This window comes from Cyanistes caeruleus, chromosome 13 (genome assembly GCF_971803275.1).
Source record: "Cyanistes caeruleus chromosome 13, bCyaCae1.hap1.1, whole genome shotgun sequence".
Lineage (NCBI taxonomy): Eukaryota > Metazoa > Chordata > Aves > Passeriformes > Paridae > Cyanistes > Cyanistes caeruleus.
In genome coordinates, this window is record NC_141713.1 from 14412671 (window position 1) to 14900257 (window position 487587).

General features: G+C 38.8%; 8 protein-coding genes and 5 long non-coding RNA genes across 43 annotated transcripts in view; 4 read left to right on the plus strand and 9 right to left on the minus strand.

The window, feature by feature from the left end:
• THSD4 (thrombospondin type 1 domain containing 4) overlaps positions 1 to 190678 on the minus strand; it is a 248947-nt gene extending 58269 nt beyond the window's left edge. Inside the window, exons 1-7 of one of the 3 annotated variants that reach the window (XM_023934118.2) lie at positions 190456 to 190678; positions 157446 to 157553; positions 153521 to 153590; positions 140046 to 140461; positions 129593 to 130004; positions 111632 to 111734; positions 70901 to 71037 (exon numbers count right to left, since the gene is read on the minus strand). In XM_023934118.2, coding sequence (XP_023789886.1) covers positions 70901 to 71037; positions 111632 to 111734; positions 129593 to 130004; positions 140046 to 140461; positions 153521 to 153590; positions 157446 to 157474 — 1167 coding nt within the window. In that variant the 5' untranslated portion in view covers positions 157475 to 157553; positions 190456 to 190678. Of the gene's footprint in view, positions 1 to 32285; positions 32541 to 70900; positions 71038 to 111631; positions 111735 to 129592; positions 130005 to 140045; positions 140462 to 153520; positions 153591 to 157445; positions 157554 to 176655; positions 176885 to 190455 lie in introns of those variants that run through there. The other 2 variants (XM_086848971.1, XM_023934119.2) reach the window with 2 other exon arrangements.
• On the plus strand, positions 78953 to 84464 carry LOC111934180 (uncharacterized). Its single transcript, XR_015275829.1, has 3 exons — positions 78953 to 79045; positions 81318 to 81470; positions 82026 to 84464. It is a non-coding gene; the product is annotated as an uncharacterized LOC111934180 (long non-coding RNA).
• A 20604-nt stretch (positions 190679 to 211282) lies between the features above and the next one.
• Positions 211283 to 246460, minus strand: LRRC49 (leucine rich repeat containing 49). Of its 4 annotated transcripts, XM_086849022.1 has the most exons (17): positions 246194 to 246460; positions 245647 to 245709; positions 245016 to 245103; positions 242613 to 242712; positions 241832 to 242035; positions 240431 to 240497; positions 236377 to 236520; positions 232385 to 232446; positions 230217 to 230364; positions 223663 to 223746; positions 222778 to 222929; positions 220568 to 220805; positions 219059 to 219244; positions 215125 to 215234; positions 214322 to 214475; positions 213261 to 213312; positions 211283 to 212370 (listed from the first exon to the last, which is right to left on the minus strand). In XM_086849022.1, exons 1-17 carry the CDS (start codon positions 246245 to 246247, stop codon positions 212330 to 212332), a joined length of 1947 nt encoding a protein of 648 aa, XP_086705148.1. In that variant the 5' UTR covers positions 246248 to 246460; the 3' UTR covers positions 211283 to 212329. The 4 variants fall into 4 exon arrangements, with proteins under 4 accessions (XP_086705148.1, XP_023789436.2, XP_086705149.1 ...); XM_023933668.2 differs by lacking the exon at positions 213261 to 213312; XM_086849023.1 differs by lacking the exons at positions 213261 to 213312; positions 240431 to 240497 and having other exon boundaries at positions 246194 to 246399.
• Positions 246461 to 248876: 2416 nt separating this feature from the next.
• On the plus strand, positions 248877 to 256294 carry LARP6 (La ribonucleoprotein 6, translational regulator). Its single transcript, XM_086849039.1, has 3 exons — positions 248877 to 249111; positions 253033 to 253225; positions 254315 to 256294. Exons 1-3 carry the CDS (start codon positions 248909 to 248911, stop codon positions 255383 to 255385), a joined length of 1467 nt encoding a protein of 488 aa, XP_086705165.1. The 5' UTR covers positions 248877 to 248908; the 3' UTR covers positions 255386 to 256294.
• An 829-nt stretch (positions 256295 to 257123) lies between these two features.
• Positions 257124 to 264882, minus strand: MAPDA (N6-Methyl-AMP deaminase). Of its 3 annotated transcripts, XM_086849059.1 has the most exons (11): positions 264750 to 264821; positions 264008 to 264182; positions 263462 to 263592; positions 262874 to 262934; positions 262465 to 262552; positions 261796 to 261877; positions 260953 to 261079; positions 260207 to 260287; positions 259482 to 259620; positions 258920 to 259020; positions 257124 to 258041 (listed from the first exon to the last, which is right to left on the minus strand). In XM_086849059.1, the coding sequence occupies exons 3-11, from the start codon at positions 263548 to 263550 to the stop codon at positions 257850 to 257852; spliced, it is 960 nt and encodes a 319-aa protein (XP_086705185.1). In that variant the 5' UTR covers positions 263551 to 263592; positions 264008 to 264182; positions 264750 to 264821; the 3' UTR covers positions 257124 to 257849. The 3 variants fall into 3 exon arrangements, with proteins under 3 accessions (XP_086705185.1, XP_086705184.1, XP_086705186.1); XM_086849058.1 differs by lacking the exon at positions 264008 to 264182 and having other exon boundaries at positions 264750 to 264882; XM_086849060.1 differs by lacking the exons at positions 264008 to 264182; positions 264750 to 264821 and adding an exon at positions 264318 to 264697.
• An 880-nt stretch (positions 264883 to 265762) lies between these two features.
• TM2D3 (TM2 domain containing 3) lies at positions 265763 to 269804 on the minus strand. 3 transcript variants are annotated; one of them, XM_086849063.1, is made up of 6 exons: positions 269684 to 269804; positions 268675 to 268770; positions 267727 to 267884; positions 267034 to 267208; positions 266387 to 266462; positions 265763 to 266116 (listed from the first exon to the last, which is right to left on the minus strand). In XM_086849063.1, exons 1-6 carry the CDS (start codon positions 269769 to 269771, stop codon positions 265951 to 265953), a joined length of 759 nt encoding a protein of 252 aa, XP_086705189.1. In that variant the 5' UTR covers positions 269772 to 269804; the 3' UTR covers positions 265763 to 265950. The 3 variants fall into 3 exon arrangements, with proteins under 3 accessions (XP_086705189.1, XP_086705188.1, XP_086705187.1); XM_086849062.1 differs by having other exon boundaries at positions 268675 to 268773; XM_086849061.1 differs by lacking the exon at positions 269684 to 269804 and adding an exon at positions 269286 to 269565 and having other exon boundaries at positions 268675 to 268773.
• Positions 269805 to 269863: 59 nt separating this feature from the next.
• LOC147650720 (uncharacterized) lies at positions 269864 to 293940 on the plus strand. Its single transcript, XR_015275838.1, has 5 exons — positions 269864 to 269993; positions 272321 to 272480; positions 275631 to 276754; positions 291972 to 292116; positions 292496 to 293940. It is a non-coding gene; the product is annotated as an uncharacterized LOC147650720 (long non-coding RNA).
• On the minus strand, positions 270577 to 285312 carry TARS3 (threonyl-tRNA synthetase 3). Its single transcript, XM_086849086.1, has 19 exons — positions 285036 to 285312; positions 284253 to 284342; positions 283301 to 283491; positions 282713 to 282836; positions 281493 to 281614; positions 280587 to 280704; positions 279861 to 279925; positions 279123 to 279201; positions 277764 to 277910; positions 277063 to 277161; positions 276561 to 276727; positions 275893 to 276055; positions 275120 to 275257; positions 274612 to 274689; positions 274415 to 274515; positions 273193 to 273297; positions 272377 to 272449; positions 271566 to 271680; positions 270577 to 271450 (listed from the first exon to the last, which is right to left on the minus strand). Exons 1-19 carry the CDS (start codon positions 285285 to 285287, stop codon positions 271302 to 271304), a joined length of 2376 nt encoding a protein of 791 aa, XP_086705212.1. The 5' UTR covers positions 285288 to 285312; the 3' UTR covers positions 270577 to 271301.
• Positions 293941 to 295951: 2011 nt separating the features above from the next.
• On the minus strand, positions 295952 to 310706 carry LOC111934184 (uncharacterized). 2 transcript variants are annotated; one of them, XR_015275837.1, is made up of 7 exons: positions 310615 to 310706; positions 309612 to 309738; positions 308049 to 309045; positions 306684 to 306771; positions 301284 to 301474; positions 299101 to 299218; positions 295952 to 297890 (listed from the first exon to the last, which is right to left on the minus strand). It is a non-coding gene; the product is annotated as an uncharacterized LOC111934184 (long non-coding RNA). The 2 variants fall into 2 exon arrangements; XR_015275836.1 differs by lacking the exon at positions 310615 to 310706 and having other exon boundaries at positions 309503 to 310409.
• Positions 310707 to 316108: 5402 nt separating this feature from the next.
• LOC147650721 (uncharacterized) lies at positions 316109 to 319455 on the minus strand. The gene is made up of 2 exons (XR_015275839.1): positions 319385 to 319455; positions 316109 to 316236 (listed from the first exon to the last, which is right to left on the minus strand). It is a non-coding gene; the product is annotated as an uncharacterized LOC147650721 (long non-coding RNA).
• On the plus strand, positions 318588 to 478286 carry TJP1 (tight junction protein 1). Of its 19 annotated transcripts, none has more exons than XM_086849065.1 (31): positions 318615 to 318783; positions 319400 to 319461; positions 328450 to 328582; positions 437500 to 437556; positions 442086 to 442210; positions 442427 to 442529; positions 443945 to 444224; positions 444754 to 444857; positions 445733 to 445901; positions 446257 to 446401; positions 451259 to 451395; positions 453759 to 453864; positions 454686 to 454836; positions 455394 to 455502; positions 456145 to 456364; positions 456751 to 456935; positions 457069 to 457164; positions 457585 to 457667; positions 458669 to 458879; positions 459422 to 459522; positions 460461 to 460814; positions 461228 to 461479; positions 462229 to 463128; positions 463463 to 463557; positions 464061 to 464285; positions 469381 to 469431; positions 470188 to 470363; positions 471056 to 471497; positions 472725 to 472942; positions 473241 to 473384; positions 476678 to 478286. In XM_086849065.1, exons 1-31 carry the CDS (start codon positions 318670 to 318672, stop codon positions 476770 to 476772), a joined length of 5643 nt encoding a protein of 1880 aa, XP_086705191.1. In that variant the 5' UTR covers positions 318615 to 318669; the 3' UTR covers positions 476773 to 478286. The 19 variants fall into 19 exon arrangements, with proteins under 19 accessions (XP_086705195.1, XP_086705198.1, XP_086705197.1 ...); XM_086849068.1 differs by lacking the exon at positions 318615 to 318783 and adding an exon at positions 318862 to 318896; XM_086849069.1 differs by lacking the exon at positions 461228 to 461479 and having other exon boundaries at positions 318588 to 318783.
• Positions 385409 to 402139, minus strand: LOC111934186 (uncharacterized). Of its 3 annotated transcripts, none has more exons than XM_086849087.1 (2): positions 397836 to 402139; positions 385409 to 386122 (listed from the first exon to the last, which is right to left on the minus strand). In XM_086849087.1, the coding sequence occupies exon 1, from the start codon at positions 399016 to 399018 to the stop codon at positions 397969 to 397971; it is 1050 nt and encodes a 349-aa protein (XP_086705213.1). In that variant the 5' UTR covers positions 399019 to 402139; the 3' UTR covers positions 385409 to 386122; positions 397836 to 397968. The 3 variants fall into 3 exon arrangements, with proteins under 3 accessions (XP_086705213.1, XP_086705214.1, XP_086705215.1); XM_086849088.1 differs by having other exon boundaries at positions 397606 to 402139; XM_086849089.1 differs by lacking the exon at positions 385409 to 386122 and adding an exon at positions 390902 to 393045 and having other exon boundaries at positions 393511 to 402139.
• Positions 448136 to 451311, minus strand: LOC111934187 (uncharacterized). The gene is made up of 2 exons (XR_002867088.2): positions 451159 to 451311; positions 448136 to 448432 (listed from the first exon to the last, which is right to left on the minus strand). It is a non-coding gene; the product is annotated as an uncharacterized LOC111934187 (long non-coding RNA).
• Positions 478287 to 487587: the final 9301 nt, after the last annotated feature.

Here is a 487587-nt window from a genome sequence, read left to right on the forward strand (position 1 = left end):
CCAGGATGTCCAGCAAAAAAACCCTACAACCCACACACCCCCTAAAATTACATGGGCTACTTCCTGACATCACATGAGCCATTTTATCCAGCCACTTTCACACGAGGACATTGGAGGTTACAACATCAGGAGCCTGTCAGAATACCAGACATCTGGAGTCTCAGTCCCATGGTATTCCATTGAGAGCTTACTCAGGAGAAAGATCTGAGAGTGATCAACAAAGGAGTCCCAGCAAGAGCTACAAATATCATGAAGCAGTAGGACTTCACAAGTATTGGCTTTATTTACAGCCACTGAAACCAGCAGTAGTATGTTCTTCAACTGCAGCACATCAATTGCAATTTTGGAAAATCAACCAAAATCTCCCAATCCTCAAAGGAAACGCAACTTATTTCTGTCACAGATTTTGGAACCAAATTTTATTATTCTACTTCACCATTGTGTCCTATTATGAGATACAAGAATAATGATGTCCACAAGGTGGCACTTAGAATCTTGATGAAATCAAAACATAGGTCTTTGCAAAACAATAAAAAAATTTAATTTCTTACACCTAAACATGAAGTTGATACTGCACTTCTATTCAAAATAGCCTTTACCACATGAGTAACAACGCCTGCTACTTTGCTACCAGTAATACACTCTTGAAAATTTATCAGTCAACCCAAGGATTTCTTTGGCTTCGGAATGAAATAAAATGTTCTCCTAAACTGAATTGAAAAAGAAATATCAAACTGTTTCTTCGTGTATCATATGTTCTCCTTGTCTGGTGACCAGGTGGACTTCATTTGTCAATCATAAATAAATATTTTAATCCAAATCCTTATGTCTTTCCTCCAAAGAAATCCTCACTGACTTCAAAGTTGACATCAACTGGAAATCTGCCAACTCACAGAAGTTGGACTCTTTAAGGATTTGACAGGGCAGAATTATATCAATTCCATGGTCTTCACAATGCAAAATTTACTAAAATAGTTTAAAGACTTTTGGATTTAAATGTGTCAAACAGAAGTATGCATTTTTTTTTTTATTCACATGAATTTTTGTGTAAAATTAAATCACTCCCACTGAGTCTGGGAAAATGAGAAAGATCAAGTTAGGAAGCACCTGAGAAAATTTTATGTACACAAATCTTTGGGACCAAAGTCATGGTGATCGGTGGTGATGCCTAAAAAGCAACTGTCACATCCACCTTCATTAAAGGCAAGGAGGACCTGAGGCTCAATTTCAGGTTGGTCACCCTAACAGCCCTCAGAAAGACTCCAGAGCCAATCCTCATGAAAGTAATTTCCAAATATAGGAAGGACAAATAATAAACCAAAAAAGAAGACTGGGATCAACCATCTATTGTACTAAGGTTAAATTGTACCTGAACTTGTGATCCCCTGACAAGTTCAGCATATGAGTGGAGAAGAAGGGATGTTCTGTGCCCTGACTTTATCAAGACCTTCAGAGATTTCCTCAATATCTAACAGCCACACTGGAGAAATTCAGTATTGGAAAGCTGCCAACAGGGTAAGTGGGCAGCTCACAGACATGCTGCTCATGTAATCCTTCCCCTCCAGGCAGGAGGTACAGCAGATCAGGAACCAGGAAGCACATACTGCTTTGGCATCTGAAAGCTCGGCCTTCTCATCTTTCAGAATTACAGTTTGCATTAGTGGACTCAGATTCCTTTCCCAGACAGTCAGTTTCTGATATTTTCACCCCAAATTTTGTTTCTTGACTTAAAGATAAATGTCTTTCCTATCCACCAGGAAGGACACCAGTTTTTCTGAGGTTTTTCTCCAAAGTCTAAGCAAGTCTGCCTAGAGATTGGCTGGATGGCTCTCCTCTCAATATGTGAAGAAGCTGAGCATTAATACTACTACTTTTCTCTGGCCACTGTTAAAACCTTTGACCTTCACATATGATCTTATAATTGCTACAATTAGATAAACATAATTCCTTTCATTTCCCTGTCTCTGAAGGGTATTAAATGACAGAGACACCAATGAAGATGTTATGACTGCTAGAGAGTAATAGCCAGCACATGCCATTTGAACAGAGCAGCAGGGAAATGCCAGCACACAGCCTGTGTTTGAAGCATTTTACTGCACAGACACCAGTGCAAGGTTTGGTGGTGCATGTTCTTCAGTGGAAACAAACAGAACAGGCTGCTCAGCAGCGAGGAGCCATGGCTGTACTTGAGCCTTTACCTTCAGAAAACCTCCCAAGGCAAAGCACAACAAAGCCAGCAGAGCCTGCTTGTCTCACTTCAATGTCTCCCACGTCTTCAAGGACGCAGCCTAACCCTCATTTGCTTTACGAATCAAAGGAGCAATGCTGAGAATTTACATTCAACCACAGGATAGCAAACAACATTCTAATGGCTCTCACTTGATTTGTGGTTAGCTATAACCATAATTTTTACCCAAACATTTGATCCTGCTTTGGCTTTCAAATATTTCCTGCTGTCCACAGACCTAACGCTCACAAATCTTTGATGCTATTTACAGCCCCTCACGATTAGATTGTGGTCACATCCAGATGTGGTCTACTTAATTAATCACAGATTTTCTTACCTGCACAATAGCTGGTTTCATTACCTATCTGTGCTTTATGCTAAACTTCATTTGGTCAGATCAATTTCAGACAGTAAGAAGGAGCAAGTTATTAATTTTTGACATTAAGAATTCAAATTACATTCATAGGATGTGAAAAAACCTACTCACACAAAGACATATAAAGACTCTTTCACTAAGATATTCAATAGTTTCTTACTGACTAGAAAATTACTTGACAGAAAAAAGGTTTTACTCTTGTTACAATGGAAAAATTAAACCATTCAGGAAAAGTAACCATGTGACAAGATGGTCTTAGAAATATTAACTAATAGCAGTTAATAAAAAAAGAGTTAAAAAATTTAAAGTATGCATCTCATGCTGATACCTCTGACAGACTGGAAAACAACTTCTCTCTTGTTTTAAGAAAAGATACTCTAAATGGAACTTGTAGCTCTCCCATACACAAACCCAATGTAAGGTCTATGAAACCTACCTAAATCCCCAGCAATGTAGCAGCAATAAAGATCTGAAATACAAACAGACCATTTCTGGCTGTCACCTATCAAAGTCAAGAGAGCTATTCAGCTTTGAGACTCCACTCTACAAAGAGCTTATTAAAGGAGTTTATTCAAGTGTTTTGAAGTGGCTGTGTTAGCAGCATTTAAGTGTGAAGATGAAGAAGCCTAATCCTAACATGTACATTCCTTTGGCAAACACACCTAAAAGGTGAGTGCAGGGCTCGTGGGCGAGTCCCCATCTGATCCCATACTGTTCAATCAGCAGCTCTCATTTCTGCCTGGGTTAGGAGGGATCTGTCTTACCCGCTCCCAGGAGCCCCTGGCACTGACCCTACACAGAAGAAGAGCAGTTTCACCATGGCTGGACCCTGGGCCAGGCTGCTCCCACACATACCTGCTGCCTGACCACTCACAAGCACATCCAGGGTCCTGCAGCTTCAGCTCTGAGGCTCTGAACTTTCAAACTAATCAGATTGCTCACATTCACTAAGAATGGAAATACTGTGATAGAAAAAAACACCACAGGTAACTCAAACTGAAAGTTTGACTATTTTTCTGGCTATCTGAATATTAAATTTGCAACTAGAAGCTCCATACCCTGAAAGTTCTAATGCTCAAGAGGTACAACAGGTTCAAATAATATATGCATCTCTAAAATGCACTAATTGTTTTTTCACTTCAGAAAATTTAAAACCACAAGGACAGTAAAGCTTGACTAAAAAAAAAAAAGCAGACTAAATCTAATCTGAAATAAATATTCCTAAATCACATATTAACAAAGCACTCACATGTGCTTGAATGTACTGCTCTGCTGCAAATATGCCAGATTACTTGATATCCCAGATTCAGCAAGAGTAAGAAAAGTCTATGCTATGCTTCTATTTATACAACTCAACTGGAAAAGCAGAAAGCCATTTCAATATCTAAGGTCAGATACCAACTCCATACAATATAGTTCTTTAAGAAGAGTAGCTTCTTTCCTAACTTTGTACACCAAGGGCATATGCTAAACCCTTCAAAAAGATAGAGAAGGATATACAGATGTACTGAATTCACTAACAGTGCAGTCTGAAAATTCATGAAACGATTCTCCAAATCCAGCCAAAATTGTCCTTGTTGGCAATGAAACAAACAGTTAAACAAAATAACACAGTTCATGTAGTTGATGGTAACACTGCCATTTCTAACACATCTTATCTAAGTGGCTATGGCTAATGCATGTCAGCACCACCCTGATCATATCTCAGAATTAATGTTGGCAAGCAGGACCATAACCATTTCAGGATTCAATGAAAGGTTTCCACAATTCTCTTCAAAAGAGTGGTACTTCAGAGAACAAGTGTAAAACCCCAAATTACCTCACTGAAGTTAGAGCTGTTTCCTCAATGCCACACACTGACTCCCTGCTGACGTTGAAATTCTGCCTTTTAATTATTTTCTGAGCTTTTACAATACCTACCATTATTGTTTTCTGGTTCATGAATGTTATAAAGAACATAAGCAAACAGAAATAACATTTGAAGCCAACCTGAGGGAGATAGTGAAGAACACAAATCATTTCAGCTGAGTATTGTTCAGAACAGCCTCCTGAGCACCTAGAGGCAAACACCTCCCTCACACAGAAATGAGTCACTGCTTCTACAGCAACTATTTCATTGTTTCAAGGGAACTTCTTTGGCACAGTGACCTTTTAATGATGTGTTTGTCCTGTCCTTTAGGAGCAGGAGATGGAATAGATTCCCAGTTCATTTTTTTATTTGATTGATGCAAAAATACAATCTGTTTGTTCTGAAAAATCAGAAGTGGCAGAGCAGCCACTCCACAGTGCAGGAGACAACTCCAATGGCACAGCTTGGAGTGGAAGCCTTCATCCAATACAGTTCTGTTTTCTCCATCCTAGGTGCTGAACAGCTACACAGTATCACCCCAATTATCATCCACTTAAACAACATGGGTGATTCACCTAAATAAACACAATTTATGTATTTACACAAATACAAATATTTTCTCTTCTCACTATATGCAGCTGTAACTGCATTGTTGCAAATACTTGCAAAGAAGTCTTTCAAACTTACAGGTTCAAGTTTTCTGGTTTTTAATTTTATTCTTGCAAAGCTCTATTTAGTGGGCAGGACTGAAATACTAAAGTTCTGCGTATCCTACAGAAAATAATAGCTCTCAAAACATAAAGTTGGGGGTAGGGGAGGAGTGTTGTACAAATGCCCTGGAAAACACATGGAATCTAAATCTTCTGGAGTTTTACATAATCCTGTCGACCAGAATTTAGGAAAGGAGGCAGTGCACCCTAGCCCTGTTACATGAGTTAAGTACAAAGTCCATTTAATATTCAGGCATCTGATTTTTGGCTGTACATAAATGTACTCCCTGTAGGGGGAGGAAATGTGCAAATCAAAGAGGGAGGAGACCACAAGAACAGAAGATGTGATGGCACATAAAGCTCCCTCCAAGTGGTGACCACATCACAACTGGCAGAAATAGGAACACCCATTTCTACTAACACAACAAATACCTGAGAAAATTTCTTTGTGGAAGACTCTACACAGCTGCAGATCACTTCTCTTCAGGATCCCATGTGGTCCTGAGTATTTATCAGACTTTTTAGATTTATCTTCAGCCAGCAAGGACTGTATTTACCTAGTGCTTGGTTCTGAACACACTGTTGCTGGAAGGTTTGTGCCAAGTCCCATGCTGATTGTTCAGAAACAACCCTTCTGATTAAAAGAAAAAAATACACTTATTATCATGTGAAACAGTATTTCCAGGAGCTCCTCCATTACCTGTTCAAGCTCTTCCTTGATAATCTTGCAACCAAGGTATATCCACACTACACACACTCATACCCAGAAACACACACAGAACCTGCTCTGGTTTGCACTGCTTTCTTCATTCCTAACTTCTTTTCTTTGAGGCATTACTTTCATTTCAACAGACTCATACTCTTCCTTTCCTAATCTCATTCTTTGAGTATCCCTTACTTTAGTGCCTATGCAGAAGGCTGTTACATGTAACACTTTTAATAAAGCTAATTTTTGTTAAGATTTTTTTTTTTTAAGGAATGCACGTTTTTCAAAAGTTCAGTCCTGGTTTAAATATCATTATAGGCTCTGTGGAGAAACAGAGCCACAACCAGATTCACAGTGTTTTCTCAGGATGGAACTCATTAAAGGTTTGGCTAATTTTGGCAAGCTAAGCAGAAGTCTGATATGCTTGCAAACAAATGCAATTGCACCACTTTCACCGCTGGCCCAATCATTGTGTTCCTAACATGAAGAGATACACTCTGAGTCACATCTGTCATCTGCCAGCTTTCAGCCCTTACATTCTCCAGCTCCAAAGGCTGGAGCTGCTTCTCTGTCTTGTAGGCATTTCTGCTTCCTGGATTGATACACTAGAGAGGGAAAAGGAACAATTTTTGAGCAGTCATTTAAACATTGAGCAGGTATTCAGATTTTTTTCAGAAAAGATGAATTAGAGGAAGGAATATTAAAAAAAAAAAAAAGTTGTTTCTCTTAATACTTGAACAAGGATTTTGACAACAGCATTTTCTTATATTTCAAACATAAAGGTTGAAAAATGGAGATACTACAGTTGACATTCTGTGTCTCACTGATTTCATAAGAAGGGACTGTGCAGCAAGTTTGATGACTGAGTGCATGAGAAAAGATAATGGAAATGTAGGTGTTAATTTTGTCTACTTGAATCTTGGAGGTTTTATTTCCAAGTGCTTTTTCTCATGATATCAAAAAGAGTAGAGTTTTTTGTATTGTGTAAATACTCCCTCACCTCCCCAAACTTCGAAAGCAAGAGGTCTCAGTGAAGAATCATTTTATATAAATGAGTGAAATGGAAACCAGAAATTATTAACTGGTTTCAGACATGACTAGCATTACAACTCTTGTGATCTGGTCTAATATACAGAAAATCCAAGTCTTAGAAGGAATTTTGAAGGGAAAAGAAATGTGTGCCAACTTCTGCAGAATCCAATTCATAGGTAAGTACTGCAGCATCCCAACACTGCTCCCCAGAATACACAAACCTTTCTAAGCCACACAGCATTCTCAGCTTTGTTCTGTAACAGATTTACCTGCTTCTATGTGTAAATAAATGTCCCTATACCATAGTTAATGAATACTTGCATCTTTCGTAATTTCAAAGTTAAAACAAAGAAGAAATATTTAATTTTTTTAGACAATATATAAAAACATCCCAATGTAATACTCCTGTAAACATCTGACTGTTCCATGCTGCCTAATAATACAGAAGTCAAGAATTGAGACGATGTGAGGGACCATTGAGAGGGGAGCAGTTAGATTCACTGTCTTTCTAATTCCCTATGTGAAAAGAACTCTAACCCTTGCCAACAGACTAGTCCCAACTGGCTTTATGCTAGGGTTGTGTTTATTCAAGTGTTCTCCTTTATGAAGGAAAAACTTGGCTTTATTTCAAGGTAAAGAAAAAAAAAACCTCCAAGCAGCAAAATATTTTAAGGACAGATGTCTGATCTTGAAACAGCAGCTAACATAGCCAGAATATATCTGTGCAATAAATACTTATTCATTAGCCCTCTCTTTCAACTGCATGTATTTCTTTTTATCCATGATGTTGCTCACAAAAAAGGTAGCACAGAATACAGTGTTCTCTATTATCTCCTAGGACAACTTTAATTAATTCCTTAAATTCTAATTAATCTGAAATTCAATAACAAGTCTTTGGGGCATTTTTTTCTTCCTCCAGGGGTTTAATTATGTCTGTTACACTTGGAACTGTGCTACCAAGAGCTGTGAGGTACATGGTCCCAACAGCAGCAGCACCCAGGAACTCGATACCTTGGCAATCTCCTGTGAACCCAAGGCCCACCATGACCTGTGCTTCATCCTGCACTGCTCACTCACACTTAGCTCGTGTCTTTACTTCCTCACCTTGGTGCAGCCACCTTCCAGACTACTTGAACTGAATTTCATGCCCAAAGAAAGAAAGAAATACAAGCAGAGCTGGTAACTATAGTAACAGCTAATATTTTCAAATGCTTTCCAATAGTATCCCTGTTGCTTTTAGATGGTTATAACTCTGCCAAAACTTAACAACCCACACTGAAAATTTCCTTGCCAGGGACTTGAAACAAGCTGAACATTTATTTTCAAAGAAAATAAACAGCAAAAATAATTTTGTTTTTTTTTCCCAAAACCTAGGATTAAATTAAATTGTGTGTTTTGCAAATATTTTTAAAAGAACTTATAACTGGTTTACCCAGAAATGCTTGTTCTTTTCTTTTCAAGATTAGGGGCTCAAAATTGGCGAGGAGACTGAGACAGTATCAAGGATGTGGTCACACTGTGCATGCTCCAGAGTTTCAAGCTCCAGCCTCAGCCTACACTTTGGTACTGTCATGACAGAAGTGCAGGGAAACTGAAGCAGCTCAGAACTTGTTCTGCTGTACAGGACTGAGGAACACACGGGCAGCGCCTGGTAAGGACACAGAGACACACTGGAGCACAGCATACGGAGACATGTTTTCCAAGCACAGAAAAAGGCAAAAGAGGAGAGGGTGAGTCATTTACAACCAGAACCTGCAATAACTATACCAAAGAATCCTCAGTCTTAAAACTTCAGCTGTTCAGCAAACAGCTGATATCCAGTGGCTTTTTATCTAATGACTGCTGGCCTTTATAAGAGTCAAGGTGATTTGGTGATGAAACCTCTTGGAGGACCAGGAGTTTGTAGCTTTCCTTCTTTAAAAACAAAGAAAGTTTTTATGTCTGTTCCAAATACCCAAAAATGACAATACTCAGGTATATTTCTCAGTAAGCTCCCAAACTCTCTTTATCCCAGCCTCCTGAGCTCTGTATGAATTTCCAAGGTCAGCAAGTGGTGCAGAGATGTACTCCAACACTGCACCCATAGTAGGGGGGTGGGATGGTAGCACCAGCAGGTAAGAAACACTCTTTCTTTGTAAGAAAATGCTACATATCTTATTGAAAGGTCTGGCTTGCCGCTTACTTGGTTAGGCATTCCATAAATGCTCTTTTGGCACAAGCCATTGTGAAGAGGAATAGGCAGTAGCAAGGCCAGGCTTCAGGATCTGAGGTCCAAACAGGGCACAGTGCAGGCAGGCAGTGCTCGCATTCTTACACTCATTGTTACAACAGGGTCTCATGGTCATCCCTGGGCTGCTCCTGAGGCTGCCTTGCCATACTTGTGTTCCACAACAGCACCTGGCCAAGGTCTGACAGAGGAGGTTTAGAGATACCTACTGTGGCCTACCCTGAATAAACACTCCAGAAATCATAAACAGCCCACGGGAGGAAGTGGGATCACCACAATTTCACCTTCAGGCTGCCTACGTATATCAAACATCTCCATTCTCTCTGTGGGTTACTTCAGTCACAACCTGCAAAGTCATCCTAGTACTCTGGAGCAAGGGACTGAATTCAATATTCTCCCTACCCTGAAAGCTGAAAGCGACACCCCCCTCAGACAAGATAAAGTAAAAATTAACAGGTTTTGGCCTTTGGCAAAAAGAACATTTATGGAATGCCTAGCCAAGTAACCCCTATCTCCTTTGATGGGGGAATTATCAAGCACTAAATCCTGCAGTAACAAGAACTGATCAGTTCTTTCAAGAAACTCCTGTCAACAATGGGAGGTAATTTCCTAGCTTGACTTCTATAATAAAAACTGGAAGCTGTTGTATTTATCATGCTAACAAATGTGCAAAGCACATGCATGTTTTTCCTACCATTTCTGTTCTTAGAATGTACAATCCTTCTGTTAGTAAATTAGCTCGGCCTCAGGGATTATGCAATATTCTCACTCACTGTATGGCACTAATTACACACAATTTCAGTTTCAGTTGTATTTTAGACATTTCAAAATCTCTCACTCCAGTGAGTGAGCAAACTCACCAGCAAACTCACTGATATAATTTAATTATTACACATTATTTGTGCCAGGATATGACAGTTTGGATTAATCAGTCTGCCCATGCTTGGTCCTCAGCAAAATCTACTCCAAGTCCCTGATAAAGTGCATTATAGAAAGCCAAAGTAACACGGCATTTTTGTTCAAGGCAGATCTACATTTATTTTCATTGCTGGAAATAAATACAAATTCTCCTCTGGCTGTAAACTGAGGATTTTCTTCCATTTAATTCTGCCTTTTTAAAATTTATTACTCTGCCAGTGAGTGCTTTTCAAATAGAAAACTGTTCATTTCTTTCACTTAGTTCTCTTGTACCTGCTGTGGCTTGCAGGCAAAAACATTACTTTGCTAGCTGCTGTGAAGGATTTGAGTCCCATTCCTTTTTCAATCCTGCATTCTTTTCTCCAGTCTTTTCTCTCTACTTTATCACCCAAGTATCTGTTTATTCGTAGTGAGGGTAGGGAGCAAGAAATGATGAATACTGTTGTGCTTAGCCTCCTAAATACTTTATCTGGGCACTGAACTCAGCAGTAATTCTGCTACTTCATTTATTGGAAAAAACCCACATATTTCTCAATAAGGCAAACTCTGTGGATAAAATGTAGCACTTTTCCAGAATATAACTGAGCAACAGCTACTGAGATGTGTGTCCCACCTACCTCCATTTCCCAGTGTCTCTGGAGTGGGATTTACTGAACTGGTCCTACACAACCAGCAGGCACTCTGACTAATATTTGCTTTGGAATAGCAATTTCAACTGTCCAGTGCAAACACAAGTGCCCATCTCAGTATGAACAGTGCAAATTCTTTGACAACCAGCCAGACACCCCAGACAACTGTCCTCCTGCCCAAGACTGTTCTGCTTGCTCTGTGTTCTAGAAGCCCACAGCCCAAAAATTCTGAAATAATTTTTAAGTTATTCAACAAAATAGAATTAAAATATATTTTGAACTCATTTACTCTCTAAGCTTTTATGTTACATACAGTTGATATAGATTATAGATAGAATCCTTATCAGATTCTAACTTGCATACAACTTCTCTCTGAATTGGAAATAGTATTAAATTCTGTAGAAATGCTATTTAATTATGATTCTCTAAAAATCTACTCGAGTATGCACCACCAGACAATAACTGGTCAATTATAGGGACACAATACAATCAGGTATGAAAACTGCAAGTTATGATTAGAGTGGAGACCCTACTCTGAATAAGGCCCTGAATGATGTCTTCAGGACTGAGCCCTAACTTAAGAGTGTGTCACAAATAAACAGCAGTTAAAAGAGAAATATCATAGAAGTGTGTACAGTAGCAACAAAAACCATGTAACATCCCAAAAAATATGCCGACATTTACATTTAAAGGTTTACAAATGCAATTAGCTTGCACACATAAATGTCACAAGGTATCTAATACTGTTATTTCGTAAATAACTTAATAATTAGTCATTGTAAAAAAGAAACTATAGAATGCACCCATATGAATTTATACAACTGAGAAAAAAATTCATATTTGAATGATTTCCTCATTGCAATCCTGCTGTATGTCCAGACTCACTTCACACACAGACACAAAAGCAAAAGCAAAGTCAACTCTCTCTTTTCCCTAGCTCAAAGTAGTACAAAACAAGTAACTGCAAAAGCAGGCAAGTACAGTGTCAATAAAAGTTCTGGCAAACTTACTTGGTTCCAATTAGAGAGACAGCCAAAAGCTATATGGCAAGAGCCAACAAAATACCAATGGCAAGCAAGGAAAGAGCCAGCCAAGCCAATGCACTGTTTGGTTTCCCATCCGAGGAAGGAGCGAAGGAAGAGAGGTGAATTTCCACCTGGAACAAATTCATAAAATAGTCCAGAGCACAGAATTCTGGCAGCTGTATTTGCTGTTGTACTGAATCAATATCCTGATCAAATTTGGCAACACTCAGGCAAGCATCTGTTTTCTGTATTTACCCCTATGTAAATATCCAAGAAGCACAGCTCCATCCAAGGCAGTGGAGGAGCTTGTATGCACTGAGGAGGACAATTCTTCAGCCTCAGGGGAACCATAATAACGAGGGTTTCCCAGCAGCTCTCTGCAAGAGGAACTGGAGGGAACCAAATTTTCTCTCAGCATGTGAGCATCATGCACAGTATTCATGCAGAACCACACACAAGTAACCATGTGCAGTTTCAGCAATTCTATTACACAGCAAACTGATCACAGTGCACAAAGCAGCTGTGACTGAAAAAGGCAATGGTACATGAGGCACATGTCATTTACAAATGTCTGTAATAACACAATGAAGTATTAAGAAACCTACAACAAACTTGAGATTAAATACAATACAAGCACAAAGGAATTAAAAAAGGGGGGGGGGAATTAATTAATCAAACCATATCATTACACAAAGAAAGTGAAGAGATGTCTCTGAAATCAACTGAAAGTCAATCAGAAAATTCCAACTCCTTCATGACTCCTAAGATTGCCTTAAGTCAGCTAGGTGTTTATAAGGAAAAGTACTAAAATGCAAGTAATGCTTTCAAAAATGTTACAGAGTACAATTCCACACAATCTGGATCTTTCTTTCTCCAAGATTCACCTGAACAAAACAGTCCACCAGAACAGTTTCTAAGGAGATTTATTTTACCTAACTTCGGAACTGGAGAGTCACAGGATAGTGCCCTCCCTAGTCTTCAAAATAAAAAGGGAGCACTATCAAAATGTGCAATATCCCCTTGTGTCAAAATACCTGAAGGGCTACATAAATTGCTGACAATAAAGTGTCATCAATTTGCTGAAAACCAATGCTCTAATCAGCTATGTTATTAGCCAGCATGCATTTACAGCCATGTTATACAGGCAAATTATTGCATAAGAATAAATATATTTCCATATGAACATTCCAGACTGCATTTATATTACTTATATCTACATTTAGCATCCATATCATTAGCAAATTAAATACACGACATGAAAAAACGGCCTGGTAGTTCAGTACAAATGGAACTCCAGAGCTGAAACAAAAGACTCATAGTACAATGTTGTTTTAACAAAATTTACTGTATGTGGAAACTGATTAAAGAGCATAAAGAAAGGAAAATTGTATTACATGATACTACCAAACTGTATTTTTAGTGACAACAGACTGGCTGTGAAATTATAGCAGATTCCAAAGACATCAGTGATGGCTGAGGAAAAACAATTTTAAGGTAAAGCAATCAACTGAAACATTAGTAATCAGATTGACAGAGGATACAATGAGAGAATTTATCAAGCAAGCACATTGCACAGACTAGTCTCCATTCTGATGCCAACTGATGGTCAACGAGTCATTCTATTCCTATGAAGAATTCTGAAACATTTTTCAGTAGTTAGATTACAGTTATGTCTAGAGAATACACTGTAAAAAAAATGTTAAAAAAGCAGTTTATTGAAATTTTCCAAAAGGCAGTAAGACACAGAGTGTCACCATTATATTTGCAGATGTAAAACCATAGCACTGACATCTTCAAAACTGACATCTTCAAAATTACACAGAAGTCTCTGTACAGAATTGTACCAAAAATATTCTGATTGTTATGGATGAGACTATGTATGAGCTCCAGAACAAACAGCCAAGCAACAGTTTAAAAAAAGGGCCTGTGTTGCTAACAAAGGACACTGTTCATTACAATCCAGTTGACAAACATGATGTTCGTGTCCAGATCAGAAAGCCCAGAGCCCCAGAGCTCGGCAGGGCAGAGAGCTCTGCACTGTGGCAAGAGCAGGAGGGCTGGGTGCTACAGCAGGTCACGCTCGCCCCTCCTGCTCCTGTTGCTGCAGCAGGCACAACAACCATTGCCATGAAGTTACTGTGAACAAGCAAAGCAGACAATGCCCAGCAACTCTTCTTTGGATTTATGGAGCGAGTTTCTGAGTGGAAAAGTCATTCCTACCTATCTGTAAGGTTAGACGAGATCTGCCCAAACCCCCAAGTCCTCCTCATGAATCAAGAGCCAGCCCAGGAGACAGGGTGAGGACTGGAGGGGGCACTCCTTGACCTCCTCACTGCCAGAAGTGATCCCAGCCAAAGCACTTTGACAGATATGTCCTGGTGTTCCAGAACAGACATGGGTATGTCAGTGCCAGTGGTAAAATCAATGTGACTTGAGGTTTAACAAAAAAAAAACACTTACAAAAGCCACTATACAGTTTTATCACCTTAATTTCTAGAGATAAGCAGGAGAAGGTCCACAATAAGCTATATTTTCTTGTTAATTTTACCCCTACAAAATTTGCTGAATAAATTGGAAAGCTTCTTTCCAGAAGATTCTAAAACTTTTCCTTATCTTCTTTAATGAAGCTGAAAATCTATTATTATTCACAAGCTAGACATCAGTTCTAAACCAAACCATCAACAGAAAACAGTTTTTCTGCTGCTGTTAAAAACTGTTAATGGCGTAAAACTGTTAATCAGAAAGAGACAATATTATTGCAACATAATTATAATAATATAATTATTACTACAAACATAACTTGTGATTTTTAGGAAAAAATCACTAAATATATGGAAGACACATGGCAACTTGAAATACAGACTATTTCTTAATGCCAGACTGAGAAAAGGGTCTGTGTGTGAGAATAATCTGTAAGTGAAAGCAAATGCAAGTAATTGAACCATTTACATCAGGAATTAAACTAATTGCAATTTAAAATAATTAAATTAAGAATTAAAATGCATTTACATCCTTAGGTAAATTATTCTGACATTTAATCAATCACTACCTCAGTCTTGCCAAAGTATGACAACACAAACTGTCTCACCTACCCTCATTCTACTTGCTGCTCATTTTAAAATGTGTTATCTCACATTTCTAAGTTTTGTCAGGACTATGGAATTTTATGGCTGTGGATTAACAGATAATTTTTCAAGACCTGTCCTGTCAATTTGCAAAACTGACTGCATGTCTTACTTGTTTTGCCTGGCAAGCACTGCTGAGTATTAATCTTTGCTTCCTGAACAGTAAGGTCTATTGATTGAGAAATATGGTTGGCCTGATATCCTCATTCTTTGCAGAAATCTATTTTAGCTTTTAATGTAGATTTCATTCTTTTGCTTCTCTTTATAACATAGGTTATAAACAATGGGTGTGTTATGTAAAAATGATAACCTAAAGCAATCACTACTAGTGGAGGTAATTACAAGAAACTTTCAGTTGAAATGTCTTTACACTATTTTGTCATTTCACACTGATAAAGCACAGCAGTACTTCTCGTAATGGCAGTTACAATGTGAGGTACTTCCTCATGGGAAGGTTCTGCCTGACAGCTTTAAAATTCCCAGATCTCTGCAGGATTGGTTCAGATGTGTTTCTGCCAGTGTCTCTCGTGCTCAAGAAGTGAAGGTGAGTGAGCTGTGTGATGGGGGGAACATTGTACATCGTACATTTGTCAGACTACAAAGGTGGCATGCTAAGAAAAAGGATTCTGTGATCCAACACTGGTGTTGAATAAACTGCCTGAAGTGCAAACTAACATGAAGCAGAGCCAGAAGTTTCCACTCCTCGGTGCCCTGTACATGAAGCAGAGCCAAGAGTTTCCACCACTGTGTGCTCTGCAGCATAAGACCAAAGAGCTATTCAAGCCCACAGCCAACAGGACAGGAGGAAAATTCTCTGCTTCTTCACTACACTGAGCAGGATCAATGACCAGGAAATTCAAAGAGCTTATGCAAGTAGCACAGACTTGCAAAATGTAGGCAGAGGAAACTTTATGAAGACCACAGAATTAAGCCTATCATGTACTCATCATATTACATTTAAAATATTTTCTTTCTGTAGAATTTCACCCAGATTGCAACTACAATTTCATATGAAGCTGTAAAAAAGTCAAAACACGATGTTTCTTACCATATATTTGTTAAAAATTTCTAGAGATAGATTAGAATTCAAATCAAAGAAATAATGATTTAAATCAGCCTGTGCCCTTCTGATAATTAGTTTCCAAAAAAGTTATTTATATTATTCTGGATACAATGCACACTATCTCAGTATAAAGGAAAGTTGTATCACGGAGAGTCTTAGAAACCTGATGCTAGAACTAAAAGAGAGCCTAAATATTCTACTTTTTACCCTAGAGCAAAATTTGCAGCACTTTGAAGTTCTAAACCAAAATTTTTCAAGTCTGCCTAATTTTAACAAAGAGTTTTGGTCATGTTCACTGTATAAACAGAAAAATGAAACTTGCAGGGATGAATAAAGTATCCATGGGTTAGGATCCAGCCCTTCCATCACCTCTCTGCAGTCCTGTATGGCTCCAGACCTCCCTGGCAGGCTCCCCTTCCTCCCAGCCTGGCCCACAGATGCACCACAGGATTTCTATCCAGAGGCAGGGTTTCAGGATGCCAGGGTTCACAACATGAGGTTTCCCTGTTCCGTTTCCACGTTTCTTGACTTTCTCCAGTGCTTTGCAGAACACCATAGATTAGAGCTGCTGTGGTACCTAATCCAACCACCAACCAAGGGAGAAGAGAAAGCGATCCTAGAAAAGCAAACACTCCTGTGCAATTCCCACCAACCACCACCTTGGCCCAGAGCAACATTTCAACAGGCCACGTTTATGACATGCTCAGTATCTACGAGCAGGAAAGCACAAAACCTAGATTCACAGGAAAAATTCCTCATATCCTGTTCAGTGTGGAATTCCTCAATTCCATTGTACAGTAACTAGGGAGGTGCTACTGCTACACTTTTGCTATGTAAGTAGTCCAGGCTTGCTTCTCCAGTGACTTTCATTTTGATTGGACACAAGCACAAGGGAAAAGTGGGTGCAGTACACTAATATCCATATTTAGTACTTATTTTCTGCACTGTTGTGTACAAACTAGACACTCATCTGGGCATATTCTACCTGGGCAGCAAACAGTGTGATGAAGAAAACTGTTCTAACTGCATTTTACTGGAGAAGATTTTAAAACACGTTGCAAGCAGTTAATAACTTTAAGATGGACTATATACAATAATAGTTTTTTGTATATTTATTGTATTGTATAAGTAAACAGAATTTTCATGGACTTGGTTCAAGGTTTTCGTATTTGTGATGTTTTAAGTTTAAAGCAAGAAAAAGCAAGTACACTGTTGTATTTCACAGAACATCTATTCTGTTACCACATGACAAAAACACCAACCATACTAATAATTACGCTAATTCATTAAAGAGTATCTCCTTAAACTTGGCAGTGCAATACAAAGAATTCCAGATGTAATTCTTAACCTCCCCAGTCCAAGACACTGGCAGAGTTTAGAAGTCAGACTTTCTCATAAGGAATGCTTTTAACTTCAGCACTAACAGGGCTGAAATTATTGTAGAAAAAAGTGCATTTCCTTTTTCCTTCAAACACACGCTGCCTTCTGCGCAATTCAGCCCAAGGTTATAGAAAACTTTATGTTCTAAGTTTGGTGATCCAAATCCTTCAGTCTTTACTTAGGCAAAACTCCCACTGAAGTCAGTGAAGTCAGTGGGAGCTTTGCCTGGGTAAGAACCACTGGGTTTGGCTCAGAACATCCATGGCTCTGTAAGTGGAGGAGAATGTGAATGAAAGTCATGGCTGCATGTAAGTAGCTCCTGTTTCCAGCCATGAAGATCATAAATTACTTTACAACACAAAAACACAGAATGGTTTGGGTTGGAAGGGACCTTGAAGATGATCCAGTTCCAAACCCCCACCATGAGCAGGGACACTTCCCACTATCCCAAGCTCCATCCAACCTGGCCTTGAACACTTGTGGGAACAGGGTATCCACAGCTTCTCTGGGCAACCTGTGAAAGTCTTCAACCACCGTAACTGGGAAGAATTTCTCTCATGTCTAATCCAAACTAACTAACATACCAGTGAGCATCCTAATAATTTCATATTCCTTACATTAGGTTGTAGAACACTTATGACAAAAGGAAGAGAGAAAGGCTTGTACAACCATTGATAGAATCAAGTGACCAGGATGTCACTACCTCTGTGTGCAGTTATTGCTTTTCAGTAGAAGTAACACAGCAATCATGAGAAAGAATCTGGGACCTAAAATAGAAGCTTCTCTACAAAAAGGCAGGCATTGAATCCTTGAACATGCATCTCTGCTTAGAGCTGTGTATCTCATGAGTGGGAAGCTCTGCTTAAAACCTCATCAATAGCTGTCCTATTGTAACTCATGAGAATCTATTCTTCAGTATGTCCCATAGCCCCTCTAGAAAATTTAGGTTCAAAGAAATGCTTCAAAGAAAACACAACACTTTGCTATTTTATAGACAGAGTATCAGTGCTGTGGCATGTCCATTCTGGATCTTCAAGGTATCTCAGTATGCCTGCACTTGCCTCATATATATATTTTCTCTCACACATAGGTACATGCACTCTGTTTGAATTTGGTCTGTCTTCTCATATTTGGACAGCCCTAAACACTGTCAGTGTTGTGAGAAAACAGAAGTGGGGGTAAAGAGTGAAAACTAGTCCATAGAGAAGGGAAACAAAAGCTTTACGATGAAGCATTATTTGATTAAATCCATGTAAGGCACTCTTTGACATTCTACAGAACAGCATTTTAAGTATTGTGCTTAATTTTTAATTTTTCTGCATGTTTTCCTTCTCTCTCCTTTTTAGCTTTTTTTAAGTTTAGATTCACATTCATAAGTAGGTTTACAACCTGTACAAATTCAACTTTTGATATGTTAACTGAATACTTTTACTCAGCTTGAGCTTAAGACCTTGGTAAGAGTGCATGACATACCACTATCAAAATAATCTAACACCTTAAGTTCTTTCATTAGCTTTCTCTGTTCTGCACCTGTAAGAAACCAACAAAAATTATTCTCAACAGTGTATCAACACACTTTATTTTCCAAAAGACTTATGTAAGGTTTATCTGAAGGAAGCCAACAAACACATCTGAGACAGAAGCCATGTGTGATAATTTGTTATGCCACTCTTGTACTTACCTAAAAATGTAGACAAAGGCAAGCAAAAATGGAATTTGTAAAGTCAATGTTCTGCAAATGGATTAGCACTGAGGCACAGTTACCATATGCAAAAGCAGTGAGGATGGAATTTATCTTGGAGATTAACACTGAGGTATCACCTCGTGCCTCTTCCCACAGTGTGGCTTTCAACCTTTGTGGCACTTTTCTCCTTTTCCTTTTGGCAAGAGTGCTGAACTATTCTGCATCAGATATTCCCATCAATTGCATCTCCTGCTGTTTTAAAACCAGTAGAAGAACTGAACTCTGCCTGTTGTTGATGCAGATCAGTGCATTTCAGAAGGGACAAAGGATAACAACATGAAACAAGTCAGAGGACGAATAAATATTGCTACTTAAGCCCTCTACATAACTGGAAAACACTAACTCTTCAAATAAAAAATACATGCTGTTCTACCAGGCTGCCATGATAGATCTTAGAAAGACACAGACAGTTTTATGGTCTTATAAGTGTTCTTTGCTGAAAGGGAAACTTGGAAGCAATAAAGCATTTTCTTACAACCAAAGCCCGACCACAACTGCTGCCAATTCAACAGTAAACTGACTTCAAGTATGTGGAGTCAGATGGTTTCAGCTTCACCACTACAGGGAAACCAACTCTTGTAGCCTGGCACAACCACTATCTGGAAATGTGCCATGATTGTGCATTGAGTTAAGCTCCAGACAGACTGTAAGGGCTGAACTTTAAACCATTTGTATTTTTAACGTACACAAATAAATTTATGGCTGCATAAAAACTGTCATGCTTCAGGGATTAACCTCTAATAACCTCTCCTGCTATGTTAACAAAGACATTTAAAATCTGCCTCTCCAAGTTACACAGGATTCAGGTTAATGAAGGCAATTCAAAAAGAAATTTTAGGGCCTCATTATATCTAATAAGGGATTAGTGACACCAGCAATTTTTAAGACCATTTGTGGACACTTTGATGCTGCCCTGTGGCTTGGGACTCCCTCATTTTACCTCAGAATTCCCAGATGAACCTAAGTTTGGCAAGGTGAACGGAACATCACACAAGTGCATGGCATGGAGGACTTGGAAATAACTTTCAGTGTCATGACATACAGTTTCCTTGTAGGCATTCTACCATCTAACAGTTTTGTGTATCCCTATTTAAAAGATGAGAAAAGGTCTATTCTCATGAGGCAGAGTTTACTAGAAAGAATATCTATAGCTGAGCAGCACTTTGTGACCCTACCGTAGCTATAAACCCGACCATGAGTTTCCTAAGTTAAGCAAAGAAAAGACAAGAAATATATTGGCAGAACTGGAGCTAGTCAATGGGAAGTTTTAAGACCTGACCAGTTTTAAACACCCTGGAAATGTCACTGGCTTCCCTATGGATTTGAGACAGGCACCACAGTTTTGACAGCGGGAGATTATGTAGGAAAAAGGAATCCTATAAGAACTCCATCAGGAACACCCGACAGCACAAGCCCACCTAACCTCTGGTAGAGCATCCATACAGAAACTTCTCAATGGCACAATGTCAGGAAAGCTTTGATGGAGCTATTTCATTAGCCAGACAATAAAGGATCCCTATGGTACAAGCCAATACACAACAATGCTACAAGGGTGAGCCTGAGCTGTCAAAACTGAAGCAGCAGCAGAAATTAATGTATGGATAGAGGCCACCAAAGCTGGCAAAACAATTCTAATGATATTCCAAATCAGAAAAAAAATCCCAAAATATCTGAAGGCTACCTTTTCTCTTAGTTACTATTATAAACTTCATGATCTTACATATTTTCTGGGAAATTATCAAATATTCCACTATCCAACTTTTCCAGGTTTATTTCCAAACAAAAAATGTGGTTTTTTGTATATTCCTAAATTTAACTACTTATCTCTGAACCTTTAAGGACAGAAGGAAATATAAAAGGAAGGAAGATAGAAATTGTCATAAGAAAGATCTGAAACAGGAACTTGGACATCCTTACCCAAAGGACAACTCTAATCTTATATTTCAATATGAGTATTAAAGCTTCTGGTTTTTTTTCTGTCTAGACAAAACAGTAAAAATACCAGGAAGAAAGCTTAGTTACATTTTTTAGAGCTTCAAGGACATGAAGTTTAGTTTGATTCCTGACAAGAAATAATAAGGCTTCCACAGTTTCCATTTTATTTGAAGGATGTAACAAATCTGTAGTAGAAACCAATCTAAAGGATAGATACAAAAATAGAAAAAGTAAAACCAAAATCCAAGAAAACTCCAGCCACCCAAGTGTTAAAGCAATGCAGACATGCATCTGATCATGTCACACAACTGCTGATGTGACCTCACAAACTGTGGTGTGTGGTTTGGGCTTTATGCAGCCTCCAAGGACACACACCAAGGCTGCAATCCACTACAAACGGTGTCTGTGGAGCTGTGGAGCAGTACTACATTACATTTGCTATCCAGAAGATGCCATCAAATACAGTTAAAATTGCAGTTCATGCTCACTTGTCTCACAGACACAATGAATACTAAGAGCACATTAAGGACATTTGGTCAATAACAAGTCACAGAAAAATGAGCCAAAAACTTTGTCTGATTCAGGAATTATTTTTAAATGGTATGTTCTGATGAAAGAAAAGAGACCACAAAGAGACACAATGGTTGCACTTATATGTACATGGGAATACATTGGTAAGCATCACTGTGATCCTCTGAAGCAGCCAAGCAATGGTGTCTCAGAGGTAATTTTATGATAATTACCTGTAATTATCAGGTAATTATCATACAATTATTTCAGACTGGATAAAAAATTAACTCCCTCTTCATACCTCTTAAGTTTGATAATTCAGTGAGTGATTAATGTATTAAAAGTGGTAAGGGATCTCTGAGACAAAGGCTGAATACTCTCACAGATTCAAAGCAAATAATGGCAAATGTTATTAAAAATGTTATCATTAAAATGTAATTTAATAAATAAAGGCATAAAAATGAGAAGCTTATTAAGCCACAGGACTTTTACAAATGAAAGAGGGACAGCATGTCTGCTGAATTTTAGTTCTATTCTAACATTTAAAAGGGCTTGCATGGAGTTTAGTAAGCTCTTACTATTTTTAGAAATGTCCCACACCAGATGTTTTTTTCATTCCTTATGTTGCAGGATATCACATTTATTTCCAGATCCTACTAACCAATACACTCACAACTCAACCACTGTACAGATACTTGTACAATGCACACAGGAAAATTTGCATCTAATCAAGACAGCAGGATTTGGTTAATGACATCTTTCCTAAATCATCAATCATCAAGATCAAAATCCCAGTAGTAAGAGTTTTAAATCAGTGACAATTTGGCTTTCAGAATCTTTATCTGTGCCAAGACTTCCCCTTGACATTCCCAGTGCTGATCCTCCACTTGCTTCCCTGCAATGTCTCCCTAATGAAGTCTCCAGTAGTTTCCACTAGGCTGATTGTTTTTCAGGTCATTTCCTTACTTTCCTTGGCCAAATACTCTTTAAAGCAAACAATGTTTTAACTACATTCACTTCTTAGTTTCTAAAATTTTGCCAAACTGTTTATGATGAAATAGAAATTTCCTTCTGACTTGAAGCAGAAGTATGAGCATTTTCTAGGACCATTGGTTTGTTATCCAAGAACTAACTAGTCCTTACAGGAAGATGTGAAGCTGTGTGAAATTTAACTTGCCCACTACTATTCCCAGCCTTCTCTTCAACAGAGGGAAGAACCCAAAATGTGAAGCTTGAGTGAAAACAGTGCTATACTACTATTGTCATTGAAATTTGTGCTTGCAAGTTCAGTAGTGTTTATTCTCCACTAAAATACAGCTTCACCAGGTCCTCAATGCTTATTTAGCAGCTACAAACAGCTGCAGATGTTAACTTTTGATCTCATCTGCTCTCAATCAATTCTTAAAATGAACGGCTGCATATACAGCTGGAGCTACACCAACTGCCATTCTTTCCAAGGATTAATGGACTTCTGTGCATCAATATGGACTTCTGACCACATGGAAAAATGTATTAGATTTTTTTCAAGTAACTCCCACTTTTTCAGTGCACTGGGTGTCTTATAAACAGATATTTACAGATTCTTCTTTGCTAAAATTGCCTCTGGGAAACTCATAAAAGGACTAGATGGCTTATTTGTCACAGGTAGAATATACTGCAGTGAGAATGACAAAATTGAAAGATGCCAAATGACTCAATGTATCCACTCTCAAAGCAAAAATGATGGGCAGGAAAAGCCCACACTTAAGAAGTAACATTTGTTAACATCTTTAAAACAGTGTGACAGTTCAGTAATTTTTATTAGGAGTGAGAACAAAGAAACTAGAACTGTACTTGAAAGGTTCCTTTAAAGCCTCTCAGTATTGACACAGCTATGTAAAGGGAACTCTCTAAAACTTTCTAATTTCTTCTGACCAAGTCATTATGACTGTTTACCTTAAACTGAATTCTAAGCATGGTTTTACTTGGTTATTAATTATATATATATATATATATATATATATATATATATATATATATATATATATATATATATATAAAACTTATAATGGTTATTAACCATTTTTCACATGGTTAGAAACCCATTTCTATGATTACAAATAAAGAATCTTGGCATTAGTTGCCACTCCCAGTATTTCTCACTCTCATCTGAAAATCTGAAGTGGTGGCCATTCAGAAAGAAGAGGCAGAACACAAGGCAGCCTGTGGTCTAAGTAGTGATAATCCCATAAAACTACACTGCCAGAACTGGATGCATTAGGAGTTTTCTTACTTTCACTACCACAATGGCCTGATGCTGGAGTTACTTACCATTTTACTTTAGATTTGCTAATTTCCTGAACCACGATAAAGCAGTTGAAGAAATATGATCATTGTAATTATTGGTTTCTTCGGTAATGCCATGTTCATCACCAATAGCCAAGCACCCCAACAAACATAACTTGTAACAAGCATTTGGAATATGCTCCACCAGGGATCCTCAGAATAACACCGAAGAGTTAATCTTGAAGTACTGAAAAATCACCTGAATACTCAAAATTTTCAAAAGAATGAGATGCAATCACAGAGCAAATGACACTACAACCACCTCATGTCACGAGCAGAGTACACGTGAGTAATCCTCAATGGCATGGGCACCATGCACCCATCACCTCTGTGCCACCTGGGCACTACATATCCATCACCTCCTCTCTTCAGTTCCTCCACAGCACCAAGAGAATCTGTGCCTGAGGTTCTCACCATCAAAATATATAAGGAAATGTTTAACAAAATTGTCTTTGGTTTAACACATTGGCTCCAACAAGATAATTCTGCCATTTCAGCAAGAATTTTTCATTTAAGGAAGAAATAAAGTTATTTATATAGTTGTTCTGTGTCCTTCTGCTTTTCTAGAGGATATTGTCTCATAGTTAATAACATCAAAACAGTTGGTGCCCCTGGCTAGAATACTTCACTATCACCTGCTCATTTGAGCACTAAATAAATCTCAGTTTTCAAGTATTTACAAGCAAGAGTCCAGCACGTGTTTCAGACATTCTGTTCATGTACAGATGTTAATACATCCTCCACACACCAAATGTTATCAAATGTGGCTTTGTTGTCTCTGCAGCAGTTACTTAAAGCTCATTTGAAATGTATAGTGAAATAACTACATTAATAGAAAGAAGAGATCTTTCCTCAGAGGGGGTGATTTCTTATGGTAAATCTATTAACTGGGATCAAAATGCATAATTTCCACATGCTTTTACCACTGCTTTTATAATTTCAATTTCCAAGGTGCAAGGAGGCAATTCTGTATTAAATACCAAGTCTCCTACTACATTATCATTTATCTGTCATGATATTAGTCCGCACCTTTTCAAACACCAGTTTAAAAAAAACCCTTATAATTTTGATTAAAAACTTGAATAACAAAAATATTGGCTTGAAGTCAAAAATGTTTGAGGATTTATTCCTATCATCATGACATTTAGGGAAGAAATCCCATAAAATATGGAAGTAAACATTATGCTTTAGTCAAAAAAGCAGCTATGGTTAGAAGATTAATTTATTGACTCCTAATTCTCCTCATTCTCCTGTGACTGCCAAATAGGTAGGAGTGGAAATTTGTCAGGAGCTTCTGTCTCTCGATTTAACCTTTCTCACAACCCATGCGCTGGGAAAATGCTACCTGTAACCCATGAACAGATCAGCAGCTTCAGGCAATGACATACACAGGCAAACCTTTAATTTAATACTCTCTCATGCTTCACTTTCATGTGTCTCATTTAGCAGGGCTCTTTAAAGAGAAGCAATGTAGCTGCTGTCAGTGATATAATTGCTGTGCTGGTGCCCTTGGGCCCCTACACACCAGTGAATGATGATTGATCCCTGCTGCTGTCCTTTTGGCTGCCATGAACAGCAAGTGATACTGAAGGAAAAATGGAGAAAGCTGCACAAGTAAGGACAGGGATATGTGTCACATACCAGTCCCCTTCTGCACCCTGTCTTTCCACCATGCATTGAAAATTTGCTTTATATTTATATATTTATAATATATATATTTATATATTTATAATATATATTTATATCCTGATGGCTGCAGAATTGCCCCAAACTCTGGAGCAGCAGCTCAGTGAGCACTGCAGTAACCCACCTACAGCAGTGTGCCTCCAGGAAAGCTGGTAGGGAAATTCTATTTGGACTTTTAACAGCAAAGCATTTGTTTAGTTACTCAGCAGAGTCTCTTTTGTGTGCCAGGTCTCCTTTCCAGAAAGGCTGGGGAATTCTAATAATCAGCTTGCTTCCCTAAAATGTACCCATCACCCATGGGCAGAACCTACCAGTGCTGTAACAAAATGCAAAATAATCTCACAGGCTAAGGGGAGTGGGAAGTGTTTTAAGAAGTGATATCACTTAAAGGCAACCACCAGGAGTTTACAAGAATTTCCATTCTTTTAATTAAAGATTTTATGAGTTTGGAACACATTCCTGTGCCCTATTACATATCACAGCACTTAAAGATTCAGAGCCTTATAAAAATGCCATAAAGAGATAGGAAAACCAAAGGAGTTTTTAGAAGAAAAACCTATTTATACAATGACTGTTATGATTTACAAAACAATTAGAGTGACTTATTTTATTTACTTTATCTTTATTTCCTCCTTTTCTGTTGTTTGTGATTACCTTTCAATACATCCTAATATAAACTGCCTGCCTTCTAAATTATTGCTCCATTTATATGCTCAGCATGTTTGGAACAAATTTTAAAATCCTCAGAAAAGGAGCTAAACTCACTGTGGCAGAAGAAAAAGCATTTACATTACACTGATAAAAATACATTCATTAGAATTCAATTTTAAGAGAATTATTACTTCAAAAAGCAAAAGTGAAAAAAAATACTAAGCTAATCAAAAGAATGGATGCTGATAATGAAATATGATTAGGAAAGTATTTTGTAAACTATTCATTTCTAGGGAAAATAGTATTTCCAGGTGTAAAATTCATGGTAAATTCATTTAAACATATGTCTATCTAATCAGTAATTCAAGTTTCTGGAACAGCTTTCAAGTAAATGGTCTATGAACCACGTCTCAGAAAAAAAATTAGCTCATCCATCACACGTAACCATTTCTTTGGTAATGACTTAATGAATTTAGTTGAACTATGCTAGGACTGAGCATGATGCTGTAATTACTGTGGGAATTACTGCAGCCCTCAATCCATCTTTTAGAAGCCTATGGCATGGAACAAGGAACTCGGCACAGCCTGAACCAGAGTCCAAAGGCAAAAGACTTTGGATCTAGAGAACTATTAGGGAAATTTCCTTATAGACTTTGGTCAGTGCACACCACTCTGCTGGGATTGCAGTCCTGTCTTTCCCACAGGAATAGGCATGGATACACCACACAGGAAAAACTAATGTCATACAGAAATCCTGAGAATAAAATTGGAAGAAAATTCATTCCCTCAATCACATAGGGTAAAAGAACACAGTTTGAGTCATTTTGCTAGAATGTAATTAACTCTGAACTGAATATTCTACTACACCAAGTTTACACCAGTTTTCAAAGCAAACCAGGGCTGTACTACTAATGCTGCAGTTGAGACAGAAAATAAAGCTGGGGAGAGTGAGGCAAAAATGTCACAGAGGTCAAATAAACGTGTACTGTCGTACTTACACCAATACATAGAGCATATTCTTATCATCTGGGCAAGGCTGTGGATACTTGACAGGATTATTTTTCAACTGTCCTGTCTCCCTTTTAGATGTTTTACTGGTGATGTCAGCAGTTACTGCCATATGTAAATTACCATCTCTTTTTTCCTAATCAAGTAATTTTAAAGTAAATCCAAAAAACTTTTTTTAAGTGTGATAAATAAATAAATAAATAAATAGTTCAATCCCTCCTTGGTTACCAGTCCACAAACATTCTCAAACATTCTCATGCTTCATAACAGAAGGGTTAAGAGTTTTATGGGAAAGTAACACTCAAGGTGATCTATCAATTTCTCAAGAGAATCAGTGGAAACCCCATTAACCTTGGCTTGCAGATGGAAACACTCAGGTACAGAGATGAGGAATTATTTTTGTCTGTATGTCAGTGGGAGAAATTATGTTTTCTTATATGCTGGCCCTGTGGAAGTCAGAGATGGAAATGCTTGTTTTATTGAGCTGCATCATGAGCTCCCTGCCCATGACTGAAGGTGTGGCATCAGCTGAACTCAATTCTGGTAACTGAGCAGACACAGCTTAACTGGTTCATCTCCTGGCCATACGGAGCTTCTCTGAGACACTACTCTGACATAAAACCATTCATGTACTAGAAAGGCTGACTTTTCAAGCATATGTAAAAGTTGTTCTTACTGATGTTTTGAGCCTCCAAATTGTATTTTACCTATGTAGCCCAGGAATTCCTAAGTAAGAGCTGTATAACAGCACAGTTTCACAGGACATCATAAGATGACCAAATCCACAGATACAATAGCAATTATGGCCAGTCCAGTATGGCTGGTAACATACAGCTGAATGCAATAAATGAAGACCACCAACGGTCATGCAGCATAAGCATTGCCATATTTGTTCTCCAAGCTGCCCTTTCACAGAAACAGCCAAAATCACATTAGCTACTGCAGATGTGGCCTGCTGGGGAGCTGTCTCCCTGCCTCTCCACAAGTGCACACACCAATGTCCACATGTGCAGCAGGTCTGACCACAGAACACTGGAAGATTCCACTGAGTAAGGTCAGAAATTTTACTCCAGTAAATCTCAGGAAAGAGAGCTCCTCCTTGATAACAGTCAGTCAAGATACAGTGTCAAAAGTGTTCAGGGTCTTTTGTGGGGATTTTTTTGTATTCTTCCTTCTTGCTTGAGCAAGATCAACATATCTTACATGGCTACCACAGATACCATCCATGACCTACAATCATATTGTAGTACATGGAAATAAGTAAAAACACTGGGATGAACACCGAGTTGTTTCTTGCAATGGGTTGTATTTGTGCAGTGGGGATTTTGACACCTGAACTTGTTCAGTGAATGATCTTTTAAAATGCTGGCAAGTTTGCTTTGCCTCTCTGGTTCCCGTGGACAAGCTACACACCTCAGAGAGGCCAAGCAGCGTGGAGGAGCTCATGGCAGTAAGGTCCCCCTGCACTCCTGCCTGTTTATTCCTGGTCTTGCAGCTTGGGACATGGTGTAGAACAAGTGCTCCATTTGGTGACCTGTAAGCCACAGATGAGAGCCAGCAGTGTCTGCAGCACACCAAGAATCTCACTTAGATTTGCTCAGGCTCCCTTGACTCATTTTAGTGGGTGGAGCGTGACTTTTTCACCCTCTTTATGCCCGAATTCCAAAGGGAAGCATTTCACATCTGTGAAATTTATTTATAATAAAAGTATATTAAAACAGCTCTCTAGGACACTGTTTAATATCTTCTACACTTCATGTCGAACTACTTTATGAAGAAAGCTGAACAGCATCTAGTATTCAATACTCTTAAGCTAAACACTATCTACACATTTAAACAGAACTTTTGCTTTTATAAACAGCTTGATTAATGTGGCAAAACATGCTGTTATCTGAACAACTACTGCTCAAGAACAGAAAATAATTAGATATCTTAAAACCTGTTCCTGTTCACTTAAACATGCACAAAGTTCTGTATTAAGTCAAAGATCATGTATTTTTATGATTACTAAGATTATGATTACTCACCACATTAAACCAGAAATCATATCAACACAGAAGTTATAGGTGAGGCTTCCTTCCCATTGTCCACACATTTCATCAGCTGCATTGAATTTTTTAAACACTACTAGAAAACCATTCAAACCAAACTCAGGATGGTACAATTTGGTTTTGCTCTATTGCTGAGAATCCAGGCTGGTATCTTTGGAACATCTGCACAGCTTCACTGAAACCCGCACTAAGGGAGATAGGGCTGACAGTACTGAATTTCAGTCAATTTGTAAGGGATTAAAGAAACTACTAAAATACGAAAATTCAGTTGAATCAACTGAAATCCCAACGTGTGTGAAATTTTCAAATGAAAATATCTGACAAGTTCACTAAGAAAAGAAAGTTTAAAAGGCTACCTGCTTGTGAGTGAAGAATAATGACAGATTTAGGAATATCTGAAAATACAGGGATGGGCTATTCCTCAAGAAATTCCTACTGGTCAAAGATTTCTCAAACGCAATGTATCTAGTCAAACAAACGATTTTCATGCTAGAGCTGATTCCAAACCACCAGATTAAAGAAGTGAGAAGGATGAAACCTTGATTAAGCATTGTTTTGCTAGGAGTTAGATGTGTTTGTTTTCTGGGAAGAGCACACACACACAAGCTTTGGGTTTAGCCATACAAATATGGTGCAAGTTGCAAATCTATACAACCTTCCTGGATGGATGGATGGATGGATGGATGGATGGATGGATGGATGGATGGAAAAGTGATGCAATGCAGTTTCACTGACTTCATGCCAAGTCATGCCTTAAATCAACAACAAATGAAAAGCAGAACATAATCATACACACATTACAACAAGTGTTAGGGGTTCCTCAAGAATTATATGGGGAAAAAACATAATACCTGAAGTTTTGTTATTTTCTGTTTCTTGAACAGTTAGAGTTCTGCAGCATTAAAATACAGACAAAACAAGCTGGCAAGAAAAGCAACTTCCCATTGACTCCATAATCTATCAAAAACTGACACTTTTATGAGCAGAACTTTCAAAAATACATACCTATAAATCAATTAAAATATTCAAAGAAGTCTACAAAACAGTTCAAAGAAGCACAAAATGACAATTCAGGTTCCTTTAAAAAATGGCTTCTCACTTATTTTCTCTGTCTTCAATTCACTGTCAACCACAGGAAAAATCTTTACTGAGTAATTTCCTAGAGAAATAATATTTATGTAGCCAAGGTTCTGCAGCTGGAGCAGGGAAATGCACAAGATTATCGGGTGGTCTCTTACAATACAGGACAAAGAAATATTATATTAATAACAGTAGACATAGCTTATTTTTTATTATGAAATTTCAAAAATTAAGCATATGAACTTAATAAAGGACAAAATTTCCCCCTACCTACGCTAAGATCTACAACCTAAAATTAATTGATAAAGCAACAGGCCATTTTTTATATTCTGTCTGCTGTATTAGCTGAAAAACCAAGAAAAACACTCACCAGTTTAAAGTACTTGGCATATGGATCACAGTGCTAAAACATTCCACATTGCACTTTTACAGCAGAAATTAATTTCCAGGTAAGAACACAGCATTGCTTTTATTTCACTTGCTAACGAGGATAATTGGCAGGCAGCACTGCTGCTGCTCTAGATTTGTTCTTTATATGGATCTCTGAAGACCACATGTGCATGCAGTGGTGACAGAAATATTTTCCATATGAGCCACCACAGATTTTAAGGTCCCTCAGTCTGAACAAGGTGAGTCCATCTATCATTTTCTGTGCTCCATAACAATCAACCAGGAAGTGAAAAACTTCTGTGACAACTAGAGGGCAATGATCAGCTTCCAGTTGCTCTGATCATCAAACCATTTAAATTTGTTGAGACTCTGCTGAAAACTTTTCCCTGCTTTAACTAGATCAAAGGCAGCACAAGATTTCATTAAGAGACATTTTCTTGAATCAAAGCTGCTACAGATTCTCTTATTAAAACATCCTGCAAGCAAAATAAAATTTATTTCTAGACATGTGAGCTGCAGAGAGTGTCAATCACACAGTGCTGGACAAGGTGTTTTTTCCAGTTCACTTCCACCTTTACCAGGGAAAGTAATTGATCTGGACTTCATTAAGCTACTATTGAGTTATGACAGCACTAATAAAAGACAAAGCTTTAAAGCAGAACCACTGTTTTCAGGAGATTTACTTAAGGAAGGCATATTTATGGAACAAAATTATCCAGTGATTCGTTTAAAATGTACATCCCATTTCAGGTAGAGCAAGGGAGAATGAGTATCAAATCTGTTTTCTGCAAGTAATTTCATTAGATGGAATATTTTATATCTAATGGTACCACGCCTGCTGAATTATTTCCAAAATGGCAAAAGAGTAGCTGAAAATTTCTGCTTTGGTATGAAATAAGTACTTGATGACAAACTGCTCTGATGAGGACAAAAATCTGGAAAATGGCTCTTCATAAATCAAGCAGCAACTTTTTAAAGCATATAAAGAGCTGTTCTATTCCACTGTTCAAGATTTAGGAATATTAGGAACGCATAAAGCCTCTCTTTAATTATATGATACACAGTTTTTAAAAAATCAAGTTCTTTCTTCCGTGCCCCAGACTAAACATTACATGTATTTGCACAAAAAGAATGTTATTAAAGTAATGAAGCCTGGAGTTTTTACATGCTCACATCCCCAAAATGTATCCTGTGAAAAAACTTTTTCACTGGCGCACATTTTTTGCAGAAAATATGAACAAAACGCTACCATCTACTGCTGCAGAGTATCATATTTCTCTTTATGTTAGTAAAGAAAAATTCACAAATTAGTCATCTCTTACAGAAAGCGTATTGTATATCAAATCCAGAGAAGTTAAGTTTCGAACTATTCTCCTTTAGTACCTTTTGGCTTTTGAAAAGAAAAAAAACAAAACCAAAAAAACCCCAAACAGACCCAAAGCAAAAAAGCAAACAAAAATCCCCCGAACAAAACAAACCCCCAAAACTAAAGGAAAGAAAAAGCTTTTTACTCAACACAAACAACACAATTCTAAAATGTCTAATAGCATAAAAATCATTCCCAGTCCATCTTAACAGATATCAAGAAAATGCAACCGTGACAAGAGGATTTTTGACAAGACATTGTATTTTGCTTACCTCACCCCCAGGTCTTGCTAACACTGCTGTTTGAAAGCAGAGCAACGTTAGTATCAGGTAGCTGACAAACATTATTACCCAAAGTTAGAGCTAGCCTGGAGGAGCAAACCCTCTGCCAAGTACTAACAGCTAGCAGATGCACTTGTGTCTCAGGATCACAGCCTGAGCTCCTGTAGGTACGAGCTGTCTCCCTCTCCCCCTTTCTCTCGCACTCACGGTCCGACCAGGAGCTTTGCTCTCAGCCACTCTGAAGACAACTGGTAAGTTGATCTCTTCATGTAATGACTTCTCCCTGCTGGGGGAGGGGGCTCGGCCAGCACTGAGCTGGGGGGCTGCAGTCAGTACGAAGCGAAGAAGGGGAGGGACAGAAATGGTCACTGCCAAGTTATGCATCTGCTGTGATTCATGGAACAAGCTAAACGGTAACCTTTAATGCACGAGGAGCTTTGGCAAAGCGTTATTGACTTAGGCAGGCATGATTGGAGAAACAGCCTAAAGCTGCTGCAAGAGATGCCTGTTGATGGTTAGACGGCATGTGCTACTTAAAGGTACAGCACCTCCTTTTATTAACAAGTTTATAATACATAAATCATAAATTGAAATCAACCTGTGGCCTTACAGTCAGCCCTACAACAGCACAGTCCTGCAGCCTGATCCTGCCTGATCCTCAGAACCGGCTGCCTCTCATCCCTGACCCCAGGGCAACAGCCCAGGGGAACCCAGGTGCCTATTCCCTCTCTAGAATGTCACAACTGCTTCCTGAAATGGACCTCCTTCCTTTAGGATAATCCTGCAGTAGGATACGAATGTAGTCCCTCTTTCATTTGTATATTATAGCTGAAAAGAAATTTTGATTTATAACAATCCGACCCATCAAATGACCTGCTTTGACTAAGCAAGCCTTTTTTAAAGTTCCAACTCCTGAAGTCAAAAAAACACACTATATTCTCATCTTTCATGTAAATACATAGTTCTTATCCATATGGTTCCAGGGGAAATCTCAAAAATATGACCCAAGAATAACCTGGTCTCGTATGTCAGACAGTAAACCACATGAACTCACAATACAGGTACTTGAAAATATCTCAACATTTTAGGAGGCAGGAAGTAAAAATGTTGGTGAAATTGAGAAGAACACCATTACTAAGTATTATATTTCTTTTTGTAATTTGGTGAACTTTGTATACACAGCTGAGTATGTCAGAGTCCTCAGGCTATTTTTAAAATAGCTTTACCAACCATTCTTTTCCTCTCCAATGAGAGGTGAAAGTCAAAATAGTCTTCCTCAGAACTGCAATTAAATACAGTCAGATTCCCAAAGCAGTACAGAAAATTAGCATTTGTACTGCTGCTAAAAGTCCAGATTCTGTTCCATTTGGATATCTGGTTCTCCAGCAAGGCAAAATCTGACCTCTATTAATCAGACCTCATTGTCACTGTACATCTTTCCTTTTACAGACTCCCACTATTGTCCATAAAGATGACACCTTCTCCTGCCTAACCTGTCTCACAATGCCGTTTTTGTTCTGCACCTACAGAAAAGCCTGCCCATTTTCACCTCTCAAATCAGCTGGCCACCTTTCATGGGTCAACCTTTTGTTCCCCTTTTGATGCACAGCCTTGCAGAGCTGTGGTCCTGGCAGCACCACCGCAGTACCTGCAACACCGAGTTCAGCGAGGGAGGAGACCCTGCAATGCAGGCCAGGCAGGACTGGGGGTCTCAATGGCACAAGACTACTCTTCAGATTACTCCCTTTGAGGGAGAAGCAGAAGCTTAAGGATGTTTAAGAAGCCAGAATGAGAGTTTCAGTATGGACCTCAAGAGTAGTTGTTCCACATGATCTGAATGATCACAGGCGGTTGTCTGGGAACTCTTAAGAATGGTGACTGGCAGCCAAATCTGCAGCTTCTGAAAACTTGACACTGTAACTTTAATGGTACTTTAAGGTCTGGATGACAAAAATCATCCAGAACTCTCCATTACTACGTTGTTCTCACAAATACAACACCTCCCCTCAAGAGCTACAGTAAAGAAGTACTTTCTCCCCTTTTAAGGCAAACTGAAGGTTTGCAGATTATGCCGTGGTGCTGACAGCTAAATGCAGAGCTGCCATTACAGGTACTTTGTACACTGGTTGCCTATGGCAAACTCTTCAGACTAAAAATGTAAAGCCAAATAAACTTAAGGAAATTTTCCATCAAAACCCTGTCAGGAAGCCAATCTGTCCTTCCATATTTTTTTGAAATATCTAGATGTACCACAAAAGGAAAAAGGATAGTGAGCAAACTGCCAACTAAACCGGAGTTCAAAATACTTCCAACAGAAGAGCTGCAACTATGATACTCTGAAAATAGATTTAGTGCTTGAAAAAGTTTTAAAAGAACACACCATTTCAGACTGTGTGCAACAAAAGCTCCAATGATGAAAGTTCCTTCATGCACATTGACTGTTGCTTCCATAAAATTAAACTCTGTCTTGTTTTGCCGCTCCTCACAAAGTGAACTAGTTTTTCTGAATAAATATATAGCACAGGCACAATATCACCAATCTTCTTTAATGGCAGGCAGAGAAGCAAATTTAAGAAAATGAAGGGTACCTGTGATTTTAGTCTCCTCTCTGCTGATCATTCCACAGAGCAGTATATTTTCTGCAAATGGTTAACAATCTTATTGAAGTCTAACTGAATATTACTAGGATGAGTTTCTAAGCACAGAAAACTGTACAACATTCCCATTTAATAAGTCATATAACTAATTCCTTCCATATGCATTTAATTTTTCCTCTATGAAAAATACAGGCAGAATTCCCCAAATTTCAGAAGCTGAGGCTCTGTTCTCCATGTTCAGACAAGAGATCTGTTCATACCTGCTCCTGTGCCTTCAAGCTTTATCCCACTGAACTGGATGGAATTGTGCTGGTTCATATGCACAAGCACAGCCTTTCTTTGCAGCACAGAGCAACTTGAAACTTAACACTACACCAAATTTGCACTGCTGCAACAGAGATCAGAACTCTGCAAACCTCAACAATCACTACAGTGGAAATTACAAAAGTGCTGGGACAATAGAAAAAATCAGTTTATCACTGATGAGCTGTTTCAGATATGAAGTTGTACAGTAGCAGATAGACAAACCAAAATGCCTTGCAACAGCAAAATGGAAGAAATAAGCTATCTGTAATTTCAGCATAAAAACACCTTTATTTTTACTTAGAAACATAGCAAAAATAATAGCATAACTATCTTAGGTATATAATTGAGACAGAAAATCCAAAATTATAGTTTAAAAAAAGAAAAACCAAAACCAGAAAAAACCATCAGAATGTTTTGAGAAAAAGTTCCTATCTCTTACTCCCAGAAAGAAAAATACACAAAACAAAAAAGGACCTTTGGACAGTACAGTCCTTATTAAGAAAGTACTGACATTCATCTGTGAAAAAATTAGCTGTCAGTCTCAAAGGGTTTGTAAATATCAATTAGTTTATGACGTTTGCTTATTACCTTCCTCCTGAGGCAATTGCACCTGAATTTTAAATGAGGACAAGTTTGTTAAACTTATCAAAATTATCACAGCTACTGCTTTCTGCTGAAGGTATATTAGCTTAGAAAGATGACCAAATTCCTAATATAAAAGTAATAATAGACAAAACATGAGTCAAAACAAGCTTTTAAAGACTTCCTTTCTACTTCCTACAGCCTCAATGTTTGTAGAGCTTAACTCTCAAACTCTTAAAGCAACATAACATTGAGTATGACTACATATTTCAGGCTGAGTGTCTTCAGAAGAAGACAGTGACAATTTCTGTGCATTTTGCATACAAATGAAAATAATTCATGTTTTGTCACTACAGGTGCAACATCAATGCCACTGAATCTGCTTAGCTGAAACACTAAACCAAAGAACTATTTAAAAGCAAATATAAAGGCCAGAACAATTTTCCTGCTATAGAATAACCAACAAGTCCTTTAACTGTTTCTTTTAAATAAGTTTAAATTCTTTTTTAAATATTGTTTCGAGTATTTAAAATGGCATTCATTTGCTTTGGCTAGACACTATCTTCCAGGAATCACAAACAGGAAAAGCAGTAGACAGTGCATATTCTACTAGTATTTAAGAAAAGGTGTTAGGTTTTTATTTCACTGTTCCATGCAAAAATTTAATAGAGGAGGAAGAAGGCTGAATGTACAAGAAATTCCATACAAATTACATGATGAAGTGGAAAATCTAGTGTACTTTGGTTTTATTTTAACTGGTCATTTTTTCCAATTGGTGATCTACAGGTTATTTAGAAAAAGAAGGAAGGGAGAAAATTTTTATGTTGATGAAGTCGTGAAAAGATGGCTGTCATATTTATAGCTGTCAGATAGGCATTTCCAATCATTACCTCATTTCATTTTTTCCAGGAAGCATTCCTTTCTGAATTAATTATTCAGCTGTATTAAGGTTAGAATAAATTACCACTGTCCTTTGAAAGTCACTGTCTACTGAAAGACACTGACCATAACATTGTACAATTTCTTCTATGAGGCTATTTTATTTTTATTTTTAAATAATGTTTGCGTTAAATTAAACACTTGAAATAAAGAAGTTGCTTGCCACATTATTTGTGCCTGAGCAGAGAGGTAATTTAGACTGCAGAAAGAATGCATTTTCCTTGAAAAAACCCCAGTGAACTTGAGAAGGATGGATGCAGAAAATTGCCTTTCCCTACCCTACCTTCTTGGACTCAGGAAATACTGCAGCTGAACCACTGCGGGATTTCTTTACCCTGGTGAAAACATCCACTCCCCTGGTTTCTGCATTTCACTGGCAGGCAGGGTGATGAAAGTGGCAAGAGATTCCCTGTTCTCTCCTATCTTCTGCCTTCTACAGCTAAAGCAATTCTTGCTACTGCAGACCTTTTGGAAGAGCCATGATCACACTGAATCTGGATTTCAGCAGATGAAATCACAATATGTACAAGAAGGACCAAGGAGTAGTTGGACTTTTATAGATGCCATTCAACAAAACAATGTTCAAAAACACCAAACCAAACCCCCACAGCTTGGGGAGGAAGACAAAGGGTGAGCTATGACTGCAGACTGAAGTTTAAGTACACGGAGCCCAGTGAAGGGAAGCCCAGGCATGGAACACCTTGGAGGAAACAAGTCCCAGAGCCTCACACATATTCCACTGCACCTCAGCATTCTTTCTTGGTTGAAGTTTTAACTCCATTTAGTATATGAAAAACACTTTCCCAAGTAACTCATAGCTTTTATTTGTACCCTTTTGCTCAACTTTTTTTTGTTAGGAAATTTCTTGAACAAAGAAGCATTTAAGGGGATAGCTATGTCCCTAAAACCTAAATACTGTTTGGCTACCAGAAGACTCCATTGCACGGAGCAGCATGTCTCCTGCTGCTGCCTTACATAATGAAGGTAGAGATTTCTCGATCTGTATGTCTTAATAATTTTTTGATCCCACTGTACAGTTATGGAAAAGACAAAGGGCTGCTGTGCAAAAATTCTCTTTAAAGAGTTTGTAATCAATTATTCCATGCTTTCACATCCACATACTTTGTGTCCTAATACTTTTATTGGTTAACTACTTTCCAACTTTCAACTTCTGTTCCTGCTTATTTCCCTTCCTAAACTGCACAATTCTCATTTTCCACTTGTTTGTCATCCAAAGTCACTCCAGGTTTGACTTCTTCTCTGTTTCTCATCTTTTTCTTTTGTGAGGAAATAGAGATCAGTTTAGAAAGCACACACCATTAGAAAGGTATTATGATATCCTGTGAAAACAGCATTACAAAGCAAGTTGCAAACATTGTTCTATACTTAGGGCAGCCCAGCACAGGTTACAGCACTGGAAGTTGTCAGTTCCCTCCATAAAAACAAGTTACCTTCATGACCATCCCATTTTCTCCTCTTACTGCCATGGTACTGGTAGCGCACGGTGCTTTTAAACTACACTCAGACCCTGAAAAGGAAATCTGAGCATTTCCTTCCTCTTCTCCCTGCTCTTGACTTCTTAAAGCTAAAACATTTGATTAGAAAGCCAGACTTTACTAAGAAGGTCGAACTTCAAAGAGCTGAATATTAACCTCAAATTGATTTATCATCTTGAATATTTTCTTCACTACTAAGTCTATTATCCTTCTCCCCTTTCTGGCATTACAGTGTGCTAGAGGAAGCAAAGGACCTCGGGTTATCACCTGCCCAGGGCTGGGCTAGAAATGTGTATTTTTCATGGCCATATTCCAATTTTCTGTATTTTGATGATAGAATTCTGGTTTATATCCCAAGTTCTCACAGCACCTCTTTCCCTCCCCAGACAGTAGTTGCATAGTGCAAGGAGAATTAGATGACTTTTATGAGGCATTCCTTCCTCTGACCAACACTATATTTTGACTACAGAGCAAGTGGACACCGTTCTTTGAACTTCTAATTTTTATGACCACCATTCATCTTGTGGAAAAAAAATTATTTCTGTGTTTGTCAATCAACATCTTTGTTTTCCTAATAAGGCATTGAGATTTTTAGCACCACATTCTGGTTATCCTCACACTTCAACTATGATATTATTTTCTTAAGTATTTTCATAACATATTATTCAACATTATTCATGCTGTCTTCTTCCTCTTCCTATACACAAGAGTGGTGAAACCAAAAGGAAAAGAATTCTTTGATGGATCCTATTTAATCTCCTTTTCTGTTTGCATGAAAAAAGAAACACATATTTCTAGAAACTACCTCTCATCACCCAAGTTTCACATAAGGCGTTTGGATCTGTGTTTCCTGTTGAAGTGTGGCAAATGAGCAGCCACTAAAAATAGGACCTGAGGGAAAAGCAGACCTTACCCTTTAAAATATTTGAACCCATTCCTTCACAACTGCCATGAAACTGGAATAAACTTAAACTTGGTACCAGTGTTATATTTGGATACTTTACCTAAAATAAGAAATGAGACAAAGTTGGTTGGTCAATTAAAAAAATAAATCACCATGAAAAATTCTAAATAATCTGTAACCACATCAAGTTAATTATAAATTATACAAATAATGCATATTTATTTCCTGGGAAAATAAACTTCCTCCTAGGTAAAGCATTCTAAATAGGAGTTTGAATGAGGATATCTTCAAACCTTCCACTTCTTCATGAGGGATAAACGTTCATACTTCTAATTCTAAAGGTAGAAAGTAATTTAAAGATACAACAAAATCTGGATCACATGATTGCTTTAATTATAAAATCAAATAAACAGAGAAGTACCAAAAAAACCCCCCAAAAAACGAAGAACCAAATGGCATAACACAATAGGCCACAACCTACTCCATGAATCCTCCTATGAGGACAGAATTATAAAGCAGAGTCTCTTCAGATCCAAAACTAAAACCTGGAATCTAGATTTTGATGGTAACACCCATTTCCCCAAATGATCAGCTGACAAATGACAGCTACCTTAAACATGCAGTCATAAAATGATGGGAACAAAGTGTCTCCAAGAGAAAACTAACCAGGGTAGGATTGTGAATGTAATAGTAATTTTCAGTTTTGCTTGGAAACATTCTTGAAATTAAGAGGAAGAAGCCCTGGTAGAACATATATGTTTTCCTGCATATACATTCCCTGACCTGTTATTTTCTACATTGGTAAAAATCTCAAAACACTAATGGTATTCTTTGAGACTGAGGAAAACAGAGTTTTGAAGATTGCTGTGAGTCCTTCCCAGGAGTGGATCAGTGTAGCACATGCTAGGCCAATATGCAGATGGAAACTGTGTAAAAAACATTATGGTAAAATCTACTTTCACAAGAAATGAGCATCATCTCCTGCCAACCAAAGATGAAGAGAAAGCTCAGCAAAAGCTGGCCAATATTTTTCATGCTTACTACTTTACTGAAGCAACACAACAGTATCAATCACCTCCAAAAAGTGTCAGGGAGCAGTGGCAGCTGTTCCCTAAGGGATGGGGAGTCAGGTGTCAAGCTCCAACAAGGGCAGCAAGGCATGTGCTCTCACTGGCCAGGACTCCATCCCACTGCCACTGCATGTCAGAGAAGGGCAGATCCAGGGCCAAACAAGCCTGTAGTGCCAAGGCAGGCCCAGGGCCAAGCCAAGCAGCCCATCCATGCAGCAGGGTGCAGATCAGCAGGGTCCTGGCCAGGGGAACACAGGGCTGAGCCTGAGCCACACCAAGGCTGCCTCTAAGGCAGCTCAAGCCAGGACTGGAAGCCCAGGGCTGAATTTAAATGTGGCTGCTGAAGTAGCCCAGGTGAGCAGCAGGCTGATCAGAGCCATTAAGGCTGATTAGAATCATCAGAGCCCTGAACATCTGTGACTAGGCCAACATTCACTTTTCTAACCGTGTGTATAGAAGGCCAGCAGTAGCAGAAATCAACCAAGCAAAAGGAAGAAGGTAAGAGATTGTATCTGACAGCAGATAAAATCTTGAAATAGAGGTAACCTCAGAAGGAATCAGTACTGCACATAGCACACAAACTAATTAGGGGACAGGACTAGAGCAGCATTCCATGGAACAAAAGTCAACATCCAGCAGAAGCCATACAGCTGGAGAACCAGAGCCAAGGACAATCCCACAGCACAGGCACCTCTGTTCTCTGATGTCACAGTGGTATTGAATCACAGACTAAGATCCAAAGGATGAACAGAAAAAATCTTGGAAGACTTGTATCATGATCCAATTGTATTTTTTATAGTTTATAGGAATACCAAGCTTCCACCCTCTTCTGACAGGAAAAAAGAAGGAAAATAGCTATTTGGTTGCCAAAGGAAATGTATATGTTTGACTAAAAACTTGGGATTTAATTGCAATGCTGGTCCAAATGCCGTGGATTAAACATTCATCCAGAACCCAAAAACAGGAAGAAAGAGGAGGAAGGTTTCCAAAGTAACTTCATTACACATCCCAAGTTACCTGAAATGAGCAGAGAGAACTAATTTCATAGTACCGTAGCCTATGCTTTGGGCAGCAAGCACATCTCAACTTTTCCCATCCAGTTCCAAAATTTCTGACTCAAATATGCAGTTATTCCTTCCCAAAAATCTCTCCATTTTCTGTTTGATTCTCTCTTCCCAATTCACCATCTCTACCAACAGGACTGTCCGATCTCAGGATTGGGAAGGAACTGCCTGCCTCGAATGCATTGCCAATTAAAAGAATTAACACTAGCCTAGGTCAAAATCTACCCCGTCACTAGACTAAAGGTTCATTTTTCATCACTGGGGGTCCGTGAAAGGTCAAAAACACACAGCACCAGCAGATCAGTTACACTGCAGGTGCAAATTAGGTACAAATTGGAAGCATAGCTGCAGTGCTAGAACAAGGCTTCTCTCTCTCTGCAGATGTATAATGTATAAAAAATGAACAAACTCTTTCTAAATAAATAGAAACTGTGCATCTTTATTGCCTTGATAAAAACAAAATTCTGGGGAATCTGATTGTTTATACAGTAGATTTTTTGGATAGTTTATCTTATAAATGTGCTTGCTTACAAAGTAATCCTGTTGTACACATGCTGCCTGTTAGAACCAAGTGAACCTTCAGTGGATGTGGAATCTTCCAGCTGTCTGGAAAGTGATCCCCCATGCTTAAAAGCCTGGGAAGCACACAGGTAGAGCAGACTTCATTCCATTTTTCTAGGCATCTTTCAAGTACACATACCGTTTCTGAAGAGAAAATTATCAATTCTGTGTGGCTGATTTCTGCTACACAGGAAATTGAAACCATATAGCTACAGATTATGTTTAATCTTAAGCTACATGGCATGTGTATGAATTCTGAAAATTCATATGCAGCTCAAACTAGATAAGGAGCATCGTAAAATAATTAGACATTCTTGTGTCTCAAATATTTCATTTACTACTGGATTTAGCAACCCAGAAAACTGATAAATATTTGAATAAACAGCTGATGACTTTCTGAGTACCCAGAATACATCCAGTATAATTTAACTTGAAATTTTCCTTCCTGAATCCTACAACTGAAACAAGTTCAGTACTGTCAAATTTTCTCATGGGACAAACATCTTGTCCAAATTCAGGCACACTTCTCTACTATATAAGGAGAGTCAAGCCCAAAATGACTGCATGAAATTGTTTGATACTCTGAAGACTTTTCCTAAGAAGTTACTGAGCACGCCCTTTGATTTGTAAGCAGTTATATATAATTCTTAACCCTTGGTATATTAAAATCAGTATATATATATATCTATATATAGATATATATATAGATATATATATATATATTCAAGCCCTCAGTTTTAATTTTACAGTATAAGATCTCTGTTCAATGGCATAAAATCTTGAAATACTGTTTGCTGGTAACAAGGTGTAAATAAATCTAGAAATAAATCTAGCAGGAACACTAAGAAAAAAATTACTTCTTAAAAGGTCACCTGGAACAAAGGAAGTGAGGAAACATTCTCTATGTGTATTTTGAAAGACACAAATGGTGCTGATTACTTTATCCCCATACTCAGACTGTCTACGTGGGTTAAAGCTAGCAATAATACCAGTTCTAATCTTAAAGGCCCGTGGAGAGACATAAAACCAGACTGTTTGAGAAATCTGGTTGTAAAAGCACATCTGTGCAGCCAACAGCATCACGTGGCTGGAAAACAATCAGAATTCCAGCAAGAATCAAGTGAATAAAACCCACAGAACATTCCTTCATTGTGGAAGGAAGATTTCCTTTGGAAGATTTCCTGCACAGCTCCAAATCTCTTCAATACAATAATCTCATATTTGTGTGGAGCATGTCTCAAATAATTTTCCAACAGTTTCAGGGAAGACTTCCTCACAATGAGCTATTTCTCAATGAATATATCACTTACTTTTTAGGTACAGCTCCATGTGCTAGCTCATGTCCAGAGCCATCGTACTCACCAGGTATTTATCTGCCTGCAGTACCAGTGTTAGAACCCTGCCAGCCCTGGTTTGTATTTGATTTGCCTTTTTCACGTGTATTTTGCAAACCACTTACCACTGCTGGTTTAGATATATTGTCAAGATTTGAATTCGCGCAAGCATCCAAAACAATGACAAAATTAAGAATTAAAAAAAAAAAAAAAAGCCTAAAAATATATTTATCTCATCCTTACATTTTGTGTCCACTTGTAGTTTTTTAGGTTTTGCCATGATGTTGGATAGTTGCATGGAGAATGAAGGCACACACAGGTACATAAATTCCCCAAGTGAAAAATAAGCAAACAGATCCAGCCACACAATTTCCACACTGTCAGTTTTGTCTATTTAAGTTTGCATATTTGTCATTACTTGTTTTAGAAGCAAGTTTACAATTATGGTCATTTTATCCCTTTCCAAGAAAAAAACAAATAAAGTGAGACGATAAGGTTTTCAGCAGCTGTTCTTAACCACAAATATCCAAATAACATTTTGAACTGCTGGGTCTATGGTATTTTTTTTTCTCTCAAGCTTGCAGAGTAAGTAGCTGTTTTATAGTGCTTTAGTTAATCAATATTTAATCAGAAAAGGTGGGGTTGGTTGAAAACTGTTTGCTTCTCTTTCAATCTCAGTAACCATTTATTTCATTTTTCTAATAGGACACAGATTTTTCTCTTTTTTATTCTTACTTAAAAGAAGTGACATTCTTCTCTCTTATGAAAGATTTCATAGATAAAAACTTGCAGTTCAAAATTCTGCACAATATGCTAGACCAAAAGTCTAATTCATACAAAATACATAATGTTTCAAATTCCTGAACACCGAATTTGCAAGTGGATCAAGATAATACTTTAGTATAGAGGCTAAAATATGGTGGGAAATGTCATAAACAAATTCAATCTGCCATGGAACCCTAATGACTATTCATCCAAAGCCAAAATAGACAAAGAATTAAATCAAGCACTTCTTTTTGAATGAAAATATTAATTATGAAGTATTACCACAGAATACCAAGCATTTATCTTAAGAAAGTTTTTAAAATCTCATTCTTAGGACATCTAATATACCATAACTACTAAGATTTTTTTGCAACCTAGAGACACTACAAAAGTGTTTAGTAAGGACTGGATTTCAACTTGGTAACCTTTCATTTTAGAAAAAAAAAAAATTTGACTTCTTCCCTTCCTCTTAAAAAAACTTTTAACTGTGAAGGAGTCACAGTCAGATACTATACTTAGCAAATATTCTCATATCCATATCTAGAAGAACAATATATTTAAGAAAAGTTTTCTAGAAATCCCTATGTAAGGTCACCTATGTACTATTAGGCAGAGCATAATCAGCTTCCAAGAGTATTTTAGGAGATTACCAATTAGACCCTTCAGTATGTCTGTCCTATCACCCCAACACTTTCAATCACTGCCTTTCAATCTGTGTAGGAGCCACAGATTATTCCTTTCATTGTGGAGAAAAATATAGGACATATCCATAATTCCCCATCTAGGCTTCATGCTATTCCCTGCCAAGGCGGTTTGGCAAGCAGGGAAGATATTTCAAAGGAAAACATATAGGGCCTCACTCAGCCATATTAATGCTCCTTCACATTCCTCTTGCAATATTATCCTGCCCATAAGGCTTATTTAAGTACATCTTTGGCAAGCAGGGCTTTCAAAACATGGAGAATCCAACAGCAGCGCTTCGTCATGGCGAGTGGTGGCCTTGGGGTGCCACCACCTTCCTAGAGAAGAGTCCTGATGGGAGCACTCGGGGCACAGCGTGACCCCAGTGCCGTGAGCTGGGCACCCAGAGCAGCAGGTCAGATCCTGGGAGACAAGAGGCAAGAGACAGCCTGGGATGGAGTTCCACAGAGACACAGCCTTCCTCACAGAGGATGTGCTCTGTGAAGGGCGCCAGCGACAAGAGCGCCAAGGAAAGTCTGAGGGTGCAGGGCTTTATATAGGAGGATCAGAAATAGCTAGCTGAGGGTTCAGGAGCAGAGAAAAGGGGAAGGACAAAGGGGATACATAGAATCTACATAAGGTATACAGAATTTGAAAGTGTTGCAAGAGACACTGGGGACAGCTCACGCCACCATGAGGTGGAGAGCAGTGCCTGCCTAAGGGCTTCCACTTAGGGAGTCACTTGAAGCTTTCTGGCCTTTAGGCCTCAGCTCCATGGGAGGGTAGACATCTCTAGATTGGAGGGCCGATCGCCCTGCATAGTCCTTGATTTTTACCCTCACACAATAGCTATATTACAAAAACAACTTGTACCTACATGGGAACACAAAGTGATGGATAGGTTTAGATTTGAAATCAAATATAGCTTTCCAAGCAATTTTAGAATTGAGAAAGTCTGCTGCTGTTACCTGGTCATTTTGCATAAAAATTAGAAGAAAAAAAGAACAAAATCCCTACAGAAATATACAAATCAGTATTTCACAGCAGCATGGTAAAGGGTACCTCTAGATTAAAACAATCTGTTTATTTAATTGGATGCAATAGTGGGAAGCAATGACTGTTCATTATATGGCTGAGAAAAAACAACGCAGACACACCTACCTTAACAAACATCTTCTCTAAACAACTTCATGTTATGAGTAGTCTTACACATTGTTTTAATTGGAAGAATATCTAGGGTTCTAATGCAAAAGACATCCTCATTATGCTTAATTTAACATTCCTCCTTCAAACTGAAAACCAGCAGGACAGTTTGATCAGTTACAGGATGGTGCATCTTACACTTGAAGGGACAAAGGAAATTATTAGAAGTGCAATTCTGAAAAAAGTGCTGAAAGCAAATCTCGCATTTAAGCAACTAAGAATTTGAAGTCAAACACCACAATGTAATTGCTAAAGCACAGGGAGAAAAGACACCTGCTCTGCAGTAAGGGCTGTTACCATTTTATCAGATGTGATCAGTTGACCACAGAAGTTTTGAAAAATTATTTTAAGATAGTTCTGCTTTTACTTGGGTTATAGTAAGACTATGGAGAACATTTCTGTAAGAGTCAAACCTTTGAATGTATAGCATGCTACACCCATCTTGGTCATAATTTGTACAGTATGCGTATAACTGAGAGATTTGCAACAAGTTTCTGAGCTGGAAGTTCTTTTTGAATTACTTTCAAGTTCAGAAAAGTGGATTGGAATTATGCTTAATAAATATAAACTTTCAATTTTAAAAGAAATTAAGTTCTAATGAATTTGCTCTAGAGGAGACTTTTTATGCAACGCATGACAATTCTGCATCTAATTCTGCATTCTGCCATAAATTCAATAAGGCTTTAGCACACTCAGTTTACCACCGCTATTACTACTCACATCAGTCACACAATGTTTACTCTGAACACTTGCTTAGTCTGGACAGTGTCTGGGGACACTGGGATACAGAAATTCACAGGAATATATTGAGCACATGAACCCACCTATCCCACACAATTAAATCCAATACAACAGCAGCAGTGTAAACACACTGCTTCTGAAACAGACTGATTTTAATTTTTCCAGTCTTCTCTAATACACTTTTGCAGACACAATCTTAAGATTCTTAGACTAGTTCCATATCATCTCATATAACAGGCTATGAAGTCTTAAAAATGTACCTGGTTCTGTCTCCATTTGGAAAAGAAACCACAGCAAAATCATAATCAAAATCTTAAAATTATATTGCAGTACATCTCTGTAGATCATTTTTGTTTTTACAACTAATATTCCATTCAAGTCTGAGTTTAATCAGATACTCAGAAATATTTTTGAGAAAATAAAAATTTTACACTTCTATCCATGATGAACTCTGCTTTATTTTAATAATTGATGTCAAGGTCCTCTGTCCAACTTATACACTCAAGGGCTCTTTGAACCGACAGTGTTTTATGGGCACACACTATACACAGAGCTCTCTTTTTAAGTGGTTAAAACGTGCTCATTTTACCTGCCAGCCATGGGAATGCTGAAGAAAAATATGAAATCATGATGATAAAAAGCTTCTTTAAGCTTCAAATGGAAAGCATACTCAGGGATGCTCCATTTAACATGTAAGCAGTAACAGATACGGCTACCAAAGTATCACAAGAATTGATATTCTGTCAGCAGAGGGGCCAAACTGTGACCATCACCTGTACAGAGATTCACACTGGCTTTGATTTGGTTGGTGTTATTTCCAATTCTGCCCCCCACACCTTTTTTTTTTTTTTTTTTTTTTTTTTTTTTTTTTTCTTAGAGAACTGCAAATGTCCAGCACCTCTGGTCTGTAGGGTCTGTATCTTGTTCAACTCCAGCCTGCTGACTCACTGACAAAGAGCATCTGCCAATTCAAAGAAGCTCTGATCAGACTGACTTTATGCAATCTGACAACCTTAATCATCTTAAGCTGTCCTCTGGAATACCTGTTCTGCATCTCAAAGTGCCTTTTCCACACAAGTGAAAATGGCTGGTGTAACTGTGTAGAAATCCATGGGTTTGTAACACTGGGCATAATGTTCTACATCTGGATAGCCTGGACAAATACACAAAACCCCTTTTTATTCTCCCAGGTTAACATTTCCAGGAAAAAAGGAGGGCATGATTTAGAGGAAGAGCTGAGGCCTGAACATATGGTTGCTGTAACCAGTGCAATATATGCTGAGAGAATGAGAGGGTAGCTCAACCAAGTTTTATTCAGGAGTACATCTAAGACACTCCCATACACAAACCACAGAATCACACACACAACAGGCTTAAAGAAAAAAGCAGAAATAAAAGGCCTTTTGCTAATTTTCTAGCTAGCAGCAAGTGTGACGTCTCCCTTTGCAAAGGGAGTTGGAGGCCAGTGGCAATAAGAGAACAAATTAGCTGTATTGGCCTGGAAAGTTTATGATTAGCTTGGGAGGTCTGAAGCCTGCTGATCACTATAAAAATAACATTTCACTTTGATGCATGTCTATCGACTCTCACTATATTAAAATGTTTTCATTTCTAAATGTGGTTTTCAGCTGCTGTGCCTGGCTGCCATGTGACATGAAAGTGAGGATCTTTATGTAACACATTTTTTTTCTAATCAGTATTTCACATAAGAGAAGTTAGCAGCTAACACTGAATATTCTGTGTGCTTGTGTGATTTAAAGAGTTCAAACTAAGACAAAATACTCATTCCTGAAAACACATACTGGAATGAAATGCACAGGTTCACCATTAGAACCAAAATATCTTAGAGCAAATTGAGTGGACAATTCCAATATTTTAAAAATTAAGCCAGAGAACTGCATAAATCAAGATCAAAACTCCAAGGTAAAAGCATATGAACTACCAGGACATTGACCATATAACCTCTAGCAAACATATTAGAAAGAATTCATTTATGTGTTGGCAGAAGTACAGCACCTTAAGCAATTGTGCAATAAAAATGTCAGACATGACAATCAGACAGTATGAAACTATTCCTCATAGGGGCTTTAATACTTGTTATAAACTGCTGTATTATAGAAGTTCAATCTTTCTTTGCAGCTACCTTTAGTATTTTATCAGCCAGAGGCAAACAACTCTTTACAAAGGTGCCTCGTCAACCTCTGACTTGAGAATTTGGGATTGGTTTCCCTAAATGAGGCTTGTCTTAAATTAGCTTTTCAATAAGAAAGAAGTGCAGTTGTACAGAGAAGCAATTCTGTTAGCTTCACGAAGCTTCATGTGTTGTTGCTATACAGCATGTAAAGCTCCCTCTGTCCTCTCTTCATTGTGCCATATGAGAAGGGCTAATGGGGATCTTGTGTTTATGGCAATGGTCAGGGACTCTGAAAAGTTAGGTTGTTACACCTAAGCACAAGCAAAATGAGCTGTGTTCCTAGATGGACAGCCATATACAAATAAAATTCAAAATCAAGTTTGGATTTAAAACCAGCACTGACTGAAGACCAAATTTCACAATTTGTAGATATTAGTTGTGAGGTGCCCCCTGCCCAGGGAGGCAAAGATTTAGTTTCAGATAAGCATTGTTAAAGGGAGAGGTGTGGCTTTAAAGCCCAGCAAGAGGGAATTCCATCTTCTGCCTCAGGGGATGTGCCCTGTGAGCCCAGGAAGAAACTCCACCCCGGACCCTTCAGGGGGTGGCAGCCCAGGGGTTTTGATTGGGTTTGATCCCTGGGGTTTCTCCCTTGCTGTGCTCCTAGTGGTCCCTGACCTTGAACTCCACCCTGGTTCTGTCCCTCAAAACCCATCACCCTGCCTCTGTTTGGGGCTCTCTGGCTCTGGATCTGAGTTTGTTCCTGTGCTGAATAGATGGTTTCCTGAGCAGAAGCCCGTCTCACTGGAGTCCCATGTGGGTCACTGGTAACTGCCTGGACATGACCCTGCACCCTACAAACGCAACAATTAGTGAATTTAGAGAATTAGAGAAATTTAGAGAAATCTAGCATAGACAGAAAACTACTTGGCTGTGATAGTTTGATTTGAAGATGCAGTTCCAATCATCACTTCCAAAGTTACAGCGGTTTTACATTCAACATTCCTTCTGGTCAATCCCTAAATGAAGAGAGAAATGAGAAGCAGGAGTTTTAAAAGCACCCAGATCCCACAAACACAACTGCTTCCCTCTTTCACAGTCTTTGTGCAATTGTTGCCAAGGAAGTAACAGAAAAGCCTCCACAGGTCTTTACTGCTCATGTGTCTGTTTTCCTATTAGAAACCCATGCAAATGTCCTTGTTACGTTTGTACAATATTCCTTCAGCTCACTGGGGCTGCTCATTTCTGCAAGAGTTTCTTCTAGCCCCACAGTTATTTGCAGGTAATTGCAATAATGACAGTTCTGCAAAGATTTTCACAACAAAACGAAAACATCATATACCACTTCTTTAAAAAATTGTTAGCAACTTCTTTAGTAAAAGATTTGGTGATCCCCAGTTCTCTTCTTACGCAGGCATGTTTTGAATCCTGCACAGAAGTTAATACAGTTTCCAAACATTTCAAGCTGACAGTTTATATGTGCAGATTAATGTATATTGTTGAGAGCATGTACTGTACAAACCAAGAAAACTGAAGAGATTGATTTAAAATTCACATTACACAGCTTGAGATGAACTTCTGCATGAACCAAGGACAGCTACCATGACTGTTTGTGATCAAATAGCTGGTGACACTAGGGAAATTCAATATACATATGCAAGTAAGCTGGGAATTATTTTAGACTGCTGTCACAATGCAAACAAACCAAAATGAAAGTTAAACAGAATGTTCTTTGTAATAGCTGAAAAAAGGAAGGGCACATTTCAGACAGATGTCACTGAATGACTATTGAATATGCTTCTACTAATACAGTATGAAAAATTATGCCAACTACTTTAATGGGTAATTAAGTGGTTGATGTGAATTCATTAATAACTTTTTGTTTTCCTTAGTAGTCTGATATTTGTGTTAATTTCCTGTCTTCTGTTCTACATTCTTTTATTCAACAAACAGAACAAAATCTGGCACAAACATCAAACTCTGACCAACTAAAGAGGCAAAACTAGGCAACCTTTCAATTGAAATCCACAGGATTACACAGTATCACACAACACTGGGACAGTTGTTGATTTAGTGGAAGGAGCACACCATACATTTAAGATACTTCACTTCAAGCGAGATTAAATTCAGTTGACTTATCAAGCAGCAAAGAGCTCAGCCATGAAGAGACTTAGAACACTGTGGACAGTTTAGCAAGTGTTTAAGAAAAATACACTGATAACATTCATGCTGTCAGGCTGACAGAGCAATTGGCTAACTCAGACACCACTTTTGTTTCTTCTAACCCACACTGACTGGTCTACCATATACAAACACTTTTATCAGCATTTTCCTCACCATATTTTCGAAACTTGGACTTTTCATCACATTTCTAAGCTGTGGGCTAATACTTATAAAACATAGTCTTATACCAATCAAATTTCTGCTTTTGGCTATACAGTTTTAATAGCTAACTATAGTTTCATTCAGTTTCCAGCACAAGTCAGGATTAGTATGGAAAATATACAGGGCAGAAGAGCAACTTATAATAGAAATTAATGTCATAAATTGAGGCTGACATCTGATGTATTTACTGCTTATTTAAGTACAATAACAATGCAACAAATGTTAGATATTTTAAACTATTTTTAATTGAACTCTTAAACATTGGGAATGTTACTGTTTGTGTGAGCTGGTCATGAGCTAGTAAAAAATTTGCTTTTTAATTGGGTGTGATCTAATCACCTTTCACTGCTCCATCAAAAAAACAAATACTTTAGATTTCCCAAAGCCAGGCTGGCTTAAGATATTTTACAGATTATTCCCAATGTTGTTTTTGTATACGATATGTAGCTGTCTATAGAGTAGTAAGTTCTTAACCAGTATTAATACATAAAAATAGAATCATGCAAGTATCCACTACCCATCCCCTGACACAAGAGACCCTAAACAGGAAACAAGTGAATAAGGGGTTTCTTAGAATTGTGGAAAGACAAGAAGGCAGTGCAGTTGCATTGTAAGTTTGCAAATACGAACATTCCAGCCAACCTAAGTGTGCACAGAAAAGGGCCATTAAAAATGGCAAAACAAAGGATTATATTCTTTTTGCACTATGTTCTTATTCCCTGTGCAGATTTTTTTCTAGCTGTGTGGTCCTTTGGCTAAAATGAAAAACATTCCTAAAGGACTTTTGACATTGCAGTGATGAGGAGTAAGGAGAAAGAAGAGGCTAGAGAACACCTACTGCAGCAGGGGTAATGCTTGTTAGTAACAAAAGCTCAACCTCGATAATGGAACGGAAGAAGCTGATAATGAAAAGATGGGAGTTGAGTGGGAGGAGAAGGACTCTGACTAATACTCATGATTAACAGAGACAGGATACTGGAAGAAAAATGTGATGATGAAAAAAGGAGCAGGAAATAAATGGGTTAGAGGTAGACTCCCACTGTTTTAGTGAGAATTCACAGGTAAGTGCCTCTTCTCAGTATCCTGTGAAATAGGAACATGACATCCATTTAGTTGCATACTTTGAGCACTTTGTATCCAAGCAAAGACATTAGGAGTAATACTTTGGAAGTGATTATCTCAGGATACATTGAGAGAGATTATATAAAATTATTCAAGTCATGATTTAAAAGGCTTGCCAAATTGGCAGGACACAAAAATGAACGTGGAAAATTAAAGAATGTATTTAAGAGCCACCCTTCATAAAACAATAAAAGATAAAACAATAAAAAATACTTGCAAAACTTAACTGAACACCTTATATTAGTTATTAAACAAGTAAGAATGGCAAATACAAAAACTGTTCACCAGGCTGTAACACCCTGGCCAACTAGAAACAAACAAGGCCAGGTTCTCTCTAATGACAATTTTAAAAGAGGTTTTCTCTCTCCATAAATGATACAAGTACTGTAACCATGACATTCTATTAACATTATAATCATGAATGGCTTTGATCTGTAGTTTATCAAGTAATTAAAAATTATATGGCTTTTCCATTGTTTTCCTAAACTTTTAATCCTTTCCTCACACAATCTGTGGGTGGCAATAACATTTTCCCTGTGCAGTAAGACACAGACTGAAGATGCAATGGCTACAGAAAAAGACATTCCTAAACATACATCAGCTTTCATATAAATGCCCTTCCTCTTTGACACCCAGAGGTGTGTCAGTGACAGTGTTCAGAATCAGGACATGTACTTCTGTCCCACAGAGCTCCTGAGAATGCTTCCTTCACAACCCTCAAGGGACTGCCACTGACATCAAAGATAAGGACAAATAGAAAACTGGAGCTCACCCTGTGAGATTTGAGTTTCTTCAATTCACTAAAAGATCTGCTCATGAAACAAGGCACTGCGACAAAAGATTTCCAAAAGCAAAACTTCATCTTGAATTTCACGTTCAACTTTAAATAAGTAATATTCAAAGCTTAACAAATCCAAAGAAAAGTTGATAAAATCCATTTAGTCAAGAACCCACCTTGCCCTTTGAGAAATTTTCAAAAGCACCTGAAGTGCATAAGAACCAGAGATCCTAGTTCAAGTCAGCACATCTGTTGTGTTCATCTTTCTAGTGCTTTGAGAAAACCTCCTCCATAAAGCCACAAAAAATGTAAAAACATCTCTAAAACATCTCTAAAAGCATTCTTTTCTCAAAAATGACTGTTCCCTATATTCTGCATTAGACTTCCGATGTGCTTCTCAGAGTGCTGCTCTTTGTGGTGACTAGAGAGGCTGGTCTGCAACAGAGTGGGAGGAATAAAGTGGTATTTAATTTAAAGGCCTTTAAAGGATAAACCTTGGGCAGTACAAGAGCCTGGCCAGAGCTACACCCAAGATGGACAACTGGTCACAAGATGTCACATTTTTTTTAAGCTTTGGTCCATTTACATATTGGGGTTAATGGTCCAACCACAGCCTCAGGTTATGAAGTCCCATTCTCCCAGACTCTTCAATTCACTGTTGTTTATGCTTTTTGGACCTGATGCTTGTAATAGTTGTCCTTGGTCTCAAGCTGGAAAAGGATTCTTTTGTCCACATACCAGTGAAGAGAACTTACTATAACACTACATATTAAGTTCAGAGTTACACATCAAGGCAGCACGGAATCTGCAAAATATGAAAGCTAAAACCTAAGGCATCATTTAGACAGTAAGCACTTCTTTATTTTGAGAATAAATAAAAAAATTTAAATTATAAATGTAAACTTTTCCAGACAGCAATTCAGCTCAGTATTTCAAAATCCCAACAAAGCATTCACGAGTAAGTACTTGAAATACTTTTTTTAAACATGGCAAAAGTAACTTCAGGACCCCAAACTCCCAGGTTGCTGAAGGCCTTCACCAGCACATGCATTGCTGTGCAAGGCAGAGACCCCCGAGGGGGTGTTCAAGGGATCTGCTCTGAGTACAGAACATCATTTAGCTGTGACAAGCTAAACCAACTACTGACTCAGGTCTGTGCTGGCAAATGGCTTCCAACATTGTTACAAAAGGAACATCTCCAAAAATCTTAAGACTTTTTACCCATGTTATGCCCAGGGCTATTATAGCTGGCATAGCACTGAAAAACAAATGCTCAATAGGATAAAGAGAAAAGAGTTTGTGCAGGAAGTCTGCAACTGTTTTCAAAATGAACTCCTGATGACATTTTACATTTTGTATGCAATCAAATTCTTCTTCCTTCTTTGTTCCTCAAAGAGATCTTCAAAGGAAAAAAAACCCAAACTGTCAAGAGTCCTCAGCATCGAAAAACATGCACTAAGCGCTATAGGGTCAAAAGTTTGAAAAATATCTGGGTTTTTATTTTCCAGCATACCCACCCTACAAGTAGGCTGTATAGCTTTCCTTAACAGCGTTCTTAGAACTGAGGAGAACACATGAGCCAATTTCCTCCTCCTCCTCCTCCTGGGTAACATTAACCCCTGCAGGGTTTGAGCCAGCCCTGTAAACAGCGATGTAGGTCACTCCTGCTGTATTGCTCGACCGAGCTCTGTGCAGCTGTACCAGCTCTGGGATACACAATCCTCCTGTGCCAGGAGTCAGGTTTCTCCACACAAGGTTCACTGGCAACTGTGCCAAGGAATTAACCAGAGACTCAAGTCACTGGGGGGCTCATACGATTCCAAAAAAGCCAAACTGAACACAGTAAACTGTAAACTACTGACTAAGCCTTCTAAAACCTTATTATAGAAATTAATTACTCCTGAGCAGAAGAAGGCTGGCATGCTAAAATGTTTTCAGGACCATAATATTCTCTAGATGACAGCCCTAGGCACAGCTGCTGAAATAATCATCCACCATGTGAAAACTGAGGTTTACTGGTAAAAACTTCCACAAAAGATTTGCATAAATCACTGCACCCACTCAACAAACACTACGGAGCAACATCCAAAGATTCCTGCTTCTCAGTTCTCAGTTTTCCACTGAGTACTGCTCCTTACAGTCAAAGATGGTACATTTTGCAATTTTTTCCATGCAGTTACTTCTGAAGAAATGCCAACATGATACTTTGCAGCAGATGCAACTCACTCTGTCTTCTTTCAAATTCATTAGATGCCAAATTTCCCTGTACGGAGCAAGGGCAAAAGGTGTAAAATTTAACAGTGAGAGACCACATGCCTTTCTGAGACAAAGTACCAGGCACACTCAGGATAAGCATCATGTGGCTACAAAGCTTCTGCATGGCAAGGAGCATGAGCCAAAAACCCTTGTATCTGCCTGCCAAAAAGTATGGCAAAAGATTACTTCAAAGCAAGCTAGAAGTAGATTATTTGGGCGCCTGAGGCTTTTGGCTGAAATTTTTTTGACTAGATGTCATATGCATACCTCAGTCTCAGGGGTGTACCTTTAACTATAATCTTACAAGACACTAAAACAAAAAAAAGGGAAAAAGAAAGTAAAAAGACAGGAAAGAAAGCTTCTGAATTAAATCTCTCTGCAGAGACACCACATCCCCTTCTGGATCAGGACATGGAGACAAACTCAGTATTCACAACATCAAAATCACAGTATAAGACTGTGCTTAGTGTAAGAAAAATAATTCAACAAATGTGTATGCATCACTGACTTCTGGCTTTCATACCATCCATTAAGTTCTGGAGGTTTTCAAAGCAGAAGGTTATTATGAAGTTTAGCACTCTTATAGTACTGTCAGCACTCCCTCTTCTTGCACCTCAAAATGTTTTTACAAAATGCCATTGCAGCCAGGCATGTCATCCTGTGGATTCCACCAAACCAGCTATGAGCAACAAGCCACAGACTTATCCAACAGTGCTTCTAAACCAAAATTCATTTCAACAAACAGACTGATCACAGGCTTCCTGGTTTTCCATCAAAATCATTAGGAATAATGCAGCAGGAATCCTAAATATGCCAGTCCAAGAGAAAAGGCTGCAGTTATTAAATCTGATTTACTGAAAATCTCAGAAGTCAGAATATTAAGACAGGAGACATTTATAAAGACCAAATAGCTACTCTGACATCAAATTACTCAACTACTGGGCCAAAACTATCAAGATAAATTATACTGTTCTAAAAATATTATCAGAAATACAACCCAAAATAGCCATTTAAAAAAATCTCCAAGGAAACAGAGAGGCTTAAAATGAAAAAGAGTGGTTTACACATTCTAGTCTCAGACAAGTAGAAAAAAAACCCTACAGATGTAATTTTATCTGCTCTACTTGTTTTTCAGCAGAAGTACATGACACAAAGCACCTAGGAAAAAACAACTGGGTCTATCAGAACACTGAAACCTGATGCCACTATTGCTGGTACATTTGCAAAACTCACTGTTTTAGATAAATCTCTGGCAGTATCTCATTGGGAGTATGTGGGGAAAAAAATCTACCTATGTTCTTTTACTTACACCTCTAACACTCCAGTAATACATAGAAGCACAATCCAAGAATTTGGAAAACGTGATTTATTCTTTGCTCTACACACAATTTATGTGTTTCACTATTAAATCCAAAAACTTAAATTTATGCATTTCCCTAAACTTCTCAAGTCCCTAAGTCAAAACAAGAAAACACATATGAAAACGAGAAACTTTGTGATTTCAACATACATCTTTGTTCTCATAAGCCTTAGCACAAATTTATTTATTCTCTAAAGGAATACTTATTTCCTAAAGGAAAAACTCACTCAGAAACAGCAGCAAAGAGCAATTAAACAGTATCAAAACATTCAGTCCATTCCAGCTTGTTATTTGTTAGTTACAATTTTAAGTTACAGCAGGAATAAAGAACTTGACAGTTTGGCATCTGAAAAGCATTCAATTACATAATACCTGATACTGTATATAGCAGATGTTCTCAAACTGGAGCCCACCACCCTCATGAGATCAATAAAGACCTTCTAGGGCTTTGCAAAGTTCCTTGATTTTGCTTGTAAACTTGGTAACTACTTATATGGGCTTGCTAGAGGAGGGGAAAGGGTCTCCAGAAAAAATAAGTCTTCAAAGTTTAAGAAGAGATCATCTGGTTTTACAGTATGTGCACAAGTACAAACTGAAGATTTAAACTGCTCATATGAGTTAAGATCTGAACAGTATTTATTTTGCTTATACCATGGCAACAGAGAAAATTCAGCTATGGAAACATCTCTTACATCCTTGTTTAGGGAGTTATTTGAGCAACCTGGATAGAATGGTTTCCTTCCTCACCTGCCCACAGCCTCCCTGTGGCACTGGTCAGTGCTCCTGCTTTATTCCTAGGGAGCAGCAGTCAGCAATGAGCTGCAGGGATAAAACAGCTTTCCCTGTCCTGTCATGGCTTTTGGCCTTCCTTCCCAAGCAGAGTCAGGTGCTTCCCCGCCACATGCACAATCAGAGCAATCGTGTGACTCTATTTCAAAATCAACTCCCACAGCCAGGAAGGCTGAGGTGGACTGGCATGCAAGACCTTGGTCCAAAACAGATACAAGCATGGGTTTGACTGCAAATGAACACACATCATCTCGCCATGTCATCAGAATATGCTGATCACTGCACTGCTGTGAGATTGCTCTCAAGTTCAGAAACAGTTTGATTTGCTTTGTAGTTTGTATGAATTCTCTTTCTGTTGGAAAACAGACACAGCATCGATTTGTTTACCTGAATACAGATTTCTGCTTGGGAATCACAAAAAAGCCAGAGAAAATTTTACATTCAGAAGTAAGATCACTCAAGAAAATTGCTAGTTTGCAGTAATCCAGTAAAAATACAGAGCCAAAAGTCCCATGTGAGTAACTGCCAGATTTTAGAATGATGCTGTTCAAGACTTGATAAACTACTGCCACCACAACTCTCTGTGTTAGGTTGGCTCTAAATATTTCCAACTGAAATAAAAAAATGCAGCACATGCTGGACTTCCTGCTTCAGTGCAACAGCAGTGGGCACCATTCCTCGAGCATTTTGTGTCATTAACTGTTTTTTCATCTACTGTAACTTTTTCCCCTATTAAATATGTATTTCTGATTGTACCCATGTGAGATACATTAGTTAAGCATTTTCATTAGTATAGCTGTGTTAGAAACGCTTTCTTGTGTTACAACGCTCAGTCAGTCAGTAAAGCTTCAATTCATCAAAGCACTTAAGCCTGCACCTAACTCCAAGTATGCACCTAATCCCATTGACTTTAATGGGACTGCTTACTTGCTTAGTTAGGCATGCATTTAAAAATCAAGCTCCATGTAAGCATAATTGTGCTCTTTGGCCTGGTCCCAAGCCCTTAAAAAAGGGAAAAAAAGAAGAATGGAGAACAAATGTTCAGCAAAGCTGTAAGAAGGCACAGCAGCTTTCTAGGAAATATGCACAACATAACAAATAACTATCTTTACAGAAAGTCACAATAATCAGAGTTTGAAATCCAGTTATTGAATACTATCAAGATATTTTCAAACCTAAACTGAACACTTTTAGGAATATTTATTCAATAACACTGTTAGAAATCAGAAGTAAAATAAAAGCATGCAAGCATTTTGTCCAGGTGTGTTTATGCTGCCTCTCACCATTTATCCAGTTACTAAGGAATACAATTCTCCAATGCTGCTAAGCACTGACACCTCCCTTACTTGTTATTGGGTTGAACTTTGCATTCAATAGTTTTAGAATAATGTATGCAAAGTCTAAATTTCAATATAATTTCAACAAGATGCACTGCTGTAATCAAGAATTCAGTCATGCAGTTTAAACTTCTACAGCAAATTAGACAAAGAAAATCTTGAGGGCTGGAAAACAATGCAGATGGTGAAATTGAGGACTTTTGACTTCTTCCTCTTCTGAATATCACAGATGTTCAAAAGAGAGTAGTGGCAAAGGCAGCTGTAAGTCTCTAGTATATGAAATGGCAATAATTTCATTCATATTATCAAGATGATTTAAAAATGCCTGAGGAGTGAGATTTTTCCAATACTGATGAATCCAGTCCTCCTCATGCTTCCTAACAATCAGGGTAGATAAAAATTATAGCGTTCTGACAAAAAAACCCAAAAGCTTTCTATTTCATAACACTGGAATAATTATACCTCTCAGAATGGCACTTAGACATGACAGTTCAAATGACCAAACACCTGTTAGATAAGATTTTTATGTGGTTTTATAAAATGGTTACCAGAAAGTTTAACATTGGAAGAACAACTAAACAGAACACATTTTCTGAGGGATCAAGTTTCAGTTATACTTTACTCAGCAAAGCTGCCTGCCTTGCAGGAGAAAACAAATAAGATGAACCCATTTTTTAACAATGACTCATAGTGTAAAATAAGCCTGAAGCTTTTCTTAAGTAATGTTTTCACTAATATAACTACAAAACCACAAGACTTTAAACTTCTAATACATTAGATTCACAGAAAATACATCATAGTTTGCTGTAATGGCTCCTGAAAAGTCAAGAAATACACACTGCTTTAAGTATCTGGTACAATTTAAAGGTTAAGCAAGAACAACTGGAAGCACACATTTTAAAAAGCCTTCCACAAGAAATCAAGCGTTTTATAGTCCAGCAAGATGCAGCTAGTTAACGCTGCTGTTTATGATCTCCTTTTGGACTGCTTTAATTGGTTCTTACCAATATCCGGTCTCCATCAGCACAAACAGTGGTAGTAAAGCATCCATGATGTATATCATAATGTACTACTTGCAAAACAGTAACTTTAAAAAAAAATAGAAAATAGAAATTTAAGCTTTATAAATATACCAGAGGCAGGAAACAAACCTATGACAGCAGTTCCAAGCTCCAGTCTAGCCTCAGTAGCTGTACAAATACATTAGTGTCCATAACAGAGGTGAATGACCTTGGAGCAGTCTAGAAGTCCACTGCAAACATTCCAGAGTTCAGAAGTCATGTCCATCACACTGGGACTTTGTGTTGGCAAAGGGATTTAACAAACTTCAGGCACGTAAGATAAACTGCATCTGCCACATACAGCCAACTCTAAACAAACAAATCTTGCAGTAATAAAATTTATTTGTTTTTAATAAAATTCTATAGGCTGCAAAACAATATCCTCATGCAGGTAGGATTTCCACAGGTCAAAGACTTTTCAGTCATGCTCCATTTCTTGAAATGTGAGCATAAACCGCAACAATCCCTTTAAAATGAAGCCTTGTTCATAGTAGGAGATAAATACAGTTATGACTATTTTCCAGTTTTACAGAATACAGAGATTTTAGGATGCTTCCATGCAGGCCACCATACCAACTTAAGGGTCTAAATGCCGGCTATTCTGACACTAATACAGTTTCAGCACGTATGTACTTCATCCATTCAGCACAATGACACTTCCTTGTAATACTCAGTGGTTGTGCAAGGCCACCTCAATCTATTCTAACAGTTGTTTCCTCCCTCAGCACACACTGACATGAATATTTTAATACTGAGACTCCAAATTTAGGGTCCAATTTGCTTGTGTTCACATTTCATTTAATAAGCTTGAGTGAATGCCTATTCCTTCATATCTCTTGATATTTTACATTCAGTCCTTCTACTGTTTTGCTACAGAAGATAAAACTTTTTTAACTTACACTGTTTATGAGAATATTAAATCATCAAATGATTGCATAAATGTGAAGACTTCCATTTTTAAAAATGTGGGAAAGGTCAGCCAAGTTCTTCTTCAGCTTTGGTCACATACACAACCATAACAAAATGAGACCTGGGCTATCAACACAAACCCCAAAGATCCTCTGCAATGGCTAACGTAAACTCAGACATGGTACTTTAAATTCAGACATACTTTGCATTTAAGTACTGAAAATTATGGAAACCCCAAAACACATTCCTACTTCACATAAAGCACAACCTCTATGCGCGTATGATACATCTGGCTTAAATCACCTGAATAAAAATACTCAGTAAGACAAAAATGTGGAACTTTTACCTTAAGATGATAAGAGGTTCTGCTCTGAATATCAACAGAAGCAGCAAGTAAGTTACAATTCAAGAATTCCAATTCTTCTTTTCATTACATTTTCCACTCTATTAACTGGGTAAAACCGTGTGCTAAAGGGTACAAATCAGCCATAGATATCAGTCATATGTGGGAAACAGCCTTTTAGGAAAACAAGATTACATTCATTTATTGGAATCTTGTGTCAAGATGATGAAGAAGAAGCAGCAGCATCTGCTTTGCAAGGACATGCATTTAACATCACAGCAGGAACTTCATCCCCTTCAAAAATGTTCTCCTAAGCAATACTCCCACTTTGCATTTTGTAAGATACCACCAAGGCACACTTGAACCATCTACAGAAATCCATTATACTCGGAGGTAAAGGCTCACACCCCTCTAGAGAAAACAGCTTTGGGATACAGGGAATACACACAGAAAGGGAAAGAAAGTGCCTCTGTCACAGAAACATTTGGGACTACAGGACTGCTTTTAGTCACAACTAGTTTCTTAAGTTGCTCAGTAGAATTCTGCAGATATTTTTCATATTTACACAGGTACCAAACTGATCTGCATGGTCCCAACTCCGTCACCACAGCTCCTTGTGTGTTCATGACCTTGATAAGAATAAGCCAGACTACATATAAATAGCATCACCAACAGTCCAATATCAGTAACTAACAAGGGTCTGACATTTCTGATTTCTGCAAGGTCAACAGCCTGGCACACAACAGTTACCACAATTATAGGCACAGCTCCAGTATGGAAAGGAAAAGGCAGTGTCTGTAAAAACATTTTTTTATAGAAGAAAACTCATTTTTGTTTCAAATTTATCTTTCCCTGTTATGAGATACATATACATGTATGTTTCTGATTTCCACTTCACAGGATTTGTAAAAACTACACACAAGGCAAACTCCACAGAAACACTCCCAGTGAACTATTAGGATCACTTGACTGTGGACACAACTTCAACTTTGGCTATGTTTTCAATTTATGAAATTAGCACTTAGATGCCACATTAAGCTGCTTCAAACTAGAAGCCAACAACATCATGTGGCAGGTATTATTGATACATTTAAATACACTCTAATTTAAAAATAAAATTGATCAAGTTAATGCATGTGTTCAAGTAGGTTTTCACAGGAAGCTTTGAACAGATCAGATGTCTGTGTTACAAAGAAGGAACAGCAAGTTATTCACAAGCATTTTGATGACTCCACTGAGCAAGGTATAACTGCTCTTGTTTGAAGACACCATATTGTCAGAACCTCAGAAAATTGGATTGTTTCCTCATCAGCAAGAATGTGGTATAGTCCTGTGACTGCAGAGAAGCCTGTGGCCATAAAAAGGATTAAATCTGTCAGTCTTATGTAATACCAGCACATTTCTGTTTTGTTCTTTTGATGTTATTTCTGAAAACAGGAAAAATCTGTTGTTGCAATAATAAAATGTCTGAGATGCCAAAATAGGGCACAGGCTTCCAAACCAATCGACTTTTTAAGAAGGTTTTGAGCTCACCTCACTTGTTCTATGAAGTATGAGTGTGATCTTGTCATTACGCGTGATGTTGTCAGTTTGTGATTTCTCTCAGCAAACATGGAAGATGGAAATTTACTTTAAATGAAAACCTAAATTATCACACATTCATGTGACTGCACTCTCTAGGACTTCAACAGTCAGACACCCTGGCGCTTGTGGGGAGCAAAAAGAAAGAGAACTGTAGAGGCAGTTTCAGTGTAAAGCCATATGAAAATCTGGCTGATTTCAGGTTCTGTTACAAATTCAATTTCAGCCAAGTTTGAACAAGCTCATTTTGATCTAGCTGTACACTATTTTCCAATCTCCAATCTTATTAATTTTCACAGACTGAGGTGGTACCAGATGGCATCCAGGATACTTTTTTATTCTGAACTTTTGAAAAAAGCTCAAAACACTTATGTGAAAGCTTAAGCAATGTGAAATTTAAACTGAAGGGAACTCTGCATAGACTTCAGTGAAACAAAATCGTATCTTGTAAACATCTTGCAAACATGAGCTGCTGCATAAAAATTCAAACTCTGGTCTCAGCAAAGGTTAAGACTGAGATTCTTGCTCTCCCTGAGAATATTCTCCCACACCTTTGTTTGGCTGAAAGGCAAAGCACAACTTCCTGCAGATGAATATGGTTAAAATATACAGAAATTACACAAACCCCAGCTTGTCAGAGAGAAGCACAACACTCTGCTGTTAATTCAGCCTTAAGTATATTTCACTACCAGTAGGGCAACCAAACCATATTAATCCTATGAGACAAGGATTTGCCACATAATTCTCATTTTGAGATGGAGCATCTGGGCATTAATAGCACATTTGGGACAAAGATGCATCACATGGAAGAGATGTGAAACAGTTGCCAGCAAGCCACCAAAGGAAAACAAGCCACAAAAATACTGGGCTCCACCTTGGTTAAAAAATTGGTTCTTAAAAGGACTAGAGTCTGAAAAAGCTTATGGGTGCAGTTAGCACACTCAGCAGCCACTCAGTGCCCTTGCACAATGCTAGACTAACAACAACCAGAGGGTAAATGAAATATCTAAGGTCCCACAGGAAATCCACTGCAGAACAGCCTGCATACGTTGGCTGGAATAGAGATCTGCATCCATACCAGCTCTTGGAAGCAGCCAAGCAGCATCTCTGCTCAGCCCAGGGACAGTCTCTCTGTGAGACAGTGACACAATGGCACCTGCCTAACTCAGGAGTTAAGTTTTTTTCACAGTTTTGGTCTAACACAGTAGTAAATCAATATTTCAAACATATTTTAAAGCAGAACAGCTCCTCAACTATTTGCTCTGGGTGCATATATATCTGTGTGTGTGTGCAAGGGCTGCATAAAAAGAGAAACAGATACATACACACAACTAGAGCCTCTATGGACCTTCTTCCCAAGGATTTATTTATTCATGTGACAAATTTGCCTATCCTGATCCATCAAAATTGTAATCTTTGTTTTAATAGAAGTGCCTAAAAACATACTGGACCCTTTCCAGCCTCTAAAGTAATATTATAATGTAGTTAAATGAAAACAAAGCCTAAATACTTAATTTCCTGTAGATTTCCAAGATTGCTGTTTCAGTTTCCTGACTAAATAATAGGTATTTTGGAATATTCTGTTACAGTTATTAGCATTTTCAATTTGCTCCTAAAAGTCATCAAAACAAAATCAAGCATTAACTTACTCTTTGGCTCCTTAGTAAATATCAGCTTAGGTCAGACAGCATTTTGCTGCTCTGTCATCACTTTATAAAAATTCCTCTATTTTCACTAAGACCTCTGAGTTACTGGCTTCTGATAGTTTATTATAATTAACAAAGAAAAAAATCCTAGTGCCAAAATTCTGAAGTTCCTGAAATTAATGAATTGTAATAAAATTTTCATTGAATCAGTGATTTACCAGTAGTAGCATTAATTAAAATACTATCAATACCCACCTGTCACCAGGTGTAAGAGTATTCCCCAAAAAAAAATTTAAAAAAATGAACAAATCTTTAGCAATAAATACACTTCCATACTGTATTTCTAAGAACTCTGACTTTCAAAAGAGGCCTGAAATATCACTAGTCAACACAGCATAATTGCTAACACTGCTAGCACAAGGGAGCACAACCGCAAACAAAGACAAAAACCTGATCTCCAGACCACAGACATCACAGGAGGCAGCATGGATTGAAAGTGACAGAGAAAGTAACAAAACAAATCAAATTAAAATTAAATACTAATTCCATTTATTGTTTCAATTATTGTTTTAGCACTCACCTCATAAATCCTCACAAATGAAAGCCTTTATTTTTCCTCGCAAATGTTCATAAATAGCCCCCCTTCTACTTCATGACCTCACCTGCTATGAGAACACATCAATCTGAAATTTCTTCATTGTTTTTTTTTCCTTTGAACTGCTGTAATGTAACTCAACACAGGTTTGGTTCAACTGGTTACTTAAAAGGTATTAACGATATCTTAGTAATGGCTGCATAAGAGACATGACATCAAACCCTTCACCTCCACCATGATACACAGTCCACAGCTCTTCACCGGCTTCCTCTTCTGTGAATGCAGGACAGGGCTGCAATCTATCTTCCTATGGGCTACCAGAGCTTGTTTTGTTAGAGTGCATCCATGAATACTTTGGCAAGGGACTGAGAAAAAGGAATAGCTGAGACCACATTTATTTTCGATTTTTATCCAAACTCCTTTTTTCTTGTCTACACCTAATTTCCCCATGACAGAAAGGCAGTATATCAGGAAAAAAAAGCAGCAATCGTGAGTTCAGTTTTTTTATGAACAACCACATGAAGGGATTGGTGTGTTACCGAATGTTTCTTCATAAACATTCCCAGCCTCTTTTTATACCAGTGTACCACAGGACATCTTTCTTTAAACTGGAGTGATCATTTGACTGTTCCGACCTAGGGAATAATTTATTGTTCACTAATTCAACAAACCTGACTTCACTTTCAACCTGATATACATCAAATTGTTTAACTGGAAAAAATCAAGGCCCAACAACATACAATATTTTATCTTCTACTCCATTCCTATCCCCAGCATTCTTGAAAACTTGAGGTTTCTTTCAGATTTACTTTGGATTTATTTTAAGCACATAATTTTCAAACTCAAAGTTCAAAGAGAGACGTACCTCAAGTATAATAAAATTCCCTAATTGTGTTCTTTAATCATTAGAGATAACAGCATTTGCTCTCAGAACAACTTCTGTAGTGATACAATTAAGCTCAAAGGTGGGATGTATTTTCTTCTGTCAGCCAATCTATGAAGACAAAGTCATACTGCAAATAAGGATTACATTTTATCTTTTTAAAAAGACATCCCAACCTGAAATATTATTGTTTTAAAAATTGCAGAAATAAGAACAAAATAAAGGTAGACAAAACTCCCTTACTTTGCTGTACCTCAAGCTGCTTCTGATAGGCTGGTAAGACATTACTGACCACATCTGACAGCAGAAGAGTGTGGAGCACAGAGAGAATCAGAATCTGGATTAGCCATTCTATGCTGCACTTTAGCACCTACTTTTGCTTCCAAATGAAGCAAAACAAACATTTTCCAACCAACAAGCATGCCATGTACGTAGCACATTTAAAAGCAGTGAAAAACCTTTTAGATTGAAGACATTTCATAATACCGTTTTGGTTGGCTTGGGTTTTGTTTGGTGCTTTTTCAAATGTTAAATGCCATTGTAAGTGACATCTGATCCTGATAACATCTGTTTTACTGGATCATTCATAGCAAAACTGAAGATGCAGAACTATAGATTCAGATAGCAGCTCCGTGGAAGAGTGAGGAGCTCCAGCCTTTGGATTGTGAGGTCTTTTTCAGAACTGCTGAAAAAGGCTGCTAGACAACAGGAAAAGAACAAACATACAGATCCAGTGCTTAATCATTTTGTCTGAACTTGAATAATTTGCTACTCACAACGACCTACCACCATATTTCACATCAGTTCAAAGGCAGCAAAGTTATCTTTTCACTGTTTCTACAGGCAGTGGTTGCCCCTCCTGTATTTCAGGTATCAGAAACAAGTTAGGTCAAAGATCATACACCAAAAAATTTTAGTGATGCTTTATAAAAGGAAGAAGGATGAAAGACTTTATAGAGAGTGAGGTCAAGAAATCTCACAGAGGTTCACTCTGTAAAACATTTAACAAAAACTATTCAAACAGAAGGAAGAAGTGGCAGCAAGCTGTTATTTCTTAGCTCCCAGGAACCTGTTTCTTCCATTAACACCTTATTAATGCCTGGCAGGTGTTTCCCAGTGCAGAGCTTGGCATTAGCAAGTCATTATGAAGAGAAACAATGGAGAGTCCTATTTCCAACAGCCAAGAAATTACAATGGTATCTATGAAAAAGGAGAAAGGAGAGAATGTTCTATTGTAACCACAGGTCTTTCACATGATATATTTTAGGGAGCAACCATTTTTCCTGGAAAAAAAAAAGCCTTCAACAAAGGCTACATACACAATATGAGCCTCTTTGAATGCATGCCACTTTATTTGTAAACAAGGTCTTGAGCTCAAACCTCTCTGTCCTCAGCAACTATTGATAAAAACCAAACAAAACAGTATGACAAAAGCAAGCCTTGAATAGCAACAATCAAAATTTAATTTTCATTTGATTCTACAATGAATTTCAGCATCTGAATGCCATGGGCTCCATGATCTAGTTTTCCACTTTCACAGAGCATTTCCTTGGTGCAGTCATACCCTGGGTAAAGCCTTGGTGACAATTCTCAGAAGAATGCACCTTCTCAACACTCCCATGGTATAAAGTGTAAGCCATGCTCTGTTTCAAGCACAGTTTTTAGGGTAAGATGAAGCACCTGGAAACAGTTCCTGAGATTGGTCCTTCTCAGATACAAGCAACACCTGACATCTCTCATCACTCACCCAGTACCAAACAGCAATGCTAACATCAAAGAGCTGAGAGCCACCCCTGATGCACAGACCATGTTTCATTTGGCACAGTTTCTCAGGCTGCTTTCAAGTTCTTTTAATCTCGTGACAGAAAACTTTTGAAAGTTCCTGTTCAGTGAAGAATACACCCCCTCCAATACAACCAAGCAAGATGAACAAGCAACTACAACATTTTCTATAAATCAGGTGAAGAACAGATCTATGTGCCATTGCTTCTGTTTTGTTAATCTAGAGATCAGGTTCTTTCTTACATTAGTAGTGTTAAAAAAAGAACACAGTAATGCCAAAGGAAAAAGGAGAAAAGCTGCAAAGAAGCTAGCACAGTACAGAGTACTCACTCAGAAGAACCTGCAAAGTAAACACAAGAGGATAGAGAAGGGAGGGAAGTTTGGCTCCAGCTTTACGAAAGCACACACAGAGAAACTCTGAATCCGCTCTGGACCTTTTTTCAATGTAAGCAATCAATATTGCACAGGTAAGTTGAGATTTCTACAGAAAACAGCTTCTATAACCTTACAAGAACCACCATAGGGCTACACTATATTCCAACACATACCAGTTAAGAGAATGACCCTCACTTAATTGAAAGTACACACTTCTCGTTATCCTGATCTGTCACTTTGATCCTACAGCCATTAAACGTTCCCTAACTTAAAACAATAGTGTCATCTATTGTTCTCTTGCCTGGACACTAGCACACACCAGCACAGTTCCAAATGGGAGCTCCTTGCCTCATCCTGCTTCTCTGATGGAGATTTAGCATGGTTGACCATGCTTCCTATAGCTTACACAAATTACTTCCCTAAAAAATTGCAGTTTTTAATATCTTATGCACTCTGCTGGGTTTTTTTTAAGGCAAGTAAAATCTCTATTACAAATCATTTTGCTACTGAAGCTACAGTGTGCATTTTAAACCTGCTTAGATATTTTTCAATAGAAAATAACTTCAATAACTTCAGAAGTTAGCTGGAAGATGAAAACAAACTACATCGCAAGAGAAAATATAATATAAAAATCAGGAGACAGAAAATAGTTGTTTCAGGCACTTTTAAGAGGTATCTACAGTTCCCACGCGAACAGAATTTTGGGTGAGAAGCTAAATGATCCTTTTGTAAAGCGCGCCCCCGCGTGGTAACCAACATCTCTGCAAAAGCAATTTTCTCCACAGCTCCCAAATGACTTTTCTGACTCCAAAACTACCTTGAGTCAGTGCTCACACCTGCTCACGTACTGGGACGACTTCTCCCAGTGGGAGTGTCCCATACACATGGTAAAACTCATTCAACATTCTGCCCCAGAGGCACATTTCCCAATCTATGGGCAAGGTCAAAATTATTAAGAACATTCTTTTCTCATAGTTTGTTTATTAAAGTCTCCTCAGTATTCTCTCTGTGTTTTTCTTCTAAGCTTGAAAGTTACTGAGTAGGACCAACCCACTGTCTCCAGAAGAAATAAAAGAATACACTCATTTCACACAAAAGAAGAAAAAAAAAATCTTGAAGAAAGAAAATAGATACTTCTGACTAAATAGCAAGTTGAAGAAAGTCCCATTGGCAGTCATTCTTTAATTTAATAGCACTGTCAAAATGTAGTGTTAGAAGAGGAGTAACAAATGTATTTTAAAAAAACAATTTCTACTAATTATACTGAGACATATTCTAAGCATATGTATTAGGAATAACAAGCTCTGGCACCAAATAAAAACTATTAAGAAATAAAATTCAATAGGACCTGTCAATGAAAACATTTGTTAGTTTAAAAAAAAACATCAGAAATAATATTGTTCAAGTGTGCAGAAAACCAAACTTACACAGAAATAATGCAATTGATTATCAGCATCATTGTTCTACTTCTTTCTTCTGCATAGCTAAAATATCACCCCATTCTTCCTACTTTGCCTAGTTTTGAAGTATTTCATTAATTTAAGAAGTTTTAATTTCATTAGGATTCAGAGTCTAGATCAGGAAATACACAATCATTTCAATGACAAGTGAGTTTTTTTGGTAGTACCTGCATTATTATATGTGTCAGTTATGACAATGTCACAGATAGACAACATGTTCTTATGATGAAATACCCTAATTTGTTGAGATTTTTCACTTCAAGTTTTTTTAAAAGACTATTTAGTCTCATATATCTTATTCTCTACTATATTTCTGAATCACTTTTATTATAGCAGCATTTTCTATCTGTTTTTTTCTTCTTAAGGTAAGCTGAAAATACTAACCAAAAACAATGGTCCTGGGAACAAAATATGTAATGGTTTGTAACACAAGGATATTACTGTTCTGGTAATATAAAAAATGTCCAACAGAGGGTGATAGAGACCATACATTCATTAGACACAACTCAATTATCAGTTTTCTGAGTCATAAATCAGAACTGCAATTAAAACAGGTTTCTGGCCCTTTCTGATTTAGTTTGAGATCAAGGAAAGCTTTAAAGCACAATCAACTTCACCCAGATCTATCCTGTACAAATGAAATTCAAATCTATGGCTCTGCTTGCCCTAAGAAACTCAGAACAGAGACAAACATGGCATTGTCCAGATGTGCACAAGTAAGAGGAATTGGGACATGCAGGGGACAAGGCTGTATTCATCAGTGCTTTCCTTTGGCAAACCAACTATTTAAACTGAACCTGACCTTTCGCTATTTGAGTTCATGAGTCACATGTGAGCCACTTCTGCCCCTTTTGCCAACATATATAGGAAACATCAGCCAAGACTCAAATGTCCCTCGCTAGGAATTTATTTCTTTCACTTACCTTACTTGAAAGATTGCGATTTTTTTTCCTAAACACTGTAACATTTTGTTTAAAATTGCCACCATCTTGCAAAAAGTGTATGTTTTCATTACAAATGGAATCTACCCAGCAGACTGCAAAAAGTCAACACAGCAGCTCCTTCTGAACTCATGAGAAGTAACCACCGTAATGTTTTCTAAGAGAACATCACTGCTGAGTAAAAGGAGAGCTAGTAAGACCTGAGGCAAACGTGGCCCAATCAGAAAAGATAGACTACAAGCATTGTTTGCTATAAAACAATCAAAAGAAACCACTCTGTTGCAGACTCTGAAAAATATCTCCTCTCTAAAACTGAATCAAAGAAAAATATTGTATTTCTTCTTATTTAAGCTTTCAATCTTTTTGTTCTGATTCTTTCAAAGAACCTCTTATGTAGAAAATAAAGTATGTGGAAAAAGTTCATAGGCAGTCACCACAATTGTGGCTAAAACACCTCCTGAATCCATCTTTCAACACCCCTTGTTCTCAGTAAATACAAATGTTAGCTAAGAAATCACCCAACCCATAAAAATGAAAGTTAATGTTTTTCACATGTACTTTAATAGAAATTTTAAAGGAAGCAGTAAGCTTAAGCTGGCATTGGCCAGGTCTGGGCAGCCCTGCCTTACCTTGCACTGCCCAGCCACACAGATGGCCGTCCCGTTGGGCTCGCAGGGGGTGCCATCGATCACCGTCTCCGCCTGGCGCACGTAGAAGCGGTAGCCGATGGCCCGGCAGTTCAGCTCACACTTCTGACTCCCCTTCACTGTGGACACAACGCAAGGACCCGTTACAAAGAGCACAGCAGTAGATTGGAAAAGGAAAAGCTCCTTAAACGAGCAGCAAGGTCTGAGGGGAAGAAACAAATGTGCAAACAACGCAGTGTAAGTGACCACATCAAATGAATGGTGATTAAGAAACCAACTCCAAGGTAAGAATTCCAGCACACCTCATGGCAATGTAAACAGTGCCTCAGTTGTTAACGACTGACACTTCCCTAAAACGACCAAGAGTACTTTTAGTTTCATAAAAACATTACCCAGTTAAGTCTTCTTAAAGCACGGTAACATGTTATGGCATTTCATAACTCCTGAGTGTCAGAAAAATGACACCATAATCAGAAGGATGTGCATCAGATCAGGCTCATTTATAGTCTCCAGTCTATTCAGGTCCATTAGGCATACAAACATCCAGCACTAAGAAATATTTTAAACAAAATAGATGCACATTTTTTAAAATTCTCTTGGTTTTCCTCTTCATTTTTATAAGTTACACTTTAGTGGTTAACCCACTAAAAACCCCTCAACTCTTCCATTCTATTCCACTGAATTTCATTTTCAAAAGTGTATAAAATGAACTATTATTCAAAACCCTGTGATTTTTGCTGACATGTAAAAACCAACAGGAAATCAGTCCACTGAACTCTGGCTGAGAGGAACACAGCAGACAAGAAGCAAGACATGTTATCTTCTCCTGTGAAAATCTGTCCCTTGAACAGATACAGTCTAACACTCCCCACATCTAATGCTATCAGGTTTGTTAACACATTTGTGTAGCCTTTCTGTTGCAAATCATCTGTCATGTCAGAGTTGCTCTCAGCTTATTACCCCCACTTTGCCAACTGACATAACACTATCTTCAGCTTTTTTCCAACTGAAAGTAGTGCTGATACACAGCAGCAGTGAGGTACAAACAGAAATCCTTTTTCTTATGACAAAACTTTCATTGCTGCCACAGTAATGAACTAAAATTCCTCTCACTTCATAAAGCTTCAGCTCATCCCCTATACTGAAACTGAAACCTACTATTTAATCTAGGAGATGTCAAACGAGATGCTACGTGTCCTCATTTAATGCTAAAATATTGCATTCACAAGATTTTTTTACTTGACTTCAGTGTATTTTTGAACCTACAGCTAAGACATAACAAAAAACCAAAATAAATAAAAGCAAACACTTCATATGTATATTAAACAACTGTTTTCTGTAGAAGTACAAAATTTTCAGCTTCACTTCGTTACTCCCTGTGCAGATACAGGATTAATGTAGACCAATTCTGGATCTTAGACTTTGCCTCACACAGCTGAACTCATTTAACTGCCACTCATATACATCATGTATTGTGTCTGGCAATCTTCTGATAAAATCCACAAAAACCATCTACTAATTTTAAGAGGTCAGAGATCTGTTTACCTAGTTTGGCTGTTTTGCAGAAGCCATGCTCTGCATGGACAACAGGTCATTGTTCCATTGGCTACCTGTTTTTTAGATTCAGTAGCTTATCATTCCAATGACTTCACTTAGTTATTAAAAAGAACCAAAAAAAACCTACAAGAAAACCCCCAAAACCCCAAACTGAGGTATTTCCTGCAGTTCAATGTCCAAGTGTAACAGTCAGGTCTAACGATAAACAGAGCTTTATTCTTAGCAGCTTCATCACTTCACACATAACTATATTCAGAATTCTCAAATAAATATAACCCAGTTTCAGTGATTCATTACAATTTATGTCAACTTGTCCTTTTCTGTGTCTGAAAGTGTCCTATTTTTATAACATGCAAAGCTAGCAATCAAGCAGCACCTCTGGAGAGTACATTTTCTTATCTTTCCATTCTCTAAAATCAAGTCAAACAAGCCATTTAGGGTTTCTGAAATGTTCTTATCTTCCATATTGGTTCCCTTAAGTTCAGTATGCTGAAGCCTCACATTCCCATATTCTTCCTCTACTGATTCTCCTCCATAATTCTGATAAATATTTTAATAAAAATATTTATTCTTTAAATTATCAGCTGGCCTTCTAGATCCCAGTAAAAGTTTTATGCTACCTGGAGATGAAAAAGATTACCTGCTGGAGCATGGTATTTTTTCCTGGATCTCTCTCTTCCCTCACTTCTGCTGTGACAGATCAGCCTACTGCATTGCTAATGCAGCACAGTAACAACCCCAAGCAGAGTGAGATTACCTGCTGTGTAAAAATATAATTCCCATTTCATTATTTCAGTGTTTCATTCTTTCTTATTGGGAATTGTTCCCCCTCACACCAAAAGAAGTATTAGAACAGTCACTGTCTCTGACCACAAACAAACAAACAAACAAATCAGGCTTTAACAACAAACATACCCTAAAACCCTCTGGCCTTCAATAGTCATATTCTTTTGATGAGTACCTGTAAGGTACTGCCTTGATTAGGCATATACCAACTACACCACCTAAAGACAACATTCCCAACTGTGTGTTTTGTCTACAAAGAGCAGAATCTGTTAACTGAACTGCCCTTGCTGAATGACAGGCATTTCCCACAAGGATTTTATGTAAGCATTATGTATGATTGAGTAAGATGCAGAAATTACAGCATTTTAGAATTCCCATGTAGAACAAGATACCACAGAAGAAAAAAAAACCTGCCTTATCCTGTGTTTTGCCACAGCTCTTGAGGTTTTAGAGTTTAGGTGGTAGGTCAAGCTGCACTACTGGCTTGGCAACTGGACATAAAACGTCAATTAAAACAAGAAGCTGTGAAGCGATTGATTTCACACAGGCCACATTTTTGAGTCCCATGTCAGCTGATCCCAGACTTCACAGAAGGATCTATCTGACCCCTAGGGATACAGTATGGCTTCTAGGTGAAGGCCTTCCCAACTAGCTGGCAGCAAGACACATTTCCACAAAAAAACTTGGCTCTTTTGAAGTGTGACACAGTTTGTAGGACAGTTCATTATACAGGTACTGTTTAATATGTCCTCCCAGCGTATTTGTGTTTTATTCACATGCTCATCTTAGCATAACCAAGTCGTTGTGCAAAGTCTCACCTTATCCCACCTTATTAAACAGTGAACTTGAGTGAAATTCAATTTTACCACACAGGTTCTGCCAGACACATTCATTATTGATTTAATTGAAGGAGGTGCCTTTAGTGAATAATCCTGGTAGCAAGTAATGTTTGGTTTTCATTTTAGAGACTGAAAAAGTATCAAAAAATCAGTTCTTTCCTTAAAACATCCTTACCAAATTAACCTTGAGTACCTCAGGGACATCCTGGTCTTCTCCAAACTGCAAGATTTGTGAGTTGTTTTTTTTCCAAGTCCTGTGTTGAAATTTACCTTCCACCTTTCCCTATGAGGAATAAGAGCCAGGCAGGCTAAAGCAGGAGCACAGCACAGTTCTACCACCTTCCACGTCCCCGTTAAGAACACCAAGACTTTGCATTATCTTACAAACTGCACCTGCTCTGCATTGCACAGCACACATTGCAGTGAAAACTTTCCACCACTCTCCCAAGATTGATTTTACTGATCAAACTTAAATCACAAATATCAACACATTTCATTGCAGATTTCAGTGCAGTAGAGGTTTGAGGAGAAAAGTTCAACTGTTAACATATCCACACATTTTTTAAAGGGGAAAATAGTAATTTATGTGTTATCACAAGACAACCAGTGGCTAGAGTTCAAACCGTGTCTCCAGCAGCACTTCCAGCTGAGGCCTCTGCTCAGGCCCTGCAGAGGGGACGGCAGCCGCATGCCCGCTGGGAAGCACGAGTGAGCAGGGGAGGAAGTGTCCTCCACCGGGATTCACAGGCTAACAGTCAAAGAACAATCCCGATCTTTTAATCCCACCACTGGCGTATCCGAGCCCTCGACACGCTCCCTGCCCGAGACGGAGCCACCGCGATGAGGCAAGGCCGGTCCGACCCGGACACCTCAGGGCGAGAGCAGCACGGGGCACGGGCCAAACGCGGCGTGGCCCGAGGGAGAAAACTCCCGGGAGAGACTAAAACAAGCGAAAATTCCCTGCAACTGAACATGCCCGTTCTTCTCTCGTTCTCGCCCCGGGTCGAGCCGCTCCTCGGGAGCGCAGCCCTACCTACGCTGGCTCCCAGCAGGTTCGGCCCTGGGGGAGCCGATGGCCGTAACGGAGCCAGCCAGGGCCGGGCAGTGCCGGCAGCGATGGCGGCCGTGCCCCGCCTCAGCTGCCGCCTGGCACGCCCGGCCAAACAGCCCCTCTTCACCCTCATCCCACGCCCTTTCGTTAAATCAAAGCGTAAGAAATTAAAAGTCCTCACTAAACACCCTGCCCAAATTTAGAAACCGCACACGGTAGAACAAGGCAAAAAGTCACCCCTTCGGAAACATTCCCACTTGCAGGAGTTTGTGAAGAGACGTGTTTGCATTTCATCGAGTAAGAGCATTTTCAAACGTTAGCACTGTGCTGACCTGTCCTAGTGCCATGCTGAGGGGCCCTGGATTGGCACGGGGGGACACAGAGACCCCTGGTTCCAGCCACCTTCCCTGGGTTGGACAGGGCTGGACACCATGGCTGGACACAGGGCTGGACACAGGGCTGGACACCAGGGCTGGACACCAGGCTGGACACCATGGCTGGACACAGGTCTGGACACAGGGCTGGACACCAGGGCTGGACACAGGGCTGGACACCATGGCTGGACACAGGGCTGGACACCAGGGCTGGACACCAGGCTGGACACCATGGCTGGACACCATGGCTGGACACAGGGCTGGACACAGGGCTGGACACCAGGGCTGGACACAGGGTTGGACACCAGGGCTGGACACAGGGCTGGACACCATGGCTGGACACCATGGCTGGACACAGGGCTGGACACAGGGTTGGACACCAGGGCTGGACACCCTGAGTGGCCCCACGTGTTCCACCTTCCACACGACCAGAACCCCTCAGCACTGCACAGCCCCCGTGTCCCGCTCTCCCCCCAGCCCTTCTGCCTCCCGACCCCACACCTGCACACCAGTGTGTGGGAGGGCATTTGGACTTCATGTCAGCTCTTCCTCTCCTTCAGCTTCCTCTTCCAACATCTTGTGCCATCTTCACCGAGCCCCTGCACAAGGAAAGGCTGTGGGAAGGCACATGGCCATGGTGGATAAGGAGGCCAGGCTGTGATTGAGCTGCTCCACAGCGAGCTTGAAGAGATACAGAGCTCGGCAGGCAGCTTGCCAGTGCATGGAATTGCAATCTAATGATATTCTTAGGAAAAAATGTCAGAAGAAAGAGCATTCCAACCACAATACCTTTGATAAATAATGTATTCAGTTGTTCAAAGGGAAATTAAAAATAGCCACAGACCAAAAAAACTCCAGGAAATAATACCCAAATCAAATAAGAATGGAACTATCAGTAAACTAAATGACACTGTACACTGACTGTCCTTAAAGAATGTACCAAGTTCTTCCTTTCTGTCTCAGCTCCAGAGGCTTCAAGCTGCTTGGAGCACGTACTGCCTCTCACAGCACGTACATTAAATCTCCTGCCACAGATAACACTGGCTGTAGGTGCAATCCGAATAAATGATACAACAAAGGAATTTCACGTTCCTCATGCCATGAGGTAGAGACTGGTATGTACAAAAATTCCTTGATGGTTCCTTGGTCCAAACCTTAATTTAATGTGAGATCCAGACTCCCTGTTGTTATCTACATAGCAGTTCTAGTTCTCCACAGAACATTACAGAATGTTTTTACCATTTGTCAGTTTTTGTAAGTTTGCCTAAACATCTAAAAATAGTTAATAACAAGCTATGCAATTTGAGAAACGTGCCTTGAGGGTGCCCACACAGAAGTGGCATGCACACTCTTGGCAAGCAAGCATCACAATCATGTTAATACTACATTATGGGATTAAGCAAATTTAAATTAGGCTTCATTCTGTGTGCAAACTGCCTTGTAAAGTCAACTTCAGTGCTCTCCGTAACAAGCCAAGATACACTCATCCATGATGTGTCAGAAGCAATTGTTCCAGGAACAAGTTGTCTCTGCATAGCTCAGTTATATTCAGGGCTCAGCTTGCCATGGGCTGTAATTCAGTATTTACTCACGATAAAAGCAATGAATCTGCTTTACAGGAAGTGTAATGAAGCATAGCAGACACTGGAAAAACTTTTAAGAGATGTGCTTATGTCAATCCATGTAACATCTCCTTCAGCTAAAGCTTATCAGTGCTGAGACTGGGTGGGATTCCAGCAATAGACTTGCAGGTGACTGACATTATTCCCTGTGAGGGTGGTGAGGCCCTGGCACAAGTTATCCAGAGGAGATGTGGATGCCCAATCCCTGGAAGTGTTAAAGGTCAGACTGGATGGGGCTCTGAGCAGCCTGGTCTAGTGGAAGGTGACCCTGCCCACAGCAGTGGGGCTGGAACAACATGATCTTTAAGGCCCCTTAAAGATTTCCTTTTCATACAGAAAGTGCTTCAAGACTCATGCACATACAGGGAAACAAAGACAGGTCCAGAACGCTACAGCAGCAGCTGCTCCTTTCACACACTGCTGTGGCTGTAAGCTGGCAGCCCCATTGCAGACTCAGAGTCTACAGCAGGCCAGAAACACCTAAATGTGACAATTCCACACTGATCCAGCAGTGATCCCCCGTGGAGCTTGGGGCAAGTGCTGGGGTACCACTAAACACAGGCAAGCCAGGTTACACAGCTTCCTAGACAAAGAAGGAAAGTGCACATGAATCATAACATGCCACATCCTCCAAAACAGCCTTCAAGAAAGCAGAGCTACTTTATTTAAGGTTTCCCTGTTCAGGCTAATAGACTATGTGGGCTTAGTTATCAGAACTGGAGCATGAGCTTAGGCTTTACTGTTGAGGAGACAATATGGTCCATGAGAGAAAACTGATCCCAAATGAGGTTGGTTTTCCACTGATGGACAGTTACAAGTTTTTGAGGTGGCCAGAGGAATAATGCTTTTTACAGCAGTTATCATATGCCAGATTTCTAAATAACAATATGCAAACATTTTCCAGGAAATGATTATCATGTAACTACATTTGGGCTCTCCAAAAGAAATAGTAATGTGATGTGGTCTGTTTTATTTGAGTCTCTTTTGATACTTTGTCCTTATTAGGCTTGGGAACATCTCTTGACAATAACCAGAAAGGGTCGTGTTTATTTTTTTTCTTTGTCCCTTTCAGTTTTGTTAACTTCTTATAAACTTTTATTACTCTGGTTCAGATATTTTTTCTAAAAACATTTTCCATTCTTCATTCCAGTGACGGAGGAACATTGCCCTTTTTTTTTCCTACTTCCACTTTTGATTTTCTCATATAATAAAGATATCTATTACTTCACCTTGTCTCAACAATATAATATATATTTGAAATATTGTCTGCACTGGGGCTTTGATATTAAGTGAAAAAAAAAATAATCTAACTTTTATAATGAACCTGCTTATACATTTTAACAAGTATGTGGCCCAAAAGGAAAAAACCATCCCAACAAATTCCTCACCTTTACCTGAATATACCACAGTTTTTTCTACTCTTCAGTGAACAGAATATTTCTGAAAGGCCCCAGTGTTCCATAAACTTGTCCTCATAATTAGTGTTTAAGGCAGTAAGAAATTTGCAAATGTTGTCATTTACTTGCATTTTCCTGGTATCTCCATTCCTCCCAAATCTCTGTCACTAAAAATACATTAATAATATCTTCTAGATTTGCCATCATGCATTAAAAATAACTGGAAAGTTGATTATTACTTAATGAAATTAAAATAAATCCATCAGAAACAAGTAATTAAACCACATGCATATGAGTCTCTCCTGATCAGTTGAATATCTGAAAATCAGCAAAAGATTTAAGTCTGATGTGCTTCTAAGAAATTTCAGTGCAGCAGAGCACTCAGTGGAGTGGCTGACATGGGCACCTGACCAGTAAATACCGGTGGCTTCAGTACAGCTGCCACAAGTTGTATGTTTAACAGAGGCTCAAGGCCAGCAGCCCTTTAAATGGCATAACCAGGTAATGTAGTTTCTTCCACAGACTTCAGTTTTTACTATGTTACATCTGGAACTCCTTTCTGAATTTAAAGGGGAAAAAAAACCCCAACTGCTAGAAATGCCTTTATTCAAGTCAGCCTTTCATGTGTCTGCAGTCACAATCCAGAGACAACCATTTGTCAGCCAGTGGCCACTGGATGTCTCCACTGGCCTATGCAAACAGGTTCAAGTTCTCCATCAGTGGAAAGCTCTTCTAAAAGGCATTTATCTGGTTTACAAGCCATCACTTACACTTTCCAGAGTGCACAGCAGCCACAGAGAGCTGCCCTCAGCACAGGCAGGGGATGGCAGCTCCATGTGGACTGCACTTCTGGTGAGGGTTCTCACAGCAGCCCGCAGTCTTTAGATCAGAATTATGAAGATGTGGCTAGGTAAGTAGAAGAAAACCAAATAGCAATTGCTTGAGCTCAAAACTTTTTTTTTCTGTTTATATCCAGGAATAGCTAAAACTGTATCAATAAAACCCTCATAAGATGATGATATCATAAGATAAACTATTAGGATTTAATGAAAGATGCCTTTTCTTGCAGTGATATTACACAGAATTTATCAAAAATAAAATTAAAATATTTAGGAAAATTATTATTATAGACAAAACTACAGAGGAAAAATAATGCAAAACAATCTGGCCTAAATAATCTAATTTTCTGGCCTGATCTATATATTTATTTATGCTGGCACTAATCAGGGAAGCAAACCTGCTACATGCAGTGCAAATTCTCATCTGGAAAAATACCAAAATGTGCTCCATCCCCTGAAGTGCTGACCACTTCCTGAGGGACACTGAGAGCTATCATTTCCAATTGCTCTTAGCTTGAGATGTTCTGGAAGGAGTTTGATACTGCTTTCTGTCTGTCTTTACAGTTGGAAAGAACTGAATATTTCTGTTTGTCTGTATTAGAATCTTACTGGCCTCTGGAATCTCAGCTTGCATCCAGATCTGCAATTTGAGATATGATTCTATCTCCTTCAGCACTCCAGTAGCCCCAAAAACTTGGAACATCAAAAAATGTTAAATTATATAAATCAGTATTTTGGAAACTTTAGTAAATACACCTTCAAATCCTGCCTTCAGACTTTCCACAGCAAGTTTGGTCAGTTTTATTCAAATTGGTTCTACTGCTGGAGGACTTCATGTCATGCTTCAGAATAATAAATGCCAAAGGTAGATGGGAAGAAAGGAGATTCAAGTTTAGGCTTGTGATTCCCCCAGCAGCATTCCAGACAAAAGCTTTCAGTCACCTCTTATGGAAGCATATTTAAAGTTAAATGTCCTAGAATTGTCTCTTCTATTAAAACATGAACTCTGCATGTGAACACTAAAAACTCCCAAAGTAATGCCTATCATGATAAGATCATAATAACCAAATCTCTAGTATTTAATGAAACTCCAAACAAGGCTCCACAGAAAGCCTTGCCTTGTGTAAACTGATAGTATGCTCTTCTCCAAGCACTCCTCACTGAAATGCACCCTAAGCTTTCCTTAATATGAAGATAAAAATGGACCAAACAGCCAAAAGTGACAGCAGGGGAAGGAGGGAACCCCTTGCTGCTGTGTCTCGATATCAGCTCCCAGACAAAATGAGCCAGCTCTCACTTTCTTATATGACTGGCAAAAAGTCTTTATTTTCTTTCTTAAACAAAACTTGCTCTGAGCTGTACAGTTTGTATTAAAGTCTAAAGTCTTTCTGAAGTTACACTTTTCTGAGTTATTTAGCTTGGGGGAAGAAACCTAACATTTTATCTTTAAAAATGAAAATTGTTACATCATTATTTACAAGAAATGATGACACAATGTTTTTATAATCACTGCATATAGAAATCAACCTTCATTTTACTTTACTTACACAATTCAGAGACAATAATAATAATCTTTTCAGTTTTCTCAATCTGGGTGGGGTTTTTTGGGTTTTTTTTTTTGTTTGTTTCTTTAAACAGACTAAATTTGCCAAAACTTCCCAGAGAAATAATTTTGGATCAACTCATAAAAATCCTTGTCATTCCCTGCCTCTTTTTTCTTGCTGTCTCCAGAAGAAGCAGTCACTTAGAAATGCTTCCCCACTCCAGCCCCAAAAATCCAGTTCCTGGACTCATTTTGTATCCCTCTGATTGATAACCTCATCATTTACACCCTTCTATGCTGACATGAACACAGACACTTTGATGAACAGACTTAAAATCTACTATCTGTGCTTGTATAAACTAAACTAAGTTTTATATTTGTTATACACAAGATACACATGGATCAATGTGAAAAGCAAGAAAAAAGACTAAACTCCTATTCTGAAAGGTTTGTAACTGAAGATTCTCTGCTCTGAAAACAACACCAAGAAATTACCACCTGAGGAGCCACAGCAGAAAAAAATGAAATGAGAAACAAGCAGCAGGTAAAATTCATCCCCAGAGTCACTGTTACTGTCCCTTAGGAAATACTTATCAGTATGTTCTGAGCCTTATACACTTACAGATTGCCTTAAGATTCAAAAAAATAATGTTGTGGGGTGAGGAGTGTTCCTGAAATAATAAAAAAGACTTGTATTCATTTAAATATTAATACAGCTATTTTTGGTCTAAAATGTCCTAACTGTATTTCCATGGCCTCTTGCCACAGTCCTTTAATAGGCAAATAAATTCCTAAGGATTACTTAAAACATTCTGTGCTTTTATTTACATACTCGATGATATTTATTTACTTCACTCTCATAAACATCAGTTTAAAACGTGAATGTTCATTAGAACAATGTTTTCAGTAGGATGCCAGTGACCTGGAGCTCAGTCAGTTAACTTGAAAGCTGCTTCCCTTCTGGTAGCAGATAAAACCCTAAACATTCAGTGTTTCACATTACATTTCATTTTTAGGACTGCTCTTACACAAGAAGCTATAATGATCATGGATGAGACTCCAGATTTCTTAGCAACTTTGCTTCTAATTTTTCTTCCAGGTTTTCAAACTTCGTATGCCTTGATTGTTAGATGTTAAGATTCCTGCAGAAAACTGAAAGGAACCAATCTTTTCTCAGGGAAAATCTAACTGGATGGCCCTGGGAGGCAGCCACTGCTCCCTGCTGCTGGCACAGCTGGCCTCCACCAGTTCTGACCGTAGCACTTTGAGCCTCCATGCTCTTAGCAACTGGATTTCAGAACAACAAAGCTTAAGTTGTCCCAGCTCCCATATCTCTCTCAACCAAGGGGAAAACGGGTGTCTGGTTAAAGACTATTTTCACTTTGAGAGTTCTGCCCCATGAAAGTAGGATCTGTTTCTCCTGTACTCACCTGTGGCATCATCCTACACCCCACTCCTCCCAGAACAGCAGTAGAAACCAGTATGGATGTGTCAAGATAAAAATCTTGTCAAACCCCTTTAATTTCCTTCTACAAACAGACTCTGCATGCAGGAGAAGCAGTGGCTGTGATTTTGCTTGGCTTTTCAAAGGTATCTGACACTCCTTCAGTGAAAAATGACATCTGGAAATTACTATACGGGATGTGTAAAGTTGTTTTGGAAACCACTCACTAATTACTACTCTGTAACTCACTGGCTGGGTTTTGATACCTACTGAGTAAGAATGGGCAAAGTATTTCCCAAATACAGCTTCAGCTTATTTATTCATGCATGAGATAGATAATGTGAAGCAAGAGAGATTCACAAGTAACACCAAGTTGGGAAAGGCATCAATACTGGCGGGAAGGATTAGCTCAAAAAAATATGCTGACAGCTTGGGGAAGAGTCTGAAAAGGCAGGATGAAACATAATAGGGATTGGTACGATATCCTTCATTTGTGACAGAACAACCACCTGCACAAACAAAGACTAAAAAACTAATAGAGAAGCAGTAATTATCCAAGGAAGCTGGAGCAGTGACAGTGGGTGTCATTAAATGTGAGGCACTGAAGGTGTGAAGTTAAGAGAAGAAAAGCAAACACTGTCCAGGTCAGTATAAACCAGAAGGCAATGTGCAAATCACAGCAGAGACCAACATTCAGTGCAGCACTCTCCACTTCTGATGGGCCATGTGAAGACAATCCAGAGTAGAAAGTGAGCAACCAGTGCTTTAGTAAATACAGCTAAAGAGGGAAGATTCAAATAATAGTGGTATTTTGAAAAAGCCAAAGGGATGACAGTCTCTAGGTAGAGATAAAACACAAAAGGGAATAGAAGCCTTCCTATGTCTGTGAACCAGACAGGAGGCAATGGGCTAAAGCTGTAGCACGGAAATCTATATTACACTTCACTAAAGACTGCAGAATCTCCACCACTGGACACTGGCACTGGGAAAACTGAACAAGCACAACTCTTCTACATTTCCTAACCTCAGATCTTGCAGAGCACATAAACCTTCTTATGTTTATTTATTGAATTATTCCTCCTTCCACAGTGCCTAGTTATAATAGACACAGCAGTCACTTTGATTCAAAATGTATTTGCTGTCATGTAGTAACTGTTCAGATCCTGTTGTTCCCCATCAAGGAAACTTACCATTCATACAAGCAGTTCCTGCATGAATAAACCTCTCTCTGCAGTTTTTCCCCAAAGAAATGTCAATGCTCAAGTGCAGTCCTAGATACACAGATGTTCAGAGTTCAAAATGAGAAATAAGGAAGATTTTCTTGCACCTGTCTGGACTCTGTCCCAGAGAATTGCACCAAGGAACATGAAGTCTTCATTGTTAAAATCTTTCCAATAGGTTAGTTTTTGTCTCTGGAAAGCAGTAAACTGTGAAATTTCACAGTCTTGCAAATTCTGCCTCTCATTCTGAACTACAGAAAGCATAGTAAAGGTACATCATTTTCTGTCCCCTAAGTTATACATGGGAAGTATCTACATGTGCAGCTGTGAGTCCAACACAGTAAAAGTAATGTAACACTTAAAAATCTTTCTAAAAATTCTACCACCTGTTATCTTACATATTACACCATAACCAAACCACAGAGTAACTGCTGCCTCAAATGCCTAGATAATATCAAAGCCATATATCCGGGTTTCAGGCTGTTGATTTAAATGTTTCTGTAATGACATATGTTGCAACTGCTTCAAATTATCTCATGTACCATGAAACACCTTTGCTTCTACCAACTTAAGATTTGCCCCTTGAACCATGCCACTATAAATGTCTTAATAGGATGCTGGATTCAAACCATGAATCTCTAATAATGAAAATATCACGATGATCACATGGTAGTTAAGCAGAGCCTTAAAAACTAGAAACCCCTTCTCTTGAATGGTGGCATACTTGTCATGAAAAGTGAGCAGTACAGAGCTCATCTGTCTAATGCTTCAATTTTTCCTTTCCATACCACAGTAACCAACCATTACCTCTGCCTGAAAGTATCAGAACCATTCCAAAGAACTGAAACAATAAAGTTTCTCGCTTTTCCGAAAATTAACTTTAAGGTGTTATGTTTATAATCACCATACAATGATGGTGTGAGGCAGATTAGCCTACAGCTTTGTGTCCGTGCAGCCAGGCCACTCCACACAGAACAATACAGAATTTTACTGGAGACTGGGACATAGCATAAAAGTTTCCAAACCCTCAAGAAAGCTAAATTAATAAACCATGTCCAGCCTAGTTACATTCATTCTTCCAAGAGCAATTAGGGGGGAGAGGGAATGAATGTTTAATTGTGTGAGTGATTTTTAAATGTCTGTATCAATTAATGCTTGCTAACATAGCACAGGAAGAGGGACAGACATCACTACAGCTCCCTTAAAATTTGCTAAAGCTCTTCTCCCTGCCCCTATCTCAAGTTGGACTCAGTGCAACACAGTAATGCAGAAATCCTTTCAAGTCTGGCAGTAAGACTGCAGCCAAATATGTAAGCTATTCACAAATATTATCCAAAAACAGAGGGTAAGCACAGTTTATGATTTAGGGTTCACCTGGTACAGACCTTTTGGAGGAAGGAACTGTGCTGGAACAGCAGAGGTAGCCTTATTAACTAAAGAATCTGAGGGGCAAAGAGGGGAAACTTCAGCAAAACACTGTTGTGAAAAAATAATGGATCACACTCACAGACTTTAAATATAAATTACCTCTCTTTTAGCCAAAAAGCAGCTGTACAAAAAGCTGATGTTAACGATTATCCATTTTCCATTGAAACCATTCTGTACTGGCTCAAACACTATAAAACTATATATGCACACACAAGCTTTCAGCAGCTCACCCTCCCCCTTTCTGAAACAGTGCCTGCTCCTCTGGTGAAAATAAGCTGGTTAAGTCCTGTAAGCAGACTGCTCAATATGATGCCCAATCCATAGTGCATAATCATGGATTTGGGGGGAAAAATCCACTTCATCTTTTAACAAGAAACACAAGAGGGTTTTGCACTGTGATTCAATACCCAGACTTGTAAAAGCAATTAAATATGCATCCTCACTCAATACTGTCTTTTATTTGGCATTTTCCTAAACTCCAAGATGCTTGGCAGGGAAACAGGAGCACAAACATGAACTGGCACTGCCTTGTCCCTGCAAGGGAACAGCCTCATTGTACCTAGTGCAACCCCTGTGCCTTTAAAAGAAAACCGAGAGTCAGAGGAAAACACAGGAGATCTCAAGTTGCATTAACTGCTATTCTTCTGGAATTAATAATTATGGAAGAAGATATGCTGCCAAGCAAATGACCTATTCAGATAGATTCTGAGAAAGAGATTACTGATGAAATAAATATTTTGAATTTTGTGGTTCTCTAATAGCCCACTGAGCTTCTGTTACAATACAGCCAAGGACACTGACCCTATCAAGCATTTTACTAAATAAACCTTACATACACTAACACTTCAGCTATTCCAAGTTTATTGCCTGTATATGGACCAGCTTACACAAGACACAAATGTGGAACAAAATCATATATTAAATTAACAGCATGCTCTTGAGAACTCCAGTGAAGATGGAAAAGAATTCAAAACATATGGAGGTATTTTCCTATGAACTATATTAAATAGGAAGATGTATTAGCTACAACTGGGAATTACTGTAGACAGATATCAGCTACAGACATAGTGCAGAGCATGATGTTAAACATTAGAAGATCTCCAGTGCACATGAGGGTCTGACCAGATATTTGCACTGCCTTGGGGTGCACAGATGCATCAAGAAAACTGTTTCTGTTCCTTTTTTCCTGACTGGAATACCTTCCAAGCTTTAAGTTATGCCACTAAGTAAATAATGTAAAGTAGCACAGCTTGTTACATGGGATGGAAAACTAGCAATACACAGCCCTGGTGCTCTAGCTGTTATTTCCTACACCAGATCAGTCCTCTTAACAGAGAGTTTCAGTTTCGATTCCAATTCCTTCTCTCAATACCTCTACAGCACAGAAGACACTTACCTTGGCTGTCTCTCCATTTCCAAAAACACACTTTATAGCAATAAGCTAGTTCACAGCAACTAAGATCAATCATGTTGGTTTTAAAAGATATGACAGAAATGTAGATGGAAGAACCTACAGACAGGCAAATCCATATAAACTTCAGAAAAAAATGCAAATGTGTAGACATTAAATTGCATTTTACAATACATGTAGCTATTTAAACTGCTTTATCTTCTAAGTATTTTCTAACTATTTTGTGTGTCCAGTCTATATGTGTTTGGTAAAATTCTTTTACTGATGCCTCATGTCCATTTCCATTTGCAAAAACCTCTGTGAGCACAAGGCCATGATTCCACTTTGCAACAGGCAGCAAATAGAGCCACAGAAAACTCCCTGAGAATCTCTTCAACGTTGGCTGTGAGTCCCTCAAAAGGCAATAAGGATGGCTTATGGAAATGAGATGTGAATTAAATGTATTTCAACTGAGCTAAGCATGTTGGAAGGCAACTGGAGTCAGACAGCAAGTCTTGATCTAATATTTTATTTCTACTGCAAGACAATCCCTTCGATGAGAGTGGTGATTGTGGATGGAGCGCTGATGGTACTGACGTGTGGCTTGGCACAACACGGCAGGACTAGGGATGGGAAGAAGGATGTCTGCTGGTTATGTATAATTCAATATGCTTAGTTTAGATCAACTAGCTAACAGCAAAGATGAGCAATTAACTGTATTTTTCTTCTGTATTTCCAAAAGCTGTCATACTGGTTTCAGAGAAATTCCCAAAATGCTTACAGCATTGCTAAGATAGAAGTTTTCTCATCAGTTTTTCAAGTGAAAACTCATTTATGGTTGTAAGAATTAAATTAATCATGACATTTAGTTTCTCCTTTCATGGCTTCAGAGATGATGAATAGAATAAACAGCATTTTAGGCAGAATGCTTCATATTAGATCCCACCATAGCTAAGACTTGTTTTATTGCATTGGACAAAATAGTAACCAGACATGTTCTATAAATTACAAACCACAAAATCGGGATAAAACTTTCTTTCTTTCCAGAAGTAATCCCATAATTTCTGTGATGCTCACAAAGTACTGTGACAAGAGCCAAAGCAGTACCCAGGCTGATGGAGTCTTCTGCTCCCTAACACTGATTAGCATCATATCCAACAAGATATCACTGTGATTAAAGCAGACTTATGCTCAAACCATTCAGACTGGGAAAGCACAACAAAACTGGCATCTGGGTCATCTTGCTTCATAAAAGCAAGAATTCCTGACAAGGAGCACTGCACACAAATCTCCATCTTCATGCAGTAGAAACAGCATCAATTCTATCTGCAGCTGTTTCAGGCCAGAAAAGCTAACCCCACAGTTTGGATATTACTGCAAGTATAATCTGACTTCATTTTAAACTGGATTTTATCCAGTGTTCCTGCAATAACCCCGAGGAGACTTGATCCACTGATGACTTCTAAACTGATTTTCACAGAACTGATCCAACATACTTCAAATATCTTCTTTAATTTCCCAGTGACTAATGTGAGTTGTTTCCATCAACATAATGTTTTAATCTAGTAAAGAAAGCCAAAGCTTTTAATTTAGAAAGTTCACCTTCTTCCTGTATATGCTGCATCTTCTCTATGTTCCCAGCTCCCACCCCAAATGAAAACAGAACTTGAGGTACAGAAGGGCTAAATGTGTCAACCCAGCCAACCGTATGAACTTTCCATCTGGACAAATGCAGTTCTATGCAGCAAAAGCTGCTGTCCCCAAACAGTAAGACCTTTGACATTTTTAAGTTAAACTTTCCAACTTAGCTATTATCACTCGAAAAAGTTTAATTTTTTTTAAATGAGGATGCTGCAAACATGCTGAGAAATCACAGAAAACAATCTTCTAGATAACTCTCACTGATTTTAACAGGAGCTACTCAAATGTCATTGTGGTGGATAATCACCTCAGCAAGCTAAAATGCATACATGAAAATAATTGTGCTGGTTTGGACCTACTCAGATTCATCCACACTTGAAGTATTTAAATATTGCTTTGCTGAATAGTATCTAATAACCCTGTACAATACCTGAAAGAATTTGATATTTTTTCATGGTTCCTTTTGCTCCTGCTCTGGAACAGGAACCCTGTCCCTATGCATATCCCCTTGCACTGCATTGAGCTGCCACCCTCCACAAAGAAACCCCTTGGTTCTGCTCCTGAGACCTGATCTAAGCCTTCTGGCTTCCTATACAGGCTGCAAAGGAGGCTGTGGCTCAGCACAGCTGCCTCCTCCTCTGAGCAACAGGAAAGGCAGAGACAGAACGTGGCCACTCGCCCCACCCCATTCCCCAAGGTGAGCAGCAGTAGCCAAAGGAACTCTGTAATTCCAGTTTCTGCCAGTCAGGACATGAAATAAATAAATAAATGAATACAGCAGAATGATCTTACTGAAAACCCTCCAAATTTCAGTGCAGCAACAATCTCTTAATATTGTTTGAACACAAACCAGAGATTGAGTGTTCTGCAATAAAATCTCTGTCAGTGACGCTAACAAAAATATTCAATTTCAGCAATACGCTGACTTTTTAAAAACGGACATCTGTTTGTATTTAGGTTCTTCATGTGACTATATTCAACAACGAAAGGATGAGAGCATTCCTTCCTCCAAATCTCTCCAAAACTGCTAGGTGACTATCAAGCTGATTAAATTGAGAAATTAGCACTGGAGGAAATCAAATCTGGCAAACCAATCATACAGTCCTTGTTCAGGGGATACACCCCTACTGAAATCAAAGGGAAAAACCTGAACTTCAAGTGATTAAAATCATTTGAAGTAAGGATTGCTGGTTTTGGCAGAGAATCTGCAAGAGTTCCTAGATTGTTCTCAATGCCTCTCATCTTCAGACACCTGCCTGGTCCCTGGGATTCACCAAGGAGACCACGTCCCATCGCAGTTATGAAGCATGGAAAAGCAGAACCTTGTTAGAACTGAAAAGGTCTCATTTCATTTCATCTGTGAAATGCGACTGACAGGAAATTTAAACCCCAAGGATGAAAGCACTGAAGAAGCTCTCTGTGCTCTCCTCCACTCCAGCCCAACGAGCACCATCAGCTGATGAATGTGCTGCCATCAAACCCCCACCCCTGGAGCTGCCGCTCCGCTGGCACGGGAGCTACAGCCAAACACACAACCAGAGCAGCTGGGCAACACTCCCACAGCACCTGTCCTCTGCAGGGTATTCCACTGCTTGAAATCCTCACCAGCCCACTCCCACTGAGCCTCACACCAAAGACAGCCAGAGTTCTCCTGCAGGACTTCTGCACTCCAGCCACAATTGCCACAGTCCTGTTGCCGAGTCATCTCCAACCATCTGGACATCCACAGCCAGCAAAGAAAACTAGAAAGCCTCAACCTTGGGATGCTGGGGTGTCACTGTCCTAACCCAGCTCAGCATTTTTTTGTTCTAATGGAAAATTTCAAAGAAGCCTTTGATGTCATTAGGAACAGACAGGGCCAGTTTCCCAGCACAGTTGCAGCTCACACACAGAGCTGCTACAGGGAGAGCTTGAACCAGGAAACGAGGAAGAGATGTGGAAGGACACAGAGCATTAGGTCTGCCTGGGAACGAAAGAAAAGTGTAAACATTGCCTGTTATTCCCATTAAGAAACTGGTATTGGCTTCTGTATAGCTACTGACCTCATTTCTCACACTTATTTTTGTGGAGATAAATACAAGACAGTAAATTTTCCTAATAATCAATTATATATTAGAATTGTATGTTTTCACAATACAGAAATTATTGGAAATAAACTAAATTATCAAAGAAAATTTGGTCAGAGTTCCTCAAATAAACAACTTCTGGAAATAACTAAGATTTTAATCAACTTGAAATTTCAGGAAATTGAGAAAACCACAATGAGATCCAAGTTTTTTGTGCTGTGTTATGCAAGTATCTGAAGATTTGAAGTGTTTGAACAAAGAAATCGTTTCCACAATATCAAATCAAGAGATATAAGGAAATTAGATTACAGTTCATAATAAAGTCTATATATTAAATATATATCAGAGGATAAAAGGAACTGATGATGATGCAAAACCAGGTGCTTTTACTATAATTTTTCATTTACTGCTATCCTAGATTACCATTTGAACAAGCTACATATAATCAAACTCCACAGAAATATGTTCATGCAATGTGCCTCTTTAAACCATATTTTCTTACAGAAGTGAAAAATCAAATACCATTGGCTTCCTTGGTTATGTATGTACTAGGAGTGCATATTTCCAGTTAACTGGGTAATGCCAACTAAAAATAACATGCTTTATAAACAGCTAGAATCCCCTGTACTGCCACTTAGGTAATATCATCAACACTTCCATAATCCTATTTTCTGGGATTTATGTTAATGATCTACCAGATTTTGCTGCTGGCTGGCAGCCACCCTACAAAGTTAAGAATATACACCCACACAAATGGACCACCAGCTCTCCCAGCCTGTATTCTGTACAGAACCACAGCCTCATACAATTCTCTCTCTCTAAGATGAACAAATCTAAGCACCATAAAAAATAATTTTCCACCATCATATGAAAAAATGTAGAATGACAAAATTCCCACTGATCACCATGAAGTCAGTAGAAGGATCAACTGTGCTGTTTTTATGCAACCCAGGACTCTTATTATTACATTTACTAAAGTTCAGAAAGTCTGCAGATCAAAGAAATATTTCCAGCCAGTCAGCCAGCAAGCCTATGGATATTTTTTTGAGACATCTGACAATATGGGTGAGTTGCAGTTTGGGAGTTCTGGTTTTTCCATGGTAGCCTATAGACAGCACATCTAGTTCCTGGGAGCAGTCAGCATAAAATCCTGAAGTAAGCAGCACTGATTTATTTGCTGCTTCATTGATAGACTTTGATTCTGGAATTGTATTTGTGCATACACATTACTAGAATGTTAACAGTCCCACATTTATTGGGAATATTTACCTGACTAAAGGGAAGTACAGAGAGGGGCAATGAGAAACATTTGAGTGGCACTTGGTTCTGCTGTTGGGATGCTGGAAGGCTCAGCTTTTTTCTCTTTTCTTTTTGGTAGATTACTATAGAAATTGCAGAGAAGTGACCACAAGTAAGTGTTTGAGCTTGCTTTTCGCCTATTTCCACTTGCTGAAGCTCACAGAGATCAAGTTGATTGTCCAAGGTTACCCAGAAGCAATGGCCCCAATGAGGATGACAGCTCCAATTCCACTCTTTCCTGTTCCTACAGTTCTTTATGCTGAATCACATGGCAAAGTTAAATCTTCTTCACCAAAATCTTGCTCAATTTCCCCCCATTCTTCTGTTTTACATCACTTCATTGCTCTTCTAGAGCTTGCAAACAATATGTGACTCAGTGACCTTTTTTTCTTCTATTGTATTTCTCAATAAGAAGGATTACCGCATAATTAAACCACATTTTTGAGTATTTATTCAGTTTCTTTTCTTTAAGAGCTGTCCCTTTGCAACAGCCTTTGAAATTCTGTGAATGAACCACTTTTCTCTACCAGTCAATTTCTTTTGAAAAACATTAATTTTTCCTGCACTGATTTTATTTTGTTACTGTATTTGTGACTAGTTTAATCTGGACTTCACAATCTTAAGGATCTTTTAGCATCTTTGCCAAGATCCTAAATGATTCTATGATTGTAGAAGACTCGGCTTTTACTCAGCAACTAACTTCTACACCAAAAAGAACAGAGTGCTTAAAATTTACCTATTTTATCTGGCCCTTGGAAAGACATCTACATTGTCTTCATCTACTTCAAGCACTCAGGGGCAAGATCAGCATCCCACAAAATGGTTACTGCTCACAGCTCACATTCTTAGACTGTGAGCCCATCATCACTTGTATGTAGGTCACTGGTTTCACAGAAGTTTCCACTCCTCTATACGAACTGATTCCTTCAGAGAAGGGCTCACATGGAAATGGGTGCATGTGGTCACCTGCAGGACCACAACAATAAACTAAAGGTAGCAGAGAGCAAACCTCACAGACAGACAACTTAGCATAAATATACAACAGTTTTAGAAATCAATTAATCCTGATCTGGCCTGCATACATGGTAATCTAGCAATTCAGAAAGCACTTCCAGCCCACTCGAAATGTTTCCAAATTCAGAATAAGTGAGGCAACTCTTGGAAGAAGCGGCAAAGAGCAATTCACATCTTTCTATGAGGTAAACTTGTCATTTCAACTGGTGATTTATTAGAAGTATTAAAGGCAAGCTATTAAAATCTCCACTCTGGATCTAAAACAAGATCATGTTCAGCAGATATTCCACATGGTCAAGAACTTAAATTTGTATAACCATCCATATATTATCAGAATTCCTGATAATTGTAACCATATCAACATGAAGTGAAGGGTTAAAAAGATCCAACAGGACAGCATATACATACAGCATTACTTTTCTCTTTTTGTTACTCTCGAGAAACAAAAAACACCACTCTCTCCATCCTTCAAGATACTGATAGCTCATATTTCTCTTACGTTCAAAAGAATGGACAAGACTTTCCTTGTCTTAAGAACCAGAGACAAAGGAAATATTTATATGTATGTTGGAGACCTTTAGTGGTGATCCACAAAACTACTTTGAGATATCACAGGTGCAAGGTTGACTACACTGCTGAGCTCCCATTTCCCATGGCTTCCCCAGCTGAAGACAAAATAAGGAATAAACCATCATGAAATACAGAGTTTGATGCAGTTCATACAGAACCTACACCAAGAGTCCTCCCACAAGGACTAGCTCAGGTCCTCAGTGGGATGCAGGACATTTCCTTCTCCCTAAAGCCTCTCTGGCTTATTTCCACAGGGCACAGGATGCAATCCAGGTGTCTGCCTGAACTGCACTGCAGCCAGTGAGCTGCCCATGTGCCTCCCTCTGCTTTCACCAGGCAGCCTCCTGAAGTCAAGACAACTTTTTGCACAGAATATCTTAGAGATACATCCGTGTTCTGCATATAAGGTGTCTGTGAAAAGAATGATCAGCTTCCTCTGCTTCCTTGTCCCCCCCATGCTTGGCTCCTCTTTTTTTTCTGCAGGGCCTTACCAGAAGCTGACCTACCAGCCCAACCAACCTTGCAGCTGCAAGTTCCAGGAACAGATTTAATTCCCTTTCTCCCATGAATTCCAAGGTATGATATAAGAAAGCACAGCCCTACAAGCCTATCTCTGTGGGCAGTAGCACATGCTGCCCTCCTAAGGAAAAAAGCAGAGGGATCAATTATCAAGACATGACTGGGAGGGAGCCAAATTATTCCTACCTAAGGAGGACTGAACCTACAGGGAGCCTCTTGATTCCTTTGGTAGACCACAGAGCAAGTCTCATGTCCAAGTAATAAATTAAGCCCTGCAGAAGAGGGGCTGCTTCAGACTCTGGGCGTGGTGTCAACTCCTCCTGGGTTAGGGAGAAGGGCCAACAGACTCTGCAGGTCTCAGAAACCAGAAGTGCTAAATACTTTGATTTAAAAACACTAATAATGAAACATATAAACCTTTTGAAACAAATGCTTCAGGTCTTACTTGCTGACACAACACAGTTTCTTCCAAATGCTTGAAACAGTTACCAATGCCTTTTGGAATTAACCCACTTATTTAAAAACAATAAATAAAAATTCTCATTTTATAATTTCTAATGATAAGTTCCCTATGCCTTCACATATATGGAAATACTTAAATTATGTGGCACATCACTACATAGATTTCATTAAACTGCTGGTATGAAATGCATTTTGGATGCACAAGCTGAAGAGCAGATTTTCACCCTTAAAACTAAGAGAAAATTATAAACTCCAGTCTATAAAATGCTAATGAAATAATCAACTCAACACTGAAAATATTAAGCATTCCAGTGACAAGATAGGGTTTTTCAATAAAATGCCATATTCACTTTGAAAAGTTGTAACACCTGAAATCTGGGGATGCTAATCTACCAAAAAGAAGAGCCTTTTTTTTTTCTGCAGTATTATTTTCCTGCAAATGCCATTTTAAGCCAGCAGTGCTGTAAGAAGCACAGGGAGCTGATGTCCCTCGGTAAGCAGCCGAGCACAGATGCCAGCCTGAGGTGGCAAAGCCCCAGCTGCCAGAGCACTCACCCGCTCCCCAGAGCTCAGAGCCTGCTCAGGCAGAATTACTGAGATATTTTATGTCAACAACGTGACTGAGGCTTTGAATGGGCAGTTTGGAGCCCCACTGGACCTCTAAATGGCTGGGCAATCATTTTAAAATATGCATTTGCCCAATGGAGTTATTAAGGTGTATTGTGGGAATACATATTTGCTACTCAGGCAAGGGTGCACCTAAGATGCACCACTAATAAAGTTTCTAATGAAAACATCTTTAATAAGTAATTTTGTTGTTAGGGTACAGGAGCCATTTCTCAAGCACTCAGCTACATCAGCTTTGTTTGAAAACTATCAGCCTTAAGACTTTATCCACCTGTCTTGTTCAAAATAAGCTACTGAATGTTTTATATAAGGTTTTGATTCTAGAGAATGCAACAGATCTGTTTCAATGTGGCTCTGTTATTTTGGAACCCAACTAGACATGCTCATCACCCAACTAGATCTGCTGAAAGTGACCCCAAATGAGCTGGGCAGTTGATCCAGACAATCTCCAAAGATCCCTTCCGATGTCAGCTGCTCTGATGTCAGGCTTGCAACTGCAGCTCATGTTTTCTCTCAGATTTCCTCTACTGAACAGGAGAAATTCACTCTTTGTATCCAAAAACCACCACCTTGCCCTGAGATCCTGCCAAAACCCCTCATATATACTGTACTTCAGCATAAATACACATAACAATTAATTACATCTTCATACCACAGGATCTCAGTAATTTGTGATCATTCCATGCAATGTAGCACAGAATACTAAACATCAAAACACCCAAACTTCCATTTCAGATTAAGTGCCTCAAATTAGGCAATAAAATTAATTCTAATGTTTCTGGAACAACACGAGACTGACTGATGGAACTGCACTCACAGTTCATCCAGACAGTAAGTCAGAACCATCTCTGCTGGGTGTCATGGATGTTCTAACTCCTATGGATTTTATCACCAGTGCTTTTCTGTACCAAAACCAGCCAGCACTGCTTTCCTAGCTGTTTGCACTTGATCTTAAATATCACAGTATTTGGTATTTTTCTTTAAACTACAGACTAAAATAGGACAACCTCTAGGTCAATTTTTTTAAGACTTCTTGATTTTCATGAGTACAATGTTAAAAAGTAACTCCATTAAAGGAGAAAATTTAGTAAGTGAACAAAAATCTCTCCCCAAAATACAACCTTTGAGGAGTCACCATTTCAGTGCAGTGTTCATGTTTTTCAAGGCTTTAGTTTGACTATGTATAAGACAATTAACTAACTACACGGTAGAGGGTGGTGTAAAAGAAGTCTAAAGAAAAAACTGTCCCTGAGAAAAAGTAAAGAAACATAGTTTTTGTTCTGACAAGAAATTCTCTCCCTTTCTCTGCTGTGGCACACAGAGCAGGATCTACAGGACATGCATGGACACATACCCTAAATACTTTGCATGCCTTCCCCACCCTTACAGCAGGAAGGCAGCTCTCCAGCTCATGAGCTCATGCAAAGCCACACAGTTCTAATTCCTAATGCACTCTGGATAAGGAGCAGAGCACGACAGCTCAGGATGCTGAATTTCCCTTCCTGCATCTGCACATGCAGCCTGTCCCCCAGAGGGGCTCACACAGACATCTCCATCCTGTTCCTGAAACCTTCTACCCAGCAGCTCACCTAAGATTACTTCCATGGATTCTTACTAATTGTGTTCAGTTTATAGGTTCAGCTTGTCAATGAAAAGTTACTTTCTGTGTGTTACTTTATTGAATTGCTGAGTGTCTGTTCATCCCTAGAAACATACGAGAACTTCCAGGCAGCAAATCTGATATTTCTTCCTGTTTCCTTCTATCAAGAGACAAAGTTTATGGTCTGTCTTCAAATGGATTTTTTTTTCATGAACTGTGGCCAAAGCCCAGGAAGGCACAGTTCCTGCAGCAATTCCTGCTTTTGCTGAAGCCTCACTATGTGGGATAGAAGTGCAGCGGCCTCTTGGGAGGCAGACTTCCACTAAGAAGGTTACCATGAATAATCCTAGAAAAAAAGGTCTTTTAGGAAACTGTATTACTTATTTGTCCCGATGCCAGCTCTGTCTCAAAACTGACAAGAGGCAATAGTATCAGAATCAATGGGCCTGATGGCAATTCACAGCAAAAGAAACACAGAAGAATGAGTTCACAGCCAAACAGGGACATTAATAAAGTATCCCTTTGATAATAGCAGGACATGCCTATAATACTCGTGTTTTCGCAACCACTTCAATCTTATCTCAAGAGATCCAATATCCCAGGCAGTAGAAAAATCCTTTTGAAACTTGGATTTGCTCTTAACAACACAGTCTTTTCTTCTTTGAAAACTTAACACCTGCTCTCCAATCTGTATTTGTAATTCAGGCCCCTGTCCTGCGTGGTTCTGCTTTAACACAGAGCACAGGGATCGCCTCTGGCATGTACAAGAATATCAATCTTGCTAATATGATTAGAAGCAGCTGTGAAGACAAATGTATACAGATTTTAAGCTGTCTGTGGTGTAGGTGCACAAACCAGTTGCCAACGTACACAAATCCTCAGGCCATTGTATTTTCCCTGCAGTTGATGCCCGTGCTAACTAGATACTGAACATATGCTGCTTTCACTTGGCCTTCCAAATTCAATATCCAGCTCTGTGACCAATAGCCAATGCAAACAGCTGGTCTGATCAGCAAAATATCCACTTTCATATGAATGCAATAAATATTTCAATAAGCAATTATGCAATTAGTATTCATTGAGATTTCAGGCTAAATTATTTCAAATTGCAATAATTTAGTGAATAATTCAGTAATTTAAATGCTGCAATAAATACCTTAATATGTATTGCAGTATAGTTTCATAAATCATTAACTGACCAACATTTAGAATAAATTATATGTACTATATGAACATGCAGCACCTCATTCATATATCAATACTACACAAGCTTGCATACACATAATTCCTCAATTAAATAGTGTGGAGGGATTTACCAGTGTATAAATAAGACTGACTGCTTAGATGTAGACACATGGTTTTAAAATCTCTTTGTGGACAGTTGAGTGAACTAAAAAACATATTTCAGTTCTAACTACTGATAACTGTTTGTCTCTTTGTAAACACACCTGTCATGAAAACAAATCTCAAATGATTATTAAGATTTATTAGAGTCACACATCATCAGAATTAATACCAACATGTGAGAATCAAAGTAAAAATTATTTTGTGCAAACAATTTTGTCTGCATGCATGAGGCAGCATCCATGGAACTTGACATGTCAGAAAGCCTGATTTTGAATTTCAAAATATTTTTAAGGCCTTGACTCTATATTTTGTTATAATTTTAACTTTTCAGGTCTTCAACATCAACCCACCACTCTTATCATTTCATTTGGAAGCCAACATGTGTTGTCCTCAAGTACTGAAGTAATTTTCTGTGGCAGAAGCAGCAAAAATACAGAATTACTGCTACTATTGGATAAGCCAGAGCTGACTTCACAGAACAGTGTGTATCAGAAAAAGGGCCAAAAGCAATCCTGTATTAAAATATCATTCCTATCCCCAAAATTTCCTGAAGAGTAATGCTAAATGTGAGCAGAGATTCAGCTCTTGCTCAGGGCTGTGCAGGGAGGGCAGGCACAGTTCCACGTCTCCTCTGTCTCAGCCTGGCAGGGCCGATGCCGAGTGTGTTTACTGATGAGTATGAACAAGATTTTCAACCTAAACACAAACCACTCATACTTTATACAGCTGGGGTTTGTTCTCCTTGTAGAATGTGCTAAGAGATGTTGTTTTGCTGTAATTGTAAACCAGCTAATGGTGAAATGCACTTGTACTGGGCTGTACAAACATGCAGGAAGCTACAATTTACCTGCGGGAGTGAGCGACACATCGCACATTAGCTCCAGGATGTGCCTTTGGATTTGAAATAGGGAGGACTAATGGATTGCCCATATAAAAGAAGGATAAATCAGAGAGAAAGGGGAGGGAAGGAATTCAATATACCAATTCAAACGTAATCCTTATTGCTCTGCAGTATCAGATCTAACCGTGGTGCTAGAAAAGCAACACTTATCAAAAAAAGCTTATAAACAATCACTAGAGAAAGCCACATTTTTTTCATGTCCTAGGCTCAGTTATTCTTTTCATAAATGGTGAAGGAAATAACTAGACTTTCCTTCCAATTATTTTTAAGCTAAACATAACGGTGTAAGTGACAGTCAGGCATAAACATCTGAAAATACTCTAACTATCCAATAAAGAATTTAGAATGTTCAGTAAAGCTGATATGGGTTTTGGATTAAGATCAAAATAAAACCCTCAAAACCAAGCCCAGAACCCAACTAATTAAAAGAAAAAACAAACACTCGACAGCAAGATTGTTGAATAATTCAAAACCCTCTCAAGGAGAGTTAAAACAATTTAAACTCAGAAAACCAAGTTCTAAATACATCATGAAACTAAGGATAAACAAATGAGGCTAATCAGCACATCTTTTTTGACTCTTTTCCCTGCTAATGTTCTATGTGCTCATTGAGATAGAATCAATGGGTTTTTATTCTGTGTTTGGCTGCTGAGACTCAGGTTTGATCAGTGGCTGAACACTGGGAATCACGTTCTCCCTCTTGAACTCCGCGGCAACAACGGCTCCTGTGGCGAGGAGCAGCAGATCGTCCTCCCCAACATGCTGGGCTTGCTCAAAGGAGGAAGCAGGCTTTCAAAAGGATTCTCCTCTTCTGACCAGCTTTAACTGCCACCATCAATCCTGGCTGGCCCAGTAAAGCCAGCCACTTTCCTGATCAAATTCCATCATCTACACCACAAGCGAATTTGCCAGTCTGTGTGCAGACAGATGTAACCATGCTGTATAAAACATGAGCAATAGGAAACTGGCTGCCATTTCTGCTTTTCCCATGATAGTTTCTGTTCAGAATCAGGCTTTTCTTCTATTCAAATGACTTGGCCATGTGCAAGAATCTCTTTGATATATTGTATTTTATACATTGTATTTTCAGCATATTTTTCAATCCAGTTACAAATACAGTGCAGTCATTAAACTGATATTTTTCCCATTTTTTCAAAATTTTTAATTTTGTGAAAACTGAAATCTTTCCTCACCATATGTTTGTTTTGCTGAAAATGAAGAGAGAGATGTCACAATAATTTTCTTTTTCTCTTTTTCGCTTCAATGCTAAAACATCTTATTACACTGAAAATTAAAATAATTTAACATCCTAATAATATGACAATTACATATATATACATTTAAGTTTAGGCAATACTGATCCCAAATAATTTGATACTTAAAAATGTTTTGTACTCCTGGAAAACCTTTCCATTTTCTGTTTTTGTTCGAAGTTGGAATGAACACAAGTAGTCAAAATGTTAACACTGCAACACCACAATGTGACCCTCTCCCTAAGACACACAGAGCAGACAAACAGTAAATTACATTACAGCTCATGCCAATTTTTACATAAACAATGACCTGTTGTTTGTTTAAGGATGCTTTGGCTCTTGTCAGTAAAAGCACCTCGTATGCATTACAGAAAACCCATGAGACACGGAGGGTTTCAAATTCATTTGAAACTGAATTTTACAGTCAGGATCTGGACACAGAAAGATTAATTAACTTTCTCACTGCTAGACAGGAAACCTGTGCAAGCCTGAAATGCAGTTCTGCATCCCATCTTCCCTGAGGACCCCAGTCCCAGTGCCTTACATGCCCACCAGTCCCAGCTCTCCAAGCTCAGGGCCGGCAGCAATGCTCTGCCTTTCACCACATCTGCATTTAGTGCATTATTTCTAATTTTACTACTTCAGCTGATCAAAGTAATGGACTAGATGTTGACTTTTTAGATGTTCTGGCAGCATAGCTGGTGGAACTTGAAATTATTAAGCAGATGTTCCATAACTGGGGGCTTGTTTTGCCCTAATGAGATGCAGTATTTGTTACAATGAAGGAAATTTCTTGTGGATTTGCTATAATGCATTTTACATACACTGGGTTACATTTATGCTCCAGCAATGAAAAGAAAATACAGTAAAAGTCTATATTACTTTTCAGATCTGATGATGTCACCAGACACATATTATTACATCTGAAAAAAGATCAAGCTCAACTTTTTGAGGTCTGTTTCTGTTTTTATACTTGATATCCACCTCAGTGGTGAAATGGGTCCAAACAGTTAGCTCTTTGTGATCTCTCTCCAGAGGAATCACTGTACTATTGCAGCAGAACCAACCAGAGTGGGTTGCACCTCGGTGTTTTTAGGCTTCTTGCCAAAATTATTGAGAAGCAGATCTCCTCCCTTTGTAGATACATGGGCAAATTTAATGCACAGTTTCTCTGGCTCTTTCAAATTCAATTTTAAATTTGTGGTGTTTGGATTTAAATTCAGAGTTATACAGTGCAATATGGAAAGCAAATTAACAAATTCACAAGTTGACTTGGTGGACAAATGCCAAAGATTGATACAATATGGGTGTAAGAGCAAGGACTGATCCAGAAAAATATTAACAAGAACTGTCTGTCCTTTGTAAAAGACCTCAAACTGTGGCTTAGATATTTATTATGCACCACACTTATAAAACTTCCAAGATGTCTACTAGAAACAGAGCACAATAGAAGCCAGTTCTGCTTTTCATTTTATATACTACCACTGGGAATCTCTTTCTTCTGATGTTCATCCATATTGTAAGCTTTTTCTTCACAGTGGGTAAGAGTTTCCTTGCTTTGAAAAAAGTAATTCATCATACCAAGAAGGAATATTGAGCAAATATAAATGCCAATCCAACTACTTATACCATCTAAATTGGCAAAATCTTTTTAATTCCCTTCATAACACTCAGCACGACCAAGTAACTCCATCAAAACATTAACAGAACACCCCAGAAGCAAAGAAATGCCAATATTTAATTAATAATGTGCAACACAGGCACCCACATTCATATTAATAAGTAGCCTCATTTTTCTAGCAGTTACATCAGTGAGAGCTGTGAACTCTGCTCCTTTGAAAGCCTGTGAGATGAAGTTGGAAACTGTCAATCTGAGGGCTCTTAAAGGAATGCCACATTAAAAAATACACTGTAATACTTAATCCTTTTGAACCCTCTGCAGTAGTTTCTCTTTACAACCTCTCACCCCTTCCCCCACTCTTAAAATCCTGCACAGTGACTTCAGACTAAGCCTGAGCTCAGCAAGTCTCAGCCCTACACAAGGACCAACCCTGGCTTTCCTACACCACGAAACATCAGCTCCTCTCCCTCCCAGCCCATGGACAGTGGTTTTACCAGAGTAAGAGAGGCTTAAGCAAATGACTTTTACCTTGTATTTGTCCCAGGCCAAAGCAGGACAGTAGCAGCTAGCACCCTTCCAGCCAGGCTCAGTTTATGGGAGGCAGCAGGAACCTGAGGCGGGAGATGCTGGGCCAGCCCCTCCGGCCACAATCCCCACATCCCTGGAAATGGCCACAGCTGCAGCCAGGGCCTCACCTCAGGGAGCTTGGATCTCTCACTATGGGCAAAAATTGCTTTTGCTTTTAGTGCCCTACACCATGTTTAAATGTCAAATACCAATAAGCCACCAATGAGGAAAACACAGCAGCAGCAGCAGCCCTTGCCAGCTCTGAAACCAAACATCTTCCAACTTCAGCAGGCTCCCTAAAATTTTCAACCAGCCACAACTTCTGACTTGTGACCTTGCACCACACTGCTGTTGGTAGCTATGATCAAAGGTTTTGACCCCACTTTAGAGTGACCCAAAACTTAGTTTCAAAACTGAGAAGTATTTAGAATGCTAATCAGGTAAAATACACAAATTTTACTGGAACCAGAACTTGTATATCTACCTTTTCAGTATATGTAGGCGTTAACTTCTAAAACCCATATTATGCCATAGAAATTACGTCAAGAAAATAGAATTTTACACCAAAGTCTTCTGGAAAGTGCAAGTTCTACTACTGAGAGTATACATAATGAATTTTTGAGTACACAAATGGAAACTGTGAACATAAATGTTTAGATTCACATTTGACTCTCTCTGAAGTTATTGCTTTCTTTCATATTAGCTGAGACTGGAACGGGCTCAAAATGAACAAACTATAAGTGAAAAGTATCTTAATATGTAATTCTTTCAATATAATGTAACATACTCAGAAGAAATTAGTCTTCCAAAGTAGGTGGGAAAGAGTCTCTATTTACTAGGACCCCTTTTATAGTTCATTTCTCCATTTCTCCATTACTTCAGTGTTTGGAACTTCTCAGAACTAGAAATACACGTATTATTTTCACTTTTTAGGACAACTATCAACACTTAAAAAGTTCAGTAGAATAAATGTTTCACTTCTAGTAACCATTTTAATTACTCAGAAACACATACAGTAAAACAAAAGACAGACATTTTGGGGAGGGGTAAAGAAGGAAAATAGTCTCTGAAGAAGGAAAATGGTCTCTGAGATAATCCTGAAGCCCTTCTTTGTGTACTTGTAATTTGTTCACAGGATGAAAGAAGAGTCTGAATCCCATATTTATGTCGGTGTTTTCTGAGTCCCTGCTCACACAGCCACCCAAGAGAACCATGCCCAGACTCAGCCACAGCTCCCTGATCCTTTGAGCAGTGTAGAGGAGGCTGCAGGTGCACTCTTTGAACTCATCATTTTCCAAAGAAACTGTGAAAATTTCTAGTGAGTTCCTGAGCCTCCATGGAATTATGTACATACCAACTCTCTGAAAACAAAGAAATCTGGATATTATCAGCCTGCAACAAAGCTTTTCAGGATCAAACCTCAGTTCTGTTCACTTTTTTAGTTACATGTGGAATTTTCTTCTAAATTACCTCATCCAAAAGCCATTGAAGTGAATGGGAAAAACTCATGCTGACCTGAACAATTCTTATACCATTAGGACCTATAAAAAGTTATATTTATATTGCTTTTCTTTAACTTCAGCAGCAACCTGACTGGGAGCTCTGCAGCCTGCTACACACACAGCACCACATTAGGACAATTGCTTTTGGCTGGAATAGATAAATGTGAAAGCTTTTCTGAAATCAAACACATGGAAAATACTATGAAACTATTTAAAACCTTTTGAAATGCATAATTGAATCAACAAAAACTATTTCCACGCATTAACTGAGGCAAAGATAGCATATTCACTTGATTTTTAAAACTGCAGATTGTAAAAGAAATGTGTTGAATTGTACAAGAAATGTGTTGAATAAATATTTCATGCATTTAACAACAAAAATGGAACATGTCTTGATAATACTTTGCTTAACTGCTGCCCTGTTTATTCAATATTCCCCAAAGTTAAAGCATAACATGTTAGAATGATTACACAGTCTTGACCTTGCAGCTCCATTGTATTCTCTGGACTATTTCATAAATTTGGGACATAGGGCAGGATCATCAGAGTTCATCCAAGCACCTACAAAACATTGTGAACCCCAAGTTCCCCCCGTTCTTGTCCTCATACTACAAGAAATGGTTGTGCAGATCTGCACGACAAGGACTCCCAGCAGTCCTAGCACACAAACATGGAACTCACACAAAATAGTTTCCTTGTGAAGCTGTAAAATACATCTGCTCAGAGCATCTGATCCTTCATGGCTCTGCTACAAAAGGATCTGTAACCAAACAGAACAGATTTAGAAGAATTCAGACTAATACTCATTTTTTGTATCCCCAAAGAGGTGCAGGAATACGGATAGGATGCCTTCTTTTCACTGATGTTTTGCTACAAATACTTGAAAGGAAGTAAAAATGTTGATTCAACAGCAAAGGCAAATTTTTTGAGTGAAATTTTGTCCCTGAAGCTAATGGAGGACTTTTCCTGTGGACAACAGGAGTCAGTAGAGGTCCCAAAGTGCAGTACTCCTTACAGAATAACAGCTGATGGACACAGTAACCATCCACCCCAGAGTGCAGGAAATAACACAGACAAGATCTTCATTTGTCCCTTTTCTCTCCCTTATCCTGGAAACCAAACATACAAAAGATTGGGTACTACAAAATGAAATGGAGATTCCAAAAGACTTTTTTTAATCCTCCCACTGGGTAGGACTATAGGTTACCACACAACCTTTGGGAGAACTGACAGAAAAGAGGAATTAGCATTATCTTTATTTCTTACTCATACATGGCAGAGGTTTTGCTGCTGAGAAAGCTGTGCTTGATCCAAAATGGAGGATTCAGAAAAGCTGGAGATTAACCCCTGGAATTGCCAGGGCAGATTAAATTCTTAGGGTATGTTAATTTAAAGCAACCTTGCTCTATGCTAACTTTCACTCCTGGGTAATCACATCCCTCATCCCTAGCAGGCCCCTGGTTCTAGGGTATTTTCTTGCCCATCTTTACACAACTCAGACCGCTCCCCAGACCAAAGGGATCCAAATCCTCAGCTGTCACTTACAGCAAGTTTTAGGCTGCTCTGCACAGCCACTGGACACAATGAAGCTATGTAAGAAGCACAGATAGATAAGGACTGCTACAGATTGATTACGTGAGCTCATATATTGTTGATTCATGTAGCCCTGCTTATTACAGACTTTGCCTGACAGCCAAGTCAGACATTGAGAAAGTTGTGATAAAGCTACTAAGTACTTAATACCAATAGCTTGTGTTTTGTGTATCAAAGTATTCCACTGATTCCATTCTATGAGGTGGAGGTGTTTGGTTTTAATTAATTTCTGAATATTGGATGCCTGCATCTTGTTTCAAGGGACATTAATAGGTAAAAGAGATAAATTTTATTAAAGTGTCTGTACCACTCACTGCCACACATGCTTTGCAAATAACAAATCTTCCTTCTACATTCTGTTCTAGCCTAAGGATCTTCAGTATTACACAATCTGGATACAATTTTGTTTCTGCATCTGAGCCTGAAAGCCACAACATCCGTCCTTAACTTTCTGCTCCAACCAAAAGAACTAAAAAGTGGGCTTTGAAATGAGGGCATAATTCTTCCTGGGACATTTCACCAACTCACAATTAATGTGACTGGACAGGTCAGATACTCTAAGATACACCAGTGAATATTGGTCAGCTGGACACAGAGGGCAGTGTCTCTCTTACAGCAAACCTAGGCTACATTCATCTAAGGCCTGTAAGGATAGCACAGATATGACCTGTCTGCTCATCTTTCTCTCACTTTCCTGTCTTACAAATAGTTCTGTTTAGAGGGCTTATCTTCCATTGTACTTCAGAGCGTCTTGAATTTACAGCTGAATGATAACATTTGATGGATGCAATTTCCTATTTTCCTAAAGGCACTAACAGCCATTTCCAATTCTTGAGGCTCATCCAGGTGTCCATCTATAAACACCCACTTCTTGCTCTCACCACTCTTAACCCACTTTTGCCTCCAAACAGCAAGTAGAAAAGTGAGGAAATTAAAGTATGCACAATGAATTAGAAACATTAAATGTGTGCATGTGATCTATTACAGTGAAATGGCTCATTTCACTCACCACAGTATGGTGGGTCCTGCTTAAAACAGTACACTTAAAAATACATATGCAGTATTAATTATTGTAAGAAACCATAGAATCAAAGGTAAAAGCCAGGCTCTAATACCACTAAGCTTCTTACAAATGCAAATCAAAATACGTATATTAATAAAATTATACAGAAAGAATAACTATAAAAGATAAGTTCCCATGTGGAAGCACTAGGTTTCCATATACATAAATATCTCAGCATTTTTTTTATTAAAGCTTTCTATAGAAGTAGTTACATATTTCAGTAATACACAGGATATTTACAATTTCCAGGTTAAGCTCAACACAACAGATGTTCAGGAAGTAGATTTATAGATGAAGTCAAAGAAATGCCTCAGATACTTTACCATAACCACACTTTTAAAACTGCAAACTTCCATCTGCTTTCTCTTGTGATCCATTCACAAAACAGCAATAAATAAAGGGGAAAACAGGGACCCCATATAAGTGAACTTCATGTTCTGCATTGGAATAAATTCTAGTCTCATAAGTGAGCAATATTTCAAAAACATTTCACTTAAAAATTAAATAGAATTTTCAGTAATGTGTGAAAAATGGATATTTCACTGCCTCACAAAGGATTTCCACTGAGCCTGAAAGAAATCAGAGATCATATTCAATCAGAATTGAAGAGGAATTTTATGCCTATAGTGCCTAAGCTCTTGTCAGTAATTACAGGTATATGTTTCAGGATGTCTTGTATCTATCGTTATGGAACAGGCACTATTTGAGTTGTAATTAATCAATAAATATAAACACCATCTACTCGTTACATTTCAAATCCCCCAAAACTGTCTGATGCCTCAATGATGAATCTGTCTGCCTACAGCATTTCACATAGAACAGGAGAAACAAAAAAATTGTCTTAGAAAATAAAGTGCATGCAATTAAAGGACATGCACTGTAAAGAGCAAGCAGCCACAGAACGGAATAGAAGCAATCAAGAAGATTTCTAACAGGTGGAGGCAAAAGAGAAGCAGAGAAGTATGGTCTGCTGCAATGAGAAATGAAGACTTCAAGCAGCTGCCTCATTGAATATAATACCTTGCAGCTGGGTGAACTGCAGCACAGCTGGATTCTTTCTAGAGAAACTGTGTATAGATTCCCAGTATATATGTATATATACATATATAATTGCAGGATATATGTATATCTGTATGCTCACCAACTAGAAGTTAAGTTACTTGAGAAAGTATAAATAAAACAGCAGGATGACTTTTTGTCCTCTGGGTGAAAACATGAAAACTTGCCCAAGTATTGCACACAAAGTTGAGAATGTGGTTCAGCATGGCCTCTCCTGAGCCTTCCCAAGGGGAAGGCCAAGCATTAACACAGTGGGACTCGGTTCCCTTTGGGTCTCAAGGACTGTCCTGCCAGGGACCACAGGCATTCAGGAACACACACCAGGGCCCACCTTCCTGACCATACACAACAATCAATTCTCTAAGTACCCTGAAGTTCCCCTTCCAGTTAACCTGAACAGATGACACCAATACTAGGTTTCTCCATATATATCTATCTTCACAATATTGGTTTCATGCTAAGATGTCATGAACTCCAGCAATGGACTCTGAATGAATCTTTGCTTAATGTGCATATAAACAATATCTAAATCTATAACTTGTTTATAAACAACTTCACAATTCTAAGAGAAGAAAAAACCCCACACTGAACCACTGAAAACAAGCATAATATATTCAGGCTTGGCCTTGGAACAGCTTTCTGCTGTTCCATCGCTGAGTGGAAAACACTCCACAAAACATCTTATTGATGATACTTTAGAAGTGGATAAATGGTCTCCTCTCAAGCCCTTATACCCTTGTCTGCACAAAGCCCAGGCAACTAAGCCACAACCTCCCAAAGCTGAAACATCAGCACAACAGCTCTGTGCCTACAGCTGACTGTCCAGGATCCATGAGCCGTGCCTGCACTGTCCTGGTGACTGCACTCCCTGTACCTCCTCTCTGAAACCAGCATTCTCTGACTCCTGGGTCAAGTCCTTGTCCTTGTCCTTGATGCTACTTGCACCTCTCAGCACCTGAGCAAGATTTTTAAGAGATCTTAGGCTTTTCTTCCATTTTATAATTACTAAAATCATATTAATCAGACCTCATTCAGTGTCTTTAGTGTCATCAATTGCCAGCAGACTCCTAAAGTTTCTTAGCAACTTAACATCTTAAGTTGGGAATTTTGATCTGTTAGAAGAAGCTATTTTGTCACTCAAAATGAATGATAACTTCTTAAAAATCCAGCAAGAAAAAAAAAAATCAATAAATACAGCAGCTTTGCATTACTCTTCAGTCTCCATTTTAATACTGAAACTGATTCAGACTAAGTCTCATATCCCTCTTGTCTAACAAAGTATTGAAGTTGCAGTATTTACTGGACACTTATGGAAGCTATAAATTTCATTTTCTTCAGAGCTTATGTTTATCCCAGCTGTAGCAGACAGACATCTCTAGCTAGAACTCAGGTTACTAGAAGGTATTTTAAGACAAAAGTGAACTGATAAATGATTTTACAGCATGTACAGATTTACCTGTACAGTGAGTTCTCCTCTGAACACAACACAGGCTTCAGGATGGAGTATGGACATGAGTGTCATTTTAGAGAAAAGAGTACCACTGAAGTTCAGCATGAAAAACCATGCTGACCAAATCTCCTTCCAGTCATTCAATGCTTGGATTCTGACACATTTCAAGTAAAGAGAAGCCAGTTGAAACTGCCTCCTGACCTGTCACAAGGCTGGGTGCTGATTCCTGGTCCTGTCAGCCTCAGCTGATTTTGAATCACTCCTTGTGGTGCCCATCAGTAATTAGGTTTGGCAACAACAATACTGGGGGACAGTGTGGGACACATTTTTCCCCCCACAGAAAATGCAGCAGTGACATCAGTGCCATTTGACACACCCTGCTTTCAGCTACAGGAATTTCCATCCCAGCTGAAACTCAGCCTGGCTCCAGCTCTGCTCCCAAGAGCAGCGTGGTGCTGCAGGCTCTGTAACAACCCCTGTCTCTCAGCATCAAACAGAACGGAGAGGTCACAGGAGCAAGGCAGGCCTGGCAGTCAGAAGGAATGGAAGGAAGGCTGCCAGGCCTTGCAGAGCCCCTGCTGGCTGCCAGAGGCTGGGCCCGGGGCAGGTGAAGGCGCTGTGCTGGCGCAGCCCTGGAGCATCCCGCAGGAATGCCCTGTGAGCTCCGCGCAGCCCTCCGGCCCTGCTGCCAGCAGCCAGCTCTGCACACAGCTCCCGACATCTGAGCGGGGCTCTGATCCTAGAAACTCCGCTGCCTTCATCCAGCAGCTTCAGCCAAAGACATCTTGACTCCACCAAGTGGAACTAAATCATGTGTACAGACACCACTGTGATGATCCCTGAGCCACGTCCCCGCTCCCACTCCTGCCTCTAGAGCCAACATCCAGTCAGCCCCAGCACAAGCTACAGCTGCACATATAAAATCACACAGGCACATTGGGAACAGCCAGGATTCCTGGGAAACAAATGTCCTGCCCTGCAAACTGGTGCAGCCACCTGAAAGGGGAGCTCTGAAACTACAGCTGATTTATTTACAACAAAAAGCAAACCAAAACATCATTTGGAGGGAATTTTTGGTCAAGTAGGTATTTTAGAAAACATCCCATTAAAAATTTGCTGTAAAATAACAAAACCAACAAAAAAATTAACATAATTATCTCCATTTAAACTTAACATTATCTCCATTTAAACTTAACATTTTCTTTACTTTGAGGGAAGAGGGAAGAGCCTCAATGTCTGCTAGGGGCAAATCATGTCTGACTTTCAGTGGACCGAGCTCTGATTTGCAAAACACTCTTTTTTTCTCTAAGAAAATGAAACTGCTTAAACTTTGCAGTATTTTTCTCCTTGTAATTTCCTTCACTTAGAAGGAAGAAAAAAGCTAAGTCCCCAAAGAATACATTTTTAGCTCTTTCAAGTTTGACACCCTTGGGGGACAGTGCTGACTGGTCACCATTCTGAAGTAAAGCCCAACGTCCCTGCAGGGCCCTGCAGAGATCAGAGCTCACAGTGCCTGTGCCTGCACAGGTGTAAATCTACCAGCTGGAACAGAAACCCAGGGCTGGGACTGCTGCTTAAAATTCTGTTTATCACACATACCTGGCTGAGATTTTCAAACAGAAGTCAAAGCAAGAGGGTCTGCAGCTGACCAGGATTTTTTGCAGCTATTGAACATACTGTATTTCATGATGTATTTTGGATGCACAAGACTATCCAGGTATCCCCCTGAAGACAAAGTATCAGGCACAGGTTCTCCTGGAGAGGGCTTTATTCCATATTTAACCTTACAGAGAATTTCTGACAAAAATGTCTGCAGTTGTCTCCCTGCTTTCAACAAATGCAGCCATTCTCCACTAAGAGAGACCCCTGTGGCCAGATCCCCACAGAGTTACCCTTTTCAGTCAACCAATAGGTCCTCTCCTTTCAATAGATTCTTTTATCCAGCCATCAAAAGGTTATGAATTTTTCATCACAATTAAAAATGAAAATTAACTGAACTTAAGATTTCAAATTAAAGAGTTCAATTATCAGTATGAGTAAAACATTCATTATTTCTGTTGAGTTAAACTTCCTTACAGGTTTTATGGTTATGTCACTATGATGTGTTCTCTCTGCTACAACCTTATCCTTCTTCTCAAATTCTGCTCTTGAAGTCATCATGTGCTATTGGTTCTCCCACACAAACTAGGTTTTTTTCATTAAATACTCTAAATTCATAGGGTTTATAGACCCTCTAATATGACTTTTTTAATAAAGACAAAAGTTTATGTTGGAGCAGCAGCAGATAGAATGGGTCAGAAATGCAGCTGCACCAATCTGAACAAGGGAGAAATAAAAATACGAGTACTTTTAAAAAATAACAGTAATCACACTTAACTCACCAGCAAGACAGTGCTGTGAATTACAGTTTAACTGCTCTTATTGATCCAGTATAAACATCAGGAGCAAGCCGTGCTATGCAGGGGAGGGATAGAGAAATTATGTTCTAGATCCCCTGATTCATCTTTCCTGGCAAAAGATAGAGTGAGTCAAAGCTGCTGTGTAGGAAGCAAGCAGAGGGAGGTGGGCTGAGCTGGCTTGGCATTGGCTGGGTCTTCTCAAATGGGGTTGGAAAGGGATGTATCAAACCTAATACATGTGCTTGCTGGGGCACCTAGCTCCTTGTTCTGCCTAAATGTGTGGTACAGAGTGCCAGAGTTGTACAGCTCTGAAATTTCTTTTGGGCAACTTCCCAAAGCCAAACATGGCTTTAACTAGGAGCACATCATACACTGAATGTTCATAACTGGAGATAAAGAGGTGCAGCTCTGCCAGCCTCCACTATGCCCACAGCAGCTAAGATGAGGACTGAGACATGGCTACGCTAGAAACAAACATATTCCGATCTAAGTGGGTGTCACATACAACACGTGCCTTCCTTCATCTGCACTGACTCATGTTCAGCTGTAAAAATAGGTAATATCAGCTGTGGATCAAAGCTGCCTGATGGCTCCCACTAAGTAAAAATCATATCTGCCTTTCCAAAACACAGTCTGTGTAATAATGTAAAACCAAGTTGTTTTCCCTTACCTTCTGCAAAAGGTTCCCATTCATAAAATCGACCCATAAATGGCTTGTTATTGTATGATGCACACTGTACCTCTCTAATATTCCTGCTGCTTTCAGGACACATCTGTTTAGATAAAAAAAAAAAAAAGTAGCATTATAATCAACAGCAAAGTTATTTTTGCCTTCCTATTAATAAACCTTAGAAGGTTTGTGAAGGCACTGCAAAAATCTAACCAGATGAATGACATAAACATCAGGAGACCTCTTTAAAACAGGTAAGAAGCTGTGCTGTTAAGTAACAGTATCAAAAGTGCCTGTTGAAGGAAATTAATTTGCAAAGTTAATGGAACAACAGTTCTATTAAAAAAAAAAAAGGTAAAGCTTTTATTGAGCTGTCATTTTCCTCAGCAACAGCACAACACTTAAAAAAAAATTTCAATATTAGATTAGAATTACTTCCTTTTCACAACAGCTTCACATTTTTCATCATTAACTTTTTGGGCTCAGATTCAACAGTGTTGAAACACTCAATGTACATGCTTCCATAATTTATTAAAAGTTGACCACAGCAACTTCTTATTCTTATCCTATGCCTCCATACCATATTTCCACTTTTCCTTTTGTATTTCTACATGCAACTATTACAACCTCTGAGTGACTTTGCATTTTAACTCATGCCTTCAGATCCTGAGCTGTAAGGAGTTGGTATTGGAGTTCTGCAGCTGAAGAGCTGCTTTTATACAAACATGTGTGCACACACAGGTATTGAGGCAGGGCAGGTTTTACAGGTGGAAGCTGCATCCTTCCTTAGGTCACCTGCAATGCACACCTTTGGCAGAACGGCCTTGCTTGCATGTGAAGTAGATTCCAAAAGCAAATACAAATTAAATACTTAATGACTTTGTTCTGCTTGAGTTGTCACATTACTGCAGTTGCAGCAGAAGATTACTGTGTGTGTGGGCACATACAAAGGGGAGAAAGACTTCTACCAAATGCAGGGGGTTAATTAGAATAATTTCTATGCCTGGAGAAAATAGGCAAGCTTTGGGCACAGATGCATTCTTTTGCATAACCTCTAGATAATAAAAATTACTAAAACTACTATTCAAAAACAGTAGAAATCACATGAAGTATTTGACTAGAACAGCAGAATATTTTTCCTATATGACAGATTTCAAGCGAAAGCTAGAGATGACATTATATGAAAACAGCATGTCTAAATAACTGTGTTTTCAAAGGGAGCAGAAGAGAATCACCAAGAGCAACTCTTGTTTCAACTGCAAGGCAGTTCTCTTATGTCTGTATAGTAGGAAAGATTGGTTGTCTGCTGGGGAAGCCAGGCACAGCAGAGGTCCCAGGGGAGTTCTTGCTTTGTATCCACCACCTCTGTAAGAAGATGCTTGCAACTGGATCAAAGAGACGTCAAAGTCAAGAGTTTTCAAGTGGGCTATAAACTGTACCAAAGACATGCCCAGGGGAAGGTTCATGGACTACTTTATCTTCTATTAAAATCATGGTAACAAATCTTCTAGAATAAACACTGTTTCTGGCCAAGCAGCCATCTGTGCTTCTTCACCCACCCTTCTGAGATCTCCAAGTACATGCAAATACTGCTTTCCCCAACAAACCCTCTCATAGAAAACCCAAAAAACACCAAAAAAAGCCAAAAAACAAAACAACAAAAAAGCCCCAAACAAACAAACAAAGCCTTCCCTGAAAACAGGACCATGAACCACCACATTGGAAGGGTGGGACCAAAAGCCTTTCTAGTGCCAAATGCAGAAAGCAAAGCTATATTCCCACAATTGAAGCACAGCTCCTTCTGTGTGTGGCACAGCAATGCAGAACATTTATTCACCACAACCAGCAGCCAAGGCAAAGAAATGTATTATTCACAGAAACCAATTATTGCACATATCCTAAAGGTGAAGAGACAGAACCTGAGCTGGCATAAATTAAGGTCACTACACTAAATTACAGCAGAACAAACATCAGTTTGCACCAGCCAAGTCAGCCTGAAGGGTTTCTTTCTGGAATGCTTTTCCCTTTTTTTGGCACACATTTTCTACCAGGCTATTGTGAAGTTTAGTTGTTTCTTGTTTTTCCTTTTCTGACCCTTGAGCTCATGCTCTCGTGTACCAGTATTTCTGGCTCATAAACCATTTCCTGTACACCCTGCTCATACCAACTGCAGGCAACGTATGAGTAAAAATATCAAAATATTCATTGCTGCTGCCAACAAATAGTGACACCCACCCCTTCTAAGATCCTTTTCATACAGCTACAATTTCTGTTTTTAAACTTATTGACAGTTGCCCACAAGATAGAGATGTCAGTGCTTTAAAGCAGGACAAAGGACAAACAACCTCTGTGTGGATCAAGCAAAAAATCAGAAGAACAGGCTAACTCAGAAATCCCTGCTACTTTAGAAACCCCAACTCAGTTGACCTTCATTCATTTCATTCATCAAGGTTTACTGGCAATATAAAATTTTGAGGAAAAATTTGAGCAACCTGGTCCACAAAAACACTTTGTTTTGTTCTTTATACAGATTATGTTAATTTCAATTTTTAATGTCTTCTAAAATATTCCTTATCAATGAAGTACAAGTAGGCAAAATTACTACAGTCCACAAATCACCAAGGCTTAAGAGTTATATTGTACTCTACATATACACTAGTTAACATCTATGCACCACTTACTAACCCCACCTAAATTGTTAATGCACAGCTGAGTGCAATGACAGTTTTATGCTGCCTACAGCTCAGCCTCCCTGAAAATGAAATCCTTGAGCCTTTCTCAGAAGACATAACGAGTGCCAGGGACTTTCTCTTGGCTGCTCTGGCTTTTTAGCACTTTTGTAGGCAGAAAACCACTAAAATGAAAAAGTATGACCTTGTTCAATCATAAGTGAAGCTTCAGTATAGGCATTCCTGTAGATCCTCATATTTTATTTATTCCCCGAGAGTACAAGCTATTTTTACACTTCAATTTAATTACTATTTCTGTCATATAGAGCTTGACTAAAACTCCTAAAATACAGCAACAAGCATCTGTGATGAGAAGATGGCAAGCCCAAAGACAGCTCCTATTTCCAGTGTCCAACAGCTGTGGGTTCCCAGCTCAGCACAGAGCAGGAGGTGTCCGAGGACAGCGCCCAGCACCGACCCCTGCCCACCCTGGCCCAGCCAAGCAGCACCCTGGCACAGCTGCAGGTGAAGAATGTTCCTCTGGCTAAGCCACAGGACTGGGATTTAAACAGCCCAGATCTCCTTCCAAAATTTCCCAGAGACTTTTGGAATGAACTTTGCTAAAATATTTAACTTACTGTGTGATTCTCCCTCAGTTTCCCTTCAGTTCATTTTCCCTAAAATCATGCTGCCTGCTAGAGACTTAAAAATAGTTTTTTGGTAAATGGAATTTTGACTTTGATTCAGGGTTTTGCTAATGATAGATCTGGAATTTCTTTTTTTTTTTCCTCAAAAAAGACAAAACTTTGTCTTGTGATTATTGAGCGAGTTACCTGAAGTTATTCATTGGGGTTTTGATACAGAAAATAGGATGGCCTCTTCGAATGTTTGTAAAAAAAGAAATAAAATCTCTTTTTTAAACCAGATCTAGGGAGACCAAAGCAGCAAAAAAGATACTAAGATACTAAAATCTGAGATAAATCTCAGATTCTTTTGTGTAGAGGCAGATATAAATTATCTAGAAATATATCATCTCGGCTGGGAGAGGGTTTTTAAATTATTGTTCTTTCAGTTGTGCTCTGTAAAATTAGATACAGCACCCAGAATTGTAATTTTGTACGTTTTTAGATGATGTTTCTCCTACTTAAAATATGCTTTTTGGACAATGCAATGATGTAAATTTAGCATGTGGGGCTGCATTCAGCAAAGTGCCTCCAAGGTGCTGGATATTGATATTTTCACACAAGATAAGGCATTTCAGAGCTGCCCCTGCTGCATTTCCATGTGGCTGTTTCACACCTTGGCCAAGTTTTCTACCTGTGCTTTGAGAATGTGAGCAAATTACCAGCAGCAGCACAGCACGGCGGTGATGAGGGAGGGAGGCAGCACTTCAGACCCAATTTCAGAAGTACCTCTTTGTCTTGTGCAATCTCGGGCCAAACTTCTTGAAATGCACCGTGCCTGCTGTGGATAGAAACTTTGTACTTGGCAAACAGTAGCTTAATTTATGCCTCAGTTTCTTCTGAAATATGCAGGTATGAAAGGAGTCTGAGGGGAAGCAACACACAGTATTTTCTTTGTCGTGTACCATGAGAGTTTTCTTAAAATGAGCTGCTAGTACAGTTAAGACTGTAAAACAAAGAAACCACCCTGCTAGCTTTTTAGCTTTTGGTTCACATTTGAAAAGCACATTTTCTAACAAATCTTTGACACTTGGTTTAATTAAAGAAATGCTGGCAAAACACCAGAAAATTATCAGTCTGCCAGCAGATGTGGGCTCACATCTGCCAATAGCAAAGCTGTGTCAAAGCTGTGCTGAGATAACACACTTCTGGAAATGTGTAAAGGGGCCGATTTGGTCCTGAAACCACCTCTACGGGCAATTAAAACATTGACTAAGATTTTTGGCAATGTTTCATTCTTATGACCTACAGTAACTGGCAAATGCTTTTTCCAAGGCCCCATATCCCTTCTTGATTCTCCAGATTCAGACATAATTCATAATTAGTACTTTCTCTGTGTGCAATACTATAAGTTCAATTCAGTCCAAATAATGTAGTTGTACTCTTGTTTTCATTTTTGGTAAATGGAATTTACCAATTTACCACTTTGGTAAGTGGTTCTATATAATCATATTAATCCTTTGACATCCCAAAGGACAAACACATCTCCAAAGAAAAATAATTTAAATACTTGTTTCTGAAACACTAATGTGAAAATTGTTCTTTCCTTTGCAGAGCTTACTCTTAAACATATTGTGTCCTTCAATATGCATAATCTATAAATTCCAGTTCTTTACACAACATGCCACCACATCTGCAGTGAACTCTGAACTTCTGCTCTGAACTTGTCTTGTTTCTCCTGAAACCTATAGAAGTTCCAAGTCCAAGTAAGAAAGTGGAATACAGGGTCCTTCAAATGTTAAATTTCCAGCTAAGGTGTTAGTTTTTGCATAGGCAAGGACCCTGCTTGCCCCATAGGTACTACCTCAGATCAAGGCAACCTAGTTTTGTCCAGCTGAACACACATTGAAAGAGTGTCTGCCAACTAGAAATAAATAAAAATATATATATAGATACACACATGTATATGGCATATTAAATATGTCTAGATATCTGTGGCACAAAATACCAGACACAATTCAAATAGAACTGATGCTCCTGGAAAACCAAAATGTGCAAGAAACTTTAAAATGCATGTGAAGAGCAGCTTTGCAGTAAAAACAGTGCTAGCCAGCTCTGGTTACAGTGCACAGCCACAGACAGTGCACTGTAAATGTCTAGCCTGACATGCAATGAGAATTTCCATCTGGGAATGCAGTGGTATCTGCACAAGTTTATGAGGATGGAGCACCTGTACTGGCAGACTCTGTACTGCCTCAAGCCATGAATTTACACCTCTGTGTCTGCTGCAGTGGAGACAAGCAGAGTAATGACAGTCATTGTAAATTCTAATGTGCTCTCCTAACCACAGGTTCCAGGCCATGCAGAGTCTGTGGCAGCAATAGGGGGTTGCAGCCTTTCTCTTCCTCCTCACTCCTTCGAAGGGCTGCATGTCACAGATGGCAAAGACCTTAAGATGTGTGCACAATACAAAATCATTCTATTCTTACCCCAATGCCATGCAGGCAGCAGTGAGTTTGTATTTGGACCAAGGAAGATGGGTCCTGGCAGATCTGCAGGGTGCCTGCCTTCCCGAGCTACCTGCTGCCCTCTCAGCCTGCAGCTTGAGAACCCTTCCTTCCAGTAACCATTTCAGCTTTGCAACAAGAAGGTCCTCTGAATTTAACTAGAAAAGACTTTGAAGTGTTACACAAGCCTGATCCTTATTAACTGCAATCCATCAGACACATAAGACATTAATGCATAACGTGGCAAGTGCATCTATTACTGCTTCACGTTTTTTCCATTCTGTAGCACTTTACATCTGAGAATGCAGTCTGTCTAATAATGGGGAAGAAAGCTCAACCAAACAGATGGAAAAAGAAGTATTTCTGCTTAACTTCACAGGTTTGTGGCTTTTTTCTTTTTAAATTCTCACTGACAGATCCATCTGATTAAAGTGAAATAACTTATTTTATTTCAGATTTACAGCAACTTGTAAAAGATTCAAGTCCAGCTTTGGTTTTAAATAAAATGTTAGTCACTCATCCATCCCACACAAAGCATCTCCAATGATCTAATGTGCATGACTGGAAATGTTTGGAACCACTGCCTTAGGAGGGGCTAATCAAGCAGCTATAATAGGAAAATTAACAGTACAGCTCATCAGCAGTACCAAAAATGTGTCAAGAAAATACTCTAGTTCTGTTTAATGCTAAAATTTTACAAATACTATTCCAAAAAAGAAACCAAGCAACCAACCAACCAAAAAAATCTGAGAAACAATAATTGGTTTCTACAGGATGGAAGCTGAGTAATTAGAAAATGGAAGGCAAATACTGAAAACAGACCATGCTGGAACAGGATACTATCTGGTGTAAAGTGATACTCAAGTATGTCCTGAAGGCAGGCCTATGTCAGTTCACACCTGCGAACTGAAGACTGTTGCTAGTCTTTTTTGATCCAGCAAAAGGCCATATGACTGTCTTTTTAAAAATGGTTGCTTTTTTTTTAACATTTTAACATTTTTTTACATTATTTTTACATTTTTAAATGTAGTTACTATTTTACCACCCCAAATTTTTTTTAGTACCCAGGCCCCTGAGCAAAGAGCTATTTCAGTATTGAGATTGCAGTTCACACAGAGTATTCTTTCCATGCTCCCAAGCAAGTATCAAAAGCTTGCCATTTGCAGCAGAAATCATAACTGCTTTGTACAGCTGCTGTTCCCAGTCCCAGCAGTGCTATCACTTTTCTACAGAAATGTGTTGAATAAAAAAGTCCTGCAGATACAAGAATCCCTCCAATCAAACATCTGTTTATAGAAACACTACATAGCGCTCAAGGTGCCTAAACTGCCTGATATTGCCTCATTTAAAGCTATTTCCATTTCACACAATCTCGTTCAAAGAATAAAGAATGCCTTCATATGGAAGCTTTCAGCTTCATCACATTGCACTGTCTCATCTGTCTACATTATTCAAATACACCTGCAAAAATGGAACATGTTTTATTAGTCCTTCTCAGAAAATGGGAGGTTCATGTACTAAGAATAGCTGCTTTAATACACTAGCTGTAGCCTTCTTTATACTAGAAATATCAGCCACTCCAAAACCCTCTCTGAAAGGCACCACCAGGATCAGCTGTGAAAGACCCTGAGACAAACTCATGCTTGATCCATCTTTAGTAAAGTCTACAGATTTTAAGCAAAGTTCATGTATCTAGTCCTCATAGTTTGTAGAAAATTACGCCACTGTGATAAAACATCTACTCTAGGGCTTCCAGCGGTATTTTATTACATTTTTTAAAAGTATTGTTCTTCTTGGAGCTGCCTGTTCTTTCTGGGGAGCACCTTTTTGGTGACTCTCATTCCACCAGTGGGCAGGAGTAATCCTCCAGCAGTTTTCTCTATGAAAACCCAATCAAGCTCAATGGGAACTCAATGGCACACATTCCATTGAAATGACTGGTCCTTGTGTGGGAGGAGGCACCACCTGAATGGTCCCGCCAGGAGCACTAAAAGTTTAAGGAAGTTCCTGATACCACGATAATCTACTTTTTAATTAAACATTCATATTGCAGCAGTAATCACAGTATTTTTAAAGAACAAGCTCTAGTCTAAGTAACAAGCAGACAACAGAAATCTCAATGTGGTGTTAGATGAGAGAAACACACAGGCAAATGTACAGCTGTTACTACAACCAGGGGGAATTTGAAGTAAGTCTGTTGGAACAATTCATTTTGTTGTTTTTTGTTAAAAAAAAATCTACAATGTGGAACAATTTGTTTTCCACAGAAAGTAAACATCTTTAGAGCAATGTAAATGCAACTTAGAACAACTCTGAACTTGCAGGAACCCAGCGGAACAGAAATTGCAGCATTATTCAGATTTTAGAGATCTTGTTCCCATCAAAAATGAGTTTCTGATACAACACACACTTAAACTGTTCCTGTGGTATATTATTTCCTCCTAGGTCATATACTTCAAAGAAAAAAGAAAAAAGGCACCTCAAACTAACTGGCAGATACACGTGTCTTATTTTAGAATGGTTTAATATAGCTGCAGCTGGTAGCACTGTCCATTTACTGATGAGTTTGTCCAACTTTAACCTCTCAGACTAAAACTTTCCGCTCCTGTTATCTGTTTTAGTCTCTTGCTTTTTTTTGACTGAGGCAATGCATCCCAGAACGAGCCCAAAGAAAAACAAAAGGGAAAAGTGTTTTATTTTTTTCCCATGATGCCAATATTCTGGGTTTTTTTTTCCAAATGTAATTGCCTATGCTATTTTAATGAGTGAAACTATGTCAGCCAGGAAAGTGAGTTTTTTGTCGAGAATGCACCCTCTGCTTTTACTATGGAAATGCACTCAAGTACAGTCAGGCCACAAGAATTTAGAAAATAATGCTGATAATGTACTTTGTACACCTTCAGTGGAAACTCGTTAAAGTTCTGCATCTAACCTAGAGGAGCAATTTGTTTACAAGTTCCATACCTGAGGCTCAGAGAAGCTGAGAAACTTTCCAGCAGTTATTGGAAAGTGCTCTTGAGGTCTGTAATAGGGCAAGGACTGAAAATTAAGACACCTCTCTTCTGCTTTTAATGAGCACTTGAACCTGTACCTAAAATGCATGGAATACTTCCGAAAAACAAATCTTGGGACTGGCATTCAACAGATGAGGCTGGATAAGCAAGCCAGCTGAAGGAAGGTACTGAGAAGAAGAAAGTGGAGCTGGATGAAACTGGAAAGAAGCAGGGAACTAAGCAGAAAAAGGAGAAAAGGAGGCAGAAGAGATGGGGAGAAAAGATTGAAAATATGAGAGAAGATACTACGAAAGTGAGAAGTGTGACTGAGGAGAAAAAACAGTGGGCCAGCTCCAGGAAGAGGGAAGGAGCAGAGATAGGCTGCCCGTGGAGAAAGGGCACAAACACCTGCAATGAGAAAGACCTAAGCACACCACAGCAAAGCATTTTCACTGCCCTGTGGTACTCACAGAGGGCAAACCCCTCTGCCAGTGGCTCAGCAGCAATGATCCAACGAGTTCTGTGAATACTGATGGATCACATGGTGGCATTCTGCTTTTGAAGGCTCTTTTGGTTTGTTAAAATGCTATAAGGTCACAGGGTGCTGGGCCTTTCAAGAATGTTTAATCTCAAGTCAGAGGCGACTGTCCATGCAATTACTGTTATCACTTGGCTCTTTCTGCCTGTGAGGTCCACTCTCAATTCCATGATCACATATCATTTACCCCATGGGATCTCTGACTTGTTCAGCATGAAGAACAGCCTCACTATGGAGACTGTTAAGCTCAAAGGGTTATTTACACAATCTCTGTCTCATTCACTGTAAAACCTGGTAGGTATAAATGGACATACAGAATAAGGAACGCAAGTCTGCAGTTTCTAGAATAGCTACTCTACCAGTTTTGAGGGAGAATATGTCACCTATGGTGCAATTACTTAACCTAATCCTTTCTCAATTTGTGAACTATGTACTTTCTGTTTTGGGGGTCTGACTGAAAACCTCTGGACCTGATTTTCAGATGAGCTGCCAAATCGTAGTTACAGTTTCGGCAATGCACATTTTGCTTTGACTACTGTCAAGTGATAAATATGATACTGAAATTTATGGGGAAAAAATTCAATTCAAAGTACTTGACAAGCAGCACTAATTATGCAACACTTCTCTTAAACCTCATTCTTCCATATGCCAGCTTCATTTCCTGCAACAGATTAGGTTTTGCTACAACACAGCAGCTTTGTGAATTTTAAAGCAAACACTGCAGTAATAGCATCAACAGCTAGTCCTCAGAGAAGCCTTTTTTTCTCACCTTCTGCAAGGAACATTTTTAAGGCAGGGAGCCGAAGGCTGAATAAAAGGAGAATAACATTGAGTAGTATATCACTCATAACTAAGCACTTGATTTATGCAGGGACCCTGGGGTAAAATAATTTACTACCAGATAATTAAGTAGTTTTCTTAACACAAGACTTATGAGAGGATTGCTCACAAAATTCCATTTTTGTAAGCTCTAAATGTCTGCAGGTTTGATTTTGTCCTTCTGATGGCAAACTAAAACCCCACATCATCCCAAAAAAACTGTCCTCAGAAAGTGACCCAAACTGAGGTCTCAAAAAAGCCACCAAGACCATCAGTCTTCCTTGCTGTCCTTAACAAATGAAGATGCAAACAGAAATTCAGGAGCAGCAGTATGTGGGTTGGCTGGCAACTTGCTGAATGCTGCAGCCAAAAGCCAAAGCTGGTTTGCAGAACGAGGCAGGGGATGTTTCCTTGGCCTCCCCCACTCCAGATCACCCAGTGCCTCCCTAACACTGCTTGGCAGATATAAACAACACGGGATTGGTTTTTCCACAAATGTAAGACAAGAGTTTGAAGTTAAACAGCCTTACCAACTTACCACTAGAAGGAAGCTCTGTTTCACTAATTACACCTGTATGTCTCTGCATGTGCAATACGCTGCCCACAGAGGTGTTACTTCTGGACAGACAGCACAACTGATGAAGAAGATGAAGTGCAAGATGAGACAGAGCATACCAGACTGGTTTGGGTTTTGTTGTGATTTTTTAATCTCACCACAATTTCAATTACTTCTGGGGATTGCATTGTTCTGTTGGCAATTAGCTCTTAATGGATTTATGTAAAAGGTTTGTTTACCTGCTCTGGGCACTGCAGGGCTTGCAGTGCCAAGTTTCTCTTAGACCACTTCTGGGGGAGAGGGTTTGCACTTCTATCCCTAGTCTTTGCTTAGGCAAAGGAACACATGCTTGTTAGACATAATTTGATATTTATGTTTCCTAACTTTCTACACAAGTTTTGGCAATTTGCTGTTTCCAAGCTCTGCTTAAAAGTTCTAAAATTTAAAACAAAAACAAAAACCCCATAATAAAACCAACACACACACCCCCCTTTCCCCCAAACCTTCAAAACTAAAAACTCAACAGCACCACTAACAGACAACTTTTTCAGTATCCATAGCTTAACTCTGGCAGCTTTTCCTGCACCTCCTTCTTCCTCTACTCAGCTCGGTCAGTACAAGAGATGACTGGGACTGTACTCATGGTAGTTTCACTGCAAGTTCCTGTATTCATGTAATGTATGTTCTTTTCCTGCTATCTGTCTTGAAAATGTCTTAAACTTTTGCACTGATATCAGCAATAACTGAGCTAATCTCTTAAAAATACCAGGAAAAAGCTACTCCTTTCATGTGCCAAAGCAGACACTGACATCTGACAGATGGTGTTTTTTATACCTGTAATTAATGGGAATATTTAACAAATATTTATAAAAACAGCATTAAAAAGTTATTTGCAAATTAGCCATGATATCTGCAGCCTCCTCTGCTTTGAAAATCTGAATACAATTAAACTAACATATGAATAAAAAGCACATTTCTTGCTCAAATTATGTGAGCATTGAAAAATTCCACACCGGAATTTCAGACAAACGCTTTTGTCAATTTGAATAGACAAGAAGAAACAAAGACAAGCTGGAATAGCTTCAACACTTGCCTACATTGATAAATGACACTACTCAAATTTACAATACACTATTAAACAAAACTGCAAATGTATCAGAAACGCAACCGTCTGGTCGCAACTCTGAAGTCCCAATTTTCATTGATGAGCTTCCTCTTTAAAACCTGGCACAGAAGTTACATCTGAATGATAACCAGGAAACCTAAATCCCCCTGAGTCCTGTTCTACTGCAGAACACAAAGCCCTGCTCCATTTCAACAAGCATCCCAATGAAGTTTCCAAATCACTCCACAGGATTTTAAGTGCTAATGCTGCCATTCATAACTGATGAAGTGATAGAGTAACTGTGGATCTTTTTCCTCTTTCCTCTTCTCCAAGACACATGTATTCCATTTAGTCCAAGAATTAGCAAGGTAACTTCTCAGACAATTCCAACTGCTACATGAAATCTTCCATTCAAAGTTCACAAAGAACTTTGGTTCTTAGTAAGGAAAGAAAAGCTTTAGGCAACTGATTTGTATTTTGATTGTGAGGCACTTATAATAATTATCAATATAATAATATAATTTACTTAGATTAATTATTAATATTTTTGTCACACAAAAATGAGGGTCTGAATCTTCATTCCACTTGAGGCAGACTTCTCCAGCTACATCATGCAACCCATGCAACAGGCTCAGAACTTCAAATTAAACCTCACAGAACCTTTCCTTTTGGTCCATGCTTTTATAGCTCTTCTCACAGCAGGGCATGACTCCTGGACTCCTAGAGGTTTAATGAGTTTAAAGTGGCTTAGATTTATTGATCAAACTAAACTTTTTCAATTAAAACCAACAAATATCAAGGTTTTCTAAATTGTGTGATTTTGGACTTATTATCAACATTTTACTACGTTAGTAAGTAATTAATCTAATAATAATTTGTGTAAAACAGCTAACTCTGTGTTACTGCCACAAGTACAGAGCACATTTGCATAATAGCACTCTTGGAGAGACCTTTTAAAGTTACCCCAACATACTTTTCCTTATGATTTATGGCAAATAGTTTCCCATAATTATTTAAATTCTAATAAGAATGTCATAATGCAAAATACTTTCTAATCCAGGGATCTCAGATGTTGAAGGGGATGTCATTTAACCACAGTGCAGAGATACAGAGGAAACAATTGTGGTCCTAGAGCTCCATCAAAGATGTCTCTCTGTGACTCTTCTGCACACAAATGACAACTGACCAAACTACATAAGACCCTGTAAGAGCAATATCTCTGTGCCAGTCTCTGGTAAGTTCAGCCTGTACTGGTGACAAATCATTCTGAATTAATATTTACACACCCCTGCTGCAAATAGCAAAACATTCAAAAAGAAAGCCCAAAGTAATGCAAGCTTTCAATAAGCTTCCTATACACCCACAGAATGTCAGACTACCAAACCTACACACAATCCCACAGTGTTTGCACGGAAAATTCCTCACGTAAAGTTTAAATTTCCTCAGGAAAAAATATGTCATCTTAACCCCACTTTGCCACTTATGTCAAACACCTACTCTATACAAATCTCAAAATGAGAATAAATAAACCCTACAGTAACTCCTTGGGAATAAGAAGGGGCTTTTCATTAAAAAAAAAATAAAATATTTACCTAAAAGCTACATAGGCTTTTGTTAGTCTTCACCTCAATGTGGGAGCATCCCAACTACATTAAAGAGGGCAAAGCACTTGCCAGCACCCCATATCAGTTCTGAAAAGATTTGTCTGGGAATTATATTTGAACATTCCAAATTTGAATGTTCCAAAATTGAACATTTCCATTTCTATCTTAGGTAAAACTTGAAACACTGGAAATGTTTCCGTTTCTACAGAGTGGAAAATTTTCAAAACTGCTTGGGCAGAACACCAGTGAGCTGGTGGATGGCCCAAGATCCCAGGTGCCATGGGACCCTGCCAATGCCTACCTATATGCTTAGGTGACAGAAAAGCACAGTTTAATGGACTCAACACATTCCTGCAGAACATTGTAATTCTATTTAATTCGGGTTCTGCATCCAAAAAAAGCCTTTCAATGACAGAGTTGTAACTCAGCATCAGTATCATCAATAAGACTGTCTTGAAAATCAAATATTTTCATTTGTCCCATCACAATAGAGATAAGGATTGATCCTGAGTCTTTAACCTCACCTCATCTCTTCAACTATAAAACTTCTTTCCATTTCCAAAATTGTCTTCTCAGCTATTTCCCATTCCCTGCTCAGGTGCTGTTCTCAAAAGCTCTGCACACAAGAGCACTGATCCAAACAGAGGGCTCTGACTCAGAACCACCAGCTGGATTTCCCATAGCTGTGCTACCACATTAATAGCAGCCATAGCTGAAGAGGCATGCCAAGAAAGTAAAAGTAGTCATCGTCTTATGATCTGTCTAGATACTTCTCCACAACACAACTGACTTCTTGCTAAACACCAGTCACATAAAATACTGAGAATATCAACACAGTGTAACTGGAGACATGACAGTAATCCACATGAACCAGTGGGCAAACCAGCAACCAGGAACGGAACTGGACAAGTTCAGCAAAATGTTACCTATGAATATTTCACTGAGCCCTCAGGGGTTACTCTTTCATACATTTTACCTTGACTTTTCCAAAGTCCTATATGAATTTGGTCAAAAATTCATACCTCCAGCACTATCTAATGAAAATTTGGATATTACATCCATTTAACATCACTCTTCATGCTGAAACTACCTTAAATAGTCTGGAATATCCAGAAGCCTGAAAGGTTGGTTCCTTGTGTGCACTGCCCAAGTGACCTGCAGCCTGGAGTTCGTTTACAAATACATTCTCACACATTCAGGCACTCATGAAGAGCCAGTGACTTGGCAATGCTCAAGACAATTAATTACAGAAAGTGCTCAGTAAACAAATGTTCCATTTGAGTTACTCCCTTTGTTCTGGTGACAAACCACACAAAGAAGGTTGAATTCTACTCCAACCACACATGCATATCATTCCTTTAATGCAGGGGGAAATAAGAGAGATTTACTCACCACTTCCCTATTTCTAAAGGAATAGACTCTATTGGCAGAATCCTGTTGTATTGCAGGTTGGTTGTATGGCTAATGGTTTCAGAACAGCCAGAGGTGTGTGTGCAGGAAGGAGAGATGTTTACTGCCTGTTTCCTGCCAAAGAGGGTGACAGGCAGCTGTGTGCTCTGAGGTGAGCTTGTATGCAAGGTGCTGAACAGGGGAAGCCACTTATATAATAAGAAAATAGGTTTAACGACCTGCAGGAACACTTGAACAAATACAGGCATTTCCGAGGTTCTCCCTTAGCAAACCTCACAAATCAACCTTTCATGAATCCATCAGTCATGTGAAATGAGTTCAGCTATCAATGAAAAAACAATAAATGTACAATAATGAGGAAATGACCTAATGGACCAAGGTAGATTAACTTAATTTGTTATTAATTAATTGCCCTTAGGAGAAACTGTAGAGGGAGTGGTCAAACACCAGGATAAGGGTTAACAGAATACTTCCATTAAATGAGATTTTCAGTTTTGGTATGCTCCAGGAAGAATTGAAGAAAAAAAAAAGAAATAAAAAGATACTGTTCTCTACTTGCTGGCAAGACCATTGGTACATGTCGCTGCTGATAAATTAAATTAAAGCCTGCGTGCAGAAGCATTTAATCAGGAAGAACAAGCAAACAAAGTGAAACACTATCAGCCTTGTTTTGCTCTCATCCTGGCCTTATACTAAAGCTGTTCTTAGCAACTTCTTTTAAATAATTACGTTAATTACCACATTTTAGGAAGAAGAATAACCCTGAATAGCAATTACAGCCCCTCCAAGGGTAACAGAAACATTACTAAATAAAGAATATCACAATGTAGAGTACTATGCCTAGGAGAAGCTACCTCAGCTACAATTTCTCTTTGCTATTAAGTCTCCTGTACCACAGATTCCTTTACAACTGTATTTATCCAAGCAACAATGGCAAAGAGGCAGCAGTAGCGTGCTCATCTGTGTTTTCTCTTAATCTGTTGAATTCTTGTGTTTAAACAACAGATTGTAAAACTAACATGAAAATATTTTCACTTCTGTTCCTGTCCATCGAAAGAAACCTGCCAATGGCCAAAGCACTCACCAAGCTGACCTGCATGTGCAATTCACAAGCCTCACTACCCTCTACTCTCCAGCCCACTTGTCATTCTCAACAAATGTACTCCACAAACCTTCCTTCTCCATACCCTGGCAATCTCGGATCGCTTCTTTCTTCCACCTCATTTCTGACTTCCTCATCTCTTATCCCTTGCCCTCTGAAAAGAACTCTTTTCCTGGAAACAATTTTGTCACATTAAGTCAGGCAGAATACTGTCCAACTTTGTGCCCTGATGTGTGAGGGATGAAATAAAGACCGGGACATTTATGTATCGCTTGGACACAGTGAGCAAATTTAGCTCAGAAAACTTTCCAAATTAATGCCCGTGCACTAAGGTCATTTCCCATTTCCTTCAAAAAACAGAAAGTATTTTTTGAAAGAGCAATTTGTCCCAGAGACTATTCTCAGAAGCTTAAATTAGCCCTTCATGTTTTCCATTCCAGACAAATAACTAAAGGTTTCTTGACATTAAGTCTTTTCAATCAACTGCTCTAGTCTCAATCAATGGACTTTATTCATAAATAAAGTGAGAGTAATAACTAAGAAGCAAAAAGGAACTCATCTGATTTGTTTAGGTCGGGTTTTTGTTATCCTGTGCTCCCTTGTCACATTTCCACTATGCAGGTTCCACTACACAAAATGGGATTTCTAAGAGGCAAATGTATCAGATGTTCACCCATCCAAAAAAATATGGCCTAAAAGATGTCAACTTATCCAGAGCTCTCCTGAACATTCTGCTTCTAGTATCCAAATACAGACTTCTAAATGTTTGCAACATTAAGTTAGATTAGCAGGACAAATAAGGAAAACATATTAGGAAGACATACTTTGGGAAACACTAAAAGGACACAGGCAGAAACTGGAAATCTTAGCAAGATGAAAAACCACTAATGGGGACAAAGAACAAAACCTCATTTGCCTCCCACACACAATGGGAGGCTGCCCGGAGCATGGTACACTCAGCCAAACATTTTTGAACCAAATAATAACAGATTAAGTTGTATTTAAAAATTAACACAGAACAGATTTTCACTCCAATAAATTAGGAAGCTAAAATCAAAGCACATAGAACTGAGTGCTGGTAAAAGTAGCATCTGTCACAAAATGCACAGAGCACCACTGAAAAACACTGGAGTGATCCAGGCTACTGGGGGCTGTCTCTAAATGCTGTTCAGAACATGACCAGCACTTACAAAAGGATAACCCCATCTTATGAGACTTAGAAGTAGGCAACCTTCATAACATGGCCTATCCAAACTCCATTTTTCAATTTATTTCGTGGAAAAACTTTAAGCTTATGAGTGAGTGTGGTGGTTTCACCCTGACTGGGTGCCAGGTAGCCACTAAAGGCACGCTATCGCTCCCCTCCACAGCTGAACAGGGAATAGAAAACACGGCCTCAGCCAGCAGCATCCTGGAGCAGGCTGTGTCCACGTCCCTGCTGGACATGGGGAAAGCTTCTGGCAGCTTCTCACAGAAGCCACACCTGCAGTCCCCCCACCCCTCCTCCCTAACAAAACCCAATACACTCCACTCCTCACCACTGGGAATCACATGCTTAAGAATTATCATTAAAATCCACACTTAGCACACAAAATCAAAATAACATCACATCACCAAATGGAAGTGGAAAACATGCTAAATTCATTCCCTTGCCCCTTCACCACAATTACAACTAAAATTTTCCACCATTATTGCATTCTCTGACATTGTTCAGCCCATGTTTGTACCACTGCCTCTCTCAATTACTATCTTTATCTCAAATTCCTTCATGTTCTGAGGTTTCATCAAATTAGAACTGCACATATTGGTAAATGAAGTGACTGCTTAAAGCCCTTGAAGGTACAGTATTAGGTAACTGTAATACTATGGATCTACTTTTAGTATTTCCCAAGACACTCTAAAATAAGTTCACAAAAATAATCATTAAATTCATTTAAAAAAAATTCAACTTAACGTGATGATTAGGTGAACATTTTGCATACTAGGGAAAACCAACAGCTGTCCAAGACATGAAACACAGGAAAAGCAGACTTACATTTGTGTTGCAGAGTTTATATTGCTTGTAGGCACCGATGCACACGATGGCTGCAGCCCTCTGGGGCTGGGGCTGTCCCTGCAGGGCCTGAGGGCCGGAGTCACTGCCATGGAACAGACTCTGAGCCACGGGGAACGAAGGTGACTGATAAACCGAGGGCCCCAGGACTTGGTGTCCTGCCTGAGGCCCACTGGGCTCTTGGTAAAGATTGCCGTGCTGCAGTGAAGGAGCAGCTGCCTGGCTGTAGGAGCTCATGAGACTCGGACTCTGCTGGAACAGGTGGCTCCTCGACGACTGTCGCTGCCTCCGCAGCTTCTGAGGCTGCTGACCGGTATCAGTTTGTAAAGGTAAAATGTATGGCACCTTTCCATACCCATACTTTCCTGGACCAATAGGATTTCTGTTTCTGCTTCTAAAAACAACGACAAAGAGAGAAAAGAGCTACTGAATCCATAAGCAAAGGAGCAGTTAAGTATTTACATGACTTGCAATAAATATGAACAAGATGTAGTCTAGCTTGATGAATTAGGAATCTCAGACAGCCTTGATCCTAACACTGCAGTCTGACGAGTCAGTTGGCAAAAAACATTTCTTTCAGTTCAGAGCAATGAGTGAATACAGCTCTTTTGGGTGACACAACAAAAATCATTTTCTTTCTGTACATAAAATACATTTACGTTTTTAACATAGATGCAAAACAGACTTGAACGCCAATGAAAATCAGAGATTATGAATTGTCAGACTTCTTTTCTAGAAACAGAAATGTTACAGATGTCAGCCATCAGATCAAAGAGATCTTTCTTTGGGTTTGTTTTCTTCCCAAGTCTTATATTCTCCCAGGACTCTTGATAGCTGGGAACCCTGGAAGTCATTTACCTCCTATTCCAGCCTGATGGCCAAGTGGGGCTTCAATCAATCTTCCTGGCTCAAGATGTGTGAATGAGAGTGCTGATTTGCCCTGGCAGATAAGCAACCAGCACTCTTGAACTGTTTATCCCTGTTAATCTGCTCTGTGACCATGACAGTCATTGCTGAGGGAAGCTTTTGGTAGTTACAGCAGAGAGTACTATTATGGTTTTTGGCATTAAGAGAGGGAAAGAAAAGCTTCCCATAACCATACAAGAGAGGAAAAAAAGAGAACCCCTAAGCCTTATGCTTACTTAGTCAGACCTAAATGAGAGTGAGAGTACACAGCATTAGTTCTTCTGTTGCTCCCTAGGCTGAAGAGCAAGAGAGAATAAGAGGAAAACAAGAATTCAACAATATTTGCAGTCAGCTGGGACAAAAACAGAGGAAAAATTCCACCAAGAATTAGATGGAGTTACTATCTAAAGATAAATTACTGCTAACAGAAAAATATATGTAGAAAAGCATTATGTAATTCACGTCAGACCACAGCCAGCAGACATCTCTGATCTCTTGTGTTCATCTCAAGCAGAGGCATAACAACTGTACAGTGCAGATCTGACAATCTCCTTTCTTTGGGCATAATTCTTCTAAACACATACACCTCTTTGATTGCTCAGACAAATCTCCTTAGCACTCTGATAACAAAAATCATGGGCCCCTTTAAATTTAGACCAACCTAAATATATTCTTAATTTCAAAAAAATATATTTGCCCAGACAAGTAAGAAAATCACATTTTATGCTATAAAGGTATTAAGGTATTTATGCTATTAAGGTAAGGGTTGTAGCAAACATGATGATGATGATGATGATGCAGCATTCTTACTGTTGTAACTTTTACCAGTTTCTCTCAGGCTGAGAATATGTCAGCTGTGAACAGTAGAACTGGTCCCCCTTAGCACATTTGCAGGGTCAAAAAGGAATTTGGTTGTCGAAGCTTTTTCTAATTTTAGCCATAAGCAAACGTGTGCCTTGGCAAATCAATGCATTATCGCTGCCTCACAGACTTTATGCTAAGAACAATGCTTTGAACCTCAAGTGGTCTTCAAGACTGAAGCACTTTCAGAGCTGGTGGGCTGATTATTTATATTTAATATAAACCCTCTTTGAACTAAGGATATACAGTGTCTTTAAAATACACAGGTAAGATTACAAATTTCCTGGGCCTCCACCTTTTCTCTAAAGTGCTCTTTACACATCCTCTCTCCAACATACCTTATTCATTTTTTCCCCTTTTTCCATCACTTCCTCTCACATTTCTCTCACTGCCTCTAAATGGAGGTTCCCTGGCTCACTTCCAGCTGAAGCATAACTTGTTTTCTCTCTCTTCTGATGTCAGGCAGAATAAAGAATGTATTTCCATGAGCTTTTCAGCATTTCATTTATCTTATCTCCTAGTATCAAAGTACTTCTCTTGTAAATGTAAAACTGCAAGGGTGAACATTATCAAAACCACTCATTTATGACAACAAGGAAGACTTGTTGTACAACTGCTGGAAAGTTTCCTTAGAATGAATGAACCCAAAGAAACTTCTGATTTCTCACATTTTCAATTCACAACATTTCACTGTTGCTGAAGAAATAATGTAATGTTTTGGAAAGGTAACAACCTTCAGCCACTACTTTCACCAGGGATAAGGAGAAAAAAACTACAAAGAAATTATAGATTTTTTTTTATGCAAGATTTTCTCTCGTCAATTCACCAAAATAATTCCACAAGCAGAGGGAGATGGTTTTGTTCTCTGTACTCCGAGTCACAACAACCACACTAATGAAAGACAACAGAATATCATCACAGATCCTCAGATAGAGTAAAAACAACACCTAGACCTTTATTTTAATTTTGTGTAGCATTTATTCAAGTTTAAAGCTTTTTTTCAAAATCTTCAGAGGCTTCCTTTACCAGGAGTCCTGGAATGAACACTCAAGTCCTCTAACATGCTAAGGAAAGCCCTGTCCTCAGTGAGCCTTGTCCTGCTGCATTTCTGGGTGCCCAGGGCTAGGTATTCTCCAGGTTCCTGCTGTTATCCTCACTTGGGAATTCAGCAGCTGCCTACACTCTATTCTCTGAAGTGTTGCTGGCTGTGGTTGTGCTCTATCAGCACAGCAACCAGCCCAGAGCTAGCACCTGCTCAAGCTGAACTTAGCACTGATCTATCGGCAGAAACAGAGGTTTTATGTGCAAGATGAAAGTGGAAGAAAAGACAGAAGACAGGTTACAAATCTGATTTACAGCATTATTTCCCAAAAAAATATTTCACATTATTTACCACCACAAAAGTCTTTTGAATTATACTCATTTGTGCTTTGGCATGCTGTTATTCATTTCCATTTCAATATGGCTCCAAAACTGCAGTTCTTTGATTTCAGCTAGAAAATTAGTTCTAAAGGAGCCGAATCCCCTTAGATCCCTATCAAAGCTCTTTGGCTTGAATTTAAGCCCTTCTACTCATCATGGTTTTAACAGAACTGCTTTTTAGTAGGCAAAATCCTCTATAACTGAAACTATTACATACATTCTAACTTAGTTAAATCTATTGCTGTGGATAAGTAAACCAACATTTAACCTAATAGTTGAGGTCATAGCAAATTATCTGTTTTGCAGCACTACATTACTGTAATTCATTGACAGATTTTAAAGGACACTACCCGTCTACTTACAGTTCAAGTATTTAGTTCAGAGCTGCCTTGATTCTTTTTCTGAAGAATTGAAAGGGACTATTATTAACTATTCCTGTCAGCAATGAAGCTGTTGAAATATTACTCCAATATTTAAAACGTAATTAAGAAAAAAAAAAAAAGAAGATGGAAAAGTCCTTGGAGACACAAGATGTTAAATCAGAAAAAAACTGGTGCTAATGCTGCAAATTTCTGTTAGCATGATTGCTATGGGCATATATTTTTTAATGTACTTTTTTTTTTAACCACTCCTAGATAATATTATTAAAATAATTTCAGACCAGCATTTTTAATCCATGGCATTTCCTCCATAATTCAAAACTATGAACAATGGCCTACAATTATCCAAGTCAATCATTTACTTTCCAGCCCTCCTACTGCTTTTAATTTTCTTTCATGCTTTATATATTATTAGGCACACAGTTAACAAGGTGTACTTTAAAAAGATTCCAGCATAAATTTTTTCCCCCTTTAGTCACCAAAAAAACTGTCTTATACTGTTTGTAACTTTTGGTGAGTTTACACCTCACAGTATTTTAGCATTCTTCAACAGGAATAATTTTTAACAAAAATGACTGATATACTGGAACTGGGAGCAGGTTTCCATCTGCTCAAGGAGAGCTCCCACCAGTCAGGTTGATTCCCACCAAAAGCCACCATGTATTGCTTCTGCCACTGCACCACAGCCTGTGCTGCTCTGCATTCCACATGCTCACTTTTCACTGGCTCTAAATCAGTCTGGAGAAAATCACCTAAACATGAGTGAAAGAAGGGAGCCCTTTGACTGTTCTGTGTTACAAAATGCGTGCATGTCTGCTCACTGATCTAGAAACTGGCCTTACAGCAGGTACTTCTGGGAAATGTTTGGTCACAAGAGCTCAGGCAGCCCTTCTGAGAAAGCATCACACACTGCAAAGTGGGGCCAGCAGCTCCGACTGTGCCACACTCCAGCACGTTGTTCCCTTCTCCAGCTCTGACTGTGCCACACTCCAGCACGTTGTTCCCTTCTCCAACTCTGACTGTGCCACACTCCAGCACGTTGTTCCCTTCTCCAGCTCTGACTGTGCCACACTCCAGCACGTTGTTCCCTTCTCCAACTCTGACTGTGCCACACTCCAGCACGTTGTTCCCTTCTCCAACTCTGACTGTGCCACACTCCAGCACGTTGTTCCCTTCTCCAACTCTGACTGTGCCACACTCCAGCATGTTGTTCCCTTCTCCAACTCTGACTGTGCCACACTCCAGCACGTTGTTCCCTTCTCCAACTCTGACTGTGCCACACTCCAGCACGTTGTTCCCTTCTCCAGCTCTGACTGTGCCACACTCCAGCACGTTGTTCCCCTCTCCAGCACACTGCAGGCTGTTCATCAGGGCAGGCTGTCCCTGCATCTCACAGACTGGCATTTTCAGTAACTAAAGCAAGGAAACCAACTGCCTTTAGTGGTAACTTTGGTAACCACACCATGATTTGTGGATATGCACTGCTTCCCATGTATCACACATACATAAGAGTATTAAAATTATTGTGAGCGTATTTGTCCTGAAGCATTCAACTGCTAGAATTCACATAGTAACCAACAATGTAACCAACAATGCCTACAAAGCATTTCTTCTGAAGAAAATTGACTATACACATTATACCACAAACAATCTCATTTCTCTATCATATTGGGGAAAAAGATATTTACACTTTTCTGAGACAGTAGAATTAATGAATAAGGTCACTATATAAACTGTCTTTTGGGAATGGGCTTAATTTATAGGAGGTGGACTATCTTAAATGAAATTTTCCATCCTCAGAGATCACCACTGATACCTCAGTTCAGCATAGCTGCAATATGCCCAGGACAATAACTTAGTATCTTTGCTTTTACTGATCTCTCAGCAAGTGCTGTATAACCTCATTTATGTGACTTTCAACGCTGAAATAGGATTCCAAAATTCAAACCCAAATACTTCAATCCTCTTTTTCAGTAACACCTCTGACCCCAGGCAGTTCTCAGCTTCAAGATTTGATTGAATAATGCAACCATGCAGTTGGCAGGTAAACCAGCAGAAATTCAATGCAAGTAACCTCATAACTGCTGAGATGTCTTACAAATGATACGGGAGGTTTGGTTGTTTCTAGCCCTCACTGATGGGGCAATAATTCAGTGGTACCTGACTAAACAGCAGCAGTGTTCTCACTTCCATTCCTTCAGTGAGCCCAGCTCAGGAAGAGTTGAAATGTTCAGTAGTAAGGATAAGAAAGCTTAGGTGGTTTGCAATTATAGTATTGTGTTAGGGGGTTATTTCTGATAATCCCACTCAAAACATGCTTGCAGTAGCATAATAAAAATTGATATTAATTTGGTAATAATAAGTGAGACCTAGAGCATGTTATGGGGATTAAAACCCAGATGAGAGGTGTGACAGCAAAAAGTCAACCTGAGGCTTCAGCCATCCCAGCTAGCTACTCATTTTGTGAGGAAATATCCCTTTTGATCATTATTGGTATTAGATCCTGTCCAGAATTTTATTCAGAAGGAAAGTAAACATCTTTCTTATATGGCTTTAAATCCCCCAAGTGCAACCAAGACGAATTCTTTGATTATCACTGCTATTAGATCTTTCTGGAAAATTTATCCGTAGAAAGGGATCCAATCCTTCTCTATCTTCCTTCTGTACACACACCAACCCACAATAAGCTTTTATAACCACAGTGGGCTTGGGGTAAAAGCCATCGCATTTTCATTCTGTGAGAGAAAAAATGAAAGCAGCTAAGTACTTGAGCTGGGTTTCGTTCCAGATAGTAAGAAAAGCAAACACCCATGCCTATAAATATAAAGCCTCACAACTTGAGAAAATAATACCTTCTTGAACCTGAAGGTCCAGCAATTACACATTTTACACCTCTAGGAACTGGAACTGACTAGAATAAGCCACAGAAATTGCATCACAACACGTGGCTACTGGCTAAGGAAATAACAGAATTTCCTTTTAAAAGTTAACTGTAGACCTGTCAGAGTGACCTACGTTTGCCTGCTCAAAGCATCTGTGAGAGGGGGCCAAAGAAATACTTTCAGAAAGGAAATTCTGGTTTGACATTAAATGATGCACTCTTCCTTTCCACTGCTCAAAGGCCTAGAAATGCAAACTGACCCTATACAGGGTACAGAGCAGCACAGCAGACTTGCACATCAGCTGCTGGCAGCAGAATAAAGACCCAGAGCCACAGCCATGTGAGAAGTTGATGATTTTTGGATTATTTCCTCAGAGTAAATTTTTTCCTCTCACTCCTCTTCCAAATACACAAGAAATGCTTTAGGGAAGTCCTTTCTTAATTACATACTTCTTTAACCTGCACTATTTGTGTAAGAATGCTTTAGTTATTTCATTATTCTGGTGATAATTCTAGGGGTTTTTCTTTCTGCTCCTATGACCCCAGACACAAATTACATATTGTGTTCACACAAGTGGACACTGAGGTTTGCTGCTCCACCACCAAAGCCTACATGAAGAGAAAGTGAAGGTGGCAGCTGTAAACATCCTACACTCAGCACATCAGTGAGAAATTGTGGTTCTGTCTTCCCCATCATCAAAACAGAGAATTGGAAATGCAACATTTAAGAAGTACTAAAACCTAGTCCATGAATAATATTTCCTTTCAAGATGTGTTTTCTCTCTTAAAGCATGTTCTCTTTCTGCACGGCCTTATAAATTTTCCGTATGTGCCTCTCTATAAAGATGTCTAAATGCTTTAATATTTTTTCACTATCTCCTTTTCCCAGTTTGTTTGTAGTGTGTGGCGTGCTCCATGCACTTTAGTTAGGTAAAAAATAACAAACCAGGCCTGTGCTCCAGGGAACTTAGCTCTTCAAAGCTGGGGAGAGCTCCCTGCCTCTGCCCATGGACAACCCAGAGAACCATCAGCTTTCTTTTATACTTGTTCCAGTGACTGACTGTAATTAACACATTTCAGTCATGCAAGAACTCTTCTTACTGCACTGAGTTAAACAGGGGAGCACTGGAATTTTTTAAACCAGGCTTCTAATTGTAGGTACCTCAAACCTCGCTCTCCGTGAACTTGTCATGCAGTCCTGGTTCCTAATGCCTAACTAAACTGAGTCTCAAAAGCTGAAAATGTGAATACCCTCTTCAAAGACTAGGTATAGAAAATTTTATGATATCCAAATTCTATTTTGGATTTTGCTAAAAATCACTAATCAGTTCCTTGTCACCTGCTTGGAAGCAGGCAGACAACTTTTCCACTTGCTGGTAAATGATATAAACACACTGGGCTGCTGCACAGGACTGCTATTGCTGTCCTAAAACTCTTTGCCTTGGCAGCCATCCAATTTCATTCTACCATGTTATCGATGTGAGCTTATCTCAGTCACAGATTTCCATTTCTCTCTTATTGTTTTATGGAAATCTGCTAAAATTACAGCCTTTACATAAAGTCCAATACAGTAAATAGAAATACCCCAAAATGTTTCCACTGACTGTACAAACTGTGAAAACATAAGTGTTATTTAACAGCCTGACATGAATTTTCAATATCATCCTTTTAGTGAACACTAAACACAGTTCTACAGTATAAAAATCATGTGTAGAGTAACTCAAGTTTTGAAATCCATTTTCCCTATACCTGACAGGAACAGTACTCTCCTTTGTAAAGAAAGTTTTCACTGTGGATTTTGTAAATCAAGGAAAACTATTAGGTTTGTCATTCAAATAACTCCATTTTCAAATAACATTTTTTGTTCTCATTCTGTTTTTACAGTCACCACCAAGGAATCTGAAAGTTATGCAATACAACAGGCTTTAAAGCCACCAGGGACCTCCTAACACAAGATGGAAATAACTTATTATGCAAGTAAGATTAAAACCCTGACCTTGAATCCAGTCTTTTGCCAAGGGGCAGACTGTGTGGGGGTAGAAAATCAACTGTGGTACAGAAGCTTGTACTGTGCTTAGGAAAGCACGAGAATTTTCAAAAGAAAACGCCTCCATCATACAGGAAAGTGAGCATTTTAGTATTTCATATGACAAGGCATTTCTTAGGCAATAACACGGCTTCAGTTCTGTACACAGTGAGTATCATTTTCTGCTCACCATCATCTCATGTCCCAGCCAATCCTGGATTGTTCCAAACCATTGCAGTGTGTGCTGGCCTGCAGAGGCCACCAGAGCAGCAAGGGACAGCTGGTGGGGATGGGAGGCCAGCAGAGGCAGTGAGGCTGCCGCAGAGCCGGGATTCCCCTGGACACAGAGGTGCCAAGGGCTACAGCAAAGAGCCTTTGGATGACTTTGTGCTGACCGTTCAAGGCCAGGCTCCCAGCATCAGCAATAACCCAGCCATGCACCACAACTGGGGCTGTCACACTGCACAGCCCAGAACAGAAGTGAGTTAGAGCTAATTATTAAGTAGGAAAACACAAAAAAAAACATGACTTTGGCCTCAATGTTTTGCCTCAATGCCAAAATGACTTTTGCCACTAATGTTAGCGCTACTAATCCTGTCTCTAGCACTCCCTGAGTTTCTGTAAGACCATCAGTGCCAAACTGAATTTATACTCAACAGGTCTAGGCTCTCATTTCCATGGGTTTGACAGAAAGGCAAAGCAGTGACAAAGGAAATTTGCAACACCTGAGAAGATCAACATCTGAACAGCTGGTCCCAATTTTTGAGACTCATGCTTCACTGAGACAGGCAGGAGCTTAACAGGTTAAATCTATGTTAAAGTATTGTTTTATGTGTACAAAGCTTCTTGCAGGGCTTGAGAATGTCTTTATCAGCAGCAACAGAGTTCTACTGTCTTATTCCAGTCAGGCTGGAATACTGCCTCAAGATAATTCTTTCTTATGTTGTTAAGGACAGCAAAATATCTTTAAAAAGGGAATTACAATTGACTGTTTCACTAGGAATCTTAAAGAGGCAGATGGTATGAAGGAAGGTTTATTTGGTTATGCATGTGGTGGGGACTGGGGTGTTTTCTGTTTTGTTTGGGTTTTTTTTGTCAGCTCCCCCAAAAAACTTCTCTTCATGCATCTCCCAGAAGGGAACCGAGAGGGAAAGAACCGGAGAGCTGCTGCAATACATATTCAGAGGAAAGACAGAGAGAACAGACATTCAAGGAGTGGTCCATTCCAGGGAATCTCCATGCCTCTTCTGTTCAGTCTCCAAACTGGAAACACATCCATTTTCCTTTCACATATATATATATATATAAAAAATCTGATACATTGGTATCTAAGTGGAAAATTAATTGGAATTACTTGTAACAGCACAGCTCCACCCAGCCTTAAGGACTGTTACTAGGAAATTAATAAAAACATATACAGTGTTTAAAATATTCTATATATTAAAGAACCACATTTTTAAATTCTCTTCAAACAGGAAATTTTGCTAAAAGAGGTGGTAGGAAGAAAAAAAAGAAAAAAGAGAAAACAAAAAGGCAATAAATAGAAATATGAAATAAAACTAGAGTCTTGAGTAGAAATAAAGCCAACAGTTGACCATCCTTCATGAAAAAAGTTAATTTTTTTTCAACCAATTAATATCAAGACTGGCTGCTGAAGTTAAGAATACAATTATAGAACAGTTATTTGTCCTGATATTTAATGGAAATGTCAAATGAAAGTGCAGCAGAAAAGGAGAAGTCTCACAATAAATCATAAATCTTAAAGGGAAGCGAGATAATCCGCTTAGCACAATTGTAGAATTGCATCTGCCCTTGGACAAGTTGTAAGCAGTCCAGGGAGGGCAGGCTTCCCCAGAAGGCGCTAGCACTGCAGAAGCCAGTCTCGGTCTCTATAGCTTTGCTGTGGAAGCGCTGAGCAGCGCTGCCATTGCGGAGGGAGGGGCAGGAGCAGGTTCGTACCTCTTGTCCGGCTTGGGGCCGTGCCGGGGCCCCTGCGAGTGGCGGCTGCCCCTGGGGGCCGCCCGGCCGCCCTGGCTGCTGTTCCTCAGCCCGGCCCACGGCTGCTGCTCCCTCCTGTGCAGCGGCACGGACGTGCGGATGGCAGACACGACGTGGCCGGGGTAGGCAGACAGCGAGTCCTCGTGGTGGTTGCTCTGGGGAGCCAGAGGCCGCTCGGAGGCCGGGAAGTGGCGGCCCGGGCGGCGGTAGCCCCGCTCCCGGTAATAGGCGGGGAGGCAGGGCCGCGTCTGCTCCATCACCCCCCCGCTGCAGCTCCGAGAGCAGGCGGACCACGGGCCCCAGCTGCCCCACAGCCCCGGCACTCCCGCACTGCTGTCCTCAGCCGCATCGCCTTGCTCTTCTATCCTCTGCGGAACCTGCAGACACAACGCACACACTTAGGAATCAGAATTCACACTGCAGCGAGAGGGGAGCACGAATACCTCGGGGTTCAGCCACTCACGAGTGAAATGGAATGACACAGCATTGTTTCATCCTCTGCCTGTCAGAGGACTGCCAGTATGGGAGGACGTCTCCTACAGCCATCAACCATTCAGACAGAAAGTTTGCGTTTGGTTCTTCTGGGTTTTGGGGGTTTTGTGGTGGTTTTATTGTTTGGTTGTGGTTTTTGGGTTGGGTTAGGTTTTGGGTTTTCTTTTGGACTATCTGGATAGAAATAGATTTTCTTTGTTCTCAGCAATGGAAAAATTGCATGATGCAAAGCTTGGAAATGTGTTTTAATATTACCAAAAGCAGGAAATAAGGTCATTTTTGGTAATGAAATTGAGTTAACAGACACTCACTGCTCTGCTGAACTCTGATGCCTCAACAATGGAGAGTGCTGGTGATTGCAATAATATTTCAGGAACTCCTATCTAATGTGGAACTTTTTACAAAGGCAATAAATAATGTAAAGTTTGGCTGATTTCCAACCAACCAAAAATGCTGCTATAGTTAACTCCTATATTACCACTCTTGCCCCAGTCCCCACGTTACCACTTCAGCATGACCCACTCAATCCTACATTCACTGAAATTCCCATCAAACTCAATAAAAGATGGGACAGATTGTTGGTGTCTGGTGTTCAGTGCCACTTAGTCCATACTCAACATTCAGCAGCACAAGGGAAGTGAAAGAAAGAACCCCAAAGGGAGAGGATCCTTCTCAAGAAAAATCTAGGAAGGATTAGGAAGGGCAGGGTCTCTCCACAAGGACAGTTAACCCCTCAGGACAAATATTTTAAACGTCCTGACCTTGTGATTGGAAAGGTATCAGCGCAGCCAGGAAGTTACAATCACCCATCCCCATCTCCCTGTGGTTTCCTCAGCATTTACCCATTCTCGGAGCTAGATATAGTCAGGATTTCTCAGTGTTTTGCACTGAGTAAAGTACTAAAACTTGTAGTGTTTCTCTTGCTTCTCTTGACCAACTAATTGAATCCCAAGTTTCTAAGGCAGGTTCCCAATATCTGATTGTCACAGTTATTAATATGCAGAACATCCTTTTAAATGAGCATCCTTTAAGCAGTTTATTAATATCTGAACAAGCTTTGTATCAGCACGCACACACATATCAATTTGACTGGAGGACAAGAAAAGGCACTGTCCACAAACATGTTCGCCATACCTCTCCAGCCCTGTTCCAGTGCAGCTACCTCAAAATGAGCTTTGAAAAGCCAGCCTTGTCTGTCACTTCTCCCCCCTTCACAGAATAAGAACCTAAACCCATAACTTCCATTAATAATTTTGCCTCAATTATTATTAACAGCAAAAGACTACCATCTCCACGCTTAGTCTCCCATGACAGCCCTCTCAGTGGTACCTGAGCTGTGCCCTGGTCTGCCAGGGAGCACACACTCCTCATCAGCTGCCTGCACATATCCCAGGCTGGGCTGGAACGTGGTTTGCAAACATGGGTTGAATTCAGCACTACAATACAACAAGCCAAGCCAGCACAGGGTTTGTGGTGCTGCTGTGTAATAGTCAGTTGTGGTCTACATAATCTGAAACATTTCCCCCCTCTGAGGTTGCTCTCACACTTTCATCACCAATCACAGAAAAAACTGCATTTAATTATAACTTCTGATTAATAAAAAGCATCTGCATTAGTGTGATATGTTACCCATTTCTCCCATGTTATTTGAAAACAGAAGCAGATGTCTCTGTATTTAATGTCTTCTTTTGCTGTGTGTGCCCCATTTGGCATCAGCCTTTAAAATCAATAGCCTGTACAACCTAATACCACATAATGTCAAACTTAGAACATGAAGCAAGGTCTTTCTGGCTGCTACAATTGCTTTCATATCCAACAACAGAACACCACTGGCTCACACTTTGACCAACTAAACAGGCTATTCTTCAGTTTGTGATTTTTCCAGTGAATATTCACTGCCCATACTTACACTATGCATTAATGTGCTCTACCTCAGATATAAAATGGTAGTGACTACACACAGGGACACTTTTCTGGTCTGAACTCAAGTCTGCAGCAAAATTTACTTACTGTAAAACTAATAGTCCTTTGTTGCCAGACAAGGTTTGACTTGTTTGGACTACTTCTTAATCACTGCTACAATGGTTCAGTACACCTGTTTTTTTTTTTAAAATGCCAAAGACACTCATGCAGGCAACAAATAAAAACTATAACCTACAAGCAATTCAAGTTCTCACTAACATAAGAAATGTACCATTTTGCAGAAATAGAAACTGAATAATGAAAAGTGCCAACCTGCTACAGAGAGAGCCTTCTAGCTACTAAACTTCATTGCAGCAAGAATTGGTTCAGATAAAATGATACTTCATATGACTGAAGGTAATTTTACACCGCCTAATCTTCATAGTGAGAGTTTAAGACACAGAACAAGAAGGTTTAATCCAGCTAGTTAAGGAAGAACATGATTTTTTTTTTTTTAAAGTGACATTACAATATGTTCTACTGATAGACAAATTGATTAATGCTACTTAATTGTAAGAAAAAAATTTGGGATGGGAATTTTCAGTAACGAATCAGGTTATGAACTTCTATTTTCTTACTTTTCCTACTGTTTTCTTCCTTTGACCAAGATATGGGCTCCAGATGAATCTTTAGAGGAGATGATGTGATTGATGGCATAATCTACTCAGTGAATTCTACTATGAAAGACTGAATAAACTGAAGCTGCTTAGTTTAAGGAATGAAAAACAGAGGGGACAATAATGACACTTCCAAACAGTTTACATAAATAAATACCAAGAGCTGTTATTTTTCTCTTTGCAGTAAACTGTTCTTGTTTATAGCCAATACATGAAAAACCACTCGGATTTAAATTTAATCAAAGGTGATCCAAATTAAAGGAGGAAAACTACTCAGAGAGAAGGCAAACAAAGCCTGGGTACAAATTGCCTGAGGAGATCCCCGGCAGCACTGATACCAATCCTAAAGCTCTAGCAGGCAAAACGAGGTGTCACTGACCCTTCCCCAGGGCAGAGGAGCAGAATGACAGACCAGTTGCCCTCCTTTGATCCTGTGATTTCCAGGTAACTTAGTAGATAGAAGAAATCCTGCCTCAGCTCTGTGATAATGCCAAGAAATTACAGGTAGCTACAGGATTCAGCTGAAGTGTTTTAGAACATCTCAGACACACCACATACACAGAGATCCCTGATATTAAGTCTCTCCTTTTCTTGCTTTAAGAACTACCCATTAAAAGCACACTCTAAAAGGAAGAGTCTGTGCCTGCAGTGGAGAATAAGTGAAATGCAAACTGAATTTTCTTGCCAAATTAAAGTCATGAGAGTAAATTATTTAAGAGACTCACATAGCCTGTAAAAAAGAGAGAGATCAACCAACCCATCTAATCTACTTTCCCATAGTTCACGATTGATTCCTTCTCTAGGTGACCTAGACTCAAAAAAATCAGCAAAAAGTATGAGTACACAAGGTATAGAATTCAATGCCAATTTCTAGTGCTGCCTCTGTCAGAATTTTGAAATAAAATCCACATCTCAGGATTTCAGCAGCAATTGTTGAAATTATACTATGCAAGAATGTCCCTAAAGAGGAATCATCACTTGTACTGAAAGCCACAACTATTTAAAGCATAACTTGTGTGGGAAGATGATGGCAGACAACGCTTTACTGATCTAACAAACACTAATTTTAAATACTGTAGGTAGGGCACTTCATTCTATTAAACTGTAGCTTCAATATAAATTACTGTTCAGGAAAGTAAGGAGGGGGAAATGCTTAGATCAGAGGCCTGTTTAACTCAGTACTGTTTTTCTGACTGAGTGGAAGAAGCAAAACTTTAGGAAACAATGTAAGAACCAGGACATATTTGGAGGTATCCAGGGACCTTCTGCTTACAGCTATTCAGTAATTTAAGGGCTTCCTTCAGCTAAAAGCCATATTGCAATTGTTTTTCATACCCACTGCTGGATTTACTCTCTATGAATACAATTAATACATTTTTTAGCATATTTTTAATCTTGGCTTCCAAAAGATTATATATTTTGTATTCAGAAAGTGCTTCTCTGCTCTGGTCATACATGGAGCCTGACAATTTCATTATGTCTCCCAAATTTTAGTTTGTGATAAATGAAGAATGATCATTCTGTGTTCTCCTCCACCATATTATACTGTCTGATTTGCAATTGCTAACACAATCCAGTTCCAGGATCTCTTTCTGAAATTCAGCAGTCCTAATCTGTTCAGTTTCTTTTTGTAAGGAATTCCTCATTCTCAGCACCTTTTCCACTCCTACATTCTTACACGGGTGTTCAGTGCTGCATACCGTACTCCAAATATGAACTAATGATGGAATTTCACAGTAATAATGATTATAATGCTTGGTGACAGTATATACCTTTCAGCCAGCTACATAATTAAGCTGTTATAGCCTCAGCCCATGTTAGTAAGTATTCTGTAGATATTAAGCACACTATAGCAATCCAAATTCAAAAGTGAAAAGGGATACAAAACAATGGCAAGCTTTAAACCTGGAGATATTTAAATTGAGACATTTCTGGTATTTCTTACCATTTCAGTTTAGATACAATAATGTTATTAGATTCCATAGATTTAACATATTATCCAGTAATTCTTTTTTCTGGGTAAATGCCCAGAATGGAAATGGACTCATGAACAAATTAACTACATCATATTCCTAAATATACATCTGAAAGGGTTATAACAGGCATAAATGTGTGTTTCTCAAAGCTTTATGGTATTACTTTCACCCAAAGGCAAAGAAATTGTATCCAGAAGAACATTTTATCACCTGCTCAGAAAAATGCTACTGGTGGTATTCACGGAGTTAACCCATATTCATATATTGGATGCAAAGTAGAATTAACAGCAGCTTACTTTCAGCTGCTACTACCTTCTTTGTCCTGTGCTTCCCAGAGCAAAGAGCCCCTGTAAATTCTGTTAATATTCCCCAAAACCCTTCAGGCTTTTAGGTGTTTGTTCATTGTCTCTTCCATAGTCCTACTTCTCATTACCCCACCCATGATAACCCACGCTATGGCACCAGACTGTCACCACTGTTACTAAAGGAGTATCAAGGCATTTTGAAAACATGACTCCTTATTTATTCCATTACTCCAGGGCTGCACGTTCTCTATCTTACATTTCTGACTAATTAAAGATTTCACTAGGGCACAGCCTGTCACAAAGGCTATGCATGCAGCTTTTACCAGAGCCAGGCTCAGACTGTCTGAGGATTCAAAACAACAGTAAAATAGTATATTGATACTCTTTAAAATGCATATGTCATACTTGAGATGAGATGAACACAGCATTCTTCATGAACATTCACTTTTTGTGAATATATGAATCAATAATCAAGCCACAGGCTAAGAGCTGGACTTCACCTTCTTGAAATTTCAAGAGTATAAAACAAAAGCAGTCAGACTCCAGAAATGAGACCTGAACTGCTGCTCAGGGCAGAGCATGCCAAATTTTGAATGGGCTGAGAGAATGATAGTTTAGTTTTAGAACCTGTTCAAGTATAACATTATTGTATTTCGCTGCCAGTGTTGTAAACACATCTATAGAACGCCTTTAATTCCTTCACCAATCTAAGCATCTTAAAGGAATATTCTTCCAGCATTAGCTCATTTGATTTCCAATAAAGTCCATACCTATATAGCTATGACAATTTCCCAGCAGCAAGGCTTTACAGTCCATTTTATATATGTTCATTTGAAACGACCATATTCTTTATCCCTCTTAGAAGAAACATGTGGGACATTGGTGGCTTGATAAAAAACAATCTACCACCCCCCCTAAAACTTGCAGATAACTTCTCTCAAGACTAGCAGAAAAATGGAGCAGAGGCCAAACAAAACATCATGACACAATGTGTACATGGCTGTCTGGTTCGTGTGCTCAGCTATTTTAATCCTTCAGTGCATTTTGGAAGCCTTTAATCAGAGAAGTAGTAAACCATTTGAATTTTACAGTACATGGTAAGTGTAAATATTACCAGCTTAAATGATTTGGGTTTCCGTTCTTTGTATAAAATCTCTGTCTGAACATCTGTGCCTGTGAAGATTAAAGGGCTAAAAAGCCTGGAAATAGAAGACCTTTGTATTCACAAATCACTAAAGGGAGTTACAATGCTTGGACAGCTTAACTGCCCCTTCAACCAACTCTGACCACATCTGAAGAAACCTTAACATTATTCGAATAGTCCAGAAAGTAAACAGCTCTGAAAAACGTTCAGAACAGCTTTTGTGCCAACAAAGTTTGAAGTTTCCCCAAAGTTTAGCTAATTTTTTTATACCAAGACCACCTCCATTGCAATCTGGCAGATTACTGTTTTAATGAAGAGATTTCTTTCCACTCTTCTGTGAGATCATTAAGTGCTTTCAAGTAACAGACAGCTCACTCCTGACCTCACTTCTACCACTTCTACACAACCATTCCTTGTCCATTGCTTCTCATTTACAGGAAGGTAAAGATGATAGCAATCAGGCCCTCACTATATCACAAATTAGGTTTCTTTATTTTGAGAAGTATTCCCTCACCATTCACTATCATTTGTGGTCTAGGTCATAGGCCTAGGCCTAAGTTTATACTACCCTTGGCCTCCTCTAGGCCAGCCATCTACAGCTGTGACAAAGTTGTTGCCATTCTGTTTATTTCTACACTTAGAAAATTTATTTGGGATCTACATCTGGTAGAAATACATGTTTTATTTATTCTGTAATTGTTGTAACACCTCTCCAGATCTCTATGTGAGTCATCCAGCCATCACTCCAGAAGCAGAAAGGACAAGCTGTCATAAAATAGAAAGCAATATTCCCTAACAGAACTCATCTGTGAATCCAAAAAGCTCCTCTTCTTTATCACCACTCTCATCCAAAGCTTGGACAGAACTAGCATGCAGAACTCCTCTGAAGGAAGATGAGAAACTTATCTATGACCCTGTAAGCTCACTGGCACTGGAATCCAACTGGAACTGTGATATTTTCATCTTCCAGAAAAACACAGAACTCCTGCTCTGAGTTTAAAGAAGTCAGTATTTTTTAATTTAAATATGAAAATGAAAGTTCAGAGGTCCTTGATAAAGCAAGTAAAAAAACAACAAAAATATTGGCCTTGATTTTTCAAAGAGTATATTCACATAAAATAATGTCTCCTTTCCACAAACAAAGACGAATTTTATTTCCTAACCACTTTAATCCACAACATCAAGGACAGGGAATTAGTAACAACACAGAGATAGCAAGAAAATTCTTTCAGCTATTGTTCTAAATATTCTGTTGTACCAAAATGCTAATTTTAAAGGAAAAGTCTTGTAATGGTCTAAATCACATCCCGTTTCCTAAGGAAAACTGCAATTAGAATAGCAACATCATTAACTAGGAAGACTCTATTTTACCAAAGGTTATGAAAGGAGCAGGTGTATATCTGTACAGTTAAAGTCAAGCATCTGTGCTGAAGGCAAGCAGATAAACTGGCAAGTAAAAATCTCCAAGAGAAATATGGACTCCCTTGTGGTTTGAAGTGTTTTACGAGTGATAAATATGAAAATGCAGTCATAATGGACAGCAGTTATCCTATAAACAAAAACATTACCAGAGAAGAAGGGGTGACACCTCTAACCATTTGTTGCAAAGGAACAGCAGCTGTGCAAATCCAGTGATTTAGCCTGTCCAGTGCAATCCAGTTTAGTTACACAGCCCATCCAGCCAGACTCCAGTGGCTTTGCAGTAGCTCTGTTAGCAAGAGCTGAGTTCCAGCTCAGCAAATCCTGACAAGTGACACTTGTCAGCATAACTTGACTACTTACTAATTTACACTAGCGGTGACTTGAGTTACTGCTGGCTGTGGGGCAGAGCTCCACCCTGCCTGGACTGCAAGGAAGAACACAGCCCTCCCTTCCAGGCCTCTGCTTCGGAGCTTATTTAAAAGCAAGGTGGTGACCAGCTGTAGTGGAGGTCCCAGGGTGCTCCTTACACCTGTTAGGCTTTAGTCCTGGTGCCTGGCCGAAAGTCAAGCTTAGATATTAACTACTTTGTCTTACTCCAGTTTCCTCCAGCGTCTCAAGGATATAGCAGACTTGCTTCATGCTCCACATTGTACTCTCTTAGAGAGTGTTCAAGTAGCTGAACTCCTCAAACTGCTCATTGTGACCAAATGAGAGATCTTGGCCACCTTTTCCTTTCCCCCGTTCCACTCTTTTCCCTCAGCTCTTGCATCCAATTCTAGATGCTGTTCCTTATTCCTCTTGACTTAGCAGTGACAACCCCTCCAACACAATCCAACACAAGAGAGAGGGGAAAAGCAGCCAAAAAAACCCAAACCAACAAACCCCAACACACATCCCAAAGCTCATTAATCTCAAAATTCTGTGAGGAGTATAGTCACATTCACTTGATAAATAGTTGTTTTTCATAGAAACATTGTGTCTGACAGAGATAACATCAAGTTTCTCTCTTCTTTAATTTTGAGCCAGTAGAAAGTAATCGCACTCAGCCCAAAGAAGCTCAGACTTCTTTAACAGTATTGTATTGCCCCAATGAAAAACTTCTAAAAATAAATCCTGACACTGATTCTATACAATAAAAATCAGTTTGTTAAGACACTGCACCTCCATTGAATTCAATAGTCACCTACAACCGAGTGACAAAAAGATATGGATAAATTCAAAGCAATTCCATTGCTTCGACGCTCCTATTTAGTGCCATAACAGAAGCAAGATGTTAAAACAAAGCAATATTTATGTCAGAAGTTTTATTTGGGCAGATTTTGTTACTATTTACATTACCAGTTTTGCTAAAATGAATAAGGCATAACTATAACTACAGTTTACTTTCTTAACACAGAAACATATGATTAGTCAGAAATCCATCCAGGAGTGACTTCTGGAAAATTGGGAACAGACTTCAATGGTTGTCTAGGAGAAAGACTGTTTATAGTTAACCTTCAGCTCACCACAGTATGACACTTATCAGATAAGGTTAAATTTCAATAAAATAAGCACAGGAAGGGAGAACAGAGCTTGACTGCATCATGAGCAACAGCAGGGCTGTTCATATGTCCAGTAGTGAGGACAAGGCAAATTAATTGTTCAATCAGTAAGAAAGATTTCATTTTATCCAGCTGCAGAGACCCTGGCTGATTTTAAAAGGTAAGTGGCAATTATTTTGTTTCACATAACATTTCCCCTTTATATCCTATTGTTGATGAGTATTTTGGCCTTACAGAGTACACTTGATTTTAGAAATTACACAGTATGCATGAGGAAATAAGTTAGATTATTTAATAAAAGCTCCAAGAGACTTCCAGCCAACACTGCAACTCCTGTCTTCAGCAAAAACCCATAATAGTCCTTTGCATAAGAATTTTTATTTCTATCTAATGAACGTACCACGTACGTTATTTACATAACTGTACAAACCTGTGCAATTTACAGAGATAGGATTAACAGAGTAGTGCCCTAAACTCAGATGTAGGAACATATAAAGATGGTTTTTGTTTTCAGTTTTTGTGCACTTCTGACAGCAGAGACAGTGTTGATTCAAGTAAAGAAGCTTAAAAGCTACCTCTATATAAATCTCAGGTAGACATGTATTTCTGGAACTAGAAAGTCTGAACCGGTCAATTGTGACTTTATACGTCTGACAAGCTTCCAAGACTTCCACTCAAAAATAACAAAGTCTAAAAGCAGAAAACATTGCCCAACCAAACCTTTTCCCACAACTTTCTCATTTGGTTTTGTCATTTCCCCAAGTCTTAATTCCAGTATGTGCACTTCTGTGCCATGGAAGTAATTTGGCTCATTCTTCTAGCTATCAGTCTCATGCTCTTATGCCAGAAACAGATTTTTGTGTGTGCATCTGAGGAAGCAACCTGCTGAGTTCTGCTCTTCCAGATTTGGTTGATGAAATTTGCCTTAAAATTAAAAAAACAAGCAAAAAAAATGCTGCTTGATAAGATCAACTTCTTTCCTCATGTTAAGCTCCTAAACATGTCACTAAGTCAGGAGTAGCCAAGTGGTGCTTTAAGCAGTTGTAATACACTGAATTGAAATAAAAAACTGCTACAAATTAGAGTGAACTACAGATTTTTGTTGAAAAATCTACATTGTGTGAGCCACTGAAACTAGTGTGACTTTAAATGTGGATTTTAAGAAAACAGAATAAAAGATTAAAAATTACAAAGATATAAAAAAAACCAAAACCAAACCAAAACCAGAAAACAGTATCTCACAATGTTTTTAAGTGTACTCAAGTCCTAAAAGAACATCTCAGCTGAACTGTAGGTACCTAAACTTACAACTGGATTTCCATCAACTGCTCTGAGGGATTGTCCTGGGTTTTACCAAATTTTCCCAAAACTTTTAGGGTAAGAAAAAAAATCTAGACTATTTGGAAATATTTAAATGAATCACTCAGCCAAATACTCAAGTCCAATTCTCTGGTTTTATTTCCCTGTCTATAGAGGCAAAATAACCCTAAGCAGGGTGCACAACACAGATTCCATACACTCCAATACTGCAGGTTCAAGCATCAGTCATGCTTAGCTTAATGCAAAATAAACACAGGAAGAATTGGGGTATGGTCTAATGTTTCCTTAGACTTCAGTTCTAGTTATTTGATTCCCCATACTGTACCCATTGAGTGTGTATATGAAAGTTAGCAAACAACACTTTCACTATTCACTATTTTGTTAAAATTGTTCATCAAATCCCTCATCCTCCTCCTCTCCCTTTCTTTCTTTCTGCACAACTGACCTGCTCTCATACAGAAAGAACTCTGTCAAAAAGCAGAGACATCCATCCAGAAATACATGGGAGATGTCAGCAAATACATGTTTGGGTTACTGCAGGAAAAGAATAGAAAGAACTTCCAGAGCTACAAAGCTGAGAACTCCCACTCAGAAACATGACTGATTTGGCCTTCAGAGTTAGTAACAGCCCCTCTTGTCTGGAGCTTATAGGTGGGACAGAGAGTTTGTGAAAAGTGTAATAAATATAAAGTTCCAGTCTAAATGGAATTTGGCATGAACAGAACCCTCTACCATAGGGTCAGAGCTGAGAAAGACAGCCAGCCTTGGGGCCCATGTGAGATTGTCACTAGGAAACTCGTGCCTTGTTCTCAGTGAAAGGGACGTCTCTAAGGTGGTTACTATGCCTTAAGTCCCTGTAACTGGTACAGAACACACTCCAGACCCGTGGCATTTCTCATTCAATTGAAAACAAAGAATCTGATTTTATCTAAATTAATTCCGGGACTTCCCAGAATGAAGCAATTATTTCTCTGAGTTACTCTATTTTAGTTAGTAGATTTATTCCCCCTAAGGCCATTTGGAAGTTGGACTGAATCATCTCTCCACTGTCAGTGTAACAAAAGAATGTCTAATCAGACAGAGTACTGAAACCAGAGCAGCAGCATGACCATCTCAACTGCACAACAAAAGAGAAGAGATGTAAGATAGGCAAAAATACTAAATTGCCCTGCAGTTTAGAACAGAGCCCTTGGACAGCTTGCTGCAGACTGGACTGTGCCAGTTTCAGACCACATCATTACTGACCTTGTTTAACTTGCCTTACAAATAGGCTGCACAAGGAGTTAACAGGACTTCTGTGTTCTTCTGGAACTCTGACAATCAGACAGCTTCAGGTTTCTAGTCCATACCTATGAGGCTACTGTCCAAATAACTTTTTACCCAAAAGACAGTGGCACGTGCACATAAAAAAAAGCAAACCCTGCGAACTTGCCTTTTACCTCCTTTTAACAGTATAGTTTTCAAAAAAATACACCTCTTGAATTATTATTTAAAAATCTATAGTAAAAAGCAAACTTGTTTTTAAATGGATTATTTGATACCTTCAGTAATTAATTGGTTGTGTTTGAATACCAATAGATATGAGATACTAACAAATATTATGATATGTGACCAACACTGATATGAAGTGAATGTGATGAGAGTGTGAAGAGACAGAACAGCATTCAAGGGATCTTGCCTCAGGTCTGTGGCAGAATCAGCAACACCTGCACATTGTTTCTGATAAACATTTGTCCAACACATTCACAGAGACCTACATCATGGAAATTCTAAATATTATCCAGTCAATATAATCTTCTTCATATCCTTACCATGACAAGTCTTTTCTAATGTCAAAACTAAGTTTCCTTTGCCTCAGTTTAAATCTATTTCTTCTCAACTGCTCCATCAGACAGAAAAAAAGCCTTCTTTTTAGTACTCAATAGTATTTGAAGATTATATCTGCCTCCAGCACCAGTCTTCCAAACTTTAGAATAAACAATATGAATTTGTCCAAACTTCCCTCAGAGGTAAAATTTTAAAATCTCTTAAGGATAATCCCTGCTGTTTTCTGTTTCTCTCCAAATTGTCCACTACTTTCCTGAAAAGCAGTGCAAAAACCCAAGGATTCCAGCCAAGATCTCACTAATGCTGAGCAGGATGGAAAGTGTACAAGCCTTCTTGGGGATGCCAACATCTAGGATGAGTGAACCATCCACAAGAGCACAACAGGAAATTCCAGCAGTTTCCAGCTCCAATCTCTAGCAATTTGAATAGCAACTGAGTGGTTTGGGTCCAGCCTCTGTGTCAGACATTTCTATCTCTGCAAGAGAAAGAGCTGCCTATGAACAACTGGGTGGTTCTCTACTCACTCCATGTCTGCTCTCACAGGAATTCTTTTTTTCATGTCTTACATGACAAAAATGCTCCAAAGTTTTAGTAACTATTTGTGCCCTATAAATACTCCATACAATGACTCAGCTAATTAACATGATGAGCCTCTTTCAACCATGTATATATTAATTTTAAAGAAAAAGCAACCAAAAAACCCCTATATGCACAAACAGAAGCCATTTATTCCCAGAACTTTATTGAGATTGCATTGCTTTACACATCCTACTCTAGTGTTTTCACATTTACCTTTCAGTACACAAAGTCTGAATGTTTGCAATGCTTACCTTTCTGTGTTCAATTGAAGGCTGTGGGATGACAAACTGAAATCCCAGCACTGCTAGGGAACTGAGAAGTCTGAAAAGGCAAACAGTGAAACAGAACAGATAATTACCATTAATACAAAACACACATCTACAACATTTTACAGGGTTCACACTGCAAGAAAACATTTAAACACTCGAATACCACTGCTAACCAAGCAGACTCACTAAACTGTATGAAATGTTCTTAAAAGATTCTGTTCACAGCAGGCTCATACCTGAATGTATGAACCAGGTTCATACATAGATTCGTCCAGCTATAAAGCAAAAGTGAACCAAATAGAATCCATTGATATTAGCACACATAACTTTATGTTTAAATTTAAAAACTCCTGGCAGTGCATATTTTAACACCTCAGCATTCGGTGTCAAGCTGACATGTGCTTTGCAAGTTTTCTAAAGTGCTAAGTAAGAATTCACCCATCTGTGGACCACATCTGCTTCTAGCTCTGGCTCCTCATTTTACAGTTGAACACTCCACCTTCAGCACACAGGAAACAGAAAAATAGGTTCTTCCCCAGCTGCCTAACACTTGTGAAAATTGAATAACCAAATGGGCACAGAGGATGGAAAGTAGTGAACACAACCAACCAGAGACTCAGGATAAGCAGCCAAGCATCACCCCAATCCCCACATCTTCAGTCTGAAAGGAGTCATAATGGGAACCAAGCCCAAACAAACTGTTCTGTCAAACCTCACCACTGCAGTGACTCCTAGGAGCCTGTTACAAGTTACGCACAGATAGCTCAGTCTTTTGTTTGTTACAATTTGCAACAGAGACTGGTTTGTCTCCTTTTAACAAGCCCCTTCACTAGGAAACATGGACCGGTGTGGCAAAAAGGATCAAGGTATCTTTATTTATACCAGGAGTTTGACTTTTCAGTCTACAAAGAGTGTGTTTCAGACCCACTATAAGGGTAAAGCTGCTAATATTTGCTGAATTTCAATGCAGAAGTAAAATGATGGATTTGGATACAAAATGCATGTGCAAACTAATGGACCAGACAAAATCCTGATGAATTTCCTAATACATCTAATCCAGATGCATTTCATATTCACAGGTCCTTCCTTTGCTCCCTACATAGTAATCCCTTAAACATTTCTTATTATTTCAAGTACTTTCTGAGACAGATTTTCTAAGGAAAAGGTTGGGGTTTTTTTTAATACTAAGCATTTAAATACCACCAATAAAAATATTCTTCTGCTAGGGAGAATGTTTATCTTGTGTTTTCTGTGTTTGCTCTTGCTAATCTACTGCAAAAGGAACCACTAGGTAAGCATCGATTGCACATGGCCTATCATCACCTCACCATCTATGCATCTATCAAAGCAATAAACCAATTAAAGGCTAGAAAAAGTCATTAGTTCTTTACTGCCATGTCAATTTAAAAAAAAAAAAAAAGAAAAAAAGAAACCCTTTAAAAAATGTGTTAGAAGGAAGTCTGGTATTTCACAAAGCTATCATTTGTGATAAAAAAAAATACAGAGGAGGTGGCTGAAATCAGAGCCAGTGTAAGACGCTATAAAGAAATCAGCAGGAGTCAAAACATGCAGTTCAGAGCAGGGCCCAATCATACAGTGGTACATGGAAGCCAGAGGCTCAAATGAATAAACTGATTTGCAAATCACACTTGAAATCAAAGGCAGACATAGACCTCCAAACTGTGAAATTACAGTATCAAGTCTGTCTTCAGCTCACCTGCCTATCTGCTTTCTAAGTGTTTCAGTGATCTCCCAACTCCTCACAATGAAAAATGACAAGCATCTAAGCAGGTGGAGCGCAGTGTCTGACAGACCCAGGCTAGGTCCTCTGCAAATTGTATTTCACTTCCTTCTCAGAATTTTCCTACCCACCCCTGCTCCCTTATGGCTTCTGCTCCCTATAATCCCTCAGAGCATGTGAAAGAAAGTTCAGATTTTCCATATGAAAATGAATGCTTTCATCCTAAACAGGACAGGATTTTTCTGATCGGGCTGACAATCTACAGATTTCCATGTGTAAATTCGGAAATCACGCACAAGGTTATGAGTTCTGAGCTGTATGAGAAATGTAATCTTCAAAGCAAATTACTTACCAGATTAAAGTTTTCAGTTCTAAAATGCAAACTTCTAGTATATGTGTGACTACTCTGTGCCAGGCTTTTCCTGACCATTCTTTAAGGAGGCTGTGCTGCAATCACCATCTGCATGTACATGGCTCAAGGACAATAAAGAGATTTTAGATTTGCTTCTGTATCTGCAGTTGGATCTGTCAGAAACAATGGTATCAAGCTACTATTTCAAACACACACAAAATTTGCCAGGAATACTTAAAACTATCCTGAAGTAAGCCCCTAGCTTCAAATCAGTGTGTGGCAATTTAATTTTTTTAATTTTATTTCCCTCAGCAGCTTGCTTTGGCTAACTTCTCTGGACTAGGCTATTTTATTTGTCATGCGTGACTAACTTTAAGCCTCCCAAGCTACAAAAATAGGCTTCTCCAATTTCAGTGGGTTTGGTTCAGGTATTCTCACAGTGCAGAAAAGCCAAAAAGAACAAGTGCTTCCCAAAATAAGGCAAAACTTCCGAGTATACCTGAACAGGTGAGGTACCAATTGCAGCTGATTGTTGGCTGTGTAACTCAGAACCTTGCTGGTACAGCCTCTGCTCTCAGTTAAGGCACTGTTTGGAGCCAAGCAAAGTCAAACTTTAAACTGTCTCACTCTTTTACTGGCAACACCAACTGCCAGTAATATAAAAACATAAAATATAGACATATATATAAGCATAAATATAAACAACTGGGGAAGAGGGGGAGGCACAAGCACAAAGCCAAGCAATATTAGGTCTATTGTAGGAGTAGCATGAAAAATTTTGCCATCTAACACCTCATTTAGGACCACCTCTCAGAGTTCTTCCTAGTCAGTGCAGCCGGCTAGCTCTGCATGAATGAAGCTAGAGGGTACCAGAGCAGATCCCTCACATGTTGCTGTCCCTTAGTAGCTGCATTTTATGGAGGAATACTACGGCCAAATGTGGATTGACACAGTACTGATCAGTGTGGTATGGCTCTTGGCTCTAATTCCCAACTTCCTCACAAATCTGCTGAACAGCCCATGTCTGAGACAGCTTGGGAGGAGCTGTACAGGCCACCTTTCATCATGGAAAGATAACATTGGTAGTGTCAGTAATGTATGACAGATCCATTCTGGTGGAAAATCTGCCCTGGGATATTAGGAGGGTGAGAAATTGCAATTCAAATATCGATGTCTCAAACTCAGGAGAGGCAAGGTTGGAGCAGAGGTGTTAATGTAACTCCATCCCAGAGACAGAGCACTCAGCTGACATTCTTTGCAGGAGGTCAGCCTGTGTTTGTGTGGCATCAGGGCTGCCTGTCTGCTCTGAATCTGCTTGCCCAAGGACAGGACAGAACCGGACAGACCAGCTTGAAAACAGCTGAATGTTTCCTTTGTTAGGAAAGATGTTTGAAAGGTCTTTCCTATGTTTGCCCACTGGCAAACTGTTTCAGGAATGCATAAGACAAATCCATGAATGAATTGCAGCACAGGTACTAAAACATGTAAATCAGCAATTTAAGCCAAATGACTGTAATTGTTCAGCCTCATCAAAAACACAGGAACTTTCTAGTAGTACAGACCATCACATTGCACACACTAACAGATGCTCTAAGCATGAACAAACATTGAGAACTTTCTTTTTTCACTATCACCAAAGAATGCTATGTCTGGTATGCATATACTTGAGTATTTGGTCTTGAGACAAGATTTCTATTTACCCTCCTACGACAGACACTTTCAACAGCAGAGCAAGAGACCACCAAACTGAAATTTACTGCAGTGTGTTAAGAGCATATTAAATAAGATTTTAAATGTTTTACTGCATCACTTACCTCAAAGAAACTATTAAGCTGTCTACCATGATCTTTTAATACAAGGTATCTTGAAGTGAAAAATACCTCTTCACTGTGGTAGAGCACAATGACAATCACACACAAATCCTACAAAAAGGAGAAAAACAATTAACACTGCTTATTCAGTATTTTCCAGGATATGTATAAAATTGCAACAGACAATAGAGATTAGTCATCTTTACTTCAATTCTTGGGATTTTACAGCAATTCAAACCAAATATCCAGCATAAGTTGCAAGAATAAACTGTATGCACACCATTTTTTGCAACAGGATTTCAATATTAACTAAAGTACTCTGCAGAAATACTGTGGGATGCAAAATTTAATTCACATTTCTGGTACGTCACTTGTGTAACAATAAAGCAAACAACACCATTCAAAGTCCTGTGTTAATAAAATCCATAGAACTGAATCTGGGTTACCAACTCCTAATGTACAGTTATATTATTAACACACTCTGCATTTTGTGAGCAATGCAAGGATGACTCTGTGAGTGCTTATACAGTTTGCAGAAAAAACCTGCAGAGCAGTGTGGTTGACTACAGGGGAAAACCTACCCACAATGAAGTTAAATGCCTTGCCACAGTTAAGGAGGAAATCTGGAGTTAAACAGCATTCTAAATACCAGTTTAACTGATCCTTATTTCCAAGTACTCTCAGTGTATCATGACTACTGTGAACACGCAGAAACCCTACCAGCCCTTGGTATGATTATCCAGACACTTTCATTTGTCTGTAAATAATCTCAAGTTCAGACATCTGGGAAGTTCTTATTTTAGTAAATTTTAATCATATATTTGGCATCTAAAATGCACCAGGATTTTCAGGTGGGAAAGAGATCCTTGCAGTTAGGAAATACAGCATAAATCAGAAGGGCTGGTGGGAGAGTGGCAAGGAGGGAGGAAAAGAGGAAAAAAAACACTAGTAAAACTGAACCTAAATCCATACATTTCAAAACTTGGTCAGCCACTGTCTGTATCTTTCCCTTTACAAGTGGTTACGTGTTGAAATGCAGTGAAGAGAAACAAGAGAACACTGCTGTTCACAGATAAAGTGCTCTCAATTTCTGTCAGACAGCCAGATAATTGAAAACTGCCTAGAATGGGACAGGACTGACAAGAATGCAAGAAATGTGCAGTTAGATAAAGTACAGATCCTGCTACTAGGAAAATGCAGATTGTTTGCAGGTAACTGGACAGGTTAAATATGCTCACCTTCTCCCAAAAATCAAACAACAATAAATTTGGTTTAGGAAATCCCAAAATACTTGTAATATTTTCAAAAGAGAATCCCATGATTGATTAATGATTTGACTGTTTAGTTTTTTAAATGGAAGGCATCAAAAGTTGAGGGAAAGTAACAAGAGTTCTGTATGTAACAGTTTTGAGTTAGTCTTGAGGAAGAAAGCACTAAGGCTGAGCTTCACCCTCTCCTGCAGTTTCACAGCTGTCAGTAGAGCTAAGAGGGGTTTTTTTCAAACTTATTCACCATTTTCACTACTTAATATTGTAAAACTGGCTTGTTATAAGATGGGAAGCACTTCTGACAACAGATTTTTAGTTTAGATCTGCAACACTTCACACCGTTTGAGATTTTAGCACATTCAGTAAAAGCTGCTTTCCTTTAAATGTTAGGCAAGTCCACACATCCAGCACCACCACCAGGCATTTAGACAGATTCCCTAACACAGGACTTCAAAATTCTAAACTGAGAAGGAAACAAATATCTCACTGCCTAACCTGACTCTTAATTACCAGGCATACTGGGGCAATAGTTGTTTATATCACTTATTGAAGATGGATAATCTCCAAGTAACATGGATTGTAACCAACATGGCTTCAAGTTCTTACCATCTTGGGGTTTTTTTCCAGATGTACTCTCTTTCAGATTTTTCACTCCACAATAATGTTTTTATCCAACAACCTTGTATGCCTGACACAGTCTCAAAAGAACATTGCTACAGGATACAAAAACACTGAAAAAGCAATGTACACTCCACTAATCCCTTCTATAAACTGTGCCTCATTTGAAAAACAGGAAAGATAATATGATAGATCTGGTTTTGCAAAGAAACAAGAGAAGGATCCTGAGTGTTTCTGGAGACTGTTCTTAAAAAGAGTGCCTGAAGTCCATGCATATGTTTTCAATTTTGTTCAGTTCATTTCTATCTTTATTGTCAATGGCAGGTTGCATTACCAACTCTACTTTCAACTGCATTTCAATGCCTTTTTCAAAACACCTCTTACTGCAACTAACAGATGCATTTCCTTTGAAGTATCATTTGTAGTGCATAGTGTAAAAACTGCTAAATATTTAAGTGACTTTAAGAGCTTGTTTTCCAGATTATTTAAGAGCTTAGGTGCTTGCAGCCTACTGAAAGGCACGTCATTTTGGCAGTGGTGTCTTTGATATGAAAATGTGCAAACGTGACAATCATTTTCCCTCCAGAAGATCCAGGGCAAAATGAATACCTGAAATGGCTACACAGTTAACACTGGGATTGAATAACGTGAATTTGGCAGGGAAACTTCCAAAAGCCTGATGAGGTGTATTTGTGCTCTGTAAGTCTTGCATTGTAAAAGTCAAATTGCCTTCCCAGAAGGGGCTGAAAAGCACTATCGACCTTTCTAGCAAAAAATTTCTCTAGTAACCCTGCATACAGCAGAATAGATATTAATTTCTAAACTGGAACAACACACACTCTTCTACTTCACAGTCAGCAAGATTTTCTTCACTGCATTAAAATATTTGACATTTCAGCAGTCTTCCCTATTTCACTTCCAAGCTGGATGAAAACAAGACCAATCTGTCAAACTGGGTGGAGGGGGGAAAAAAACCAACAACACCAACAAAACCACAGCCCTCCCAGAAAACCAATCAACCCCGATCAGTCAAACCAACCAAGCCACCTCACAGGATGGGACAGAATACAAACCTCTCCAGAACCACGACATGACAATCAAAGGGAGAGGTGTTCCATTGCATATAATCAAATGGTCAGTGGGTCACAGAAATTATTAAAGGACCCTGCTTAAAATCTCCTTCCCTTTCACACTGCTTGTGAGTGGTTTTAACACCTTCCAACTGCTGCTGCCAGTCTCAGCAGTTACCCTACCAAGCAATGAGCCAATTATAACCATCTCTTAACTTGGTATTTACTGACATTTGCCCAGACCCTTTCTCAAACATTAGAAAGTAAAAATACTAATTGGTAACAGAGATTTCAAAAAGGAGTGGGGATGGACAATGGCAGTAAAAAAATAATCTAATAGGCTCATAGGCAATCACAGAAATTTGCTGATGAGGAAAGAAGATTTCTCAAAGAGTTAAATGACACAATACACAGAATTATCTGTGACAGACACCACAGATACTGTGCAGAAAGTTAAGAAAAGAGGAAGGAAGTTCTTCTGGGAAGTCAAGGTAGAAGTTACTTTTCAGCTAATTAACTTCAAGAAACATCTTCCTACTAAGAGGTTTGAAATTTCACAGAGAGCCAATGCTATCCTAACCTCTTAATTATCATGGGACCACTCACATGTGGCTTTCCATGTGACTGTACCCTTTGTGTATTGTGAGCCAAAGGTATTTCATTTCCACGAATTCCTATGTCATTTTATCATCAACCTATACTTCTTGTAAGTCCTGTCAATGCACATACATCCATCTGCAGCTATGCATTAACTGTAACAGAAATTCCTAGACATGTGCATGTGTACAGTACCTACTTAAACAACCCAAGACCCTCTATTTTACCTCGCAATAGGAATGTGAGATTCATCATACAGAAACATACACTGACTAAACCAAGTTCAGAAGTGCTCTGAGCTTTTAGCCTCTCCTACCTTGGTGACTTACATATATATAAAGCCAACTTCAATTTACTTCAGTATTTATCTTTTTGGTCAGATTATGTATCTTGCCAGCTACTGCCAATGGCAACTCAAAGCAGCTATGAAAATTGATCATTGCTCCAAAGTCATGTTTCCACTGATAGGAAAAGTCTCATTTTGTTGGTGGTTTTTTGTTGTTCTTTTTGTTTGGGGGGAGGGGGTGTTTGTTTGTTTTGGGGGGACAGTGGGAGACCATAAATAAAGAATATCTAGAAATACATTGAAGAGAATATTACACCCTTTAAGACTGCCTTTGAATTTGTCGCCTTGCACATTGGTATAGTGTATCTGTTGGTTTAGTTGTTCAAATCTATTAAATCATGTTCAGTGCAAGTCCTTTGGACTGCATCCAAAATTCACTACATTCGCAAGACTTTGATAAAGCACTCACAGTTTGCCAGGTTTATCTAGCTACATAATTTGTGCATACATCCAACAGCTTGAACTGCAGCTGTTGACACCTACCACCAGAGTTTTAATCTCTTCAAATATTCATTAACTACATTAAAACATACACTTGTCTCTGAAAGCTGCATAAAAGAGAAATCTAGCATTAGATCTGATGAAAAGTTCTGATACTTACACGGAGCAAACATTTTATTAAAACAAAAATGGAAAGTTACTCCACCTAACCCTGCAGGTACCTTTCTTTTTTTTATTTTAAACACTCTGAGAACTTTCAGGTCCTCCTTCTGGGTGTTCTAGAACTACTGCAGTCCAAGAAAGCTCAGTGTCTGTCTCCAATGTAAGCTTGATCAAGATGCAGTTTTCATTTCTTTGCCTAAAATCTCACATGCAGGGAGTCCAGTAAGCGTGCTCCACAACACCAACACTGGGAGCCATGGCCCAGCCTCTGGTTCCGGACCGTGACCGGCTGGGTTTTGGCTCTGGGCTGGTTGAGTTGGGGCAGGGCTGGAGGGATCAGGGTGCTCCTACACAGCCAGCCCTGGATAAAACACTGACAGGGAAGCCCAGAGCCACAGCTCAGGAACTACCGCCCCGATAATCTAGGAGGCAAAGGTGGCAGAATCCAACACTGACCATACACACCATTTCCCAAAATATCCATTCACATAATGCAAATTGTGGCTTTTAAAAATATTGTTATGCTGGAAGGTGCCACGATTCAAGCAATTTGCTTCCATCTTTCTTGAAGAATATATAATTTAAGATCAAACAAGGGTTGTGACATTAATCTTGTAAGTAAATGGGAGAAGCAGGAAATTGCTTGCTTATAGATCATGAGCTGCAGCCATATTTGAGTAGAAGGATTTGTTTAAAGATTTTTCTAATCTTTGCTCACAACACTGATTATATATTTGCTGAATGTGCACTAGTAATGAAAATATCATAAAAGTGGAATTATTGCAATAAGCCTGGTCTAAAATTTACTAAAGACTTCTAAAACTAATAATTGGCTTAAATATAGATTTAAGACCATAGGTCTGATAATCCATTAAAACATATTGTTGTGGTATAAAATATGACATATAGTTAACTAACTGACACCCAGTTCAATTGGAAAGAAAACACACTGGAATAGCAGTGTCAAATTGATTAGTAATTCTGACATTTTTTACAATCACCAAACTCTGAAAAGGTAGTTTATGTGGAGTTGAGACTTACCAAACTTTAGAGTCCAGAAAACACAAAATTAAATGTCAGAAAAACTGCATTAGTTGTTCTTTTTTATGTCTTTGAAATAATAACCCAGAGGAATGATACTTTCTCAAGTTTCAGGCTGAACCAAAATTGCCATTGTGCAGCTTCCAGGCAAAGGACAATTATGTAAAACATAAAATGAATCACAAAATTGAGATCATATCACCCTCCTAATTGACAAAGAGATTTTTGGGATGTAACTGTGTGGAAACAATTGCAAACCTAACTTAAATTCATTCCAAGATTTCATAGTTGTAGGCTGTGCAATTTTGGCCAAATCCCTGGAATCAGTTTTAAAACTGTGCTTAGCAATCACATGGTGGTTGGTTTTTTTACCTTCCCTTCTCTGTGTAAAGAGGTATTGTAGGAACCCTGATACCAGCTTGTCACCATTCACTGGTTTAAGGAATTTCAACTCCTGTCATAGCTGTTCTGGATAACTAGTGCAGAACAAACTGCAAGTACCTTATAGAAGACAAGTGTGCAGAGACTGGGCAGTTCTGTTCCCATATGAAGGGCCTTACTCAATGTTCAATTTGTGTATTCCACTTGTGCTGTGTAAACGTGGCTGAATATTCCCTCTGCCCACAGATCCACTAACTCATTGCACACACAAACATTAAGAGCTCCCTGTTCCACACTCACCCACCCCAGAGAACTAAGAGGTTCCAGCAGTTCCAGCATTTAAAACCATGGAAGGTGGTACTTATCACAGCTCTACATATTAGAAATCATATTCCATATATTTTAATAAATTTTCCTTTCCTTGTAAAGAACTTTTTTGCTACAACCCGAATCTTCCAAACCAAGGATGTAGAAGGGGCTGAACATGCAAGAGGAAGGGGGAGATTACATAAAAATCCTTTTCATTAAACAATCTTTCTTAGCCATTCCATAATCCTGATCAACACTAATCCTATTACCAATGTAGAAAGATATGGAAAAAAATAACACTGAACAGCCCAAAAAGTCAGGTAGAAATACCTGAAATCTCTATAAGCATTGATAAAAAATAGGTGAATCCCTCATTGTTATGACAAGCAAGAGAAACAAATCTGTGTGAGCACTGCTATGGTTGAACATTGATGGTCTTGCCTACAAAATGAGCAGTAACAGCACCACAGGTTCCTGTTCTAAATACTTTTCTACCAAGTGTAAGCAGGTGGATTGGTGCTTTAGATTTGGTTCATGTACTGTTTTAGGATCCACTCCATTTTGTGGAAACTCAGGTAAAACTCTCTGCCGTGACTAATTAGAATGCCCTAGATGGAAATAACTGAGAGAAGGGCTACAAATGAAATGTCAGTCTGCAAATCTATTTATTTAACAGAAGTCTTAATGATGCTAATATTGCAAGGCATACAATTGCATTTCAGATCAACTAGAAATAACAGAAATTTCTTAGAGCCCCTGTTATCCATGCTAATTTTTTTACATGCAAATATGTCAAAGAAAATTAACTTCTTGTATGCTCTTTTCAGGACTTGGTTAATGAAGATCTTTTTCAGAATTGAAGAAAGGTTGAAAGTTAGAAACTTTTCCTAGTCTGTCTTCAAAACACAGGCTCCCATCAGTATTTAACTGGTGGTTCTGAGGACCTACTGTGTTTTGCATGAAAACCAAGGACCCACCAGCCTCACTCAGAGAGTTGTAACACACCCTGTTTAAAAAGGTCATAGAAAACAAATATTTCAGCAAAGCTAATTGAAGGCACATGTACAAGGAAAGTAAAACACAACATATTTCAGGAGTATAATCAGCTATTTCTTAGTAATGCAGCTGGGAGACACCCCTCTCATTATGTAAAAATCACGTCTATTACATAATTATTGTGAAGTTAGAAGATACCTTCCTTTTGCAAAAAGGAAACATGATTTTCACCCATCTGTTTAATAAGAATGTGTGTCTGACAGACACAAGTCTCTTTTTTTCATCTCTTTAAACTTGTTCCCATGAGAATGGTGTTCAAGAAACACTGTAAATACATGCCTAAGCATCAATATCCTACATGTAGTAAAAGAAAGGACAAAATATAGGAAGCTGTGCCTCAGAGAATAATTTTTGAAGTATTAGGCAACATTCAACACCATTTATAGTGTTTACACATATATTATAAATTACATCCTGTTGCTAATGTGCCTTCTGAAAGAAATACTTCATTTACTGGTAAATAGATGTGTCATTAGCCTGCCACTATTAACTCTCTGCATTGCTGTAACATAAATAGAATAATTGACGCAAACTATCCTTTCCATAAATTAGAACTGATTCACAAAAACAGGATAATAAAAAGAGTCAGTAATTCCTCTGTTAAGTCACAGAAACATTTCTAACAATATAAAAATCCTGAACTTCATAGCTGTGATTTTCTAAGGAAAAAATTAAGCAGTAGTGGAAGGCTTAAATATACCACAGTCCTCATATTATTTTTTTTAAAATTTAAACAATTGTCCCCATCAAGCTTTTACCTAAACACATACAATCTCAAAATATTAACTTTTACAAAGTTCCTTCTGTTCTATTGGCATGATTTCTGAGGTGCTGTGGTAGCAGCGTCACAACACAACATAGAGGACAATATGAGATGTGGACTTGTAATCTTTGCTCGCTTATTCAGAAATCAAATATTTTCTTTGGAGCATCAGTGGGAACTGTCTCTCTGCATAAGTAATACCTCAAATAACAATGCTTTCTGGGAATATTCCTACATGATTCACAGCAGACAAGGATAGAAGTGTTTCAGTACAGGGACACTGCAGAAGTCAAACCCAACCACTTTTAAACTTGTTAGCCAGCCTTTAAAGACTAAGCTAAGCCTTCGTAGTCCTTGGAAGAGAACACTTTGCATCTTCCAGTTACCAGAGAAAACACAGACTTGTCAAGAATGACTAGGTAGTTCTCTTCTGGGTAGCTATTCATATCCATTATCATCAGAAATGTTTAATTTTCTAAAGTTAAACTCTATGCAGAGGGACAGTTACTAACTGGAACATGTACCTATAAATACAACACAGGCATCCTATTGAAATTAGCAGTAATATCCTTGGGATTAAATTTCAAACTTCACATACAGTGACTCCAAGGGTTTCTGCAGCATTATTCTTGATGTACTAAAATATGAATAGGACGAAAACCATTTCTAGAGAACTTCAGAGATTTCCCTGCCTGTTATGTAGCTCTCTGCCTTGGGTTAGGCATTCTAAAGAAAGACTGGCATTCCCTCAAGACTGAATGAGTCTTTTCAGTTAGGGGGAAAAAACCCAAACAAACCCAACCCAAACCTATTCATTAGCACAGGTAAAAACAAAGCAATTCTGTGTCAGTTTATCAGTCCATATACTTAGAAATAAAATACATTTATAGATAGATATTCCAGGCCACAACCCAACAAGTCTCTCCCGCGTGCAGTTTGGCAGCAAAGGAACCGATGTCCTGGTAGTCCAAGGACTATCCCCAGTGTTTCATTGCAGGGCTGCACTGCAGACCACTGGCTCCTGTACTTTCTCTAATGGAGATTAATGTGGGCACACATCCCAAAATAACTCATCATATCCTTTTCTACACAAGTTTTCAAGGATAAGTGTTTTAACATACATTTCAATACCGCCAAAACTGGAAGGAAAAACGCCACGGGTACCCACTGAAGCACATTTTGTACTAACAAACGTCCAAGAAAAAGTGACCAAGGCTTTCGTAATAGACTCTAAACATGGTCAAAGTCCTCTTCCCTTCAGTCCTCTTCTGCAGTCAGCAAACTGCTTTACATTGGCAAAAAGAAGAAATTTCTCTTTTCTGTCATGCAATTTCTATGTGACTTGGGCTTCACTTCAATCAGTGACCAGTACTGCTCAGGTGCTGCAACTCAGGTGTCATGAAAAAGCTGAACAGCTTGAAGGTGTTCTACTGTACTGGAGCATGGAAGGGCAGAGACACACCATCCTAAACATTCAAACAACATCTTGTCTTCTAGTGTTTGGGATAATTTGGGCACTGAACACTTGCTAAATAGTTTCAGTATATGAGAGCAACACAAGGCTTCAACTGACCAGAGGCCAGACACAAGGATGTATAACTTCTCAGTCCCGTGTGGGAATATATTTTAGGGACCACTGAAAAATAAGTGACACATGTCCAAAATAAACAGTGCTGAGATTATTATGACATCCTGGTAACTGCTGAACATGCCTTTGCTCAATAATGCATAAAATAATCAACTGTTCACATCAAGGAAATGTCATATAGCTAATAAAAAGATAAGATGCTTTATTTTTCAAGAGGAAGTACAGAAAACTGCTGGATCACAGACAGAAAAACAGTTCACCGTGTAGCTTATACATCTTCATTGTGGATTTCAGAGCACAGGCTCCTGAAACATTTTGAAATGAATGAGTTATGCAAGATCGCCTAAATTACTTTGCTACTAAATAATACTGTAAGAATTATGAGATTCTAAATTATTTCTGATTAAAATTCTCTCTGATGGGAGGCTCACCACATACTGATACAGAAATGCAACAATGGAATTTGAAGATTTATTGTTTTCTTTTATGTTTCTACATAATGATGAATAATAGGTCTAATGAGAGATCTTGCAAGAGCATTGTGAAATTAAGTATTTTTTTCATAATTTTGAAATAGAATACCAGGGAACTTCAACCCAACATGAAACAATAAACTATCAATGGCTCTCTGACAGCCAGCTGGAAGAATGGCAGTGAGTTATCTTGTACATCCTTTGCAAATATTAAATTCTACATGCAAGTATATACAGGGATAACTCAGAGAACACGCTGAAAAAATGTTTCACAGTCTATTTAGCTTTCATCCACAATAAAATTTAGATGAGGTCTCCAGCACAACAACGCAGACATTCAATATGTTTATCTGCTGGGCTTGATATATATAGAATCTTACAAATAGTTCAGTTCCAAAACTGGACTGGCAAACAAGACAGTAGCATCAGATGCCAATTGTGCTGCCAAGCCTTTACCACTTAAAGGGATATATTTGCAGAGGTGCATCTCTTTTCTATGGGAAAAAGACGTTAATGGAGGAAAAAAAGGGGAAACACTAAATTACTAAGCTTTAATTAGTAAAAATGACAAGGAATACTGTCGCTGTATCTTTTCAAGAAAGAGATTCAGCATGATTAGTGACAGAAGAAACGTAAAATCCCTATGTTCAGAAACCCAGAAACAATTTACATTTTCAATTTTATCCCCAAGATTGATGCCACTGAATATAATTTTCCTGAAGTCCTTATTTGGTTCAGGTTCCAGAAATATCCTAATGCTTGTATCAATCATACCTCCATGTGGTGAACCCTTCAGCCTCCTGCATTTTAAAGCTGAACTGCAAGATCCTTTAAGTGTTGGGAGAGGGAGCTGTTTATTCTTATCCTGTCAGCTTGAAAGGGATTTTAGACATCCTACAAATCTTGTCTTGCTGCTATGCCTCATGTGCTCTGGTGGTCTGGATGACAGTTAGTATTTCAGTCCATTTAATGTAAACTGCATGAACTGTTACACTCCTACAGGAGATACCAGTCCTTGACACAAAAACACAAAGATAATCATACATTCAAGGAATCTTGAGCTATCATTCACTGACCAGGGAAGTTGAAACCTTTCACCAGCTGCAGATTAAAATCTCCCTATCAGGAAATTTATAGTTTGGAGCATGCCATCCAGTGGCCTGAGAAGAATAAGTTTATGGTTGACAGATGAAAGATCCAACTTTGCAGAATCACCAACAGCCCTTATCACCCTTAGTTAGTAGCATTATTCAAAAAACCTAAACAAGTCAGGAAGATTCCTTTTTGACTTCCAGTCATCCTTTCCAGGTCAGGTTCTAGTCTTGAGTTTTTCTCAGCCTGTAAGTAAATTCAATACTGTTTCCAGTAGAGGTTTACTTAGAGAGTAGGCATCAGACATGATTGCAGACTGACTGATAGAACTGAATCAACTTTGCTACTTGAAAAGTCAGTCACCAGAGCTAATGCACACAAGCACCCACTCCATATGTGCAAAAGCCAGAAGGGTTGAAGAGAAAAAACAGTAAGAAATAACAATACTTCCCTATACTTCCTGTATGGGCTTGCAGAGAAAGGTAGGTTAAAGAAAAGCCCTTTTTAACAAGGCAGTGGAAAGCATCAGTACAGTTAGTCACCACATAGCCAAGAAGTGACTCTGTCCTGCCTCCTCATTTAGCCATACACTATTCAGAATAAGGTAGCCCCAACATACTTGCAACACAGCAGTTTGAGCAAAATTATTATAGTTAGTTTAGTAAGACCCTGTACCTTACAGCTTAACAGCATACTCAGATTAGCAGGGTACCAGGAGGGGGAAGTGTGACTACCACGATGCAGGTCCACTCACTGATAGCATATCCAGCCTTTTGGCTGTATCTACAGTCACTGACATTTCAGATTAAGGTATTATTTTCTGCCTGCACATAACAAAAGTTCTAACACATAAGCATCTTTGCTCACTATCTCTGTTGATCAGATGCAGCTTAGAAACTGTATTTCCTAGTGGTAGTTTCAGAGTTGGCAGCTGTGCAAGTCACAATGAAGCCACTTCTCTCTTCTGACCACAATAATAACCAAACCTAATTCAGTGTATCAAAGTTGTCTACAATCCAGAAATTTCTGCCATGACAATACCAAGTTTCAGGACTTTCATAACCATTCCTGCTCAGGAAAGTCTATTCAAGTAGCTGGGACTTGGCCTAAGCAAAGTGAATAGGGCCCTTATTGCATCAGGTAAAAAGAAATCAAAGGTCATCTCTTGGCAGTAGAGCCTGAACTTATTTGAGCTTGAGGGCAGGTTATTACAGCACACTGACCCTCACCTGACGTCACTTAGTGCTTCCCATCTGTCTGCAAACTGAAAAACAGGGACTTAAAATGTGAATGTGAGACTTCTTGAATCTGCATGACAACAAGAACAGCCTATTACAAAACACTGGCAAAGGAAAGCCAGTAATTCCTCCAATGCTGTGGACTTCATTTGCTGCTTTATATGATCTGCATGCCAGAGGTGATAGAGCGATCTTTTAAAAAAGGGTGACCAAATTTAATATGCTGTCTTTTGGGGTTCTGTGGGTTTTTTAATCAGAGTCTACTGCTGTTGCACAAACTGCTTGGAGTCAGACAGTCTTACATAGTGACTTTCTGTCTTCTACTTGAATACTCACTCTTGGAGATAGGTGAAGACTTGCTGAAAGGAATGCAACTCAAATGGAATCACTCTGGCCACTGCTTCACACTGCGCTCCCTGCTTTAACATAATATCTGTATGGTCTGAGAAAACAGACATTTTGCAAAGCCCAGAGTTTGGAAAAGCCCTTCTAACGTAACTTTAAGAAAACAGCAAAACAAAAAGCAGAAACAAACCCCACCTTTCTGGCAACAAATACAGGCAGAAGGCACAGCTTTATGACAACTGATTAATTACAGCAGCATTGTGAGTACCCAAATAATAAATCTGAACTTGATCCTGCAACACTATAAACATTCCTATGGGAAGAAACAAAAGTACTCCAATTGCCTTAATCTGAGCAAATCTCTGAACAGGAGGAGGGCAGTAAGAAAAAAAGAAAGAAAGAGACCATCTTTTTGGTGTGCAATATGTATTAATGAGTACAAGCAATGCCTGAAGTAGAAGTGTGAGAAATTACATTTTTAATGGCTGCTTATCACTAAAAAAAAAAAAATCAAAACTGAAATCATGTCTTAACCCCTGTGTTTCAACACATGAACAGTATTTCCTGGGCCAACAAAACTGAACAATACTAACAGTTAATGGTTAACCTGCTCTATTCTTTTAAATCCTTATTCATATGGTGGTTTAGTAAAGTGCTTCAATTCCATGTGGAGCCCCCAAAAATCTGCAAGGTTTCCCCACTATTCCCCACTCACTTCCCCAGTGAATGCAGCTCCACAGAACCACAAGAAAATGAGATAGAGCTTTCACTTCTGCCAAATTAAGTAATTGCATCCATCCCATACAATTTATCACTCTTTTGGGCAGCTTGTGTCATGGGATGACATTTTATTGTAATTATGCAGGGTGGGATTGGACAGGCTCTTGCTTCTCCTTGCCAATCTGATAAGCAAAAATATCTCTTTTTTTTTTTACTTTCGTAGAAACTACATGTTTTAGATAAAAATAACCTAACAAAAATACAAGTATAATGCACAACCAACTAGGGGTTTGATGTTACCAATTCAGGACTACAGCAATCACCTTTACTGTGGAAAACAAATCCAGGATATCTGAATACTTTCCAAGTCAACGTTTACTCTCAGATTAGTGTCATTAGTTTTGCTGAATTTGCCATTTACAGATAGGTTTGTCCTTCCATGCACTTCTCTGCAGCTAATCCAAAGGGAGTATCAGGGGAATCCGCCTGATTCAGGACTACAGATTTTAGTCATACAATATTCAAGTATCCAAGTGACGTTTTGCTCCTGGGGGAGTAGTATCCATGCTCACATAGATCCAAGTGCTGATCCAGCAAGGCCAAGCACAACAGATGTTTTTCACCAAGAAGCCAGTTTCATGAAGAAGTGCTTTTAAAAAGGGCTTCTTTATCCATCCTTTTCCCAAAACCAGAGCAAAGAAAACACATTCTGACTCGGATATCATGACTCACATAGAAGGGAACAAGCAGGAAACCACAGTATTTCTATCAGCATTACAGACAGTATCCTCAGGCTCGCAACACTTCACTTTGAGAAGCCTTCTCCTCCTGTTCTCTTATCTCACCAGGCTAAGCAGTCCCAAAGGACAGACCTTGCTCCACCTCTTGGGCAAGCCACGTCCAAGGTGTCGCATCAGCCCTGCTTGTTCATCAACAGAGAAAAACTGGCAGAGTCTGCTCACTACCAGGCTTCTCTGCTAAACTTCATTTTGATACAAGAGGTCAATACAACCCAGTCAAAGATAAAGAAAGTTCAGAAGTTGAAAGTTCAGAAGTTGGAACTTCTGTTGTCACGGCAGTTATCTCTTGGATTTACTAAAAGGGACTAATATTTTATCAATGTTAGTATTTTAAGAAGCTTGGTTTAGGAAAAAAGCACAAGTAAGCGAAGTTAAATTAACAAAAATAACATTCAAAAAAGGGTTGTTTTCTGTATTTCTCTCTACACTTAATCACATATGGCTGTATATAACTCATGAGTTTATAGCAGTGTTACAGGAAGGGGAATAAAGGATCACAGTTACAAACAAGTGGCTCCTCTGCAAAGGGATGAATTTTATCTACCAAGTCCTGTAAGTTAAATGGTTTTTGGTACCCAGAGAGTCTTTCAAAGGCTCCAGTTCCTGGAATCAAATATACAAGTATAACTTGTTAAGTTAAAGAACAAGTGACTAACTCTTGTCCTGTCAAAGAAAACACTGGAAACTCATAGCTGAAACCAGTGGTTTTGCTTTCCAGTGATAAGAGCACATCACATGGGAGTGGCCTGATCTGAAAGACACTGAAGTTGCTGATAACCTTTTCCTTGACTTCACCGGCTCTTACACCAGAGCTTTAAATAAAAGAGATAGTGGCTCTTGCACTTGCTGAGAAAAAAATCTACAGGACTGATGGAAAAAGTAAAATTTTTTAGAAAAAATTTTTCCATATAAGGAGCCTGGAATCTTCTCGTGAAGGGAAATTCCAAAACCAGGACCAAAGTAAATACTGAAGAGGGATGCCAAGTAGTAGCAGCAGCACAGGACTAATTTGAAATAGCCAACAGGCAAGACCTTAAACTGTGATCTGGAGAAACACAGTAATAAACCTATGAAGCACATACTACATAATTTGGGTTCATTCATGTACAATAAATATTTTTATTCAAATTACTTTTTTTGGCATCTTTGCATGCAAACTATCTTCAGGAAATGTAACAGTTGACCAACATCCTGTAATTATCATACCTAGTTAAGAGATAAAGGAACAAGTTCAGAGATAAAGCAAGACTCCTATGGCCTTGATGAGCAGCCCAGAGCAGCCAATGGGAGTGTTGAAACCATAAGCCCACATTCCAGGAACTTCCATCACCTCAGCAGCTCACAAGCCTACTTGCCCACACAAGGACTGGACTGAGTTCCTATCTGCATTTCCAGTGCAAGAACAGCTCCTGTGGAGAAGCCCCACATTTAACACTTGGTACCACCATTTTAAAATATGTAACAGATGTCTGTACATGGTGTTGACAAGTGCTGACTGTTTAACAGCAACCAGAATTATGAACGCTGACCCACCTCTGGGAATGCCATAACCCTGCAGGGGTTACACAAATTTGATGTGTGACATGACACTCAAGTCCCCAAGAGAAAAATGGGTGGGACAGAACATTCCAGTAGGAGAAAACCGAGTTGGTTTAAATTACAGAATTTGAATCTGTTATTGTCACTACCACAAAGAACAAAAATTAACAAAAAATAATCAGGGAATACTGAAGCACATGGTCTCAGCTCTGATTCCTTTATACAGAGTAAGATATGAGGCCAAATGAGGTCCATCAGATCATTCTGTTAATCAAATTGGTTTTTATATATCTGTTTAACATCCCTCTAATTAATCTTCTAAATGAAGTACCAAACCATGCATTCTTCATAAAAATCTAAAGTACATGAATAGAATTATCTAGTGTAAAACACTAACTATCTGGAACAAAAACTAAGCTATTGCAATGCAAAACATGTTACTTATCCTGTTAACAATGCAGCCATGTTCACTGGTCACATATTGAACCACATATATTCATAACTTAGTTAGCTTTACAATTACCCAAGTCATGGTCCAAACTGCATTTAGATCAGGTGGAGCTGCTGTCAGAAAACAAAAGAACTAATACCTGAACTGTATTGATGTGCCTACTCAAGGGAACAAGACTTGTCACAGAATCTGTTCTTCAGCCAGCCCTGTTATCACTGGAAGCATTTCACAATTAAAAGCTTTTAAAATTAAAAGTTTGACACATTAAGTTTTCTTTTACTTTTTTTCCTCCTTGCAAAATGTAACAATCTTCCAAACCTGAAGCTTGTTATGATAACACAACACTACAGAGGACACAGCTAAAATTGCTTATGCATGGTTGACTTTGCAGCTCCTTGGGTTTTTTAAGTGCTTAACCACCAAACCTTACTTCTCTCGTACAGAAATTAAAGCCCACACAAGTGTCTGCAATGACTGCACTTCACTGTAGATGATAAACCTGATTTCAAAGTAAAGAAGAAAATCCCAAGTACCACTAAGTGTCTGACCAGCACTTCACCTCTGTTTTTACTACAACTGCCACTGGGAACAGTCTGAATATCACATCTGATGTCACATCACAGAGAACTGAGACTGTAGTGTGGAAACCCAGCTTTTCTGTTACTGTCTGCACAGAATCACACACTAAGGCAAGTATGAGTCTTCAAGATGATCCTGCTTTCTTTTTTTGTTTTCAGCCTTCATTTAATACACATTTCTAACACAGTTACTCAGTTTGTTCTACAGCAAAACCAAAGATTTTGTACTGACATCATAAAACCCATCACTACATGGAAGTAAACTAATTAATTTTCTACAATTAAATCTGCTGGGGATCTGAAGGATCCTGCTGTATGAAATGCAGAAAGACAGAAATCTTGCCCCATACAACACAGAGTGTTTCTGAGACTTAGTCAGCAGTTAGTCAGGAATTAAATTGCTCCTTCAATTACAATGGAGCTTCTTCAGATTAAAATCAGCATCAGCAAGACCTGGGGTTAGCCCTGCTCCTAGATAAAACCTGATAAGTTATGTTCAGGGCACAGTTATGACAAATAATCCATATTTTCTAACTATACTCATTTTGAAGGACTCCCTATGACAATCCACACCAGCTGGCCTCATATTTCTAACTTGGCAAAAAATGCTCACTTTGCAGCACTTTTCTTGTTGAAAGGCACTCTCGTCCTAGTCTACTTAACTCCATTCTCCCACTAGATTCTCTGGAAATGGAGTTCCCTGGTGATGGAAAAGAAAGCATCAAGAATTACAGGTGTCTAATGAATTTCAGCAGTATCCAGTTTCATTTTAAACCCCTGATGATACTGAATAGGTGAAAATCACATTAACCAGTAGATTACTACTACATTTACACCACAAAGAAGTCCAAGTTGGCAAGCTACAGCTTGGTAGATCAACTTTCTAAGAGTGCATTGGCAGTTCCACAAACAGCAATAAACAGAGAGATTTGGGCTATTTTCAGTTCCTGCTCTTGCCACAGAAGACAGGAAAAGCATGCATGAGAGACTATTAAGAGCTCATCAGGCAACTTTTTAATCCATAACCTCATACCTTTGTATTGAGCTACTAACCACTAGCGTTCTTAGACAGTGGTTTCTGATTAAATCAACTGATTTAATGTGTTTATCAGCACATCAAGTTACAAATTCTTTTATTACTTTTGATGGCTGTTCACAATATTGATGCACCAAATTATCTGTCATCTCTGCTAGCACACATCATCATGCCCTTATATAACCTGTTGTATTGAAATCTTGCATATAGCTCAGTTTTGCTGATACCTTGATTTAAAAAATTATGAAAAAAATTAAAACACATACAGAAAAGAGAAATTACACTGGCAAGAGATACAGAAGAAAGGTTACTAAAAAGCTAAGAATTCTTTAACCTGAAATAAAGAATAGCTGGGGTAGATAGATAATGAAAGAATACAGCTCTGAAATAGTACAGATAGTGAGCAAAAACCAAGCATCATTCATTTTATAAGGTCCATACAGTATCAAGAACCAAAAAATTAAAAGAAGAAAAAGGAAGTATTTTTTCCACACAACATTGTAACCTGTGGAACTCACTGCTGTCAGCCTCTCTAAACTGTTTATGTATCTAGAATCTGGAAAAAAATTATTTGGATGAACTAATGTCAAGTGTGTCAAGAGCTATAAAACACAGAGGTTGGACACACTGACAGTTGCAAAAATGTAAAGCCACAGCTAGAGAAGAAAAGATATTTCAAGATTCTCCTCTGCAACAGCACATACCCTCCAGCCTGACAACTGAGCACAAACAGCTCAAGTGTTGGTAGAATTAAAGGAGAGATGGTAACAAAGCCAGCGGCAGGAAAGCGTGAAGAGAAACACGGAACGCCAAACACGGTTCATGCTCCGCACCCTGTGCTTAGTTAGACCAAAAGATCTGGCCCAAAGCAAGAACAATTGCAACACGCATTCTTCGTGAGGCGAGTTATCCACTTCTTTCCCTCTCCCGTACAAACTGCTGGATTCGGCTCAGGCTACGTGCAGCTACGGCTTCTGGTGGGACACCGAGGCAAAACGAAGCAGCTCCTTACACTGCCTCTGAATGCAGCTCCTGGAAACCGAGCGTGCGAGGAGAGCAGCTTTGAAATGGCTACTTACCCAGCCAAAACACGCGGCGCAAGAATCCCGCGGAGCGGAGCCGAGCCGAACGCGCTCCCGCAGCCGGGGCAGAGCGAGAGCCCGCGGGCCGCGGCTCCGAGCCCCTCAGCGCGGCCTCGGGCCCCGCCACGGCCGAGCGCCGCCGCCCCGGGCACCGCCCGCGCCCCCGGCACGGCGCCCACCGCCCACCTGGCGCGCCCACCCTCCCGGGCCTTGCCTCACCGCTCCGCGCCGCTGTCCCGTCCGGGCGCCCCGCGACGAGACGCGCTCGGGGGCGAGAGGGCTGAGAGCCGCGCGGCCCCCGGCGCATGGGAGGCGGCGCGCCCTCGGCCGGGAATGCCGGAGCCCCGCAGGACCCGAGCAGGTTCCCGGCGGCTCCGGGGCTCAGCCACAGCCTCTCCCCTCTCCCCTCGCTCCCGCCCGCCGCCCGCGCAGGAGCCGCGCGCCGGCTGCTGCCACCTGCCGGCCGCCCCGCGCAGCCCGAGCCCGCCCGGCCTCCCTCCTTCCCCCGGCGGGCCGGCGCTCCGGCGGCGATGGCCAGCGAGGGGACGCCGCACCGTCCAGCGCCGCCCGTGCCCGGACGTGGTGGGGGGGTAAGGCGGCGTACGGAGGGCAGTACGAGGGACCCCGAGGATCCCCCGCTGCCCGGGAGCGCAGGTGCCCACCCGTGTCCAGCTGCGCGCGGTGGGAGCGGCGTTCGGAGGCTGTCGGGGAGCGCAGCGCTGCCCCGGGCCGGCCGCGCACCCTCCGCTGCAGGAGCGGCCGGGCAGGTGCCGCTGCCGCGGTTCTGCGCGGCCAGAGCAGGGAACGGGAACGCCGCTCTCAGTTCTTCCAGCCCCTCGCTCTTTGAGACGAGGGCACTAAGGCACCCCATACTGCTGTCCTCTGACACTACAAGAACGCGAAAGACAACTGTCTTCTCTCTACTCACTGGCTGGGAGAAAGACCATCTGCTTCCAGAAGAAATACTGACAACTAGAAAGTAATATGTGATCCTGACAGTGTTTGCTTAAACGTCTGAGATCTGAAACCGAGCCAGTAACAGTGATACACTGGCACTGAGAAAACCACCAATGAGCAACTATGAGGAGAATCTTCTCTTGGTAACTTTTGAGTTAGCATCTGAGGAAAAAGCCTGGAATTCTGTCTCTGTTCCTGCTTTATATTAACTGTACTGGATCTAAGATCCCTAAGGGCATTTTCACTGAAAAGAGCAATAAAGTGTCCAGCATGAGCTCTAAACCTTAGAACCAGATAGTCACTGGCAACAGTTCATTGCAACATTCAGTTTTATGCTTTAAAAAAACCCACAAAATTATTATTATTATTATGCTGGAGCTGGCCTAGCCAGGTGAATGTATTTATTTTAAAGAACAACAAAACAGGTTGTTTTTTTCCTGCCAACGTTTTGGGCTTCATTACACTTGAACCCAGAGAAAAAGAGTAAAAGATGATGTGTTGACTGTGCTATTCATTGTACAAAAACAACCTTCTCCATTCCGAAGTTCATGTATAGATATAGGCTCTAAGGAAAAGATCTGCTGCAGAAAGCCTACTTTTTCCTATGTGTTTACCAGGTAATTACCACAGCACAGCATTTCCAAGCAGTTTCAGATGCCTTGTAGGCACCATGGCAGATCTTGGTTGTAAAAAGACAGCTGTACACAGCTGTATGGTAACGATATCTCACTTGCAAAGAAAAGCTGCATTATAACACTAAGAGAAGGGTAGCTATGCTACCTCCAAGAGGTCTCATTTGTAGGAAGAAAATGGGTTTGGAAACAACAGATTTAATTTAGAAGGAATTCTGCCAATCCCTCCTGAGTTATGAGGTAGTTTGTTATCAAGTAGAACTTTACCTGTGCTTCAGAACCTAGACTGAAGCCTGCTTGGCAGTGGTAGACAATCTCTCAGGAGGCAAATGCCGTGCTGCTCTATGATCTAATGAAGTACATAAATAAGTGACTAATTGCTAAGCCAGGTAGCGTGTGAGCAAGACTAGCTCTGGCACGTTACAGTATTTCAGTTCTAATCTGCTCAGAGTACACTTTCTACTTCACCTACTCTGCCAATTGCATGCCTACTGTTTGCTTCAGGGAGAGGCACAACTGCAGCCAGATGGACTAGAGACAGGAGTTCTTTTCAAGAGTAAAGACCTAAGTACTAAGGTATTAATTAATTAGTTACTGTACTTAGTTTACATGATGGAAATGCTCTGCTTGAGACAGTTCCTAACTCCTGATACTGGGGAAAGATTACTTAACCCATGCTAGTCTGAAAATTAGCTACCAAATTTTATCAGCCCTCAGGGGAGGAAGACTTGCTCTAAATTAAGGGCAGCTGAAGAGCATTAGCCTCCACTCTGGAGGTGCCAAAGGCTGTTCAGCTCAGCACAACCAGCATCCATAAGAATACGTTAAAGCAGAGACCAGGAGGAGGCCTTTTGAAAAGCCAAGGAACATATACTTACCACTGTTTTCCCTCCCTGTCTATTTTGTTGACTTTAATTTCCCTAACTTCCCTCTTGCTGTTAGAGTTTTGGAGTGATTGCTCCCTCCCAAGAGCTAATGCAGAGTCCTGACTGTCATCCCTGCGTCTCCTCCTCCCCTTGCTGCTGCTGAACTGCTCAGAACAGCATGCATCGTGTTCTCCCAGCAGCGCAGGAGGAAGTTGTCCTGCTGTTGAGGGGGTGAGGAGCAATCCTTCCCACACCTTATCTGTGCAGCAGAGCAGCTGACACTCAATTTGTTCTGAACAACTGCAGAGTTATAGGTCCTCTCATTGTATCGCAATGTTATCTGATGTCTTTCATGGTCTCACTTAAAAAACATGGCTATCTGATGAAAACCACCCAATATACTCAGGCTATTGGCTGGTTGGTTTTTTTTTTAAGAAATGGACATCAAGGGGAATGTGAAATGGCATCAGTCTTTTACATAGAGAGCAAAACATAAATGCTTGAAAGAAAGCAGCATTCACTAGGACGTTAAATGTAACTGCAGTAACTCATAAAGGAAATGTTTGTTTAAACATTTAGTTTGCTAGCAAAAGATGCTGCAGAAAATAATGCTTTTGAGGGAAGTATGAACTCATCAACCAAAGAAAGATCTGAGTGTAGGACAGGAATCATAGAATCATGAAGGTTGAATACCATGAAAATACTGCTAAGATCATCAGCTCCCAGCTGTAAACCCACCACTGCCAAGCCCAACACTGAACCATCCATCAGAGTGCCACATCTACATGTAACCACATTAATTAACCCACTTGATCATCTCTTCAGCATGTGGTGATTCAGTCATACCTTGTCTCCTCGAGTGGGGGCAGGGATAGCCACCAGCACCTCTCACCCATCAAAGATTCCCCTTTGAGATGCAAGGGGTACTGGGGTATTTTTACTTTCAAAGCTGAAAGACTTCCCTGCTCATGAGCCAGTTCTTTGGCCAGCTGCCTCAGTGAAAGAGGAGGAATCTATTTCAATTAGTTTCATTAAAATTCTTTGTGTTACAGCAGCTTGGGAACAAGACATTAGTGCTACTTCAAAAATTCAGACAAGGGTACAGCATAAAATGATAAGACTGGCAATAGACAACAGGGTAGAAAAGTGCTGTAGGACTAAACTGCTTCTTGCTGGTCACAAAGACTCATTTCACACTAACAGTGGGAATAAAAGTGTGTGAAAATCCCCATTGGAATAAGGAAAGAGAGAATCTGAGAAAGAAGATTAGATTGTGGTAGAGTAGGAAGCTAGAGTTTCCCTCCTTTGAATTGTTTCAGCCACTTATTATTTGTTTCAATACTTCTCTGTGAGCCACTAATTGTCGCAGTGGGATCTTTCTGCTTCATTTCCTTCTCTTTGTGAGAGCAGGCGTCAACACTGCAAAGAGTTAGAAATCTGCAGCCTAGTATACAGAAGACAATGTCCAATTTGCAACATGTCCAGCATAGGTCAGTGGCACGGTTAAGCCTTGGAAAGTGCCTTTTACACGAGCATTAAAGATCTTTGGGGAAAAAATATCGCTATTACAAAACCCAAAAACAAACAGAAAAAAAGACAGTAGATCTACAAGTTTTCTCTTCACCCCTTGATCTGTTACTCTTTAAGCAGGAGTACTTAGTAGAAAGAGCACATGTAACCAAAGGAAAATAATAGTAGCTAACTCAGTTGTAGCTCAGGTATCTTGAGCAGCAGCAGTGTTTTGTAGTTTACATTCAAACTGTGTTCAGAAAAGCCTGGTCTATGTCCTCATCCATGCCTTTCCCCAGTGCTAGATCTACAGTTCCTGTCAGATCCTCGCCTAAGAACAGCAGAGATGTTTTAAAGTTCTTGAATTAATAAGTCACATTACAGAAATGGGAGAACATGCCTGTTTTAAACTTATTGTACTTTGCATGTGAGGGCAAGTTCCAGGAATGGCAGTTCCCTGGGACATGTAGCTGCTCTGGTCTCTGGTACCACTGCCTCCTTCTTAAGGAAAACTTCACAGCAGCACAGCAGGACAAGTTGACTTGCTAGCCAAACAAAGGAAGGACTTGCCCCTCCCTCCCCCCTACCAAGTATTTCTCTTTGGTCACACTGAAGGACTCCTCCGTGTTCTGGGCAGGCACCAGCCAGGCCAGGTACAACTACACAGACCACGTCCTTTGCTCTGCACTTGCCTTTACGTGCACAAACCCTTTACTTTCTTCCATTAGTTTCGCTAATCACCACCTTCAGTCCTTTAGAGCTAGTATTATGAAACATATGTCAAATAACCTGTCTACACATGTTTCCTGCTTAAGCCTTCCTTTTAAAACACATTCACAGCAGAAAACATGAGTGAAAGAGAGGCAGACTACACAGATTTAGGTGAAGCAAAAATAGACGTTTAGGAAAACATGAGGGTCGTTCAACTGAATGACCTTTTAACTTGTGTTTCTTATCTTTACTATCTAATAGCAAGACTGGAGACCTACAGCACACACATCATGTGCTGTTTTACATTTATTTTCCTTTGGTGTTTCTCAGCTGCATAATTTAAACCTTCTTTCTTTTACTATATCTGTAACTACAACACATTCTAATATTTACAAATGGAGAGTGACTTGGCACAATATTGGGTGCAGTCTGTCTGCCATCAGAAAGGCATTCTTCAAATGGACCTGCCCACTACAAGAGCTGGGAGATCTGAACTGTTTGTTTAAAACCTAACTTCCTCTGAAAATAGCCATGCACAGCTGTAGGTCTACTGAAAACTGTTAAACAACTGGAGATTTAGACCAAAACATTGGTTAGAACCCTTTTAGGAAACATCTAGATAAGCCATGATAAGCAGGAGCAAAGGGTGCCCAAGGTGTTTAGAAACAAGCAGCCAGAAAACAAGCCACTGTGCTAGGCAGCAAGCCTTAATCCTGCACGGAAAAGAAGTAGGAATCTAGCTCTTGGGACTTAAAAATAATCATGGATTTCAGCATTTTTCACAGGTTAGAAGTGCAGATGCTCAGTCACCAACAAACTTTGCCTAAGGTATCTTTATTTCCTCTGGATGCCAAGGAATAATTACAAAAACCCATGATTAACACTGAGAACATCCTAGCTGACTGAGCACTCTAGCTGAAAAGCACCTATGAGACAAGGAAGGGGATATGCTGAAGAGTTGCTACAAACACCCAATTCCCTCAAGATGCTCCTACATCAGGGATTTATTGATAGGAAAGAATTAGTGCCAGTTATTGGCAGTGCAAACACATACTGCTGCCTGCTGCCATGGGCAGATGTGGCCAGAAGCTTCCAGTAAGAAGCTCTAAGCCAGGACAATCACATCCATTCAGCACCACAAAGATGTGGGGGAAGAACCCACACGCTGGCCCTCCTTGCTCCACACTTCCTCTCTCACCACAGATCTGTGCATTTCTCCCCATGCTGGAGCTCTGCAAGTGAGCCTTCTAAGCAGTGTGAGAATAACAGGATGATACTGAGGAAACTGTTCTTGAGCATGAGCTTTGACCCTTCCAGGCAGTGAATATGAACCACATGGGCTGGACAAGTCCCTGGCACATTAGCTGCCTTTGTGAAGTTATTTGCTGATTCAGAGGTGTGAAACTCTAAAAAACACTGTGGAAGCAATGGCACTGCTTGTGGTACTGAAACAGCATGGATTCCTCCTAGGCTGTTCTGACTTCATAAATATTGACTTTGGATAAACCTTCTAACAATATTCTGGTTGAGTTTTTTTTATTTTTTTTCCTTTTTCCTCCCAAGTGGGTGCCCAGAGCTAATTTACTTCAGGCAACATAAATGACACAAGAATAAGGCCTTTGAATAGTGATGCAATTGCTTGGTCATGAAATGAAAAAAGTCTGGATTTTGATTGATAGCTGGAATTCATGCTGTTTGTTTGATTTACTCTGAATTCTTTGTCACCTCAGTGCTATTCCTGCCAACACAAGTCAGAACACTACTGATTATGGGCTGAAATACTGTTTTAAAATTTTTTTTGATTTTAGACTTAACAGTTTTCCTTCCCCTTCCATAGGAGCAATGTAAATTTAGCCATGATTTTTTTTTTTCTTCAAGAAATCTCTCCTACAACTGGCCTCATGCTATGCCTCTTTCTTTTCTCATCTGCAGCAGTATGAAAATTAAAACAGCATCATTTATTTCCATGGAATTATTCCTGTGCAGTACATTAGAAGTAGGGCTAATATACTTTAGGAAAGCACTATTATTTTTCTCTCTGTGGCATGATTGCAATTGCTTTAGTACATTGCTATACCAGTTGGCAGTCACAACTGTCACCAAATGAGCACCAGCACACATTTCTCCCAGTGTTATGCACAGGAAAGCACTGATCCAGTACAAAAGTGTCAGGATGCTACTGTGAAGTACATGGAAGAAGTGATTGTTTCCTTGCTTTGGAGACAAAATCAGATGTCTTCCACCAGAAAACTTCAGTGTTAAATGTTCCTATGTGATAGTTTGAACTAGGCCCAAGTTTATGTCTTTTATTCTCAACAGAACAGGTTGGGAGAAGAACCAAGAAAATAATGAGGGTAGACTGTAACTATATCTGAGAAGACAGGAGCTTAAATATGATTTAGGCACTTTGATATACTTTCCCTTGCCAGTGGCAGGTAGAGCTTGGTAGACTCCAGCAATATTTCCAGGAATGCAAGTCATGTATTAATATCTAAGTTTTACTCATTATTTCTTGTCTCTTTACTCCAGTATGCACCATTGCCCCTATATCAGACACACATGCACAGACTGAACTCACAGCTCTAGCTTGGAATAGAGGTTGTTTCCAGACAGTTTTTAACATTACCTTTTTTCTTGATTTACTGATTTTTGGCTGAACTTAAAATTACCTGAAAACCATTGCCCCTGAGAAAATCTTTACTCAAGTACTTGCTGAAAGTGTAACCTGAAGAACAACATGCAGAGATCCAGACTCTGTGCTATGGCTCTGATCAGACACTTGAAAGCAAATCATTGGCAGGAACACTCCTATCAGCTTCTTGTCATGCTGTCTGCTGGCAACTTGATGTTAATAGCTTAACATTTGTATCAGCAACTCAATCAGGATATTAATTTGAAGCAGAAGAGAGTTGTTTACCAAAAATAAATAAAAGGCCTATGGATTATCTAAGTACTGAGTTATGAGGTTTGCCTTTTTGTACAATGAACATGCCTAGATGCTTTTCCCCTGATTCATGGAAACAGCTGGACCACAGGCAACCTGTGTGCTGACCTGCAGGCAAATCTTGTGTCAAAACATTGGTCTATACTGAAAACACTTACAATGCATGAGGAACAGCATGAAAAAAAACATTGTGTGGCCCCCTCTGTACCCCCTGAAAATTATTAGATCTGCATCATAGCTTTCACTGGAGGGTGAGAGCAAAGATTTCCATTCTGCACTGAGAAGAATAAAAGTGCATAAAAGAACATTGCATACTGACTGAATTACTAGGTTATTAAAGAGAGAAAAAGACAGAGCAGTGAAAAATGGACATGTTCCATTTCCATTTCTGAAAAGAAAGGCTTTGTAGGACGAGGCATATGCATGCAGCATTCAGGTGGAGTATGCACAAAGTAGCCTTTTACATAAATGGTCATGGCCAAGACCATCCAGCTGCTCTGTAACACACTTTGTACACCATGAAAAGACATCCTTACAGCCAAATACCTATGAGCACAATGTGAGCAAGATTTCACCCTGTCTTCAGTAGATACAAGGAGTCATTCTGGAGCAAGAAACATATTTTATACAACTCAAGAACAATTCCCCCATCTAATAAGCCTAGCCTAAGGTTTGTTTTTGTAAAATTTACCAGGAGAGTAACTGCTAGAAAAAGCCCTAACAGATTTGAATATATGCTAGATATTCTCACTATACATTCAGTAATACAGTAATGCATAATCTAACAATTACAAGAAGCACAATTTCTAACTGCCTAATATTCAACAGTTTAATTTGGTCTGATTAACCACAACTGCTAAAGACTTACAGTACAAAACACACTCTTATTTCAGTTTGGGCTCTTAAAAAGTGTTAGGAGGTAGTAAAATTTTTAAATCCTGTCCTTTTCCCCACTCTTTATTTATCCATACGTACAGTTATAAAATAGATTGTCAGTATAGTCTTCCTGCCTTTCTCCAAACACCTGACACAAATACCAGGTATTTCATAGCAGGAAGAGTCTTCTCCCTGGGATGGTCCAGCATTGAGCATTGTTGAACTGCATTAAGAGTCTTGGATGGCACAGCCCATCCAATCCATCCTTCTTGTGTTTCTCTCCAAGACTGTGCAGAGCCAGCTCTCTCCAGGTTGCTCCCTGGCCAGGCTTAGCACAAGGATGAGCTGTCAGCAGGAAACCTGGCCCAGGCAGAGCTGGAATATCCACGGCCAAAAGCTAAACCCAAATGATAATCCCTCCCACCAAGCACTTGTGCTGTAGCTCCTCAGCTGCCTGTTCTCTGCCTACCCTCTGAAGTAACACACTCTGGCCTCTCAAAAAAGTTGTTGATTCCAAAACCTGAATCAAATTTAACTTATTTGTTATAGCGAAATAAAGGGAGGAACAAAGTGGGTATAGAGAAGAGGGAAGATACCCAATTTAAAAATTAACATGAGGATAGTAGAGTAAACTAGTCTTCATATGTTGCCTTTCTTTGTGCATGATGTAAGCAGAGCTCAATTCACTTCAAGCAGATGGTCCACAGACTCCAAGCACTTAAAATAAGGGAGAAGCACAGGCAAGCACAAAAGGATGAAGAGGACCAGGGTGTTTGAAACATCCCAGTGTAGACTTACTCTAATGCACATACATATTGCATAGCAAGACACCCAAACGCTGCTTCACTGATCCCCTTCCCATAAAACATAATCTATGTAATAGCAGCATCTGTCCAGCAAGACAATTTGACATGTAATGGTGTACTATAGACACACACACACACAGAGCCTCAGATTGAGTGGTTTATCACATTCTATAAAGAAGTAGAAGTGCTGTCATGAAAAGCACTTTTCTCATGTTAGAAAAGCAACCTAGAGACATTTAAAAAGTGAATGCAATACTCCTCACCATCTAAATAGCTCCAATTCCCACATGCTTTGAAGTAGGCACTGCTAATTTTTTTTCATGAAAAATATTCCTTTGTGCCTTTCAGCTGCCCAGAGAAAAAGTGTTGAACAGATGTGTTTACAGGCACAAAAGAACAAAGACATAACCTTATAGCTCTAGCAATTTTTCTATCTGCAGTGTTTCTGGATATTCACTTTACAATTCCTGTAGTTTATTGCAGTTCTGTGGGGATAATTAAAATCCTTCTACAAAATCAGATAAACAAGAGCAATGGGGGAGGGAAAGTGTGTATTTTATGTACTGTCTATTCATCTCTAATGAAGCCTGCCCCATGTGTACAATGAAACATCTGGGGAAAGCCTGCACTTCAACCAGAGTAATCACTACTCACATTCCAGCTTGTGTAGCTGGTTCTTTTCTTGAATTTTGTATGTATATATCCATGCACACATACATGGTTTCAACACATGTTTCACAAATGAAAGAAAAAGTGAGAATTTGCATGGCCTTTTATTAATGTAAAAGCCCAAAACACCTTCAGGCCTTAATTTATAAACAGATAATATCTTAGAAACTTCTACTCTGAGATTTTATGGGAATGAAGAAGTAGCCTTTTTATGTCATATGTAGCAGTCACATATTGATGTGAGATGTGATCTCATGATATGAGAGCAATCAATATAATCAAATAAATCTATCAAGATAACATTTACCCTCTATGTACATATAGGATCTTTCAATATGTGAGATGATCTGAGCTGGAATTAAATCAATGGTGAAACACCATGTGGATTTCAAGCAGCTGGTCAGAACCTTACACTGCAATCAAGAAACAGTTTATATTCAACTCTTGAGTAGTCATTTTATGCAGAAAGATGCAGCTCCTATTCTCCAGGGCTCAAAAGAGCATGGCTTGTTTCCCAGTTCTGGTATCTCCACCTGTCAAGTCATTCATTGTGGTAAGTAAATGTTTCTCCTTCTGATGGAATCTGGAATTTTACTCTTCTCAGATTAGGTCTGAATGAAATTTATTTAGTCAAACCAACAGCCTTGCCTCAAGGACCTTGAGAGCTATGAGATAATGTTTTATGCCAATGTTGCCACTGAGTTAAGGGAATTATACCAATAGGGAAGGCACGTATACTTTTGTCCGAAAACAAAGAATCTGCTCAGTTCTCCATACACCTTTAAAAGACTAATGCAGAGAGCTATAATGAATGCTGCTTGTTCTGGTCTTATCTGTTAAGTCTGAGCTGCATCCATGGAACATCACTATGCTGCGGTTAACACAGAACAGTAAAACTTCTTTACTGAAATTGCATTGGTGGGCATACCAGCTGTGCAGGTTAAAAAGCACGCAGTGTTTAAAGGAACAGGAAAAACTACAGTCACATAAAAGTAACTCTTTGCATAAGAGATTATTAGAGACTTCTACCTGAAGTCAAAATAGATTGTTCATGTCATGCAAATTTTGAAGGCTACTTTTGGTAAATCATTCTGTGATAAGATGCTGCAGTTCCCTTGATGCAACAGGATATTACAACAACCAATATGAGTTGTCTCTGCTTAATGCCTGAGCAACAGTTCTCCAGGCCAGTATCTCACATAATACACAGTGGTTTTGGTGTTTACACAGCTACCAGGCAGGTTGAAGCAAAATAGATCTTTTCCTATGGGCTATCAAAATTATTAAAGGTCATTTGTCATTACTTTCCTTATTTTTATGTAGTTTACTTCCAGTATTTCTTTAGCAATCACTTCATTTATAGCAGCATTTTGCAGCTCAGATCCAGAGACAACCAACTCCCTAAATTCCATCTTGCACACTGAAGCATTTGGACATCTTGACTACCTTATGTCATGTTTGCCCTGGATTCAATATACATCTTTAAAAAAACAATATCGTTCCATTTATTTTTCATCAGTGGCCTTCCTCTTGAAAGTTTAGTTTAATTTTCTCTTTGAATTAGGGACATAATTTCAGCTCTGAGGAAATTAGAAAGAAACCACCTCTCTCTATGTTATACAGACACTGTAAAGTCAGTCAATCTAAGCAGAGTTTTTCAGCACAAGTACTGAGAGCCAAATCATAACCTCCACTTGAAGGTGTGGACTAGATGAAAGAAATAGAAAATGCATTACAATGTCCAGAAATCTGTCAGAGGCTGAGAGAGATCTCAAATCTTAACTAGCACAATGCTCTGCTTCCCATGCTCCGAGGGTACTGTGTGTTTGGGGATTCCAGGTTGTACTGGATGTTGTTGGCTGGAGAGGCAGTGAAGCCAGAGCTGAGGGTTCTGACACATCCTCGAGATGATCTGCAGAAGAAACTCTGAGTCAACTACAGCGGCTGTTTTTCTACCTGCACAAACTCACACTTGCCCAGAATGTGCAATGAAGAATATGAAGCTGTTCAGCCAGGGCATATGAGACAATCCTCTGCATACTTGGAGATCTAGAGAATTTCCTGACAGATTATGAAATAATTAGTTGGCCAGAGATACATTTCTGGGCCCATTCAGTAGGAAGACAAATTTTATTCCCTTACAATCTCTGACTGGAGCTGGACAGAAAAGCTGGGGCTTTTACTCCCTAGGGAAAAGTTGATAGACTTGAGATAATGGATTTTCCAAAGAAAAGTGAAAAATTGTAAGTTCCTGTTTGTTTGGTTTTTTTCTATACTTTCCTCTTTTTCTCACTTTTGTCCTACTATTTCCTCTAAAAAGAAAGGAGCTGGGGGGAAAGGAGGTCGGGGAAGGAAGAGAGAATGAAAGTGATTCCCTCTTTCACTAGTTTTCATACATTTAATACAATCCGTTTAAAAGAAGATAGTGATTATTAAGAAAATATATAAGTGCAAAGCCAGCCTTTTTCTAGTTGCTAAGATAACCCAAAAGTAACCCAGAGCAGTATCAAGATTCAAGCCGTAAAGTACAATTCATCAAAGTAATGAAATGCAAATAATCAGAGTTTTTAGAATTCCAAGATTACTGTTGGCACAAGGTAAAACCAATCTCTAAAAGAACTCCTTCAGCAGCAGGCAGAAAAAAACTTACCATAAACTTTTGATAACCCAAAAAATAATGAGGCCTTTTGAACTTTTCTGACATCAGTTAAAAATTTCTGAGGGAAAAAAGAAAAAGAAAGAAAAAAACAAAACTAAACAAAATCTAAATCACATGATTCAGATACATTTCTCCTTGATAGTGAGAGTAGAGTGATGTACTATGTATAAAGTAGTTTTGTGCTCTTCATTTGCCAAGAAAACTATGGTCTCCTCACTTGTTCCACTGTGAAGATACAGGATAGCCCAGTGAAGATCATCTGTGGAGCCTTGCACAGGCCAGAGAAAGATTAATGGTCATGCACAGAAATCTTCCTGAGACATTGCTTAGCTGAGGAGAAAAAAAATACAACATGGAACTCAACCTGCTCAACAGACCCTGCAGCAGCACATATGTTCTCTATGTAACCTGGAATAGCTTACAAAATACACACTCTTGACAAATTTACTCACCTATACTTTATCAGACAAGATTTGGAATAGGTATTATTTAGAAGCTATGTCATTTCCCAAGGACAGCTTTTCACCCAAGATCGGATGCTATCTAAAAGTAGATCTGATGCTATCTAAAAGCTTCTGCCAGCTCAGATTGAACAACCACTACTCTGCTTGAAATAGAAAAAAATAAAATACAATAGAAGATCCTAGTTGAAAGCTTTCCAGGGTACTAACATCATCTGTCAGCTCTTCTTTAGTAGACCCCATTATTTACTCCTGTGATGCTTTTTCCTTTTTCACAACCTAATCTCTTGCATAAGGGGAAATGCTCAAAGAAAAATAAAATAGACACATACATACACACATATATACACAGACAAAAAGCCTATTCCTAATCTTGATGTTGCTGCAACCCTTGTTGTTTTGGAAACAGGAGTCCAGACGTATTTTAATCATGAAAAGCTGATTAGATAAATTTGGCCTGATTTGCTGTTTATAGGATAAATTGTTCTAACAATTTCACCTCCTATGGCATATGGCCAGTACTGGCCCAGAGTGGATGTGAGTATCACCTCTAGTTTGCTCACGCTCCTTCCTCAGTATTTATCCCAACAGTCATTCCTTCACTCTCCCTGCTCTTCCAGGACTGTGGATACTCACTGTCAAAGGATCATAATGTAAACCTTTGTAAAGGTTTCAACATGTAAACCTTTGAGGGTTTAATTTTTGTTCTTTTACAGCATTGTTGTTGATCTTTGCTTAGTTTCAAAAAAAAAAAAAAAAGAAAAAGCAATTCACTGCTGTTGTCAGTCCATACATTTAAGCAGGTTTGTTTCTAACTCCCACATGTCTAGATGCCAGTGTATTGCTTTAGGAGTCAATAACATGCTCATTCACCCCTAAGGAAAGGTTACAGAAATATTCAGCAATCAAGGGGAAATAGCATCACTTACCCCTTCCTCACAACTGCTAGGCTAGAGATGTGGAACTTGTTGTCAGGTCACACTGTTTTAATAAGGCTTTCAAAACCAAACCTCTGCTCAGCACTGGCCAAATAAGCATCTGACCCATTGCTCCAGTACTCTGACTTGTTATCAAAGTTATGATGTGTGAAGATAAAGCTGATCAAAAATTAGCATGGACTTTATATTCAAGCCAGAAGTTATTTCTCAAGCCCTGTAGTGAAAAAAGAAAAGCTAAATGAAGGTTTTTATATAATAAACTATATAATATATATTATATAATAAACTATATTTTGAAATATGGCTTGAAAAATTTGATACATATTTTGAAATATCCCTAAATATAAATACACTACAGGAGCTTAAGTCAGCCCCTCAGTACCATTGTAAATTGAGCAGCACTATGCCCTATTCAGAAATGCAATAAAAGCCACTGACAGAAAACACTGATGGAGATGGACCATTCCTCTGTCCACCTGAATTGTTCCTATACTACATATTGGTAGTACATTTTAACTTTCAAATCTCAAGAAGCAACAGTTTAATTTTGCTGGTAAAACTACCCTAAGTGTTAGGCTGACTAACTCTTTTCCTTGTCTTCAACAGATATTAAATTCACTTCCAAATTATCCCCTTTCCTGGAACTGGCCAGGATGTCATTAATCTAAGAAGAGAATTTTGTCACAGCTGGAGTTAGTAAGCATCAGCTATGGACAGCAAAAAGAAGTAATTCCTAAAAGCTCATGTACAGACATTCCAGCACCTAAATGCAGACTAAACTATTTCTATACTGTCCTTTAAATCTCACTGTATTTCTTATATTTCATCAAAAATACTTATAATTTTCTTAATATCTTGATTTGTAGGAGTACTTGTGTCTCTAATGTCTTTGTTTGTGTCTATGTTATTAGGTTGCCCAATAATTCTGCTTCGAAAAATAACCAGACCTACAGACACTATGAATCCTGAAATCACAGAACCATAGAAAATTCTCATGCCAGGGACTCTCGGGACTTCTGTCCCACAGCAGGATCAGACCTACCTGGCAATTACCTGTTAGAGTTGTACTTAAAAGCCCAAGTGACAGAGATATTACACACTTCCAAAGAAATAGGACATTATCCCTAACTAAGCATTAAGCAAAGCTAAATAGAATCTACTTATTGTAGATTCAAGTTCTTTATATATTTTCATATAAAAAACTTGAAACCACACACATTATTCTTCTACTTTGCAGTAGTTTTCTAGCTATTAAGGAGGGAAATTTTGTTCTCTCAGAGAATTTAGCTTTTTGGAAGAGCACTGTCACTACTTGGAAGATGAAAGGAACATATTTAGACCTTCTGGGAGCTCCAAAATACTGGTTTCTTTCCTAGAGTATTTGACACAGCTGTTTCTACAGCAAGCATTGTGTAGTGACCAAGTACAAATGACTTAATTCATCTTGACCATGCCAGAATTTCAGAAGTGAATCACTGACCCTTTTCCTTCTATGCAATTTAGAAATGAATATCCTCTAGTTCGTTCTTTGGGGTTATTTGTGTACTGATCCTTCGGCACAAGTCAGAAAAGCATATTGTATGACAGCACTACAGGGTTCTGAGGAGCAGCTGCAAAACCTACATGCTGCAATTATATTATTATTATATTAATATATTATATATATGTATTTATAATATTATATTAATTATATATATATTATTCTTTCATTTAACTCCTACCCTTTTTCATCCTGGTCAATATAAAGATCAGGACAGAGAAATCATGGCTGTCAGAGAACTTTGTGCTGGCCATCAGAGCATAGAAAAGAACTGTTTGTGGACAGCATAAGTACAACAATGTATTTGTACACCCTGCAGTTGAAATTACATGTACATGATTGAATCCCTCTAATTTTCCTATGTCATGATTTATGATACATGTCATTCTAAGAATGTTAATGATTTCAAGCCTTTCAAGAACCTAAACAACAAAGAATCATTACCCTGACTGTTTGTAATTCAATCCAACAGATGACAACTTCCTGACAATAAAATGCTCTCTCTGTAGCTATGAGTATGTACAGCAAACAGGGAGAAAAACTGTTCTCAAACCCCGTCCAGTGTTGAAACAAGCCAAAGTCACGGACAATACTCTGTAAGATCCAGAAACCACAGTCACTGGCTTCTATTCCACCCTAGCAAGAATAAACATGTGGTGTTCTCACAGAAGAAATACAAGAATTAAAATGCAACTGCATATCAAGAAATTGCAACAAAACACCCACATTGATCAGTAAAGACAGCAATAGGAATAAACAAAGCAAGGGAATCAAATTCAGTTGCCCTGAAATTAGTGACAGTTACTCAACTGCAGAGTCAGATTGCAATCCTTATTTATAATCTTTTAAAAACTGAGCCTCTATAACTCGCTCCCCTAAAATACTGTGAAGCTTTAGTGTGTTAATAAGATGAATAGTGACCTGGAGTTTGAAAGAATAATTACTTTGTGGTGTTTAAAGGAAAAATGTTTAAAGGAAGATACCTGCTTTTTAAAGACAAATATTTTGATATTATGGTCTTTTGGTAAGAAGTGGCAGTATATTGAATGGACTAGGAAATACCCCTAAATAAATGTTTCATATGTGCACTAAATTTAGGGAGTTTGATCAGGAGTACTATTTGTATATAACATTAATAGAAATACCATCACATTGTAATTCAAATGGGATTTTGAAATACAGGAATTGCTATTGTAAATCAGGCTATTGTTCCAGCCAGATCTGCCATAATTTTTCCTCCTACTGTGACTAATGATACTGCTTTGGAGAGGAGCACAAGAATACAGTATTCTTTTGGCTTCACTGACATCTGACAGTGACAAGTTTTACTGTTCATTGCTTTATTGCTCTGGCACAAAAAAAAAAAAAAAAAAAGAAGAAAAGCCATTCTAAAAGCAATGCTTTCCAATCTACAAGAATGTTGTTGCCAGTGTGTTATAAGAAAGGTGAAAAGAAACACAGGTGGGCTATTTCAGACACCAGTCCAAACACACCAGTCAGGCCTTTTCTCCTCAACAGTCACACTCCTATTTTCCACTTACATGTGTCTTTCTGGGACTTGAGGTCACTCTGGTCCCTTTTCATTTCCTCATAATGAATGAGTGTGGCAGCAGCAAACTTAAAACATTACAAGCTCACTGCTACTTTCTGGACCTTTCTTTAAACTCCTACACTGGTAGCTTGTTTCTCTGATTGCTGCTTAATATTGAACAAATAATTTCATTATTTTCATTGAGTCAATGATACTTCATCTTTTTCCTTTTTAACAGACAATTTACACAATTGGCTAAAATTATTCCTTACTCTGCATGTTATTGAGCATTTGACAATTGTTCCATGTGTTATCATGGTGCCTGTGACATCATTTTGTATGTGCAAGTCTTAAGCAGTTTTCTCTAGTGCTGTGCATTTCACAAAGCGTCTTGAAACTTCTATGCCATTCAACTTTCTTCCTTGAGTTTCTTCAAAATGTCAAGTTTACAAGAGCCATCTACACTAATCCTGAGATAGTCCTTTAAACACCAGTTTCAATTCACTGCCAGCTGTCTGCATCCTTTTCCCTAGAGGAAATTCATTCTGTTTCTCATACTATGCAGCATTTATGGAAAATACAATTCGCTGTGCTATGGTTTGCATTCAAATTGCATCCTTCATCACAACTTCAAAACTCAGAGGAAGTCTGAATATGACCATTTTAACAGCTCAGAAAACTACACATAGTCATCTTTTATTCACAGCACTTCAGAATGTGTAAAGGTGTCTGCAGACTCCCAGAAAGCTCTGTGAGGGCAAGCACTCCCTCTCGGCAACCGCTTCAATGCTTTGTTATTAAGCAACTGGACTTTGCATCAACACTTCTCCTGCATTACTCCTATAATTTTAGATAATTTTCTTCTCTTTATCCTTGTTTACATCAGAGAAATTACTTATTGCTGGTTCGGATGGATGTGACTGCAAGCTAAGTGCAGACTGTGCCAGATTGATGCCAGTTCCTAAAATGATTCTGAACATTTTGTCCTTGTATATGCTGGCAGCAAACCCACAATCATCTGGGATTCTGCTGCAATGCTGCTGACATTTAATATCAGCAAGAGATAATTTCCCTAGTATAAACATCTATTTTTTTCTTGCCAGATATTAAACTTGTGTCATTCATAATACTAGGAAAAGCCACTTTGCCACAGAACCCATGGGAACATTTTTGACTTGAACTCATTTTGCCTCCCACTGTTGAAAGGCTGGAAAAGAAGTCAATGAAATAGAAGGCCAAACTTCTCAATGATTTTAATCTGTGCATTTCTGTTGATGGTGTTGATAAGGCCATATGTGAGTATGGAACATATTTTAAATTCACATTTCTCCTTTCATTAATGCAATATGCTATGGTCATCTTAATTCTAAAATCATACAAAAATACCTTTGGATTAGAAGTCAAAGCCCTCTGAGTGTGCAAAACCTCTGAAAATGCACTTGGGTGTAAAAGCCAATCCATGTTCACATTCTCAACCACAGAAGTTTTCCAAGAAAAGCCCTATACTTTTAAGACTTGTGTTGTGATTCTGTAAGCAAAACTGAAATCACCACTGCAGACAATGATTCTGCAACTACAATAATTATTAATTCCATCTCACTTCTCTTAGTAGATGCTGAACAGGCTGGAAAACAGCTACTGAAATAAAAGGCTTGCTTTTTAGGTTCACAGTACTGATGTGGGGATAGTTTTAGCAGAATCAGGCAACATCATGTGAAGATAAGGTTGTAGTTTGCACCTGAAATTAATATACTGCTGTGTCCCAAAACTCCCATAGTTACACTCCTCCTCTGGTATTTTAGCTCAGCAAAAACACTGATTGGCATTTATCCAGAAATCACTGCTTTGCACCAATCTGAAACCTATCAGCAACCCTAAGTTATCAGTGGAAGGCCTGTATGCAGTAGCCAGAAAACCTGAAGCCTGTCAGGCTTTGAGCTTGATCTGGAAATTCTCTTATAAACATTTCTTTCTTCAGTACACAGCATTGTATTACGAAAAGCATGACAGATTAAAAAAAAGTAAGTAAAAAACCAAAATCAACACACAGTTAAAACATGCAAAGAAGAACAAAGGAATGTTAATTTCCTTACCCAAAAATAAATAATTAAGGTGAAATTAATGAAACTGAGTTAATGATGACTTATACACTTTCAAAATCCATTACTAATAGGTAAGTGTTATTTTGGGAAAAAACAGACAAAAAGATAATTTGTTTTAAGACAAAAAAAAAGCTTAGACTTGCTTAAACACTTTAAAACTTTGAAAGTAATTTTTTTTTAGAAGAGGACTAATGAGAGGAACTATAAGACAGGACAACACAAGTGGAAATCTAATTCTGCTCCTATTAACAACAGAAAATAACAGATCTCAGGACTTCCCCTGGTGCAACACTTGTTCAAAGCCCAGCTGACTGATGTTAGATCAGGTTGCTCAGGAACCTGCTCCCCAGGTGACAGAAAAATAACCAATATCCACTGTTCAACTGAGTCCTGGGAATGAGCTGAGTCAAGGAAGTTCTTTCCAGATTTACAATCACACATGAATGACTGCTTCCCCAGAATGGGAAAACCACCATTATCTAGATGATCCAGACTGGAAATACAACAAATTTTTTAATATATAAATATATATTATTCTAAAATTATCTTCTTCCATCAAAGTATCATCACACCCTTGGGAACTGCACTAACAGTACCAAATACTAGTATCTTTTATAAAAGATGTCCAAGTATAATTCTACCTGAGGAACAGCCTACTTTGATAAACAAGAAGATTTAAGATTTTATTAATAGAAGTGACATGTACAGTGTAAATGTTAATGAGCCCAAATATTCGGCTCTCCTCTAGTCTTGGCCAGGTAATTAGTGTGTAAACCTAGTCAAGATATTAGAATACTTAAGAGTAATTCACTGATTTTGGAATTGGAAGTTTAAATACTGTGAAACTTCAGGTGTGGAAGAACTGGCAGTGTAGAAGGAAGTACAACTGATACTGCCTCACAGCCAAGCCCCAAATATGCCATTAATAGAATTTCTGGAATGTCTCATACCAGTACCTGCAATAGTCAAGAATGTTGGTATGTTCATAAGAGTTTACTCCTGTCTTACAGTCTCCACATGTTCACTTGACAGTTATTCCTTTAAAACTGCTGGGAGACTATCAGGAATATTATAGGTATTTAAAGAACAAGTTTCACCGTTATGGATTTGGCTCTTAATCTCTAGGATACTTGAAATGGAAGAAAAAAATTCTTTACCTTCTTGTGGATCACTTTGAGGGGAACACCAGACAGAATTAAATAATTCTTTTTGTCTCTCTCCATCTTCTCTAAGGCTTGTCCAGTCCGATCCTGTCTAAGCAACAATAGAAGTAGTTGCAAGAAGACTGTTGCTATTATGAACAACTGTCACTATGCTTGAGAATAACAACAATAACCTACTATCCAGTGCCAAGAAAAATGCTCTGTAAATCTTTAGCAGTTACCTGAACTATTGCACGGCTCTAAGAACAATGTTTCATTGAAAAAAAAAATTACCACTAAAATTTTAATTACACATTAGTCTCCCACATAATTTATTTTCCATTTCCTTGATTCTTACTGAGATCAGTGCTCTGAGTAATATTTCATCCACAAGTCTGCATTTGGAGTATGCAAGCCCTTCCAAGGGAGAGTTCCAAAAGCTTTCTGATTTTTTGGTCCTACGTGCTGTGCTCACAGGCTGCCTTTAGTGCTGCTCCCAATGCCCTTGGACAGCTTCCTCCTGAACAGAACCAAGGTTCTCAGAGTACCTGCCATTGCCCAGACAGCAGATAGTGAAATCACACAGGCATGCCTGATGTTGGACAAAACATTCCAAGTGTAACAAAAAAACCCCCAACCAACATCTAGCATGATTCTTATTCTGTTTCTTACTCCCACACCCTGTAAAATATCTCAAGTTTTATAAGATAGCAGAACATATGAAAGGACATGGAAAAGACATTACCATAACAGTATTAAACAGAGCAGTGTCCATGCACATGTATTTATGCTTTTAAAGAAAAAATCTAAAAGCATACTTTGAGAGTTAAGAGGAAAACATTTCTAACTTCTTAAAAATGGATTCCTTTACACTCTACTTTTCTTCTTTCATGCCTTTCCTTTTTTTCGCTTCATTAAAGAAACTAACCAAATCAAACCAAACCGAACAAACAAAAAACCACAACCACGACCACAAAACCCCAAAGAACTCTCAGAAGGTTCCCTGAGACACAGAGTAAGCAAATAAAACAAACTTTTTCTTCAAATCCTGCAAAGTAAGAGGAAGTGAATCTTTGTTCTTTGTAAGTGACAGCAATCAGATGAGCAATTTTTGAAAGGGGGGGAATAAATAAATAGGTTTATCTGGTATAAATATTATATAGTGCTTTTCATGTCCCATGAGAGGGAAAAAGGCAACACAGTCACCCTGAAACTTTCTATTGCAGGGAAAAAGAAAACTAACAAACAGAATTTAAAATATCTGTGGAACTAGCCTCAGAATTTCAGGACTGGCTTTGCCTTTTTTTTTTTCTTCACACTTTCAATATCCAATCTTACCATCTTTGCCAAATAAAGATAAGTCTGTTAGTTTGGGGACAGGACCCTTATGAAGACTACAGGTTCTCACACATATATTCAGATAAAAACTTTAGGGTTACTGTGGTGCTACTTCACCTTTTCCTGATCACCTGGAACTGGCACAATTTCTTAATTTAGTAGTTGTCCAAACAGGACAATAAATCCTTCTCATTCATTTCTTGAAGCCTCCTGAGAAGCTATATATAAGTATTTAACAGTTCTTGAAACTTTGCTTGGAACTTTTCAGATAGAAGCTCTGGAATGAAGAATTTGGAAACGGTTGAAAATCAGTGGTAAACTCAGGGGAACCCTGCTAAGCAAATCATCCTGAAGACAAAAGCTATAGTCCTGCCTTTTCCATCCAGTTGCCAGGCTCATACAACTAGTGCACGATAACTGCAGTTTTTAGGTGTATAAACTTCAGCTTTTTTTCTGTCTGCATCAGTTACTTCATTCATATAACTTCAAATCTGGTTATGGATTTAAAAAAAAAAAAAAGAGATTTATAAATCACATTGAGGTAAAAAGAGATGGCAAATGGAATGACTTATAGTCCAAAGAAAGAACTGTAAAATGGTGGAAATCTATGCATCACAGGCCTCATACTTGCCTGAAAAAAAATTGCAGTGCTTCCAAGTGATGTGTCACAGTTGTTTGCCTATTGTGTGGTCCAATGTCCCACTGCAAAACTAGTTTTCCTCTTTCTTTCGCTAAGTTTTCTGAGTTTGTTCCAGTGTCCTAAATGGCCTATATGTCTGTTTAATAACCCTGTCTTGGGTTATAAACTCTGCAACTGCTTGGCCCTTGGTTCTAAACAAAACAAAACAAATCATTTTCTCAAGCACTGTCAGTAAATTTAAGGAAACAAACTGCTCTCCAATCCTACCAAAGAGGAGAATATTCTCTGTCTGCTGGTTTCAAATCTGAAGAGGAGCAGAATAAATGTGTATCATCCATGTTTATCATGTATATCAAAAAGTGGTTCTGGTTTGATTTTCTTTGTTGTTGTTTCTTCTTATTCTTGCAAAGACAAGCCTGAATGCAGGACTGGTTTTGAGTTTTAAGGAAGTTCTTAACATCCATTCTACAGTCAAAATTTCTTTGCTGAACATCAAACTCTGTTTTGAGTAATCAACAGGAAAGAACTTTTCCAGCATTGAAAAGTTGCATACTGTAAAAAAATGAACATTTGCAGCAAGTTATCCAGTGAGTCATTAACTTAATTAAGCTAAAGAATCAACTGCAGCACAGTTGACCCAAACAAGGGGAAGTGGATGTAATTCTTTCCTTCCCCACCTTTCACATCCACAGACTCATGCATATGTCCTGTTCAATCAGGTTCAAGTCAGTTTATTAAAGCAAAAAAGTTTGCAACTGATAGGCACCAGGGTGAAAAAACCCAATCCAACCAACCAATCCAGAATTCAGGACTCCTGGAAAAATGTCTCGTTTCAGACTTGGAAGTGTTTTAGTGCTTTTTTGTTTAATGTTAGAGTAGGAATGTGGATGAAGTATGACAGGTTTTCTACCTACAAGATAAAAATATACCTCAGAGATACTAAAAATCTAAAATCTCCACTCTTTTGTTCCTATGCTGATGAAGTTCAGTGTTGGACTTCTCCTTTCTAACACCAACAACCAGAAGCAATTCCCAAAAACCACTAGCTTGGGCCATCGACTTAACATGTCTCCCACCACACATCAAGCTCTGCTGTCTCTAGTGTGATTCTTTCTGAGGAATTAAGTATTTAATACACACAATTAGACAACTCTGATAGATATCTGAGCTAACACTCAGTAAAGGCAGTAGTTCGCACCTCCCACTATTGTTACAAGCTCTGTGCAAACATCTGTCTGCATCACCTACATCCAACTTCACATACTTGAGGTTTTCTTCGATACCAAAACAGCTAAAGTCTAATTTTCTTTAAAGAGAGACTATCAAAGCTGAGACTGAGGGGAACGTAGAAATCTCAAAGATTTATATGGAAACCTCCTGGCCCTTTTCAATTCCAGATACAGATCAAGCAAATAAGACACAGACAGAAAGGAGCTCTCTGCAGCATTGTCTGTGCTTAGATTCTTGTGAAAGCAAGACATATTTTTAGCACTTGCACTCCACTAATAATAAAAACAGAGCACTAGCAGTGTTATATTTATCAGACAATGTCCAAAAAGGCCTGGATGTTGTTGCAGAGTCAGCCAAATTTCAGCAATGCTAAAACCAGCTGCATTCTCCAGCTGCACAGTTGTAAGGACAAAGTTATGGAGTATTAAATCCAGCAACATGCTTTAAGTAACTGCATGTAATCCCACATTGAGATTGCTTCATGTTGGTCATTGATTTTAGTTGCAGCTCCAGAGGAAGAGTGCAAACAGACATCAATGCCAACGAAGTAGCATTTAAATACTTATTTAGTGTAGAAACTTCCGAAAATCTTGGACAAAACCCCTGTACCATATTGCAAGGACAACCCCTGACTTCAGGATGAAAATACAGCTTCCTTACCAGCTTGGTAAAACAAAACTAAAGATTTTTGTCTCCGTATCAAGGCTGTTGGCCAGACCACACTGAAATGCAATATGAGTAGACGTTAATGAGAATACAAAGAAATCAATCAAAAAAAAATTAGGAAAAAAAGAGGCCAGAAAAATGTATCAACCTGTTTGATCTATAGCCTAAAGCTCAAGTCCTGCCAGAGAAAATACCTTTATTTTTTAATATTTGGAAGAGGCATAATAGAGTAACAGCAATATTTTCTATAAAGTAAATGGTCTGTTTAAGAAACATTTTAGGCCAGTTTGAAGATTCTTTCCATGTTTGTCCCTGATTTTCCAAGCCACCACATCACTCACTCTTTTCAGATAGGATGCCTTTGGTTTGCACAGCTTTGGCTTAAGGTCAACAATGTAATAATCTCAGCAAATCCTGAAATAAAAGACCATCTTCTACAATCCCATGTATGAGGAAGACCCTGAGCAATGCTGGCAGATTAGGGAATGATCTCTTAGACAAAATTAAGAAATAAGTAGTCTTGTTCTGTCCTTAGACACTAATATAAGCCAGTTCACACCATAAACTCTTCCCACCAAAGAGGAATAGGTGTCTTAGCTGGATCCTTCCCTGCTACATATCTGGAAAGGGAAGAGTCAAGCACAAGTGCATGGCATTTACCAACAGAATGTTTTTTGCTTAGATCTGAAGAGCAGCAAGGAAAGACGTCTGTTGACAGCCAGCTGCTGTCACTCACAGCTTCTCAGCCACTTGCACTGCTTTTCAAATTAGGGCTGGGGGGACTCTATCCAGCTATGCCACCTTTATCTCTCCAGAAAAGGTCTGCCAACTTCTCAGCAAAAGCAGCAGATGGGAACAAGCTGCTGCCCCAACAGAACAATTGATCTAGCCTGAATTTCTCTTGGGCTTATCCACTCTAACACAGAACAGAACTATGAAAACACTTTTCAGGAAATGTATTAACCCTTTAAAAGCAGTGAGAAAATAACTGCTCCTCTAGAAAAGACAAAGATTCTGAGTGCCACAGACTTGCATGAAATTTCAGACAGTTACTGGTTTTCAGAAAAGGAGTGCTGGGAATGTCTGAGAATGTCTCTGGAGGAGAATCAGGAAAGAGAACTCACGCTGCAAGGATTATCAGCACTGCTCATAAAGAATCTGTAAAGGACCTACCTTTTCTAAACTGGGACAGGTATTCATATGATACAGCTATTTTGTGTTCTTTTATACGGCCATCACCAGGCATTCCTAAAGAAGTACCAGATCCTCAATAATGATACAAATCCCTGAGCTGACACAGGCCAGAGGCATCCTCTTTTAACACAGCCTGCAGAAAGCTGTGTTAAGCAACACACTGGGAGAGCAACCAAAGAGAACAGTTAAAGAATGTTATGAGAAAAAGACAAATGTTCACTGAGGTTGGGTGCACATATTTCTCACTCAAAATTACAGAGACCTGCCAAGCTCTACAGATTTGAAATCAAAGTTGCAATCCTGGCTCCCGCCTCACTTCTGCTTGTGTCCAGCTCTCCTTCACTCCACTGCAGCACTCTAGGCCTCCTTCCACTCCACAGCACTGTGCACCAGAGCCAGATGCTTTGACAAATTCCCTGTGTTCTAGAGGAGCCCTTCAAAAAGCTTTTTCTGAATTTCAGACTGCCATTACAATCCCTTCCTATCTCATAACCCAAACTCCTCTACTCTTGCCACCCACCCATTCTTCCTCCCTTTCCCAACAGTCTTAGAGAGGTAAAAATAGGAAGACCAAAATTGCAAATTTTGAGCTAATTTGCTCCTTATTTCCACTGCACCCACTAAAATTACCAGTTCTTTCACCTCTGTATGATAAGAATGTATCTAAACTTTTAAATGCAGCTGAAAGAATCCATGGCCTTTCCAAAGTCCTTCTAGGAAAGAAATAATACAATTTGCTACCAATGCAGGCAATAATTTCTCAGATCTGAAAGTAGATGCAAATTTTCCAAGAATCAAATTTTTTCCAAGAATCATTTCCAGGAGATCACTCTGGAGTTTGCCCTTGCCAAAATCTTGATCCCAGTACTCCTGCCAAGAACGTGTTGTACCACTAAGCTGTAATTTTCTCTGATGTGAAGACTGATGTCATCACACGATGCTTGAACAAAGGGAAATCCACCCACATCTGACATCATACTATTTTCATCCAGAATTAAAATAAGAAAAACAGCTATTGTCACCAAGTCAATCTCTTGAAGATTCCATAAGTCCTTCTGAAAAAATGTACTTCATGAAAGAAGTAGTCTTGAGTACATTGCAAAGCTGTCTTTCGAACAGTTAAGGAAAAAACCTTTGAAAGCTTTCTCTAAAATAGATGAAAAAAAGTTCATCCGAAATTTTGAAATAACTTTAATTTGAGGTGCTAAAGACAATTTCCAAGAACCTACTTAGATTTTGTAAGATTTTTAGCTGTATTGTAAACTGCCATTTTTAAAAAAATAACATGCTGCAAGATCAAAAGCCAAAACTTGGCAATCTTGTAGATTTCCAAATGCTTCTGATTAGGAATCACTGAATTGATAACATTCTGAAACAAATGTGTACCAAGAAATCAAGAGTATGAGACTCCTCTAAATCAACAAGTATTTCAAAGAGATATTAAATATTTAGCACACAGGCTCATACAAAAATATCTGCTTTGGTGCATTTTATCTATCACAAATTCCACACATGCCACAGGTGTAATGAGCGATAAAAAAGACCCCAAAACAGTGTAATGATTTCTCCCTAGGACATAAGACAAACTAGTTTAAAAAATAAAAGTAAATAAACATGACCTGTGACTGTTACAGGTGAATGTGCTGGTTAATGAAGTCTGTGTTAGTGGCAGACAAGTTAGGGATTCTCTCATCTGCTGGTTCAAATGAAATGACAGCAATAAATAATTCTTTTGAAAGAGACAGGAAAAAAAAATCCCACAGAATTTCACATTCCATGAGCTAGAACTATTTTTCTTCAGACTGATGGGTGTCTGTACCTCCAGCACTCTTCTCAGCCTCTCCACAAAACACAGCTAGGGCACTTCAGCTCTACACCAATAACTGATGCCACTTAAGCAACAGCCTCCCTCTAGCTCTTCCCCCCTGTAGAGGTTGGGAAAAGGAAAAAGCTGCCAGTCTCTGTCTTCTATAGGCCAAAAGCTGAAGCCACAAGCAGTGGTGAAGATATTTTCCTTAAATAACAACAGAATACACTGCAGCTTGGAAACAAAGGGTGGGTAAAGTGAGTCTCCTATATGGAGTATGGGAGGGGAAAATAAGAAGTATTTGGCTTCTCATAACAGTTCTCACACCTCTAAAAATACACAAGACTGCTCACTCTGTGTAGCTGCCCCACACTTAATACACAGTACAGATGAGATAAACAGCACCTGGCTGCCCTAACACCTTTGTCAGCTCATTACCAGCTATCTAATGCAACAAAGTGTTTTTCTTTCACTTTTGCTCCTGTTAAAATGTAGGTCACGAGGGGATGATCCTCTTCAAGGCATGACTTTTTATCTCATGGTCTCCTCTGAATACCAGTTCGGAGAAATTTGCTCAGTGTAGTTTATAAGGAGTCTCTGGAATAAAAACTGAGACCTAGTCAGTAATAAAGGTCCCCAGATGTCTTACATTAAATATTCTTAACATTAGAATCTTTACAATTGACATTCACCTGCTCCACAGAAAGACATCAAACACATTCACAGATCACATATTGAGATGCACATTATCAAAAGGCTAGTTTTCCCCTGCAACATGCCAAAGTTTGCTGAAGTGAGTTGCTGATGGAAGGTGTGAAAATGTGAAAAATTACTAATCTTGGATTGCAACGTATGTTGACTGAATTTGGAAACTGCCCTGAGCACACCTACATCTATTAAAGTACTTTCCTGGCACAGACTATAGATAATTCCTGAGTGAGCTACAGCCAGCATCATCAAACAAGGGGAAAAGTTCACTACCAACAGAGAAGAAAGAGCAAATGATATAAATTTCTCAGACCACCCGTGGTTCCTTTTTGGTTTTCTCTTCTCTTCTTCAATGAGACACGCATTCTTGCAATTTAAAAAACAAAGTTAAAGGATCCTTCACTTCTCTGAAGCAATTTGTCTTTTAAATAAACCTGAAAATACTGAGAATGATACTTGCAGAATGTATCAGAAGAATCTGCTCAACAACCTGAACGCTCATATTGTCTGCAAATTTCCTACTTTCTTCACAGTTGCCCAGCACATAACAATGTCTGTACAAGAGACAGCAGCTGCCTTGCAACCAGCAAACTCAGCACCAGAGAAATGGCTGTGTCTAACAAATGAGATATCTTGGTTACTTTGACATGTTTAACACATGTATTTCTGGCTTGTCACCAAAACCATTTAACATATTTTGCAACACTTTACTACTCACAGACATATGCTATTGCACTGCTTTGAGTGAAAAAGCAGTTATCTACTGTCTAACAATGTCTGCTCCAATTCAGTCTCCCACCCTATCCACATGGCACTCTCCTACTTTGGCCATAAATACATTCAAATCAGGAAAAGAGGTAACTTGTGTGCCAGCCCTCAAGGTCTCTTCAAATGTGACCAAAAGACTTACTGATCTAGATTTAACAGAAGTCTAGCATGATTTGAGGCATGCAGATCTCTTTTGGAAGCCTAGGACACTCAAATTTTACCCCCAGTCCATCTAGAACCCATGTTTATTCATCTTTAAGTGGGCTGCTTCTGTTGGCTCTAACTGGCTTAGAAGAACATGCTGATTTGAATCACTTGAGAGGGAAGCAGACAACACATGGGCAGGATGGAGCTTGTCAGTACAAATCCAAGCTTTTGGAGACATCAACATCTGGAAAACTGTCTTCATAACCTTAACAGAAAAAGAATTTAAAAAAAAAAAAAAAAAGAAAGAAAACCCTACTTCATTGAAAATATGGACCACTAAAATAAATCGGATGTTTTACACTGTAGAAGTGTCTATTTTCCTCCAGCCAGTACAGAATCTAGATGAGTTTCTAATGTAGGTGAGATTCTAATCTGAGACCCAAGACAAAACTGTCATCATCATATATTAAAAAAATTCTCACTCAAATCACTGGGAATCTTTCAACAACTTCAACAGCATCAAGGTTTTAGCTCACATCGGTTATCTAGTTTGGATTTTCTTGGTTTGATTATGCATCCTAATGAAGAGCATAAATCAATGCAAATACCTTTGAGAATCTTCAGCTGCATGTCAACTTGCATTTAAACCATGCCTTACTACATCTGCAGAGGGGACTTAACTTCATAGTCAGATGACTCTGAGAGTTCTAACACAAGTATTTTACACAGGATACAGGAGTTGTATGAAGCCTAATACACTCTTACTCTGTGCTGAGTAAGAAACTGAGAAAAGCTGTATGCTGTGCTTCTTTCATCACTCTTCAGAATGATTATTTTATGAGGAAGCATAGATCATTGAAGCCTAATGCAAATAGGCAGCAAATGTGCTACATATCCAAACAGAACACAAACCACAGCACATACTGTATCACAGTACAATTTCTAACTGTCATATAATAGCTAATCAATGAACTCAGCGTTTTTTATCACTGTAAAGTCACAACTTCTCTACATATTGCAATGATTTCTTTTATTGAGTGTGACCACTGTTATTTGCATGACTAAGTAAGATGTCTAGACTATGTGAGCATGTAGGACAAACATCACATTCACAGTCACAATTTCTTCACCACTGTAGTCAGAATTAACTTTACAATGTCTTGTCTAATGATATAAATAGATGGAAGCCATTATCATTCCAGGATATCTTCTCCTGTGCTGAAGTGCTAAGTGCACAATACTACATACAGAAAGGCTTTGCATTATTACCTGTACTCTTAAAAGGTATCATTCTTTCTGTTTTGAAAAGGTTAATGCTGTTTATGTTATCCATGTCTAGAATTCCAGAAGGAATGAACTTATTTATGACCTGCTCAGTCTTCATTAAAAATTCCAGTTTTCTTAAGTATAAAATGGAGTATTGCTAATCGCAGCTTTTAACTTCTGGAATACACACATTACTCAAACAGAAGGGAAAGGAATAATGTGGAAGTTATGGATGTATCAATACACCAGATTCCATGCACTATATAAAAATGAAGATTGCACACAAGTTTTTCCTTAGTATGGAAGTACCTACCTTATTGGGAAGATTTCAACCCAAAATAGGATTAAGCATTTTCATGCCATTAACCAACACAATTCATCACCAAGAAATCTGATTCTGCTGTCTTGATTACATTATTTTATAGTGTACCAATCAATCAAAGTCCAATGGCAATTGGGAAGCCATTAATCTGGATTTTCCAAAAATCTGGATAAAACTACTACCCATAAGGGCCTACTGAAGCCAGTCTATCAGTAGTAAGGACTATGGGGTTACCTTGTACAAACACATTTCCTGGGCATATTGGATGCTTCTAGTACTGGATTTGGTATAAATACTCTAACTTTCAGTTTTCTACTTTTTCATACGCTCAGTGTACTTAGGTCAGTCAAATTTGTTTCTGCTTGTAACACATTTACCTATAACTGAAAAAAAACCCCACCAAAACCATACAACTTAAAATTTGAGAAGAGTCACTTTTTCCCCCATTAAGACTTCTCAGTTCTTCACCAGAGTTTCCTGATGTTTGATATAATAAGCAGAAGTATCTGTCCACTCCATCTGTACAGAAGTATGGCATATAAGGCTCAACACACAGCCTGTAAAGAAATGCTATTTTCACCCCAGCAAACCAAGACAAGAGTTCCTCCAGATGAGCTTTTCCTTCTTCCCCTGAGAGCAGAAGCCTAGTAAAGCTTGCCAACAAAGTTAATACTTGAGCTGGATAAACAGTCCCTTAGATTGAATTTTTAGCTCATGCTCATGAAAATCCAGCTCTGAGGTGATGTGTGTAAGCAGATACCTCTCAGCTTTCTGTAAGATTGTCTCAAGTCAGGGTAGCCCACACTAACTCCTTTTTTGTATGCAAAATAAAAACCAGTTCATATGTACTTTGGAGTAAAAGCCACCTTATCACAGTAGAACAAAGTGATAACCAGTGTCTTCTTTCCACTCCTTGTTTTATACATATGTAGCAAAGCACCAAGACTTAACAAATCTCCAAATATCTGATGCCTCCAACTTAAAAAGAAAAATAATTTCACTGGAACTGGGCTCCAAGATGTAGCAGAGTTTGTGTGATGTGGAAACAGAAAAACATCCAAGGAGTCTGTTTTCCCAATCAAACCAAATAGCTTCTATTGTGATTTTGACCTCCCAATCTAAATCACATATTTATGATTATTACTTAATAAGAAATAGAAAATATTTGCCTTAGCCTCTTTAAATAAACCAGCTAACAAAACCCAATTCATCCTGATGTGTTGCTATGATCAAAAAGTAGAAACTGAAAGCATCATTGTCACTTTTACAGCCCTTAGCTCTGGTTAAAAAAAAGAGCATCCACTTGTCCCGAAATTATGGAATGTATACACAGATTGTAGAGTCACTACTGTTTCCACAATAGCCTAACTTAATGTGCAGATCTGTTTTAATAGGTTAGCCTTTTTATTATTGTCATTATTTTAAGTAGTTTACATGATAAAAATACATTTGTAGCAGTGGAACAAGATAATTCACTTTTCTATAATGGAAAATAGTTTTCAGCTGTTTCTGGATTCACATGTATCCCTTGGTCCTAGGCAGTGTGGCAGTGTTACTTCTATGCTCAGTTAAAACCTTTTCCCAGTACCTTTTTCTTCCTCATAACTGACAGCATCAGGTTTTGGTTTGCATCAAGTGAATTTGCTCTCCCTGCTCCACTGTGGCAGCAAAAATGCAACTCTATTACTTTTTCTGTATTAAAAGGAATGTATGAAATACAGCTCCTCATCAGTTCTCCTCACTGAAGATCAAATTTCAGTTGCATAACAAACAGTGACTCTGCATGACATAATGGGGCCTTCATGCGTGAGACAGCTAAACTGAACAAAATATCATACATCATTATCTGCTTTTGTCTGGACATAGAAGAAATTTGTCTCAGGAAATAAGTAAATTGCATAAATAATCCAAAAGTCAATCAAAAAAGTTTTCAAAAGACTTAAAACAATATCTTTTTAACCCTCAGGGTGATTTCTAGTTAACATATAGATACTTTACAGTAATAGTTCCTGTCTTGTGCAGGAGTCAGGCTACATGAGAGGATCACAGTCTACTCTGGATGGGGTATCAGTGAAATATTAACATCAAAATTCGGTTTTATGCAGCATTTAAAGGCTTTTGAAGAAAAAAAAAAATGCTTTCAGACTGGAAGGGTTTATTAAAAGGTCATAGCTTCAATATCAATTACTATTTTAACTCATCAGTTTACACCTGTAGCAGTAGAAAGCTCATATATGTGGCACTTCAGTTTCAGAACATCTAAGAACTTGCTGCTTATATGACCTTCAAAGTTTTAGGTACTTGGGAATTCCTGAAGAAGCAACTACAGGAATATATCTCATGAGTCTGTATGAATTAAGAAATAATTTGTGTAACCACAAAAACAACATATATTATGCTAGCAATTTTAAGATCCTCCAACTGCTGAAAATTCTATGTATTCTTAGGTCTAATATCAATTTAATCCATCACTTGTTCCCTAAAAAGAATTTGTGAAAATGTAAGTTCCTTTTCTTTCTCCACTGGTTTTATGTGAAAAGAACATCTGAGCCCAACATTAATCTTTTCTTCATTTATAATAGCTGCCTACCTACCCTCACTTCAGCCATTTAGCAATCCTGTTATGAAACAGCTGCTATTAGTGAAAAAAAGTCCAAACTGGCAGCATTCACAGAGCACTGGGAATACAGAGCATTTTAAGATGTTTCTAAAACTCCCCATCAATACCCTCTGATTCATTTTTTCAGGATCCTACCTTAAAGCCTCAAACCAGGATTATGCTTCTAAAGCCTCAATATCAGAAAGTCTGGCTTTTCTCTTGATTTTCCCATGGAGGACTTCCTGTTTCTCTAGACCAACCTTCTTAAAACATTTTTTTCCACTCTTTTACTGCTGCTGAATCTGATTCAAAAGGGGCCCATCTGTTCCAGCTACATCATCAGAAGAGTTCTGCACTTTCACACAGCTGACGAGATCTCTGTCCCCATGCAAGAAGCTGGAATTGCTCCACCCACCCTGTTGGCCCAGAAATTATGTAAAGTAAATGATAGATCCAAAAACCTGATCATTTCTATACTGACTGTTTCTCTAATGTAAACTCTCCTTTTCTCACATTTTGCAGGGCCCTAATTTGTTCCTTCAATAAAATGCACTATGAAACTTAAGAGTGCAATTTTTCAATGGAAAGAAAACAAAAATCCCACCAAATAAACTAATCTTATTATAAATTCCACAAAGCAGTTCAAAAAACCCAGATAGATGATTGCTTCTATTAAATTCTATCAACTGCTGGAGCAGTTTCTTCAGGAATTCTAATACTTCCTTAGAATTTAAGTGACTTAGCCTCCACTACATTCTGCAGACTGAAAGGCAACTACCTGCAAGTATAACGTGAACCAAATGGAAAATTGCGTTTAACAGTACCCACATCACTATTAACCTGTCATGTGCTCTGCAATGGCATTCTCTCAGACAGCACAGATGCACCAGCTTGGCCTGAATGCAGACTGTACTCTCCAAAATACCTGTGACCACTTAATTCATGCCACTCATTCAAGGCTCAGGGAGCTTGGTCTGTTCAGCTTGGAAAAGAGTCACAGGAGACCCTAAAGCACCTTCCAGTGCCTATGAGCTAGAGAAAACGCTTGAACAAGGGCATGTGGTGACAGGACAAGGGGGAATGGCTTTAAATGAAAGAGCAAAGATTTAGATTGGATACATGGAAGAAATTCTTCTCATGGGGTGGTCAGGCCCTGGCACAAGTTATCCAGAGAAGCTGTGGCTGCCCCATCCCTGGAAGTGCTCAAGGCCAGGCTGGACAGGGCTTTGGGCAATATGGTCTAGTGGAAAATGTCCCTGGTCCCTGGCAGAGCATTGGAAGTAAATGATCTTTAAAGTCCATTCCAACCCAAACCTTCCATGATTCCATGATTTTCTGGACAAAAAACTCATTCAACTGTATCTGCATCCCTGCTTTGACAGAAAATATCTTCTAGATAGAGTTTAAAAATAAATTTACTTTTGAGTCATAGAAAGCTTTGCAGGAAGTTTTCTTTCGTTGCTTTTTTATAAATGAGCCTAAGTAAAATAAGAACAATTTTAATTAAGGAAAAAAATGCACAAAGGTTTTGGATTGTTTTAGTTAAGATATAATGGAACGAAAAAATAAATTTAAATGGCACAGCTTTCTACCTGCATCTGAATGCTATCCACTGCAACTAGCTGGACTTGGTAACACTTCCTAAATGCAATTTCTGGACAGAAGATGAAAAGCTGTTTAATGTGGTAGTTACTGTACTATGGAATGGGCTTTTTCTCTACCCATTCAGTTGATTATGGGGCAAGTTGTGTCTCATCTCTTCATGCAGCATTAAGGAGAAGTCTTTTCTTTGCACACATTACTTCTTTACAATATCTGTGAAAGGTAAAAGTGGAGAATTTATTTTTATTGATAATATGAAATTTTCACATAGTCACAGAAATGAATTACATCTGAATAGTATTTATAAGTTTCCCTACCAAATAGAATGCATGCATTTTAGCTCATTTAATCTTGGCAAACCTCAGAAGTTAATAAGTTAGTAATCAAGAAACAAAATAAATTATATTAACATATTTTAACAAAATAAAAATAAAGCTCAAGTCAGTATACCTTGGAATCATATTTTACCTATAATGATTCACACAACCTTATCAGTAATATTAATGAAAAAAATTTGAAATTAAGTTTGGGCAATTTGTTCAGTTGAGAATTAGGCTGATTAAATGTCAATATTCTGAGCACTCTCACGTGAAAAAGTGTTCTATAATCTGACAATTTAAACAAGAATAATAAGTCTTCATGGAGTTTAGGGTGTAAAAATAATTTATTAGCTTCTGATCATAAAAAATTAGCTACTCTTCTTGGGTTTTTTAAACAGCAGCTGTCAAAAAAGTGACAATTGAAAAGTGTTCAATAAAAATAAGGCAAGCTTTGTAAATTGATTTTTTCTTTAAAAATCAATGCTGTAGCACTACAGAATCAAGGGTAGCAGAAAAAAATAAACCAAAACTTAGTAAAAAAATCATCAAGTCATTTCAGTGCTATCACTTTAGTTAGCCAAGGAAGCATTGGTAAAGCAGTATGAAAGTAAACTTTTACTTTGAAACTATTATGAGTTAATTAAGATTTAAAGGCATCCCTTTGGGGGAGGAAGTGAAGTATGCCCTAGTGATGATAATTTTATATTCTATGCGTTTATGTTTGTAAAACATGAGAGAATAGTAAAACAAAAGCCTGCGAGACAGCACTCCTCGACTCTACTCTTTCTGATCCATGATCCGCTGAAGGCAGAGCTTCATGTAGGAGTTTTTATTGCGTATTTCTATCACTGCATCTCTGACAAGTTCAATGAACATCTGAGGCCAGAGCTTCTGCAATGACTCATTTTTCATATTGATGTCAGCTGCTTCTTCCACTAAATTCTCAATGTATGTCTGGCAAAATGTTTTCCTTTCTTTGATTTCCTGCATGAGAGAAAAATTACACAATGTATAAGAAAAAGGAAAAAAAGGTTAAGAGAAAATCCCAAAGAAATCTCCACATGGTTTTAAGTTGCATGGCCCAGGGTCTATGTCCAGTTTTTATGAGTGTGCCATAGACCCTTAATATATTCATAACATTCATAATATATTAAGTTATTAATTTACCTGAAATTAACTTTCAAGTAATTATATAAATATCTGTTAACAGCATTACAATTTTTGTTGCTTTCTGGCAGAGCAGTGAAAATTTACAGAAATTAAGCACTAAACTATTTTGTCTTCTCTCCCTTCCCAGAATTTCATCCTTATGGCACAACAGCTGAAAAGTGTATGTTTCTCTACCTGCCCTAACAAGAACATTGTAATAGAAAAACGTGCCAGTACCCATCCTTTTCCACAGGCACTCTGGCAAGTGCTGGTTACTAAATGCGCATTACATTAGATACTGAAGTAAACCAAACCTTTAAAAATAATAAAAAGATACTGTGCTTTGTGCAACTTCTACCTTTGCATTTTAGTAACTCAAGCTGTATTAATCCCTGCTTCTGCAAAGTTTCTATAAAATGCCTTAAGCTTTGAACAGTAGGTTATATTGGAGCTAAATATCTAACTAGTTTGGATGGTGGCACCGCTAAAAATGTGAGATCATGCTTCAGGCCACAAAAACAAATGTTTTCTTTATTGTATAATAAAGGTGAGAAAATGCTTTCTAGCAGTTTCAGCTAAAATCCTAAATTATTAATCAAAGACCCAAGACTGTCATCTTTAGCAATACACTTCTTCAGTCACATTTCTGATGTTAGTTTACTGCTGCAGGGGAACTGGAAGGCGTCCTTTTTGCCTGGATGTACTCTTGTGACACCCTGCAGTACCTGCTGCCACATGCACAATGCTACAGCAAAGGACAAGGTGGGAACTGCTGCACTGGGAAGAGAAAACAACACAAGTACTTAATGGGCTGTACGAATACTAAACTTATTTTATTTTATTATAGGGCTGGTTCCATGGTAAAAGACAAAAGGAATGCTTCACTGTCTTACTCCATGCCATTCAAAGATGTAAGAGCTACTGTCACAGCTTTTGAGACTAAAATGTTTACTTAATTTAATCTCTCTACACATGCAGTCACTGTCTCCTTTTAATGCTGTGGATCTGAGATAACAAAATCACAATGGAATGAGAATTCAGTGATTACTGAACTTGATTTAATTTCTTGCACTACAGAGTTTATATATTTCCAAATAATCTAAAAGCAAACAATGGGACAAATGTGGGGAGTACCCACAGTTAGAATTCAGAATGATTGCTCAGAAGGGAGACTATGGCTAAAAAAATCATATTCTCCCTGGGAACAATTTCCCTCTCCCCAAGCAAAAGAATTAGCAGATCAGAAACACAAACTAAAATAAGCGTGACTGATGCCCTTGTCTGAAACAAGCCAGCTTGCAATTTTATTAATAATTAAATCTAATACATTGCCTATATGTTTATTTTCCTGTAACTCACTTAAAAGCTAGGAAGCTTTTATTACTTTTATTACTTTAGCCTGCACTATCTCACGTATTCTCTAAAGGTGCTCTTCACCAATTCATTCAGGGAAAATCCAGCATGTGCAATATACATTTTTCTTCATAAAAATATTGTGCTCACTCCATATGGCTTGTACATGAGAATGTACTTCTGAGACTGTGGCACTGTTTAGGAATCACTTCACCAAAGACAGAAACTGGGCATTTTGATTATTTGAGTATTCTGAGAAAAAGATCGGTTAGATAAAATGTTTGATCAGATTTGTAAATATGTTAAGCAGTGATCTTTTAAAACCACTATTCTCAATAGCACAACTGAAACTTGATGTTCAGATAAATTCAAGGAGTAATAGCCTAAGGTTACCTAACATAAAATGTAAACACTTTGTAATGATATATTTTACCTCAAGCTTTTCCATATGAAAATCCTTCGTCATGTAATTCAATGTTGCTCGAGCTGTGCTTTCCCCTCCGCTTCTTCTGTTATCACTACTTTCCTCACTCCCAACCCCAGATTTCTTTCCCTTTCCCTCCAGCAGATAATGGAATTGCTTCCTCCTGTGAAATGAGATTTACAATCCTAATTAACAAAAACTTTTAAGTGCAGACATTTCTAGATATTGTGAGGGGGGATTCTCCTTTTGAACATACACTTTTGAGCTTTGAAGTATATTGCATTCCTCATTAAAATACATATGACTCTAGATGTCCCTCCATTAATTTGTCTCTAAACAATTGACCTTGATGTAGGAGACATGGCATCTCCTAAACAGGAAGTCTTGCAGCTTTAGTTTTATTAAGTATTTGTCTACAGAAGACTAAAAATAGGGGGCTTGGCATCTGTTTTTACAGTACAACTCCTAAATCTTTTAACCATTAATTAACCACTAAAAATAACCAGTTCTCATCATGAAGGTCCACAAGTCTTCAGCAATCCCAGTACAAATGGAGAACTGAACATGCAGTTCATTTGTGTGCACGTTCATTTTAATCTCCTCAGCAGACTTCATACAAATTCTGGGAAAACCTCTGGCTACATGGACCAGGAGATGGTAACACCTGTTCATTATGCAGATGATCTATCTTCTAGAAGATGGTATTTGTGAAATTTTTATACTTTCACCTAAAAAGAATTCATCATAACAGCATGCAAAAGAGTTAAACAACATGTTCTGAACAAACTCCAGCTCTGCTCCTTTTATTTTACCTGGATTCTCCAAATAATGAAAGCATGCGATAATGTGGCAGCTCTGAAGATGCCACATATGACAGAATGCCAAAGAGCCTTTCTGCCTTTAAAATATCATTTTCAGTAACCTGTGAGAGAGTGGGAGGAAAAAAGGGAAAAAAATTACATTTCAAAATTAGGACATTCATATTTCATTACATACCTATATTGAGAAATAACTGAAATTTGTTATACAGAACACTGCACACAGATCTGTAGCAGGCACATCTTCAAAACATAGACTTGCTTTTACTTTGAAAGTATTTTAAAAGAAAGCAAATGAGGTACTGGTGCTTGTTTTATTTCCTGTCATTCTGGATATTTGAATGTATATACATGACACCCTGTGCTTCATGATAGTCTTCATGAAATGAGGAATTTTATAAAGGTTTCTTACATTCATTTTCCGAAGGCCAGACATATTAATTCTGCTCCATACTGCATGCACTTAAAAAAGGTCTACTGGAAAAATTCTGATTAAGTTATGCTGGAGAAACAGATTCTGGGCATGCACATGTGAAAAGATAACTTACAGACTCTCTTATTTTGGCAGCATCATGTAAAAGGCTTTATAAAATAGAGGCTTTAGAGGGAAAAATTTTTCTCTGCATTTTTCAGCTCCCAAAAATAAGTGTTCACTCATTATATTTCTCTAAATGTTTACCATACTGTTGTTTCAATATTAAATTCCAGTTGTCCCCTTAAACTAACTTTCAAGGGTTGAAAAATTTTCAGGATTCATTTTATACAAAATTGAAGTGTAAAGAAGGTGGAAGAGATTCATTCTCTGGTGGTGGTGGTGGTTATTATTTTTTGTTTATCTTGGCTTGTAATCCCTGGAGACCATGGCCTGTGTTTCTCCTCCACTGATGGCCAGACTATGAACTGACTTCAGCTGCCAAAAGTTTGTTGGCACAGTTTGTGGACTCCTGGCTTTGTAATGAGTGCAGAAGCGATCTTTATGATCACTAAATCTGACCTGGATAACACTGGACAATGAAACTCACTGACTTCTTAACTTTTGGATGAAATGTAATTTCCATTCATCCTATAACGTATTTTGGAAAAGCAACCCATTATTAAATACACTTCAATACTCAAAATATTTACTAAGCACTTCCAGACAAACTTTGTATTCTGTTTTATTGAAATGAGTAAAATGGAATTTTGGTTCACATTAACAGATCTTTACTATATTCTAGTGCAATGTTTAGAGACTATACAATCTACACTTGCCTAAAGTATACTGCAACGGCTTAATGCAGGGGTATATTCAGTGAAAACACAAATCAGGAAATCAGAAATATAAAGTCAATTCCATTTTTACAGTGGAATTGTTCATTTTCACTGAAAATTGAGTAGATCTTACTTAGTAGCCTTGGAGTAGATAACCTTGCTGAACAGTCTGTAACAGAAGCAAGGTCTAAAACAAAGAGCACAGAAGGCAGCTAGGGAAACAAAGCCCAGCGCAGACAGAAATGCCTGCTGGAGAAATAAGTGATTTTAATGTATTTATTTATGTTAAGAGAAGCATAAAGACCAGGTCAACAGAGACAGCAATGCTGAATACACTCTCGAGCTCACACAAACTCATGTTCTCTATCTTAGTGCAGTGCATTGTTTGCTCCATTAATCACAAAAAGATTATAACGGTAGTATCACATAAATGTAAGGCTTTATGCCTGCCCCTTGCCAAGTGCACAGAACAGGCACTGACTGCGCCAGCAGGCCCTGCTCAGGGAAGGGGATGCATCTGTCACACTCTATTCCATACCACTGGGTGGACAGCAGTCTGGAGGGCTTGGTAACTTCAAACCTTGACAACTTAGAATGAATCTGTGATTACTATCACTGGGAAAAACTTCAAGTAGTATCTCAATAAAAATAATTTGCTTCTTCACAGTTAGCAAATGTAACAATTGGACAAATGTAACAATTGGGCACAGAATCATTGTTAGGGAGAGACCAACACTCAGCTTCTAGCCTGGAATATTAACTGAAATGAAAGGGGAAGGTTATGGAGAAAATGAAAGGTTTTTTTAAAGAGGATTTTTACAGTTTGAAAGTGCTAGAGTGATTTATTTAGCTAATTTATTAATTTAATAAATTTATTTAGTTAATTCAGTTAGTTTATACTGCTTTTACTTTGCAACTCTGTGTACCTCAGAGTTGACAACACAATAGTCTCCACAAACATTGCACACTAATGGTAATCAGAATAGCAGAATACGTGCATTTCCCTTTCTGTCATCTGAACTTATTTAGGGCTGATCTAAGGTCTGAGAATCACTTCAGGGGTTGTGTTCCTTATATTGAAAGAGGATTATCTACTACTCATGCTAATCCATAGGTAATACACATCTGCCAATCTAGATATAATGACTTCTGCTGTAGAGTGACGAAGAACAAATCAGAACTCTTCTCTTCCTTCTGCTTAGCTAAGACACTTTTCAAATGATTAATGACACCAGAAGAAAAATTCTGTATGCACATCTTCATGCAGTGTGGTCTGGATGAAAAAGTTTGCTGAGGACAAAAATGTTCTTGTCATACATATTTAAGATCTGATATATGTCCTACATAAAATCACGCTGTGGTACATGTGCTCCATTTACTAAATCAGTCCCCGGGAACTACTAAATACAAAGTTTTCCCTCCCAGACTGAACTTGTTGACCTTGAGATTGTAACAAAAAATCTACTTAAACAGTTGTGTTACTTTCGTTCTCCATGAAGACCAAACACACAAGATTTTTCCTCTATTTGCTTTTCATTTGAATCACTAGTGTTGATTTTGAAAATCTGATGCACCAAAAAAATAAACAAAATTTATATTTTTAAAATCAAATGTGAAGAGCATTTTTTCAGCAGAGTACTAATTTGAAGTTATTCTATATTTTTCAAGGAATTACTGATTATCACTATATTTTTTTTTCCTTTTCAAGATACTGTGATGCTGGAATGAGTCCTATTTCCATCCATCCTTTCTTTGCTAGTTAATTCATTTAATCTCTTTAGCCACTCTTACTCTTCTGAGCAGCTAATATATGTTTTATATAACTAAAACCAAGTAAACCACAACATCCAGCTAGCTTTGGCTGGATCAGATAACAAGTATATCTAATCCAAAACATATGATGATGACCAAATTAAAATACCAGATCTAAATGCTAAAGCTGTGTATTATTTTTGCTCTAATTAACTTCCATAACATCTCTTAAACTTATTTAGCATTTAAAATTGAATGTGCATTCAAACATTGTGTTGCATTGTAACTATTTTCACCCCCTTTATGATCAAAGCCCGAGTATAAAATAGCTGTTTTATATGCTTGAATAAATTTACTTTCAATTGATGTAAAGGGGAATACAAAGTACAAAGAACAGCAATATTAGTGTCCTAACTTCCTATTTATTTAAACATAAAATGCCCACCCAACAAAAAAACCCATTCCAAAGATCTTGTACATAGGAAGCAGAAAAAAATTTAAAACAAAAATCTATTTGATAGACCTTTCCTGTGACAAGTTTAAAGCAGAAAATATAATTCTATGGTATTTTGTAACAGTAGCAGTTATAAATAATCATACACAGTAAACTACTAAGGAGTCTGTGAAACACATTTTTGTGTAAGTATTCAATGTCAGCACTGTGATTTTCTCAAAAACAATAAAAACTGCTTCTTAAAATCAAGTAAAATTGTGCAGTTCTTTAATAATAATTTCCACATAATTTTATTAAATAATATTAATTGCACAAGAAATTATGAGGTGAAGTCCACTTAAATCTTTTCCTCCTTAATACTGAGAAGACACTGTCAGGGTTGTATTCATTTCATCAGGAATTTGTCTGCTCTTTTAAAAACAACACTAATTTATCCTGTAAGACCATTTGTAAGAAACAACACCATCCTACCTTCACTCCATTTATCTTCTGTAGATTAAAATGGTTCAGTCTGAACAGAACATAGTATTTCCACAAAGTTAAGTTGACAACTGGATTTCCCTGAGGATCAACTGTCAACTGCTCCATGCGATGCATCTCAGCCAATGCATTGAACTGCTGCAGTGCCACAAGATTTGTCTCCTTAAACTTCAGGTGCTAAAAAAAGTCAAATCCCAATAAATTAAATTTAATAAATTAATTAATTAATTTTATTAATTAATTAATTTATTAATAATTTAATAAATCCCTTTAATAAATTAAAGGAAACAATAAAGAGTGAACACAATGATTCCTATTCTGTGCCACTCAATTTTCAAAGTGTAACAATCATGTGTCTGATGAAGCAACTGAGCTCATTTCATTTGAGGTCTCTGTAGCAAAACACATCCATGTATCAACCAAGTGCCGTATTACATATACTAAGAGATGTCAACATTACAAGCCCAAAGCAATTTGTAAATTCTTTACTTAAAGCAGGAATATTTTCAGTGTTCCATAAAGCAATGATACTACTTAATCAAGGTCTACTTTAATCCTGCAAGTAAAGCATGTGCAATATCTACACATAGAAGTAATTACAATAGATGCTTTTAAAATATTCTGCCCCTTTTGGACACAGGCTGCTGGCCTAATTCATACCCTGCCCTACAGTAATGTCCCTATGAGCATGGTGTATGCTACACATTAACATTATTCTGGGAAGAGGAAGGAGGAAAAATTGATGGTGAAGATAAAAATTTAGTTGTGATTCTGTTATCACCCACAAACTTCCCCCACCCACACTGAAACAACTGTTTCATTAAGATAAATTTGTCCTAAGCTCCCCAGAAATTTATCAGTCTCAAGCCATCAAATTTTGTTATAGTCAAAATCTTGAGAAGCAGCAGGGAGCTCCAAAGCCAATCAATCTGAGCTACAAATTACTTATGTTTGTTATCTCTATTTTAATATTTGCATCAAAATGACTGATTTGAATGACTAAGAAAAAAAAGAGAGACATACTGAAGAAACTTCTCATTCATACTGCTTTTCTTTGTCAGGAACTGAGGAATTCCATGAACTGCGCTGATTTGCTTAGCTATTCCTTCTAATCTTTTTATCCTATCAGCAATTTGCCCTTTGAACTCATGACACAAATGAAGTCTTCCTGATACCATGGATCCATAACAATAGTACAGAACAACAATACTGTATTACGTATATTGTGTGTATTATGTAATACACACAAGTTCTGCAACTTAAAAATAATTAGGTAGGTCAAAGGAATTAAAAGAAATAAAAACCTGTCTGAAAAGAAATCTAAATTAAAATGATTGATTTTTAAATATCAAGGTTAGCATTATAACATAAGGAAATATGCAATTCTTATCTGTGTCTATTTACATGAAAGCACTTAGTGGGGGGCTATGCCAAAGTAAGGTTGTATTAGACAATCCATGTTCCATAACTGTTCAGAGCTGAAACATGAGGCATGCTCACCACACAATTAGGAAATTTTGTCTTCAGTTTTGCTAATACTTGAACAATTTCATCAAATTCTATGAACATAAAGGAGACTGTGGCAATAATGCCAGCTGTTTGAACACTCCAGTTTCGATCCAGGCACTCCAGTGCTCCAGCACCATACAAGCCAAGAGTGTCTCCTTCCACTTCCACTAAATGAGACTCTAGAACAGACAAGCCTTGTACTGCACTGCTCAGGATTGTATCAAGAGATCTGTAGAGGAAATAAAAATACAGTGATACAAATGAGATGATTTTGAAATAACATCATCACTCTACTGAATAGCAGTCCTTTCTTTTACCAAAACTCAACTGTCAAATACAATGGCATTTCTCAGCATTCATTCATTTTCAGTACCCCATCTGGTTCAAATACACTATGGCCTGGAAAACCCTTCTTCCATCAAGTAACACTGTATTTTTTCTACTTCTTCGGCAGAAAGGCTCTGGGTGTATTTGAGTTGGTGGTGGGGTCAAATTAAATAAAGAGTCCATTCATATTTAGTAATTTGCTTTAAAATTCCAGCTCAGAATGCTAACCTAGCATGTTTCATGTTGCTTTAGATATCTAAACAAAATTTTAAAAAATGTGTTTATTTAAGCTATGTCCCCCTCACATTCTGTTTGCTATATGAAATGTAAAAGTGGACATAAGTAATAACTCAAGCATTTCTTTCAAATAATGGGACCTTTCCAATTCACAAGAGCAATTTTAAAATTAAGCAATAAATCCAGGTATTCCTGACTCCTGTCTCTTTCTGTCCTACTTTCAACATGATACATTCAGCTGGCTGGCTCTAAAGTGTACAGAGAACTCAAGCACAAATTACGGTTATTAAATTACAGTATTAATTAAAGTTATGTAATGATTGTCATTATTTTATTCTTTACCATATTTTTAATCTTTTTAATGTATTTTAACTAGTAGCAATCATTTGACTAATGTTCTCTCGACAATCACAATCAGAACTCTAAAATTTCACTCAACTGAAAATGTTGAGAGCCCACCACTTCATATGTGAAGCTCTAATCACGTATCTATGCTGAATTTCACCTGCAATTTTATTGCTTAGTAGCTCATCTTGAAATTCTTCACTATGATAAAACACATACATCAAAACAGCATCATTTCTCAAGCAATGGGAATTTGTTCATTAACAGAACAACAATCAAACTACCATAATTATACTGACTTGGTCATGGGGGAGGGATCACCAACACTGAATTAAATGGCAAAGAAACTGAGCAGGTGTGAAAGCAGTGGGTGAATGCATTCAGGGAAAGCTTTGGAAACACAAGAATATGAAAGATGATGACAATTTAAAAATGCTAAGGAAAAAGTGTTTCAAAAGATGTAGCACTTGACTGGAAATAAGAACCAGTTTTAGCCATAATAGACAACATATCAGATGAGTTCTTGTGAGAGACAAAGACTTCCTGAGCATCTCTGACATTGCCAGCACTGACCAGGGACAGCAGGAAGCTGTAATTGCTATTGAATTTGTGCAGACTATTTTTTCAGACATTTGGCTGAGCTAACCAAGGTTGAAGCACTACTTTGGTTTTAGCCAATGTTCATTAAGTTCTGCAGTGGGTTCTGGCCACATGGCAGCCTTTTTAGATGCAAATAAGCAAAAATAATATATTTAAAACTAAGAATACTAAAATTATCCTGAGAATAAAACTAAGTCTGGTAACTGCTACTGTTAAAATAGCATGGGTGTGAAAGCAGCCCAATAAAAGACGCTGCAGTTCAAACTAAGAGCCTGAATACAACTATGAAACCTCTTCATACACAAAGAGATTACAAATCTTCCTAATGCTCATACATCTTCATTTTGCTCATTTAAACTGAAGGCAACAATCTAAGCTGTTAAGGAAATGAACAGCCTCAAGAAGGCTCAGGAATTTACATTTAACATTTCTTGTAAACATGAAGTTGTCCTTTATTTAGCAAAATCACATAATAATTTAGCTTGCACTTCTTTACGCAATGCGTTGCTGTTCTATTTCTTTTTAAACATGTTACGTAGTACATATGGTCAAAAGCAAAGTAAAGCATCTTTTCAGTGTGAATTTGCACATGTAGTACTTTTGATAATGAAATACAGTGAGATCTCAGATGTGAGAAGTAGTAACCTGAAACTTAAGACATGAACAGGTAAAAGTATCACCCAATAAAATACCTGCTTTCTTCAGGAAATACATATGCAGCACTGCCATTGATCTGGCAGGGCTCATTTTCTTTATCTTTGTTTAAAGAAGCCTCAAGAGCAATTCGGTTCTGCTGGATCTCCCATTGCCGAGCAATGTTACCAATCGTTAACCGCTTCTTTTCCTAAAACAAGACACACAAGTCATGATAAGGCATGACAGGGCAGGATCAACACGTTTGTTTGTTCAGCAGTATGCTGCTTATTTGGAGACAAACAGTGATATTAACACAGCAAATGGAATGTAGATACTCTTAGATTCTTGAACTTTGGTCTCCTGTTAGGAGCACAGCTCATGCAGTCAGGAGCCCTATGAAGAGCATTTTGGAGGGCACCTGGGTCTCCCCTGGTGAGGCGCTTCTGTCTCGTGTGTGTCAGCACCAAGCAGGCCAGCTGGGCTGGGAGATAAGACAGATCAGAGTTCTGCTGACAGAAACAACAGCTGGGCCTCAGGGCCCCTTCACTCTATCCACGGAAAGGAACAACTTCAACAGGAAAATAAGAAGGAAAAACTACTTCAGAACACCCTGCACAGCTGCAGTCAAGAGTGTTCATCTGAAAAAGGGAGCCCAAGGAATGCAAAATCACTGGAGAAGTCCTTTACTTTAGCCTGGATTTCTGAAAATGAAGTGCCATTCACTGACACATATCACAGTCGTGTTCAACATGGGCGTTCTGCTGAAGTGTACCTTGCACATTTGACTGAACAGTTTCAGTCATGAAGTGCACTGTTGAAGCTGTAAAAACAGATAGGGGCGTGTTGGGATATACAATATAATATCTGCAGCAAAAAATTTTGGATATAAATTATTGCTGTAAATTGGTTGACAGTAACCTTAGAACAGCCACAGACAATACCTTAAGCAAGGTCTGTCTATGGCTTTCACGCTTCCTTTCTTCCTCTTTCCTTGCTGCAATAGATGCCATACGTCTTTCTTCTTCCTGGATGAAAAAAAAGAAAAACAAATTCCTAAAGGGAGGAACTGAGCGAGTTCTGACAAGTATTACTGGTAAATTATGTCCTTGTGTTGGTATTTTAAATGCAAATTTTCATTTTAACACAATTTTAGAATTTTTATCATCTTAATGTTTCTAAATACTATTAAAACCAATAAAATAGTTATTTATACATAACTCAAGAAAAACAGAATACATAACTAATCAGACATAAATGCTGAAGATAAAGCTAGTTAAAAGTAATATATGCAAGTCTTTGAAAAAGTATAAAGCATATGGTGAGTATGACCATGAGAAATACTTTTAGATATGACAGTACATCTTCTTATCTTTGCAGTAGTTTCTGAAATTAGTAGGATTATTTTTTTGTAAAAAAAACACACAGAGAAAAAAAGCTGGGTTCTATATATGCCTGAATCATAACCCAAGATTAATTTTCATCATTATAAACTGTTTCCAGGCCCCAGCTTTTCTCAATCAGCAACAGAACTTGAGAAGAACAGAACATTTTCGAAATTAGCTATTCCATAACCATTATGTCTCATCAATATTACAGTCTTCTCACAAAATCTCAAGAAGAAAGCCATTGATTTCTAAACAGTGAAAGTGAAGCTGCTTCATTTTCCTGGTACAGCAATTTGATACTGCAATACACCCATATTAGGTTGGATGCCCCTTGTTTACAGAAGTCTAAACATTCTCACAGCACAGTATTTTAAGAACATATATTTTCCAAGTAACAAAAGAAATATTCACTATGAAGTAAAAAGTGTAGAGTCCTTCCAACACAAATATTTGGGAAGCATACTTTAACTTATTTTGATTTACTTCACATGCTATTTGGGTGTTTCTACTGAAGTGTCTTCCCAGAGCATATGAAAAGTGTTTTCATTTCCTCAAAATAGAAAGCTCCTGTCCAAACCTTTTCATTTTCTAGAAAAGTTATATGTTAACAAAATTAACAAACAAAAATGAACAGAAAGCACCATCAAGCAGTAAGATATATTGACATGTCAAAATTTCTACATAAATAAAACATGCTATGTTTAGAGCATTGTAAGAACTCCTAAGCACATGGGTGAGTGCTTACTGGAAGATAAAATAAAACAGGAACTTCACACTTAGCATGGCCATTACATTTTTAAGAAAACAATTTCCAAAGCATAAGAAGTTCAGTGCATGTAGCAGACTTACTCTGATCTGTGTACAGTCCCCCTGAAACCCACTGACACACCATGGATTTTGGCATCAGTCTGAAAAGGGGTTAAACAACAGATTTTCAAACTGTTCCTCCATGACTTTATCATAGTATCATACATTAAACAAGAGGAGTACCTCAATGCACAGTAAGGCATGAGACTTTGGACAGAGCAAGCTTCTCTAACACAACTATATGCAAGAATTTCCTTGGAACACTAAGTGGAAAGCCCCTAATTTTTTTTTTTTTTTTAATTTATTCTCAAAGCACTTGTCTTTTGCTGATGAGGTTCTGTTGGTGGCCTCCTCTGCTACTGGGCTTTTAAACTATTTCTAAACAGGGTATTTCCAAGGGGCTAGTGTCATGGAATTACAGCATAATCCAGGTTAGAAGGACTTCCATAGGTCACTAGTGCATGTTAAAGGAGATCACCAGTAACTGAATAACAAAATAAAGCACACACAGATACAGAAGGCCTTCTAGGTGCCTTGAATGGGAGGGTTCAGGGGCAAGCTGTAAAAATTATTAAATAAACCCCATGCAGGTAATATGCCACAAATATGAATGCACCATTAATAATGCAAAATAAAAGATAAACACTAGCAAACTACATTAGTGATCTTTTTCTTTAGAGAGCAGGTTAGATTTTTTTAAGGGATTTTTTATTTTTTAATTAAATCACTTCATGTGACTATGTATCTATGCTTTTAAACTTGGCTTCCTAAAGAAACAAGCTTTTTATATTTTTTTTCTCTTCATCTTCTCTAATGACTTTTCAACACATTGAACATATCAAATAACAAAGTATGTTTAGAAGTCTTAAATTAAGGGACTTTTCTCATTCCCTAGATGTTTGATTATATTAAATTGGTATGTAGAAAGAAGAGTAATGTCAGCTAGTTTTACCACCAAGGAAGTGGAAGCAGAAACTGTCCATTTCTATTTGGCAGAAAACATCTGGCCATTCATCAGAGACTCAGTTTCAAACTAACTGAGCTGGTGTTGTGTTTCATACTGGTGGAGGTGATAACTAGATAACAAAATTACACTGATAGAAAATCAGCCTTCATTATTTTCTTTTCATTTCAAAACAACTTGCTATAGTTTTTTCCCAAGCTTTAAGGTAATCATCCATAAAGTTCCCTAAATCAGATTTTTCTCAGTGTCTACAAATCTCTTCTTATTCCATCTTCCTTCTCAAAGGTCTCCCTTAATCCAGTCCGGACGTGTACCCCTTACAACACTGTCTTCCGTGCAGGAGGGTCTACTGCCCCCGCTGAAGTCAGCCCTGTACCTTTCCTACCAACAGCCTCCACACAAAGATCAAAAACAACTAATGAAAATTACATTCTAATAAGAGTATTAACTGAATAAGATTTTTTTCCTTGATCAAGAGTCCTAATTACAGACATTTTAAAAACACTAATCCTTTTCTAAAAGAAGTTAGCTCAGCCAAAAATTAAAACACATCCTTAGCTTTACTCAGTATTCATAAAGGCAGAGTGATAGAGAAAATCTCTGAATGAAGATCAAGGGTCACATCTACATATAAATTTCTTCATTAATCTTGCACAACACACGCAAGCAACCTTTAAAAACACATTCCGCAGGAACCAACCAAAAAAACCCAGAGTACCAAAAAAGGGTAGGAGAAAAACCCCTACATAACCTTGCCACAATTCATTTTTGCTATCATCCCTCCTCTTTCAGAAAGGATTTCGGAAGAGCTGGAGCCCTCGCCCTGTACCATTTGTTTCCCCTGGTTCTCCCGCTGGTTCGGCCCGAGGCTCCGTTCGCTCCCCGGGCCGTTCCCGCCGCGCTCCGTGAGGGCTTTCCCGTGCCGATGGCGCCCCCTGCCGGCGGCCGTCACTGCCCGGCTCCCGGGGGAGCCTCCGCAGCACCGAATGGATCCGCAACGGGCCGCAGGGAAATGCACGCGTTCCTCCTCACTACTGCCCTGCTCTTCTTCAAACAAGTGCCTTCAACAAATGACACCATTTAAGTCACACAAATGAAGTATCTTATTTCCCAGTGGAAAGAAAAAAAAATTAGGGATCCCTCCTTAAAAAAAGCCCTTAGAACACTTTATGGTGGTGATGGAATACAGTAATGAATTCTGTTCTGGATAAAGTAATAGAACCTACTCCCTGAGCAGCAATGAAATGTCTAAGCAAATAATCAAAACCAAACACAGCTCTCTTTAAGCTTCTAAAACATATAAAACGACAATGAAAAATACAAAGCTTTACTTCTAGAACAACACAGCTTCTCTTTCAATCTGGTAACATTTTAAAAAAATTGTATTACATATCATTTTTACACACACATATAGGAATACATACACACTTAACAAAATCTCTTGGGGTAGTCTGTTTGAAGTGATGGATAGCAAATGTTCCTGGTTATGTAACTCCTTAGTAAGGGATATGTACATATTTCAATCATATTTAAATATTTTATTACATATCTGCAGACAATATCTGCTTACTATTACAAAAGAGTGGAAGAAATAGGTCCCAGTCAAACTAAGCACCACTGGGCAGATCCACTTTTGAAAGAGTTCAAACTGCAAAACAGGGTGAAAAAGCTTCAGTTCCCAGAAGAACAACCATTATGCTAAGTTAACCGTGGCAAATAATCAAAAATGCAACCTGAGCCTGCTCTAAGGCTCTGCACAAGCCCATTCCATGGATCCATTCATCCAGTTCCATCACCTTGCAGCTAAGGTGAGGTAAAGGTGTAACTGTGAGTTACTGACAGGAACACAAGTGAACACAAGAGTCTGTCCAGCCACAGTAATTCAGCCTCCTGTGCAGTCTTTAAGCTTTAGACTGAGCTACTGAAGGTCAAGAAAGCAAAAGATTTTCATTGAGTTTTAGATACACAACACCAAGTGGTTGAGTTTTCAGCTCAAAATCATCTTGTATGGACAATGAACAAGGGAAGAGCATTACGGGTGCTTAACCTCCACTGATTTCACTGCAGCTGGGTCTATGCTTCAGTGGTTCAAGAGCTTGAATCTTATGTTCAAAAATGGCTTAGGGAGGAGGTGGCCTAAGAAAACATCAGCTTCTACACAGGTCAGGGTTTGGAGAGTTGTCATAATACAATACAATCCCTTGCCTAAAGGCAAATCTACCCCAACTTAAATGGTATTAGAACAATTACAATGCACAAATGTTTTATTCTAATTACAGTGTCCTTGGTTTTCATGGCAGCTCTATGTTTCTGAATAGTGCCCTAAGGCAGATACAGCTGTCATTAAATTTTTGCACCAGGGCTCCTTTCTCCAGGGAATCCTATGGAAAAAGCCTGGCACCAAGAAGCGTGTATCTTCTTGAAACAAAACATGAATGAAGCTCCCAAGTCTCATACAAACTTTCCAAAGAAGTTTTGAAAGAAAAGTTAAAATCAGAGCTAGCAATTGTGTAAAACTCAGTTATTGAGCAAAAAAAGCTTCTGAACAAGTTAGTGAAGAATTTTTGGTCAGAAGAAAACCCAACAATCATCCATTTCAGTTTGTTACAAAACAAAGCAAAGCTGAAGTTCCAAATGGCCTAAATGTTTTTCAGGATGATGAAGAAAAGATCCTATGAATGTAATTAGAATTTAGTTTAGTTTCTTACACTAAACAAGAGTGCAAATCATATACTCAACACTGCAAGTGCTTTCCCCCACCAGGTTAGATCTACCCTTACAGCCAATGGCAACCGCGTGTTGCAGTGCTAGGAAGAATAGCTAGATTTGGAATTGCCAGCTCTTTAATTTTACCACAAATCCCATGACACTTGTTATTTTTCTTTAAATCCCAGTTTCTTAAGTCATACGATTATCTGGGTAATAGTTTTTATTAGAGAAAACATAAAGCACCCTCTACATGGAGAAAAATGTTAAAAGGCTCAAAAACCAGAAGGCAAATAAAGACTGTAAAACACATTATTTTTACAAGTAGGTTTATGAGGAGCACAACTGGTGAAGCCTGGTTTTCTATGGCTTTTTGTCTTTGTGGTTGATTCTCTGATGTTTAACAAGGTGCAAATCCAGATTAAGTTCTTCCCATGGCTGTGCACTTCTGACAACTTTTCCCCCATACAGACCTCATGGAGTCTAAAAAGCTCTTTCTACAGTTTTTCCCATCACTGATATTTCCACCAGGATCCATCCCCTCTTGACAAGGGTAAAAGGTGGGGAGATAGAGAGATACTTTCTTTATGCAACTCAGGTTTCCAAAATAACACAGATGAAAGGAGTTTTTAAAAGCAAAGTAATTAGCAATTATTAAGTCAGTATAAAGTCATAAAAACCCCCAAAGCTTAGAATATCTCTGAACAAACAAGTATTTAGTATTTTCAATGACAGGAGCAAAACTCTCATGCCCCAAATAACTTTTTTTTTTAAAGCAATGTTTTCCACATGTTATATTTTTCAGCCTAACTGGCTCTATGAAAAAGCATCAGCTGCAGTTTACAATGCACTACAGCCTTTGTACAAAGCAAATTGGCATTTAAAAGAAGGTGTATGTATCAGCAGCTGGTCCAAAAAGTTACCACTGTATCACTGTTGCTTGCTGCTGGACAGATTTCTCCAGTAAGAAATCATGCTTACACATCACTTTTGAGTAGGCACAGAAGAATTAGCAAGGGTATTCCTATATTAAAAGAGAAAAGAGGTGGCATTATGGTAAAACCCTGGTGATTTTCTTTTATCCTCTGAAGTGGATTTTCAAGAAGCCTGCAGGAGACTGAGTTGTGTGCAAGTCCTCTCTCCCTTATCAAGGTTACTTGAACTTGAGCAGCAGAAACAAAAATTATTAGGGAGAGTAGGTTAGGAGGAGAGAAATACGGGCAGACACAAACTGTGTGATCACCAGATCTCCCTAGGGAGGCTGATTAAAGAAACCAATTAAATTCTTAAACAAAAGATACCAATTACAGCAGTTTTAGGGCAAACAGACCACTCCTTTGGAAATGTGCTGTTCCTTCTCAGCTTTACAACAAATCAGCAAAGACTGTTAGGAAAATTCTAACCAAAAGCTTTGCAAGCTTTCTCATGTCACATGGCAGCTGAACATACAGCATTTGCTGCTGAAGAGTTTTAGCACTTGAAAATAAACATGTAATGTCTATTCACCATTCAATTCAATGCTAAATTAAGAAAAAAGTTTGTACTTTTAATATACACGTATACACAGAAACCCCTGCATTTTACTTCTGATTTTAATTATCTATTAAATTTGATGAAAACAGAAATTTCTTACTGTGATTCTCTTCATATCTAGCTGTCGGAGCTGCATCATATGATGGAGAACAGTGTGTTTGTACCATGTCTCCTGAGCTATTGGATTGCCATCAAGGGTGATATCTGACAAGGATGAGGAATCAGCAAGGCACAGAATATCCTCAAAACTGTAATCAAAAGAGTTTAAAGTTTTAATGCCATGGAGCAGGAATAATTTTGAGGTGGAAGATTTTATTTCTTAAGGACAGAACATAAATATTTAACTGAACTGAAACACATCCACCCATCAATACTGCATAAGCTAAATACAAGTATTCTGAAATACCAGCATATGCTGCTGGTACTTTTTAGTCTCTTCACATACAGGTAAAAAGAGATGCAGAATAAGGAGAATTACAGGGTTTTTAGCCTTCAGAACTGCTATATGTAGTAAAAGCTTATTTTTAAAAACCTGAGATGAATGTGATTAAAAGAAATTTTTCATTTGTGTGTTTTAAAATAATGACTAGTAAATAGAGAGTTAAAGTTATCTATCCACATATCTACCCACATGCATAGATCAAATTTATAGAAGAGCAATATCTTTTTTTTAACATTAAGATATTTTTATACCTATTCCAACTGCAAACTCAAATCAAATTATATATTTCCATATATGTTCTAGATAAGTATTTGCAACTTACATGAAACCTAAGACTAGATCTAGCAATAGACCAACTAAAGCCTCCATGAATAAATGACAAAAAAATTGATTTAGTACCAAGAAGCAAGCTATTGATCACAAACTTTGAGAAATCAAAACCTCACAGTAAATTCCAAACATTTTTCCTTCTTTGAACACTGTAAAAATAACATGAATTTGCCTAAATCAATATGATAGAGTAGTCAGAAAGCTGCACAAAATCCACCAAGTCCATAAAAAGACAGGGCAATTTCCCTGACTGCAGTGATGCTCCCTGACAGCGAGGGAGCCAAGCTGCTGCAGTCCCCTCCTTGCTCCTGCCAACCTGAGACTTTTTTTAGAAAGCCAGAAACAAAGGCAAGTCTCAATTATGGAAATGATTCAACAGAAGCAAAATGCTAACCCCCTCTCTTCACTATGCCAATTTAAAACATAAAATAAGAAGACTAGCAAATTAACTAAGGGAGGAGCATAAGAAAGACTCCTGCGGTTCATCTCTGAATTGTTTTTAAATGTTTAACTGCCATGAGTATTTAAGATGTACTGCATTTGTACTTTAAGAACCTAAGGAACACAGACAAGTAGGTTGGAGATGTCTGCAAAAAACATAATGCAGGTCAATATAAAATGTTTGAGTAGCTATTAAAATAAAAGCTCCCCTACTAAGTACATTTTACAGAGAAAGCAGATACCACAAGAATAGCATGGTATTTCCAGTAATTAGAACACGAAGCATCTTCCCCCTACCTCACATCTAATTATTTGATTCTAAACAAAGAAAGCTGTTGGTGATCAAGGAATTAAAAAAAGGACATAGCAAACTGAAGATAATGCAGGCACTTGGCTTTTTTTTCAAATACTGGCACGAGCATAAAGGCAGACTTCAAAAATGCATTAATATGAAAAGGCACAGAAGACAAACATTTCTATTTATAACAAAATGATCTTAGCTACTTGAAACTATAGAAGCCCAGCTTTGTGAGTTGAGCTATTTTGCTTCTGCCATCTGGTCTGAAGGAGAACCATGAATATACCTTTCAGACTTTATTAATTCATGGACAAGTAAAATACAAGCATGAAATAATTTACCCATAGCAAACAGAATCTGACTCAGCAGTTTGCATAACTCCAGAAATACAGTGATGGAATGTTAAATATAATTTGTACCTTGCATAATGCTGCTTTAACAGACAACTAGGTTAACAGCAAAACAACATATTTACAAATCCACTTTTAATTTTGACCACTATAAACAGTATAATCAATTAAAAATATGTTTCTTGGTAGAATATTCACAGTACAACTTCATTTAAATGCAAAGGGTTTCAAGAATTGTTATACTTAAGGTAGAAAATAGACAATGGCTTGATTGTATTTTTATCTGACATGTTAGGGAAGGAAAAAAGGATCTGTACTCATAGTGTTTGAATTCAAATTTTCATGATATACAGTTCCAGTAGGATACTTCAAATTACTGATAGGAAGCAAGTTACCATTCCCCTTACCTAGATATATTGTTGAAGCTGAGGAAGAGACGCTGGAGACAGGGTAAAGTATCCACATCTTTCTAGAAAGAAAAGATAGGCATCAATTCAGCAGCTGAAACTGGCTTTTGAGCCTCTTTACTTGGCCTGATGAAATGCTTTCATTTCTAAATGCTGTAACCTTGCTGCAACATTGATTTCTGTTGAACGTGCAGCTCCATCTCTCCCTAATGCAGACTGCAAGGGAGTGTTTCAGTGCAGATCCCACTCTGCAGAACAAGCTGCATCACTTGCAAAGCAAATGATGGTAAAGAAAAGGAGGATACGGCTGCTGCTGCTTTTGGGAAATAAGCCAAGGTGCTGTCTCAGCATTTAAACTGCAGGATAAACATGCTAAAAAAAAAAAAAAAAAAGCTTGCTGAAATAAGGTTTTTGAAGTGCAATACAGCACTGCCAAACAGCAGTGACTCTCTGGACAGAGAATGACCTGAAGGACTCTGTCACCTTTACAATTAGTACATTTAGATGAAGGTATGAATCGTGAATTTACAGAATAAGAAACTCTAAATTTAACATTGCCATTAAATGTCTTTGCAGAAAACCTCTAAATAGTAAATAACTCAATTAGTAATATGAGACATATCAAGTAAGATCAAACTTCATTTATGAAACATAAATCCATATCAGACAGACAGCACAGTCTGCAGGGATTCACAAGCCATTCAAACCTAACCCCTCAGTTCTAAGTCTGCATCTCCTTACCTAACAGTGGCCATACTCCAACCTGAAACCAGAGGACACAAACCTGGGAAAGGAAAAGGAGCATCAGAGCTCAGTGTCTTGATTTTAGCCTACATGTCTTCCTCACTTCATCAGATTTCTGACATGTCTACATAGCAGTCCAGACCAGTTCATTCCAAACAGGTAAACAAAGGCAGCTCCAACAAACCCTGAAGCTCCTAATGAAACACTAAATCTAAACTAACAAAGCTGCTGAGAATCACTGCTGGATACAATGAGCAGGGCTTATGTGATGAAGCCTGCAGTTGCAAAACTCTTGGTTCAGAGGTGTCCTGAGTCCCCCCAGATCAGACCATGGAAAGATTGAGTTCATACATTTGGGTATCCCCTCAGTCCCTAAGGCTACTTGGTGTTAATGCCTGAAAGGATGGACACACATGATACAGGTGGACACACACATGAAAATAGGCATCACAGGCTGATGCACAGTAATGCTTAAGCAGCAATGACTTCAACTAATTACTGGGGAACACAGAGTAATTACCCCTCAAGTCAAATTTCCTAACAGGATGTGTTGGTCTTTTGTAAAACTTATTGCAAGTCTCATAGGTGTGGCAGGAAACACTAGACAGGATTGTTTAAAAAACCCCCCATAACCTCCAGCTACTTCAATTTTGATACAAAGTCTTATAGTGAGGTGGACAGAGGGCAGGAGCTCTTTCCTGAAAAATGTCTTGACCAGTCCTCCTTCAAGTCTAAGATCAAGCTCCAGATGACAAAATCCAAAATACTGAATTTAATTCCTCAAAGCAAAGAAGCTGGTCATTCTTTCAAAGAAAAATATAGATAATCTTCCTATCAGAGGCTTTAACTCACAATTGGATGGAAAATAAGTAGATATTTCATAACTCATGGTATGTATAGATCTGTGCTTTTGATGCCATATGAGACTCTTTGTAATCATTTATTCTGCATGCTATTCTCCTGAGTAGTCAGACTCTGTATACACTTCAGTCCTGTAAGTTGCTTCTGCTATAAACCAAGCCCCAGGACTGTCTCTGTAAATCCTACAGCTTTGAATCAACTACAGTTCATTCTTACAAAAATAACTACTGATGATTCAAGGATTTTCAGTCTGTAGTGAAAAGCTCAAAGACAAAAAACAGTCCCTAAATTGGTAGTCCAAGGCCAGTAGATTGTAAAGTCTGACTGCAGATTTAATTGTTCAAACTAGCTACAACCCAGTTGGATAACTTTAGTAATTCAATACAGTAAATTGCAAAGGGCAGAGAGTTCAGTACAGAACCTTCTCTTGTTTGACAAAGGAGATCATCCTCTTTCCTACACAAGAATAATACACTTAGGGCAGGTCAAAGGGAGGTATGTGAAAAATAAGGAAGGTTCACAAAAAAATGCAAAGTTATTTAAATCAGATTAATTTTTAAAATTATTTTAGAACAGTAATTTATTTTTAAAATTGAGTTTAGATTCTTTCATTTGAAGGACTAATCAAACTTAAAAAGCTTGATTCATAATGAGTGTTGTCACATTAACTGAGTAACCAAAGCACAGTAAACAAATTATTTTCATGAGCTTAGGAGTGAATATTTTGCAGTTAAGTGCTAGATCATAGCAATATAATGATTAAAATATCTCTACCACCTGCACAATCAACCACATGATCTTAATCTTCATCTTAAAGAAATACAGTCCCCCTCCCTCAGCTACTTGAGTGCTCCAAAAATAAAATATCTTGGGTATTCTTTCCATAGAATGATCTCTTTCTTTCCATATTTCTGCATTTTTAGTAATTTCCTATTGCAGCAGAATCTGAATTTCCATACAAAAGGAATGTGGCTGTCATTTTAAAAAAAATAAAACAAATATAAGAAACACACGCACATCATTGTACACACAGTAAAAGACAACACCTATCATTAAAATAAGAAAAAAATATTTTATTTTAGGAGCCATATTTTCTTAAGAGTTTTAGACAATATAATGTGTCCAAAACTTAAACACAGAGTTAGTGCCATACTAGCTAAAATTACCATTCAAAGAAAAACAAAACAATCCACAATCACAAAACTGCATTTCATTAGAATTTAACCAGAGTAAAAACCCAAAAAGATAGCAACAACAACAGTTAAAAAAACCCACAGGCCAACAAGCAAAATAAATATTTCCCAGAAGAGAACATCATCTTCTGAAACACTGCCTCTGCCAGGAAACACTAAAACATTGAGATACAGCACAGAGTCCAAGTCTGTAAGTCACTAATTTAAATTTCATGCTGATTCTTGTGACAGCAGAAGGCAAGCAGAAAGTACAAGTTGCACCTGAGAGGACTGAAAAGGCAGAAGCTACAAGCAAAGAGAATTCCAGATAACATCACTGACACAGGGGAAGGTACAGTGACAGAATCAGCAATGAGCAGAAATTTCTTATTTTTGAGATCTAAGAACAATTCCTATTTGACAAATAGCAGAAACTGAAGACAAGAAAGGTTCAGCAGCAACAGGGGACTAGGAACTAAATTATGCAGGCCAGAAAAAGGTAGCTATCTAAGTAAACTGTTTTATTTTTGAAAGCTCTTGTTTGAATAATCCACTTGCCATACCTGAACTACAACTCAAATTGCAAAGTGAAAAGCTTAATTTTTAGACTATGAAGATTTAAAATGCTGGGTTAAAGCTTCTATTGGAAAACTCTGCTCTTATAATCAATACCTGTTTTCTCTGCATTTACCCTGGCAACATTCCTAAGTTGAAATGTAAGCTGATCTTATGGCTTAGCTAACCTACAGAAATCAAGATGATTTCTTTCTAGAACATGAGCTTGTATGGAAGTATCTAAATTTACAGGTTAGAGCCACAGAGCTTTTGCAAAATCTCTTCCTCCCTCCCAAAGGAACATCATGAACTTTCAATATTTGAAACGCTACAAGTCATCATAGAATCACAGCATGGTTTGGGTTGGAAGAGAGCTTTAAAGGTTATCTAAGTCTAGTCTCCCTGATCATATTTAAATAAAATAACACTAGAATTGAACATTTGTTTCACCTTTATGTTGTAGAATTAAGTATTGCAGCAGAACAATATAAGCAACATATATGTGTTATATATATATATCACATAATATGAGGAAACACAAGATGTCAAAAATCTGAAACACTGATATGGTTTAAACAAGTCAGAGTTATCATGCATTTTGTCAAAAGCAAAGACAAGGAAATGAAAAAGAAAAGAAAGGACAAGTGCTTTGCTCCTTACTATAGCAGAGACTTGATTATGACGGAGGTTGAGCTCTGTGAGTGAATCCAGTCCATTCAGGTTTTCTACAACAGTTAGCAGGTTTCTGGCAAGGTTTAACACTCTCAGTTCACTTAAATGACTGATGTTTTCTATTTTGGCAATCTGTTAGAGATAAGATAAACATGTACACTGTGTTTTATATGAATATTAAAAAAAATTTAAAATAATTATATATATATATATATATATATATATGTGGCACACACATTTTCTAAAAGTATACATGAATTATCAGCTTCATACAATAGTGTGCCTGTTTCTCTAAACCATGATACTCAGAGGTCCAGAACAAGTATTCACCCACATTTTTCTTGCTATCCTGCAGTAAAACTCAGTCAACATTTCCTTCTATCCCATCAGAAATCAGGTTACTTCAGCTGTGCTGCTCTGTAGCAGCAACCTCAAAGACAGAAAACCAAGACAGCACTGGTATCGTAGTAAGCCAAAATGGGGAAATCTTGTGCATAGTTGAGCCTTAATTTGTCTGCAAAGATATTCAGTTGTTTTCCTGAGATTAGAAAAGGGAGGGACCTAACAAAGAATGAATTACAGTAAACAGGCAGCTGACAGATGCTTCTTTTTATACTTAATTCCCTATTTTAAAGGCTCAGGTGATAATGACAAGGCAAAACAAAAAAGGCATAAAAGGAGCAATAATAGCTAATGATCCTTAATTTTAGTTTTTATTTTCAGAAATTCCAATATATTTTACAGAGGTGTTGATTATTGCTCTGATGACTCAGTATGGATTCAATTCCTGCTGTTATTATTTCCCAGAGATCCACACAAAGCTCTCTATCCAGATAATTATTTCTCATGGCAGTGTGGGATCTGTCCTTCAACACGTATGCAGAATTTGTGCCTGACTTAAGGAGTCAGGGAGAAGGAGGACAGCCACTGCACAAGGGACATGCCTATGGTACTCTCAGTAAAATCCACACTGGGTGGCAGAAAGAAGACAGCAAGTTTTCCTGTGGAAAATACTTCAGCAGCCACAAGGTTTTGGCAGTGCAAAGAGCTAAGATGTATCATTCCCTGACAGTTAGAATTAGCATCTCTGTACCACTGTAGGCCCCCTTTAGCACCCAGTGCCCAGGCACACCATTCCTCCTCTAAGAGGCCAACAGTGCCAAAAGGTGCAGACCAGTAAAACAGTGCCTGGTGTCACAGACATGGAACTTCCTGGTGCTTTACACCAGTGCAAGTCTGGCCATGCCAGTTTGCAGAAAGTGTCTAGCACCTCCTGGAACAGAAGATGATCATTTAACAGTTTGAGAACATTCTGTTGGTAATTTCCATCATATCCATACACATATACATGTATATGCAAATCTGTAACTGGAATATGCTGCTATAAGAAGTATTTGAGCAATTTCTCAGTTAAAAAGCATACAAAAGTAAATGGCAAGACCAAAATTAAATAACATCCTCAACCTTTGATTTGAGGTGCTTAAACTTGTGATTCAACTGCTAATTAAACTACCAATTTATGTGTATTTTATACAAAAATATTAAAGCAAGAGGAACAGAAAATATCACTATTTAAAAGAACATATTTATACTGACAGACTTTTAAAGCAACCCTAATATCAGAGAATTGGCATGAAGAGCACAGACCTCTGCTGATGTCTGCCCAGCTAGAATTACAGGCAAGAATGCCACAGTCTAGAATACTAATCCTGGTATTTCACTGCTATTGCAAAGATAATGATTTCATCAGCAACATATAGAGATACTCTCTACCATTTTGCTAAGCTTTAAGATTAACTCTACTGAATTGCCTGTTTCAATTATGCATGCACACATGAAGGTACACCAGCTTTTCATATGGACTGTTAGATAAGAAGTAATTGAAGCTATTATCACTTCTTTTTGGATGTTTCAAATAATACTTACATAATATCAAAAAAATTAGTACACAAGTCAGAGTCTCCTTGTAAACACTGAACAAAAACACTATTTATTTTCTCATTTGCTTGTATCATTTAATACCTCACTATGAAATAGAAGTCAGAAAAAGGTTGGTATGCACCAAATAATCACCCATCAATAATTAAATTGCACAAATGGAAGTTGCATCTTTTAAAAAACATTCTGAGATGAATGAAAAAAAGCTCATGCATGAAAAAAAAATCAGGTTGCATAATTTTACTTGCATCTTGAACCCCTGGAAAGAAAAATGATTCACAGAATTAAACAGAACACAGGAAATTACTCCAATAACTTTTCATATTTAACACGTTCTAGAATAAAATTTATGTGTAGAGTCCCTGAACAATGCAACTCTATGTGTCTATATTACTGTGCCAATAATAGTTAATCTAGTGTATTTCCAGTACCTTGTCTATAACTTGTATACAGGATTTAACTGTTCAGTGTTCACCTGGGATAACTGGTAACATATAAGAGATACTGCACAGGATTAACAATGCTCAATAATTATTGTCTTTTTGCTCAACACCACTGAGATAAGTCTGGATCCAATTCTCTGCTCCGTTGTTTAATTTGGTACATTCTTGAACATGAGAACCACATTTTGAAGTTCTCAAAGCCAATTATGTTGCTGTAGTCTATTCTTCAGAAATTTAGAGTGTAGAAGAAATATCTTTTAAGATAGGCTAGAAGGCTGCAAAAAATAAAAATCCCACAAATTTAAATAGTCAAAGGAGCTCCCTTATTCAGTGCTATATAAGTAAACAACAAAACATAACCCAGCCTTCAAAAGAAGGCACTAGTCCACTAAGATATATCCCAAACACAGCATTTCTTCATTAAACCTTCAAAAATAACTAATACTATGGATGGCAGATTGATGCTTTAAATTTTGAATTCCTCAAAGACAGGGAAAAAAAGAACTTAAACAGAAAAACTTCATTATCTTTGAATTAGGAAGGAAGAGAAAAATAATTTATTTATGGAAGGTAAGTTCATAGTCTTTATTTGGTCTTTACATGAATAATACACTAAACCTACCAAAACCAGAAATAACTGACTCAATTTCCAAACATTTGTGCCCTTCACATCTACATTTATGATGCAAAAATTTTGAAAACCAAAATAACTTAAACTCCAAGATTTAATGTTAGTTGCAGATGCAAGGTAATTTTTTACATTTGCTGGATCAAAGAAAGCCTATCATTATTTAGGGGGCCAAGTAACAACCAGCCTAAAACTCCTAGTAAAGCTGCAGTTAATGTAAAGAGAGTTCTACAGACACTTGAAGACAAAAAAAGTCGGACCTACATCACAGTCACTTGTAAGAATTGTGCAAGATGCCTTTCATTTTCATTAGTGATACCTTCATTGTGCTGGGAAAGTGTGCTGCCACAGCTGCATCATTAGTCTGCATGTATTTTTATCAAAACCATAACCCCCCTGCAAATTTCCAACAGCAATACAAAAAGGTTTGTGTTGTTTAAACAAACACTTGTGAATGAATGTTTGGAGATGGCCAAGACCCCAAGGGCAATGCCATCACCTGGCCCCCGACTGCCTCTGCCACTGCACAATGTGCACATTGTTTGACTAATGGGATTCAAAGCAGCCACAAATTTACTGTATCACTTATGACAATAAGTCCCTACAGTGCTAACTTGGCTTTTTCTTCTCTTCTACATGTATGAAGGGAATCTGGTTTTGTCAGACCACCAACAGCAGAAACAGCAATCAATCAGACCTAAATATTTAACAGCAGTTCTAAAACTGTGATACTTCAATTACACCACAACTGCTTGTGGTAGGTTACTGTTGTGTAGGTGTGCCATTATACTCAGCTAACTCAGCATTTTAATCACTGTAACCTTCCTGAAGTACAACACTGAAAGTACAAGAGACTGGTACAAACACTCAAAATAAACGTCATGACACCTTTTATTAACTTATTAATTTCTGCTACCTCAAGAGCTGCAAACTTGCCACCAATTCCCTTTCACAAAAAAATACTTTGGTAAAAGACACACCAAAACATGATGTCTACACAACAAACATAAGCAATTAAGTTATTGTACTGCACCTGATTTCCATGAAGATCTAAAACATCAAGGTTTTTTAGGTTTTCCAGATTTGAGATTTTCTTTATTCTGCAAGATTACAAGTATGAGAATTACTTTTAATATTAGATTAAAAGTATCTTTTGTTTTCCAGACAATACAAAATTAAGCCTTTTCTTCCTGACTGACAGAAAAATAACAAAATTTTGAACCATGAAAAAAAATTGATAGATAAATGAGTATGACTTTAAGACTATCACCTTCCTCTCTGACTGTCAAGAATTTAATAGCAACAGAGTTTATATGGTTCTTCTAGAAAGAAGAAAAGGATGGAATACTTGCTCCACTGGAAACCAAAGTCAGCAACTTCATTGTCTTAAAACTTCTCTGTCTGGTCATGTTTCGTCAGTTTCCAGACCTAGGCTATTATACACCCAACAGCATCATCTGCTGGCTGATGACATTAAACACGTGTATTAAGCATTTGTTTCAAGAGTAATCAAAGATCACACACAGACCAAGCTGAAAACAAGGTGTTAACAACTCTGTCTGATATATCCACTCACTCATGAGTAGGCCAAGTCCTAACTACATCAACACACGTCTAAGCTAAACAGCACTCAGGGTGATTATGATAAAGAAAATAATTCCTCAAAGCACTTTAAAATTGTAGTATCCACACCCCCAACATTTTACTATAAACAAAATTGATTTCTACAGGTGAGATTTTTAATACAAAAGCTCTTAGTTGTAGTAATATACTTCACTATTGAAACTTGTAAGTTTTGAATACAGGCTGAATTAGGAGGTACATTCTTTATAACCTGCACATAACTGAAATCTGGTCACCGGTTCTCACTTTACTGAATATAAGAAAATGAGGAAAACTTTAAAGTCAGAGCACAACCTTTAGATGTGTGAGCAATTCCACAGATAAATGTATTAAATTTTTAAAATTAAAGGCTGCAGGACTAGAAGCAATAAATAAGCATTAAAATCCATGAGTCATCTGTCTGGTATTTTTCCCAGCTAAATACATCAGAAAGAACCTTTCTATAGGTTATAAATAATCAATGAATACTACATTTGATCTGAAAAGACATTCCACAACATTTCATACAAATGTAAGAATACTTACATATATTTAACAATTGATCAGAATAGAAGATTAGATGGAAACACGTGAAGTACTTTGGAAACATTGCTTAAATTTACTAAGAAAGGAAGTTTTGAAGAACATGACACACAAAATCTGTGTGCTTCCTCAGTGGGATCCCTGACACTTAGCTAATCTTATGGCTGGTCTCACTGGTATGACAGCAACATCACAAACTGAAAACTAACAGAAACTATGGGAAATCACAGTTGTTACACCGTTGTTACATAGGCAGAAGAGTGTCTTGGCTACATTTTATTAATTTTACCTGTTCTTTCCCAACAGAAGGACTCTCAGGGATCTCAAAGTTGAAACCCCACTTATCTCTTCAATCTGATTATCATATAAATCTAAGAAAACAAGATGGTGGAGATTAGAAATATTTTGGATACGAGTTATAAAGTTATGCTGGAAATTCAAAAGACGAAGGTGATCTTCCCCATCAATAATTGGGCACACTGTCAGTTTTTGCCTGGAAGAAAAAAAGAAAAAAAATAGAATACACCAGTAAGTAACAAATCAGTAATCCACCTTCTGCTCACCCACTCTGAACAGAGAAAAGTATATTATCTTGGTTAAGGTAGCATTAATTAGGTTTGCTAATTAAATTCTGTAGATAAAGCAGAAACTTCTACCTATTAAAACCTGAAAACATAGCAGAAATACTTTCAAAATTTTCTGAACATCTCTCCTCTCAGAGATTTGTTTGTTACATGGAAACTACATGGAAGTTTTGTGTTGTCACCACACGAAAATTCCATCAGATGCAGTCTCACAATCTGTTAAGTTTTTCTTCAGCTATCACATGAACAGCCTGTTCAGATCAGAAATCTGTCTGCTTTAGATGACTGCTGTATGCATATATTCATCACAAGGATATTCACAAAGAATTTCTCCATGGGACACAATTCTTCTCTCAAAAACACACACACAATCCCCAACAACCCAAGCCCACCACTGACTGCAGCCATTAGTGGAGCACTCGTCACTGTGGCCACTGTAAACCAGGGGCCTGAGGCTCTGGCGCGTGCGTTCCATCACCCTCTCACCTTTCCAGGGTAAGTCTATCTGAGTTCAGAATCTTTTCTTCAGCAGTACGTTGCAATACAGGAAATGTTATTGATGAACTGCTCCCAAAATTTGTGTTATCTATTGGAAAATCATACAGAGAATATATGAGCTACTTTTCTGTAGATGCATGTTGTGAACTACAGGTAATAAAAGCAAAATTTTCTTTCTTATAAAAGGTAAAGCATGAAAGTGCTTTTTGGCTCCATTCAGTACAATGATTTATCAATTTTTTCCTGATATTATTTGTTTATGACTATATCCCTCTACATTCTCTTTCCAAAGTACATCCATTTCTTTCTTTTGAGATTTTTTTCCAACAATTTGTTGCAAGCAGATATTTTGTAAATGCCTTTATTTTAATTAGAATTACCCAACAATATTGTAACATAAGATTGTAAAATTCTTTCACAGTTCAGTATCTGAACTTACAGAAGATAGTACCCAACTTAAGACAAATTTAAAGATACAGATCAAATAGATGTGCACCAAAATATTGAAACATTCCCACAGAGACACAAATAAATGCAAAGTCTTTCAAAGGTAAGTGCACACAATAACCAGTGATCATTGGTATTTCACTCCATTATCAAGAAATAGGCAGCCCTTGAAAACACTTATAGTTACTCATCCTTATGCATTTCATTAATATAAGAGGTAAAAAGGGAGAAAGTCTAAAAATACCTGCAAAATGAATCAACAGATGTGTTCTATGAACTTTGGCTTATTTGGAAAATGATCCACTGAAAAATATTGGTCAAAAATATATCATTGTGTGTGCACACTACCACAAAATATAGGCTTGACTTCTGTGTGCTTGCCCTTTTTTTTTCTCTTCCTTCAAATAACTCAAATATATTACCAGGAAAAACATCAATTCTTTAATAAACAAGACAACTGTTTCACTACTATAGCAATGAGTCTATTGTCTGAAATATACTCTTAGGTATCTGTTTGAGTTAAACAATTAGTCAGTCAATTTAGAATCTTTTCAGTGCTACTCTTGAATTTTATCATTAGCTACTCTAACAACACTCTTTACGCCTCCTTCAAAATCAAAACTCTTAAAAAAACCCAAAAAATATTAAAACCAATTAACATTGTTGCAAAGATCTAACTCTAGTTGTGTCACAGATTTTTAAATGTAAGACCAGAAACTGAATAATCAGTCTGAAAACGTGGCAGGATGGCAGTAATGTGACTTTTTTTCCTACTGTCGTCCTCCTAAAGACATGTGAAAGATCCCCACTGCTCCTCTTTCATTAAAGAAAGCATTATAAAGCTTTCATTATAAATGAATGCTTATAAAAAGCATTTATTTAAATGTCTGTATTATATTTTTGGAAAAGATTTCTAGTGTCTTCCTGACAATCGTGTACTGACCTCTATTAACACCCAAAGGGAGCACTAGGAATCATCTTTTATGGTAAGGCACCCAGTAAAAGAGAGACTAATGAGAAATTTCCACTGCTACCTGAAGCATGTGAACTAAAAATGTGGCTTTTCGTAGGGCTCTGGATTTTGTGCTTTATCAGGACCTAGGAAGATATCATTTTTATTCACTTTTGTGAATAGAAGTCTCCCCAAGTCCTAATAAAGAACCTGTACTCTGCTTCAATGCCAAACTAAAAAGTTCTGTCAGACTGGATGGTACTGGGAGATGGAGCTGCTTATTATGCACCAAAGGACTTAATATTCTTCAGTCTCCTGTGCAGGGAATAAAATCAAACTGCAGACTTACTCCATAAATTGCATAGTATCCCTAAAAGTCAACCCATTCTGAATGGCTGCTGGCCTTCATTTTTTACCAGAATGAACAAAGAGTTACCTTGATAACTAAACTGGTCTTCTACTCACACTAATCACAGACAAGCAGCAGCAACATGGCAAGAAATGTTGCTTCAAGTCTCTTCCTGTCCTCACCACAGTTAGCAGTGGTGCTTAGATAGATAACAGATCACAGGCAGCACCAATATCTTGCTTTGCAAAGCCAAGAGCACCCAAGCACAATAGAAAAACTGTCTCTTAATATCATGGTTCTAAATTAGAAACTAATTTTGTCTATATATATTAAAATGTTAAGCATCCAGTAAAATGTTTGTGTGGCTATTGAGGGAATATACAGTAGGGCACTTGATAGGTTGTGGCATTGTAAGTAAAAGAAAAAATGCTCATCCATGAGGGGAAAAAAAAAGGATGCAAAAAGCCAGACAGTAGCACAGCTGGTTCACGCCATGATGCAACAGTAATCACATTGAATTACTGCAGCCAAGTAGGAAACACTGTCACTCTTACATTTTCTAATCATGATACAATCTTTCTTTACTTTTAAAATAATAAAACAGATACAAAAGACAAACAAGCCAAACCCTGACATATATTACCTTGTCTTCCTGAGTAGTTTCTTTCCAGATCATGCTGCAGAAGTCTGTTGTGGAAAGATGACTGTTCTTTATTTATCCTGAATTCAAACTGTAGCACAATGTAAATGTTAGAGTTTTCAAATGCAAATGTCTTTACACAGACAAACAGAATCTTAGTATTAACAGCAGTTCTCAGGAATTCCTACAAATGCTTTGAAAAAAAAAGAGAAGAAATAATTTCTCCAGTAAAAGGTGTATTCATTCTTTTAAGACACTACAACTAAAAAGCTTCACTGTTGGAAACCAAAATGAAAATATGGAAGCTACCAGAACATATGCAGTTGACTAAATAAATAAAAATCAAGCCCCACCCTGCAAGGAATACTTCAATTACAGAAGAGGGGTACAGACAGAAGATCAAGAAATCACATATACATATATATATATATAAAGCTTATGGCAGGCTATAGTACAAAACAATGCTTTTATGTTTTTAATATGATGAAACAAATTAACAAAATACTATCAGATACATTAGATAAGTCAACAGATGAGTACTAAAAAGGTAATTCCTATTTGAAAGCATACAGCTTTGTTTGTATGATACAACTACATTAGTTAATATAATTATCCAAGAAAAGGTAATTATTACTGGTTTGGTTTTTTCTGGTATTGACGAGGTCTGGATGACCAGCTGGAGACCACAATTATTAACCTGCGAATTGGAGAAAATGCAATTAAATGCTACATGTCTCAGAAGTATCAATACAATTGTTGATTGCAATATTTATAGTGCATGTCAGTAAAATTGCTTTTTAAACAATAAAGCTATTTTCTACAGCAAAATCTGCCAAGAAAGGAACTATTTTGCAAAGTACTATGAAGAATACATCACAGCTCGAAGTAACATTAATTTTTTATTTTACGAAAATGGCACTTGTTTTAGTTTTAAAAATACATTACAAACGTGACTTTTGTGATACAATTCTCAGTATGAAGAAAACAAGCGTTTACATTCAAATATGCCTTGTATTTCCAAAAGGCAAAGCATGCTGATGTTTGAGCTGGATTTACGTGCCAAAACCGAAAGGTCTGACAGGAGCACTGAACCAAAGGGCTCGTCCCTGCCCGTCCCGGCACAGCACGAGTGATGGGCCGAGCTGTCACCCGGCCGGCACCCCCGCCCCGGCAGCACCTACCGCTGCGGGCGCGGCCCGCGGGCCCCGCCCGGGGCGGCCTTTGCTGGGCACCATGGCCCGCTGCCCCTCGGCCCCGCTCGGCTCCGCGCAGCTCCTCAGCTCCGCGCAGTCCCTCGGCCTCAGGCGGTCCCTCGGAGCCCCGCAGCCCCAAACAAACCCGCACGGCCCCGCGCCGCCGCCCTGTCGGAAATGGCTCCGCCGTTACCGCGGCGACCGCGGCTTCCGCCCCGCCCGCCGTCTGGGGCGGCGCGAGGGGCGGGAAAGCGTGAGGGGACGGGGACGGACCGATGGACGGACGGGTGTGTGTGGCGCTCTGTGGTCATCCTGCTGTGTCCGGTGTCACCCCCACCCCGTTGCCCCATAGTAAAAAGCCGCTATTATGATTATATTTTTATGAATTCTACAAGCTAGTGAGTGCGTGTGAAAACCCGTGACAGGGCGAGAAGCTGGATGGTCCCTGTCGTGCCTCAGGAAGTTGTCTTCTGGGGGCACAGACTGGTCACAAAATGTGACAATCACTGAGGTGACAATCAACCTGTGCGAGCTCCTGGTGCTGATCCTCAGCAGCTCCTGGAGCCCAGGAGCTCCACTGATGCGTAGGGGACGCTTTCAAATACACACATCAAGAAATGGGTGGTTAGAGAAGCAATGGTGCGGCTGTCAGTGAGTGGAAGGGCTGTGAATTGGTGCCTTCCCCAATGAGAATCATGGCTTCAAGGTTGGAAGAGACCTTTAAGGTCATCTAGTCGAAATGCCAACCCAGCAGTGCAACTGTAACCCCTAAACCACAAACCACATGATCCAGAGCAGATCCTGATGCTCCTAAACACCTCCCTGGGCAACCTATTCCAATGCCTGGCCACACAAATGGATAAATATTCCAGGTTTAGTTTCTTGCATTGTCATTTTAATTTCCATCTGCTGAAAGGCTGACAGAAGAATAATGTAATTACAGCATATTTTGTGAGAAATGCAAAATATGTGGGGATTTCTTGTTTGTTTGATACGGTTTTCTTAAAGGGTATGTTGACAGTGCTGTACCAACAATAAATGCACAATAAGAAATCTGCGCAGATTTTGGTTGTGCAGTTGATGTTCATGGGTTTATGATGTTTACTGGGCACCAGTGACCCATCGGTTTCCCCCTAAGGGACTTGTCTACATTAATACATTTAGTTTTAAGTTCTGCTGTGGTTACAAATACTGCTTTATCTCTACAGGAAGTTCAGCATTATAGAGCACTGTTATATTAAGAGGAAAATAAAACAAACCAAACAACCCCAAAAAACATTAGTCTGGTAATTTCAATGGAGATCTAGTCAACACAGTGTTTGAAATTATGTCAATCTTCATCTGGCCAAAGTTCTGTGCTGTGAGCACTGGTAGAACAAATAAATGCATCTAGTGTCCTTTGCTATAAAATCAAGTTCCCTTAACCTTGACAGAAAGACATATCAGATAAACCAAAAGGTCTCTCTCAAACATCATTTGGGTTAGCTGTAGCACAGAACAGTTCTTTGTTCATACTCCTGACCTTGTTTGTGCCTGGGGAGGCAAACAACTTCCATGAACCCATACAGAATCTGACCCACAGTCCCTTTCCATATTCTTTCCTCGAATGTGTAATCTGTGTTTGTATTTCTGCATCCACTGAAATAAATAGCAAAGTGATGCATTACCCAATACATATTACAGAATGTTCCATTAGCAGAGAACTAGTGATTTGGTTAGTGATGCTTGTAAGCATATTTCATAAACAAAATACTTTATTGCTTAAGGCACATTTAAAACTCAGCCAAAGCCTGAGGCAGGGCAGTCTCAGAATGTGTCCATGCCAGCAAACCTGACTCATGAGGACTGTTTGCCACAGTGATGAGAACTGGCCCTGAGTGAAGTCTCACTTTTTGTCCATCCAAATTTTCAAGAAGAAAATATTGAAGCAATGCAAACATGAACAAGGATGACACAAACGAAGTTGTGACTTAAAGATCATTTAGCAGTTTGGGTACAAACAGTATTGAAAAAAAGATCTTCCTTGAGTGAAGAATGAGTTATGTGGTAAATTGAAAATATTTTGATTCTAATACTTAGCCCATAAGTGTTAATTTCACTTTAGTAGCTGAAACAGTCCACTGAAATATAGTGCAATAATCTTAAATAATCACTGCCTAAGTGTTTCAGAAAAAGGGCCTCCAATTTAATTAGTTCTTAAGGGGGAATGTGTAAGTGTCATGCAGAACTACAGAGGAGTCTTCTCCGCAAAACCAACACGTCCTTTTCAGTCATGTATCTTATTTCCAAATCTCACCTTCGGCGTTTAAGCCACACTTACCGCAGCGAAACCTTTCTGACTTTCATAAAACGCAACGCCCTGGTCAGGGAGCAGTGGCGTAGCCGCAAGGCTGTACCAGGAGAAGAGAAGCTGAGACGCTGCTTTCCGGAGAGAGGCCCGTTGTTTTCCAGTGAAACAAAAGCAGTCCCTGTTCAGCCGTCAAGGAGAAGGGGCTCTTCAGCTGCCCGGCGGGCCCGGGGGCGGCACGGCCGGAGGAGGGTCGGACCGTGCCGCTGCCGTGCGGGCGCGCCGGGGGAGTGGAGCTGGGAGCGCCGCCCCAGCGGGAGGGGACAGGGGGCGACAGGAGGGGAGGCGGCCGGGCGGCTGTCGCAACCCCGAGCATCGCTGGTGTGGCGGCGGGCTGAGCCCGGCCGGGGAGCGCCATGGCCCAGCCGCAGCCGGCCGAGCCCGGGGCCGCGCCCGCCGGGCCGGAGCTGCCCGCGGGGAGCGGCCCCGTGCAGATCCGAGTGGCCGTCCAGGCGGCCGCCGAGGAGGACGAGGAGGACGAGGAGGAGGAGGAGGGGGGCGGCGGAGCGCCGTGCCCCAGCTGCAGCGAGGAGGACTCGGGGCGGTGCGAGCGCTCCAGGTGAGCCCCCGGGCAGGGGCTCCGCTCCGGCGGGGGCGCGGTGCGGGCGCGGCTGTGCGGGGCGAACAGCGGGGCCGCCGCGGACACCCCCGGAACGGAGCGGGCCTGGCTGATGCAACGCCGAGGAACGGGTGGGAGACGCTGGAAAGCCTCCAGCAGGGACGGCCGGCGGCCGGGAGGGAGCTGCCCGCCGCACCGATGGCTCCGCCCGGGCTGTGTCCCACCCGGCCCCCGCGGGACTGCCGGGCCCGGGACCGCGGCTCCCCCACAGCGAGAAGCGCCGGGCTGTGATGCCCCCCACATTTCCAATTCACTGCGTTTTACAGAAAGATTTTGGGGGTTAGTTGTAGCTGCGTCTTGGAGTTTTGTTTTGGATTTCATGTTTTGGTTGTTTTCCTCTTTTGCCCGTTTTGGCTTGCTGACCTGAAATAGTTTTGATGCTTACTAGAATCTCTTACTTGTGAGACGAACATGCAGGATTTTTGTGCCAGCAAGCTGCAAAGAGACAAAGCTCTACTAGTTGTAGTTCATCTTGTGGTTTGTACTAAAGCTGCAGATGGCGTCATAAATTGTCACATAAAGATTTAGGTACAGTAGCAAGAAATCCAGTGTTCTGTTTGAACATTTATTGTTTCTAGCAATAACATGTTATTGTTTCTAACAATTCTATTGATTTTCTAACTTCATACCTAGCATTGACTCAGAATGAACTGAAATGTAGTATTATAAATTACAGAGGGGTAGAAGGGGAGTAAGAAATTTTCTGCAGCTGGCAAAATTGTCTACTGTGGACTACAGAAAGAGGAGTTGAACATAACTAGGCACAGTTAAGGTTTTTAAACTGAGACAGCTTAACTATTCCACAATTATATGTGACTGTTGTCATTTTATGTTTATACATATATTATATGTACAGCAGCCTACAATATTGTATTTCAATTACTGATTTCTTAAAATTGGGATATTATTTGCATTTGTTACCTATGATAGTATTACTTGTGAAGAGCTCCTAACCCTGGCCTAGACTAGAAAAAAAAAATAGTTGTTTTTTCAAGCTTTGAAAGACAATAGCTATTCTTAAATATGTTGATGTATATTCAGTTCTTGTGGAAGTTGCCTTTTTGTAAATGGCAAGAGGTATTGTATATTTTGTAAATGGCAGGGGTATTGCAATGGAGAGAGCTCTCAAGTTTCAACTCTCCCCACCAAAAGCAGATGAATGGAGTTTACACATGTTTCTGCCATTTACATATAACCTTACCCAAGGATCTCCTTTTTGGGAATGCAGCACCTGATAGGAAATTATTTGCAAACATTTTGAAAATTATTAGGGATGATTTAAAACTGCTGGGAATGAGCCATCACACTTCCCAGCTGAAGCTTGCAGACAACTTGCCATCAGTAGGCACCCAGTACTGTATTAATGTTTTTGTTGACAAACGTGGACTGTCCTTGAGTGATTGTACTCTTGGAACTTATAAATTAGATTGCCACACAGTGCTTATTAATACAATTAATACAATACTTTATTCATTTGGAGACTCAGCTAAAATAATACATATTATTCTAAAATATAATTTCAGAATAGAAATGATTATATTAAAAAATAGAATTTTTAGATGCTATCCAAACAATTTATTATTTGTGAGTCTTGATATTTAAAATTCCAAATCTGCTTTCTCCGTAGATATGTTTAGTTTCTTGTGTGACTAATGGCTAGATGAGTCACCATGTTAAAAGATTGTTTTTCATTCTGTTTTACAAGCGTATCATCACAAAGCTCTGAATAAAAAAATAAGTTGTGAATGGCTACTAGGGTTTGCTTCTTTGTCAGTGTTGACTGAAATTATTTATCAACTACTTTTGTAATACAGTTGATACTCTAGAGGTGCTACTAGTTGATCATTATCACAAAGTCATATGGAGCTACTTTAAAATTTCTGCATTTATTGTAGGTGTTATTTCCATACATCATTTAGTGAAGGCTGTTGTAAGAGCCCGTAAGATTTTGTAAAAGCTGACCTGTCTGCCAAACATACAAATAGTGTATAGATCAAACTGTGACCAATATTTGAGAGGTGAAATGAGACCTGTTTGACCCTGATTCATTGTGTTCAGCTGTAGATAGGGATGGTGCTGTTCTCTGCAAACATGCAATTCATTTTTGTTGTTTTCCAAAGCACAACATTCCTTTTTTGTCTCCAAACAAACACCTGCAAATATCTGTGCTAATAAATCCCTGAAATAAATGTAAGCCAAATCCTGAACTAAAGGCAAGCTTTTCCCAGCAGAGTGTGGGTTTGTAAAAAAGGCTGAAATGTTCCAAGCTTCTTGTACCCAGAGTAATTCTGAATCAGTAGTAAATGAAATAGTGGAAAGAGATTACCATGAATGAAAAATAAACACCATTATTTTTTGCTTCATTCTGAAACCACAGCTGGGCATTAGGTATTTTTTACCATCCTAATCATAACTTCATCTATTATCCTCTACTTCTGGCTTTGCCAAGTAACATAAATTCTTTGTCTTGCTCTCTCATTCTTGTCATTCCTTTGAACCATACCCTATTAAAGGCTAGGGAGGTTTTTAACAGGGAGACTTCTAGGATTGTGCAAGTATCCACAAATATCTGATGTGTTCCCCTAAGTGTACCGTAAGCTTCAAAAAGCCAGGTCCCAGAGAACTGCTGCAACTTGTCCCAGCAGCAGGCACAGTTCCTGTGCAGAGCACACTGACCTATCACTCTCTCCAGACAGCAGCACAGCTGCAGCACTGCGGTCACTGCCTCCATCACCCCTGCACAGAACTGTCCGGGGCAGGGATCCAGCTGCCTGCATCCTCCCTGCCAGAACGGCCTCACAGACCTCCAGTGTGATGCCTGCTCCTTTTCCTAAGGATTTCAAAGCCTGCAAAAGCCACTTCAGATCATTCTGGGGAAATGCATGGCTCCTTTTCATTGTTAACTTACCTGGGAGACCAAACTAACACATGATTTATGGGGTATTTAGTAGACGATTGTCTTTTTTTAACAGAAACTTTCATGATGATCCCACAACAAAACTAGACCACTAAAGCTGGAAAAGATGATTCCAACTTAAGATAGACTTGTCCATTTTAGTCACCTGTAAATTTCTATTTCAGCAACAATCATGTTGCTGTAACTGCACGTGGCAAGACATTAACCTTGAATCCATGGCTACAGTATTTTTTTAAGAACAGGATGCTCAACAGTGCTCCATTTTACCCAGGTACTGAGACAATACGATGGGAGGTAAAGAGAAGAAATGAGAATGACTTCTTAGGAATGTGCATATGTGCCTATAAACCTGTTCCTGAGGTACATGATCTGGCAGGTTTGGCCCCTTTGGTAAACTGCTGGTTATGTTACTCTGTCATTCTGGAAGTGACCTGTAAAATGTGCAGCAGTCCTTGTCAGTCCTTCTTACTCCCTGGATATCAGCTCCTGCACTCATGCAGTGAGGAGGCTTAAGAAATCACAACTGCATCATGTTGGAATATTCATTCTCTGGTATGTGACACTACTCACGAAGCACATAAAGGCCAGGCCTAGGTTTAACAGCTTCATATTGAAAAATGTAACACTGTCAGTGGAGGAGCTTATATAGTACCGAGTGCCAGTGCACCTTCGTTTCATATTTTGGTGAATGAGTTGGCTGTGCTTTCTGCACTGAGATCAGCTTTTGGAATGAACTCAGGAACTTGACTCCTTATGCTGACTGGAAATCTTCATCCTCTGAGCTAGCCTGCTGGCTCAGCTGGGTGGGGATACCTGTCCAGTGCCCACATTTAAAGTCAGTTGGAACCAGCATAATGGTTATAGCCCTTTCATTTTGAAAAGCTATTTAAATCCACTAATAGAAGATGAAAATCTGCTGATAAAATGATTTAACTGTTTTCCAGTGGTGGAGAAAATGATGATGACTCTAACCAGAACTGGAAACCACCAGAAAATGACCTGATCCAGAAGTTAATAGCACAGATTGAATATTACTTCTCTGATGAGAACCTTGAGAAAGATGCCTTCCTTCTGAAGCACATAAGAAGAAATAAGTTGGGCTATGTCAGTGTTAAACTCCTCACTTCATTTAAGAAGGTAAGGTAACTTTTTAAGACTTGAAGGGTCTCATGCAAGTCTGATGACTCTAAAAACAGTAGAAGAGATTAAAGTAACATCTTCTACAGGCACCTTTATAGTCTTTATCTGCCCGGTTTTGCTATGATTTGCTACTCATCCAAAACTTTAACTGCTGAACTCACTGATGACTGGCTAAGGAAATCATTGGCTTAAAAGCCTGTATGCTTTTAAATTATCATCCTTGGACACAGGAGGACATTAGATAAAATTAATATCCATGGCAACTACTTGTGAACAGCTGGGTAGTCCTGGTAAAGTTACATTCCTGTCTCTGAGAAGGAACAGTGAATCTGACTTTTGGATGGAGAACCAAAAATTAAACATAGTATAAAGCATCTGGTAACCAAAGTCCCCTAAACATGAAGAGAGTTTTATTATTTTTTCTTTTTTTTTTCTCCTTACTTTAGAAAGACCTATGTAAATCTGTATGTAACTGATTTCTAGAATTACACAAGAAGCACTTTGTCAAGATTCTAAATCTCACTGTTCTACAGAGTTATTCTGTCTAGAAGTTAAGGCAGTCTCAATTTCTTCAGATCACTTTAAACAGATTATATTGGTGACAGATAAACTCTATAAACATTTAATGAAAATGGGAAAGTTTGGGGTGTTTTTTAGACTGAGATTTTTGAGGGAGGAAAAATCAGTTCAATACAATGAAGACCTAAACTTAACAAAACTTTTTTTTGGCAAATGTAACCTCCCTAGAACATGCATTTTGATCATGGTTCAGGCCAAGATGACAAGATGATGTGGAATGACCAAGCACTACTTGAGCAGGCTTTCAGATGTAGTAATGATTTCCAGTTTGAGCTTTAGTGCCAGTTCCTTTAGATGTTTTCATTAGATTCAACAGGAAATGAGCTTTAGAGGAGCTCACTGATGCCTGTCATAGCATGAAAACTTTATTTTCTCACTAAGTCTGCTACATGAAACTTAAATCCAGGGTTCTGTTTGTAGACTGAAGCCTGCATCTGCTTTAAAATTCAGTGCTTAGTTTGACTGGGTTTGCTCAGTTGTGGTGCTTAACCTGTGTCTGTCCCAAAGGTGAAACACCTTACCCGTGACTGGAGGACCACAGCCTATGCACTGAAGTACTCAAACACTCTGGAGCTCAATGATGATAACAAAAAGGTTCGAAGAAATACTCCAGTTCCAGTGTTTCCAAGTGAAAATGTCCCTACCAGGATGCTACTGGTGTATGATATCCACATGATTTCTCAGCTGCAGGTCCTTAACAAAGAAGAAAACGGATGCATGCAAGAAAGGATAATGGAGCATCTCCTCAAAGCCTTTGTAACTTTTGGTGTAATTTCATCAGTTCGCATTCTCAAGCCTGGCAGGGATCTCCCACCTGATATCAGGAGGGTCAGCAATCGGTACACCCAGCTGGGAACCCAGGAATGTGCAATTATAGAATTTGAAGAAGTAGAAGCTGCCGTACGTGCTCATGATTTCATGTGTGCTGGAAACAAAGAGACCGGCATGAAAGTTGTCCTAATAGGCATGAAACCACCAAAGAAAAAAGTTCCCAAAGACAAGAACCGTGATGAAGATACCAGCAAGAGCCTTAAGAAGACTCGATCCCTTAACAAGAGAGTTGAGGAACTTCAGTTTGCTGGTGATGAATCTTCAGCAAACAGCTCTTCTGACCCAGAGAGCAATCCTACGTCGCCGCTGTCAGGACGCAAACGTACCACGTCAAATACGACGAGTAATTTGAGCCCTGTCATCCACCCAAACAACCATTTGAGCCCTAATATGTCACCCAGATCAAGTCCTTGGAACAGTCCATCTTCACTAAGAAAAGTAGCCAAAAAATCTCCACTGGCTGAAGACAGCAAGCTCAACCCAAGCACTAGCCCTGAAATTCCAAGGAAATACACTGATTATTCCTCAGATAGCAGCATCACTCCTTCTGGGAGCCCCTGGGTGCAGAGAAGAAAAGCCCAAACTCTGACACAAGAGAAGAGTCCTGTCAACAGTCCCATGTTGGTTCGGAAAATACAAAATGCAGATGGTCTCCCTGTAAGGGTGCTGCGGCTGCCTAAAGGTCCTGATGGCACCAAAGGATTCCACAATGGCTGTGAAAGAAGGAAGGCTATGAAGGGTGAATAGACTGTTCTTTATAAACAGTTTCACAAAACAGCCAACTGCTGGTGACCAAGCCTGGTGAAAAATTGTCACTTGAGTGACTCAGTTAAGTCAGTATTTAATTTTAAAAGCTTTTGTATTTATACAGACTTTATCATTTGTATATTTGTATTATTTCCTTCACAGAACAGATGAGGTTGGAAGGCATCTCTGGAGATTGCCCAGTCCACCTCCTTTGCTGAAGATACAAGTCACTGATAGGTTTGAGTATCTACAAGGACAGACTCCCCAGACTGTCTGGGTGAGGTGCTCCCATATTCAACCACCCACACAGAACCAGTCTGTGCCCCTTTCCTGTTACTGGGTATCGCTGAGAAGTGCCTGGCTTCATCTTCTTCACTTCTTCTCATCAGATATTAAAAACCTTGATTAGATCCTCCCCCAGAGCCCTCTCCATTCCAATCTAGCCAGCGCCTGCTCTCTAGGCCTGACAGGAGGGACATGCCAGCCTTTTAATCAGCTGAATTGCTTAGCTAATGCAGGGCCCTTACCTGCATCCATTCTTTTTAATGGATTATTTTAAAACACCTAAATATTCAAGCAGGCATATAAATCATTGATGTAAGTACATTATTTGCCAAGCTAGGATCCTGAGGAGCAGTATGTACTTATGTATGGTTTAGTGGTTGTATTATGAAAAGCTATGGAATGTTAGTCTCATCATAAGGAGCTGAGGTTTTGAAGACTTCCTGTGTTTGCCTCAGAAGGAACTGAGAAACCAATGCCACAGTGAGCAGTTGTTCTCACATACATCACCAAAGCAGTATTCAATAGTACCAGTGTGCATTTCCATGAGTAAAGACTCTGAGTACTGGAGACTGCTCTGTAAGTGTTCTCTTGTATAATCAGATGGAAATAAAAATATTAACTCTAGATCTATTTTGTTTACTTTAAAAACAAGTTGAGCTGCACATGAATAGATAACTTAAATCTCATCTTATACCACATGAATTCTAGTAGCAGTTACTCAAAATTTCCATTGCATTCAGGAAAAAAGTCTTCTCTGCCCCATTTCTTATGATTAATTCTGTGGTGATGCTTCACTCGGTGTCACAATCACTTTTATACAATATTATAAACTAAACAGTGATTATGTCACCGCTAACTCAGAATTTGACAAGCAGGCTCAGGAAGAAGTGCTTAAATGAAAACTAGCTATAATGCTACATGCAGTCAAAGAAGGAAACAGCAGTTTTACTTAGAAAAGTTAAACTAGCTCAGGGACAGTAAGAGTGTTTCAAGTTGCAACGGTCAGCTTGGGAACTGTGCATGACAAAGGTCTCATCAGATGGTGATTCTTCTTCATTCCAAAAGTCCACATCCCGTCTAATTTCCTAAGTGTAACATTTCTGCTGTGTAAATAACAGCAGTAACTCAGACTCCTATACAGAGAAATCCCAGTTGCGTGCGTTGCTCCTCAGCCATCCACGTACATTCCTGGTTCTTTTACTGCATCCAAATGGAATCCTCCAGGTGACCTCCCAACTCCTGTTATACAAACTGCAGCATGTGCACATTCACACTTTGTGAGCTCTCAGCACCAGAACTCACAGGCAGGTGCTTGGAGCGGGCACAGAGAACCCTGTGGCTGCCGGAGCAGCAGGGGAGAGGCTGGCAGACAGCACGATTGCTCCAGGGACTTGCCCCACAGAATCCCGCTTCTCTTCTGCAGAGCTCAAACACGCACATGTACACCTTGAAGTGGTGGTTTCAAAAACACGGAGATTTTTATTCTTTTTTTACACAACAAACAGCAATTCTAAAAAGCATTTTAAGAATGAGACCACTTTGCCAAGTAGCTCACTTACTGAAGGCATTCAAGATTCTTAAGTGCCTACACACCACCACTGCCCAGGGCACCAATAGACCCCCACATGCTACTCCATCACAGCAGCTTCAGTCATACATGTACAGCAATAAAAACAGATACAATATTAATTCCTTGGGATAAATATTTTGTTCTCCCTGAGTTTGTCTCTGTTTTCACATCCAATCAACAGCTCAAAACCTGAAAACAATACAAACCCCAAAAATACACACCACACATTCAAACAGCTTGGCGGAATGCTGCCAACAGAGATGTTTTAAACATCAATAGCTCTGCCTTCATTTTGTTGCAGCTCTCAAATGTTCATATTATGATGACATATTTCAACTAAGTGTTGTTTAAAATGTCATATCAGCTCAAAAGAAACAAGGTGACAACACATTTGGCATTTTAGTCACTGGCTGAAAGCCCTTCCCAACTACCAAAAGCATATTTACTTCTGTCCCCAGTAACAAGGGACGCATTCCAGTTGCCTTCATTGTGCACAGGCAGTTTACGGCTGGGTTTAAAACCCTGAGGTCTGAAAAAGGCTGGGGACTTCAATATAAAAAGCTTATTAAGTCAGCTAATACACCTAAGCTATTTAGGACAACAGTGTGATTAATCAAACAGAGCTGGCTTCAGCTTACACCATTGTTCCCTTAACTTGGATTTTACTGCATTTGAAGCAAAAATATAGTTGATTGAGTCATAGGAAAGATCCCACATCTGTGATCGAGTCAGATTAAATGTTTTTGCAACCAGCTCATATTCTTGCGATAGATCAGTTGCAAAGACGCCTTTATCATCAGTCTGGAGTTAAATTGAAAGGGAAGAAAAAAGTTTAAATTAGTTCCTCTATATCAAAAAGATTTTTTCCTATATGTACAAACCAGGTTTATCTTGGTGTTTCCCATTTTATTCCACTGTTCTTTCATCTGTGCGTGGTTATTTCATTCTCTATTTGCCCTATTTTCACTAAAAATTAGTAAATTATTCAAACATATAAGAAAACTTCTTAAAATGATGGCATGATTTATCAAGAAAACAGGATTTCCTACTAAAATTTCTAGAAAGATGGCTATCAAATGCTGCATATATTCAAGGTATGTCAGTACGTGCAGGTCTCCTTATTCCTCTTTTCCCTTTTCCCAGGCAAACACAGTGCTATTAAATATATGTTTATATACACACACACACCAGGACAATGCTATGGATTATGGGGGTTAAACTAACAGGATAATAGTGAAACCTTGTCAGTGGCACCACAAGTACTCAGCACCTTGAATGCTTAAAGACCTCAATGAGCTATCAAGAGAAGGCAGGAGCTCTCACCCAACACAATGAACACCCAGGAAAGCACAGGTGCACATGCAAGCACCGGAGCCATGGGTTTTAAGAGAAATCTGTCATTGTGCAAAGAGTTATAAAATTCACTGCTTGTATAGCTGATCATCTTATCCCACAGAAAAAAGGCCTGGCTTTACAATAGAACCAAGATAAATACTAGCAATTCCCACTTGAATTAAAAGCATTTCTCAAACAGAACATCATGATTTCCTAAAAGCAAATTATTTGCTACAAGGTCAAAAATTTTAAATCAGTTCTGATCCATAAACAGAGAAAGACTTCTCTAACTTCACAATTTTAGCCCTTTTCCTTAATACATGCTTAAAAATCAAAAAACTTACACAAAGCACTGCAGGATGGCCCATGCTGTACCAGTATCCAAAATGGTGTTTGTCACAGGAAGGCACTGTCTGAGATTTTATGTTTGATGTCATGCAAAATTCTAAAGGGAAAAACAGAAAAAGAAATGGGGACATATATCAAAACAAGAGACATGCTAATTGACTTAGAAAGGTCCTGAATAAAAATTAAAATCAGCTACTGTTGTTTCCTTAATTTTCCATGCTTCTTTGGTAATTTCTTTTGAGAAAAGTTTCCTAATCAATTTCTTTGGGGTATAAAAATTTAGGGAGCTTGCAAAGCAGGTACAGAACCACCACACAGTCTTGTACAGTAATGAAAAATTATGATTTGGTTTTGCTTCTATCTGAGACATCAAGTGTTGTCTGCTTCCACAGAGGAGCCAAAAAAACCCGCAAGTGTCATGAGTCTAGCTTTATGGGCAAGACTCATTGCCACGTCTGTCCAAGTCACCTCTGGTCAGAGGTGGTGCCACTAGATCAGCAGTACATATCCTGTTCTGATATCCAAAGTTCAAGCCATGGTAAGTATTTTTTTCCTTACCAATAGGTATATGATTCTGGTGAACCAGTGACACTATCTCTTCAGAACCTGCTGCTGTGGAGTTGAGAAATGTTCCATGTCCAATTCTGTCAGGAGGCAGGCCCAGGAGAATCTTGGTCTCCTCCTCTTGATTTTGAATCTAGAGAGGATATATTTCACATTCTGTCAAGGCAGCATAAAACAGCACATTATATAATTACAATGGACTTTCAGTTCCACTTTCACAGCATCTCTTATCTGAAAGAAAGTGTTAGCGAAATAGGAACAAATATAAACATGTTGATGACATCACATGTCCTGCTTAATTTACTGAAAAATAACTATCTTCAGTATTTATTGGACTTCTCAGAGCCATCATTTGAGCAGAAGCCAAATTCTTTGTACTGATACCAGTGGAACTAATAGAGCTCACTGCTCCTGAAACTGTAGATTTCACTACTATGATAATACCAGGAAGAAAGAAGTGGATCTCTTAGAAAGCTCCTAATTTCAATTTCACACCTAAACCCACAATAGATATAGTACAGGAAGCAATAATCTGGCTGTTCAGACTTAGAACAAAAGGTTGAAGATTTCTCCTTGTTTTCCTGTCTGTTGTCAAATGCCCCAAACCATTAATACTTTGGCCTGAGAAGATCAAAATGCACGGAAGATAATCTTAGTTTTGTCAAGATTTTCACACAATGACAATTGCAGAGAAGCACCAAAACAGAGAATTCTTTTACCTCAGAAAGATGGAGTGCCAGCTTGAGACCTGCTTTTTTTGCTTCTGAGAGAGGTTCCAAAAAATCTTGACCATGTCCTGCCTGGAAAACAGGGACACATCACTATTCTACAGCTTATTTGACAAAATCCCTGTCATTACCATAATTAAGAAGTCTAGCAATAGCCAAACACTACATTCAAATACAGTTACATTTAATTATTCCACTTTTCCCATTACTTCAGTTTGGAATGCAGTGAATCAAACCCTCTGCCATATGGTTTAGAGGAATGGATCAAACACCAGTAGCTCATATGATACCTAAGACTTACAAGCCAATTTTCTTGGTTTTTATACCTTTTACACAGCTACCACCTAGAGATATTTCACTTCAGCTTGACAGCTGCCTTTGAATATTTTTGTTTTATTTATGCAAAATAGAATTTGGTGCAGCCAAACAAAATTTAAACTATTGACAACTTGCCTTCACACACTTAATCTGACTGGGACAACTCAGGTATAGACACTTCCCAGATAAACACTGCTTTTCAATGGTTCTTTTCCCAGTCACATACTAATCAAAGGATTCTTTGTTAGAGTATCTGCCTCTTATAGCAGCAATAAAATTAACCCAATATCAATCCATTCCAGCTAGGCACAAAAATTGGACAAAAACTTGTGAGTAAAAGCTATGATTAGAAGCACCTGCTGTTGCACAACATTATACATTTATCTTCAAGACCAGAATAAAATAAACCAAAAACTTACAGTGGGATCACCACTGAGGTCAAGTCCTACTACAACCCCATCACTGGAAAGCAGGAACTCTTCAGCAAGTTTAACAGTCTGTTTAGCAACTGCTGGGCCATGTCTTCTGTTTATTGCTATTAACAGCCTGGGACAGAAATATATTAAATTATTAAATTAAATTATTATTAAATTATATCCAAGCTGTAATATCAGAAGCTCAACAGATCTGATACCAATAAAAAAATGGCACTTCATATCCTTCATGGCTGAGCATAAAGAATATTGTACTTGGAAACTGTTCTAGGGATGAAGGTACCAAAGTGCAGAGGGACACAAACAGATAAATAAGTTGGCTCATGACAAGCAATACTACACATGAAGGTTGAAAATTCTTCAGCTTTCACCAATAAATCTAGTAAGGCTTGCTACTGGGGCTATAAAAGACAGGAGAGCAAACTCTCCAAACAACCACTGACACCTTCTGAAACTTTTCTGCTGGTCAGGACCAGCTCTTCTTTACAGCAGGCTGCTTGTACAGTTAACTAACAAAATCTTTGCAACTAAGCTAAGCTGTGAAAAATGAGCCAATTCCGTGAAAAACACCTCTTTTCCTGAAAATGTTGCAAAGAATGGACAGTCTTAGAGATGAGAGGCTTTACCCACTTTTCTTTAGCAGTAAAAAAGATAAAAAGTCAAGTTTCTATATGAATTACCTGTTTCCACTCCATGTAATCTAGTTTAAAAACAATTTTCATTCCTACACTGATGGCTTGTAAACCTGTCTGCAAACATGAAGCAGACTACAAAGTCATCAGACTACACAAAACCTTGAAACAGATATATTCCATATGCTTTATTTACCTTACATCTATATCCAAGCCTTCTTCTTGACACTGCTTTATCCCCTCAAGTACGGTTTCAACATACATCCTTTTGGTCATACCTGCAAACACATGCACACATTTGGAACAAACATATTTTAAATTATTTTTATTATATTGCAGACCCAGCTCTCTAGTCTCCTAGGTTTCGTGTTGCACCTTTGATTTTAGACCATATAGTCTTCTAACCCATGTAATTCTAATTCTATCTGTAAATATAGCTTTACTGTGAACCACACATTTGAACTAAACCTCATCCTAAGGATGTGGAAAAATTAAATGACTTTGTGCGAATGAGAGAATCGGAATAGGACTTCCATTATGTGTTTCTACTAAATCACACCTAGAAGAAAAAAACCAAAATAACAAAAGTAAAATATATTAGCTAGCTACTAAAAATATTAGCAGACTCAGATGCCATACTCAAGTGAATAACCCAATTGTATCATAAATTTATGACCAACACATTTTTGTCCTCAAAAATCTAATAGCAAAATGACATGCTTTTACATGGTTAAATCTAGCTTTGATATTTAAAGAATATTTTTACTGAGCCAACTAAATTTGACTTTTCTTGTTATTAACATAGTGTTTAACTAAGTTTTATAGTGCAAGAAGATCACAAATTAAAAACCAGAAAAGACTGTACCTGTGGAATTTTCTTCTCTTGGAGTGCTTCTCAGTTCCAGATACTTGACACCATCATCAGCAAATTCTTTAATGACATCTTTAGTTATCTGATTAAGTAAAAGGGTATTCAACATCATAAAAGTGATACTTACATTTTCCTTCACAACTAAAACACTTGGTTATTTTTTGTTGTGAAAAACTTGCAATGTCTTCAGGCCCAGTATGTTTTTAGTGAAATACTGCCACACAGAAGGAGCCTTTGATTCCTTCAGGGATAGTGAAGAGAGTCCAGGTCTTTTACAATAATTATTCTGACCTTCAATTGAAAGGGACCATTGTTGATATTGTTACTTGGAACCCAAGGCTCTTAATCCAACTGACTGTGACTGTGTGTACTGCTTGCTTAAGTGAACTTTTAATTAATTTACCAGCAAAATATCTTCAGTCCTCGTGGTAACCTGATAGATGATCTGAAACATCTGAAAACATCTGAAATAAAATTTTAAAAAATTAATTGGAAAGACAATGAATGAGTATTTAGGAAAAAAAATAAATCTACATTTTAAAAACACCTACCCACTGGAGTCAACTCACCAGACTGTAGCTTGAAATACAAAGAACCATCTGAACAGCAATATTTGATTTTAGATACTAACAAAGCATTTGCAACAGAAATTGTTACTATCACAAAGCCTTTTGAAGGAAAAGGAAAACATGAAGTTTCCAAAGAAACTATTCAATTTTCAATTTCAACAAGTCAATTTTCTCTGAAAAGCATATGATCCTAGTGAAAAAATTCAATCCTTTAAAAAGGGAACTAATCAACAAGTTTTCCTTCTAGCTTGCAAGCACCTAAGAAATCACTCTATAGATACAAATAACAAAAAAATCTGAGATTATGCTGTAAAACTTAAAAACATATTTTCTGCTTTTATTGTGTAAGGGCACATATTTCTGGTTTTAACTTAATTAAAAAACCTTTGGTACATGTTCATCACACACATGCACATACTCACTCATCTAAGGTTCTTTTCTTTCCTTTGTCAATTACAGTCATTCCATTCTGGATCTGAAGGTTTGGCTTCTGAGCCATGAGTTTCTTCATAGTAGCAGAACTGATACTGCCATTCAAATGAGCATGAAGTTCCTACAGAAATAAAAATCCTATGGTGTCGCTAAAGGACACAAAATGATTCACACAAACACTCTCAGAACAGAAAAGCCCCCTTTATTCTCTGACTCCAGTATTTATATTCTCAACAATGACCAGAGATTGGATAATTAAGTTACCACCTTCCCAAGCACACTGGTCATGAGAAATGCCCATCAAAAGACATTTCTTAGAAGGAATGTGATAAACGACTTATGTTTATGGAACTTTAATTGGGAAAGTAACTAAAACTATGAAAACATTATCAGAAGGCTTAATTTTCATGGTGACACTATGGACTTATGAAAAGGATGGTTTCTGCACCTTGTTTGTACTACTGTTCTCATATCCTACATCAGTGTTTCACTCAGAGTTTGAAAAAAACAGTGATGTGCATTTTGGCTAATAGTACCTTCCATAGGTTTTTAAAGGCACTGGTTCAACTGAGAACAGCCCTATTTCTTTCCTCTCACTTGGTGGCTGCTGTTGGCACTGGTCTCAGTGGGAGCACAGCTGGCTCAGCAAAGAGCTCTCCACACAGTTCTTGGGGTGGTGTCATCCAAGGTGAGGAGGAAGCCAGCAGCCACCTCAGTATTACAAAAAGTACAGTAAGGATTCAAGAACTCTCCCCATCCATTGCAAGTTAAATGTACATATCCATCATTCAAAAATAGCAACCCACTACCCACTCCCCTTCCTTTTGGTTCATATTCTGAACTCACACCAGAAATGCAGCAAGACTCTGCTACACGTCAGAGTGCGGCACACGAACCCCGATAAATCCGCACGCACCCCTACGGAAGGCTTGCACTGATATGCCACAAGTAAGGCACACCCTCGGCACAGAGAAAAAGACTTATCTGAGCCAGACTTCTCGGCTAAACCGAGGGGAAATAGGACAAAAAGAGAAAATTGAGATCGCGCTCAGTTGATTTAATTGCAATTAGATTACTTAGATCACTAAGGTCTGTAAAGAAACCGGACAGGCAAACACCCGAGTGCATTTTGCGGGGGGGTAAGGCCCTCAGAAAACGCGCGTTTGGGGAGAACTCCGGGACAGCAGCAGCGTGTGTCGCTCTGTCTGTCTCTCCGTCCGCAGCCCGAGCGCGGTGCCGCCGGAGGAGGCTCCGTGCCCGCCGCCCCCCGCCGCTCACCGCTTTGGGCAGCCGTCGGTAGAAGCGCAGCTCCCGCTCGCGGTCCCGCTCCTCCGCCATGGCGGCTGCTGTACCGGCGGGGCGGGACGAGCCGGGCTCAGCGGCGGCACCGCCCCGGCCCGGCCCCGGGCCCGCCCCCGGCACCTGCAGAGCGCGGGGCCGCGCCCGCCGCTCCGGCCCGCTCCCTCCCTCCGGCCGCGTCGCTGCGGCGGGACCGAGCCGAGGCCACGACAAACACGGTCAGAATTCAGGCCAGCAAAGCTTCGAGGCGCAGTTTATTCAAGCGATAGCGCTTCCAGCCCGACGGCACCGCAGTGCTACAGCAGCGGCCGCCCCAGCCCCGGGCGAGGGGCGCGCACGCACGGCCGCGCGTTTTTACCGCGGCTACACAAAGCTGCTGGCCCGTCATGGCACTGGCCCGCTCCATTACCGCGTCACAGAGGCCGAAGTGGATAAACTCATCGATTATATTGCCAACCCTTTCTAAAAGTAATTTGGCAAGCTTGCTAGCACAAGAATAGGAACTGTAACTAACTTCCATTAATATGCAAGTCAAACCCAACCAAAACAGAATTATTCCAGGACAACAAAAAAATCTACTTCAATTATTTCATATTTAGCCTTTAGTGTTACTGCAGTCTAATTCTAAACCCCCCACAAATTAAAGTCGATTCCCTAAGCAGATATTGGCTCTTGCTATATCCCAAACCAAGAAGTTAATGTAATTAACATAATAAAATATGGCGATTTACATACATAACTCAGGCAAATAAATTATCCTCCCACAAATACAAAAAAAATATACTGACATATTTAGGGAAGTTAGCTTTAGAGTTAAATTCAAGCATAGAAATATGAAGTAAACAATTCAATATTCAAGTTAGTTTACAGATCTTTGGGGGCCTGACAGGTCATCCAAGTTCAAGCACAGTGGAGAATTTGGTTAGCTGCTCAACCTTTTTTCATAGAAAAATACCATGTCCATAGAAGAAATGAAATTAATTTCAACTTGCTCAGTGATCCACTCTTTTATTTGACCTTAGTTAAAGGCAAACCAAGTACAGATACTGTACATTAAAACATATGCACATAGAACAAACACTTGTTCTTCATTCTACCTTAAAGGCTCAAACCTCCACACTCGTTTATTTAGAGCCCTTTGCAGGCAATGACTCCTCTCTGAAACACATTGCACCCACATTTAAATATAGAGAGATCCATCTGCAGGTCCCACATAGCCAACACCTATTAGCAGCACATCAATTAGTGTCCATATTCCAAGTCCACCGAAGCTGAAGAGTTTTCCCAGACCTTCCCGCCACTGACCCAAATAGAAACGATCGGCACCAAATCCACCAAGGGTGATGCTATAAGAATAAAAATGTGATTCATTACTATTAGAGGAACTGAGCTTGGGTACCCAGGTGTTTTTCCTCCAGCTGTTTGCTGAAGACAGCCCGCACTGTTGCATGTGAACCCTTTATGCATTCTATGCCCACCATTTCAAGCTAGACTATCTGAAATACTGGTTGTCTGGCACACCTTTAAAAAATACCAAGCAAGAAACCACAGAATCTGAAGATTTTAAAGAAAACAAACCTACTTTAGCTAGACTTTATCCAATAGATCCTGCTTACCTTAGTGCCAAGGCAGTAGACCACTTATAACCTCCAGTCCAGTTGCAATAGAGCATCTTAGGAAAGACACGATTACCTAAACATTGGAAAATATTAAAACCTTAATGAAATAAACAAGACCATATAATAAGGAAGAAAAATACAAGGAAGAAGATACTATATTTTTCCAAAAGGCATCTAAAAGGGTTGACACTGAGCTTTTGTGTTGACAGTTGTTTCTCATTTATATCCTAGAGTTCTCTGTTCCATCAATCTTGGTTCCATATCAGAAAAGTCAGTGAACAAACAGAGGGAAAATTAAGCCTAATTGTATGGAACCAGCATCATTTTCTTTCATTTACCTATGGAGACATTTGATATTGGTTCTATTAGTGGTCTGAGAACAAGTTTAACTCACAGGAATTGACAAAAATAAGAAGAACTGGTGTTCTCTGTTTCACCAGAACGCACTCTGGTGTGACAGTATACAACAATAAGCCAATGTTTGCAGTTAGATGTCACTACTAGGCTAAAAAATTAAATTTAAAAATAAAAAAAATCAGTAGATTGATCAAGGTGCAGGCAAAAGGATATAAACAATCTTTGTATTCAGCCATTACAAAATATGTGAGAAACTGTTTAGAGAAATCGAGCTATGCCCACCTTACCTAGACAATGAATGTGATCCCGGACTGTGCAAGTTGCATTGTATCGTTGTCGAGGACAGGAAACTGTCATGCAGTTTGTGGAATTGGTACAGACATAATCACTTGTGGCAAGCTGCCAGCAAAACTGGCACGTCATGTTAATTGTAAAGTTCTCCTGCTCTTGGTTATTCTCATCCTGTAAAAGGACAGCACTATCACTTCAATAGTATTAAAAAAAAAAATCAATGTGCAGTATTAAATTAGATTTCATGAGTAGACATTTTGGGCAAAAGAACAATTGCTCTGTTTGCTACCTCTTATAGAGCAGAATAAAAAACCACCAAAGAGGTATCAAAGTCACATTTAACATTCCCAATTCCTCCAATCTAAGGCTGCTGCCAAAAGGAGGGCTCATTTAGTCTAACCTTTAAGGTCAGTTTGTAGCTCTGACAGATATTTAGCCTCCCCACTCTCCAAATGTTTGGAGTGGTTTAACTCATAGGCATGGCCAGGTAATGAGAAGATCATTAGGCAAGAAAGGCAAACCAGGGAAGAAGGGCAGGCCTGCCTCTTCAAAATCCCACAGTGAGTGATCAAATTTCTCAGAACTGCAAACCTGCCTACATCAGAACCTGGAAATCACTATTCTATTTTAAGACAAGATGCCACAGTTTAATTACTTCAATCTGGGGTTAAGAGTAACGGGTTACTTACAACACAATGAACATGTGGCTTGACTTTGCAATCAAAAGTTGCTGTCTTCCCATATATACAGGAATAGTTTGTGTTGCATGTCATGCAGTCTGGTGGCAACCTACTGCAGAGCCCGTTGCTGGGACAATTAGTCACGTAAGGTGGAATTTCTGTACTTTCTGAAAGGTGCAATAAGTGAATTAAGAACCCGAGCAAAAAAAGCTAAATAGTCTAAAGTATATATATACATTTTTTTTACACATATACATAGACAAACACATGCATTGATGGTGTATAAAGGACTTTCCACACTCAAATGGAGCAGCATTCCCAGCCTGTGCTGTGAGGGCCAGAGGAGCAACAGGGCTCCGCACAGGACACCAGCCAACACTTCAGCACAGCACCAGGACTGAGCTTACACGGATTAGTGCCACCTCAGCCAGAGCTCCTCAGCAGAAATAATCAGTTCAGGAATAGCAGCAGGGTGACACGGGTAGCCTACTTTGAGTTGAGCTCTAATTAGGGCTACATCTACCTCAGCCATTTGCTGTTTGCGTATGTACAGAATCACTTCCTAAACTACCAGCAAGAACAGCACTTCTGTCAGTCCTGATGCACCCTCAGCAAGCTACAAAGCTGTACTGATGACAGACAGGGAACAAGAGCAAGTTCTTGCAGGATGCTGGAGTCTTTCAAGAACTTCCACCATCCTGAAGGGTATAAACCACATATAGCACAATGGTACTTTAACCTACCATTTTCTAGTTTTCATATGGACCAGTTGTCTAGCTAGATAACCAAAAGTAATTGTTACGGTCATTAAGAGTAACTCATAATGTGTAACACTGCAATGCTTCTTACCACTGTGAAATAATGTACCTGTTTCTAAGACCCAATTCAAGAACTTTTGGCCTCAAGACTGAGAAGGACCCACAGATAACAAACAAAATTAACAACATAACACCTTACCTAATGCTTTAAAATAGGGTGCATTTGTACTTGTTGAAGTTAGGCTTTTTGCCAGTGTAGACTGTGGCTGTGAAAGCTTTGTCGTCATCAAAGATCCTGCTACAAGACAAAACCATGGAGAAAATGAAATATGTTAAAAAAAATTCATCTTCAGAAATAGTTTGATTTCAGCACTCTGATATGAAAATGCAAGTAGAAAGTGTAATGAGATATATAAAAAAACCAGTTCTCCAGTTCTACTAATAGTGGGATATTTATATTAAACATTAGAAAAGTAGTAAAATGGACATGTTCCTTAAAGACAAGGAACTACATTTATTTCCATTCAGTCTTATTTTCTGATTCACGAGAATTAAAAGCACTGGTCAGAAAGCAGATTTCCACAGTGTTTTCTACTGAACAATACCATATAACGAAGCAATGCAAGTAGTTCCTTGTCGGAAAGCCGGAATAAAGGAATAGAGGCACGGCTGTGTTGGTGCAGGCGCTACGCGCTGGTCGCTGCGGGAAGCGCCGCCTGAGGGCTCGGGATGCGCCAGCCCCTGCCGAGCCCTCACGGCAGCCACCGGGCACAGGTGGAAGGAGGAGAGCAGCTTCGTCACACCACCTACCCTGGCCGTGCCGAGGAGCTCCAGGCCGGTTTGTGTCACACACGTTCGCGAAAAAGGGCCGCCACAAAAGGTGCTGTGTAATAAAGCAGCACACGAGCCGGCCAGAGGGGCCTGGCCCGTGTTTTGCCCTGACACCGAGCACCTCAGCTCCAACCCCGCAGAGCCGGCACAACGAAACGCGGCCATGCCCGAAACAGCCGCTTCGCCCCTGGTCAGGGGAGCGGCGGCGCATCCTCAGCCCACCGCGGTCACCGCCACCTCCGCGGCCGGACCCGCGCTCAGCCCTGGCTGAGCCGCCGCAGCTCGGGGCAGCCGTCCCCCCGCCCCAGGCCCCAGCCTGAGCCCCTGCCCCTTCTCCCGACCCCGCCGCCCTGTTTCGGCCCGGCGGCCGCGCTCACCGCGGCCGGAGAGGACGGAGAGCTGCGACAGGAACAGCGCGGCCCCGCAGAGCCCGCGCAGGGCGCGCCGCCACCGCCGCGCCGCCATCTTGGTGCGCGCGCCGGGCCCGGCGCCGCCGCCAGGGGCCGGGCCGGGGGCGGGGCCTCGGCGCTGAGGGGCCGCGGGGGGGGAGCGGCAGCACCGCGGCGGCACCACACGGGAACCGAGACCGCCAAAACACCAACGCCGCTGCAAAAACCCTCAGAACCTGAACGCTGCAGGCTGAACACAACACAGGGAGCGCGAAAGCGACAGTCCATAAAAATAAATGTACGTATAAAACATAGAAATAGAAATCGCCCGCCACTCCCCGTGTTAATTCTGTCATGTGGAACAGAAAGCTTTCCCAGCACTTGCTCCTTCAATGTTTGTTTTTTCCCCCTTTTCCTTTAGAAGCAGGAAATAAAAATAAATCCACTAACGCAAATGAATACAAAACCAAACACAGACTTATTAAACACAGGTCTGTATGAATGTGAGGCAGAAGTAAAGCATAAGCTCTGTATTTGTGTTAATATTTATGCACTAAATTGTAGTTTCTGCTTCATGGCTGTGATATTTAAATCACAACTAGAGCTGTATAGCTTAGATAATTGAGCAATACACTTAACACTGTCTAAGCCTGTTCATTAAATAACAGCATATTAAAGTGAAAAAGAAGTAAAATTTAATCTCTCAAAAAATCCAGTTCAATTTCCTGCAATGGCAACTTTACAAATAATTTCTAAGCATAAACAAAACAGAAATTTCAAGTTTCAAGTCCAACATACTGTTTTAAAATTTAAATTGCCCTCTGCTCCTTTTCAGCATTCTAACTACTCCCAGCAAATGAAGAAATAAATTACACAAAAAAGGCTTTTCAAAGGGTTTTTTTTTTGTTGTTTTCGTAATAAGCCAAAACAACAGCAAACAGAGATAAAAAATAAAACACTTCACACACAGTTACATTAATTCAACTGCATTCTTGGCAACCACCATTACAGCAAACAGTCATCACTCCAACTCCACGAGTGCCTTCTTACACTGAGACTTCCAACAAAGATTTCAGTGGATTTATAGTCTGTGAACACACATTCTGAATTAACCAAGCTATTCACATCCCACCTCACCCCCTCACAAATTTTTGTTACCATCTGGAGCTAGAAAAAAACCTGATCCAAACTGCTCCTGAGGCACTTCTATACTGCCAAGCTCTGGATGCCAGGTCACAGTCAGGTACCTGCTCTGTGACTGAGGGAGCTCAGCATTCCCAGCAGCATCTGCTTTCCTTCCCAGCCTCCTCATCCCCACCACTGTAACAGCCCTGGCTTATTCCCACAGCAAACCCACCACATCAGAGGTGTAAGACTTTCTAAATAAGCATTCTGCAATTCAGGCAGATTGGAAACTCATGCGATTGTTAAAGGAGTTGGCAGGTGCATCTGTCCTCTCATGCTTTTCCTGGAGCACCAGAAGTGCTACATTTGCTTATTTTGCGTATCCATTAACTGAAAATTCTCTCAGATAGCATCACTGCTGTGCAGGAAGAAAGAAACATTTCACATAGGCAACTAATAATTTTTTTTCCTAGCAGCAACATCAGAATTCTTCTTCTGCATTTGGAATTTGTGAAGTCTTTAATTTCTTGAGTTTTTCAATAGCAGAAGATACTGAAATCTCTCCATGGATTTTGTTGTCTCTTGTTCTCACATTGACAGCATTATTTGCTTTCTCCTTTTCTCCAACCACTGCAAGACACAGCACAAAATATTACACAATCTACATTAGAAAATGAGCCTAGAACAATCTTTGTCCAACATTAGAACTTAAATTATATTCAGAAACATAAGATGCTGCAGTTACCTAAAATGAAGTTATACTGAGCCAGCTGTGCATTTCTAATTTTCTTGTTTAAGGTGCAACTTTGATCTAGATCCACATCTGACATAAATCCTGCTTCAAAAAATTGGTTGCAAACCTAAAAAAAACCCAAAGAAACCAAAACCCTCTTAGTATTACTATATAGTTTACAACATACATTTGTAAATGCTGCAATTACTAATCTCTCCCAATATTTAATTCATGCATATGCATCATTTTGTTCTTGTGGATGATTATAAGGAATTCAATTATTTGAAAAAAATCTACGCATGCAGCAGCACCCCAGCTAGGAGACAACACAAGATAACATCAAACATATGCTGGTCTGCTGCTGCATGTCAAAAACACGTCCTCAGAGAAAGGAGAAAGAGGAGAAGGAATAAACACACTTATTCTTGCATTAAAAGGAAAGCATGTGACAGGGGTAAAACCAGCCATGTTTCAGAAGTGATGAAGTCAGGAATATACATGGTGGGAAATGGAAGAAACTGGCTCTGCCTACTTAGAGCTGAGAGTACTGTAATGAAGCATTAGTTATATAATGTTTGTCATCCAGGATATTTTCTCCTTTAATAATTACAGAAGTATGTACATAATTAAACAACCCAAAATACTCCAAGTTACATACGCCTTTCTCAGATATATTTAAATTTTGGACTGAAACTTTTATACTGAAAAATTTGCCTCTCCCCCCAAGCATGTCTCCAAAGTTATTAAGCATTAATTCCCTGTTCTAGGACAAGTACTTAAGGATCTATGGAATCTGCCAGAAGGAGTCAAGCTCTCCTCTCACCTGCTGGGCGTATTGCTCCGAGGTGGGGCCCACAGGCACAACCATGACCTGCCGTGGAGACAGCCAGAATGGCCTGGCCAGCACAGGACAAACAGGAAATAAAGGTGCATTTTACATTTCCAGTCACAGCCATAGTCATACTCCACAATAATAATTTCTGTATAGAATTATTTACGTTAGCTAAGGATGTTGGATAGTGTATTATCTCCCGCTTTTCAAGCTCACATAAAACAGCAAATAGATTGATTCCAGTACATATGGGGAAGTTGGACCTTCTGTATTCTTCCCAACTAATTTCACTTTAAACAGAATTTTTTCTGCATAATTTTCACTTTTATCTAAAACTTTACAGTGAAAAGTGGACAGTCAGGTGACTGAAAATAAGAATTAACTCTTCCTTAGTACTTTCAATACATTCATGAAGAACTTCCAGATCTTATCCAAGATAAAACAATCAATCGTAGAAGTACAAAAATATTTCACATATTAGGATTAATTAATGTCTGTATACATAAATAATTGCTTTATCTATATCTGACATCCTTCTAGTACAAAAGCACAATTTTTAAGAACAAAAGAACAAGAATAATGTAGGACTTACACATCCAATTACAATTCCTACTTCTGCATTGTTTTTCTTTTTTCTGCAGTCCCATCAAATAGTATGGATATGATACAACTCAGACCAGAAATCTGGACTTCTTTTGAGAAAATTTTAGGGGAATTATTTTTGCATTATAATATATGGGACATTAGGAAGGATATGGAGTTTCTATGTCGTTAAAGTCTTCTTAGAATTCCATTTGTGCTACATACCATTTTCCTCCATAATTTTCAGCTAGAATAGCTATCATTCTCTCCACAGATCCCAAAATAGCTCTGTGAATAATCACTGGCCTTTTCTTGTCATCGCCATCCTTACTGAAAAAAAGTCAAGGTTTTTTTTTTTAAATAGTTATCTTAATTCACACACATGTAATCCTACTAATATTTTTGATTCTACTGTTAACAGAAAGACAAAATTCAGTTAATTATACTTATGAAAAATCAACCGGTTTTATTAAAAATGTACTTCAAGTCAACTGGGCTTTTAAAGGAATTCTAATTTAAAATAATCATGCCTACAGCTAGTGGCAGAGACACACTCTTAAATTTGTGAAGACACTTGACTGACTCAGCATCATTTTTGTGCATTTTAGTATTTTATGTTCTTCCTTGCACCCTCCTTCCATTAGGACTTCCTTTTATTTTGTTGCACAGCATCTTACCCGCTCTTACTATTCATTACTTCACTAAAATTACAATCCCAAAATTTAAAAAAACCCTCTCTCTTTTAAAAAAAGCCAGTTCATAACAATATTATTTCATATCATAAAAGCTATGATATCTGTAGAATATACTGCTGGACCAAAAAAATTACAAAGATTCTTATTCTATCTTCCCCATCTTCATAATATGCAAAATCAAACACAGCAAGAAATACAACCCAGAAAATGATATTCAAGTCAACGTGGCGCTAAGATTAATTCACCCAGTGGCCCTAGCTGGAAACCACCCAGATTTTCACTAAAAGCTGCTTGCACTTGGTTTATGTTCAAAGTTAACTAATTTAATCTGCTAAAAATAAAGAACTACTTAGTACAAACATACTTGCTCCTTAGGGCATGTTTGAATTTGTGTGCCATGTCTTCCAAGGAGACACAATGACTAGGCTGAAAATGAAACCTGACTCAGCTGAGGGGTTTTTAGCATAGCTTATGATCAATTGTCTTCAAGACTGGCAGACAAATCAGAAAATGAGATTTTCCTGCATTTACAATTAAAGTGAGCTATCATTACATTGAGAAAATGTCTTCAAGTTCATGACTCGCTCCTCTGCTCGCTCAGGGTATTTGCTCTCCCTACCAGCTGGCTGATTTACAAGCTAATCATTTGTTAAATAAACATTATAGTATTAGTACATAATAGGAATTACAGATAATAAAAGCTACTGTTTAATTTCATTTTAAAAAGGAAGATATTTAGCTTAACCACTCACCCAACATAAGTAAGATTAAACCGAATGGGGAGCTGGAAGTCAAGCTGGATGGTAGCACACTGATGGTACCTACCAATTGCATCTTTGATTTTAATATCAATCTGTGAAGCAAAATAACACAGATAAATATAGTTTGCCTGCAGTACATCTGCATTTCTGTCCATCCCAAAGTTATACTGAAATGCTGAGTCACTAACCTTAGGTCCATAAAATGCTCCATCTCCTGGATTCAAATTCCATTGCTCTCCAAAGTCATTCAAGCTGTTTTGAAGTTGCTAATCACAATAATGAGAGAGTAATTAAAAGAGGTATAGAAGGGCGTCTCATCAGTGGAAGTCAAAGCATTTGCCTTTGAAATTCAAAAGGAGTCAAAAAGCAGCACAGCCCCTGTTGTTCAAGCATTTGTTCATTTATGACAAATAATCTGGAAATAGTAGTTCCTTGTATAAATATTATGATTAATCAGAAAAAAAAGATTATTAGCAATCTAACTAGTTCAAGTTAAGGGGCTAAGTAAGAATCTGAAAGTTCTGGTTTTCTATGTAAACTTCAGATTTAATGCGATGTTTTCCTACAAGAATTTCCACTAAGGGCAGTATTCAGCATCTGATTTAAGCAATTTCACCATGCAGCATGGAAGAACTCGGTTAAATATCTACCTCTGCAAGTAAAAATATTAAGTATGTTTGCTTTTAAATTAATTACCTTTTCTGCATGATCCCAGACCTCCAAATCTCCAAGATAATTTTCTGGTCTTGTAGAAAGATGTAGTTGAAAGGTAAAGCCAAAGACAGCATAAACTGACTTCAAGAAATCAAGACAACCCTTAATTTCTTCTTCAATCTTAAACATAAAACATATTAAAATAGGTTAAAATTTACTTACATAAAAATGTAATTGAATCCACTGTATTCTTCATAACCAGAACATAAGCATCCATTAATTAATAAGAAAAAATTAATAATCACTCAAAAATTACATCCAATAAACCCAAATCCATTTAATGGGCAAAGAGAGATCTGAGGTGTTACGGCTTCAAAGCATGGCAAGTAAAGTAGTACTTTTGTTAAGCATGAGGTTCTGGAGACAAATTGTATCCTGAGTTGAAGTTATGTAGTTCCACTAAAATCTATGCATTACTGACAAAATAAAGGTTTTATTCAGCATTTCTATAGAAAACAGTGGATCAACTGCTTTTTTTTTTTTTTTTTTGCAGAGGGAGATGGAAAATGTAACAAATCTTACTTTCTGGGATTTAGTTGCCCAATGCATTTTTCTAAATAAAAGGAAACACCTAGCAAAAAAAAAAAAAAAAAAACAAACCACCAAAAGCAGCATTATGCTACACAATGGAAAAATGAAGAGTTGAAATACTTTGGGGATTTTTTTCTGGTTTACTGTTAGTTTGCACTGGGAGAGGTTTTTTTAGGTTTTTTTGGTTGACTGGTGAGGGTGTGGGAGGTGCTTTTTTTTTTTACCTGTTCCATTGTGCAAAAGATGTGAGCATCATCTTGTTGGAAGCGCCTTACACGAGTCAAGCCACTCAAAGTGCCTGAGAGCTCATTTCGGTGAAGAACTCCAAAATCTGCAAGTCTAAGAGGCAATTCCCTCCAGGATCGGGGACGATGGGCAAACATCAAGCTAAAAGGAACATGGAAGAACCTTCCTCTTATCCTTCTTACAGGAGATTTAAGACAACACAAAAATAAACGAAGCTCAGTACAGACAGTAATCACATCTTTAAGCATTTACTCGTTCAGGTTACATCCTGAAAGACAGGCAAACAGAAAAAGCACACCACTCAATGAACTGCTGAAGACCCCTGAGGAAAAATCCATAAGAGTAAATCAACACTGGTTCATCCATACCCTTCTTGGAACACCACATCTGATGGCCACCTCTATCCAACAGAATTGCCATTTACTAGTGGTACAGACTAGTGCTAGCATACACAAACCCAGCTCAGTGTAGAGTTACTGCAAAGTTCTGCTTTGGGACACTGTCACAGAAGCTCTCTGGACACACTGGCTTAGCAGTCTATCATAAACATACATCACAGCATGAATTAATAGTCCTTTTATTTCTCCTCAGCCCCACAAAGGAAAAATGACGTAAAACAAGACATTTTCCAGTTGAGAGTACAAACCAATGTCCTGGACAATTCATGGGTTTAAGGGCAAAAGTTTCCTTCTCAATCTCAAAAGAGAACATATTTTCACTGTAGTGCTGCCAGTGTCCCGAAGCTTCCCAGAGTTTACTGTTGAAGACGTTTGGAGATACAACTTCAGTAAAATTACGCCTGCGATATTCCCCCTATAGAACAAATGCAACATTTAAAAGGTGAGAGTGTTTTTTACAAGCAAAAGCCTGACTCTTTTTAACTGTGGTATTATGATGGCAATTTACAGGGACATGGTAAGACTACTGCACATGTAGATTGTGCACAATTGGAAAAACACAGCTTCACTCTGCCTTATTTTCAAAAAGGTTACATTTGTATAATCCTTGTGAAAATCATGTATATGTATACATACATAGATACTTCTCTTTCTGTGGGTAGCTCAGGCTATGAATAGCTTATTATTTAAGATCAACAAATATTAATCAAGCTGTTGGGACTTACATCAGTAACATCAGTATATACTCACCCTTATGAAATCCATGAGCGTGTTATAAAGAAAGGCACCTCTAGGGAGGAAAAAGCAGCTTCCAGGACTCAAATCATGAAAGAAGAAGAGTTCTTGCTCCTAGGTAAATTAAAACCAAAATGCTCTAACAACAATTCAGAGAGAATTGCAGAATGTAACTACTTCACACACATCGAGACACTGTACGGCAACAAGATGATTTATGGTCTACAAGTTCTCAGCAAGACCAGTAAACTGATCTGCAGTTCTTACTCTTAGAAATTTGTAAGAACATCAAATTCCACTTGATTCTTTGACCATGTAAATACACATTTCACAAAATTTATGCCTATTATAAAGAATAACCAAACCATGTTATTCACATAGTTTCCAAATAAATTCTCTTCTGTGAAAAACAGAGGGGTTTAGGTAGGATCTGCAAAGATTCTACATTAATAGGTTTAAGATTTATATCCCTAAACTAAGGGACTAAAGCCATTAATTTCTTCCCAACATTAGTTTAACACTCATGTGCAAGTGACAAATTGAGTTTGTAGGATTAAAATTTTAAAATGTAACCAACATCAAGAGGCAAATAGAACTCAACCCCTTAAAACTGTCAAAAAACAACAACAAAAAAATCAAACCAAAACTAAAATACAGGGGAAGAGAATGAATTTTATAACAGAAGTATAAAAGAAATAGACAGAGGAATAGTGTACCTTTCCAATTTTCCTATGATCCCGGTTTTTGGCTTCTTCCTGGACCTTTTCCCATTCCTTCATCATTTTGTTATCAGGAAAGGATATTCCATATATTCTCTGCAGAGTCTCCATGTCAGATTTTCCTTCCCAATATGTAGAGGAACTCTGATACATAAAACCCATAAAACCCATACTTTAAGATAATATTATATAATATTAGGGAAAGAAGGATAAACACTAACCCATTCAAACAGTATTGTATTTTTCCTTGGAAAAAGAATTATATGCAGTCCTTCAGCATTAGTTTGTAATGCAAAGAGACTTGAAGTGCCTTTTAGTCAGCATACTAGTACAGAAGACAAAAAAAAGTGACAGGTCAAATCATACTTTATTCTCTTAGGTACCTGTTTTAACTCATGGCATATTTTATTATTTCATGTTATAGCTTCTAAAAAGGCAGCACTTGTTTACAATGGAAACATAATGCAGTAGGGAAACATGGAAGGCAAAACAAACCTAACTCTCACAGATAAATCTGAGCAGTTTTAACCCTCTACCCACTTAATCCCCAGAACTCGACTTCCATAACACTTCAGTTAAAAAGCCAGTGGAAGCCACAATGATGAATGTTCCAAAGAGCTCAGTCTAATCAGGTCACCAAAATTAGCATCTGTGGGTAACGTAAACTACACCATAAATTCAGAGGCCTCTGCAAACAATCTCTGGCTTTCCTGGAAGCAATGCCATTTTTTAACAGCAGCACTTGCAGATCTGCCAAAGTCCACTTTATCTCCTATACCTGAAAGATACCATCTGACAAGGTCAAAATACTATTTTCTGACCCAATAAGTATCTTGATGCTCACTTACTCTGTGTAAACAGAGCACGCACTCCCCCCTGCACTCAGATGTGACAGCTGGTACAGACTAACCAGGACACTTGTCCTGTGAAGTGCAGTGCTGGTGGGAGATAGTGGCCCAGTCCTGCCACAGAAGCTTAGGCACTGCATTTCTCTCCTGTGCATGGCAGAACAGCTCATCTGGTCACCACTAGCTAAAGTAGCTCTGCAGTGCTCTGCATCAGTCTAACTGTGCATGTTACTACACTAACACTCTGATTAAAAAACATACTGGTAACTCTCACTGAGGAACTACTGTTTTAGTCAAGAATCAGTAAATGTCAGATGCAGACCAATGACCAAAGTCAGTAGTTCTTCTTGTACAGTGGGAGCTGGGAAAGAAAAGAACTACTGTAGAGTAAGCAAAGAATCCAATACAAAGGACCAGCCCTAGTATCATCAGCTCAGGAAAAATAAATATATAGGTAAATCAACTGACAATTTATTTCAGTTTCAATGCACAGTTAATTTAGACTTACCTTTACTATTTTAAAGGCCTTAATTTTTCCAGTGTGTCTCACGTGTGGACCCCTGCAGAGATCAATCAATGGACCACATCTGTATGCCAAAACAAAAAGAGTGTTTGTTTCTAAACAATACAATATTTTTCAATACAGTCACTAATAAGTGACACATTCAACCATGCCAACAAATGCAGCATGCAGCAAATTCAGTGCACCTTAAATGTAACTGTGCTTTTTAGTGAAGCAGAATATTCACTCAGTAAATGCTCAGCACACTTGATCCATTTTCAACAGCATCATAACACATTTGCCAATTCATATAGTTCCATACCTGGACTTGTTCAAGCTGGCCAGGAAATTTTACACTATGCATATCAAACAGAAAACGGTCATTTTCCAACCAACTAACAAGCAACCGAAAGAGCAGGCTCCTCACTCCACACTGAGCTAGTTAGCTTTATCCATTATGCAGCAAGCCAATGTCAGAGACAGCAATTTATTTTAATCAGTGTATTGAAGCCAGAGGGAATACATAAAAACTGAATTCAACATTTGTCCATAAACTGAGACCTCATCTGCCCCAGCAGAGAAAGAAAATACCTCATTTTACCTAAGCAGCAATATTAATTGCAAACTTAAGTCCCAAACAAAAAAGAATTCAGAACTTAGAATAAAAAGACCGAACTATTCTCTCAAATTAAATTAATTAGCTAAAAAAATACTTTATAATGCCTTTCAAGTATATTTCTTTACCTGTATACTGTGGTAGTTGGTGTCTTCACCTTCTCATTAAGGATACGACACTTAAACTTGTTATACTGAGTGTGGAAACATGAAAAGCCATAAACATCAATAAAATAGATAATAAAATTCTCTTTAAAAATTAAATTTTAATGATACAAGTGTGCCAGTAAAAGACACTTCTAACTAAAAAACAAAACCAAACCAAACCAGAACAAAACCCCAAAACAACAACAATACAACAAAAAAACCTCTACATATATTTCTCAGAAGAGTTGCAAAGTAGAGGGGAAAGAGACAGAAACATCTTAACTCCCTTGAGGGTGTGTTGAGGATTGTGATTAACACCTGAACACCCCAAAGAACTTGTGAAAAGCAATCACACAGTACAGTGAGACTGGAGATATTCACTGAATAAAACAGGACCAGAGCTAAAGCCTTTTCTGACCTGTCTTCACAAGTGAGCCAGAAGAAATGAATACCTTTCATTTACTTATGTGTTACTTCATTGAGCTTGAAATGTGTTTTTGTAGAATACAGATTGTTTTAATAAGTGCTTGAAAACATCCTGATCACTTGAGAGGTACATGGAGAGGGGGAGAAGGATTGTATTGTTACTGTTTTCCTTTGTTTTACTAGACAGGTACTGCTCTGAGGAGTCAGTCACATGCAATACTGCATAAAAGTCACATTTTAAAAGATCATTGTACCAGATCCACAGCTACTCTAAAGATTTACCTTAAACATGTCTAACAGGATCTCCTTTTTGACTTCCAGCCTTTCAAAAGCCTGTTTCTCTTTTATGATATTTTTACAACGGTTCTCCAGTAGTGGGAATTCAGTACTAGACACACTTCTAGATAAAATGACACAGGCAAAATAAATATAAATTAATTATTCTGATACTCCCATTTTTTCAAGTGACCACTTTCTAACTTGAAAAACATGGAATGTGTTGTCGTTTGTCACAGTATTTTTTTTCTTAGTTACTTACAATCAGCTGTATTTTCAGACACTAAACCCAGAAACACAGACAGTACCACCCTGAACAAACCCATTGCAATCATTCCTGGAACACTCTCTGACATGATTAAATGTCTGGAAGACCTATAGCTCAAAATATACATCTGATTTAGGAAAAAAAATAAACCAAGGGGAAAAAAGGCTCAACCCAGCCACAAGAGCCAGTTTATCAGCTCATGCAGATTCATTATTCTCCCTGCCTACAGAGAGATAAACAAGGAAAAAACAGAATTGTAAAGCTGTGCACAAGGATTAGAAAAGTAGTAAACACCTAGGATAAGTTACATGCATTTTTGCCCTTTCTACAAGTGACTATGGCCCCTGGAAACCAAACTTGCATGACTCTTCAAGGAAATCACCCCCTTTGCCTCACAGGAACTTCAAAAAATTCAACCCAAATACTCTGCATTTTTTTCCACAGATCAGCTTCAACTCTTACAGAGCAGGTATCTGAACATTGCTTCTGAATTTAAATATATACACACACTCAGCTGAACTGTATACACAGAAGACTATGTTTCAAATCATATTAGAGACACAATTATATTTTTAACATGCAGAAACAAAATAATTCTAGCACTCAGCTTTAATATGGAATATAAAAATTCTAAGACACTGTACCTGTCTTCAATATACATGTCATAATGAAATCCATTCTCAATTGGTGGTCCATAGCACAAGCAGCCCCCAAAATATCCTTCCATGGCCTCTCCAAGAATGTGAGCACTTGAATGCCAATAAACCTGTAAATGAAGTCAGGTCAGCAAACCATGAGGTCAATGGCACTATGTAACTAAAAAGAAGAAAAAACAAACTAGAGATATATCTGCAGATAGGACACAGACTGGAACCGGTAAAACAACCTAATCTTTTCATTTTGAAGTAGTCTGAACAATTAATATAATGGCAGATGAAGCACTAAAGGCCCACCATACTTCAGTCTGAAAGACGATGACTACACGTCTGCACAATTCCTTCAACTCAGTACTTACTGTACCTTGCTCGTTTGTAAGTCCATTTCAGTCAAAGTCTATGCACCAATAATCACATCTAAAGCCATGCAGCCAATTAAGTTGCCATTGCTCACATTCAGTACATTTATTAATGGGCCTGTAAACTACATTACCTGAAATATCAGAAGAGGGAAGCCAACAACACAACAGATCAATACCAGTGTGATGCTCTGAGTTCTTATTAGTTCAGACTGTTTAAGAGCTATTGCTACAAGATAAAGCCTTTACAGGCTCCTGAAATGTCTTCAGCAAGCTTAGTCACATGAACAGCTCTTTGACAAAACTGAAATCCAATCCTAGTGTACAAAGTTAATGCAAGCTTCAGACTGAATACCATTAAAGGAAAATCTCGGTCATGTTGCTAAGTATATGTTTAGTTTAATTGATTAAGATAAGTCTACTGAAGGATCCAATAAACAGTGCCAGTACAAGGAGGTGTAGATTTTATTTCTGACTCAAGCCTAATATTGAACAGCTTTTAGAAAACAGTAGAGACTGCCTCACTTTGCTTCCACTGTCTGATCTTCAAATGCACTGAGCCAGACCACAGACTGTTTCAGGTTAACATAAAATTCAAAGTTTTCTGTACAAACTCCACTGAGAAATAACTTGTTAATGCTAAAGAGAAAGATGAAAAGAACACAAATATTTTACTCACTATCAGACTACTGGTGCTTAGTATCCAATCTTTGTTGAATTATAGGAAATACATTACTTGAATAGTTCTGTGGATTTTTTTTAATGCAAGATTTTAAAAGCTTAGTGCTGCAATCAATTTTATGTCATTAGTTTATTTAATCAAGCAGAAACCATACAGTGTTTACTCACAGTTTTGGCTTCTTCATTATCAAAGGTGAGCAGCTCTAGAGTACAATCTCCCTCCAGTGGACGGTCCAGGTCCCAGAGTTCACCATTCACTTTGGCTATGACTGCATTTGAAGCCAAAACTTGACTGAAGAAACAGAAAAGATACCAAGAGACAAGAATATTTAGGTTCAGATTTGTAAAAGACTTAAGATTTCTAAACCCCATGAGACCACATCCACATCTTGTAGCACCTGAAGACCTTAAACTTTTGTTTCTGTGGTCTTCTTAAACACTTGCCTACTTTTAAGACATAGAATCTTAAGGTCTTGAGAGGTTTTGTTCAACAGTTCAGGATCTGGAGGAAAGGCTTCTACTTACAACAGGTTCTACTGTATCTGCTAACTCAAAACTTCTGATGTCTCTTAATCCCTAGCAGCATCACAGATTTAATTGGAAGCAAGCATTATGATCCCAGCACAGAACCCCAACCATCACTCAGAACTGTAACCAGCTGTTTCTATTACATGAAGCCGATGTGCCAATGCTTTCCAAGCAAACCAATTTACTTTTATCACTACAAAAGTACAACTCCTTGCATGAGCAGGTTACCTAATTCCTACAGCTATTTGATATGGCGTGGTTTTCCAAGATTCCCCTTCAACCGTCTCTCCGTCTGTCAGAGTAATTTTGATAGATTTGCTCTGGTTGGCTGCTCTGTAAGCTAGCAAAGCATCATGCTCTTTTTTCAGTGCTTCATAAAGCTTCAGTCTGTCTTCTATGAAACTCGGCACACACTGGAGCTGTAACACATGAATTTGATCATACACATGCATATTTGTGAGACAAACAGAATAAAAGGATTCACAGTGCTGGTGCATACAGGTTCCAACTTGTCCAGATTTAACTGTACTAGAATTTATACTAAAATTCATATACATAATTGCATACAGGATAGTCCAATCCAACTCACTGAATATTTTATAGTGGTTTTCCAATTTTCAGCACACTTTCATCAGTCTGGGCCCAAATGATTCAGTGAGTTGGAGCTCAGAAAGCAGCTTATATTCTTGACCCAAAATTTGCATTTGGCCAATATCCTGGGGAAATTTGGATCACTTCAACAACCCCTCACTTCTGCCACTACATTCAAAGCATCAGATTCAAGCCAGACAGTTCACTGAAGGTTTCTGTATTTTAGCTTAAGGTGAGTTATTAAGCTCTATTGTACTACAGCAGTGCTGCCATTCCTTTCAGCCAACAAGAATGCTGTTTAACTGCTCATGAACCATCATTCTCCTTAGGCACCACAAAACCATCACTTTTCCAACAACCCAAATTCTTCGGTTACATAAAAAGTAGAGACCTAAGAATATATCAGTAACCCTTCTAATGCAAGATGAAGCTCTTGAATAATGTGAGGTTTTTTTCTCTGGGCTACAGCATGCTTTCTTCCCAAAAGCCAGGATTTCAAAATACAGCAAAGTATTCTGGATATGAGTGCCTTTATTGAACCTGGCCAAAAACAAGTCCTATTGTTATGTGGTATCAAAGAACCACTTACATCATTCTGGTGTTGGTTCACAGCTTCATCTTCTTTCTTTTCCTCTTTAATTTGATTCACTGCATCAGTTGGACTTGCACTGGAGACCTCCTAAAAACAGTGATAATTCAAAGTATACCCCTACTATACCTTTAAGATTTTTTCCAGCAATCATGGAAACAAACCAAACCAGTACAACACTGGGCTAAAAAGGCAATTACAGGGAATAAGGTATGTCCTTAGTACAAAGACTTTTCATGGCACATCTAAAACTGCATCCTTTTGATGTTCGGCAGACACAGTAATGCCGCTCACCAAGCAAAGTCCTCTCAACGCAATTTCCCAAATTTTACTACTACAATTATCACCAGCAAAATCCCCAGCGAGGCCGCTGGAGATCAGCGAGCAGCCCCGGCAACTTCAGTCGTGTGATACCTCAAACAGGTTGCGCGGTGATGCTGTGGCTGCCCCATCCCTGGCAGTGCTCGAGGCCAGGCTGGATCGGGCTCTGATTAATCTGGTCCAGTGGAAGATTTCCCTGCCCATGGCAAGGGGGTTGGAACGAGACGATCTTTAGGGTCCTTCCCAAACCATTCTACGATTCTGTGAACCCGCCGCCTCGGCGCAAAGGCGGAGACCGCTGCCCGGTGCTGCGGGCAGACACCGCGACAGGTTTCTGTTCCCGGGGGCCGGGCACAGGCGGCTCGGTCCCGTCAGTGTCCCCGTCCCGTCCCTTCCCGCCCGCGGAGGCCCGGCCCGCCCGGGGTGAGCGTCCCGTCCCCGCCGCGGGCGGCCCGGCGCTACCTCTCGGCCGGCCGGGGGCTGCGCCGGTACCGCCCGGCCCAGCTCGGCCGCCAGGCTGCGGCGCAGGTGCAGCAGGCGGTAGCGCAGCTTCTCGTTCTCGGCCCGCAGCCGCTGCAGCTCGGGGCTGGCGCTGCCGGGGCAGCGGAGCTCCTGCGGTTCCTTCAGCCGGCCGACCTCCGCCACCAGCCAGCGCAGCTCCCGCTCCTGCCGCGCCAGCCGCAGCTCCGCCGCCTCCGCGGCCGCCGCCGCCATGTTGGCCCCGCGCTCCGCCCCCCGCCCGCCGCCGCCTCAGCCCGGCCGGGCGCGGCTGCGGGGCCGTGAGGGGCCTTCCCTCATCCCTTCCCTCCTTCTTGAGCCAGCGGCTCTGTGGGGCCCTGCCTGCTGTGCCGGTGGTTCCTCAACGTACCCGGGGCCGGACAGCAATTGGGAAGTGTCGGTATGCACAGAATCAATGAGGGTGGAGAAAATCTCTGAGATCATCGAGTCCAACTTATGACCGAGGACCACGGTGTCAACTGTACCATGGCACCATGTGCCACATTCAGTCTTTCCTTGAACGCTTTATGAAACAATGTCAATGTTAAAACATGTTGGTCAGATTGCATCCTTATATGACTTCAATGTCAAATAAACAGGTGTTGCCAGGTGTTAGGACTCAGAGCTTGGGAGGATTGTACAACTCCTAGTGCACAGCCCAACAGTCTTTGCTGCATCATTTACAGGTCATTGCACATAAATACCTCAGTTCCTCGGCCCTGGGAAAAAAATAGGTCTCCATCACAAATCTTTTATACCCACCATGTACTCCCATGTATCCTTTTGTCCGAACTCTTCTTTGGCATCTTCAATTTATCTAGTTTCCTTCATTGATTGTACTTCACCCTCACTTTTCTGTGTTCAGTTTCTCAAAACACACTTTCAAATTTTCGCCTTTAACCTATACTCAGGCTTTAAAAGGTGGGGATTTTTATTACCAAATTGGCAATTACCAAATCAGAATTTTTGCACTTTATTCTTCTGTTTACACAATGGGACATAACTATATGGTATGTGAGAAGGCAGAGAGACAATTTTTTAAATTGTCTACAACTTGATACATTTCCTATATCACCCATTCTTTGTGATTTTAAGATTTTATAAGAACACATTTGAGGTTATAAGAATATATTCTTTTACCAACAAAAAGAATGGGGACATGTCTGGCTCAAAACATACTCCTTTAGAAGAAAAATTTCATTATTATTATTTATATTAACTTTATTATAAAAGTTAAAATTATTCAGTGCATCAAGTCCAAACACACTCCTATAGTGTACACTCACAAATTTTAAGTTAATATACCTCAGCAAACTGATACCGATGCAATTTTTTCATTTGCACCAATTCTTCCTTCCTTTTCTGAAGAGATGCAGCTTGACAACATCTGTTCTATCCCTCACTATATCAAGGTCATGTATCTTTGAGGTTGGATTGGCAGGTGTGAAAGTAATAATCAATAGCTTCCTTTAGAAATCTATTTCATTTTTAATTTGATAGGTTAAATGTTCCTTTAATTTTTAAATTCACTACTGTGCAGAATTATTTACTCTGCTTAGGATACTGATGACAGTGTTATCAGCGCAATAAAATAAACACATATAAAATAAAATAAACCCAGATTTCTTTTTTTAAATGTTTAAATTTGAAATTAAATTTAAATTTGTTTTAAAAATTAATTGAAATTAAAATTGAAATATTTTTAATTTGTAAATTAAATTAATTTACATCCTCTGTAACCTCTCTAACCATCTTGGGTATTGCCTTATGAATCCAAAACCATGTAACTTTGGGCTAGCATTTATTGAAGTAATGGAAGAACTTCCCCTCTAAAGTTGTAGAGGCCAAGAAGGCTGATTCAGAGATTGCTGTCTAACATATATGGAGTACCAGTACCCTCTATCAGGATCTTCTATCTGCTGAGATAATGTGGTGTTAATTAGTAGAATTTCTGAGACAGAAAAAAATTTGAAGAGAAAAAAAATTGTACTGAATCTATAAAAATTCAAAACTAGAGGGAATTTTGAGAATGAAAGAGCCCTTCCTTTCAAAGGCTACCTAGAAGATGTGCCAGGTAGGTTGGCTACTTTCCCTCTGCAGATGACCCTGGTTTAGCTGTGCTCCCTGGCTCATGGTTAGGATGGCTCATGGCTGGCACAGCAGCTGCTTTGTACCATCTCTCTCCCCCAGAGGATCTCTCTGGTGTGTGATGTGCAGAGCACAGGGATGAGACCTGAGATGATCACAGGAGTGTGAGAATCTCACTGCTATGGCAAATAAACCGTAACATTGTAAACTGGGACCATTAATATTGCTTCAAATAACACATAATCCCGTGATCTTTGCTCCAGATGATGTGTCACACAGAGGCTTGTTGTATCTGCAAACAGCCACAAGGTGACAGGCGATGCTGCCAAACAATTCTGTGAAGTCTCGCTGGCTAACTGGATACTCACATACACAATAAAATTCCTGCCTTATGATATGGTCAGTGGTTAGCTTTAGTGCTAACTGATAAATACTTGAAATTTTGGAAAAAGAAGCCTGCCAGGAGGATACAGTGTTGCAACTAAAGATCACAAGAATAGAAAATATTCTAAAACTCTTTGGACTAAAAGCTTGGCAAAATATATTTGTTTGCTCCAAAACAGATAAACTACCCTTTAGAAGAGCACAGGTAAAGCCATGCAAGCAAGGCCATGGATGCATTATGAGTTGGAAGCAATAGAAATAGAAAAAATAGACTAAAACCAGAAGGAGGAGGCAGGAAGTATTCATAGCTTTTCTATACAGGGAATTTATGTTGACAGAAAGTATGAAAACAAGACCGAGAAGCCCACGTACTAAGGAGCATTTGCATAAGGGAGGTTATGTAATGTGTGATCCTCAATGAATGATTATCAGTGGCAGAACACCTCCACTGGGATTGCAGTAATCTCCACTGTTAAACCTGGCTCAGGAAATGGACGCTGCATGGTTTATTTTGCTTAGAAATGGCATAAAAATCTAGACCTGCAGAAATGTTATTCTTTGTAGTTATGTATTTACCTTCACAAAAAAGGTCTTATTCTGTAACCTTTTTTTTTTTTACTTTTTGCATATTAGTTTACAAAATATATATAGAAACTTGCTTTCTTAATGTGTAATTTCATTGCATATTAAAGGTAATATTTTATGGAAGAAAAAGAAGTGGAGGACATTTGTGGTTTGGGTATGGCCTCTGAGGAATATAAAATCAAAGTGTACAAAGGATGCTTTATTTTATGTCCTGTACCAGCTTGTACAGATTATTTCAGTTTGATCAGCTGTCTTCTAGAATGAATTATTTTTTGCAAAGGGATATCTTTGAAGATCAGTTACTGAATTAAAAAGTAACAGTAACTAAGCAATTCTCAGTCTCATCATTACGGTTCAGAAGCTGTTAACAGTTGTAAAGGGCTAATTAGTGTAATGTAATCCTCTTAGGAGGCTGCAGGCATTGAGCTAGATTTCTTCATAATTTGTATGTAGGCCTTCTTTATTCCGTTGGAATTACAATAATCACAGACAACAGTATGTATTTGCATTCCAGCCATCCACATTATGTTTATTTTGCGTACTGAATACTTCACAATAAATGCAGAAGTAGAATTTTCTATTTTCTATTTAAATATCAAAATGTTTGGAAGAACAGCCAAGTCTTGGTTTTACAACTGTGCAAAATCTACCAGAAGAGAAAATGAAAACAGGAGTAAGTGGCTTTCTGAAATCCCAAGCAATCAGAGAGAGAAAATACTGGAGGAGCTGGATGTGAACAAAGTGCTGTCATATTTGGTTTACAAGAGAGTCTTTTCCTTGGAGGAATACAAAGACATTTGGTCCCAGGAGAGCTACAAGAAAAGAACTGAATATTTTCTAGATAAACTCTATTTAAAAGGCCCAGGTGCTTTCTCTGCCTTTTGTTCCATTTTGGAGGAGGTCTCCCCTAACTTGCTGACATGCTTTCTCCTTGGCTATGAAGGTAAGGTCACTGTCTGCTCTGAAATGCTTAAGTGTATATTGGTAATGTCTTGCAATCCTTTGACACTAATAGTTATTTGCTATAATTAGTGTTTACTTTCTCTCTTGCACTCAACCAGAGATAGTATTTGCTGCCTTTACGGTTCTTTGTTATAAAAGAGAAAATAACCAGGAGGAAAAAATATTAAATATGTTTTATTGTTATACTTAGAATATTTAAACTGATAAAATGCTGAATGCTCAAATTGCTGCTATTAATAAATAAAAGTCAGGAGAGGGGAAAGGATTTCTAAGTATTACTGATAACGCTTAGATAAGAAATGTGGCACTGATCATTTACATTCCTTCCCCTTTCTGAAATATTTAAAAATAGATTGAGAAGTTCTGTAGACAAAATGCCCGAGTGTGTGATACCTTCCACATTTTTCTCGTAAGTCACATTATTTATTGTATCTGTCTGTAAGCAACTGCGTGAAAAATGATTGTGTTACTAAATATCAACAATACAACTGAAGTTAATCAAAAGGTTATTTGGACATCAGGCACCATCCGTCCTTATCTGCGGAACAATATTTTGCTAGATATTAGCAAAGATAATGTGAAAAACGTGTAGCGTGCTTACAATTATATCTTACTGACCTATTTTTATTTTTTGTGTCTGTTATATTCTAAATTTCAGTCTATCAAGTCAGCTAGAGTTTTTCTCAGCAATGACTGCAGGCTTGTGCTCAAAGGTTATATAGAGAATGTCCTTTTAGAATGTAATTAAAATAGTCACATCTTTCACTGATCTGTTCAGTACCAGGTTTAAACACATTAAAATTACAACTATTTATAAATAAAAGAAGTAAGTCTGAGTCCTGTAAAATATTAGTAAGCTAAATATGAAAAATTGAAATATAAAACCATTTTGACCTTTAAAATAACTAGATTGTACCTTGTCTTGACAGCCTGATTACTTTTGAAATTGACAGTCGGAGTTCTAATTACATGAGAAGGGAACAGACATTTTACTCTAATTTAATTATGAAAAGATGCCCATTTAATGTAACTTTTCAAGATCAATTTACAGTAAGGTTTTATGGCAGTAACAAGAAAATCAAAGGAGGTTCACAAATGTTGTTGCGGAATTTAATAGATGTACGATGTACTTCACAGGCAACCATGTTATAGAAAGGCTACCTAGGACCTCTTTACACTATCATTTCTTTTAAAAAGCATATAAATATAAACACAATTAATTATAAATACATTATAAAGCCAGGTCTTTTGGAATACACTCTTTAGAATGAAGTTTGGGCTTCCTCTGAATTAACTGAAGAGACAGCACAGGGAGATTTTTATTCTGTGCCACCTAACAGATCATGCAGGGGCCTGTCACAGAACAGGTTTCAATCTTCCAGTGGGTACAAGGTTTGGGGGTAGTACTGCTCTAAAGGGGGATGGCCTCAGCAGTGGGGTGCGAGTCAAGGACTGTCTCCCTGACAACATCACAGAAGATATAGAGAAAAAGGAGAAAGCAAATGCTGCACATTTCCAAGAGAGTAAAGGATACTGTTGGAACAGCGTCCCCAATCCATTCTGTCTGTCTGTGCCTTGTGCAGGCAGAAAAATGCCTCAGGCTACCTTAGCTCAGCCACTATTACACTCTTCCCTCCTTCCCCTCCCCCAGTAGCGCTTATCAAATGTGCAAAGCTAGTTTTAGAATCTGTTTTTGCTAGTAATAATTGACTGGATAACAGGCAAAGAAAACACATGCTATATATTCACATTAATTCATGCAAAGAATCTGTTTAAATTCATGCATGCATATATTGCAGATTCAATTAAAATGCATTATGTGTTACAGCATTGTGGATTTTTATAGATCAATTTTGATAAACCATGTTACAAGGTGCACAGAAAGATACGATGAGAAAGAACATTGTTCATTATTTCCATTGCAATAATTTTCTTCTCCACCCTCTAAAAGCTGACTGACAGGGCGAAGGAATCAAGAGGAAGGAATGCAGTCTAGATGCATGACAAGAAGCTGCTATGCCTGTGCTGTGTGGCATCAACACCCAGCTACCAGGGTAGTGCCATCCTGCCCGCTGTACTTGTTAAAGACACTCTTTATGACAGGCTGACTGAGCACACAGAATAGAATCAATCCCTGTTATTGATCAGCTTCATGTACAATGGGGGCCAATTTCTGTTCTCTAAACCTGCCCCTGTTGGCAGATATGGTTATTTTAATGTGTTTCCATTGTCTGCATGCCCTAGAGAAAGAGCCATTTGACAGGTGCTGGAAATGTGGCATGACTCCAAGAGGTCACTCAGGCTCTGAACTAATGTAGCTCACTGCAAAAACTGAACTGTGCTAGTGAAATGTGGCCACTGAAGGATGTACTGTTGCTTGCACATAATTGTTTTAACACCACTTTGAACTCTTTCACCTAATTATTTCAAAGAGTTACTCTCACAGTAACTTCAGGGGTGTTACAGCACACACAATGCCTCAAGATTAGTGGCTTGATTCCTTTACTTACAATTCTCACTATAATACAAAACAAAGTCTCTACTGATTTCATGGAGAGGAACAGTTGGTTACTATTTGCCCACACAGTACAACAGAAAGTCAGTTCTTCACTGGCCACACAGAATTTTATATGGAGTAAGACTTTTTATTATTTCCAAATTTCTACAAATTGTTTGACCTGTATATCTTAGGTCTATTGGAAATATGAATAGGGAAACAACTATATAAAAAACTGCATAAAAGATCAAAAGAGATTGTGTTTACCTAAACCAGCCACTTCTCCAAATGTAACACCACTGACAGAATTACATCAAACTGTAGATGTTATTTTGAATGATGCATTAGACAATTACTAGACAATTTTCTTTATTATTATCCAGACCGTATGCATTTCCCAGCACTATCAGAGCAAACAAAACTGAGAGCTGTAGCAGAGATGGAGCTTCATGAAACCTGTCAGATGAGTGACCAAGAAGGAAGCCTTTCTGCTGAGGAGCAACTGAACCAATCGTTCAACAAATACAGGTTAAAATTATCGCTGTTATGATGTCTTCAATAATCACAACATTTCCCATGACTTAGTTTCTGTGTAAATGAAGCACCACTGAAGCTTTAAAGGCTTTAATTGCATTGGATTTTACCTGGCATTTGCAAAGTACAATTCTGCTTTGTATAGAGAACATTTTTGGATGTTGATTTTTGGATGCTGTTGAATGCTGGGGATCAGCCCTGGTTTTTGTTACAGATATTCAGTAGTGATATAATGCAATGATGATACTGTTAGCTTTCAGTGTTCAAAGGCTAAGTACATTTGTAGAAGAATATTTTACTCATACATTTTCTTGGAGTGTGGCACACAACCTAAGGTAATATCACAGTTTCTGTTACTTTTATTTACTTTCAGATGAATAGAAATTGAGGAAGACCTATGTAAGAACAGCATGTACCCTGATACATGCTGGGATACTGGGATTTAAGTCCCTTCTTCAGAGATTTGAACATAAAAAGAAGATAAATAAAACCTTGGAAAATCCTAAAATGCTTCATTTTATGTAGTTAATATTTGGTTCCACTATTTGAAGTTGTGTGTTTGGAGTCATGCTTTGCCTAATTCAATAAGGAATCTATCTGAGAATGGGCTACAGCTCACAATAGCTCATTAACTCTTAAGAAATTCTGTCCAACTGAGACAGAAGCATTCTGAGAAAGTCTTGAAACATAGTTAAAAGCTGTTCTGTTTTGATGTGTCAGAAGCATATAAAGAGTAAATTATGAAGGCTTTAATTCCTTTGCATGCCTAGGTTAATTTTGTTAAGTTTCAGCTAGTGACTGGATTACAGAAGGTTTTAGAAATGTAATAAAAATTAGTGACTGCGAAATGATTGTGAAAAAATTGCAGTTGTATGAGGTTGAGTTCATCCTGAGTAGCAGTGAAACATGCAATGGTAACAGGGTATGAAGACACTTGGTAGAATACAGTATGGGCCTAAATTGTATAGTATGGGCTGATCTATACCTACAACTAACGAAATCCCAGGCAGAACTCATTTCTCCATAGACTTTCACAGGAGTTCCAGGAGACTTGTAGCCATTCACTGTATGAATATGTGCCATTTGGATTTTAAAAGATTCATTTTGTAGCACTGGTCCTCTAACCTCACAAAGCAATTCACTTACAAAACCAAACCAATTAAAAAGTGCATCTAAAGAATCAAATTAGAGAAGTAACAGGCAAATAGGAAAGCTTCCTTGAAGTCAGCTGAAGCTGGAAATACCTGATAACTCAAAAAACCCTAACCAGATATAAAAGATGGCAGTGTTAGTATCTGCAGAGCCAGGTAGTGTCACTGTAAGATTGTTATATACATCCTACCTTACAAGAAGTATATGGCATATCAGTTCTGCATACACCTGGAAAGAAAAAAAAACAGTGCTGGGGCTGTACTCCCTCTGTGGTGTATCTGTGTTAGGTGTGGAAGTTGATGTAGCCCCAGAAGCTACACAGCAAGTAGGGAAAGTTATGTTTTTATATCTATGTTTAGACAAGTATCAAAATCTTATTACTGCAGAATAGATGGTCTGGGAAGAGCAAAATCCTCCCAGTTCTAAACAGCAGGATGACCTTGTAAGTTAAGAATCAACCAACTACAGCCATTACATTGTCAGCCAGTAAAGCAAATTGGGCAAAAAGGAAATAAAACAAGGGATGCAAATGGTGTGCAAAATTTTCCATTTAAAGGTGAGACCCCCTAATAAGGATAACCCACTCTACATGTAGAATTTCCCCTCTTGAGACAGCTCCATGATTTCTGATTAATACAATAAAATGTGCCTGTAACACAAGTGAAATTGAGTAAGTTTTATGTTTGCCTATTGTGATTTGGTTTACAACTTTTCAGGGCAAGCAGCTTATCTACAAATAACCTCACAAAAAAAATCACACAGAAGTACTGTATTGCATGATTTCTGCAAGTCAGTGCTAAGGATATGTTCTTGGTCTGATTTTGGGCCAGAAAATATTGTCCCTCGTTCTGTTTATTGTCCTCTCTGTACCTTCTTTCCCAGAATATCCTCTCCAAAACAAGACAATCTCTATTAGACTATTGGATGGAATTATAGGTTGGGACAGTAATTGCCTGAATATGACCTCAAATTAGTACTGCTTTCAATACATTTTTGGTGTGGGTTGTTGTTGTTATCTTTTGGGGTTTTTTGGCTGGTTTATTGTTGGGGGTTTTTCTGTTTACTTTATCTCTCAAGTCTCATTGGACAGTTGGTGCTGGTCCTATGAAAATTATCAGATAACATAAAGAAAATAATTAATTCTTTTTCTTGCACTTTCTGTTTTCTCCTCCAACAACAGTTTTTATTTTCCTGTTGACTGAGAACTAAAATGCTCAGTAGCACAAATAGTACATATAAATGTTTCTTTCCCATGTATTAAGAAGAGATTGTGCTACAAAGGCTGTCAAATAAATTATCAGAATAAGTAATATCCAAACTGTGAAAATCAGATACTACTTTTGTAGTTGTTATAGAACAAGTCATTTATTTTCACACTGTGAACAAGAGATTTTTGTACTCACTTTTCCATTTTCATGTAAATGCATTATGATTGTGTGATATATGCTTTATAGTGCATGTAATTAATTCATGTTTGAAGTCTGCTTTATGAATTTCCCACTTTTTTAATAGTTTCAGAATGGCTGAGTTCCATTGTAGAATATACCTTTCTGAATCTATTGGAATTGTGTTTTACAGCTCTTAGATAAGCAGAGTTTCAACATTAGCTCAGTTGGTTAGAATAGGGTGCTGACAACCAACCAAGGTTGTGGATTCAATCCCCTTATGTGACTGCCTTAAGTCACTTGAGAGTTGGACTTGATGGTCCTTGTGGGTCCCTTTCAACTCAGAATATTCTGTAATCCGTCATTTGAAAATTAACATTTTGCACAGGGAATGAAAGCTTACGTGTGGCAAAACTTCACTGCTAATTATAAATTCTATTTTAAAGGTGACAGTCTCTGCCTTGCTTTAAATCATTAAAAATAATGTGTAAAATCATGTTAACAGCATTTATTCAGAAAGAAGTGCAGAGCTAAGCCACAGCACCAGATTTTTATGATTTATTTGGACAGCCATATATTGGCATCTGACGGGTCTAAACATCATTACCAATTTAGGTATTAGACTGTTTGTATCATTTTTTGCATGTGTTTTGTGTTCCTTCAGAAACTTAATAACAATAACAATAATAAAAAGCATCAACAAATGCAGCATTTGGCAGTTAATACTGAACACCAGTATTTGTCTCCAATAAAGCCCTGTTCAATGGGGCCACTAGGTGGTACTGCACCACAGTACAATTCCTTGGCTGCCTGTTCGAAATCGTAACTGTGAATGATCATTTAGGATTGCAACAATAGCATAATGACTTGTTTGCCCACTTTTCCTAGACACAATACACACAGACAGATGCAGAGGATACGCATAGGATGTTTAGAAGCATTTCTTTGGTTTGATTCGCTGGCATCAATAATGAGCTTCCTTATCAGCCCATACAAATGGAACTTTGATATTTCAAAGTCATAGTGGCAAATACTTTCTTTCCTTCATTGAATGTGGCAAACAAAATTCAGAGACTGTGTTCCCCTGAGAGGAATAAATGGCACCCAAACACAAACCAGTGACGAGTATGAGCCCAAATTCAGAGATATGATCATTTTTACACATCAGGAATTTGGAATTCCTTGCTGATTTGAAAACCTTCATACCCATGTTCCATATGCAAATAGCAAAATTAAGTGCACTGTAGTGGTAAGTCAAGCCCGTGAAATCCAAACCAAATAAAAAAGCCATAGCTATTCAAATATTTAGGTTTTATTTATCTGGCTATGCTCATTCACATCCAACAGATTAATATACGATTCCTTTTTTTGCATATGTTTATGAAAACAAATCATATTACCATGGACTTTCTGCTCATCTTCTACAGTTTCTCTAGTGAACTGCTGTATTGGGTCCTGAGTACTGGGTCACAAGGCTGTGTACTGTAAACCTTCCTTTGTTCTAAAACACTTCTTCTATGCCCCAAAACATTCCTTAAGCAAAAGCTATTAGTGACCTACCTTCTGTGTGAACTTAGACTTCTGAAGCTCATTCTTTCTTATGTGTGTCTGATCACATGAAAAGGGATGTGTAACACGGGTGTCAAATCACATGACAAAGAACAGTCTGGACTGCATATAGAAAAAGTCCCTTTCCAGAAGACCTCAGTTATGCAGAATCTCGATGGCAATCACACAGTCCTCCACTGCTGGGAAATGCCAAATAATCCCCTCACCTCCTGCCCAGCATGCCAGGCACAGAGGAAGGCACAGATCAGATTGATCAGCTCTTGCTGGTGTGCAGATCCCAGTGCAAGGGACAGAGCACAGCACAGAGAGTTGATGATTTTCACCCAGGAAATCCCAGACAAGGGACCATGCAGCTCCCCAGCACCTTTACAGAGCCATGCTGAATGCCACATTCCCCAGCATCAAGGCTTCAACCACCTGAGCACAGGGACGACACAGAGAGAAATCACCAGCAGAATTCTGCAGGGGATTGATTTTTCCTAACAAACTCAAGTATTGATTGGAAGAAGATCTTAGCAGTGAAGTAGAAATATTTGCTGAGGGTATACATTTACTCAATGTAGGTTGTGTGGGAGCTGTGCAGAGAACTGTAAATGGGCCTTAAGATTAAGTAACTGGTTAATAAGACGGCAGAGGAAATTTAGTGTAGGTAAATGTGAAATTCTATATGTAGGCTAGTGTTCTTGGCTTTAGGAATAAAGTGATGAACTCTGAGTTGCCTGTTACCACTCAGAAGTTTCAGATTGTGATAGATAGACTTTTTCATAAAAACATCAGCTCAGTGCATGGCACCAATCCAAAAATACAAATGTCTGTTAGAAAAGGAAAAAAGAACAAAACAGGAAATATAATTATGCCAGTCTATAATGCCACAATTTTCTCATGCCTGGAATACTGTGTGCTGTTCTGCTGCTTGCATCTACCTCCTATTTTCCTACTTCCAGTGATTACTTAGAAAAGTGGTTAGTCCTCAAAAAGGTTTTAGGATGTGCTTGGAGTACAGAGCTCCTTAAAGAATGCTCATGTTTTTCTGCATATCTGAATGACTTGGATTGGCACTGGAAATAGAAAAAATATCCCGCTCTCCTAATGGAATGTATGTGGGAAGAATCTAGAAGAGAAAATTCTCATGGATCATGCACCTCCTCGTGGATGGTATTCTGCAAGAGAGGATGAATTGAGCCAGTGAAATCAAGGATCAAGAAAAACAGCCATTTCTTGCCAGCAAATACTGAGACAAAACCTTAACTGGCTTCCTCCAAACACCTGCTACTTGGCATACCCAAGTCACTGCCAGTACTCCTGCTTTGAGGGTGCCATCCCTGATTCTGCATGTATCTTCAGAGCAAACATGTTTTGCAAAGTGGGAGGTAATACTACAAGTAACACATACGGAAAGATTTTATTCAGATTATGTCTGATCACAAATGTTTATTGAGGTTTGAGAGATTAGATTTTGATGAACCAAGGGACTGCGCTCCTTTATGTCTTTACCACCTGGTATTTTTATGACATGCATCAACAATACGAATCAGCTGTGACAATATGTAACAATTGTCACCATTGGCTTGTGGCTTTTGGAATCACAGCAGTCATGTCAAGGTCAATTCATTCAGCAGCACTGGCTGATTTGACAGGAAGCTGCTTATCTCAGTGTGGAACCTGGAACAGATAAGCCATGGCTATAGACAGCAGTAGAAAGAAGTGTAAAAGAGAAGTGAAGGAGAAGAGAAAAGGAAATAAAGAGCTGAGAACAAGTGTCTTACCCAAGTACTATGGGTACTTCCACTTTAGAAATACCATTTTAAGTACTTTCCAGTCTCTTATTGTAATTTCTTGCAACTGTTGGCACAGTTATCTGTATAACTGTTAGCAGCTATCAGACAGTTAATTACTGTAAGTACAATATGTCATAATAAAGACCAGACTTTCTTTAGTAGCCTGCTCAGTTCAGGATAATCTACATTTCCTCTATATAAAAATTGTCACTTCAGTAAACTGCTCCCCTTGCAACCAAAAATGTAAAATATGAGAAGTTCCATGATATTATAGATAACTAAATGGCTCTTGTGGCTGAAATAGTAGTTGCTTATGTAACTACACTTTTACAGAATTTATTTGTTTTTCCACAAAAGATACCAACTGTGGCAACCATTACCATAGCAATGCATTATGTATGCTTCCTCACACAATATCCCATGTCTCAAAATATCCAGACTTTATCTATTCTGAATTTTGCCTTCAAGAAAACCTGAAAGCAAGCTTTTGGACTTGAAAACATTTTTTCTGATCTTTGAATTTCCCTAATTTTTGGCTTTTACATTTAATTACTGCAGTCTTTAACTTATTTTTGGCTATTCTTGGCAAGGAATGCCCAAAAGATTGTTCTTTGCATCAGAAAACATCAGAGTACAGTGGTATTCCAGCTAAATCCCACACTCTGGGAGCTGTGATGGGCCTTCTATATATATCTTAGGACATCTCTTCAGTATCAACCTTTTTGAATTTCTTGTGCTTCCTAGGTACAGTTGGCATTGTTAGAGCAGACCAGACACAGACAGGGGTCAGGTCTTAGAGCTGCATTTCCAGCCTTCAGATGACTCCTTCCTGCTCTAATGGTTTCCTAAGGGTTTTGATACAGGCTAATGAAATGGAAGTCTTGGGTTTGAGAAGGGTTGTGTGAGGGATGAGCTGGAGCTGGCAGTGTGCATTCCCACTGTCACTGTGCTCATCCATCACTTGGGGGATGTATGTATTCTTGCTGCAATTTAATTTACATTTAAACCAGTCTTTGAGTAAGACATCACAACACAGGGACTGCATCTTAGTAAGAACCTTTGTCTTAAGTCTTGGCTATATTTAGGAAGATTACCTCTGTAATATTAATAACATATTCTTTGCTACTGTCCAGCCCCAACAGCACTGCATCATAAAACTGCCATAAAAATATTTCTTCAGTGAGTGCTGTTGGCATATGCTCTGCTTGCATCCTGAGGAAAAAAAGAATTAAACTATATTTAATAACATAATTTTGACCTTTCTGTCATAGTAATACATCCATAAAGACATACTTAGATTGTAAACACTTCTAGTCCAGAATAAATCTCTGCCAGTGTCACCAGGGAACCCCAGGCATTGAAGTCCTGAAGTAACAATAGCACCAAGAAACAGATACTCAGTTTATGAGGGGGGGGAAAATCATTGTTGCTTTTGGTATCATTTCCAATATATGTATTTAGTACAGTGTCTGGGAAAATCTGTGTTGTATACAGCATGAATAGTCTTGCAAAGGTCAGCACAAAGTTTTTAGAGCTCCTGCGGTGAGAGTATATGTAGCTGTTTGCTGTGCAAACTAATGATTTCTCAAGAGGCAGAGACCTATATGCACAGTCACTTAAAGCAGCATTTTAATTAATCAAATTATTTTATTTTCCCATGTCTTTTAAGACTGAGCAGGGAATAAAGCACAGCATTAAACTCCTTTTATAATATAATCCTTTTATACAAATATATTGACCCCAATAGCCATTCTTCACTATGTTTTTAAACCTAAGTGGAATGTTGAACAAACATCCACAAAATTGCAGTACAGGCACTGCAATCATCAGGGTGTTTCATAATGCCAGAAGAAAACTGATAAATACAGCAGCATTATGAACTGATTTTAGAAGGGATAGTAATAATTTGTAACCAGTGTTCAATTTCATGATGCATTTAATGATTTTTGAGAGAGCTGTATATTAGTCTATATTGGCAATGCAACACTTGTACAGAAATGGCCCAAATAAATTTTCATTAATAGATCAAAAAGATTATTATCTTCTACTTACACTTTTTTATACAGTGTATGTGTCACAGCCAAAGAAATTATCTTAAATGCTTAGATTCAAGTTCTTTCCACAATTAAGTTTGCATCATAGCTTGGTTTCACTGGTGTACATTGAAGAAGAATTTCACCTCCTGTTTAACCTCATTTATTGACATAAGTAAACACTTGGCAAAAAGTCCTAGGTTAGTAACATTCAAGTTTGGGGTTTTTATTAAGGAGTTTAACATCAAAAAAACTGCTTGTATTTTAGAAGTCTTATTTTACTGGAGTAGTAGCTATGATGGTTTTATTCATTGGTTCACATGTTCATTTATGGACACAGTTACAAATGAGATGAATGGAATTGCCTGCAAGTTAATTTGGATGATGATCTTTATTTCTAAATTTATAGGTACCATGGGAGGAAAAAAAAAGTACTTGCCAGTAAAACAGAAAGTTTAGTTAGAACTGGTGATTGGTGGTCTAGAGCAGCCCAAGTATTAGGATGCAGAAAATATCTATTGGGAAAACTCCTCTCTGATGCTATTCACTATTCTTTATACTCATCCCAGAAAAGAAGAAAAAAAATTAGTAAGAAAAATTTTAAAAATATTAGGCATAATAGATTATGAGTTTAATAAGCAAAGATATCTTTTTATCTGAGCTTGAAAAAGGCACTGTTTGATTTAGACTAGAGATTAGGATAAGGCAAAAGGTAGGCAATAGAGGAGATGAATCAAACAATTAGAAATATTATTTTTCATTTTGTTCTGTAACAAGACAAAATAAAGTCTGAAAGGACAGAACAATTAAGTATTTAGTATTTTAGCAAAATTGTAAGTAATCTGTAGAATTAATTGCCAACATATACGATCAAAACCATTAATTTAATCTGATTCAGAACTGGATTTTATTTTTGCATGAGTAGCAGACACTTCTATAATCTTGCTAACAGTAAATTTAATTTCCCTACCATGTTGTAAATGCACATCTATCAGAAGCGTGTTTAGAAGAAACATCTTCTAGAGTTTACTCTCACTAAAGTCCAAAGCTAAGGCAGCTGGGCTAAAACAGGTTATACACCCCACAAATTCTACAGGGCTGATGCAGGAAAACAAAATCTGTCCTACCCTGCAACATCTGCACCACTTTGCAACACAACAAAAAACAAAAACGCAGATTAAAATGACAGCATATGAATGACCATAGCCTAGACTGTATTTGCCAACATAACCCTGCAGCATTACCTGAAGAATTTCAGAATTCAGTGAATCCTTGTCCACTGGTTCTGCCTTCTATCAAGATTTATGTTCCACTGTGCCAACTACTCCCATGGCTTTAGTAAGACACAATCAATCAGTTGTTCCAGGAGCCATTTGGTCCTTTATGTGCACTGGGTTTTATCTCTTCTTTTCTTCTCAAGGCTACTTTCTCAACTCTAAATCAAAGGAGTAAAGAAAAAAAAAATACTGATTGGAAGTTTCTGTATGTTTCTTAAATTTATAATGTCCCTAGAAACCAATGATATGATTTTGCATAGAAAATAAAAATCCTTTGACTTTTGACCAGATAATATTTCAAGATAATATAGTGAGGTTTAAATTAGTTATTTAATGCTAAAAATTAAACACTTTTTGTCCTAGCATTACTGAATAATATTTTTTTTATGATTTAAATACCACAGAATATCTTAAATATGTTTTCTGATAGATCTGGGGCAGCAAAGCCCTTCTGGACATTTATCTCTGAAATTACATTGAGAGGAATAAACAGCTGTCGGGAATATAAATGCTAACTCATCAGAATGCTGACTCAGTGCTGTAGAAATCAAAATATGTTCATCTACTGCAGAGGTAACATGTCATATACCAACTAGTCATGTTTTATCTTGGCTAACTATAAAACCAGTTGAACAAAAATGCTGGAACAAGGGAGTGGAAATCAAATTATAAATGGGAATAATTTTAAGGTCTTTATAAAGATCTACTGTATGACCATAAAAATAGAATAACAGAATAGTTTGGCTTGGAAGGGACCTTTTAAAGGTCATGTAGTCCAAACCTCACTGCAGACCAGGTTGCTCAGAGCCCCATCCTGCCTGACCTTGACTGTTTCCAGGGACAGGGCATCTACTATCTCATTTGGCAACCTGTGCCAGTGTTTCACCACCCTCACTGTAAAAAGTTCCTTTCTTCTATGTAATCTAAATTCACCTTTAAACTGAAGTTTAAAACCATTGCCCCTTGTCCTAATATATCAGGACTTGCTAAAATGTTTGTCCCCATCTAATAACCCCAAAAGTGACCATCCCAGTCAGGATGTGTTTGTTGGTCACCTTCAGTGGCAAAACCCCCTACTCTTTTAGGGCTGAAGAATGATTTAAGGTCCAATTCTGATTTCTCTGCAAGTAATAGAATTTCTTTGTTTGTTTGAAGCAGGATTTAGCAATGAAGGAAGGACGTGAATCCTCTGCAATGCCATATTAATGCTTAATGTCCCATTGGTCCAATTTTGACATTAAGTATGAGCTGAATGCTAGTGACTTTTTTGTACTAAGATTTATTAAGGGTGGAAATCTGTTACAGGAGAAAATTATTGCATTTTACTAAATACACTGATGATCTGCAAACAGATGTGAGAAGTTGGAGGCTTTCTTAAAGTTTTGTTCTGGTAATAAATTCTGTTAGAAAATAACTGCTATCTAGGCATTATTTCAGGACTTTTTATCCAGACAAATTTAATGTCTGATACTTTGGATCAACTGTCTTGACTTTGGTTGAAGCTTTCCGTGCTATATGGTGAAGGTTTTGGCTCAGTCTGGAGTTTTATCCAAGCAAGTAATGACTGGACTAGTGTGCATTTCTGGTAGAACAAATTACTTCACATTTAATGCATTTCTTGCTTAATATTTCAAAATTATATATATATGTGAATGAATGTCTATATATTCCTAAAGCCATTTCTACAATTTATGATATTTCCTTTTGTATTTCTTCAGTGATCTGCATCTGGCACTTTTCTGCCAGATATCAAGGTTGATATAAGGCATCAACCTATATCTTACAGAAGGATGAGCACCTAGTTCTCCAGAAATACACTCTGCCATAGGTCCTGCAGCAATGCTGCAAAGGAAGAATTTGCTTTTCAAAAGTATGACCCTGGGCATTACTCAGCAATGATGGCTGTCAAAGGGAAAGAGCAAAACACAGCAAAAAAAATTCTTCTGAAATATGACATTAAAGCTGAAAAGTCTTTCCATTGAAAAACCCCACTCCTCTGCAAAAAGAGAATCGAAAAGAGGAATATCTTAAGCACTTCATGCAATGCAATCTTTCTAAAGATAAAAGATGACAGAATACAGCTCTATTACTTAAAGAAATCAAAAATATTCATAAAGACAAACTACAGCGCAAAAGTATAGACTTCCATTTCTAATTTTGTAACCTCAAGCTTAATTTTGTTATTTGTTTCAACTCTTCAAGCAATCAGAATTTCTCAAGTTAGAATCTTTCCAGGCAGCTGAATTTCTCTGCTGGGCTCCCTGATCCTGTGACATCTTTGTCATGCCCAAGTTATCATGCAGTTTCACAAGGGAGCCCCGGGTTCTGCAAAACCCAATCCAGAGGCATTGTTTCATTGCCCTAGGTAAAGTAGTCTCATTTCATAAACTGAGTGAAATTTTCCCTGTACTGGCATGTTAGGCCTTCTGGTTCCAAATCATCCAGCTGTTGCTAATCTGTTATGTAGCTAGTATCTCTTCGTGCTGTATGATCCACGAGCAGCCAACATTTCTGCATACTTTTATATAGCAACATACTTAATAACCTGTAACATTATAAAATACACATGCAAATATTACAGAAAAAGACTGCAGCTTGGACCTACTTAAGACCACATTGTATCTATTTTTGGTTTGAGAAATTACTTCGTCAAGATATTCAGTTCCTGGACATATTCTGTTAAAAATCTGAGAAGTAACATTTAGTTCCTTTAAAATAATTACCATAACTTACAATTTTCACGTGTCCTTAATGTAAAAAAAAAAAAAAAAGAAAAAAAAAGATGAACCTCCCTTCATATAATTTTCTTTTCCATTTTTTTTATTGCTTTAATCTTACATGAGAAGGTTAAAAGGAACTTTTTCTCATTGCACTCATAGGTACAATATCTCTGACCTTGCCTTCTAAATTTCCTCATTTATGAAAGATTTGGTGGTTTCAAAAATGGTTATCTCACCCAGACTTTCACATCTGGCACCGGTATCAGCACAGATAGAAATAATCTGAAGCAATTTAACCTCACATTCTAATTCAAGCTTCTGTTAACAGCCTTTCTTCAGCTGTTCTACTTCTAAATTAGCTTAGGATTTCTTATGTCATGGTAGTTCTAATCCTGCTAGTTAGGGGCATGTTATCCAGTGGCAGCCCCAGGACTAGATTTGCACCTTATCTGCAAACATTCATGCTGCAGAATTCAGGAAAAAATGATGGATTTGTGTTTATTTTATATTAGCAACTTCATTTTCATTTCTGCTGTAAATATAGATGTGATAGTGGTTTATTTCTGAAACAGTTTTTTACCTTGAGCAGTCTACAAAATATAACTTCATTTATGCAGAATTGGCCCACAGCTTCTGATCCCATAGTTTAGCTTTCTTGTTTGTATTTGACAGTAAGCTTTGGATTTGCTACCAATCTCAGCAACACAAGGCTCCTCTTCCCAGAGCACTGCCTGGATTACACAATTCTCTTCCATCTTTCCTCTTGACTTTCCACTGCTCCTGTAATTTACCTCTTGCAGTCATGAAACTATAGGAGTTTCATAAATTTTCCAGGTTCCCTCAACCTTCTGTTGTGAACTTTCTGTTCTGAATTTCACTTTCTCTATATCAAGTTTATTCTCTATTCCTTTGGCAATCTGGTCTCTCCTGGGAACATACACCTTGGGAAATTTTACCCTGCACAAGAGCAGTTAATGACTACAGTCTCAGCTCTTGCACTTCCATTCGGGATTTCAGAGTAATGAAGCCTGATTAAGTATGGTTGGAACTGTGTGATACTTCTGTACAATAAAAATACAGATTGAACAACACTATTTGGGATCAGCTCCTCAAATAAATCTGTTGCCTCAGATCTTTCCTTCTTTAAAAGTGATTTTTCTTTAAATCAAATGAGTCTTTCGATTAGGAAACAAGGTTGATACTCACTAAGGTCTGACTCTAATCTTTTTGTGATAGCTGTCTTTAAATCCAGCAAACAAAACTCTTTTAAATCAATGTAAACTCTCTGAGTAATGGGAGTGCCAGTGCCGCAGGATAATAAAAACCTGGCACAGAGACACTGCACTCATGGAGAAATGTTTGGTTGTTGCATTAACTAATAACAATAGATTAATTAATCAGTTTGCTTTTCTTTGTTGCCAATCTGGTAACTGTGATTAAGTTCTCTACTGCTGGCCATGTTGAGGGGTTTATTTTTGTCTTATTTGCTTATATGTCTATTCTCCTTTTGCCAATATAATCCTCAATCTATTCTTAGGTCTCCATAGACATCTCCCTATAAGTTAGGGAGAACATTAAGCATTTGTTATAAAGAACAGTGTCAGAACAGCTACAGTCTCCCTTGGGAGGCATTTGATCATTCATTTTATCTAGATCACTTAAAATCTTCAAAGACCAGCTGTACCTGGGTATTAATGCTCTTTCAGAACCATATGTTTCCCTTCTGCACAAAACCCATGTAAGGGGGACACTTACATAAAAATCTTGCTGCAAATTATTGCTACTTGCTCCTTCTGTAGGGGATAAAGGATAAGGGACAAGTGGAAACACATGATTTTAATCAACCCATGGAGGACGTAAGAAAGCCTATAGGACATCTCAACATAGCTAGATTTTTTTCCCTCCCTTCCTCAAATCCTCCCTCAAAGTAATGGTAAACACTGCCTGCAAATAACCCCTGTCTATTCAGCTAAGAAGAAATACAGATAGTACTTTTAGAACCAGACACAGTTTTTTTGCTTGATGTGTTTTCCAGTTACAGAATACAGAATGTTATATTACTGTGCTGTTGCTACAGGCAGCATACAGACATATGATGGCTGCCTGATAAAGAAACATTAGATTACACATTTAGCCCACTCTGCAGAAGTTTGAAACATATTTTACATATGGTTTTGGCCCACTGGTTTCCTCTACTTTTCACAGGCAAATATGCCATTGTTATTAGTAAAGGCACAGCAAAATAAAGGCAATATGCAGCAGGCAGGAACAAGAGGATCATTTAAGTTCAATTTCGAAGTTTTTTGGTTTCCTGGGTTTTTTCACCCCTTAACTATCATTCTCCTATTCTTCTTGTGAATTTCCTTAAAACTTTACAAAATTATTACTAAAACATACATAAGAGGATATGTATTCCTTCTACAAACAAATGCAAAAAAAGGAAAAATTTTATAAAGCACATGCAAACCTGGTTCATACAAACAAAGCTCAATTATATGGAAGATTACATAAAACTGGCATGTGCAAATCAGGTGAGGGTGCTTCTCTTTTCTCTGGGTTGACGAGAATAAGTAAGAATAATTATATGTACCACAGTAACTAGCAGTGTCTGGTAAATTCAGTGAAATAATAGAATGAAGAATTATACCTGGGGAGGGGTGAATTTGCTTCTTCCAGTTGTTGGCTGTGTGTCAAATGCACAGCACAATTTATGAGTAACTTCAGCACTGCTGCTGCTGCAAAAAATGGAAGACAGCATTGTCACTTTGTGTAGGTGATACAAGATGAATTTGTTCTTTGTAAAACACTTGCAACAGACTGCAAAGAAAAAATTAGCTTATAATATTGGAGAGGGAAACATCAAAAAAGAAAGCATATTACAAGCTAGCAACAAACTCCGTGAAAATGTCTCAAAATGTCTCAATATTGGGCCAGCAGAAGAAGTTAAGATGAAATCTATAGTGCTTTTATATGGGCTGTTTCCTTACTAGTCTCTTTCTATTCAATGCTAGCCAGAAAACATGTGAAGAACAAGAATGTCTCTTCAAGGTCTCTTGGCTGAAAACAGCAGAAAATAGTCTTCTCTTGCACCATCTAGTGAAGGCCAATTGAATTCAAAGGGCAACTAGCTGGTTGCTAGACTAAAGCATGCTAATGACATATGGAGAAACACACACTGAGACAGGAGGTGATAAGATTATGTACTGTAGGTTAGGAGAGGATGTGGAGTCATTTTAAAATAATGCTAAATACCAGAGCAGGAATGTTTGTCACTGGTGCGTGTTAGGTGTGTCAACAGATAAACATTATTTGTACAGTAGTTAGACAATGCCTTTGTAAGGGAAAATTATTATAAAAAGGGAATTATTTTGGTGTTCTTTGCACTGTAAAAGACTTGTGACAAAGAAAATGGAAAATGCAACTTCAATTTGAAGATTATAAGAAGATTCAGAGAACATTTGTAGCCAACTCCCCCAGAAATTCATCACTCTTAAGGCTGGAGGTATTCACCATTATACTCCTTCAGAGATGCTCATATAGGAGATGACAGAAATGCAAATGAGATTCTGTGCATTATATTTAATTTTATCTTATCATGTTCATTTAGAATCCTAGCTATGACCTTGAACTTGGTTATATTTGTAATACAGTTCATCAAAGATGCTGAGCTTCAACAGCATCAGATTTGTCATGAGATGTCAGATGTCTGCATCAAGTAGGATGACAAGTAGCTGAGAAATGACATTGGTGCTACCCTAATCTTAAATCCATCAAAAGAATAAAATTCCTTGCAACCAGAACAGCATCAGGATACTTATGTAGAACTTTTTTTTCGTTGCTACTGGACAACTCTATTCCACTGCTTTGCTAATGATTTTTCTTAGTGTGTTTTCCAGCCATTAGAAATTTTTCAGATTTGAGTTGTATAAGAGAGTTTAATGTTTTATTCTGGTGGAATAGCATTATTTTGTCAACATTTACAGAAGTCAGAAGGAATTACATAGATAATTACCTTTGATCAGATGACCAGGTAAAAGGTGCAATACAATGTTGACAGGTATACTTTCAGAAGTTGCCAGTAGAAGAGATCATTTAAAAATAATGCATCTTGCTGAGAGATGTGACTGTATGAAAATAAAGGAAGGCAAGAGCAGCCTATTTCTGTTTTGTTCACGGTGTAGATACCACAGTAGTAACATTTCATAAATGTTCAAGACAGATGGTATGTATGGTTTTTTTTGCATTAGATAACCAGAAACTTATCTATTGAATGGAGTGAATCCAATATCATGTGATCCACCTTAATCTTTGGCTTCAGGTTCACAGGAAACCTTCCCTCTGAACAGTTGCAGAGCTTGTGATTTATTGCTGCTGTCACAGTGATGTGCACAGATCACCAGACTGAATGTGTTTTGCAGTGACTACTTGCAAGTGTTGGTATTTTTGCTTTGTTCCTACAAACACTATGTCTTCTGTCTTCTAGAGAGATCTGTGTTTTCTTTTAGTGTCAGTGTACTCTGGTACACATTCAAACTGGCAGCACTGCAAAACGCTATCTCCACCACAGCGAGGTCACTCACAATAAGTGGAACATCATTGCTTTTGTCTACATGAACAGATAAGAAGCTTGATTTTGTTAACTCCATTTGAATATTCACTTTTGTTTATTTGTTCTGTTGTGTGGTCACTGCTTAATTAATTCTATTTGTTCATCGCTAAGGTCCAGCAAAGATTTGGAGGAGTAATATCACACTAGATTTGTGTGAGAAATCAGCTGATTTTCTTTAGAGAAGTTCTCTGGCTTCTGTAGTGTTTGTATCTTTCACTTGGGAGTGAAAGATGGTTCAATGAAGAGGTTCTTTAGCTGCTTGAGCAGTTGTCTGGAAGATAAGTGCAGTGAGTTTGAGAATGTCCTTGATCATTATCCATTAAGCAATGGTCTTTTTTCTGTGTTCTGGTTTTTAAATCTCAGTAGTGTTGCAGATGGTTCTGAGGAAGAGTTTGCAATACTGCAATAAAATGAACAGATTTGCTGAGATGTTCAGGGTGCCAGGAGAGATCTTTATTTATGGATCTTATAGTTAATCTTCAAAATTTATCCTTTGTGTATTATTTAAAAATTTTCACAGAAAAAAACCCTGGGGTTCATTAACTAAAAAAAACCAAAAACAAACCAACCAAACTAGGACTTAAGAAAAAAACCCAAAGCACCACCAGATGTTTATTTTCATTTTTGTTGCATCCTCTCTTGCTGCTCCAAAGTCTGGAGAGCCAGTGAGCAGCTCCCAAGAAACCACAGGGCTGAGTAAGAACCAGCCAGTTTCCTAACTGCTTGGGTGCTCTTTACCTGCAGATGGTGGGCAAATTGATTAGTTGGCAAGAGAGCAAGAGAGCTCTCAAACCTGCAAGCATATAACAAGAAAAAAACCCACAAAACTAGTAGGTTATAGTGAGAAGAGTAATTACCCTGTAGCTGTTAACATGTTGCGTGCTGCCATTGCAGCAGTGCAGATCACAGCATGATCCAGGTCAACTTCAGGAATCCCTCGTTAGAAATATTGTTCCCAACACTCACCAAAATCCAAGGATTAGCCCATGCTACCAGACCCTCACATGGTATAAAATGATCACTTCCATGTGGCCTTGTTTTATGCCAGCTGAGTACACTTGACCCCAACATGGTCTCTCTTCTTCTTTCAAAGCTCCAAGAAAAGATGTTAAATAATTAGAGGCAAACAAAGGGAAAGGACAGACAGTATATTGAAATATAACTTCATTTCATGTCTTTTGCTACTTTGTTTTTAAAACATGATAGGAAGTAGAGATATTGCAGTATCAGAGAATACTAATGCAATGACCAATTTTAAATTGGACAAACAAAGTCTTGTCCAAAAGTTTTGTACAGACTTCTGTTTTTTTAATGTCTAAAAACAAGCAAGAGAAATATTATATAAAGCAGAAAAATGTTACATAAACTGCCATAACAGCAAAAGCTAAGTCTATTTACGTTACCAGACAAAACCTTACTAGTACATTATTTGTGTTATTCTTTTGCTTAAAACCTAGTGACTGACTCACACCACACCTCACAAGTTAAATCCAAAACTTTGTGGTCTCTGCTAAGGGGTGAATGGAAAATTGCTTAATTACCCCCCCTTTTTTTTTGCTCTTCATGTTTTCCCCAGGATGGAAGGCCTTATGCAATTTGATAGTGCAACATCAGGAATGTCATAAAGGCAGTTTTATTTTTATACTGGGGCAATTAAAAAAAAAAAAATTGGTCTACTCACAGCAAATTTGGAGCCAGATCATCTATGCCAAAAGTAGCAATAACTGCAGTGTATAAAGGAAGCTAGAATTGATTGGGTCTTCTCTGAAGCAGAGGACAGAAATTTGCTTATTTGATATAAAAACCTGGTTTGAAGCAATCGTTGATCTGCATGTGAAGTTTTATTGCTTATAAATAACTGACTAGAATCTAGAAAAGTCTTGACATTGGTTAGTAAAACAAAGATGAATGTAAATCCCTTATGTATTCAATGTAGTAAAAAAAATACTTGCTTGATGTTCAAAATTACCTGTATCTAGAATTAACAGATCTGTTCTTTCTATCACATTAGGTAGTCTTGAAAGAAACTAGAAAGGGTTTTATATTCTTCACGTAGTTCACCTGAAAAAATGACATATCTTAAATTTTTGTCACATTGAAAGTATTGGTCCAAATTAATATATTTTTAATAAATCAAAGTTGAATTGGGATACACAGACATATATTGTCTGAAGTTAGGCTTTCATAAATTGAAAAATTTTCAAAACTTTGGCTCAAGAGTTCCTTTAAGCTGATTTTTATCTCTCTCACATCTTCCCTTTTTCAACATATACTGCCCCCCCACCCCTTCACATGCACATCCTTAATGGGAGAGCTCTTCACTGGGATAAGTGCTACCTCTGCTGTTTTCACAAAATTAAAAATTCAGTGACTAAAAGAATGCTGCAGATTCTTAGCAGCATGAATAGTTTTGTTCTTGAAAATATCCAGACTGGACTTTTGAAAGCTTTGTAGATGCACACTGTAAGCCAGTACAGCATTTTGAATCTCCAGTAGGGTAGGGTGCCATGGCACTAGGGATGGCATCAGCTAATTACTGATGACAGCAAAAGCAACATCCCAGGAACCAGTCCTTCACCCTGCTGGGTTCAGGCTGATTCTTCTACCATGTGGAGTCCCAGATACAAAGAAAAAATAAAAATTCTCTGCAGCATCAAAGCTTTTGCTATTACAATTACCTATATTTTAAGTTATTTTTTTCATTTCCTAATTTCCACTTTTGGTTGAAGGAGGAAATTTGTGTATCTTGTACTTTATGATCTATGAGAATGTTATGAGGGACAGATATATAGTAACAGTATAATCATCTGGGAAACAGATCTGGAACCTGAACCAAAATTTCATGTAGGTTTCCCTACACTAGAATTATAGGAAGATTTGGGGTATACTAATACTGATAAACATTGAACACTTAGTTTCTTCATCTATGTTGTAAAAATCTTGTTTATCACCATTTTATTATTTTTACTCATTGTTTTCATTGTATCTTGTATTTGGACAGGACAATGAAAAGAGTAGATTGTAGTCCATCATTTTTAAAAATTAATTGTTTTTTAATTGTTTTTTAAACTTCTTTCCAGACCAGAAAAGATTAATACTTGAACAGTAATAACAATTTTGGATTGAATTGTTTTATTAAATTTGTGCTTAAAAAAAAAAAAAATCTGATTAAAATTAGACCTAGCATGATTTTTAAAACATTTGAATAATTACCATAGACAATATCCCTGTAATGAGCTCCACTGACATTTTTTGTATTCTTTTCATAGTAGATTACTGTATACTTGCCTCTAATTATAGCAAATCCTATTACATTAATTTTCATTGTACTGCTAATCTGATTAAAATAGTATAACGTTAACAGTCATACACATGATAATGAGAACAGCTTTATACACTCTAAGTTATATATACCCGAATGAGAACAATTTCTTGAAAGTGAAAAATGGTTTTCCTATTTGTGATGAGTGTGCAAATATACAGCTAGAGATATAAAACAGTCTTCAATTCAGATTATAAACAATTTAAATACATTCAGGAAACATCCAGCTAACCTTCAGACTTATATCTCATGAATGTAGAAACATTACTGTCAGAGTTTAATTAAAGTTATTAAAGATGCTAAATAAGACTCTGAATTTATAAATTTCATATTTATAATATTATAAATAAATGATAGTTAGACATTTTTATTTATAATATAAAAATAATTAATAATTTTAGGCATGTTTATAAATTTTGGCAAGAAAAACTCCTTAAATTTTATTAATAGTCTCCATAATTTTGATCTACTTATCCTGATGTGTACAGGTACCATGCACAAAACTCTCTACTGTACTGAAAACAAAAGGGTCAAAGTAAGCAAGTAATTTTTCTAAACAACTGAGTATAACCATATGAATTTCTCCTCGTTCCAGATTTTTCACAGTGGTTCTGTAACACAACTACCACAGCAGCCATATTTCTTTCTCAGTCTGCAATATTCTGAATTTTTGTTTTTCAGAATTTTACACCCTTCCTCTGGGGAACAGTAATTTTCCCCTGCTTTTCACAATCTCTTATTTTCTTTTAACTGTTGTATGCTTGGAGGCTTGTCCATAGGACATGGCATCTAAAAATGAAAGCTATTAACAACTCTATATCCCAAAATCATAGCAAGGTCTAATCACACCTTACCTCAGAGTTACAGAGCCTTGCAGCTCTACCAATACACAGTTAGCAAGATTAATTAATTAGATCTTTGTGTACTAAGACTGTGATGTGTTGCAGATGGCAGTGTATTCCTTAGAATCTTTTCTGGGAAGCGATGTTACTTACGCTTCTCTTTCCTTGCATCTCACATTGAAATTGTATGCTTGGTAATTTCTTCCCTCCAGTAGTTTTCTACATGAATAAGCTGTATCAGAGAGCACTAATGGAATTCATGCATATGCTTATTTTTTTCTACATTAAGCTTATTTTATCCTGTGAGAGGGTCATGCTTGTCAAGCATAATGTGATATTTGGATAATTTTGACTTAAGGTGGTTTTCTTTTTTTCTTTAATTTTTTTTTTTTTAAGAGTAAAATCTTAGTATTACAAGCTTGCATATCTAAAATCACTGGGCAGTGGCTGCACAAATCCACTTTGGTCTAGCCTGAATTCCTCACTGTAATAGTATTCTTATTTTTGCATAAACTTAAAATTTGCTTTTAACAGTAAAAAGCAATTCCACATCAGACTTTATAGAAGAGCACTAATACTATTTGTGTGGAAAACCACTTCTAAATTCCCTGATTATAGTGAAACAGGGATACTTGCTTGCAAGTTTCTTGTAAATATTTCAATTTCTTAATCTAGAAAACCCTTTCTGCTTGATAATCCACAGTAAAGTTATTTATTCTGTGAATAAATTCTCTTAAAATAATGTCTCCTTCGGAGAAAACAAGGTGAACATTCTTTCCTTCCTAAGCAAAATTATTTAGCTCTTTTTATTTCGGCAGCCCAAATAAATGATCAGGATGAACAGTTTCAGAAAATGCAAGCCAGTTTTAAATAACTGTGTCAATTCATCACTGTACACACTTAGATCCACAGTTCTCTGCCACCAGTCAAACCAGCCTATCATGAAAGCACTTCAAAGAAATGTGGGAACTTCCCTTTGTGTATATGGCCAATTACAAAGTAAAGTGCCATAGGAAAAATCCTTCAAGTGTCTCTGTTTATTTTTTAGGATGGTACTGTATGTATATCTATATATATATTTATATAATCTTCACTTAACGTTTAATAAGAGACCAGAAAAAACCCTTTGTGTTATATTCAATAAATACATTCATGTGAGTACAAAGAAGCCTTAGTAGATCAGAAAAAGTCACAGAATTGGGTATCTTAAATGTGGTTAGGAAATGTACAAACACACACTTTTTGCTTACTTCCGAGGAGGGAGAAAATAACCCCCATTGTCATTGCATGTGACAAACTTGTACATTCCAAGGAATTGTTTTGTCTTTGACAGATATGACTCCTCACTTTTTCTTTCTGGAAAAAAAATGGAAGCTGTAACAAGTTTACAGATGACAGACTGAAATAGCAAGGAAGCCATTACAGTAGCTTCAACAGAAATCTTTATTAATATTACTATAATTGACTACCTATACAAATTCACATTACTAATAACCCCTGCAGAAAAAAAACCTTCCTTAGTAAATAGGAACATTTTGATTAAATTAAAGATGGAGATCAGTCAACTAATGTCATGCTTTAATGTCACTACTGTATTCTATCAGTCTGGAACTCTGCCACTTTACCAACTGAACTGTGTAATAAAAAGTTCTCAAATCATATTAAGTACCACAGAAGCATAAAACATGACATGTATCAAGATTTTTTTATCAGTCATTGGAGAAAAAGTCAGCAAGGGGAACAGGTTTATCCTAGAAGTAAACAAAATGCTAATTCTTCAGCATCCACAGTAGCCCAGTATTGAGAACTATATAGAACACATGATGTAATGTTATGAAAAGTGTCTGTTATATGCACAGTACAGCTAAAATTAAGACTATCCTAAGAGTCAAATAAAAGAAGTCATTAAATATTCCATGAAACCAGCAACAAGTTTATTTAATGTTTGATTTAGTTCTAATAAATTTTGCAAACCTAAAAATCAATGCAATTGAATGCTTGAAATGTGCCATTAAGGTCTAATCTGCCATCAGAAGTTGCTGATGCGACCATTACATTACTAATAAAGATGGCAGTTATTCTGGTAAGATTATTTTTTTTTAATTTTTGCAAATAGTAGCTTACACAAGTTTGTTGAACAAAATAAGCTACATCAGCAAATAAAAAGTATTTTTGCTTGTTCGCATCTATGCCAGTTAGAAGTGCAGTGTCTTTTTCCTCACATTCTTGCAGAAAAACATTATCTGAAGTAATTTAAGCATAGCCAAGAGTTTTTAAAGTGCATTTCTATAGTGTCTCCAAAAAATCTTTTGAGCCAGTCCTAAACTTCCCCTTGTCCTTTGAGCACAGTCAAAACTGACACAGGTGAGAGCTTGAAAAGGATGGCACCTAGTGACAACTGGCACTTCAGGGTTGTGTGATGGGCTGATGATAAGGGAAAGCAAGATAAGGCTCTTCAATCCCAGTGACAGGCTTACTGAAATCAAATCTAAAGTCTGCAGAGGTAGATAATGCTGCAAATTCCTGCTGTGCGCTCTCTGGAATCTCACATTTATGCTATCAATATTAAGATGGAAAAAAAGAGAGGCACAACTTAGGATGAAAATAGCTTTACACCACAATTACACTTCCTCAGTCTTAGCAGCTGATGGGAGCTCCTGATGTACAACTGCCTCAGTGGCACCCTCTAAGTTGCAATGAGTCAGACTCCTGCTGCTGACAGCCTAAAATCACCATGGCACAGGTCAAGACTGTCACACACACTGGCATTAAACTCTACCTTCTTGGGCCCCTTCCATCAGTTTTCTGGACACAACACTGTCCTGGTGTAAACACACAGTCATGAGCGGAGTTGTGTCAAGACCACATCCACTCAGCATAGCAGTCATACACCACAGTGCAACTTGTTATTGTGTGAAAAAGCAGTCTGTTCCTCTGAGCCAAGAGGTGCATTGCAAGGTCATTCTGGAGACAGGCTTCAGAAGAAGCCAGGGCATCACAGACCGTAAGAAATAGATTATACAGCTTGTTCTAAGGTAATGTCTGCATCTGAGTTACCTGAGCAAACAAAATTAAGAAATTAATATGGTTCTGCTTGGTTTGGACTGAAAAAAAACCCTATGAAAAAGCTGTATTAACCTGACAGGAATGAAATTGTTTTAAAAACACACACTAGGTTCAAAGAGTGTTTCAGCTTTCTGCAGTAAAGGAGAGTGTGCTCTGTTAGACAGAATGGGTTTGCACTAACAGCAGCAAATAGCATCAGAGACCCTCTCTTGCACGGATCTCTACCTTGGAAATTTTGGTCTTAGCTCAGCAAGGTCTCATGCTTGTCTCTCAGGTCCACAAGAGACAACAGTGGGATGTCTGGATACTTCCCCCAATCTGGAAGTTGCTGGTTGACTCCTGTTAAAAATAGCCTGTTCATCTAAAAGGCAAGAAAGACCGGATCTTTTTACTCTTGCAGCATATATGTAAAACATTGGTGCATAAAGCAAGATGTTCAGAAGGGCAATGGTACAAGAAAAACAAATAATGGCAATTAAAACAAGAGGATAAAATGTCTTCATTAAGAAGTGGTTTTTATCTCAGTAATGCACTTAAAGAAGTACAGAAGATGATGCATAAAATGGACATAAGTTAATTTGTTAATACCAGATCGACAGAATATAATAGTTCAAAACTATAGAGCTAAATTTGGAATAACTGTCATTATTCAGCAAATTTAAATAGATTTAGGAATCCCTATTGAATTAGGAATAGGAATCACATAATAGACTTTTAAAGAAGTTTTGAATATATGCCCATGTTCCACTGTAAGTCTTTATGCAAGGTACTGTTGTCAGATTTCTTAACTATTTTGTATATAAATAATTAAAACAAATTTATGTCCCAAACTTGCAAATGTAAAAGTGAAAAACAATATTTTGAGCTTCTCTAATACACAGTCCTTTTACAAAGAAGAAACCTTTGGCAGCTTACCTGCTTCTTCCAGGTTTATCAGCTTTCAAATAAACTTCACTTCCCATATCCTTAGATTGTCTGATCTAAAAAATTTCCACCACTACAACCAGATTAAGACTAGATTTTTTTGGGAAGAATTTCTATATGAGATTTGTTTTTCTAACTAACAGACATAACATTCAAATATCTAATGATAACAAATAACACTCAATATTTAAACTATTAGTCTCATCATTCTTTTAGTCAGCACTTCCTACCATTTTAAGGTGTATGTTATTTTCTTAATAGTATTGCACAAATGTAAATGACTACTTCAATTACAAGGTCACTGGCATTCTGTTAATGTTGTTGAGATGAAAATCCAGCCCACACTTACTCTCATGTGTGGGCAACAAGAGTTTTTTCAGCCAGCTAATGATGACTAGATAACAGAAGGAGAAAGCAACATGTTGGCTTTACAGTTCTTGGTTTTAAGCCAAAGTAAGATCTCTACAGGTTTTCAAACTAATCTGATATAGTGTGTACATAAGATACATACTTCCCAGTTAGTAAACTAAGAGCATTGTTTAAGTACAACAATTAATGCCACCTCCTAAATCTTCCTAATCATTTCAAGTTAGTTATCCCTCATTGCTCATAATGCCTGAGCTCTTCAAAGTCAAAGAAGCCATTAATGGGATCTTGAGAGGTGGAGATGTACACTGGACATCAATCTGGACATCAAGCTGCCATTTGAGTTTTTTAAAGCATTTGCTATACAGAATTTCAGGACATTTGTGTACATCAGATTTCTTGGTGGAAATGGAAGGCCATTGAACTCATTAATTACAGTAATGCAACGATGGTGTTTCTAATTAAAATCTGTGGCGCTTGTTAAGTATGGCACTTGTCTTCTCTGCTTCCCGTGTTGTGAACAGGCCTAGGTAGAATGCAGCCTACTGCAGTCTTGAAGTATCTATTATACATTCACACACAAAATAATCACTGAAATGCTCATCTCTGAGCCATAAAGTGACAGTATTATTCACATTATTTCTTCCCAGGTGACAGTGCCACTTTAGGACCTCAACTCTGGGTAAGGATTACAAGTAATACTATTCACGTTAGAGCAACTTAATGAAAAGTTGTCACTTCAGCATGGATTTGTTCTTATCTGCATGCTTAAACAGAGTATCCCAGGCCAAAGTATTTTGCACCACCATTGATCAATGTGTCCAGCTAGGTGCCACCCCTCACTGCAGGGATGTTTGTGCTGAGGGTCTCTGTACTGTACCAGCTGTTAAAACTTATTCCAAATGCACTTCTCAGACACCACTGTCTTCTTCTGCTGTTAGTGTGAGCTTGAGGAGGAAGGCACAGAACAGATTAAAGCCATGACAGCTGTGTCACACCTGAGGCCACCACAGAATTGTGTGTTCAGCTATTTGTGCTTAAGCACACAGAAGGCGGGAACCCCCTAAAATCATGTAATACTTTCAGATTGGCTTCATCACCATATGATTTTTAAGCACACTTCAGTTGCTTTTGTCACATGGAAATAAATAAAAAAGGGGTTGCCTTCCTGTGGCCTCACCAGGGTTTTTAGGTGCGCCTGTCCGTGCAGGTGCTCGGGGTGGCTGCTGTGGTCCCGCGGCGGGAGCTGCCTTCCAGCCATCCCTCCTGAGGGAGCCTTAGCGGGACGCGCTGTCCCCCTTCCCCTCAGCGCTGCTGTCGCCCTCAGCTCACCCGTACCTATGCTCGCCTCGTCTCACCCCACCCTCCTACTGACCTTCCCCCTCGCGGGGCCGCCCCGGCAGGCGCTGAGGCGTTTGCCCCGGAGCTCGGTTACTGCGGCCCCACAACCGACACTGTTAGCCGTGAGGGCGATTAAAATAACATGGGTCTCCTCTAGGCGCTAATGGGATTAGAGGCGAGGCCGGCGAGGCGCGGGCAGCGCTGCGGCCATGGCGCTCCTCTGATGGCGGGAGGGCAGCGGCGGCTGCGCCTCATGGGCGGGGGCGGGATACCCCAGGTAACCGGGGAGGGCAGCGCGGCGGGAGCGCCCCGGCGGCGGGCAGGGATGGTGGGGAAGGCCTGCTCGCCCCGGGGGCGAGGGGAGGCGGCGGCCGCCCAGAGATAGCCCAGGTGAGGAGAAGGCGAAGCGGGGGGCCTGGTCGGAGGCGGGGAGCGCGGGGCGGCGGGAGAGAGGGAGGCGCGGCAGTGGGTCGGGGGAAATGCGCGGGGGGCTGCGAGGAAGGGAGTGCGACAGCGGGAGGAGGAGAGGAGCGCGGGCCCGGGGGAGGGCAGAGCGCGGCGGGAGGCGGAGGAGAGCGTCAGCTGGAGCGGGGATAGCGGGAGCGCGGCGGGAGGCGGAGGAGGAGAGCGTCAGCTGGGGGCAGAGATAGAGGGAGTGCGGCAGGAGGAGGAGGAGGAGAGCGTGAGCCGGGGGGGCAGAGAGAGAGGGAGCGCGGCAGGAGGAGGAGGAGGGGAAGAAGCGCGACGCAGGGACGGCAGATGCCTGGAAATAAAAATTTGATGATTGCATGCAGCGGCTGGAGAGACTCTGTCGGTGGCGGCGGCGGGGACGAGGCAGGGACAGGGGGGGCGACGGCAAAATGAAGTATCAGAAATACCTGACTGTCTTGCAGATGGCCATAGGGGTGACCGCCTCCAACAGGGGCAGTCTGATGCCCTTAAAGAGGAAGCTGTGGTGAGTAGGCACAAACGGGGCCGCGGGCACTGCGGGCCGGGCCGAGCGCGGGCCGCGGCGGGACGGGCGGGCTCGGCGGCGGGGGGTCCCCGCGGACGTGAGGGGCGCCGTGCCCGGACCCGGCCTGCGGCTCCCGGCGGGCATCGCCGGGGCACAAAGTTCCCGGCGGATTCGCCGCCAGCCTTATGGAATCGCCGGGAGGCGTTGGCGGAGCTGTCCGCGCCCGGCCCGGCGGAGGACGCGGCTGGAGCAGGCGCTGCCGGACCCGGCACAGCGGCAATGGCAGCGCGGGCTGAGGGCGCGGGAGCCGCTCCGGCGGGGGCACCGCTTGCGTGACAGCCCCAGTGTTGCCGCCGATGTAGCGCAGTGTGCTCCCGGCCCGGGCTGGGCACAGCCGGCTCCGAATTCCCTGCCTTGCTGCTGCTGCTGACAGGTGTACCGAGAAAATGCGAGCAGGGAGACGCAGGTCTAATAGATCAGTGAGCGCCAGAGGTAGTGCTGTTCAAATATGGTCATTTTTCCTTAAACCCTGCGTTTCCCCTCACTGATTCCCACTCCTTTTGTGCCTGCTGATTGTGTGCTGAACTGATTTTTCTGGATGAATCAACAAGACGTTATGAAAAATGTATTAAAGTATAGTGGTGTAATGTGGGTGAGTAGGGCACCGACAGGAGTGTGGCACTGCGATACCCGGTCACTCGTGGGCAGACAAGAACCCACTGCTAGCTCGATGGGAGCGGTGGGATGGGTGTCATCATCGGGACAAATCATAAGGAGGAAATATGTGAACTTGTCAGATCTCCTGAGAGGAAGATATCAATCACAAATTTGTACACTGAGAATTTCTTACCTGTAAAAAACCAGGAGTGATATTTAGGTGGTAGTGGTCATACAGTTCTTTCACTGTACTTAGCTGGTCCTAGTGAAGCAAAGTAAAATGTCACAGAAGGCATGATAAGTCATTTTATTCAAACATGGATACTTTGCAAATACGAATATTTTCGTGTCAGCAGTTATAGCAAAAATGGACCTTACATGAATTGTACAATGTGGGTTTTTTATATCTTTATATCACAGTTTCAACTAGTATAGACAGTGTCAAGAAAATGTATCAATTGAAGAAACATGATGTGGAACTAGTAAGCTTTCTATCATGAATTTCAGATCAGATAGGACACAGTTTGATGAATCTGTTCATTCTGATTGTAATGAAAAAAATCAAATTAAGTTTTAGACAAAAATATGTTGCCATGCAAATAAGGTTTATTACATGTAATCAGAGATTTTTGCAGTGTATTTTGTGGTTTGATTCTGATTATGTAAGTTACATAAAGTGTACCATACCTATTTTATTCTCCCCAAATGCATCTCCTGTCTGTGTGCAGCAGGAGATGCAGTTGTGTGTTACATCTTTTGAGAAGTTTAGTTATGGGAAATGTTATCATGGCAGTTGTTCTATTTAATATTTTGTATGTCTTCTTGGAAGTGCTTTATTAGCTGGCCTGTTAAGGGAAAGCTATATATATTTGTGTGCTTTAAAAGTACATCTGAGAGGACCTGATTCAACTCCTACTCTTTCTTCAGTTGGAGTTAGATCTGCTCTATATTTTCTTGTTTCATGGTGAGATTTTGTGCTTTTTGAGGCACAGCAAAATATTATAGTGGCTCCACACTAATACATACCACAAGCATTGCATTTCATAACATTTCCAACTTGACATCATGTTACTGCAATGCTGTGTGAAGATTTAATTGACTAAAAGTGTTAAAGAAAAATAAGGCTTTTTTTTTTTAATTTTAGGGAGATGTGTGAATTACTTGAGCATTTGAAAGTATGTCTCTGCGATATTCTTGTTAATAGGTGACATGATATGTATTCTCATTTTCTTTAAGAACTTTAATAGCATTAGGCATTACCTGTATGGATAGATTTTATGCTTATGGATAAAATACTATTCTCTGATGCACTTAGAGAAGTGCTTAAAGATACTTTGTCATGTTAATTTTTTCTTATTTGTGCACAATCTGTATCAAATAATGCATTAAGAAAATCTGAACATTAGAGAGAAAATACGTTGCTTTTACTCAAATCAGTGTGGAACTAGTGTTTGTGTATATTTACAGTACATAAACCAAAAGCATAGCCCAATATTGTATCACTGTAAATCTCCAAAATACCTAAAGAAAACACATAAATCTACTCAGTATATAGTCAGAGGGTGCTTTTTAATCTATTTTTGTTTATTTTTAAAAGCTTAAAAAATTCTGTTTAACCAATGAAATTCATATGGTCTTTGATGTGTGAATCCATACTGTAAGTGGAAACGAAGCCATAATTTAATAAAAAAAGGGTTAAAATACTCATCCTTTTGTTGGTGGAGATAATCCACCAGAATCCTACTGAAAGAAAATGAAAAAGGTAACAGCAATGTTTTATTTCTTTAGAGAGCATCTGCCACTCCAATTTTCCCCTGATTTCCCCCTCACCAAAATCTAAGTCCTATTCTGTGATGTGTGGAAGTAGAGCTACAAATGAAATACCAATATCTCATGATGGGTTAAGAATAAATAGTTATTAAGTGACTAAGAATAAACCAGGCAATTAAACAGAGAGAAGAAAGCTGTGCCACAGGCTTGCAGTAGGAGGTGGAGGAGACAGAAACCTGCTTTGTGTGGAGTTTATAATTTTATGATGAGGTTTACTTGGGGCAGTAGTTTTGGATTCAATGCTGGAGGAAGCTGCTGGAGTCCTGAACTGCTGATTCAGACCCTTTCCTGTGTGTGTGCAGTGTTGTAATCTAATATGTAGGAGCCTAAACGAGATGAGTAGGATGTTTTTAATCCTCTTGCTGGAGGGACAGTATTTGGATACAAAAGCCACCATCATAACTCTGCTAGTACAGGTTGAATGCAGCAGGAACTAACATCTGCAAAGGTGGTTAAGAAAAAAACTGACAGCTGAATTGGGAGTAGTTTAAAAATAGTAAATTTTTATAAATATTTACTGAAACCCTAGTATGTGCAACCTGAGTCCTTTTTCAATAGGGAAATGCTAAGTCACATTATTAAGGGGAGCTACACAGGTAGACTATAATTTCTTGTCAAACTGGTTGTTAAGTTTCTCTGCTGCAAGGAGAACAGTGCAGGCAAATAAATAAACAAACAAAAAAGGAAAAAACAACAACAAAACCCCCAACAGGATATCCTATCCATTCTAATAGTTCTTCTCACTAACATTTCCTTCTGTTTCTCACAGCATTTGCCTTTACTCTGAAAGAGTTCCTGTGCTTTGGCAAACACCCCTGCTGCTCCCCTTGGTGCAGGGGAGTGCAGCATCATGAAGAAAGGTGAAAAGCTCAGTTTGTGATAAGTTTTCATTGGGGAGATTATGGAAATGGCTGAGACTATTCCATATTTACATTCTTTTAAGAATGATAGGTAGATAGATAGATAGATAAGGTAGTTGTCTGAGGCAATCTAGGTTACAGAAAAGAATGCAGGTGCAGTGCACTACAGAATTTAAATTTGTATTTGAATTTGACAGAATCCAGTTCCCCTGTTTGGTGATATTGTTAAAAGAATGTGTGATACAGAAACCTGATGTTAAATGATAGCTGCTTCTTGTAAAATACTGCACAGGCACATTTATTTTCAAGCGTAGGAGTATTTGAAATCAGTGAGGAGTAACCAGCATGTCTGGAATTAAGCAATGATCTGAATGCTTTGTTGTCTCAGAGTCTTTGTATTTAAGCTGGGTCTTGGCTGTAGAATCCCAGGCTTATAATGAAGAATGTCTGTTTTATCATTAGGACCATCCCTAGGGAGAAAAGTGCCGTTGTTTGTTTATGTTCCAAGTAGTGTCATATTTAGTATAATTAAATAATGGAAAATGTCACCTTATTGCAGGAGAAAGAAAACATCAAAGATTGATATTCTTGGTGTTTCTACAGAACTCTATGGAAAAATACAGATCCTCAGAATGGGTATTTTCCATTTTTGATTACTAGTTCCAGTTAATATTGTTTGAAATGAGGATAAGATTTTCAGTTTAGCCTGTTGTAAAGCTTTATTTATGTTGAAAGTTAATTAATACTTTTTTTTCCCCTAAGGGAGGCAGGATACCATCCTTAGAATCAACATACTTGCAGAGGTGCACAAGTATTCAGCATAGCAACTGAATGCTTGGTGTCTCTAGCATTGTTTCAAACTTACCTTTTATTTTTTCAAAAAAACTACTAATATTGAGTAACTACAATTGTTAGGATTTCCAGTCTGATCAGTGGGAGTAAATTTCAGCTTTTCCAGCCTTATGTTTGAGCCAGAAGCCAGTGATCACACCGAGCTGAGCCCGGCCTGCGTCCTCGCTTTCGGTGGTGCTGAGGAAACCTGGCTCCTAATGGGAGGTAGAATAATTATGGGAACTTTATACATCTCTCTGCTGAGATCTGTGAAGCTATCAGAGGCAGAACTTCCTGAGAAGTTTGCCTTTGATGTTGCTACAAGAACTTAAATGCGCTCTTTATAGGATAGGCAGGCAACTTGCAGTATATGAAAAATGTAATAATTATGTCACCATTAGAAGTCATGTTGAGGCTGCATAGTTGTCAAAACCTTGTGCAGTCTGCATTAACTCTAGTGCTAGTACTGCACTTGGAAAACAAACACAGAAAATGTGTCATTTCAAGACAAATTTTTTAATCATTCTGGCGCTAAGTTTTATAAAATTGTTCAGAACTCTTATCACTTAACAAGAAGAGAGTTTATGAAGTTCTTGAAAGATTTTCAATGTAACTGGTCTGTCTAGAAACTAAAATGACATTAGTAATTCCAGACATAATTTAACTTTTAAAAAAATAGGTAATATTGAAATCCGTTATAAATAGTAATGATATCTGAGTAGACTATAAATATAGCTTTTATTCATAAACTTTTATTATACTCATACCATCTGATTATTTTATAATATGTATTAAGTTATTAGCCCTTGATATGACACTTCACCTTGAAGTCACTGTTGTACATTATTTTGTTAGGCTACTATGCTTGTCAGTGGAATACAGGTAGTGAAAGTTTAGGTTTTTTGCTTATTTTACAAACTAGAGAAATAATTTAGAGTCATGGTTATGTAATCTGATATATGATCAGGAAGCAGTCAAGGTCAATGAAACCATTGTAAGAATTGTGTATAATAAATAAGAGCCTCAGACTCCAGGTGGGATATACAAAATGGTTCAATTTTACTTGACTAAAATTTTCAGAAGTTAATGAATTGGATGCCTTAATTTAGGATTCCTGTGATAAGCTCCATTAAAAAGGTGTTGTATTTCCAGAATATTAAACACATGATTTGAACAAAACCAGCAAATTTGAAGGCACCAGGAATTGTTCACTACCTTCAAAGATCCTTATGCTATATTCTACTTTTTGAAGCCCTAGTTTGCCTTGAACATCTAATTCCTAGGCTTTTGTTCAAGAGTACTTGCTTTAAAGTAGTTGATGGCCTGCAAATATTTTAAAAGGGTTTTTATATATTTTTCTCCTTTTGTCTGTGACAATTCCTCTATACTCCTGATGCAGGCATTACAGTGACTTAGCAATTCACTCTTAATATTAAACTTCACTTTTCTTAATATTGTACTAATATATATTCAGGAATTTAAATAAAAGTTGAAAGGAGTAATCAGATGCAGGAAATTTTATTAGTATTTTTTTTAACTTAAGGTTCAGATGCCAGAACCATGGAGCATTGCATTATAGTTTCAGTATTCACTTAAAAAGAATAGTTTCTCTGATTACAGTGAACGCTTTGGGAACACAAAGCATGATTCAAAAGAGAGAAGGATTTAAAAAATATGTTTTTCAGATTTTTAATAATTTATTTTTGAGTCAGTCTCGAAACACTTTGGACCTTTTCTCATGAGTTTGCACTCAAGTGGGTTTATTTTCCAACTTTATAGTCTGAACTTTGGAGATGTATTCACTGTGGAAATATCTAGTATTTGAAGGAGTTCCTGTTGCAGTATTACATGAGTGCTACTGGAAATGGATTCTTGAAAGTGTCATTTTTGCATCCTGCATTCTGCAAAGCCTGGGTAAAATTGTTCCAAGTCTGTCTCAGGTCTGTTATTGCTTCCCTTCGCTAAAGGAAATGTTATTGCTGGTCTGTTATTGCTCCCTTTGTGGGAGGAGTAGGGGCACTGGAGAAGCTGGTAGTTAATTAGTCTGCACTTGTCCCAAAGTTTCCTCATCAACCACAGAGTCAAAAACCCCCGTGATGCTGTCAGTATGGATATCTGGCCTCAGATCCTTCCTTTGGTGTACATACAGTGTAAAGCTTCCCAATTCCCAATATTAATGATATTGATTGGTTTTCTTTGGTTGGTTAAGTAATACTTTATTTGCTGGTAAAGAAGTTATTGATTTTATAAAGGATTGGAGGGAATAGACAAATTGTAATGTTCTTTTTCGTATAGTTATATATTGAAAGTTACATTTAACTTTAAAAAGACTTTTCTGTATCTTAGAAGCTAACAAGTAACAGCCATAATCTGTTCTCCAGCAGAATGAAATGATAGCTGGACTCCAGTGGCAGCAAGTTCATTTTTTCAAGTGGCTGTAAAGAGTGAAGCTCCTAAACAGAAGGGCCTTTTAAGCATACCACTAGTGTAGTTCTTTTTTTTTAAACTATGTAACTTTGATTAGCCTGTTATTTGTTTGGGCTTTTTCCATGTAAATAGTTTTCTTTTTTATTTTAAATAAAGGGTTTTGGTTATCAGAAAACATTAAAAGACTTGCAGCTTAAAGAAATGCACATTTGTGGGTAAGCCCCTAAAGTAAATGGCTTGAAATGTTATTCAAAATAAGGAAAAGCCCAGTGTAGCTTATAGCTGCTACACTCTTTTCTCTTAAGTATAAGGAGAAAATGTAAGATGCCAAGCATTTGATTCATCAGAGGTGCATTTGAAGATTAATTAACCCAAATTATAAGTAATGGAGTAGGCAACCCTCAAAGATTCCCTTAGATTCCCTTTACAGAGAATAAACAGAGACTCTGACAGTAGGGGAACAATGGATCTCTCTGAGGGCTCCAGCATCTGCATTTGCCATGGACACAGAGCGTGTTCAGTTAGGTACTTGAGCAGAGATGTTTGGAGCACTCTGTTACAGAGAGACATACACACAATAGCAACGTGCTGTCATTGTAAATGTCACTGTCTGTGCAACAATATAGAGGCTGAGCAGTTGTCTTTATTTGGAAATCTGTCCTGGTAATTCCTGAAGGCATTTTAGCAGGGAATCCGTGGTGTTCTTGAAGTTTCTGTTGTGTGAACAAATATGTTACTGTAGTAGACAGGCATGGTTCTTAGAATTCAATCCATATATGACTAGACAAAAAAATCCAGTGCAGTCTCAGCAGGAGTTTCATATTGTAATTAAGATGTATAGATATTATAGTTATGTTTTCAGGTAGAAATTTGCAGTTTAAAGTTGGAAATAAAATAACCCAAGGGGGAAAATCATCTAAACAAATTACTATATTATCAAGAGAACTTAGAGCAAGTTTGTTTGTATGAATGTCAGAGTGCATGTGTAAAAACCCCAAAAAATCAGGCATCTGAAAGCAAATTAGTGATTTGGTAGTTGCAGTAATTCAAAAAAAAGAAAAAAAGAAGGGCTTTATCTTTATAAATTGAATAACAGATTTGTAAGGATTTGCTTTTATTTTCAAATTTGGGTATATTTGGATAACTTCTTCTCCCTAGCTGTCCCATGGGCATATTATCCATGATGGTGTGTAGACCTGGAAGTCTCACTAATCAAACAAGTGTATTCAGCATGGCTATTGTATTTTGTATTTGCAATTGTGTATTTCAGGAGTTGATGTGGCCCACTATGCAATGTCCTGTTTTGGTGATGCATATGTTTAAGACATCTCCACCTTTCTTTCTTTTTTTGCACAAACATTTATGTGCATACTAAAGCCATTAATCCAAGTAAAAGAACTAAAAAAAAGTCCTACAGTATTTTTTTTGTGTAAGGAATCTTAATGGTTTTTGAGAGAAATACTGAAATAGTGTAAGGACTAGGGAAATGCAAAAAAATACATGTTATTTAAGCTGACTTTTGAAATCTATGGCTGCAGTTGAGAAATAATATGGAATAAGTGTAAATTTGGACATGAGGATTTGAGGTTTTTAGGTAATTCTTGGTGAGTGTATTTGCTGGAATACAGTTTTCCTTGTCCTGAAGTGCCAGTCTGACTACGGACTATTTTGTATTTGAAATATTCACCTCACAAATCCTAATACACTTAGTTAATTATTAACCCCACTTAGTTCTGCTCATTAACAATTTCCAACAAGCTCATTGAAATATAGATTGCTTCCTCCAAATATTTTAGTAATGGACTCCCCCTAGGACTATGTGTAGATTATAATATGATGAAAAATCTTATCGAGTGTAGTTGCTTAATATATTACCCCTATAACTTTAACAGATGCTATTAATGTCATTATTGTTGGTTGTTATTCATTGCTAGAATAGCTGAAGCACCATCAGCACTCAAACTGGAAAAGGTAAAAAGCCAGATACTGCCAGGCCTCCTGGTGATTTAACTGACAGCTGTCAATGTGTATCACAGGACTTGGGTTTCCACTAAAGAAGTAAAGAAAAATAGTCCTTTTAAATTTTCAAAAGTTAAATATGTTTTTCTATAATGTATATTTTTTCTGATTCTACTCACTTTTGTACAAAAAACATAACTTCAGGATGTTTTTGACAAGATCTGCAGGCAGTATGGTCTTGATGTGAGCTAGACTTCTACATACTTGTGGTCTTATTTCGGCACTTAGTGATTGAAAACTGTCACTTGGATTGACATCTCTTGTATGTATAGCATGGTAATGTGTTTTCCTTTGTAAAGTTTTTACTCTAAGCAAATAAAATAATGTATTATTTGTCTGATATGTGGCTCTTTTTGTTTGGCAGGGTAACTCCATCTTCCGAAAATCCCAATGGTGCTACCTGTAGTGTAAGTCAGGGAAAGCCCTCTTTAAGAAGAATAAAAGGGAGAATACACAGAAGCAAAAGCCTTGATAGCATTGATTTCTGTGAATTCACTGTAAGTACTATACCTTTTACATTTATCCTATGTGAAGTTAAGAGAATCTTATTAATAAAGCATTTTGCTTCTTGCATTGGGTTTACCTGTTTGACAGATTAGCAAAGGTATTGTACTTAATGTTTTATTGCCTTGCTATGCTGCCAAATATTTCGAGCAGTGATGTACAACTACATTCTTGCTCTTCAGTGACCATGAGACAGAAATTTCTGTGTCAAATTTGAACATTGTTGCCTGTGTAAGATTTAGAAATTGACTAGAAATAGAGTAAACATAAAAACCAAAATATTATTTCAAATTTTATTTTTATATTGAGATTTTGGATATTGCGTTTAAAGTCAAACATTGCTTTTTACAAAACCCAAAAAACTATTTCAGTTGCACATGGCTATAATAAAGTGCTAGAAAAGGAAATATATTTATCTAAAATATGTATATGCTTATAGCACTTGAAAGCTGGTATTACAGGTGATAGTTACTACAATTAGGCAGTGCTGGTATATTCCTTTTCTCTTCTCTTTGGTTAGGGGGTAGATGTGTTTGTGTTACAATTTCAGAAACTTCAGTGTGATCATGGTAAAGAACTGTGACAATGTCCTAACTAACTGGAGGGAATTTGGTCAAAACAAATTATATTCTGATAAACTAAAATAATGTACTGTTTAAATACTTAAACAATGTCAAAGAATATGTTAAATTATAAATTGGTTATGAGATACGAGGATGAAAGAGCTAAAAAATACGTGCTGTCTTTAAAATGTAGAAATCAATAGTGATGTGAAGATATTGTCTGGCATTGCATAGTGCTAGAAACAATATCACTGTAATTTTCAGATGGGATTTGGGGAAACATCTTTAAGGCATAGCAGTGGTTTGAGTGTGTTGTCTTTCAGTGGGATGTTTTCCACAGATGATGCCAATAGCATAATTGGTATTTTTTTCCTCAAGACAGTTTTGTTTCTAATTGTGAAGTCCTGCAGCGCTGTCTTTGGGACAAAGAGCTTGTTGTTTGCTGTTCAGGGAGGTACTGAAGTTAGGATGTAGTGTGTTGTGTGGTGCCCAGATACTTCTGGATACGGCCAGTCTTGCACGGCCGTGTGCCCTGGCTGGGGAGCGTGTGAGGGAGCTGTGCTCAGGCTGTGCTGCCCCATTTCCAGCTGCCTTAGGTGTGTCTGTGCTAACTCTTGTCACAGCACCGATCCCGCTGCAATCATCGCTCTGCTGAAGGTTACAAATTCTCCTAGTGAGCAAAATTTCCTTCTGCTATATGGGTCTTCGTCTGTGTGGTCCTATTAAGGAGTTTTATCTAAATCTATCTCCACTCTTGGGGCCTTCAAAGAAAAAAAAAGATTATAGCCAACGGTAAAAAGAATTTCTTGCATGCCATAAAACCTTTGCAAAGAGATTTGAGACAGATAGTAATGGGCAAGTCTGTATCTGTAGCATACAAATGTGCAGAGTATGTACATGTATAAATTCATACATTAATAGATAAGTATTGATAATTAGGATCAGGAAAGGAAGTTCACTTTTTCTGAGGTCTTGTGTTAAAGGATGACACAGATTTAAATAGCTAAGCAGACAAATCAGAGTTAAAACAGATTTTCTTGCTGCTACATAATTTTGAATCATAATGAAATATTTCTTGATATTGTATAAGTGTGATTTTATTGTTCTCAAATTGTGATTAAAATAGATCTAAAGAAGTAATTGAGTAAATTAGTATGCCTAAGTCTTTCAAGAGTGTTCTCAGAACTGAACATTTTTCATGTTAAGAGTCTTCATGTAGTAAAAACTCAGGCACTGGCATACAGAACACAATTAAAAATTAAAACACAAAGTAGCTTTTTTAAATGTTCTCTTTACAACTATTTTATGCTGTAATATATTCATTTTATACACAGCAAAGTTGAAAAGTTTCATATTTAAGTATGTGGATAACTTATATGCTGACAGCATCCAGTGAACTGTTGGTTTCATTCATCATGTAATGAGATCCATTAATAATTCTGAATGTTGCTGGATTTCACTTTAAAATAAGTAATGTCCACATACATCCTAAACTAATCATTTTTGGGAACCTTTTGTTTAAAGGTTTCACTCAGCAATTTCTTACCAAGGAAAAATCCTAACAGCAGAAAGACATAAAAAATAAGTTATGCTTTCTTTTCTCCAAGTGAATAAATGGGTCCCCAGTGGGGAAGTTCTGCATTTTGATGCAGTATGCCCATACAAATATTCAATACATGACAATGCTATATTTACTACTTTACTGTGACTTCACCTGAAGCTGGGGACAAGTTGTAGGAGCTATGTTAAACAGGGAGGCTCATTTAAAAATAGGGTTATTCTTTGCAAGGGTGGGAATAACCAGTGAAGAGCCCTTTGCATGTGTAAAATCTCAGCAGAGGCCAGGGAGGGACTACCATGGGTGGCTTCAGAGGGTTGTCTGGGCAAGGTGATACTGCCAAGTCTGTTGTTCACCACAGTTAGTAAAATCTGAAGTTTGTGCTGTTAATGGCTTTTGGTTATACCTGTGGCTCCTCATATGGGTGATGTACCTAAGGGTGCAAGAGAGCTCCTTGCCTGTGGAACCATATCCAATGGGCTGCTGCTGCAGTGACCCATTGCAAGCCTCAGGTACTTGGATGTCCCTGCTCTGGAAGTCCCTGGCTCGAGGCTGGGCTGGATGGGGTCCTGGGAAACCTGATTTAGTGGATGGCATCCTTGCCCATTGTGAGGGGTGGAAACTAGGTGAGCTTAAAGGTCTCTCTGAAACCAAGCAATTCTATGATTTGTGTGAGACTGTCAAAGCACACAATTCCCAGTTGGTGCATTGCATACCTATATTAACATCCCATACCTGCCTCACCTGTATTAAGCTCACAACACCCTTCAGGTATAAGTTCTTCCTGATTACAAATTGTGAGAATCTGCAGGACTGCTGACAAAAACTCAGTTTTATTTCTTAGTGATACCTCTGCTGTCTTAAGTGGATGATGCTGGGGTTTCTAAGTGATGCCTCCTTTTACCATTTTGCTAAGGCAGCAAGTGAGGAAATAAAGTGATGAAGTTATGTTAAGCCACAGAGTGATAGCACAGCAACTCCCTTAAAATGTGTATCCATTTTCAACTTCTTGAACCCTTTTTCTTTTCTTTATCCTCTCCATGTATTAGCAGTACCACTTAGTTAGATTAGCACCTGTCTACCCAAACAAAGTAAAATCTGATTTATTGCCCTTCAGTTCTTCTTTAGAGGAGTATCATCATGCTGTGCTAGGCCAGACATTAGCCCTTGAAAAACTCAGTTTTAGTGGTATGTATAAAAAATATGCCTGTATTTTATGTTGAATATTGGCAAATGGTTGTTTTCTACCCAGAAATGTTGCAGTACTCATTGCCTACATTGCAGAAAAAGGGAGAGAAGATAAAGAATAGCATTATCAGCTCTTGGAGGCACATTTGGAATACCTACTACTTTGTAGATTGAGCTTATTGTACTAATGTTCCATGACATCCACATTTTAATCTTCATTACTCTGAAACAACCCCTGGCTTTGTACAAGCTACCCCAAATAGCACTTCCGAGCCCGGTTCGTCGACAGGGTTTTTGTTGTACTAGGCATTGTGCAAACGTGGTGTGTTTACTCTCAAGGACCTTACAATCTATTTCTAATAATAGGTAAGATGTGACTAACCTTTGATTCTTTAGCTGCATATGGCTCTCAAGCTGTTCAAGTGCTGCACTGATGCTAGGGCTTCTGAAGGTCACGTTGGGATGCAGGTGCATTTTGGGACTGCCCTGCTTGATAGAGCCCTGGGAGTCGTCCTCCTCACTGGTGTGTGAGCTACCTTGGGAGGCTGTGTGACAGCTCAGAGGTGTTTGAATGGATCTTGTGGTTGCTGCCTGTATGGCAGATTTTGTGCAGGTCTTACAGCACTACAAACACTGACCACCCCTACAATGTGTAGATGGAGAGAAGCCGTTCCTTTCTTTTTCTTTTAGTCAGCACTGAAGTTTTCTGGGAATGACCGAAAGAGAGACTGTGAAAGCTTTTGTAAGGAGCTCATATAATGAATTTTATATCTAAGATACCTTTTTTTTTATTTTTAGTTTTGTAATTCTTTGATTGAACTTGAGAAATTACTGAAATCGGCATCTTGAAAGTGTATTTTTAAAGGAATACAGATTCAAACCATTCATGCTAAAATCAACCCTTTGGACAAAGGATTTTGTCCTGGAAATCAGAGCACTGCAGTTATTTCCAATATGAACAAGTCCAGTGCTGGAGGCAGCTGGTGCTAGCCTTCTCTCACTGAACATGCACACAGCTAGGTTCAGCTAACCTGCAGCTGGAGCAAAACAGAAAATGTCCAGTGTCTGTTTGCATTGGAGTTAAAATCCAAGGAATAATTTTGCCGGATGTTATAGCAACGCAGGTTTCTTTTCCTCGCTTTCCCATTCCTTTCTAGCAATGCCTTTTTCAGGTGCATTGTTTGTCTCTTCTTGCCATATACTGCCAATGAAGCGATGTTGGCTACAGTCGCTGTGTGCTAATGCTTTAGAGGTCTGTGATGCCAGCATGCAAAACACAAGAGTAACACAGTGGGGTAGGAGATTAGCAAAAAGAGGGGAAAAGAAAGACAGCTAAGTACAAAGAGCAGTCTCAATAAAGCACTGTGGAAAGCATGATAAAATGAAGAGGTAATGCGAAAGTGAGAATTAGCTAATGTGTGGTTGCCTTCTTTAGATGGGGAATACACATGTTCACCTGGAATAGTAATTTTTAGTGCAGTGTAGTAAGTGTTATGCCTTTGAACGGGGCGTGATACCTTATATGATTCCTCACAGAGGAGCTGCAGCAATTTCTCAGTGTGCTTGCCTGCTCTCATTAGCAGGATGGAGTGATTGACCTCGCATGCTCTGTGGGGGTGTGTGCCCGGCATGTTCTGTGTGCAGGGAGGGACGTGTGCGCCCGAGCGCTCGGGGAGCAGCTCCCCATCAGTGGCTGTGTCATTGTGCTGCTGCTGCTGCTGCTTTTACCAGCAATTTCACGTGCTTTATAATTTCTGGTGAAGTTTCAAGGCTCTTTAGAGGCTTTAGTGATTAACTTTAATGGATGTTTGTGATGACATCCTTATTTCACTTCCCCAATCTCCTTGGTAGATTTTTATAGCATACAGCAGGCTTAGAATCAATTTGTTGTTGGAGATGTCCTTACCAGTGTGTTGGGTAACTGTTGCTGTGAGTAGCCCCATTCCCCCAGCGAAAAAAAATGTAGTGATCAAAACATAATGCACTATACTGGTTAACTTGTCATGGAGCATATTGCTGAGCAAGGCAGTCTAGTCTCTACTGAAGCATGGATTTCTTGCAGTTTTTTATTTAATTTCATCTAGTCTAAAGTCATCTTCCCTTTGAATCATCTTACAAATGACTTCTGAGTAGATATTATTCAGTAATTTGATTTTTGTTTTCTTTTTTTAAATAAAATTCTTCAGTTTTTATGCTTTCATTTTTCTTGATTTTCCTGCTGAGTATTTTCATTTAAATATGTGTCTGTAAAACTAGTAAAACGAGAAATGAATAATAACAGAAATGGTATGTATCAGATTCAATTTCTTAGGATGGAGATGTAAGAGCATTCATGTTCTTTAAAAAGTCCTGCAGGTATTTTGATCATCTCTGTGGATGTGGAAGGAAGCACTCATTAGCACAGCTGGAGTCTTGTAGATGCCCTTAATTTGTTACTGTTCAGAGAAGTGTGGTTGTTATGCAGCTGTTTCTGAGATTTAAATCCTCTCTGCTAGCTTAGACTTGCTTCACAATATTGTTGTTGTACTGTAACCCATTTATTATAATTTAATCTGTTGGTGTGCAAACACAGTACTGACTTCATACAGTTTTGGCCAGTTTATTTTATCTAAGATAGTTTAAATAATTTTAAAAAAGGAATATTTAAGCAGTTAACACATTTTACAGTTAATGAAATAAAAATACTTTATATCTTACATGTGTATTTTTATGGGTCAAGGATATATAGAAAAAAACAGAAATATACTTATTACTGGTTTTAATGTATATAGTTAATAGTTTTAAATACAGAGGAAAAAGAGCTTATTTGGAACAAGTTTGGAAATATAATACCTATGGAAAGAGGAAGAAAAATTGGAAGACTTTGATCCAAGATTGTAACTCTTCTGGGAAAAGGAGTATATTTTCAGCATTGTTTATTCAGTCATCTTGCTTTTTATTTAAAAACAAACCTAAGTTTTATGTAAGAACCATTCTAAATGTCAAGGCAAATTATTAAGTCTCAAGCATAATACTAGGTGAAGCTTATGCAGCCTTAAGATTAACCTAAGGAAGTTAACCATAAATGAACAAGTAATTTAATTTGCTAAATTCTGAATTGTGATTGACCTTGATTTGTGTTTCTGAATTGATTCAGACTGATTGATTTATGTTTCTCAACAAATTCAGAGCTCCAGTTTAAGTCTACCAAGGATGTTAACTGACAACAGTGTTTACATTTAATTTTAATTAGAAATACATTTTTGGGTGCATGTTTTAGGTTATTTTTATTTCTTCTCAGAATGGCACTGTGAATTTGGGCAGATATAGCTGTACTGAAACACTCTTTGGCATTTGTTAGAGTAATACCTGCTTGATTACTCCACCACCATTATACTTGGTGGATGACTGTGACTTGTCAGGTCCATCATCTCTTAAAATGTCAAAAGATATGTAGGCCATTGTGTAGTTTGTCTTTAGATTACATAATATCAGCTCCTCTTTGTGTGGTGGCGTAGGATGCAATTGTCATGTGTTTATTCCCAATACTAGTGCCCACCTGCCAGAGAGCTGCAGCCCCAAGCAGAATGAGGGTCCAATTATTTGTCCTTCAGCTAGGCCAGAGGTGCAGGGAAGCAGAGATGATTTAGCATGACCACTATCCCTGCTTTTCAGATACTTCTGAGCTCCCTTGATGTCTCAATTTCTGAACTGAACTCTGTATGGAGCCACATGATGATCAGTGTTGTATTAAAGCAAATTGATGGGATGACTCAGGGAAAAGAGTTATGCTCATATAAGTGTGAGCTTCTCTAGGTCAATGCTAATTTTTTTTTCTGAAAACTCAAGGTTTCTTATTTTAGATTAGATACCTGAATATTTTGTTAGGCACTAGATACTTGTGTAATAAATAACTGTTTCTGTCCAAAAGAATTTTATGTGAGTGAATGTAAACTGGCTTTGAGTCTAATTGCATTTATCTTTCATGCCAAAAATTCCTCCCAGATTTATTTCTAGAGTAGAAGTTAAGATTATATTGCTCAATCTGTTTTCCTGTTATTGATAGATTTTATTTGTTTGACCTTTCTCCACTGTTGTGCCCAAAAAGAGGCAGACTTGTTATATATGAGGAAGCAAAGACTGCAACAATTTCTATTGCAGGCTCTCAGCCTTGTGCTTAAAAATAGCAAATAACAGAAGTGTCAGTATGAGTGGCTTTTCAAATATATCACTAGAATGTATATGCTAGTAGCATGTCTGTTTTCATATTTTTATTAGGTTGATGGAGGTTTTTTTTGGATGTTTGGTTTTTTGGCTTTTGCTATTTTTTTTTGCCTCACCAGAACTGTTTACCCTTGGAAACTAGTTTGGGTAATTAATTCTAATGGCTTTTAAAATTTGATTTTTATTATTAAACAAAATCTGTTGTTTCTGTTTGCAAAAGCTGCTTGGATTTTTCTGTCATTAAAATCTTGTCTATGTGTGGGCACCACTGTCATGTCTGCAAAGATATAATCATTTCATGGAAATAATAATGATCCTATAATGCAGGTATAGTCAGTGTCAGTATGCAGTCTTTGGTGGGGACAGAAATTTTTCTTGCTGCTTTTTCTAGCAAAAGAAATTGAAGTGTCTCCTTTGACCTTCAGACACTTACTTTATGTTACAGTCTCAGAAACAGGATTCCTTGATCCATGCCTGGCAATACTACAGAAAGTTAAGGATGGGATTAGTATTCCACATGCTCTTAAAACTTGTTTGTGCACTGAAATGAATGGAAAAATATTTTCTTCCTGAAATAGTCTGATTTTTCATGTAGATCAATTTTCCTATCTATCTATGTATCTATGTAACTTTTGCACAAAGGCGGTAGCCACAGTTATAATTAAGGCCTTCAGATTTTCAAGATTTTCAGCCTCAAGCCTTTCACTCAGTGTGATTCTCTCCAGGTGTCCATCCGTTGGTATTTTCACCAAGCAGGACTTGAGTCTGACAGGCCAGCTCGGTGTGGAGGTACTTGAGGAGTATTCCAGAGGAGCAGGGGCTGATCTGCGTGGAAGTGATGCAGACAGAATGTCTGCAAGTGTTGCAATAATACACAGCTTTATTTCCATAAGCCCAGAGGTGCAACTGGCCAAATACTAAAGATGTTGAGGGCAGGCTGGGCAAGATCTTAAATACATTTGGCCTCCTTAGAAGGTCTTTTGATTTTTTTAAGTTTTAAATTTTTCAAGTTAACAGTAGCAAAAAATGTTGAAGTATTCCATATATGAGCTGTTACTCAAATACTCCAGTAAGCATAGCTGCTGGAGCACTTTAAAGTAGGATTTCACAGCACTGAGTTCTTTCCTTAAACTTTGGAAGAAGGTCTTTTTTAGTTACATAAAGGGATGAGAAGATAGTGTGAGTGCCTAAGCAGCTGCAGAATTCCTCTTTTTAAAGTCAGCCATGCTTAAGTTTATCTGTCACTATCCAGACACTGATGTGCATATCTGTCTGTATAAATTATATAAACACACATGTGTCATATGTACACACATGCATGCACTTTGCATTTAATGTAAAAATATTACTGGTTAGGGTCACTCTTTGTATGATCTCGACATAAATTTTTAGAGTCTTGTTGACTAAACTCTGCCTGTCACATTGTACCATCTCTGCAGTAGCAAACATCTCCAAGGGCAGGGCCTGACCCTACACAGACAGTCCTTCAACAACAGTTGTAAAATGTCATCATCACCCTGTCAAGGTCTGCCTTTACCAACTTTTTTCCCTCTACTTTCCAGAAGCCCCGGTGGGCATTCAGGAATGTGTTATTTATCACACAAGTAAAATATGGCTTTTTTTGAATATTCTTTACCATCCCAAAGAATTCTCCATTCCAGCCCTTTTCCCATCTTTGTTGTCCAAATGGCTGGGGAGTGTGCCCAGGCAGGGGACAAAGGAATTTGCCTATAGCAGATGGTTTACTTTAAGAGGATGCACCAATACTAGTGTAGAAGAACTGACAGGATACTCTCAGCAGTGAAAAAAAATTGAAATACGGGCTGTAGCATAAGGTTTTGCTGCAGTCACTGGAAAAATATTAACTGAAAATGCTGTTAAAGTAATGGAAATGTAATTGTATGCATTGAAAGTTGAAAATGAAGTAGATTGCACCCAACACCCAAGTCTTCAACCTAAATGCAGAGTAAAATAAAAAAAGATTGATTGTGAGCACCTTGGAATTCAGACTGCATGAATTTGCAAAAATGTCATAGCAAACTTCTAGGAGAACGTTGGGTTTTTTTAGTCCAAAGAAATTTATTTTTGAAGTCTGGGGCTGTGAATGGAAAACAAATTGTTTATAAGCTGTGCTTAGACTGAAAAAAGGGTTAGACTGCGTTAATGGAATAGGGCAGTTAGCGTGGGCTGGCTCATCGTTCTTGCAGCAATAGAGACACTTTCCGTTTGCAGAGATTCTGGTTTCTTTTGGCACAGATGTCCTTTTTGTCCTCTGGCACAGTTTTCCTTGATTTTTCAAAGAAATATTGGATGTTTGTTATTCGTCTATATCTAAGAAGAGCAGCTTGCTTCTCCCACTGGTATAATATGCCTTTGCTTATTGCTCTGCAGTATTCTGTGAGGGAGCATACAGGACTGGATAACCTCTACAGAGCAGCTGCCTTTGGATATTTGGCACTGTTATTAGCAATATACTATTGGGATCACAGGCTCCTGTAATAAATTTAGCAATCTTGGCTGCACTATCCTTATACTTATGTAGCACCCCTCAGAGCTAGAGAATTTGAAAAGTACATATCCTAGTCTCACCATGGTGAATACCACTGCATGAATAGAAAGGAAGCAAATAATTAATTGTGTTTGTATTTTTATGAAGGTTTGACATTTAACTTCTGGTATCTACTGACATCTGCAGCTGTATAATCTGTTTCCTTTCATTGCCCTTGAGGACAGCCCAGGGAAAAGGGGGCTTGTAATGACAAAGAAGGGGAAAAGACAGCAAGAAGATCTGCTCTTGGAGCTGCTCAGATGTTCAGAAACCAGAAAGTGCTTTCTCAATCTGCTTGGAAAGTAAGTTAGGCATATACAGTACTTATGTCTGAGCAATATGCTTTTCAGTGAGGTTTCTTGCAGTTCTTTGATAAAGGAAAAATTCTGAAGTCACATACTACAGTTTGGCACAGAGAATGACATGGAGAAATGTTCAACATTCAACTACAACCACAATTTTTGTTTTCCCCCTCTCAGGAAGGCAACGTGTCTTATAATATTATTATAATATTATAATGATTTACTTGACTCTGATAATGCAGAATAATGATTGCCAGTCAAAGCTGCACATTGAAGTTGGATGCTGCCTGAGTGCTCAGCTGGCCTTTGTTAGGCATGTTTTTGTATATGGACTGTTAAACACAGCTTTGTGAAATCATGATTCATTTACTGTAACGAGATAGGGATGTGAGCTCCCAAATGAAGACTCTCAACAGCTGCTAGAAAGCTTTTCACAATTTATAACTGGATATTATTTAATTCTTAAACATGTGATCCCTGTGAAACTTGGTTGGCCAAATCAACCAAGTTTGCCTTTCTTGGTTATCTACCAGTGCTTGCACAAACAGAGAACTACAGGCTTTTCCTTTCTCTGCTTTCAAAGTAAGGCAGAGATGGCCTAAATCAGGTGTTTTCATACTGCACCATTTAACTAAAAGCTGTTTCCAGCTACTGGATGCAGTATTTCCTCTACTTTCACTTGCAACAGTTTTGGGCAATATAACAAAATAGCTTTGGATACCTGGATGATTGATTACTGCAGAATCCAGTACTTGCAAGGCAGTAACATTCCAGGGATGCAAGCACACAGAACTGGCCTGCCTTCATTTCTCCACTTCATAGGAATTCTTGTGAGTGTTCACAGACAAGCTAGAATGAGTTCAGACACATGCCCAGAAATGTGATGCATTAATCTGAAAGTTCTGTAGCCAATATTTTATAATCTCATACATGCATTATTAATTTCTGCCATATCTGCTTCATGGATCTGCTGCTGTGCATTCTGTGAGGGCATTTTAAGGCTTTAAGATGGGCCTGTGAAGAAATACAATTTAGGATGGAAAACAGACCATTTTTAAGAACAAGTGCAAAACCAGGAAGATAATGGATGAGTCAGGAGGATTTGTTGGACTTGATCCCAGCCACCTAAAATTTCCTGACAGGAGCTTCATTTTTCCTTCTACCACTGCAAACTTTTCTGTTTAAGATGGTGTTTAGAATGGTGTCTGCGCTCTGTGGAGGGCTCACAGAAGTGATAAGGCACAATTTGCAGTGTTATGCATCTTCTGCTGGTACTGTCTTGTGGAAGTGTACCTCTGTGAGCAGCAGTTGCAGTTGTAAAGTGTCAGGTAAAGGATTTTAAGCGACCCCTTCGAGCATAAATCTTTCTTATAAATTTTCTGGTTCTGCTGATAATCTAGAATTTTCTATATGAGATTGTATTCTTTCCAGACCATACCTTCAAAAAGGTATAATATAATTAAATATAATTTAATAAATTGGTGGGGCTACCATGCTTTGTGGGTTTGGCATGAGGCGTTAGGTGTCCTTGAATAGATCATACTTTATGACTTCTAACAAGATCAGCTGAAGATTTGCAGTTATATTTTTCCCTTAATGGTCTATCTTACCCAGGGCTTACAGTGGCTTTTACACTAATGTTGGCACAGTCTGTCTTCTGTTTTCATCTTCAGCTTTTGTGGTGATTATTATTCATATTACAGTAGTAATTAGAGCACCTCAAAGTCCTATTGTGTCATATGAGCTACAAACACGCAGTTTTCTAAATATCAAATATATTAAACATTTTAAAACTAACTGTACTAAAACTCACTAGTACAGATGTATCAAGTGGAATTGAAAAGGTAAAGTTGGCTTATCACCCCAGTGATAGTGCCCTAAATTTACCTCAAGGCACTGCATAGAACTCTTAAATGTTTTCCTGTCCTACCTTTTCGCTTTGGTACACTAAATATTCAGAAAACTGGGGAGAATTTGCCCTGAAATCACTTTTTGTCAGGACCTGTAGTTCCACTGATGTTAAGAGGCACCCATATTGCCTTTTCTGTGGCTACTCTAATTAAAAGTGAAGTAGATGTTCAGCATCCCAGGAATGGGGAAGACCTTGTATAAGGATATTAGAGGGGAGTTTGTGAAAGAGAGGTATTGTTGGCAGACCAGAATCAATGAGCAGGATAAATATGGCATTGAACAAAACAAACATGCTGGAGGGGAACACGTGGAAGGAAACTCAACCGGTGTGTTTTCACCCAAAGGACATAGTCTGGAATGTTTGTTTAAAGGTCGAATGTTCTTAGTAGAAATATCATTGAGTAAACACCTTGAGTGAAATAAACTACATTTGAGAGGAAGAGAGCTGAGGTGTAGATCTTTTAAAAAATATTTGCCCTTTGAAGGGAAAAAAATCAGTTAATATCAGTTGTCATAATTGTGCTTATGGTTCATAATGTGGTATTAGAGGATAAAACAATATGGTTTAAAACAATTGTGGGAATCCTAAGTGTCAGAAAACACTGTGTTCTCTTGTTATGGTGCAGGGAAAGCAGAAATTTCAGCAGAACATATGAAAATAAAAGTGTCTTTCTCTTTTATGTAGCTGTTTCTCTTTTCTGGAGTGCAGAGTATTATTTTCAGATAATTCCTTGCTGACAAGGAAAAAGATGAGAAGAATGAGTACCATTAATTGTTAGTTTTTAAGCTCCCTGACTAATGAATGAGCCTGATTTTGGTAATGCTTTAGGATGACACCTAATTAAAGATAATTGCATCTCCTGTGGAGATGCTCAAAATTAATAAGAATTGCCATTTTAGCAACTGTTGTTATTACATATACTTACAAAGCTGTGGGTGTAGGAAATTATTCTTCTACAAGAAGCATTCTTGTTTCTGGGACCTTTCTGATTGAAGAGTTGTAAGGAGCACAGAGGAAAATACCAATATGTGTGTTGGAATTCTACCACAGTTTACCTGGCACTGAGAGAAATGTGATACGTAAATTAGCTTGTAGGCTAAACTCAGAAGTGGGCAGTAATTACCTTGCTGCTTACAACTAGAAGCCTGAAGAAATAAAAAAAATCGAGAGCCTCTGGTCTAGTCAAGATTTCTCTGTGTGCCATCTTTGATGTGGATAAATTGGACAATTTCTAACTTTACAATATACAAAAATGATAAAATAAATGCAGAGATGCATGCCTAATTGAAGGTCTTTGACTCAAATGGGTTGAAATGTATCAAAATCTTCCTCTCAGTTAACACAATGCATTTTCACGTTCATTTTGGAAAAACACCAGTAGGGTGCATAGTTGGGCTTCACAGTGATATGGTGTTGCCATTTACTGTAGTTTTAGTCCAACCTTTTTGATGTAATGTGGTGTGGGTTTTTTAAGTTGTTCTTCCTAGGGAAAGTTTTCATTGATCTTTTTTCCCTTGTAGCTGTGAGAACAGCTTTAGAACTTGGTTATAGTATATACCAAAAGCTCAAATGGAAAGGACAAAGAAAGTGTCAGACCTGAAAAAAATGTGGAAGAAACTCAAGTGCTCGGCCCTAATGCCTTTTAAGTCACTTATGACTCACAGTTTTGACTGACTGAACTTGGCAGCATTTATGGTATTTTGGGTATATTTGTGGAAGCCCACAATAGTGGGTTTTGTCATCCTTTGTATTCAATAATTCAACACAGATTTTAGTCTTTTAAATTGTTGGAGTCCTTTGAGATCTTTTCAGGAGTGAGAGTTAGCTTTGAATTACTTGAAAAGTATTATTAAATAGATTATGTAAAGAAAGTGTGATCTCCTTTGGAGGTTTTCTATCCTTTAATAAGGGGCAGAAAGCCTGGGAGCAGGGCCAGAAGTAAGAAGTTGGCAGGGACTGTGCCTCCTATAGAAAAAGGAAGGGAATTTGGAGTCCAAACCTGGGCAGGCAAGGAGGCGGAGGAGAACAAGCCAAAAGCAGGGTATGCAGCTTTGAGGAGCAGGGGCAGAAGCAGTGGGAAGCAAGGCATACTGTCAGCAGCCATTTGACCAAACCAGACTGTACCTTCTCCTGCACAGCTGGAGCCAGCCTGCATGTGGTCTGAGCTGCAGTTCCCTGCCCTTGTCCCGTCCTCGGGGACAGCTCTCTGCAGAGCCGTGGCCCACATCAGCATCCTGCTCCTGCCCCTTGCTAGCAGGTCCCCTGGGGCACGGTGGCACTGTCACCCCACAGCTGGCAGCCTCAATGCAGGAGCCTGTTGCAAACCTCACACGCACCTCCTGCACTGCTCGGGGCCCCTTATGTAACACAGCGCTGCCAGGAATGAAGGATTTCAGCCTTGTTTTGAGTGAGGAAGACTCATCTCATCTAGCTGCTAGGAGGAGTCAGCAGAAAAACTAAGGATGCTCGAGATTTTAATTGTTTTGTATGAGGGTGAATCAGCTGCAAAGCTTGGCAGGGTCGAAGTACTGAACCCCAATAAACTGTTTGAATTAAATTAGAGTAAATTGCAGAAATTAAATTTTTGACAAAGATTTTCAAGAAATTATTGAATTTCCCTTGAAGGAGGGAGCACCATCTAAGCCTGCTTTCTGTTCTGCAATTAAACTACATAAAATGCATTTGAATAAGGTATTTTAGTCTTAAAAGGATGTATTAAAATAATACCCACTAAGGTTGTCTTATGTCATAGATTCTTTACAAAATCAAATTATGTCAAATGAAAAACTTCAGTCATTTTTTTAACCTCTCTGTGCTCAGCTCATGATTTGAAGAGTAGTGTTGAAGGATGGTACAGATGAAGTAGTATAAGCTTGGGTAGATTGCTTCTCAAAACTGTGTATGTTTTATGCAAAAAACAGGCATTGACATTTAGCTAAAGCTGTTTGAATATTGGCAGAACAGTCCCACAAGTAATACAGCTGCAGTATTTTCAAGTGCAAGTGATCTGTCCTGGACCAGTCTCTTAATACAAAGGTAGATTTGACATGCAATGAACAATTTTTGTTTTGTTTTTGTTTTGTGTTTGCTCTGTAAATATGCTAGGTTAATTATGAGTAAACAGTTCCTTCATAGGGACAGCTCTCTGACTTGCTCACTTGCACTTTACTTAGCTATGATTTTCAGTATTTGTAATTAATCAAACGAATGAATTTACAAAATAAGTGAATAATATTATACTGTAATGCAGCCCTCTTGACTTTGCTTTTTGACATTTTTGGATATTCGAGTATTTTTTCCTTCAAAAGGCATGAAGAAAAATCCTGTAACTGCTTTTGTAACTGCTTCTTTTAGGAGCCACCCCAAGCTTAGTGTCCTGTCCTGAGAACCACCAGTGTCACAGTCTGTGAGGGGTCGTGTCAAGCAGGTTTCAGAGCACATCACATCCACAGTTGCTTTTGCTGCAGTTAAGACACACCCTGTGCTAATACAGGAGTGGTGCACAGTGGTTTATACGCCAGACTACTCTTTCTTCTTTTCCTTCCTCTTGTTTAACCATTCTGTGTTTCCATACTGGTCTTGTTACACTTTTAGTGATAAGACAAACTTCAGAACTTGTGATAATTCCTTCACAGCACAGCTTTAACAACACCATCTTTTCACAATAGTGTATAGGCTAAATGTAGAAGTGATGCAAAGGGTGTTGCCATCTCAGTCTGAATGCAAGGAAGAAATGAAGTTTTCAGCAGGAAAAGCAGCTAGAATTGATGAGATAAACAGTATGTTAGTTGATAGCACCTGTAACTTTGCAGACATATGTGCCTGTGTAAGACATTAAACAAGGTATACCTCACAAATATAGATTAATGCTGAATCCTATTATGAAGTTTTTGAAGGGAATGCTTTACCACAAACAAATGGCTATGTGCTTGGTAGGAAATTATTGTATCACAAACAATCTACTCACAGAAAAGAGGAAGAGTCTGAGACGCTAATATAATTTGTTAGTATATAGTCAAGCATTTTTATTAAAAAGTAGGAATATTTTCATGGGAAAGCCTACTGGAGTTTTCTTAGTAAGGGCTTTTCTCCCATTCTTCAAATCTTGTGCTAATTAGCCTCCTACCTGCTTTTTCCCCGATGCCAGTTCTGACTGTCTCACACCATGTTCAGTGCTTGAATCCCCTTCCTTCTGTCTTGTGCTGGCTGAAATCCATCTCTCTGCATGCTAAATATGTTAATTAATTTTCTCATACCCTGGGCTGGTATATAAACTTGTTTTCTTTCACACATTGATGTTTCTTGGTTTCTTACAGAATACATGTACTTTCATATATATTCTGCAGAAAAATAGGAAAATTAACTTAAGAGGCCATATCATCAAATATATGCTTCTCCATAATCCCTAGAAACTGATTGAGAGTATCCGTCAGCCAGGAATGCATCCTGCAGCATTCCATCTCTGCCTCTGCTTTCCCTGTCCATTTTCAATGCGGTCTTTGAAAATGTGCAGGGAAGGGAATGCTACAATAGCAGTGATCAAAGGGAATGCTACAATAGCAGTGATCAGTGGGATGATATTGTGGGGCAGAACTGCTCCTCTGCAAAGAACATTGCAGTACAGAGGGGTAGAAGGAATTGGTACAGTTTGTGCAGAACTGTGCCTTTGGGTTACATAGTCTGTGTGATGGATCATTAGCAAACGACCAATTTGTCCCAAAAGAAAGCCCTGGTCTCTCCCAGCTATTAAATGCTCTGTTTATGTAGTCTTGATGTCATTGAGGGGAGCAAATGATAGCACACAGTGATTACACTGGTGCAGCTTCCTGTCTACAGGAACGGCGAGAACCAGATGCTGGAGATGTTTCAAGTAAGCATGGCTAGACAACTATTTCCCCTGAATAACTCTGTGTTGCTTTTATTTCAGAAGAAATTATGTTAGGCCTTAATCCAAAGTTTTAACATCTTATTCAAAACTGTTGACAGTGCTTATATATTCTTGAAATGTATACAGAAGAGGTGAAGTTTCTGCCCTGAACACTTCCACTGGCAATGTATTCCATAGTTTAGCCAAATGAGAAAGACTTATTCTTTTTATGATACTTTTTAAACTGGCTTTAGGAAGTTCAGGTATTCATTTGTTAAATCTTCCTTCTGGTAATCTGAGACAAAAATCTGATCTTTATCCATTGTATAAACATACCAGTTTGCCCAGTTGTAGTCCTTTTCTTACTTAGAAGAGATTTTTCTATGCGATTTTGTATCTTTCCTCTGCAGTTCCCTTTTTAGAAGCAATGACTCATAAACATAGAGTTGAAGTGAAGACCTATTATTTATTCCTTGAGGAAATTATAGTGTTTTCAGTGCAAATTTTCATTCATCTCCCTGACTATCTTAACACTTTGTTACCTTCTTTTGGTACAATGATCAGATGTTTCTGCTGAGCTTTCTCCAATTAAATCAATGGTCACAATATTTTTTTTATTTGGTAGAACAACTGTCATGCTAAAACTTTGCTTTGATATTTTTGAACATTAAGTTTTATTTGCCTTCATGTTGCCTATTCAGCTTGATTGTTTAGGATTTCTGAAGCTTTTGTGGCATTTTTTGCTTATGACTTGACTGTTGCTTTATGTCACCTGCATGTATTTTTTATTTTTCTACAGATTCCTGTTCCTAGGGGATTCAGTCAGAATTATGGAGCAGTTCATTGCCACAGTAGAAAGAAACTGTCTATGTTTTTATTCTTTGCTTTATATCCAGATTTTGACTCAATCTAATAATTCTATATTGGGCCAAAATATGCCTTCCCCATTAAGGGTGGGTTTTGAACAAGAGATCTAAAACATTTCTATGCTACCTTAGCACAAGAGAATAATTCTGTGGAAAGCACAGGTCTCATAAAATTTAATTATCTTGGCTAGCCTCAGGTTTTGTTATGTTTTAAAGAACTTCATTGTATATTTATTCAATGTGCCAAGGCAAGATATATTGCAATATTTCTTATTTCCTACCAAACAGCAAATCCAGTGCATGTTTTTGGGAAGCATGGGGACATCCAGAAACAAAGTGAGGCATCTTGCTCAGTTAGGACCTTTCACCATCCCATTGCCTTTATTCCTGCTGCTCTAGCACTCCCTTCCTTGCTTCAACAGGAAGGAAGCTGCTAATAATAATATAAATGCAGAGTGAAATAAAAAAATACCAAACATTAATTGAGTGGAAATCCTTTAGTTCAATTTTGTCAATGCCTACTTCTAATCTTCTCTAGTTTTGTCTTTTTTTTTTTTTTTTTTTTTTTTGCCACATAGTGTTCAGACCTCATTAGTGCTATTTTGCTTCACTTTTAATAGATTTTCTTTGAGTTCATTAATACTCTAAATGAGATTGCACTTTTCTGGTGTCCAAGAGTCGGGAGGGAATTCTCAGAAGTGGATTGTTACAATTTAAAAATTGGAGTATTGCTCCCACCATTGTCAGTTGGAATACTTGGTAATCACACCCTCCTGACAGATGGCAACAAAGGTGGCTGATGAAAAGATCTGACACAGAGGTTAGAGAGCAGAGATTTTGGCTTTTGTGCACGCTCCCTTTTTTTCCTTGTCCTTTGGAATGTGCTTTTGTGGAGGTTTGTTCTCTGGTATTTGCAGTAGGGCACCTGGATGGGCACGGAATTTCCAGATTGCGCAGGGCGTGCCCATCTGCAGGCACAGCTCAGTGAGTGCCCTTTGGTTTGGTGGGATGTGTGGTATAGCCACAGTACAGGTTCTCCCTCTGAGCACCTTCACAGCTTTGCTGCTGCTTTCAAGTCCACCAAGCCTGAACCTCTGTTTATTCTGAATGTATCTTTGATACAATTATGAATGTAATAGGAAGATGGTCAGTTATTGTTCTAAATGGCTGGATTACAGGAAATCTTTGAAACACCATACATTTTTTAAGACTTCTATTTTATTTGAGGTGGTTGGCTTTGCTTTCACCAGCTTTTACAACGTGACAAGCAGCAGACAGTAGGATGGGAAAGTCCAAGGAATTTGGAATGACAAAGCTGCTGACTTGCAGTTACCATTTACCAGCAGGAAGCGGCTTATCTCATTACTTTTCCCTTGAGATCTAACCCAACCCACACACATAACAGAGTATTTAAATATGTATAGAAACTATTTTCAAACCCTTTTGAACCAAGTTTTCCTTCACCTCAGCTGGCATCATTTCTGTGTCTTGGCCAATGGCTCCTGTGTTGAACTTGTAATTCCTTTATTAATGCTTTTTTAAGGAAAACAACAAAATCTGCTGGCATAAGGAGTTTTGTCAGTTTTATGAGTAAATTGTCTTAAATGTCAAATTATGTTGCAGATAAATCATTTTTAGAATCAATTCAAGGCCTAAGTTCACATTGTATCCTGGAATGCAGCAGAATGCTTTATAGCACGAGTCATAAAGAAACCTAAAGACTGTCTTTGAAAAAAAATAAATAAATACTATCTGTTATTCTGAACTGTAGACCTGAGAGTGCTTTAAACAAAATCTGAAACTGTTAATGAAAGAAAACCAGTGACCTAGAACTAGGAGTTGTGTGAATTTGGTGACAAAATAATTCAGAGGAATTTCTGAATATTCTCTGGAAAATTTCTAACTCTTTTACCTCTGTAGAATCTAAGATTCCTGAAAACAGTAGTGATTTCATCTAGTTAGATGCACTTATCTAGATGCACTTTGGCTTTTGAGCCAAATCTGCTGCCTATAGATTGAGAATTATGCAACTTACTGGTGAAATTAATTTGACTAATTCCCTCTTATAGAGAGTGGAACGTAATAAATCAGTTTGGAAAAGAAGCATGCTCAGGGTTAAGCATGCAGGTAACTTATTGAAGGATGCGGTGCCATCACAGATTAAGTATCATCTTAGCTGCAATCTTCCATGTCAGAAGACAAAATGTTTTCTTTCTTCACATTATATTCTCTCTGAAGATCAGTAGATCTCTGTGATGTCTTGTGGAGAAGAAGTTTGAATATTTGCGTTTGTTATCTGTGTTTATACAACACTCCATGGACACTGCAGGGGCATCTTGCTGGTACATTTAGAGAACTGAAAGGAAGGGCAGCTTTGAAAATAGTAGGATGGGAGCAGAGCTGGGTTGGATGGTGACCAAGCATCTCAGAAGCTGTTTAGTGACTCACTGTCACACTCCAGTTCCGCAGCAGCCACTGTCCGGGACAGCCACGCTGCTGACCCTGTGACGGATCAGAGCTGACTCGAGCTGCTTCAGAGCTATGTGCAGCTCAAGAGCCACACATTGGACCCTCTGGCATAGATTGCTCAAGTTTATGTCTTATGGTTGTTGGATACGGTGTGTTATCCCGTTGCCTTAATGGGGATTATAGAATATCCCTGCAATAGTCCCTGTGAAAGAACACAGATGAGAATGAAATAAAGATGCTTCACGGTTTTCTGAAATCTCTTCCTGTGTTCCTTTGATTCTAAAGCAAAACTTGTTTTCTGAAGTTCAACTTCATTTCTTAGTAGGCATTGAGCTTTCAATGATGAATACTCATTAACATGACTTTTTTTGAAATTTTCTCCAAACTCATTTTTAAAACTAATATTTATTTCTTGATCCTCTGATATGTGTACGGTTTTGATCTTTACTGCTTTTCCTTTCCCTGTAAGCGGAGAACCAGCGTGGAAGCCTGAGTCTTGTATTCATTGTTCCTCCACATGGATCTTTGATTACATCATAGATTTTAGCATGTGCAGAAGACACAAGCACTGTATACTTTTCTGACTGCGAATGTCTTTTTGCCTACTGCAGTCACAATTGCCTCATGTGCACTTTTTTAGTTGATGCTGATTCTTACTGACCTTAATCCCTCTTCTGAAGAGAAATGCCTGTCGAACCTTGTAATACTGTCAAAAAGCATGAAATTCAGAGAATCATATTAGTGATGGAAAAGTCCTGTTAGGTCATCCAGTCCATCTCTTGCCAGCACAAGATTGTCCACAGGGATACTCTCTAATGCTCTGCCTGCTCAAGAATGGTCTGTACTTCTTCAGCTGGAAACCCTGAGACTGATCCATTGTACATATAATTATCCCACTGCAACATTTCTCCTCTGTATTTGCTTAAACTTTGACCTGAAGACCAGTCAGGTAATCACTGACTGTTGACTCAAAGCATCTCTGTGTGTGTGTGTGGCTGTGGTGTATCATATCCAAAAGCCATGAATGAATACTGGCAAAATGACAAAATATTACCAATGTCTAAAGGGACACATGACTGAGCAGACCAGCATCCTATTTCTGCACTGTCAGGCAGTACTTGCCAAGAAGCTGAGTATCGGTGGCTGTGTGTTTTAGTTTAATACTGTGGCAGCTGTCTTCTCAAGTTTCTCAGTATTATATTGGGTAAAATACTGAGATTAGCAGAGTCATATATTTCTTTCAGGTTGCCTGATCTATAGAGTAGGATGTAAAGTTGTACATCTCAGGATTGGAAGTAATTTGTGATACTGGAGGATCTTAAGTAAACAATTATGGACTGATATTATTGAAAATCTATTTAGCTCACAGTAGTCTCAACTGAACCCCCTATATACATCTCAGAGTATGTTTATTTAAAATAAATTAAATACATACCTTTTAGAAGTTGAGAGATTCCCAGGAAGAATAGTGGTTCACTGGCCCTGGGGCATGAGGCTTCTCATCTGCCACCAACCATGATGAACTGGGGCTGAGCTTTGGAGCTTTTCATTTTGGAGGCTTTTAAGTGTTTATTTGTAATGGTCTTACTTGAATTAAAAAGTGATTCTCAAGGGATAGCCCACAACTCCAATAGAGGGTTTGGAGTTTGGAATGTTCTCTGGGGCAAAGATGAGCAGTCTGTGGGACCTCTGGCAGATTTCTGAACTGTTCAGCAGTTATTAATGAGTAACTTGGATGCTGGAACTGTGTACCAGGCAGTCTGTACACACAACTCTGTGTAACTCTGGGGACAGTCAGTGCCTTGAATTACATCTGTATAATTAATCCTTAAAAGAACTGCCTCTTCCAGTGTAGGAAAAAGCTCTAAAGGGACAGCTGAAGTATCATTTCCTTTTAGTGGTTTTATTTGAGTACTTAGTAATATATAGGAAAACTAATGCTTTAAAAGCTTAAGATTCATGACAGAAGATATAATGTGCCTCCTTTTATTTTGTTTGGTCTCAAGGTGAACATTCTCCTGTTTAAATGATCACAAAATCTTAATATGTTTTCTTATGTATTCTAAGAGTGAAAATAAAAAGCTCATGAGCTTAAAAGCTAGCTTAATTGTGTCAATGGAAAAAATAGCCTTAAAACATCTTTCTCTCCTAACATCATCTGAGAAGATCATGTCTACCTCATGTGGCATCATCACAGTAATCTTCTGATGAGAACTTCCTCTTATTAGACCCTTCAGGACTAAATTGCTTGAGTTTCTGGACACTGATCAGCACAGCTTATAAGCAGATTGTATAAAAGTAATTCATCCTGAAGGTAAATTTTGAACTCCTTGAGAGGAAATGCTGGAGCAGAGACAACTGTTGAAAATATCTCTTTTTGTAGATTGATGGTAAAATATATATGCAGCCCTCTTGTGACTGTGCTGTGTGAAGTATCAGTTCTGTGCTTATATTATATGACAGGTTCTACTTACAAAATCCTTTACAAAATTGGTCTTTTGAAATTGAAATACAAAATTCAGTGTGGGCAAAAGTATCCTGACATACAGAGTCAAAAACGGGGATTGAGGCTAAGAAAGACCTTTTCAAATGTAAGCTAATATATCATAGCAAGTATGGAAATCTGTGTTGATGCAGAAATCTGGATTTTCATGAATTATTATCTTTATCTATATAATTTTCATCAGCAGAAGAAAACAAAAGAGTAAATGAAACACAGTGCTTCTGTTTGAGCACTTGCTATTGTCAGAAAAAAATTGCCTTTTTTCTTCCATCTGGGATTTGAATTCACTGCCCATGTGAAAAATGGTAAAAATGGAATAGGGTTTTGAAAACATGAATCCTTAGTTTATTATGTACTCTTAAAATTTTGAGAGCAAAATAGTTATTTTAAACTGTCATGTAATTTATGAAGCTAATGAAAGGTAAAACTTCCAACATTCCTGAAATTTTAATCCTTCTGTAGTGCATGTGATTTCATGTGATCTCTCACCCTCTGAGAAACTGCTTCATTATCTTGCATAACAGTTTGGCAGATCTCCATCTTTGCTCTGCTGAATAAAAGAATAGTGTTTCTACCAGAAACAAGTTTGAGAATTTACAAGATGGAGAAGGAGCTCCAGGTTTAAAATCCAGTTCTTAAATAACCACTTGTTAGAGGCCGAATTTTTTTTATTGTGGTAATTTTGCTGATGCTATATGTTATATACAATGTAATATTAGTGTAGTTTTTTTAGGAGCTGAATTTTACAAATATTTTCTGCAAAATATTTGGAAGCTGTTCGTATTTCTGAAATAATAAGCTATTTTTCTCTGTCTTTAGAATCAACTTATTTAATAATGATTTCATTGTATTTTGTAGCTTTCACTTGGTAACATCATCCTGGTTTCCTTTCTAACTTGTGCCAGTAGAATCAGGATTAGGAGCAGCTACCTGATATAACAATTTTATTCTGTTGTAGAGCTGGCAGTTTCCTTTTTTCACTCAACAAAAGGTACTATTCATATTTTCATTACCTAACCTCAGGCAGGAGCTGACACTGGGCTGTTGTCAAGACTGAGGGCTCTGACCACATGTGTTGTGTGCAAAGGCCTGAAGCATCCCCTGGCACTGGAAATTTAGAAAAAACCCCTGTGAAAAGTCCCAAGGGGTCACAACAGACACAATGTCTGTTCAGTTGCTAATGGGGTATGTGGATAACACTCTATACATTGCATACTGTACGGGATTTTTCTTCTACAGGGACAGATTTAGCCAAATACGGCCCAGAAGTGCAATTAATAGCCCATTATTGATAATTGTAATTCTTAAATGCCAAATTGTAAAGCAAGTATGTCCACTTTGTGCAGCAACTCAAAAGCTGTGCTGTGGCTTCTGTTACTGTTGGGTTCCAGTTTTAACATTGGTAAAAAGAAGCTTTTCATTCTTCAGGTGTGAAAAAAACCCCCAAGGCATTTGGCTAAAGGTTGCTGTGGATGGGTACAAGCACCCATTCATGTGTGTGTGCACATGCACATGTATGGGAACTAGAAGACACATGGGTTGGCTCAAAATGCCAATTATAAAATATTTATTTTACTAGTAAACAAATCAATAGCAATCAGCAAAGGATTCGTTAGATTAATAATTTATATTCACGTAATGCAATTGATTTAGTTTTTCTGAGTGCAATTGAAGTTGTTTCAGGTGTACTTATATAGTTTTAATTTGATTTAATGAATTAATGGATGAATCTAATTCCTCAGACTGTCATTTAAATTGGTTTAGATATGTCTACACTAAACTGGATATGAAGGTAATTTAATTACTTTAGAACACTACAGCAAAGTTATTCCCATTTACACAGAAATACCAGCTACAGTTGTGTTTTGTCTTTGAGGTGGTATGGTATCAGAGGCATTCCTACTTTGATTTTCTGTGTTTTGCTGTAGGAATTCTGGCCAAGGTGTGAGTGCTGCACTGCTGACAATTAACCATTCACTAAGGGGTCAATCCAATTATTTGAAATATCTGTATTCACTATTGATTCAGGAAGTTTAGCCACCTGCACAGGCTTTTTGCTATCTGTGAAGTAATCAACCCATGAAACACTTGTTCAATTACTGCTGCATTAGCTGCTGAGTTGGAAATTTCATCTCTCTTTTGGGAATGGAAATTCAAATCTTGAGAGAAATTAGGGGCTTTATATTCCTAATTTAACACTTGGTTCCTTTGTTCTGCTAGACTACCTCAGTAAGTGAATAGTTCCTGCTCCGAAATGGAGCAGAAATAAAAGCCAGTGAAGTACAGCACGAGAAGGCAGGAGGTTTGTCCCTCTCTCCTGGGAAATGGAGGAACAAGCCCCCTTACTGTGTCCGGGGGTATTTCCTTGCTCCCACAGAGGGATCAGCTTGCTGGCAGCATTGCTGGTGAGCTGGAGGTGTCCTTAGGATACCAAGGAAGTTTCTGTTAAGTAACAGTATCTAAACTTGGCAACATACAAGTGAAGTACTGGTACTAAGACTGGTCTTTTAAACCAAAATAACTTGCCATTGGCTAAAAATAAAGTTTCTAGATATGACAGAATGAGCCCTGGTAGAAAAACATGCCATTGGGACCCACAAAGGCTGTAAACATTTTGTGATATATGCCAAGTCCATTTAGATTTTCTTCTTTAAAAAAGAGGGAGCAAGTAGATGCAGCAAACTGATGTAATGTATGGTTTACACTTCATGTAAAATCAGAGGTTTTGTGATGGCTGTGTTTAAGGGCATATACTGCCCCCTTTAAACAAATAATTCTGACTACAGTCACATTTAAAAGATATGCCAGATTTTGATCTCAGAAGATATACATGGCTCTTAACAGTGAAACTAAAATTTAGTTTGTGCCCGTGTTACATATGAGTACAACTAAAGAAGCACCAAATGGAAATTGAAAAAGTTTCTAGAATTTTGTCTATTTTATTTTGTGTCTGAGTCCAAGGATGTTTTTCCACTGCAGTGTTTTTTCCCAAGTAAATTCATTAGCTAACAAGGTGCAGATAGTTGTGAAATCCATCCTCTCTAGATGAGTTTGGGGCGAGGCATAAAGTATGTAAAACTAGTCAAGGAAGTAAAGACATTCTGTTTCTTTTCAACACTGAAATATACCCCATGAAAAAGATTCTTTTTTAGGTTCCTGGGAGCAGTTAGGCTAGTGCTTAGTGAGCTTTTCTACTTCCGTTTCTACTTTTTGATCTACTTTTAATCGTCCCACTTATTTATCGCTAATGCTCATGGAGTGAAAAATTAAAATTCTTGCCAAAAGGCAAGATGCCACCCTTAAAAGTAGCTTCTGTTGGATCTGTCAGTTGATAACTCAGTAATGCATGATTTTTTTTCTAGGTCATTTGAGCATATGAAGCAAAGATCTTGCTGATGATGCGACCGGTATCTTTTGTCCTATGTTATTTTATCAACTAAAGTATTTCATCCCTAATTTCATTGAGGTTGAGTAAAAATACTCAGGAAGTATAAGGCATGAGATGTGTATGTGGTGTACTGAGGAAAAAAATTTTCCAAAAGCAAGAAGATAATCAAGGGCTAAGAAAATCTTTTTTTAAATGAGGTGATACGGAGAAACAGACCCTAAAATTAGAAAGATAATAAAATAATGCTCACAGCAATAACACTGAAATACTGAGAAGTGATTAAACAGACTGGAGAACAGAAAGACACACTTTTCAAAAAGCAGCCCTGATCATAACTGCACAGAGAGAAGAAAAGGACTAACTTAAAAGAAAATACAGAAGACAAAAATCATTGTACATTTGACTTTATGTGATCAGTGCAAAGTGTCTCTTGAAAAAATGCTAGAAAGTACTTGCTTGCAGTAAGTCTTTATCCATCTGAAAGATAAAAAAAATTATAGAAATCCCATTTAAAAACAATTGCATTGAAGGCTGTCTTTAAGTAGGACCATTATGCAAACTATGAAATACCACGGATTCCTGGCATTCTCATTCTGTTAGTACTGCACTTGGTCACTGAGCTTTGTTAAGGACCTGAGGAGCTGGGCAGGCCTGTGTTCCGAGCTGTGGTTTACTTACAAGGCTCTCCATGGAATGGTAGCTGCATGTCAAAAAATTTCTCCACCAGGAGTGGCACTTGAGACAATGAAATCGCTGTTAGCAGCCTGCCAAAAAGAATCCTGGTAAGGAAAAGTAAAATCAAGCGAAAGTAGAAAGGTGATTTTTTTGCTTTCCTTTTATTATTCCCACAGGGAAGGGTGGAGTCACAGGGAATAATAGTACACATTTCCTTTAACATTTAGCAACAAGTTGATTCCACGAGCAGAATAAATATCCTGTGTTCCATTAATATCTTGCAGTTTGTATTTCAGGGTGATTTCAGAAGTGGAAACGCTCCGTTGAATTTTAAGTCATGACATATCTCGTTGTGTAAGAGAATAAATAGCAAGAAGTTCAAATACAAAAATTATTTTGTATTCTTCAGATTTTGATTGAGGTTTTTTTTATGTAATTTGAAGTTTTAAAGCAAATATAAAAAGTGATGTTTTGGCTTAATTTAGTTATTTAAACATTATAATCTCTAAACACCTTTGTAGAAATAAATGAGGCTTATCTTTGAAATATAAAGGAACTTTCCCCTACTTTGTACACCTGATAACTAAGACTAGTTTCCAGGACTGGCAGTTTCACCTAATGCTGCAGTTTTGTACTTTGGTTTTCATTGTAACTGTAGATAGTTTAGGACTTCCATGGCTACTGGCCTATGCCCAATTCCCCCTGGCTCTCAGTGAGATTGTGTGGGTATCCAGGTCCGGTGAAGATCCAGGTGTTCAGAACTTCAGCATAAAAATCCATTTCCAGGATACAAAAATGCAAAGGGACTAATTAAATTTCCATAACCGTTGGTAGAATTCAAAGAGTACTCCAAAGGGTTTGTTCAGTATCTGTAAGAATGATGTGGTGATAGAGTCACAATTCCACAGGCAAGTGGGAAAAAACGTGCTGTGCTAATAATGGTTTCTAAGTTAGAGGAGGTCAAGCAAAATGGTTTACTGATGTCTCTCTTTTTTTTTATTCTTCTCATTATTTTAATCTCAAGTTGAAGCACTTTATTCAGGTTTCAGACACCTCCTCACTGTTTTATATTCACACAGAGAACCAAAGGTTTTTAGGCATATATTTGCTATTGCAACAATGATGGTCTAGCATGAAACATTAGTATTTCCAGTCTTATTTAGAGAGTAAATTATACATTCCTGTCATATAAAAAATGGCAGTTTATATATGTTAAGTAAACCTCTATAAAAATTTCTAAAATTGCATGCCATTCTTTTAGTGTACTTACTTTAAAATATAGGATCTATGAGACAGAGCTTCTGCACTCCTTGTTTTATTTTTGGGAACCAATTTTTATATGGTTATTTCAGAGGAGATTTTCAAGTACCATGTCAGAACAGTCCTACCTTGAACTGCATTAGTCTGAAATAAAAATCAGCTAATATCTTCAGCATTCTCTCAAAGCATTGTCCCTATGATTTCTCATTCAATTAATTGACCCTCTTGTGGTATTATTCTATAATTTTAATTGAGGAAGAGGAAGAAATAAGATTGCTCTGTTCCTCTAGTGGCTCAGTAGTAACATTTGCAGCTTTTGCACTAGAAGAAAAAGCTAGGATGCAGATTGCAGAAAACTCACCAGAAGTGACTTCATTACCTAGCAGTCATCTTTATCTTGAAAAAAAAGATACCTACAGAGGAGGAGTATATTGTCTTCTCCTTCAGCCCTCCCTATCAGTAGCTCAAGAAAAACTACATCAAAATCTGTGTTAGACAGAGAAATCGAGAAGGCAAACTCTCTTTGTATGAATCCAATTTCTTGTGTCCATAGCAAAGTCCTTCAGAGACTGAAACTGAGCTGCATGTTAAGGCAAAACTGCTGAAGCCGATGGTGCAGTGCCATGGAGCAGCTCCCAGCTTGGTGCTGTGTGCTGTTATTTGCTGGGCTGGCATGGGGAGGCCTCAGCTGGTGAGAGCCTCTGGTTGTGCTCAGAGCTGTAATTGTGTGGTTGTGGAGCAAGAGGCAGTGCCTGCCCTTGAGAGTTTACTAAGTTAAATATAAAAGATAAACAAAGCAAAGGAAGGAAACATGCAACTAGTTGTTCCCCAGGACAACAAGAGAGCTGTCCAGGATGCCGCTGCACCTCTGGGCCAGGGGTCTGTACACTAAAGGAGAGTGCTTTAGGGAAAAAAGGAAAAAAAAAACCAAAGTAGGAGCAGTAAACCTGTTTTGTTTTTTTTTATTTTGAGAGGGTCAATACTCTGGCTTTACAAATGTTACCCCCAGATTTAATTCCTAATGATTTATATCCATTCTATGGAATATTTATTAATATATACTTAAAAAGCACTGTCCAAAGTGGACTATGTTTGGATTGATATTTTCTGAAATGTTAGAAAAATCCTCCAGATGGCAGAATAACTGCTTCAGTGTACATACAGTGGATGGGGAGATAGTCCTATCCCTCACTACAAACACTCCTGTTTTTGAATCGAGTAAAAGACTTTTTGAAAGCAATTTTGACCAGAGCCTGTGGAAAATTGCATAGTTTAAGTAATATTTGATTGTTTTGTTCAAGTTGCTGAGTACCCTTGTTCTATTCTTAAATAGCAAGCAGTCAGAATCAAACTTATTTATATGTGGAGTGGCATAAAAGATTTCATTAACAGCACAAAGAAGGTGCATGTACGAGGAGTATGTCAGATGTTTCCAGGTCATGTTGCACATTCCATTTACTACTCCCAGAACAGCAGCAGTGGTAGGAACTCTTCAAAATTAAACATAACATGAAGCAAATTCTATTTTGGCACGTACCTTTTACTTAGTGCCCTGTAATTGCAAAGGAAAATTAAATCTCCCCTCCCTTTAGAAGTCTCCCTTGCTTAATGTCTCTCAATGAAGCTGTGTGAAAACATAAATTTGATACGGAATTTGTTACGTATGCCGTCATATGCTTTGACTCTTGTGTCTATCATCTCAGCTTCCTCAAAAGGCTTCTCTGGATTATGCATAATCTCTTCATATTTTCAGGATTTCTCATTCATTAGCCAGTAATATGGACTTAAATTTCTAAAGAGGTGGTCATACCACGAAATTATTAAATACATTTCACATTTCTCCTTATGCAATTTTGCTGCTGGGAGCAGCAGAAAGAAAGAAGAGAATTCTGTAACTCTCAAAGTCCTTACCCATCATCAGCATTTATGCTGCAGGTAAGTGATAGTCCATCTGCCACACAATGGGAGTATCCATGCCATTTTAGCATCTTCACTTGGGCTCCTTCCTTTGTGGAGAGGCAGCAGGTAAGATACATGGATGCATCCCTTCACTTTTGCTTCTAAGCCCTGCATGGTGGGAAATGATTTCTAAAGCTGCCTATTGATAAATAAAACATGAAATACTCCTGAAAGATGCTTGTCCAGAGCTCTCCCTAGTTTAAGGCCAGGCTCTGCTCTGAGAGATGTTTTGACACATCTGGATGCACAGCATGTTTGCTGAAGGCAAACAGAGCCTGCAGTGATGAGGGACAGCTGGGGCCTGCTGGCTCAGCACACCGGGGGCTGCCACCAAGATGCTGACACTGCGCCGTGACCGCGGCTCCCAGGTGATCACTCCACTGCCTGTGACATTAGAAATCAGCACAAAGTTGCCTGAGAAGTCATTCATGCAAACTCAGGGGATGAGAAAGCAAAAGAGAAACTGCAGCTGCCTCTGGAGAAGAGGCTCATTGGTAAAGCTGCTCCATTGGAAGAAGTTTGGGCCAGTTGGTTCTATTCCTCAAATGAAGTAAGAGGAATTCAGGTTCAGGTTTATACTCTCTGTCAGTTGCTATGCCCAGGTGTCAAGAAATCTGCAAATATACAAAATTGTATCTGAATTCAGATAGCTTTTGGAGATCCATTGGGTTTTTTCATATTAGCTCTTATTTTCTCTATCCATTATTTTTTTTCTGATTCCAGGGAGATCAACAAAAGGAGAGAAAGGAACACATGAACTTCCATGTGATCTTTAGCCATTGTTATCATCTCAGTATACAAACACCTTCAGTGGGTATTTTTCATTGGTAAAAAGAAAAATCTGGAACACCTGAGCATCTCAGGCCTTTATTTTTTCTTTTCTCATGGTTTGGCAAATAAAAGTTGAAATAAATATTTTTTAGGTTAATGGCATATTACATTTAATTGGAGCACTAAAACAATTCCAGTATTCTAACTATGGAATTAGGTCCTGGCACCTCACACTTGCAAATATTTTGCAAACCAAAAGTAAATCTGGTTGAAAGGCATTAATTCCTGCATTAATTTCAAAAGGGTATAAATAGTTGCTCAAAATATCAACAGAAATATTGTTAAAATGAGAAATCACATTTGATGCAAACTCTTTGCTGTTACGGATCTGGACCAAAACAGACAAAGGGTGTACAGATTGAAGTTTGCCTTTAGCATTTTTTATGTGTAACATACATGCCTTATCTGGCAAAGGACTGCTTCAACAATTCAAAATGAAAAGCTGTGAAGTGTAGTTCTCTTCAGAAAAAAAATAGAGTTTGCCAAAGGAGAACTGTTAATGTGTGCAGCAGGCTGCAGAGAGGCGCCACAATGATGGGGACAGTGGAGAAATCGCTATATCCACCAATTTGGCAATACATTTAAAAGGCTTTAGCTAGATAAATCTACAGTATATAATATCTCAAAATTAAAATTACAACTACAGTTTAATAGTACATAGCCAAAGAAATTAAAAACTGATGACAGTGTGCTGTCTCACTTGTGACTTGTTGGTAGAAATGACATTGAATGGTGAAAATGCTGTTTTAATAATTAAGTATATAACACTGTGTAAATGAGATGATTTAACCATGGTTTAACCTCCATATCTCTCAATAGTTGGAAGTTTTAAATAGATACATTGAAAGAAAGCCGGAAAAACTTGTAAAATTATTTGGACATTTATTTGCTTAGAAAATATTGTTGTAAATTTGGATTCAGAGAGTTAATTGTTCTGCTTGAAATGATTCAATATTTATTTTAAGACAAATTTAAAATGTAACAGGCAGACATTTCAGTTATTATTACATGGATTTTAGCTTTAGCCATCAGCACAGATGACAGACTCAGAGAGGGCTGCAGGATTTTAGCAGAGAATAAAAGGCAGTTTAGAACAAGAGGAGAATGAGTTAAACTCTGTTTAGATAAGTTGGATGTATTGAAGTTGGCAGTTTCTGATGGAACTCATCCTAGACTACTTACAGAAGTAGCTGAAGCTATTTCTGAAGCATTAGCAATTATCTCTGAAAACCCAGAGAGGATGGTGGGGAGAGTTCCCGGTGGTCTGGAGATGCACATGATGCTGCTGCATCTCTTTTTACACAGGAGAAAAAAAGAGCTGAGGAATCCTAGGCAAAAGAGTTTCACTAGCATCAGCAGGACACGAGACCAGACTGTTGAACAACCATCTTGAGAATAGTAAGGAGGTAAAACTATTCAGTGTTCATTTGTGATGTACAAATAGGAGGGCAAGTTCCTTGCTTTTTTCAGTAGTTAAGTAGAGAAGAGAAAATCCAAGTGCTGTCAAATACCTGACTTCAGTGAGGCTTTGAACCAAACTTTGTGTAACATTCTGATTAGCAATCTAATGAGATAAAAATAGAAGTGCACTGTAAAACTGTTTAAAACAACATGCTTTGCATTCAGCTACCAGTGGTTTGCTGCCAGAAAGGGGAACTGGTTCAGATGGGGTTCAGCAAGTCCTTCCATCCCTGTGAGGACAGTTTTCATACACAGTTTAAGGGAGCAGTGAGGATGCTTATAAAACATCTGGATGATAACAACCTGAAACTGCTTCTAAATCCTTTCTTTGACAGACAGATTGGAATTTTGAATTAATTGAAGAAATAACCTGAGATCAATAACATATAGTTCTGTAAACGCAAAAGCAGACAAAGAATAAATCAGATGCAAGACATTAAATGAAGAATAACTGCTTGGCAGCAATAATGCAAAGGATGAATGGGGAATTGTGAAGGGCTGCAAGCTGAGTATGTCAACACTGTGATGCTGTTTCAAAAAAGCAAACATTGTTCTGCAATATATTCATAGGCTTGCCAATATCAGATGTATTGCTGTGACCTCCTCTGAGGCAGGAGTAAGGCACTTGCTTTTTGAGTCTGCTCTTAGGAGAAAAACACTGAAAACTTAATGTACAGCAAATCCAGAATGTTTACAAAAGAACAACCAGATAGGGTTTGTTAAACCTAGAAAAGGGAAGAAAATAAACATCAGCTTTCAAATAGGTGAAAAGCTGCTGAAACATAACGAGCACCCATTGTTCACCAGGACCACTGGCTGTAGGGTCAGAGATATAAAGTGCTTTGTTTGCAGCAAAAGCGACAGACACAGGTCAGCGCAAAATCCATCATTTTGTCTTCAATCCCCCATCACATCTAAGCAAAGTCATGAACTGTGGTTTGTCCTGAGGTACACGTGCATGCACTGTGTTTTGGAGATTTTGAAAACAAGTCTGAAAAGCACCTATGGGAAGTTTAGTTGTATTTATCTGGACACCCTGGGAGAAAATAGACTAAATCATACAGAACATTTTAATGAAATAAAGGCTGGGTTTTGCTCTGCAGCCTTACCTGATTTCTACCAGGTCAGGTACCATCTTGCCAGGTCATTTGTTGTCATCTAGTAAGGGATGTAAATCCCCAGAAAATATGGTGATGAGCAAGGCAGCACCTCCAGAAAAATTCCTGTGACTCACAGCTTGCTCCTAGTGGCTTCTTGGGGAAAAGGACCTTGGCTTGGGTCAATTGTCCTTCAGGCTGTCAGTCAAGCTCTGATGGCCTAGATGGTCTCGTGACATCTCTTACAACCTCTAATTCTATGATTCTCTGGTTATTTAAATGTCATTTTCTGTGGTCATACTTAGAGGCTAAAACAGCAAGTTCTATTTAGATTTCATGGTTCATTGACCAAAAAACCCATTCTGGTCTGTTGGTTTACTGTGGGTGATAAGCAAGTAGCTAGTCAGTACTTGATAGGGAAAAAGAATATTTTTTCAGCATTCAGGTTAAAATAATTCCTCATTTCTGTGTATTTCCCTAAAACAGTTACTTGGAGAAGTTTAGAATACTAACAAAATTATGTTTAAATATTGCTACAGTTGATGAGATAAAAGTATGTGAAATATGAACCTGTATGGTAAGGTAATTAAATCTCTTGCACATACCTTTTCCAAATTACTGAAAAAACCCAAATGTTGCATCTTAAGCCAAACTGTGACTGTAGCAAATAATTTTTAATGGTTGATTTACATTAATGTCCAAAATTAGTGTTTTGCTAAAAATACCTTGCAGGCTGTTCCATACACAAGGGTATCACTCAGGAGCTGGACTCTACAATCCAGGTGAGTGCCCGGATTCTCTCAGGCTGCTTTGGCACTAGAAGGACCAGTTACTCTATGCTGTGCCCTGGTGAGGGTCTCACTGCACCAAAAAATTACAGTGATTTTAACTGCTTGAGAATCTTTACTGAGACCTGCTCTAGGCACCTTGAGTTCTGCAGTAATTCTGTTAATTCTGTAAGTTCTGTTTTAGTAACAGCTAAAACCATTTTGCCTCCTCAGGACCGATCTGCCTGGATTAGCTGCATTCCTGCATGTTCAGAGTCCAGGCAGATGTACAGATAAGATGTGTAGGGGAAGCTTGTATTTGATTGCTGCTTTTTCAAGTATACTGGACTGAAATACGTAAGTTGAACTCTCTCATGTGAATGATGTAACATGAATTCTCTGTCTAGTTACATTACAAAAATATTCCTTGTAGCAGCTTGCAGGCTGTTAAAGCACAGAGTAGAAATCTTCCCTTAAAAGTGACATTAAATCATTTTTTATCACTTACTGTTTTAATCTAACAGTAAACAAGATCATAGAATAATTGCGTTCAGACTTCCAGCCTACCATATTTTGAAGAGAGGGAGAGCATGATTAGAGGTCACAGTCTGAGAAGCTGGGTGATGCTCTTAGAGAATAACTGCATTAGAGTACATGGAAAAGGTGCATCTCTCTGGGACAGTGTGTTTCCCTCAGACATTGACTACAAAAAGTGAAAGAGCTTTTAGCTTAGTGTAGGCAGAGCAATTAAGATGCCCCTAGGGGGAGGTATATAATTATTTTGGAAAATAAGAAGCATCATCAAGAAATTTCTTACACTTCGGCTGGTTTTCTGAGTGTTGAGAGAATTTTCCAGTTTTTGATGTGTGTTCTTTAATATCAGGTATATCTGGTTCCTATCTTGAGTCTTCCAAGGGGCCCAAAATCCTACAGAAATGGAGAAGGTCTCTTACAAGGTAGTATTTAAAACATGGATAATAGTCACAAAGAACCAACACAGCTGGACATAAAAATAGAACATAAAAATAGAAACAGCTTTATGTGTGTTGGGGTGCAGGCAAACTCCTCCCCTTTCATGGACATCAAGATTTGATTCAAAGCTGAGTTCCAGCAGTGGGAGAAATTCATTGTTAGTGTATTGTTGAAGTGTTTGTTTTATTATTGATGAAAAACAGATTGAAATAAGCAAAAACACTTCCTGGAAAAAGGTGAAATATAAAAATACAGAGGTTCACACGGCTTCCTCTCTGAAATGACGTAGTTGTAATGCTGCTGTAGAAGATATCTGCCCGATACATAGTTGTTCCTGGAATATAACATATTTCTCAGTTTAAATAGTGTCTGTGTGTTCCCTGCTATGGCCACACTCCCTGTCCGTGTGTCTGTGTGTGCCCTGCCATGGCTGTGCTCCCTGTCCATGTGTCTGTGTGTGCCCTGCCATGGCTGTGCTCCCTGTCCGTGTGTCTGTGTGTGCCCTGCCATGGCCACACTCCCTGTCCGTGTGTCTGTGTGTGCCCTGCCATGGCCACACTCCCTGTCCGTGTGTCTGTGTGTGCCCTGCCATGGCCACACTCCCTGTCCGTGTGTCTGTGTGTGCCCTGCCATGGCCACACTCCCTGTCCGTGTGTCTGTGTGTGCCCTGCTATGGCCGTGCTCCCTGTCCGTGTGTCTGTGTGTGCCCTGCCATGGCCACACTCCCTGTCCGTGTGTCTGTGTGTGCCCTGCTATGGCCGTGCTCCCTGTCCGTGTGTCTGTGTGTTCCCTGCTATGGCCACACTCCCTGTCCGTGTGTCTGTGTGTGCCCTGCTATGGCCACACTCCCTGTCCGTGTGTCTGTGTGTGCCCTGCCATGGCCGTGCTCCCTGTCCGTGTGTCTGTGTGTGCCCTGCTATGGCCGTGCTCCCTGTCCGTGTGTCTGTGTGTGCCCTGCCATGGCCGTGCTCCCTGTCCGTGTGTCCTGCCGTGCTGCCAGCAGCTCAGGGCCTGAGCCCTGCTCTGATGCCCTGTGGCACTTTGAAACACAGGCTCTGTGGTGGGTTTCCGTGCCAGAGAACAGGGAAAGGCTCTGCAAACTCCCGAGCACATCCTATGGAGCTGACTCAAATAAAGCAGAACCACATTTTGGATCACTGCACGGAGCAGATTAGCCATCTCTTACTGTGTGTGGCCACAAATGGAGCTGCCTCAGCAGCTGAGGAAGCAACTGTTTCCTGGGCTGGAGTCTCCTGATCCTCATACTTGTGTAATCCTGTGCCACTGCCAGTGAATGCAGCAGTACTTCTGAACTGTAAACAAACATGATCGTCCTAGAGGAGGAGAAGTACTTATATTCATGATTTCCCATTGCATTTGCAGAGGCAGAGAGTGGTTGTAATAGGATACTGACTTCAAAAGAGACTGAAAATATGTGTCATTAATAAAATCTGCATAGCTGCTTCTGTTGATTGCACTGAGAAATCACAGAGAGAGCTGATGTAAGTAGCAGGATATTCCTCTAGTAAGGATTTACTGAAATAAATCTGCCTAATTCTATTTAATTTCACCTGGGCAGCTGTGTCTGATTACTCTGTCCCATGTGATGCTTTCCTTCATGCCTTTGTACTTGTGACACTGCAGCTCAGCCTATCTTTGCCTATGTTAGCAGCAAACTTGGAATTCATCCTTTTACAAAAAATCAATGAAGCCAGCTCCTGTTCTCTGCAGTGGTTGTGTAACTTGAGATATTGCATTATCTGCTAGACAAGAATGGCTGTGAGGGGGTTCAATGTGCTTCCTATGTCCTAGGAACTCAAAGGAAAGATCAAGTGGCCAAGCTGGAAAAGAATGTGACTGGCTAGAAATCAGGAAGGTTATATTCTATAGGAGAAATTGGAAAGATGACACAGCCCAATGTCTGGAATGCTAAAGTAGGAAAAAAATCAATTAGGCACCTTTTTAGTGACCATAGAGAAGCCCACAGCTGTCAGAAGCGTGCTGTGTACTCCCCCACTGCTTCCCCATGGTGACAGATGTCCTACTTTTGCAATTCAACACTCTGGTCATGCTAACTTATAAATTATACAAGGAAAAAAACACAAAAATCAGTTCACCCATCACTGAAAAGAAGCTACCTCTAGGCTGCAACATTGTCATTGTTTAATGGGGAGGGACAACTACATAGAGCACTTATGACTTCAGGAAAATATTAAGTGTAAGTTAATGATTTTATTATTTTTTTTAACTGACCTGCTAATACATTGCATGTGTACACCCAGACGTGTGGATTGCTTTTTCATGGCCATGCATTTCCAAGATACCTTTTCCTTTATCTGACTGAAAGCAGAACCTTACTGCCCTATCCAGTGTTGACCTGAGGGAAAAACCAACTGGCTAACTGGATGATAACCATGAGCATTTCTAGTAACACCTGCACCTTCTCCCTGCTGACATTTTGTACAAAGAGATAGTGAAGCTAATCCTGAGTAGTTTAAAGGAAACTTTTTTCCAACAGCTCTGATAGCAAAAATATATTTGTTTTGATTTATGAAAATTTAAAATGTTTTGGGCATAGGGGATCAAACTTTGTGCATACTTAGTAGTGCTTTCTTGCATTATTTATGTCTTCAACTGCAAACAATAGCAGCAGTATTTATACTTGGGAAATAAATTGTGCAGTTCAACATGGCCTGAGCTAGTTGTCTGTAAAATAAACTTTCCCCGCTCTGAAAGATGTAAAAATACCACAACAAAAGATGTTCTGAGAAAATATTTGGATGGAGAAAAGTACATGGGAGTGGCAGACCAATCCTGGAAAATAGTGCAGTGCTATTTTCTAGTGATACAGAAAAATAATTGGCAAACTTTCAGGTATTGGGGCTTGAACTTGGGTGGGAATGATATTTTAATGTAACTGCCTTTTCCACTTACATAAGAAGCAGCAAAAGCTCAAAAGTTTTGAAAGAAAGAAATGGATCTAACCCTCCCAGTCCACTGAACACAGTGAAGATCAATGGATGTCCTTTTCTCTTTTTCATTTGTGATAATAAACATCAGTTCATATGTTGGAAGTAATAAATCCATCCATTATTTTTCTGAGTCATGCACAAATATTTTTATTAATTTAAGTATCCCAGTACAGACTAAGCAGAAAATTTAGATGGGCTTCTTTCCTGTTCTTCTGCCTTCCTCTCCCTCTCCTTCTTTTCATGGCATAGTCCCATGTTTACATCACCACATCCCACACAGTTCCACAGACATATGTGCCATATTGGACAATAAAAATCCAACGGCTGTGGTGGCTTTGCCAAAGGCGAATATTTTGGAAATGCTCAGTTGCTGCACTTGCTTTTCATTTTCTGTTTAAGTACTATGAAGTTACTGATCTACCCTTCCTCCATATTCTCCTGAGGTTAAATGCCATACATGGTTTCCTGCAATCCTGGTAGTAATTTCTTTGCACAGGGCCTGGTGGGAGAAAAAACAGTTTGTAGATGACATTTAGAGAATGAGATGATGGCATATGTTTAGGACTAAATGGAGTTGTCAGACACTAATTGATTCACATGTCAACCTCTTGCTCTTCATGTAAGGTGGATAGGGAGCATTACAGCTTGCAACTTGTCTAGGGCAAGAGTTGTTTCCAGTGTTTGGATTCTTGTTAATTGTCTCTCGGCATTCTGTGAACTGCGGTAGACTGAGAGACCAGAAAAGACTTGTTTTTAGAGGTTTCAGTTTTGATATGCATTTGAAGATTATAGAATTATATAATGGTTTGGGTTAGAAGGGACCTTAAAGATCATTCTAGTTCCAACCCCCCTGCTGTGAGCAGGGACACCTTTCACTGGACCAGGTTTTTCAGTGTCCCAGCCAGCCTGGCCATGAGCACCTCAGGGGTGGGGCATTCACAGCTTCTCTGGGCAAACTGTGCTGGTGCCCAGCCACCCTCTCAGTAAAGAAATTCTTCTCAATATATAATCTAAACCTACTTTATTCCAATTTGAAGCCATTTCCCCTTGTCCTGTCACTCCTCACTCTTGTAAAAAGTCTTTCTCCTGCTTTCTTGTCAGCTCCCTGCAGGTACTGGAAGGCTGCAATTAGGTCACCCTGAAGCCTTCTCTTTTCCAGGTTGAAGAATCCTGATTCTCCCTGCTTTTTTCTCATGGGAGAGGTACTCCATCCCTCTGATGATCTTGGCCTCCTCTGGCCTCTCACTCTACTGGTCAATGTCCTTCCTGTGCTGGAGGCCCCAGGGCTGGATGCAGCACTGCAGGTGGGGTCTCACCAGAGCAGAGGGACAGAATCCTCTCCGTCCCCTCCTGCCCATGGTGCTTTGGATGCAGCTCAGGACATGTTTGTCTTCCTGGGCTGCAAGGGCACATAGCTGGGTCATGTTCAGCCTCTCACCAGGACCACCGAGTCCTTCTTGTCTGGGCTGCCCTTGATCTGTTCACCCCAGCCTGTGCTGGTACTGGGACTTGCCTGGCACAGGTGCAGCACCAGCACCTGGTGTTGTTAAACCACATGAGATTCCCATGGTCCCACTTTTCAGCTTGTCCAGATCCCTCTGGATAGCGCCATCCCTCACGTTTCTCAACTGCGCCCCTCATCTTGGTGTCATCTGCAAACTTGCTGAGGGTGCAGACAATGCCTTTGTCTGTGTCATCAATGAGGATGTTAAATAAATTGGTCCAAATACAGACCCCTGTGGGACCCCATTGGTCACTGATACCCGTTGGGACTCTGAGCCACTGACCACTAAGATGAATAGTGGTGGAAATCTTGGTTGTTGCTTCTGTCAAAGTAAACTTGTCCATATAGTGCAGTGGAATATATAACTGTAAGTGCTGCCATTGCAAACTGTCTTTTGGAATTTCCTATAAAGGTTTGATTAGGACAGCCAGAGTTGAGATTCCTTTCTCCATAGATGCTGTGCTTGAATGACTTTGGAGGAGGAAAAAAAGCCCTGTCTTGAAATGTTCTGAAAGTATGAACAGGAAATGCATACTTTTCACTCTAATTCCTTCAATGAGCTTAATGTTAAAATAACCTGCCATTGCTGTAAAGTTCATGGTGCAGGCAATTTTCACTGGAGCTGGGCTGACTTTGGCAATTCCTTTTCATTGCCTTTCTCCCAGGCTGTGTGGTGTTTCCCAAAGCAGGGTGGACTCAGAGTGCTGAGAAATGCAGAGCTGTGGGAATGCGCGTATGCATGTGAAAAGAGAAATCTTTACTTTCCAAGTTATTGAAATGCATGAGATAATAAATATGCATTTTCGTTGCATCTGCCATAGCAAGTCGATCCTTAGTACCTAAATAACAAACCTGTTTTAGGAAAATGAGAAGCATAGCTCTCCTAACATCTTGAGCCCCTGTCTTTGTTCAAAACCTTACTCATGCTCCCTCAAAGTTTCCTCTGGAGTGCTCCCAACTTCTTTGATTATTCCTGCAGTCCCACACCATAACTGAGAAGTGACCAAGAAGCTGTTCAAGCCTCCATAAAGGCTTTGAATCCAGCCCCTGGTATATATTACAGCTAGCAAATTAAAAAAAAATTTAAAAAAATAGATTCAAGTTTACTACCAATTGCATGTTTAGAAAATGCTTTCTTAGTGCTTTGGCATATATGGCATGAAGAAAGATGAGCCATTGCACTTTTTCTTTCCTGAGCATTTCTTTATGCAGATATCTTCTCCTATAGGATTACAAGCTGGCAGAATAATGGCTGGCAGGAATTGATAAAGAATTGCAACATGAATCCCTGCAGGGCACATTGGGGCAAGTTTGTTATAGGAACAGTCTTCCTCTGTTTACATGAACAAAAGCTGGGTTTGACAGTTTCACTGATCAGCAGCTTTGGGAGTGTGAACTCACTGTTGTTCTGTACTGCTTTTTCTAGAGTTTTCTCTACAGCAGCAACAATCTCTCTTTTCAAAGTGGCCTCTTTCAGAGTGTTGTCAGTCTGGGTTGGGCCAGGTAATGCTTGAGGTCCCCTTGTATTCTGTAATTCTCACTGCTCTGCAGTACTTGCCAGTGCAGTTTATAGAGAGGGTATCACTGACCACAGTTAGACTTAGTTTGCCTTGTACACTGATTTATAAATGAGAGCAAATGAAGAACATGAATACTGGGGGTGAAACATTGTAGGGAGTGATTGTAGTTTAGTTATTCTCTAAGATTTACTTTCACAATTATTGACTAATAATTGGATAATTCCATTTAAAATGAAGTTGTGCTCTGACTGAAAGCAGGTTACATCCATGTTAGAGCCGATACAGATTCAATTCCATTGGGATCTTGTGTTAGGGCTAAATTTCAGCCACATTTACCCTTATCCTTGAAAAGGGGAAGTAATTTGTTTCAACCTTATTAGTGTCTCAGGACTCAATCAGACTGATGAATCTGAACATGCTATTTCATGTTAAAAGAAAGCATTTTATTTCCTAGAGCTTTTAGTCCAGGTTTCACCAGGAACACAGTATAGCACTTCTCTTTAAAAGTGGTGTTATACTTGCTGTATTCCCATGGAATTCACGGGAGTCACAAACAAGAGAGGGGTCATTCATTCACTTTTAGGTGGTGCTTTCCTTCTGCTGAGCCTGCCAGAAAAGCCCTGTTCTGTAGCAGTGCTCCCTGACTTCAAAAACATCTGACAGATCCTTTAAACATACAGGTACCTTTTCATTGCATATTTCCTTAGTGATTTTGTAGTTGTGCTGTACCCCTGGACCTAAAGAAATATAATAGCAAGTTTAGGTGATATTTCTTCCCTTTTCCTTTTTCTCTTTTCCTTTTCTGATCCTTTCTGTTTCTTGCTTTTTGGTATAGGGCGTGACCATACAGAAAATTATCCTCTCAGAGGAAAAACAGAATTCCATCACAACAAAAAATTGTAAGGCTGCTTTAGCTATCCGTGATTGTTATGGTAAAAATAATAATTTTCCTAACCATATGCTGGGAAAATTTGCATCAAAATAAATGAGGGTGCCACAGCATTTTCCATGGTAGTATGGTTAAACTCTAAGTCCAAATTAAAAAGTCTTTTAATCTATCATTCAGCTTCTTGTTATTTGCTTTTCCTGCTACACCCACTTTCGACACTTTAAATTATGATTAAACAAAGAAATAGCAGAATCAGTTGCAGCCAGAGATTCTTGTGTACCCCTTATTTTGCCTTGACTTCCTCTAATTTGTTGCTGACACTCTCAGTGAGAACAATTGTTATGGAATTGGCTTCAGGTTACCACTTCTTCAAATAATTACTGCTGCTTCTAAAACTCTTGGTTGCAAGAGCAATAGATGCGAAGTAAGTTCAGTTTCTGTTTTGCAAGTGCTGCAGTTTTGAACATTTTGACTGTGCTGAGAAGAAGGCACAGTGAGGCAATTGCCAGTTCAGTTTACAATACTCAGTTCAAAACTTTCATCTCCTGAAGATGGGTGACCAGTGGCTCCAAGTCAGTGTTTACTACTGACTTGACTGAATATACTCTTGCTTTTAATGTGTTTTTACACATCTACCAAAACACAGAGCATCTTTCATAAAAAACTTACAAATTCACCTCTACAAGGAGTCTTTGTGGAAGAAGAGTTTTACTCCTTCCCTAGTACCTGTTGTAAAGCGGGTTGGACCAGGTAGTACAGTCATAAGTGACATTGTAATTTCCAGGTGACTTCCACAAGGCTGTGAAGTACATGGTGGACAGCTTTTCCATCCATCTGCTGCAGTCTCAGTTCACTCCCTGGGCTGCAGAGACCAAGGTGATGACAGAGCACTGTTCATTCAGCCAGTGTTGTTCTGCCTCTGGACCTACAGGCACAATCCAACCCAAAGAGTTTTTCAGACTCAGAATTTCTTACAAAGGATAAGAGATGGCAAATGTCAGGAGAGCTTCTCAAAATACAGTGATACACTTTGTAAAATTGTAGGGGGTGTGAACAGCAAGCATTATGAAAGAGCAGAAACTTTGCCTAGGCAAAGTTTCCATTAACTAATACAAATAATTCCAATAACTAATACAAATTAATATCTTACAAAGGTTCACTTTGTTGTGTGAAAAATACCTTTGATTTTTGTTGAAAAGCCATTTAAATATAGTATCATAGCATTGTCACTGATTTAGCCTGTGAGGGCTAAATGGCCAGAAGGCTAAAAACAGGAACCTAAATCCTGGTGGTTGTGAGACTGACATGCATTTGCTGCATTATCAGGTGGCAAACAGTTGGGTATGAAATTAGCCTTTTTGTGTACAGAAACAGACATATTTGCAAATGCTAGTTTAAGAAGCTGTTTTGAAAATGAGATTGAAAAGCAAAAAGGAAATCATACCCCTTTATGAATGGTCTGCTTTGACAGTTTCATACCTCTAAAGCTTTTCTTCTTTTCTGCTGAGCTAATTGGGATTTCATATAACCTAGTGTCATCATTTAACTTATAGGATATTCATTCCCTTTAGACAATTATGCCATTGAAGCATGTTCTAATCGGCTGGTATTAGTTCTATTGTGTTGAGTATTAGCAGTAGAATGTGTGTGGGGTTTGGGGCATGTGAAAAGGAGTCAGACTTTAAATGCCAAACCAGACCAAGAGCTATTCTTCTGCTACACACAACCAGGGATTTATCAACACTGCTGTTTTTTCAGATTGTGCATATGACTCTTTAAATAGAAAAGACACGCAAGCACTGGTGTAACCTTAGTATGTTTTCAATAGATATTAAAATTATCTGGCATTTGCTTAGGGACTTCAAATTCCTCATTATATGTGCAAAGAAGTCACAAAAATTATATAATTTAGTATAAAATCAGGCTTTAAGGTATTTATTCAATTAGAAACTATTTAAGTTCTGACATGTCTATGAACAATACCGTGGGGTCATAGTTTTAAAGAAGTTTGAACAATATTCTTTAATTTATGACTTTTAAAATTTGATAATATATGCCTCATTTAGCATTGCTTAGACACATATAAAAGTGTTTATTTTTGCAGGTTACTGTGAACTTGGTTAAAGCTGCATTTGATAGATCTTTATATTACTTTCAAAACCTATCCATTTGGGCTGAAATATTCATTTTGTTGCCTAAAAGTTATATTTTGGAAAAGCTAAGCAAGACTTTGAGGATTTATTGATTATTTGGTTTGAGAGGATTATGCAGTCTCTTATTTGAACAACACTTAAATCATAAACTGAAATATCACCTGTAAAGAATCATTTCCAAATGAGAATCATAACAGTTGTATTTGACCTGCCTGATCTGTGAGCATGTGGAATCTGACTTCCGAGTGTTTGCAGCGGAGTTGTTTTCTTTATTTTGCTGAGCTCATTATTGTTCACCTAGGAAAGGATGTCCTCTATGTGCAACAACCCTAATTAACTTTGCAGTGAGCTGGCTGGCCAGCCGAGGTCAAGGTTAAGATGGGGAGCTTTTACAACTGTGGAAAATCATTCATCCAGACTTCAGAGCAAGCAGAATAGAGAATCCTTTCCTGCAACTTGGCTGTAATTGTAACACATGCTGTTAAATTAATTTCTTTACAGTATTTATACAGTAAACGATCGCAATAAAATCCCCAGTAATACAGCAGAATTGAAGGAAAGATTGTACTTTAATTCTAAATATCTGAAGCAGTAGGATTTTGATGATGCCATTATTTAGACAGATGTCTAAATTAGGTTACTGTGCAGGACTCCACAGATACAGAATGATACCGTGGTGTCCTCAGAATCCTACAGCTTAGGGAAAAGGTGAGAGGCAAATGATGGTACAGAAGGAGCAGCACAGGGAAACCAGGGCAGTGTTGGGCAGTCTGAGAGGAAGGCTTTCAACACACCTGTCTAATGCCTGCCAAGGTTTTGTAGACAAAGAAGTTAAGAAGAGTTTTATTTCAGGGTTCTCTTTTCAAGAATGAAGGAGGCACAAAAATGCTGATGTGAAAATGTAATGAACCTTAATAGAGGCTTGCATTTTAGCCAAATCAGGGGGTAGAGCTGCTGTTTCAGTGTTTAAAAAGATCTGATAGATTGAGGAAGCTTTCATATAAGTGAAGGATGTGGAAATAAAGTGCTGTAACACTCTCTAGTTGTTAGTTACCTGTACTTGCTACACATATATGTTTAAATGCAAAGGAAATAAAAATGATACTTTATATTGTTTGAAAAATGCTTTTAATTGAACATAAAAACCCCTGAATAACAGCAACATGTATATTATATACATAAAACAACATCAACAACAACAAACCACCCAAAAAACCCAAAAAACAAACAAACACAACAACCAAACAAAAACCCAAAACAAAAAAACCCACCCAAAAATCCAAACAAACAAAACAAAATACAGATTCAGAGTTCAGTTAAACCTGACATTTATAAAGTGCTCTGGCTTTACAAAGACTACTTTGAGGAGCTTATAATAGCAGAGCTACTCACATCGTAGCATAGATGAAAGAGGTAATTCCACTGGGAGTCTTAAATTTAAACTAGTCATCTCTGGTTTGGCTTTTGAAATATGACAAGAGAATCAATGGTTGCTGCTGTTAAGAGTCTGAGGAAGCCTTTGGCTTACTGACAGTATAGATATTAACAATTTTGAAGTCTCTTCATACCAAGAGACTATTAAGATGAAGCAGTAGCTTTAAATTAAGTACCATAATTCCCTCAATTTATCCTGAAGGAGAGAAGTAATTAGGCTTGTTTATCTGAGGGAAATGAAAGATCAAATTAGAGGGAATGCCCCTAAACTGACCCTGTGATTAAGCTGAGTTTACCAGAGACTTCATCTTTTTCAGCATTTTAACTCCCATTCTTTTAACCATGTTCCCTCTTGGTGTTTAAACTGAAAAATGCCAAACCGTGAACTGAAGTTGTGTATTTTCCTGTTAGCAAAGTCAATGATCCCATGCTTCAGAAATCATTCATCCCCTTTTGCTTCTCTAAAGTTGGATACAATACTGTAGTGAAGATTTTGAACTGGGTTATACAGAATAAGGGCAGCAGTCTCTTTTTGTTAGTAGGGTGATACTCCTCCAACTCTTCAGTTTCACCAGATTCTTATTCTTTTCCTGCTTACTCCAGGAGAAAATAAAACTTTGCTTTAATGGCCAGATCCATGAAGTTGCAAAACCCAAGGATTTTTAAGACTGAATTAAGAATGAATTAATTCCCAAATAGTAGGTTGTCAATTGAGTTGTCTTTTTAGCACATTTCTACCTTTTACCTTGCCACAGGGGCATTGAATTGAAGAACTTTGAATGCATCATGTGTAGGCCTTGCTAGCACCTTGGGATCTCCATCAGTTCACAGCAGTATAATTTAGGGGCAACTGCTGCAGTTAGTGCTAAAGATCACCAGTGAGAAGGAAAGCAGGAGAAATTATAGAGCACTGAAAGTCATCATTACTGAAAAAAAACCCTCACAAATTTTTTTTTTAAAAGAGAGGGTTTCTGATTTCTTTACTGACTATTTTTATACCCACTGTTAAGTTTACTAAGTAACTAATTTCACTGATTTTTAAGAGTAAAATTCACAAAGCCATTTAAAGAAACTGCTATGATAGCTTTTCCACATTTCCCTGATGAATACTTCACATTTTCATTAGATTTCTTATGCTTCTATTTCTACTTAGGGCATGCAACTCCTTCCATATTTAAAGACCATTCAGTAGCATAGCTTCAAGGCAGTGGCCCTGTTTAAGAAAAAATAGCTTTATTGAAAGCTAACTCTGTCTTTACTATATGGTATCAGGGCTCTAGGGGAAGATCATTTTCAAGTGAGGAAGCAGAACCTTGGTGAAGGCATTAAGAGTAAATAACCCATTTTTGTAATTTATTGATTTTCATCTTCTCTGCCACTTGTCCAAATGGTTTGGTATCTCTGGGGTTTTTTTCTTTCCTATTGAGGTGGTAGACTGTTTGAGGCAGGCTTGATTCTCACTGTTTTATTATATGTTTCAGGACTATAAATTCAAATAACTTTATTGGTTCAAGTGTCATGTGAGGTGTAGGTGTATTTGGGTAGCTGCAGTGCAAAAGCTCCCCTTTGATGGCAGAGTAAGATGAAAATTGTAAGATGTGTTGTGTTTCACATGCTGCATGCAGGAATTTACAGGTGTGTGCATGGGGACAAAATGGACATGCTTTTTCATTTATATGAGGAACACCACAGGGGAGGAGGCTCTGGATATCAGTCTGTAGAAGAGAAAATGCTATTTCAGTACATATCAGTATGGTAAGTCCAGCTTCTTCAGAGTCCTCTGCAGAGCTTCTCTCTTAGCTGTTTGTGAAGCAGCCCCTGAGAAATGGCACTCTCATTTTCTCTCCAGCCAAAGGGGTTTTCTGCTTCTCTTTTTGTTAATACTTTCCAGCTGGCCAAATAAGACAAACTATAGGAACCTCCAAGTCTTCTGGATATTTACAGAATATTTGTATTGGGGCTTCTGCTGTTCTTTTGGCAATTCATGTTAAATGGCCTTAATGTATGGAATTAATTAATGCCTAGCTATTCTGTGTAAGATAAGCACACCTCAGTTAAAGTTTATTTACATGTTCTGATGTTATTACACAGTCACATCTCACCCATCACAGTTTCCTTTCATTATTGATGAGTTCATCAGTCCCAAAGGCATAAGCAGGTTTCTTTGTAGCATCACAAAAGAATTTAAGGTTTGTAACTTTATACAACTTCTTTGTAAACTTTTGTATTTTTTCGTATTGGACTGTGCAGCTGCTGGAAGTCAAGGGAGTGAAGATGTTCAATATTAACACTGTACATGGGCCTGTGTAACATTGCTCTGAACCTGCTCAGATAACTCCTGCAGTGACCCCTCAGGCATTTCTGCAAATATATCCAGGCATATGGAGCTATTTTAGTATCTGCATGGGAAGTGCTAATAATCAGTGAGGATTCAGTCCAACCCCATGGAATTAAGAAAGTGCTTGATTACTAAAGAGAGAGTTCCAACTTATGTAAACTTATTTTATGCAGTGTGACTTCAAGTCTCACACATTTCTCTTTTGTTAAATCATGACACTTGAAATTAAACAAGTCCTAGAGGCAGGGAACGTAATCATATAAGAAATCGTTGTCTTAGCCTGTTTCAGAACCTTCCATTTAATGAGCTTTTCAGTTTCTTCAGAGGGGTTTGTCATTGACATTATTAAATATATTTTCACAAACACTGTAATTTCACCTCTTACTGTTTTTCAAGTGCTCATAAAATACAAACTGTTGTTTCACTGTAAATTTCTTACTAAGGGCAATGAAACCAACATTATATGAGAATTACTCAAATGCAAAAATGCTGTTTTGTCTGCAGTAGAACATAAAAAGGAAACTAATGTGAAACTGAAGAGAACTGAAGCACTCTGGTCCTTCTCAGAAGATAGATTTTGCAGGCAGCACTGTAGTTAGGTTTTGAAGCTTATATAATCCCACATGAAACTGTCACTCACCAGCAGTCCCTGGAGAACTTCTCCCAGGCCAGCCTTTGAAACCATATTAGCAGCCTGCACCTTTCACGGAAGTTTCTGAGGTTCCTAGTAGAAAGTAATGCTGACTTCCTTCAATACTGGTATTAAAAATTTATTTAGCCTAGAGATACCAAGTGGAAATTGAAGATGCTCAAAAAGAGGTATGGCTTGACATCAGACAGATTTAGTGCAAGGTAAAAGTAACTTAGTATCTGTACAGGAAGATATTATAACAGGCTATTTTGAACTTCTAGAATCTTGGATCAGGATCCTCCAAATGTTTGTCACATTTAATAATCAACGCCAATATCACAGATCAGCTTTTAGCATAATTACACATAAAAATTGACTGCCCTTAGAATGAGACATTTGCTATGCAGAGACTGCCTTGAAAAGAGCAGGCTTTGGGAATGGGAAGTTGAAATCAGCTTTTAAGAAGTGCTGCAAAATTGTTTCATGTATGTTTGATATCAGCGGACCACGGTTCCCCTTGACAGGCAGGGGAGTAAACAGAGATACAAAAGCTCTTGGGCAGGTTAAGGATGTGTCTTAAAAACTGTTTGCAAACAAATTCTCTTCATCTGAAAGCTTTTAATTGGCTGCAGATAGTGAGTGAGTGAGTGGGAGAATTAACTGTTTCTTAAACACTCATTTATTTTGGTGATGTTTCCCATTAATTTTTCTAGCAGGAAAAACAGCTAAAGCACTGTCTAGAAAACAGAGAGCTTCATTTATATATGTGTAAGCCTTCTATATGTTCTGTCTTGAGGCTGCACAGTCATTAAGACACAGTTATATTATGACCACAAAACAATTTTTATTCACAAACTGAATAGACAGCATGAAGAACAGGGAAATCAAGAGAAAATGAAAGTGAAACTGCAAACTGGATGCTTATTTGTGTATCAGTAGTGAAGGAGATTCATACACGGTGCTGGAACCTGTATTGCATCCCAGGGCTGCTGCTTTCTGTATTTGCTAAGCCATGGTGTGGTGGCGTGGTGCCAGATATGTCATTTTTTCATCACCTCAGTGTTTCTCAATCAGTAGGGAATCCCCAGTTTACTTACTCTGAAAGATCTCACCTTCCTTCCCAATTAATGCCAAAGGGGTGGAGTTGGAACGGAACAGATTATGATGTTCTTTAACATTGTATATCCTCAGGGCTTTCAGTGTATGTATATGTGTTAACTGATTTAATGTTCCTGAGAATTTTACCCAGAATTAATGTTTCATTTTGTGGAAATAATTACATAATGGTGTAAAAATCCATCATTTAAACTCCTAAGCTGTCAACTCTGTGACTTTCATACAAATTCTGAAGTTAGTTTGTTATGTGGTGTACAAAGACAGTTTTGTTTTCGACACAATATGTCCTCTTAGCTGGAGAGGATGGTCTGCCAAGAAATGAAATAAAGAGAAAGATGCATGTGGTGCTGAGGAGGTGAGTAGGAGTCCTATAAAATGTCTAACTTAGTTATAATTATGATTTTTTAACACAATCAAAAATAACTCTTCACTTTCTGGGTGAGGCAAAGTGTGTGTTTCACTGCTGCAAACTCAAATTCTGGGGCATTCTAAGATTTATGTACATCAAAACATACAAAAATGTCTGTCCTAGTGTTCCTTAAAGCTAGCCAAAAAAGCATTTTGCATGGAAGCTGGAGTGTGGTGTTTGGGCAGAAGTTCAAGGGTCAGATCCATCCCACATCCTTGTGCAGAAGTGCCTTGGTCTTGTCAAGTCTGCCCAGATCCACACAGCACCACACTGCTCTGAGCAGCTCTGTTGGAGACAAGGTGCACAAGGCCAGTTGCTAATTACAACTCTGGTCCTTCTAACAGTGACTTGCATGATCCCTGTGAGTTTGAGTCCACAATTAAATGACAGTTTAGCTTAATGTTTGCATACAGTTCAAAACATGGTTTAACTGTGCAGCATAAAAACAGCTTAGCTTTGGAAACTTTATGTCGTTTAGTTAGAGAGCATGGTCTGCCAGGAACAGTCATGGCAAACCAGGGAAAAGTTCTTTTCCTCAGTCTGTACTGCTAAGACCACTCCCCAGGAATCACAGACCCTGGAGGCAAGAGAGGAAGTCTGGAGAAAGCACAATTTAACATTTGTGTAGGAAGATTGGGTTAGAGATCATTTAGGCAAACCTGACACCCACAAGTCCATGAGCTCCGATGGGATGCACTAATGAGTTCTGAGGGAGCCAATGAATGTTATTGCTATGTCATTCCACATCACCTTTGTCATGGAGAACAGGAGAGCCTGAGGACTGGAGGAAAGAAAATGTCATTCCAGTTTTCAGTAAGGGCAGGAAGGAGGACCCAGAAAACTACAGGCCAGTCAGCCTCAGCTCTATCCCTGGAAAGGTGATAACAACACATCCTGGATGTCATTTCTAAGCATGTGGAGATAGAAAGGGTTATGAGGAGTATTCCATATACATTCACCAAGGGGAAATCATGTTTGTCTAATCTGCTGGCTTTCTAGGGTGGCTTGACTGGCTGGGTAGATGAAGAGAGAGCAGTGGCTGTTGTCTACCTTGACTTCAGCAAGGCATTTGAACCTCCCCCCCCATAACATACTTCTAGCTCAAAAGTGTGGGTTAGATGAGTGAGGGGGACTGGGGAGTGTCTTAATGGCAGAGCTCTGGGGTTGTGTTCAGCAGGACAGAGTCTGGCTGGAGGTCTGTAGCCAGCAGTGTCCCCAGGGATCAGTGCCAAGGGCATCCTGGGGTGCATCAGGAAGAGCAGTGCCAGCAGTCCAGGGATGTGATCCTGCCCCTCTCCTCAGCCCTGGTGAGGCCACTCTGGAGTGCTGTGCCCAGTTCTGGGCTCCTCAGGACACACAGATGTGGAGCACCTGCAGGGGTCCAGTGGAGGGCACAAAGGTGATGAAGGGACTGCAGCATCTCTGCTGTGAGGAAAAGCTGAGGGAGCTGTGCCTGTTCAGCCCTGAGAGGGGACCTCATCTGTGCATGCAAATGTCTGAAGAGAAGGTGTCACAAGACAGGACAGACTCCTTTCAGTGGCACCCAGCAAGAGAACGGGGGCAACAGGCACAAACTTTAACACAAGGTCCAGATGAATATGAAGAAAAAATCCTTTACTTTGAGGATGGCTGAGCACTGGCACAGGCTGCCCAAAGAGGTTGTGCAGTTGCCTTCTCTAGAGATATTTAAAACACACCTGGAATTGATCCTATGCAACCTGTTCTAGTTGAAACTACTTTAGCAGGGAGGTTGGACTGGATGATCTCCAGAGGTCCCTTCCAACCCCAGCCATTCTGTAATTGATTCTCTGATTCTCTGGTGAAGTTTACTAGGAGAAACTGCAAAGTGGTGATACAACATTTCCTCCTTTCAAAACCTGTTTAATATGCTATGTCACCATCAAGTCATCAACAGTAAACGTTTTGAGCTAATTTAGAAACAGCTTTCTTCTAAACCTATGTGGCAGACTGGAATCAGAAGAAAGTTAACATTTTCAAGAGGAATTTTTGTGCATGCACCTATAGATGAGATTTTCAAAGGATCCCTTTAGTGAGTAAATTTTTAGAACTGTGTTAGAATAAAAGTTTCATTGATGGAAACTTTTTGATGACAATAAAAGTTAAAATCTGATTAGTGGATGGATTCTTTAATTTGCCTGAATGTAATTTACTTCACTGCTGTAGAAGTCTTGGATGAAGGCCAGGCTGCAAATGGAATTGGTGTTGATAAGTCTCATTACCACTGGTGGTAGCATCGTCTCCACTTGGAGACTGATAGTTACAGCACTGATATAAACAGCAAAACTGATCACACCACAACTTTGGATCCTGTCCTGCTCTTCCTGAATTCTAGGGCAACACTCCTATTGGCATCAGTAGCAGCAGGAACAGGTCCAATGGAATTATTTGACAAGAGGCTTCTTTCTTAACTCTGAACTGGCTGAGCTATGTAAGCAAATTGTTAAAAACTCTGATATATAATCCAGCAATCTTCACAGTTGAGCGGTGCTGATTTATGCACTGTCTGCTGATGGTAGCAATTTATTAGCAAGAGGATATTTGCTCCTTCCTTCCTTCCTTCTGCATGTTTCATGCAAGGTTTTGTCCTTAATTTTCTGTTTTCCTTATAGTCTTTGAAATTTGCGACCTTAAGTCCACGCCTAATGTTGAATTACTCTGTTATTTGTTCAAATAACAGAGATGTTAAAGTCACTTTGTTTTGTTTTTTTTACAGGCTATTTATAGTTTTTTCTAAAGAGAATGTAGAAGGGATATTTTTAAACTGCAGCAACTATGTGTTGTTGTTAGCAGAGTTTCAGGCAAAAATACCATGTTTTAGCCTTTTCACGTCAAGACTATGAATGCAAGATGTTTTACGTATCTTTGGAGCCTGTAATAACACACACTGTCTGTAAATGATGCCTACTAGCTTTCTAATGTATACTTGAATGTATTTCATTCTACTGTTTCTTATTTGCAATAAAATTTGCAAAGTATGAGAGCCAAGTGAGCCAGATGATATGAAACACTGAGTTTTTAGTGGCTGTGTGCTGCACCTTTTGGCTGGTGCTGTGGGGAGGTATTTGAGGGTCACAAGTGCACCTCCCTGGCCCAGCCTGTGCACAGACTGAGGCAGAAATGGTTTCTGCTTTAGCTGGAACAGATTGCATTTGGGGACCTGTTTTGGCCAGCATACAAACAAACCTACTGTGGACTTTCCAAAGCATGTGTGCTCCCATTCAAAGCTGGATTTTACTTTTAAACTTCAAGGTACTAATGTCAGACTTCTGCTGAGGAACTGTGGTTCTTTTTTGTCATTTGATGCTATGCAAAATTGATTCCACATTATCCATATATGCAGATAAAGTCATTTTTTGCTGATTCCAGTAAAAATAGCAATTCTCATTCTGCATCTCTTCTGGTTTTCCTTGGCGCTGGATTATATCTGTTGCAGCAGTAACGAGTGAAGTCTGTGGTAGGCTTCCTGGATAGGAGAATTCTGCTGCTATTCAGTTTTGTTTGCATTCCTGTATATGTAGGTTTGCACTTCAGTTTGTCAGAGTTTTGGAAAAGAGATGAAAAATACCATTGTTTTTTATTTACCCTCATGGAGTGAATAAAACCAAAATATTCTCCTAAGTTTGACAGCTGGGAAAAAGCTTTTCCTTGAGCAGCAGAAATACTGGTCTGCCATTTTCTGTGAGTTAGTGCCTGAATTCCCTACACCTCTTACTGTCATATCTTTCCCCATAATGATAGCCTTTAAATTGTACATAATTCACAGCTACTTGTTCTCCATATTCCTCAGGGTTTCAATCTACTGTTAGGTAGAGATAGCAGGTAGACAAGATGATAAAGCAAGTTTATTTTCCTAGGAAACCTAAAACAAGGATGAACCTGTACTTCCTTATTTTGAAGAAGACTACCAATATAATCAGCATTTCCCATTTGGCACTAGCTACTGTTTAAATATCATCACAAAGCATATTGTAAATGAGCTTGTAAAAGGAAGCCATGTAGTCATGTTGTCATCATTTCACTGGAGGCTGTTAGTAATCAGGAGCTACGTACATTTGTCAGATCTTGCTTTTACTTCATCTGGAAAGATCAGTTTGGCGTGATAATCAATTAACATTGTGTATTTCCAGTGTCTTTCCAGGTTGCAGTTCTGTTGTCTTTGTCATTAAAACACATGGATGACTTTAAAATGTAAGTTATAAAGATTTGTGTGCAGATTTTCCTCAGTAAACTGACACATGGCAGAGGCAGTCAAAAGTGCATTTTAAGATGAAATAAAAAATGGTTAACTGTACTTTGATGGCAGAAGAAAGAGCCCTTCAGAGCTGTTTACCTTTCCTAATTTCCTTTACTTTTCTTCCTACAACTGGCTGCTACTAAGCATAAAACCATTTTAATATTAAAAATACAGGTTTTGAATGAAAGTAAAGAATGTGATGTAAACTATTAATAGGTTTTAAAAAACAAAAAATCCACTTTGAGCTGTTTATCAGCATTAAAATATGTTTGAAGTACTGTTGATATCTGCTATTTATTCAGCTCAAGCCAGAAAAACAGTGTAAGCATTTTGCTGGAGGGTGTTTCTTAAATATTACTGTTACCATGGATAATGCAAGTTGACAGGATCTATAGTTGAGGGGCAAGTCATATGGAGTCTGCTTTCAAGGGTTATATTTTGGCAGGCAGAGGACAGGTTGAAAACACATCAGCAGAATGATAAAGTTTTACTTCTTTCAGATAGAGATTTGTGCCAGGCCTGTACACAAACCACCAATCCTGACCAAGTAGGGGCCTTTGAAATTTAGTGTAAAAAAATGGTCATCATAAAGGCAAAATTTATTCAAAATGAATTATTTTGAGCACAGATATTAAGAGCAAAAACTTCTCCAGAAGCATTCTTTGAGGAAAGTGTGTGTGTGTGTGTGTGTGTGTGTGTATGAAAATTCTGCATGGCAAAGGTGATGGATGGCACTGTTTAATTGCAAGACTATCCACAAATGATTTCTAGACTCTGTGAACTGTTCTTGAAGTCTGAGAGAGGGGAATAATGTTCACACATGCTTTAACTACATTTCCAGTCTGATAAATCTATGTCAATTTTTTTTTTGCCAGTCTGTGACTGAACATTGTTCTGCAGCTGTTCTTGAACTTCGTATGGGTGGGATGCTGAGGTGTTGCCAAGGTCACCTGGCTTTCCCTTAGCTCTAGTGCAAGGAATTAAAAACTGTAGGCTCTAGTGAAGTGGGAGCCTATCAGAGGAAGTGTGGTGGAGGTTTGGGTATTGCATTACCAGCTGTTCCAGCTAGAAGCAGTTTGCTGCTCTGCTCTGTTGGAGCAGGTATTTGGTCTGGAGGGACTGCACAGTCAGTCTGTTCAGAGCAGCGTGAGCAAGATGCCGCTGTTATCAAACGCCCTCGTGCAGGCTCCAGTCATTTAGGAACTGAGCTTTCTGTTCCCAGTTTCCAAATTGCCTTTCCTAAAACAGCGTGGGCCTGCTCCACCCTGTTTCTCATCTTCAGAGTTCAGTTCATTGCTTAAAATTGCCCTTTGTTCTGTTTAAGTGATCTTAAGAGAGGATGTAAACATATCAAGTCCTAAAAATAGTTAATGGTAGCTGGGTAGAGAAGTTCAGAATAAGGGAGCATAACACAAGCAGAGGATGACTATCAAGTATAATAAAGAATGGAAAAGAAAGGGGAAAATGATGAGGAATATGTCGATTCAGGGGAGAAAGTGTGAAGAAAGCCTAAACTGACAGTGGAACATCTTGCCAAATTTTTCCTGCTTTTGAAACCAGCCCCCAGACAACATGGAGCCAGTAATTATTCAGCTGCTAAGTGGGGGGTAAAGTCCATTTTTAGAAGCCTGAAGGAGAAAGCTCTACCTTCAAAACAATTTAGAAGCAATGTTGCAAGTAGTGTACCAGTGACTAAAGGATCAGGGTGTATTATCAGCATACTAGAAAACAGGGATGGACTGGAAAGACAAGTGGATTTCTTAGTGAGTTTGCACAGATGAAAAATACCCCAACATGTAACACTGGCACAGCAGCACAGTTTGCAACAAGTATTATATTTTTCTATTCTTCTTAAATGTGACATGGACTCATTTGGAGAGGTTGTAAATACAAGCACAGCTGTGTGGGCTGGAATTTCTTGGACTACATTGCAGTGGTAATACCAATGTTAACAGATTTTTTAACTTCTTTCCTTTATTTCCTTGAGTGGGGAGACCCTGTACTTGGGAAGTTTTTCATGTCTGACTGATTCTAAGGACTGCAGTGGACAGTGTAGTAAGCCTGCAGTTAAATATAACATCAGCTGAATCTTTGTGCAATCTAATTGGGGATAGGTTGGGAAAAGATTGCTGATTATTCTCTAATATCCTAATAAAACCTTCTGGCATAACTGTGGCTTCTAGTTTCACTCAATTAAGTGAACAAGTCCTGAGCATGCATAAAGACTTTATTAAACTTGCAGATAGACCTAAGGAGAAATTAAAGGCAGTGAAATGAGACTAGCTACTGCCAGCAAGGAATTAAAAATGACCTGTCATTTTTTTTCTTTAATCAGTCACCTTAAATGGAGTAGTAGCTGCTTCTTTTCTTTTTCTTCCTCTTCTACCTCTTATTGCAGTATTTTGGCACAGTGTTTTGTACAGATCACGTGCTAGCTGCTCGTGTGCCTTTTGCACTTGCTTAAATTCTCTTTCTTCTGGGGACCACAGAACAGCCTTGGTCCTGAATGGCTGGAGGTGGTGGTGATGGGGAGCTGGGAGGAGCAGGCGGGGCTGGCAGCATTCCTGGGCAGGAGGGAGCTGTTGGCTCTGCACATCCCTGGGTTCTGCTCAGAGGTGCCAAGCTGGGCTGTGCTCTGGGAAGTGCCTGTGGAATGATCACAGCCTATGCAGAAGCTGACAGGACATGGTATCTGCAGGACTTGCTGATGCTCAACAGTGAGTGTGGTCTGGAGAAACTCTGTTTTCAGTTTTCCATCATTTCAAGAACATCAACTCATGCAGTTCCCACACCTGTAGTAGCTCGTTGAATTTGGTGCCCCACTTTGGTATTTCTTCAAGTTACTGATGGCTCACTTGTTTTCTCCTGCAGCTGGGTGGGTTTGCTCCTGCTCCTGGGTGCAATGGCTGCCCCTTCAGAGACCCTTGAAAAGAAAACAAAGTCAATAAATATCGATATCATGGTCTCCATTTTTCCTGGGAACAGGAGAAGTGGCAACAATGAATTTCTACAACGCTATTTCTGTACTTCAGTGCTTTCAAGGTTTATAATTTCTGATCTGCAGTCTCTCCCATCTGTGAGTTCATCTGTCTAGGAGTAACAGGTGACAAATAGAAGGTTTAAGGCTGAGAACACCCGAACAAGTCTTCCTTGGTCTTAAAATTTAATGGCTTTCAGTAGATGTAAATTTTTACAAAGCCCTAGCCTGCTGAGACTGGAGAAGGGCAAGGTGATTCCTAGCAGACCATATGTTACCATCTTGGGTTTCATGACTGGTTTAAAGAGCACATTAGAGAGAATTTTACTGTTCCCAAGTAAATGAGATGCTTTTCTGTGTCCAGAAGGCAGTTTCTTCAGCCTTTCCAAAGAAGATTTTAAGTACTGTGTTGGCAGTATGGTAAAATAAGTGACAGAAACAATGATGAGCAAGAGCAGTGTTTCTCTTATCATCTGTCCTAATCAGTCAGTGAAAATTCAAGTTGTATAACTAAATTTCAAGCGTTAAGTTTACAGGGAGACTTGTGAAAGTAGGAGAAGGCCCAGAGAAATACTGATAAGAGGTTATGAGTGTTTGACTGCTAACTACAAAGCCATCTCTTTCAGTGGCAAGAAGTTCAGTCCCTCCCAGAATAACAAAAATTATCTGGTATGAACTTTGTCATTGCAGATATCTGGATGAATTTTGTGTGCTGAAGGGGAGCTTAGTATAGCAGCCTACAGATCCTTAAGACATTTCCCAGGGGAAAAGGATTAACGAGGACAACACTGACATCTGATAGCTTTTGACTGTTGGATGTTGATAAATGTTAATCATTGAAGAAGCTTCCATGACAAATCAAAGTTTTAATTTTATATAAAACTTACATGAGCAATTCTATGAATATTGCAGTTTTACAAGTTGTGTAATGCTTTATTATTCATATAGCATCCAGCATTATAGCATATAGTATATAACAAATCCTAAAGGATATTTTTATACTGTGACATTTTTGGTGTTTGTTTCATGCAAATGCTTTTCCTCTTAGGGAAATGTTGAAAAGTGTAAAGGTGGAAGCAGAGGTGGTGCAGAGAGCACTCTGTACTGAGAAAATCCTTTTGTTACAGACAATACTGCATTGCCAGAGTTCATTAAATCTCTGATTGCAGGGGATTCTGTGAATTTGGTCACCCAGCAGGAAAGTGCTCTGTATTTTTACTTAATTTGGAATCAGCAATAGAAAGTATAATAGGAAGTACTAATTAGTTGCTAGTGATGTATCCTTCTTTTCTTTCATTTTTGAAGTACATTTTGGAGTGAAAAGAGGGAGCATAGGGCATCCCATCAATCTGGTGCAGAACAGGTCTAGAGAATATTTCCCCTGAAAGTTCAGAGGGACAATTTGTTGCTCAGGATTTGCTTGGGATAGAAGCACCTCTCTCACTGTTGCATCCCAGGAACTTCCCCAAAATTCTTTTTCCTGTTCCCCCAGTAAAAACCATTCTGGTCAATGGCATCACTGGGAAGACTGTCTCTCATGCCCAGAGCAAGCACATCATCAGACACGGGCGTGGAGCCTTGTGGTAGAGTTGCTTCACCTCTCCATACACAGCTCTGCTACGAGTGAGTGCTGCACACACACAGTGAGCAAGCTGCCCTGAGCTGGTACCCAAATCATCCCCTGGCTGCCATGGTCAAAATGACAGTGTCCAAAGTATTCTTTCCAGATGTTCATCACAATGTGAATGTGTTCTTGCCACTAGCAGCAAACCTGAGTCACAGCCTCAGAGTGGCTAAGAAAGTTAGTCAACAGTCTGGAGCCAGAAGGTGCACGCTGGAGTCTGGAGCAGCGTGAGAAAAGGATTCATGAGTAGGCAGCAGGCTCTGAAGTGCATTCAGCATCTTGGTGGAGGGGTGCAGGAGGTGGCTTGTAGAGCAAAGGAGTGGGAAACTGTGGGATTGCCCTGTCTGAATCTCATGTCCTTCACTCGTGGCTGTGTGGCAGCCACAGTGACATGTCCAGGGAAGATGCAGTGGACACAGATGGAATTGGTGAAGGAGGCTGGATTTGCCTTGTAAGATAAAGTATGTATAGAAATGTTAAAAGTGGAGGAAGGGAGGTGGAGACTGTGGAAACCTGGTCATGTCAACATGTCTTCATACTGAAAGCACTGCAGGGCAGGAATTTGTTTACCCATAAATCCACTAAGAATAGTATGTGAGTGTCATGGATCCTGACACTGGGATTTGGTTGAAGACACAACATTTCCAGAATTCCTTTCTGTTCTCCAGGCAAAGTATTTTGCTACTCTTTGCTCAGTCCAGGTACTATACTGCCATCCCTTACATACGAGTGATACAGTCACTTGCCTACTTCTGTCTGACCTATTTTGGCTGTTTGGAGAATTCAGTTGGTTAACAGTGGCACATTTGGGGAGAAGGTAGGAATAATGTCTTGATCTTGCACTCCTGCTCACATATCTGTATTAGTATGTCATGGATAAGTAGATGTTGAGTACTTCAATTAGGCATTCTTCCCTTTCCTACCACCTTCTGTTTCTCTTCAGGTTTTAATCTCTGTGGCTTAGAAAATGCCAGCAGACTATGGGGATTGCCAAAAACTAATAATAATTAAAATTCCAAGCTATAAAAAGCAGTATGTGCTGCTTTTGAGCTGAAGGCATTAGAACACTTTCCAAGAATTCCAGCATATTAAATTCTACTGTGACATTTGACTTATAGCATGGTAATTTTTTCCCCTGCTTCAGCTCAGTGTAATGACAGTAAGTCCCAGTTTTGTAAATAAATTCCCACTCAAATTCCTCATGACATCGCATGTGGGAGTTCACATAATAAAAAAGGAATGTTCCCCTCTTCTTCACGTTTCTTTACAAACCTGTCTCCATCATTTAAACTAATGTCAAATTTTCTTTAAAAATATGGTGTCTACCTAACTGAGCTATGATCATTCATGTTCAGAAGTGCTGTATTCTTAGTTGACCTGGTTGATAAGCAGATTCAAAAAAAAAGAGGAAAACATTCCACAGCACAATCCAGTTGCTGTAGTTGACTGGGCTGGCTAGTTCAGGGTGCTTTGGTGACAGTGCAGCCTCAGAACTGGCCTGACGAGTTCCACAGGGATTCCCCAGCTGGCCCATTGAAATAAATCCAGCCCAGCTGCTGCTGTCATCGCCAGCCTCTGCCGGGCTTCACATCACAGAGGTGGGAAGGAGAAAGCAAGACTCCAGCTCAGATCTGCTTTCTGGAGTCTGTGCTCTGGTGGATCCTGTGAAATTCCATTAAGATCCTTACTGATACAGTTAAGCTGTGCTGATCTGTTTCCAAATTATACTGGAGACTAAATTCCACGGGAAAAATGGGTAATTTAAATCCGCTTTCTTTGTGATCACTGATGTGTTGGCACTAAACCTACACTGCAGCTATGGATTTATTTTTATATGCCCAGGGCTCCGTAAGCAAAATCCTTATCGCTAGACTAACGTAAGAGCAACTCTTTTTAACTTATTGCTCATGTACCAGAGAAGAAATCTATCCTTTTTCAGTTATCCATATTTGTTAAATGAGCCCTTCTTTTATATTTGCAAGAAAATTCTTCATAATTTGGTATTAGCTTTGCAAAATGAGAGTTGTGTTGAAGCAAAGACATTCCAACTATTAATTGCAATACCACAGCCTCACCAGGGATTGTGTTCCACTCTGAAACTGCTCACTATTCACAGAGCCCAGGTTTTGGCCAAGCTGGAGTTGTTTGGCACTCACAAGCAAATACATTTCCAGAATAAGATCAAATATTCTGATTTCTGACTGTTGCTCTTGCACCAAAGCACAGTTGAGATTTATCAGACTCCTTAAAGGGAGAGCATTGCCAGTGGATTTGAATGATGGTTTGATTACAATTAATTATCTTAGTGCTGTCAGACACAGCCAGTTCCTGTGTTGTAATGGTTCTGTCTTTCCACCCTGCACATGCAGCAGGTTTCTTATGGTGGCTCAGAAAAATGTTTTAGTAATTTTTTTCAGAGATGAAAGCACAAAATTGCTGCTACTGAGATTGACCTGGGCCCACGCTCAGCTGTAGCTGAAGGAGTGGGGGATACTGCAGTTGTTGCTTTGTATGCCATGGATCCTAAGACCTGAAATATTCAGCACCTGAATTGCCTTGTTAGGAACCTAAAGAAAAAAATCATTAGGAAGCTCTGCATTGAAATGAAATATGTTTAGAAGCAAACAGAAAATGTTCAAGGAAAATAGGTGTTCATGTGTCCTGAATGTTTAGTTGGTGGATGTTGGGGGTTTGGGGTGTGGCTGTTTGGTTGAGTTTTTTTTGTTTGTTTGGGGTTTTTTTTGTGAAAATGCTGCATAACTCACTGAATACTGGAAGGTTAAAAGCTGGTGGGATCTTGTTTGTCACCCCATATTTTCTTACCAACAAAAGCCATACATATAATTTATTTTGTTTTCCTTGGTATTTTTCAACTCCTGTCTCCTGTTACTAAGTTTTTTAGAAGCTATTATATTACATCTTATCCTAAGAAATGACAAAAATAAAATGTATATCTATTTACCCCAATGAAACAAGAAAGAGAATGGAAAACAAAGGCAGAAGGGTCATTCTCAGAAATTAGACACCTCTTTCTCCAGTAACAAAGTAATTGCCAATTATACAAGTGAATTCAGATTAATGATAACAGTATTTTCAAAGACTTTAACCACAACACAAAATAATATTTTATTTTCTCTGGGAGTGTTCTGTTTCATTTTAGATTATCATATCATATCACATCTGGAAGTCCTGACATTTTCATGTGCTAGCAAATACATATATCAGTATTTATTCCGCTCTTCTACTTTTCCTGGATGCATATATGCTCTCTATAAAATAAAGACAAGGAGACATGCTAATCTTCCTTTTGCATTGTCTGTTCAGCTGTGGATACTGCACAGTGCACTATAAGGTGCTGGGACATATCAGTTACTTATAAATGACTTATGTGGTTCTGGTATTACAGTAGGAGTCATGTGGAAAATGCCATGACCATCTGCAGAGTGGAAATCCGGAGACACTGTAATACCATGTACAGCATCTATTCATCCCACATGGCACGGCAATCCCTCTGAAGAACTGCAATTTTGGCTTTAAATGATTGAGGCTGATGTTGCAAATAGATTCTAGGAGTGTCTCCTGTGCATGTCTGAAGATAACTGTACAGTACCAGATCATTATTTTATATGATCTATTTCAGATATAGAAACATGCAAAATATTGGCATTTATTCTAAGGAAAATAACAAGAAGTCAGAAATAAAGCAGAATTTACAATGGGTTGGGCTGCAGCTGTCCTTTTTTCTAAGGCCCCATCAATGTCACGAGCAGCAGACATGCAGAAGGATGTGGAAGCCTGGCATTCACAATAAGTGTGCCATTGCCAGCCTGGTCCTCAAGCACTTTTCTAGAGCTTTAGCCTTTGTGTTTAGCTTACATAAAGTTTTATTTTTCAGACTGTGAGTGTAATTTTTGTAGCCCTTTTTACTTCTGACAATCAGTCAGTCAGACAGTCAGAGAAATACATTGTCTTATTGAGTAAGGGCTCTATTTTCCCTTAGCTCAGCTGGGAATCTGGTTTCCTCCCTTGTGCTGCAGTGACATGGAGAAATTCAGAGGATCTGGGAGAGCTCAGGAGAGAATTCCCCTCATATGTTTGATGCTAGGAGGTCTGTTTTTTCCCCACTCTAGGACATCATAGGACATGCACTTAAAATGGGGAAGTGTGCTTGTAGCATTCTGCTCATTTATACAGGCATGGACAGTGTCCAGGCAATACAGACAAGACTTGCCTTCCCCTGGGCTGCACCCTCCAGAAGGAATTAAATGCTGTATCTGCCCAAAGAAACACAGACAGGTAAAAACTTAATTTTAATTTTGCAGGGTCACTTGGTAAGCAGGGACTGGAATGGAAGGACATCTTTAAAATTCTTTGATTCTACTCCTGCACTCAGGGACAAACTCCACAAGTTCTTCCACAGGGCTACTGTAATGCTCTCCTCATTATTACATTGCAGAAATAACCAGCTGCTGCTTCTTCTCTTTATTTCCAGCTGTTAACCCTTTAAAAGACAACTGAAAATGAGCTAGATAGTACCCTTATAATTTTCACCTTGCAGATAAGTTCTGTGCTGTGCTGCTGTGAGCTGAGGAGAGGGATGTTGGCAGCAGATGGAGGCTTCACTCAGGGCAGTGTGAGGAAAGATGTAGATATGGGGCAGTGTTGTAACTCTGTGGCTCTGAACTTGTCTCGGTGAGGACCTGACTGTGTGTAAGGTTCTCTTAGCTGTGGGTAAGGAATGACAGAGCTCATTCCTCTGACAAAGCACAGGGATCCCTGGTTTAGAATAGAATTTATTTTTAAATGGAGGCCTTCCCAGAATATCTTTGTTTTGCTCTGGGATTAATGCCAAAAATATGTTTTTATGACATTTTGTAAATGTACCTGCATCCTTAGATAACATTATTTTTTGTTGTTGTTCAAAACTATTTACAAAAAGAAACAGAAGGGAAGAAGTATAAACTCTATCAAAGTAAGTGCAGGCAGTTTACCTAGCAAGGCAAAATGAAAATGACAGAGATGGCAAAAGAAAAGCTGGATTTAAAATGCAGCAAAAATTACTGTCTTGCAAAATTCATTCCATCACGTGAGTTTGCTGGAGTGAAGAAATTGATTGAAATGCTCATCTTCAGATTCAGGTGAAGAGAAGTTCACAGGCATCACATGAAGTCAGAAAGTGATCCAGTAGGTTAAAGGCCGTCAGGAGTTTGAGACTGCTGAAGGAGCACAAATGGCAGAGCAGCTCCTGTCAGGGGATCAGGAAAAAGGTTGGAGAGAACAACACTGAGAGTCAATTGAGCAGGGGAGAACACCCATGTTTAAAATCCAAGTTGCAAAGTAAAGGGTGTCAATGAAGTATTAACAAGATGTTTTCAATTCCATTTGGACCTAGATAAGAAAATTCTGAATGTGGCAAAGAAATGTTTACTGTAATAAATAGAATTTATATAATATATCCATTACAAGATCTTGAACAGGTTTACAATGGTACTTATAGGTTTCGTAGCTGATCAGCAAATTAAGTGACTTGGGCAGTTACTGAGAAAGTCGGAAGCCCAGGCATGTTACTGATCAAGAGGCCAGTCTCTACAGTAGTCTGAGTATAAAGATGCTAGAATTTGCTCATTCACACAGTTCATCTTAGAGCTGACATTTCTGTGCAATTGCACCCCGAAAAAGCTGAACTGCTGTAATATCATTGCTGCCTTACCTGAGTTCAGAGCATCACAAAACTGTTTCTAGGCTTTGGAAACTGATGTCAAATGTTTATCAAGACAGCCTGCAATTTCTCTTTGCATTTTGTCTGCACTTCACAGCATATTATAAGTGGCATGTCAGTAAAAAATAGATTCAGTCTTGCCAGCAACAGAAAGCAAAGAAGGAAGCGGCGGTAGTTGGCTCCCAGCAATGTTCTCTTGGGAACAAGTCTGAACTGAGGCAGCTTTAGGGCTCTTTAGTTAAATTAGAGTTTTCCTTTAGTCCTCTGCATTATGAGGTTGTTCTTTTAAGGACACCACCATTTTGCAAACATCTGAAAAATTGAAATATAGTCTTTGAAAACAGGCATCTTGTTGTACTGCCTAGGTTTTTGTAGCTACCAGCTTACAAAACACAGAGAAAATACTTCTCATTACATCACAAAAGAGAGCAGAAACATTCCATAAAACACCAGAGGGGTACTGTCTCTGGCTGACAAGATTTATCTTTGAGGCACAAAAGCCTTGAGGGCTGTAACAAAGACCCACAGCTCTCAAACAAGGAACAGAAGAGAGTTGTGGCCGTTTCCATTCCTTAGGTTCCAAGGCAGAGCTGCAATGCTGCTGTGCGTGTCCATCCTCTGCTGCCCACCATTTCACACTGCTACAGGGGGTGGCTTGGGCTGAGTTTTGGAGACTGCTTCTGGGATTATTCCAGTTGTTTGAGGCTTTTTCCAGAAAACCCATCTCATGCCCCTATTTTGTTGTGAGTTATCTGTCACTTTTATTACTGCACTGGATTGAATTTGATTTGTGGATTAAATTTACATAGATGAAAGTAGACCTGAGTACATTCCAGTCCCCCCAAACGACTGTTAGCCACCTTCCAGCTCCTCATTTTAACATTATCTTTTCAGCTCATTCTCCTGTATTCCCTATTCATTTGTGCAATGGCTCCTTTGTAGTCATTATCATGGCACCAAAAAGCCTTAACAGTGCTTCTTCCACATGGCTTTCCACACGAGGAAAATGGTGCTGATTGTCCTGGATGAACTGGCTAAGAGGTTGAACAGATAATCATAAAAATTAAGTTTGGCATTGTACTTTTTTTTCCTGTCAGTGGTGCTCAGTCCAGCAATCCTTGGTGCTACAATCTCAAATGTGGTGTACTGAAGAGATCAACAGATCTCTGGGCAGAAAGACGTGGACTTATTTGGAAAGGCTCCAATGCGGAGTGGCCACAGCAAAAGGAAGCAAAAGTGGTTTAATCATAGGATAATCATGCCATGGTGACTCACTGATCATGGGTAGATTGCTGGGCTTGCATATCCAGAATCCACCAGGAGCCTCAAGTGTGAGCAGGCTTTGGCAGGAAGCTGAAGTGTGCAAGTGCTTGAGCAAACAGGGAGTCCTTTTTTCTGTGACTTATCAGAAGAGTTGTCTCCTTGGATGCCTGATCATGAGGATGGCAGTACGCTCACTGTTTTGCTCAGAGCTGTAAGCAACCTTCAGTAATGTGGAGAGTCAGAGAATATGCCAGACTTATGTAGTGGCCCTTAAGGAAAATTACTCACTGGAGCCATTTATACCAGCTTATATTTCCAAGGCAGGGGGGAAAAAAGATATTTTGGACTGGCATTAAGATCTTAAATCCATTAAGAAAAAATACTGAAAGTGATTATGTTTGCATATTGAATGGTGCTTAAAGGAGATAAAATAGCAATAATCTTCTGAAATTTGCTTAAAAATCTAAGTCTAGATAAGGTGGAAGTGAAAACAACTGGATCTTAGCTGATCATTTTCCAGCTTCTTTCTTTCGGTTCCTGGCTTCAGCAATCTTTTAAATAAGTTTTGAATATAAATGATTTTCTTTTCACATTACCTTTTAAAGACAGCAGAAACTTTTATATAGGTGCTTGCAGAGCTGACCTGCTTTTTATAACTCTTACAAAATCCCTTCGAGAAAGGAATAAGAAAAAAAAGTAGAAGTACAGTGTTTGCCAAATGGCAGTAATGCCTCCTGTCAGTAGAAAGAGGAGGGAAAGGTATAATAAAACTCACTGCTGTTACTTAAGAAGCTTGCAAAACTGATCTCTAATGGAGTTGGAAAATACTTTAGGAAGCTATTTAGGGACATTGAGAATGTGCAGAACACAAAATTAGTATTCTGTTGTAAACACAAAGTAATACTGAGGTGAGAACATCAAGAAATCCTAATTTTCATTAGAAAAAGGCTAATTCAGAAGAGAGATTTTCACATGTAGCTCACCATCCTTTGCAGGGCTTTAATCACTTAAAATGTTTACTGCAAGTTCCTACAAACCAGTTTCTGGAAAGCCAGAAAGTCAATGGGTCAGGTACAGCAGGGCAGTACCTAAAATTTGAAACATATAGACAGCAATAAAAAGTAGCAGAGATTCAGTAGAAGAACAGAAAAGTATAAATAACTTGGGTGGGGTTTTTTTACCCTCAATTTCATGTAAGTTCCAGGAGATTTGGCAAAACCAACATTTTAATCAAAACTGAGTCATACAGAATCAGCCAGAAGTAGTGATTTTCCTGCAATATTCTGAATCTTTCATGACAACAAGAAAGACTGGGCACCTGAGTTTTCTACCAAGACAACAATCCCTTTATAAAAGTTCCAAGTCTATAGAGGAAATCCTGGAAAACAGCAAAGAGAAGACAGAAAGAAGCTGCCAGAAAGGATAATGGAATAGTTCAGGTTAGAAGGGACCTAACAAGGGCTCCAGCCTCTTCTCAAAGCAGGGGCAGCTCTGAGGCCAGACCAGGTTGCTCAGGGCTGTAATCAGTCTGCTCTTGAAAACCTCCAAGGGTAGAGATTATGCAACTATAATGCTGAAGGAGGAATTGAGGTGGTAATAATGAAGAAATTAAAAATCAGTTTGCCTTTTGCAGAGTAGCATAGATTTCAACAAATTCCCATATTTTGCCAGTACTTAATGAGCTGCAATAAGGTACCTTGCTGAAGTAAAAAGCCCTTTAAGGCACTCAGTCAGGGAAGACAAACTGCTAGACTAATAAAAATATTAGTGATTGAATGTGCAAGTTGCATGAGTTCTTAAGGATAGCTATCAGTCTTTGTCCTCATTTTGTCTTTTTCAGTTACATGTTTACAGCTAGATTGTGCATTTATGTACCACCAGTTAATTTTAAAGCACATAAAACCTTTTTCATTGTATTTATTTGGCCATATAGCCCCCATTGATGTTTTGCTGATGTACAGAGAAGTGGTTAACCCAAGGTCCCTGAGCATGCAGGTGGTAGCTGGGTGGAAAAACATGGGTTTTGTGCTATTTGTACCTGAGTGATCCTTCTCTGCAAGGGAGAGGTGACAGTAATAAGGCCATACAAGAGAATTCTCTGTGAACATTGAATATTTTCTCCTGAAATGGTCCAGAAAATGCTTGAAGAAGGAATGCTGAAAAATAGTATCCTTCATGCTTTGTATTTTGCACTGTTTCTTTCCTCAGGTATGTGACATAGCAAAGTTTAAGAGCTTAGTAAAACATCTCCATATAAAGAAACACAAAAAAAAACCAACAAAAAAACCCCCTAAAAAAACTAAAAATAAAAATGAAAAATGCTGGCTTTGAGGCCATTCACAAAGCTGGAGGAATGAGAGACTAGTACAGTCCAGAATTTAACATCTGTATCCTGCTGCTGCTAAAATATGGGTATAGTGGCAGTTGTTTGCCCTTTTGTTACAAAGTGGAGGTTATTAAACATCCCTTACAATAAAAACAGGTATGATTTAATAACATCTGTTACCACAGACAGGACTGTGGCAGTTACCCTTGCATTTGTATTTACAGAAACAAGTTTGTTCAGAAGAAAATTATCTGTCTGTGAATCTGTACTGACATCAAAGTATGTCTATTAAGAACTTCTTCCATATAGCAGAGAATGGAAATGGAAAGATAACATCAGAATATTAAAATATTGAAATAAATGTTAAAAATAGTTAAACAAAATGATCAATTTCTGGAACATCTTATTATTGAAGGTGTTTTCATAATCAGCACCGACTTCCCCAGAGGAGATAAAGGGGAGAGGACAGATTCCACAATGACTATGAGGTTACTTACGAAGGTTACTACAATATTTGTCTTGCCCATTCCTTGCTTTGCTATGCAGTCGAAAACAGATTTCAGTGTTTTCAAGAGCTGTTCAAGCATAATTAGAGACTCAAAATGAGTTGAAATCTCAGCTGGCGGCCTAGCAATTTGTTTTCATGCTGCAAGTCATTTAAGATTTATATAAGCATAACTTTTTGATGGAGTAAGGGGATATCCTTCATCCGAGTATCCCGTTTTACCTCTATTTTTGTGCAAGCTACAGAGCACTCGGTGTCCAGCCGCGTGGTGCCTCCTGTCCCTCAGTGTGGCCGAGCCTCGGTCGCTGAGGCGCTGCTGTCTCTGAGGAAGCACTGCAATAGAATTGTAACGATGTTATATAAGGGTGTACTTGTTTCGTTTGCAGTACACTGCAGCAACAGGGGCACTTGTGCGAGCGCTGGCGGTGCGGGACGTGAGGCTGCGGTGGAGGCTGGGGCCGGTGTGAGGGCAGGAGCGCTGCCGGGAGCCGGGCTGAGGCTGGGGCCGGTGTGAGGGCAGGAGCGCTGCCGGGAGCCGGGCTGAGGCTGGGCCGGTGTGAGGGCAGGAGCGCTGCCGGGAGCCGGGCTGAGGCTGGGGCCGGTGTGAGGGCAGGAGCGCTGCCGGGAGCCGGGCTGAGGCTGGGGCCGGTGTGAGGGCAGGAGCGCTGCCGGGAGCCGGGCTGAGGCTGGGGCCGGTGTGAGGGCAGGAGCGCTGCCGGGAGCCGGGCTGAGGCTGGGGCCGGTGTGAGGGCAGGAGCGCTGGCGGGAGCCGGGCTGAGGCTGGGGCCGGTGTGAGGGCAGGAGCGCTGGCGGGAGCCGGGCTGAGGCTGGGGCCGGTGTGAGGGCAGGAGCGCTGCCGGGAGCCGGGCTGAGGCTGGGCCGGTGTGAGGGCAGGAGCGCTGCCGGGAGCCGGGCTGAGGCTGGGCCGGTGTGAGGGCAGGAGCGCTGCCGGGAGCCGGGCTGAGGCTGGGGCCGGTGTGAGGGCAGGAGCGCTGCCGGGAGCCGGGCTGAGGCTGGGGCGGCCGGAGCGGGTCAGAGCTGCCAGGGCTCCTCCCGGGGCACTGTCCTGGCTCACCGCGCCCTCCGGCAGCCCCTGTGGGAGCCTTTCGGCCGAGCCCCTCGGCTCAGGGTGCAAGCTGCCTGTTCCAGCCTGGGGACCCCCAGAGCTGTCTTCGGGTGCCTCCCCGGACAGTGAGAGGGGCTGTTCGTTCAGGGGTGCAGCCCACAGCTGAGTGCACACTCTGAAGGAACAAGAAATCACTCCCAAACAACTTCGGACGCGTGACTTCTTCAAGTGTCTCTGTTTCCTTACGTTCAAAGAGCCTTTTAATAAAGGACTGCATACCATGGCTGAATTAATTTCAGTTCCAAATACAAGCACCATATTTTTAAAACCAGGGAACATGCTGGTGCTTTAGAGCGCTATTTTTCATTCTGTCTAGAGAATAATAGAATCCTGATAGAGCACGATGTCCCCAGGTGTACTTCTCACTGAGACTGTGCCTTTCTCTGTCCCTGACTGCTGCACAATAAATAGTGTATTGGTGGGGCACTGGCCATCCTCACCGGTGACACATGACACTCTTTTGGGAAGGAGAGTTGGAGGAGGGTCATGTAAGGACTGTATTTGCCTTTTCAGGCAGGCAGGAAGATGGCAAATAATAATTTTAATTAAAAAACAACTTGGAAGTTGATCTGCATATGTAACACATACATACTAAGAGACCTCCGTTCTTGACTATTCTTGAGACCAGTGGAATTATTTTTGCAGTGGTATGGAAAAGGCTGTGATGTAGATAGCCTTCAGTTACACAATCAACTGTTGGCTTAGAAGCAAAATACTAATTTTAAAATGTAATATGATACCTAATGAAATTTTAATTAAAATTCAAATAGCAATGTTCCTGTGCTCACCATCCAGCTCGAGTCATGACATTAAATCATGTTTTGATAAGATCTCATTACTTGTGTTGTAGAATTATAAAGTACCAAGACATTGACATGTTCTGAAGGTTCATTCACCTTATTGCTCTCCTGGCTCTCAGGTTGTGCAGGTTGTACAAGATGGGGCTTGTGCTGCTGCAGGGAAGCATCATTGTTCACACCCTTGTCTCTGGGCCTTTCATGACCATGCATGGGGAAAGCTGACCCTGCATATATATATGAGCAAAGGTTTTGCAAAGCTTACATTTTATTTGTTGGTTTTAATATAATGAGGGCAACAGCTACTGTATTATCTTGTGCATTTGCAGATATAATAAACATTGTACATGATTTGTAATCCTTCTCGAATATGCTTGTGTAGGTAGAGATTGTTTCACTGATTTTCCCAAATGATCTAAGCATTCAGTGGTTAACTCTCTAATTTATTTCTGTGCCAAGAATAATGAGTGTGTTAACTGCTCATGATGCAGCTCTGGCTGGGGAACAGAGAGAGGAGGTTTCATGTGAGTTATGGCAATACTGGAGTGTTCATGGGGGAATAATGCCTCCACCTTCTTTTCTCTTCCATGTAAATCTCTGTTCCTGCTACCGCTTCCAGATTATACAGCTTTAGAAGACAAATAATTAAATATCTTCATAATCAATTTGTCAGGGCTACTAAGGCCTACTATTGCAGCCAGGGAAGTGATACAGTTAGAGAAACAAAAAAGAGTAGGCTGGAAAAAATTAGTCCATACTGTAAGAGAAGTGTACAAAGAAGGTGTTTCTTCTAGTGAAGTCATTTTGGATGCTTTCTGTGGTGACCAGGAACTAGGCTTCCTCTTTCTTTCTCTTTTTTTTTTTTTTGGTTTTTTTTTTTGTTTGTTTTTTTGTTTTTTGTTTTTCTTTCCCTAGTCTTGACATATATTATTCAGAAACCAAAGAGATGCCCATTTGTGAAAATAGCATATGGGTACCCTGAGAGAAATATTTAGAAGTAGTGTGCAATCTATTTGTCCAGCAGTGCATGTCTAAAAAGCAGCAGTGCTTGTATTTGATGTTAAATGTCAGTATGACACACAGCCAGGAAGGAGTCATAGGGTTGATTTCAAACTCTGTATTTATAATTGGGTCTTAGGGAGGAAAAAAAAGTCTGTTTTGAGGGCTGGTGCTTCTAATAAGAAGTTCTGAAAAATATGGGAAAATAAATAAAGTTTCTATGGAAGACCTTCTTTAAAACACTTCTTACATTTATCATAAGAAACTGTATAAATCACTTCAGCATCTTGTTGTCAATTATCATATTTACTCATATTAAAACAGAAGTCAGAGTATTATATGACTCATGGAAGTTTGCACACTTGGCAAAAATTGGTTTCTCCAGCTTTGAAAAGGCTTTCAGAAATGTATGCTAGTTAGGAAGCAAGTTTTATGGTGAGAAGCTGTATCTTTTATTAGACTAAAGCATAGCATTGGAAATACTCAACAAGCTTTCACACAAAGGCATCGAGGGTCTGAAAACAGCCACACTGACTGGACTTCACTGGAAAACTTCCTTTAGTGCTTGTCCTTGCTTTACCTGCTTGGAGAACAAGAAGAATTTCAGTCCCTAGGCTCTTGCTTTAGCACTGTGCACAAGTATTATAATCTCACACATTTAAAAAAGGATGTGACAGTTACAGTTTTTCAGCTGGCACATAAAGTTGAACTGACAGATGTGTAAAGGAAAGATTTAGCTAATGATATTGATATAATGTGGATTCTGTGAGGCCTTAACACTTGAATGAGAAACAGCCACCTAATTGTGGTAAATACAGTATTTGCCCTGTTGCTTTTGAGCTGTAAATATTTTTGCTTTGAATCCTTCTGTACTGACTGTGTAGGTTTAGCTAGATGAAAGCATTGCTCTGGTTAGAACCTCTGGACTTCACTATAATATAGATTGTGGAATGTGTGGTCCTATACTGAAGGGATGGTTTCTCTGGTACTGAGGCAGGAGAATTTCTGACTGTGTATTTCTTAGATTTAAAGTTGGAATTTGAGTAAGGAGACACCTGTAATAATATATTTTTTTCTTACCAAATAATAATGCTTCCTGGGTAATGCACAACCAGTTTTAGCAGAACAGAGATGAGCCCTGACAGTCCTGGAGACAGATGCCAACTGTGAGTTTCTCTGAAGAACTTCTGTTCTGGCAAATGTAAATCAGTTTACAGATCTGTTTGCAGTAGAAATGCCTAGAGAGCAGGACTGAATCTAATCAGCTGAGAGAAATAAGTGAGGTTTGGACTCTGTATCAGTATAGGCAGTGTGATGACTCAAAAAAATCTCATTTAGTATTTCACATCTTTTTGAACCTATTGTTTACTGCGTTAAGCACACCCAGTTTTACTCTGTGGTCAAAGCTTGATTTTGTAAATTTTGAACTAAAATTATACTTAGGTTTTTCTCTGAAAAACCTCTAACTGAAAATGCATTACAGGTTGCAGTTAATGGGACCAAGTGTGAAATGCCTGTATGCTTTTTGAAGGTTCTGAGCAATTCAGTGACAGCTGGTTTCACTGTGCCTTTATACAGCCAACACTGTATAAATCTCCAAATTAAAAAAATGACCATGCATGATAACATATCATGCAGGACTACTGGAAAAATGTCCTGCAATTATGCAGGGAGTGAAGCAAGCCCTCCTGTCTCAGATGAGGTACAGGTGCCCTACCTCTGTAAGGCAGAGGATGCCTTTTGCCCACAAGTTCAGAAATCTGCAGCAGAGGTGATCTCCATGCTTGAAAGTGTAGGTAAATGCTGTGTGAGTGTAGACACATAGTCATGTTACGTTTGCCAGTAAATTCAGCTTTAAAAGTCCCCATCTTTGGCTACTTATTCCTGCCTGTGTTCCAAGGATGACTTTTAAACCAGTATCACTTCAGGTATCCCCGTACAGAGTTAGCAGGACGCAGCTGTGGAGGGGGTGACATGGTGCCAGAGCAGAAACGAGTGGCCGAGTAACACGGGCAGAATGTGGGGCTTTCATCACTGATTTCATGTGCTGTGACACACCAAAGCCTAAAAGCCAGCCTGTGACGTGCTTTTCTTTCCTGACAACAGTAAGTCAGGAAATAATGCAATATCCTTCTACATCAAGCACTTTCTGTTCTAGTAGCCTCTCGTGTAAATTGCCATGTTGAAACTGTTACATACACTGAAAACTTTTTAACCTATTTTAAAAATTTGTAGCGACATTTATTTTGAAAATTAAAAATACTAATATTAACCAAACTGTAACAGTTACAGATGAATTAGGGAATACTGCAAAACATGTTGTCCCTGGGAGCAAAATTTTGCTATTGATTGCAGACACAGCTAAAATGGAATATATATCACAGATAACCAGATGTCTACTTAGTTGCTACAGACTAAAAGTAACTGAAAAGCACTCTTAAGATGGAAAGTATGTGGTGTGCAATGAGCATGTCTTAAATAAGATCCCTTGAGGGTGTAGTCTGAATTATTGAAATATGGAGTTAAAACTCATAAAACTATGTTCTGCTGTAGAGTTTTATAACAAAATAGTATTTTATGCACTCAGGCTTATGTATTTTAGAATGATAATTATTTTGAAAGGGAGCCCCAACCAAACCATCTCAGACCTGTGATGTAATATAATACAGACCCTCTGTAATATAATCATTCAATAATATATGGTTAGGAAACATGCAGGGGGTACAAACAAGATAATTTGAGTTACTTCCAGTGACACAAACAGCAATCTTTTTTAGGTGCTTTTTTGGTTTTGTTTTGTTTAATTGTTTTTAATATTTGGCAGTAGAAACAAAAGCAAATACCAAGATGGAAAGGGTTCATAACCCTATGGGCGTGACCATCAGGAGCTTACTCACCTTACTTACCTCCTCTAAACCTTACTGAAGTTGCTCTTGTAAAGCAGGTGCTACTGGGACAGAGCTACCAACTAAGGTAAAGATTACACTGGAATTAACTGGGTGTAATCTGGTGTTCCTACTTTTAAGCACATCGTTAGTTCCTTGACTTGATGGATTTGTGCATGTGAATTTTTAAAGAATAGATGGAGTCTTGGACCAGTTGTAATAAGAAAAGCAAGAGGATAAAAAGAAATTTGACATTCTAAAAGATGAAAGCTGAGTGGCAATAAAAGTAGATTATAGGTTATAAAGTTCAGTAATCTAAGTTTCTGCATTTTTTTTGCAATTGTGCAATAAATTGTTTTTGGTATGAAGAATTAAGAAGCAGATGAGCTCACACTTTTGCATCATTATATATAAACACTTTTAGCAGTGTAACAATTTTCAGTATATATTTTTGTGTTGAATGTAACAATTTTCAGTACATATTTTCATTTTCTGTGTGCATGCCCTTCTCAGTAACAAAAATGAGTCATGATAATTTCCTGTAGTACTGATTGCAAGTCTGATATTTGTGCTCAAGAAACTGTAGAAGTGATCTCACCTTTCAAAACTATCTGGCTTAGAAAACCACACCTCTGCAACCTCCTGTCTTGCCCCTCTTCCATCTTCCTTATAGCAGTGGTTCTCTTTGGGTTTCAGAGACCAGTATTGTCACTTTGTATCCTGTGCAAGGGTTCCTGGAAAATTTCTGTGTTTGAATACAGAGTTGCTTGCCAGAAAGGTAATTAAATGAATCAATTTTGTTAAGCTGGCCTTTACAAATCACTCTGTAAGTAATGAAGCCTGTGTGCATTCAGTCTTCACTTTTACTTTCTAAAGTTGCCTGTGAAGGTAACCTTTGCTGCATGTTGCTTGTTGTCTGGGCAAGAACTTTTTAGGATGAACTGCTATTCATGTTCTCTAAAAGCTAAATAGGATAAATAAAAATTCTAGATCAGTGGAGCATGTGTGGTGCTGTCTGCAGTGTGACTGCTTCTGGGGCTGGAATCACATCAGCACTGAATTTGTGCCTGCTGAAGTCTCACAGCTGTCTTTGACTATTTTAACAGCCCCCTCTCTACCAAATAAACATGGACAAAGTCAAACAGTTATGAATATCTGACATTTTGACATCCAGTGGCTACTTAACAGTGAAGCATTTTGTAAAATCAGCCTTGATCAGCTGCAGTGCATTGAAGTTTACAGTCCCGTTCATAAAACATCTGAGATGGAAGTAGAATAGTTACATAACATTTCCGTAATGAATTTCTGTAATAAATTAGCTCTGCTGCCATGAAGCACAACTAAAACTCACAGATAATATTTTCTTCAACGGTAGTCTCAGATTTTGTCACTACACAATTATACAGATGGCAAAGTTTCTCAAAGACCTTGTCCAAACCATGGACATGAGTTTCTTTTTATAAGGATATCCCAAAATAGCAACCAAAGAGACTAGATTTCAGCTCCACAGTGATACATTCTTTGAGTATTTTAAGGCTGAAAATAATGTTGCATTGCCACTGCAACCTACTTTTACTTCTATTTGTACATTTCCCATTTGCTTACAAGTTGAAGTGATATTCAGACTGAACAGAAAAAAATGCCCTTGCACTGTGTTAAACCTAGTACTATTTTTAAGGTATTAAAAAGGAAATAACAATGAGTTTAAACAGTAAGAGTTAAGACAGGACACCTGTATGAACATGTTGGGTTTATTCCCCTTCTGGAGTGTACTTGAGGTATGTGCTTTAACCTCCTAATGAGAGGTGAAGTACAGATTTTGGGATTTTTTCTTTGTCTAACAGTTCCAGTATGTGAGAGGTAGTGAATTACTGTAAGAGTCTATTCCCTGTATATTGAGCAGTTGTCTGCAGTGTTTTCAGAAGAGGCACTGCAGTGATTTACAGCCCTTTAAAGAGTCAGTAGGTATGGAAACCAAGCTTTAACTGTTTGGAAGTGGGAGGAAGATAAGAATCATTACTAGGCATCATCACTACGTTAATTTTTTCCTTAAGGACTTGATTCATCAAGACACTGAAGTTCTGTGTAATTTTAAGGACATGGATTTCCCACAGCTTTCTATAAACTAGAAACTTTTTAACATCTTGAGGTAGAAACAGATACTTTCTTCTCTTGTGGTTAATATGGCGAACTCTAATTTTCTCTTCCCCTTTTTTCTTTGTTCCTGAACTGCTGAAATCATATGGCAAATTACAAATACAGAATATACAATATCAACTAAACTGCGTGACCTAATTTATAATATATTGGCTTATTTATAGCTAAGCATCTCAGGGCTACCTCATAGGGCAGCAAAACTGTCTGCTATCTCTGAAAGATCTTAGATGAATTGTTCTCTTTCTGAGCCACACACACCACAAAACCCACAGGAAGCTGTCTCTGTAGTAGCTGCGGTTCTGCAGTTTCCTTCTTCCCCATCTTTAAGTGGTCAAAACATTTCTTAAAAAGTCAACACAAAGTAGAGAATAGACTTCCTGTTCTTGTGGTGTAACAGATACCCATGCCCTCAGAAAGAAGGATTCACACATCTGACTGTCCTTCTGTGTCCTTTGAATCAATGTAGGGTTATGGTTTGAACTTATTAAATAATAATTTCATTTTTAGGTTTCCTACCAAGAAAATACAATAGTACTTTTTAAAGACATCTCCCAGTAGTAGTTATTTAAAGGATGAGTAAAGCACTTGCTTTTCTTCAGCCCTTGACATCTAAGACAATTTTCTATCTAAAGATAAGGGTTATAGATGATCCTGTTTTCAGGACCTATAAAGGTAGAATCAGAAATATGCTTTAAAATCCTGATCCCTTAGCTAACAGATGGGACTTGCTATATAACTGTATCTGTATCTGACTGAATGTACTGTATATATAAGGCATATATATAAATACCTAAACACTAACACATACATCTCTCTTGCTATATATCAATATGTGTATGTAAATATATGGACATCTGCTGTTTCATTACAGATATTTAAAGAGAACACATGACTACACTGGAATCCTAACAGTCTTAACAATATATAACTTGCTCTTTCAGACATTAATTTTGTAATATTTATTTTAAAATTTAAAAACCCACCCAAAGTTAAATAGGACTATAAAATTCAAAGTTACTTGCATTTAAGATAATTCTGTGTTGACTTGACCAACATTTGATTTGGCATTTTCAGTAGTGCTGATGGTAGATTTGGTTGTGAGCAGTTTGTTAATGAAGAGATACATAAATTCTCCTGAAGGAAGAATTTCAAAGGACAGCAACATGATTTGGCTATTGCTTTGTATAAAAACAAACAAAACCATTCATTAAAAAGAATTTGTGTCTACCAAAAAATATATGCATTTTACCAATGCTAATAGAATAAGATGGTATTTCTAGCTCCTCTAATTTGTATCAAGAGTAGAGATGAAGATTTCAATAACTGTTGGATGGGAAGAGGGAGGGAGGGAGGGAGGGAGGGAGGGAGGGAGGGAGGGAGGGAGGGAGGGAGGGAGGAAGGAAGGAAGGAAGGAAGGAAGGAAGGAAGGAAGGAAGGAAGGAAGGAAGGAAGGAAGGAAGGAAGGAAGGAAGGAAGGAAGGAAGGAAGGAAGGAAGGAAGGAAGGAAGGAAGGAAGGAAGGAAGGAAGGAAGGAAGGAAGGAAGGAAGGAAGGAAGGAAGGAAGGAAGGAAGGAAGGAAGGAAGGAAGGAAGGAAGGAAGGAAGGAAGGAAGGAAGGAAGGAAGGAAGGAAAAAAGGAAAAAAGGAAAAAAGGAAAAAAGGAAGGAAGGAGCTCAAAAGTGTTATGCATATCCAGCTGTTTTAAACCCTGGCAGAAATCCTTCCTTGTTAAATGGTCTCCCTCCTTGTTAAATTTAATGTATGGATTGATAACATTTTCTCATCCAATGTAAGATGATACCAATATGGCACCTCCATCTTTGCTGGAACTTTCTTTGCTTAATATTTTTCTTTCACCTTTCTATTTGTTCCCCATCTTTCTTCCAACACTTTAATAACTGCTTTTCTTTCCCATGACCCTTGTCCCTCATTTTAGGGAATCCATCTCCACCTCTGTTTGCTTGTCTCTTTCATTCCCTTGCCCCATCTTGGTTGATCATCTTTACTCTCTGTTCATAGCCTGTCCTCCTCCCCAGCCTCTAGGTCGTGTCCACCCGCCCCAGAACTATTCAAGGAGAGAAAGATGAAAGGGAGGGATTATTTTACCCTACAGTTTATCAGGTCATCCTCCCCTGAGTTTCTTTTTATGCGTCTCCACACCTTGAAATCTTCCCCCTCCTTCCTGTTGTGATCTCAGCCTTTTCCTTCCTGCCTCCTCTGGTGAATACTCTGGCAGCGAAGCATGTGGGCATGAAAAACGTCACATTCCGCCTTCTGCATGTGTAGATAGAGTTAAAAAAAATAATCTGAGGCTTAGTTACATCTAGCAATTAAGAAATAAAAAAATGTGCTGGAGTGTTTTGGTGGAAGGCGCCAGCGGAGAGGCTCTGGCAGGAGGCCACGCTGCAGCACGGGAGAGCTCCCGTGGAGCCGGGCCCCTCCGGAGCTCTGCACAGCGAGGGGCTCCCGGGGAAAGGAGAGGGCCCGGCCGGCTGTTCGGACACTCCGGGAGCGGGCAGGTGTCAGGAAAGCCGGGGACGGTGCTGACAGAGGTCCCTGGAGCTGTGAGGCTGTCCCGGTGTGTGCTAGGGGAGGTCCCGGGGGCCTTTCCCTGCCCTGCGGTGCTGCACGCTCCGCACCATGGTGGAGGAGTTGGCCCTTCCCCCTGATTTCGGACTGCTGCCTTGGGAATTTGCTTCAGCTATTTCCTGGAATACGAATTTGTTTATTTTCAAAAGAGAACAAACGTAAAACTCATACAGTAGCTTTGGGTAGGGCGTTTCTTGGTGGAAGAGTGATTTGGATCGTTGAGTTATTGCCTCTTTTTAAGAATTTAAGTACTTCTGGAGATTGCATTTAGAACAAAAGTAGCTGGTAGCACATAAATAGCACAACTACAAGAAAATCGTGGCCTTGATACCATGGCTTTTACTGTCATGTATATCTCATGAAATGTTTGTAAAGTATTCCCATTTTGGTTTGGGATTTTTATCACCTACTTTCCTTTCACTGAGCCTTATGTACCTCATTAGTCATGCCACTTGGGCTCTAATCTAATTCTAAAGAGTAAATTAATCAACATCATAAACTCTGGACCATAATGATGTTGCTAATAAACAGTGTGCCATCGTTTCATTGGGGTTTGAAGCTCCTTAATGGGTGATACGTCTGGAAGTCGTTTGGTTAAGTTATGACTTGGCCCTACAAAATTTGGGAGTGTGCTCAGCTTTCTGTGGCATGCACCATCTCGAAAGTCAGAACTCCAGCTGCATTTTCAGACAGCTTCATCGTGCATGGGTTGGGCATCCAACGCCCAAAAGTAAAATAACATCTTTAAAAGCCTTTCCTTTTAAATAGAAAAAAAAAAAAAAAAATCGCAGTATTTCTCTTAGTGCTTAAGTAAATACTTACTTTGTAAAAGACACTGAAAACGCTTTGTCTAAAATACTGGGAAAAGTTTATTTTTCAAAGCCACAGGCAGCAGTTCATGGTGCTATAGGAAATGCTAAGGCTATGCAGTCACCACCTTAAAGCAAAGCAAATCTCCCAAGTTGTTTTCTTTTTGTGTCTTTATTGCTTTTATCTCAAGAACAAAATGTACAATTAAGGAACTCGGAAACTAATGTCCCGCCCCTTCAAACAATGGGCAAACGCAAAAGCAGCTTTGAGCCTGGGCTGATGGACATCCCAGTTCTGCGGCCGGCTCAGGGGGGCGAGAATTCCTGCTCCGTGAGCGCTGCAGGACCGCTCGCCGCTGAGGGCGCAGCCAGCCACGGGCCCTGCCGAGCGCCCGCAGCCTCCTCAGCGCTCGGGGCGGTCCCGGTGCCGGTGCCGGTCCCGGCCTGCTCCGCTCCCCGTGTTCAAACGCCCCCCGCGCTCCCATAGGCTGCGCCGGCCCGGCCGCGTTCGGCCCCCGCCGCCCCGACCATGGCGCGGGGGAGCCCGGCGGCGAGCGAGCCCCGCGGGCGGCCCCTCACCGAGCCGCGCCCGGCGAAGCCCGCGGGGCCGGCACCGGCCGCTCCGCCGCCGCCGCTCCGCCGCCGCCCAGGGCTCCGGGTCCTGCGGCAAAGCGGGGGCAGGCGGCGGCGGGGCGGGCGGTCCCCCCGCGGCGGGATGGGCCGTGCCGGCAGTCGGACATGTCGGTGGCTGCGCGGGGGGAGAGGCACGAGGCGGGCGGGCGGCGCGGCCGCTGAGCGGGCGGGCCCGGGGGCAGCGCGGCCGCTCCCGCGCTCCGTGCCCCTGTGGCGGAACCCGGCCCCGGCGCGCCAGGCGCCGCGCGAGAGAGACCACACTTTTCGCAAACTTGATCCTCCGCTCCCCTTCCTCTTTCTTCTTTTCTTCTTTTCTTCCTCTCTCCCTCCTCCCCCGTCCCCGCCCCTTCCCTGCCGGCCTCCTCTTCCTCCTCCCCCCCGCGCCGTGGGATGTTTATTCGGGCGGCTGCGTGAGGCGCGGGCGGCGGCGCTGAGTTTCTCTCCCCCGGCCTGAGGAGTTGCAGGCGCGCACACGCTCGCCCGGCTCCGGGGGAGAGAAGGAAACAAAATGTCTGCCAGGGCCGCGGCGGCTTCCACGAAGGTAAGACTCAGCCCCGGGGCGGCCGCGTTCCCTGCCCGTTCTGATCCTGCGGTACCCCCGGCGCGGTTTTCCCATTACCTCGCCGAGCCCGCACCGCGCCGGCCGCGGCTTTATCCCCCGCCCGTCCCGGCGGCACGGGCTAGCGCGGACCGAGGTGGTGGGCGAGGCGGGCCGGAGCCTCCCGGCCGCGTTCCCCGCAGAGCTTCCCCCCCTGGCTGCCGGGAGGGGCGCGCAGGTGGCCCGCGCCCCCCCGGCCCCGCTGCCCCGCCGGCCGCCCCCGGCCAGCCGCCCACCTGTTGGACTGCGGGCCCCGGGCCCCGCGGCGGGATGGCTGCGGCAGCCGGGCCCTGCCCCCGGGAGAAGCCCCCGCGCTCCCGCCGGTGCGCTGGCCGTGCCCTTTTGTTCCAGGCTGGAGCCGGGTAGCAATTAGGAAAGGTTCAACCGGGAGAGTCCAGTACTGCAGGATTTTTTCTGTGGCCGCTGAATCAGTCGGGGATGATTGTTGCTGACATACGGTAAACAGCTTTGGGGCGGCAGTAATCCGTCAGAAACTTGTGTCGGTCCTCCACCTGATCCGTAGGTGTTGCCGGTGCAGGTGCACGTTGCGGGGTGTGTACTCTGACCTCCCCCGGCACTGCGCGGCGGTGAGTAATGCCGAGCGGCCCCGAGGGAGAGAGGTGGAGTTAGGAACGCTCAACAGGTTATTTCTCCTTCGTGTAAAATTAAAGGTTTGCTTTGCAACTAGTTTGAATTTGAATTTCGAACTAATTTTTAGCTTGTGGCGCCTGAGTAGTTGCTCCGGCTTCAGCGGGACGAGTTCCCGTCGTGTGTGTTAGGTGGTGTTACCGGAGCTCGGCTTAGTGGCGTTTGCTTTCGAGTGAAACTGTGTGGTTTCGGTCTGATGACACTTGCTGGTATGCACTTACTCAGAAGTGGTATTCTACAGGCTAAAGTGAAGTGTACACCTTACTGTATTACTAAAGAAAAACTTCAGTACTTGAGATACTAAGTAACAAACTTACTATAGTTGTAAGATACTGTTAGCTGGCGATTTTACCAACTCGAGAGTCTTGCTTTCGAGGTGTGTTTTAGCCAACCTCAGTTTCCAGAGTGGAATTTACAAAACTTAAAAGCTAATGTTGTCTGCTGAGTTTCATACTTCGTTTTAAGTATGCTTCCAGAGGTATTAAATTGCATTTTAACATATACACAAGCACTTTTCGACAATAAATGTTTGTTGTTGGACGAGTAACTTACTTTGAATAATATTTCACACTTCCACTATCACTTAGCTATGGAGACAGATAAAACATTCTTTTTAGCCCTTTTCAAATGCATTTCTATTAGCAACAAATAGGAGCTGAAGATAAATGTTGTCTTGAATAGTCTTCTGTTAGAATTCTGCTGTGAGAAATTGCATCAACTAAAATTTTGCAGGTTGTTTTTTTTGGTGTAAAATCAGGGTACAAAATTCTCGCTTCTGGTTCAAAACACTGTCTTAAAATACAGCTATTTTTTGAGGCCGCGGACAAACTTTGCCTTTCACACATGCATGTACTGTCTTGAAGTGTTTTTCTATTTTTAAATATGGAAGTTTATTTAAAGTTGCAGAAGTGTACAGAAAGTGTATCTGTTTTGGCTGTAGACTGGTGTACAGAGTGTGTTAATTGGAAGTTGTGTCTTGCCATAGCAGTTATTTGAAACTCCTGCTTACGGTCATATCACATTGGCTCTTGGAGCTTGCATACATGCATACAGTATCAGCCAAACTAATTATACTGAAAGGTATGTTAATTTAGGAATGTTGCAAAATATAGTCTCACTGGAGTTTAACTCTTCACTGGGGTGCTTTCAGATTTATGGAAGTCATGTAATTGAAATAGCGTATCTTTCTCGGGGAAATTCTTAATCTGTGATGGCTTTTTATCAAAATTATTTCTTATCTTTTTATCTTGATCGCAGAAATGCCTTTAGAGACTAGAATCTGATGCATACAGTTCATATGAGTTTCACTGTCAAAGCAGAAGTGCTTTCAGTCAATGGATAATGTTACTTGTATTTCAACCATTAGTTCCTGGGCTGCTCTCCATGTAGTTTTAATAGTTATAGACAAGGAGATTAAAAAGTATTTTAGAAATACTAGAATATTGGGGGATTTCTGTGCTCACATTCCAGATCTTGTTTCCTTTGGTTACCTCTTTGGACGTGGTATCTGGTTTCTCATTTTTGGGGTTGTAATGCATTACAAAAGCCTCTGTGAGTGGTTTTCTCTTAACATTTACTTAATATACTTTTGAGCTTTTTGTCCATATCTACAGTTACCTTGGCACGCTTGACCAGACAAAACGTAAAAAAGAAAAAGAAAGAAAATTATTTTTGATTAGCAGAATAATTCTTATTTGTACATGAGATCATCTAGGCTGCTGTGATTGATTGTTTTACGCCCTACTATCAACACTCTTTAACAAACAGTTTCACTGCCCTTCACTTTTGATTACTTAGCTTTTTCCCCTGCTGTGCTGTGAAAGAATGTGGTTTTATTAAGGTGTTACGTGATTGTTGTAGCTGTTGGTACTATACAATAGAAAATGGTGGAGAAATGAAGACTTGCTGGAAGTTTAATCTGGTTGTGGCTGTAATATTTAAGGAACCTAATCTCTTCTGATGTCTTTTTGAACAGTATTAATGGATTCTATGGGAATGACTGTGTCAGGGTCTTAGTAATGGGATGTAAACTTTCTTTCTGCCTGTAAGTTGGAAATTCGAATATAGTCCACATTGGTAAAAAAATCAAACCAAACAGACAAAAACAACACCCAAAAAAGCTTTTAAATTGTAAATGTGGGGACAGAACTTATTGAATCCCTGAGCTGTTTTGAATGTTGAACCTAAGTTCATGAGACTTCCTTCTATTTTTAAGTACATGCATGAAGAGTATTTCAGTCTTTCACCTCTGTCCTGTAACTAATTGAATTTTGGTTATTCTTACTGGCTTTCTAGCTGCAGGCATGTATCTGTTAACTGCCCCTTGAATCAGAAGCTGGGAACAGGACTGTGTTAATGGTTCAAGACATGCTGATTGCAAGGACTCCTTGGTTTTCTGTTTTAGAGGCAATGACCTGTGGTTTTCCTTAGTGTGGGTTAGCATTGTACCCAAAATCTTACTTGGAAACACCAATGGATTTGTTTCTTGTAGAACATATATGTGCAGATGTTTTTAGAGTGGTTTTTAATTAGGTCTGTGAGATAGCTAAGTTTGGAGCAGTATTTTATTTTTCCCATGTAAGTCTATATAAGGGCACTGTAAAGTTAGATCAGTTCTTCTTTGGTTGTTTGTGAAATTCTTCAACATACCAACAAAGAAATAAATTCATAGAAAACTTAAACAGGAAAGTAACCGAGAATTCGGTTTAACATAAGAATCTACCTCCTGTGTGGAAAATAGGCCTTTAAAATACTGCATTTAATTTTGCTAGCGTTTCTGTAAGTTGTATTTGGACCTTAGGAAATATTAATTTTAATGTTCTGATAGGTAGTTTTCAAAGAATAATTTATATGAGTAACTTGTATTTCAGGCTTGGATTTTCTTGAATTCATTGCTCCAGTTAGGACTATCAGCAACTTCAACTACCAGATGATACTTCAGGTGCATTTTCAGTATGACTTTGGCTGCAATGTGAGAAGAGCTGCAAGCTCCACACTCTGTAGGTCATTATGGAGTGTGTTCTGGAGTTTGCTTCTGGTTCAACGTGCAGCGTAAAGATTACTGTAATGTAAACAGAGCTTGAAATCTGACGGTGCCTGGCAACTGGCTCCACCTTTATAGAGTGGAAAATCAGTAAGACCTTATCAGTGACCAGCTAGCTAATCTTTGTGTCAGGGAAAACATCTAGAAATGGGTTATTGTACTTCATAGGTATTCTAACATGCACATGGTGCTACTACTTAGGTTCTATGGGAATAGATACTGGGCTTCTTCTATGCTCAAAAAAAGCTCACAAAGAGTATTTTGAATTTGTGCTTGAAGTCAAGAGTGGTTATTGAGCTTGAATATATGTCAGTATTGACACTGCAATGTACCATTGTTGTCAAAACCTTCTGGGTACTCATGAAAATACTTGGTTTTTAACTACTCAGTATAAGCTACTGAGTTGGAAACAGAACTGTAGCTGGTCGACTACTTAAGCTCTGAATTGTGCTAAATATGTTTGGTTTATTACTTGAAATGCTATGCAAAGTGTTGTCTATCTCAGGTCAAAGCGCTTATCCAAAAGCTTTGTATCAAAGTTGAAGTTCTTACCAAGGACTGAAGTGTTCACCCATTTTTTTTGCCAATAAGCTTTCAGTGTGAAATAGGATCCTCCTTTCTGTTTTCTTCTCCTGTCCTCTATACCCAGTGGAAAGGCCATGTCTTGTGTACACAATGGAGTGGCAGGGGAAAATCTGATTAGTCACAGTGTGGGGGGAGTAAAGCCATGTACATTTCCATTTCAAAATTATTAGTCCCAATATTTGGTTTGTAACACTGTCAAATTCTAAGTGTCAGTTTGAGGTAGGGGATAGTATTTGAAACACAAGCCTTTAATTGTTTTTCTTCTGGGTTAAGAAAGGCATTTGTCATTTATATACCCACAAATATTTCCATGTTATCATGGTATAAGTACAACAGAAATAATTATCCAACTATGCCCAGTGTTTTCTCAGGCAAATATATTACTAGTGACTTCTTCACTGAATGTACTGATTAAGCAAACAGCCGTAGGGAAGTCTTAAAATGAATTCCATGAGTCTGTGCAATGTATTTATGCTGAGTCCAAAAAGTCCTGAAATGAAAACACTGTCTTGTCTTATAATTATGCTATTTTAGGGACAGATTATTCAAATATGCGCTATACAGTCATAAATAGTAGGGGTGCTCTTGTTTCAAGGGGCTGTGACGTTCTTGAGTGAAGGATCTGAGAAAATGGAGGGACACATTCAGCTGAATATTTAAGGTCCAGCGTGGATCCCTCAGAGGCTGCAGAGTAACAAGTGCTGCTGAGGCCACAAGTGTGGTGACTTGTCCAGGGACCATGGTGTCTGCTTGGTTACCCATGGGATTTTCCTGCTGTGGTGTGCTCTTAGACAGCTCCTTAAGCCCCAAGCTCTGTGGGCTGTTTGGGTTATGTAGATGGGCTACTGCAGAGTTGGAGAACTGCCCCAGTGTGTGCAGGACTGGGCACTTGGCTTGTGTTTACTATTCCTGACTCTGCAGGATCTTCAGTAGTTCTTTAGAGGTCTTTCCTGCATTTGCACATCAGGATTTATTTGGACTCTTGGAAAAACTTACTGTGTTGTTGGTGCTAAAAATTTAAATATTGGCTGTACATTAAAAAAGTATTTATTTTCTCAAGAGTATTTGGTAATCTCTAATAGGATTCTTGTTTCCTAATCCATTATAAACAGATGTTCTTCCCTTTTGTGGTGGGGGAGGGCAGCCTAAATTCAGTAAGATGATAGCAGTAGGGACTGTCGTGTTGGAGAAGTTCATGTTCTTAGGAGAAGTGGGAAAATGTGACCTTTTTGGCCTACATAACTCATCATAAGGTGTATGGTTAACTTCCCATACCAGAGGAAGCAACAGCAGGGCTTGGTATGGCTCTGATGGCCTTTTTGTCTCCCCACCCCCACACATACAGAGTACTGATATGCTGAAAATAGAAATTGAGCAAAAGTAGGCAGTTTGTTTGATTTGTAGTTCCCAAGGCTTTTTCCAGTAAGTACTGCACTGCAGAGCAGCCTTCTGTCTTCCTCACATTTGCCTTTTGCATTTGACTTTTTCTTAGGAACTTAATTATAAAATATTCCCCCACCCCTCCTAAAAAGGCAGTAATTAGTTTTCAACTTGTGATCCTTTGGGACTGTATGGGCAGTTCCTTGCCTAGTTTGAATGGGGTCCAGTAACAGTGTCTTCCCCTCTGCCCCACTGGGTCAGCAATCACTTTAACAGATGGCCCCCTTCTCTGTATCCAGCTTAAGAATTTTCTTGTAAATATTAAATGGACCCATTCCAGTTATTTACACTCTGGACTGGTGACTGTTTCTTAGGATGTATCCAGATGGGAGATAGAATGAGCAAGGTGCTTGGAGACTTGTTAATACACTTCAGAACATATGGTCAAGCGTTTGGACATGGCTCTGGGAGGCGAGTTTGTTCGGCTGAAATAACATCCACTGCCCTTTCCTGCAAACCTTCTTGGGTCTTTTTCTGTAGACAGCCATGGTGCCCTTGCAGTGGCATTAATGACTTAGTTATATTCACCGTGAATTCAATAAAGCAAAAATTACTAACAAGTAACTTGTGGCTGAAGGGACACTGCTCGATTTTTCAAGTTAATTAAAAGGAAGTAATAACCTTAAATTATAACCAGAAGCAGTAGCATAGTGAAACAGGACAGATTGTGAAATTTGAGCAATGATGTCAGTTTTTCTATTAGTTAAATTACAGCAGTGGTGACATAACTTTGACAAAGGACTGATCTGGCACATGTTGCTATAAAAAGGTATATAAAAACATATTTAAAAGTAAAAAAACCCCAAAAAACCAAAACAAAGAATATGTACACAGATGCTTTCAGCTTCATTGAAAATATAAAAGGCGTAAATTATGTAATCTAGAGATTTATTTTTTTTTTATAGAGAGTAACAATTGGAATGACTGTGGATGTAAAGCTCTAGAAGTAACTTTGAGGTGCTACTTGACAATGTGGTATCAGTTAATTAGTTAGTTGTAATTTGCATGGAATCAGGATAGTACCTGGGGCTAATTCTTCCAATTATTGTTTATCTGAACAAATTCCAAGACTTGTAATAAATACGTAGTTCATGTTCATTTTGGATGACTGCCTTCCCCAGAATTACTTTTGGGAGAAGGCCAGATCATGTTAACCCTCTCATCACAGGATGCTTGTTTTTCATGTCACTTGACCCAGGATTGTTCCTACATGTTATTTGCAACAAATGTTCTTTTGCCCATTAATGTCTTCACATGAATTAATTTCTCAGCACAGTTGTAGGTGATGGGGTACTGGCTTTTCCTGTAAACCTGAACTCCTGAAATAATTTTTTTGGTGGGTATTAGATCTTGAAACCAAGCTTAAAGGCATGGCTATCTGACAAAAGAACTTGTGTTTCCTTCAGAATTGAAATTAAGTTGCGGAAAGTGATTGGTCATTGCATACAGGATAAACTCCTCTGTTAATAACCCAGCTATGTAAGAATGGAAATTCCTGGAGTGTAATCTCATATGAGAGAACTAAATGCACTTGAATTTTGATTGGGTTTTGCTCTCTGGATAATCTAGGCTGGATTAATATTCCTAAAGCAGGGAGCATTTAGCTAGGAAATACAAGGAAGGTATGCAGGTTTATAGAAACAATGTTGATGGCTTGAATGAAAAACATGTTTCATCAGCATCAGATACAGTGCTATAGAGGCACTCTGGGGTTATTTTTTCCTATGCTCATGTAGTTTATTGTGGTTTGTTTATTGCTGGTAGCTCAATGGTAAATCCACCCTAGAACTGCGAGGAAAGTGTTGAGTTTCAGATGAGGGGATCTGTCATTTCAGTTGTTTGAATACCAATGCTAACATTAAAGTTTTCATTTTTGTGTTTATTTGCAGTCAGTAAATGTCTCTATCTTGGGAAGGTGTGTAAGGAATAGCAAGGAGCCAGTGGTTGAGAGTTACTGAGATACCTTCTCCTTTAGAATGACTATTGGTTTACACAAGTCATTCTAGTGGTAGTGTTACTTTTTGGTTTTTTTCCTTCCTGCATGATGAGGCCACCTTTTAAGTCAGTTGCATTATCAGTAATACTAGGATTGTCTTTCTAGCTCTAAACTTAGTTTGGTTTACAATAATGTGAGATTTATGTCCTGCACTTAAAGTTGTGCTAGCATTGTAGTTTAAACAGGCAGGAGATGCCTTTTAAATATAAATGTGATATTTCTGCAGCATGTGTTTTCCTAGTCTGAACTTCTGACTGCATTTATTTTCTCTGTTAAAAAAAAAAATCAACCTTGCCTTAAAAGTACTTTAAACAAAATCAAGCAGTCAGAAAAATATTGCATAGGCTTTTTTTCTTTCTTCTTTATGATAGAATTAAAATTGAGAAGTTTTGCCGCCTTCTTTGTATTTGCTTTTTCTCCCTCCTCTGTGAATGATGGATGTTTGAATTTGCCACTAGTGAAGTAGAACTAGATTTGTTAGTGGTGTGGTGGCAGTGGAAGCAGAAGGTGCTGGTGGTGTGCAGTGAAAGGGCTACACAGGACAGGGTGAAGGAACGTGGGGAGCTGCCAGGACAGATCCTGTGCAGGGAGCTTTGGCTTGGTGATTGCATTCTGTGCTTTGGGGCACCACAGAAGCACCAATCAATAGTGGGTTGAGATAGTTCTGACTGTGCCTGATTATGCTGTTGGCAACTAAATGCTACATTTTTAATCTTTCGAGGTAGATTGACTGTTAGATCTAATTTTGCTTTTCTGTTTCTAGAAAAATCTGTTGTTAAAGTCAATGACTGGCCTTGCTTAGCTATGAGTAAATTGCTTGGGGTGTTTATAGCTGGCAACAATAATTTTTCTTTTCTCTGATACAAAGCACTAGTTTTCAACTGGAACTAAATTCTTACTATGTAAATTGCATTTTGCATGCTCTACCTTTTAACTTACAGAACAGGACCTTTTAATTTACTCAGTAGTAGTTGCAGTCTTGCTGTATTTAAAAATCAGTTTTGTAGGAAGTAACTTCAAACACTTTGGATCACTTGTTAAGAAATAAAAAAAAAAAATCTTCAAAGATATTTCTACTTCATGAACTACTGTAGACAGTTACAAAACTTTGTCAATAGTTTTCCCTCTATCTGAGGAGCAGACTTTGATGTTTCAATGTTCCTTTTTTTAAATTTGCACGTTATTCTGAGTTTCCTGGATATGCTTACAGTGTAGAGGTTAGTATGAAGCTGACCAAAACATAATACCTAAAATCTGTCTTTACTATTCTAGCCCTTCAAGCAATGTAATTATGTTGCTCCCAAGTGATAAGCCAAGGCAATTTACAGATTATTGGAATGCTTGAAAACACTGACCTTTCAGGTCACCCAGAGCACTCCTATTATGCAGAGATTGCTGTGGCACTGTTGTAATGTGCTGGCCTGTCACATGCTGACTAACTTGCAGAAAGCTTTGATGCAGCTGTTTTAAAAATGCTTTTGCTGACTGATAGGCACTTAGGCTACTGCCTGTGAACAAAGCCGGCTCTCATTCCATGCTTTTAGCCCCCATTTTCTATAACAACACTCCTTCCCTGCTGACTACACACACAGTTCTTATCTGGGCCCAATTGTTGACTTGTCTCCATTTAAATTGTATTTGTGTTAATTTTCACTTCAAAAATAGCCATGTGTGTGAGAGAGATGCTGTTTGTGGGGTTTATTCAGAGCTGCTGCAAACAAGCAGCCTTGAGAAGTTCATGCGGTGGCTTTAAAGAGTGGGTGGATTAGGGAGAAGAAAGTATGACCGGGGAGAGAAGGGATTAAAAAACAATGCTCCTTTATTGATGACAAGTACAGTGGAAAGTAGTTTACTGCAATGTAGCATATATTCTATAGTTTGAGCTCTGATGTATTTTCTTGAATCGGTGTGAAGAATAAGAAGGATTTCACAAATGTTTCCTTTTAGTGTCTGATGCTTAATGGACATCATACGTGGTAATTGTCAGTACCTTCTTCCTGTGTATCAGACACAGGACTAGAGCATGAATAGAGATTAGGCTGACTTGATTTTTTATTTACTATCTTTACTTTTATTTAGTTTTATTAATAGTTGTTAGATCAGGTAGTGCCTGTATTGCAGAGATCATGGAAAGAGGAGAAATAAGTACAAAAGAATAAAATCTTTAATTCCAGTAGCCTGGTGTGACTGTTAAAAGGATAAATTGGGGTTTTTTTTCTTCTGCAAAACAAAGAATCCATATTCACTCTAAAAATAAGGTGCTGAGTGTTTGGGAGAAGTAGACATCTAATTCAAGTAAGAATCTACATAAGAAGCATGATAGCCTATTACCTATGAAGGGCAAGTTTACCAATTTACAATTTAATATTTGTTTCCAGGGAATATGTTTATATTTAATATAGTCTATAAGTTGTCTGCATCTCACATTCTAAGCCTGTTAAGAGTTCAGTGCATTTGGATCAAAAACTAAGCATCTCTGTTCTATTCTGCTGAGAAGTGGAAAATAAAGAGGTAACATCTGATTGATACTGTATGTATCATGTATGGCACTTTATATAATTCTGAGTTTCTGTTGTACAGCATGGCAGCATTGTCTCCTTGTTTGGGGAAGTGTGACATCAGGAATTCACTATTTACTGCAATTTCAGTAACTGCAAGATATGCACAACCTGTGCCTAAAATATCTTGATTTTAGTAGTATGCAGATGCAGTGTTGTGTATGCAAGGGTATGCACTGGTGTACTTAAAACTGCCTTTGCTCTTTGACCACCTACTCTACAGTGACAATGCACTATAACATGAATTTCAAGTTGTAAAATAATGTAATATATTTTTCCTGCTATAGCAATGAAATGAAGAGAATAGAATGAGTAATGATTTTACAGCAGGAAACTAACTGAACAATGTAGTTATATAGTGAGTGTTTTCTTTTTTGGATATGAACTCTGTACTTGTGATGATTGGTAGGACAAAAATATTTGGGTTTGTATTTATTTTCTTATGTACTTCATAGTTACACCTAAACTTTCCTAGAAGAAAACAGTTTCCACAGCTCAGTTCAACATGTGTTAATCTGGATCAATTTAAATGGCACAGTGAGGCAAAAAGGATGCATAACTTACATGTGTTGATAACATTACAGTATCTTTGAGAGGATTACATTTCAGAAGAAGTGACTTCTGAAGGTGAAGCTACAAAAATGAGTGGAAAAGATGCAACTAAATCAAAATATTGCTACAAGTGGTACAGATTTAGATATTGCACTGCACTTAATTTTCTCCTGCAAATCATTAGAAGTTGCATGACTGTGAAGATATGGCTATTATCAGTCAATCTTCAAAAGCATTCTGGCAGTAAATTTTGTTTTGCTGTTCAATTCTCACTGTAATGATAAAATTGTACTACAGCTATCTTGGCTGGAACTACTCTTCCATGTCTCACCTTTCTGATGAAGTTTTTCACTGTTTTTTATCCTCATTTATTTAGTCTTCAGGATTTTTTTTCCCAAAGAATACTCTAGATTGAATGGTTTCTCTGCAAGCTGTGGTCTCCTGATAGGTTTTTCCATTGAACTGACTCATCAAACAGATTTGTCTGTCCTGAAGCTAAACTCTTCTGGTTTCTTACTCATTTAAGGGGATGCTCCTTTGAAAAGACTGTGGCTTGCTGAATATGCAGGTTTGTAGATAACTCAGTTGCTTTCTTCCACAATATCTCATTCTCAGTGACAGGCAACTTGATAATTTTTTGGGTCACCAGTTGAATGAACTGAAGCTATAATCTGGGATAAACAGGTAATTCACCAAAATTGTACAGTCTTTTCAGCTGTTAACCAAGTGCTTACCGAGTTTCTTCTCCAGCTGGTTGGATAAACAACTCGAATGTCATTCATACTTTTCCATTTCAAAAAATGTGCTGAGTAAACGAAAAAGACATCTGCCCATTAAGCACAGATGGGAAATACTTGCTAAGAGGTGGATTTGATGGGTAGCATCTCTCAGTAATTATGTATAGACTTTTATTTTTAGTCTTTGTGTTCAGAGTTCCTCTTCTGAAATACTCTACATGCTTCTCATCTTCACCATAGCTTGGCTTGCAATCAGGGATTAATCTTGATGAAATGATGATGACTGAGGGAGAGAGCAGCTTCTCAAGCTGCTCTGCTTGAGTTACTGCATTAGCTGATTCATTTCAAAGTTGAATTGAAGCCATGACATCCACTATTGCATTGTGGACACATCTTGGTGTAGTGATTAGTTTGGGATTCTTCACTTGCTGTGTTTTATCTGTGCAATGTACTTGAACATAATTCATTTTTCTGTTTCCATTTCTAAAAGGTACCAAACTGACTGCTGTAGTAAATAATTTATGATGTGTCTCTGTATTAGGTACCTAGGACTGAGAGTAAAGGTAGTTCTCCAGGCCTGCACAGACAGGGAGACCACCAGCAGTTTAGCTGTAAAGGCAATTCTAAAAATGCCACGACATTCTCCTATTCAACCTGCCCACAGAAAGCTTTTGGTATCACCATGCTGGCGTGTCTAGATTATCATTGTCGGATATACATGATGACTGTATTTAGTGGGCTTTATTTGTAGCTTTCTTTGATACCTCAATTTTTTATTTTTTGTTAGTGAATGCTTGTAAAGTATGCAACATTTTTCTTCCTCTTCTCAGTATTGAAAACAAATCCATGAAAGTAATGGACATGCATTTAAATAAGAGCGTTACTTTTGGTCATGTCAAATGATGTTTTTTGTGGACTGGTGTAAATGATTTAGGCTAAATGTTATTTTAACTTGCACTCGAGTAGATTAATTTTTTTGATGGTAGGGAAAAGACCCTCTAAAATGTATTATGGAACAAATGTAAAGTTTACTAAAAAGTAAAAATGCTTTGCAATTTAACTTTACCATTCTATCTGCCTTGTTTAGGCTGAGTTCCAAGTGCAAGCTTCAGATACTACAGTTCTCTGTGTGTTTTGATGCTTATCTCTTGCTTACATGAGAAGCTCAGATTTCACCATGTAAGAAGTGTGTATCCAGCACTAATAGCAGTAGCAAAAGAAAAACCAAACTGAAAATATGCTTGTACTGCATCCTAAAAATAAAGAAAACCTAAAATACTGCTTTTGAAAATTATTTCAAAGTATTACTGATGTTTGCATTTAATAGTACAGATGAAATCATGTGTTCTATGTAGGTATGAGGCGCTGTAGGTTATTTGAAATAATGATGTTAATCTATTCCTTACCTAATGTTTTACTAACAGCCTTCCCTCCAGTTTGGAGAGAGGAGCTGAAACTTTACACTTCTGTGAAGTGTTACTGCCACTGGTCTCAATATTTAAGTCTGTAAAGTATGTGCGTCAATAATCTGCACTATTGTTATGGTAAAGCATGCTTTGTCTTTGATCTTTTGAGGGTAAACATGGCTTGGAAGCACTGACTCCTAAGCTGACAATGCACTGTCAAGGAAAATGTTACCAGTCTGATAAATGCATGCAAACTGATAATTGGTATGTGCTTGTGGAACCTTAGTGTGTTCAATTTGCCAGAACTGGGCAGCTAAAATCCTTAGTTTACTGTGTAGTTGCAAGATGTGAAGCAGACATGGAATGGGAAAAGAGCTTTTAAGCACATTTTTTTTCCCTGTATCGCCTTGTAATAACTTAGTTCCTATTAAAAAGGTCATGAAGCAACCATAAAAATATGTTGCTGTTTTATCCAAGGCCCATGTTGTCACAAAATTGGCCTTTCGCATCCTCTACTTGTAGGTGTCAATATACACCTGATGATTGGGGTGCTGGTGGTAACATCCAAGGGCAAGAGTGTGGTACAAGTGAAGTTCTTGTCTTCAGAGAATTTGTTTAGCTGTGAAATTAAAAACACAGCAAGTGCACCTTCCCTCATGAGTCAAGGTGCTGACTCACCTCAGGCAAGAGTAGAGAAGCTCCTCTGCCATTGATTTCCTTTTTTTTTGTGGAACAGATTGGAGTTAATGCACAGCAGTGTGAATGAATATTTGCAGAGGCGGAAAATACAGCTAAATGGGATTTCTGTTCCTGCTTCTTTTTCAACTTTGTCACTCTTGAAGTGAATTTGTTCTCTTTTGTCAATTAAAGTCTTAACTTGCTCTAGAATGTAAAACTTAAAGTAACAGATGGGGCAAGACTTAAATGTCTACACTAGTTTTTTCTCTTGGTCTGTAACCTATTTGTTATTTTCCTATAATTTATTGCATTCAGAATGCTGATGTTCAATAGAGCTGCTTTCTGTAGCACAAGGAGTGCTGGGGCTATCCAGGGATGAGGTAAAAGTTGTATAAACTTGACTGTTTTCAGGTTGCAAACTGGAGTGTCAGCTTATGGTTTTGCAGCTTTTCCTTCTTGTACTTTTTGATGTGAAGTATAATCTGAACAACTTCAAAAAAATAGAGAAATTTGTGCTTGTTTAAGGGCTTTGGGTTTGCCAACTCCATTTTTAAATATGGTTCAAGGTAGCTAGGAGATGCAATTCTGTAAAGCCCAATGCATGTTTTAAAATAGCTTTTCTATTAAATAGATAATTTCTGCCTGCATAGTTGACTTGCATACTTGGGAATGTGCATTCCAGAGTGGTGATGAATGGACATAATGCAGTTTTGGTCAAGAACATAATCTGGTATCATGGATGTACTTGCAGTTGTGGGAATAGAAGTTAGTGGCATGTGCTAAAGCTGTTGGTGAGGCAGTTTGTTCAACTGAAATTAGTTTAAATTGCTGATGTAAATACAAAAGTAGCTTTTTGACCATTTTTATAGTTAACCTTTGGCTTTCTGGGTGTGGCTCTTTTTTTCCCCTTTGAAGGGGCTGTGTTTTTAGGTCTGAATGGGGTTTCTGTCACCTTAAAACTGAATTGGGGGAGTGGAAGGTCAAGTTGAAACTGCAAAAATCAGGCCTTGAAGCTATTTGATCTGAAATATTGTAATTTTAAGTAATTTAAGCTTTCTGGATTTGCATACTGGGTTTTATGTAAAATTCAGTGTTAGTTCATCTACAGTGGTGGAAATAATTGTAAGTCTACCAAATGGATTTTCATGAGAAGAATTGCTTTTGAAGTTTTCTGTTTTTCATGGTATGCATAAGGCAACTTGCTGCTAGGAAGTTCTAATCTGGTCAACAATTGTTGCTCTTGAACATGTTAGTGAATTGCCTTGTTCCATTTCTCTACTTTGATGTGCAAACAGGATAGAAAGAAATCCCAGCTGCATGTCTGTAGGGTGGGATGGGAAATGATGTGATGGTTGTGTAAATCGGAATACCTGCAGAGGCCAGATTGAAGCCTGTGTACAGCCTCTTGTCCAGTAATTACTGTGCCATTTTTTTCCAGTGACTGTGGCCAGTGTCTGTTCTGCCCTTGCTTCATGAGGGGTGGGAAGGAGACTGGGTGTTGGCTTCTGACTCAGTGAGTGAGAAATGGCTGGGATAATTTTTCAGCCTGGGGTTCATAGGAATTCAGCTATTTGGAGTGCGGTAGGGATGCAGTCTACAAAAGAGGAAATCCAACCCCCAAAAAGCAAGAACATGGTGTTTCTAAACAGTGCTTTTCTTAAGTTAGTATGTAGTGGTTTGTATCCAGTTTTTCTGGAGGGGTCTGGTCGTGAACAACTGGTATAGTGACAGGCAGTGGTGGGACTGCTGCCAGTAGTAAATCAAAGAGGAGAATTGTGATCAGGGCAGCTGATGGTGCTGGGCAGTGTCTCAGGCCTGCTCTTAGTGCCTCTTGTCCAGTCTTGGCTCCCTGATGGGGCTGGTTTCATTGCTGCTCTTCAAGAACATGAGTTATGATTGAAATAAGATGTTTTGGGTGGCAGGGTCATCCTTGCTGCTGTGTGTCCTTTTAAGGAAAGTGAAGAAAGCGTGGACATGTCTTACTGGTTCTTCCTGCTTGCTGATTCTTCTGGAGCTACTGTTGTATTCTCTTGTGCTTGTTAGTGGCCTTGGCTCCTAAAGAGAAGGGAATAGACCACTTAAAAAAGGAAAATATTAATAAATTGTAAGGTAGAAAATGTGTATGTGTTTTCTATGAAGCATGCTTGTAAGTCTGGTAAAAATGAGGTTTCTTTTGCCTTCTAAAATGAAACATCCACATTTCGCAAATACCTTAATAGCATAGTCAGGATTAAGAGTAAAAAAAAATTCCACTCTAACTGGCTGTGAATAAGCAATTGTGTTACCCATGAAAGCAGCAGAGAGGGTTATCATCAAAGTGTCTGCAGGTATGTTGTTATATTTTCAGTATTTCTGTGTTCATAGTCAATGAATAACCCACCTGAGAAATTTCTTGTTTTTATTTTGCTAGCTTCTCTTCTTGATCCTTTTTCATCCCAAGAAAAGCCGTCATCAGTGCCAGGCTGATTCCTTGTTTCAGTTCAGACTAGCTTTTTGAGTAGAGGAGATCCTCTGTGCTGAGAATGAAACTAGCCTTAAGCTTTAGGCTGTTGCTGCTCCTTAACTCTTTGTATTGCAGAGTAATGGCTTCGAGGTGCTGTTTTAAGGAGATATTTGATGTACTCCGGTGTACTTGGTCTGACAGCAGACTTTGCTCCAAGTCCCCCTGGCTGCTGTGCCTTGCTTCAACCTCTTCACTTGGTTCACACAACCGAATTTCTTTTCCTTACACCCCATTCACCCCTTTGCACCACTCTTTGGAAACTGAACCTTCACAATCACTTTGATTTTTCAAAGCAGTAGTATAAAGGTATAAGGGATACAAAGGACTGAAGAAAATTAATTTAACAGCTGACTGAACTGTAGGAAGATGCTTCTTGGGATATGAGAGTTCTTCTGCAGGTCTGTGGGCTGCTGACTGCAATGGAACAGATTAGCTTGAAAAAGCAAAGGACTTTTTCCCCCCATCTCTTCTCCTGCTTTATATTGTTCAGAGTTTAAACACTGGTTTCACTGACTAATACATCTCAGTATTAGTTTTTTTCATTCTACACCTTCAATTTACTACCTGGTTTTGAGTTCTGTCAGAGCTATGTTACTCAGTTTTAAGACTGAGTGCAAAGACAATTGTAGCATGCAATTTTTTTTTTTCTGTAACGCCTACTGATAATTAATGTGTTAGCTTTAGAAACAGTTTTTTCAGCAGGAAAATCTTGGAGCAGACCAATGTTCATATAAGCAAGGAGAGACTGACACTTCACTACTGTCTCTCAAAGTGTAGTAGATTGTCTGCTTAAACAGATACTTCTTCAAGGTAGGTGTTTTCAAAAAATGGGAAAATCCATTTCATGGTGAAGTAATATGAAAGCTAGATGCTCCTTTTTGCTGAGGAGAAATTAAGTGTTTTCTCCTTTCCACACTTGCCTGATAAGAAGGTTTAGGTATGTTTACCTTGCTGATAGCTGAATAAGCCTTTTGAATGCTGTGGTGATGTTTGTTAGCTCGTCCTCCCAATCCAAGTCTCATATCCATGTTCTGCCAGGGGGGTATGGCTGCTCTAGTTCTCATTCTCTTCTCTCCCAGTGACTTCCTGGACTTGTTTCTCTTCCTCTCTCAATTCACAAGCACTGCATTTGAAAGTAAAACAGAACCCTGCTGTGTTCCCTGTAACAGTGCTTTTTAAACCAAACTATTTCTTACCATTGTATCCTTACTCCAAAGTCACTAACAACTTCTAACACAAGAAGTTACTCTTTTTCAAGAAGCTGTAAGACTTAACATTATTTACCCTCTCTTCCTTTTTGAACTCCTGTATTTCTGTATCCTTGATTTGAGACTTGCTTTCTTTGGATGTGTGAAGTTAATGTGAGCTCAGAGTTGTACTGTGTTCTGAAGATGCTCTAGTAGCCATGTGACTGCTAAAATTGAATCTTCTTAACTGACAGTTACTCAGGTTGAGGGTGGGAAGATGCCATCTGGGTGTGTGGTTGTTGGGGGTAGAGAAGGACACTTTTCCTGAAATTTCTTACTGAGATTGGTTGGTTGAGATTCAGAGGAAGAAATTCTGTACCTACAAGCAGGGCAGGGGTGAAAGTCTTACTGCCCAGTGACATATTTCTTCATACTGAGATTCAAGGGATAAAACATCAGGGAAACAAACTCCCACTCTGCCGATTCTGCTACTACAAAAATAGTTGTAAACTGCTTCCATGAGGCAAAATGTAGTGTGTGTGTGCATGTTCAGAACACCCGCATTTCAAATGTTAATTTTATGAGAATTTGGTAAGTTAACTGTAGAATGTGTGGTTTTGATGTGGCTATGTCGGCTGTAAAAAGCAAAAACAAAACAAGCAGCACCCTCCCCCCACTTCTCCCCAAATTTTTAAGGTAAATTAACCTATGTAGGCTGCTCTTTTATTGTCACAATGAAACATGTCAAGGCCTTTATTGTGCACCTGTAACTGGAATTGTAATGCAAGCCTCTTAAACATTTATTCATACTTGTAAGCTCTGATCTTGGAAAATCAACCTACCTCTGTCTTGGTGAGATACTGTTGCCTGTCCTGAGGCACTCATTTGACAGATCTTCAGAGTATAATGATCTAAAATTTATATGGTTCTGTGCTTGGTAACTGGATTATGATTCTCTTGATTAAAAACAAGGTGAGAAGCAGTCTATCTTCAGGTGAAGTGCTTGAATGCTTTGATTGCTGCTCTGATGTCTACATTCATGTTGGTGATTTCTTGGTGGATATATCTTTTACTTGGGTGCATTTTGGCTTTGTATTTTTTAAATAAGAAGCCACAGTCAGAGAAGATATATTTAGGCTTAACATAAAGCTAATACAGTATCATTTCACTTTCTTTGATACTGATACTGTGTTTTTCTACTCCCCCAAGGGAAAGGCTGAACTGGAATAATTCCAGCTGATGTTCTTTATGAGTGATAAAGCACTAATGCCAAGCTGTGTATAAGAGTAGAGGTGGAGGTTGTGTCTGCAGTTGGATGATTTGATTTGCTTTCAGAAATGTGCTGGAAATGTGGCTTACATAGAATCACACAGTAATTAAGGTTGGAAGGGACTCTAAGGATCAGCTAGTCCAAGTCTTATGCTCAAAACAGTTCTCACCAAATCTGATTTATAGAAAAATTGCAGAACAGTGAGCTCAGATCAACACAGCTCAACAGAGCTCTGGAGATCATCTAGTCTAGCCCCATAGTCAGAGCTAGGGCAGCTACAGGGCTGCCCATGATCTCATCCAGATCAGTTCTGATCACCTCCAAGGATGATATCCCATGGCCTTCCTGGGCAGTCTGCACCACCATTTGACCACCACTGTGGTTTTAAAACAAACCCCCCAGGTAGGTATTATGTGAGTGGAATTGGCTGCTCTGTGCTCTTGCTGTGAAACTGGTCCCAGCTGTGCACACTTCTGAGCTCCACTGGTGCACTTCAGTAGGGTTTATTTTACTTTGGTGGGAGGCTGTAGTTTCCAAACTGTACCAGGAGCAGTTGCTGTCATTGGAGTTGAGATGAACTGGTGGGGATACAGATAACAATGGCCACATAAATGTGTGTAACACTTGCACAAGATATGAGGGAGGGGATATTTTTGACAATGGAAACTATTAGGAGGGCAGTGTGTACTGCCTAAGCTGCTTTTATTGTGGTAAAATAATTGCTTTTAAATCCCAAGATTTAAACAATTGAAATACTACATGAGTTCCTTGAAGATCTTGGTTTTGAAATGACAAAAAAAAAAAAAAAATCTAATTTGAGGTAAATAATGAGAGGCTAAATCCTTTCAATTACATGTTAAAATTTATACTCTAAATTAGGAATCTCTGGGTCCTAATAATACTGACCTAGGTCAGTATGATAGAGAAATGACTTAAAGCAAAAGCAAAGTGCAAGTGGTCTGTGCTTCTCTGTGGTAACATCCCTTTCTGGGGGGAGAAATGTGGCTTGCCTCTTTGCTTTTTTAGCCTCTCTTGTTCTGTGTGATTTTGCTATCTTTTGCTAGTGTACTGGCCTGGAGTAGTGATCTGTGAAACACTGCTGCCAGCACTTCAGAGTTTGTGATCCTACATGGTTTCACTGCCAGCTGGAAAGCAAAATGGAAAGAAGCAAAACAGACAAGGAACCCAAATTCTGAAGCAAAGTTTTCCCACACCTTAGCCATCAGGACCTAGCAAGCTTTGCTTAGCTGCTGGCTGGTACTGTTACCAGGGTGTTTGAGTGGGGTTCTTCATCTGAAGTAACTTGACCCAAGATCATTTGAGATGCATCTGTATGCAGGTCTTGCACTCTGGTTTGTTTTGCCTTATTCCTGACTGTCAGCCTTCTGCCTTTCATGGATAATGTGATTTACTAGGCCTGTGTCATAAACACTTCTATAAATACTCAGATTTAACTGGATCTGTAATCCAGTATTTAATTATTTAACTAAAATGCAGCATCCCTCCAAATTTGTGCATACTGTTCTTGATTAGGGCTTTTTTGGGAGAGAGGTCTAACATTTTTTGCATTGAGCAGCAGTACCACCAAGTGAAAGGTTTTATGATCCTGTCTGTGATGTGTGAAGCTCAGACTTGAGAGGCCATTCTGGAAAAGTGAGTCATGCTGAACAAGCTGGGTAGTACATAGATGTGGTGAGTTAAATACTGAGCTGCTTTTTTAGCTTGGAGAGAACAGCACCCAGAAGTCAAAGCAAAAATGTCTCTTGTAGAAAAATTTGTCAAGAAAACTAGTGATTAGGAAATGTTTTTAGATACATGCAGTATCTTTATGTTCAAAAGGTAGCCATTAACCTTTGGAATTCTAGATCAGGAGGCACTGGAAATTGTGTTTAGTAAGGTAGTGTCTTGCAGAGTGTATTGCGGTATTGGAAGCACAGGGAGAATTGAGTGGAATGGTTAAACAGCCTAGTTATTGTTAAAATGTGTATGTATATATTTAGTCCTAATTTTTCCTCTCAAGGTTGATTTTTATGATGTAAAGATGGCTTGTATTGTTCAAACTGTCCATGTATTGTGTACCGTTGTAGAGACTTTGTACTTCCAGAGTGATCTAAATCACTCTGTAGCTTCATTTTACTGACATGCAGTGTTGAAAAGTCTGTATTTTTTAAAAACTTGGATTGTGCATTGTTATCTGAAGAGCAGCTTTAATCATGGTATTCCTCATACAGACTTTTCATGAGGTGGGCTGTTTAATATAGATGAATGTTTGGAGGAGTGGAACTCTTCACTAGAGCTTGGAACCCAGGATATCAAATGGAAGGGAATTACAATGAGCACTGCTTTACTTTTCGGTGGTTAGTACATATGCTTCGGAGAATAAGGTTATTATTTCTGTTTCAAGAGATGGTTGATGTCACTTCTGTGGATGTACTCAGACAGAAGGTGAGACTAAAGACTGACTTCTCAGCTTCAGTGATTCTGTGAAGTTTTTTTTTATACACATCTCTGAAGAGCTGTTTAGTGGGTGTTTTCTCCTGCATTTCCCACTGCTATATAAAAGAGATAATAAAATAGACAAACAACATGCATCTGATGCTCTGTGGCAATCCCTGAGTCCTTAGTCTGATCTCTTGAATCTTGTCTCAAAAATATGTTCAGGTCCTTCTCCTTGGAAGGAATGATGATCAATTGAAAAACTGAAGATACAGGCTGTTTGCAGAGTGTAGAACAGGCATAGCAGGGCTGTGGGTGGGAATGTAGCTGCAGCAGTGTGCAGCTTGCTGTGGTGACCCTGCCTTAGTGCTCTCCTCCTCCTGACTGCCTGCACTTGCTCCAGGAGTTGGCTTGCCAGTATTAGAAATACCTCAAGTAACTCTAAAGTTCCCTGTAGAGAGGCTGTGGTGCATTGTGTATGTGTTAGACTATGGAAGACAAAGCTCTCCTTTCAGCTGATAAAATCAGTCAGATAATGGGATTCTGACCTCATTGCACTAATTACTGGAGAACAACTGTTAAAAAATGGGTCCCCTGCCTCCAGTCAGCTGAAGGCTTTTATGATAAGACAATTGGAGGGAATCTGTTGGAATTTAAGGTGGCTGTAGTTTAACTAGGCAAGGACAAAGGTGAGTATCTGTAGAAAGTCATCCTGGTCAGTGTTGGAAACAACACTGCTGCATCTGAGTGCTTGCTGAAAGATGCTGTGTGTAGGGAAATGACCTCTTCATTCCTTGTTCTGGGCTGGCTGAGGAAGATTCTGTTTTCTTTTCTTATACTTCCTCAGGAAGTTGTGTGTTTTGGATATTGACTTTGATCATGTCGAATTTTTTTTTTAAGTGAATGATAAATATCACCCCCCTAGATACATAACAAACTGCAGAAATTCTTATAAGCGTTTCAAATTCTGATTGTTCTGATAAGCAGATTTCAGTTTTTAATTCTTGCTCCCACAAGTGCAATCAAAATGTATTGATTCTGCATTTAGCCTTTAGAACTTGAAATTCAATAACATCCTACTGCTGAACTAGACTTCCCCAAGAATAATGGAAAATTAATTTTAGAAGCTAAATAGAAATGCATCAAGATGGGTGAGGTATATGTATGTCTGGTGTGTCATTCTGAAGAATAACTCTCACTCTAAATAGAAAATTACAGATAATACTATCTGTAACATAGTATTCTGTAGTATATAGAGAGTAAATATAGTATTTTTTCCCTTTTTTGACACAGCCTAATACTAGTTTTTCCTTCTCATTTTTTGTGTCGTGAATAAGAACACTGTCACAGTTGTTATGGTTTTTCTAGGATACACAGGAATGTTTTTTGACATGAGCATTTTATTGTAAGTATGGTATACACGAGACTGCAAGCTTGAAGCAAAGCTGGTATTCTTTACATGGGTGAGTTTGTGATCTGACCATTCCCTTCCTGTTGTTTGCTTGCTGTGGATGAAAGAGCTCACAGCTGTCAGACACCTTTCCTCTCCCCACTGTGTTCTGTGGAGAATAGGAGCAATATGCCCCCTGAGGTAGCAGAAGCAGTTGCTTCATTTAATTGTCTGTACGACAGCTGTCAATGCTGATCTGCAAAACCAGGCTGGTAAAGACGCTAAATGCAACTTAGTGCTTCCCACAGGAGGTTCCTCTTGTGTAGTCCAGAGGAAAATCTGTTTTAGATGGATACCTAGTTATTACATTGTCTGTAAATGGAATAATCTCCTTGACCTTAATGAAAAAGGTATGGAAATGGATGGCAACTGTAATATTTAACACCTATATTTCTTTATCAAAAATTACTGTTAAATTTTACTAAGAAGTAACATGGTTAAAAACTCATTTGACCTTGTGTCAAAATTTGATCACAATTGTGGAAACAATTCCTTAAAATCGATCTTGTCATTCAGAACACAATTAATTTCCTGTGAAAAGAGCTGAGTTAAAAAGGGAACAATAATTCCTCAACTAAATCCCCCTAGACTTGGAAAGAAACATTGGGAAACTATTCTGACTTGGATTTCAAGAATGTGTAGGAGCTCTGGCTTTAGTCTGAGCTGAGGTGTAGAAATCTAAAAAGTGTTAATCTGCAAGAAACCTGCCCTTGGGAACTTGCATTATTTTAAGGTAGAATACTAATTTCTGTGTCTGCTGTTTGAAGCTTTCCAAATGTGAACTGGAACTGTCTTCTCAAGCCTGTGGATGGCTTCCAGTGCTGCTGCTGGCAACAGCTTTTTCACCTGCAGTGCAGGTAAACTGAGAAATGCTGTTTGCTGCATCACTGAATTGCTCAGTTCAGTAGTAGCCAGTGTTTTGTTAGGTTTTTTTCCTTTGGGATGCTCGAAAGAAAAGCATATGTGTGCATATGCATGCATACCCAGATGTGTATGAGAAGGTAAAAGTTGGATGAAAAAAGGCATGGTATTAAAAAAACCCTAAAAAAACCCCAAAAAAACCCCACCCAACCAAAACCAAAAAACAACCCTTGAGAAAAAGGAAAGAAATATGTTGAGAAGGGGAAGAAAAAAAATGTTGTTTGCAGGACCCTTATAAGCCCACAAAAGGAGTTTTCTGAAAATATATTTACTTTGAAATGTTTCTTTCTTTGGACAATTACAAAGATGGAGTTGAAACAAATTTAATGTTTCCAAGATTTTGAGCAAATTATACTTCCATATTGATGAATTGCGACATCATATATGATTCCATCCTTTAAACAGTAATAAATCACCCAACCCACAAACACATACATTTCCCATATGGAGAGCTGGGAATACTAATTGTCTCTAAAAAGGTGTTTAGCATGAGCTTAAGGAAACTTTTCACTTTAATAAAGCAAAAGCATAAAATAAGTCACTGGCATAATAATGCCATCATTCTTTTTGTTGTTTTTATTCTTAATATATGTGCTTAATTCTGGGCTCCTCAGTACGAGAAAGACAAGGAGCTGCTGGAGAGGGTCTAGCATTGGCCAGATAAGATATGATAAAGGATCTGGAGCATCTCTTGTGAGGGAAAAACTGAACCTGTTTAGTCTGGAGAAGACTGAGAGGGGAATCTCATTTATGCATATAAATAATCCCCAGGCAGGTGCCAAGAGGATGGTGCCAGATTCTTCAGTGGTTTCCAGTGACAGGCCGAGGAGCAGTGGCCATAAGTTAAAACACAAGAACTTCCACCTCAGCATGAGGAAGAACTTCTTTCCATGGAGGATGGCAGAACACTGGGAGAGCTGCCCACTGAGGGTGTGGAGTCTCCCTCTCTGGAGACATTCTGAACCCATTGGACACATACCTGTGTCACCTGCTCCAGGTGACCCTGCCTTGGCAAGGCTGTTGGACTGGGTGATATCCAGAAGTCCCTTACAGCCTTAAAAATTATGTGGTTCTGTGTGATTCTGTGTTGTAAAGTCATTGGTAGTACAGGAGTTAGCAATGTTGTCCATGTGCATTTCAAAGGTATTAAAGGGTCTCTGTTAAATTCTAGACTGGGGCATCTTAGTATTCTCCTATATTCCTAGTTTCTGGGTGTTGGGCTCTATATATTTCTCAGTTCCTGCTGAGTCACCTTGACATCCCTTAAATTAGTGCTGGATAGCATGAAAAATAGAACACTTTGAGTACAGCCTAAGAGCAGCGTCACAACAGGGACCTTGGCTCATGGTCCCATGATAATCACAGGCTCATTCTTCTGTCTCAGTTGTCAGTGCTCAGTGGGGTGAGTACCTTCACAGGTCTTCTTCAAACTTCTCTTGGTCTTTTGTGAGTGAATGCAGTTCTTTACAGTTCAGAAACTAGCCCAAATAAGCAGTTTGTGTCAAAGCCAACACTCACCTCAGACTGCCTTTGAACTGTTTTCACTGTTCTTGATTGGACTGTTTGGGCATGCAGAAAGAATGAAAATAACATATTACTTGCTTTGCTGTGTAACTAATGGATATTTGATGTTTCCAAGTCTTGTGCATTTGAAATGGTGTATCAGTAAAATCTAGGGGAGGTGATAGAAATAGTGTGAGCAAAGAAATGGAGAACGAAGTGGAAAAACTGAGTTTCTGCAGAAAAGAGAAAAGCTTTAAAAATGACAGCCTCAGTCTGACTGGGCAGTGAGTGCCATGTCCAGGTTTTGAAAGGCTGGTGAGTTTGTGAGGTTGGTTTGTTTTTTTTTTTACATTTGTCTTGGTTTTTTTGTGAAGTAGTAAGTCTTCTCACAGTTCTCAGAAGCATTTTGCATAGAGAATTTCTTTTCTTACTCATGGCTTAGCTCTTATCTTGCCCTGCCGCAACTCTGGGTTTGCCGGTTCTCAGAGACCCAGTGGGAGCAGTGCTGAGCTGGTTAAACTGGGTTTCATCAGTTCATGCTATATCCAGAGCCACCGGTGTTGTTTGCCCTGTGTACTGAGCTCCAGCAGGGAGGCACAAGGACTCAGAGCCATGGAAATCAGGCACCCTGTGAGCCAAGGAGCTCAGGCTGTGCTGGCTGCCACAGGGCTGCACCTCCAGAGCGCTGCCAGGACAAGCGCAGAAAATGAGCAGGGTTAACTTCTCTTGCTAATTGCAGGTAGAAAAGAGGCAGCCTGTTTCAATTACAATATAAATTACAACTTTTCCAGTCGTTCATTGGATTCCTGTTGCACTTTCTTCTGAACAGGAGCTACTTAGAGCTTTTTTGCTGTAAAAATTTACTTGCAGAGATAAGTCTTCACTTGTTGATGAGATGTTTAGCCTAAGAAGCTCTTGCCAAAACTAAGACAGAATGAGAACATCAGAAATAGAGAAGAAAATCAGTATTCCATGACTGTTTAGCAAGCAAAACGTTTTGTTTCAAAGCTGGCTTTGTGTGTGTAAATTGTTACTGTTTTAGTATGTATTTGGTCTGAGTTTAAAAAGCTGGAGAGAAATAATCTAATTCTGAGGTAGAGTTGAATCAATTTTTAATGCAAAGGAGCAACATTCGGTACTGAATTGAGGAGAATTGCAGCTGTTTGAATGAAATGCATCCCAATTAAGTCACAACAGCACTTTGAAGAGAAGTGAACCCTGAAAGAGAAATGAGCAGTAATGTGGCACATCCTAACCCTTGAAATTCAAGCACAAAATGCAGAGCTTTTTGGCATTATGAGACGAACTCGCTTTTTGAATCCAGTTGCAAATTCCAATGTTCTGAAATTAGATAAAGTTTTCAGAGGTATTGTTTGTGCGAGTAAACACTCCTACTGCTGTTCCTTGTGATACAGGACTGGATTAAAAGTTCTGAGTACTTTTTGTTGTAGTGACTGAATTACTGTAACTGAAAAAATTGAAAGCAAAGTAGATTTTCAGAAAAATAGCACCACCATGTTGCAGAGATGTTTGTATTCTGATTCTGTTCTTTAATTAGTGGATTGATTGTGTGCCTATGGAGGGGGGGCAGGTATAGAGCAAAACACGGGACACTCCCTCTGGAAAGGTAGAAAATGTAGCGGCAGGATGTTCGCTATGCATTTCCTGCTGCCTTCCTGCCATTTTCGGGACTTGGGCTCTGCTGCATTTTCCTCCCTCATGCTGTTTTCTCCTTTCTAAATGTTTGCTTGTCAGGACACACTAAGTAGTGCTCTTTTAAGCAGAAATGCAGGTATGTCAATATTGTCATAATGTTACTGTTTAATCTAGTAACCTTAGAGAGGACCTTGTTATTTCTGCAGTGCTACTGTTCACCAAAATGATTAGCACTAAACTGAAGTCCATTAAATGTGACCTGTGTGCATAATACAGTAGCACAGGTACTGTAATCTGTAGCTGGGTGTTCATGAATTAATGCTAATCTGCATGCAGTTAAAACAAGCTAAAGGGAAGTGTAAGTGCAAATGTTAGGATATAAATACAACTGATTGGACAAGCTACATCTACTGCAATCTTAACAAGCGACCAAGAGAGCCTATATCACAAATGCTGCTTGTAGTCTTGCTCTTGAAACTTCTTTATAACTTCAAACTCTGTAATCTATTTTGCCTATTCTTCCCCCCGCTCCCTTCAAGAGGAGCACAGGAAGTTCAGCCGTGACATATAAAGGCAGGAAATGTGTAATGAATGAGCCAGGCCAACTCCTTCTGTAGCTATTCTATATGAATATTAATGTTACTTTTGAATGTAAGTTTCTGTTTGTGGTATTATACAACTATTCAAAGTGAAGTCTAATCTTTGGGGTTTTTTTTCCTCCTTAGAGCACAACAATGGAAGAAACAGCTATATGGGAACAACACACAGTGACTCTTCACAGGGTGAGTTCATACAATTGGCTGTGTGTGCCTAATGCAGGATACTGGTAGTTTTTGAAAACAATAGGAAAAAGCCAGATGTCAGGAAGTAAAAGGAAAGGAAACTGTCATATTCCCTTGTTTAAATTTAGAAGTGTTGTAAAAGCTCCATGTGATAGCTCTATTTGTTTGTTGGGCTTCAGAGATAAGCCTGCCTACGAATAACCACGCTAGAAACAAAGCTTTAGATTACATCTGTACCTAACTGAAGGGAGGTAGAAATCTGTGTTCATTCATGGTAGGGCTGTAACTATGCTTGAAAGTTTTAAAACTTTATTTTCAGTGACATAAAACAATGTAATTGCATATAAATAAATGTATTCAAATCTGTCTTATTTGCTTGCTGCTTTCTCAAACCACTGGCTGGAAGCAGTGATTCTGGGTGGTCAGAATGTGTACCCTGCACAAAGGAATGTGTGCTGGGAACCAGTGAATAGCAAGACCGCTTTTGCATTTAGACTCCTCTTGTTTGAGTTACTCCTAAATTGAGTTCTGATGTAGCTATCGTGAAGCTGTACAAGAGAGTCAGTAAGGAATTAATTGCTTAGGAAAAGTCAGAGTGTGATGCCATTTCTGGCAGCAATTTAGTATTAAAGCAGCCACGGAAACATGGTCCAAATAGCTGCATTCATCCCAAAAACAGGGAGATGTGGAAGTGTTGTCTCAAGGGAGCAAGTTATACAATTTGCCTTCAGTTCATCATAGAATAAAGGCGTTTTAAAATTGTAGCACTGGTGGGATGAATGGACCTTGTACAAAAATGCCCATGTGTAGGTCAGCTGGTCAGATAAAATGTTAATTCTCTGTCAGACCTGTTAACTGTTGATTCTAAAGGCTTTAATGTTGTTGATTCAAAGTAACTGTTCGGGTAGGTGCCCTTTTGTGAACACTCAGTTTGACCAGAGGGCTGACAAAGTATCCCATCTCTGTCTGCAGCCACATGATGAAAGGGAAGTATGAGTAAAAATTACAATGTGTAGTGATATTTATCTAATTTATCTAATATCTAATGTTATCTAATTTATCTAATATTCTTAATATTAGATATTTTTAAGTCAACAAGTTTTTTAGCAAGAAGTGTTATTTCTATATATAATTAACTGCCTTTTATATTTTCATCTTGAAACTGTCCAGTCATCCCTGTAATCTCTGTAAACTTCAGGTTTTTTACTCATATTACTGATTAAATAAGTACTGCTTTATAGTCAAACAAAAAATGCCACAGTAATATAAGGTTGGCTCGTAGGCTTGGTGATAGCTCACTTTCCCTTGAAGGGCACCTTTTCCTGGTCAGTTGGAGCAGTAATTTCAGTGACACCAGAAGTGAGACGTTTAGTCCATGCACAAACAAATAATGAAATGCTGTTACTTATATGGTGTTATGTTGAACAAAATTTTAAATAATTGGAAGGGACCAGAGATCTCATTTTTGGTTGGACTTGCAGATAGTCAGAGGTTCTTTTATAGCACTGATGTAAAAGTATAACTGTAATTATAATTTCACTTATGATCTTTTATGTGCCAAAATTCTGCCAACTCTTCTGGTATAACTGTTTTGTTACCTGATTAAGTAGCTCTTACTTAGGTGTTGAAAGCTGATGATAGGTACTGTTAATAACTTCAATAGTATTAATTTAGTCAGTTAAAAACAGTTATTTCCATCTGCCAGATAACAAAACCAAACCCCTTATGCTAATATGAAACAAATATGTGCTTAGAATTACCCTTAACCCTGGGAAGAGGATTTACTGCTGAACTCCAGCACTACTGTCAAAAGACTCATTAGAAAGTTTTTTGAGAAGCAGAGACTAGAATTTCTCACCAAGAGGTTTTGATGCCTTTCTTTACCACCCTTCCAGCTTCCTGGACTGAACTGCTACTTAACTCTTTAAGAGACTGCTACTTAACTCTTAATTGAGACTTAATCTTAACAGTCTCAAACTCAGTTAAAACTTATTAGATAGCTACAGTTACCTTTTATTGAGAGATCTTCTGATACTTAATTGCAAAGTACTCAAGGGAGGAATCATGCACTTTATCACCTGGGTTTTTTTCCTACTTGGAGCTAAGCTCTGTGGGAGATGTGTGTCCTTTCCCCAAAACATAGAAACCAGGTATGTACCTACCTTTTTGACTGTCCCACACTACATTACTGTGAGAAAGTTGAATAGTACAGCTCTTTTTTTTGTGTTTTTTCTGCAACATCTGAATACTTTTTGTTGTAGTGGCTGAATTACGGTTATGACTGAGTGACAGGTGAAGTTCTGATACAAGGATATTTTTTTTAAATGCTGTTTTACTTAAAGTATATATTGGTATCTCGTATAATTTGTAGTGATCGACATCTTGCTATTTCCAGACATGTCTAGGAGCTGGGCTCAGTTTTCAGAGAGCAGTTCTGATAATCAGTTGTCTCTCAAGATGATGGTAGGCAGCAGGATAAAATGGAAAGTAGGTAGGCTGTTTTTTACTGGAAGGTTTTTTGTGACCTTTTAAATCTTCAGAAGAATTTAGGATTTCATTCTTGACTTTGGAGTATTTCTGAAGACCTTGATTTATCTTATTAGAAACTCTGTATCTGACTTGTTTGGCCTGTTAAGTGTTGTCTGTATATGAGACTGCATTGTTTCAGGGCTTCTGGAAGAGAGCATTAAAATATGAAACAGTCATCACCATACTGGTGATTTGATTTGCAAATACACTTTTAAAACGTAGTATGGCAAGCAGCAAGATAAGATTTGCAGTGAGTTTCTGCCCCCCTTAGCTTGATTTTTGTATTTCTTACCATGAGTGGAGAATTTAAAAATATTTTTATTTATGGTGAATGAAAGATAGAGAATATTTAAATCAAATTTGACATAAATGTCTTTGTTATTATCTCTTTTCTCCCTTTCCTTCCCCACCCAAATACAGCGCAAACTAAGTTGTGGTTGTTAAAATAATGGAAAACTAAAAGCAGGAGTGTCATGAGAGTGGAAATATTATGTTTTGATAGGGGTTTTACTAACATTTTTGTGTAGGCTATTATATATTCTCTTTGACTTTAAAAAATAAAACTGAAAAAGCCCCTCAGGTCTGGTCACGAGTGGACATTTGAGAGCCTCCTTCATGGCACCAAGTTTCACTTAATTCTTGCATCCCTGCCACAATTTCTGGTTGATCTGTCTGGGAGGTATTTTGAAAAGAAGTCCATTTATCCTCTAATGAATTAAAATGGATATAAAAGAAGCAGTAAGGTGTGCCCTTCCCCAGTCCCCCACACTTAGACCGACTTCCTTCTTGGCAACAGCATGGACCAACTACTCAACTCCATTTCTGAACACTGAATCTCCAAATCTGTATTTTAATGCTGTTCCTATTCACTCCTCACAGGCAAAACTGAAACATCTTTTTATAACCGTTGTTTTGGGAGGAAATAGGAAACAAGTAGGTTTTGGGCAGTAATTGATGTCCAAAAAACTGAATGTCATGTGTCTTGCAGCCAGATGCAGACTGCCATGTTGCCTCTGCTGTCACTTTTGGGTTATGAAACTCTCTGCTAAAGCTGGGTCATGTTTGTTAAAAAGTCTGGAAAAGAGAAAGTGAAGTCTGCCAGCACAAAGTGTGTGCTCTCTGAAAGAGAGAAGTGAGATTGACCCAAACGTGATCTTTTCCATCCAGTGACTGCATTTTGCATAGTTAAAAATGGCAGAATAAATTCTTGAGTAAAAGACAGCATTTAAATAGTAATATCCTCAAAATGTTTTCTGGGCAGTGATGAAAGAGCTAGATGGTTTGCAGATCGGTTATATTTAGAAAGCTTATTTCCCACCCTCGCTGCTTCCAGGCAGAAATGTAAGCATCATTGTTGGATCTTGAAATATCTAACAGGAATAACTTTTCAGAGGCATTGACCTTGCTGTAGTGGCAGGTCACCCTAGAGGGAAAAGATTGAAGCAAATTACTTTTGTTAAGATGCAGATGATTTGCAAGTGCTGACAAGGTTTTGATGTATTTAATGGTACAAGTGATCTTGGTATTATTTGTAAGAACTGAGCCTGCAGTCATACTACTCTGTGCAGCAATCCTGTCAGTTCCTGAGTGAAGTGAGGTCGAGCTGGGTAAATACCATCATGGGAAAACTCAAAGAAAGTGTTGCAGGAAATGATATAAGGGTTTGAGTTAGAGTTGCAGCTCAGTGGAATGGTTTGTTGTGCTTACTGAAGACTGAGGTCTTGCTGATGACCACCTGAGGTCTAGGCCATAATAATCCAAATGAGAACTCTAGTCTCTTAGTCTAGAGTAGTGACTCCAAAAACCTCTGCCTTCTGAAAGTGTTTCTTTTTAATCTATCCCCTGTTACTGGATTGCATAGCATTGATTGGTTCATTGATCCTGCTTTTCTTTCAAAAACTTGTATTCATCTCATGGGACCTTTTTGTGTTTGGCATGGGAATGCAAATTGTGACTATTAGATATTGGAAAGTAAAAATATTGCTTTTGTTACATTATAGGCCCCTGGATTTGGATTTGGTATTGCAATATCTGGAGGAAGAGATAATCCTCACTTTCAGAGTGGTGAGACATCAATAGTTATTTCTGATGTGCTGAAAGGAGGCCCAGCAGAAGGACTGCTACAGTAAGTGCCAAACTATACCTCGGTTCTGATACAGGGGCATTCATTCATCTTTGTCCGTAGTAGCTTAACCTCCTGATTGCTTTGGGATCAAGTTGTCTGTAACTGTTGGTGTAGCGGGTTTGTAATACAGGCACTTTGCTCAGGGGCACCTATTCACCAATATTTTCTTCTTAGCATAAGGTATTTATACTGTACATTGTGATGTTTTTCATGTAGAGAAAATGACCGTGTTGCAATGGTTAATGGAGTTTCAATGGATAATGTCGAGCATGCATTTGCTGTTCAGCAGCTGAGGAAAAGTGGGAAGAATGCCAAAATTGTAAGTGAATGTCTTGAAGATTTAAAGTTTCATCATTATAGAGTAAAAGTACAATAGTGTAATGTCTGCTATAAAATATGGGCATGATGCAAGGTACTTGAATAACACCTGTGTGATGTTTCAGGTTTAAGTGATAATCATGGCATGTTTATCAAGTGGGTCACTCAGAATGTTTTTTGAAATGTGAATGATGATGATTGCATAGTGTAGCATGGGATAATTCAGACTCCTTTATGGTAAAGTTCTTCTCAGATTGCCAAATTGTGGCAAGTCAGCTTTGTTTAAAATTTGTTTGCTTTGTTGGATGCACTTTTACTGAGTTTTTCAAAGGCTGGCGTATGCTAAAGGACAAGCTGTTCAGGCACTAACACAGTTCTTTTTGTGTTCAGTAAACAGTTTGCCAAAATAAAGTATAATTAACTTAATTCCTATAATTTTGTAGGCTTATTCTAAGTGGTTGGTATTTGAACTTTTGCAAAACAGAACAGGTCATCCCCAAAGGGTAATCCAGCTTTCTATAGAAGTTTGAGGGTTATGTTACAGAAAAATAGCACCAAAAATGCACAATGTTTAGAAGTTTCTTAATGAAAAGAGACTTCTGGGGCTTGTAGAAAAGCTTTTCTGCTGACAGATTTTTAGTGCATTTGTGTGCTTTAATGCAGTTGCAAAAAAAGTGTAATGTTCCACGTTTGTAGATTTGGCAGCAGTTCTTCAAAGCTTACAGAAAGCAATGTGTGGCAAGCTGTGCAGGGCTTTCAGTGTGTTAAATATTTGGTGTGTAGATTTATATTTTTTAAAAAAGTAATTAATGAAAACTTTATGGTAGGACTTGGTTTGGTTCTGTAATGCATAGCAAAGAAATCTCTGAGCAAGGCCTGGCTCATATTGTAGAACCAGCTAAGTTGTACAAACCAACTTTGAACTTCCAGAGTGACTGCTCCCCTTCCTCTGTGTCTTGCATAAACATTTCTTTGGAAGACTGGGAGACTTCAAAGTTGAGGAGAATTACTGTCAAGAGCATACTGAGTATACACTAGATTACATGTTAGCAAAGAAAGGGTTTTAGCAGTGCCAGTAACTGATTTTGTGGTTTTAAGCAAAGAGGGCATTCAAATATGTAGCTCTGAAGACAGAATTTTGTGTTGTGCTACCAAGTCTATTGATTGTTACCCTTTTGCCACTTGTACAAAAACATTGAAAAAGACTAAAATAACTGTAAAAACAGGTTTCTAGTAATCTGTATTGATTGGTCTCCTGTATTAATTTGATATAATTTTATAATGCAGATGCAACCCTTCAGAGCATCCACAAATGCATCTGCATGTTTTGAATGCTGGGATTAGCTTGGCTTCTGACATTTAGTAGCACCATTAGCATTACACAGCCAGAGGCTGATATTTGCTGTTGGGTTGTAGACTATCCGAAGGATGAAGAAAATTCAGATTCCAGTGACTCGACCAGACCCTGAACCAGTGTCTGAAAACGAGGACGACAGCTACGATGAGGAAATCCGGGATCCAAGGAGCAGCCGTGGTGGTCCCAGTGCCAGCAGGAGGCACGAGAAGAGCTGGGTCAGAGATCGCAGCGCGAGCAGGGAGAGGAGCTTGTCTCCGAGGTCAGACAGGAGGTCTGTCACCTCCAGCCAGCCTGCAAAGCCCACCAAAGTCACTCTGGTGAAATCCAGGAAAAATGAAGGTAACTTGTGTGTACATCTCTTGCTAATACTTTTTGCTGGTGTTGTGAAGCCAGCTGCTTCGCTCGGTGTTGGGCTAAAGGCTGTGTGGGCCGAATGAACTGTGCTGTTTCCAGTTTTCCCATTTTATCAGTAGCTGGCTCAAAACTTATAAAGTGCTATTGTATTTCATATTCCAAAATCTGTGTGCTTAGTTAAGGGTAAAGTATTATATAGTGTAAACAAATCCCAACTGCAGCCAACATCTGATAGTCAGCAGCTACATAGCTACACTTTAGCTGAGTCTTCAGTGAGTGTCTTGTTTGGAAGGGGGAAATTTGTAGATAACATCTAAGTGAAGCTGTTGAGCAGCAGTTCTGATTATAGGCAGTGTTAGAAAAAGATTGATATAACGGTGAAGCTATAACATATTCTGCTACAGCACTTTGTGTTGCCTGTGTAAATACTGTATAAAACAGTCTGTGAATCTCTAGATACCTCCCTCTTTTCTACTCTAACTTCATCAGTTTTCTTTTCTCTTTTATTATACAGAGTATGGTCTGCGGTTGGCAAGTCACATATTTGTGAAAGAAATATCACAGGATAGCCTGGCAGCAAGAGATGGCAATATCCAGGAAGGAGATGTTGTACTGAAGGTACAGTATATGGTGGTGGTGGTTGTTCAAAGGCAAAACTCACTGATACAACTCTGCCTAGAACTGGCAGTAACATGATTGAACAAAGAACAAAGATCAGTAACACGATTATAGTTAATAGAAGGTGTGTCACTTTTCATTACAAAGATCAAATTTAATATGAATCCACTTCCCTAAGGAAAGGAAAACTACGACATGTTTTTGGTATTGTTCCTTAAGTGTTTGTTATTCAGACAAATAATGCCCACTGTAAATACATAGTAAAGATTATTTGAAAAAGTATGAAGCTTTACTTAGTTATAAGTAAAATGTTGTGGAACGTTAATACTTGCCTTCAGGTAAATTTTTTTTTTTGGTTGGGGTTTTTTTTAGAAATACCCAGGGGTTAATTTTTTATGCCCCACCCCTAGCAGTATCCAAGGCAAGTGGATGGGGCTTTAAGCATCCTGGTCTAGTGGGAAGTGTCCCTGCCCATGGCAAGGTGGTTGTAACTGGATGGTCTTTGAGGTCCCTTCCAAATGATTTTTTAATTCATACTAACAATTTTTATTTCAAGGTAGTGCTGTGAATGTGTTGGTGCAAATAAATGGACCATTCTTAGCTCAGTTGTGTATAGCAGTGCTGGTTCAGAAAACATAACTAATATTTTACGAGTTTTCTGTTAGTGCTAGGAGCTTTGACTTTGAAAACTGCAAATAATTTTCTTTATTATGCAATATTTTGGATGTGCCTAATGGTCTTCCATTGAATTATGGTAATTTGATTTTTTAACTATTTCTAAATATCATCAGACAGAACACCATTCTTTATGCTGGAGATTCATTGGGGTTTTTTTATGAAGTTTATATCTGTTCTTTTTTCCTGCCCTATTCCAGATAAATGGCACAGTGACGGAAAATATGTCCTTAGCAGATGCCAAAACATTAATAGAAAGGTCAAAAGGCAAATTGAAGATGGTTGTTCAGCGAGATGAACGAGCCACACTCTTGAATGTCCCTGATCTTTCTGACAGTATTCATTCTGCTAATGCTTCAGAAAGAGATGGTGAGTATAAAAATTTGATTTCTAAAGAGGAAAAAACTCCCTGTGTTGTCAAGATAAGAAGTACCTAAGTGGGATGAGAGGGTGGGAAGGAGAAGTTAGGAGTAAGATTGTAATGGGGGTAATTTTTTGTTTGAATGTGATTGAAATCCACACCTTCAAAAACTGTAAAGAAAAAGATACAGTCCCTATTCTTGTGGCTGTTCTTTCAGGAATATTAAATTTGATTTTTGTGTAATAATAAGCATAGATTTAACATCTTCATAAAAATTCTCTGCAAAAGCTTATTCCCATTTAAGCAGGTCATGCCACCATTTAAATTACAGTCATTTCATGAAAAACAACTTTTATTTAACAGACATTTCAGAAATTCAGTCGCTGGCATCAGATCATTCCAACCGATCACATGACAGGCCCCGCCGCAGTCGTTCACGATCTCCTGACCAGAGGTCAGAGCCTTCAGACCATTCCAGACATTCTCCACAGCAGCCCAGCAACGGCAGGTGATGGCAGCGTTGTATTATTTTTAAATCAACTATTTAATGTAACATATAAGTTGCAGGAGTGCTTGGATTTAAATGGTGTAACAAATGTGAAGCAGAACTATGGAGGCAGTAATATGCCATTCTTTGTCTCAAGAGATGCAGATAATAATGATCCAAATACTTTAGACTTGAGGAGAAACTGAACATTTCTTTATTGTTACATTTTTTTTAAACATAATCATAGAGCATGGTTGTATGAATGACAATGTAAGTTTGATAGCAATATATGTTACTGAATAATGTGTAGTTGCATTTTGGTTTTGGAAAGCAGTTAGCTATGAGGAGATTTGAGATGACCTGTAGCACAGTTCCTGTTGCATGTCCAGTCTGGGTAAACTTGTTGATACTTTGCTTTCTTTAGGCATAGGGGTTATCTTATGTCTCTGAATACATTTAATTCCTACAAAACAAGGTGTATTGCACAGCAGATTTAACTTTTGCACTCTACATTTTAATATTTGAACTTGGTAAAAGAGGATTGATCATAATTCTTCAGTATGTGAGTCTAATTTTATAGGAATTCAGAGACAAGTAATGTACTGTATGGTTTGGAATTTTTTCTTCTGCCATATGAAACTTGAGTCCTGAATTACAAATCTGCCCAGTTTTGCATTTCCACAGTTTGGAAATAGACATTCTAATTTCTTGAATTAGTGTTTCAGTGTTGGATTTCAAATTCTACTAAATATTTGAAAAAGAAAAGTTTCTCTTGTGACTGCTCATAATACGATAGAACAGTAATTACAATTGATCTGTGCAAATTCCAAATTCAGAGCCTCTATCTGAAGGTTTTTAGATTCTGTTCAAAAACTCTGAAAAAATGCATTGCAACTGGCCATTTCATTAAAGATATGCCTGATTGCTTATTAATAAAATTGGCTTACCCAAGGGGAAAATAACAGACCTTCAAGGCTCTTAGAGGCTTTTAAAGGTCAATACAACTGCAGAAGAGATTGTACCTGCACATACACCTGCTTGGGGTTATGGGGGTTACAGGTATTTTTGCTTCTCTTTCGTGTACATTGTTCAGAGGGACCACAAGGCATGAAAGCTTGTTTTCAAGTAGGAACTGCATTCATGGAAAAAACTTAAAAGCAGGGTCCCAGAGGCAGGATTTTGACTGTGAAGGTTGTGAGATCTCTGTTATATTTCAAAACTGTATGTCTTGACATGCATTTCTAGTGCAGTCTGATAGGGCTTGCTGGAGGGAGGAACATAAAAAGAAAATCTATCAGAACTATGACTGACTTAGCTTAGTGTTAGTGCTTTCCTGTCCTACTGCAGTGGTTTAGTGGTAGATGGTCACTTCCTGTAGACCAAACTGTTGGAAGAATCAAATCCTCCCCGAGAGAGAACTTTGAAGTTATCTCAACTCTGAATGCATCCGTTATATCTTCTTTATGAGCAAGAGCTACTTTGGCATGGCTTGACTTCCTGTGCAACATGTCCCTTTCAAGATCAGAAAATCTGGGCCCTGAGCCATGTAAAGAAAAACATGTTGAGAGAAACTTCTCTTTGTAATGGTTGTTTGTGTAAGTTTAAATCTACTGTAAGATCAAATTAGTTGTTAACTACTTATTCTTTTTTGAGTTTGGTGGAAAATCTGGAGGAAGAAAAAGGCTTGAGAAAGGGCTGAGGAAGAAATGTGCAAAAAGTCTTCCAACTAAGCTTAAGGAGGATGTTAAAAATGTATTGATGATAATGAGTCTTTATTTAGATACTGTTCTGCCAAGTGTTTGTATGTTAATGAGGAGGGAAGTTCCAGGGGAATCCTCTTAGTCCTTTCATACAAGCTTAAGTACAGACTGACATTTCTGCCTGTGCACCAGAGTACAGAAATCTGTTAACAGAGCTGCTTTAGTATTGCTTTGGGGTCTGGCAGGGTCTTCAATGCTGTCCACCTTTCAGTGTTCCTCACTGGGATGTGCACCAGCCTGCTTGCAATGTTCCTGGATATAGGGTTTCCATAACAATTGGTGTTTGATTATTCTGTCAAAGCATTAAATAGGGCTTTAGTTTTCTTTAGTCTAAAGAAAGTTCGTAGATGTCTCTTGAACAGTCTTCTAAAAACTCAAATTCTAAAGCATTTTTCTTAGTAACAGAAAGGGCTAATTGTGCTTTCTATATAACCTATGAAGAGTTGTACTTAAAGTGCTAGAATGAGCAAAGTCTCTGCACCTAAGCTGGAGAGTACCTCAGGACAAGTTTCACACATCCTTCCTTAGCTATCTGGTCTTACTGCTGGCACTAAGAAGCTGCTGAGCTGGGTAAGCTTTTGGTGTGACCCATCCTAAAGACTGGCATTTAAAGCCAAGTGCTGCCAAACCTGCCAGATGGTATCTCTGGGCTGCTCTTTACTAACTGAATGAACCCCTGCTTAGGAACTCTGTCTCCTATGCTGACTTCCTCACATTGGTATTGGAATAGCAAGAACATCCTCTGGTGTGTTTAACACTTTAACCCCTCAGCAAGAAAGATGTGGTAGTTTGAAGAAATCACTGTGGAGATCATCATTATTTGTGGAAGGATGAGGCTGACTGCTATAATACCATTGTCAATTTATATGTAGCATAAGAGATTGGTTATTCTGTCCATTTACAAAACAAGCTGAAAAATTAGAATGTAAGATAAAAATCAGCTCTATTTTGAATGTCTCTAGGAAGGTGCTATTTTGCTCTTACCCTTCTTATGCTAAAGGGTTTGAGATATGCTAAATACATTTGGAAAAATCCTGCATGTTCATATTTTCCATAATTTTCTGTAGAGACAAACATTGTGTGTTGCAGGTCATCTCTTGTTCTGCAGTAATAGCACTAACATGTCCCTGAATGTATTTTGTAATTTAAAATTGTTTCTGTTAAACGCAGTTTGAAAAAATGTCAGGGAGAGGAAGTGAGGTAAAGGGGGCCCTGACACAGCACAGATGTTAAACAATAGTGTCACAGTGCACACAGTGAACAACACTTTGGTACTGTCTAGCTTATGCACCTAAACTGGAAATCCAAAAGAGTAGTAGGAAAACATCTATCAGTGATGTTTGGGAATGAAGTAGAAGGATAAATGCTTGCTGTTCACTTTCTTACACATAGTGGTTTTTAGCATCCTTTTAATTAGCTGTGGGAGGCTCCAAAAGGGACTTAGTCTGGATAAAAAGAGGCATGAATAGGGATTTTAAAAATTAAACTACTGTGCTTGTTTTTATCAATGACTTAAAATAAGATGACTGTTTATAATGCAAAAGTGCTTCTCTTCACAGTTTGTTGTGGTGATGGGAGTACTTTTCTGTATTCTGTTTGGCTGCCTTTGGGCACATGGTTTTAAAACTGGCAGAGGAATGTACTGAGAAGTTGTAGTAGGTTTTGGCTGAATAGCTAAGCTTTGTTTCTTATATATCAAAACTTTGTTTTGCTTCAGGAAAGCACATTCTATTTGTGTTTTGATTTTTGTGATTTCTTTTATTCTTTACTATACATCTTGGATGAGAAGACTTGCTGGGATCTGTTTTCTGAAGTGATATTTCCATTTCTTGAAGCATTATTTCTGATCAGGATCTTAACAATCTTAACCCCGATGATGGGGATTTGATCCATTTGTGCTTTATGGGCAGTGATGCTCATTGTTGCCCAGTAGCACCACCTAGCTGTTGGTAGTGCAGAACTTCTCTCTTTTTTCCCTCCAGTACAGATCTCTATGAGAGCAAATGGGCTTGCATCTACTGACCAAGCCCTTGTTTTCCTTGAGAAAATACCTTTTTCCCCCCGACGTGGCAAATCAGTCTGGTGTAATATGAAAGGTTGCTATTTGTGTCTGTCATATTTCAAATTTTCAAATATTTAATATATATTAAGTCCTTGCTTATTTGCCAACTCCCAGGAAGAAAACTTTCTTTTTCTAGCTCATTATTAATATTCATCTGTTCCAACCCTATTAAATTATTCAGTGTTCATCAGATAGCAGCGTAGTGGTTAACATTTCAACATGCAGCACATGTTCAGTTCTGCTGTGGTACAATTGGTAGCTTTATCTCAATACAACAATATAAGAATACCTGAATAGAAGTTACCTTCTGTAGAATTTTCCTTGCTTTCATCATTTGAAAACAAGAAGTTACTTTAACATGTCCTAAATTACTTCAGTTTGCACTCAAAGTGTGCAAAAGAAATGCATAAGAAGCAACAAATTGTCTTTTGACTAAAATGTGAGGATGAGAAGCACTCCCCTGTTGTCAAAGCTGTGGATTGAAGGCCTTATCCTCTCTGAGGAGATGAGAAATGAGGAACATATTTCTGCAGGCCTTGGCAGGACTTTGCAAAGATAAAAAGTGCCACACCAGCAGCACTTGTGTTTCAGGGCAGCTGACAAACAAAGGAGCAGATAATTTAGCTTGGTCACAGCAAAACTTAAGAACTAAGTCTAAAAATCCATTATGTCTATAGGAAGGGGTGAGGAAAAGAACATTGTAGTGGATTTTCTTCCTTTCTTCCCTTTGCTTCTCTATTCCTTATGTATCTATCAATATACAGCAGGTGTGTGTGACTTGTGTTTGAAGCAGAGAGGAGTCTGTGTCTGCTGCTCTCTAAACTGCCATACCTAGGGAACTCCTTTGTTAATGTGCTATTAGGGACAAAACACTAGGATTTATAAACGGTAAAAACGGCTAATAATGTGATAGTCTGAGAACAAAACCTTCCTCAATAGTAATGGTGATAGCTTACCCTGAACTTGATGAATGAAAGTATTTATCCTTTAGTCTTAATAGACTGAGATCATAGAAGCAGTTCTGTATGCAGAGTGGAATTTTTTTCTCTAATATAGTCATCGAAGCAGAGAAGATGAGAGAATAACTAAACCAGGAGCTGTCTCTACACCTGTAAAGAATGCAGATGATATTTCTAAAACTGTGGAAGAGGTGACAGTTGAAAGAACTGAAAAACAAACTCCACCACTCCCAGGTAAAAATATTAAAATATATTAATTGTGCATGTCATTAAGAATGGATGACCAGTAAAGACTTAATGTTCTTGCATATTTGTGGAATTACTTTCAAGTCTTAAAACAAACCAAGTCCTAATCATTTTTATTTCTGAATTCAAATAGTCTTTGTAACCATAATCCCATTTACATCTTTAGAGTTTTGGTCCTGAAAACCTAAGTTGTGGGGTCTGTCTTTATATGGGAGTCAGATTTCCGTGTTTAGGATTGTAGTTGTAAGTGATGGTTGTAGTTTTGTACTGATTTCTCAGGCAAGGTTAAAATCTTATCATTTCTGAGTGTTCAATAGTGAATGTGTTCTTATAGGTTACTGTAGCAGTTATAACAATGATGTAGTTAAGCCTGTTTAGAGCTACTGTTCCCAAGATACAACACAAAACACTCCCAAATGCTTTGTTCATGTAGCAGTTAACTACAGTCATGGACCAAGAAGGGAGCTTAACAAATGCAGTACTGCTAATCAAACCAGAAAAAAATTTCATTCCTTGTCCCAAAAGGGAAGGATAAGCTAAATGGCAGCAGATAAAAGCCAGATGGTGTAAAAAATAAAAAAACAAACAAACAAAAGATGCTACAGGACACTGTTCTGGGCAGGCTGGCACTTACAAGATTTTTGTTTACACAATGAGGCACTTCAATGAAGTTACAAGTGGAGAAAGGAGCTGTGCAGATGGTTTAGAGGGAGTTGTTACTGAAAGGCTGGGTGCAATGAGAGAGAACACATTCAAGCTTGAAAAATATTTGAGGACCTAAGGGATGAGCAGTGACACTTCTGCGTGTAGTAGTCAGTAGATTAGTGAAGAACTAGAAGAGTTATGATGTTGATAGACTCTGAAAGATCTTGAAAATAAGAACAGTAGGTTTTCTGATGCAGCAGCCATTATTACAAAGATGGTCATAAGAGGTGACCTCTTACAGGAGTGTTATGAAGAGAGGCAAATGAAGTAGTTTATATTTGCCAAGTTGGAAAACGATGTGGTAGTAGAGATTAGAAAGTTGAATTCTGCATTTCTGTAAGATACTGAAGATTGATAATTGGCATAATACCAATCAAGCCAGATCAGTGACCCTTAAGTGAAATGAGTGATAAATAGTGTGGGGGTTTTGTTGGCTGGTGGGGAAGGAGAAATGTTCTATTCTTACATGAATGGGAAGAGACACATGGAAATACTTAGTTTATGTGGGAGGAGCTGTAGGCCAGTACATAAAGCTAATATTTAAATTAATGTCTGCAGATACAGTTTGCTTGCCCAAGATAAAAAAGTGTAGCAAAGGGCATAATCCTTTAAAAGCCTCATGAAAGCTCCAGGGAGATGAGGATCCTTCCAAGACTGTAATAAAAATATGTTAGAGAAGTGGTTGGAAGAATCTGTGATGGTTTGCTGCTTAGACTAAAGGCAAGGGCAAGATGACTATCATAGCTGATTGTGTCAAAGAAGGGTGGGAGGAAATTATTTGTTGGGAGGGATCATCAAAGGCTTAGCCTAGGAAAGGTTAATTATACACTTGAAGAAAAATATTGTGCTACTGTATGGGAAGGACCAGAGTTACATTAGAAAAAGGCATAATTACCCAACTGTTGCCTGAAATTGCCAATTCCAAACTAGTCTGTTCTGTGATTTAAAAGGAAGATGGTGCAGTTTTAATATCAGGAATATTAGACTAGTTTAAAGTCAGCCTTGTTTGAAATCAAAATTTTTCCAGTGTGCAAAAATGAGCCTTACATAGAAATACTTATAACATGGCCAAGGCTTTATCAGAGAAGAGCCCCTGCCAGTGCTCACTGCTGAGGGAAGCATGCAGTGGCAGTTTCCTCAAAGGAACTCCAGAGAAGCACTACAGCAAAGCCATAGTAAGTGCATAGCCCCAAGGACCACCAGCTGGACCTCAAGGCATGTATATTAGATTGAAGATTTATGCTATTTTCATTTCAAAAATTGAATTCTTGAGTGAAGAGAACCAATGAAAAATGAAGGAGTTAGGGAAGAGAAATCAAGGTTAGAAACAGAAGGATTGAAAGTGGTCTTGGGAGCATGAAGCCTTCTAGTTCTCATCCTTTTGCAGTGTACAAAGTACTTGATGAAGTGCAAAGAAAGTTTGGGAATCTTTACAATTAGTAAAGTACTAATTAGGCCAGTAACCACACTGCTCTAAGTGGCATGATGAGAATGTCTTCTGTTGTAAGTTTTCTAGTATTTTACTTTGAAGTGAGTCTAAGTGGTATGGAGGGAAGGCTACTGAAGAAGTCATTAACTAAGTTAAACTTCACATTTTCATCTTAAAATGACCAAATGGACATTGGAAATCTTTGGTATTTTAATAGAACCAAAGCCAGTGTATGCACAAGGAGGTCAGCCAGATGTGGATTTACCAGTCAGTCCATCTGATGGTCCTTTACCCAATTCAACCCATGAAGATGGAATGCTTCGGTAATGTATCTCTGAACTCTCTTTGAACCTGCCTGGTCCTTAAGCAAACCAAAATTTTATCCAGGGTGGTCAGTAACTTCTATCTGTGCTCTGATATCATGTCCAGTATCCTGTCTTGGCCCTTCTGTTTACAAATTATTAAGATGTGAGATTTATTCCTGAGTCTTGTTGGCACTTACACTGTGTAATATACCATTTTAAAATCTATTAATTTCTATGGAAATTAGTCCTTAGAATAATCAACAGGTGAAAAGGATTTGCTGGGTTTGTCTCTCCCTGGGCACTCTCACTCCTCCATTCCAGTCTCCATCTCCAAAGAGAGGAAAGTTACTGTAGTATATTCTTTACCTTTCATAGTGATTGGAGAGCAGTGAATAAAGGTTACTGCAGAAATGTGCAATGTCCCAGCATGGAAATAAGTCTACTTCAGCTGGGATCTCCTTTATGGACATTAGTGTACATGAGAATTGATTCTAGTTTGGTTTTACCTCAAATTCATTTTGATCTCTTCAGAGCCAAAATAGATCTGTATGCCAGCACAGCTCTTTAAAAGGAAGAATGTTTTTGGAAGAGAGTGTCAGTGTCTCACATAAACACTGAGTGTAAGACAAACAAGGCATACTAAACATGTACATGCAGTGGGTTTTTAGAGTGCTGCTAAGTGAGCATGTTGTAATGCTGCAGCTGATAAGCAGTTAATGGTATGTATAGCAAAATAGCCACTAATTGACTAACAAGCAGATTATTTCTTTGCATGTTTCAAATTCACCAGGATATTTTATGCTATTAAGAAGTAAGTAGGATATTTTCTAAATTTCTAGGCCAAGCATGAAACTGGTAAAGTTCAGAAAAGGAGATAGTGTGGGCTTGCGACTAGCAGGTGGCAATGATGTTGGCATATTTGTAGCTGGTGTTCTGGAAGACAGCCCTGCAGCAAAAGAAGGATTAGAGGAAGGGGACCAGATTCTCAGGGTATGTCAAAACTGTTAACATTACAAATATTTTGTTGTGCCAAAGTAGATTTTCTTTCTGTAGGATTGAGTATTTTGCCCTTGTAGTTCATACGCGGTTTCTTCTGTGTGTATTTATTAGATAACTTACTAGGAAAAATCTCTTTTTACTGTATTGTTGCTAGAAGTTTAGTAAGGTTTTTACATTAAATGTTGTAGACAAATTCAGTTGATAAAGTTGTTTGATTTCATGCTGGGTGTCTAAGTTGTCAGAATGCTTTGTGGGCTACTGATATATATATATATATATATATATATATATATATACTGATATATATAGGTGTTCCATAATGAGTATAACATGAACAGCTACCTAGTATGCTGGAAGCTGTGCTTTTATGGAGAAATAAAGTGTGACTATTTAGAGGTACAAGATGCATTTTGAAATACATGCACTTGGTATGTATGAAATAGAGTAAGAAAAAAATCATAGCAATAGATTCAGATTTTCTATTGTATAATTATATCTCTTTAATAATGTCATATGCTAAATCAAACTGATTGCTTCATTGATACCAGGTAAATAATGTAGATTTCACAAATATCATCAGAGAAGAAGCTGTCCTTTTTTTGCTTGATCTTCCTAAAGGCGAAGAAGTAACCATTTTGGCACAGAAGAAAAAAGACGGTAAATATTTGTGTATTGGAAATGATGTAGTAGACTGCTTAGAACAGCATTAAAAAGTCCAGTGAACAATAACTAACTGCTAGCTTGCAGGAAATTGGCACTTCAGACTATTGAGTCCTTTTGGCTTTGGGGTAGGTGGCCACTACAAATGGAATAGAGACTGATGGTGTTGCCAGTATGTACACACACACACACACCCTAAACAAACAAACAAAATATAAAAAAAAAAAAAGTCCTCTTCAGGAATAACCCCTATCACCTAAGTAATGTCTTGGCATTATCCTTAGAGGAAGTAGAAGAGTCAGTTGTAGTGATGCCATTGAAAATGAGTGATTATGCTGATGTGTTTGTACATACAAAATATTCTCAAGATTAATTCCTTCTGGGGCAAATGAAGTAAGCTCGCACTAGGCTCAAATTTTTGACTATAGAAGTTGAATTTATGTTGGAAGAGTTTACTATAAATAGTTATGCTGCTTAAAATAGATCATCTGTGAGACATTAAGGCTTCTCGAAGTAATGTACATTTAGAACAAGGAGAATTAAGGTGAGGCATTGCTTTGTGTAATTCTTGTGAGCATTATAACATCACTTGAAGTTATGTAACACTTGATATTTTGGGGGTTTTCTTCCTTCTTTCAGTTTATCGTCGCATTGTTGAGTCTGATGTAGGGGATTCTTTCTATATCAGAACTCATTTTGAATATGAGAAGGAATCTCCTTATGGACTAAGTTTCAATAAAGGTGAAGTGTTCCGGGTGGTGGACACTCTGTACAACGGCAAACTGGGCTCGTGGCTGGCCATTCGAATTGGGAAGAATCATAAGGAAGTGGAAAGAGGTATCATACCTAACAAAAACAGGTACGATTCTGCAGTAATTAAATTGCTGGTTCAAACCCACAGTTTTAAATGGTATCTGTATAATGAATGACTGGACTTCCTTTCAGGTTTATAAAATTGGTTCAGTTAGAAAAAGTGACAAATTGTAAAACATACTGAATTAAAATATCTGTGGATTTGCTTTTGATTTTGCACAGTCCTTGAATAAAGTTTCTTGTCAATACAAGAGACAAGGATATAATAAGTTTTAGAAATGTGATACCAGGCTTAGTAGTTGTCTTGTAGTTCATAATACAACAAAATCTTGGCTCAGCCAGTGGCAGAGATTTTTTGAGAGTGTAAGCTTGTTAGTCAGGCATTACTTCAGAAGCTGACTTCTTGGTAACTGGGATTTGTTGTCACCTCAGAGCTGAGCAGCTGGCTAGTGTACAGTACACACTTCCAAAGACAGCAGGAGGAGATCGAGCAGACTTTTGGAGATTCCGAGGCTTACGAAGCTCAAAAAGAAATCTCCGGAAAAGTAGAGAAGATCTTTCTGCCCAACCTGTTCAGACGAAGTTTCCTGCCTATGAAAGAGTTGTTCTTCGGGAAGGTATGGCTGTACTCTTAACTGCACATTACAGGTTTGCGTGGTTTTGTTTGGAAAAGCCAATGTAGTTAAGTATATCTTCCATTTGGTTTAAGCAAACAATATATATTGACTTTTCTTTTTCCTTCAATTCTAGCTGGGTTTCTCAGACCTGTAACCATTTTTGGTCCAATAGCTGATGTTGCACGGGAGAAACTTGCTAGAGAAGAACCAGATATCTTTCAAATTGCAAGTAAGTGTGAGATGAGGTTTTTCTGCAGTTAGGAAATAGGTTTTTTTTGGTTAGATTGTTTCCACATTATTTCTTTAGTTAGCATATTTAACAAGACATTGACAATGTAAAGGAACAGACTAAATGTAAATGCTTCTACTACAGTGCTGCTGATAATTCTCTGAAGAAATATTAGTTCTATTTATAGCTGCCTCAAATTTCATTTGAATTCTGTACCTTATCCTGTATCTAAGTGCTTTTGTAAAGTTATGATTTTTATGGCCATAATGGTGGGTAGACTTTGATGTATGATATGTGATCAGGAGTCTCTTCAAGCTGAATTGACAGCTTGAGCTATGAAATGGTTTGTTTTATCTTAATAAGGGAATGTAGAATATGTTGTAAATTTACAGTAGATTTTTACTGTGTTCTCTTTACCAGAAAGTGAACCAAGAGATGCTGGTACTGACCAACGTAGTTCTGGCATTATTCGTCTCCATACTATAAAGCAGATAATCGATAGAGTAAGTCTTCTACTGTCACTGGACTTGTAACACAAGAAAAGTAAAACTGATAACATGAGGTAGTGTTGGGTGTTTTAAATGTAGAATGGTAACTTACTGTGTTTGCTTTAAAAATAACTTTCTCATCACTCTGGTTAATAAGAGAAACCCCACCACCCTTTTTCTCCATATTAATAACTTCAGCCTGGATGTACTTCTAGGCCTTGTTCCAGAGGCTGTTGTCCTCTCTCCATTAAGGCTCTTTTAAGCTGTTTCCTCTTTCATTTAAAGCCATGGTGTGACACTATAGCTAGAGATGGTTACTTTGTGTGGAGTTGTCTGTTTTGCTGCACCTGGGTGTACAAATAGATCACTTGACATAATTCTTTTGTGTGAGGACTAGGAAAAGGTTCTTCCACCTCCCTTCCTTAAAATACTTAAAACCTCTACCATTAGTGCATTATATGAGGCTTACCTATTTATTTCCTTACTTAAAAACAAACTGGAAGAGTTTCAGATGCTGAAGTATGAGAGGGGAAAAACGCTATTATAGCAGCAAAGTCAGTATGCTTCATGCTGTGTGCCTGATTGCATTGAATGAGAGCCGGCCAAGTTCTGCATTCACAGTGTTGGGGTTTTTTTTGTAAAAAGGAAGATAAAAGTGTGTAATGTCTTGTGTTTCAGTTTTTGGTTTTATCCTATTTACAGAATGCTGACAGGAAACTGCTTATTTTTATTTCAGCATCTGCTTACTTTGACGAAAATTTTTAAAAAATAGAATTAAATGTAAAAAATCCTAGAGTTATACAGTGGGTCCTACAGTTCAAAATGTATATGCCTATTTAGGCTGGTATTGGAATTGGTTTGGTTTTTATTAAAATAGGAGAGGGATTTATGTCAATACTTTGAAACAATGAATTCTGTAAAAGTAATACAAAATCAGTTTGTAAAGTATGTTTGAAAATTTTCATGTAGGACACAAATGATTCACTTTCTTGCCTCTGTCCTTTTTGTCACTACAGGACAAACATGCTTTATTAGATGTCACTCCCAATGCAGTGGACCGTCTGAATTATGCCCAGTGGTATCCAATTGTAGTGTTCCTAAATCCTGATTCTAAGCAGGGAGTAAAGACCATGAGAATGAGGTTGTGCCCAGAATCACGAAAAAGTGCCAGAAAGCTGTATGAAAGAGCTCACAAGCTCCGCAAAAATAATCACCATCTCTTCACAAGTAAGTAATTAGACAGACTGGATTAGACTTTCTGACAGAGAAGGGGAGGCAAGATGAGAAAAGCTTCTACCTCCAGAATTTTCTGCAAATGGAGCAGGTCAAGCAGTGATGGACTTTTTCAGGCTTCACCATTCAATAACCAGTAGTTAATTGGTGTGTGCATCATTTGCACATGACTGCACAAATTTGAAGCAATCTGAAACATCAAAATGACATTTCTAATAGGTCTTGTGGCTTTGCAGGATCATCAGCCAAAATCAAAACTTGAATAAATAGGAAAATGATGTAACTTTATTGTTTTAGTCTGGCTAAACTCAGGCCTCTCTTTATTCTAAGCTACTGTTAATTTAGCATTTCCTGTGTTAATTTCCACGTCCCAAACCACATCAGGCCTTAAGGTTGCTTGGATACTAATGTTTACATTACTATTTAAATCTCATAGTTTTAACCTACCAGTTTATATTGCTTTTATTACTCGTGGTATAAATCCTTCTTGTAGTTCTGCAGAAATCATAAATCAAACTAATCTGCTGTACTTCTAGCTACCATTAACTTGAATTCAATGAATGAAGGATGGTATGGAGCTCTTAAGGAAGCAATTCAGCAACAACAGAACCAGCTAGTGTGGGTTTCAGAAGGAAAGGTAAGAAATAATGTTTGGGGGGAAATGGAAAAACAGTGTTCATGAGAGATTTTCTGTGAAGATCTAAAGCAGTAATGCCTCCTGGCTGTGTGAGCTGCCTAAAGCTGATTTCTCTCTACATTAGAGCACTTACTCTGTTAATGAGAGCTGTACATTTGTCCTTATGCATGTAGCAGTGTAGTAAGGGAGCATTTCCTCACTGGCATTTTTAACTGGAGAATATATTAATGCTGTGAAGATTTTGCAGGGATTGGATGGGTTTTCATCAAAGAACATCTGGGAATTTCACTGCAGGGGTACTCAGGACTATGATAGCCTGGTGATGGAATGAGTTTTTCATTATTATAAGATCAAGTGGCATATTCATGTTCTTTCTGAGAACAGTTGTGAGAAAACACATGCGAAACCACAAGTTAGTATTCTATGTTCCCCACTAAAACTCCACTTACCTTCTTGAGCTGCATGTTACTCTATGCACATTAGATCCATCCTCTTGAAGAACTATTATCAAGTCTCGTGCCAGCTAAAAGTAAGCAAATGATGAATCAGCTATTGCTGTGGGTTTCTTAATTAGATCTGGATTAGATCCTAGCTCCTTATATGTGCCTGCAAAGTGATGATTCTGAAAGCATAATACCATTTTAAAGTGCAGTTCTGTATTTTTGCAAGCACTTTGGTCTCTGTGAACACTGTACTGTCCCTTGCTCCCTTACACTGACAGTCGTCTGGTCCCTTAGTAAAATGATTCAAAGAACTAGGCTGCAGATAAGTCTTCTAGGTCTAAGCTTAACATATTCAGTGATGGAAACCCGATTCCTTGTCCCCTGTGATGATAATAATACTGGATTTGGTAAAACTCCCACATTCTACAGTGCAAGAGAAGGGTGTTCTTTAAAAGGTATTTCAATAAACGTGTACCCTAATTTTGTTTGCCACAGGCAGATGGTGCTACAAGTGATGATCTTGATTTACACGATGACCGCCTTTCTTACCTCTCCGCTCCCGGCAGTGAGTATTCCATGTACAGCACAGACAGCAGACACACGTCTGACTATGAAGACACAGACACAGAAGGGGGTGCTTACACTGATCAAGAACTGGATGAAACTCTGAATGATGAGGTTGGGACTCCTCCTGAATCTGCTATTACACGCTCCTCTGAACCTGTTCGAGAGGATTCTTCTGGAATGCATCATGAGACTCAGACTTACCCTGCTTATGCATCTCAAGCTCAGCCACAGCCAAATCTCAGAATAGACTCTTCAGGATTTAAAGCAACTACTACTCAGCCGGTAAGAAAGTCATTTTATACACTGACCACTGTACACTGACTTCAGGTTGCAAGTTCTCTTGAATAAGAAATGTCCATTGATATTCTGCTTACCAGTGTTGTGTTTGCATACAAGAATCTGTCAGCAGCAGCAGTACATTACAGTGAATTGGAGAATCACCTTGCCCTGCTTGTTTTAGTGACTCATTGACAGGAGGGGGATTGAAGTACCATTGTACTTTGATTAAATGTTTTGCTTTTATAATCCTCAACCTAATGAATTTCTGGAAGTGCTAGTGCATGATACTATCAGTACATTTCATTCTACATCTAGCTGCATTGGTCAGAGCATCACTTAAATTATTTTAATATAAATCAAAAAGTCATGCATTGATTCAATAGCAGTATATTTAAAATATTTTAAACACTTCACAGAAAGCAGAAGCCTCACCTGCAGTCCCTTACCTTTCCCCGTCGCCTGAATCAAACCCTGCAACCTCATCAGCCTCTGCAGTAAATGCTAATGTAAACCTAAGTAATGTCAGACTGGAGGAGCCTACTGCTGCTCCTTACAACTCTTACCAACCACAAGCGGGCCCCTTAAGAGCACCGAGTACTGAGGGAGCTCATGTAGTACTAAGAGACCAAGAGCCATCATCCTTACCGCCGCATATAGATCCAGCAAAGGTACCTGTGCCACATTGTTGTGCTGATTTCCTGCTATACATCAAGCTAGCATATGATCTTTGTTTTGCCCTCATTTGAAGAATTCCTTCTAATTTTTTGTTCGTCTAAGAGAATCATGCAGGTTACGAAAAACACTTCATCTGAATTGCTAAGCATCATTTAATGTTTTGTGTGCATGGCTTCAAACTCTGTCCTTTTCACTTCTCAAACACCTGACTTTTTAAAAAAGGCTGCATTCTGTATTTTGATTTTACTTTACATGTGACTTCCTTAGACTGTCAACGTTCTCCTGTTAATGAGGCCTCGACAAAAATCTTATTTCCGTAAAATTTAAATCATGCCATATTGTTGATCATGAGGTTGAGTACTATTTGTTGAGTGACTTTATATACTTCTTCAGCAATGCTAGAACTATCTTAGTGTATTTATATATTTCACTTCCACTCTTTCCACATTCTGAAAAAAAGCGTGTGCTTTATTTTCCCTGACCACCAAACCCCAGACATGAGGCTATTACCTTGGTCTTTCTCTTTAATCTACTCTTCTAATCTAGGCTTCTTAAAAATATGACTAAAAGGGATCTCTTGAATCACCAAGTTCAGCTTCCTCTCGTTGCAAACCATCCGCATCAAATTATTCTGCTTTTAAACAAAATTAAAGCAAATATTTAAAACCTGTGTTTGTTTCAAATACTACCTTTCAACTGCTGCTACTCTTTATTTTAGCTGAGAAGTGTCTCTCTCTAACAGGTGTACCGGAAGGATCCATACATTAATGAAGAAGCGTCCAGACAAACCTATGTCTTAAAACAGCCAGCAATTAATCACCCAGTACAGAGACAGGAAAGAGACCCAAATCTGATCTATGAATCCCAAGCTCAATATGCAGAAAAACAACCGAGTAGGGATTATGAACAGTCAACATATAGGTATGACTCTACAAACTATGTGGATCAATTTTCTCGTGGTTATGACCCTCGCCTACATTATGACGACCGTGTGCCTCCCTATGAGGATCACTGGACATATTATGAGGACAAGCAGCCCTATAACCAAACAAGAACAGCTTATGAAAACCAGCCTCCTAGGGATCTCGATTCCAGACAAAATCTAGAAGAGAGCACAGAACGCAGCTATTACCCAGCACAACCTCGTTTTGAGGAGCCCCCTGCAATGAGCTATGACAGCAGACCTCGCTACGAGCATGCACCCAAAAACTTCAGCTTGCCACAAGTGCGATACGAGGATCAACACACGGTTGGATACGACACCCACGGTCGATACAAACCAGAAGCTCAGCCATACCAGTCAGCCATATCTCGATCTCCTGAACCCAAGCAGTACTTTGATCCACACATAAGAGGCTATGAACAAGGACCTCCTCAAGCTTATAATGCTAAAGCTGGACAGTATGAGTCTTCTCATAGCACTTCAGGTGTTTCTCTTCCTCCTCCCCCTTCATCACAAACCAAACCAGAAGTTTTGCCTTCCAACAGTAAACCACTGCCTACACCACCATCCCTAGCTGAGGAAGAAGAAGATCCAGCCATGAAACCACAGTCTGTGCGAAGTAGGGTTAAGATATTTGAAAGGAGAAGATCTCCATCTTTGGAAAAAATGAAGGACACAAGTGATACATCAGCTGTCAAGGTAAGTCATTTAAGTTTTTTAGTTCCTGCCTTTTTGCTAATGAGACTGCACTGCAAGAAGTAAAATATTGTCTCAGAAGCAAAGCTTTACTGCTTGTGAAATATTGCCTTTTAACAACCTAAATGGGGTATGTTTTAAAAGCAGAACCTGAACACTTCTTGTGAAAACACTGCCAGGGGTCTTGCTATACTGGAAACTCCTCTGATTCTTCTTTTGCTAGTAGTTGTTTTTTCTTTTGGAGAAAGGGAAGGTATTCTTAGTTTCCTTAATCATAAAGTGCTTTATCTTTCTAAATGTTAGAATTTAAGAGAATATGCTGTGTTTTTCTTTACAGCCTCCAGAACTAGCACCTAAGCCTGCACTCACAAGTGTGAGTGGTCCAAAACCAACTACTCAAAGCCAGTATGAGCACGAGAAAACAACCTACAGGTAGATGCACAACTGATAAAATTTAGTTTTCAAAATGAGTTTAGAATATTCAAAAACACATCTTAGCGTGCTTCAAATTGCAAACTGCAGAGGAGTCAGAGTATGTCAGTATGGTTTGTTTATCAATAGTGAAGCAGGGCATGAAGTCAGTTCTCATGGGTGTGACTGCTGGGAGGTGGGGGAAAGATACTTAGTTTCTTCCTCAAAAAGTGCTGAGAAATCATTGTATCTCTGTTCTACTTTCTTCTATCTTTAATTGAGCTAATTAGAAAGCAAAACAAAAGGGAAAAGGTAAGATATAAGGGAAATAAGGATTTTCTTTCCTTACGGTATGCCAGAACTTCTAATTTCCTTCCAATATAGGTAAAAAGGCAAGGTATGCAATTAAAAGAATTACATTTGCATTGCTTTATTACTAGCTAGGTTAAAAAATAGAATTGTAATTTGGTCACTTACGCTGGTTCAACTGGGCAAGGCAACTGTATATTATTCTTTTTGCTTAGGGCCCCAGAACCACAGAGACCTCAAGTGAAGCCACCTGAAGATATTGTGCGTTCCAATCATTATGATCCTGAGGAAGATGAGGAGTATTACCGGAAGCAGCTCTCCTACTTCGATCGCAGGAGTTTTGAAAATAAGCCATCGGCGCAGGTTGCTGCCAGCCATCATTCTGAGCCCACCAAACCAATACATTCACAGAATCAGCTGAATTTCAGCAATTATTCTAAGTAAGTTTGGGTTCTTTGGTTTTTTAAATTTGAAAAAGGAGGGGGCATCTAGGACTAAAACTGAAATTCTGCCCATGTTCAATGGAGTCAGGGACTTGTGGTACTGAAATGAAATTTGGTATTCATGAAGTCCTGAGTTTCTGTTTAGGTGTAGCCTTACTTTAAAAACACATACCTCTATAACTTCTAATTTTGGTAAATTAATCACTTTTGCAGGTATCAGGTCCTTCAACATGTTACTTTTACGTACTGCTTAACTAGCATACAATCATAGAATTGTTTAGGTTGGAAGAGACCACTAAGATCGAGTCCAACCATAATCTAGCACTGCAAAGGCCTACAACTTACATCAGTCCCTAAGTGCCACATCTACACATCTTTCCATCTCCAGGGATGGTGACTCCATGACTTCCCTGGGCAGCCTGTTTCAATGTCTGATAGCCCTTTCAGTGAAGAAATATTTCCCAATATCTGACCTAAACTCCTCCAGCACAATTTGAGGTCACTTCCTCTTGTCCTGTCACTTCTTACCCGGGAGAAGAGGCTGAATCCTACCTGGCTATGATCTTCTTTTAGTGAGCTGTAGATTGATAATGTCTCTCCTGAGCCTCCTCCAGGCTGAGCTCCCCAAGCTCCCTCAGCTGCAACTCACATGATTTGTGCTCCAGACCCTTCCCCAGCCCTGTTGCCCTTTTCTGGACCTGCTCAATGTCCTCCTTGCTGTGAGAGGCCCAGAACTGGACACAGCACTCAAGGTGTGGCCTCAGCAGTCGCCAGCACAGGGGGATGGTCACTGCATGGGTCCTGCTGGACACACCACGGCTGGTCCAGGCCAGGTGCCTTTGGCCACCTGGGCACACCTGGCTCATGTTCAGCTGCTGTTGACCAGCACCCCCAGGGCCTTTTGCAGCTTTCCAGCCCCTCTGCCCCAGCCTGTGGCACTGCAGGGGTTGGTGTGAGCCAAGGGCAGGACCCAGCCCTGGGCCTTGCTGAACCTCACACAGTTGGCCTCAGCCACTGATCCTGCCTGTCCAGATCCCTCTGCAGAGCTTTCCTACCCTCCAGCAAATGAACACTCCTTAATTTGGAGTCACCTGTGAACTTACTGGGGGAGTGCTCTCAATCCCCTCATCAAGATCATTGATTGTGTTCTGTTTATTATCATTAGCAGGACATAATAAAGCATTTTCTTAGTCTAGTAGTAGTGCTTACGCATCCTTCAAAACAAAGGTTTTGACTTATTCCAGTACTGAATGCATTTGTTCTTGTGCATGTTAGCCATGTTTGACATTAGGAAACTGAGCCTTTAGGGAATATTGCTGAGGCCAGAAATTAATCTGTTGATGGAAACATCTGTTTCCTGTATTGTTTTGTTTCCTTGAATTGGAACATTTTTATACAGAAATTGTGTGAAAGATCATACGCAGATTTTGCTCAGGTAAAGAGCTGGCTATTTTGGAGGATAGTATTCAAACCTTTTGAATACTCTCCACAGTTAATTAAATCTTTAAATTTGTTTTTAAATTATTTTTTTTTGAAACAACAAGTTTTGTTTTGAAATAACAGGATGTTTGTAGATGTTACTGTGAAAAGCCACCTTGGCTTGCTGCATGCAGCCTGAAAATCAGGTGTTTTTGAGGGCTTTATTTGTATTCCTGCTTGAAACATGGACTATTCAGGTCAAGCTGAAAATATGGCAGCCTTAATGTAAATGAGATCTTTAGAATGATAGCTGTAGTTTTATAATGTTGAGTGCATGTGCAAGGTATCTTCCATGTACTTGATACACCATGTTCCAGTGCTTGTCTTAAAGGATTTGAGCTGGGACTTGGGAATCCAGTTATTATTTGTTTGGTCATTGTCTGTGATCTTCCACTGTCTTTGTGACCTGAGAATGTTGGAATGCTTCAAAAAGCTTGATAGGTTTTAAATGTTTCACTTTTTTTCCCCCTAATGATGTGTATATTGGGTGTCTGTAACCAGTCCTGATTTGCAGGCAAGGATGCTTCTTATCCTTCCTTTTCATTTACCCAGTGTCTTCTGGTGGAAAGACGAGAGCTTAGCTGTTCTGCTCTCTGGGCATCATAGGCACAGACCTAAGAAAGCTGTCCTGACTGGCCTCACAGTAGTAATTTTCAAAATTCCACTCTCACATAAAAAACCAGTGTTACCCACAGATGATCCATTTTGGTGTTGCCATTGAAAATGCAAGTCACGCTTTGGGAGAAGTGTTGTGAGCATTCATCAAGTAATTGTGAGGATTGTAAATTTTTTCAGGTGGAGAGTGTCAAAAGCTTTCATTGTACATTTGTTATTCTTCAGTGTTGTCATGGTGGAAAGCATGAGAGACAAACACAACCACTGAATTTTTGGTGCAGAACAGCTCATGGTTGAGAGAGATTCTTCTGTATTTCTACCTACTGCTTCTGTCTGCAGTGTCACTTGTATTCTTTGGCTGCTCACTTGTGGTTTTGTTTGGATCATGAGTTAGTGTATAACTTCAGGGCTTGTATGTATGGGAAGGTGACCTCTTACTGCCACAGAGGAGTAAGATAATACTGGTTTCAAGGCTGACAATTTCATGTATCATGTGGGACAAACATGTGTTGTGTTTTTGCTTTGTGAAAGAATGTAACCCTTAACAGGAAGGGCCAGACATGGGAAAGAAAATTTACCCAGGGTAGTCCAGTGCAAATAGACAAATACTAAAATATTAATGTAAGTGGAAAGAGATAAACAAGAATGCTGCTCAGTTGGACAGTACTGCCTCTAGTACACTGCAGTGTCCTTGTGTGGAAACACAAACCCATTGCTATCTTGAGAAAGCGTTCATGTTTAGGACTTTCCTTTAACCAGCTTCCACGTTGTTCCTGTTACTTGCTCAGTATTAATCTTTTTTCCCAGTGAATTTATATGGTAATTGCTATTCTGTGAATAACTCTTCTAAAAATAAACAGGACTAAATTTGGATTATACAGGAACTGTTGATTATGCAATCTCTTTCTTCTGAATAATCCATATAATGTATTCTGGGTACAGAGGACAGATTTTATTTATTCATGAGCAATAGCTACAACTTTCTTAATGTTAAATATTAATGTGAAACATCAAATTATGTAAAGTTCTTTGCCACTGAGTAAAGATGGTGACAATCCATGTTTTTCCCACTACAAATTATTTTACTGTTTTATTTTGTTGGGGGTTTATTTTCATAATTTCAGAAATTCACGCCATTGCTAAAGCTGCTTTGTAGGGATAATGCCACATCTGCATGTTACAGTTGTCAGGAACTGCAGAATAAGGGGTAGTTTCTCTTGCTGTGAGAAAATAGTAGAACCTGTAAATGGGTGTGTTTCAGTGTTCAAGCAATTTGAGGCAGATATCCCCATGGCTGAGAGTAGTGGATTTGTTGCTGCTTGGATCAATGGAGTTACCTGCTTTTGCTGCTTGACGTGCTGCAGAGTCAGGTAACTTTGTGAATGTCTGTTCTGAGCAGGGTTAAGAGTGGTCTCAGAAGCAGCTGCAGCCTCAGCTGGGGAGGCAGTGAGGAGCAGCATCCAGCCTCCTGAGTGTCTGTTAGCTGGAGTCTATTGAGCATCAGCAAAGCAGTTGCTGTTGCACCCGTAGGCTTATAACCTGGGTCCCACTGGTTCATTCTAGGGGTTTATTTCTGCTTCCTTTCAAATTAAAGTAGTAAATTTGTAATGAAGGTGAAGTGGGAGATAGGTTAGAAAGCAGCCTATCTATAATTAGGAAAATTCTGATTATACCCTTAGGAGCTGTAAGGGATCACTTTGGCTGCATACAGGTTCTGAGCAGTGGGGATGGAATTGTGTCAGACACTTGGTCAGGAGCCTGTGACAGAATGTGCTTCATACTAAACACAACCTTGTTCTCCCTTCATCAAAAGGTGTACTACCCTTCCCCATTTGTTTGTCCCCTGGGACACTGATATGCAATTCCGATCAGTGTGGAGTGTGTTGGGCTTTTCCTGTGGGCTTTTGCAGAGCTGCCCTCCCCTGGTTGCTATCTCCATCTGGGAAGCAGTGATTTCAGGTGGGCACTTTCTTGAGAGAGCAGCTATTACCCACCTGGAGTAAAGGCAACAGGGAGTGAGCATACAGTAATGGCTCCTGTTGCTGGATAAATGTGGCTTTATATAAAATCAGTGGGAATGGAAGCTTTGAGATAGATCTAAAATAATCTCTTTTTTGCAACTCTGGTTTTAGAGGTATGTTCATACAAATGCTGTTTAGATCACTCATCTTCTCATTCATGTGATGATCAAGCAGACTTTCAAAAGTTTCCAGCCTTTTTATAGTTTCATAGCATACTCCTCTAAAGTGCCAAGATGGTTGGCATCTAGAATTGTTGCTTGTTAAATATTTGTGACCATACAGAAAGTGAAGGAATGAGGGAAAGCTGTCCTCATGTACAAGTACATGTACATGTATTTTCTTGCTACATGTAAGCAAGGTAAGTGTTAAAAATCCAGGGAAGTCATCAGTATACTTATGGTTCTCTGTCTCTCCTAGTATTTGGAAACAGTTCTAAGATGTCCTTTTAGATACTGTTGAACACAACCAGAAACATTTTATGGTGTGGGCTCTCTACTGGATGAGCAGATAGTGCTGGAGAAGCAGTTGCTGTCAATGTACGCTCCGTACATGATCTGCAGTACAATACAAAGCTACTGTCATTCTGTCAGTGTTATGACTGAAGAAGTTGTTTCAAACTGGACTATGTTGAGAGGTTGTTCATTTCTTTCAATGCATAGAATAATTTTGTTTGTACAGATTGTAACAAATGGCTTAGCGTAATCTCATTCTTACTTTTAATACCTGCCAATACAAGATCTTGACTACCTTCTAATTCACTGACCCAATCTCATTGAATATAGTATGTGATCAATGTAAACATGCATATGGTAAAGGTTTTGTCAGAAATATCTCTGTGAATAGTGTCTCTGTTTCAACAACCTTGTCATATGACAGCTGCTAGGACTAACATAAAAAGTGTGAAGAAGTAATATGCTCAAGATAGAATGACTATTTTCTTTCATTCTTCTATTGCTGTTTGCTTTGCCATCACCTAGATTTCTTGGCTCTTACACTAGCTATGACTACTTGAAAAGGAACATCAAGTGGTAAGACTGTTGTTGATGTGAGGATGTTTTCAGGTGTCCTCTCACTGTTACATTTCATCACAGGCATTATGTGCACTTAAAATTTGAAACACACAAATTCTGGAAGCGCAATAAGTACTATTGCGGTCCAAAATTACAAAGGTGTTTGTGAAATCAATCATTTTCTGAAGTAAATCCGTGGATAAATATTTCTAGCATAAGAAAAATGCTTTGAAAATAAGAATTTAAAGTTACATACACTATGCACATAAAGCTAGTGAAGCTTAAGCTGATTACATTTCTAATTAAGATGGCATTGTTCAAATACTAGGTGTATTTAAAGAAGTTATACTTGAATCCATTGTCCTTTTGGCTAATTATGCTTTTCAAAAAAAAAACCTAAAAAGAAGTGGGTTTATTTTTTTTTACAAGACCCATGAAATTAGAGAACGTTCTTTCATTGAAGTTACTCCAAATGAAGTTGAAAAATTAATAAAATTAATAGGCAATTATGCAAATACACCTGAAATGTCATCTGCCTTTTGTTTGCCTTGGTTTGTGTTACTAATCTTCTAAAGGTCAATGTTGTCTGAATCTCTTGTGCTTATCAATAAATGTTTTTATACTTGAGACAGGCTACTCAAGAAAATAATGTTTTGATGTTTATAGGAAGAGATGGAAATCAGGTGATCATAGAAGACAAAAAATAGCAGTGAATGCAGGAGCTGTGAGGTAACCAAACAGTCAAATGTTTGTTTTTTAATTCTGTTTCAACAGGGGGAAACCAACTGATACTGAATCACTGGATAGACCTGTTGGTGAAAAACGCTATGAGCCAATCCCTCAAGTTACAACTCCTCCTCCTGCTCCTTCAGTCCAGTACACACAGCCACAGTCAATTAACAGTCCTGTCCTGTCTCTCCCAGCACACCACAAGCCTGCACTTTCTGAAGGTGAGCAGTTACAAAGCTGACCATTGTGGGAACAGCTATTGCTTGTCAGGTGCTTACAGGGTTGCTTCAGCACATCTACATGGGTAACTATGTTGTTCTCTAACTGAAATGTGGAATAATTATTATTGAGAATAGTTTTTTATTGTAGTGAGATTGAATTTTATGAAATTATTTTGTGATTCTCTCTGAAACTAGGTAGCTTCCAGGTATTAGTAATACCTGTAACTGTTGCGCTTGTCTTGGCAAACATGAAGTAAAACTCTCTGTGCTTTGGACCAGAATTCTTCTGACATGACTAATAGTTGTAGGCTTCTAAAACAAAAGAAAAAGTTGTTTTCACTTTCACATTGAGGGGATTACCCAGTTCAGTTGAATTTTCTGGTTTGTTCAGCTACACAATGGTATTTCAGTACTGCTTTTCTGGAGGTGTGATCATGATATAAATTAGTCTAACCTTTTCATTGAAAGGTCATACCATTGTCTCTAACATTTATAATGAAATGTTAGATAACTTGCCCATATGTACAAAATGCAGTAAGAGGAGAGATGATCTAAGAGAGCTAAGCTGAAGCTGTATATGTTTTATACTGATGATTAAGAATTGACTAAAATGTGTTCATGTGCCTCAGTGTACGTGACCAGACATTTTTGGTGGTTACTGACAAGTTTGGGTATTTTCGTTTTCATTGCAGTTAACTCTGTGTCTGATCCTCCTCCACCTCAGAACAAGTCAGCAATTTTCAGATCCTCTAGAGAGGACACTGTGCAGTCCACTTTTTACCCTCAGAAAAGCTTCCCTGACAAAGGCCCTGTTAATGGAACTGAGCAGATTCAGAAAACAGTCACTCCTTCCTACAACCGCTTCTCAACCAAACCTTACACGAGTGCTGCACGGCCCTTTGAGCGCAAGTTTGAAAGTCCGAAATTCAACCACAATCTCTTGCCAAATGAAGCTCAGCATAAACCAGAGTTGCCATCAAAATCTTCAAATTCTCCTCAACCAATTTTGAAAGCACACAGCTCATCGCAGCCTCCTGACTTTGAGAGTGGAACGGACACCTATGCTGTACAGGTCGACAAGTCTAAATATCAACCAAATAACGTTAATGCTGTGCCTAAAGCCATTCCTGTAAGGTAAGCTGCTGCTCCTTCCCTTTCCACTTGTACATCTACAGGTCATCTGAAAATGAAAAACAAAGCTTTTTTTTAATTCTCCTTCCAATTTCTGTAGGTATTATAGTTGAAAGATTGATGCTATTGTTCTAAATTCTGCCAAAGGATAGATACTTAAAATGTGTTTGATGTGCCTGTACTGGTGGCATGTCTTTACTTCCTATTTCTCATACTAAATTATAAATTTTCTGGTAGATAGTAATAATTTGTCCTCACAATTCTTTCCAGAAGATGGAATTAATTTCTAAAGATAGCTATTGCAGCAAATTTTATTCATTTTGTGCTTAGAGAGACCTCATGGGACATGTGAATAAGGGATACTTTAAAAATACTTGTGAGAAGAGAAAGCAACTTTTGCAGTTTCATGTTGGTGCTCTTTACTGCGAGACAAACCAGCAGCTGCTTATTTGCAGCTCATGCTTGCACAATATGCTTTAACGTGTAAGAACTATGTCAAGAGTAACAGATACTGTTACAATCTTAAGCTATTTGCTTTTGCAGAACAGTGTTTAAGTGATATTTTATTTCAACATAATAATAATGCGTGAACCTTAAGACTTAAAATTTTGCTGTTTGTCTTATATGTTCTTAAGCTCCTGAGAAATGTTTTATGCTAGGTAGTTCTGTAGACTGCTACATTTTGGAGTTACTGGCTCTTTGAATGAAATTCTTTTGAAACTGTTCTGAAAACTTCATCAAGGTACCTTGAAGTTACAAGTTTCTCTTTAGTTATAGCCTGGCACCCCGGAAAAATGTGTGTAATTTTTTTTTCTTGCAAGCTTTGTTTTCCATATATATGTATGTAAAAGGGTTCACTATTACTTGAATAAGAATTAGTAATTCTTCTGGTAAAAGAGTCAGAATGGGGTTTTGGGACAAAAAATAAACTTTCCGTTGCATTCATTTTTATGAAGCTGAATGTGTAGCTGGGATAAGGTCTTCCTGTATAATGCCAGAAGCAGGCAGTTGGAAATACAAGACTCAAGTGATCTGAATTCTTGCTTTAACTACTTGCTGAATGCTTTCAGAGTTGGTGAGAGTTAGTGGGGTTTTTTTGTTGTGTTGTTTTGTTTGTTGTTGGGGTGTTTCTTTCTTTGCTTTGGGGTTCTTTTTGGGTGGAGTTGGGTTTTTGCCGCAGAGTTTCAGGAGGAAATATTGATAAAACTGCTAGGCTTTCTGTCTTTTCAGCCCTACAGCACTTGAGGATGAGGAGGAGGAAGATGGACACACTGTTGTAGCCACAGCAAGAGGTGTATTTAACAGCAATGGTGGTGTATTGAGCTCCATAGAGACTGGAGTTAGTATTATTATACCACAAGGAGCCATTCCAGAGGGAATAGAGCAAGAAATATATTTCAAAGTCTGCAGAGACAACAGTATACTTCCACCTTTGGATAAAGAGAAAGGTAACAGCTGGAACTGTACACTGTTCTGCTACTTAATACAATTCTTTTCTAACAAGAACAAAACAGAATATGAAAGTAACCTTGATATGCTCCAATAGTTTTCATTTTGAGATTGTAGTGTGTTCTACTGAAAAGTCACTTGAGTGAAAAATACTCTTGTGCCTTTCTTTACTGAGAGGTCTAAACGTTTGTATTTTTCTCTAAATTGAGTTACTGAGCAGCTCTGCAATGTAATTGTGTAATACTTTGAATGTATGTCACAAAAAGTAACAGATTTTTTCCTTCTCTCTCACTCTAGGTGAAACACTTCTTAGCCCCTTGGTAATGTGTGGGCCTCATGGACTAAAATTCCTGAAGCCAGTGGAGCTGCGCCTGCCACACTGTGCGTCTATGACCCCTGATGGTTGGTCTTTTGCTCTAAAATCCTCCGATTCCTCGTCGGGTATGCTGTCCTCCCTCTGTCCTTTTGGGGCTTTTGGGTGCTATCGTATAATTTAAGTTATTTTGGCTAAAGGTGATGCTGTGTAATATAAAATCTCAATCATTGTATTTGTGTCAAACTCTCCCATTTCACTTTCATTACAAATGTCTTTCTTACATTTACTCATGGTGCAAATTCATAGCTAGAACCATGATAGCAGAAAAAGAGTAATATCTCTAGTCTATTAAATATTACCGTATTTTTCTATTCTGTCTTCTTTCTTGAGGACTGCTACAGCTGAATACACTTGAAATGATAGTCGCACTAAAACTGAGAGGAAATGAATATGTACCTCTGATTGGCCTTTGTAACATAACTGGTGTTTGTCTGTTGCTTAATTAACCATATAGGACTCTGGCAAATCTTAACAATCTGCATGCTCATAAATCATGATTTAACGCTTGTTAACTGTTTCCATGTGTGCAAGTTGATGCTAACAATTGGGTCATTTAAGAAAACTATAGTGTTCAGTAAAAGCATTTACAATTTATTCTAATGTAGCTGTTTTTTCCGAAAGACTTTTCTTGCTTGCTCCTACCTATCTCTCCTCTACTGCCTTTATCCAGAAGTCTCTGGTTGATAGTAAAAGTTGCAACTAGGTTGCAATTTTATTTACCTGTTCATTTTTACCTCACTGTGGCTTTCTGGGATGAGGGAGAGAATGTATTGGCTGAAATTGTCAGCGAGGAGCCTAATTGAGAATTCTGGGCAAGTTTCAAGCAATTTCATGAAACGGCTGTGAGGTTACAGAGATTTAAAAAGGAATGTTTGCACATCTGGGGAAAAAGTCTTAAGGTTTTATTCAGCTACTTTCAAAATTTATGGTGGAAGATTCAAGCCATTAATGTGCACATGTGATCTGAGTACTGAGTGAAAAATGTATTTCTGTATACAGCATTTAAGCCACCATGTATGCATACCTTCTCTCACCAATGTATCTATCACTGTCAACACCAAAGCACTGATGCTTTGAAAAATTAAAGCATCAATCCCCTTCATGGGGAATCAATAATCTAGAGGTATTAATGGCAATAATTTTTAGTTGTTTTTTATAAGCTATTCTATGCATGTGTTGCATGCATCTATTTAACAATGTGTGTATACATGGCAGTGTTAAAACACGGGCTCAGAAACTATAGGGTCCCAAAAGATACGACAACTATGTACAAAACCAACACAGCACTTCCTTTGTAACTAATAGCACCTGTTCATGAACTTACTTGAAGTGAAGGGAGAGGACTCAAATGATCTAAACAATAACTGAAGTTACTGAGACATTTTCCTCCCTTTCCAAAGTGGGATGTGTGTGTGCGCGCATGTGTGGGTGAAAGCAAGAGCGTGTATATTTAAACCCTAACACTTTCTGTACTGTAAATATAACACCACATTCTGTTAATCTGAAATGGGATGTATATCATAACATTGCTCTTTTGAGACAAACTTAAAAATTAGGCAATTCTGTCTTATGATATGTAAGTAGACCATACTGTGTCTTAAATAAATTATTGTTTTCTCTCTTTCTAAATTAGTTGGTTATGGGACTCTGATTCTTGGGGTGGCTTTATTATAACAATTTATAAAATTCTGGGGTTTTTCTCTCTTCAGTCGTCTGCTCTACCTCATCTTTTCTCAATGTATCCATGTTCTGTCCTAAAAGTGACATTCATTTGCACTTACTAACATCTTTTCTGCCACATTTAAGCCTCATACATTGGTATTTTACTCTTCAATCCCTGTAAAAGCTTAACTGATTCTGGTATTAAAGCTGACTGGGAAAAAAGTTGCCTTTTATGGCCATACTGATTAGAACATAAAAAAATGCTGAGTGATATCTTTATTTTCCTTTTCAAAGCAGTTGTATGGGAAAATATGGGAAAAACATCCTGTATCTTTACTATGTATTTAGAAGGAAAGGTTGGAAACAAGTCTGCCTGTCTCATGTGCAAGACTAGGACCCGACCGTCTTACAGTTTTGTTCTACTCTTTTAATACATTTGGTCATATGAGTTTGGAATGGAATTTCCCGAATCTGTAAAAGGAAAAATTCTCCAGCATTATTGAGGTTTTTGACTGAAATAAGCAGTCTCAGCTGGTTGCAGTAAATTTGTTTGTTTTCTCTGACTATACACCAGCCACTTCTATTCTTTGTCACTACGTTAGATGTTGCCATCTCTCAGTGCATTGTGTACTTCATTTTGTTTTCATGAGTTCAAGAAAAGTACATGGAATTTGTATCATTCTCACTTAATACTGAGGTGTCAGATGTTTGCTCAGGTGTGTGACTGGGTTCTTTATCTTGTTACCCGTTTCTCCTCAAGGCAGATTTATTTGGCCAAGCTATTTAATGTCATTTATCTGAAAGACTTAAGAGAACTTCAGTGCATTTTTCACTTTCTACCATAGTGGGATGATCACACCTTTTGTGTAGTGGCAACACTTGGTAGTGATTTTAGGCGGGTAAATGAAAAGTACTGTCTCCACTTAAGGGACAATTGACTCTGCAGAGGGAATGTAACCTTTGATCTGGTGGGACAGCAGCTGATGACATTCTGTTGTAACAGATTGTTACCCAGAACCTTTAACCATGAGTAGATAAGATTTGTTGTAAGGATTTTTATGTACCAGTTAACTGGAATACCTTTTAGTATTTCAGGCTTTTAAACACATATACTGGATGTAGCTGCAAAATGACTACAATCCTGTCTACAATTATTTTCATCATAGAAAATAAAACTACCAATGTGTCATAGTGCTTAGTTACAACATGACTTCTGATTTGCCTCATCTGTGCTCAGAACCGTTCCAAGACACTTCAAATGCATCTTACCCACATTAGCTTCTAAAATTTCTATTTTTTTTTTTAATTTTTTTTTTTGGTCAATGGCAGTTTAGGAAGGAGCCAGTGACCACCTGATTCACTGTTAACAAGTCTCAAATGGGAAGCACTATGTTGGTGCTGTAGAGTAGTATTAGTTATATTTACCAGTTCCTGAGTGCCACAGCATCTGTTTTGAATAACTGACCTATCCTGTGTTATATGAAAATGAAGGGGTATTTTTTTATTAATAACATGCAAACTGCAGGGTTTTTTAAACCATCAAACAGAACAGCAACAAAGAAAAAAAAACCAAAACAACAACAAAAGAGGTGTAGCTTCAGAACTTAAAAGCTCCTGTCCAAAAGCTTGGTTGTTTCAAGATGTATACTGTGTGACAGCAGATACTAAACACCAGCATTGTGTTTTCCTCCCACAGGTGACCCCAAAACCTGGCAGAACAAGTCTCTTCCTGGGGATCCAAACTATCTTGTTGGAGCAAACTGTGTCTCAGTCCTAATTGACCACTTCTAAATATTAAGTTAGCTGACTGAGTAAATAATATGAAACTGAGATGGACCTTACATATAAACTGAAACACTCTATCAAGTATTAACTGTTCTATAAGTGATAATGGATCTTAGTGTTTAAGCATCTTGCTTTAACTAACAATGAATTAGCAAGTACATTCTTTGAACCATGGTCACAATACATGCCACAAGCAGGGAGTGTACAGGGGGAACAAGGGTTTTGCAGGTCCTGTATGCTTTGGTTTGGTTGTTCTTGTGTGTTGGGTTGGGGTTTTTTTGTTTTGTTTTCGGGGTTTTTTGTTAATTTGTTTTTTGGGGTTTTTTGTTTTTGTTTTTTTTTCTGTTAAATGACACTACTAGTATTTTGCTGTTATCTGAAAGTACCAATGAAACTATACACAGAGGAACTAACTTTATTTCATACTTCAGTGTTGAAAACACAGATTTTGGCCTGCGTTTTTTGCAACTGTGTGTTTTTAACTCACAAGACTACCTTTTGGTCTCTGGTTTTTAAATTACTTTTGGTGTACATGTCCAATGAAATGGCAGTCAGCTTGTGGTAGCACAGTTCAGATGTTTTCCTCTGCTGGGAGGTAATGCAAACACATCTACTTGCTGTATATGGAAACATTGTCCTGAGAACAAGAGGGAGGGGGAAAAGCATGTGGGATGACTATGGTTCAGATGCCTCTGTGGATTTGTAAATTAACCACATTATTACAGACCTATTAACCAGCAGGGATGCCTTACCCTCATGTTTTTAATAGTCTTAGCTCTCATAGTTCTCTGTATTAAGTTTGTATGGCTTTTGTGCTTACTTAGATATTATTATATCATGAGAGACTGGGGGGGGTGGGGAACAACAACAAAAAATTGTGAGTTCGGTTTCGAGAACGAGCATTGTTTGTGTTCATCAGCCAGAAGAGAACCAGAAGAAAATGATGGTATGTTTTCTGCTATGCATTTGAAAATTTATAGATGTTATAGACCGCTTGTATATAATGCGTGCATACCACTTTTGTTTTTGGTTTGTAAATTAACTTTTATAAGCTTTACCTTTTTATATATATAAATATATATAAAAACAAACGAAGTTTCTTAAGGATATCTTTGTATTCTCATACCTTTTGAGCCTTGAACTTTGACATCTGCAGCAATAAAGCAGCATTTCTACAATATACGAACGAGGACATTTTTTAAAAATGCACAAAGTTGTTACCTTTTAAAGTGCTGCATTTAAAGAATATAACTCGGAATTCTCTACTTTGATTAAATTCTTGAAAAGTATCCCTACTGTAATTTGTCATAAGGATGCTGTACTATGTGCCCTGAAATGTATTTTTTTACTAATAGACAATTTATTACGGCACAATGGCACTACTACTGTTTAGATAATATACCACTGCATTCTGTTAATGAGTTATTAGCTATTCAGGTGTGGCTGATTTTTTTTCTCTGCAGTTATTAAAATTACACGTTTCTAAATATACAGAATAAAACTGTTTTTAAAATAATAAAGATGATTGTAGTATCTTATTGTTTCTGAAATGCATTTATGTGTACATAACACAATTTTGATTTTATTTTTTCTATGTAAGTAGAGAGCTGGATCTGCCATATGTTCATAGGTGTAGCCAGAACTCCATTGTGTGGAGTCAGTTTGAGCTGTGTACAGCAGGGCTTCTGAAATGATGAACTCCAGTGTGGATCCATTGGAATTTCTCAGTACAAGAGTAGAAGTGGTAGACTTCCCTCTTGGCTCATTACATTAGGCTAGTTTACCTGTGACACCTAACCTTCCAAAATCCTTGGTAGTGTTCTAGCATGTAGATGTACACATAGTATAGCTCTACTATTTTAAAGTTATTCTTACAGAATCCCATTACCTGCTTGGAGTATTCCATGGCTAACTAGTATTATCCTATCAGGGAAAATAAATTCTTACAGATAATTTTTTTTTTAATGCTGGGAAACAGTGCGTAACCTTAATGTTTCCTTTCTGTACTTGTGCTTACAAGTAAGCTTTGTTTCTCAGGCATGACTTAGCCCAGAAGATGCCCTTACTATTGTTGCAATTCCTCCTCATGCCTTATCTCACTCACCAGCAGAGCATGAAACACGGAAAAGTCCTCGGCTTAGGGTAAGCACTACTTGTGAAAACTAAAACGTCAGTGTTACCAGCAGTGATGCAATGAAGTTCAAAGCACAGCACAGTACCACCTGCTAAGGAGAAAATAAGGAGATCTATCCCAGCCAAAACCAGGACCGTGTGAAGCACTGCAAAAGGAGTCAGTCAGTCACACTTGAGGCACCCTGGTATTACACTGCATGGACTGTTCACAGTTTGTGTCGTGGGTATCTGGAGTCCAGCATGCTTTAAGATTTAACTGTCCTGTGTTGATTTTACTGAAGTGATCCAGATGACATCTCTCTGCTCTTCTGTTTTTAAAGAGTGTAGGGTTATGTCTTTCTGTCAAAACAACAAAAAAAATAACAGCTTTTGCTCTGTTGTCATTTCATAAGTGAGATGAAACTGAACCTGTTCAAAAATGTGGCAACTCTACTGTAAAACAGCCTGTTGGAGAAATTGTCTTTTGCTGTCTCTCTGTAGGAATGTTTGTCAGAGCGTCAATGTGAGCCACGTGAATGCCTTCTTTCTCGTTAAATCCCATTATTTTGGGTTAAAACATGACTAGTGAGAATAACTAGGCTAAAATAACACATTTTAAATTAATAGTGGTTTTGAAATCTTTATCCTTGCAAGTAGTTGCATTCCTTATATGTTTTATATAGGCTAGGCTCTGCAGGAGGTAAGTTCACCTGTAACACTGTAATATTGTTTCTATTTACTGTTTAATGTGAAGTTCAAAAACTGGATCTCCTAATTCTTCCTATTTGTCTCAGAGGTGTCGTGGTCAGCTTCGGCCCTACAAATTATACAGAAGAGTTAAAAATGTAAATCTCAAGTCATGTGTTCATTTTTAATAAGGACCTTCAGTGCTGGAAACAGACAGGGGATACAGAATTGCTGTTTCTATCTGATTCAGTTTTTTTATAAAGATATTTTTTATTATTATTTTTTCAAGAAAATTAGCAATACATATTCAGTGATACATACACAAATAGTTACATTTGTAAAAGTAATCCATTCCTACCAGCCTGGGTTAGGTGAAGCAGATCAGCAATGGTAGGGTATGGCTGAAGATTCTCTGCTGCAATGTAACCTGGAGCAGGTGGTGGAAATCAAAGCCATACAGCTTTGGAGAATAGATGTTGGTAAGCATATTTGACAAATATGTTCTTAGTATCTAAGTCACTTCAGGAAGGCAATGTATGGACTTTTCTGGCTACTGGCTCCATCCACTGGCGATATCAAATGATTGGGTAAAAATATTTTTCATCATTTCCAAACAGTGCCTTATGATCTTGTAAGCAAGGATCTGAGAATAAATACACTTACTATTACATTGTCTTTACAGAATTTGCACTACTTGTCTGTTTTATGCAAAAGTTGATGAGCACAGTAGATAGGCTGGGAGAATCAATTACAACCTGTTAAGGTAAGTGCTGGTTGAAAACATTTTAGTTAAGGTATTAGTTTCTAAATTATATTAAAAATAATCAGCATTTTTCTCCGAAATATTTTGGCCTGCTTCCCTTTCAGCTTTAGGGCTTAGAATTTGGGGGAAGATCTAGGAAAAAGGCTGTAGAATTAAAGGAAAATGAGATCAGGTATTTAGTCTGATAGGTTCTTTTATATCTTTGCATACTAATGGTGATACTAAATTACAGACATCTAAAAACCTTGCCAGAGATTTAGATGATCTTGCCAGAGGGAAACCTGGCATTGGAAATTATTCCTTGCAGGAAGAAGATGAGAAACATCTTTGCTAGAAGGATCATTCATAGTGCAGAGCCTGACAGAGAACTTCCAGTATAGATGGTGTAACAGTGAAACTGACTGCAGTGATTTCCCTCCTAATTTTATTGCTGTCCTTCCTGAATTCATGACCAAATATTTCACATTGCAAAATAAAAAGGTAAGGTGGAATTAACATTAACTAATTACATTAGTGATACAGAAGTTTACATATTTGTTTACTGAAGTAGCATGTTAGTAAAGCAGTACATTGGGGAAATCAGCTTAGTGCTCAGGAAATAATTGCTTAAAATTAAGCTTTATCAGTATTGGCACCACTTTTTTTATTTCTGTCAGCAACACACCGAGGGCTTTTATAGTCCTTCACATGTCTGCTGAGAATTCAGGAGTGATGAAAGTGGGCTTGCATATCTTTCAGATACATTTCATATACAGACGTTCCTTTTTTCTTAATAATTGACATCTTCATGCTTCTAGGCAGTTTCAGAAGGTGATTCAGACAAGCTATTGCAGTAATATCTATGCAGCTGTGTCAGTCCCACTGAAATAAAGCTTACTCATCCCCCAGTCCCTTGTCCTTATGTGGATGCTGGTATAGAAGCCTGTGGGGTTGGTTTGGTTGCAAGAAACTGGAGACTTTTTGTTTTCTGTTTTGGTGGCATTTAAATATAATTTCCATAAATGTAATTTCTATAGTTTAATGGGCATAAATGGTAAGGAGTCTTGGCCTGTGATAGTAACAGCTGCCCAGTTTTAAACCATGCCAGTAAGAGGAGAGAGCAGTTTTTCACAAATGCTGAAAACTGTCACTGAGCAGGAAGAGTTTCCTGAGAGCCCATAGAGCTGCTGCTGCTGCTGTGTTCTGTTTAACAACACCCTCAACTCCAAAAAACACTGGCAAAGTTCCCCAAGAAACTTTGTGTTTTCTGATGAATTTGTGTATAGGATGCAAAACTATCCCGCAGTGAAGGTGAGGGAGGCTGGCATTGCTCTGGGGGCAAGAAGTTCAGAATTCACCTTTCTTGCAATGTTAGAGTAGGTGATGAGAAAGCACAGAGTCTGTACACAAAGGTACTACGTTTTGTTTAAGTGAATAGCAAGCACTGTCCTGGCACACTCATAACTTTCACAATGTTTTCTGTTTCTCCTTTCTTTTGATGAGATAGTTCTCTTTGCTGATGACCTTGCTCCTCTGGCCTGTAGGCAGTAGCTCTCTAAAGTGTAGCATGGTAGGTAGTGAGCTGTGAGGCCAGCATGCTTTGTACTACTCTCTGTATGTGGTAGTGTCTCTCTGTATGTGTCTCTTCATTTCTTCCTGATGTGATCCTTGGGGTTTTTTAAATATCAAAAATAAAAAGCACCTTGCTGAGGCTTTCTAGTGATTGAGCCATGTATAGAAAATACACCATGAATATTGTCATGCAAAAATACCTGCATGGAGTTCAGGACAAAATGACAGAAATGGAGGTGGAGGAGTGCAAGTCCTTGTGCGCATTGGTCCTTCAATTCCATCCTATTTTAAGAGAAAAAGGTATTGTTTTATCATAAACAAGTAGTTTTACAATGGTAGAAACTGTCAGTAAGAACTACTCTGAAAACCCTTCAAGAAAAGAGAAAATGTATCTGAATATAAATAAGTGAAAACTAGAAAACTATTCTACCTATCCTGTGAGTTTTTCAGTCTGGTTTTATGTATACACACGTACACACCTGCCACTAGTGCAAAGTCTGAACTTTGCAGGTGACAGGGGAGGTGTGCTTGTGTATCTAAGTCTTGTTCACCTACCATAGGATCCATTGGACATTCTGGGGTGGTCAGAATTCAAATCTGAACTTTGCACCCTTTGAACTTTTACTGGATTTTCATAGCAATTAGAAATAGTTTTACCATATTGTTGAGGGTTTTGAGGTTGTTGATCACATTATACTAATAATGTGTATGTAACTGGACTACTCTTGGCAAACAGGAAAAACAAAAGTAATCACCTGTTTGTGAACAAAAAAATCTCTTCTTAAATAAGAAGTTTGTTTTCTCATACTGTGAAAGAAAATGAATATATTATTAAAAACACTTCCAAGGAGTAATTCAGATCAGCAATTTGTGTTAGATTGATTCCCTTTGTGCAGGCTTCTGCACAAAAAGAACTCATCTGAGCTCCTGTGCAGTGTATGCACAACACAGATTGGTTAATACAAAATCACAACTTCTGATAGCCTCTTACCACTCTTTTGATTCATCAAGCTTAATACTGGGCAAGTGCTACTGGCTTTTTTCCACAGGCTGAAGAGCTGTGGCAGCCTTTGAGCTCACATGTGAGTGAAAATAATAACCACTGGGGGGGAGTCTTACCTAAGAAACAGCAAACAGCTTTAGAGAGGGAAGGTGTTGGGAAAGGCAGCAGGTTTTTATTGAGTGCCAAAAGATGCTGTTTAAGTGTGGTGGCCCTTCCTTTTTATTCATTCTCCAGGCATTTTCACATCAGACTGTACCAGTGGCATATATTCAAACTTACTAACAAAGAGTTAATTGTGTAATTGGTCTTTTCAAACTTGTGTGGCTGCTTAGAATGCTGCAGCCCTGCGCAAATTTGCCTTCTCTGAGCCTCAGGAATCCATTAGAGGTCTGATGTCAAGCACTGACTGGGCTGTGAGTCCAGCTGTGCACAGATGTGTGGCAGCTGTGCCAGTGCTGTGCCCACCATGTGAGCCCAGCCTGGCCTGTGCAGAGCCCTGGGTGCCCAGAGCTGTGGCTGCAGGCAGCTGTGCCCTGCTCAGGCACAGAGGAGCTCCATGGAATTGCTTCTGTTTTATAGGGAAAGGGACATCAGTGCAGAACTGCAGGTGCCTCAGCTGTCATTTAAAACTTCTGTCAGAGCTTGTGAACAAGGGGCATGTTCAAGGTAGCCAAGGGGAAGAAGTTGAGAGTATTCATTCAGTCATGAGAAAGCCTGGCATGGCCTTCAGTGGTATGGCAATAGGGAGCCCAGAGCTGCTCATACAGCTAAAGGATGTCCATGTTCCCTTCAGTGTAAAGGACACTTGCAGAAATAGTCCTTTATCATGTTCCTTCTGCAAAGCAGATTGGCTTAATTTTTTTGAGACTTGCTGCTGCTTTCAGGAAACAGTGGTTGCTTGAAGGCTGCTTTTGTAGTTACAAAACAGATGTTCTTATTTAGAAAGCTAAGAAAGCGAAGAGACAGTGTGACAGGAGTCTCAAATTCACTGTGGCCAGCTGCCTTTTTGCCATCTCACTTTGTTACAGCACAGTATTTTTGTCATTTTGTCATTTTTCCAGGACTGGGTTTTCTTTATGGACTAATAAACTGAAAGGGGAAGTGTCTGAAGGGTGTCTGATGTAATATGCCCAGCAAGAGATTATGAACTTTTATAGACGTTTTTAGTCTGCAGTTAATTCATTTTTCATGTTCTCTTTGCATAAACTGTTATCTCTTTCTAACCAAATTGCAAACAAGCCTTAGGAAAGAATTCTGTGTAGTACAGAATAATTTCCTGAAGAACAGTCTATGTAAACTGTACTGCTAGGGGTTTTTTACTATCTCAAAATGTTTTTTTCATAGCAGTGTGATGTCTGTATAACAGTCTGGAGGGTGTAATCTGGATCAAATTCTGAAATAAAAGGATTTTCTACATCTTGAGCTTTTTTCCTAACTGTTTTTCTTCAGGAGAAGGAGATGACCTTTGTGCCATGGGAATATATAACAGAATTAATGTTTAGACTGTTGGGTAATTATGTATATGGAGTTAAGAAAATTAAATTTTTAAAGGCCTTCCCAGCATTTGAGACTTTTGCTATAAATAGATGATTCATTATTAAGCCCTTTTTAACTCCTTGCTTTCTTAATTGTTGTAAGAAAATAGTTATCTGGAGTATAGATGATAATTTTTCTACTAACAAACTAGAAGTTAAATGCCAAATGTTCTATGAATACCTTCATGTAACTTCACGGACTTTGGAAAAATCTGCATGAAATTAAAAAAATATTTTAATCCAAGAAGATCAAAGATTTACTTATCTCTAGTTTTCTGTCAAAAAGTACTAATTTTGGGTGGTGAGATCAGACACTTCTTTCAGCAATCACAGCTGAGTAAGAAATCTTTCTGTTAAGCAAAAAAATTGATGTTCCAAAAATGTTTCTGCTCTTGACTAGAATGAACAGATATTTTAAGGGTTTAGTGAGGCAATGAAATCCAGGGATCCATCTGTGCATCATTTTATTCTTAGTGAATGTTAAGTTCTAAAAATACATAGGAAAGGATTCTGGGGTTCTGATGCAGAGTTATGTAAGGATAAATATAACTATGTAGAATAGTATTTGCTTATGGCATGTGCAGAATTCCAGAATGCTATGCCCCTGTGTTTATGGGCATGTCATTTGCTAGGTAGATTTGTTTAGATGTTTATTTTACATTAAGAACAGCTATTTTGGGACCAGTGAGTGAGGAGAGAGACCCAAAAGAAAGGTTGTGTAAGTAATTTCTTTCCTTCTGTATGTCTTAATAGATAATGAGCCTAAATACAAAGTGACTCTTAATAGTAAAACTTTAAATTTGTGGACAGGTTTTTAGGTGAATCACTTGACATGTAACTAAAGGTAATTTCAGGAGAAGAAAACAAGTCTGGACACAGGCACAATGGTCCAGGTCTTGCATGTAGTAGATGCTCCAGGTTTTCTTCAGTGTCACTTCAGATATGCTCCCAGGAATATCCTCAATATATTTGGGAAAGGAAAAGCAAATTGAAAAGAGGTGGTTCAAAAATGTATCCTGTGCAGTCACAGCTCTTGTGGAGCAGTAGTGCTGCTCTGCTGCAGTGTAGCTGAATTGAGCTAAGTGCAGAAGTGAAACCAGGACTAATTTTCAATCCCACTAAGAGGAGTTGCAATACATACCTTTATTCAACATCTTAATTTTTTATTTTAGTGCACATTGTTTGTGATCCTCATGTAGAAATTATGTGTCCCTCAGCATTAACAGAAGGCAAATTGCTGTGGCAAGGAAAGGTTTCACTGTGGGTACGTGACCTCATGAAATGCCGTGTGTCTCTTCACTCTTTGGTGCTGGGGCACATGGAAACCTCCCTGCTCTGCTGTGTGTTGCCAGCACATCAGAGCACCTTGTGAAGGTCTTGGCAGGAATCACTGCGATTCACTGAGCTTCAGCTCCCATTCTGGCAGAGTGCCCTTGCAGCAAAGGCATCTGCAGTGCTCTCCTGGGCTGCATTAGGTAAACTATTGCCAGCTGCCCCAGGAGGGGATCCTTCCCCTTGGCTCAGCACTGCTGAAGCCAGGCCTGGAGGTCTCTGGTCAGTCCTGGCTCCTCAGTACAGGAGAGGTGTGGATGTGTTGGAGAGAGTGGAGCCAAGGGGCCAGAGTGGTGCAGGGAGTGGGGCAGCTTTGCTATGAATAAAGGCTGAGAAAGCTGGGGCAGTTTAGCCTGCAGTGAAGGCTTGGGGAGTATCTTTTATTTTTAATATATGAAGAAACCAACTACCACAAGGAAGGGTGCAAAGAAGGTGGAGCTGGGCTCTTTTTAGTGGTGTCTGGAGGCACAGCTAGAGAGACAGTGGGCACAGAATGGAACCCAGAGGTTTCCTTCTGAGCATCACAAAGCACTTACTTGCTATGAGGTTGCCCCTGGAGGTCATGGACTCTCCATCCTTGGAGCTATTCAAAAGCCACCTGGCTCTGGGTAATGCTGCTTGGACAGTGAGGGCTGGACAAGAGTGACCTCTGGACATTCCTTCCAACCTTAACCATCCTACGACTCTTCTGACCAGATAGCATAACCTTTGTGCCAGCCCCAGTGCAGCTGTTCCCTCAGTTTTAAGAATTTAGGTGACTTCTAATCTGTGAACTGCTCTGTCCTACTTATTTATGGAGCATCTGATTGTGTCCAAAAGAAGTAGTGACAACAATACCATACTTCATAAAGACCCATCTCTAAGACACCAGTGTGGTTTAAAAATCGGCTAAGAAAATTGCTCAGTTGCTGTTACTCCTCTGCTCTGCTGTCATACTGTTTATGGAAGAAGAGTGGAAGCAAATAAACATAACAGATCTAGTTCAAAATCCCTAAGTGTGGGTTACATATTTTTGTTGTTAATTGAACAAAATGTACTTGTAGCTGTCCATAGCTCTACTTTAATCCAGCTGAATTGTTTGTGTTCAGTGAGACTTCCTGAATGAAGTGCCTGCAAAGTTGCCACATTATAGTATGGGTGTTGCTGCTAGTGCTTTTATCCTATAGTGTGATCTTCTCATGTAATACTTGAAATTTTCATTCTGCAGACATTAATGCTGTAAAGCTTTCCTTATTTACACAGTGTTTGCCATATTTATAAGGTAAATTAACTCACCTGTGTTTGGTGCCCAATGTCAAGAAATATTAAAAGCTTCCAATACTAGAATTGATCAGTAGTAGCCCTGCTGCCATCAGTTCTTTTCAGCTGGATAATGCTGTAGCTGTCTCTGTCTGCCTTGGCAGTCATTGGTTTTGTGCCTGCAAGCACCAAGGGCACCATGCCACATTGTGGGCTGGGGGATAGGCACAATCAGAACACCGTGGGTCATGCAGGCCTTCAGCTGCTCTGGTCTCTGTAACTTCTAGGTTCAAGCTACAGCTCTGTTCTGAGTTCCATTGTTCATTTCTCACCTGAGTAGTTTCTCACTGAACATTCCCAGGAAGGTTTCATGTTTGACAATGAAATCTGTTCTTGCCATCCAATGAACCTTGGAATGCCTTTGAAAATAGAATGAGCCTAATGGAGGAGGTAACACTTTATTCTTACTACAATTTAGAGCCTCCTTTGTCTCAGTTAAATATTTACAGCCCATGCTCTATAATTCAACAGGAAAAGGTTAGAGAATTCAGACATTAGAGTATATTGCTGTAGTACTTCTAAGATTCAGCACATGACAA

What these genes read in the sequence shown, in the direction of transcription:
- LRRC49 (XM_023933668.2), bottom strand. Translation starts at nt 246,247, where the DNA reads ATGGTGCCCAGCAAAGGCCGCCCCGGGCGGGGCCCGCGGGCCGCGCCC. An exon ending in GATAGACTTACCCTGGAAAG is followed by an intron (nt 242,036 to 242,612) that starts GTGAGAGGGTGA and finishes TTTTTCTTCCAG; the next exon opens with GCAAAAACTGACAGTGTGCC. An exon ending in ATAATCAAGTCTCTGCTATA is followed by an intron (nt 232,447 to 236,376) that starts GTAAGGAGCAAA and finishes TTTTCTTTCTAG; the next exon opens with AAAGATGTGGATACTTTACC.
- LARP6 (XM_086849039.1), top strand. Translation starts at nt 248,909, where the DNA reads ATGGCCCAGCCGCAGCCGGCCGAGCCCGGGGCCGCGCCCGCCGGGCCG. An exon ending in GGGCGGTGCGAGCGCTCCAG is followed by an intron (nt 249,112 to 253,032) that starts GTGAGCCCCCGG and finishes ACTGTTTTCCAG; the next exon opens with TGGTGGAGAAAATGATGATG. An exon ending in TCCTCACTTCATTTAAGAAG is followed by an intron (nt 253,226 to 254,314) that starts GTAAGGTAACTT and finishes TCTGTCCCAAAG; the next exon opens with GTGAAACACCTTACCCGTGA.
- MAPDA (XM_086849058.1), bottom strand. Translation starts at nt 264,809, where the DNA reads ATGGCGGAGGAGCGGGACCGCGAGCGGGAGCTGCGCTTCTACCGACGG. An exon ending in ACCGACGGCTGCCCAAAGCG is followed by an intron (nt 263,593 to 264,749) that starts GTGAGCGGCGGG and finishes TTATTTCTGTAG; the next exon opens with GAACTTCATGCTCATTTGAA. An exon ending in CCAGAATCATATACCTATTG is followed by an intron (nt 259,021 to 259,481) that starts GTAAGGAAAAAA and finishes TTTTCCCTTTAG; the next exon opens with AATTTTGCATGACATCAAAC.
- TM2D3 (XM_086849061.1), bottom strand. Translation starts at nt 269,517, where the DNA reads ATGCGCCGCCGCTCCCCTGACCAGGGGCGAAGCGGCTGTTTCGGGCAT. An exon ending in AGCTCCTCGGCACGGCCAGG is followed by an intron (nt 268,774 to 269,285) that starts GTAGGTGGTGTG and finishes TTTGTCTTGTAG; the next exon opens with CAGGATCTTTGATGACGACA. An exon ending in ACCCTATTTTAAAGCATTAG is followed by an intron (nt 267,885 to 268,674) that starts GTAAGGTGTTAT and finishes TGCACCTTTCAG; the next exon opens with AAAGTACAGAAATTCCACCT.
- TARS3 (XM_086849086.1), bottom strand. Translation starts at nt 285,287, where the DNA reads ATGGCGGCGGCGGCCGCGGAGGCGGCGGAGCTGCGGCTGGCGCGGCAG. An exon ending in AGCCCCCGGCCGGCCGAGAG is followed by an intron (nt 284,343 to 285,035) that starts GTAGCGCCGGGC and finishes CACTGTTTTTAG; the next exon opens with GAGGTCTCCAGTGCAAGTCC. An exon ending in CCAACTACCACAGTATACAG is followed by an intron (nt 279,202 to 279,860) that starts GTAAAGAAATAT and finishes TTTGGCATACAG; the next exon opens with ATGTGGTCCATTGATTGATC.
- TJP1 (XM_086849065.1), top strand. Translation starts at nt 318,670, where the DNA reads ATGGGATTAGAGGCGAGGCCGGCGAGGCGCGGGCAGCGCTGCGGCCAT. An exon ending in TAAAGCAGATAATCGATAGA is followed by an intron (nt 457,668 to 458,668) that starts GTAAGTCTTCTA and finishes TTGTCACTACAG; the next exon opens with GACAAACATGCTTTATTAGA. An exon ending in ATCCTCCGATTCCTCGTCGG is followed by an intron (nt 473,385 to 476,677) that starts GTATGCTGTCCT and finishes TTCCTCCCACAG; the next exon opens with GTGACCCCAAAACCTGGCAG.
- LOC111934186 (XM_086849087.1), bottom strand. Translation starts at nt 399,018, where the DNA reads ATGTTCCCTGGTTTTAAAAATATGGTGCTTGTATTTGGAACTGAAATT.